At 44.5% G+C, this 454,939-nt stretch overlaps 12 protein-coding genes, 1 long non-coding RNA gene and 1 pseudogene across 55 annotated transcripts; 7 read left to right on the forward strand and 7 right to left on the reverse strand.

The window, feature by feature from the left end:
• The first annotated feature begins 6,708 nt into the window (after positions 1-6,708).
• Positions 6,709-18,133, forward strand: SMARCD1 (SWI/SNF related, matrix associated, actin dependent regulator of chromatin, subfamily d, member 1). The gene is made up of 13 exons (XM_037883912.2): positions 6,709-6,940; positions 7,874-8,061; positions 9,261-9,303; positions 9,412-9,534; positions 9,885-10,007; positions 11,240-11,356; positions 12,382-12,483; positions 12,612-12,773; positions 12,920-13,017; positions 13,553-13,688; positions 14,364-14,486; positions 14,788-14,889; positions 16,278-18,133. The coding sequence occupies exons 1-13, from the start codon at positions 6,728-6,730 to the stop codon at positions 16,329-16,331; spliced, it is 1,584 nt and encodes a 527-aa protein (XP_037739840.2). The 5' UTR covers positions 6,709-6,727; the 3' UTR covers positions 16,332-18,133.
• A 2,700-nt stretch (positions 18,134-20,833) lies between these two features.
• On the forward strand, positions 20,834-33,686 carry GPD1 (glycerol-3-phosphate dehydrogenase 1). Of its 2 annotated transcripts, none has more exons than XM_037883875.2 (8): positions 20,834-22,317; positions 23,362-23,539; positions 25,227-25,367; positions 25,947-26,085; positions 29,402-29,514; positions 29,911-30,144; positions 30,597-30,703; positions 31,903-33,686. In XM_037883875.2, the coding sequence occupies exons 2-8, from the start codon at positions 23,432-23,434 to the stop codon at positions 31,997-31,999; spliced, it is 939 nt and encodes a 312-aa protein (XP_037739803.1). In that variant the 5' UTR covers positions 20,834-22,317; positions 23,362-23,431; the 3' UTR covers positions 32,000-33,686. The 2 variants fall into 2 exon arrangements, with proteins under 2 accessions (XP_037739803.1, XP_037739802.1); XM_037883874.2 differs by lacking the exon at positions 20,834-22,317 and adding an exon at positions 22,464-22,616.
• Positions 33,687-40,853: 7,167 nt separating this feature from the next.
• Positions 40,854-79,563, forward strand: LOC114020575 (cytochrome c oxidase assembly protein COX14). 6 transcript variants are annotated; one of them, XR_003565396.3, is made up of 4 exons: positions 40,854-41,173; positions 41,506-58,125; positions 62,736-62,854; positions 63,992-65,251. XR_003565396.3 is itself a non-coding variant. In XM_037884229.2 (2 exons), exon 2 carries the CDS (start codon positions 41,515-41,517, stop codon positions 41,692-41,694), a length of 180 nt encoding a protein of 59 aa, XP_037740157.1. In that variant the 5' UTR covers positions 41,018-41,173; positions 41,506-41,514; the 3' UTR covers positions 41,695-41,927. The 6 variants fall into 6 exon arrangements, 3 of the variants coding, with proteins under 3 accessions (XP_037740157.1, XP_043389111.1, XP_037740158.1); XR_006286771.1 differs by lacking the exons at positions 62,736-62,854; positions 63,992-65,251 and adding an exon at positions 79,439-79,563; XR_006286770.1 differs by having other exon boundaries at positions 41,018-41,173; positions 41,506-41,760; positions 62,736-65,251.
• Positions 45,706-90,888, reverse strand: CERS5 (ceramide synthase 5). 5 transcript variants are annotated; one of them, XR_005223132.2, is made up of 11 exons: positions 90,639-90,888; positions 70,257-70,362; positions 67,201-67,331; positions 64,134-64,191; positions 63,552-63,602; positions 62,392-62,484; positions 54,555-54,683; positions 54,125-54,231; positions 51,715-51,871; positions 49,631-49,735; positions 46,849-46,983 (listed from the first exon to the last, which is right to left on the reverse strand). XR_005223132.2 is itself a non-coding variant. In XM_037884227.2 (10 exons), the coding sequence occupies exons 1-10, from the start codon at positions 90,839-90,841 to the stop codon at positions 46,831-46,833; spliced, it is 1,188 nt and encodes a 395-aa protein (XP_037740155.1). In that variant the 5' UTR covers positions 90,842-90,884; the 3' UTR covers positions 45,706-46,830. The 5 variants fall into 5 exon arrangements, 4 of the variants coding, with proteins under 4 accessions (XP_037740155.1, XP_043389108.1, XP_037740156.1 ...); XM_037884227.2 differs by lacking the exon at positions 49,631-49,735 and having other exon boundaries at positions 45,706-46,983; positions 90,639-90,884; XM_043533173.1 differs by lacking the exons at positions 49,631-49,735; positions 54,555-54,683 and having other exon boundaries at positions 45,706-46,983; positions 90,639-90,886.
• Positions 90,889-100,798: 9,910 nt separating this feature from the next.
• On the reverse strand, positions 100,799-142,318 carry LIMA1 (LIM domain and actin binding 1). Of its 7 annotated transcripts, XM_043533168.1 has the most exons (13): positions 142,064-142,126; positions 134,277-134,355; positions 133,850-133,909; positions 132,695-132,832; positions 128,704-128,749; positions 125,887-126,345; positions 117,003-117,111; positions 114,985-115,139; positions 111,883-111,990; positions 109,640-109,697; positions 107,639-107,754; positions 103,599-103,732; positions 100,799-103,098 (listed from the first exon to the last, which is right to left on the reverse strand). In XM_043533168.1, exons 4-13 carry the CDS (start codon positions 132,811-132,813, stop codon positions 102,075-102,077), a joined length of 2,328 nt encoding a protein of 775 aa, XP_043389103.1. In that variant the 5' UTR covers positions 132,814-132,832; positions 133,850-133,909; positions 134,277-134,355; positions 142,064-142,126; the 3' UTR covers positions 100,799-102,074. The 7 variants fall into 7 exon arrangements, with proteins under 7 accessions (XP_043389103.1, XP_037739771.1, XP_037739773.1 ...); XM_037883843.2 differs by lacking the exon at positions 134,277-134,355 and having other exon boundaries at positions 142,064-142,318; XM_037883845.2 differs by lacking the exon at positions 134,277-134,355 and having other exon boundaries at positions 133,850-133,923; positions 142,064-142,211.
• Positions 142,319-155,709: 13,391 nt separating this feature from the next.
• FAM186A (family with sequence similarity 186 member A) lies at positions 155,710-172,301 on the reverse strand. Its single transcript, XM_043533177.1, has 7 exons — positions 171,772-172,301; positions 170,873-171,104; positions 168,832-169,008; positions 165,408-168,411; positions 163,992-164,184; positions 161,576-161,764; positions 155,710-155,842 (listed from the first exon to the last, which is right to left on the reverse strand). Exons 1-6 carry the CDS (start codon positions 171,964-171,966, stop codon positions 161,762-161,764), a joined length of 3,804 nt encoding a protein of 1,267 aa, XP_043389112.1. The 5' UTR covers positions 171,967-172,301; the 3' UTR covers positions 155,710-155,842; positions 161,576-161,761.
• A 2,332-nt stretch (positions 172,302-174,633) lies between these two features.
• Positions 174,634-219,477, forward strand: LARP4 (La ribonucleoprotein 4). Of its 4 annotated transcripts, none has more exons than XM_037884255.2 (16): positions 174,634-174,816; positions 183,767-183,914; positions 188,670-188,828; positions 191,046-191,121; positions 192,554-192,690; positions 194,741-194,844; positions 196,681-196,791; positions 199,212-199,265; positions 200,032-200,241; positions 200,871-200,974; positions 206,418-206,651; positions 207,998-208,046; positions 212,806-212,964; positions 213,602-213,723; positions 214,033-214,201; positions 214,589-219,477. In XM_037884255.2, exons 1-16 carry the CDS (start codon positions 174,799-174,801, stop codon positions 214,922-214,924), a joined length of 2,190 nt encoding a protein of 729 aa, XP_037740183.1. In that variant the 5' UTR covers positions 174,634-174,798; the 3' UTR covers positions 214,925-219,477. The 4 variants fall into 4 exon arrangements, with proteins under 4 accessions (XP_037740183.1, XP_037740184.1, XP_037740185.1 ...); XM_037884256.2 differs by having other exon boundaries at positions 174,647-174,816; positions 183,770-183,914; XM_043533178.1 differs by lacking the exon at positions 174,634-174,816 and adding an exon at positions 174,935-175,017 and having other exon boundaries at positions 183,770-183,914.
• A 5,784-nt stretch (positions 219,478-225,261) lies between these two features.
• DIP2B (disco interacting protein 2 homolog B) lies at positions 225,262-353,162 on the forward strand. 9 transcript variants are annotated; one of them, XM_043533181.1, is made up of 38 exons: positions 225,262-225,486; positions 283,005-283,076; positions 295,978-296,106; positions 299,094-299,219; positions 305,585-305,797; positions 308,938-309,087; positions 310,769-310,888; positions 311,618-311,815; positions 312,857-312,948; positions 314,189-314,281; positions 315,717-315,840; positions 316,625-316,734; positions 318,150-318,252; positions 319,558-319,622; positions 319,974-320,067; positions 320,607-320,726; positions 322,911-323,025; positions 324,340-324,479; positions 325,186-325,322; positions 325,969-326,049; positions 326,763-326,890; positions 327,706-327,820; positions 329,288-329,489; positions 330,421-330,530; positions 330,675-330,755; positions 331,896-332,019; positions 339,113-339,234; positions 340,393-340,504; positions 341,523-341,632; positions 342,355-342,485; positions 343,068-343,236; positions 344,193-344,363; positions 345,468-345,529; positions 345,667-345,724; positions 346,471-346,545; positions 347,244-347,421; positions 348,385-348,508; positions 349,016-353,162. In XM_043533181.1, the coding sequence occupies exons 1-38, from the start codon at positions 225,399-225,401 to the stop codon at positions 349,266-349,268; spliced, it is 4,695 nt and encodes a 1,564-aa protein (XP_043389116.1). In that variant the 5' UTR covers positions 225,262-225,398; the 3' UTR covers positions 349,269-353,162. The 9 variants fall into 9 exon arrangements, with proteins under 9 accessions (XP_043389116.1, XP_037739680.1, XP_043389119.1 ...); XM_037883752.2 differs by having other exon boundaries at positions 225,267-225,486; positions 314,189-314,299; XM_043533179.1 differs by lacking the exon at positions 225,262-225,486 and adding an exon at positions 246,468-246,600 and having other exon boundaries at positions 314,189-314,299.
• Positions 353,163-360,475: 7,313 nt separating this feature from the next.
• ATF1 (activating transcription factor 1) lies at positions 360,476-393,883 on the forward strand. The gene is made up of 8 exons (XM_037883761.2): positions 360,476-361,091; positions 371,914-372,030; positions 374,639-374,764; positions 381,664-381,764; positions 385,904-386,034; positions 389,272-389,454; positions 389,560-389,719; positions 390,972-393,883. The coding sequence occupies exons 2-8, from the start codon at positions 371,920-371,922 to the stop codon at positions 391,114-391,116; spliced, it is 957 nt and encodes a 318-aa protein (XP_037739689.1). The 5' UTR covers positions 360,476-361,091; positions 371,914-371,919; the 3' UTR covers positions 391,117-393,883.
• A 1,702-nt stretch (positions 393,884-395,585) lies between these two features.
• On the reverse strand, positions 395,586-407,361 carry TMPRSS12 (transmembrane serine protease 12). Of its 16 annotated transcripts, none has more exons than XM_037883756.2 (5): positions 407,063-407,361; positions 405,194-405,278; positions 403,544-403,815; positions 400,394-400,536; positions 395,586-396,376 (listed from the first exon to the last, which is right to left on the reverse strand). In XM_037883756.2, exons 1-5 carry the CDS (start codon positions 407,301-407,303, stop codon positions 396,098-396,100), a joined length of 1,020 nt encoding a protein of 339 aa, XP_037739684.1. In that variant the 5' UTR covers positions 407,304-407,361; the 3' UTR covers positions 395,586-396,097. The 16 variants fall into 16 exon arrangements, with proteins under 16 accessions (XP_037739684.1, XP_037739686.2, XP_037739687.1 ...); XM_037883758.2 differs by having other exon boundaries at positions 405,080-405,278; XM_037883759.2 differs by having other exon boundaries at positions 407,213-407,360.
• Positions 407,362-407,644: 283 nt separating this feature from the next.
• On the forward strand, positions 407,645-413,908 carry LOC122463416. Its single transcript, XR_006286772.1, has 3 exons — positions 407,645-407,995; positions 412,035-412,078; positions 413,240-413,908. It is a non-coding gene; the product is annotated as an uncharacterized LOC122463416 (long non-coding RNA).
• On the reverse strand, positions 411,663-413,712 carry LOC102935248 (methyltransferase-like protein 7A). Its single transcript, XM_007064698.4, has 2 exons — positions 413,209-413,712; positions 411,663-411,918 (listed from the first exon to the last, which is right to left on the reverse strand). The coding sequence occupies exons 1-2, from the start codon at positions 413,710-413,712 to the stop codon at positions 411,682-411,684; spliced, it is 741 nt and encodes a 246-aa protein (XP_007064760.2). The 3' UTR covers positions 411,663-411,681.
• A 7,052-nt stretch (positions 413,909-420,960) lies between the features above and the next one.
• On the reverse strand, positions 420,961-426,847 carry LOC102935470 (methyltransferase-like protein 7A). The gene is made up of 2 exons (XM_007064699.4): positions 426,228-426,847; positions 420,961-421,952 (listed from the first exon to the last, which is right to left on the reverse strand). The coding sequence occupies exons 1-2, from the start codon at positions 426,720-426,722 to the stop codon at positions 421,716-421,718; spliced, it is 732 nt and encodes a 243-aa protein (XP_007064761.2). The 5' UTR covers positions 426,723-426,847; the 3' UTR covers positions 420,961-421,715.
• Positions 426,848-432,717: 5,870 nt separating this feature from the next.
• Positions 432,718-433,266, reverse strand: LOC114020573 (annotated as a pseudogene).
• Between the last annotated feature and the right edge of the window lie 21,673 nt (positions 433,267-454,939).

A 454,939-nucleotide genomic window follows, 5' to 3' on the forward strand; every position in this document is an offset into this window, starting at 1 on the left:
CTAAACCTCCTACACTGCAACTTGAGACCATTACTCCTCGTTCTGTCATCTGCTACCATTGAGAACAGTCTAGAGCCATCCTCTTTGGAACCCCCTTTCAGGTAGTTGAAAGCAGCTATCAAATCCCCCTTCATTCTTCTCTTCTGTAGACTAAACAATCCCAGCTCCCTCAGCCTCTCCTCATAAGTCGTGTGTTCTAGACCCCTAATCATTTTTGTTGCCCTTCGCTGGACTCTCTCCAATTTTTCCACATCCTTCTTGTAGTGTGGGGCCCAAAACTGGACACAGTACTCCAGATGAGGCCTCACCAATGTCGAATAGAGGGGAACGATCATGTCCCTCGATCTGCTCGCTATGCCCCTACTTATACATCCCAAAATGCCATTGGCCTTTTTGGCAACAAGGGCACACTGCTGACTCATATCCAGCTTGTCGTCCACTGTCACCCCTAGGTCCTTTTCCGCAGAACTGCTGCCTAGCCATTCGGTCCCTAGTCTGTAGCGGTGCATTGGATTCTTCCGTCCTAAGTGCAGGACCCTGCACTTATCCTTATTGAACATCATCAGATTTCTTTTGGCCCAATCCTCCAATTTGTCTAGGTCCTTCTGTATCCTATCCCTCCCCTCCAGCGTATCTACCACTCCTCCCAGTTTAGTATCATCCGCATTGATTACTATTGTTCTGTGTCGGACACATAGCATCACCAGGCAGGAAGGTCACCTGAGCAGTCCCATTCCAACGGGCTCTTTTCATCTTTCTCAGGATTTCACCTCTGCAAACTGATGTGGAAAGTTTGAGCAAAAGCAGAAGAGCCATTTTCCAAAGAGTCTGGGGAAAAATACACTGTTGCTCCTACTTTGTTGAATGTGTGATCTCTAACCTTTCACAGCTGTAGCACCTCAGTGGTTCAGGGCAGAAACCTGAAATTCAGCAGAGACAAGGCCAGACTTATCCCTCTCAGGGGCCTGGTGAGAACCTGTTTAATTTGGCTGTATCAGGAACAATTGGCTGTCTAACACCATAATGCAGGGCAGGATCCAGTCCCTGAGGGAGACTTGAGCAACACATGCCGGTGACAGGTTTCAGAGTAGCAGCCGTGTTAGTCTGTATTCACAAAAAGAAAAGGAGTACTTGTGGCACCTTAGAGACTAACCAATTTATTTGAGCATAAGCTTTCGTGAGCTACAGCTCACTTCATCGGATGCATCGGATTCATCGGCTGGTGATGTGCTGGGGACAGTGTAGAAAGGCCAGACTCACTCCCCTCGCTCAGATTGGGCTTCATAGGAACAGCAGGGGCTGTCGGTAGAATGAATGTCAGTGCATGTCAGCTGCAGTCATGACTGCCTCCCAGACTGCTCTTTTGGGGCCAGAGGCGGCGCTGCACTGCCAGTGGGTGGGGGTGAGGAGGGATGTCTTTGAATAGGAACAGAATAGTTAGTAGTGTAAGCCACATGCCCCATGGGGAATTAGTGAACCTAATTTAACCAGCCATTAAGCAAAGTCTGGCTGGGACTCTAAGACTTCTGCAGAGCTATGGGGACTGCACTGGTGTGGCCACTGCACACTGGCGCTGTCCATGAGTGTCAGTGTGGTTTGCTACAGGCAACAGTGCATACTGTGTGACAGCATTCACTGGCACTGAATGTGGCTTCAGGCCTATGAAGGGATGTGCACCCCACAGGAGCCCTGATAGGGCAACAAGGGCCCCAGAAGCCAGACAGGTTACCTGGCATCTCCAGCAAGGAGGCGGACCTGGGTTAATTACAAATGAAGCCCAACTGTGGAAAGGCGAGGGCAGTGCTATAAAGCCAGAAGGGGATGTTAGGGGAAGGAGTCTGCCATCACTCTCTGGAATGAGGGCGCTTGTTAGGGACAAGCAGGAAGTCTAGGGAGCGAGTAAGCCCTGAGATCCTGCCCTGGAGTAAGAGTCTAGCAAGAGGCTAGAAGGGGGTGAAATAGTCAGGGAGTAGTATAACTCTTCTGGTAAACCCATAAACAGGCAAGGGGAGAGAGAGAGAGGCTGGGTAGGAATGAGCTAAGGGACAGGGACTGAACAGACCTGGATTGCTGGTCATCGGGCCCCTAGGCTACAATCCGGTGTAGCAGGCAGGCCCGGGTTCACTGCTAGCTACTGGTCCTGCTGGAGTTTGTAACCCCAGGAGGGGCCTGGCCAGAGGAACATGTTACCAGGATAGGCTATTGCAGAGAGCAGAAGTAGGCACCCCATGCCCCAAGAACTACTTTCCCAGATATAGCCATGAGCAGGCATGCTAGTGGTGAGTAGGAATCCTGTTACAAGGCCTCAAACACATTTCAGCATGGAGCAGACAAGGACGGATCCTGGGACCTGACTTTGTGTGGGGGTAAGTGTAGGGGCCCTGCATTCCAGCACTGGGCAGGCATGGGGCTGGGACACTGAAGTTTAGGGCAGGAGCTGGAGCCCAGTGCAGTGAAATCCTAGGCCCCTCCTTTCCCACGCTAGCCAGGCGTTGAGCCTCCTGCCTTCTAGTACAGGGCACCATAAGGAGGGCTCCAGCCTGGGTTTGCTCTGGTGATGTGCACCCTCGAAGTGGGCACTGCTGCCTCCTAGCAGCCAGATGGTGACAAAACAAACCCTGTGTCATTGTCCAGAGCTAAATGGCTGGAAAACGTGGCCTCTACGGTTACAGGGCCTTGTTAGTAGCAAAGTCATGAATATTCCCAGCGCTGCAGCCTTGAGCAATGTGTTGCTGGCATTCATGGCTTTCGCGGGAAGCTTGAAGCGGGCCTGCTCCCTCAGCACCTGGTGCCCAATGGCTGAACCGCCACCATGGGGCTGTGGCTGGGGTAAGGCGGGTGGGGGTGGTACCTGATGCAGTGAGAATGAACCCTTTGCACCTCATCCTGTTCTCAGGCCTCAACACAGCCAGGGCTCAGGAGGGCTGGGAGTGGGAGTCTAGCTAGCAGCAAAGGCCAGTTCTGGAGCTAAATATCCCCAGACTTCAAGGGATCTTGGGTTTGGTCCTAGCCCGTCTGTGACATGTAATAGTGCACAGGTCACAAATGGCTGACTTGGGCAGCTAGTGAGCCCTCTGTCTCAGCCTGCTTGCCTATCGCTATCCAATTCCATGGAATGAGTCCAGTAGGTTGCAGCATAGTTTTGACATCACAAAACCCACCAAGATGAGCCCTCCTGTTGGTAGCTCTATGAGAGGCCAAGGGCTGAATGGGCCACAGGAATTTCCCTCTCCTCTCAGTCCTAGGCCGGTCCCTCCAGGGTAGGGCTGTGGCATGTTGGTGGGGGTCAGGTGTGTGGGGAGGGGGGAGGAGCTCAGGCTGCTCCTGACAGGCATGAGGTTCTGTGAAATGGCCCTGAGTCCAGCACCGCTCTGGTGTGCTGACATAAAGGCTCCAGGCCTGATAAAAGGGCACTCTTCATCACAAGGCCCCAGATACTCAGTCTCTATGCAGGGATAAGCTCCCCACTGCTAAGACCTGGCCTTCTCTGGGTTGAAACATAGCTGCCATGCAGCAGCTTAGGACAGGAAGTGAAGAGGAAGCCAATGCCCAGTGGATACTGAAGTGGGCAGTTAGGGAGACCGCAGGGAATTTGGCCAGGTGCTAATACCATGTGTCTCATGTATGGTACCATAGGGCCTTTCACAACCACAAAGATTAGGACCTCGGTTTTATGGCACCTCCCATGGTGTGGCTCTGCAGTCCCACACCAGGACACTGAGTTGAGCATGGAAACAGGCCCACCAAGCCCAGGACACCTCATCCACAGAAGAATTCCTGCCCCTACAGAACAGCATTGCATTAGCCTCCTACCTAATTAAATGGCACTCAGCAAACTTGCCACTGGATACTCCAGGCTTGGAGCCAATCAGATTAGAGAGTCCCAAGCATCCCTTTGAGCCGCTCTCTGGCACTAATGGAGTTTGGTTTCTTGGGGCCCATCTCAATCAGTTAAGACTCCACTGTGGACACATCCAGCTGCTCGTCTCAGGAGAGAAACAGGCTACAGCTCCATTACTGCAGCAGCCAGAGAGGCAGAGTGGATTAGAAGGCATTAGCTGATTTATCCCTGTTAGGGAGGAGGAAGTCTGGACTGTGGGACCTGCAGGTAGCCAGCTTTCTCTGGAGCACAGGGGGGCACAAGCCATGCTGCCACTGCTGGCACTCTGGTGCTTTCACCCTGTGGATTGTGTGGCCTCTGCAGCGTGAGGATTAATCATGCTGAGTGTGTATAAACACAGGCAGAGGGGCCTCTGCGCCCTCCTGCAGTAATTCATGTTTACCCTTCGCTCACTGCTGGTGCTGCCAGCAGACACAGGAGCTGTGATATAATGATACAGCCGTGAAGTAAGCACCATACGGGCAGGGGAGAGCTGTGCTGGGCAGCCAGGTGCCATGACATGGGTTGGGGCCCATGTGGCAATGACAGTCCTTTGGGCCAATCACCCTGCCTTCTGTGAGATGCACATCTCAACTACACTGATGGGCCAGGAGCTGAGCTGGGCAGACTGGTCCATGTGGGATTTCTCTGGTGTAGTTACAGGCTGGCGCTGGGGCTGAGCCAGTCAGGAAGGGCAATATGGTCCATGCACTGCTGTGTATTTGTGGCCACAAGTGTTTGGTGTAGCCTGTGTTCCTTTTGTGGGTCGCCCTCCCCCATCCCACGAGACACCTGGAAATGAAAACTCATCCCTGGCAGTATTTGGTCTCTCCTAACTTGACAAGCATTGCTCTGTTTTAAGGTCTCATGAAAGTTGCTGCTGCTTTCTGTGCTGTGCTGCTCTGTGGGCCAGGCCTATCCATCACATCAGCACTGTGCTAGGAGCAGGACTGGGACTTGGCAGCATAGCACTAAATAATGCAGGTCCTACAAAAACAAGTTGCTAGGTTTTTGGGGTGGATGGGTTACTGAATTTCCTGGCAATAAATGTTCCGCTCTTCATCCAGCCACTATTCCCCCGCCCCCATGCTGGCTGCTGCAGCAGTGGGGCCCGCACCCCACACGCCTGGCTCTCCAGCCCCAGCCTTGGGCAGGATGCTGCTGCCCATCTCTTCCTCACATGCAGAGAAGCCCCATCTCCAAACAGCTTCCCCACCACTCCATTCCCTTCAGCAGCTAGTTCAAAGTGACCCCCCCCCCCCCATAGTTTAAAAACTTTCCACAGATTTTGGTTCTCTGCCCTCCCGTTAATGTGCTTCTGCCATGATGTCCACAAACATGTGGGCCTGGCACTAGCTGGGCTGCGGTGACTTGGGACTGCAGAGACCATGGATGGAGACAACAAAGCGCCCCTGGGTGCCCTGATCTTTCTCCCTCCCTGAACCCCTCCTGTCCATGTTTGACATCAGAGAGCTCTGCAGTTATCACTCGCTCTCTGAATTTTGCCGTTTTCGGTCTCTCCTGTAACTGCATCTGTCTCTCGCTCGTAAACCTCCTCACTACGCTTCCAAGCGGGGCTTGACTTGAAATCCTGTCAGTGGCGTTAGATCATTGTACAAGAGATCAGATTTAGGCCTAGCAGCTCTAACTCAGACCCTTGCATCCCCCACACACCTAGAAAGAACTGAACAGCCAACATCATAACAAACCAGCACAGGAGAAAGCGTTTTGCTCCAAACTAAAGAGAATCTTTTACAGGTAACTTTGCATTGACATTACTAGAGCCCCCTAGTGTGCATTGAGCCATTTCTCCTGACACGTGCTGCAGCTACCTCATTAAACAAAGCACAATATTGTACATTAGCCAACCCCAATGTTTTGCAGTAAATCTCGTGTCAGTCAGAGGAAATTGCAGCTAAAGCTCAGTTGCCAGGTAGAAGGTGTCTTCCGTCTGGCAAGGAATTTACCCTGCACCCTTGCAAGCAGGACCAGAGATTAAAAAAATCCATTTTATCTATGGGTGGTCACACCCCACTGTTCATACACCAGACACCAAGGGGCTGATCCTCCTAACCAGTCTAGCTCCAGGGATTTAAATGGGGCTACTCCTGATTTACACTCGTGTGAGCAAGCAGAAAATTGACACCCTCAGGTGATCAATCCAGCCAGACACAGCAGGTGAACTGTCTAACCAGCTGGCTTGGAAACAGCCCCTGAAGCTCCAGCAGAGCAGTGCTTTCCAGCAGTGCTAAACCTTGCTCCTTGGGAGGTTTGGTTCAATAGCCAAACATCTTACCCAGATCCTTTGGAACATGTATTTGCATCAAAGCTATTTGGAGACGAAAAGTGTTTTAAATCATTCACCAAAATCCCACCCTAGCCAGAAATGCCCGAAGCAGGGCCAGAGCTGGGTTCTGATGAATCACTTTATTTCCATTCAACATGTATTAGGATATTTTTAAAAGCAGAGGTTGAGGCTCCCTGCGGGGCAGCCGGGGGTTCTGGGCATCCCAGCGCAGCTGGGCAGCCCCGGGAGATGCTTTAAGCCAGGGCGTGCTCTAATTTTTGGCAGCCTCCTGAAGGCTCCTGTGTCCCTGCCCCGTCCTCATGGGCACTGCCCCCCTGGACATTACCCCCCGTCTGCACTGCCCACAGCCGGGGGCTTTTCCCCCTGCCCCTCCCGCTGGCACTGCCCCAGTCCCTCCCCAGGGGCTCTTGGCTGCCCGCGGCCCCTTGCAGTGCCGGCCCCCACGCGGCAGGGGGAGGCAGCCTGCGTCCCCAGCATCTCTCTGCACCCTCCCCGCGTAATCTATGGCACCTCTGGTGCCGCTCTGCCCCACGCGCTCTATGATCGGTGTCCGGTTCCGGTCCCGCTCCCCCTCCCCCGCTTTGTGCTGGGAGAAGATGGCGGCGCGGGCGGGTTTCCAGTCGGTGACTCCGAGCGGCGGCAGCGGGGGGGCCGGAGCGCTGGGGCCGGGCACCCCGGGGCCCCCCGTCCGCATGGGCCCGGCTCCCGGCCAAGGCCTCTACCGCTCCCCGCTGCCGGGCGCCGCCTACCCGGTAAGGCCGGGGGAGGGGGCGGGGCGGGGCGGGCTCGGAGGCTGGCGTGGGGGAGGGGAGGGTCCGGGCCGCGGTGCCCCCTTGGGAGCCGTAAAGGGGAGGCAGCGTTTCCGAAGGTGGGGGCAGTGCGTGGGGTGGGGGGTGTCTCGGGGGCAAGGGGCGCCCCAGGCGTGAGCGAGGGTCCAGGGAGGGGGCTCAGGGCAAGCTGGGGCTCAGGGCGAGGGAGACGTGGGGAAGAAATGGGGCCTAGGTGCAGGGTGAGGTGAAGTGGCAAACTGGGGGGGGCGGGTATTTGAGGAGGAGGAAATGTTTGGGTGAAATTGGGGGCACCACAGGGTGGGAGTGAGAGAGGTCACCCTGCAGTGAAGTCAGGGGTGCTCTGCGTAAGGGTTACGCTCAGGTAAAAAGGTGACCCTAAAGAGAAGATTGATTGGGAAGGGAGGAGCTGGGCTCTGAACTGTGGAAAAGGGAGAGGAGAGCCAGCCTAGAGGAAATGAGTGGGGTGAGGATTAGGAGTAGGAAGGGGGAGAGGGGGAGCATCTTGTGGGGATGGCAGTTGGAGTGGTGATTCAATGCATGGAGGAAAATTGTAGGCAGGGGTTAGGGCACAAGGCCTGCAGTGTGGAGAGGTGTGTGAAATTAAGAACTGTCTCTCATAGCCAGCATTGCGGGTTATGGTTTCTGTGTTACAATCCCATTCGTTCTTGGAAGCATCCACTTCTGGAGCTGCTAGCCCTGTAGTGATCTATCTGAGTCCATCCTAAGGAAGCCCATGAGTCACGTGGCCCTGTGCTAGCGGGGTCACACTTAGCTCAGCAAGTGTGGCTTGGTAGCCCACTTGTGCTTAGAACTTAACTGCCCTTTATTGGGGAGTCTCCATCTTTTCAGAGTTTGGGTCGGATGGAGACCAGATCCCTGTTTTTCTCTCCTCAGCGCCCTGGCATGTTGCCAGGCAGCCGCATGACACCTCAGGGACCCTCCATGGGTCCCCCAGGATATGGTGGGAGTCCTTCAGTCCGGCCTGGAATGGCCCAGTCTGGTATGGATCAGTCCCGCAAGAGGCCAGCTCCTCAGCAAATCCAGCAAGTCCAGCAGCAAGCTGCCCAGAATCGTAACCACAAGTAAGAGGCCAGATTTCTCACCTCGTTCTGAGATTAATTATCTTTTCTATGACCACTTAGTGCCTCTTCATGAAAGACACCAAAGTTTTTCACAAGTTGTAGAACTATAATACCAGCAAAATGCAGCCACCTCTGAGGTGGAAGGCTGGAGCGAACCAGTGCACAGCACATTGCTAAATAGTCATTCAGCGTCAGGCAGATTTTGTCCAAAACACCAGCGCATCCTCCCCACCCACCCTTACAAAAGTACCAGGGAGACTCTGTCCACAACAAGCAGACATGATCTGAAGTGGTTAAGGAAGAAAAATGCTCATCGAGAAAGCAATATCTAAATTGAAATAGGCCATTTATGACCCTCCAGAAAATAGAGACCAAATAATAAATTCTTGTCCATCGTATCAAATAAACCCCTTTGGATGCTAGTTGGCTACATTGCAAAAATGGATTAACCAATACTCAGTAATTCAGACGCTTGCTGCTGATGTCAGAGATCAGCACAATGCTTTGTTGTTTGGGTCACTACATCTAGGACTTCCGTCTCTGCCTTGCTGCCAGCACACTCTTGGACTTTATTCTTTAATTGTTTTACATGGGTGGCTCAAACTGACATAGACTTTTTGTGCAGCTACTTTACTGGGTGATGGGAGCTTCAGATGATAATACTCAGCTCCTATGCAAGAGCAAGTTTTTTTTATTTTTTAACACAATGTCATTGTCACTTGATACTGCTCAACAGTATCTCCTGGCTTAAAAAACTTATTTGTTAGGAAGTCCAACTTAACATTCAATCAAGCCTGGGAGCCACTTTGTATCAAAATAATATTTAACCAAACACCTCTCCAAACTCAGGGCAACCCCAGCTATTCATACCTCTTGGGAGACTTGAAATGTTCAGATAATCACGTGGTCCTGGTCTTGCCGGTGCTTTTGAGCTCTGCAGCATTAGAGTTTCAATCCTGCTGTGGCTGTGGGGAGAAAGGGTGGGTAAGGAAGGTGTCTGTACAGAGATTGACAGTCACAATAAACAGCCTTTGAAAGAGAGGAGGACTAGACTGAGACAGATGTTGCGGAGCAAGTGCCCCTCATAGCAGAGTCACAAACCTAAGAATAAACCCACATCCTTGCTCCTTTTCTTGTGCTCCGACTGTTTGAGGGACAAACTGGTTGTCATGTTAATGTGTGTATCCTTCTTTAAACAGTGCTAAGAAAAAGAAAATGGCTGACAAAATTCTACCTCAGAGGGTGAGTGAGGTTTTTTACTTTTGCTGCCTCCGCTGCTGTAGTTCTGAGTTCTCAACAGTTTCAGGGGGAGAGAAGCAGCGTTCTTGATTGGCTTGTGCTTTGCCATAGATTCGTGAACTGGTACCAGAGTCTCAGGCCTACATGGATCTGTTGGCATTTGAAAGGAAACTGGACCAGACAATCATGAGGAAACGTCTGGATATCCAGGAGGCCTTGAAACGACCCATTAAGGTAAAGGAGGATAGTGCTCAGGTTTCTTGCTGGGGTGCCGAGGGACCTGTGCCTGAACTGAGAAAACAAGACTGACTTATATGGCATTTAGGTGGGTCTGTAAAGGCTCTTGGGAGTGTGATGTATTGAGGGTCAATGTCCTATCCTGGACTTTAGCCTCAGAGTGCAGTCAGGGGTGCTTGCCGACCCTCTCTTTGCCTGGCTTGCTCTCTGGTCTGTCACTGTTTCTCAGGTGCAGGAGGTAAAAGTGAGTCCAGATCCTGTGGTTTCTTGATTGTGGCTGTGGCTCGAGCGTTTTTATTGGCTTCTGCATTTTGCTGTTAACGTTTAGCTGATGCTTTTCCTCTTAGCAAAAGCGAAAGCTGCGCATTTTTATCTCCAACACCTTCAATCCAGCCAAGTCGGACGCGGAAGATGGCGAAGGGACTGTTGCCTCGTGGGAGCTCCGGGTGGAAGGGCGGCTGCTCGAGGACGTGAGTGTGAGGCACCCAGCCCCTCTGGGAAGGGCGAGGGACCAGCATTAATTCTCCAGATAAGATGAGATGAATGGGTGTGGGAACTAAACCCTGTTGGGTTGTGACCAAAGAAGAAGCTTTCAAAGGTCTGGAGTTGGAAGTGAAGACCAACTGCTTAATGTCTGAGAATGGAACTAGGGGCCCTCTATCCTAGATGATCAAAATGGTCCTTTCTGGCCTTGGACTCTATGAATGTATCCTCTCTCGCTCGTACCTGCCCAAGGAGTCTGACGAGAAGGGGGAGAGGGTAAGAGGGCCAAACCAGTTGGCCACCCAATGAGGTAGGACACTACAATAATAATACTTAGCTCTTTATAGCTAAGAGGATTGATGGTGGGAGCAGATTTGTGACACTTGCCTTCCCTACCTCTGAAAGCAGACACAAAGATTGCACATGACAGGGTTGTGAGTTCGTTCCCCTCCCAAAAAAGTCTCTAGTCTGCTGTGAGGAATTGGCCTCGAGACTGGATTTGCAAACAGAAGGGAAGGGTCAGGGTTTATCATGGGTAGTATGGTTCCTTCTTAGGTCTTGGGCCAGTAACTCTAGTGCAATTTTGGAATAGGGCTTCTTGGGCTTTAATCTTTCTGCATTTATGTGACTGCCCTGGGCCTGGAGGAGGCCTTGAATCCGTCTCATAGGAAGCTAGTCAAACATGGCATTGTGCTATAGTTATTGGCAAGGGATTCCCATGGAACATCTGTATTGGATGTAAAATCTGTCCCAGCACTTCAGAATTTAGTCCCGTTACTTTTCATCTCTGGTCTGTCCTGTGCTGTTGAGCTTCTTCCCCTTTTGTGCTGGATAGCTGATCTTGTGTATGTCCTTGAGGGACCTATTTACTCTAGCCTGTAGGGGATAGCCTGCCTGACTGATTGGCAGGTAGACTGTGTTGAGAACAGCTTTTGATAACCCTGGATTCCCTAGAAAGACGCAGTCCCTGCCCCTAGTGGAAAGGCAAATGGATGAATGACAGAGGATGTGGGGGGAAGGGATAGAACAAACAGCAAAGAGGCCAAGGCAACCAGCAAACATGCCATTGGCTCCATGCTGGGGTTTTGGAGGGAGAGGTGGGTTTAGTATCGGTAAATGAGAGTTGGATTGTTCAGTTCCGAACAGTGCTGTTGTATGTGCTGGGTGTGCTCCACTGCTGGCCTTATCTGCCCTAACCCTCTTCCTTTCTGTGCTGCAGGCTGCTCTGTCCAAATATGATGCTACCAAACAGAAAAGGAAATTCTCATCCTTCTTCAAGTCTCTGGTGATCGAGCTGGACAAGGACCTGTATGGCCCAGACAATCACCTGGTGGAGGTAAGCTATACTTTGTTATATCATCTCCAAATGGAGTTCAGAATCTTGGCAACCGTGTCATTCTGGGAGCTAGGAACTCTTGAGTGCTGAGCCCAGCTCTGCTACTGACTTGCAAGGAGCCTTGGGGCAAATCGCTTCACCTCTTTGTCTCTGTCTGTGAAATGGGGATAGTGCTAACCTCCCTCAGAGGGGTTCAAGCTTGTTGGATAAGAAGATAACTTTTGTTTGTGCCCTTTCTGCTCCATTCTGATAAATAAGAACAGTATCAGAGTCCCTTAGCTTTGCAAAATTAGTGTATGTGAAGCTCTAGGCAAAAGATGCTCCTGTGTAAAGTGCAAAGACACAGACCATAAGTGCCTGTCTCCTCTGTTCCCCATACTTGGAGCAAGTCTGGTAACACTGGGAATGTAGCAGAGGTGGATGCATAACCTGGCCATGCTGTTGGGAATCTCATGACAAAGCCCATCAATTCTATGTTCTGCCTGTTTGCAAAGATGCGAATACACTTACACACTTATTTGAAAGAAGAGTCTAAGACACATCTGCCTTAACAGAGAGGCTAAGGGAGAGCTATTAGCTATCAACTGTTTTTCAGCGTATTGAACAATTGTTGCAGCCAAACCCGTTGTGTTGGGGACAGCAACGTGGTCCATGCCAAATAAATGAAGCCTCTTTGCAACCACTTGACTCTTGTGAGTTCACATTTCATCCGTATCATTCTCCCCTGATGCTCCATGATAGTAATCTTGACCTTTAAAACTGGTGAGCTGTGTGCTCCTCACATTATTCAACGCAGGAGTTCCAACCTCCTTTCAGAGGTGTTGTCAAAGCCACCACAACTGTCTGTAGAGTCCGGGGCACGTGGCAGAGATCACATGCTGTCAAATGGCCAGGATCTTTGTGGGGAGGAGTTTGTGTCATCAGTAAATGGCAGGTAAATGTTGTGCCTGGCAGGCAGCAGGAGCAGAGGGAATGACCTGGCAGTCTGTGTTCTTAAACCACCTCCTCTGCTGTGTTTTTTCCAGTGGCACAGAACTGCTACTACCCAGGAGACAGATGGCTTCCAGGTGAAGAGGCCTGGGGACGTGAATGTGCGCTGTACTGTCCTCCTGATGCTGGATTATCAGGTAGGCAGGCTGGTACGATGCAGATGGGGAGTGTGCAGTGCCTTAGCATCTGAGTTGTGACTTGGATGAGCACTAACTGTAGCTGCATCATCCTTACCCCGACCTTTGTCATGCTCTTGTCTCCTCAGCCTCCACAGTTCAAACTGGACCCCCGCCTGGCTCGTCTCTTGGGGATTCATACCCAGACCCGCCCAGTGATCATCCAGGCACTGTGGCAGTACATCAAGACCCACAAGCTACAGGATCCCCATGAGCGGGAGTATGTCATCTGCGACAAGTATCTCCAGCAGGTAAAGGTGTCTCCAACTTGGGGTGGGGCGGCGTGTTAGGGGCAGGAGACAGCTTTGGCTTCTGTTGCCAGGAACCAGAGATTCTCCAGGCTGCCTCTTTTCCAGCACTGACCTGCTTTCCACCCCACTCCCTGTTTCTCTTGCAGATATTTGAGTCTCAGCGGATGAAGTTCTCTGAGATTCCTCAAAGGCTGCACGCTTTGCTCATGCCCCCAGAACCAATCATCATTAACCATGTGATCAGGTGAGACTGGCTCCTGAGGCACTGTTTGTTGGGAAGGGCGGATAAGAGAGCTAGAGAGACTTGTATGGGGAGATGCTCCTTGTTACAGTCAGTTTCAGAAGCTGCTGAACTTCCTGCACCTCTCCATCTTTCCATGCCTTTATTCACTCTGCCCTGTGTGCATTCAACAGCCTCTTTTTCCCATTCACCAAGCACCCCTTCTGTAAATCCCTGCTTTCTTTCCTTCTGCCAACACTGACCTCCACACTGTGCTCCTGAACTCTGAGCCTTTGCACTGTGCTTGTCTAGACTGTAAGCTCCTGGTCCCCTGTGCTGCATGCATGATGTGCGACTAGGGAGATGAAGTGTTTTCCTGCTCCTCTGTTACTGACCCCTTTCCTCTGTTACAGAAAACCAAATGTAATGCATACGTTAATACTGTCTTCCCTACCCCCACCTCTCAACCTATGGAGCTTAGAGGTGCTAGTAAGGATGCACTCAAGTACTGACTCAGGCTTTTCGCTTTTTCTGGGTGTTCTCTTGCTGATGTCCACAGTGTTGACCCAAATGACCAGAAAAAAACCGCCTGCTATGACATCGATGTGGAAGTGGATGATACTCTTAAAACTCAGATGAATTCTTTCTTGCTGTCCACAGCCAGCCAGCAGGAAATCGCTGCCCTGGATAACAAGGTAGAAGCTGGATCCTGCCCTTCCAGCTAGAGTTTGTGTGCTGGGATGAGGTTGGCTGGCACAGTGTTGCAGAGAGAGCTGTCTTGCAGCTTTTAATATAGATTCATTTCGTGACTTTATATTTGGGATCTGGAACAGCGAGGGCAACATTTCTGCCAGGGTGGCACCATTTCTATGACACAAATCCAATAGTGACAATCTTTTTACTTATCAAGAAAATAGATTTGAAAATGAGTGATTAGAGGGAAACTGGTTTAATGGTTAGATCAGGGGACTGGGAGTCAGGACTGCTGGATCCTCTTCCCAGCTTGTCTACCTGAGACCTTAGAGGCACAGAATGAAGTGACTTGCCTATCTCATTACAGGGGAGTAACGTGAAGCTACATCTTGGAGGGTTTGCCAGGGTTCCTGGTAGTTAAAGGCCAATGAGGTCTTTGGATGAAAGGTGCTGAATGTCCTGAGTCTGCATGTCAGTGCATTGACTTGAACCTACCGCCCTGTCTCTACAGGAAGAGGGATGTGGGGTGGGGTGTATGTTACACATCTGGGTCAACCAGGAAATATGAGAGTTTTCGATCTTAACATGCTGGACCCTTTGGTTTGTCTTGCCTCTGTGTTGGGTTGGCCTTGTAACCTGGTTCAGCAATACCCCATTACTACCTTTTTCTCTCTCAGATCCATGAGACAATAGAAACCATTAATCAGCTGAAGACACAACGTGAATTCATGCTGAGCTTTGCCCGTGACCCCCAAGGTTTCATCAATGACTGGCTCCAGTCACAATGCCGAGATCTAAAGGTAAAAAGATTTTTCCCTTTTGTGTGGAGGCAAACAGAAGCTCAGTCCATCCCATCAGACTCTTTTTGTTCAGTTAGCAGCTGAGATCCATGCAGGGGCACAATTTGCAGGTCTGTAGCCACGCCAAAAATTGGAATTGAGTGCCAGGATTTCAATCTGACAGCACTGGCTGGGCCAGGTCTTGCTGGAGTCTGCTTGGGGACAGTGCTTGTGGGTAGCCCAGGACATGGGGTGGGTTATGAGAGTAACGTGGGCAGCTGCATGACTCTGGGTTGTAAGCTGCTCTCTTTCCTGCCTCCAGACTATGACTGACGTTGTTGGGAATCCAGAAGAGGAGCGTAGAGCTGAATTCTACTTCCAGCCCTGGGCTCAGGAAGCCGTGTGCAGATACTTCTACTCCAAGGTGAGCGTTCCCATTTGAGGGAATCCATCCACACCTGGTAGCTGCTATTCTGCTTGTGGGGAGATGCTGTTTGCTAAAGCTGGGCGCAGTGCAGCCAGGCATACAGAGTTTCAACCACCTAGTTCTGCTGATGCATCTCAGTCCTGATCTCCAGCACCCTTCTGTTCCAATCCTGGATACCCACACACAGCTTGACCAGTGCACCTTGGACCTGGATTTGCCACAGCTCAGCTATTCTAAGTCCCATTGCTTCAGATACAATGCTGCAACTTTGTGGGGTGTTCTTGTGCTGCCTACTCCTAAGGGAATGCTGCGCACAATACTTCAAAATTATGCAAGTTTTATTTGTCAATAAATAAATGCAGAGGCACGGTGGCACGGAATTCGCCCCAGGAGTAACTGCCAGTAAACAGTCACCAGAGCTAGAAAGACCTCATCAAACTATTTGCTGGTTTGGATCCAATTAGGATCAAAACCAGGTCATGCAGAGGTGATACTAGTGTTAGCCCTCACCACCACCTAGCCAGCCTCTTCCCATTTAAATCCATTGTTTTTACACAGACATCGATTTTATATCACAGCCAGAACCATGGTCCTTGGGCTTGCTGGGGTGGAGTTGCTTCCTAGGAGTTGCTTCCTAGGAGTTCCTTGTGCAATGTAGCTGTGAAGAGAGGCTATCCCCCTCTCATGGGATGCATGCTGGTTTGGCCTTTGCTTTCAGATCTCTGAACGGTAGCAGCCCACAGGCTAGTGCAGAGTTGATGTGGACCCTGGCAGAGAGCTGGAGCCATGCCCCAAAATCCCCTGCATGATATTGAAACTGCCCCATCACAGGCTTCTTGTTAAGCAAACTGTTTTAAAAAAAAAAAAAAAAAAAAAAAAAAAAAAGATTCTTTGCGCTTTTGTATCAGAGGCTGAAGTGCTTTTTACATGTGCTAATTCCCTCATAGCCCTGGAGGAGGGAGGTATTGGCTGCACTTCAAAATGGGGACATCAGGGCACAGGCTTGCCCCAGTTCATGCAATGAATGACTGACTGGTAGAGCTGGCATTAGATCCCCCGAGTCCAGACTTCCATTCACTTCATCTAACCACTAGACAGTGCAGCCTCCCTACTGTGCAATTTGTGCATCCTTCGCTAGCCTGTGGAACACATTGTAACCTATGGGCTGTACTATGGACAGGATTAAGGAGGCGGGGACAGGGAGCCAACAGGAAAGACATAGCTCAGCTGAGGAAGGAGTCCTGTTTCTTTCCCAGGGGCTGTGGATGGGTTTGGGCTCATCGTTCCTTCACTTCCTCCAGGCTAGGAACATTTGTTATTCAGACTCTGACTTACCATTCACTGTAAGTGTATTAAAGCAGGGGATCTGGCTTCTCCTCCCACAGGTGCAGCAGAGACGGCAGGAGCTGGAGCAGGCACTGGGAATCCGCAACACATAAGCTGCCCCACTCCTCCCCTGATCAGAAGGCATCACAGCTACTTGTGGAGACTGAGCGCTGCAGAGTTCACTGTTTAGGCCCACACAACCCCCACTCCAGCGTAGAGACCTGCAGCCATTACTCACTTCTGGCAGTGTCTGTATCAGTGTGACTCCAGAGCCCCGCGGGGCTTTGGGGATGTAGCAAGCAGACAGGCTCAAAGGGTCACACACTTCTACCTGGTTTCCTCCCTCACTGAGGCCCTGTCAGTCTCGGAGCTCTTGCGAGCCCACCTTGTCTCTGCGTTGCCTGTGTTGCCCCCAATATCCAGTGTTGCTGCAGGCTCAAAACTTCTCTTGAGTTCAGAAACTTACCACAGCCCCTTCTCCAAAACTGGGCTCTAGTTCTTGCACCCCAGAGAATGTGGGGCTGGAAAGCCTCTCAGTATGGGCCCTTCTGGATCTGCCATGCGGACAGAAGCCCGAGGCCATTCACTTCCCAAGGTCCATGAGACGCAGCAGGCAGAGCTCCTGCATGTTGGCGCACACTCTCCCCCTGTGGGGGTGCTCTTGCATCATCCCTCCTTGTAGGACTCTCCTCTCTTGAGAAAGGGTTTCTGTGCTATGTAGAGAATTGCTTTTCCCATCGTGTCTGTCTCCTTAGTTAAAGCTCCCTTCGTGTTCCCCTAGGAGGCTGCTCCAGCCCTGGATCATGAGGGACACACTGGTTCAGCACAGAGATGAAGGAGCTATGAAGAGGTGACTCTACTGCATGCCAAGGGAGCTGCAAGCGTAGCTCTAACGTGCAGGATTGAGCAGCAATGCAGTCTTGCCAAAGGCTGCTTGTTCTTCCTGCTGCAGGGAGTGGGGAATGCACCAAGTGCAGCTCCTCCTTGCAGTGGGATTAGGCAGAAGTATAAAGCCTTAGGGTCATTTCTTGGACCAGGCTGATGATGATCCTGCATCTCTGCCTTTGGTGAAGTGAATGCTCCTTTTCGTATATCTGAGGATGTGAGGAGGCAGCCTGGGCCTCTACCAAACAGCCCCAAACAAATAAGCAAATTAGTAGAAGTCAGGGCTCCTCTGCTTTGTTGTCTTTCATGTTTGGGCACAGAGCAAGTTCTGGGGCTGTCACAGGGCAGGTGATCAAGTATGTGCAGATGGGTTTTCTCCAGCTGAGAGAGTAGCAGCCTAGACATGGAATGAATTGCTAATGAATTAATTTAGTGGCACTCTTGTGCTCTTTGCCCTCAGGACCATGTGTGTGCAGCAGGGCATGTTGGGAGGTGGGGCCTCTCTTCACCTGGGGCTAAATATTTCTGCTCAGATTCCTTTTTGGGACTGTAAAGTGAGTGGATTCAGAACCCAGTTGGTTGTGCTCTCCTGACGTTAGCTGCAAAATCATGTTACTGACAAACAGCCTCACACTACCCTGGAGTGTGATTGGGGGGCTGCTATGAAATTGGGAGCCCCTGTAAGCCTGTGTGTGTGTGAGTGTGTGAGAGAGAGAGAGAGACTTCTTGTCTGTGAGTAATAGACTTTCCAACCTTCTCTCCCTTCTGTCTTTGGACCCTTAAAGAATTGCCCCTTTGTAGCACCAGGGGCTGAAGTCCCGGTGCCGGTTAATGCAGACTACCGGCTCCTCAGGGCAAGTAATAGTGAAGGATACTTGGTTATTGCCTAGGCAAGTGTAGCTGTTGCAGAATTACTGTTTTTATTAACTGATTATGGTTTTTCATGGACCAAAATTTTTTTTGTACTGTATCCTTGTAGATGTCACACAATTTTAATAAAAGCCTCCTGTGAAGGAAGCTGCTTGCCCTCCTTCTGTGCTGGCGAATGGCAGTTTGTAGTTGTGTAACAGACAGCTGCTGTCACATAACTACTGTGGAAGAGATTAAATGACTTCCTGCTTGCACCTTCAAAGCCCTCTGTGTAGTGGGAGCTCTGTTCATTGAGGGAGAGCAAGCAAGAACACTAGACACCATTCCCTTTTAAAAGGAAGACAGCTTGTTTATATGGTCCAAATTTGACTCACCTTAAAATTGTGTGGAATTTGGAGGGTGCTGCGTTATTTATAGGGCCCTACCAAATTCATGGCCATGAAAAACACATCATGGACTGTGAAATCTGGTCTTTTGTGTGCTTTTACCCTATCATAATCATCACTCCCATAACCACATTGGTCGTTGGGGGCCCCCTCATTGATGAGCAATCAACCAGTTGTCTACACCCCTGATAATTGTGTGTCAGTGCTTGAGTCTCCATGAAGTCCATTCCTGTTCACTCTTTTTACATTGTCAGTCCATCTCTTGTGTCTACCTCTTCTTCTCTTCCCCTGAACTGTCCCTTGGAGGATGATCTTGGATAGGCCAGATCTTGTTACATGGCTGTACCACTTCAACTTGCGCTTCTTTACGGTCGTCAGGAGGTCTTCATATGACCCAGCGCATTGGGTGATGATGTTGCGGACCTCTTCATTAGTGACATGGTCAAAGTAGGAGGTGGCCAGGATTTTACGGAAGTATCTCATCTCTACTACCTGTATTTTCCGTTCAAGTTCTGCCACAATGGTCCGTGTCTCCCACGCATACAGAAAAATGGAGATGACTAATGCCTGCAGCAGTTTGTTTGGATTCTAGAGAGATGTTCTTATTCCTCCAAATTGGCTTTAGCTTTGCCGCCGCTGCTGTTTGTGCAGTTCTTGCCCAAATTTCTGCCTTGGATCTTTCATCTGTGATGATTGCCCCCAAATACTTGAACTGTTTCACTGTCTCCAGTTCTTGTCCACTGACAGTGATATGTGAGCTGATCCCACCACATTTGTTTGTCATCAGCTTGGTTTTCTCTGCACTGATTTCCGTGCCATATTTTGCAGAGATTTCATCCAGTCATTTCACAAGGTTGGCAAGTTCATCTTTGCTGCCTGCCAGGCCATCAAGGTCGTCAGCGAACCGAAGATTTGAGATTGTTTGCCCCCCAATGGTGACTGTGCACATGTGATCTTCTAGGGCATCAGTCATTATGCGCTCCAAGTAGATGTTGAACAGTGTGGGCGAAAAAAGGCAGCCTTGCCAGACTCCAACCATGGTGTGAAACCACTCTCCTATTGTGCCATTGACGAGAACTGCACTGCTGCCTTTGGCGTACAGTTTAATGGTAAGAATAAGTTTACGACCAACATTGTACTACTTCATGGTTGCCCAGAAAGCTTCGTGCCATACTCTTGTCAAACACCTTCCTGAAGTCAACAAAGATGTAGATGTCCTGCTGATGTTGTAAGTATTTCTCACATAGAACACAAAGGTTGAATATATGTTCTGTGGTACTTCTTCCAGCATGAAAGCCAGCCTGTTCTTCAGTGATGATATTCTCTGCTTGTGGCTTCAATCTGTTCAATATGACTTTCAGCATCACTTTGCTGGGATGGCTAATTAAATTTGTGGTCCAGTAATTTTGACACAATTGCAGGTTGCCTTTCTTTGGCAGAGTGATAATTAGTGACTGTGTCCACATGGAGGGCCACTCACTGGTCTGCCAGATCTTGTTGCAGATCTTGGCGAGTATCTCTTACTATTTCTCTTCCGAATTTCATCAGTTTGGCTGGGATGTTGTCAATACCTGTAGCCTTTCCGTTCTTGAGTGATTTCACAGCTGTCTCCATTTCTTCACATAGTATTGGAAAATCTTCCTTCTCTGTTGAATCTGGGCTGTCTAAGACTCTGGGATCTCCATTTGTCTGGTGGTTGTATAGATCAAAGCAGTAGTTTGTCCACCTATTGATGCCCTTTCATCTGTAAGACTGTTCCCTTCTTTGTCTTGATTGCGTTAGCTTTAGTCCATCTTTCCTTCGTCAGATCTTTTACAACATGGAAGGCTCGGCAGTTTTATTATTGATACGCTCTCCAATTTTAGAGTATTGTTTTTCAATCCATATCTCCTTGGCCACCTTCATTCCTTCCTTGATCTTTCTGCCAATCGCTCTGTAATTATCAGCTTCCTCAGTGCTGTTCTTGTCTCTCTTAAGTTCTCTTCTATTGTCCCATATTTGTAGTATTTCATTTGTGACCTGTGGTTTTGGTCTATTCTGTCCCCAGACCACACAGATTTCACGGGGAAGACCAGCGTTTCTCAAATTGGGGGTCCTGACCCAAAAGGGATTTCCCGGGGGGGGGGGGGGGGCGGGGTTCAGTATTGCTACCCTCCTGCGCTGCTGCTGGTGGTGGTGCTGCCTTCAGAGCTGGGTGACCAGAGAGCGGCTGAGGGTCCAGCTCTGCAGGCAACAGCGCAGAAATAAGGGGTCATACCATACCATCCTTACTTCTGCACTGCTGCTGGCAGCGGCTCTGGCTTCAGAGCTGGGCTCCCAGCCAGTAATTGCCACTCTCCAGCTGCACAGCTCCGAAGGCAGCGCCGCCGTCAGCAGCAGCACAGAAGTAAGGGTAGCAGTACGGCAATCCCCCCACCCCACACGCACTCCCTTTTGGGTCAGGACTCCTACCATTACAACACTGTGAAATTTCATATTTAAAGAGCTGAAATCATGAAATTTGCAATTTTTAAAATCCTGTGACCATGATATTGACAAAAATGGAATATGAATTTGGTAGGGCCCTAGTTATTTACACTGAGTTTTATAAAACTACCTAAAAATCAATGGAATTAGCATTAGACAAACAAGGTGGATGAGATGATAATTATTGTACCATCTTCTGTTGGTGAGAGAGATAAGCTTTTCAGTTTGCACAGAGCTCTTCAGGTCTGAGTCTCCAGAATTTGTGTGGGCTACCAACAGGCTCCATCTGAGTCTGCCAGACCTGAAGAAGAGCTCTGTGTAAGCTCGAAACTTCTCTCTCTCTCTCTCTCACCAACAGAAGATGATCCAGTAAAAGATATTTTCACCCTCCTTGTCTTGCTAATAGCCTGGGACCAACACAGCTACGCTAACACTGCATACATGGATTTGGCATGACACACGAAAACGAGTGCTCTCACTGCTGCTCGGAAGCTGCAATTAACTAAAATTGTCTGAGCAGTACGTGTTTGTATTACAGGTTGTATAGTGCTTTAGAGAGAATCCCCACATCATTCCTGTAAGGGAGAGATCCTCCCTGGCTACAGGTTAGGGAAACTACTTTGCCCAAAGGCAACCTTCCTATACCTCAAACAGTTGTTGAATGGCAGCACTGGGATTAATGTAAAGTTCTTGTGTCCAAGTCCTGTCCTCAGCCCCATTCTCAGAATCAGTATATTGACCCCTTCCAGCAAAGTATAAATGTTTTCTGAAGAAAATGTAAAGGAGCATGTGGTTTATGGGTCAAAGCGAGAAAGTCAAGACTGCAAGGTCCTCTTCCTGGTTCTGTCACCTGAGACCTTGGGTGCAAGTTACTTCACTTTGATAAAGGAAACATAATCCTCAGGCTTGAGAGAAACAACTATTTTTATTATTTAAAAAAAAGAAAAGAAAGGGTGTTCCTGTCTCTGAGCCCTAGCGGCTTATTTCTCAGATGCCTCCTTGGGCATGTTGATACTGAGGCCTGCCGGTTGCTTCAGCTATCAAAGCCCATGTGCTTCTTACCAACCCTCCCAGGCCTCTGCCCCAAGTAGCTCATCCGTAACCTTGCACTGCTTTTCAACCTTATTTATTAGCTTGCCTTGTGGCAACCATCAGTCTCTGGGCTTTCAAATGAAATGTTCCAACCCACAAAGGCCTCTGTTGTCCCTCTGCGTCCCCAACACATTTGCTGGCTCCAGGATCAGCCTTGTGCTCTGAATGGCAAAACCCTGCCTCCTGCATAGTTTGTCCCTTCAGTGTAAATGCTGTGCTTCTCTCTGACCTCTTCGTGCCTTTGGCTCTGAGGCACTGATAATTTTGTGCCACTCAAGTGATTCATCCGCAGCAGAGATCAAGCCAGCCTTTACTGTGACTGGCAGGTGCCACCCCAGGGCCCACAGCAGTAATGAGCCTCCCTGCTTGTCTCCCATGGCCCTCAAAGCGCTTTGCAAAGGTGAGTAAGGGGCAGTCTGGGAAGGGCAAGGCGTGTTGAGGGGGGAAGGCACGGACCCCCCTCTCCCTTCTCCTGTGTCTCCACTGCCGCCCCCCCCCCCCCCCCCAAAAAGAAGCTGGCCAGGCGAGAGGCGAGACTTGCGGCCTCTGGGGGCGGGGTTCTCTGCCTGGGGGCGGGGCCCACCCTGCCTGGGGGGCGTTAAATGCCCCCCGTCCTGGTGGGGCGGCGCAGTCGCCGCCTGCCTCCCCTTCGCCGACCATGGGCGGCCGGAAAGTCTGTATCGTGGGCTCCGGGAACTGGTGAGCATCCCCGGGGGCCGCGTCCCCTGCCGCCCATGGAGCCGAATCCCGAAGCCGGCCGCGGAGCCTGCGCTTGGGGCGGCCGTGGGCGAAGCCGGGATTCCCGTCCGGGGCGGCGGGTCCCAGCCGAGCGGGTCAGGCCGGGACCTGGCCGTCCCGGGGCCGCCCCCTGGCCGGGGTTGGGGGCTTTGCGACCCGCTGCAGCTGCCTCGGAGCCCGGCTTGGATGCGCGCCCCCCCGCGGTCTGCCCCCTTGTTCTCTGCCCCGCCGGAGCCCTGCCTGTCCCCTCTGCCCTGCCCTGCCCAGCTCCGTCTGCTGCCTGTCCCCTCTGCCCTGCCGCCCCTGGGCTCGGGGTTATCCCCGCACACAGCCAGCGGCCCTGCCCCATTCCCTGCCCCAAGGGTCCTTAGCCCTGTTAACCCCCGGCTCCTTCGACCTCCTCCTTTGACACCCCCCCCCCCCCCGCAGTGGATCTGTGGGGTGCCCTGGGGCCCTGCCGGGGGCTCTGGTGGGACCAGTACCCAGGCGAGTGCCAGCCCTCCCCACCACCAGGGAAAAGACTTGCATCCAGTCCCCTTTCTGTGACCGTGGCCAAAGCCGGGGGCCTTGCTCTGCCGGGGCCATGTGGGAGAGCCCGCTCAGAGATTCTGCTGCTTAGGACCCATTGCCCCTTCCGGTGCCTGATTGTGCTCTCCCTCTGTGACACCCCCCCCCCCCATATATCTGCCTCCTCTGCTCCCTGCAGGGGCTCAGCCATCGCCAAGATCGTGGGCCGCAATGCAGCCAAGCTGGAGCAGTTTGACACCACGGTGAACATGTGGGTATTTGAGGAGGAGGTGGGTGGGAAGAAGCTCACCGAAATCATCAACACGCAGCACGAGAACATCAAATACCTGCCAGGGCACAAACTGCCGCCCAATGTGGTGAGTCCAATATTTTTTTGGGGGGGGGGACTATTTCACCAGTGGGCAGACTCTGTAGTCACATCAGGTATAGGCTGGGGAGATGCATGGAAGGTTCCTGGTGTTTCACTAGCACCTTTTGCTCCAAAGCACTTGGAGACTGAGGTGTTGCAGCCAGCTCTGGGCTGGAGGGCAGCAATCGAACATTGCACAACACACTGCAATTGGGCAAAGACCTGATGAGCAGCTATCCTCAGGTTCCAAAGCTGCCTGGATCTCCCACTCAGCTCCCTGGGAAGCACAAACTAACCCTGCCGGAATGAAGTGATTCCAGGCCTGATGCTTAGACTGCTAAGCCACCTCTTTCAACTGCCAAAGCACACGCCAACCGATACCCCAGGAACACCTTCGTGGGCCACTGAAATGCAGTCAGTGCTGGGGTGGGCCCCAGCAGCTGTTCTCCAGCACCTAGCAATGTCACATGACCTCACAGGCTGGGAAGAGGCAGAGGCATGTCTCCTGTTGAAACTGCTGGGAGGATTGCGGGGGAGCTTGGGGGTAAATGCCTCCCTCTCCAGCCACAGCAGAGCCCTGAAATGCAGCTGTGGATAGAGGAGCTGGCTTGTGTCTCTCCCAGCAGAGTGAAGATCAAGGGGGGCAAGGCCTGTTTTCAAAGGCTTGTCTCCTTGGTGACAGAGGTAATAAATAACTATCTGCTTGGGAGTCGTCTAACTGAGCTGGTTCCCTGAGGCCAGGACACAGAGGGAATGGCTTGTGCAACCCTTGCGGGGATGGCTCCTTCTCAGTTACTCATTCATGCAGTGACCTTGCCCTGTGCACCGGCCCCTGGCTTCTCTTACCCCATGGAGCCCCGCTCCCCTCCCCGCTGTTTGGCTGACCCTGTTTCTCACCCGTGCGCATGCTCTACCGCAGCCCTGACTGATGCAACGGGTGCCCTAGTTGCTCCTCACACCATACTGGATGGGAACCGCGCTGCATGTCTGGTTGTGCTTCAGGGTGTCAGGCCTGCGAAGAGCCCCCTTCTCTCCAGGGGTCTGTGGTGTTTTAGGGGCAGTGACCTCCATTACAGAACCATGTGCCAGCAGAGGAGCGGGGTTAAACCCAATTAAGACCCCCAGATAGGTGTGTGGTCTCCCCATCCATCAGCCTCATCTCCTGTCCCCACCCCAGTCCTCTTGGATGGCCTCTCTCTTCCTGTCCTGGCCATAGGCTGAGCCTTCCTCCAGGTGGTGCTGTGCCATAGAATCATAGAATATCCGGGTTGGAAGGGACCTCAGGAGGTCATCTAGTCCAACCCGCTGCTCAAAGCAGGACCAATCCCCAATTTTTGCCCCAGTTCCCTAAATGGCCCCCTCAAGGATTGAACTCACAACTCTGGGTTTAGCAGGCCAATGCTCAAACCACTGAGCTATCCCTCCGCCCATCTTCAAGCCCTGGCTGCCTCACTGGACCCTGTCCCAAAGACCCTGCTTGAACTCTAGGATTGAGGGGAGAAACTCACGTGGCTCCTGACTTCAGGTGGGCTGTGTCCTTGCAGAACATGCTTCCTCCACAGGGGAGCCTCTGGCAGCCCCCATTCCCCACATTACCTAGTAATGCCCAGGGTTTTACAGGCCCCTCCTGGCACTAGGTAGCAGATCTGTGACAATGGACACAGCTCCTTGGTGATGGGCCCGTTCCCCTGCAGGTGGCGGTGCCAGACCTGCTGACGGCCGCAGCTGGGGCAGACATTCTCATCTTCGTGGTGCCCCACCAGTTCATCGGCAAACTCTGTGAGCAGCTCAAAAACCATGTGAAGAAGGAGACCATCGGGGTATCGCTCATCAAGGTGTGAGCAGGGGAGCAGCATCTAGATGCTGAGCCTCTGAGCCTGGTTCAGAGGCGTGGCTCTGTGCGCTGGTTGGCAGGGCATGAGCTGGGTAGGGAAGGGAGCTGGGTTGTAGCAAGAGGGGGCCAGGTCTCTAGGTGGACAAGGAGCTGGGGAGGAAGAGTCTAAGGCATTTTTCACCTGGAAACTGGGTTTCATGGGTATAACAGGCACGTTCAGGCCGCGGCACGGAGGGGAGCAGCAAGCGGGGTAACTCAGAAGGAATAGGAACAGGGTACTTGACTGTGCGGGGGGAATACTGCTATGGCATTGGGAGAGGGTGTGTGGGATGAGGGGAGACTATGGACCAAGCATTGGGATTGGTGGAGGGATAATGGGTCATGGGCGTGGGGGTTAGGGCACTATGGAGACAATAGAGATCATCAGGTGGGAGACCGAGGCATGACGGTGGGCCATGGGCAAGGGTTTAATGCAGATGGGGCACGGGGAACCCAGAGCGCAATGCAACTGAGGGAGCTTGGGAGTTACAGGGCATCCGACCCCCTGGGGCAATAACCACTGCTCCTGGTTGCATCGCAGGGGGTAGATGAGGGCCCAGAGGGGCTGAAGCTGATCTCGCACGTTATCCACGAGTGGCTGGGCATCGAGATGAGCGTCCTGATGGGGGCCAACATTGCCAACGAAGTGGCGGAGGAGAAGTTCTGCGAAACGACCATTGGTAAAGAGCCAACCCCCCCACTGTTTCCCCCTCAGCCTGGAGCCAGGGAGGGGGCAGGGCTAGAAGGGGTTAAAATACCCCACCCTACTCAGGGGCTCTACCAGTCTTCCCTCCCAGGACAGGGGTCCTGCCTGCTGCCCACCCCAGGCACAGGGCTTGGGGTGGGGGTCGGCAGGGAACCCCTGCAGGTGTCATGCTGAGGGAACTGATGCCATTGCTTAGTTGGGTGGCATTAGAAAAGTGACTCTTCCACCCCAACCCATCCCTGCACCATCGGGGTGGGTCTTTGAGCATCAGCCAGCTTCACCAGTATGACTGTGTGAATTTTCTGGATTTTCTGGCTTTGCACCATTGGCAAGGGGGACAAGCCTCTTGACTCCAAGGGGGCTGGAGCCTTGAGGGGGAACTGAGCAGAGGCCATGTGGCATCATGTTAAGGGAACTTCTGGTGACACTCTCCCAGTCTTCCATTATCAGTAGGGCAGCTGGAAAGCTCAGCTGATGACAGGCCCGCTGTGTGGCCTGTTTGTTAAACATAGAAGCAGCCAAGATCAACAGAGTGGCTGGCTGGCTGGCTTGGGCACCTCTTCCGTTCATGAAATTCAAAGGTGGCTTTGGCTTTAAAAGCAGGCAAGACCCTGCAAAGGGGGTGGGGGGAGGCAGGCTGGAATGTTGTAAACCCATCATGCTCTTAGTAGTAATCACGGGGGTGCCTAGCAGCCAAAGCCCCGTTGTGCTGGGTGGTGTACAACCACACAGACGGTATCAGTCCAAGAGCTGGCAGGACTGAGGACCTTTTTCATGGCATGGGTGCATGTCAGTTATATCTTGGTGGATACACCAGAGAGGCTTGGAGTTGGTCAGGTCTCCTGGGAACTATTTTGGGGATATTACTTTATCTAGCATTGTAGCCTGAATGTGGCACTTTCCAGCCATGCATAGCAGCCATGTCCTTGTCCTATGGGGTGCCACTCAGGCAAAATGCAGACAGCAGAGGAGCAGTGTTGCAGCATGAAAACCAAGAGGCTGAGCTGGGTCTTGTACCATGTTACATTCATGGGTTTTTTTAATTTAGGGCAAAAATTTCAAACTTGGATGCTTGGAGTCAGGGTCTTTGAGCCCTTCACTGGCCTGGCTTTCAGAGGGGCCAATACCTGTTGAAGGCAATTGGAGCTGCTGACTATGAAGCCAGGTCCTGCCCATTCCTAAATGTTGATGTAGGAGCCTGGCCCCATGTCTGAAAATCACAGCCTCTCCTGGTCCGTTATTAAAGGTGGGCACTGTAGCTCAGGGACACTCCTCCAGTCCTGGGTCTTTGCCTGCTAATAGCTATGTTTTACAGTAACATCTCTTCCTTCTGGGTTATTTGCTGTGTTCAGAGTCTCCACCCCTGCTGAATGTGTTGTTTTAATTATTAAGAAATATGCCTCACTCATACAGACCAGAGCTGGTGAGTCTGTTTACAACAGCTCCTTCTAGACACCCAGGCCACACCTGTGGCTCACCCTGCGTTTGTATAGTGCCCAGCAGTAGGGACCCCCCCAGATCTGGAGAGGCAGTGTGGGGGTTATGGTCATACAATACTATGCGTCCGGTCAGGGTAGGATTGTTCCCTGCAGCATCTGTCACAGCGTATTAAGAGCAACTTGGGTCCAACCGCCATTATGGTTGTACAGGTCAAAGCCTCCACTGCGCTTCCCTGGGGAGCTGTTGGGGGATTAGAGCGGAGAAGCAGTGACCCAGTGCAGGTGCCTCGCCCCTTGGGGATCTGTCGTGTGTGTTCGTGTTTGTTGCCCCCGCAAGGAGATGAGTGACTCACACATAAAGGTGGCATTCATTCAATTCAAGAGCAGGCAGGGAAAGCCAAGCACGTGTTGTCCCTAATTAGGTCTCAGCATGTTAAAGTCATGCCAGACTTGCTCTGGGTGTAGGCTCCTTATTAAGTCAAAATCGTGATTCTGTCTCCAGTTGAATTAGCAACAGGGCTCTGCAACTGCTTCATGTTCCAGTAACATTCATCAATCCACTATGAGAGTAAGAGTCGAAGCCTGGAGCAGAGGGACAAGGGGCATAGGTTGGGGTGGCGGTGGGGGGAGAATTTAGGGTTTTGTAATGTCAAACAGCCAGGCTGTGGTTCCCTTTATCACTGCAACAGCTGCAGGCTCCACACCCCTTGCTGCTGTCAGCCCTTGATAGACCATCTGTCTCCCACGATATCCCAAGGCTAACGACTGATCCAGTCTGTGTTTGTCCAGCATCCATGCAGGAGCTTTGCAGTAGGTTTATTTCTCCTTGCCTGTTGATGCTTTCCTCGGTCAACACTTTGAGGACTTTCCATGTGGGCACTGTCTGTGTATGTTCAGGAGTGCTGGATGAAATTCAGAGGGACCCCACGGGGGTTGGCTCACGCTGCCTGTTGGCCTGGCAAGACTTGGATTTAAATTATATTTGGAGGGTAGGGCTCATGCGCTGCCCTTCTGCCCCATCCACTCAGGGAGTCTCAGAGCACTTCACAAGCATTAAGCCCCCCGCTCCCAGCAGCCCACAGAGGTCACTGTTGTTCCCACCAGGGCTGGCACCAGCGTTTTTGCCACCCCAAGCGGCAAAAAAACCCAAAAAACTTGCCGCCAAGCACAGTGGCGGAGTGATGGTGCGGCCGCCGAATTGCCACTGAGCGTGAAACGCGCTGTGACGGAGCAGCTGCCGAATTCATGCCCCCGCCGAGGGCAGATTGCTGCCCCAGAACCCGATTGCCGCCCCTTTACATTTGACTCCCCAGGCACCTGCTTGGTTCGCTGGTGCCTGGAGCCGGCCCTGGTCCACACTGTGTGTCAGTTTCCCCATCTGCACCATCTGGTTGTTACTATGATGTGTCAAACTGGGTTGCTGGAACCCTAGGAATGGAAACCAGGAGTCCTGGCTGTTAAGCCCTGCATTTAGCTGATCAGGGTGAGATGCCATGTGTAGCAGCTGGAGTTGTGTTCCTGTATTAATGATGTGTCCCAGAGGAGGGAATCCTGCTCCGGAAAAGGCACCTCTGCTTCCTTTTGCAGGTAGGACTCTGGAGTCCTTTTGTGGAGCCTCGGCACAGGGGCTGGACCAGTCCATGTGTCATCTCTGCTGCCCTAGTGTAGATAAAACCAGATCCCTCCCCACTGCTCTGCAAGGCCCCAGCTCTAACACCTGGCAAGAGGGGCTGAGCTATCAGGAGTGTGGAGGCATGTGTTCATCTCCCCTACTGGGCAGGTTGGAGGTGGGCACAATCCTCCTCCAGGGTGTCCGCCAGTAACGCTGCTCCCCTCCCACCCCCCTTTTAGGCTGCAAGAACCTGGAGCATGGGCAAATCCTGAAGGAGCTGATGCAGACGTGCAACTTCCGGATCACTGTGGTACCGGAGGCTGACACTGTGGAGATCTGCGGGGCCCTCAAGGTGCATGAAAGGGCAGGGCATCGGGTTAGCAACAGGCCTGGCCTGCCATCTCTGCAGGGCATTTAGGGAGGCTAAATGGAGAGGCCCAAGTTGGACTTTGGCTGGGTCACCACTGGCACAAAGCATCATGGGAGCAATGGGGAGGCCTCAGTGTTACACCAAGTCCAGCAGCATGCCCATGCTGAGGCAAGTGGACATAGTGGGAAGGATGCCACCTAGGTCTCCCATCCAGGTGCTGGCCTGATCCACTCCTGCTTAGTTGACACTCTGAGCAGGAGGAGCAGATATGGGCCCTCAGGAAGGTGCCTTGATGCTCCAGGAACATGCAGGCAGCTTGTGGCACTGACAGGATGAGCCCTGCTGGTAACAGGCTCCTCTGGGCTGTCATCCCCCCAGAACGTCGTAGCTGTAGGGGCTGGTTTCTGTGATGGCCTGAGCTTCGGAGACAACACCAAGGCAGCTGTGATTCGCCTCGGGCTGATGGAAATGATTACCTTTGCCAAGCTCTTCTGCAAAGGCCCTGTCACCTCGACCACCTTCCTGGAGAGCTGTGGGATCGCCGACCTTATCACCACCTGCTATGGTGGCAGAAACCGCAGAGTGGCAGAGGCCTTTGCCAGGACTGGGAAGGTGTGTGCCAGGTTGGGGAACATTGGTGGCATCAAGGACCTGAGCCTCCTGGTCTTTTGTGGGAGGAGGAGGGATGGGGGTGGGCAGTAAATGGGCTGTAGCAAGAGGTGCCCTGTCCTGGTGGGTCGGAGCCCGGTGGCCTAACTTTCCTGGTGAATCTGGTCAGCACTCACTATCCCTGCTGCATTGGCTCAGCCAGTGCTGGATGCTGCAGAGGAAAGTGTAATTCCTCCACACCCATAATTGGACAGAGCTCTGCCCTGACACAGCCCTAGTTCACAGCTGTGAGCCCGTAGGTCAGATCCAGGCGGTGGCTGCTCTCTGCAGCCCATTTAGTCCTCCCCTGTGATGAAGCTTTCCGAGCTGGGGAAGGAAGGACAGGCTGGGGGCCGGGGGCTGCAGGTGAATGGGCCCAGCTCACCTTGCGGTTGGGTTGTATTTGGCTTGTTTAGTCCATTGAGCAGTTGGAGAAGGAGATGCTGAATGGACAGAAGCTGCAGGGTCCCCAGACGTCCGCCGAGCTGAACCACATCCTCAAACACAAGAACCTGGTGGAGAAGTGAGTGCTGTTGCCCCTCCTCTTGGCCTTGCCCATGGTCTCCCTTGGAGCCCCACCTATGAGTAGGTCGGGCTCTCTGGCACATCCCAAGCCTTAGCTCTGCACCCACATGTGTAGTAGAAGTGGACCTGCCCCAGAGTCTGGATTGTCTGCCCCAGAGATCAAGGTCCTTGGTGGAGACAGAGGGTCAGCCTGCTAGCTCCGGTGAAATCCCAGCAAACCACCAGTTGGGCAGCTGGATGGTGGCAGCAGCTCATTCCTCGTTAGCTGATCTGGCACTTTGTCCCTGCGTCAGTGTCTCTCTTGTTGCCCATATAGCTTTTGGAGTTCGCCTTTCTTAGGCTCCCAGGCCGCGGTATTGTCGGGCAGTGTCTGCCATTGTCACCAGCTCCTGCCTCCCAGTCTGGTTCCTCATTTATGAGCCGTCTGGGTAGGTGCCTAGTGCATGTGAAGACAGGCCTGCCTTGGGGCTGCACGTCAGCTGCTCTGCATGCTGGATTGCAAAACTGCACCCTCCTTGCCTGATATGGGAACAGGAGCTCCAGTCTCCTGCAACCACCCCAGCCATGGTGGTTTTTTAGAGCAGGTGATGCTGCTCTTCTCACGTCAGGCCAGGTAGAACTGGTGCTAAACCCAGAAGAGATCATCTTGGTGCAGCAGTGACTTGCCAGTTACCTCTGAGTGCAACCACAGGGTCCTGACTCCTGTGTATGCAAAGCCAGGCATGTAGCTGTGCAGATCTCGTAAGCTAAGTAGGGCCATCTAGGCCAAGACCTTGGAGGGGAGACCTGTGGGAAAAGCAAGGTGTTACATTTCTGATTCAGTAGGAGACACTCTTCCTCCTGGATTGGTGTTGAGCCCCAATGCCCAGCAGAGGGGTTGGGGAGAGGTGTCACCTGTTGAATGAGGCACCAAATGTCTGTGGTCGTTAAGATCTTGTCGCACCGAGTGCTAATGCCAGGATCGGGGCTGTGCTCTATCAAGGTCCGGTCTGATCTGCCTCTGTAGTCTCGGCTGGATACACCAGTCTTCATTTCCTGCCCCAAAGTGCTAAGTGCTGGTAAGCAAAAGATGTGGGGTGCAGGGATCCCTGTTGTTCCTGGAGCTGATGCTACAGAGGTTGAGACTCTGTCTGTATTAGAGATGGATTTGCCACCATCAGTGCTGCATAGTGCATCACTTTGTCCATCTGCCCATAGGTTCCCCCTCTTCACTGCTGTTTATCAGATCTGCTACGAGGGCAAACCCGTCGCTGACTTCATCAACTGCCTCCAGAACCATCCTACCCACATGTAACTAGGCCCGAACCACTGAAACGGGGAGAAAGCCGCTGACGCAGCGTGAGCCTTCATGTACAGAGACACTGGATCCTCCATGAGCCATGGCAGACCATGAGTAAGGGGGGTCCTTCCCATCGCCCTGGGGCTGGGTAGCCCTCAGCCTGGCGATGCTCTCTTGATTCTATATGGAGGCACCAAATTAAACTCCCTCCTTCTCTGGGGTGTCTAAAATTTGCTGGTCCCCAGGATATCCTCCTTGGGGAGGACATGGCATCATATTTCTCATCAGTGATGCAACTGGTGCTGTTCACTGTGCGGCTCTTCTGGGCTTCCTTCGTGAGCTGTCTGTAGATGAAGCATTTGGAGGTTGCTTTGGCTGTGAGGACAGTCTACTTTTGCGCGCTGTATCCCTGACGGGGCTGCCTGGCAGGGCAAAAGTCCCTTGTTGTCTGCTGCACTGGTAGTTTGTTACTATTTTTTTTAGCTTACCCTCCCCGCAGCGAGGGATTGAGAACATGGGCGGACACCTGCCAGATTTTATCTGTCCACTGCCAAACTCTTTATGATTTTAAAAGGGGTCATTGATCCTCATTTGTATAATCAGCCCCAGGGCATAGGAGCACCCGCACATGAAACACTGCTCCCCAAAGTCTCTTCCAGTGCCTTGGTTCCAGCCCAGCCCTGACTGAGACAGTGCCAGGACCCAATCAAACTGGTGAGGGTGAGGTCTCATTTTTGTGCCAAGATAACTCCACAGGTGTCAAAAAGCAGCTTCCCAGGGCTGTGTCCACTGCAGATTGTTAGAAGCAGCCAAAGGAAGTTCTTTGGCCTTTTACTCTGCAGCTCAAAGCAAACCCCATTGGATACTCAGATTCCTGAATCCTCTCCTGTCCCCTGTGACTCTTGGGCCGCTCTGCCTTGCAGCTCCCTGTTGTGTCCCATGTAGCTCTTCGTCCCTTCTGAGCTTTGTGCAGCTCCTGTCTGGCTAGTGCAACCAAGGGACTCATGTCCCTAAGTCAGAACTGCAGTGGGCTCCCCTACCTGGATGGGTGGGTTGCTGGCTGTGAATCTTGTTAGCACTGCACCTTCCTGAGCAATTGGGCCAAGCTGCTTTTAATCAAGAAATGGGCTGGACCTGGAACAGCCTCCTGGCCCCCAGAGCATCTGGATTCTGTGCTTTGGGCCTGTCTCTGCTTTTACTTGTGTGCCTTGGAGGCTGCACCCTCCCTGATGTTCCTCTCGCTCTTGCCTGTGGGCTCTTTACAGGCCCAGGTGGGGAGGCTGAAACTGTCCACTATAATAGGGGCCATCAGTTGTCAACTGAGCTGCATTTCCCTGGAGTAACCCCTGACCTGGAGGCTGTGGGAGGGGAGACATTCACCAGCACAAAGGGGAGTTGGGGTCCCTGTTGATTTTCAGTGGGCATCAGGCACCTTGCTGCCCTATTTGCCTTTGAAAATGGCCCCTCAGCTAGCAAACCTGTTACAAGCCTGTCTGAACCCTGTCACAAAGCTGGATAATTGCTTGCTACAGCTTCACAAGGTTGTGGCCTCCCAATGCCCCGGGCTGGGCTCATGGGTGTGAGTGAGCAAAATGCTCTCCCACCCCCAGCGCTGGATTTGCCTGGTGTCTCTGGCTGGCTGAACGTGAAAGTACTTCGATTGTGAATGTTTAATTAAAATAATATAGGGACGTGAAAAAAACCTCAGCCCCCAGTCTCTGCAGTCTCATTCTGCTGGTGCTGGCTGGACCTAGGGCCAGTGCGAGGCCAGACTAGTGCATCCCCACTGTCCCTTCTGGCCTTAAAATCTCTGTGCTGTACCCCAGAGGGATGGTATAGAGCCCCTAGCGGAGGCAGGTACAGCTGAGTGGCAGGGCTGGCTGCGGGGTTCCAGTTTCTAACTGGTGCCTTGGCTGACTGCTGTGATTCCACTTCATACGCTGGATGGGATGGACCCAAAGGAGCTGGGGCAATTGAGATCTTGCTGCCTACAAGGGATTGGGCGGAGTCCTAGGATCCTGTTTCTGTGTCTCTCCATAAGTGGGACCCACGGGTGGGGAGGGAGAATAGGGCTGGGACCCTGCAGTAAGAAGCTTGTGCAGCTGTAACCCCAGAGCCTATTTCCACAGGCTCCCCTGACATGCTATCTTGCTGGTGTGTTCCTTGAGACTTTATTCTCCATGCTGTTCTCCCCCAGGACCGCTGGTTCCTCTTAGCAAAACTTGTCCAAGTACCTCCAGCTGGGTTGCCTCCCTGTAAAACACACCTTGTCCTAAGTGACCTTTCCAGTCCCCCTCCCACCAAGCTTTAGCCAGGGGAACTTAATCTGCTGATACTACAGTCACTCTTGTGCCTTTTATTAGATGCTTATTCTCTCCAGATAGCCTCTGACCTTTAGACTGAACTGACTGTATAGAAGGCTGCCAGCTTCAGCCTCCTCCCGATCCTGCTGGAGCTACAGAGAAGAGAAAGAACCTTACGCCCCTGCACCCTGACTCCAGTCCTGGTGCTGGCTTTCTGCTCCTATTGCCTTGGAGATCTGAGAAGCCCAGCTCCTTTTGCATGAGGTGTTCTATCAGAGATCCCGCATTAATATGCAGGAGGGCTCTCCCACCCAGCCACAGCTGAGTCCCAGCGTCTCCCACAGAGCAATCTCTGAATTACTCCAGCCTAGGCACATTGCAGGGTGGGAGGGTCTCTGAAATGCTTCTCACCCTGCCCCATAAGCTGCTTTCCAGTCCTCCTGCAAGCAGACTTCTTCTTACACCCTGGCCTTGCATGCCCCAGATCCCAGTGGTCCAGATATTGCAGTGCCTGATGCCAGGCTGGCAGGGTGTGTGTAAGGATGTGGCTGCAGCAGCTTCTTTTAGAGGTAGGTGCTTCCTGTATTCCCCAGGTTGCCTTGTCACATCCAGTAGTGGAGGGTTTTTTAGTAGCGAGGGATGAACTTGATGTGCTAGCACTGAGCAGCTTTACCTGGGATGTGGCTAGCTTGGTCCTACCATCAGACTTCACTGCAGGTGTGACAGAGCCCAGATCCCCTGGGGCAAGGATGGGCAGAGCTTGTCTCTGAGAGCCTCACTGTTCGTGAGGAAAAGCTCCCCTCCCCTGCCCAGCTGCTGGAGGTCGCTGGCTATAAAAAGTCTCCCCTTTGCCATTTGGAGTTATGTTCTGCAGACACAGCACACGTCAAAGGGCACTCTGGATGTCAGTGCGGCTCCAAGAGCTGCATCTGTTCTGATCCCAGGTGCGGGGGGGGATCTTTACTTGCCAGCAGACCCAGAAATGAAGCAAGCAGGGAAGCAGCCTAAGCACTTCCACTCTCAGTTTGTCTGTGGCTGCGAGGGACTTTCAGGTTGGAGCAAACTTTTATGAAGCCAGCACTAGGGTGCTAGCCCTCAGGCTGCAGGGCTAGCAGCAGTGAGCATATATCCTTGCTGCTGGCCCTTTGGAGGAGCTCACTCGGCATCCTGGCATCCTGGCAACTGTGGGCGCTGTGACGAAGCGGGACTGTTCTTAATGTTCCTCTGAATATTGTGGGGGTGCCTCAGTTTCCCCTATGCAGTTCTTAAGTATCTAGGGGGTGGGATAAGGGTGTATGATCATTGCAGAGCCCTAGAGGGCAGGGGTGTGCAGGGGTCTGGACACAGAGAATGGCCGACACCCTGTTTCCTGGCAGCTGATGGCCTGGCCCTTCCCTCCTGCAAGGTGAGATCTAAAGGGTTGGAGAACAAAGGAATCCGGTGACCTCCTGGCCCGGGAAAGGGACAAAGCCCAGAGGAGGAGGGGCTGGAAGGAGTTTCAGTTTGGGGCTGGCTGGGGACATGCAGTGAAGTGCAGACGGGGTTGTCTGGCTTACTGCCCCCCAAAATGGACCCAGCTGAGGGGTCCTGTTCTCTGCACCTGCAAGCTCTGTGTTAGACCATGTTCCTGTCGTCTAATAAACCTCTGTTTTACTGGCTGGCTGAGAGTCACGTCTGACTGCGGAGTTGCGGGGACAGGACCCTCTGGCTTCCCCAGGACCCCGCCTGGGTGGACTCGCTGGGGGAAGCGCACGGAGGGGCAGAGGATGCTGAATGCTCCGAGGTCAGACCCGGGAAAGTGGGAGCTGTGTGTCCTGCAGACAGGCTGCTCCCAGAGAGGAGACTCCCCCAGAGTCCTGCCTGGCCTCGTAGGGAGCAGTTCCAGAGCATCGCCCGAGGACGCCGGGACAGGTGCCACTTGTGCTGTGTTATTGTGAGAGGGACACCTGTTCGGTGGTAAGCAGGCTGCAGCCTCCTCAACAGACCTGCTGCTGTGCAAACTTACCTTAGGGGAATACAAGTCCCTTGTCCTCTTTCTACTCCCCAATACATCTAATGTGAGTGCTGTGAGGGGCTCACATGAACAACAGAAAGGAGTGGAGGGTGAGTATGGGAGGGTTTCAGAGTAACAGTCTGTATCCACAAAAAGAAAAGGGGTACTTCTGGCACCTTAGAGACGAACAAATTACAAGGACTCCTTTTCTTTTTATGGGAGGGTTGCGGACCACGGGAAAAGCACGGTATGCTACTGTGTGCGGAAGACAGGCAAGCAGCTCATGTCACACGTTGGGGGGGGGGGCAGGGAGTAGCAGCTCATCACACGGGGGGCAGAGAGTAGCAGCTCATGTCACACTGGGGGGGCAGAGAGTAGCAGCTCATGTCACACTGGGGGGGCAGAGAGTAGCAGCTCATGTCACACTGGGGGGGCAGGGAATAGCAGCTCATGTCAGGTGGGGGGGCAGGGGGTCGCAGCTCATGTCACACGCAGGGGGGGTCAGGGAGTAGCTGCTCATGTCACAGTGGGGGGGGCAGGGAGTAGCTGCTCATGTCACATGGGGGGGCAGGGGGTAGCAGCTCATGTCACACGTGGGGGGGCAGGGAGTAGCAGCTCATGTCACACTGGAGGGGGCAGGGGGGTAGCAGCTGATGTCACACGTGGGGGGGCAGAGGGTAGCAGCTCATGTCACACTGGAGGGGGGAGGGGGTAGCAGCTCATGTCAGATGGGGGGGCAGGGAGTAGCAGCTCATGTCACACTGTGGGGGGCAGGGGGTAGCAGCTGATGTCACACGGGGGGCAGGGGGTAGCAGCTGATGTCACACGTGGGGGGGCAGGGAGTAGCTGCTCATGTCACATGGGGGGGGCAGGGAGTAGCCCCTCATGTCACACGGGGGGGACAGGGGGTAGCAGCTCATGTCACGCTGGAGGGGGGAGGGGGTAGCAGCTCATGTCAGATGGGGGGGGAGGGAGTAGCAGCTCATGTCACACTGTGGGGGGCAGAGGGGTAGCAGCTCATGTCAGACGGGGGGGCAGGGAGTAGCAGCTGATGTCACACGTGGGGGGGCAGGGAGTAGCTGCTCATGTCACACGGGGGGGCAGGGAGTAGCAGCCCATGTCACACGGGGGGGGCAGGGAATAGCAGCTCATGTCACGGGGGGGCAGGGAGTAGCAGCTCATGTCACACGTGGGGGGAGCAGCGGGTAGCAGCTCATGTCACGCGGGGGGGCAGGGGGTAGCAGCTCATGTCGTGGGGGGGGCAGGGGATAGCAGCTCATGTCACGCGGGGGGGGGCGGGGGGTAGCAGCTCATGTCACACGTGGGAGGGGCAGGGGGGTAGCAGCTCATGTCGCGGGGGGGCAGGGGGTAGCAGCTGATGTCACACGGGGCGGCAGGGGGTAGCAGCTCATGTCACATTGGGGGGAGGCAGGGGGTAGCAGCTCATGTCACACTGGGGGAGCAGGGGGTAGCAGCTCATGTCACGTGGGGGGGGCAGGGAGTAGCAGCTCATGTCACACAGGGGGGCAGGGGGGTAGCAGCTGATGTCACATGTGGGGGGGCAGGGGGTAGCAGCTCATGTCACACATGGGGGGGCAGGGGGGGTAGCAGCTCATGTCACGCGGGGGGGGCAGGGAGTAGCAGCTCATGTCACACTAGTGGGAGCAGAGGGGTAGCAGCTGATGTCACACGTGGGGGGGCAGGGGGTAACAGCTCATGTCACACTGGGGGGGCAGGGGGTAGCAGCTGATGTCACACGGGGGGGGCAGGGTGATAGCCGCTCATGTCGCGGGGGGGCAAGGGGTAGCAGCTGATGTCACACGGGGGGGCAGGGGGTAGCAGCTGATGTCACACGTGGGGGGGCAGGGGGTAGCAGCTGATGTCACACGTGGGGGGCAGGGGGTAACAGCTCATGTCACACTGGGGGGGCAGGGGGTAGCAGCTCATGTCACACGTGGGAGGGGCAGGGGGGTAGCAGCTCATGTCACGCGGGGGGGCAGGGGGTAGCAGCTCATGTCACACGTGGGGGGGGCAGCGGGTAGCAGCTCATGTCACGCGGGGGGGCAGGGGGTAGCAGCTGATGTCACATGTGGGGGCAGGGGGTAGCAGCTGATGTCACACGTGGGGGGGCAGGGGGTAGCAGCTCATGTCACACGTGGGAGGGGCAGGGGGGTAGCAGCTCATGTCGCGGGGGGGCATGGGGTAGCAGCTGATGTCACACGGGGGGCAGGGGGTAGCAGCTCATGTCACATTGGGGGAGGCAGGGGGTAGCAGCTCATGTCACATTGGGGGGGCAGGGGATAGCAGCTCATGTCGCGGGGGGGCAGGGAGTAGCAGCTCATGTCACACTGGGGGGGCAGGGGGTAGCAGCTGATGTCACACGTGGGGGGGCAGGGGGTAACAGCTCATGTCACACTGGGGGGCAGGGGGTAGCAGCTCATGTCACACGTGGGAGGGGCAGGGGGGTAGCAGCTCATGTCACATTGGGGGGGCAGGGGATAGCAGCTCATGTCGCGGGGGGGCAGGGGGTAGCAGCTGATGTCACACGGGGCGGCAGGGGGTAGCAGCTCATGTCACACTGGGGGGGCAGGGGGGTAGCAGCTCATGTCACGCGGGGGGGGCAGGGGGTAGCAGCTCATGTCACGGGGGGGCAGCGGGTAGCAGCTGATGTCACGCGGGGGGGCAGGGGGTAGCAGCTGATGTCACACGTGGGGGGGCAGGGGGTAGCAGCTCATGTCACACATGCGGGGGGCAGGGGGTAGCAGCTCATGTCACACGTGGGGGGGGCAGCGGGTAGCAGCTCATGTCACACGTGGGAGGGGCAGGGGGGTAGCAGCTCATGTCACGAGGGGGGGAAGGGGGTAGCAGCTCATTTCGCGGGGGGGCAGGGGGTAGCAACTCATGTCACGCGGGGGGGCGGACGGTAGCAGCTCATGTCACACGTGGGAGGGGCAGGGGGGTAGCAGCTCATGCCGCGGGGGGGCATGGGGTAGCAGCTGATGTCGAGGGGGGGCAGGGGGTAGCAGCTCATGTCACGCGGGGGGGCAGGGGGGTAGCAGCTCATGTCGAGGGGGGGCAGGGGGTAGCAGCTCATGTCACGCGGGGGGGGCAGGGGGTAGCAGCTCATGTCGAGGGGGGGCAGGGGGTAGCAGCTGATGTCACATGTGGGGGGCAGGGGGTAGCAGCTCATGTCGAGGGGGGGAGGGGGGGTAGCAGCTCATGTCACGCGGGGGGGCAGGGGGTAGCACCTGACGTCACGCGGGGGGGCGGGGGGTAGCAGCTCATGTCACGCGGGGGGGGCAGGGGGTAGCACCTGACGTCACGCGGGGGGGGGCGGGGGGTAGCAGCTCATGTCACGCGGGGGGGGGCGGGAGGTAGCAGCTCATGTCACGCGGGGGGGTAGCACCTGACGTCACGCGGGGGGGGGCGGGGGGTAGCAGCTCATGTCACGCGGGGGGGCAGGGGGTAGCACCTGACGTCACGCGGGGGGGGCGGGGGGTAGCAGCTCATGTCACGCGGGGGGGGGCAGGGGGTAGCAGCTCATGTCACACGTGGGGGGAGCAGCGGGTAGCAGCTCATGTCACGCGGGGGGGCAGGGGGTAGCAGCTCATGTCGAGGGGGGGCAGGGGGTAGCAGCTGATGTCACATGTGGGGGGGCGGGGGGTAGCAGCTCATGTCACGCGGGGGGGCAGGGGGTAGCACCTGACGTCACGCGGGGGGGGCGGGGGGTAGCAGCTCATGTCACGCGGGGGGGCAGGGGGTAGCACCTGACGTCACGCGGGGGGGCAGGGGGGGTTGCAGCTCATGTCACGCGGGGGGGGCGGGAGGTAGCAGCTCATGTCACGCGGGGGGGCAGGGGGTAGCACCTGACGTCACGCGGGGGGGCGGGGGGTAGCAGCTCATGTCACGCGGGGGGGGCAGTGGATAGCAGCTCATGTCACGCAGGGGGGATGTGGGGGGTAGCAGCTCATGTCGCGGGGGGGGGCAGGGGGTAGCCCCTCATGTCACGTGGGGGGGCGGACGGTAGCAGCTCATGTCACACGTGGGAGGGGCAGGGGGGTAGCAGCTGATGTCACGCGGGGGGGCAGGGGGTAGCAGCTCATGTCACGCGGGGGGGGCAGGGGGTAGCACCTGACGTCACGCGGGGGGTAGCAGCCCCGGAGCCTGGTGCCCTGGGGGGGCTGGAGAGCGCGGCCCCGGCCCCCCCGAGCGCGGCCCCGGCACAGGCTGAGCGGTTTGGAGGAGCCCCCCCCCGCCGCCGCCCCCTCAGGCGGTATCCGGGGGCCGCCAGGGTCAGCGGGGCTGGGTTTAGCGGGCGGGGGCGGGGCCGTGGTGCTGGCACCAGGGGTGCTGCCGCGCCCCCGCCCCCCCCGGCGTGACGGGGTTTCCCGCAGGGGCGGGGGTTACTGAGCTCCGAGCCCCCCCCCCCGCCGGGGCCCGGCCTGGAGCATCAGGGGGCACGTGGGGACCGGGGACTTCGCTCTCCCGGGGGGGGCCTGTGAGCGTGCGCGTGACTCGGGGGGGTCACGTGTCAGGCGCCCTGTGGCCGGCTAGGCTAATGACCAACGCAGGGGCACGCACAGGGGGAGACAGCCCGTGTCACTGCCCCACCCCCCCAACGGCCATTGGCTCCCCCATCGCCCTGCTCCCCGCCCGGCCCGAGGGGGGCACACACCCATGGAGACTACAGCTCCCAGCATGCATCGGCCTAGAACGCCCTGCGCTACGGCACCTGACTTCCGCCGCCCTGCTGGGAACACGTGACCGGAAGGGCGCCGCCTCTTGGGAAAGGTCACTGGGCTGAGGGCGGGGTGAGCGCGAGGCGTCCGACCCGGAACTGCCGCCGACCCCCGTCTCCGAGACGCTTCCTCTCGCAGCCGCGCCCGGCAGGAGGTGACGGTCGCGGGGGGCTGGCCCCGCCCTGCCGCTCGGCTCGCGGGGGTGCGGGTCGCTCCGGGCGGCGGCGGGAGGCCGCGGTCGGTGTGCGAGGCTCGGGGGCCCGCGGCCATGGGCAGCCGGGCTGCTCCCGGTCCCGCGGGGACCTGCCGGAGCCCGGCCGGCTTCGGGCGCGCCCAGGCTCGCCGCGGGAGGGGTCCATCCCCCGCCCCCGGAGGGGACGGGCCTGCGCTCGGCTGGGCGAAGCGTGTTGGGCCCCGCGGGCTCTGGCCGCCAGGCCTCGGCGGGCCGCGGGCACCCGCGGCTGAGACCTGCCTTGTGTTTTTCAGGGGACGAGCATGGGCTCCGCCAAGCAGCTCGCGGACTTTGGGTATAAGGCCTTCTCCGGCTCCATGATGCTTCTGACCGTCTACGGGGGCTATCTCTGCAGCGCCAGGGTTTACCGCTACTTCCAGCGCCAGAAAGCCCTGAAGCAGCTTGAACAGAACCAGCTAAACACAGGGGCCATTGAGGACTGAGTCCTGCTCTCTGCCTGGCTGCATGGCCAGAGGCTATGTTGAGATTACTCCTGCTGCAGTAATCAGGTAGCACGTGCAACCCTTCCCGATCACAAATGAGGGCTAGCTTAGATCACTTGGGGTTTTCCTCAGGCACACTAAGGTGTCTTGAGTTTTTCTGCACTAATGAGACGTTACAAAGTACCTCTGCGTAAGCATCTGTTTTGATCATGTGATTAAATATTTTACTTATTTCTCCTCTTGTCAGTATGTGACTAGAACCACCTGAGTGGAGGAGTAAGTCAGTTAAATCAACATCAATACACAATTTTACTAAAAACCCCTCACAGGGGGGATGTCTGCCTTGATGCCATTCTTCTAAAATTCTCCACTTCCAGGCCAGCAAACTGAATAGCTGCAGGTTGAGGGAGACTGAGGGCTTGTCTACACTTAAAAACACTGTAGCTGTATCTCTATAATGCTTCAATGGAGACATTACCTACACTAATTGGAGGGGTTCTCCAGGCAGCATAGGTAATCCACCTGAGAGGCAGTAGCTAGGTTAATAGGGCTATGTCTCAACTACTGCAGTAAGTTGACCTATGCTACGCCTGAATAACGTAGCTGGAGTCGACATAGACTCGTAGAACTGGAAGGGACCTCGAGAGGTCATCTAGTCCAGTCCCCTGCACTCAAGGCAGGACTAAGTATTATCTAGACCATCCCTGACAGGTGTTTGTCCAACCTGTTCTTAAAAATCCCCAATGATGGAGATTCCACAATCTCCCTAGGCAATTTATTCCAGTGCTTAACTACTCTGTCCCTTAGGAAGTTTTTCCTAATGTCCAACCTAAAGTGCCCTTGCTGTGATTTAAGCCCATTGCTTCTTGTTCTTAACCTCTGAGGATAGGACAATAATTTTTCTCCCTCCTTGCAACAACCTTTTATGTACTTGAAAACTGTTATTATGTCCCCTCTGTCTTCTCTTCTCCAGACTAAACAAAACCAATTTTTCCCTCATAGGTTATGTTTTCTAGACCTTTAATAATTTTTGTTGCTCTTCTCTGGACTTTCTCCAAATTGACCACATCTTTCCTGAAATGTGGTGCCCAGAACTGAACACAATACTCCAGTTGAGGCCTAATTAGAGCAGAGTAGAAGAATTACTTCTCATGTCTTGCTTATAACACTCCTGCTAATACATCCCAGAATGATGTTTGCTTTTTCTGCAACAGCATTACACTGTTGACCCATATTTAGCTTAGCAACTACGACCCCCCAGAGCCCTTTCCACAGTACTTCTTCCTACGCAGTTATTTTCTATTTTGTATGTGTGCAACTGATTGTTCCTTCCTAAGTGGAGTACTTTGCATTTGTCCTAATTACTTCAGACCATTTCTCCAGATCATTTTGAAAATAATTGCTAATGGCTCATATCTCCTCCTTAAGTATTCTAGGATGCATTTCATCAGGCCCTGGTGATTTGAAGACATCTAACTTGTCTAAGTAATTTTTGACTTGTTCTTTCCCTATTTTAGACTCTAATCCTACCTCATTTTCACTGGCATTCACTATGCTAGATGTCCAATTGCCACCAACCTTCTTGGTGAAAACCAAAACAAAGAAGTTTTTAAGCAGCTTTGCCATTTCCACATTTTCTTTGTCTTTGCCTCCTCATTGAGTAATGGGCCTACTCTGTCCTTGGTCTTCCTCTTGCTTCTAATGTCTTCGTAAAATGTTTTCTTGCTTCCTTTTATGTCCCTAGCTAGTTTGATCTCATTTTGTGCCTTGGCTTTTCTAATTTTGTCCCTACATACTTTGTTTATAGTCATCCTTTAAGAAAAGGAGTACTTGTGGCACCTTAGAGACTAACAAATTTATTTGAGCATAAGCTTTTGTGAGCTACAGCTCACTTCATCAGATGCATTCAGTGGAAACTCTGAAACCAGTCATCCTTTGTAATTTGACCAAATTTCCACTTTTTGTAGGATTCTCTTTTGAGTTTTAGATCATTGAAGATCTCCTGGTTAAGCAGGGTGATCTCTTGCCATACTTCCTATCTTTCCTGTGCAGTAGGATAATTTCCTCTTGTGCCCTTAATAATGTCTCTTTGAAAAACTGCCAATTGTCGTTCAATTGTTTTTTCCCCTTAGACTTGCTTCCCATGGGATTTTACCTACCAACTCCCTGAGTTTGCTAAAGTCTGCCTTCTTGAAATCCATTGTCTTTATTGTACTGTTCTCCCTCCTACTATTCCTTAGAATCATGAACTCTACCATTTCATGATCACTTTCTTCCCAGTTGCTTTCCACTTTCAAATTCTCAACCAGTTCCTCCCTGTCTGTCAAAATCAAATCTAGAACGGCCTCCCCCCCCTTAGCTTTCTCCACCTTCTGAAAAAGTCTCCAATACATTCCAAGAACTTGCTAGATAAGCTGTGTCCTGCTGTGTTGTTTTCCCCAACAGCTGTCTGGGTAGGTCAAGTTACTGCAGGGTCTGCACAGTGCGGGGGTCGACGGGAGAAATTTTCCCACCGACTTACCTTACTCTTCTCATCAGACAGAGTACAGGGGTCAACTTGAGAGCGATCTGCTGTCGATTTGGTGGGTGTTCACTAGATCCATTAAATCAATCTCAGAGAGTGGAGTCTGGCTGTACTGTAGATGTAGCCTAGGAGAATTCTCCCATTGACCTAGCATTGTCTACACCAGGAGTTAAGTCAGTTTAACTGCATTGCTTGGGGGTGTAGATTTTTCACACTGCTGAGTGAGTTATACCGACCTAATTTCCTAGTGTAGACTCAAACTGAGGAAGTGGAGAACAAATTTCTGGGACAGCTTTGGACTGAGTCCTGCTTCCAAGCATATTAGATTTTGTAAAGTCTTCCAGTCACCAAATGATCCAGAAATGCATGAATTTAACAGTTGTGTGTCCTCCTCCCCATGGCCAGACGCTCACTTCCACAAGCTTAGAGTTTCATTTCAATGTTAGACGGTTCTGGGGACAGGCTTGAGATTAAAAGTAGAAAATAGACTAAGCAAATTCTTACAAGAACTTCCCTTTAGTTGAAAAAATTATGGACAGTGGAGTTTGCTGTAGATTCTGATCTCAACACCAAGCCTAACAGACAGAGGGCTTGGTGCAGTCAACTTTGCTTTGGACTGTTTTATCTCAATGCTACTAGAGTAACAGTGCTATAAAACAGGTAAGCCACAGCTGCTAGTTCCTCTTATTAACTTTAGAGTTTCCTTAATAGTAATTGCACGATGTGTAAGTATTTCTCTAAAGACAGTATGAAGTGGAAGTAGGTTTGGCAAAGGCTACTTGGAAAAGTATTTGGCCATACTAGACATGGTAATGGAAATGCAGCAGAGACTGAGTGGAACAGCTAAGATGATGAAGGATACAGGGATTTAGGATAAAACTTGTATGAAGAGTCAAAGAAAATGAAAGCTAGATTAACTGCCTTGAATGGATGAACTAAAACTACTCTGAGAAAAAAAAGTATTAGATATTTGCTTTAAAAAACTACTCAAATTTGAACTCTACATTAATATACGTTTGATACCCAGTACACGGGTTCTCTCGCTACAGATGTATGTGAGTAGAACACAGTGAAAGTTCAGTGAGGTACACTAACTCTGGGGCAATTTAGGGACATTGAATAGAAGTTATTGGAGCTAGGGATAATGAAAATATTCATGGAGGTAATGTGTCCAGCTTTGCACACAGTGAATAATTTTACAAATGTTTGAAGAGCCTGTCACTTGATTAAAGCTCATTTGACCTATAGTCAGAGCATCATAGCTGGCACTTAAGTGAAGCACTGAATCTTAAACAGTATTCTCTCTCATTTGAGACAGCAGTCCCTACTCGCACCATGCTGCCTCGGGGGGGTTCACTAGTTCAAGAGCAATTCAACAAGAAGAGCAATACTACAACTTTCTGCAGTGTATAGGAGTTCTTACTTATATGCTAAACTTGCTCAATACATCAAGGTGAGAAATGCAGAAAAAATGCAAGTCAAACAAATTTCTGAAGCTTTTTTTAATCAGATAAGAGTAAACAATTGTATAAAATAACTCAAATTTCTGAAGTTCTGCACATGATTATGACACTCAGGTGTCTTCCATTGCCCCTGAAGTACCATTGAGTAAAGAAAGAAGCGAAGCCTCTGCTGTCCTGATTTCTGAAATCAGTGGTGTGGAGAGGCAGCTGCAGCAATGCTCACTTCTGTCTTTAAAAACACACAGGCAGGGCTGTAACCTCTGCCTGTGTGGAAAGTTAATATAACCCACGAGCATTGCTCCATCTTTGGCTAATGTCCTGTCTTATAAATCTAACCAACCATAGCCTGTAACTCCTGTAAAAAAGTCTTCAAATTCACATGAGTTGCAGGTATGCATGTGCTGTGATATTTCTCTAAATTAGGGTCAGGAGTGCAACATTTTTTAGGTTGTATTTAAGACTTTGGATGGGCAGCAAATACCACTTGGTCCGTCTTAACAGCACAGATTATAAATTATACTCTCTTTAGCACATAGCATACCAATGGCAAGTTAAAACACACTTTGTCCATCACAATCTGATTCAATGCATGGCTGTAACACAGAGTCACAGCAGGACTGATAATTTATAAATGATTTAAAAAACCCTCTGTGCTACAGCTTACAGCATGATGTATCTGGGTGATACTAGACCACATAATCTAAATGGATCCTGGAGTGCAGCAAGAAAACATACTGAACTTGCACTGGGTCAAGAAACATTTTTGGAATGGTACCTTAACCAGTCCACAGTCAATGTCCATCCCAGCCCAAACTCATTCCATCAAGCTTGAGTTGATCCTAGTAAAAACCAGTTTGTCACACAAAAATACTTCGCAAATAATATTAGAGATGGGCCTATTAAATACAAAATGGCTTATATTCTTAAAAAAAAGTTAAATTTGCATCTGTTTTTGCATTAGTAATTGGCTCGGTTCGGTCCCTTCTGTGGTGTGAAACCTTAGACTGGTCTGGAGTGTGCCCATCTCAGAGTTGATGGATGTTTTTTGAGGGAAGGGGTATCTTGATTAAAGATCACTTAGGAATGTGGAGTGCAACACATCTAGATATTTAGACACAAGTCCGTGTTTGCTGGAGGCCTCTCCCAGCGTTACTCCTCTTCTGCCCATTGGGTACTAGCCACATGACCATTAATCCGATTGGCACCATTGCTTGAAGTGCTGAAGATTCCTTTTGTGCTATTTGAAGTCATGTCGTCCTCTTCAGAACTGCTCTCTACATCACTGCGATCATCTTTTGATACCTGAAAGTTTAAAATCAAAGGTAGAGGTGGAAGAAAGATTACAAATTCATAGGGAACAGCTATTCGAGAGGTCTTGTCTATCTGATCAGTTTCCCCCGTATTAGATTCTTTGAATTATTTAAAGTTGAACCCCACAAGTGGGACCTTCCAACCACATATAGGGAGCATGGTACAGAATTCAGAACAGGGGACCAAGTCAAGAGATGATGATGTTGTACAGCTTTGGCCAAGCTAACTTTTGCACTTCCAATTCAGTATTATAGCTCTCTTCACATGGGTGTGTTGGTGAAGTGATTTCAGATCCATGGAAGGAGCCCATAGCAATATATCACTGTTTGATCCTTCTTCCAGTAACTAAATTATAGCACAGATTATAAAGGATGCCTTTCCAAATGGCAAATTAGAAATATTTGTTTTAATACTAAATTATGAGTTACCAGCTTGTTCAGACACCTTTTGGTAATCAGCAGGAGGTGGGAAGAAGCATCAGTTTTAGTTTCTAAAACCGATGAAGTGAGCTGTAGCTCACGAAAGCTCATGCTCAAATAAATTGGTTAGTCTCTAAGGTGCCACAAGTCCTCCTTTTCTTTTTGCGAATACAGACTAACACGGCTGTTACTCTGAAACCAGTTTCTAAAGGGATGAGTTTGTTTTTAAGGTTTGCTCAAAAGAGTACTGATGTTTTATTTCAAAAAGGAACTGGTCCCATTTAGCACATCACCATTTGCATAAGATGATTCCCTCTTTAGAGCCTGTTTACAGAGAACTACACGGTGGGTTAGTTATCTAAGGCATCAGTTCCCAAACGTTATTGATTCATGCACCATCTTTGTGAAAAGTTATTGTGAAGTGCGCTGATAGAACGTCAAGCGCATGTACCACCAGCGGTATCTTGACCACATTTTGGAAACCCCTCTTCTCAGGAATGGGTGTACACATCTAACTCTTAATTTGTGAGCCAAGATACATTTGAATGGTGGTCTGTAGAAGGGAAAGGTTAATTTACAGTCATGCAGATGACACTAGGAATGCAGAAAGCATCTATAACCAGAAAGCCTTTATAATTTACATCTCTACAGATGGCCACTCTTAGGTCTTATCATAGGATCTGTCTAGTTTGCATGTGAAGCTTAGAATCCTCCAAAATCTCTCTCCGTGTTTTACAAGGTATTGGCCAGGGAGAGAGTGATGTACGATTTCAGAACAAAAGGAGTATTTGTGGCACCTGTGCCTAACAAATTTGTTAGTCTCTAAGGTGCCACAAATACTCCTTTTTTTTGCGAATACAGACTAACACAGCTGCTACTCTGAAACCTGAAATGTCAGGTTTCAAAGTCTGAAGACTAGAGAAGTCAACCATGCAATTTCATGGTCTCCTTAAAGTTTACCACCAGGGGGCAGTGTATCATCAGTATAATGCCAAATGATACATGACAGTGTGAAAGAGAAGGTGGGTGATGAAATATCTTTTATTGGACTGACTGCTGTTGGTGAAAGAAACAAGCTTTCGAGCTCCACAGAGATGACCAGACCTGATGAGCAGCTCTGTGGAGCTCAAGCGCTTGTCTCTTTCACCAACAGCAGTCAGTCCAATAAAGGATTATCTCATCCACCTTGTCTCACACATCCTGGGACCAATACAGCTACAACACTGCAAACAACAATGCGAAAAGCTCACTAACTCAGATTTAATCATACACAAGTAACCCAGTAACTGGTTAAATGCCACGGCTATAAAGGCATGGGTGCTGCAAGAGGTGAGCTGTCTCCCTATTTCCCCATTGCCTGTATAGAGCACTTCCCTACCCTTGCACAGCCCAAGACAAGCTCCATGTACCTGTGAGTCTGGAACTAACAGCCCCCAAGTATACAGTGGGCAAGCAGTTTCTCAGTGACTAACACATTCCAGCAAAGTTCAGGATCAGGATCAGCCCTGCCTACTCTGAGTTGGCATACAGACTCAAAACAGACTTAGAGAGCAAGTTTCCTGACAAATGGAAAAATCTGGCAGAAAGCCAGTGCCAGTTAATGATTTCCAGGCTGGGTTTCGACAGGCCAGCTGCATGTGCAAACTTAATCTAGGAGGTGCCGAAACCCCTCTGCAGCCGGAGGTTCCCTATCTTCCCCTACCATACCCCATTTTAGCAATTCAACTGGCCAGGGAAAGGAAACAGAAGCCCCTAGATATTATTCTGCTTTAGTCCCACAGTCATTTGAGAAAAGTATTTTTTCCACCATCTGGTTTTTCTTAAGTGAGAACTAAAGATAATTCTGTGTGTTGCTATAGCCCCCTCCATCCATAGATCTCCTCAGTGTTACAGTGCACTGAAACAGTATCCCCTTTTTATACACTGGCCAACGACAGTCACACAGCTAGTCTGCGGCAGAGTTGGGAACAGGCTCTCAGTCCCTTGTTCTAGCCACTAGACAAACCAGCACCTTAGGTTCCTGTGATCTGTAACCACATCTTGTTAACCTGGGTGCAACTCACAATGAGGCAGGCAGTTTAAAGGAAGCTGCAAAATGCAGCCCATCTGAAGCCAAACAGCTTTTCAGACTCACAGTTTTGTATTTATGTCTTAAAGCTCAGAGAGAAAGAGACACACGCATGGTCCACTCTACAAGCAACAGCACAGATTACACTTACATGCAAGGGATGAAACTGTCCAGCTCCAATCTGGCACAGAGAAAAGGAGTGAGAAAAGAGTGGAGAGTACAGAGGCAGGGTCTAGTCCTTTCCTGGCTAGGTCACCTGGTCAGGAGAGAAAAGCAAGGAGAGGAGAGAGATATAGACCTCCAGGTGTGGGGACAGCTACACGGACAGATACTGTACGGGGAAACTAGCAGCAGCCATGGAAGACAGTAACAAATGATAATAGACCACACACACACACACACACCTTGCAACATGCTCCTTCCCCACCCCTCAGAAGGCCCTCCCCCCAACACACATTGCCAGAGGACTGCTTCAACTATTCCTTTAGGCTAAACAAGTTCCCTACAAACAGACCAGCCCAATAGTCTATAGGCAGTGAAAATGCAATCATGAGTGGGATTCAGGCTTAGTTCCCAAACAGCTAGGGTGGAACAAACATCTGTGTTACTGTCTAGCTACCCCTTCTGGTGGAGGATCAAACAGCACTGCCTGGCTCTGAAGGAAGCTGCTTCCAGCCATGACACAAATGGGTAAAAATGGGGAGCAGGATCCAAGATAATTGAAGTACTCCAGCCTTCAGCCACTGGCCTGAAAACCACTGATTCAATAGGGAGGAATTTGACAGCAAGCTACTCAGGGCCTGTTACTAGTCAAATGCCTGTGAATTTGTCTCTTCCACCCACCCTGCTGCCTGGAAATCCTCAACTACAGGCAGCAGGGGAAAAGAAACTGTGCTAGAAACCCACGGATTGTGTCTGGAACAAGCATCCCTCTTCACAGAGCACTTACCTAAAAACCACAGCTTGAAATTTTCCTTCTGTTCCTTGGATGTCCATCAGAGCCAGAAGGAGATAGTTCAGGCTGCCTCCCTGTCATGTCTTTCAAGGCATATGGAAGGACTTTGCATCACTGTTACAAAGGATCATGTCTTTGGTGATACAGAGTCGCTCCTCCATAAGCAGACCTGGCAAAATCCTGGGAACTCCAGTATAACCCCAAAAAGCAGCACTAGCATCAGAGTCCAGGCCAGTAACAGCTCATCTAGGCTTTGATGTGCTGGGGACAGGACAGCAGCTCCAAAAGGCAAGCTCCAAGGCCTTTTATTTTTGTTCTAGGCGTTGGCTGGGGTGGCAGACAGGCCAAGAAATGCTTATCTTTGAGTGAAGTGGTGCGACAGGCACGAGCTCCAAGCGGGAGAGCACAGTATGCTCCTAGGACAAACACTAACTGAATTACACTTATACGTACCTGCTCTCTGAGGCAACTGGGCCTGCAGCAGAGAGCGGCATCTTTCCCTCTAACAGGAAGAGCTGCCGTCACACCCTTATCCATCAGGAATTCATTCTAACCAGAACATTCTGCACGCTGAAACGGGACACTATAAACAGAGTCCCACTGGCCCACTGTCAGCAGGTCCCACTACATTTCCAGTAGCCTCCCTTGCCAACCTCACCTGGATTACCTTGTCGCACTGTTGGGATATGCACCGACAGCCCTAGTCCTGGGTTATTACTGTAGTGAGCTCCAGATATTGAGCTCACATCACCCTAGATGTCGGTAAGGTTGGATTTTGTAACATGGACAATTTCCCCAAGATATTTAGATGCTCCTAATGGCAGCTCCAGATTAAACCAGGGAGCACAACCTTCCCCGCCTCGTACTTCATAGAGAGTGATTGGTCTTCAAGCTGCCACAAGAGGGAAGGCAAAAGCCTTGATCAAGTTACCAGAACAAGCAGAGCAACACACAAACTGAACTGCATGATGTCATTAAAGCATTTGAACAGGCCAGACAGCATTATTCACTTGCATGGCCAGACCATCAAAAAGCATGTGCCTCCCGATGTAAACACTTGGGCCACGTGGGTGCTAGAGCCTGCCAAGCCTAACTGACCAGGACAGCCCTAGATGAAGTTAATCACTCACAGAAGCAGCAAACCTGCTACCGTCACCTTGGAGCCAGCACTGGCCTCGCTGAACAATGCAGACATCTCCCTCTGATTTTCAAACAGATGCCCTGATCCCCTCAGCGCTTATGAGAGAGAGAGGAGCCAGCCCAGCCACAGGAGCCCTTACCTTTCCTCGCAACAAGGCCTTGTAGGCAATGCGAATGATGAGACAGGACCAGATGATGTGCAGAACCTGCAGGGTTACCAACAGTCCATTGAACAGCCACCATGAAGGATAAGGGCCAATCAGCTCCCAGCTCTCAAACAAGGTAGTATTCAAGATCCTAAAAGAAAATCAAGGAGCTTGTTGGATTGGCTGCTTTGCTGCTTGACTAGGATTCCCAGTTTCCAACTCTGAACTGAGCTGACTGGGCAGATACACAATAGGTTTCTGTCCCATTTAAGCTTCTATTGCTTTGCTCTTTTCATAGTGTGATGCCCCTGATCTACTGTCCCTTGCACAGTAGAGAAAGGCCTGAAGCTGGACTTGGGTTGAAGTCCCTTGAACTAAGCAGCAATAGGAGAAGATGTGGAGACTCTCAGAATTTAGGCTAAATATAAAAATCCACTCTCCACCCTCTTCTCCAGGGTACGATCAGCATTCACAATGGCATCAGAGGGAGAGATGGCAATTGCTTGGATCACCAATACTGTTTTGGATGTATACATGGTGTTGAGTGGAGAGATGAGCCTTATTCACATGCACAGATGATTTTGACCACATGTAAAGGTCAGGAATGCCACCTGGGGGCTTTGAAGAATTTTTGACAGCGAAGCTGCTGTTCCCTTACTCTTAGCCATTTCCTCTGTCCCTTCTCCCAAGTCAAAGGAATTGAAAACCAACTAATGGGTCAAAACCAGGTGCCTCCTTGAAGATGGCTATGGAATTGTTCTCTTCACTGGGATTTATTGGCAGTACTTAAAGAATTTAATAAAGCAGTTTGATTGTTTATAAAGTAGTCACTAGGGTAGATTGCAGAGAGATTTTTTAAAAGATCAATGCTTTCAGCATTTATTGAAAAAGTGAGAAATTAACTTTCAGGAAGGGAATCCAGAGCCTTAGTTGCAGTTAAAAAATAATGGTTACCTAGGCAGCAGCTTGTGGTGGAGTCAGCATGCAGTTTCATGTCATTATACCACTGATCAGGGAAGGGAACCTGTACTGAGTGGAATAGCATAGCAGCTTCAGATGCAACTGGAGACTCACAAGTTCTCCCTCTGAAGCTGAGGAATTACATTACAGCCAGTGGAAACCACATTCAAGATTTATAAGACACATTGAGTGACAGGGTGGTGCCAGAGAGCACATTGCATCATGGCAGACAATGGAGTGAAGAGCAGAGAGAGGATTGCCTCATTTGTCAGTGGAAAGCAGTAACACCCGCCCGTCTGAAGAGAGCATCATTTGTGGCAGGCAGAGGGGACCGACATTTTCCCTATCTAGACCCTTTTATATTTGTTTGGAGCTATACAAAAATAAAAAGGGATGCTTATCCAAGGGCCCTTGGTGCCTCTGCCACGGGGACAAAACTAAAACTAAATAAGAGCTTATCCTACCCCAGAAATACATCCCAAAGAGACGGAAAGTAGGCCTCTGCTATTTACAAAATAAGGATGTAGGACGATGACAAACCCAGGTGTAGCAGACCTTACAAGACACCCTCTCAAGGAAAACAAGACGTGGATAAATACAATGATCAGCAACAAGATCCCACCAAGCCTGACTTTGTCCACGTGGAGGGGAGGGGAATCTCATTACGGAATGATTAATTACAAAAATCTTAGCTAAGATTTCTAAATCCAAAAATACCCCAATACCTATTTCAGGCTCTATGCAGCTAGAACAGGAGTCAGGGCAGACAATCTTCTGAGACCAGCAGGAGAGGAGCTAGGTACTTCGGATGACTATAAAGAAGAGCGTCACAAACAGAACCTTGCCTCAGGGAGGATATGCCTCACTGGCATCTCAACTTTTACAAGATCTTATCAAAAGACATTAAACCACCTTTGGTTCTGTGGGTTCGTCTACACCGGGACACTCAGGAAAGTTTGGACAAATTTATTAATGATATGAAGTTAATGCACACTAAATTGCTGGGTGAATGCTCTCAGTCGGAAGTAAAGTGGCCTTTACTGAAGCTTAACCCTCCAAATCCACAAATGGTTTAGGGGTGCTTTAACGTCAAACCTTTATTTTATTCATCTTAGTTCCCTGTGTAGACAAGCCTGATCTGTATAATGTCTGGGAGTTACTGGCTGGGAGAGTAGGCTGCAGTTGGGGGTGGCATTCAGCTGCACTTTTTGACTCTGTGCTCACACTAGGGGTGCTCCTACTCTAAGTACATGACAAAACATGAAGAAACCACTCTGACAAAACCCCAGAGCTCTGCTCCTAAGCAACATTTAGGAGGGCTGCAGCTTCATGCTGCCCTGAGGGGCTGCCTGTAATGAGCGAGAGGATCTCTAATACAAAGACTGCCTTTAGAGGAGGGAAGGAACAAATACTTGACTCTATTCAGAAAGATCCAGGTACTTACCAGAAAGGGTAAATACCCAGTCGAGTGACTATGAACACAACACCAAAGAGTATGAAGGTGGCATCACACAGGCGCTGGTACTTAGCATAATTGGCCAGCTTTGCAGCCTGAGAAAAACACAAAAGTGTTAAAACAGCATTCACCAGACACAATCATTTGATCATATGGAAAACAGTGCTGGAGCACTCAAGCCACTAAGTCACCAAGGAGTTTGGAACATTTAAGGACTATTATCAACTTGGGAGATGTCCTGGAGGAAAGCCAACATAGTGGAATCAGCAGTGTGTGTTTATGGGACATCCAGCCTGGATTGTGTGTGGAGGGTGAGGGGTGAAACAGGAGAGGCTAGGTTTTATCCTCTTGCCTCAAGAGTGTGCTCCTTTGTCATTAGGGATGCAAAGCTCAGACAGGAAGCAGCAGGCAAACTTACCTCTAAGAGGAAGTCTGAGGCATCATGTAGACATAGCACCAGAGTTCCCACCCGCAACATGTTATTCATATAGGAGAATGTAATGAGTCCAATTGTAGCCAAGTGATGGACAAACATGATCAGGAAATCCTGAAAGGGGAAGATGAAATGTGAGGGATCTTTGGCAGCCAAATGATCACAGAGACTTATAACAGGGGCACCACGACTGACAAAAAAAGGGCCATATGGTTATTTTAGGTCAGACTCTCAAGCTCCTTGTTTGCAAAAAGCAGAGCAGATTTCAGCCACAATCATCTTTACTTGGGAGGTGCAGACCACAGACACTACAGGTCCCAGTATGCCGCATCGTGATTAACAGTTTTGCTTCAATCAAGATGGAACATTGCATGCTGGGGCCTACGGTAGTCTCCTTGGGCTGCAGCTCCGTAGCAAAGATAAGTACATCTGCAGGCCTCACTGTAAAACTCCAGAGGCCAACATCTGACCTGCACTTTGACTCTCCCTGCTTTGGGATGACTGCATTGCTAGCATATGTCTACACGGCAAGCAGCAGCAAGTATCAGAGCCTGGGTCTACAGACTTGAGATGTGGCACTATAAATAGCTCTGTAGACATTTAGGCTTGAGCCCTGAAATCCAAGGAGGCGGGTGGGCTTCAGAGGCCGAGCTTCAGCCCAAGACAAAATACCTACATGGCTGTTTTTACTGCCATAGTCTGTAGACTTGATGCTACAGGTTTCTGATTGCCATGTAGATGTATCCCTAAGGTCTACTCTAGAGATCACTGACATGAGTAATAAGAAATAGACCTGCTATTACTGCTATCAAGTGGGAAAAGCCCACCAGAAGTAAGGCAAGCAGAGGCCATGCGTGGTCCATGCATCAGGGCATGCCTGGCAATACAGTAACAGCAAATCAGTCCATTAAAATTCTACAGCACATACAATTTTCTGACATAGCCCCCCAATATCCACGTCCTGCATTTGCATCTTTGTTAAGGCATTTCAAGCGGGGAATTAATCAACTTTTGTAGTGCTGAATTCTTTATTAAAATGAATAGAAAACAATGCCCCAATTGCTCCTCTCTCTCCATTTCTGCGGCTGCAAGATCTACCATAGCTTGCTTGACTTTGTATTTCAGGACAGAACAAATCCAGAAATTACAGACTAATTTTTTTTTTTTTTTTGGGGGGGGGGGGGGGACAAAGTCAGTACAAGAATTGGGACAATTTTCTACTTTACACTTTATAGAGCAAGAGTAATAAACTGCTGGTTTCCTCTGAACTGTCGGTTTGTTTTCCAAGGACAAACACTAAGCCAATGGCTAAAACTCGGCAGAGTGGAATTAGATTTTAGTGATCATGACCAGCCATCATTCTGCTATTCACATGGATGAAAAGTCACTTTCCAAATTCATTTTTTTAAATCATTGCTACCGTCTTTGCCCCATGCTCATCCTGTTCAGCGAGGCATTCAGTTGTAAAGAGAAGACTGGAACTCTTGTCCTTGATTTCTAAGGTAGAAATAATTCCCACATCTTTTGGAGGTGGTGGAATCTCCTTCCTTAGAAGTTTTTAAGGTCAGGCTTGACAAAGCCCTGGCTGGGATGATTTAATTGGGGATCGGTCCTGCTTTGAGCAGGGGGTGGTACTAGATGACCTCCTGAGGTCCCTTCCAGCCCTGATAGTCCATGATTCTATGATTGCTACTCAACTGCAAGTGAATGTCACAGCTCCTGGAAACGCCAGTTAGCACCAACTTTTATCCAATTGACCTGCTTTGACACTAAGGTACCCATGAGTACTTGCTCTGAATTTACAATATGGAGATTTGACTGATTATATATATACACACCTCATTTGGGACTGTCACCGTTTTATGGATTCTAATGACCAGTCAATGTAAATATAGTAGCCCATGAGACCTTTTATTATCCAAAGCTCTCAAAGCATTTTACATACATTAATGAGCATAGCTTCACACCACCCATATTATCCATATCACGTTAAAGATGAGGAAAATGAAGTTCAGAGGTAAAACACCTCGCCCAATGAGACACACATTAGTCAGTGGCAGAGCTAGGAATAGATCTATCTGTCCTGGGTTTTAACCTCCACACAATAATTTCTCTCACTTAGCCATGAAACCTGGGATTTCCCAAATCAACCTTAACAAGGCACTTTTGTATAAGCCCTTTCATGGATCAAGACCAGGTTTAGTTAAACATGATTGCTACTAAATCAAACTTCACTGTTTAAACAAGTTACGCAAAAAGGCTTGGTTCCTTCAAGTAAATATCTTCTCATTTGTTTCTCTAATCAACAATCCTTGTACTTGTGGAACCTTCTGTGGCTCCATTTTAAACATTTATAGTACCACTGTTTACATTCTATAATTTTAAGGATTTGAAAAACAGTGTCAGGAAAGTTTAAAGTTGAGATATGATTTTTTTCAGACTCTTGTCTCCCTGCCTGAATTTCATATTGCCCCAAGACCAAACTCAGTGAAAGTGGATAGGGATGAGGAATCCAAGTATTTCTTGGGGCTCTCCCTGAGTTCTTCAGTTGAATTAAAGTAACACCCAGGGACATGCTGAAGACTAGAAGACACTCACTACAATGACCTGTGTGCCATCACAATAGGTTGGGAATGTACTCCAGGAGCTCAAGATTATTCTTGCACTGTCCCTCATTTCAACATTACCTGGCTGTCAGCTTTTCTTCCTCTGGGACACAGGCCATTTGTCCCACTGCTGTCCCATCTGCGCCAGCACTGCCAGATAAGCATGGTACGTAGGGACACTGGTCCCATGCTATACTCATCTCTTCCCTACTTCAGTACAGATCATTTTCACTCCCGCACCGCCGAACAGCATTGGAGCTGTTCGTTCACATCCTTCATTCTTCCCCCTTTCCCTAGCCACCAGACTTAACATTAAGACTGAACTTCGCACTGTTGCCTGCAGCTGTGTACCTCTAAGCTCCAGGTTCATTTGTTATTTGGTTCTCCCCTTAGCATTTGCTTACCCTACAATGTGGGAGTCACCTACCAATTTAATCACAGTTGAATCTGCACTAAGCATGGACCAGTCCCAGCCGAGCCCTTTGAAAGGGACTGTCTTCCCTTTCCTGGTGATGAGGAGACAGTCGCTTGGTGACAAGATGCCAGTATGGGGCAAGTGCACATTCTGAACACTGAATGGCCTGGGACACATGGCTTCTCTCATTACATGCCAAAGAAATGATTATGCAGAGATCAGATGCCTCAGCAAGCTCCTCACTTGTCCAGGACATGAAGCAAGTTCTGAACATTACCAGCAAGGACAGCACTACTTGAAATCCTGAGCTGTGCAATTCAGATACTAAGCATCAGAATCAAGAAAGGAAGAGTCTGCGTGCTAACCTAGAGCCAGACTTCTTCATGGGGGTTCAGGGAAGAGCAGCCAAGCAACTTCCCAATCTGTTCAACAAGACCTAGCTGCACAGAGGGAAAGACAGCCACTTGCGGGGCGGTTAACAGCAAGTATCTCCGACCAAAAGAACTGACAGTTCAGAGGCCCGTAGAAACAAAAGGTAAGTAGATCCAGTTACCCAGGCTTTAAATATCTGACTGCGGGAGAAGACCTACTTAGATTGTTGATTTAGCTTCTCTGGGAATAGTAACCCAAGTAGTAAGAAAAAGACTTTTAGTGTCTCATTGACCCTGACCTAAGGAGGGTCAAAGTGTTCTGTCTTGTCTGACACTGTTTTCTATGGGCAGAGTTTTACTGGAATAGTTTGCAATTTCACAGTCTACCATTGGAGCAAGGGTCCACTAGCTGGGCTTTTTTCAGACAGACAGTGGGTGAGGTGCCCAACATAGGTGCCAGCAATCAGGCTAAAATGAGACTGCAGCATCTGGCCTTTCCTCCTTCACAATAACGGGTAGAGTATCATGGCCCTTGGAAGAAGCCAACAGGAAGGAGGGCTGATATAGTTCTAGAAACTTGGGCACATTTCTTACATAATTTTACTCACACAGGCAGCTGACTCTCAAGGAGCTGTCAAGGTCTGTCTGTGGCTCCTAATGAGCTAAGAGCCCCAACAGAGTTTAATGAAAGGTCTTTTAGCAAGGGCCCTATCCCCAGTGTGAATGAGGTCATGGAGAGTCCAAACCACTGAGGTTAATTTTATCAATTGAACTCTGATGGAAAGAAACATTTTACTTTGGGAGGGGCCCTTGTGGCAGGTTTAACCACAACTTTTTTCCTAGTAGGGATGTAAAATATTAACCGATAAGCATCAGTCTTATCGATAATGTATTCGGTTAACAATTAAACTCAGCTGCCAGCCCTGGGCACCCGTGGTCCCGGCTGCCAGCCCTGCGTGCCCGGGGTCCCAGCTGCCCAGGGCAACAGAAGAGCCCCGCATAAAATGTGGGGGTGCTGGAGCACCCCCAACACCCATCGTTCCCCACCTATGTTGTGAACTCCTTAACGGTTAAACATTTAACTAATAGAGTTTTAATAGTTTAAATGGTTACTTTTTGAAAATGCTAGTTACATCCCTATCTCCTAGCTGCACCCAGCATCCTCATATTGGGTGGGGAGTATGCTGGAAGACTCATCTTGTAATCAAACCCCATGATAACTTCCTCTGACCTTGTTGAGGCTGGTAATATCCACTGCAAAAGGTTTATTAATGAAGTTACCCTACCTGCCAAGCTGTCTCAGGAAACCTTTGTTTTCTAGGCAATGCTACAGATAGATGGAGAATGAGTCTCTACCCAGGGCAAAAAGGCCAAGATAGAAGCAGAAAACACCCATACATAAAACTTCTCTCCCCTCCCATAATACCCATCTGCAGCACCCTCTTTCTTCACAATACCAAGCCTACTCCCCTGGGTTCTGTCTCCCTCCCTATAATACTCCAGCAGCAATTGCTTGATTTCCCCCATTGTCAGATGAAGCTTCTGGCCCTCCCAGCAAAGTGTCTGATAGGGACTGTGTTAGCATACACTGAGCAGTCCACTCCCAGTTTAAGTGACTGGGCCCAAAATGCTACATAAAGAATAAGAACAGGTAAGTAAAACTGACTAAACAACATGTGAAACTGACCACTCTTATTTTCACTGTGTGAAGTGCAAAGACTAATTAGTGTTAATAGCCAAAAGTAAATTAGATGACATTAAAACTAAAGTAAAGTTATTAGCAACAGGTTTCAGAGTAACAGCCGTGTTAGTCTGTATTCGCAAAAAGAAAAGGAGTACTTGTGGCACCTTAGAGACTAACCAATTTATTTGAGCATAAGCTTTTGTGAGCTACAGCTCACTTCATCGGATGCATACTGTGGAAAATACAGAAGATGTTCTTATACATACAAACCATGAAAAAATGGGTGTTTACCACTTCAAAAGGTTTTCTCTCCCCCCACCCCACTCTCCTGCTGGTAATAGCTTATGTAAAGTGATCACTCTCCTTACAATGTGTATGATAATCAAGGTGGGCCATTTCCAGCACAAATCCAGGTTTTCTCCCCACCCCCCGCCCACAAACCCACTCTCCTGTTGGTAATAGCTTATCTAGAATAGAGACTGGGAGTGGCTAAGTCATTATGCAAGGTAACCTATTTCCCCTTGTTTCTTCCTACCCCCCTCCCCCCTTCCTCAGACATTCTTGTTAAACCCTGGATTTGTGCTGGAAATGGCCCACCTTGATTATCATACACATTGTAAGGAGAGTGATCACTTTACATAACCTATTACCAGCAGGAGAGTGGGGTGGGGGGAGAGAAAACCTTTTGTAGTGGTAAACACCCATTTTTTCATGGTTTGTATGTATAAGAACATCTTCTGTATTTTCCACAGTATGCATCCAATGAAGTGAGCTGTAGCTCACGAAAGCTTATGCTCAGATAAATTGGTTAGTCTCTAAGATGCCACAAGTACTCCTTTTCTTATTAGCGACAGGAAATCTTCATTTAAGAAGTTATTAATTTCAACCTGATAGCATCTCCTTAGATACAGTACCACATTTCATACTGACATTCACAAATTATGGTGTTTCGTCCACCTTGGATGGAGTCTGTGAGACAGGATTCTTGTCACATACATACCATTTATACACAATAAACAGCAATCTATTTATACACAGCCGGATTTCAATAAAAGTAAAAAACCATAAGCAAAATTTTAAAAGATTACAGTGAAAAGTGAAACTCCGGGCTGGCACTCAAACACAGATTTGATAGCATTTAAATGATAACATCTTACAAGATTCACTTCCTACCTTACACATTTACTCTCTCATGACTATTTTCTTGATAATTGCCCACTAATGTTCTACTTTTTCTCCTTCACGATAATCCCCTGAATTCAATCCCACTTCTTAATAAATCCTGGGTAATATTTTACAATGGCCAATCCCTGTTTATTTCTCCCAAGATTGCATAATGTATCTGTACTGATGGGGCCTTAACTGAGAAGCTCCCAATTTGAAATTTTATTTGACAGTGACCAGAATGTCTAAGGAAGTTGCCTCCAGTTTGTGCTATGACCATCTCAGCTTTGTGCTTTTCAGTGTCTGTTTGGTTCAACTGTTTGGATTTAATTTCTAATCAGATTCTGCATTTTATGTAGACCAATACTGACTTGCTAGCAGGGCTTCATCTTCTAGGAGTATCTGGTGTGTATCAAGAGACCGCTGAAGATGGTATTACTCAGGCAGATAATCACAATTAATGTTACGTCTCTATGAATGGTTTTCCTGGTTTTAGTACAGTAATTTTATCTCACAGGTTAAATTTTGGGTAAGTGCCACCCAGACAAAGGTGTGACTAGCTTTGTAACACAGTACTTCCTGAAACTGGCTAGGAAGATGTATATCAACCTGCTTTATGTGGTTGGAGGAATAACTTGGAATCCCACTTCTTCACTGGGGATGGGAAGTTCTCTCATCAGAAGGGAGTAAAGATATATCAAGTAAACAAAGCAGACCTTGCTTGATCACATAAACAAAGACAAAAAAATTCACTAAGCTCCACTATATTTGTTTGTAACTAAACAGAGGACTGTATGTATGTGTGAGTAACAGATATAGACATTGGGGCTTAGGAAAGAGAAGTCTATTTGAAATGCATCTGAATGAAAGATCATTGGAAGACACACAATGTTCCATTGGAACAGCAAGGAGACTCTTCCCCATATGAACCGAGACTCAAGAAATTTCCAAAATCACTTGCCAAGCCCAAAAGAAGAGGTGCAGGGTAACATTTTCCGAAGTGCCTAAGTTACTTTCAGTGGGACTTAGGCTCCTACGCACCCAAATAACTTTTGAAATGAGGCTTAGGCTCCTAAATCACTTAGCACTACATATAAAATTTTCTAGAGCATGTGAGAAGTGGGTTAGTTCAGTCACAGATGGAAGTCATGCTCCCTATAGAATAATACAGAAACTATTAGTCCTCTTTATTTTGCCAAAACTAAAAAGCTTTATTCTAGCCTCGCCACCCATGTCTAGAAAATGTTTAGAGCATTTTATTTCTATATTTTCCTGTAAGTCTCCTAATTGAAATATATTTTTATACAAAGATTGAATCAACTGTTCTGTTGGGATATATGGATTGATTCCCCCTCTTCCCTCTGCAGAGTGATAGGGATGAGCTGCCAGGTTGCTTATCAGGATAGTCCCCAAAGGCCTGTCTGTGTACGGTCTACAAAAGGAAGTGGAATGTGAAAAGAGATGAGTGACAGGAAAATGCAGTTATAGCTATATTTCAGCAGTTTTTACTAACCAGAGAGACATAATTACTCCTGTTAGCCCTGTCTGTTCATGCGTTTAGTGAAGTTCTGGCTTCTCTTACCTTTCGTTTAATGTCTGTAAACTGAGAAAACATGAGAGACCAATAGAAGGCCAGCTCCATGATATAATAACAGAAAAGACTGGATGTTAGGGGCTGGGGAAAAAAAACAGAGAACATTTGATTAAAAGGCAAAGTACTCCAAAATTTGCATTAAAAGACTTCCCCCCCCCCCCCCCGCCCCTAACAACCAATCCACCTCTCCTGTGGCCCCAGCCTTCTGGAGGAGAGGGGGTAGAGGGGGGTAAGTTAAAAGTCCCAAATTAAACTTGTTTTTTTTAAAAAAAACAAACTAACAGAAGTCTATGGTTTAGATTTATTTTTAAAGGAATAAAATTCCCTTTCAGTGTTTGCAACCTAAGAGCTGTGGCCTCCCATTGGAGTAGAAGAACAAGGAGGGGAACCTGATTGGCTGTCTACAATTATCTGAGCTGAACGAAGGGCAAAAAGAAAACTGCAATTAATGGTACTGGTATAAGTACATTTGTAAAATTGCTCTACTTTTAATAATCTAAGTACCAGATAGGGAAATTTGCTTTAAAATATATGAGCTGGTGATCAGTTCAGTTTGATGAACCAGTGTCTCTACACCATGAAACATACCACATCACAACTACCCCTTTGTGGGCAGTCTTAGCTCAAAGGCTAAGAACTGCATGGGCCAGGCGAGAACTCCGCTCCCATACTCAGAAGTGAAATTTCCTGAGCAGAGCAGTAATTAATGGACTAGAAGTTTACCTTGTTGCAGCCTGTACGGCATCTGCTCTATGGGCAGTGAGAGGCATTTAGATCTCTCAAATTTCAATCTGACACCATTCACATGCAATAACATTGAAGACATGCAAAGGGTTCAGTTCTCAAAACTGACGGACTTCAGAAAACAGGAGCATCACACATAAGAATATAAAAATGGCCATACTGGGTCAGACCAAAAGTCCATCTAGCCCAGTATCCTGTCTTCCGACAGTGGCCAGTGCCAGGTGCCCCAGAGGGAATGAACAGAGCAGGTAATTATCAAGTGATCCATCCCCATCGCCCATTCCCAGCTTCTGGCAAACAGAGGCTAGGGACACCATCCCAGCCCATCCTGGCTAATAGCCATTGATGGACCTATCCTCCATGGAATTAGTAAATAAATATATAGATATAGATATATATCTTACCTGAAAAGGGTAGTTGTACCAGCATTGTCGTGTGTCCCAAAACCAGGGTGACTAGAGTGAAAAGAAGAGATTATCCTACTAGCAATTTTTTCCCCACATGCTCTGGTTTTGGCCAATTAAATCACTCCACCCCTACACCACAATACTATTTCAAAGGTCTTCACCTTGCTTCTTTGGTCTAAGCTACATTTATTCTGGGGTTTCACAGAGATGAAAGCCTTTTTTTGCATGCAAAAACATGCCATTGTGCACATAAAAATTCAAAGTGGAAATGCAGAGCTTTGCAGAACTCTGTGCAAAGACAGCCCAGAGAGATGGATCTATGTCGTTGCAAGTGAGAAAACAGAGTATGCTTAAGAGTGGACAGGCCCATCCTATTCTGGCATCAGAGAAGAGAGTCTTCTAGCATTTCTGACAGCCTTTCCTGTTTGTTCATTTAGAGTCATGTCTTCACAACACACAAGAGTCCTGACTAGGAAGCATAAGGAAGATCTGAGGCCACTGAACTCTTGCTATTTTAGTCCCATATTATGTCACTCGGAGCAAGCAGTGAAAGAAAAAAACACACAAAACTGAACTCACCGACCAGATAAATTTGAGTCCATAAGAAAATATACTTAAATAAAACGTAAACCTCCACCTGGGAATGGAAATGAGAAAGGGAAAAAATTAAATGTTTGAAATTAAATCAGCATTGTATGGTTTATGTTTGTGTAGCAAAAGCTGGAATCATTATAAATGGAACCAAATTTGGCAGTTACAGGAGTGGAGTTTTGTGCAATCCTCCATACATGGCAAATTGACTGATATTGCCTTTTGGAACATCATCTGTCCATCAAAATAAAAATCATTATATAAGAATCAAACAAACAGCACAGCTCCAAAAAAAAAGTCTACAGATTGGCTTGGAAATACATACCAAGGTTAATGCCAAGTTATACATCTCAGTATGTACATATGCTAAGGCAACAACTCTGAAGAAACCATTGTGATCTACTGCGACATATATGACAATACCCTGGACAAACCTTATGGAATTAGAGATTAACATGATTGAATTAATTTCAATACTTTGGGGTTCACTGTATTTAAAATTAAATTATGTATGTGTTATTGTGGAATTGTATGCAACTTCTCTAGGGGACTGACTAATGAAATCTCTGGGAAGGGTTAGGAACTTCACACACATTGTCCCAGGAAGTGTCTGAAGTGGAATTCCTAGGAGGTACTGGGGAGAAGGGGATTGCACACCCTGATGTACAGACTCAGCCTTGGAAGCTTCGCCCCGAGGGAAGGGACTTTGTGTCTGATGATCCCTTGTTACAGGAGGACAAGTCAAAGACCCAGTCTGGATTCTCCAGGGACTAACAGACAAAACACAGATTTTTCAATAAAGAGCCTGAACTGAACTGACTCAGGGCCTTCCTTGTGATCCAAAAACTGGACATGACCTGTGGAACCTAGGGAAGAATTGGAAGGACTTGGCCTGCTGAGGCCCCATAAGACTGAGTGCTAGTTCTGAGTTAAAGCTGTTATGAACTTATGACCACAAAAGAGAGAGCCCTTTGGGGTCTGAAGGGCTCACCTGCCAGACACCATGTTAGAGCCAGTTGGGGTGATCTCTGGTAAGCTTATTAGCATGTCTGTAGGTACTTTTATTGGCTTTAATGTTTTCACTGTAGTGCTTTTACCCTAAGAATTAAATAGACTTGCATAGGAAGTCCTGTGTGGTAACTTATAACTGTCTGCAATTACACTGTGTACCAACTCTAAAGGGAGAAGCTAAGCAGGCCTGCTTAGGCTGGAAAAAAAACATAGTGAAGGCAGGGAACTGTTCAGCCTGGAAATACTCTGGTCAAGGAGGTGACAGATGAGTTTCTCCACCCAAGAAAGGCAATGGCTAGGCGGCCAGAAGCCTAACAGTGGGTGCCACTGCTGGACAACTAAGGGGAAATATAGGTGCAGCTGCCCTGAATTGTGACCGTAGGTGCACAGCAGATGCCCTAGTACACATAACATGTTTCAAACTATACTTGCAAGCCAATTAAGACAGATACAGGGGAAGTCCTCCTCCCATTCCTATTTGTCCATCTTATCTGGTGCCTCTAAGTATACAAAGCTTTACTTGCATGGGGAGGAGGGGGGAACATTGGGTAAGAATTACATGAAGATATTAAGGAAGTGATTGGGAAAGAGAAACTACCACAGGAGGAGCAGGGAAAGGTGTTCAGAAACTACAGCAATGTGGGGGGGTCATGTAAGTACCTAGACCAGATGTCGGCAACCTTCGGCACGCAGCCCATCAGAGTAATCCGCAGGTGGGCTGCGAGACATTTTGTTTACGTTGACCGTCTGCAGGCACGGCCCCCCACAGCTCCCAGTGGCCACAGTTTGCCATTCCTGGCCAATGGGAGCTGAGGGAAGTGGTGCAGGCTGCAGGGACGTGCTGGCCACTGCTTCCCGCAGCTCCCATTGGCTGGGAACAGCGAACCGTGGCCACTGGGAGCTGCGAGAGGCTGTGCCTGAGGACAGTCAACGTAAACAAAATGTCTCGCAGCCCGCCAGCGGATTACTCTGATGGGAGCCGTGCCGAAGGTTGCCAAATCCCTGACCTAGACAGAAAGACGCAAAAAGCAAGATAATGAACTAAAGTGAGAGTGAGACGGAACAAGAATCCAGAAAGCGTCCATACAACATGTGCCATTGCCTAAGTCATGAAGTCAGTTCAGGAAAGTGTCTTGTCTAGGAAATCAGACTGTCCAGACAGCTCACCATTGTCTTGAGGGGAGTTACTCAGTTGAATACACAAGGTGAAGTGTTACCATCTGCATGAGAGATATGGTCCACTATGCAAGCCTCTCTTAGAAAGGGATCATTTGCTATTGAGATCATAAATATTCCTGTAGCGTTGTCCTGGTGTCTCATGGCACATATATCAATTGATATGACAGCATGCTAAAAACCATTTTAATTTTCTCTCTGTTGGTCTGGGTGGAAACTTGTTAGGTTGGCATTTTTCCCTCTGTGATGGAGTGAACCCCCATCACCTGTGAGAAAGAGATAAATGCCAGTTAGGCGCAGTCACTCCACCTGGGCACTAATTAGTTACTTGTCAGCAAGAGAGTGTGGATCAGAAGAAGGATCAGGTGATAAGGCCTGGGTGACTGCTGAGTTATCAATAGGCTGAGAGAGTTCAGTCTAGAGAGAAGCTGCAGGGAGCAGACAGGAAAGGGGGCTCCTGGGAAAGGCTGAAGTGCCAGAGTCTGCTGGAGGCTAACGTACTTGATACCAGAGCCAAGTAAAGGCAGTGGAACGCCAGGAAACAGTTGAGTACAGGGCCCACAGGATAGGGGGCTTTTTGGACTTTGGACTACAGCTGGACATTTTGTTCGCCTGAAAGGAGCCTGAACAAGCTGCTTCTCAGACGGAGGACTGAGTGGCATCCAAAGACAGACAACCTGCAGAGGACACAAGGGACAAAAACCCATGCAATGTTGTATCCTGACACAAGGAGATGCGCGCAATCTTTACACTTCACATAATACCGAAAGACACCAAATTACATTAAAAATTCAAAAATTTCAATTAAAATACAGAGCACAAGTGGAGCTTGAATTGAGGCCATATTTTGGTCTCTGCACAAACCTACATGCTCTCACAAAACTTAGTGAGGATGGTGGGTTTGTCCTGGTTCCTACGATGGCGAAACCAGCGCTGGATCTTTCGAACATCCCAGTCTAGCTGCTTTGACAAACCTTCTAACCTTCTTCCATCTGGACACTGAGAAGAAATGAAACAAAAGTCAGACATTTCTTCTGCCTCCCCAACCTTCCACAGAGACTTCTTTCTCTCCCAATCTTCTGTCTGAGACATTTCCCCTCTAAACTCTGACCTCTGTCACAAAATTGAGATGTAGAGAAAGAGAATGAAAAATCATGCTAGGAAAGGTGTAATCTGCTAAAAATTCAATTTTAGAAGGAGAAATCTGTTGAACTCTCACCACTAAAAAAAAAAAATTATATTCACGTTTAGCCTTCACACGCATGTTACCCACCATAACAAGAATTCAGATACATTATTTAAAAGTAAGTGGGTTCAACGTTTCCCCTCCTATTTCTCCTCCAATTCTCCCACAGCAACAAAGAACAGTAACACTGATAGCTGGTGTATTGTTTACTGTGTAACTAGCATTACACAGTACAGTACACAGGGAATTTTTAGCAAGCTGCTCTGGTCTATCAGCAGAAATCTGCATAAAAACTTGAGCATTCCAATGATATGGTCAGCACTGAATCCTCCTAGGAGTAGCAGGAGTGGATAGTCATGACATGACAACGTCTCTTGATTTGAAATAAAGGCTCAGATTTGGCCCATCTTAAGTATTTATGAATTCCACAGGCATAATACACAAATGTTGACATTTCTGTAGATTGCTGTTTATAACTTCACAAATATAACAATTCTCTCACATGAACAGTTTGATACTGAATAGCCCAATCTCTGACTGGGGGCTTCACTGGTATAGATTTTGTTTTTTTAAATAGTGACATGAGTTAGTATAGAAGAGCAGACAAAATGAACTAAACCTTTACAAATGACCACTGCTGAGGTAGGTCAAGTTAGTTTTAGTCCTTTTAATAAGCTTTGCCAGGGAACTACTACAACCGAAAGAAGCCAAACAGGTTTCACAACTTAAGTTTATCCACAAAACCGGACTGATACGCAGAGTGCTGAACTAGCAAAGAGGGCCACCACATATTGTTCAACATAATCAGAATGACAGAAAAATCATTGCTCTAAAGGTGAAGTGCTAGAACTACTGCCACCTTTCTGCAATTCCATCACACCCATATCTTCCCTTTCACGTAGGCTTTAGGGGCTTAGGCTACCTGGAAAGGATGTTTCTGCATTGGGAGTGCATCTGCACTCATCTAAAAGGAAAAGTCATAAGGCTTGTTTTATAGAACACTAGTTTCAGAAGAGGTGATAAATTTTTTCCACATCAATGTCATCCTCTGTGCTGATTCCTCAGATCTAAGCCAATAGTAAGTAACAGCTGTAGCAGTCCAGGCAAATGAAGTTTTGTTTAAGTTCTGAACAATGCAGTCCCCCCCATGGGTGCGTGTTTAATTTTAAACATTACTTTCAAAGACACTGATACATGAGCTTCCTCCCTAACACTGGCAAACCACAAACCTCCTCCTACTTATCTGCAAGTCAGGCTGCATAACAAACCCAGTGTTAAGCTCCAATGAGACTAAAGGACACTTTAACATCTACCGTTGCACTCACTAAGAAGATTCTCTCTCAGAATAGCTGGCAATGTTACCATAGCTGAATATAGAAGTCTCTGTTTTATTTCCTTACACGGAAGTCTGATTTTATCAGTTTAACAGTCAGTATTCAACAAATTATGGACAATCTGCAGGATTCAGTCATTCAAAAGTGAAACAGCGTTAACAGGCAGATATTCAAATGAAAGAGTGGCTGAGAGGAATCATAGGACTGGAAGTGACCTTGAGAGGTCATCTAGTCCAGTCCTCTGCACTCGTGGCTGGACTACGTATTATCTAGACCATTCCTGACAGGTGTTTTCCAAACCTGCTCTTAAAAATCTCCAATGATGGAGATTCCATGACCTCCCTAACCAATTTATTCCAGTGCTTAACCACTCTGACAGTTAGGAAGCTTTTCCTAACGTCCAGCCTAAACCTCGATTGCTGCAATTTAAGCCCATTGCTTCTTGTCCTATCATCAGAGGTTAAGAAAAACAATTTTTCTCCCTCCTCCTTGTAACAACCTTTTACGTACTTGAAAACGGTTATGTCCCCCTTCAGTCTTCTCTTTTCCAGGCTGAAAAAACCTATTTTTTTCAAATCTTCCCTCATAGGTCATGCTTTATAGACCTTTAATCATTTTTGTTGCTCTTCTCTGGACTCTCTCCAATTTGTCCACATACTTCCTGAAGTGTGGCGCCTAGAACTGGACACAATACTCCAGTTGAGACCTAATCAGCGCAGAGTAGAGCGGAAGAATTACTTCTCGTGTCTTGCTTACAACACTCTTGCTAATACATCCCAGAATGTTCGCTTTTTTTGCGATAGAATAAGCAGAAGAAAATCTGTTGCCAACATTCAATGGTCTATCCCTCAACTGGACTCTTCTGTTAGCATTTATTATTGAACTGCTTTCTTTCTACAGTTAGATTTCTGTAGTGATAAGCTATCCAAGTCTGCAGAAGTAATCCAGAGAAGGCATCTGTGGGACTGACCAGCAAGACCAGCACAAGAATGGTCCCCAAGGAAGAGAGTGGTAACTTCCAAGGAAAGACTGAAAAATGCAGGGGAGTCTCTTAGTGAACACTGGAAATTTGAGAGTTACACCCTGTACAGAAATTCAAGGGCGTGAAAGAACTCACATTCTCACTTTGTTCACATCAAACCACTCTTCTGCTTGCAACACGGTGGCTCAAGTACAGACAGAACTAAAAACACTGCCGGAAACAGGGAAGGAGGTGGACACAGTCATATGTGAACTAAAGCAAGGAGCAAAAGTTACCAAGAGAAACCAGTATTTTTTGTACACAAATTCCCATCAGAGAGTTATGTGAGCTGTGCAGTGTATTTCCCTAAGGCAACAAGAGAAAAGAGGCCTAGTTTTCATTTATGTGCCTGAACCTCTCGCAGAACCTGAAGAGTGACTTACCTTAGTGATGGATGTAAACACTTTCTCTAGAATTGCATTGGGCTGAGCTCTATGAGGTCCACGGTCTTGAACGCCAAGCTTTATGGCACATGGTTTGGCAATAAACCTGAAAATCCCAAAGGAAGAGTCCGATTAAAATAAGAAATTAATTCCCCTTCTCTGAGACTAAATTATCTTGGCTCAAGTGGTCACAAATAGTCCATACTACCCAAAACACGCTTTTCAAGAAAAGCGCCCCTTTTGCCCAATGCAACCTTTTTCAAGCTGGTACTGTATAATCGCTGGCCCCAGGATTTTCTTTTGCCAATGCCAAGGAACAGAGTAATGCAGTGAGAACAGATGGGGCAGAGGGTTACGGGATAGTCTCTTTGGTGAGTTTGTATTATAGCATTTCTATCCTCATCAGCAGAGGGTTTTAGTGCTAGATGGAGCCCTGCAGACCGAGGTCTGCTGTACATTCACAGCACTAGTGCAGCTGCAGCAGGACAAGCTTCCTCACTAATGTTTCTCACCTGCGATCTGGAAGAACCACCTCTAGAAATGGAGGGAGCCAACACCTTATTGGAACCAGAGTTTGAAATGCTTCTGAATGGATACATAATTGTAACATATGGGACAAGTGTTAGAGAATTTGAGTGTACTCCTTAAAGAAGAGGGTAAAGATGTCCTTATGGGTAAGGCATAGGATTGGGAATTGGAAAACCTGGTTTCTATTCCCAGCTCTACCTGCCATGGATGTTGTGAGGCTTTAATTAAAGTTTGTAAAGAGCCTGGAGTCCACTGAATAAAGGTATACATCACCAACATTTTAAAACCAACACCCAATAATCCATAACTCTCTAAAATGGAAGCCACATTAACCTGGAAAACGATAGGAAGAAAGAAATGGAAGAAGTTGCTAGTAAAGCCTGGGGTAGAAGTACGTAAAAGTACACAAAGAAGTACACAATGTACACAAAAAGCCTGGGGTAGAAGTACATGAAGAGAGGGAGAGGCATGTAGTTAATCTTGAAAACTTGAGGAGGTCCCTCGCAACTCTGAGCAGTCTCTTTTCCGTTGCTGTGACACTCTGAAAAGTACCTTCTGGTCTGCAAGAGGAATGCAGACACGCTATTTTTTCAGATGGAGGTGCTGCAACTGGTGCCCAAAGAAGCAAGGCATCCTTCAGAACTTCATTCTTGTAGAGTATTATTATTTAGATTCTGACCAAAACATGCATGCATGCATCAATATCGTGCCTGCCAGCACAGGCCTCCAAGTACTTTACAGACACTACTGAATTTAACCTCACCCCCACCCTCCAACCTCCTAAGCAGGGGTATTGTCCCGATTCAATAAACATCCACTTCAGTTCTGGTCTATTGAATACCACTCTCCCTCTAAGGACAGTTTAGAAGTGGTCTTGCTCCAGAGGGAAGAAGGATGACTGAGAAGAGTCTTAAACAATCCCATAAACAGGGAAGAGTACTGTATTAATTTCAGGTTGTTCCTGTCCAATGTGGAAATTCCAATTTACCAAAATAATTTAGTTTTATTGATAGATAAGAGGTTTTATTTCTAACATATGACAACAGGTCCCCAAGTATAAACAGAAAACAGGATTTCTTCATTACTTAAACGGTAATTTCTAACAGGGTTAGAAGACCTGACAACAGTCTTCAAATATGTTAGGCTTTTATAAAAAGAACTAATCAATTGTTCTTCATGTCCACTGAAGGTAGGATGAGAAGTAACGGGCTTAACCGACAGAAAGGGAGATTTAGGTTAGATATCAGGAAAACCTTTCTAACTAACTACAAGGGCAGTTAAGCTCTGGAATAGGCTTCCAAGGAAGGTTGTGGAATCCCCATCATTGGGGGTTTTTAAGAGCACGTTAGACAAACACTTGTCAGGGATGGTTCTAGAGTTACTTGATCCTTCCTCAGAGCAAGGGGCTAGACTTGATGACTTCTTGAGGTCCCTTCCAGTTCTATTTTCTATGATCTTCCCCCCTCCTCTCCACACACTGCTCTAGAGAAAGTTAGTTTGAAAACATGAATTGAAACTCCACAGATAATCTGGAGAAGATTCTGAACTACCACAATTAGTGGAACAATAGCTTTCACAACAGGAAGAGGGGTTATTCATGACTCTCCCTTTCAGCTCAAGCACCAGGAAAAAGTAAACAGTCCCTGAGCCTCAGCTGCTTCCTGGCTGGAAGACGTATGTAGAATTGTCACTGAATTAAAGAACTCTAGATATGGGAGCTAAAACGTTGCTCCCTCCCTACAGTCTAACAGTCTCTGCAGAGTCTAAGGAGAGATGACTATTAATAAACACTGCCCCTGTTTTGTAAATAAAGCCAAAAATGCAGTATTTCCTCTGGTCCAGAGATGACGAAGATGATTATTTTTTACACAGATCAACAGATAGTAAAAACCCTAAGTAAAATCAGAAAGCAGTAAAAACACCAACATAAATATTCTAATTAACTGAAAGGGGAAAATTCTTAAGTGATGTTGAAGCCATAGGGTACCTTTTCACTGCAGAGTCAACTCAAGTGTAGGTTTCAGAGTAACAGCCGTGTTAGTCTGTATTCGCAAAAAGAAAAGGAGTACTTGTGGCACCTTAGAGACTAACCAATTTATTTGAGCATAAGCTTTCGTGAGCTACAGCTCACTTCATCGGATGCAATACTGTGGAAAGTTTAGAAGATCTTATTATATACACACAAAGCATGAAAAAATATCTCCTCCCACCCCACTCTCCTGCTGGTAATAGCTTATCTAAAGTGATCACTCTCCTTACAATGAAAAGGAGTACTTGTGGCACCTTAGAGACTAACCAGTTTATTTGAGCATGAGCTTTCGTGAGCTACAGCTCATTTCATCGGATGCATAGCATTTCCACGATATGCTATGCATCCGATGAAGTGAGCTGTAGCTCACGAAAGCTCATGCTCAAATAAACTGGTTAGTCTCTAAGGTGCCACAAGTACTCCTTTTCTTTTTACGAATACAGACTAACACGGCTGTTACTCTGAAACCTCTCCTTACAATGTGTATGATAATCAAGTTGGGCCATTTCCAGCACAAATCCAGGTTCTCTCACACACCCACCCCCCCCCACACACACACACAAACTCACTCTCCTGCTGGTAATAGCTTATCCAAAGTGAGCACTCTCCTTACATTGTGTATGATAATCAAGGTGGGCCATTTCCAGGACAAATCCATGGTTTAACAAGAACGTCGGGGGGGTGGGGGGGGGTAGGAAAAAACAAGGGGAAATAGGCTACCTTGCATAATGACTAAGCCACTCCCAGTCTCTATTCAAGCCTAAGTTAATTGTATCCAATTTGCAAATGAATTCCAATTCAGCAGTTTCTCGCTGGAGTCTGGATTTGAAGTTTTTTTGTTGTAAAATAGCGACTTTCATGTCTGTAATCGCGTGACCAGAGAGATTGAAGTGTTCTCCGACTGGTTTATGAATGTTATAATTCTTGACATCTGTGTCCATTTACTCTTTTATGTAGAGACTGTCCAGTTTGACCAATGTACATGGCAGAGGGGCATTGCTGGCACATGATGGCATATATCACATTGGTGGATGTGCAGGTGAACGAGCCTCTGATAGTGTGGCTGATGTTATTAGGCCCTGTGATGGTGTCCCCTGAATAGATATGTGGGCACAGTTGGCAATGGGCTTTGTTGCCAGGATAGGTTCCTGGGTTAGTGGTTCTGTTGTGTGGTATGTGGTTGCTGGTGAGTATTTGCTTCAGGTTGGGGGGCTGTCTGTAGGCAAGGACTGGCCTGTCTCCCAAGATTTGTGAGTGTGTTGGGACATCCTTCAGGATAGGTTGTAGATCCTTAATAATGCGTTGGAGGGGTTTTAGTTGGGGGCTGAAGGTGACGGCTAGTGGCGTTCTGTTATTTTCTTTGTTAGGCCTGTTCTGTAGTAGGTGACTTATGGGAACTCTTCTGGCTCTATCAATCTGTTTCTTCACTTCCACAGGTGGGTATTGTAGTTGTAAGAATGCTTGATAGAGATCTTGTAGGTGTTTGTCTGTCTGAGGGGTTGGAGCAAATGCGGTTGTATCGCAGAGCTTGGCTGTAGACGATGGATCGTGTGGTGTGGTCAGGGTGAAAGCTGGAGGCATGTAGGTAGGAATAGCGGTCAGTAGGTTTCCGGTATAGGGTGGTGTTTATGTGACCATCATTTATTAGCACTGTAGTGTCCAGGAAGTGGATCTCTTGTGTGGACTGGTCCAGGCTGAGGTTGATGGTGGGATGGAAATTGTTGAAATCATGGTGGAATTCCTCAAGGGCTTCTTTTCCATGGGTCCAGATGATGAAGATGTCATCAGTGTAGCGCAAGTAGAGTAGGGGCATTAGGGGACGAGAGCTGAGGAAGCGTTGTTCTAAATCAGCCATAAAAATGTTGGCATACTGTGGGGCCATGCGGGTACCCATAGCAGTGCCGCTGATCTGAAGGTATACATTGTCCCCAAATGTAAAATAGTTATGGGTAAGGACAAAGTCACAAAGTTCAGCCACGAGGTTAGTCGTGAGAAAACCTGGATTTGTGCTCGAAATGGCCCAACTTGATTATCATACACATTGTAAGGACAGTGATCACTTTAGATAAGCTATTACCAGCAGGAGAGTGGGGTGGGAAGAGGTATTTTTTCATGCTTTGTGCGTATATAATAAGATCTTCTAAACTTTCCACAGTATTGCATCCGATGAAGTGAGCTGTAGCTCACGAAAGCTTATGCTCAAATAAATTGGTTAGTCTCTAAGGTAACTCAAGTGTAGATAACTCAAGTGAGACCAGACACACTGCTAAATAAAACTCAAGTGGCACAATTACTGTGTTAGCAGATGACAAGCTGTGCTGACATAAGTTGTACTCTGTACCCCCTAATGGGACAGCCAACTCAAGTTAAAAGCATCACTATACTCTGGTTAAGGGTTTTTGTACGTTGATAAGATTCAAGCTGGGGGCAACACTAGTTATAACTAGAGTTAACATGACAGTGAAGACAAACCCTTGCATACACTACAATCCTCATCATTGTCAATACCAGCTGAGCTACTAAATAAGAACATTAGGCCTGGTCTATGCTTAGAAGTTAGGTCGACATAGCTATGATGCTCAGAGTGTGGAAAATTCACCCCCTGAGCATCGAAGTCATGCCAATTTACCCCTGCTGCAGAATGTTTCTGTTGACCTAGTTACCGGCATTCAGGGAGGTGGAATTCGTGCAGCGCTGGAAAAACCCCTTCCATCATTGTATGGAGAGTCTACAGTATGGCACCATTGCAGTAGCACCCATAACATAGACATTACTTTAGTCAGTGTATGTCACTCACAAAGGAGGGACTGAAAAACAAAAGCTCACATAGGTGTGAATGTCTAAACTAAGTGCTGGTTTCAGAGTAGCAGCCAAGTTAGTCTGTATTCGCAAAAAGAAAAGGAGTACTTGTGGCACCTTAGAGACTAACCAATTTATTTGAGCATAAGCTTTCGTGAGCTATAGCTCACTTCATCAGATGCATTCAGTGGTGAATGCTGAAGCCTTTGTAGTGCCATTACTTTTGAAAATACCTGGGCCTTGTCTACACTGGCAAGTTTCTGCACAGTAAAGCAGCTTTCTGCAGTGTAACTCCTGAGGTGTACACACTGCCAAGCCACTTAGTGTGCAGAAACTGCACAGTTGCAGCGCTGTAAAAAAAACCACCGCAACAACAGGTGTACAGCTTTCTGCGCCGGGGCTACAGTACCGTGGTGACACTGAATCAATCATAGAATATCAGGGTTGTATCACTGTAGACACCCTGGTCGATTGTAGTGCTGCGATTGGCCTCTGGGAGGTGTCCCACAATGCCTGTTCTTGCCTCTCTAGTCATCGGTTTGAACTCTACTGCCCTGCCCTCAGGTGACCAACCATGAGCCTGACCCCTTAAATTCCTTGGGAATTTTGAAAGTCCCCTTCCTGTTTGCTCGGTGACGCGTGCAGTGGTCTCAGCGCATCTTTCCAGGTGACCATGCCTGCTCCACGCACCAGGCGATCCCCCACTTGGTATCGTCTGTAAACTTTATAAGTGTACTCTCTTATGCCATTATCTAAATCATTGATGAAGATATTGAACAGAACCGGACCCAGAACTGATCCCTGTGGGACCCCACTCTTTATGCCCTTCCAGCATGACTGTAAACTACTGATAACTACTCTCTGGGAAAGATTTTCCAACCAGTTATGCACCCATTTTATAGTAGCTCCATCTAAGAGGTATTTCCCTAGTTTGTTTATGAGAAGGTCATGCAAGACAGTATCAAAAGCCTTACTAAAGTCAAGATATACCACATCTGCCACTTCCCCACTATCCACAAGGCTTGTTACCCTGTCAAACAAAGCTATCAGGTTGGTTTGACACGATTTGTTCTTGACAAATCCATGCTGACTTATCACCTTATTACCTTCTAGGTGTTTGCAAATTGAATGCTTAATTATTTGCTCCATTATATTTCCGGGTACAGAAGTTAAGCTGACTGGTCTGTAATACCCTGGGTTGCCCTTATTTCCCTTTTTATAGATGGGCACTATATTTACCCTTTTCCAGTCTTGTGGAAGGTCTCCCATCTTCCATGACTTTTCAAAGATAACTGGTAATGATAATTGCTAATGGCTCAGATATCTCCCCAGTCAGCTCCTTGAGTATTCTAAGATGGAACAAGACAAACAGCAGCAGTTGCATTAGGGCAAATACATGCTATTCGTATTTGCCCAGTTCAGAATGGCTCCAGCAGAGCAGTCATGATCTATATCAAATTCTTATGGAAAAACAATGTTTCTTGCTGGAACATATCAACCTTCTGATCTGATCACTCTCAACTGTCCTCTTCAATGGGATGAAGAGATGTTAGACAAATAACGAGCTAGTTACAACTGTGGCTATATAGCATATACATGGAACCTTAAGATCTCAAGCGTTTTCTTTTCATTTTGTGGGATGTTACCTGCACATCTTTGATTAGAACTAAGACAAAGCTATGGTTAAAGATCTTGACTCCTCCTCAGTTTATTGTCTATGAACATATAGATTCGGTTAGTTTTTTTTTTTTAAAAATTCAGAGTATTCCTTTTTAAAGGAGAAAACCGTAAGGTGGGTAGGTGGACTCAAATAAGCGGAGACAAATATTGGTTTCAATCTTACATGGGTCTCAAATATTTTCACCACTGTCGTTATCTTGGAATTATTTTAAAACTCAAGATCTGATGCATTTGGGGGGACGGGGGAATCAAACCATTAAATTACTAACTACTTCTTCACAGAAAGATGCATAGATAAGGGATAAAAATTTCTTGGGACAAAGTTTTGAGGGTGATAACTTTAGGCTGACAGCCATGTTATTCTTTTGTTACCAAAACTTCATACCAGGATATTCCTGGATAGCTGAATTCTTTGAAAACAAAGGTAATTTTTTTTTCAAATGGCCTAGGGAAAAAACAGCTGATTTTAAAAACATCAAAAGGTAAGATGACTATTTAGAGGTAATAAAAGGTTGCCCCAGGCTATGAATGTAACAGACCTTGGCTTGTTCAGACAAGCACACAGAAAGCCTACAGAGCAGCTATAAAGGAATGCTGGGTGCATAACAAAACACACAGGGATAAGCAGCATCACAAGCAAATGGGGCACAGACAGCAGTAGAGGCAGGCTGTGTCTAAGGCTTTGTCTACACTGGAACTTTGTCGGCAAAACTTTTGTTGTTCAGGGTGTTAACCGCCCCCCCGAACGACAAAAGTTTTACCGACGAAAAGCACCTGTGTGAACAGCGCTTTGTTGGCAAACAGCAGCTGTCGACAAAACTGCTGCCACTCGTGGGGGGCGGGGGGGGGTGGAAGATGGATGCTTTTTGTCCGCAGGAGAGCTTTCTCCTGCTGACAAACAGCAGCTACATCGTGCGCCTTTTAGCAGCATGGCTGTGGTGGCACAGCCGTGTCGCGAAAAGCGAGGGAGTGTGGGCAAAGCCTCAGAAGCAGGTGGGAAACTCAGTGACAGCTGTGAAATTCATCACCACTTTTAAGAGAGTGCATTTTGGCTCTGTCTATACTATATCTTTATTAACTTTGCTAGCAACAGTGTTTTCAACCAGAACTGCGACCGACAACCATCTTCCAACATGGCTGTTGCTAGCAATTTCCTGTCCAGGGTGGGCATATTTGATGCGTAACCATAATTAAAAGTAGAATAAATATTATCTGCAGGCTGTTATATTTTTCTTGCTCTATAGCTCCAGGTATGGTCTCTGTTTTGCCAATTGGATAGGTTTCTCTTAACCCTGAGAAAACCAGTCTTGCTGCTGGGTAGAAGTTGTCAAGATAAAGAGAACATCCTCGTATGTTCCCACTTAAGGGGATTCTGTGGGAGCAAGCTCAAAAATCTTGATGTCACTTTAGAATATTCCCTGGGCGCCAAGAGTGGATTTTCAGATGCACAATTTGCACAACCTTAGCACTATATTCCATTACAACCTTGTAACAGCAGCATGTAGCTTCAAGACTGGATTACTGCAACTCTCAGCAAGGAACCTCCATCACTTACAGCTTGCTCTAAAGGTAGCAACATGTCTGCTCATTAGTTTAAGCAACACTGGGCCTGAATTCTTTACAATGGGTGCCTATAAGGTGGAGAGAATTATTGTAATTTGACACTTATTTTATTTTTGTTTCATTTTTACACTCCTAAACTTTATAGGCCTCAGATACATTAAAGACTTTCTCCTGGAATCTTGACCCAGGGAGTGCTCAAATAATGTCCAAGATTTAAGAGAGACTAGTGATTTTGTGCACGCATCTTGAGACACCTTTAAGGCAGCTGATTATTAGAGGGGAGGAGCTCAGCACTTTCTGAAATTCTTTTAACACACCTCAAGTTGGACACCCAAAATCAGTAGTCACTCTTGAAAGGCCTGCTTTTCACTTTTCTCGCCATTGCATCTCAGGTTGGCAAGCAAATGCACCTTTGCTGTGGTGGATGTGGGACTCTTTCCCTCCCACTCCACCCCCTCTGAGACCTGTCCCAGTCCACCTTTCCACACTTAAATACCTCAAGATGATGCTCTACTACAAACATTGATTTTTAGTTTAACTATTGCTTGTCCCATATTTGTTATTCTTCCCTCACCTTTTACAGGTCCAGTCAACTGATTTTTTTGATTGAGTTTTAACGGAGGTGTTTCTCTGTGTGTGCTAATTGTGTTGCTAATTCTGCTGCACAGCTGTCCAGTGTTAAGTGGAGGAAAACTTAAGTAAAATCATCATCATGTGGACTGGGTGAAAGATCAAGACTAAATGTTATAGAAATGCCCCTGGTCCTTCTGCCCACCATTCCCAAAGAACTCCTGTCTACTGACAACCCACAGAACATTCCCTGAGCTGAAGAAGTGGTTTTTTACCCACGAAAGCTTATGCTCAAATAAATCTGTTAGTCTTTAAGGTGCCACCGGACTCCTTGTTGTTTTTGTGGATACAGACTAACACGGCTACCCCGATACTTCCCTGAGCTGAATTACTTATCACTCATTTGAGCAAGATTGCTTTGAAGGCTGAACACAAAAGCAATAAATCTAAGGGCTTGGCTACACTTGCGAATTACAGCGCAATAAAGGAACCCCGGGCACCCTAGCTCACCACCCAGCCACACTGGAAGGCACGTAGAGCGCTCCACGGCTACAGCGCTGCTGGTACTCCACCTCGGTGAGTGGAATAAAGTTTGCTGCGCCACTGCTGGAACGCCACGGTGCCAGCGTGGACGCCCTGGTCCGTTATTGCGCTGTGATTGGCCTCCAGAAGTATCCCACAATGCCTGTTCTAGCCACTCTGGTCATCACTTTGAACTCTACTGCCCAGCCCTCAGGTGACCAACTGTCAGACCCGCCCTCTAAATTCTCTGGGAATTTTGAAAAATCCCTTCCTGTTTGCTCAGCCAGGCGTGGAGTGCTCTCAGCGACTCTTTCCAGGTGACCATGCCTCCACGCGCCAGGCGAGCCCCAGTATGGAGCAATGGTGAGGTGCTGGACCTCATCAGTGTTTGGGGGGGAGGAAGCTGTCCAGTCCCAGCTGCGCTCCATCTGTAGGAATTACTATGCCTTCGGGCAGATATCAAGGGACATGATGGAAAGGGGCCATGACTGGGACGCACTGCAGTGCCAGGTTAAAGTGAAGGAGCTGTGGAATGCCTACCACAAAGCTCGCAAGGCAAACCGCCGCTCCAGTGCTGCCCCTGCAACTTGGCATTTTTACAAAGAGCTGGATGCGATACTTGGGGCCGACCCCACCTCCATGCCGAGTACCATGGACACCTCAGAGGCCAGTGCAACAAGGCAGGAGGAGGAGCAACAAAGCGGGAGTGAGGGTGCTCCGGCACAGGAAGACACGCCGGCATCCCAAGATGCATGCAGCCAGGAGCTGTTCTCAAGCCAGGAGGAAGGTAGCCAGTTGCGGCGGCCAGTGCTTGGGGAAGGACAAACACCAGAGGAGGTTCCCGGTAAGCGGCTTTTATTTTGGGAAGGAAGTTATTCAGTGCGGGCTCTTGGGGCGAGGAGGGTTAGGGCTGCATGCATGTCTAGATGCGGAATAGGGCACTGATGTGCTCTCTCACATCGCGGTAATCGGCCCCAGTGATCTCTTCAAAGGTCTCAGCCAGAAATTGGGCAATGCGCTTGCGCAGGTTTTTCGGGAGAGCCACTGTTGTCCTCGTCCCGGTAAGGCTAACTTGTCCGTGCCACTGTACCGTGAGGGGCGGGGAGGACCATTGCTGCACACAAGGAAGCTGCATATGGGCCAGGGCGGAAGCCGCATTATAGGAAAGCAAGGGAGGGTCTTCTACTGGTCACCCTCAGCAGCGAGATATCTTCCAGGACGAACTCCTGTGGAAAATGTGGGGACAGTGTTCAGTATAGGGGCCCCCTGCCACTGTTGGCTCTCCCCAAGGCACAGAAACCCAGAGGACGGTACAGCTGTGAAACAATCAGTCACGCTTGACCCTGTGCTTACTCACCATTTTGGGGCTCTGGTGGGTTATGTGTGCTTGCTTTGGGACAGGCAAATTATGCTATTGTATATACTGTGCTTGCCCTTGAGTACGGGGGAATCATTGCTCTGTCTGGTGTGAACAATGCTGCCTCTGTTAAGTGTTGCATTTTGCCTTTACAGATGCAACCTTGAGATCTCAGCCATCCATGTTATCCACAGCCGAGGGGCTGCAAAGAATCAGGAAGAGGCCACGTAGAAACAAAGAGGACATGCTGCATGAAGTAATGTAGCATTCAACTAATGAAAATAAAAAAAAGCACAGGAGTGGCGGGAGAGTGAAAGGAGGGTCCGCCAGCAGAATGCGGATCGCTGGCACCAAAGCACAGAGCAGCTGATAAGCAACATGGAGCACCAAGCGGACTCGATCCAGGCGCTCATAGCCATGCAGGTGGAGCACTACTGCACCTGCCTCACCCTGCAGCCCTTGTCCCAAAACTCTTTCCCTTGTGCCACCATGTCACCTCCAAACCACTTTTCCCAACATCCAGGTTCTTACTGCCACCCGCTGCCTCCAACACCTGTAGCTTCACCACCCAGCCCTGAACACTACGACCCTGACCCACCGCGCTCAGCCCCCGTCACCGTGCAGTGTAGCCATCCTGAAGTGCAGCACGCATTGCACAGCGCTCCAGACAGGACATACGCAAATCTGTAATTGTACCGTTCCCCACCCCACCCCCTTGCCCTTTGTGTTTCCCAAGCAGATGTGTTGTGTTTCTTTTCAATAAATTGATTTTTTGGCTTTGAAAACATTCTTTATTATTGCATAACGTAAAAGAAAAACCTTAGCCGAGGAAAGCAACAGGCACTGCAAGTCAGTGTATCATATGTAGCAAACACAGATTCCTAACACACTTCACTCCCGTGAGATTACTGTTGGCTTTCAGCCTCAAATTGCTCCCTCAAGGCATCCCTAATCCTTGCAGCCCCACGCTGGGCCCCTCTAATAGCCCTGCTCTCTGGCTGTTCAAATTCAGCCTCCAGGTGTCGAGCCTCCGAGTTCCATGCCTGAGTGAATCTTTTACCCTTCCCTTCACAAATGTTACGGACGGTACAGCACATGGATATAACCATGGGGATGCTGTTATCGGCCTGGTCCAGCTTCCCATACAGAGAGCGCCAGCGACCCTTTAAACGGCCAAAAGCACACTCCACAGTCATTCTGCACCAGCTCAGCCTGTTGTTGAACCACTCCTTGCTGCTGTCAAGGCTCCCTGTGTAGGGTTTCATGAGCCACAGCATCAAAGGGTAAGCGGGGTCTCCAAGGATCACAATGGGCATTTCGACTTCCTCTATGGTGATCTTCTGGTCTGGGAAAAAAGTCCTGGCTTGCAACTTCCTGAACAGGCCAGTGTTCCGAAAGATGCGTGCATCATGCACTTTTCCAGGCCAGCCTGCGTTAACATCAATGAAATGCCCACAGTGATCCACAAGTGCCTGGAGAACCATAGAGAAATAGCCCTTCCGATTAACATACTCAGTGGCTAGGTGGGCTGGTGCCAGAATTGGAATATGCGTCCCATCTATCGCCCCTCCGCAGTTAGGGAAACCCATTTGTGCAAAGCCAGCCACGATCATGCACGTTATCCCGAGTCATGGTTCTTCCGAGCAGGATGCGATTAATGGTCCTGCAAACTTGCATCAACACGAGTCCAGCGGTCGACTTCCCCACTCCAAACTGGTTAGCAACCGATCGGTAGCTGTCTGGAGTTGCCAGCTTCCAGGTTGTAATAGCCACCCGCTTCTCCACCGTCAGTGCAGCTCTCAATCTCGTGTCCTTGCACCGCAGGGTGGGGGCAAGTTCCTCACACAGTCCCATGAAAGTGGCTTTTCTCATCCGAAAGTTCTGCAGCCACTGCTCGTCATCCGAGACTTGCATGACGATGTGATCCCACCACTCAGTGCTTGTTTCCCGAGCCCAAAAGAGGCGTTCCATGGTGGTGAGCACGTCCATGAATGCCGCAAGCAAACTTGTGTTGTTTGCGTTACTCGAGTCGATATCATCGTCTGAGTCCTCACTGTCACTTTGGATCTTAAGGAATAACTCGACTGCCAAACATGACGCACTGACGAGACTCGTCAGCATATTCCTCAGCAGTTCGGGCTCCATTCCCGCAGACCGAAAGGGAAGACAGAGCACACAGTACAAAAAACATTGAAGGATGGCTCCAAATCTGGATGGAAGCAAAGGGAATGCTGGGATGCGAACCGATGCATCATGGGGCGTTGGGACAGGACCCAGACTGCCCCACACTTCCCGCCCCCTTCCCACAAGCCACAGTGCCAGAATGGAAAGAGGCGCTCTGTGGGATAGCTGCCCACAATACACCACTCCCAACGCCGCTGCAAGTGCCGCAAATGTGGCCACGCCAGTGCTCTTGCAGCTGTCAGTGTGGACAGACTGCAGCGCTTTCCCTACTGCGCTGTACAAAGGCAGGTTTAACTCACAGCACTCTACATCTGCAAGTGTAGCCATGCCCTAATACGCAAACAACTCTCACTACGGAGAGAGCAATGCAACTTAGATTTTAGGTCAGCTATCAGGAGTCTCTATTTGTAAATTGGGTTGTACAATGCATTTATTGTTGACAAATGCTAGCAAACTGTATATTACAAGATCCATACTACAACCTGCAATAAACTCAACCCACAGCTAGAGATGGCATCAACAGGTCACTGCAGAGCACAAGTGTATAAAGTGAGGAGTGCAGTGATCTTCATACTTTGAACTTGAACAGCACTTTTCATCAGAGGATTTCAAAGTACATTACAAAGCATACTAAGTATCGTTAACCCCATTTTAGAGGCCGGGAAACTTAGATGTTAGTAACTTGCCCAAAACTGGGATAGAAAAGCATTCCAGGGGCCTGAAGTTTCAGCATGCGGAAAAGTATCTGAACAACTATTCTGTGTCTCTCTCTAAGAGTATGTCTACACTGCAGTGTAAGCCCAGGATTTGAACTCAGGCTCAAGCCTAACCTCTCCTTCCATCTACACACAAATCATGCTAATCCAGATCCCAGGACTCCACAGGAGTGGAAGGTCTGAGCCTGAGTCAAGCTGATGTCCAGGGTTCAAACCCTGTTGCTTTGCAGTGTAGATGCAGCCCCATTAGATTCATGCTCTGGGACTCCACTAAAAGTATTCCCCAATCCCACAGGCTGGCTATCTTCATCTGCTGGACAGTCAAGTTTTCCCTTGAACAAAAGGCTAGAGTGACCACATATTGGGAGGGCACTAGGAAGTCTAGGATATGGGTGGTTGGACCCCAGGAGGATACGTCGGACACCCAGTTTGGGACCCAGCGTTCAACAACTCCTAACCTGGGTTACAAATGAGCGTAGACACTCAAGCCCAACGCTAACAAACCCAGGGTCTGCTAACTCAAGTTCTACAAACCCTGAGCTTACGCTGCAGTGTAGACATACCCTAACACTACAGGAGACATATCACAAGGTGAATGCAGACTAGGTCAGGTCAGTCAGCAACAACTCAGGTGTATGGATTCCAGAACTGGGAGAGATGTGGGTATCAGTATGGCCCTTTAAAGTCAATGGCAAATCAAAATATCTCAATGAGCTGTCCTACCCACTCTGCAATCTGCCACGGCAGCAGTCTCAGAATTAACAAGGCACTGTGATTCATCCCACTGGAGATATATTTTGTTCACTCAATTCTCACCCAAATGCCCAGTCTAACTTTCTGCTCTCCCAAAAATATCAAGACAACCACCTTCCCTGTCTGCCTGATGGACAACCAAGGCAGAAATGGGGACAAAACAGAGGTTGGGGATTCTGAGTGGCCTGCATTGTCTTTTCTTCCTCCTGAAGAGCACAAATATCTTCTCTGAAGAGCTCTCCTTCCCAAATGCAACCTCCAACAGGGCAACATTCTATTTTGCCTGCTGAGTCCCCACCCCAGCTTGAAAGAAAAGACATACACACAAAAACTTTCCCTAGATAATAAAATTTATGACCAATGCACCTTTCAGCAGCTGGGATCCAATTACCAAATTGCACTCTCAAGATCAGAGGCTGAGCCTCTGTGCAGCCTCTCTCCTTCATAATCTCACTTTATTAGATATGTAAATGATTTACAAGACACTAATTTTCAACTCTGCCTTATGGGAAGCAAAAATCCACAGAGATTTCTTAGCCAGACAGGAACACACTGCTCGCTGGGGACACCTCCCTGTTTACAGTCAACTTAAAGATTCACAGATCTCTTTGTAAACTGCTCTCTGCATCAGGATGACATTTAGTTAGAGAAACTTGTGTGTTGCTGTAACAAACCATTCAAGGAAGAAAACCCACACTTCCTCATAATGCTGAAGAAAGAATGGGGGAATGAGAGGAGGAAGGAGAAAGCCACAGAAAGCAAAAGAACTGCAAATACAGTTCAATCTCTGAGTCATCAGTGTTACTGCCAATTATGTGTCAAGGAAGCCATTTGATTTAATAATTCCCAAGGCCTGGAAGGTAGTATGTGCACAATGGGATTTTATTAGATAAATGTGAACGTTTATGACATGTTCAAAGTGGTGAGGTGGGAGGAGGAATGGGAGGGAAGGGTTGATAAATGCAAAGTAATGTACATTGGAAAACATAGTCCCAGCTACACTAATGATGGGGGTCTGAATTGGCTGTTAGCTCAAGAAAGAGTTCTTGGAATCATTGTGGATATTCTCTGAAAATGTCCGCTTAATTTGCAGCAGCGGTCAAAAAACAGTGTTAGGAACCATTAGAAAAGGGATAGATAAGACAGTAAATATTATAATGCCATTATATAAAGCCACAGTACGCCCATACCTTGAATATTGACTACAGTTCTGATCACCCCCATCTCAAAAAAAGATACATTAGAATTGGAAAAATACAGAAAAGGGCAACAAAAAATTATTGGGAGTATGGAACAACTTCCACATGAGGAGAGATTAAAGATTGGAACTGTTCATCTAAAAGAAAAGGAGTACTTGTGGCACCCTACTACTAAGGGGGGGGGGGATATAATAGAGGTCTATAAGATCATGAATGGTGTGAAGAAAGTGAATAAGGCAGTGTCCTTTACCCCTTCACAACACAAGGACCTGGGGTCACCCAATTAAATGAATAGGCAGCAAGTTTAGAAAAACAAGCCAGGTATCAGCATGACCCGTCTCTCTGACGATATGCTTTTGCAAAATACAAACTAAACCTGACCTATAGTGGGATAGAGGTATGAAAACATTCATTAAAGGTATAGAAAAGCTCTCAGATGTAGATGAACCACAAAGCCAGGAAACATAACCCAGAAGTTATGGTGATGATAAAAAGTGTTAACATGGAAGCTCCTGTACTAGATCAAGTGTGGTACCATCTCTGCCAGCAGCTAATAATACCTGATGCTTCAAAGGAAAATTATAATATTCTGCACTTCTCCCCAAAACAAATATCCCTGGGCCAGTTATTCAGTGCTGTACATGGGAAGAGGAGGAGGGATTCCATCCTGACCCCTGCAACATCCCTGTAACATAGAACATTACATCACACAATTTCCTGTCATTGTTTGCTACCAAGTGTGGACCCTTGGCCAGGACCAGCCCTGGCACTCTAAGATGGGAACTGTGCCCCCAGGTCCTTTGCATTGGATGGCATGATGCTTCAGAAGACGAGCCTCAGAAGGCAGAGCAAAGGAATTCTGGGATGCTTGTCCCCCCAACCCCCGCTTTTTTTTTTTTTTTTTTTTTTTTTTGAGGGCAGGATGGAGGGAGGGGGGAGGGAGAAGGGAGAGACAGAAGGGAAGACAGTTGCTTTTTCTGTTACTGTTTTGTTCTATTTTCTTCTTTCCTCTGCCTTTTCTTCTATATTTTTCCTTTTTCTGCTTCTCTCCTTCACCCACCCCCCTTCTTTCATGTCCTAGATCCCTTATGCTGGCTCAACACCCATAGCACTTTACATATAAAATTTGCAAAAGGAAACTGACTCGTTCCCTAGTGAGTTTCCTTCTACAGCCCTTTTCATAAATAAAAGGTTTTGCCTTGTTGCACAGAAAAATTATCTGGTTAGTTCCCCTCTGTTGTCTCCCTGTGTAAAAGCCCTTTGGGAAACAATGCCGAACACCCCCCTTCTAAGTCACCTATGCATAAAATCTGACCTGCACTTGGCTGTACAATGAGAAAATCAGGGAACTCATGCACGAGACAAGAAGAACAAACATTTTCAAGTCTATTATTTATGAATAATTTGAAACTCTAATGAGAGGAGAGACATTCCAATGTTTTTTAAGCCATATGCAGGTCCCCCATCATCAAGATGCAACATATGGTGCAATTATTTGCTTGGAACTAGGAGGAGTTTAACAAAGTAACAGACCCGGTGGGCAAGTCATCTATTTTTTCTGCACTCTGGTGAGTTTTACAAGGAAACTGTGGCAGAGCTAACCATTTTTTATCTTTAGCTTTGGGTCACATGCAGTGATGGACAAAGCACTCAAAATATTCAAGTGCAGGACAGCAGCAAGCAATTGCATTTCACTTGTCTGAAGAAATTATCCTGGGTTAGCCTACAATCACAATTTTTCTAGCTTTACAAGCACTGAAATGAAAGAAAACTGAATTCTCAGAGTACTTGGCTGAACCATCGCAAGCCTGAAGCAACAACACATCCGGATGTCAGACTTCAAAGATGTAAAAGCCCTAGATCATGTTGTGCATTTCCCTGCAAATTCAAAGCTGCTCCCTGCAGTTCATTTTCTAGTGTTATGTAATATTCCATTTTATTTTCATGCAAACTTAACTAAGGTTTACTGTACATGAAGCAAGCATCAAGAGACATGACTAAGCTTCATGTTTTATAGCGTAAATGGGACTGGGCAAACAACTCCCCACATCCTTCAGAGGGAAAGCCTCACATAGTAACAGTGTAGTGTGTTTCAGAGTAACAGCCGTGTTAGTCTGTATTCACAAAAAGAAAAGGAGTACTTGTGGCACCTCAGAGACTAACCAATTTATTTGAGCATAAGCTTTCGTGAGCTACAGCTCACTTCATCGGATGCACGTGTGTGATTTTTTAAATCCTAACTGGGTGTTACCTCAAAGAATTACTTTGGATACTGTTCAGTACATTTCCCTTTCTTCATGCAGTTGACACGAATATGAATAAGATTCTATGCTTTCAGGTTTTGTGTTTTTTTACACAGGATGCTATTCCTACACCCACCGTTCTCCGTTTCTTAAGTCTAGAGATAAAGCTGAAACAAACAGCTTTGAGAATGAATAGAATTGCTAAATAGTATCAACATGTACAATAGTTTCACTATGAGCAACTGTAACACAGAAGAAGCAGTTCAGCATGGCCAACAGCTGTGCAGGCCAAGTGGTAAAAGCAATTGAAGTCTCTATATCCTAAATCACGCACTGAGATGTGAAGATACGTTTTTGCATAAATGTTTTGAATTAAACCCCACAAGCCCCACATCCATCTTTGAACTGCATGTAAAGAAGATCCAAAAATCTAGGAAGTGCATCATAGAATGGCAAGTTCACAGAGCATTAGCAAAAAAGTTAATTTGCACATCCAGAATAAATTTACAAGGAGGATCTTTAAGAATCCAGAGATATCACATCACACAATTTCAAATGTGTTTTATTAGCGAGTGTGGACTGAACATTTCATAGAGTATGTCCCCCACACCGCTAACCTGGCTGTGCTTGGAAGGCTGCACAAGAGCACATCCGCAGCAAATAAGCATATTTTAATGAGAGGATGAAAGGGTTAAGGGATAGATATTGTCACAAACTTCAGCTATGTTGTTAATGATCGAGAGTCATGGGATACATCTACATAGCAAAACAACCAAAACCCTAATGCACCTGACCCAGGCTCACATGGCTTATGCTGCAGGGCTGAAAACAGAAGCGTAGACATTTGGGCTTGGGCTGGAGCCCACACTCTGAGACCTATCCCCTCACCAGATTTCAGAGCCTGGGCTCCAGCCCCAACATGCTACACCTGCTATTTTTAGCCCCACAGGCGAGTCTCAGTCAGCTGACCCAGGCTATAAGACTCATCTATTTTTTGCTGTGTAGACATACCTATAGGTACCTGAAGGCTGTTTGGTGACCTGTACAAAGTGGGTTTGGTGAGTGTTCATCAGCTTTCTAGTGGATAGGTGTCTCCCATCACAAAAACTAGTGCCACAGTTGGGACTACCTGGCTCCCTCATTGGCAGTCTGAGAAAAGGGGCCAAGGGCTGAATGAAACCTGTCTACATTCAGATTTGAGATACGCTGGAAGAGCAGAGTGGAGGAAGCTTGCCCTGCTATTGCCCATGCTATATTTTTCCTGTGGCTAAAGGGGACTTCAATTTCTACCAATGTCATTCTGTCACCCTGCTCAGACTCATAAGAGTATTTCTGAACTGCAGAAGACATTCAACGAACTGGCTGGTCAGAAGGTAGCAATTCACACACAAATAAAGCTTGCATACTACCATATGGCTGAAAATCTCCCAGTGTCTCATGGCTATTAACTCTCACAACATTTCTGGTAAGTAAGAAAATATCACTGTCTGGCCTTTACTGATAGGCAGATTTCCCCAGGTACCACACCTAGAGGAACCTCTCCCATTCCCTGACATACGACATCTAAAGATGCAGGTCTCTGATCCTGAGAATTTGGGAGCCTGAGCTGCACCTGAGTTTAGTGGGGAAGATGTCCCCTGCATAGATGAGTGGTGGAACCCCCAAGGGCAGGAGATGCACAGCTCTGGTTCCTGTGGGGCTGGAAAACGCTCTGGAAACCTCTCTCCAACCCTGCTCCCAGAGCGTTCTAGGCATACTCTGTGGGGTACCCAAGTCTAGTCCCTATGTGGGCTCTGGAAAGCTCTCCCTGGACAGCTTGGAACATACCCTGTGGGGTGCTGGAAAATTCTGTGGAGAGTTCTCCCTAGCCCTTTCCCCATGGGAGGAAGTGCACTGGGGAGCCAATTCCTCAGCTCTAGTCCCTAAGGATGTTCTAGAGAATTAGTCCTGTCCCTGTCCCCAAGAGGTTGTGGGTGGGTGTGCCTGGCTCCTCAATGCCAGTCCCTGGGGATGCTCTGGAGAACTGTGTCTGGCCCTGCCCTGGGGGGTGCCCCGGGGGGGGGCGGGCCCCGGGGGAGGGCTCCCCAGCTCCGGTCCCCGGGGGGGGTCCCCGGGGGAGGGCTCCCCAGCTCCGGTCCCCGGGGGATGCTCTGGAGAGCGGTGCCCAGCCGTGTCCCCAGACAGCTCGGCGGCGGCCCCAGGGGCGCGGGCGGGCGGCGGCCCCAGGCCCCGCTCTCACCTCTCGAACAGCAGCCTGACGGCGAAGATGCCCAGCGCCAGCGGGAAGGCGGAGAGGACGTGCCCGGCCTGCGGGTACCGGGAGCCGCCGCCGCCCTCCGGGCCCGGGGCCGCCGCCAGGTCCGCCCAGGTCACGTTGTGCGGCAGCCAGAAGCGCTCGTTCCAGAACCAGGCCGAGAGCAGCGCCGCCGCGGCCGCCGCCATCTTCCGCCGCCTGCCTCCCGCCTGCCCCTACCGGCGCGCCAGCGGGCCAGGGCGGCGCTCGGCGCTGGGCCACGCCCCCTCGCGGGGCCACGCCCCCTCCGCCGCGGCAGGCTCCCAGGCCACGCCCACGCCTCACAGGGAGCCACGCCCCCTTCTGACGGCCGCCTGCGCGCGCACACCCTGAGGGGAATAAAAGCGCGCCCCCGGGGCTCCGCGGCGGCCGTGGTGCCGGTCGGGAGCATGCGCACTGGGGGGCCCCGCCCCGCGGGCGGGTGGGTGCTGCCTGGCTCTCACGGGCCGCTGAGGGGTGGACTCTGAGCCTGCCCCACCCCGTGCGTGCGGGGGCTGGGAACCGCGGCTGAGGTGAGGGGCGGGGCAGCCGAGGGTCAGGTACCCACGAGCATCCGTGGGAGGGGGCAGGTCTGGGCCTGACCCGTCTTGGCCTCCTTCCCCCCCCCCCCCGTCCCGCCAACCGCCCATCCCCGCCCCAGGCCTCTGTGCTGGGGGCGGCGCTCGCCTCGTGCCCCACTGCCCCCTGCGCCCTCCCCGGGCTCTTCCCAGCCCCCCCGCCCGATTCAGGACCGGGCTCTTCCTAGCCCAGCTCCCCCCCCCCGGACTGCCGGCCGCCCCCCTGCGCCCTCCCCGGACTCTTCCCAGCCCAGCTCCCCTCCCCCCCGACTGCCGCCCGCCCCACTGCCCGCTCCCCGGCACCGGGCTCTCCCCCCCCCCCGCCCAGTCCCGCCAGCCGCCCATCCCCGCCCCAGGCCTCTGTGCTGGGGGCGACGCTCGCCTCGTGCCCCACTGCCCCCTGCGCCCTCCCCGGGCTCTTCCCAGCCCAGCTCCCCCACCCCCGACTGCCGGCCGCCCCACTGCTGCCTGCGCCCTCCCCGGCACCAGGCTCTTCCCAGCCCCCCCTCTCCCCCCGCCTGCCGCCCACCCCACTGCCGCCCGCACCCTCCCCAGCACCGGGCTTTTCCCAGCCCAGCTCCCCCCCCAGACTGCCCCCTGCGCCCTCCCCGGGCTCTTCCCAGCCCAGCTCCCCCCCCCCCAACCCCCCGACTGCCGGCCGCCTCACTGCTGCCTGCGCCCTCCCCGGCACCGGGCTCTTCCCTGCCCAGCTCCCGCCATCCCCCTCCCCCACTGCTGCCCCCCCGGCTGCCTGCACCCTCCCCGGCACCAGGCTCTTCCCAGCCCCCCCTCTCCCCCCGCCTGCCGCCCACCCCACTGCCGCCCGCACCCTCCCCAGCACCGGGCTTTTCCCAGCCCAGCTCCCCCCCCCCGACTGCCCCCTGCGCCCTCCCCGGGCTCTTCCCAGCCCAGCTCCCCCACCCCCGACTGCCGGCCGCCCCACTGCTGCCTGCGCCCTCCCCGGCACCAGGCTCTTCCCAGCCCCCCCTCTCTCCCCGCCTGCCGCCCACCCCACTGCCGCCCGCACCCTCCCCGGCACCGGGCTCTTCCCTGCCCAGCTCCCGCCACCCCCCTCCCCCACTGCTGCCCCCCCGGCTGCCTGCGCCCTCCCCGGCACCAGGCTCTTCCCAGCCCCCCCTCTCCCCCCGCCTGCCGCCCGCACCCTCCCCAGCACCGGGCTTTTCCCAGCCCAGCTCCCCCCCCAGACTGCCCCCTGCGCCCTCCCCGGGTTCTTCCCAGCCCAGCTCCCCCCCCCGACTGCCGGCCGCCCCACTGCTGCCTGCGCCCTCCCCGGCACCGGGCTCTTCCCTGCCCAGCTCCCGCCATGCCCCTCCCCCACTGCTGCCCCCCCGGCTGCCTGCACCCTCCCCGGCACCAGGCTCTTCCCAGCCCCCCCTCTCCCCCCGCCTGCCGCCCGCACCCTCCCCAGCACCGGGCTTTTCCCAGCCCAGCTCCCCCACCAGACTGCCCCCTGCGCCCTCCCCGGGTTCTTCCCAGCCCAGCTCCCCCCCCCCGACTGCCGGCCGCCCCACTGCTGCCTGCGCCCTCCCCGGCACCGGGCTCTTCCCAGCCCCCCCTCCCCCCCGCCTGCTGCCCACCCCACCGCCGCCCGCACCCTCCCCAGCACCGGGCTTTTCCCAGCCCAGCTCCCGCCACCCCGACTGCCGGCCGCCCGCGTCCCCTCCCTGGGACAGGGCCCAGCTGCTCGCCCGCCCCCACAGCACTGGGTCCGTCAGCCCCGTAGCCTCTCCTCCGGCAGCGGCCAGTACCAGGTGCCCCAGAGGCAGCGAACCGAGCATGAAGTGGCCCATGCCCAGCGTCTGGCACCCGCACACACACCCACAGCTTTCACACCGCTACCCTTCCTGCACAGCCCCCGGCTGCTCTCGCCCTCAGCAGGCACCGTCCCAACTCCCACCCCAGCACGGAGGCTTGCGAGCCTTGGCTTTTTCCGTAGAGTCTCCATGTCTGGAGTCATGTGATTAGGCCAGAGTCTCAGATTTCATTCATGTAAAAATGAAACAAGGCGTCGTGGTAGAGAGAAAAAGCCTGAAACCATGATTCCCTAAAAGCTTAAACAAGAAGGCCGATATTTAAAAATAAATTTTTTTTTGTATTTCCATCATCCTACCATGCCTCGTGCTAAAGGCTTATCACTAGCCCAACGTCCTGCTCACTGTTCAAATAGCAGCAGGAGGGGAGGAGGTTAAGAATTGCCTCAGGCTAGCTGCTTCTGGGCCGCAGCATGCTGTCAACAGGTAGGGACTAGCCTACCTTAGCTAGACAGCACCGCTGATGGGACTTTTAACAGCCTGGTTGGCTGTGATTACCAGAGCCGTCATGACCCAGTGCCTTACGTCCCGTGACCTAGGACCGAGTCGTGACCCACAGTTTGAAAACCACTGATTTAGACTAGTCCTCTGAGGCAGCCACAGTCAGAGGAAAATCTAGACAACTTTAGTTCAGACCACAACCCCAGGGAAAAAAGAGCATGGGTGATGACTGAAGACAAGGGAAGAGCTCAGCCAGATCCCATTCCTTCAAATTAGGCCATTTAAACTACACCCTTCTTTAAAAGCAGTAGTAGCTACAATGGGATTGATAATGCCCTCTCAGAGCACATACTCTCCCCATCACTATTCTCTCACATATCCCACTTTCTAAACCCATTAGTAGTCTTTCACTGGTTTACTATTCAGAGCTAATTTGAAAGCTATCTTTGATTGGGGCAGAAATCCTATTTCCCCTTTAGAACACCTATGCACAACCATAACTTAAAATTAATTTCTACAGAGTGGATACAATAATTGTATCTGATAACATGACACTTGGCTTGTGTGTGTGTGTGTGTACAGGAACACAGAAAGCACATGCCACATCAAACCAGCAGTCTACCTAAAACAATTGCCCTATGAATCTTTTCGAATAGAGAGTTAAGGTGTACCCTTATTTTAACCATTTAGTGTCTCTGGTTATGGGTTAAACTCCACCTCGTGGACAACAAACAGCTCATTTGTATTGTGCTCCACAGCTTGGATAGTGGTAGCTTTGTCAATCAATAGTAAGCTAGTTGATACCACTTTCTATCCTAATATATCACAAAATAAATTACTGAATTATATCTGACAGCATTAGATGGGAAGAGTTCAAAAGTGTCTAGGCCCCATTTTCAAAAGTGACTTAAGCCTCATTCACTTTGAGAGCCTCTAGATGCCCAAGTACTTAAGTCACTTAATTGTCTACAATAGGTGAAGAGTTGGACAGAGAAAGTGAAAAGATACAAATAAAACACAAATTAAAGATTCTCAGCTGTGATTTGAAATGAGCTGGATGCAGGGAGGCTTTTTAAGATGAGCTTCAGAGAAAGCATATGTAGCAACGGGCAAGTTAGGACAACAGAGAGGACTCACTCTAGAAGAGTTGGGAGGAGAGACAAGGCAAGATGGAGTGTATTGAAAACTAGGACAGTTTTTAAAAACAGGATTCTCATATGGTCAGAAAGCCACTAGATATATTGGAAAAATAATTGATTAGCAATCTTTGTGCTGTATAATGTTAAACTCCTCAAAGCTGGTAGGATGGAACTGCTAGAAAAATTGGAGCAAGCTCAGTAGAGGTCCTGAGACTTTGGAAGTGACATAAGGCTATTCCCTTACTGGATTTTGAGGAGACAAAACCACCCCCTTACTCCGAACCTGTTTGCCAGTGTGGGTGGTAAAGCCACTAGCCCAGCTAATTAGAGGAGGCCGAGTGAGGGTATTTGAGTGGGCAACAGTAAGTATGAGTGGGATTACAGCATTAACAGGTCATCCAGAGATTTAATGTGAACTGGTGCTAGGGTTTATAGAAGTTAAACTGGGGTGAGATTTAGAATAAAAATACAGAGATGTCATGAGTACTCCCACTCAACAGCACCTGAGCAAGGAAAATTTAGGAAGATTTAACTTACTGAATTTAGAACTGTAAGTCTTATGATCAGCCATTTGACCTAGAGCATGTTTATGGTGCTCTGCTTTTTGCAAGTGCTTGAAGGGGACATGGACAAACAGCTGTTTTTGCTTTCTTTCCTCCTCCACTTGGTGTGGTAAAGAAACTGATAATTTTAAAAAAAAATTAGCAAAACAATTTTCCCTTAAATCAGTTGGATTTTACCTACAGTTAGTCTGAAAGGCAGGAGAAGAAATCTTGAATTCATATTTCTAAACTTCTACAGTACTTGTTTAAAATTGCATTACAAATTGTCCTCACTACCTGGAGGGGGTATTATTCCCATTTTAAAGAGGGTGTCATAAATATAAAGGGAAGGGTAAACACCTTTAAAATCCCTCCTGGCCAGAGGAAAAACCCTTTCACCTGTAAAGGGTTAAAAAGCTAGGATAACCTCGCTGGCACCTGACCAAAATGACCAATGAGGAGACAAGATACTTTCAAAAGCTGGGGGGAGGGAGAAAAAGCCTCTCTCTCTGTCTGTGTGATGCTTTTGCCAGGGACAGAACAGGAATGGAGCCTTAGAATTTAGTAAGTAATCTAGATAGATATGTGTTAGATTATGATTTCTTTAAATGGCTGAGAAAATAAGCTGTGCTGAATGGAATGGATATTTCTGTCTTTGTCGTTTTGTAACTTAAGGTTTTGCCTAGAGGGATTCTCTATGTTTTGAATCTAATTACCCTGTAAGGTATTTATCATCCTGATTTTACAGAGGTGATTCTTTTACTTCTATTAAAATTCTTCTTTTAAGAAACAATGCTTTTTCTTTGTAATTAAGATCCAAGGGTTTGGGTCTGTGGTCACCTATGCAAATTGGTGAGGATTTTTAATCAAGCCTTCCCCAGGAAAGGGGGTGTAAAGGTAAGGGAGGATTTTAGGGGGGAAAGAAAGTTTCCAAACGGGCTCTTCCCTAATAATAATAATACTGGTTAGACATTTGGTGGTGGCAGCGAAAGTCCAAGGGCAAAGGGTAAAATAATTGTACCTTGGGGAAGTTTTAACCTAAGCTGGTAAAAGAAAGCTTAGGAGGTTTTCATGCAGGTCCCCACCATTGTACCCTAGCTTTCAGAGTGAGAAAGGAACCTTGACATGGTGGCAGAGCGGTGGGATTACCTTGAAATCATTTTGAGATTTTTTGAACCAGAAGCACAGATTTTAAAAGGGAATTTTTTTTCCTTTGGGCTGCTGGAAAGCAGGTTTCCAACTGAAAGCAGTTGGAGTTTTTTTCTCTGCTTTGGGGCCAGAGCAGAGATAAAAGGGAATTGTCTTTTGTGAGCTAGAGTTTTCTCTACCTAAAGGCAGGGTAGTTAACCTCCTGCAGGGAAATTCACCAGTCTTCACAGACCTGAAGAAGTTTTTTTTTTTTTTAACCTAAGAGCAGCTAGAGGGATTTTCTGCCTATTTGCCTGGAGACAAAGGTGTTAAGGGTTTTTTGGGGTGTTTTTTTTTTTTTGTTGTTGTTGTTGTTTGTTGAGGTTTTTTTTAGGATTTTTCTGTAGGCTGACAATCACTATCAGAGAATATAGGTATCCTATTACAGCACAGCAAAATTTTACAAGCCAAGTTTTTTTTGTTTTGTTTTCTAACTCTCAGGTGTAAAGTTAGTTAAAAACAGAGAGGTTAGGATGACAGACTCCACGGTTCAACAAAAGCTGGAATTAGCCAGATTTGAGGCTGAGGAGAAACAAAAGGAACATGAAAGACAGACAGAACTCATACGGAAAGAAATGGAGGCAAGGGAAAAAGAAAGGGAGGCTGCCCACAGGAGTGAAGTGGAGGCAAGGGACAAAGAAATGGAGAAGAAGCATGCACTGGAGATGGAGAAGGCAAACGCTCAGCAGAATATACCGACAAACCCTAGCAAGCCTTCTCCAGGTACCACCTCCCATCCCAGAAAGTTCCCCACCTACAAGGCAGGCGATGATACCGAGGCCGCCTTAGAAAACTTTGAAAGGGCTTGCCTTGGGTACAGCATCTCTACAGACCAATACATGGTAGAGCTTAGGCCACAGCTCAGTGGACCCTTAGCTGAGTTGGCGGTTGAAATGCCTAAGGAACACATGAACCAGTATGAACTGTTTAAAACCAAGGTGAGAGTCAGAATGGGGTTAACCCCCGAGCATTCCCGTCGGCAGTTCAGAGCCCTAAGGTGGAAACCAGAAGTGTCATTTACCTGACATACCTACCACATTGTGAAACATTGGGATGCCTGGCTATCAGGAGCAAGTGTTAAATCTCCAGAAGATTTGCCCTTCCTAATGCAAATGGAGCAGTTCTTAGAGTGTTCCTGAGGAAATAGAAAGATACATCCTAGATGGGAAGCCCAAAACTAATCGAGGCAAGGGAGATTGGAGCCAAATGGATGGAGGTGGCAGAGAAGAAGAAAACTGGTCGCAGTGGGAGCGGATATCAGAAGGACAACCTCAGACCACACCCTACTACCGGGGACAGCCTAAGGCCCCACCTACCCCCCAAGGAACCCTCCAGCCACCTTATCCCGCCACACTGTTCTCCAACAGCCCAACTCACCCCAGTGACCCGACAGCTGGACGATGTTTTAAATGTAACGAGCCAGGGCATGTAAAGGCCAACTCATCCTTCTCAACCAAGGTCATTTTATATACTGCCCGATTGCAGTTAAAACAAAAACATGAATTAGGCTTCAGCCTTAGAGTTCAAAGTAAATGACAAAGCTTTATTGAATAAAAATGTTTCATACTTAGCAAGATTGGAAGAAAGTAGAATATTTTACTTGCAACCCCAACACCAGAGGGCCCCACCGAACCTGAACCGGCAGCAGCCGATAATCCTACACTGAACCCCAACATAGTGCACCAGCGGAGAGCGATTCACAGTTAACGGAAAGAGCCCCATCCCCTACATCGCTTCCAGAGGGACCAAGCATAGGTCCACAATCCAATGAGGAACTGATGTCTCCAGCATCAAGAGAACAGTTCCAGACTGAACCGGAAGTAGATGAAAGCCTCCAGAGAGCTTGGACGGCGGCATGGAGCAACCCACCGCCTCTCAGCTCTTCTAATTGATCCAGGTTTGTTGTAGAAAGAAGACTTTTATACAAGGAAACTTTCTGGTGGACACCAGGAAGACAGGCATCCTCAGACACAGTTGGTAGTTCCAGCTAAGTACCGGGTCAAGCTCTTAAGCTTAGCCCACGATCATCCTAGTGGCCACGCTGGGGTGAACAGGACCAAAGACTGGTTGGGGAGGTCATTCCACTGGGAGGGAATGGGCAAGGATGTTTCTACCTGTGTCCGGTCTTGTGAGGTATGCCAAAAAGTGGGAAAACCCCAAGACCAGGTCAAAGCCCCTCTCCAGCCACTCCCCATCATTGAAGTTCCATTTCAGCAAGTAGCTGTGGCTATTCTGGGTCCTTTTCCGAAAAAGACACCCAGAGGAAAGCAGTACATACTGACTTTCATGGATTTTGCCACCCGATGGCCGGAAGCAGTAGCTCTAAGCAACACCAGGGCTAAAAGTGTGTGCCAGGCACTAGCAGACATTTTTGCCAGGGTAGGTTGGCCCTCTGACATCCTCACAGATGCAGGAACTAAATTTCCTGGCAGGAACTATGGAAAGCCTTTGGGAAGCTCCATGGGGTAAATCACTTGGTTGCCACTCCTTACCACCATCAAACAAATGGCATGGTGGAGAAGTTTAATGGAACTTTGGGGGCCATGATCCATAAATTCGTAAATGAGCACTCCAACGATTGGGACCTAGTGTTGCAGCAGTCGCGCTTTGCCTACAGAGCTGTACCCCATCCCAGTTTAGGGTTTTCACCATTTGAACTTGTATATGGCCGTGAGGTTAAGGGGCCATTACAGTTGGTGAAGCAGCAATGGGAGGGATTTACACCTTCTCCAGGAACTAACATTCTGGACTTTGTAACCAACCTACAAAACACCCTCCGAACCTCTCTAGCCCTTGCTAAAGAAAACCTACAGGATACTCAAAAAGAGCAAAAAGCCTGGTATGATAAACATGCCAGAGAGCGTTTCTTCAAAATAGGGGACCAGGTCATGGTCTTAAAGGCGCTCCAGGCCCATAAAATGGAAGCGTCATGGGAAGGGCCCTTCATGGTCCAGGAGTGCCTGGGAGCTGTTAATTATCTCATAGCATTCCCCACCTCCAACCAAAAGCCTAAGGTGTACCATATTAATTCTCTAAAGCCCTTTTATTCCAGAGAATTAAAGGTTTGTCAGTTTACAGCCCAGGGAGGAGATGACGCTGAGTGGCCTGAAGGTGTCTACTATGAAGGGAAAAGTGCTGGTGGCGTGGAAGAGGTGAACCTCTCCATGACCCTTGGGCGTATGCAGCAACAGCAGATCAAGGAGCTGTGCACTAGCTACGTGCCGACGTTCTCAACCACCCCAGGACTGACTGAACAGGCATACCACTCCATTGACACAGGTAATGCTCACCCAATTGAAGTCCAACCTTACCGGGTTTCTCCTCAAGCTAAAACTGCTACAGGACGGGAGATCCAGGATATGTTACAGATGGGTGTAATTCGCCCCTCAGTGCATGGGCATCTCCTGTGGTTCTAGTTCCCAAACCAGATGGAGAGATACGTTTTTGCGTAGACTGCCATAAGCTAAATGCTGTTACTTGCCCAGACAACTATCCAATGCCACGCACAGATGAACTATTAGAGAAACTGGGATGGGCCCAGTTCATCTCTACCTTGGACTTAACCAAGGGGTACTGGCAGGTACTGCTAGATGAATCCGCCAAGGGAAGGTCAGCCTTCACCACACGTTGGGCTGTACGAATTTAATTTACTCCCTTTTGGGCCGCGGAACGCACCCGCCACCTTCCAAAGACTTGTAGATGGTCTCCTAGAGGGATTAGAAGAATATGCAGTCACCTACCTTGACGATGTGGCCATATTTTCGGATTCCTGGGCAGAACACCTGGAACATCTACAAAAAGACAACTGCCATACTAGACTTCTCCCCCTATTGCGTAAGTGGATCCGCACTGCTGCTGGTTACCTCCCTACTGTATTTCTTCCCAGACCTTCCCAGTCTGCCCTTCCCTAAGGAGCTCCACTTACAGCTACCAGTAGTCACTTGGTTTCCCCCAGACGTGCACATGTAACTAGGGAAGTGCCTTCAAGTCCTTTTCTCTAAGAATTGTTTAAAATCAAGAATGAAAGGTTTCAGAGTAGCAGCCGTGTTAGTCTGTATTCGCAAAAAGGAAAAGGAGTACTTGTGGCACCTTAGCGACTAACCAATTTATTTGAGCATAAGCTTTTGTGAGCTACAGCTCACTTCATCGGATGCATTCAGTGGAAATGAAAGGGTTAAACAAGTTTGTCCCTCTGATCTGTCCTGTTTTTTAATCCCTGTTCCAGGAGCATGTGTATTGCCATTTGCCAAATTGGCTAGAGTGGTCCAACAGTGTCACCTAGTGGTATGAAAATCACATTATGAAGACTTCAACTCTCCAGCAACTCATCCTTCTCAACCAAGGTCATTTTATATACTGCCCGATTGCAGTTAAAACAAAAACATGAATTAGGCTTCAGCCTTAGAGTTCAAAGTAAATGACAAAGCTTTATTGAATAAAAATGTTTCATACTTAGCAAGATTGGAAGAAAGTAGAATATTTTACACCTCTATAAAAATATAGTTGACTAATTCTCACAGTACAGAGAATAAACTACTGTAGGAATAAACCCTTCCCCCCATTCAAATTATTATTTGTAAAATAAATCCTGTCAAATTTAAAAATGTACTAAAAGCTTTGCTAGAAACCAGTCCCAAGAAAGAATCCCACTGTTTGTCTAGTTCTCTTAGATTTTGTATGTGTAAGTCTCACAGTTGTAACTATTAAAAAAAGATCTCTGGCAGTTTGGTACAAGTAGGGTTTAATAACTGTCAAAAGGCCTTACAAAAGTTATTTGCAGTTTTAAGTGAATCAGAAGAGGGAATAAAATCTAAAAGTAGAAAAAAAGTCACCTCAGAAAATGCACATGGAATGCAAGAGTAATGCCCTGCAGTCTCCTGTGAAAGGGGTGGCTTGTCTTCAAGAGTACCATCAGTCATCATTGGGTTTGATCTGCACTACTATTCCAGCAAGGGGCACACTGGTGCATTAGCCAGCCAGAGGGCTGTACTACCTCTTAATTCCAGTTTAGAATTAGTCGTGTATACAGGAGAGCAGAGTGCAAAGAAAGAAGTTTTCCACTCATCAAGAGCAAGCAAATAAAAAGAATTACATTGCATTCTGTGTACTTAATATATTTTAGTTGCTAGATATGAAGCACAAAGACAATTAGCGTTTTCATGAGGAAAACATCCCAGCTGTGCCCTTTACACGTATTAAAGTGCATTCAGTCACCATTTTTGAAGCAGGCCTGCAAATCCCTTTAGAATTGGTCCCTAAGCACTGCAGTAGCATTCATAGTGGTAATAATAGTGTATTACAGAAAGTGTTTAATACCACCTTTGGGAGTACAGTGGAATCCTGCAAACTACTGTTACTGGAATAAGTGCCAAAGCACAAAAAGGATAAAATACAACAATGACCAGGGTATAGAATAGAGCTGTGTTCTCATGCTGTAAATTGTGATTACCTGATGTAGGAACAGCTGTCCCACACCAAGGGATCACACATTTCCATACAGCTAGATATGATCTTTGCAGGTTTCTAGTGTACTTTTCTACCTCATATCTGTACATTCTATTGTTCCCTAATGTGTCAATGTGCAGTATAGCATCACTTTCACAGAGGGCAGCTGCTTGTTAAAAGCTAATACACCAATTTAAGGCCCAGCACCTTGCAGCAAGTTTTCTAGTGAAAGACTAATTTATTCTTCATCTTCATCCTCTTCCTCATAGTAACGATTCCTCTTGATCTGTTCTTCCACAGACAAATCTTCCACATCTTCACCTTCCCAGAACACGTCATCTTTGGATTTGCTGTTCTGGCTAGGGGATAATTCCTTAGCAGTGACCATGTTCGATAAGCTGATACGTTTAGGAGAGTTGGAGTCAAATATTTCTTCATTTGGAGATGGCTGCTGCACGGTGGCATTTTCTTCATCATCTGTCTCCATACCCACCTGACCATTCTGTATCCAGTTTTCTTCCCTGTCTGCCTTGATATCAGGTACTTCCCTTCCTCTTTCTTCCTCCAGTTCTTTATTCTTCTCTTGAGTGTTCTGGATGTTCCCATTCTCAGCTTTTTTTCCCTTTTGCTTTCTTTCCATCACTGCCTCACTCTCTAGTTCTTCACTTTGTTTGAACATGACCCTGTCTGCTTTGGAAGGAGAAGATACATTCTCTGTTTTATGGCCCTTAACAGACATTGTTCTAAATGAGGCTGCTACTGTAAATGGACGACTTCTTTCCTTCAGTGAGGATGTTCTTCGTAGTTTTCTGAGATCCAGGTCCACATCCTCCTGCACATCTGGCTTTGACACCTCATCTTCTGGGGGCCACTTTGGCTTAAATACTTTGATACCCTCTTCCAATGCACTTCCTTGACTACCTAGCTCTGATGGAGGTGGCCATGCAATCCTCAGTTTTTTTGTTTCTGCTGGTTTCTCTTCCCTTCCAGGCAAAGCTGCAACTTTTGCTTCCATGCTAGCTGCAAGAACTCCCACCTTTGCAATTGGGGCATCCTCTACTCCTGGACTTTGAGGGCCTTCTATTGTATTTTCAGTGTGGGCAGATTTCTCCAGGGACTCTTCGTTCTCAGTTTTGCTTACCCATAGTTCCTTGTGCTGTTTGTGCCCAAAACCTTCATCATAGTTGCCTTTGGATTTAAAGAGCTGATTGAAGTGAGGCTTGCAATAAATATTCCCACGTAGAGATGCATATGTTCCAAGACTGTTCAAGAAAACAAAATGTTAGCACTCCACATGTCTCTCAATCAGTTGCAGATTAAGGCCCTAATTTTAGCTAGGTCACTGAAAAACTTGGCATTAAACATGTCTTCAAAGTTTTTAGAAAAGCAAGTTTTACAGTGTGTTGACCCGGTGTCACCAGAGGGAAGGTCCTACCCAATATAAAAAGGCATTTCTATGGGTTTTCCTCCTAAGTGCTTAAATATCTTTACAGCAGGTAGGAATTATCCCCATTTTACAGATAGGAAAACTAGTATAGAAAATTCAAGTGACATGTCTAAGGTCATGTAGCAAGTTAGCAGCAGAGCTGGGAGTACAACTGGACTCCCAGGCCCTTGCTCAATCAACTAGACTACAGCTGCCTTCCTCACAGTAGATGAATATTTGCACAGTATCGTATTCCGCTTCCTGTTATGTTTTAGGAAGGTTGAATTTCCTTCTAAAAGACTGACACTAATAAACCTCACCCTCGGCACAGATTACCTGAGTTTGCTATTGCAATGTGAACAGCGGAAGCAGCTGATATGAAACACCTGCTGGTTGGCAAAGAGACGTTCCATTGGGTACACTGTCTTCTGACATGCAACACAGGTTTCCTTCACTGGCAGCTGAAACTTCTAAGGGAAGAAAAGAAGGCTTCTGAACTGGATAAGACCTAGTGGGTGAGGAGACTTGACTTGGGTTTTGTCCAAGACTTCCAGAGTTCTCAAACAACTTACTTAATATTTAATAATTAGCAGTTCTGAAGGTAGTTCCTAGAGTGACCCCCTGTACCCTAGTTGAGTGAAGCAGACCTATTACAGGCTCATTGCCTTAGTTTGATAGCAAGAGCCTATCCTGCATTCTCCCTCTCTGCTCCCTTATCACCTAAACCTCTGAGATGAAACAGTAGTCAAGAATGGACAGTGGAAGTGTTAAAATTCTCACATGGGTCATAAAGAAAGCTCTGTCAAGCCATTCCCAAGAGACTGAGTACATCTACACTGAAACTGAACACCTGCAACTGGCCTGGGTCAGCTGACTTGGGCTCAAGGGCTATAAATTTTTAGTGTAGACATTCAGGTTCAGGCTGGAGTCCAAGCTCTGGGACCTCGTGAGAGGGGAAAGGTCCCAGAGCCTGGGCTCCTGCTTGAGCCCAAATGCCTACACTGAAATGTTACAGCTCTGTAGCCTGAGCCCTGCAAGCTAGAGTCAGCTGACAAAGGCCAGCCACAGGTGTTTAATTGCAGTGTAAACCATACCTTGTATGTCCTGTCCTATCCTCTCTGCCTCAAGCCTGCTGATAGGGAAAGATGAGGAAGTGGGGAAAATACAAAAGGGGATAAGTTTAAAAGAAACAGTGGGATGAACAGCAATACGAGAAGCTCAGTGGGGGGAACAAGTAATGAGAAGGCCAAATAAGCCGGGGGGGGGGGGGTGAAGGGGGGTGGAGAGAGAAGAAGAGAAGAGGATGACAGGAGGGGAACAATTTGCTCAAAGGTTTAGGCTGAATAAGTTTTACTAAATGCTTATGGCTTTAGGAATGAAGGCGGCTCACTTGGGCAACTTTCAATACAAACTGATTAAGCCAGCAATTTATTCCTACAGCCGGCTTTTAGAAAGTTAGTCTCAGTAGTTCAGGGCAGCAAGAAATGTATCTAACCCCACATGAAAAATTTCAGAGCTCTAGCAAAGGCACTAGCTACACTCAGCTTTTAGGGATTTGCAGTTTCACTAAAATTAAAGTTACACAACAGATAACTAAAGTTAACCCTGATGTTGACATACTAGTAACAGTGCATGTACTGCATAAAAGGCAACATCCCATAAGTTAAGAAATGTCTTAAGGATAAACCCAAAACTAGTAAATATTAAGTGTCAGCATTGTGCTACTTGGGAATAACCTCAGAACGTGTGTCCTGACAGCATCAGGGAGGTGATATTCTATGTCCACCAAAGAGGTCACCTGATGCTCCTTACTCCTTAACACACCTGCTAGCGGTGACTTAACATGGAAGCTTAATAAAAAGAGGAAATGGCATATTGACTATCCAGACAAAAAGCTGGCCCTTCTGGACTGACCCAATTGCAACAGCTTTTCTAGCAATAGAATAGAAAGTTACCTAGGTCCTGTGTCAAAGGGGTACAGAAAATCATATTTAGATACTGTCAACTTTGTTGCAAAGGCATATTCTACTATAAGTTTATTAAAAGCCTTTAAGAGAAGGATATGATGGTTAAGGGATACGGAAGCAGGAAGTGCAACATCATAGGAGACAGTTACAGGGGGTGGTGACTAGTTTGTATTTTAAATAAAATGATGACATGGTTAAGAACTGAAGGTTATGATAGATGAGGATCAGGTTGCTGAACAGAGCCAGCTGATTTAAACTGGTTTCTCACAACTTTAATGTTGCACATAATTAGGTAGTTTGCTATATATTATTTCTAGTCTAATGCACTTAGATTGTAGAGAGATGAGAACTTTAAAAATAAACTTTGATATTAGGTATTTGAAATGACACTAAGGGCCTAATCCATACTGAGAGCTTGTAAGAAACCTCAAAAAACTCCCAGAGACTCATGTGATTTATTTATTTTTGAGAGGGAACTTCAAGGCACTGACCTTTTGCACCAATGTTCTCACCTTTGTGTGAGTCAGTGCAATCTCTAACACATGCCATTGACGTTTACTAGCCCAGACAAAGATCTACTCACCCACCCTTGCCACAAAAAGGAACAAGGCATTACTAACTTGCTTACCAATAAAAAAAAGTTACCCTCCTTCCAAAGACAGCATAAGTGCAAGGCTGCACTGCATAGTGCTAGCATGTGTTATTGCAATACATGTCCCCATCTAAGAGGAGGAACTTACATGGGTATACAGTGACCCCGTTTGTCTGCTGTAGAGATGGTTTTTGGGGTGCATAGAGAAAAATTTCCTTTCTGGGCATTACTATACATAGCTACTACAGGAGGAGGGTGAAGCCCAGTTAATAAAAAAAGGAGAACTGGAGAAATAGCCGAGAGTTGAGCTCACATTAGAAGGGAAGCAGAAGGCAGGAGTAGAGATTAGGAACCAGGAACAGGAAACAGAAGCTGGAAGAGAAATAGGAACCTTACATGAAATCAGCAGCATCTGGGGTATTCTCTAAAACCTGCAGCAACAACTATTAATGAAGGTAGAGATCTGAGATCCAAGCTGGGTTTTATCGTGTGAACAGGATGCAGATTCTTTTGAAATAAGCACAAAGAACCATAAACTTAAAGGATAAGTAGCTTACATATGAACACACTGGAATACCTTCTAAATTATACAATCCTAAAGGCATTTTTGCCATCTCAAATTTTGCGCATACAGCACCTTTCAGAAGAGGTGCTCACAGCATTGTGATAAATCTTGCTATCTTCTTAAATAAAATAAGTATTATACCTACCCCTCTTTTACAGATGGGGAAAAAAAAATGCAGAGTGGTGAAGTGATGTGCCCAAGAGTAATATAGGAGTCTGTGGCAGAGCAGAGATAAGACTTCCTATTTGAGATAGCACGTGTGAAGAGGATGCACCTCACATCACGTTACTGAGATATCATTAAAGTGCCCATCTCAAAGTATCTGCGTGCCTCGAAGTGAGAAAACGATCCCTGTCCAAAAATTCTCCATTGCTTCCTCAGCTACAGTTATATTGGGGTTGTTCTTGCCTGTTTATATCCCAGAAAGTCACAAGCAGGTCTACAGCCATCACTACTGAACGAAGTCTTGGCTAAAGAGAGGAGTAGCGTACTGGGCTCTAAAGGTGATAAAACTTGGACTCATCCTGATCTCCAATGGAAGGGAATTTCACATCTAAGGGCTTGCCTCTGAGAATGCCAGGACTCCAGCTCCGAGGACTTGTACACTGAGATCCCTCAACTATGAATACCTACTTGATTGCAGCTGCTATCATGGTTGAGGAGAGGAAGGCAGACAGCCAGGCCCCAGGATGGGCTTTAAAGATTAGCATCAGGACCTACATGAAAATCTCTAGGAACTCTGACTTAAGAAAAGCCCAGAGCTTGTCAATGCAAGACCTACATCCAGACTTCTGTACTCAGAACTTCTCCTCCCATCAAGAAGCAAATTACTGGTCCCTTACTGTGACTGGAACAGCACCCCTATAACAGTATGGCAGCTGTCAGCAGGCAACTCACAAACTCCATCTTTGAAGAACTAAATTACAATTGTGTGGAGATGCTTTTCCATTCAGAACTCAAAACCCTGTGCCGAGCACTGGGCAAAGTTCCTTTATACCAGTCTCTTTTCTGTCAGGAGTTAGTTCCAGCATGAGTTTTTTGAGAAGATGTCAAAATAAAGACTTTACCATAGAGCAAAGCTGTGAGTTTAAGAGCTCTCTGCTGAAGAAAGTTCGGATATTCGTGGATCAATAGCATAAAATCCCCTGGGAGTGCAAACACAGATTCATAGGCTGGATTGAGTCTGTGTTACAATCAGATTTACTTAAGTATTAATTGTTGCTAGTGCTTAGGAAATAAATAGCTATTGTACCTTTATTACTTTTGGTGGAGAGGGGTCAGTCTGGTTGGCTGGTTTGGAATCAGAGCTCTGCTGTTTTGCGTAGACACGTCTCTTGGCTTCAGTCTCACTCTGCGAGTTTAGTTCAACTGGGAGGGGAAGGACAGTTCTGTTAAACTCATTTTTAAAAACCACGAGAAACTCCTAGGAAGTTCAGTCTGATAAGACCACGTAGCAATTTTGTCAGAGAAAGGCTTAAAGGTCTATCTGTTCCTAAACATCTATGACTAAACCATTAGTGCCAGAGCAAGCAAATATATTTACTCATCTTTTTCCTGCACTGAAATTATCAAATGATTGAGTGGCTGTGTTGAGGAAATGAGATAGGTGCCAGCTTCTCAGTATGCACTAACCTCGTTTCTGGGAAATATGGCTCCAGTTTACTAAATATGTTAAGCACATGCCTAAAGTTAAGCTTAAAGTCAATGGGCTATAAACATGTATTTAAGTACCTTTGGAAGGCACTTTAGTCAATAAATATACTAGAAGTAGCTGATTGTAGCCAACAGATTAGCCACTGCTTGCTGTATTTGGCCCTGGAACACTAGGTCCAAATGGTGGGAGAACTGCACTGCTGGGGTTAAATTTAAACCCTTTATAAAGCAAGCATTAAAGCGGTCTCAGTACTACAGTTACAAACCAGTTTATAAATCTGAAAAAAATTCCCGGATCTTGAGCTGGGCTGAGGTTTTAGCACAAGATTTTTATTGGAAAAATCCCAAGAATCTGAAGGGGTTGCTAGTGTTGAATTAGGATTGTTGTTTTGAATACCGTAATCTTTACAAACATTTTAAAAAACCACAGAGTCCCAATTTTATTCAAATTTTATGAATAAGATCTGTTTCTTTTGGGCTATCATATGACAAGTTTCATAATCGTACTGGAATGGTTTTCTTCCTGACTGCAGGAAAAAAAAAAATATGAGTCAACAGTGTACCCTTGTTGCCAAGAGGCCAATGGCATTTTGGGATGTATAAGTAGGGGCACAGCCAGCAGATCGAGGGACGTGATCGTTCCCCTCTATTCGACATTGGTGAGGCCTCATCTGGAGTCCTGTGTCCAGTTTTGGGCCCCACACTACAAGAAGGATGTGGAAAAATTGGAGAGAGTCCAGCAGAGGGCAACAAAAACGATTAGGGGTCTGGAACACATGACTTATGAGGAGAGGCTGAGGGAACTGGGATTGTTTAGTCTGCAGAAGAGAAAAATGAGGGGGGATTTGATAGCTGCTTTCAACTACCTGAGAGGTGGTTCCAAAGAGGATGGTTCTAGACTATTCTCAGTGGTAGAAGAGGACAGGACAAGGAGTAATGGTCTCAAGTTGCAGTGGGGGAGGTTTAGGTTGGATATTAGGAAAAACTTTTTCACTAGGAGGGTGGTGAAACACTGGAATGCGTTACCTAGGGAGGTGGTGGAATCTCCTTCCTTAGAAGTTTTTAAGGTCAGGCTTGACAAAGCCCTGGCTGGGATGATTTAATTGGGGATTGCTCCTGCTTTGAGCAGGGGGTTGGACTAGATGACCTCCTGAGGTCCCTTCCAACCCTTATATTCTATGATTCTAGGATAATCAGCAAATTCTACAGCCAATTTCTATACCACTGGAAATGGGAGTTTATAAGACAAGGCTGACCATTACAGGGCCATGAACAAATGTCCATTTTAACCAAACAACTGGCTTATATGTGCTACAAAATTGCAAGAAGGTGCCTAGATAATGTAAGTGGGCTTCCATTACGTGTGTTAGGATCAGAGTTCTTATGCTCAGATTGGATTTCATCTAACTTTAGCTTTAGGAAGCAGTCTTGACCAGCATATACCTTTGATTAAATGGGAAGCCTGATGCTTCTTCCTCCAGAAGCTATGGGTTCTAAGGGCTAACTGATCTTGACATAAGCATGGCATACAAGTAGACAGTGCCAACACATCCTGCCATCCACTTGCCCACTCTATTGGGCTAGGAGAATGAGTGCTTACTGGTGCCATCTTCAGAAAGATTGGAGTGGAAACCCAGACTCTTCTCACTGAAGAAAACCTGCAAAAGAAATGTTATAATGTGAACCATATGAAAGTCAGCTGGGCTCACCAGCTAACAGACTCAAAATTTATAAATGGATAATCCCGGCATGAGTAGCAAAATAATGGGCAATTAATAGAACAATAAAACAGAAAAGCCTGTTTATTAGCCAGTGTCCAACCTAAGCTAAGAACTTCTCAACGATGCTAGCACTGGCTACAAAACATTTTCTGGATTTCTCACCTTCTTCAGGGCCTCCCTTGCTGCCACTTCTTGAGTAGTCAAGGATACATAGGAGCCTAAGTGACTTTTGATTTTGAAAATTTCCCCCTAAAACTACAAGCTGTGATGTAGAAGAAACATGCTTGGTCTGTCTTCTACATCGTTCTTTAGAAAAGGATTGATTTACAAATTTCACTGTTTAATGCCTTCTGCTCGACTCACACATACTAATTCTCTGAAGTACAAGATTCTTTCATTAACAGAACTGTTGACACAGCCTATTATAACTTGTTTCAGGTACAGAATAATTTATGTACCAGGTGAAATGCCCAATGCAGGTTCTAGAAGGCTATTTTAACCTGGTTCTATCTATATATTAAATAAAATATAGCTTGACTATACTTAAACATTGAGGAACTAAGAGATTAACAGCAGAACTTCACTAATTCACACTAAGGACTGAAAGACCCATTGCAAAGGATTGCACTTTGGAAATTAATGAGGAAGCAAACAAACAAGTCCAGATAACATACTTTGTTCATTTGACTAGTTTAATTTTAATGATACTTCCTAATAAGCATTCCACAGTTTACTTTGTGCCCATAACAAAGATCACTTCTAACCACTCTGTTACTGAGTCTTTGGGATGTGCAGCATGAGGGAAGCAGTGGTTTTTTGCACTTGAAGTATGAGTGAGTGTACAAGTAAGCGAGGTTCTGCTTAACATTTCTTTTTCTCTAGAAATTTCTGCCAGTTAATAGGTGTGCCCTGGACAGGGACACTAGATTTATCCTGCAGTGATGTCAAAGTGACCATCCTACTACCACACAACAGTCTATTCAATGTAGGTTCTTACACTGTGCACTTATTCCAAATCAAGTCGGTCACTAAAGGACTGCCTATAAATTAAAGTAACTTCACTCTAGGAGCTAGCAGAGAGAGGGTTTTATTCAAACCTTCCATTCAACAGTAGAAAGGTGAACTGAAAGAGAGAAACTGCTTTTATTTAATAGGTTTCCTTTTAAGAGGCTCCCCTTGATGGCTGCTTTCCCACCCCACAACAAGCTAAAATGTGAAGACTTGCTCAGTTCCCAGCAAGAAGCTGAAAGCAACAGTCTGGCTGCCTGCCGAGGGAGGTCCAGAAAGGTTTAAAAGCCCCCCCCAGCATTAGGCTGCCACGTGGTCAGAAAGCTTGTAATGCACAGTATTTGAATTATTATTGTTTGGCTACTTTTATTCCCTTCTGCCATCCCCCAATTTAAGTCACAGATGCCCCGAGACTTTGTTTTGTTGTGTGAATAAGGGAACAGTAATAATATGTTTATTTTAAAACTAAGTTTAAACAGCAGGAACAAAAAAGCTAATCAGGTTGCCAGTTACATTAACCAAGATCTGGCAACTCTGTGGCAGTGACCCACTTTCAATTCATTGTCACCCAGTACTTTGCACTTACACATCTTCTCTCGTCTGAGGCTCCCCAAGCACCTTACCAGAAATTTAACACCTGCAAGGTGTTTTCCACCCATTTTACAGATGGGGAAAAGTGGCACAGAAGAGTATAGTGGCTTGCCTAAAGGTCACTCAGGGAATGGCAGAGTCAGAAATAAGACTCAGGAGGCTCCACTTCTTCCTCCCATGTTCTTAATATGCCATCATTATGAAATTCAAGGATTCTGCCACACCAAGAACATTTACCATATCTGACTATAAGTGCAACCCCGTCTAGATAAAGTTATAAAAAATAGCTAGATATTCTGCATACAAAAGGACTTTTTATTTTGATTCTTATAAATTAAGATTTCTCTTGCCTGTTTGTAATTACCAGCCTAAATTCTGATCATCTCAAAATCATGAGTCCCACAGCATGCAGATAATTTGTATCAGCCAACACAGCTCAATTTCCAGATGCCTGTTGTATGTCCTCAAGCAGTTCCATTTCAAGGAGAGTTCTTGATCCTCAATCAATATGAGCGCATCTTACCTTATCCCCATCCTGATGGGAAATGGAGTCCTCAGGACTTGGAGGCACATTCTCCTTCTGCTCAGATTTGTAACTCTTGATTTCACTGTCACTGGCTTGAATCTCATTCTATAAAACAAAGGAACTAAGTGTTGACATTCTTTTTCCCTTAAAGTGAGAGAGCTTTCTACGTGTCTTCTTAAAGAAGTCTTGTGAATACTATGTCCTGTAACACACAGCTGATGACTAAAGGGAAGAGGACAAAGGAGTCTACAAATATTTGATGGGTGAAATACACCAAGGAGGGAGAGGAAATACAGGATAAAGGGAGTATAACTTTTATTCCATGCCATCATCACAGTATCAAAAATACCTTTCCACCAAGAACCAACCAATTTTTTCCTTAAAACCAACTTCTCTCTTTCTTTCTTTCTTGTTGTCACTCCGAATAATTCCACACTTTCCCTTACCTGAAATGCTGCCCCATGTTTTATTTTATTTAGGTCATAAGCACTTCAGGGCAAGGAACATGCATTATTCTCTAATGCTCTATGAAAGTGAGTTCTGCCCTAGTTTCAGTACATGTCAACCAGCCAGGTGACGAACTGGAACTTCATCTTTCTCAAAGTTTGTCTCATTTCAGGAATGTTTTATAGAAAAACATAAATTTTCTATTTTCAATTTTTCAACTAAAAAACCACAGAGAAACCTCATGCTTCTTTTGCCCATCAGTCAGTAGACTCTGTGGCAATGCAAGGCTCATGCCTTTCATGAGACAGCCTTTCTGTAGCAGGGGAAAGAAGCTGCCAAGCATCAGCAGCATATTGGACATCAAAAGGCCTTAAAAAATAGTGACCGGGGGGGAGGGGGGGGAGATAGCTCAGTGGTTTGAGCATTGGCCTGCTAAACCCAGGGTTGTGAGTTCAATCCTTGAGGGGGCCATTTAGGGATGTGGGGCAAAAACTGCGGATTGGTCCTGCTTTGAGCAGGGGGGTGGACTAGAAGGGACTTCAGGAGGTCATCTAGTCCAACCCCCTGCTCAAACCCTGATAACCCTGATATCTATGATATGCTAGTACCTATCTTTTTGAACCTCAGTGTTTAATATGACAGGTCTTTAAATATAATAAGTAATGAGTATTCCTTGCAGTGTTCTGAAGGGATTATGCTATCACACTTACAACCGAAGAAAACATACAGCATACTTAGGGCATGTCTACACTGGCACTTTACAGCGCTGCAACTTTCTCACTCAGGGGTGAGAAAAAACACCCTGCTGAGCACAGCAAGTTTCAGCGCTGTAAAGCGCCAGTATAGACAGTGCACCAGTGCTGGTAGCTGCGCCCCTCGTGGAGGTGTTTTAAGGGTGCTGGGAAAGCTCTCCCTCAGCCCTCTGCTGTGACTGCACAAGCCATGTTACAGTGCTGCTGCAGCAGAGCTTTAACGTTGCCAGTGTAGACAAGCCCTTAGTCCTGATCAGGTGCTGTCTACACAAGAGACAACTCTCAAAAGAGTTCTCTCTCCAAAAAGGTTTCAGAGTAACAGCCGTGTTAGTCTGTATTCGCAAAAAGAAAAGGAGTACTTGTGGCACCTTAGAGACTAACCAATTTATTTGAGCATGAGCTTTCGTGAGCTACAGCATCCGATAAAGTGAGCTGTAGCTCACGAAAGCTCATGCTCAAATAAATTAGTTAGTCTCTAAGGTGCCACAAGTCCTCCTTTTCTTATTGCTGTAGCTGTAGCCATTTGCACCCACATTTAGCTACAATCAATGTTAAGAGGCCACGATAGAATCCTGCTGGGAGTGACTGAGGGTGATAATCTATATAGCATAGGCTCAGCCAGCAGGGGCGTTCAAAGAAGCTCTGCTCACACTGGGACACCAAGCCAGGCTATTGTTCCAGCTGGTGTGGTTTGGACTTCGCTGTGAACAAAACCTAAAGGAGCCCACTTGTTAAACTGGTTGGCTGCTGGCTTCTTGGGAATGGTTTAGTCAGTGAACTCGAGCCTTCTCGGTTACAAACTGGAAAAGGCAATTTAGCAAACTGAATGTAACACAGAGAAGCATGATCTAAAATCTGCTATTAGCAGTTAAGCAGATTTGTTACATTGGCTGCAATTATTTTCAGCTCATGCCGTTAAGTTTACTTCAATTACTGCCCAAGGGCTTGAGAATTAGACCCACACTGCATATGGCAGAGAGAAATCCCTTCAGCTTGGGCCGGGGTGTTCCAGCAGCAAGATTCAAAATGTATCTCTAGATATAGACACTTCTAAGAACCACAAGCACTTCCCAAGATTAACTTGGAGACTCTTCAACACTGGGGGCCAAAATCACCAGTCTAGTTTTTCTACCTAGAATATGGTCATCCACTTGGAACGTATGGCTAGAAAGGACACAAGATCAACAAAAGCCTCTAACATTAAAAAAAGCTGATAGTTCCAATTGACACACCCCTTCTTTCTGGCGCATAAGCTTAGACTCTTGCCGTTTCTTTAGCTACAATGCAGTAGCTTCTCATTTCCTGTTCAGTTATCTGGCCAACGAGGACAGCTCAGATCTTTGTAATAGCACAGGTAAGAAAAAACAGGCTGAGTTCATACGAATAGATGAGAAGAGGGATGTGAAGAGGAATGGTTGCAAAGGGGAAGATGGCTGGTTATAAAGCACAGGAGCAGAGTATCAGGAGATCTGAACTCTATTGTATCACCTTGGGTAAGTCACTTCACCTCACTTTCCCCAAACCTCACTTTCCCCTAAACCACAGGAGGGTCATAAGATTACATTTCATTAGTGTTTTTAAAGCATGCAGAGATCCTCAGATACAGAGTGCTACAGACATGCAGAAAAAGAAAAGATGCCAGTTGCATTTCCAAGAAAGGTATGCAGACAGAAAGTATCAAGATTATTTCAGGAAGGGGCAAGTACACATCTCTTGCTGCAGTTCTCAATTCTTCAGAGCAGAAGACAGCTTTTAATTCCAAGTGAGACAATGAATACTCTGTTCTCAAACATGAGAACATTACATTTTAATAGCCTAGTTTCCATCAGAACCATTTACTGGCCTCAGGGCTACACCAATATGACACCCGCTACTTCACAGATAGAACAGACAGACGCACCATGTGGCCTGAGGAGCTGCCTTGCTTGGAAACAGCTGCTTGGTATTTTGCCATTCTATCCTTTATTGAAGTTTCTGTTAGGGGAGGCATCTCCAGGTTTCTTCTAGTCTCTGGCTTGTCTGGGCTGAATGTTGGAGAGCTACACACCAGGTGATCTGGAACAAGGAGGTTATATGGTTAGAATAACCTTATAAGTGAAGCACTGAACAGTAAAATCTTCTGTTCAAAGAGATTCAGGTCTTTTTGTCCTCCACTCTCAAAACACACAGGAATCCCGAACTTGAGAGGTGTTCTATGCCATGGCTTATGCTACACCAGGGGGACCAGTCTATCCCAGCAAATACAACTGAATACGAAAAGCAGCACCTCAAAGTGCAGTTAACATCTGCTTTGGCACAATCCAGCCAGTAAACTCCTCAGCAGTAAAGACAGTAAAAACAATCTGTACTTGGAAGAATATAGAGGCATTATCAAGCAGATAGCAGGTGAGAAGTGCTGAGGAGAACAAATGGGTTCAATTATATTTAACCCAGAGAAGAATGGTAATGCAAGACTGTTCATTACACCAATAATGTACCCAGGGTTTTTTTGGGAATGTGATGGAGGAAGAGAAGGGAAGGCACATAGGGTTATTTAAAAAAAAATAAAACCAAAAAAACCAAGTAAAAGCTTAACCCTACACTACTAACAAATCCCCAAATATACCACTTACATGGTGTCTTCCATCTGAAGATCTCAAAGCAAAACACTTCATAAACAACTAAACCTAATTTCATATCATGCTGCCAAGATAGGCAGGAGCTATCCATTTTACAGAGCAGGAGATGGAAGAACAGAGATTAGGCATTTTGTCCAAAGCCACAGTGGTAGATCTGTTAATACTACCCAGATCTCTTAACTCCCAGTGCTCTGTCACAGATTACCAAGTCATCCTTTCTGCACATCAGTTCACCACTATCTTACAGTCTTTATTTTAGACAGGGAAAAGATTTAAGGGCCCAGCACCTCTGATTATTCAACTACCTCGCTTCCCAGTTAAGGTCCACTTACATAATAGTTTTGACCACGACGTGAAGAACTAGAAATGAAGAGACCTTTCGCTAACTAACCCAGCCTCAAATGAAAATTTCATTTTAATTTAGAAGGCACAATGTTTTAATAGGGTGTACACTGGTAAGAATTGGTACCTTTCATTGCTCTCTCTAGCCTGGCTCAGATAAGGGTATTGTTTACAGCATTAGGAAGTAAAGTTCAATGCTAGCCATAGGCTGGAAACATAGGTGTTGCATTTAAAGCTATTGTTCTAACAAAAGCTGTTTGAAGATACCTGTACAATACAAGGTAGTGCTCATCAGTCAAGAATTCCATAGCAGGTGTATAACTTTTGGAGGGATTTAAAGCAACAACATGAAGAATTTCACACTACTGGGTCACAAGGGAAATACTGGCAGGCAGGGAATTAGGGACAAGAGTATTTATTTCTCTGGTTTCTAAATTAAGCTGCTTCTTCTGGTAGAAAATAAAAAGTACCATCTAATAGAAAATGGGACTAGGAATCAAGAGATATGGCTTCTATTAGCTCTGCTATGAAGTTTTTTCTCCCATGCTTCAGTTTCTCTGTAGGATCCCAGAGAAAGATACAGGGTGCAAGGATATTATGTAAAAAAAAAAATTTAGTTTATTAGTGTTGATAAATATCATCATCAATAATTCCTAGTTCTTATCTAGCACTTATCAGTAGACGTCAAAACACTTTACAAAGGAGGTCAGTATCATTATTTCCATTTTACAGTCTTGCAACTTGCCCAAGGTCACCCAGCAGGAGAGTGGCAGAGTAGGGGATAAGAACCCAGCTCCTTTTAGTCCCAGTCCTGTGCTCAAGGGCCACACTGCCTTGAGCCTCAGATGGAAGGCGTTCTGTCTCCTTCCTCTGTCAGACAACATTATTCCCCTCCTGTTACATGCACAAAAGGGAGTTGTTTTAATGCACAGGCCCAAATGGCTCGAGACTAATCAACCTGAAGCATTATGGCTCCTCTCTCCAGAGCAGATGTCAAGGTCCTCTGAAGAGAAGCTGTTTTCAGAGATTCTCCTGCTACCTGCAGTCCTACTCTGGTCCCGAAAAATCTGTAAGACAAAAACCCACCTATGAGGTGTTTGGACAAGGCAGAGATTGTTGTGCATAATCCTTTAAGATGCATAGGTGTCTCTAGCAAATCTCCTTTACTGGACTAAACAAATCTAGCACATGACGTCCTATTTAAGCAATATCAAGTTTGGTCACAGGATACCTACCTCTCCAGACATATCCACAGATGCCTTTTGATTGTGAAAGACAACTAGAATGCCACGTTAGATATCCACAACATATCCTACAAGCTAGATGTCCAGGGAAGGAGATATATAAGCACTCATACCAGTTTATAAATTAACAGTTTACAAGCTCAGTAACAATCGTTTCATCAAGATATGAAATTAAGAGAGCAATAGATGTTAAGATACCAATACATCAGCATTACCATTCAGTAACTACAAAGGAGAACAAAAACTTTAGCTTATGACTACAGTTACATTTGATAGCAGTCAATAAGTACAACCTATCAGAGTCAGACTGACCCCCAAATTAGGTCTGGTAGTCAGGCTGACACTTCAATAGGTTGGTGCTAGACAGAAATAGCCTCAGATCTCCAGGATAAACCACCAACCACATGGTTGTGACGCTCTATATAAATCCACGGTACACCCACACCTGGAATACCATGTGCAGATCTGGTTGCTCCGTCTCAAAAAAATGATTAGAATTGGAAAAAGTGCAGAGAAGGGCAACAACAACAACAAAAAAAAAAAAGATGAGGGGTATGGAACAAGTTCCATTTGAGGAGAGATTAAAAAGACTGGGACTTTTCAGTTTAAAAAAAAAAGAGACGACTAAGGGGGGGACAGGAGAGAGGTCTATAAAAATCCTGAATGGTGTGGAGAAAGCGAATAAGGAAGTGTTATTTACCCTTTCACATAATACAAGAACCGGGGGTCACCCAGTGAAATTAATAGGCAACAGGTTTAAGACAAACAAAAGGAAGTACTTAGTCACACAACTCAGTGTCGGCCTGTGAAACTCACTGCCACGGGATGTTGTGAAGGCCAAAACTATAACTGGGTTCAAAAAAAAAAAATTAAATAAGTTCCTGGAGGATAGGTCCATCAATGACAATTAGCCAAGATGGTAAAGGATGCAACCCCATGCTCTGGCTGTCCCTAAGCCTGACTGCCAGACGCGAGGATAGGATGACAAGATGGATCACTCAATTACTTACTGCCTTGTTCATTCTGAAGCATCCAACATTGACCACTGTTAGAAGACAGATACTGAGCTAGATGGACCATCGATCTGACCCAGTATGGCCATTCTTATGCCGGGGTGTTTTGTACTAGCAGCAGACACAGATGCTCTGGTCAGTTCCTTCAGATTTGATACATATTTGCTCCAATCAACCCTCAAATGGCTCCCTATACAACTTTTTAGTGCACAATAAAAAAAAATCCAACAATTATAGAAATAAGTTTCAACAGCTCCTCTGAATGCTCTGTCGTGTGCAGAGTTTAGTTTGCCTACACCAAAATTGGATGTTTTCACAGCTGAAAGTCAACCTATAAAAACAGCACGAGGTGATGAGAGCGCTCTTCTCCCCAGGAAGAGTTAAGTCTCAGAGCCCACTGGAAATTGAGGGGGTGCGGGGGCGGGGATTTGGCAAGACACTCCAACCACACATTTCTTTTCCTGCTTCCAACAAGTTTCTCATTTTGCTGGTCACCAAACTGATAGAAATTCCAGTTTTATACTTACAGAGCTGTACTGTAAGATAATCCCTGTGAAAAATCAGGCCTCTTTAGCACATAGAACAGAGGAACTTTACCAGGAAAGGAAAACGCAGTTGGAAAAATCCCTTGTTTTCCATTAGCAAGGTTAGAAATTTTATATTTCTATAGTTTAGGAAATTGGTAATGTTTCTTACTGGAAAAGCATTTTATTGACACAAATCTTTTCCTTCTGGTGAAGGTACTGATAGATGCACCCAAGTGGAGCCTACACACTTCTAGGAATTTGCAGACTCCTCAGTCATCTCCAAGATTTGCTTGCACATTCCTGTTGAGTTCCACCACCACACTGAGCCAACACTCTGAAGTGCTTGAAACCCTACAGTTTGGGATTAAAGTACAGACAACAGTTTCTCTTTTCTCCCAGTACATGGAACAGAGTATTTTAGGCTGAGATTTTTGGGAGAGTGCTGCTAATGGAACAGTGCTAAGGGGCGGTGGTAAGGGAGAAGGTAAACTTCAGATGTATTAGCCCATTGAAAGATCCTACTAGCATAAATCTGGAGACATATCTGACATCTACTTTGCAATGTTAAACACAAAGTTCATGCTTCTTTATACTGGGTGTGGTTGGCAGAAAGGAAGGTGGAACAAACAAGTTCTTACAACGGCACAGTATGACCCAGGAAGAAAGTTTAATTGGTCAGGTAAGTGCATCTGGAAATACGAAAGAATAGTAGCTCTCTCTTAAACCAGAAGCTCTCAGCTATATCATAGAATCATAGAATATCAGGGTTGGAAGGGACCCCAGAAGGTCATCTAGTCCAACCCCCTGCTCAAAGCAGGACCAAGTCCCAGTTAAATCATCCCAGCCAGGGCTTTGTCAAGCCTGACCTTAAAAACCTCTAAGGAAGGAGATTCTAAATCTAAATCTAAATCTATATAACTAAATCTTGTGAGTATCTGGATTCCATTCTCATTTAGATGACAAACAGTCCTATCTAAGAACAGAGATGCATACATCTAGAAGCTTGCCTGAGTTCCTTAAGGAGCGGTTTCCTCCTCCTCTCTCTCCTCCCCACATCCCCCATCCTCCTTCCTGCCAGCAGACTGGAACTAATTTGAACAAACTTTCCCTGAAATCTTCACTCAGAGATTATGTAGACTAAACACATCAACAGAAATAAAATAAAAAGCTAAAATTTCCTGAAGCTTAAGGTAATATTCTTTCATGATGCTTTTAAACCAGATTGGGCAAAATACTCCCAAGTGTTGTAATTCATTCCATTATGCATGAAAGCACACTGTACTGGCTATCCTATCAACCAAAGCAAAACCTGGTCACAGCCCACAAGGAGCTTACAATTTAGAGACATGTGCTAAAGAAACTATGGTTCTGGTTAGCAGGGAGTTGAGGGATTCAAAGTTTGAGAGGTCTAGTCCTTTCTTTTGTTCATGAGAACAAATGTCTCATGCCATCATGAGAACAAATGGACACTAGTTATAGGGCAAAAAGAAAAGGAGTACTTGTGGCACCTTAGAGACTAACCAATTTATTTGAGCATAAGCTTTCGTGAGCTACAGCTCGCTTCATCGGATGCATACTGTGGAAGGTGTAGAAGATCTTTTTATACACACAAAGCATGAAAAAATACCTCCCCCCACCCCACTCTCCTGCTGGTAATAGCTTATCTAAAGTGATCACTCTCCTTACAACGTGTATGATAATCAAGGTGGGCCGTTTCCAGCACAAATGCAGGGGTTTACCAAGAACGTCTGAGGAACTGGGGGGGCGGGGGGGGGGGGGGGGGGTTAGGAAAAAACAAGGGGAAATAGGTTACCTTGCATAATGACTTAGTTACTCCCAGTCTCTATTCAAGCCTAAGTTAATTGTATCCAATTTGCAAATGAATTCCAATTCAGCAGTCTCTCCCTGGAGTCTGGATTTGAAGTTTTTCCGTTGTAATATCGCAACTTTCATGTATGTAATCGCGTGACCAGAGAAATTGAAGTGTTCTCCCACTGGTTTTTGAACGTTATAATTCTTGACATCTGATTTGTGTCCATTTATTCTTTTATGTAGAGACTGTCCAGTTTGACCAATGTACATGGCAGAGGGGCATTGCTGGCACATGACGGCATATATCACATTGGTGGATGTGCAGGTGAACGAGCCTCTGATAGTGTGGCTGATGTTATTAGGCCCTGTGATGGTGTCCCCTGAATAGATATGTGGGCACAGTTGGCAACGGGCTTTGTTGCCAGGGTAGGTTCCTGGGTTAGTGGTTCTGTTGTGTGGTATGTGGTTGCTGGTGAGTATTCGCTTCAGGTTGGGGGGCTGTCTGTAGGCAAGGACTGGTCTGTCTCCCAAGATTTGTGAGAGTGTTGGGTCATCCTTCAGGTTGTAGATCCTTAATAATGCGTTGGAGGGGTTTTAGTTGGGGGCTGAAGGTGACGGCTAGTGGCGTTCTGTTATTTTCTTTGTTAGGCCTGTCCTGTAGTAGGTGACTTATGGGAACTCTTCTGGCTCTATCAATCTGTTTCTTCACTTCCGCAGGTGGGTATTGTAGTTGTAAGAATGCTTGATAGAGATCTTGTAGGTGTTTGTCTCTGTCTGAGGGGTTGGAGCAAATGCGGTTGTATCGCAGAGCTTGGCTGTAGACGATGGATCGTGTGGTGTGGTCAGGGTGAAAGCTGGAGGCATGTAGGTAGGAATAGCGGTCAGTAGGTTTCCGGTATAGGGTGGTCTTTATGTGACCATCGTTTATTAGCACTGTAGTGTCCAGGAAGTGGATCTCTTGTGTGGACTGGACCAGGCTGAGGTTGATGGTGGGATGGAAATTGTTGAAATCATGATGGAATTCCTCAAGGGCTTCTTTTCCATGGGTCCAGATGATGAAGATGTCATCAATATAGCGCAAGTAGAGTAGGGGCATTAGGGAACGAGAGCTGAGGAAGCGTTGTTCTAAATCAGCCATAAAAATGTTGGCATACTGTGGGGCCATGCGGGTACCCATAGCAGTGCCGCTGATTGAAGGTATACATTGTCCCCAAATGTAAAATAGTTATGGGTAAGGACAAAGTCACAAAGTTCAGCCACCAGGTTAGCCGTGACATTATCGGGGATAGTGTTCTTGACGGCTTGTAGTCCATCTTTGTGTGGAATGTTGGTGTAGAGGGCTTCTACATCCATAGTGGCCAGGATGGTGTTATCAGGAAGATCACCGATGGACTGTAGTTTCCTCAGGAAGTCAGTGGTGTCTCGAAGGTAACTGGGAGTGCTGGTAGCATAGGGCCTGAGGAGGGAGTCTACATAGCCAGACAATCCAGCTGTCAGGGTGCCAATGCCTGAGATGATAGGGTGCCCAGGATTTCCAGGTTTATGGATCTTGGGTAGTAGATTACCAACAGGAGAGTGGGTTTGTGGGGGGGGGGGGGAAGACCTGGATTTATGCTGGAAATGGCCCAACTTGATTATCATACACATTGTAAGGAGAGTGATCACTTTATCTAAACTATTACCAGCAGGAGAGTGGGGTGGGGGGAGGTATTTTTTCATGCTTTGTGTGTATAAAAAGATCTTCTACACCTTCCACAGTATGCATCCGATGAAGTGAGCTGTAGCTCACGAAAGCTTATGCTCAAATAAATTGGTTAGTCTCTAAGGTGCCACAAGTACTCCTTTTCTTTTTGCGAATACAGACTAACACGGCTGTTACTCTGAAACCTAGTTATAGGGCAGTAAGTTTATAATAGAGGGAAATACCGCTTTACTCGGTATATCGTCAAACTGGAATTCACTGCAGCAGGAAATCAGACTCAAATACTGGAAGTAGACCATGTCATGACTGTAGCTATGCAGTAACATAACAAGTCTACTGAAGTCTCAAGCCAATCACCTCCTCAGCCCTCCCCAACAATTGTACATATGTATTTGGGGGGGAGGGAGGAAGGACTGGGGAGGAATACCTTCACCTGAAGGATCAAGTATTGACTACTTGGAGGGAAGATACCTAACTGATTAGCTAATGATCCGATTCTGTAAGGCACTTGCCACAAACTTGCTGTGACACCTTGGGCAAAGTACTATACTTTGCTGCACCTCAGTTTCCCCATCTGTAAAATGGGGTATGCAAAAACCCCCCAAAAAACACAAAAAACCCACCAATCTCTGGGAAGCCCCAGGTTCTTGGATGAAAGATTCTGTAAGTGCAGCGCTGCCATTCCATTTGGTCTTTTGCCAAACAACTCATCTTGCTTTAGGCAAACCATGCCTAATTTATATAGCACCATAAGAATAAAAGTCACTGCATAGTAGATTAACAGCGCCAAAAAGAATAAGTTTCTGCCTCAAAACAACAGAAAGGGACGATTGTATCTTAATGCTTAGATGGGATGTTTTAGGTTATGCTCCCCCTGACTTTCTTCTATTACTTGCGCTTGTGTGCCTTATTTGATGTGAGTCACTGGGACACTCTGAAGTATCTTTGAAATTGCCAAAGACTTAAGACTTTAGAACCAACAAGTAATAAAGGAAAGCTGGTCTTTTGCTTCAGGCATCACTTTGAGTCCCACACCCTCTTCTCAGGCAGGCTGCTACTGATGTGCTTAGAAGTACTTTCTTCCCAAAGGTGTAATAAAAATTTGTCTTGCTTCTGAGATTCAGAAGCTGGATCAAAATCTGAATAGAAAAGAAGAACTGGGCTCGTACAGGCAGTGCGGCATCCCTGGGCAAAATTTAATCCAGCCATTTTTTGGTTGTTTTGAGAGTCTGGATAGTTTTGTTTCTACAAACAGATGCAGGTGAGGACATAAGGGGCAGAGACAGTCAGAAGCATCAATTTAGAAGCTATCCATGTTGAATTACAGAACGCAGCACATTGCACTTTGTAACTACCTAGACTTGTGCTGCTTCTCCAATTGTTCCCTACTTGAATGCAACTAAAGTATATTCCTATGCTGCATGACACAATCTGCATATCATCACCCTCAAACCCCTTAAAATTTCCAGGGCCAGAAAACTTACAGTAGTGCTTTTCAGTTGCAACAAAGGCCTTTCCCCTTCATTTTAAAAAACTTAGGCATTTTACTTGATAAGTTGGATTGAGGGGAAAAAATGCACGTGCAAAATGAATTCTGAGTGGGCAGAGTTGGAATTTAAGGGAAGAATCCCTCAAAGTTTCAGGACTTGCTGTGACAGTATTTCAAATAACTTATCTATGACATACAGTTACCAATTCCAGCTGTTGAAGATGAGTAGTTTGGTCAGCTCAAAAACACTTCCTTCCCCCCATGCTCAGATACAGTTACTCAAGTTTGCCTGGAAAACTGGTACTTTCCTGTGGAGTTTTCATGTGCTCTGGGAACTTGTGCCCCTGAGATTGAATTCCTGAGAAGAAATCTCCAAAGTCACACCTTGCTACTGCTCCTTGTAATTAGCAAAAAGAAAAGGAGTACTTGTGGCACCTTAGAGACTAACCAATTTATTTGAGCATAAGCTTTCGTGAGCTACAGCTCACTTCATCGATGACGTGAGCTGTAGCTCACGAAAGCTTATGCTCAAATAAATTGGTTAGTCTCTAAGGTACCACAAGTACTCCTTTTCTTTTTGCGAATACAGACTAACACGGCTGCTACTCTGAAACTTGTAATTAGCACTGTACGGATGGAGTCAATAGCAAAGGCAGCTCTTAAAAACATTAATGAAGACTAAGAACTCAGATTTAAACAGTTACTGTGAGAAACCGTTTTTAATGCCTATATTCAGCCTAACCCAAAGATTCTGTCCCCCAAGACCCCCATTTATTTAATATCTAAAGTAAATATCTTCCCTGTCCAAGATTTTGCTTTGTTTTACTGAATGATCTAATAAAACCATCCGGAGTAAAACAAAGCCAGAAATATAAGGAATTATGGGAAAACTGGAGAATCCACCAGCATCAAGGCCCCAGGACTCTGTTGTAAGTCACTGGCATATGCAACTCATTTTCTAGTTAAGCAATTCTCCCTGGGGACAAAATCTGCAGTCCACATGCAGGATCAAATTTCATGAGCAATTGTAGGAAAATGCAAGCCCTGTGCGTTTGCAAGTCAAAACTAGCAAAGGCGTGAGCTTGTCTAGCTATTTTCCCTGAGAGAGGATTTTCTCTGATAGGAAACATTTATTAAGATACACAGATGAGAGGATAGCAAAAAGGAGATGGAGTTTCAGCTCAGTACACTATACAGTGAGCCCTTAGACTTTTCCTGTAGCTTTGGCAGACCTTCCTGTCCCACAGCAGCGGGTGTTAAGCTATTCACAAAGGGAGCTTAATAGTTTTGTGTTTTTTTTTTTTTACAACTAACGTTTAAATGACTCACTGCTCAGTGCCCACAGGAGAAATTAAGAAGCAGTCAGCCCCACCTTGCTCAAAAAAACAAAAAAAAAAATTACTCAAATACCAGTCCATTCTGTATTTTCAATTGGATCCAACCAAAAATGAGAGAAATAATCTATCCATCCCAGATTAACATGTTAAAAGAAGAATTCACTGCTATTGTGGAACTGCAACGCAGAGTCGCAAAAAGAAAAGGAGTACTTGTGGCACCTTGGTTAGTCTCTAAGGTGCCACAAGTACTCCTTTTCTTTTTGTGGATACAGACTAACACGGCTGCTACTCTGAAACAGAGTTGGTGAGTCGAGGTGAGTGAGGTAATATATGTTATTGGCCCAACTTCTGTTGGTGAGACACAAGCTTTGAAGCCCTGTGTAAGCTCAAAAACTTGTCTCTCTCAGCAACAGAAGTTGGTCCAATAATAAAAAAATAAAATAAAATAAAAAAGATATTACCTCACCCATCTTGTCTCTCTAATATCCTAGGACCAACACAGTTACAAGATTGCATACATGGAGAGTCAGCGACATCCATAGAGTGTTCAGCTCTTTAGCACCAATCACTTCAAGATACATTTTTCAGCTTCGGTAATAAAACAAAACTGCCATTTGTACAGTTAATAGCTCTGAACCACCCCCTGCAGAGAGTTTTCAGATGCCAAGGAGACAGTTAATTTTTAGCCTCTTAAGGTCTGAAGTTATACAATCCTTACCTTTGTCTGAGTTGCTTCGCCCTTCTCAAACATCATCTTTAGTTTGTTTAGTGGGATGCTATATTTCTCTATCTTCCCTGATGAGTCCGGGTTTTCACTGGCCTCAGGTTTGCCTACTTGTCTGGATTCTCTTACACAATTTTCCATTTTATCACTCTCCAATGAGTGGATCTTAGACTCCTTGCTGTCAACACTTGGATATTTCAATTGGCCAAAGGCTCCAGAAGGCGATCGGAGTTGAGATCTAGTATAGACCCTTGATGTTTGGTCAGTTTCTGCTTCAGAAGCAGTGTTGGTTTCTACTCCAACACTGGGGCTGGCAACCTTCTGCCTAACCTCAGTACAGTTGCTTTGTAGGGTTTCCGTCCCAGACTGTGTTCCCAATATTGGATTCTCCCACTTCTTCTTTAACACACTCAGAGTCCCCCTTTTAAAATGAGGGGGAAGATTTTCTGTGTTCTAAAAACAACAAGAAGTTAATGCCAGTCAAACTGCCTGATGAAGCATTAAAGCACTTCTTTTCTGTACAAAAGGAAGCAAAGACTCAGTGCTGATCTTAGCCTGCTGCTCTTTCAGACAGCTGTGAATAGTTACAACTGTGCCACATGGAGAAAGCATCTAGGATAGGGGAGGGGGGAGAAGAGAAAAGCTAGGAGCCGAAGCAGGAAGTGATCAAACAGGATGGCCTTATAAGGAAAAAAAGGGAATCAAGGTCTAATGAGAGTTAAATAAGACACAAAAGGCTTGAATCCACACACTAAGGAAATCTAACAGAATCAACACTAGCAGACTTTAGAATGAGAGACTTATGTTAACAATGGCAAAAGCAGCCACATGTGGAGGGGTGCTATGCCAAACGTTGCAACGTTTCCATCTGCTCTAAGGGAAGCAGGGAGAACAATTAACTATCTATTCCAAGAACTAAAGATTATCTTTCAGAAACCACTATTACTTGGGATTTATGCATTTCTGCTTTCAGTTAGTGGCAGCATTTCAGTGCCAACAATACAAATTAAACATTACAATTCTTCTGCATCCATTTATAAAATCTGATCATACACTAGAATATCTAATTCTTCTACTAAAGGTAACATTGTGATCACTGAACGGCACATACTCATGCACGTAAGTTATGTCCTACAAGCATTGCCACACCACCGCCATAAGCCAACAGAACATATTCTGGGTTAGCTGGTAGTGACCCACAGCAATACTGCCCCTCAGATTCAAGTACCTTCAGACTACTTCTGCTCAACAGTGACTACCCCACATACGAACAACAGAACCCCGCATTTAGCAAATTCACATCTAACATCTGCCAGCGCTGCGTTTTTGTGGTCTGCTCTTTATGGATCCTACCATCAGTGAAACTAACTGCAAGTAGAACAGGTCTGCAAGGCTTTAGGGAATTAAACAGGATTAGCAGCTATATTGGGATTTAAATCTCTCACCCCATTACTCTTCTAGTCACATTCTGAATGCTTCTTTACAAACTAACTAGAATTCACCTAAGCTTCAGGAAAAGATCAGTTTATTTGCTCGCTGTATTTAAAGCAAGTACCAAAGTTGTAGGGAAAAATGGCACAACGTATTAAAGAGGTAAAAAAGGTCCCCCACATGAAGGGTTTTCAGAACAGAATTAGACACTGAAGTTCCTGCAGCTAGAGTTTCCTTGAATCCCAGGTGCACTGCTGCATATGGAGTTCTGGCATGCCTCATACCATGAGTCATTCTGTGCTTAGGCTCTGCTTTGCCCTGCCCATACAAGTGATGCAATGGCTTCCAGTAGTGAGCTGGCATTCTTCCCTATTAATGCTGAGAGAGGACTTCCTACAAAGCACCCCACAACTTGCTCTTATAAATAGGTTTAAATATAAATGTTTTAACCAAGAATTATTGTCCTACATGATCATCCAAAGACTTACCGAGACCTGACAGTATGGGAATGAAGGAGCACTGAACAGGCTCCTGCCTGGTCTCTCTTTCTCTGGCTACAGTGACCCAGAGAAAAGACATGCAATGCTTACTAAGTGTGCTATCAAATTGCTCACCTACGACTGAGGAAGCACGCTCAGAGAGAGAATTGCTCATTCCTTCTGGACACGGTAGTTAACCCTGTACATTTTAAATGAAGAATAAGCAGAGATTCTGCTTGTAAATGCAGACTTGCCATTTTAGTGCATTCTCACTCACTAGAGTCCCCTGATCCCAGAGCAGTGGGAGGAAGTGAAACTAATAGCAGAGCCAAACAGAATAGCGCTCTCTCCTCTCCCAAGGCAAGTAAGTCCAAATGATTTAAAATCTACTTCAGAGAAGGGTCCCCTAAATGGATTCTGCAATTAGAAAGGAAGATAACAAATTAGAACTATTGGAAGCTGACAGCATCCCTTTAAGCTTCAAAGTATAGATAAGAAATGAGCAAACAAGAATAGAAACCATACAGCTGCCTACAGCTCAGAACAGAGGTGGCCATTCATGTTTTGTGATTAGAACAGAGGACTCAGAGCCAGCTGCATCTTGGCTTCTACTTAGGACTGAACCAATGATTCAATGTGTGACCTCGGGCAAGTCACTTGACTTCCTTGTGCTTCAGTCAACCCAGTGCAAGAAGACAGGCCAAAAGCAAGCCCTTAGTGAAAAAAGGCAAACACTGCATCTGAGCAAGTTTTCTTGCAAACACAAGGTACAAAAAAGCCACAGAGCACATATGGGTTGGTTAGCTTCCCTCAAGAGCAGCAGTCTCTGGAAAGGTGTAACATAGCTAGTCATCCTAATTTACATAATGCTTCTCATTCCAGAAGGATCATAAATACTTACATTTCTTTTTTTCTCTGCAGTAGCTTCTTCAGCTGCTTTCTGATACCTTTTGGGAAGGGGCAGGGGGGAGAGGAAATTAAAAAAAAAAAAAAGATTTAATTGGATTACAAAGTTCCAAATACTTTGGTGGGATCACATTCACCCTGCAACAAGGCTATTACATGCATTCCAGACCTCATGAACAAAAAAATGGAGATCTCAAACACTTATCGGTATGGCTGGGGTTGTCATGGAAAAAGTGGTAAAAGACACAAAGAAGTGTATGAACAAGGTACAGGGACACGTTCTTTTGAGCAATACAACTCTTACAGACAAATAAGGTATTTTAAAGCCATTAAAAAACCCAGCATCCACCCCATACTTCATTACCCTGGACAGATAGAACAAAAGCTAAGAGATCGTGGAAGACCTTGTTCAGTTGGTTGCAAAGACTAAAAGAGAGCCCAAATAAACTGTAAAAAAGCCCTAGGTTTTCCCACCAAAACATTGTAGCGACAACTTTATTTATGGTCATTAAAGTTCTACTTTTCAGAAGCAACGGATGGTAGCCTGTTTCCTATTTGGGTACATTTATATTCTGCCTCTGAATTCCCCAGTGTACCATTCAGGAGCCTTACAACTCCAGCTGTCTTGCAGTCACATCCATGTCATCATATCACTGGAATCAAACACACCACTTAGATCTCTCTTGCCTGCTTGGGGCCTGATGCTGAAAGATGCTTAAGTAACCTAAGAACAGATTGCATATATCATCCTTATTATTCTCTAGCCTCTGAACATGTCATATATGAGGGTTTTTAAAAAGTTAAATCACAAAACTGTTTGGAGGTTTAATTTTAAAGCCAAATTGTCACCAAGTTAAGGCCAGTTAGTGACATATTAGCAGATTTGAAAGGACATTATAAACTCACAGCTCTTCAAATATCTGCTGGTGCTACCCCCATGACTAAACCTTATCTGGTGGCCTAATCCACTAGAAGAAAATCTCTTACCACCCCGCCTATATTTGTACACTATCACTGATTTTTTTATCAGGCCATTTATTACCCTCTGTGCTGGATTTGTGCATCTTGCATGGGAGGTTTCTCTCTCCCTCTCCTTTGTTAGTCTAAAGAAGCAGAAAGCCTGTGCTGCTCTCCCACCCCATAAGCTGCACAAGCAACTTCCATTCTGCAGGACAGAAGAAAACCACACAAGCGCCTGCACTTGATGGATGTAGTTACGTTGGTCCAAGCCTTGAGGATCTAGGATGTACTGTGCTACAAAGCTTCCAAGTTTGTCTTCCCAACACAGTTCCTTCATGGCAAGGCACGGAACTGAAGTGAGCAACAAACGGGGCGAGTCCCTTGCTGCTCTGCCTCTTCCTGGATAGAGACACAAAGATGTACTGGAGAAAGCAGACTCAAGATGTGTCAGAGGGTACGGTGGCCCTTTAAAGGAGCTGGCTTAGCCCCCACCTCTGACTGATTAGATGCATCCCAGGTGATTGATTGGATGTCAGGCATCGCGTGATCATCAGCAGGTCACCTGATCCTCAGATAAAAGGCCAACAAACAGCTCAGTTGGGGACAGAAAGAGTGGCAGGGAACAGTTAGGCTGGTGCCCGAAGGCTATTTTATTTGGCTGCTGAAATGAAGTGCGTGCAGAGTAAAAGCCACTGCAAACACCTGATTCTGGGAAAGACCGACAGCCCCAGGTAGCTAACTTCCATGACAATGGAGCATGTGGCAGAAATACACTTGTGTAACCAGGAGCTCAGGCTTGTGCAGAGCCAAGACTTAACTCAAAACCTTAACTGATTTTTCAAAATAAGGAAACGCCTGTAGAAGGAATGTGATCAGTTTATGGAAACATGGGCCAAGATTATCAGCTCTGCATATCTGAGTGTAACTTCATTGGAGTCAGGGGAGCTGCAGCCATTGGTAGCATTGCAGAATTTGGACCTACTCTATCAATAGCAGCTCACTGGGGGAGGGGGACATTTATATTCCCCAAATTTAGTGTTTAATTTCTAGGAGAGTAAATTTTGTCTCGTCTGTCTCATTTCTTTGCCGATTCTTTTGCCCATCACAACCCCTGAACACTAGCAACACCCAAAGAGTATCCATCACTGAAGCAAAGTACTGATTTCAGCGTGTCTGGTAACAAGTTTGGGTCTCTGCTGTTCAAAGGCGTGCACTACAGTTGTAGCCTACAAGGTAAGACGAGATGGTGAGGTTCTAGCATATTGGATTTATGTATTAGTTTTGCACATTTTGAAAGCTTTTGCTCAAATCCTGATTGGCCACTTGCAACAATTAACATGGTGATCTCATCCTAATCTATGAGAAATCTCTCCATTTTTGTACAACTGACTACCATTGCTGGATAAGCCCAGGACTGTAAATGGCAGGGCAACTGCATGGGTGGAACAAGGTTCACAGGCAGAGTTGTGCATGAGACCCAGCAATGGAAAAGCAAGGACACTACAGGCAAAAAGTGAGTGCATTGGAAAAAATATCAGAAGACTGAAGAAGGCGGCAGCCTGGAAAGACATGGATGTTAAAGGCAGGGACTGAGGTATTGTGCCAGTATCGGAAAGGAGTCTGCACAATGCATGGTTTAAGTCTGCACTAACAGCCCCTCAATTTCACTAATAGTTAGTCAAGTTGAGAAGAGCCAGGCAGTTTGCATGGTATTTTGGGATATAAAAATGGTTTTAAAAGCAGTAGATTTAGCTGAAAGAGCTGTAGTAGGATTAGGTTTCCTGATGTGGATTTCAAGATTGGTGAACCCAGTGGTAACTGAAGTGTCCTTTTCTAAATAGCCCTGCCATTGCTTTCATGAGGGTAGGGAAGCCCTGCTTGGTTAAAGTATAGTGCGGTGAATTACTCCAGTAAATGCCATTTTAAAGGATTATTAAAGTTTAGCAAATTGACCAGGCTCAATTTCAAAATCACAGTTAGAGGCAATTGAATCACTGACGACGGACATAACAAGCATTTTCTTCCTTGCGCTCAACACTTCTAAAGAACAAAATAGCATGTTCCAGGAATGGACTAGAGATCAGTTATTTAAAAAATAATTCAGAGGAGCAGCCTCTCATGAGAGGCTTCCACACATCCCATTACCAGTTACAGAAGTTGATACCAGCCTATATTATTAAAATAGTCTGGGATTTTCAAAGCAGACTAAGGGAGTTAGGTGCCCAATTTACACTGAAGGTCCCACCTGTGGTCTGCACATTTCTCAAGTACCAATGACATGCATTTCCAGCAAGCACACTTAATGTAAGTGTTTTCTGAGTGGGGCTGCCTTCTTTCTTGGTTACAATAAAGCGTTATTGTTTGAATGGGAAACCAATCTAAGATTCCACAGTCTATCTTGCCTCTCTGCAAGTGAACACTCCCCCAGTAAACAAAGATTACCACAGGCTAAGGGGCAGATCTATGAAGAACCCTTTGTTAAAATACTGTTTCTAGACTAGCCCTTTTAACCCCTTGGGTTTCCTATCAGGAAATCCATTATTGGCAACTGTCAGTACTGGGCTTCAAACTGGAATTATGCTGTAGTTGTGAAAGGAGATCCTGCTCGCCACCATGCCTTGCAGAAAGTGTAGGACTGGTGAACTTTTCATCTCATACAAAGGATGCAAAGATCTGTTTCTGATGGAAGAGTAAATCCATGGGTGGTAGCTACTAAGCCCCAACTATGGATGCCTAATAGAATATCATGAATCAACCGTCAAGGTTCCACCTTCTCTTCCAGCAGGAGGGGGTGCTAGTGCTCACAATGGCAGCCGGAAAGGGGTATTGTAGTTCTATGGCTAATGCATCAGGATTTGCCAATTGCCTGAAGCACATTCTATGAGTATTTTATTGCACAGAGGATGGGGTTTAACTGAATTTTAAAAAGGTAAGCAGTGCAGATGGCGAATGGCCACCATCAGCTTGCAAGGTGTCAGCTGCTAGGCTACACACCTGTTTTTGAACTAAAGCCTCACAGCACTTACTTGGAGAATCTCTCAAGGAGAGCTGATGACTTATTCTTGTTGACTAGAGAAAGCTCTTTGGCAGTGATTCTCAGAGAGTGTGATGTCCATTGTCTTCTGTTAAATGGAGATGGCTCCATCTTGTGAAAGCAGAAATATCTATGAAAGACAAAGCAAGGAAGCAATCAATATGAAATAGTGATCCAAAAAGGATTTGGACTGACTGGCTACAAATTGTCAGTCTTTATTTGGGCACTACAAGCATGTTTCATATAATTGTTGCCAAGTAACAGTCACTGCAGGCTCCTTGGATCAAGTGGATAAAAAACTAAATCAATAGCTCTAGATTAAAAATCATATTCAAGCAACTTTATAATCTATTTTACTGGTAAAAACACTGACCATTGCAACAGAATGGGAAGAGAAGACAAGCTCAGAGTGAAAAGAACGCTAACAGGAGACCCCCCACAATTCAGATCCATAGGCTCCATGGCACGAAAAGCTCCAGGAAGCCCTGCCTGCCCTTACCCACTCTGGCTTCTAAAACAAACCTTCAGGCATTTATGTAAGAAGGTTAGAGTTATGAAACCTAAGAGGATGTAATTCCTATGCAAACATTGCTCATTTATTGTCATGGTCTTCAGATTTAAGGCAGCAGCCGCTTCCTTTGTGAGTTGGAACTAGTCCTCTGCTCATAGACAGGTCTGCAAACTTGATATTACAACAGTTCTCAGTTACCTAGAGGAATGGCTTTAAACATACTGTACTGCTGTAAACTGGGACATGGTTTTGAACAGCTCGTTAGTGTGGAAGCTGTCAGAAAGCAAAACCAGAATTTACGCATATCCAATTATTATTTTTTTAGAACAGTTTTGAGGGCCCCATGATAACGCCACAAATGATTTGACTCCTAATGGGCATGTTGCTTGTTCCTCCTTTCTGTGATATTGGGGAGCAAAATATCAGTTGATCACGCCAGAGACACTGCAAGGTGACATTGTTTTTAAGGTAACATCTCTTCTCACATGTCTGAAGATTGCTCCCATAAGATATGGGAGCATAAATTGATAGAGGGATCCTTAGTGTTACAGTAAAGAAATGCGACCTAGACTGATATTTTTTCAGTTTCCTGTATTTAATTTGTTCTATTCACAAGTGAAAAAAAGATTTACTTACTAGATGCTGACGAGCCCTCAGAATATAGCTCCACAGATCCACTCGGAGTAAAAATCACACCTGAAATGGAAGCACTAAGAAAATTTGACAGTGTCACCACAGCGAAAGGCAGAGAACTAGCATACTTCTCTAGGGACATTTTTCTAACCTATGCAAAAAAGGACCCAGAATAGGGAAAAATGCGTATAAGGATGATAACCTATTTTATGATACGATGCACTCATGATTACTTCCTGGTTTGGAAGCAGACACTTTGCAAGCACAGCAAATCCAGGCTGCACTACCATTAGACAGATTTCAGATCAATCCTTTCAGGCTACACTCCTGATGCAGTTGGAGCACAACTCTTAAAAATCTGTAGGTGGACAAGTCAATACATTCTAACTTTTTCCAACTTCAGGTACTAGAGATGGTAACCACTGCGCACCAGGAAGCATCCATGGATGTGTCTCCACCAAGGACAGGGTTCTTCAGAACAGCCCATTTGAATTTCACTGGCACAAGTACTGAAAGGACAACAAGACTATTGTACTATCCAAGACATATTGACAAACCAGTGCCAAAACTAGAGTTTGTATAGGAAGTTTTGCTTTCATATTAGCCACAATATCAAACAGTAAAAAACAAAAAACATACTACTGGGTCCTCAAATGGTAGGGTGGGTGGGGGAAAACCAAACAAGGAACTACTGTGCTAAACCTCAGAGACTTTCTATGCCCAGCTGAAATTTTCAAGGGCCAAGTTTCAAATCCCTGAAAAGGGTCATAAAGGGGACTATGACTGTAATTTCAGTTCTGGATGGATTTGATATTACTGATGTCAGTCTCTTGACACTTTCCAAACTATGTACTCTGAAACATTTTTGCATAGTTAGGGCAGACAGTGCATGTGTTCACAAGATGAAAAGTTACTCAAAGTACTTGCTTATAAAGTCTTGTCTCATGACACTGAAAATCCAGTGAAACTAGCCTGTAAGATCCTTTTCTAGCACAGAAAGAGAGCATGTAGTGAAGCCCACGTGATCACAAATCACTTAGCAGCAAGATTCTTCCATACACAAATAATTTTGCACTAAATGTCTACAGACATTAAGGCCTTGCTCCTGCAAGGCTGCTGTGCTCCAGTGTAAGTGGAAGTTAAAAGGTGCACAAGTTCTAGATACATTCCTTCACATTAACAAGGCCTTGTCTACACCAAGAGATTTTCCTCAATTACAGCCATCACTGATATAGCTGCTTTTGTGCAAAGTGCAGCATAGACAGACAAGGCCACTATTTGCACAGGAATAATGCCCGTTTATGTATGGCTATAACCAAAGAAAATTCCATTGTAGAAGAGTCTCTAGTCACCAGTTAGTCTGTTCCCTTCCAAGGATGCCAAGAAGCCAAGGGACAGTGAATAGGCATAGCTGAGATTTGTGGGTAAGTGTAATCCATGTGCTAATATATCCCTCTCTTAACTACACAGAAATGCTCGTTAAAACAGGATCAGTTTCTCCATGCTTTGTACTTTGCACTTTTACATGTAATGCTCCATACCTGGGCTTTACAGGATTAAGCCTGCTGTTTAACGCTAACTGAAAATGACCGACACGCTCTAAACAGGGCGCATGTAACAAAGCTGGATTTCACTTTCAGTTATCTCTATTGTGTGATTTTGCAGTTTCACCCTGGTTTGGGTGTACAACTTGGTGGAATAGTGACAGGAGTGGAATTAGTTCATTTTGTAAGCAATTAAGATGTATACAAAAAGACTTCTCTTTTGTAATTTTTAATTTGTTGAAGGTCAGATCATTTAGGAGGAAAATCCTGTTACCAAGATGAGGTGGCCAGCTGATACGGACATTAAAATGCTGCACTGTTGTAACAGAAAGAATATGCAAAGGAAGGTGAAAGTAAACAGGAATGTTTAAACAACACACCTTGTTTTAAACACTAACATTCTGTTCATTTACCTTTGATAGTAATAATTTTGACTTCCAGCAGATAACACATTCATTACTTTTCAGATACCACTCCTTTACCTACAGGGCACATCTGTGTTAAAACAATCATGACTCATTCCAGCAAACATCTCTTCCATAACAGGAGCAATCACTGTTATGTTTTTCAAAATTGAAGTAAAGTAGTATGCATGCACACACACACAAAATGAAAGTTGTCAGGAAGATGTTAACAAACCTGTGTTCCATATTCTTAACACCTTCCAATATCTTTCTTACTTTGTTTAAAAATTCATCATGTTTCTAAAGCATCCATGCTACTTCCTAGCCTCTTCTGGGTAATTCATTCCAGACCACTTCCAGAAAGCAATATTCATTGACTACGAGTATTAGTTTACTATCTATCTGTTTTGTACAAACATGCTCTGTGCTGCACAATACAAAGACATTCTCTGCCCCAGAGATTCACAATCTAAAGGACACAGACAAGGCACCCAGAGAAATCCAGAAGCGTAGATAATAAAGGGGTTACTTGCTAGCACCAATGTCTGTACTCCAAATGTATCTACCTCCACAGTCCCACTGTAGAAGTCATATGCCTAGCTACATTGTTATGGAACCTTTTTGAGCAGTATTTGCCCGATAGGAGGAATGAGAAATTCCCTCAAGCTACACATTCCATAGGGAGAGTACATAAATAACCTGCCTCATCAACTCCTTTCTCTCTGCTTGACGAGTCATGGAACCAACTTCTTCCCTGCTCCATTCAAATCTGGCTGTAAATAATTTACATTGTTAGCATTAAAGATTAAAAGTGTTTTTATTTTAGCTTTTCAACTGTTTTGTTGTATTTTTGGTAGCGTAGTTCTGAGTTTCCTTGAGTTTTGCCCAACATGGTTGACTAGTCTTATAAAAGAAGAGTTGCAACAGCAAGAACGAGGATTTAAGAAACGTTCCTCTTGGACAATAAATTGTAATCTGCCTCAGACCACAGTGAGAAATTCCTCTTGCATGTTGTGGAAAGGCACCCAAGTAAAACCTTTAACAACTGCAAGCCTTCTTTAAAAGGGCTCCAAAGGACCATAAGACCAACCCATTAGCCTAGTCCAGTAAGAGATTCTCTACAAAAGGAGTCTCCCAAGCATGACTAGCTGTGCCGATGGGGTTATCACCTTGTAATGGTATCCCATGAAAATCAAAACAGATTTTAGGGGTTACAGAACCATGTTCCTGGGATGGAGGCAAGGAAAGCACCCCAATTACTCCCTCTTTGGATCTGTTGGAGGAGATCTAGAGTATTCTCCATGTGGATAATGAGCCCTCATTGGCATGGAAATCACAGTTCTGGAGTAAGATGAAACCATATATGGAACCAGGTGGGTGCATGGTTCTTGTCAGATCCAAGCTTGGTACCATAGACTTCTCTGAACTGAGAAAAGCAGGTTCCCTACCACGCCACTGCAATTCCACCTCAAGAGGAAACTAGCTCAGACACAGGAACATCTGACTTGAATATGACTACTCATTGTACATGAATTTAAGAACATACAAGTCTCTACAAGATTACAGGTTTAGTGAATATTTTAGTTTGTTTTATGTAAGGATACTGAGAACTCTGAAATAGCATTATAACTGTCTAATACACTAATCACTCAAACTAAGGTAACCTATTAAAACAGCCTTGCAAAATTCATCTTGAGCTGAGTTAGTGTTGGGGGGAGGGGGAGGGGGCACGCGTGCTGGGTTAAATGGGGTAGTAAACTAGCATTTTTATCATCATTGTGGAAGGGTGGATGAGAATATTTGGAGCCTGGCAAGTTTTTATGACAATTTACAAAAGGTGGAGTAGAAAATGGTACATCAGCCATAACTAAACTTCCCCATTTGCATCACAGCCACTGTAAATTAAAACTTTACATTTACCATAGTAGAGTAAAACCTATATATAGATATATTGGAAGATCTAGAGAAAATATTTATACACAGATTTGACTACCTATTAGTTAGCTGCCTCCAGGTAGGGCTGAGTGGTTTGTTTTTAAAGACATTTATATTGAGGTGTCTACAAAAAGAAGCATCTGCTGTAACAGCTCATTAGTTAATAGCAAAAGGGACATCAGAGCTGAGCAGTGGGACCAACAAAGCAAAATCAACGGAAGCAGAGCAGAGGTATACATTGATCACAGAATCATAGAAGTTTAGGGTTGGAGGAGACCTCAGGAGGTCATCTAGTCCAACCCCCTGCTCAAAGCAGGACCAATCCCCAACTAAATCATCCCATTGATGACCCACTAATCCGCCAATTCATTACCCAAGATCTTTTTTTTTTCTAAATAAAATAGAGGTGTATACATTTATTTTTCTGGTGATAACCTACAATAGTTACATGCGGTGTTGTTGTAGCCATGTTGATCCCAGGATATTAGGGAGACGATGTGCGTGAGGCAGTATCTTTTATTGGATCAACTTCTGTTGGAGAGAGTGACAAGCTTTCGTGCTTACGCAGAGCTCTTCTTCAGGTCAACAGTTATAGGCAGTATATGCACTTTCAGGTTTTATGTATGTTGCTCAGTGTTGTATCTTTTTGCACTCACAGGAAGGTCCTAGGATTTTTAGAAGTTCATTTGTTTGTCATCTAAATAGTAATTTATCAGGACTATGACTCATTAGGTCATCGTATGAGGAAAAATCTTCAATAGCTGGGCATGTAACAAACAAGAGATACAAAACACCAGGCCACTTTGCTGAATTTTAACTTTGGTACCATAGAATACAGAAACAAACATCTCCCTGCCAGTTTTCTGATCTACAGAGACTTTGGAGCCATTTTCTCAGAAATAATAGCACCTAAGTCTCAGATATTTACTGCTCAGAATGACAACTTTCTGGGAAATGGCATTCACAATTCTTGTTTTAAACATGATGTAAAAACCTAGATTTAAGACTCAGCGGTAGTACAAGCATTTGCTGTTAAAACCAGATCTGATAAATATCTGTGTTAAATCAGCAGGACCATATTCAAATATGAGGGGTCATTAACATACTGAATAATGGACTTATATTCATACAAAGTGTTCTTTGGTAAAAGGCTCAGATATCTGCATCAACACAAATACCCGATTCTGCCTGGGGCTCAGAGACGCTTAACTGTCTAGCTACCAAGCTATTGACTTCAATGCCAACAGAACACTGAAGTAGCAGTAGCTACCACAACCTCTCATTAAGCTTCTTCACATTTGCTAAGGGCAGGTCTAAACTACAGCCAGGATCGAGGCTCTGAGATCAATCCACCGGCGGTCAATTTAGCGGGTCTAGTGAAGACCTGCCAAATCGACAGCAGATTGCTCTCCAGTCGACCCCTGTACTCTATCCCCAACAAGAAGAGTAAGGTAAGTCCCCTGCTGTAACTCGACCTAAGGTGCGTTGACGCCAGCTGTTATTCACGTAGCTGGAGTTGCGTACCGTAGGTCGACTTACCGCAGTAGCGTAGACATAGCCTAAGAGCCAACCTCCTTTAGGAATAGGCTTTGCCTGTACAATTCAAATATTCAGGATGTTCAGTTAAAAGTTGAACATGTAAAAATTACATTTTTAACCGATATTGTCACCCTAAGAAATATCAGACCAATTATTATAAATATATTTCTGTCACATTCTGCTGAACCACTGGGGGCACTGCACACCACAAAAAAACAAAAACAGAAGACCATCCTCTAAAAAAAATTAATGTTTAATTTCATTAGTTGAATGCTAGTTTACAAATTGGTCAAGCTAAAAATACAGAGAGATACACCTGTTGAATCACTTGACTGTCTAACAGAAGTTTATTAAAACAGATACAGTAGGAATTGTAGAAATATTCCTACTGCCCAAGGAAGAACAATGGATGTACAGGTGCTCCTAAGCTGATAAAGATACCAGCTATGATACTGTTTATAGAAGACAAATTAAGATTCTATACCACAACAGCAGAATTCTCTCTCTGTAGAACGTACTTTAAAAATTTGCAGGTAATCAACATAAATAAAAGAGAATGTGCACTGCTCAAGAAGTTCACAGATCCTATTAATATCGTGTACTACCATAACATAGTACCTTGAACTAAACATTACCTCCCACTTGAGAAATTCTGAAAGAATAAGGCTCTTTGGGTTCACTATACAGTCTAATCTTTCAATTAATAGAATAAGATCAAAGTCTCCATCAGTCAATTAGATCTGAAGACACCACAACCATAATATTCCAGAATAGGACAAAATGCTAACTGCACTATTTCCTGGAATTGTGGCAGGAAAATCTGAATGTTTTCTTGTTTAATCATTTTTGAATATAAGTTTTCAGTTTCCCAACCGCTCAATTCAAAATTCAAAACTATTCCTGGATTTCCTACCCCAAACAAATAAGTCCACACTTGAGGAGGAAAGGTGGCCATGAACAAGTCACTTGAGACAATCTTACACAGAAACAAGGTGGTTATCAAATTAGGGTGTAACCTACAACCATAACACTGTAGCTCATGAAGATACTGTGGTCCAGATTTGTACCAAAGCTGGAAAAGGGAGGATAACCCTAAACATTTTTCCTCTTTAATGGTATGAGAGGCTTGTAACAGCAAAATAATTATTACTGGGGCTTTTTTCTTAAATCGCATTTCAAAGAGTTCACCTAGTATTTAGGGCATATCCTGAAAGAATGTGAAGACTATACCATGCCCTTGACTAAATATTTGTTAGCAGCCTATATAAAACAGGCTCTCCACAAACGTAACAAGATGCCATCAGACACCTTTCATTTCTTTGAAAGATGGGAGCAGACAACTTTCATTGCTGAATTTTCAATACTGCATAGCACAGAAAAAGAGAGAAAATAAACACAAGTGATCAGACAATTTATATTATGAGCTCAGTGAAACCTTGTTATGGATGAAGTTAAAACCTCATTGAGACTGATAACTGAATGGTGAGTTCGTGCCTACCATTACTGTAAAGATAAACCCCCACCTAAGACAAAAGAAATATGTGAACCCATCAAGGAAGTTTTGCTGAGTACTGTTTTGGATAGGTGGTACATGTATGGGAAGGCAAAACAGAAACTGGAAAAGAGAGAGTGAAAGACAGCTGGAAAGAGCAGTTGAAAGAATGTAGCTGTCCCTAGAAGAAACCTGGGGAGAAGTTTTTGGGTTGGGGGTACAGACTGCTTGGGGCTGTGAGTTACAAAAACAAAACGGTCTTCTGCTTCTTAATTCTTTCTGCATTCAGAGACACAGGGCTTTATGTGTTCTTTGTAAATAAAGAAGAGTGCATTAGAGAAATAAATACTTGACTATCACCAATTTCTACACCTAATTAGAACCACCTACTAGACTCCAGAGTTTTTTTTTGTTAAACTAGCCACTAAGGCCAAACAGGGTAACAATATGAAGAAACCATTTCTGTTCGGTTTCATTTTGAACATGGAGGTGGCAAATCTATCCAAGATTTATGCAGTCATGAGAACTTTATACAGCAAAAGCTCCTAAGGGCATTGGTTTGATTTACTGTATAACAGCACAGCTTGAGAGCGGCACAGTCTTTTAGGTTTTTAAAGTAGCTAAAGCAAGCAAAGGGTCACATGGCCAGCTTTCATTCCAGAGCAATTCCCACGGTGGGCACGACTAGCGGCTTCCTCCTGCTGCGGTTTGCCGAGCCGCTTTCCAGGACTCGGGAGGGGCCGGAAGCGAACCCAGGGCATAAGACGGGCATAAAGGCTTGACCCAGCCCGCCCCAAGCGCGCCCCGTTTACGAGGGCTCGTGTCAGGGCGGACCCGTGCGCTCTGGCAGACCCGCCGCCCCAGGGGCTCCCCCCACAGCCCTGGGGGCACAGGGAGCAGCGGCGGCTGTGACAGCTGCCTGCGGGACGGACCGAGCCAGGCCCCCGCCCGCCACGGCGGCCCGCGCTGCGGGCAGGGAGCGGAGCTTCAGCCGGCAGGTCGCTCCGGGCACGGGGCAGCTCGGCCCGCCGGGGCCCGGGGGGAAGCCAGGGCCTGGGGGCGCCCAGCCCCACCACCCGGCCCCGGCGCCGCGGCGCGGGGAAGCGGCCTGGGCCAGACCCTCGGAGGGAACCCGGGCTCCGACGGGCCGAACCCGCCGGCCCAGGGGTGTCCGGGCGCGGCGGGACCCGGCTCCCGGGCCGGACCCGACCCAGGCGCCGCAGCAAGCCGGGCACCGGACCCCTGAGGGGAACCAGGCGGCTCCGGACCGGGCCAGGCGGCCCCAGCGCCCGCAACAACCCACCTGCGCCGGGCGGCGGCCGGGAGCCGCGCACCTGTCGCTGCTGAGGAGACGGCGGCGGCACCTACAGCGCAGAGCGGGCGGCCCCGCCAGGGGAGGCAGACTTTGGCCACACCCCCTCCTGCCGCTGGCCACGCCCCACCCGAGCCTTGGCCACGCCCCGTCTCCCTGCCCCGCGTCGTGTTGGAAAAAGCCGGGAGGTGGGCGGGCGCGCTCCCTCGGTGCGCATGCGCACTATTCTTCCCCGCCCCTCCTTGCCCAGAAGTCTGTGCGCGTGCGCACTAATCTCTCGCTGTTCTGTTCCCCTCCCCTTGCGGGGGAGCGAGTGACCCCTGGCGGCGGGCAGCCTGAGGCGCGAGGCCAGACAGAGCTTGCAGGGCGGGGGGTCACCAGGTCACCAGGGCCGCAGGAGGGTTCCCGGATGCACGGATTGTGTCCTGCCCCGAGCCCTGCTCATCCCATGGGCCCTGGAGCCTTGGCGGGTCTTGCACCAAGAGGCGGGAAGTGGCACAGACCCTCCCGGAGCCGGCGACACCAGGAGGCAGAGGCGGCCCTGCCTGCACCAGGGAGTCTGTACCCAGACAGCTGCCCCCCGGCAAGTCCCTCATCTAAACAATGGGCTTGGGCGATGGGTACGCGGGTCCCCCTGCTGCCACAGATTCCCTGTGTGATCCGGGGCCAAGCTGGGTGCGGTAATACTTTTTACTGGACCAACTGCTGTCGGTGAGCCAGATAAACTTTTGAGCTACGCAGCTCTTTTCCAGTCACACAAGCTCTGCCTCCATTTCCCCACCTGTAAAATGGGGATAATTGTATTTCCTTTTTCCCATTCTTTGTCTGCCTTGCCTATTTGGATCGTAAACTCTTCTGCACAGAAACTCTGTGTGTGGGGCAGCACCTAGCACCGTGGAGTGAAGCGTGGGGCTCCACATGCTACCATAAAACAAATAATAATAGTAAAACTGTAAACCACAAGGAATGCTGCTCTAATGCCAGGTAGTAGTAACCGTGAATAAAGACGATCTCCCACCTTTTATTTATTGGTTCATTAGCTTCAAGGAGGTAGCATTCAGAGTGGAAAAAAGAACTGCACATCAGAGAAATCTGAGGCTGAGTGATTGTTTAGCCAGCTGGGTGCCCTTCATTTTCTGCTTGTAAGTAGATAGTTCTCCAGCAGCCAAGCAAGATAATCTGCATTCCTCTCCCTATACTAAATACCGAGACGTTGGCAGTTTTGTGTATCTTCATTAGCATGGTATGTGTGTGCTCTCTCTTCAGCCAGCAGAGTGGCTGCTCAAGATGTTTATCTATATAAAAACCTTGGCATAGCTTTGGCTGCTCTTTTGCTCTCGTTCTTCATACTCTGTGGGTTATAAATAGAAAGGTCCAAATCAATAATAAAAATAAAGTTTAGTATACCCTGCTCCAAATCTCCCCAACATAGGCATCCTGGTTGGGAGTCTAAGGTGGCCTTCCTCGTGCAGAAATTCTGGGTCCATTGCTGGTTGTCCCAGGTCTGTGTGACAATGTGATTCCATCACTCTGTGCTTGTAGCCCTGCTCCAGAACTACCATTCAGCGCAGGAGGATTTACAGCTATTAAAACTTGCATCAGTTGTCTTCAGTGCTCCATGTCTGCATGCAGCCTGCATGATCTCCTTAGCAAGGCACACCACCACTTTCTCAGGGGAACAGGGTGCTGCCAAAATGACCCCACGTCTCATGCCCTGTGTCTGCCTCCTGGTTCCAAAATGAGAATTACATTAATGCCAACAGTTGGAACAGGTCACTATTCTTAGTTGGATTTATGCCTTACCACTGGTTGGAACAGAGGCCATGGACAGAAGTCTAGACTAGAGCACGCCAAGCTGGAAGTGGTTCACCTTTCTGGATTGGTGAGCTAAAGGCACTTCTACAGAGAGGCCCACGAAGAACAGACAAGTTCTCCCACAATACACTGCAAAATCATTTATAGAGTGATACTGCTTAGTGAATGCTTTTTTTGAAGAAGAGAACATGATTGCAGGAGTCTGAATGCCTCACACAGGTGTATGCAGCACCAGTGTGGATGCAACAACTCCAATGTGCTTTGCAGTGGGGTTGCTCACATCAGGACCAAGCTAACCCAGGTGCTAATCACCTGGGTTAAATCTGCAGACTACAGTGGAGACATACCCTAAGAGAAGAAACCAAGGGCTGAATGTGGACAGGGAGAGGAAAGTCCCCTCCCCTACCTAGATGTGGTCCTGCCAGGGTGGTGCTGAGGACCAGGGCCAGTGCAGGGGGGAGGGGAGGAACTTGCCTTGCCTTGTTTCATGCATGCCTGTCCTGCAGATAAAGAGACAAACTTGTCTCCAGGGCTGTTAATCTGGCATTTTTCACTAGCATTATATTCTCACACATTGATTCTCTAACCCTCATCTACACACACATTTCAACTGGTTCAGATAAATTGATCCAAACCCGTGTGGATGCTCTTATTTCATCCTAAGAGCAGGTTCTTTCAGTTTAGCTTAAACCTGTTCCTAATCAACTTAAACTAAATTGATATAAGCCTGGTTAAGCCAAAATAAGAGCATTCTCAGAGCCTTTTGCATGAGTTTAATCAAATGGGCTTAAAATCACATCTTTGGTTGAACTGGTGCAACTCTGAGTGTGGAAAAGTCATCAGCCTCCTTTGAAAATCCCACCTCAAATTATTATTATTTCTATAGCACCAGTGGGAGCTGGATGGGGCAAATGTTTCCTGTGCCAACCCACCTGAAGCTTTCAAGGATCCTTATATTTATTTTACAAACACAAGGAAATTCCCCCACACAAAAATCTTTGTTAACTTAGACTTAAGGTTGTTGAAGAAATGAATGTAACTCAAACACAATACAGACCATTACACACCCGAATCACTAAGAAGACAGGAAATTACTAACTAGTTTACATTAATTACAGTAATATCAGTATTGATATGTGCACCTTACATAGTCCAATAACAACCTGAACTCTGACGCAGAAGATAGACACATCACCAATTACACACACACACACACACACACAGACGGGTGACCTATATGTTGAAAGCATTTGTAAGAATGTCTTGATGGAGGAAGGTTGCAGCTGTTATCGGAATCTGTAAGGTAAACTTGCTCAAGTCAATCTTATTAATTAAATGTACAAAATGTAAAGGAAATAGTATGTTTATGTAAGTTACCTTAGTTGGTCATTTCCTGTCTTTCTAATGTATACATTCCTCAATGGTAATGCTGTAGTTATGTATTTTAATTAAAGGTTACATTAATAATAATAGGTTTCAGAGTAGCAGCCGTGTTAGTCTGTATCTGCAAAAAGAAAAGGAGTACTTGTGGCACTTTAGAGCTTTATAAGCTTATGCTCAAATAAATTTGTTAGTCTCTAAGGTGCCACAGTTCTCCTTTTCTTTTTTTTAATAACAATATAATATTAATTACTTCAACAAACAACTCCAATTTAAGAAAAAAATTTCCATGGGGATTACATCTATCTGTGCATCCATCTTCTTTTATTATTAATAATAATAATAATTAATAATGTATATTATGGTAGTGTTTAAGGGCCAACCAAGAGTGGGGCCTCCTTGGGCTAGGTGCTCTATGAAAACACAGTAACAGGTGGTTGGTATTTCACAGTCCAAATAGACAAGACAGACACAGGATCAGAGGATGGGTATAACACCCCCGCAGAGTGAAAAATGTGATGTCAGCAAATGGCATATTAATTCCATCACTGTTTTGGGGCGGGGGAGTTTATTGAGGAGGGGATCCGCTAAACAGGAAGAAAAGGGAAGTGGTGAGGGGGACAGGGCAGGGGAGAAGACGATAATAGGGTCAGGTATAGAGCAAAGCTGAAGTGAAGAGACTGAAGGTGTAGGGGAGTTGGAGCACAGGACAGAGAAAGTCCAGTCAAAACTGTAGAAACTTCTCCACATGTCCCCAGGACCAAAGATCCCTGCTTTGGCTGCTTCTGTCTCTACTGGTTGGAGTCTCTGGCTGGCTCCTCTCTGCGGTTTTCTCGAAGGCCCACATGGAGGGAGGGGTGGTACCATCTGGGTCCCAGTGCCCCAAGAATGGGGAGGTCTCCCCTGCACAGTTCTGGATCCCATGGGATGCTGGGAGGAGGGGTGGCTCCCACTGGATCCCATTTTACCCCCTCCTCAGAGAGCAGTAGTCTGTGCTTCTCCTTAAATATACAAATGTAAAACTTACTATTTTTAAGCATTGTAATTAAAATAATTCTCTTTTATTTAAGGAGTCCCCTGCAGTGTTGGGAATCCAAACAGAAGGTACTTGGGTTAGTGCACAAGAACCAGAAAGTGAAATTGGCGTGTTTAGTTTCACTGCTCAAATAGCAAAAGATAAACAGCCTTTTTAGCACATTACTTATTTACATTACAGCAGCATTCAGAGGCCATAATCAGAATTAGGACCACAGGCCATTATATAAACATCTAGTAAAAGTCAGTCCCTGTTCCAAAGAACTTACAGTCTAAAGCCCCAGTCCTGATGATAGTACTACATGTGTAGACTTCTCCATCCATGTGGAGCCCTTTGGACTTCAAGAGAGCTCCATGAGGGTACAGAGATCTGCTCAGAGCTGCTTGCAGGATCAGGACCTAAATCAGGACAAGATGTGACAAGGGACGTGGCACACAACAAGAAGGGGGTGAGGGGATGCAAGGAGGCAGCCATAACAAGACACAAGGTTGCCGAGATATAATTTGCACTGCATGCTTTAATGTAATTTAATGCAAAGTGTCTGTCACATTTATTTGTTTTAATAAATTATTTAAATGAATCTCTAACAGGCCATCTATTTATGACATCATCAGAAATGGTGAAAATTCAGTGAGATTTTAACTATTCTTTCTGGATTAACAATCTCAGGTATAGTCAGTAACGTAGGAACAGGGTTTTGTTTTTTTTTAAATGGGCTGGATTCTCCTCTTACATTACTTTTAGAGCAGTGGAGCTCAATTAACTTCAGTAGAGTTTTTCCTTATTGACATGGGAGAGGAGAATCAAGACCAATACTTATTTTTGTCTCCACAGTCTGTTTAATATTTCACCTAGGGTCAATCCTGACATATGCTGGTACTCTGTGATGGAGGCTGAGTTCTTTCATTGATTCTCAATCAATTGTTGAGGCTGCTCAGCTTCCTATCGTATGGTCTCAGCATGCTGCAAAATTGGGCAGCTATTATTTGAGGGCAGCATTCAGTGATATGGCCAGTGCTAACACCCAGATGCCCTTTCTGTTTCTTAGAGCTACACCCAGTCAATTAAGTTCATAGAAGTCCCCTCCCAACAACACTAGTTTAATCAGTGACTAAACTGGAATTTTACTTTATTTCCAAGCAGTCTCTATCTGTATGTACATTCAGCTTTTTATGGAGCCAAGGCAACAGAAAAACCAGCACAACAAACAATACAGTGGCAATCAGGAGGGCTGTATAAAAAGTCCCAGGAGAGATCTCACACAGCTCATATATCAGAAAAGCATGTGCAGATTTGGGACTGAAGATCAGAGGTTCTAGGCAGGATGGAACCATAGTGCTCCAGAAAACACGTGTAAGAAGTTAGAACTGACTCTTTATGGAGCATAGATAAAAGAGCAAGCACAGGATCAGATCCTAGTGTCCTTATTCAGTCCACACTCAGGCAAATAGGGTATGCCCCCACCCACCATTCCTTACCCCTAATGACAAGAATGCAATCTCAACCAATTAACAAAAACCTTAATTTTACCAGATAAAATCAATTGAGGAAAAGTTCAGTGGCATTTTACAGTCAAACCGGTTAACTGATTGCAATACATACAGAAGTCATTGTATATTATCACAAGCCAGATTCTTGACTGCATCAGAGCTGCTCAGGCGTAACAGAGAGCAGAAAGCTGGCCTCGTATCTGCCACAATCATCTTGATCCCATATTTACCCTGCAAATCTAGAATAACATTAGAGTTACTCCAGATTTACATGGGTATAACTCAAGGCAGATTTTAGGAGGTTTGATTGAATAAATACTAATTAGGAGCTGATTCTCATTTACACTAAGTCCCCTTCTCTAGCTGTATGGGGCAGGGCCTTAAAATGGGTTTAAATTATGATTATACTGGTAGAACAGGGTAAAGAGCCTCAGAATTAGGCCTTCAAATGAAGGATTTGGTCTGAGATATCCAGTCATGTCAGAGGTTAATAAAGCAAAAGCCATCATTACATCCTGGTGAAAGAATTCCAGCCTCCCTCAGACACAGAACATTTCAGAGCCGCAGTGCAAGGATGGTTGGATAGGTCCCCCGGTCTGTTCCAATCACCCTTTGTCATGTGCTTTCTCGCTATGGGCTCCTTAACTCTAAAACATTTACTGTCATTTTCACATGTTGAATTACAGAATTCCTTCCCACTCAGCCCTCCTGAGGGATGGAGAAAGAGGCTGACAAGCATAGCTTTTCATTTCGTTCCCAGTGTGTGCATTTCATTTTATAGTGGCGGCTGAAGTAGATCTCTGATAAACTACTACTTCCTTAATGCCACGGGTCTCAAGTCACTGTTAATGGCTATTGGATCTCCATTTAACCCAGTGGTTCATTGTATCCCTCTGTGCTCTGCTTTTAATCCCTTGTCCATATGTACAATATGCAGTGCAGGGGGAGGGGAGGGGACCAAACTGGGAGGAGGCTCAAGTGAATGGCGCAAACACCTTCATGGAGGGGTGTTCATCTGAAATTTGTGGTTTATGCAAATACAAAGGAAATATAGAGACACCCTGCAAGGACTTGGCTCGTGTGTGGCCTCTATTTGAAAAGATAAACAACAGAAGTGCTGAAGAGTGCCCTCATAGGCGGTATTCTGGATCAGCTAATGGTGATTCTTCTGTAGCTCATTTGGTAGGGGCTCTTCCTTTTGGAGAAGGGGAATTTGAGTTCCATTTCTGTCATTACAAAGTTCCAAGAGGCTGTGTCAAGCAGCACTGTGACATGCAGAGAATCATAGAAATGTAGGACTGGAAGGGACCCCAATAAGTCATCTAGTCCAGTCCCCTGCATTAAGGCAGGACTAAGTAATATCTATACCATTCCTGAGAAGGTGTTTGTCTAACCTAGAATGATGGAGATTCCACAACCTCCTTAGGTAATTTGTTCCAGTGATTAACTACCCTTACAACTAGGAAGATTTTCCTAATGTCTAATTTAAATCTCCCTTGCTGCAATTTAAGCCCATTACTTCTTGTCCTGTCCTCAATGGATAAAAAGAATTATTTACCACTTGCCTCTTTATAACAACCTTTTACGTACTTGAACACTGTTATCATATCCCCCCTCAGTCTTCTCTTCTTCAGACTAAACAAACTCATTTTTTTCAATCTTTCCTCATTGGTCATGTTTTCTAGACCTTTAACCATTTGTAAAAAGAAAAGGAGTACTTGTGGCACCTTAGAGACTAACCAATTTATTTGAGCATAAGCTTTCGTGAGCTACAGCTCACTTCATCGGATTAACCATTTGTGTTGCTCTCCTCTGGATTTTTTCTAATTTGCCCACATCTTTCCCAGAGTGTGTTGCCCAGCAGAGGGCTCCTAGCTAGCCACGGATTTATTACAATCCTGCGCTAGTGATTTGCCTCTGCACTTCCACCTATGGATCTCAGAGTGCTTTGGTAACAATCATTGACTGAGAGGCAGGTCAACATTATCCCCATTTTACAAATGGGCGTTCTGATGGACAGGAAGGGGAAGTGACTTGCCAAAGGTTATACAGTAAGTCAGTGTTAGAGTTGGGAACAGAACTCGGAGTTCTCCCAATCCTGTGCTTTATCTACTAGATCTGCTTTCTGACTGAGGCTGTCAAGTGACGATTTCATTCACCTTGTGAAGAATTCAAGGTGGAGAAAAAGTGACCGACAACCCAAGAAAGAAGGGTGATGTTGTTTAGACACTATGTTATCACCTCCACCCCCTCCCTCTCCCCCACTCCATGGACCTCGCCTACTGCATTAAACACATCCCTGACTTTCCCCGTCCTCCTCGTCCCTCTGATGGAATGAAAATCAGCACTTCCCAATTACCACTTTCCAGCTGCAGCACAATGAGAGTTATTTTCCAGAGACACACATTATCGAAGAAAGCCACACAGAAATGGGTCCTGCAGCAGAGCCTGTGAGCCCTGCTCTGATCTCCACGCTGTAAATGCTACAAGCCAGAGAAGGCTGGGTTGCAGGTGGCTCTGGGGGTCCTGTTTCTGAATGGATCATTGATAATGTAGGTTGCAGGCAAGTGAAGAGAGCTTTTCCTTACTTTTCTTCTTTACAGTGTTTGTCTGTCTATCCTCCAGCTGCATTTGTGTGACCAGTAAACCGTGGAAATGGAGGCCAAAGTGTTAATGCTGTTGATTTCCCCCCTTTCCTTCTGAAGCTTATCAGTTGGATTGTGCTCTTTGGATTATGTTGTATGAAAAAGTCCATGCAGCCACCAGGGCCTCATATAGGGTGACCAGATGTCCCAATTTTATAGGGACAGTCCCGATTTTTGGGTCTTTTTCTTATATAGGTTCCTATTACACCCCGTCCCATCCCGATTTTTCACACTTGCTGTCTGGTCATCCTAGCCTCATATCTGTGGTACAAGCAGCACAGTGGCTCCAAGAGAAGAAATACTCTTCACCTTCCCCTCATCAAATCAGCATTAAATGGAGTTAAACATTAATGTCCCTCCTGGCTGCTCACTGTGCAAGGTCCAAGAGGAAAAGCATGCTGAGTCAGCATCTGGTAACTGCAGTTCCTGTCCCTTCTGCCCCCAACTCCTCCCTCTCGACATGAGTCACTACTTTCTTCCCCCCTCTCCCCTCCCTCAGTGTTCTCAGACCTGGATGAAACTTAAGTAGAAGGCAGAGGGGTGCTGTAGCTGCCCGGACTCCTGAGCCTTGGAGAGCTAGCTGCTCCTGATGAGTTTGATATTGAAAAACTCCCACTGGCTGTCCTAGTTAGTGGACTGAGGGGGAACCCACTGTCTCTAAATGTCTTGCTTTTTCTGTTTTAGTGCCAGTGCTGGCTTAACAGCCCCAGAGACTGAAGTATGTCAGAGGCCGAACTGGTACAGCACGGGCAGGAACAGAGCATGCTTCCTGTCACGCTGCCCCTGCCATTCGGCCTTTGTCCCCGCACTCCGTAGCCAGCGTTAATACTGTAACACACCCATGGTAGAAATCAGTTGCTATTTTCATGTGCAAGTTGCAGCCATTTTGCCATCTGGATTATATGAGATCATTATAACTCTGCCATAGATACAGAGGGTCAGTTAGACCCACCGAACAACAAGCACTACACTGTTGTCATGGTGCTGCACACTGGGACCATCTGGAACTTCACAACAGCAGCGGGGACAGAGCTCAGCTCCTTTTGCTCCAAAAGCCCAGCTTGAGCTAAGGGAGAATCTCCATCAGCTGCTAGCAGGCCGGGGCCTATGCCACAGGATGGAACTGTTCTGATTCCATCCAGCAAAGACCAATAGGGAACATACACACCAGCCAGTTCATTACTCTCCCTCTCCTTCTCCATTCAGACTTTTTATACAGATATATTTTACATGGATAAAGAGAATCCTTAGTACATCTGTGGTGGTTTCAGGTGGGTGGGCCAGAGGCATGGGAGGAGAGTGAGCAGAAGATTAGAAAATCCATTAAATTTAATTTATCTGCGACAGAATACACAGTTCAGCACTGCCAGGTTGCTGGAGGTACCCAAAGCCTGACAAAGTAGATTGATTGCTCAATGCTGTTGCCTGGGTGTCTCTTAGAGCCAGACCTCTGTACTGTTTGCCTTGTACTCAATGATGTTGGAATAAAACTGTAATTCCTGCTCATCAGCTTGAAGGCTGCCAGGGTTACTTACCTCACCACAGCGGCACTGGTTTTGCCTGGGAAGGGAACCATTTACTCCAGCAGTAATAGAGGTTTGTGAAAATACAACTGTATGATTTGTCAGAAGCTCTGGTCCAGAAGCAGAACTGACATTCCCACAGGCTTTGTGCAAACCTTTGCTATAGTTATGACCCTTGTGGGGTTGTGTGATGGTACGGCTTCTCTCTACAACAGCCCATGCCCCCTTGTCTCAGCTCCCCTCTACAGTTTAATCACACTTTGTACAGCTCCACACAGTCCCCCCTCCAGGGTCTTATTTATTAATATTGGAAGTGGAGTTCAAGTCTGATAGAGGCAACACTTCCATTCTGAGCCTTCACCTTTGGCTTAAGTTCCCTCGGGGCTCCTTCCCACCAAATCAGTCCACTCCCAAAGTCTTAATCCTTCCCAATCAGTTCCTGCTTCTCCCCAGCAGGGACCCACTGCTGGTCCTTTCCTAGACTCCAGTTACAAGACATGCCAGACACAAGAGACTCCAGCACATGGACACTCCTTCCAGCTCCCTCTCCCACTGAGAACAAACTGCTGTTTGTATCTCTCATCAACCCTGACTCTCATGCTCTCAATTCTCTAAGTCCCATGAATTAGGAGGAAAACCAAGCACAGGTCAGAGCTGGGTTCTGAACCTCTTAAAGGCCCTTTGACAGGTTGGAAATGGGTCTGTGACGAAGTGGGGGAGAGTTTCTTGTTTTTCCTTGTTTCCTATGGGGGATTTTCTTGGTTTTCCTATAGTTTGCATGCAGAGGGGGTGGGACTCAGTTTCCCTAGGTGTTACGGGTTTAATGAGGTGATGGGAGAGAGAGTTTGTTGTTACAGAGGACCGGCGAGGGAACTTGGGACCCCAACCACTGGCATGGAGAATGGAGACTCCAGCAACTGGTGACCCAGAGGCCCAGCTCAGGAGTCACAGCCAGTGGGAGGACAATGGGCTGCGAAGAGAGGAGAGGAGGCCCAGGTGACCCTGTTTACGACCCTGTTTACCTGGAGAGAAGACAATGGACAGAGGCGGGGCTTGGAGCCGGTGATATCAGATGCCCAGCTGGGAAGCAGGGGGGGGGTCTGGGCTGAAGAGAGGGAGTAGGCAGAACCCACCTGGATGCAGGGGAGACTTGGATGTGCTGTGCTGAGGGAGGCCAGGCCTGAGGCCCTGAGAGTTTCCTGTGCTGTGTTCAACTAAACCCTCCTGTTTTACGCTGGCTGAGAGTCTCTCCGGTCTAGAGAACAGGGTTGCATCATCCCCTTCAGGGGGGGGGTGGAGGCCCTGGGGGTCCAGCGCGAGTGGACTCCCTGAAGAGGCCCACGGCGAGAAAAAGGTGTGCTAAGGCTCAGAGAGGTGCAGCTTCAGGAGGTGGAGGGGCTTAACTCCGAGAGAGAGTGGACCCCTGGGAGAAGGGCTGTCTCACTGAAAGGGGCACCCCCCGTGGTCCGCACGGGGCCAAGAGTGGGAACGATCTGTGAGTCCGTGACAGGGTCTCATGTAAGAACCTGGAAAAAGGAGAATTTAAAGGTGAGGTAAGAGCAATAAGAAGTGTTGGCTGTAAATTGCTCCCACTCCTTTTCATTAAGTTGCATTGTGGGCAGTGAGGGCATCCCTGGATTTTCCGTGACCTCTTTCTTTCCTTGCTGCAATTTAATGAAAATCAGCATTTCCCAGATACTGCTCTCCAGCGGTCATGCCACCAGAGTTGCTCTCTATGGAGATGAAAGGAAATGGCTTAACATCCAAATTAATTTCCTGCCTTAAAATGAGATTTCAAGCCAGATGTTTCTGATAGGCTTGTAGACTCTAGCCTTTTCTGGGAATTGTACCCATATACCAGGCGGAGACATCCAGTGTCCACTGCCTCCCCATACCTCTAACAGCCAACAACTCCATGCTTGTCTTGTGTTCACCAGAGAAGCTCTAGCTGCTTAATTGGTTACACTAGCATACACAACTGAGTGGGGGATGAGGAGAGACAATGCTCTCCGGTGCACGGTGCAGGCTACGTCATGTCAGTCATACTGCACAGTGTGGCTACAGGCATCCCACAGGTGCGATCGGGGACAGAACTCGGACCCTTCTGTTCCAAGAACAATGGACCTGACCACTGCAGCTAAAGGAGTGCAGCTATCAGGTCTTACCTCATCTCGGGGCTGCTAGGCACAAACCCACATCGTAGACTGTTATTATTATTACCTTTATGTTGCAGTAACATCTAGAGGCCCCTGTACAGCTCGGTGCTGCACACACACATAACAAACAGTCCCTGTCCCAAAGCCACTTACATGCTTGACAGGTTTCAGAGTAGCAGCCGAGTTAGTCTGTATTCGCAAAAAGAAAAGGAGGACTTGTGGCACCTTAGAGACTAACCAATTTATTTGAGCATAAGCTTTCATGAGCTACAGCTCACTTCATCGGATGAAGCTTATGCTCAAATAAATTGGTTAGTCTCTAAGGTGCCACAAGTTCTCCTTTTCTTTTTACATGCTTGAGTAGATCTGATATTTCATCCAACAGGAGAGGCTGTATAAGCTGCCCTTCTGTGGAGGTATTTATACTGCACTCTTAGTCCATGTACCTGAGCTTCTCATCAGAGGCAGGGAGAACACATCTGGAACCTCAGCTCACACAGTGACCCACGTTAGACTCAGCTGCATGGGGAGAGACTCCTGGAAGAGCTTGCAGCCCAGATGTCAGAGCTTGGCTGCACTTCACAGGTGTAGGAGGAACAGATGTGAAATATGAGGAAAAGGGCTGTACATGAATAGCTGCAGGGTTGGGAGGGATGCATTTCCCATTGTGTCTGGGAGCTGCCAAAACTTCAGGGCTGCTGGGAGTGTGATTCTATCTCACACCCAGCAGTAATTTATCTTGATCCCATCTCAGCTACTCCAGGCCTCCTGACTACAGTAGTTATTAGTAATTTGCATTTGTCAGAGTGCCTGGTAGTTGCAGTATTTAACTTTTGGCCTCTTTTGGAAGCAAATTTGTGACACTCTGCCCCCAGTGCTCCTTTGAGGTGGAGTTTCCTCTTGCAAAATGAATGTGAGGGGTGCTGAAAAAGCTATGGGTGGCCTAAGTCACTCGGTTCTGATGACTGTGAAAGATTTTGCTTTTGGTTCAAACACGTATGTCACAAGCCTTATCTCCATACTTCCCCAGCGCAGTAGTCAGAATGATCTGAAGATGCTATTGTTCCAGGTCCTCTATACTAAGGAATACATGACACAACCCCACACCTCTATGCAAATTAGTGCAACTCTGATAGAGTGGCCAAGCAGGGCTAGGAGGTCAGAACTCCTCCCCTTATCAGTCACCTCAGCCCACCAAAATGAGATGAAGCTTGCCATAGTCCAGCCCAAATCCATATCAAGCTAATGCTTGCCTGAAAAGAACAGCTTTTCACTTTGCCATTCAGTCCCTTTCACTATATAACCTCTTGATTTCAGTATATAGGGCACATAAATTTTGCTCTGTAACACACATGGGCAGAAGGTACAATTGTTTCTGTTGCTGCCCCTTATTCAGCTAAGAGAAGGCCCAGGGGGATGGAGGGGGATGGAGGGGCACATTCCTGAGCAGGAACAGAAATTCAGTGGAAGGACTGGAGTTCAACAGAAGTTGAGATTTCAATGAAACTCCCTTAGGAGCCTTTGACAATCCCAGACTCAACAGACTGGAACATAAACTGCAGGCTTTACAGTAAAGGCACATGACCATGAAATAAACACAAAAATAAACTTTATTTGCTTTCTACATAAATTTCTGTTGTGCATTAAACTGCATCTGGACTATCCTATATTTACATGGGTTTTTACTTGTGTCCATATGTTTTCCATCTAGGAAGGTTCTGGACTCTAAAAAAAAAAGACAGGCTTATTGTTACAAAATACTAATGATTTAATAGCTATGCAGAGCCCAGACTTGCACACCTGCTGCATCTAAAGTCAATGGGGTTGTACATATATAAGAACTAGGGACATTAGTGACTGATATCTACAAACAAAAGGACCAATCCGACAAAGTGCTGATTAAGTGCAACACCCACTGATTTATTTGGGTGCTAAGAACACTCAGGGCCTTACAGGGTCAGCCCTTTAAATAGTATGGGATGGTCTAATGGTCAGAGAGCAGGCCTCGAAGTTAGGAGAGGGTGACTTCTAATCCTAGTGCTGACATCAACCCCCTTAGATACTTAAGCGTTGATTTTCAGAAATGCTGAGCACCGGCAGTTTCAGCTGGAGTTATGGGTGCTCAGCATTTCTGAAAATCAGGCTGTAACCTCTCTTGACTCTGTTTCTTCATTATTTTGATACCTTGACACTGTGGTAAGGGGTGCACTAGAAATTCATGAACAGATTTTGTGGATAAAGACAGATCTGTAAAACGGGGATAATCCTTAACTACCACATGGGGGTGTGTGTGTGAGGATTAATAGGTTAATGTTTGCAAAGCGCCTTGAAGATGAAAAGTGATAAGCCTTATTACATCTGGTGTGCAGAGTAAATGAGAACATAGAATAGGATCCTGATCCCAGGCTGTAGCTATTAGATACACAGCATCACTGAGGATATGTCTACACAGCCTGTGGAAGCGAGCCTCCCAGCCCAAGTCAACAGACATGGGCTAAAGGGGCTCAAAATAGTGAGTGCTTTGAAACTGTGGCTTGGGCAGGAGCTAGGAGAGAGGTGAGCTTCAGAGCCTGAGCCACAACTTCAAAGTGCTGTTGTCTACAGAGCTTTTTTTAGAGCGCGAGCATGAGACCTGGGCTGGGAAGCTCACTGCTGCGGGCTGTATAGACACACCTCGAATGTCACAGCAAATCAAGCTCTGAAAGGTATTTTAATCTCACAGAGCCAAACCTTACAGTTCATCGGAAATGGTCCCTTAGAACATGTGCTAACTACTTATACTAAACTATCTGTTCAATCTTGTATTTAGCTTGCACACTCTTAGTACCTTCCCCAGACTTGAAGAAGAGCTCTGTGTAGCTTGAAAGCTTGACTCTTTCATCAATAGAAGTTGGTCCAAGAAAAGATATTACCTCACCCACCTTGACTATCTAAGGTCACACTCAATCAGAAATCCCCTTGGTGTCTATCGGATGCCATGACAGAGCCCACAGATGGTAACATTTTATGTGGGCTGCATATTTTGCTATAATTTCTTGTGCTGTTTTTATTCCACTTAAATGTGCTTCTCTCTCATTCTTATGCACATGTCTTAGAGACACTGGTCAGTGAAACTTCCACTGGACTGTGCCAGCTGAAGCCTGCAGCCTGGGCAGGAACTAATCTCTCAAATGGATTTTGATTACTCAGCTGACTGTAACTCAGGTCCTGACCCCACTGAGAATTTATGATAATTGCAGGCAACATTCACAGACAGGCCAAGCACTGAGGGGCAGGACAGGAGGATGTGTGTGTGTGTAAGTAACCTGGTCCTAACATGCCTATTCAGCCTCTGGAGCTACAAATCTGCATCTTTCACCAGCACAAAACCCGCTGGATCCCAAATAACTCCTCAGTCCCTCCCAGTTTGCCCTCCAGTTTGTGCAATCCTTTCCTGCTCTACCAGCGTGTGAACTTCTACAGGAGAAAAGCCTCAGACTTCTTGCCCTGTAAAACCCACCTAAGAAGCACCACTTCCCCCTGCCCCTCCAGCTGGGTATGCAGAATGTCAGTGAAAGCTGGGCATATCTGTTTTTCTACTGTGTTTGCTTCTTGCAGCTGGTAAGACTCATTCCCAGTCCCACCAGACTGGTAGTCTCATTACCCTCAGAAGGTTTATCCACAGGCTTTGTAGTATGAGCATCAATATTGAAATAACTAGAACGATGGATTCCAACACCAAAGGACTCTGCTGGGCCCTTCCAAGGCAGGGGACCTGGCTATCATACACTTTACTATGTGTCAGGTTTCAGAGTAACAGCCGTGTTAGTCTGTATTCGTAAAAAGAAAAGGAGTACTTGTGGCACCTTAGAGACTAACCAGTTTATTTGAGCATGAGCTATGCATCCGATGAAGTGAGCTGTAGCTCACAAAAGCTCATGCTCAAATAAACTGGTTAGTCTCTAAGGTGCCACAAGTACTCCTTTTCTTTTTACTATGTGTGGAGCTTTCAGAGGAAGCCTTGAATCTGTGGATACTGCCTGTCTGTGTGGACGTTATAGATTCATAGATTCCAAGGCCAAAAGGGACCATTTTGGTCATCTAGTCTGATCTCCTGTATAACACAGGCCAGAGAACTGCCCCAAAATAATTTCTACAGCATATCTCTTAGAAGAACATCTAGTCTTGATTGAAAAATTATCAGTGATGGAGAATCCATCACAAGCATTCGTAAACTGTTTCAATTACTTTGACTGTTAAAAATTTACAGTTTATTTCCAGTCTGACTTTATCTAGTTTCAACTTCCAACCACTGGAACTTTTTATAAATTTCTCTGATAGACTGAAGAGCCCATTATTAAATATTTGTTCCCCATGTAGGTACTTATAGACTGTGATCAAGTCACCTCTTAACCTTCTCTTTGTTAAGCTAAACAGATTGAGTTCCTGGAGCCTATCACTACAAAGCATGTTTTCTAATCCTTTAATAACTCTTGTGACACTTCTCTAAACCCACTCCAATTTATCAACATCCTCTTGTATTGCTGGCACCAGAACTGAACACAGTATTCCAGCAGTGGTCACACCAATGCCATGTATAGAGGCAAAATAACCTGTTTACTGCCACTTGAGAGTGCCCTGGTTATGCACCCAATGAGCACATTAGCTCTTTTGGCCACAGAGTCGCACTGGAAGCTCATGTTCAGCTGATCATCTCCACTACGAACCCCAAATCTTTTTCAGAGTCACTGCTTCTCAGGATAGAGTCCTTCATCCTGTAAGTATGGCCTACATTCTTTGTTCCTACATGTATACATTTACATTTAGCCATATTAAAAGGCATATTGTTTGCTTGAGCCCAGCTTGATCACTCTATATCAGTGACCTGTCCCCTTCATTATTTACCACTCCCCCAATTTTGGTGTAATCTGCAAACTTGATCAGTGATGATTTAATGTTTTCTTTCAGGTTATTGATAAAAATGTTAAACGGAGTAGGGCCAGGAAGATCCCACAGCACTTTTCACAAGAGTCAGGGTTTCCCAAACATTTCCCAAGCCCCGCACCCGATGCTGCACAGCCTGACTGCTGCCCTCCACGGTGACTGGATTCTCTGGGTACTGTCGCCATATGGTTTGTAAACAATGCTTGGATAAAAGGCACTCAGTGAATCTTGGAGAAGGTGAGCCCAGTTTTGCTGTTCTCTTCCGGAGGTTCTTCCCATTCAACTCCTCTGCATCCTTGAATCCAGATCAGTTTAAATGAGTAAATGTAATGAGATTCCATGCATGTGTGTGTGTAGCAATTAAACAAGTTTGAAGGCTGGAGATACAAATTCAATGCAGGCAGTGTCATCCTGAATACAAGGATGCTTTGAGTGCTGTGTGACTAAACAGTGACACCTACAGGCCACTCATGAAGAGAGACAGGAAGGGGGATTAACTCAACTCTCTAGCCCAGACAAAGGTGGCAGCAATGTGAGCACAAATCATGAGAGACAAGGGTCACATTTGCACCCCATAGCATCTGCTGCCTCGGCCCTGGATTCAATGAGCATCTCTACCTGCCTGTGAGCGCTGAAAGGGTTTTTTATCATTGCCTAGGCTTAGGGGTTTGCCCTGTGGTCTTTGGCTTCCTATGGGGAGGGGCAGAAGTGCCATGGAAGCCAAAGTGGCATTGACCGGACAGAAGGAGACAGAGAGGCCAGGTTGGCTGTAGAGGAGACAGTTCTGGAGCCCAGAGCCCCACAACTGTCTGGATTGCATGAGCATAGCTCAGGAGCAGGCAAACTTTTTGGCCTGAGGGCCACATTGGGTTTCCAAAATTGTATGGAGCCAAACAGCCAGGTGTGGCCCGGTCCCTGATCCCTATCCAACCCGCTCTGCTTCTCGCCCCCTGACGGCCCCCCTGGGACTCCTGCCCCATCCAGCACCCCCTGCTCCCTGTCCCCTGACCGCCCCAAGACCCCCCGCCCCTGATTGCCCCCCACCACCCCATCCAACCCCTCCTCTCATTCCTGACTGCCCCCCGGGACCCCTGCCCCATCCAACCACCCCTGATCCCTGCCTCTGACTGCCCTCCCAGGACCCTTGTCCCCATTCAATCTCCTTGTTTCCCGCCCTCTGACCACCATGACCCCTATCCACACCCCTGGCCCCTGACCACCCCCTCGAACTTCCCTGATCTCTATCCAACCCCCCACCACTCCCTGCCCCCTTACCACGCTGCCTGAGCACCAGTGGCTGGCGGTGCTACAGCCGCACAGCACAGAGCACCGGGTCAGGCTGGGCTGTGCAGCTGCACTGCCCCAGGAGCTCGCAACCCCCCTGCCCAGAGCACTGCGCCGGCGCAGTGAGCTGAGGCTACACGGGAGGGGGAACAGTGAGGGAGGGGCTGGGGGATCACCTCCCAGGCCAGGAGCTCAGGGGCCGGGCAGAAGGGGCCTGCGGGCCGTAGTTTGCCCACCTCTGGCATAGCTGGTCCTTTTAATCCATGCAAACTTTTTAGATCTTGAGGGTCATGGGGAACGAATGGCTTGCCTTTCTCAGTTAAAAAAATGTGGCAATTCATCACATTTTGGGGTGCTCCTCCCACATTCACAGGAATGAGCCTTGTCCCCTGCTCAGGTAGCTTTGAGCACCACCAGCAGGAGCCAGGACCAGCAGCATGTGAACCTGCAGCAACAGGCTGTTGCAGAAATTCTAAGAAGTTCCTGGAAGAAGGAAACATCAGCACTCTGCCAAAGCTTTTGGCAAGCGGGAGAAACACACACACCAAGCTAGCAGGGCAGGGCGACATCTGGCTGTGGGGGAACACAAGCAGTGTGGTGTGGATGGGAGGTGGATACAAAGCCCATGTGGTGGGGAGCTAGCTGGGCTGTTATTAATATGTAATGCTAAGGTATTTATTAGCTCAGTGTGCACCCATTACTCCCGGTTACTCTGATACGTGTATCCATGTGCAAGTATCAAGGGGACTCTTACATCTCTAATGTTGTGTCTGAAAATAATATTTTGGCCTTCCTCTTGGCCTCCACTCATAGCACATTTGCATCCTGCCTCCCTCCTCTCCCCCACAGGCCCTCTCTCACCTTCCTTTGCCCATCCCCTGCTCAAATACAGCTCTTTCTGCAGCATAAAACCAAAGAGACAGGGTGGCTTCAGTCAAAAAAAGAAATCCCATTCAGCATGTAGAGAGGTGTAGGATGGTCTAATGGTTAGAGCACCGGGATGGGAGTCACAAGAGCTGGGTTCTATTTCAGGCTCTGATACTGACTTGCTTTTCCCTCTGTGCCTCATTTTGCCCATCTGTAAAATGGGAATACAGATGTTTCCCTAACTCACCCGGAAGTTTAACTCATTAATATTTGCAAAGCTTGGTGAGATCTTTGGAAAGAGGGAATTAGAGATTGACACAGTCATATAATTATAACATGGTTCCTCCTGCAGACTAAGGTAAAATAAAATGTAAGGCTGCTTACCGTGTCTGTAGAGTCCTAAAGGGTTTGCTCCTAACTGAGCTCACATCCAGTTCCAGAAACCTAGGGATATCTGGGAAGCCACCAGCCTGGGACCAGAGTAGTGACACAGGGGGTTTTGGAACGATAGGAAAACCGTGAGAGATGACATCAGTCCTCCATACTGACTCTATCTGGTCACAAAGCTGCTCACTGCAGGAGCACAAGAACACAGTCATTTGCAAGCAATAAAAACTACTCAGCTACAAACCTATTAACACGGTAACGTGATGGGCCAAGCCATGGGGTCCTGACTCAACCCAGAATGTACAAACAAGTGCTAAAGCTAGGCATTTAAGCCCATATTTAAGCACCTACATAAGTGACCCAGTGTTCAAAGGACTTCAGTGGGAGATGGAGGTGAGAAGTGCCTCTCAGGATTAGACTCCAAAGGGAGTTTGCTTGAGTCAATGACAGGACTTGGCTCAGTAGCAATTGAGGGTGCTCAGCAGGATTGGGCTTCAAATGGTGGTTGGCAGCCCTAGAGACTGAAGTCCTCTGCTTAGCCACAGAACAAGTACAGAGAGGAAGGGAAAAAGCTGAAACAGCCAAGATGGGAACACAGGGTATGTCTTATTCTGGCTGGAGGTCTTGAAAGAGTGAGACAGTGAAAAGGGGGAGAGGCCAAATGGAATGCTGAGGCTCTCAGGGCTTGATCCTGATAGAAGTTGAGCACCCTCAAAAGTCAGTGAGAGTTGTAGGTGCTCAGCCTCTTAGAGGAGGCAACAAGCACCTCACAGGATCAGGCCCACAATGAGGACCTGAGCTTCAGATCACTATTTGGGGCTGTAGCAAGGCAGGGTGTGTTAATAAGGGCTGCCTTGGACATTTCCAGACCCCCATATACCTGACTCCAGCTGGATGCATAAAGTCTCTGACTTTCTTCACACTTGCCAGGGGGCTTGGATAGCCAGGGGATTTGGATCTGGCATGGGCTGAGGACGGGAACTCCTTCTTCATTTCATCCACTGCTTTGATCATGAGTGGGGATGGGCTGCTGAGGTGGAGTTCAGCGCTCAGGCGGAGCTAATGGAACAGCAAAGAAAAGGAGCTGTCCTCTGCCGCCAGTGCTTCCCCTTTCCCTTCTCTCACACACACTCAGAAATAACCTGACTGAAATCAAAAGGGCTACAATGGGTAAAACTGGGTATGGGGAGAGGAGAATCTGGTCCAATTAGTCTGTTCACTGGTAATAATAAATAATAATAATAATATCTAAATCCTTGGCCAGTAGGAGTTTGTCTGAGTAAGAACATAATAAAGACTAACACGGCTGCTACTCTGAAACATAAGGATTGGAGTTCGTAATCATTAGTAAAAGAATAGTAGAGATATTATAGTAATTATAGGCAAGTATAGCAAAGAGACAGATCCTGCCCCAGAGAGCTCACAATCTAGATGTTAGGATGTAACAGGTGAACACAGCAGACAAATGGGGTGGGGAGAGGATCTGATGGGATGAGGGAACAACAAAACAAAGGTTAGCATAAAATAAAAACAGAAGCCTCAGTTCGCCCCTTGCCTAACCAATGCCAGGTGACAGTGATGTTTAGGCATCATGGCAGTGGTAGGTTTTATGGAGGGATTTAAAAGAGGAGAAGGTGGCACTTTAAATTTTTTTACAGGAATTTATTAATTATTTCAAATCCCAGAAAGCTGCCAAGCACCCACGACTCCTGTTGGCTTTTCTGGAGGCTACAGGCAGTTAGCATGCTACTCAGTATCAGGCACAGTAACATTTTGCCTTTCTCCAGCTCCTTTCAATTGAAGGCAAAGTATTTATCTGGCCTCCATTACCATAGTACCTGAGCACCTAACAATCTTTAATGTATTCATCCTCTGAGCACCCCTGTGCGGTGGTTATTATCCCATTTGCAGATGGGTATCTGAGGCACAGCGACGCTAAGTGACTTGCCCAAGGTCACCCAAGAAGTCTGTGGCCGAGAAGGGACTTGAACCAAGTCCTAAACTAGTACCCTAATCTCTGGACCATCCCTCTTCTTTGCAACCACAATTGATCCTCAACACCCTTCCCACTCCCTGGAAGACTAGGATTCAAGAATAGATGGGAAATATCAGTAAAGGTGACATCTACTCCTGTGCAGACAGCCAGAGCAAGGCTGATGCACTACTTAAGTCCCACTTATGCTCTTTGGGCCTTGGGCATAGGCCTTGTGCTGGCATTTCTGCACAGGGGGAAATTTCACCCTAGCCCCATATACGCTGTTTTTCTGTCTTGTTATCCCATTGGATATTTCTGATTTTAGAAACAAAAGTGACCAATAAAAACCAAGGGACACACTCTTCTCTTGGTTATGCCAATGATGTTAGCAGGATCATCTGTGGGAACCAAGAAGAGAACTTCGCCCCAAAAGCTCACCTGGGCAAACAAGGAAATCATCTTGCCAAGGCAGTGTTGACGTGCCCGCTCTGCTGTTTTCTGCTTGGCCACCCAGCACTGTAGCACCTTTTTCCGGTAAGCATCCACCCTCTCCACATATGTGTACAAGTTCCGGACCTCAGCACCATCATTTACAGCTCTGGCAGCTTCCAATCGGGACATTAAGGTTTGTCTTGGAATAGAAAGAAAAGGAATTAAATTGTGAGAAATGTTTCTTCTCCACAGTAGAAGAGAAACCAAACAACCTATTTACATAGTTTGGTGTGTGTTGTGTTGGCAGGGGAGTGGGAAGGATATGCAAACTGAGAGGTGCTTTGGGTTTAGGGTTCTGTCTAGACATACATCCAGCCATCTCAGTTTTTCTAATGCCCTATCATCTTAATTTCTAGGTATTGCAGTACCTCATTTGCATCTCTTTTAATTAGAGATGGTCCAGACCACAACCCTGGATCCAAGACCTTTGACCTTTGGGGTGTTTGAAATCCAAACCCAACGGCTGTGGCTTGAGTTCATCACTACCTTTTTTCCCAAAATTCATGGTTGGGGGTGGGATAAATTGTTCTGGCTTTGACCCATCTGTAATTTTGAGGCCAGGTTTTTCTGTCAGATCTGTACAATGGATCTCAGCGCTGATATTTCGGAGCATGGAAACCCCACTCATATCACTAGGTGATGAGACCATGTGGAGTTTCCTTTGTGCTGCTTTAAGCCTTTATCTTCCAACCCTCCAAAAAAAATATAGAGTTGATAGGCTAATCTGACTGATTTAGGGACAAATCCCAAGAGGCACCAACCACCCAGAACTGCCACAGAAGTAAAGGAAATGGTCTGTCTATTGCTGAGCTAGGGCCAAATCCTGAGAGATGCTGAGCACACTTTGCACAATCCTGTTCTGATGAGATCAGTGAGAGTTTGACCACTGAGCTCAATAGAAGCAGACTTTAACGGGTGCTACACATGCTCAGCACCACTCAGGATCTGATCCACTGGACCCCATCCTGGTTGCCCTGAGGAACAGCCAAACAAAGAGACAGCTGTCCTTTGGAGAATACCCTTGTGCAAGACGCTATTTGAGCCTTTTCACAAGAGCCCCAAGTGGAGGGAAATTCCAGGGTGTGTTTGTGTGTGTGGCATGTCAGGGAAGGGAGGGGACATAAACTAGGTGTGTCTGCACCTTACTTATTCCCCAGCTGCCACAAGGCCTGTGGTCTGAGTAAGGCCTTAGTAAGCACCTCAGGATTTGTTCCATTGGCTTCAATAGGAATTTAGACTGAGCAAAGTCCTGCTGCTATTGAACTCAATGGACAGGCCACACTGGCTTTGATGGCAGCAGGAGCAGGTCCTTAGCAAGGATTTGGCCGCACGTGGATACCAGTAGTCTGCATATGTTGGTACCTGACATGGTGGAGGTGGCAGAAGGAGATGTATTTGTGGAAGAGGAGAGCCAGCCTTTCAACATCAGTGTGCAGGGTCTCAGTGATAACTTCCTTCGCCTGCATGTGCAGGTATGGGGGTAGTCTGCACTTTTGGGTTGCCTGGCCTAGCAGCACCAAATTCTCCCTCTGAGCCTCCACATCCACCCAGTACCGCTTCTCTGACAGGCTGGAGGGCACCAAGCTCTTCCCTTTGGTCTTCTGAGCCAGAGTGGGGAGCCAGCTGGTCTCCTCAGTAGACTGAGCTTGAGAGTGCAGGGATACTTTGCTCTGAGTAGGAACCATTTGCTGGGCAGAAGGCTGGAAATATTTGTACAGTAGGACCTCTTCCTTTGCAATCTCTCTCCTGGGCCTTCGCGGGATCTGTTTTGTCGAGTGTTCCAGGGTCCCAGGCTCTCTGGTACTGGGAACTGTTTTAGGCCGTGGGGTCAGATACTGCTCCTGCTGCGTCTGCTTTTGCTGCAACTCTTGCTGTTCATGCAACTGCTGCAGCTGCTCCTGCCACTGTTGCTGCCATAACCTCTCCTGCTCCTGCTGCTTCGCCTCCTGCTGCTGCCACTGCCTCCGCTGAAGGTCATGTTCCGCCTGCTCCTGCTGCCACAGCTGCCGCTGCTCCTCGTGCTCCTCCACCTGCTGCTGCCAGTGCCTCGCCTGCGCCTCACGCTCTTTCTCCTGCTGCTGCCTCAGCCTCTGCTCCTCCTCCTGCTGTGCCCGCTGCTGCCACAGTCTCTGCACCTCCTCCTGCTGCGCCCGCTGCTGCCGCCACAGCCTCTGCTCCTCCTCCTGCTGCTGCCTCAGCCTCTGCTCCTCCTCCTGCTGCTGCTGCCACAGTCTCTGCACCTCCTCCTGCTGCGCCCGCTGCTGCTGCCACAGCCTCTGCTCCTCCTCCTGCTGCACCCGCTGCTGCTGCTGGCACAGCCTCTGCTCCTCCGCTTGTTCTTCCAGCCACTTCTTCCACTGCTTTTGCTTCTCTTCCTGCCACTCTTTCTGCCCTTCCTGCCGTGGCTCCTGCTGTGGCTGCAGCTCCTCAAACTGATGCTCTTCCTGCTGCAGCTGCTCCTCCTCCAGCTGCTCCACCTCCACCTTCTCCTTTACCCCTTGCAGCTGCTGCTGGAGCTGCTCCTCAGGCTGTGGTGACTGCATCTGACACTGCTGCTCCTTCTGTATCTTCTTAAACCATTCCGGCGCCTCCCCCTGCCATGGCTCCTGCGCCTCCTCCTGCCATTGCTTGGGAAACTGAAAACGTGCTGAGACGTTAGGGTCCTTCCACAGGGCTGCAGGGAGTCCCCATCGTGAGATGACAGGAACTTTGGACTCCAAAAAGGGACTGTCAGGGTCACTCAACTTTGCCTCCTCATCATGCTCTTCAGTCAGCTCCAGGCTCCTTGGAAGCTTCTGTTCCTCTAAGCTGCTGGAATATTTTATCTTCATTTTTGAGAAGCATTCTTCCAGTTTCCTCTCCAAGGCCATGTAGAGCCTTTGGGCTTCTGGGTCCTTGGGCAGCATCCTCTCTGCTTGTCTCTTCCCGGGAGAGGGACACTTCCATAGCTTCTCCATCTTCTGCTCCAGATAAGCCAGGATAGCTGAATTAAACCCATACAGTGCAGTGGATGGTTCCAGCTTGCTTCTGCTGATTGGGCTCTGAGGCATTTCTGTATGTGTCTCCTCAGTATACAGGCTTTCCTTCTTCCTCCTCTGCTTCCCTTTCCTAGAGATCCCTTGGTATGGGAGCTCTGTTGGGGATGGGAGCCTTTCAATTTCTTCTTCACTGTCAGCCTTGAGCTCATGTTCCTCTGGCAGGATCTCATGCCATTCACCAGTGACATCTTCAACAACTTCTTGGGTTCCACCCAGGAGGCTCACATCCCATTTGTCAGCAGCCTCTGTTTGCTCACTGTCCAGAGGTTGTTCATGCCGTCTTCCAGCCAGGTCTCCTGAAGTCTCTTCTTGTTTTTCCACTGGGATGACTGCATCCCATTTGACAACAGTGTCTTGAGTTCTCTCTACCGGGACTTTCTGTTTGTCACTGATGTCTTCACCTCTCTCTATTGAGCCTTTCAGTGCTGGCTTTTTATCTAGAAGCTTTGTTTCCTGTTTGTCACTGGTGCCTTCACCTCTCTCTACCAAGACTTTCCTTAAAGGGTTTTTATCTAGAAGCTTTGCATCCTGTTTGTCACTGATGTCTTCACCTCTCTCTATTGAGGCTTTCAGTGCTGGCTTTTTATCTAGAAGCTTTGTTTCCTGTTTGTCACTGGTGTCTTCTGTTCTCTCTGCCAATGGTCTCTGAAGCTGCTTTTTATCTGGTACCTTTGCCTCCCTTTTCCTACAGGGGGATTTACCAAGGTCTGCCTGGGATTTCCATGACAGCTTTTCAGCTGACAGAACCGCATCCTTTTTCCTACTCAGATCATTATCATCATCTTCCTGGGATTTCCATTCAAAAGAAGCCCTGGCCCCAAATTTCATGTCTCTTAAAGATGGTTCTATCTTTACTGCTGCATTTTCCTTCACCTTGTGCAGTACTTTTTGCATTGCCTCATTTGCTACAAGAAGCATCTTGTATTTGTCTTCAATGCTTTGGACTCGAGCCTCCAAAGATGCCTTTTTCTCATTAAGCATCTGTACTTCCTTTTGAAAGTTCACATACTGAACTTCCTGCTTCCTGGACTCCTGGGATGCTAAGGTATCATACTTTGCTTGCAGGCCACGGCACTGTTTGGTTAGCAGAGTGAAGGCTTTGGTGAGATTGGCCACCATTGTCACTATATATTTAACAACAACAGCTTCTGCTTTGTTGAACACTGTGGACTCTACAAATTCCTGTAACATGGTAAGGAGCTCAGAAGTCCTGGAGAAAATTACAGATTCATCTTCTAACATCTGTTCAGGGCTCAAAGGCTGGGCTTCCTGAGGTTTCTGTGCAACTTTCTCTCGCCATGCTCTCCACATGCCGCTTTTGGGAACTACTGGGAAAGTTAGACACACAAAGAGAAAGAATTAGGGTCTATAATGAAAGGAAGGATGGTCCTATGGTTAAGGCTCTGAGATAAAACTCAGAAGATCTGGGTTCAATTTATGGCTCTGTCACTAACTCTCTGTGTGACATTAGGCTAAATTCTTCACTGCTCAGTCCCCCATATTTAAAATGGGGATAATAATCCTTTCTGTATCTAGCTTGTCTACTTAGTTTGCCTCTGACTGGGAAAACACTTTGGGGTGCTCTCAATAAAGATGTATGGTAGGCTGGAAAGCATATTGAAATGCCTCATGCTTGAAGGTCACTTTTGAAAATCTGGCTGCATATGCATCAGATTGTTGTCCCTCCAAATTAATCAGAAATATTAATTTTCCCCCTTTTCTCATTCCAAGATGTTTGAAACAAATACTTGATTTCCCCCTCTTTTTCCTCCTGTGTTCCACAAGACTTGTGCAGAGATCGAATAGCTGCATTATACATCCTTCTGTATAATCAAGGGAGGTCAGCAGCTTGGTCTCCATATCACTGACCCACTGGACAGTGTGGGTGTCTCCGACTTGTTCTTTGCCTTCTGACAACATTTCACCTTGAAAAGAGCCAAAGCAAAAAGGGGAATGAAGTGCACGTTAATTACCTTCCAGAAAATCAAACCCTTATTAAATGACACAAAAGATCTTGGCCTGATGATTAGCAATTTATATGTGACATGTCTACAGTCAGGTGTGGTCACAGAAAGGTCTCAAAATTGCACAAGGAGGTCAGATGAACATTGTAACATATCACACAAACACAGGAAAATACATAGGGAGGTGGGGACAGCAATGCTGTAGGGTAGGCAGGGAGCAGGAGTCTGTGAGATGGAGTCTTAGGACATTCAGTAAGGGCCTCTGAGAGGGCTAAGGAGGTGGGCAAGCGGATGTCTCCCCTTGTTGGTGAGAAGGAGGTGGGAATCATGTTTGGGGACAAAGAGTGTGACAGGTATTAAAAACTAATATAACTCATCTTAGATCCCTCAGTGGAGAACCATGAGGGCAAATCACCTAATTCCTGGTATTCTAAAGGTTAAATTCAAGATGGTCCTGTAAATCAAAACCCCCACTATATAGCTGCAGGGTTTGAGCAGAGATGGGTGTGACAACTGGGGTCCAGGCACCCCATAGAGAGAACAAGAGGTTTAAACCCCCAAAATAAGCAGTTCAATCAACTGATTGCAGAATATGTCATTGTACTATAAAAATATACCAAGTAAGGTTTTGAATAAACTTGTAATGTTCTGAACTTGATGGTCATTATGAGATCTGTATATAGACCATGATTATTAATGTATGTATGTGTATACACAGAAAATTGTAATTTGTAACTGTGGGGCAACTTTAGCATCTCCTCAAAACAGGGCGATGAAGCAATCAGGGAGGGATAGGCTACCTCCCAAGACAGTTGCTTACATTATACCAGCTTCAAGTACCTAACCATTGTCCAGCCCAGGAAAGGATAATGGTAGACCATTAAAGTTAATGGAAAGACATTGAGACAACTGGGAATTTCCCTAGTCTGAATAACCAGGAATCACCATAGTCTGAGAGAAAAAAAAAAGGGTAAAAATATATTTTTTTAAAGGAGTCTTGAAGCTGACGTTTTCATCCAGAAACTGAGGGACCGCCTCCAAGTGAGAAGCTGTCTGTGAAACACTGGATCCCACAGTTAGGAGGTACGCTGGGAAACTGTTTAAGGCAATAGGTAACTTGTATTAGAAAAAAGATTTTAACTAATATAGAAGACATCTGAAGCTGTGTCTTTATGTTTATTTACTGTGTAACTTGTATATGTTTGCTCTCCCTTACTATTTCATCTTTGAATCTGTGGTTTTTCTATTAAATAAACAATTTGTTTGTTTTTACCCAAGCAGTTCTCGGGTGTGCAAACTGTGAGGAGTGCGTGTGGCAAAGTGAGATGATAATTGGGAGGCTAGTTTCATGCCTTTGGGGATCACAAACTAGAGGGGGAAAATCAGACTGTCTGGGGAAAGGAATGGATTTGGGGACACCTAGGCCTATAAGAACTGTTGGTGTTACCCTGGAAGGAGGAGGCCAATGAAAGCCAGGGTAAGACTTTGTGCTTGCGAGCAAGCTACTGGTGTCTGGGATCTGAGCCATAGCAGCACAGCATTAAAGCACCCCAAGGTTATAACGGAAGGTGGTGACTGCACCCCTTACCAGCCTGGGTGATCACCCAAACACCACAATGGGATCAAACTATGAAGTTGGAATCCAGCTCAAAACTTCCCCAAAGTTCAGAGGCTTTTGGATCCAGGTTTTTGACTGACCCCGTGATAGAGATATAGGGGTCAGGTGGAGAGCATGGTTCCAGACATCCCTAAAGTTTAGGGCTATGGCTCTAGAGCTACCTGTACTTTGGAGCATCCCAGAGGCCAACTGTCTCCATTAACTTACCCCATTCTTTTAATGATTCCAGAACGAACTTTAAATCTTTCCCTTGAGCTGTGCTGGCTTTGAGCAAGATGGCTACTTTGTCCAGTAGAAGTGCCCTCCGTTTCCTCTCAGCCCAAGTGCCGGAGAGGAAGAACTGTTCTTCTATCTCTGGGTCCATCCCTTGGTCCCCTTTGAAGCAGTTACATACCCGGTTCACATTATCCAGAATTACAAACAGTTGCTTAAAAACCTCCTAAAGAGAGAGGATAGGGTCTTAATAATACTGTTTCTAGAACACCCTGCATGCAAGGAGCTCAAGCCCAGGTAAGTAAATCCACTGGACTGGGATTCAGGAGAGCTAGGTTTCATTCTGCCACGGATTCCTTGTTTGAGCTTGGGCAAGTCACTTAATTTCTATGTGAGATAATACTTCCTTTCTCCCACCTTTTGTTTGACTTCTCTATTCAGATTGTAAACTCTTTGAGGCAGGAGCTGCCTCTCATTATGTGCTGCCTAGCACAATGAGGCTCAGATCTCAGTTAGGAGATCTGGATGCTACAGTAACATATAACAGAGGATGAGCTAGGAATAGAACCTAGCTAGGGTGGGTCTCAGCACTGCAAATGGGAGTGCTTAACACTTCTCAGGATCGTGTCCCTTTATTTCTAAATGACAAATATCAGGAAGCAAATATTCTGCTTCTCAAATTGCTGATAAAGCCAACTGGCAGTGGACATGAGCCGTTCACTAAAAATGGAAAGCAATTCAAGACCCCTAATGGGAATATTTAGTGGGGCATAAAATCTGAGACCTCCACCTATCTCTGGTGCCTCTCCTACAGAGGGCTAATCTCCCTTGCATCCTACTCACAGGAGGCATTCACCTGCCCCAAAGATCAGGTGCTCAGTGTCAACATGTACCTTCCTCGCTCTGCTGAGCTGGGCAGCATCAATTTTGTCCAGTATGTTCTTCACTGAAGGGGGGATTTCAGTGAGAGGACTGATAGTGAGTTCCAGTGTAGAGGCTGCAGCTTCAGGCTCGGGTTCTGAGTTTGTTTCAGATTCATATGAGCTTCCTGATGACAATGACGAAGATGATGATTCCTGCACTGCCATGTTTAGGACCTGGTAGTTTTCCTGCACTAAGAATAAACTTCTGACAATTCCAAGCTGAATCACAGGGTAAGCCTGTTTAGTTTCCTCGTTCTAGAGGTGTAGTTGGAGGTCCAGTTTCTCTGGCTGTTAGCTCAACATCAGAGGGGCAAATGGACATGTCACCAAGAGATGAGAATATTTCATTTGTCTGGGTGATGTCATAATAACCCTTCCTGTGATTCTATCCTGAAATCATCAGGCACAGTGAATGGAATGTACATAGATAGACACCTACCAAACAGGATTTACTAATTAAATAACCCCTAGGGAGATTTCAACAGGAGTGCTTAACATAGGGTGACCAGATAGCAACTGTGAAAAAACGGGACAGGGGGTTGGGGGGTAATAGGCACCTATATAAATAAAAGTCCTCAAAAAAGGGACTGTCCCTATAAAAACGAGACATCTGGTCACCCTAGCTTAACAAGAAGGTTCTAGAACAGAACACTTATATCCCAGTCAGTACAGCTTTCTGGTAGAAGGTGACATTGCTGGCTGTACTACAAAAGTTCAGAGCTGCAGTTGTCCAATAATCTTTCTATCATTTATATATTGCAAGCACAAGTAGTCCTCAGCGGGGCACATCTGAGTGTTTGCAAGGACAAGTCTCTAGTGGTGCTGGACATTTTAAAAATAGAATTGCTTGTCAGAGTAATTACAAATGAAGCCATTCCTGAAGAGGAGCTGCAGAGATTCCCTAACATAATGGTGCTCAAGCTTTTAATGCTTTGTAAGGCTATTTATGAAAAAGCTTTTCATGGACTCACTTCCCCTCCCAACTCCCAATTTCCTACCATTTGGCTATAAAATATTTCAGTCTGCAGACCACCAGTAAAGGTGATCACATGTGGCCTGTGGACCATACTTTGATTATCAGTGCAATATTGTGGCTGGAAATCATTGTTCTTAGATCCTTCTTGTACTCATTGGAGATTTTTCTTTATTTAGCAGAACTCACTGCCTGCCAAGCTGCCAAACTGAAATGTTGTATGCAGTGTTGTTGTAGCTATGATGGTCCCAGGATATTAGAGAGACATGATGGGTGATGTCATATCTTTTATTGGACCAACTTCTCTTGGTGAGAGAGACATGCTTTTGTGCTTACACAGAGCTCTTCAGACCTGAAAAGCTCTGTGTAAGCTTGAAAATTTGTATCTCTCACTAACAGGAGTTGGTCCAGTAAGAATTTACCTCACTAACCTTGTCTTTCTAAATTGAAATGTTGGCATTGTTCCTTCTCCCCTGACCCACTTTCAGGACTCCACACGGTGAATTATTCCATTTCCCACTCCAAAGTTTCAGCTGTTTCTGCTCTTGATCTTATCCTCTACAAGTACAAAGAATTAAAGCTCTTTGCCACCTTATGGTGTGTGAGTGGGGAAAGCAGACAATCCTTGGAATACAGGCCTCTGATCGCCTCCTATGAGTTATGGGAAAAGAGCATTAGGAACCTACGAATTGCCAGACAAGATCAGGAGTCCACCTACTGCAGTATCCTGTCTCCGATAGTGGCCAATACCAGATACTCAGAGATAGGTGCATGAGTCCTAAAATGGATAGCTCTGGTATAACTTGCCTTAGGGAGTATCTTCCTGAATGCCTTGATTAGAAGTTGGCTTTGCTGAGGGCTGGACAAAAATGTACATAATTTTGTTGAATTTTTCATTGTGCGATTTTCAAAAATCAACAATTTTTTGTATATTAAAAGTTTTTCACAAATGTTTGTTTTGTGACAAAATGTCTGTTGGGGCCTGTGAAACAGAGCCACATTTCAGCATCTTGTGGGTCAGAGTGATGTTTGAGCACAACATGACCCAGCTTTCTTGCCATCTCATTGCTCTGGTTGAGGCTCAGCAAGATCTTGATGTGATGCAGTCTTGTAACTCTTGTGATTTGTCACAGGTATCACAATATTTGGTAATCTTCTTGAAGCCTCAGATCCTGGAGTCCCGAGATTATTGTGAGACTCTCGGCCTTTGTCTCGTGGTTGTGGAGAAAAACGAGCAAACGTGAACCAGAAGAGCCCCAGGTGTATTGTTTTTAATTCAGTCTCATGGTTTTGAAGGCCTGACTCATGGTTCTGAAGGCTTGTGGTTGGTGATACTTGAAATCCAGTTCCAGAGCCTCAGGGCTCAGCATGCTGTGGGGCCATGATGGCGTCTCAATGGGGCATTATCCCACTTTGGCGCCCTCTGATTGCTCTAGGCAGCCTTGACGTGAGGTCACCCTGTTCGGATGCTGCACCATGGGTCTGTGCTGGGCACAGCCTGAGGTGGCCCAATGGCAATGGTACATTCCCCGTGCACCCCCCACTGCACCGAAAATGGCACGTTCCCCCCAACAGACAAACAAGGAGAGGACCACTCCAACTGATCCCCCCCCCCCGCTCCGAAATTGGTACATGCCTCTGAACAACAATCCTAACAGCGCAGAGAATGGTACACCCCCTCGGACACCTCGTCCCATACCGGGCAGAATGGTTCATTCCCCTAGATTGGTGTCCCCCACCCCAGGCAATAGTACGTTCCCAATAGGACCCCGGCTAGTTTCTGCGAACGGCCTCCGATGACCCCGGAAGGACTTCTCGGGGGTGACCCGGCAGAGGCGGTGGCGGCCGGGGAGAGGCGGAGGATCTGGAAGGGGCGGGGGCCCGGGCCCTGGCTGGCGGCAGCAGCCGGAGGCGGAGTCCGAGTGCCCTTATCGCTGGCGCTGCCGGAGCCTGCCTGGGAGCGGGGAGCCGTCGGAGCCGGGATCCCAGGCCCGCTGGCCTGGGGGGGAGGCGGGAGGAGGAGGATGCTGCTCTTCGTGGAGGTGAGGAGGGGGCCCGGAGGGGGGAGGCGGCGGGGCCGGGGCCGGGGCCGGCCGGCGGCCGGCCGCGTTGCGGGGCCATGTGACTTTCCAGGCCGCGCACGCTGCTGCCGCGGCTGAGCCGGCCGGGCCCGGGGGGAGGGGTCGGGCCTGACGCAGCAGATCCGGCCCGGGGGAAGGGGTTGTGGAGTCCCCTCGAGGAGGGTGAGTGGGGAGGGGGCGGGGAGAGCCTGGGGGCCCGGGAGGCCGCACGCGGGGGCTCTGGGGGGTGACAGGAGCGGGGGGGCTGAGGTGAGAGCGGCGGTTTGGGAGCGAAGGTGAACGATGGGGGGAGGGGGCGGCTGTGGGGCGGCGGGTTAAGAAAACCTCGTCCCCGGGAGGTTCTGTCAGGGGCCCGGCCCTCGGTGGCCTGCTCCAGAGAGGGAACGCGGGGCGGGGGGGGGAAGCCGTGAAAGGCACCGCATTGACCTTTCGTAAAAGTTGCTCTGGTGGCTGCTTGGTGCATGGCGCGGCGCGTGTGAAGGTTATACGGTGGGGGGTGGGCGAGAGAAGCCACCGGGAGGGGTTTTTTTATTTTAAAATCTCGTAGATCTTTTTTTCTCGTTCGTTTCTCCCCCCCCCCCCCCCCCCTTTTTTTTTTTTTTTAAAGCAGAGGCTGCCGTGGCATGTGTGCAATATAATCAGCTGATCCGTTGCTTTCTCTGCCTGGCTAATGCTTTGAGTAGATTCCAGAGCATATTGTTCTTTGCATTGTATAAACGTCAAACTAGCAAAGCTGCAACTTAGCAACTTGGCACTGGCTAACCGTGCCCATAAATAGAGTCTGTTTTCAATGAGGAAGGATTGTATCTTACAGGTTGTAAGGCAACTGTGGTGAGAAAGAGAATCAAATCTAGCAGGATCTCTTAATTGCTTGCATATTTTGCTGTAATGAGTTCTTATTAAACCATATCAATTTGAAACATTTATTTTTAATCAGATCTTCTCTCTTTTTCTCTAATGTATTCAAAGCGTTTTGAAGACTAAAGGAATTGTGGAAGTGCCTTTGTAAAGTAACATATGGGAAACTTTTAATTCTCCACAAAAGAAAAAAACACTATCCCTTTTCTACTCTCCAAATAAACTATTAACTCTCTTTAAGATTAGAATTTGTACTCTTGGACTTGCACTCTTGCTAATTTTTCTGAAGATTACATAAAGTCAGCAATGTAGTTAATTGCAGCTAAGAAACTGGCTGCTTCCTTGTTTCAATGGACTTCCTGGTCTTCCTTAATTCAGCTGTTGTGGTTAGTTTTTCAGTTAAGTAAACTGAATTTACCAAAAAATGCACTGCTTCCATTTTTTTCAACTCAAAGACTATATATCTTCATCAACTAAACCTAGTATATACAAGTGTATAGTGCTTCTGTACTTTGAACCTAAATACACATGGCACATTAAGGAACACTTATTTTGAATCTGAAAACTTACAGCTATGGTTTGGTTTTTTTTTTTAGTTGTTTTTATTGTGGTTTGTAGCCTTGATGGACAAGGTAGACTGCTTCGTTATTGCACCAGCAAATAAATTAGACCCACACTATTAGGTAAAGTGTTTCTTCACCCTTGGCTGTGTAGGAAGTCCTTTGATTGTTTATTTGGATGTGCTACCTGTTAGATCCAAATGATCTCTCATCTACTATTACTGAAAGAATAGGAACTCCTTGCCAGAGGGTGTTGTGAAGGCCAGTACTGTAATGGGGTTCAAAAGGGAGCTAAATAGATTCATGGAAGATAGGTCCATCAATGGCTATTAGCCAGGATGGGCAGGGATGGTGTCCCTAGCCTCTGTTTGTCAGAAGCTGGGATTGGGTGACAGGGCATGGATCACTTGATGATAACCTGTCTGTTCATTCCCTTTGGAGCACCTGCCATTGGCCACTGTCAGAGGACAGGATACTGGGCTTGATGGACCTTTGGTATGACCCAGTATGGCCGCTCTTATGTTCAGTGTGTTTAAAAAACACTTTCTGCATCACTTTAGTGAAACTTAATTCCGTTGTTTAGATTTCATAGTCTGTAGTGCACTTTTTGTTTAAATGTTCCAAATTGATTTGACTTAATTTACTGTGAGACAAATCAACATAATTGTCAATCAGTTTGTAAACACCTAAAAGACAATACGGTGATAAGTAACAGTTAAGAACAAATCCTGTCAAACCAACCTAATATCCTTACTTGACAGAGTAACAAGCCTTGTGAATGGGGGGAACCAGTAGATGTGCTATATCTTGACTTCAGTAAGGCTTTTGATACTATCTCACATGACAGTCTCATAAACAAACTAGAGAAATGTAGCCTAGATCAGTGCTGCTCAAAATGGTGGTCCGTGGACCGGTGCCAGTCCGCGAGTCATCGGCTGCCAGTCTGCGCGCACATTGGGGGGAAAAATTGTCAGTCCCCCACATCAGATAGCTTGAGAAGCACTGGCCTAGATGAACCTGCTATCTGTTGGGTGTGGAATTGGTTTGAAAACTGTACTCGGTAGTTATCAGAGGTTCATGGCCAAGATGAAAGGGCATATTGAGTGGGTTTCCACAGGGATCTGTCTTGGGTCTGGTTCTATTCAATATCTTCATAAATGGTTTGGTAATGGAGAGAATACACTTCTAAAGTTTGCTGGTGATACCATACTGGTAGGGGTTGCAAGCTCTTTAGAGGACAGGATTAGAATTCAAAATGATCGTGACAAACTGGAGAAGTGGTGTGACATAAATAGAATTAAATTCAAAGTGCTGCACTTAGAAAGGAATAATCAATTGCACAAATACAAAATGGGAAATGATTCTAGGAAGGAATACTGCAAAAAAGGATCTGGAGGTTATAGTAGATCAGACTGATTGATATTAAATGTAATACTGTTGGGGGGGGGGGGGGGGGGGGGGGGAATATTAGCAAGAGTGTTATAAGCAAGACACCAGAAGTCATTCTTCCGCTCTATTCAGCACTGATAAGTCTGATGAGTTCACTTCTGAGCACCACGTTTCAGGAAAGATTTGGACAAATTTGAGAAAGTCCAGAGGATAGCAACAAAAATGGTTAAAGGTCTTGAAAACATGACCTATGAGGAAAGTTTGGAAAAAACTGGGCTTAAGGCTGGGGAAAAGAAGATTGAGGAGGGACATAACAGTCTTCAGGTACATAAAAGGTTGTTATAAAGAGGAGGGTGATAAACTGTTCTCCTTAGCCACTGACGACAGGACAAGAAGTAATGGGCTTAAATTGTGACAAGGGAGATTTATTTTAGATCTTAGGAAATGCTTCCTAACCATAAGGGTAGTTAAGCACTGGACCAAATTTGGAATTTCCATCATTGGAGGGTTTTGAGAGCAGATTAGACAAACACCTTTCAGGGATGGTCTGATAATAATTAGTCCTGTCTCAGTGCAGGGGACTGGACTAGATGATCTATTAAGGTCCCTTCCAGTCCTACTGGTCTGTGATTTCTATGTTCATGTTAATTATAGAACTGAACATACTAGGGTTGGGAATAATTGACCTGAGGTTAATTAACAGGTCATGTACTTTTAATGTATAATATGGTAGTTTTGTTAATATTTCAGATGAGTAGTTAAATTTGTACTGTGATTAAGAATGTTTAAAGAAAGGGACTGGGGAACCCCCTAGCTTTCTTGAAGAAAGCCATTTAAGTTTTGGAATGAATATTGTTTGAATCACTTTGGAAAAATGATCTTACCACAGAGCCATAGTGCTTTGATTTAGTTTCCCACCCCCATTTTTTGCTTATTTTGCAGAGTTGGTTTTTAAATCCACAGGCTGATAATTAAAACTGTTTAAAGTTGTGAACAGCTGTCTACACCTGTAGCTGACCACAAGGTAAAAAAGGTGAAATTTATAGGCGAGGAGCTAGTTATTTCTGAGCAGCAAATGCTTTGAGGCGGATCCTAGAATTAAAATAATTTGACAGAAATGAGGCACCATAGTAGGAATAGGTCTTAGACTTCAAATTAGCTTGATCAAGTAGGAATCTGTGTAGCCAAGGAGTGGCTGTCTGAAGATTCAGCAAGTCTTATGCTATAACTTGGTTAATATTAGTTGCTTTGTTTGATCTACTCCTTTCCCTTCTGCTGATAGGCTATATGTTATCCATGATTAACTTCTGTCGTTATCTTCATATGACTGGTCAAATTCTACTGCCACACTGGAGTTCAAGGCAGTTATTCCAGTTTGGGACTGGTGTACCTCAGCAGTATTTGGCCCAGCGGCTTTATACCACTCTATCATACACAGTTTAATTGTCACACACACCATCTATACAAAATAAGGTTGTATTTGAGATCAAGATGCTCATGGGGAAGGTTAGCTAGTAACTGGAAACTGTTTTTTGTTAAAATACAACTGAAATTCATCCTTCATGCACAGAGTGCTAATTGGTAATAGGAGTACTGTTACACTTTTAAAGAATGCTACCTTGGTATGGTATGTAACTTGAAAAATTATTGATGCTAAATATATTACCTTTCCAACCTGGTGTGGGGTTAGAGCTGTTGATAGAATGGACTGTGGGCATGTAATAGTATGTCCTCTCTGCAGAAGTACGTCCCATGTCTCTTCGTTACAGAGCCTGTATTTGTGTGGATCATGCAGGGCCAGGCATATTGTTCGCATTAAATAAACAATGTTAGTACATTGGAAGAATGCTTTGAGTTTCTCACAGTACAATCACAACTGTGATTTGATATTTCTCATCTGAATTTCAGCAGCTTTACTTCAGAATTACAGACTGTAATTAACATTGAGGTAGTTACACAATTTTAATATTTCCCAGTAAGGGAGTAATGTGGTATTTTTAGTTATTTAAACTGTTGGGGAAACTTAAACGTAATAAGGCAATCTCTCCTAGTTGCTGCCTCATTGGTGTTTCATCGCGGTAGAGCCATGGCAGCATGAAGGGAATATGCCTGAGTAGCACCATTCAGTGTGTAAGGGCTTCCTCCTTCCCTTTTTGTGTCAATAAGACAAAACTCATGCAGGCTCATATGAGGGTTGTGAAACAAGCAGTTAAAAATGCTCATACTCCAAGCAGAGTGTAATCAATCCGTAGCTCTGCTCATTGGCCTAAAAACTGCAGCATACATGGTGTGCATTATCCTGCATGCCCCTCTCATGGAAAACCTTGTCGTCATAAAGATAAGTTAATAAAAATGGAATCTGTTTTTTTTCCCTAGCATCTCTTAAAAGAGCTTTACAAAGTAACAAATGAGCCAAATTTTGGTAGTGGGTAGCCATCCTGACTAATGGAGAAGCCATTGTGTTCAGTCAAATCAGCTTCCACGCAACTATTAATATTATACTTTGTTTTCTGAGAGTTTCCTGGGATTTTCAGGGTACTTGCTTATTTCTGATTCCTCCTTAGTTGACAGCAAGATGGCAGCTAACAGTGAGGAGAAAGGAGCTCTGTTTGGGAATATCAGCCATGGTTTATCTGCTTCAATGCTGCCTTACTCTCTTTTATTTCCAAATCTTAAAAGACGTGTGTGCTAGATTAAACTCAGAAAAAGGCAACGCTCTTCCAGAAAGTAACTTGATTTGCCGGCATCTTCTCTCTTCCCCACCCCCCACAATAAATGTTTCACATTATTCTGCTGGGGAGACTTGGGTTTTATTCCCAGCTCTGCCATAGATTTATCATGTGACCTTTGTCAAGTCACTCTGGTTTTTCTCTGCCTCAGTTTTCCTAGCTGTAAAATGATTTGACCTTCTCAGATTAAAAGGTCTGCTATAGAAGTACAAAATATTTGTTCCTAAAGGGGAGCCCCAATCTTGTGCTCACAGTCTGTTGCCAAGGAAAACACTGATGTCACAAATTCAGCATTATGACTTCACTGCAGGATAAAGTAGGATGAGCAAATATCTGTTAAATAAATTTTTTCTTGAAGAGGATACCTAGCATTAGAAATTATTAAACACATAGGAAAATGACCAGAGGTTTAAGTAAAACTAGTTAGACTTAATTGTGAAAGCCAATGTTTAGAGAATTTATTGAAATCCAAAAGAAATACAGTGCTTACATTCCAGGATACCATAAGTGAAGTCTGTCAACTCTTCTAATCTCCCCTAAGGAGAGTTTACTAGTTTTAACTCTGAAAAGGACCACAGACTGAAACACAAAGCTTGAGTGCTCATGTTTAGATTTTGTGAGACTAACTGCAAAACCATTCCATAAGATAAGGTTTTTATATCAAGCTGAAATGCTAACCGAATATGCTGGTATCTGATCCCCTCTGAATTTCTCACGTCCAAAGCCGAAAAAGTCAGCTCCTTGGAGAGTTAGAGCAGACAAACAGTTAGTGAGCAGGCGAAACTGGATGCAAAACTTCTTAGTGTTGTCAGAGGCGTCCCCTGTAACTGACCCTGGCCATATGCAAGGAGTTCCAATACTGATATTTCTCTACATCAGTCTAAGGAAAAGACAGATGTCATACCTAACATTCAAAGTATCCCTAACTGTTAACAATCTGTCTCCAGATCAGAGGGAATTCCTGGAATGACATATTGGCTGCTATCCAGAGCATGCCTGCTGGGAATTCTCTGGCTCTGGATAGCTTCCTGGTAGACTCCATGTTCTGTTCAGCAGAGCTTTCAAGCAGGCCAGCTCTGTCATTTTGTAAATATTAGTTTTACTGATTATTGTCTCTTTGCGGTGTTGTAACTGCTTTGTGAAAATACTTCAGTGGACTGAAACAAAAAGGCTTCATGTGGTAATTGAGCCCTGTAATGTTTAAAAAACATTACTATTTGTCTATCAAGCTCAGTTGAATAAGCAAGAGACCATACTGTAAACTCTCTGTGCTAAAAAGGCATTTGATGGGGTGAAATGAGAGTACTTACATTCCACACTCGGGCTTCAGAAAAATTGCGTACGCTAGGAGCTTGATCTTGACCCTTCAAAGTCAACGTTAGTCTTGAGACTGAGTTCAGTGGACATAGGATTGGGTCAGAGTACAAGATAGTACCACAATTAGTTGTCTTTTGGATATGGATAGATCTATTTGCAGACCTCATTTATTAGCACAGCCTGTCTCCTGGTAGGAAGCCCCATATAAAAGAAGGCAAGATCTGATTCCTTCATCATTTTACTACCTATCATTTGCTCCAAGTCCTTTTAGTACTTAGTTGGAAATGGACATTCAGGTAGCGTCCCAGTTTAAAAACTAAACTTGTCTGCTGCTTTGTTCCTCCACAGCATTACCATCTGAAGTCTTGCATCATGGCAGTGAGATGAATGAGGCCCTCTTTTAGCAAGACCTCATCCTTGGAAATTAGGGAGATAGCTTGTTGAGTATAATATCTGATGATCCAATTACCTGCCTAAAAAAAGTGTCCTCTAGATTAAATTTTGTCATATTTGAGGATTATAGAATAATCCCAGACATGCTCAATATTCTGGCAAATAGTTTCTTTCCACTTCTGAAATGACCAAAGAGCATGTATTTGGTAGCATGCATGACCAAAAATCACTGATCCAAATCAACATAGCTGAGAGATTAGATACTTGCAGTCCTGGCTCTGTGAAGGTCAGAGTATCTATGTGTCCTGAGCAGCGTGGGTATACTCGAAACAGAACAGTTTCAAGGCTGGTGGTATTCTTATACAAGTCCATCTAACTGTATGGGGGAGAAATCATTCCCCATGCTGGCAGCTTGTTTTATTTTTTGGTGCCTGGACTCTGGATGCTACAGTAAGCATCAACTTTTAGAGCCTTTGTCTGACCTGGAAATGCTCCTTATAATTTGCAAGCTTCTAAAAACATTCCTTGCAAAGTGATCTATCTGACTGACTTCAAGCACGACTGTTCAGCATGTTGACTTGTAGAAGCTTCATCCTCTTTACAATCAGCAGCATTCACGTGGCTGGTTATTGAAAGATGAGACATGTATGTGTGAAAATGCTTGGATGTTAAGGTAACAGCACACCTGTCAAGTAAGTAAACATTATGCCTGTCCTACCCAGGGATTCACTGAGATGTACAGATGATGACCTAAATGTGTCAAATATTCTATTTGGCTCTTTCTGTGAGGTCCTCAGAGTCTTATCTCCTACTAGGGGAACAGTTCAGCCCAGTTTCTCTCTCAAGATGCTCAGCACTTAAGTCGCTATTCTAACTTTGGGGGGTTTTTTTGTCTCACAGTATCAAAATTTAACTCATGGGAGTTGTGGCAGGCTGTGGCTGAGCAGAAAACTTTTCCAGGTGCCACAATAAATTTCTCCCTCTGTTTCCTACTTTGAGTGGGGGAGATCTGCTAACTGTGATTAAGGTGCAGAAATGCTTGCAGGAAACAACTTTATTCTTGCCTAGCTGACAGGTGGTGCTTTGTTAGGGCTGAGTTACATGGCTGAGCACTTCTCTCACTCCACACATACCACAGGTTCCCAGAGCACAGTGCAGTATAATGGGCTGTCTTCCAACCCTTTCAAGGAAGAGGATGGAATGGGAAGATTTCCCCCTTCTTTTGCCAAGGGGGTGGAGGATTATGGATGAGTCAGACATTTTGTGTAAAACTGTGACTTGTCAATCTCATGCATCTGGCCCATTCCCTCTGCTTGCAAAAAATCCCCATGCTAATGCCATTGCCCTAGTCACTGCATGACTAAACATTACTCATAAAATGGAGGTAAAAAGGGGAGAAGAGGGACATCACATCTGTTATGGAATGGGAAGCAAGTTCCTTTAAACTGTCAAGGGATTTAATTTTCCCGTTAGTCTGACATTTGTCTAAGAACCTATTATCTTTTGGAAGGTGAAAGTCTGTATTCTGCCTCTTTGGTCATTTAGACGCTTCTAAGCTGTGAAACTGTCTTAAAGAAAGTACTATACTAAGCTGTAATAACTTCCCTAACTACTTTAGTCCTTTTTTGAATTATTTTTGTAAATAATTTACTTTTGTCTCTTCAGCAGGTAACATCAAAAGGTACTGGCTTAAATCCAAATGCAAAAGTGTGGCAAGAAGATCCACAGGGAAGCACTGAAGCTGCACCAGTGACCAATGGCACTGAGCATTTGTGGCAAGAAACAGCTGCTGCACCAGGAACTCATAGTGAGGGTGAGACGTCTAAACGCAAATGATGACTTAATCCCTTGTTTAGTTCAGATTGTGTGTATTCTGTATAAACCTAAACCCAGCAGTAAGAAGCAACCAATGTTCTTGTCCTTGAAAGAACAGCTCTAGAGGCTGATGTAGGAGCCAATATAGGTTGAATATGACAAGTTTTCTGAAGCAGTTTACTGCTGGTTAACTGCATCAGTAAACAGTAGGGACTGCAGAAAGGTCTGATCTGAATGAACTTTAGTTTAAGACTCTGAGTTGATACCTAAAGCTGTACTGAGGAAGAACAGGCAGGATATGAAAAGTAATCCAATAAGGGAACAGTGTGTTATGGCCCCCTATAACACTTAAGAGGCCCGATGATGACCAAGTATCGCGCTACGAGGGAAACAAGCTGCTAAATGTGCAGAAATGGATTCTATACTCTGTCTCCCTTTTTTCTCCCTTCTTGATGACTTCTTCCTTTCTCACTTTGTCTCTGTTGCTTTCTCTCACCATTGCTGCACTTTAGTATATACTTGACCCTGTGAACAGAAAGATTATGAGATCTGAGGGCCACACACAATCCAGATACATTATTGAGCTATTCCAAAGTTACACTTCTACTGGAATGTATGCTGCAGAGCAATTAAAAGGCAGTTGCTTGCTTAAAGCTTAGACTGTACTTGTGTAAATCTTTACTAACTTTGTTAAATCTACTTGTCCATAAGGTTTTTTTTAAATTTTTTTGTTTATTTACTTACCCAGAAGTGTTTTACCACCTGAACTTAAAAGTAAGTCTTTGTGTCCATATATAAATGAAGGGCTGGTCTACTCTGGGAACTTACATTGGCATAGTTATATCTCTCAGGGGTGTGAAAAATCCACACCCCTGAGAGATGCAGATATGCCGACCTAACCTCCTAGACCAGAGGTGGGCAAACTGCAGCCCGCGGAGGCTAGCCCCTGGCCCCTCCCCCGCAGCTTCTGCTCACTGCACCGCCGGCGCAGTGCTCTAGGCGGGGGGAGCTACGCACTCCTGGGGCAGTGCAGCTGCAGAGCCTGGCTTGACCCGTTCTCTGTGCTGCACGGCACGGCTGCCTGTCCTGGGGGGTCGTGTTGGATAGAGGGCAGGGGAGTTTGGGGGGTGATCAGGGGGCGGGGCGGTCAGAGGATGGCAAGGTTGGATGGGAGCAGGAGTCCTGGGGGGGCAGTCAGGAAGGAGAGGGGAGGTTGGATGGGGCAGGGGTCCCGGGGGAGCACAGCCTCCCCTAGCTGTCCCTCCATACAATTTCAGAAACCTGATGCGGCGCTCAGGCCAAAAAGTTTGCCCGCCCCATCTTAGGCAGTGCTCGGTTGATGGAAGAATTCTTCTGTCAGCCTACCTACCAGTTCTTGAGGAGGTGGATTACCTACGCCAACAGGAGAACCTCTCCCATGGTGTAGGTAGTGTCTACAGTGAAGCACTACCGCGGCACAGCTGCAGTGATGTAAGTGTAGACACACACTAGCCAAATGCCTTTAAAAAACTTAGGATGAGTGAAGGAATCATCTGGTGAAAGAGGAATCTTACTCCTCTACAAATCAGTAGCTCTTCCAGCCTGGGTCCTTTACAGAGCAAAAAATTCCATTCATGGCAATCAGTCATTTTGCCTTGACGAATTGCACTGTACTCTTGAGTGCTGGTACTGCATGTAAATTGGGTGTGGTACAATCCTGTAAACTGAACACCAGCTCTTTGGTGCTGAGAAATGAAGAACCATGATTTACTTCATATTTTTTCTGTTCTGACACTACTTAATTAGCAGGTATCTATGCCACCATTTTATCTTTAAACAGCTTTGAATATTGGCTTGTTCCTGTGATGTAAATGTCTTGTGTAAACACACACAATCATCCTGTGTAAGCTATACTGGCATAGTTGTCGCTGTGCAACACCTATACTGTGAAAGTGGTTATAATGATGAAAGCACATTTAAACTGGTGTAACTTCACTCAGATTAGGAGTTTTAATGGTATAATTCTTTTTAAAAAAAAGACATCTTGAACCAATATAGTTATGCCCTATAGACCAGGGTTGTGATGGGGAGTAAGATGGAAGAGCTCTAAGAAAACAATGCTCATGTTCAGCTTTTCAGAAATTAAAATATATTCCCGTCAAATATCTGGCGAAAGGAGAATAGGAAGGTTATGAATCGGTCTCCATATCAGCTGCTGTGTATCGGTACCTTGTGGGAATGCCAAGCTTAAAGACATCTGCCCACCTGTGAGAGCCATCCCTGGGAAGGAGCGGCTTTGCTTTTGGTGTATCAGCAAGGTCTAGCTTTGCTGTGGCATCATGGAGTCTCTTGGCAGCTGCAAGAGAAGAATAAACACCACCTCTCCTTAGTCTAAAATTGTCCATTTGCTGTCAGTTATTTGAAGTTCTCAGTCTGAGTGTAGCTAAGTATCAAGTGATTAAGTCCTGCAGAGGAACTCTGCCAACCCCTATGGGATGGATGGGCAAAGGTCTCAAGCCAGGACTTCCAGGTAAGTGGTAATAACTGGTGAGATCACTTCTCCTGCCGAAGGAGGCACACAGTAACAGAACATTGAGGTTTCCTTCACTGCATTTCCCCAACATTGCTTTGACAGAGTCCTGGAGATCAGAATACACTTTGGGTATATGCACAAGGCCCTGTGCTTCTGTTGTCTCTCCTGATTCCCTGTGCCCCACTCTCTGCTATCATTTCTGGCAGAGCCATTCAGACAGATTCTTCAGATGGCCACAGCACAGGAGTCTTTCTGGTGCAGAGGAATTCTGTAGGAGAAGGTAATGTAGGGTAGATTAACGCTGCATTTGATTTCATGTCCTACTGTGAGTAGGGGAAGAATACATGCAATTCTCTAGTCCTTCTAGCACTACCTGCTCCTTATCCCTGCTTTAGGTGTCTCTGCAAATGTGAGTGGCCCCATCCACTTCCCCAAATCCCAGGTCCAAAAAAGCTAAAATTCAAGTGAAAATTGGTTAAAAACCCATATGCTTTTCCCACCCAAAAACTGGGAAATCATGGGGGCAGATTGGTAAATAACAATAATAATAAAAGGCCTCTGAGGTTAATTGTAGCAACAGTTTAAAAAAAAAAAAAATCTGATAAGGGTTTTTTAAAATGATGCTCCAAAAACAGGTGCATTCATTCTTTAGCTCAGTGCAAGAACCATGTCTTTAATTTTTGTAAATGTATAGTGAAAAGGCTTATATATAAACATTCAATATCACAGGAAAACTAGCGTATTTTTATTTTCCGGTGGAAGCAAAGTGTAGATGGCTATGTAAATTTATGCCAATCATAAGCAAATATTTGCTTGGCAATAATAATCCCAAGGTTAACTCAGATTTGCTGTTCTGTAGCATTAGAGTTCTAGGCAGGTGAAACAATTAGGAAGTAGAAGGTTGCTATCTTGCTACATCAAGGAACTTAATCTAATGAGCTCATCCTGTGAGATGCTTAGCACCTCCAACTCCCACATATGTCACTGAGAGTTGAATGAATTCTACCTATAGCAGAATTGGCCAGTGAACTTGCAGTTAAAGTTGCAGGATCCATAGCTCACAGAAGCCAATGGACTTTGGATCAGGTCACTGTTTCACATAGTTCAGGAGTATCTAACTTTACATTCATTAGCTGGCATACTGTGTGAATTTGTTTGAAGCCTATTTTGTCTTACCTTGGATAAAAGATCACCCCTTTGTTATATGGAATGTCAGACTTGATTGACACTAGAATCTACCTCATCTGTCCAAATCTAGACAGCATTAAAGATTATCAAATTGATATTTAAATTATAGGTTGGTAAAGGATACAGACCGTGATCTTCAAATAATTGAGACTGGCTAAATTCCTGAAAAACGGTTTGTATAAGCTCAAAAGCTCGTCTCTCTCACCAATAGAAGTTGGTCCAATGAAAGATTACTACAGCCACCTTTTTCTTAAAATAATAATAATAATCTTGGTGTTTTCATGTTTATCTTTAGAATGGCTAAAAATATTTCATACTCCTGTATGCTGCTTAAAAAAGCTAAAGCATATTTTTCCAAATGTTCCCTTTACTTGTCTTCATGCTGTTTCTTCTGTACTTAGGTGGATTTCACCAATAATGTCCTTTACCGGTAACGTGACTTTGAATTGGTTAATGAAAGTTACGGTAGACCTGGAAAAGACCTATTTGATCAGAGTCAGTCCTTCTGCAAGTAAACTTTCCCCCATTCCACCCCAACCACATCAGATACTAAACTGAAACTACACTCCATTCTATCCCAAATAGCTTGTGGAAAAGACTAATAAATTCTCTAATATCCACATCCTTCCAGTGTGTTTTATAATCACATTAAGCTGACAGTCCTGAGTATTTATTATATATAAGGATCAGATAATACATGCAGCTTTTTCTGTGGCATAAGTGCTGCATGTTTAGGGACTCAACTTGATGCTTATTTGAAGAAAAATATTTGTTTCAGATGCTACAGTTGTTCTGGGATCCCTGTCTTGGTTTGATTTTACTATTTTCCTGTTTTCGAAAAATGTTGTTGAGACCAGTACAAACAAGGGAAACAAAGAGAAACTGCCTCAACACAGTCTTATTAAATACAAAGAAACAAACTAAAAAATGAGTCTTTCAGTTACAGCGTTCTTCAGTGTTCTTTGTAACAATGGCAGATAATACATTTTTCAGATAGAAAATATTCTTAAGCTGATGTGTCCTTTCTATTGACTGGGCATATTCTCTTGCCAGGTAATGTAGAGAATGTGGAGGATAGCTGTAAGCAGTATGAAGTGATGTATTCTCCATCCTGTGACGCTACAAGAAATGGCACTGGTGTTGAGGAAGCAGCTGCTAATGGAATGGCTCTGGCAACTGAGGATCTTGGATACCAAATTTATGATATTTCTGGTGAGTGTTCGAGCTATAGTAGCATCTTATGTTCTATGTTGTCTTCAACTCCTGTAGTCTTAAGGGATTTCTTACTGTTAATGTTCATACACCCAAAATGTGATCTGCCTTTTTTTCCCCTAGACTTATTAAAGTCCACAGCTTAATGCAATTGCTTGTGATGTAAATGCACAAATGCTGTCTTCTCTTCACCAGTTATCACTTATAGCATAAATAGCTGAGGCACTTAACAAAGCAGAAGATCACTTCTCTGTAGAGCTTACAAGTGGAATAATTAACATGAACAGCCCTGGGATAACAATCTAATACATAATATACAAAATAAACAAAGTTATGTAAGCAAAGATTAATAGAGCCTCTTAAGCTCAAAATACAGGTCTCCTACTGCCCCTGCAGCGTTAGAAAATTACTTTAACTAACAGCATTGCCAAAGACATTGCTAGGGAGTAGTATTGGAGAGCAAAAGAGTGTGTGATATAGTTGGGACAGAAACGTGAAGAACCCTTCACAGCGGGACTTCAGGGTGGAGCTGCAGGGAGGAAAGAAGGGAAGCAACAGGTATCTGAAGTCCAGAAGACAGTGTTCATTCACTCATCAAATAGCAGTGTTAAGGAACTTTTCTATGATATTATCCTTTGAGCAGTGTGTTGCTTTTAATAAACTTAGCCTTTGCAGTAAATAGGACTTTGTAAGATTTCTCAACCTTCTTCATCTAGCATCTAACCTCTTTCTACAGGATAAGAGTGTTGGTGTGCGCTCCCCCTGCAATGAACAGAACATGTCAAAGATCTTGCTTTCCTTTTGCTTACAATACCCTCTTAGGACAACTTCTCATGTAAAGATGTTTTTTTTGCGTGCACAGAAACTTTTTTCGTGCCATCATCTAACCCAGAGGAGTTGGTTTCAGTGGTGGGTGGAGTGTAATGTGTGTGTATACGCTAATTCGTGCACCCTTTTTGGTATGATAAGACTTCTGTGAATGCAAGGAAGCATTTCTGTTGGGAAGCAGAAATAAACATGGCTTTACTTGTTTCCTTGGATTTGCATTTTTGATGCTGGGAGGAATGTGCGCAGCTCTGAGAACAGTGTTAATTACATGCTGCAGTGTAACAGGTGAGGGATAGCTCAGTGGTTTGAGCATTGGCCTGCTAAACCCAGGGTTGTGAGCTCAATCCTTGAGTCAGCCATTTAGGGTTCTGGGGCAAAAATTGGGGATTAGCCCTACTTTGAGCAGGGGGTTGGACTAGATGACCTCCCGAGGTCCCTTCCAACCCTGATATTCTATGATTCTATGTTCGTCTCTCAAAAGGGAGGCTTTCTCTAACTTTGGTGACCTACAGGGATTGGGGCAGGGACTTTTGGACCACATTCTGAATGAATTCTAGTGTTCTGGTCACCAAGACAGCGAAGTTAGTGTATGTCTCCCCAGTAACCTGCTGCAGGGAGGTTCATGTGTGTGGTTGCATTTATTACATGCAACAGTCTATAACAAGGGGAAAAAGTTTACTAAGATCTTATACAAATAGTCCCACTTTCATCCTGCATTTTTACTAATTAGCTTTAAGATTGTCAGTTGCTGCTATGGTGGGAAAAGGTCTTGTGTGTGTGAAATTTAGTTTAGGTTTTTCTAGTGAAATCCAGCCTGTTCATATCCCTTTGATGCTGATGTAAAAATGAGTGTGGAGATTAGTCTGGTCCTTGTGTCCATGTCTTGAAGCCTTTTAACATTTGAGCCACAATCATAGAACTGCAATTGTATGTGCACAAATGTCTGAGCAAGTACTGTGTGTGTTTGTATGCGCAATCAACATTCCTTAACACAAAGGGTTTAACTGGTTACTTGCATAAACATCAGAGTGGTAATTTATGCATATGAACCTTTGTCCACGTAGTTATAAAAATATGGTCCTTGGCTTTTAAAGTCCTCTTTGGAACAGTATCTGGTCTTTTTAAGAGAGCATTTTAAAATTAAGTTTTCCTGTACTTTGAATCCTCTCTTGAAGGCTTCTGTTGTCAGGGGAAAGGATCCAAATGGGCAGAAATACATGGACAAATAGGTCAAAACGATATGTCTCAGACTTCCATTCCTCTCATGTTATACGGGAGGATATTTAATTTTTTCACTTTTTGCACAACTAAAATTCACTTTTGAATTATATTCTGGGTTACATATGATTGGGATCCAGTGGGGGTATACTAATTTAATGCCTCTTTCAGGTGAAGGCAGCTCTGCCGTGTCTACAGAAGACCTGAAAGAATGTTTGAAGAAACAACTCGAATTCTGCTTCTCACGGTATTGTATGAAGAATTCATTCAGCATCTATTAAATGCTTTGTGAAAGTTGCAGCTAAATGACTCTGGGTCTTAGTTTCTTTTTACCATGAAAAGGGGGTTATAAGCCAGGAGATTAGAGGTCAAATCCTGATATCACTTGCTGCTGGGGTAGCAGGCAGTACCTGAGTAATGTATTCAGCTCCAGGGAAGATGGTATTTTGTCATGATGTCTCCTTGGGTCAACTTGTGTTGGATGTGGGATATGTGTATACATCTGCAGGAGTTCCTTTTAGCATGAAAGATGCAGTTACTGTGTGTTGCCTTGAAGCCACAGGGTTAAAGTTTCAGATCTTGATTCTCTGCTGAACTTGTCCAGCTCAAAGACCTAGATGGATAAAATGAAGTACTTCTGTGGAGTTAGAAGCTAGGGAAGAATGTTATTCTCCCTCTAAAGTGGGTTATGGAATTAACTTCTAGTTGTCAGGGGTGGTAGGATGGGTGTTTCCTTCCTCTAGGACTTAATCCTTTGAGTAACTGATGGCATAAGTGCAAGTGGCTGCAACTGTCAGGTCAGCTCCGCTAGTAAATGTGGTTATACCAGGTTTAATTCTGGCCCAGAGTCTGATGGAAAAGCTAACTTGGGAACAGTCTACACTCTGTGGAAAGTTGTTAACAGAGACCACCGACAGGAATGCGCTCAGTTTACAGAGCATGTACAGCCTTTCATGTTCACACAGTGGCTGCAAGTGTTGGTTCCGTTGGCCATTTGTAATGCCTAAGGTGAAATCCCCTAGTTCTGCTGCAGCTTGTCTTTTCTCCCTAATTTTGGACAAGAAGCTAGAAGTGTTGGAGCTGAACCAGTTCAGCTGGCCCTGCCAACTCCATCTGACAGTGTACACCTGCAGCTCATGCCCGGAAACTACTCAACCACTACTTCTTCCAACAAAGTGCTGGGTGCTGTTGGAGGGGCACCAGAATGCAGTAGTTCAGAAAGACCTGTAAGGGGTGCTGTGTGGATGTGCCACAATCATTCTGTTGGTGCTGATTGGAACCTCTGAAACATTGCAAGGGCAAAGAAGCCAGCCAGCCATCTCCTACAGAGCCTGACCCTGCAATGTTGTCCTTGTTTAGTGAAGACTAATTTTCTATATTTCACAAATCTAGGAGGTTGAGGTTATTTAATTGCATACTGGTAAGTAGCTCCTTGGGATGGATGTTGCATGGGCAGGGTAATATGCCAGCAACTTAGCCTTGGACACCTTTCAGCTGCCCTTTCACTTTATTTTCATTGCCTTGATTCTGCTTTGTTTGCATTTATTCCCAAGAGTGAAAACCTGTGGGAGCATGTGCAACTTGATTAGAATGGCAGTTATTTTGTGTTTTAATTCTTAAACCAGTAGTTGTCCTAACACCTAGAATTTGCCTAAAATGTATATTTTATTCTCTTCTAGTGAGAACCTTTCTAAGGATCTTTACTTGATGTCTCAAATGGACAGTGATCAGTTTGTTCCAATATGGACAATTGCCAACATGGAAGGAATTAAGAAGCTGACCACCAATATGGACCTTATTCTTGAAGTATTGAGATGTATGTGTGTCGTCTCTTCTTTTTAATTTTTTTTTTATTATTATTAAAACCTTTTCTAGATCAGTAGAACAAATGTGTTGCTAAAAGCTCTAATACAAGGAGCTCTCAGTTTTAAAGAAACCAGTTGTATTGTTCTTCTTTCTGTGGGCCTGGTCTCTGGCCTATAGCTACCGATTTCGTTCATGGAAAAATCAGGTTGTGATTAATTCTTCTTGGAGGAAACCAAGCTGTCCAAAGCAGATCCATGTAAGACAAGAGACTGAGGTAGCTACTATCTTGTATTTAGTAAACTTGCTCAAATTTGTTTGAAAGAAATTGCTTTCAGGAGGACTGAGTTTTGTTAACCAAAAGCAAAAATCGTACTCCCTGAATGTAAAGAATGACAAGCCTGCTCTTCTGACTTAATGTAGAAATTTCAGTAGGAAGGGTAGTTCTCCTGTGGTGCTGACTCTGCACACCACCTCTTCTGTAAAACAGTTTGAATCAACTGCTTTGCAATGTTTACTTTGAATCCATAAATGTTTTTTCCTGTTCCCATCTGAATTTCTCAATAGGACTCTGCTTAAGAATTTCAAAAAATGAACTCCCTTTCCTGAGTTCAGACCAGCCCCTTAGTCTAATTTTTTGTTGTCTTTAGTTTTGTAGGCAGAGAAACACCAAGTTGGGATGGGAGGCAGTATCCATTTCCCTTTGATGGATTCATGTAACATTGAGCTATGTTCACATTGATGGAATAATAGATCATTTAAGCTCTTGCACTCTATCACTTCCCCCTTCCCCACCCACTCACAAGTGGAGAAATGCCTACACTTAAGATTTCTCTCTCTTATTATTGACTGGTAATTCAAACATCTGTCTCTTGTTACCAGCCAAAGAAACAAATCTTGTAAAATCTGTGTATCACTCTCCTGGAATTCTCTCCCTTCACATTTAAATGTAAAATTCAAAAACGTCAACTCCTCCTGGTGCATATCTGATGCCAAGAAAAACCCTAAAATTGATTTCTGTTCAGTTGGGAACATGTGTGTGCTGATTATTTCAGAGGTACTGAGCATCCACAACTCGCATTGATCTGGGGAGCTGCAAGTGCTTAGTGCCTTTGAATATTAGGAGAATATGTATATCGCATTGTGTAGTGCATGTATAAATGAATTCATGACTCCAGATAATTCAAGAACTCCTCATTCAGTTACTCAAACTATCCACCAATATCTGCCCAGGAGCAGAGTTAATATGTGGTTGCTATTTAAAAAAATAGGTGCATAACATTTTTTTAGCCACTGTTCATAGTTGTATGATACAAGATGAGTTACATGATTGGCACTGTTAATATTAAGAATACACCCTGGTTACCCATATCTAGTCAATACAGACCTTGTGGTGCCAAAAGGCACGCTGACTTCACTGTGCGAGAAGTGCAGATTTGTTCCCTTAGTGGTATTTGATTCTGAACTGAACGTGAATGGAGACAGGCACCTACTATAAAAATAAAAAGTGCAGTGCCAATTGGGGAAAATGCTATTTTTGGTGAAAGCTTGAACTCCTCACTACCAAATATGATTTGAAAAATTAGGTTTTACTTTGACTTTTCAGACACCTCTGCCTCTCACCTATTAAGATTGAGCTCTGTGACAGTTGGTTTTGTCTATAATCTCTACAGGTAACTAAAGAGATGTCAGGATCTCTAACGGTATATGTGGGCAATGAAACAGTCATGTTTCTTCCCAAATTCAAAGCACATTTTACAGTCAGTCTCACGCTCATTTGCCACTGTCATGTTTTCTGATATTTGAATTCTGAACAATTTCAGAATTTGAAACGTTCTCCCCTTTGTCTCTTACTTGGCTACTCTGAAGGATAGGCTTCTGAATTGTTGGTCCAATATGTATATGTGGACAGAGTTGTGAAAAATTAGATACTAACCAAAGGAGATCCCTGGTGCCTACAGATACATTAATATTTTGACCTATTTGAATCTTGTTGCTGACTGTTCTGTGTGTATTGCAGAGAGTCTTACAGCTACTAATGTCCATTTGTATCTTAATTTTAGCTTCCCCTATGGTACAAGTAGATGAGAGAGGGGAGAAAGTAAGACCAAACCATAAGCGATGCATTATTATTCTTCGTGAGATCCCTGAAACAACGCCTATAGAGGTAAAAAATAATCCCATGGTTTACAGTAAGTATATTGGGACTTGAAAACGTTGCTTCAAGCTGCAACCAAAAGAGCCATGTGCTTTTTAGAAAACTGATTGGCAACTTAAGTTATAGATCAAATTTAATTCAACTGAGTGATATTCCTTGTAAACAGCTTCTAGGTTTTTTTTTTTCTTGAAGCGGTGTGAAATCCAAAGACCATATCTCATTCCACTGATATCCTTTTCCATTATGTTATTAACACAGTAAAATGCTCTTTGTTACATGAAATCTATTCTGTTCTATTCCACTGAAGACTATGGCACGACCTGGGGTCTTCTGGAAAGCAGGTTAAATTGGTTTCCTTTCAGATCCAAAAGTGAGAAATAAATCCAGAGAATAACTTGGATTTCAGGCAAAAATTTTCACAGCAGGCACTTCGCATTAAGTCCGAGGGTTGTTTTGGCAGATACAAACATTAATAAACATTTCTTATTCATTGTGACCCAGTTTGAGCCAAGCTCATTATAGATAGAAAGAGGATAATAAAATGCCTGCTGATATTTGGCTGACAGAGCTGTTAGTTAATTAATTTTTTTAGAAGATTTTATAGCTGTAATGTGAGGCATTTGTATAGTGGCACTTTAAATTAGCAATATTAATGCAATGCTAGATGAACAGATCTGTCCTTGTAAATCTCTGAACTCTGTTGCTCCTTTTAAAAGCTGTAACCCATTGTGACATGAGCAACTTCTTGCAAAACTGTTACTTTTCTGGAAGTTAAGAATCTTGCATCAGAAGGACCTCTGTCAAGGTACTTGGCTAACTTGAAGCCACAGTGGGTGAGGTAATATCTTTTATTGGATCAGCTACTGTTGGTGAGTTAGACAAGCTTGTGAGCCACACAAAGCTCTTCTTCAGGTCAGGGAAAGGTACTCTGACCGAGCATCAGAGCTAAATGCAAGGTGGAAAAGATTATTTAGCATAAGTAGTTGGCGCATATTCTAAGGGACTATTCAAGGTAGAGTACATTGCATACAACTTGAAGCCAGTTATTCATAATGCTTCCTTACCAGCTTAATGCTGCAATATCTTCCTTTATACCACGGTCCCTTCACCAGAAACACCCACTATTTTTTGTTTTTAATCTGGGTAGCTCGTGTGCAAGACTGATGTCATTCTCTTAGAGAACTCCACAGATGTACTTGTCCTGTAGGTAGAAATCTCAAAGAATTAAACTTTCTAAAGTCACTTTTGGGCATCTTATTCTCATTACAAATGTACTTTTATGCATGTCTGATATTGAAGAAAACTCAATGTTGCATAACAAAACCTAAGGTTGTGTTGTGCTCTGACATATAGGAGACCTGCCTGCTTCCAGTTCCCTTCCTACACAGGTTGGCAAGGCTTGAGTGCTGCAGCAGCAGCTGCATATTCAGCCCCTGGGATGGGTGATAGGATCCTTGTAAGAGACACTTTCTGCTGATTAAGAGCAGTTCTGAAGGGCATTCGTGGGGATCTCAAGATTTGGAAGTGGAAAATGGTATATGGGAGAATGTGTGAATCAACACACAAACCAACATATCCATGTAGTATCTGGAGAAATATACCAACATTTTAGTGTTTGTATCTTCAGCTAGACCAGTGCCAGTTTAGTATTGAGAGATGATACAACATGGCAGTTATATGCTCCAACTAGGAGGTTGGATATATTCCTGGCTACAGGATGAGCCTTTAGTAACTCAGGATGTAGAACAAAAACTTCCTCTGATGGGGTGTGGACGTTAAATTTCCCAGTTGGTTTGCAATGATAAGACTGGGTCCCCAAAAACTAACAGGTTTCCTTTTCTTTAGGAGGTTAAGGCGCTGTTTAAAAACGAAAACTGTCCCAGAGTGATAAGCTGTGAGTTTGCTCACAATAACAACTGGTACATTACATTCCAGTCAGATACTGATGCACAACAGGTAAGACTCCATTCGATTTGAAGGCAATCTCTATCCTTTAGTTGAAGCTTCCCTGTTATTCCTGGGAACTGCACATATGGTGCATGATAAAATATGTGCCACAAGGGAGAGTTAATTTATTAATGTATGCAGCACCTATTGCCTGGGGAGCTAGGAGTTTATTTACAAAGTTGAATTCAGTTTAACTGATAGAGGAATTCAGGCAAGTAGGGATGACTGCTGTTCTTGGACTACATTTCTACTGTCTGCCTCTCTTACCATGTGTGCTGCTTCTATTTGGTCTCCTTTGCTACTCTTGACAATTAATAGCATGTAGTTAATGGAAATATTGTTGGGTACTAGATTTAGTATCCTGTATCTGAAATGCTGGCTTTGTGTAAATAGAGCTAGTTAAAAGGAGGAACAGTCTACATAGGCATCGCAATAATTCCTGTAGTTCTTACAGGATAAGAGGGAAGATCCTTTCATGGATTGAGAACTGGTTAAAAGACAGGGAACAAAGGGTAGGAATAACTGGTAAATTTTCAGAATGGAGAGGGGGTAACTAGTGGTGTTTCCCAAGGATCAGTCCTATTCAACCCATTCATAAACGATCTGGAGAAAGGGGTAAACAGTGAGGTGGCAAAGTTTGCAGACGATACTAAACTGCTCAAGATAGTTAAGACCAAAGCAGACTGTGAAGAACTTCAAAAAGATCTCACAAAACTAAGTGATTGGGCAACAAAATGGCAAATGAAATTTAATGTTGATAAATGTAAAGTAATGCACATTGGAAAAAATAACCCCAACTATACATACAATATGATGGGGGGCTAATTTAGCTACACCTAATCAGGAGAAAGATCTTGGAGTCATCGTGGATAGTTCTCTAAAGACGTCCATGCAGTGTGCAGCAGCAGTCAAAAAAGCAAACGGGATGTTAGGAATCATTAAAAAAGGGATAGAGAATAAGACGGAGAATATCTTACTGCCCTTATATAAATCTGTGGTGTGCCCACATCTTGAATACTCCGTACAGATGTGCTCCCTTCATCTCAAAAAAGATATACTGGCATTAGAAAAGGTTCAGAAAAGGGCAACTAAAATGATTCAGGGTTTAGAACGGGTCCCATATGAGGCGAGATTAAAAAAGCTAGGACTTTTCAGCTTGGAAAAGAGGAGACTAAGGGGGGGGATATGATAGAGGTCTATAAAATCATGAGTGGTGTGAGAAAGTGAATAAGGGACAGTTACTTACTTGTTCCCATAATATAAGAACTAGGGGCCACCGAATCAAATTAATAGGTAGCAGGTTTAAAACAAATAAAAGGAAGTTCTTCACTCATCGCACAGTCAGCCTGTGGAACTCCTTGCCTGAGGAGGTTGTGAAGGCTAGGACTATAACAGGGTTTAAAAGAGAACTGGATAAATTCATGGAGGCTAAGTCCATTAATGGCTATTAGCCAGGATGGGTAAGGAATGGTGTCCCTAGCCTCTGTTTGTCAGAGGGTGGAGATGGATGGCAGGAGAGAGATCACTAGATCATTACTTGTTAGGTTCACTCCCTGTGGGGCACCTGGCATTGGCTGGATGGATACTGGGCTGGATGGACCTTTGATCTGACTCAGTATGGCCATTCTTATGTTACGTTCTTACACATGGGTACAATTGGGCTTTTACAGAAAGCTTAAGAGTCCTAGTTCCATGAATTCTTTCTGTTGGAAGCTCTTCTCAAATGCACATCCTGCTGCAGTCGCAACAACTAAACCTTGCAGTTTTGTGCTATTGCCTGAGAACCTGAAAGCAAAACTATAGAAATTGACTGGACAGGAAAATTAAACTGAAGCTTTTTTTCATTGAACAAGCAGAGAAGTGGGTGGTTTTAAAAAAAAGAAGGCAGATTAAATATCCCTGTAAATAACTGGATGGACAATGATATTTTTTCGCTGCCATAGGAGAAAATAGGTGCTTTGTGGTAAAGGAAACATAATATTACAAACCACGGTTTGACTTAGTACAAATTCGCCCTTTGGTATGTGTGGTTTTTCAATGTCACACTCAGATATTGAAATGCTAGTGCAGTGGCATACTTAAGGCAAGCACTCTTCTGTTTAACCCTTGCAACAGAGATTAAATACTTACTCTTTGATAGCAATGTGGTATGGTCATGTCTGTGTTAGGATTTAAGAAAGATGGATGAAGGCAGGAAGGCATGTGTACTAACACATTGCAGCTTGGTCTGCATGAGGAACCAGGAACTGTTAATGCTTTGAATAACACAATGGCTTTTCCTCTTTCAAAATTGTCATAAACTTATCAAAATATAATGCAACTTGAATTCAGGCCTAGCTATGTTTATATTAGTTAGTTTTCTAAAGACTGTCTTTGAAGTGCAGTTTTACCAAAATGATCTTTCAATAAATGTCTTTTTATATACACAGGCATTTAAATACTTAAGGGAAGAAGTAAAAACCTTTCAGGGCAAGCCAATAATGGTAAGACTCTTTGTTTAATGTGGGTATGGGGAGATTTCAGGACAAAATCTTGGATGTCTTTCTTTGGCTAGCACTGTAAACTTACTAAAAATTAGTTTTGGGATGCAAAGCCTTTCTTCTATAGGACACTAGCTTGAACCCAATTTAAGAGTGTGCGGTGGGTGATCCCAAGTGCAGTTTCTACTGGAGATGTGTCATATATAGATATAGGTATAGCTACTTTAAGCTTCCATATTGACATCCTTGTTTGTAAGACTCAGCAGAGGGATTAAAGACTTTGATTCCCTCTTCGTTTTGTAGAGCTCGCTCCTCTAGAATGACCTTTAGACAACCTGGCTGTGCAGTCTGAGGGACACTTGCCGTGCCTGCTGCTCCTTGTCCTGTACCTAATCTGCTGAGAAGTAGACTTCAGTTTCTATGGTTGTCAGTCTGGCATCTTTCACAGCACTGACTTTTGCTTAAATTCTGAGTTAGTCTCAAATTATAGGGCAGTTATTGCCACAGAAGGCAGCATAAAGTTTAAAGCTTTGAGTGATCCATTGGTTTAAGATACCCACCTTACAATAAAGTGTTAAAATGAAAGAAGGGATAACCAACACTGCAACATAGTCTGTCACACAAGGTTTATGCTTGTAGTCAGCAGTTAACCTAGTTTTTCCTTACTTACATTATAATAAAAATAAGGGAAAGAGAAAACTCGTGGCTTTCCCCTTGCACTTCCCTCCTCACATGCGGCACACGTAACTTGGTTTGATCTCTCTTACAGGCAAGGATAAAAGCCATCAACACATTTTTTGCTAAAAATGGCTACCGGGTAGTGGATTCCAGTGTGTATACTCAGCCAGTTCAAACACAAGCACAGTTTGCCTCACCACTGTTTATGCAGCCTGTATATAGTCCTCAGCAGTACTCTATTTACAGTATTGTGCCTCAGACTTGGTCTCCAAACCCTGCACCTTACTTTGAAACACCACTGGTAAGTAACTGCTGCCAATTTTCATAAAATGGGAGGGTTTTTGTTATCAACACTGATGGGCAATACATTTTGGAATATTGTCCCAAAAATCTACTCTTGAGAGCTTGAGTAACAAATTGGCCTGTGTTGATTGGGTTGACCTCTCACTATCTTGCAAGAGACATGGGTCTGGTCACCTCTTCCATATGTTGTTGGTTACTGACCATTGGCTTCAGCCAATGACGGTCCAGACCCAATAAGATGAGCCTCTAAAAGGCACCCAATCCGATCACCAGCGTCAGTTAAATCCCAGGGGCTTCTGGTGTAAACTCAGTTTATCCCAAGCAAACCTGGGGAGGGATTTTCTTAGCTCTTCATGGACAGAAAGATCATGAAACTGTAGTGGCTTTACAAACTATAGACCTAGGGAGAATTTTTTTATTTTATTTTATTTTTTTTTTTTGAATGAGGGATTGTAATAATGGAATGTGATGTTACAGGGTTGAGGTGTAAAACATTCTGGATAAAGCAGCAAGTTAAGTTGATGTCCGCAGTGCAGGAAAGGGCCAAACAACCATGAGCATCTTTCCTTTTATCTTTTGACTTAGTTGAACTCTTGACAGCCTGATATTCTTGTCTCTGCATTGCAGGCCCCTTTTCCTAATGGTGGATTCGTGAATGGCTTTAATTCACCAGGATCATATAAAACGAATGCTGCTTCCTTGAGCATAGGTCGCCCATTCCATAGAAACCGGTAAGAGAAAATCGGGAAGCTGGCTGTGCTGTTAGAATTTGCAGTTTCCAGAACTTTAATGAGTCATCAAGGAATGCTTATTACCAAGGGCATAATGCCTTGTAGTTCTTGTTTGCTAAATCTATGTGGAATTTTTTTGGAAACTAAATTTAGCATAAAATCCAGGCCAACGTTCATGAGGCCATACAATAACAAATCTGTGTGTGCTAGAGAGAACAAAGGTAAGGACTCATCTGAAAGCTTCAAAGGGGTTACCATTAAGTGTTTAAGTCTGAAACCAAGGTAGCTTCCTCTTAGAAACTGTTGCTTCTAACTCATGGCTGCCTTATTTCCTAAACAGAAATTCCCACAAGACAAATTCAGCTTCTGTAGTGAGACTAACATTGTAGAGCCACTCACCTTATACAAGTTCAGAGATACAGGCTCTTACTATTATTCGATAAATTCAGCATTCAGCAATTTTATCACTGTAATTCATTTATCACATCAGTCTCTCTCCTGATATAATTTTAGAGAGTGAGCTCAAATACATTAATTTGCAGAGGAGGAGAACAACCTTGTGTCTCGTTGGAGCAATGCTCTGTAATTACAAAAGACTATAGTACTCTTGCCTTGTGTGGGTGGAAACTTTTATGTGCAGACTTTCCTACTGAATGCAGCAAGCAGGCGGATTAGCACAGTAATCGCTTTTATGTTTGAGACTTCACTTGACAACTACCTGTGCTGTAAACATTTGGTAATGGAGTTAAAGTTCATGGCCATAAATTGACGTGATCAGTGGAGGATGGACTTTGAAATTGGGTCTTGCAGGAGCAGAGTGAAGTGTTTATTGCTTCATTTGGGACAAGTGAGGCAGCTGAATTTAGAAAGAGAATTGTTTCTAATGGGGGCAGATCCTGCACAACTGCCACTGAGCTGTGTTAGAACTGTGCCTGTTTATCAGCGTCCCGTTGGTTATTAAAACTTAAATGGAGCATTTTTATAGGATTTCTTGTGTTTGTAGACCTAGATTTTTGACTGTTGTCCAGCCCAGCTGGTATGTACAGTAAGAGTACAAACCGTCTAGATAGGCAAATATATCCACTTCCTAATTATCAGATGGAAGTAATGAACATTTTTGCCTTTTGAAACTGTGCTCTTTCTCTAGCAATCTTGACTGAGCCTCCATTTTAGCCTGGCAGCCAAAGCAACCCTATCAGATCCTCTTGGGGTAAGGCCCCCCGTGACTCCTTGCAGGAAGGATTTAAGTGCACTTGTCGTCAGCACTGTACAATCATAATCACATAGAATCAAAAAAGTATAGAACTGGAAGGGACCTCAGGAGTCCGTCTAGTCCAGTCCCCTGCACTCAAGGCAGGACTGCATAATAACTAGACCGCTCCTGACATACGTTTCTGTATCCTGTCCTTAAAAACCTCCAATGAGAGAGATTCCACAACATCCCTAGACAATTTTGTTCCAGTGTTTAATTACCATGACAATTAAGAAGTTTTTCCTAATGTACAACCTAAATCTCCCTTGCTGCAATTTAAGCTCATTGCTTCTTGACCTGTCCTCTGAGGTTAACGAGAACAATTTTTCACCCTCCTCCTTGTCATAATCTTTGATATACTTGAAAACTTTTATGTCCTCCCCTTCTCTTCTCCAGGCTAAATAAACCCAATTTCAATCTTTCCTCAAAGGTAATGTTTTCTCTGACTTAACTAGCTTTTGTAGGAGCTGTCTATCCAGCCCTCAAAGGAGGAGAGGGACATTTCAAGAGGGCAAGTGCTTCCCTCTCTCATTTTGGCTGTTGACCAAAGGGACTAGTCCATATAGTTGAAGGAGACACATCTCCTTGTGTAGAACTTCTCGTTCTAATCATCAAAAGTTCCTTAAGTTCACCATGGACCCCTATTCTTAAGGCTTTTGAGACAGAGATTCTGTCCTGAATCTCGGCAAAGCATAGTGTAAACTTTTACTATTAGATAAGTCATCTAATTTCATACAGAGTCCAGAGTTGGCCAGAAACCATACCAAATAATTAATGGCTCTAGATAAGAGCTCCATATCCATTGGTGACAAGAGGTTATAACACGTGCTTACTCCTAGGTAGCTCCTGCTTTACTGTGGGAATTCTATTGCATGATGCAGTCTCTGGAAGAGAAACTCCCTTCAGAACAGGAATTTTAAAGGGTTAGGACTCTTAAATGAGAATCTCTACTGTAATAAGCCTTTTCTTTAGTAGAGAAATATAAAGTTGAGTTATTTGAGCTCCTTCCTTCTCCAGAACTGGAGCTCTGATCTTTCCAGGTAGTAGAAAGATAGAGGTAGCTTCATTGCACACAATATGGTGTAATCTGGTTCCAACCACGTTTTGTCTAGGATGTGCTCTAGCCATCCCTACCTCAATGTTAACTTAGTGTGAAGCTTGCCTTATGCCATTGCAACTTTAAAGCCTGTTTCCAGGATTTGAAGTGTTATATTTAAGGAGGATAGTGGAAGCCTCTGAGAGACATTCCCTCTCTGCTGGGGTGCTAGCAAGATAAGTGAGATGTAGGCTCAGAGGGTTGGCCCAGTGATGATCAGGTATCGCGCTCAGAGAGAACAGGTCTAACATTCAAAAGTCTGGGCATCTCTCTGTTTCATGCACACTCTCCTTGCTCACTTTCTTACTGCTTCCTTCTGTCTCTTTGCTTTCTCCTGTCTTCTGCACTTTTCTCCTGTACTTTTTGTTCTTCTGCCCAGACCAAGGTTGTGTGGCCTTCTCAATGAAAGGTGAGATTATGAGATCTGAGGGCTGAATCATACAGCTAGAAACTTTTCCTTCACTTTGAATGGATTCAAAAATGGCAAACTTAAGAGACTTAACTAAAATCTGCTTTCCATGCCTATTGTAGATGCTAAAGCCTATTAAGTGCTCTAGAAACCTCCCTGCTAATGAACATTTATTTCACGTTGTCCACATACCAGTCTAATTTTACATGTCCCAAGCAGCAGGAATTGCTCTGTTTCCCTGGACTGTCCCTAACTGGTTATGTAAAGGATGCTCTGTATACTCATTTGTTTAAATGAGACATGTTAAAGGAGTTTCTTAAAGTCTCAGCTCTCCTTGGTAACTGGTATGTTTTTTAAAGTTCACGTTCCTTTTTGTCTCTTCAGCATGGGCCTGTGAAATCTGTTGGAAATCTGAGCAGATGGATTAGCAAATTGTGGGAGACTTTTTTTTTTTTTTCCATGTTGTAATATGGGTTCCAGTCTGGAAAGGACTGAGATCCACTGATGCATTAGATTTAAATTTTTCAATCATCTGTATTTAATACCGTTTATGCATGGTGGGTTTCTGTCTCTCCCCCCCCCTTCAGTTTGGGCAATAAACAACTTTCACTCTTTCTAGGCTGCCTCATAAATTCTTGTGCTAGCACAATGTAGTAGTGTTTGGGTTGTCGGAGAATCTTTAGAACTGAAGGTAATAGAATTTAGCATTTGCACAAGAATCCATATTAAATTATCACAGTGGTTCCTTCTGGACTTAAATTGTATGAATCTGACCAATGTTTAATCATTTAATCAAAAAATGATAAACTCTTCTGTTATGTTCAAATATATTTTAAAAAATATAAATAAATAAAATAATTGAGCCTAAACTGATTGTCACTTTAAGTCTCTTTGCCTCTGCCTCATTTTGTTGATGGAGAAAAGCTACTTACTGGGTAGCTGAGGATTGTTCCATAAAGTTTGTTGGAGGTAAGTAGTACTAGGCCATCTCTGTTCAATATAACTGTGCTTCATCTTCAGTCCCAGAAAACTTCCTCCAGGGAGAAGGTTTACATGCTGCTTCCCCGTAAAGCTTTTTGTCCTGTGGGCTAAGCTTAATTTATCGCATCATGTGGGTAGTCACTAGTCTAATATTAAATATTGGCTGTTTTGTCTTTAAAGTAAACAAACCAGCATTTGTTTAAACCGATCACATTTATTTGGGCCTGAAATGTTGCAACATGCCTGCATGTGCGCAGGAGTGAAAGGTTCACGCCCTGTGACAAACTCCCAAATTGTTGTTATCAGACTTAATCAGCTTCCTTGTTTTGTGGATGTTAAGACCGTAGTGTGAGAATGACATTGGCAAGATAGGTTGGGCTTCAGAACAATCAGAAAATGGTTCTTCAGCGCATGGGTTCCTGAGATTTAAAATGAAGGGTGGGTGACTTTCCTGATATACTTCCTGCATTTGAGAGCCAAAGAGGCACTTTCTTAGCCATTAGATCTATCAAGCTGTGCAGGAGCCACCCAAAGGAAGTAGTGGCAAAATTGTGTCATTTGTCACTTAAAATGGCATTGGAAGATACAGTATAGAGCACAGGGAAGAATCTTGCACTGTCAACTCAAGATTAGATTACTAATCTGTCTCTCATTTCTGGTTCCATGGTTTGCTATTAGCAGATGGTAACTTGCTGAAGACATGCAGTTCCCCTCAGCTGAAGAGAAAGGAAGATAGTAGAAGGGAATCTACCTCTTTACTAGCCAGTCTAGAATTCCTGGCATTTGGAGACCGCCCTTGGACATTCTCTGTCACAGGGATGTATAGATTTTTTTTTTTTTTTGAAATACATAAAATCCTGTGCTCCAAACTGGTGGTGGTTCTTGAGACTTGCTGTGGGGGTGACACTGGAAGAAGCCAAAGAGTGTAGGAGAGTTGGAGGAGGATTGCAAGGAGGGAATCCAGTCTGTTTATATAGTGTGAGGTAGGGTAAATATTTAGACTTGAACATTTAGTACATATTAAAGTTATATTACTTGTCACTCAGGCTGCTGTCCAAAGGGAAACTTTCTCTCAGCTGTGAATTGGATGCTCCTGTGTTGTCTGAAATACTTTGTTTGGAATCATCTGCTTGTATTTTGCAGAGGATATGTGCAACTGTCATTAGATAGACACTGAAATAACAAATTGGGTACACTGAGTGTGGTGGAATTAAGCATCTGTATTTGTTCTTGCTCTCACATAGGCAAATCTCACCTTTTTTTTTTTTATACTCCTTTGTTCCTATAGACTAATCACGGCCCATCTCCCTCTGTTTCACTTGTATGTTAGTGATAGTGTTAATTGCCTAACTCTTGAGCTTTTGCAGGATTTTCTATTTTCTTTATAGTCAGTTTTTTTAGAGTCAGTTGGGACTTCTGGTTGACTACTCAGGATTAGTAAGAAGAGATGGATTGAGGATGCCTAATTATATGGCTTGGGAGCTGGACAATGGAGCATTTTGTCCTTGGACCATGAAGTCAGGGCAAGGGTGTATGGTACCACATGGGATATTGTTTTAACAATGGAGGAGTAACATTTATTTATTGTCTCTTTTTAATTACTTCAGACCATATTACCGAAAGTGTTCTAGTTTGTTTGGGGGAGAACTTTGCTTATTGGTCCTTATGTTGTGGTGTTGACAACTTCTTATTGTATCTCATACAGTGTGAAGCCTCATTTCCGATCATCAAGCAGCTCGGAACACTGTGCAGAGGGTACAGCTGTGGTTGGTACAGTGTCAATGGGGGATGGACCACTGAACAGAACCAACTTGAGGAATTTTGGTATGGAACGACATACCAGTACATTAACAGGACACCAGGAACAAGGCTGTTCTCAGAAGGATTATTCCATCTCGCAGGTGGAGCAGAATGGAGACTACAGTATTGGCAGGGGCAGGTAAAAAATTGCAGCAATGACAGCCATATGCTACAGTGAAGGCAGTGTGTGGTTGGAGAAACATTGGCTACAGGGTTGGGAAAAGATTGCTGAACCAGCTTTAGATTAATTTTCATAAGCCAAAATAACATCAGGTGCTGAACACAACTGTTCAGTTATCTGTGGAGTGGTCTAGGGAGCGAATTGATATTCAATTAAACAAGCAAATTGAGCATAATACATTTTGACCTTTTCTAAGTAAGATTGAAAATGTTTTGACTCTCCATTTTTACAGGCTCTAATGGTAGGAAATCCATACAGCTGGTAGTAAATAGGGATGTCCTTATAGAAGTTAAAACTGGTTTATTAAAGAAAAACATGTTTCTGTACAAACTCCGTTCTACATAACCCTTACAATCTGAGTGTAGTGTTAAAACTTTAAGGCTTATGTTTATTTCATTTTTGTAAAACATGCTGCAAGTCTCTTCTGGCTCATAGTATGAACGTGGGGGGAAGCTCGTGCATGTTAGCAATTACCTTCAGTTAGTAGTTAAAGCAAAAAGTTAGAAACCAACTCTTATGTAAAGCAAATGGAGAGTATTTCCCCCCATCCCCTACCACTCACTTGCACATCTTTGTTTCTCTTTTTTTTTTTTTTTTTTAAAGCAGTTGTGCTATCTCTGGGCTTTTTTGTTCTAAGATTCAAATAGTTTGTAGGTAGTGTAAAGACAGGTTTCACTACTTTGTAAGGACTAGATTGTGACCACAACTCTGTTTATGACTGGCCTACAGAATACAAACAATTCATTAGGTAAAACTGTGGCCTTTGGGGTTATATTAAATTTTAAACAAGTACCAAAGTCCTCTGGGCTCAGTGGCTGGGAGCTTCAAACATTTATCTTCTGAGATAAAGCCAGTTGATTTTTGGTGTCTGTTAGTACTGGGGTTCTGACCCTCTCTAAACAACTTGCTGACCAAAAATTCCCAATCACACCTGTTACTACAATATAGGTTTTTAAAGAGAACCAAAGTAAGAGTTGTTCACAGTAGTAAAGTCTAATCCACAGCAGGCACGTTGTGTCCTAAAAAAGTAGGTCTAAAGACCTTTCCTTGTAACAGAAAGGACACCAGTTCAGTCTGCAAAACAAGTTGATGCACTGAGAAATAAAGTTAGACCCCTAAGAATGGAGAAGAGGCGTGTCTTGGGTCTGATCAATAGGCACTATTATAGTTCTACTTTTACATCAGCCGCAGGAAGAAGGATGGGCACTTAAGTGCATGCTCCCCTTTCTGGGGGATATAATTAGGAGCTAGACTAATACGCTTGCTGAGGTTTGTCTTCACTTCCCTTCTTTTTTCCTTTAAAGGAGGAACTTTTTCAGAGGTCGGAGAAGACGAGAAGATGACCGTCTTTCAGTAAGTTCCATTTCCATTATTTCATGGGGGAGGGAGACATGTAGAGGGGAGGGACCTAGGCAGTGAAATGGGCTCTGCCTTACCACTTCATGTACCTCGCTCTCCCCCTAGTCTTGACCTGAATTTGAAGGGTTCATTGTTACGATTCGCCACTGATCGCATCCGACCAGAAGATTTATAAGTTCTTGTCCAATTCAGACTACAGGGTTCAAGAACTCAGAGTTCTATATCGGGAGAGGACTCTCAGGGTGCTTGGCAAAAACACTCACACTGAGGACAATACCAAATTGATAAAACTTTATTGAGATTAACAAAAGAATAGATGCTATGAAACTTATGACTGCAAAACAGTAAAAGAATTCCAAAACTCCTGGTGGTAACATTTATATTATAAGTACCTTAACTTAATATACTCTGACCCTTCCTTGAGGATCCGGTAATAGGAGGTGAAGGACTAGCCTTACTCCTAGCATGCCCGATAACATGATGGTGCTGGCTTCCCCAGTAGTTAGGAATGTTGAGTAGTTATACTGTACTGCACAAGCTGAGCTGATAGTGTGACAGAAGATAGAATGATAGTCTATAGCAGTGGTCTCCAAAGTGGGGTGCATGCACCCCAGGGGGTGCGCCAGAGGATTCCATGGGGTGTGCGGCAGGAGGAGCGCCGCTGGACGGCACTCCGCTGTTTTACTTTTCCTTCAGCGGCAGCTTTGCACGCCTGTGGCAGGTCTTCCCTTTCGGCAGCACGCCTGCGGCAGGTCTTCCCGTCTCCTTTCTTTGGCGGTACTGTGGGGGTGCGCGATCCAAAAATTTTGGAGTCCACTGGTGTATAGAATATAGAAGACCAAAGAAAAGAAAGAGTTAGTTAGAGCTAAAAGAGCTTTAAAAAAAAAAAAAAAAGCCCCAAAAGAACTAAAAGAAGCTCTCCCTATGATATCCTTACAAGGTATTGTATAGGATCCTGACACTATGTACTTCAGGCCCAACCTGCTATACCCAGATCTTATTTCTGTACCCTAAGAAATTTATGGGTACCCTTATCCTATAGGTTAGTGGATTATGACACTTACTCTCTATATATTAATAAGGATTATCTCACTCCAAAAACTGCCAATCTAGGCTCTCTTGGTGACTTCCAGGTTGTGGTATACCTGCGGTTAGCAACCGGTTGTAGATACCAGATAAGCCTGCTCGGTGTTGTGTATAGTTCCTCCCTTTGGTTCCCCAAAGTTCAGGGACCATTCCCATCTATGCCAAAAGTTACCAGCTTTTAGGCTGACGTACTCTTAACTGATGATACTTTTAGCTATTAAGCGGCTCTTACTGGATACAGGCCGGTAGGCTTCTTGCATTTCAGCAAAACTTATTTTATGTATATTAGGAAACACATATCATATGCCTCAACACACCCTAAATTCATAGGAATTCATATTGATAAAATGTAAGAATAAAATGGATTAATTCAGAAAGAGTAACATATTTGATACGGCTGGCTGGATTAATAGGATAGAATAGCTAGCAAAGTAATCCTATGGGCTACACTAGCTCCTGTCTGAGGCTGTGAAGATAGAATGTGAATGCTTGCCTGACAAGTGAAAATACATCAGTCTCTTGGTTCCAGCCATTACTTCCTATTTCTTTTTTTTTTTTTTAGAGCCTGTCTTATCTCTTTAGTAACAGGTATATCCTATAGGAAACCTTGTTGCTGACTGCTCTTCCAAAAGTGTGCTGCTTCACATTGACCACTAGGTGGAACTCAGTGCAACTTGCTCCCATTATCTCTCCCTTATAATAGGATGCTGAAGACCTGATCCTCTTCCCATAGAAGTAATTGTCAAAAGTCCGGCTGGCTTCAATGGAAGCCTGACTGGGACCTGAGATGATATTCAAAGGGGGTGCAAGAAGTTAGGCTTATGGGCAGTTAGTTATTTAGCATTTATGGTCAGACCCTGGTTTGTGGCTTCTTACTTTTATGGGGACAGAAAATATTGAATAGTTTGAGCAGCACCTGCCTTAGCAATGCCTTATTCAGGCCAATGCTCTTGTTTTAAGACTGCTAAAATAATGCAGGTAAAAGAAATGCATAATTAACCTGTGGGAGGCCCAGCCACAAGATATCACTGAGGCAAAGAGTTTGGTAGGGGTCATACAGATCATATGTGGCAGTTCATTTGTTTGTAACATTTTTACTAAGAAAAGATGCATCTTGTTCCTCTTCCAAAAAGATGTTTTCTTGGGCTGAGACCGGAGCACTACAGCACACGGCTCTGCAGAGCTCGCCAACAGGCAGCCGTTGCTGCTTAGAATTTTAATGTTGCTGCTCTTATGCTATCCGGGGCTCACCTCGCTTACTACGAAGATGCTACCGCTTCTCATGTTATAACTTGGCAACCCTTTTGTTTCTCTGCAGGCTGCATTAGATGGTAGACTCATTGGCTTGTGTGATAGCAACTGGTATCGCTGTGTGCCGCTTCATGACTGCAGGTATCTTGCCTACCTGTCAAAGTGCAGCACACAATAGAGGACTGAGTTACACCTTGCAGTTCAATTCTGTCCCCTTTTCTGATGCCCCGTCCCTTCTCAGGGATCATTCTCACAAGGCTGTGTTTAATTCAAGAAGTTCAGTCTGTTACCGCTAGAGGCTGTAGAAGATATACGGTCTCAATATTGGGGGAAGGGATTTTATTCCTGATACTTTCTCAAATCAGTCTTCAGACTTATTCTAGAGCTGTGACATCTCAACCAATACATAAAGAAAATCAAGTTTTGTATGGTTAATCTGTCTGCTGTTATCCTTTCCCTTTCTCTGACTTTCTTGCTACTGTCTACTTAAAGGATGCATACTTCTGTGTAGCTATATAGCCACACTAAGTTCTTAAGGTTTTGTCATAGCAATTGTTCGTTATCAGTTCATGGTCCCTTGATTTAGTCAGGCCGTGGCCCCTCAAATTTCCATGGAGTGCATGGCGTTGGTAGCAGCCTTCTGAAAGGTGGGAGTCCAGGTGTATTCATACCTGGACAATTGATTGGTCCATGGTCAGCAAGGCTTCTATCAGATACACCTTCCTTATGAAGTAGAGGAGGTTCTCTATTTGGTCCTGACATAAACATAAATCCATGAAGGAGGTGTATTCTTTTTATTCTATATTATCTGCTTGGCCTAAAAGAGAGAAGTCTCTCCAGTATAGTAGTTCACTGAGGTCCACCTGGCTGCAATCTCAACATTTCCTGTAGATGGCAGGTCCGTGTTTCCAACTCTGTCAAATTCTTAAATGGTTTGGATTGACTTTCCCCCACTTACTAAAGAGCCTACTCTGTCCTAAGATTTAAACTTAGTTCTCACAGGATTGAAGAGACCTCTTTTTGAATCCATGGTCACATGTTCATTGTCTCCTCGCTCGATTAAATGTAGCATTTCTAATAGCCATTACTTAAGCTAGGAAGTTTGATGGCTCACTCTCTTTGTATGATTTTTTACAAAGACAATGTTGCCTTGCATCCGTACCCCAAATTTCTCACTAAAGTGGTTTCAGATTTTCATTTGACTGAAACTGTTTGTTTGCCAGTCTTTCCCAAGCCTTACTCTCACACAGGTAGAGGCCACATATCTTAAAGGTTCATGACAGATTAGCTTTTTACTTGGCAGGTCTACGGAGTTTAGTTTTATCTCCTCCATTGTTCATTTTCTTTGCTGAGCGAATGAAAGGGAAACTTGTTTGCTCTGAGAGCATCTCGTCCTGGATTTCCTTCTGCATTTGTGTCTACTACAACATTGCAAACGTTCTCTACGTCAGAGAATTTTAGCATATTCTATACGGACTCTATATGCATCAGCAGCTTTCCTGGGTCGTGTTCCCATCAGTGATGTTTGCAGAGCTGTTACCTGGTCTTCAATTTGGTTCAGTCGCTTACCACTCGTGTTCTCTCTCCCAAATTTAGCGTTGTTGGAGGCCTGGGAGAGAAGTACTGAGATCCTTGTTCGGGTAGACTCAATACCCTTCTCCACTGGGAACTGCTTGTGAGTCACCTAAAATGGAATGGACACTTGCAAGCACTTGAAGATGGAAAAAATGGTTACATACCTGCTCTCTGAGATGTTACTCATGTACATTCCACAACCTACCCCCCTTCCCCTCTCCATCAGAATCACTTGAGATGCAGGCTTTCAGTATGAAAGAGCTGAGGTGGGGGGAGGGTCAGGGGCTCCAAACCTTCTTTGCTTAGGAGGAGTGTGTGGAGGCAGCATGTGCTGCCCTTGCAGGTACAGTTACGGGAAAAAGGTATCTGGCTTCGATGCACTGGCACACAGACACCTGAACTGGAATGGATGTGTGCAACGTGTCTTGAGGAACAAGTTACAGAGCAGATGTGTAATTATTTTATGCGCTAGATGGGCAGTAACATACACTTCATTGAACTGAAGCTGCAAAACAAGTATAGGGAGGCAAACTGAAACCACTGCAGTTGGAATTTGGCCAGGAAACATCCCAATTATTAAAGCGATTTGGAGTTTCTAATACTGCATCTCTTCTGAAAGATGTCACTGCATTGACACCCACCATCAGGTGTGGGCTGCATACTGACTCGGAGGGAAGGATACAATCCCTGAATCTTCAAGATTTCATCATGCAGGATGTGGTGTTCGATAGACTTCCATTCAGGAACTGTCTTGACATTACTTACCTTGAGACCTGTATAGGCTCATAACACAAGGTGGTATGGTTACATAGTGTATGTTAACAGACCTCTTTTCTTCTAGCGACCTCAGCCTTCAGCAGAAACAAAGACTCAGACACCAAAGTTTGATTTACTAGCATCAAATTTCCCTCCTCTACCTGGCAGTACCGCAAAAATACAAGGAGAACCAGTGTTGGAAAGCAGAATGTCTGACATTGTTAAAGGAACTGGCAAAGAGAAGGTACTTGTTTCTACTTCTGGAGTGCACATCAAGATGGTTAACGTCCCTCCTCCACATGTCCTTAAAATTATTCAGGCTTATTGTGGTAGAGCTGTAAACTGCACTGTCCCCAAGCAGGTCTAAACTTATAATACTCTAGCCTTTTCTGTTTCTGTTCTTGGGCTTGCTGATTTCCATGTGGTGTCTAATGGAACCTGTGCAATTACCACTCCTCTTTCCAGACTTAGTGTTGGACTCTGTATTTCAAAATAAAGCAGACAGATCAGCAGTGGTGCCTTCTGAAGTACAGATCAGTTAAAGGGAGTTTAGGGTAGGGATGCTTTTGGAAGAATCTGTTTACCTGCAGTGGTGTTGCTCGTCTCTGCAGTTGTACAGAAGACCATAGTCTTGTTTGTTCTCTGTCCCATGTTTTTTCACCTGATGTAAAACTGGCATCTCTGTATAGAAGACTCGCACTGAAATAAGTGCCATGTGCATATTCTATATAACAAAATAAATCTTAACTCTTACTGTACATATATATTTAACTTTAAATTCTTGATGTCTGGTGACTTAAGTTTTGTGGTGACTAAAACACAAGTACTGGCATAATGACTATTGTACTTCTGCAGTTTTACAATTCCTGTTGTCTCTTCAGGAGAGCAAAGACTTGGCCGTCAGTTGTCCTGCATCTGCTCAAGAAGAGCAGGCACACAGTCCAGTCCAGCAACTTGTCACAAGTGTGAGCTCACCAAGCAGGGCTGAGGTTCCAGCACCAAGGTATATAATTCACTTGGCTAATTTGAGAAATGTTTTTAAAAATAAGCTGCTGTGTTGTGTGAAGGATAGTCTTGGTTACTTCTACTCTAAGGAAGCATTCTCTCCAGTCCCCCTCTATACTATACTAGTAACTAGGCCTCTGTTACTCTGAAAAGCTGATTGCTGTTCAGAACCTGGTGGTAATGGCCTTGGGCATCCTACTTGGTTAAAACTGCTGCAGTGATTTGAAAGAAGGGAAAAAAGCATTCCTGAAACTGAACTAACTCTTAAACAGATTCTAACGTTGAACTATCTTGTCTAATCTGTCAGCACAACTCAGCCAGACAAGAAGCCAGAGGAGGTCTCTGCTCAGAAAGATGTTAATAGCCACACTTCCCCATCTGTGTCTGTACGTCCCCTCAGTGCTGCAAAGCCATCAAGGACAAATACCACTTCATCCTCTACCAATGCAAATGCAGCGCTTGCTGTGACAATACAGGTAAGATCAGCTGCCTTGGTATGATCTCAGTGCTTTCTAGTAAACTGACTTCCACACATTGGAGGTTGTTGGCTAGGGAAACTGGCTACTTTCCTCTCTGCTCCACCCCCAGGGCAGATCATGGTACTCCCCAGTCCCAAGGGGGCTGCTTTCCTCACTCTCCTCTCCTCCCCCCCGAGCAGATCATGGTATGGTACCTTCACACAGATTCTGATTTTTGAGCTGCCACTGGGTATTAAACCAGCCTGGCTCACTATACAGAGCATGTTCTGGCATTGTGTTCTTTTAACAATATGCCTGGGGTATTCTTGAAGAGCCCTTTGCTGGTATAGGTTGTTCTTAGCAGAATGCATAAACTTTACTCTTTTTCTATCCTTGGCACCAAAGGAGCCACGCAAGCTAAGTTACGCTGAAGTCTGCCAGAAACCCCCAAAGGAGCCAGCTCCAGTTCCTGTTCAGCCACTTAGGGAGCTTCGTACCAATGTAGCTCCCCCTGCCAAAAACGAAGAAAACAATACTTCTGAAAAGGCTTCAGAGAGAGCCCATGAGAAGCTCGAAGGCCGGGCAAAGGATCTTTCTGGGTTCAGAGGCAACGGGCCTCCCAGGGGAGCTGCTGGAAAAATCAGGGAACAGAGACGCCAGTTTGGACGCAGATCTTCACCTCAGGGAGCACCTCGGCGTATCGGCAAGGAGCAGTATGTGCCACCCCGATCACCAAAGTAAAACTCATCTAACTCTTCTCTATTTAATTTGAGCTGTGGACTAAAGAGCAGCAAAGGAGATGGACTATAAGGAGGAGGTATTCAGGGAACACGAATACTGAATCGAAGTATATGGTTTGAGTGTGGAGAAGGTGGGGAGGGTCCCAAAATTCATCTCTAAAAGTGATTTCACAAATGCTGGAGGATTCCAATCAATATAAATATATAGAGATTATAATTTTTGTATCTTTTTGTTTTTTAATTTGCAGAGGGTTTCCTGCCTGAAATCAACTTTGAGGTTGTGAATTAGTGTTTTGACCAGATGAAAAAATGAAATGACATATGTCCCTCAGTGTAGAAGGAAGAGGGCAAGAGAATATTATTTTTGGGGAAGAAAAAAAAAAGCATTTCTGTAAAATTAGAACTTACTTTTTTAAACCTATTTAACGTTTGACTTGTAGGGTGATATGTATGCCATTAATGGCCTTGCATTGCAAAGCAGATCCACAACCGAGATGCTTGGTCGGCATCCTTGAGTTGCGTGAGTGCAGCCAGATACTGTTACGTCATGACTTAGTCACTGATGGTAAAAACGGAATGCACTACTGTAGTAGAACTTTGTGTTTCCAGCTTGAAATGTAGTCTTTTGACCTTACTAATATTTCATTGAGCAAACGTTTTTTAAACTCTGATTTTACTGGAGAACTCATTGTAGATCAGACCATAAGGACAGTAAGAATAGTCAGTATCCTAGACACAAGAAGGGGGGGCTGGGGCATGTTTGGGATTTTTAATTTTCCCTTTTTTCCTGCCAATTGAGGGCAGCATTTTAATTTTAATTTTAATTTTTTTTTTTTTTTTTCTTAAGTGCTACTTTCTCTAACCCCTTTATTACAGACTTATGTGCATTTATCTGGTATGTTTTCCTGAGGCAGGCCCAGTTAGTGGAAGACAGCACAGTAGATGGTGGTAATTTCACATGTGAAGAGCCTGAGCTTTTGGCCACTCATGGAATTCTGCTTTGCAGGAGGGAGTCTTGAGGGCAGGTTCAAAGCCCCAAATGGGTCTAAAATTGAGGCTTTTTCTTTACTTTGAGACATTCAGCAGTTTGGGGGCATGCCCAGGTTTCCATACAGTGACTCGCATTGGTTCTCTGGACTGGTGTCAAGCACCGCTTTATAGTATCTGTACTGGCTCCGACTTCTTTTCAGTTGCTTGGAACAAAGGCCATGAAGTTTTAACTTTATTTCAAAGAGGTTACTTTGACTAAATTCACAACACTATTTTGTGTAGTAGGCAGTTAAATTTAAAAGCTAGTAATTACCGTAAATGACTGAAGGAAACAGGAAAAATATAATGCGTTAATCTGCCAAAATAAGCATGCCCACATTCTAAGTTCTGTATAAAGTGTTAAGAAAAGTAGCTCGCAGCAGTAAGAATTGTACCTGGTGGTGTGTGTGTTTTTGTTTTTGTTTTTGTTTTTTGTTTTTAAAGTGAATAGGATGTGTACAAATTTAAAGCTGTAAGTTGTGAACACTGGAATATTCAGTTGTGATACATTCATTCTAATGGCATCACTAGCATATATTACTAAGATGTTTACGGTATGTAAGTGGCAGTTAAAAATGACGTTAACTGTGAAATTTTCATCTTTTGATTTCTTAGCCAGGTAATCCTTGCTGATTTCTTACTCATTAGGCATTCTCCATCAACTGCTTTGAGAACTCTTGTATCTATTTTTATAAATATATATATCTATATATATAAAGCCAGAGTTGTCATTTCTCTAACTTATTACTCAGTTTGGCAGTTGCTTTTGATTTGATTCATGAGTCATATATTTATGCAGTTAACTGTTCATTTTGTGCATGTTACATATATAAAAACAATCATTACTCACTTTTTAAACTGCCTGTACTGGGTTTTGGAGTTTAATTTACCAAAATCATGGATCAAATCTATAGTTTAAGAATGCTTACAAACATGTTTCAGTTTACTTGGATAATGCTACATTTGATGGAAATGATACAAAGAAGTTTAAATATTTAAACTGTCAAGAGCTCTGTGAAATGCATCAAATTTCAAAGAAGCTACTTTTTATAAATTTTATAAACTTAATTACTGCACTCAGACTGGAAAATAACATATATTCTGTATAATAGTAACCAACATTAGGGTAATGTGCACTCTCATTACAGAGTGAACATGTATTGGAATTCTAATAGCAGCCATAAGCTGGCTGCAGTTAAGAGGAAGAGCTCTTTGGGAAGAGGCTTTTGCAAATGTACAGTCTCTGGCCTAGCTTGGCTGTACTGGCATGTTAATTTTGACCTATGTGGGCATCTGCTTTTAAATCAGTGCATAGAGCTTGTTGAGCTGAAAGATAGAACTTGAGTGTTTCTGACAGTTGTAAAGTGAAGCTTTTGCCTTTTATTAGATGTACAAAAAATCCTTACAGATCAATCTTTTTTTCTTGTAAGGTGATTTGGAAAAACTTGACGTGTGGAAGGAATGTTTTATGTCTTTAAATGTGCATTTTCCAGCAACAGATTATGGTCTTGTATAGTGTATGCAAATAAGTCTGTAAACTTGTAGGCTTTTTCCAGATTAGGGAGCTCACCATAACTAAACTAATTGATACTGGTGTGCAAAGATTTAACATTAGGATTCTCCTCCTTCCCCCACCGCCATGGATACTTTTCGTCTTTTTGGGGGAACTTGGGGTGGGGAATAATAAGGTAAATATAAAGGCTGTGAAAACAATAGTTGTGTGCAAGTCCTCCTGCAGTACTTGTATTGCATGGCAAATACATAACATAGATGGGCTAGCTGCTACTTCTCATTCTCCAGATATAGTCTCAGGCAAATTCTTGTGTCTCTACCCACCAAGTTTTCCTGTTTGACAGACAATTGGAAACAAGGACAAAATGACCATTTGGGAACCAGATTCACTGCTGGTGCAACTCCATTGACTTCAGTTGAGGTGCATCATCTTATTACCAGAGGTAAAACTGGCTCTTGTTCCACAAAAGTTCATTGAGCTATTGAAGATGATGGATTCTCAGTGGCTCTCTCCTTAATAGCTCACCACATCAGGCAAACATGCATTCTTCTACCCTGCTGACTGTATTTAAAAAGAAAAACCAATGAAACGCGCGCACAAGTGCAGATCTCAAATAACTTTTAGTTTCACAAATTGTCACTTGTTTACAAAATTAGTCTGTTTTATTTTGTTAGCTACAAAGGTGTATTCCCCTAGCTAAACTTCTTTCACTTTATTTGTGGAAAAGATTGGGCCATTTTTTTTTGTATTTCTGGGGAGGGGAAGGAGGGACTATTTGCATGTGATTGTAAAATTAAAAAGTGCAGAAGTTTAATTTCTAAAATTAAGTTAGTTTTATAGCATCTTACATTCCTGCTATCTTTGTTTAAAAAAAAAAAAAATTAACCAAGTTAGCTTGGCACAGTATGATGGTGCAGTTTTAGCAGTAGGTAAAATAAAGTAACCCATCCTATTAACCAGAAGAGAACAAGGGTGATATTGTGGCAGATCAGTAGCAATTAAGTGACTTAATCAATGCTTTACTGTAGTTAAATAGCTATGGCCTTACTACTTTATCAATATCTACTTAAATATCTTGAAAATGTCCACTGTTTTTACTGTTACGCAAGTGAACGTTCACTTGGGATAAAATCTGTGTACAGGCAATATTTTAAACTTGTAAAATGAACCATTGTATTACAGACAAGATACAACAGAAATGCACTTAGGAGGAAAACTTGCTTCTGATGAGTTTATTTTGTAAATCCTTGATTGCAACAGATATGCAAATAGACTTTTGGTTTCTAATTTTTGATATTTCCTTCTGAAATAAGATTGTTGCCATTAATCTGAATGATTTATCATGCTCTTGTTTGTATATATACTACATATAGTCTGAGCTTCCTTTAGGATGGTACATGATTTTGTTTTAGTTTTTTTTAGTTGGCTCTTCTCTTAAGTGTCCCCAGCATAGACACTTCAAGAGGTCAAATGAGTCTGTTTTTAATATACTGTTGGGAGGACTTGAAAGGAGTTAAAGATTATTTCTGAAAAATCCATCTGCAAACTAACCTGTAACAACTTTCAATTTTATATTTAAGAACCAGAGGTTTATTTTTATGGAGCTTCAGTTATGGGTACAATATCAAAAAAATGCAACTTCACATGTAAACAGATTTGTGCACAAATGGCTTTTGTTCTAATTTTATAAAATACAAAATATGCAGATAATATATTGAGTTTAAGTGACTATTGACATCTCGCTCCTCCCAGACAATTCTGACATTCCCTTGGCATGTATGATCTCTCTCCAAAGTGGTCGGGCTTCAGTGAAAGAAGAAAAAAAGCAACTTATCTGGCTTCTATACTCTGTCCATTGTCAAAACTGTCCAAAACAATTTCTGTAAAGTAGGTTCATGCTTTAAATGTTAAAATGATAATACATGTATTTGTATTTCTGTTTTTGACATTGCCAAGGTGCTATGGGAAATTGAAATAACAGTTAGAAAAATAAAGCTGATTTAAAGAAGCAATCCTTCTGTCTTTGATTTCACAATGAGATGCTGTTCGATGTTAAATGGCTTCTAATACTACTTTCCATACATGCCTGAAAACATTGCATAATGTCTCCTATCTTTGCCGTCTTGAGATAGTGTTGTTTCATGTTACAGGAAAAAAGATGGATTTCTTTCTTAAGATGGAAAGGTTGAAGGAAAATAGTAAAGGCACGGTAGTTCAGATTTATTCTGGAAAGGAAAGTTAGTTAGGACTTGAGTCCAGAATGATGTGTCGACTGCAGATGGACCAGTTCTTCCTTTCCCATATTTGAGAGCAAGAGGTCATTAATGGCAGGTAAAACAAAAGTGCAAGTAAGCTCCTATCTGTGTATTTCTAGCATACTGATAAATGTGGTAGCTCTTGCTAATCCCTCCTTCAGTCTTCATGAGCCTCCCTCAGAGAGAGGAACCCAAAGAAGAAAATCTGTTTCACCTATTTTGGGAAGGCCTCTCAAATGTGGCATGACTTGTCTTGTGCTTTAGAACAAGACATGGGTGCAATAGGGTATTCCACAGCTGTGTGCCCTTCAGCGGAAGCATGTCTTGTTCCTCAAAATAGGTTCTGTCAGCTTCACGTGCTCTGAAGGCCCACTTCACCATGTGTACAGGCATGTAACCTGCCTGTATCGGTGTGACAGGGTAACCAGTGTGTCATCCGTAGCTCAGTTCAGCCATCTCAATGGCCTAACTTTCAATAGTACTCAGAACCTGTAGCTTCATTGGTCTGTTTACGTTGTTCTGGGCATGCAGGGCCATGGATGGAGTGGTAATTGACCTAAGACCCTACAGAATGGGAATTTTAAGTAGTGAACTAGAAGAAAGCTGCCTATGACTAAAGTAGGGGTTCCTATATTGTAATACATGAGCTTGATATTCCATCAGTTAATTGCACAACCATTTTTAAGGTGGTATGTGAACCAATACAGTTTGGGAGCTGCTGAACTAATCTTATTGTCCATCATCAATGCTAGATGTGGAGGACAGTGTTGGGATGCTGCAGCCACAAACCTTAATCTCCTCTTTGAATACATTCTCTGTTGCTGGCCTGTGCAGGAATAGACTACTATCTGTTTCCTATCAACCACAAGAGCCCTAAGCAGCACTATTCTACAGCTACAGAGGCCCCCTGAGGTTCAATTACTGATGCCACAGAAGGTGGTCGCAGACCAATGTCTAGTGAATGGATACTCCACTGTAACTAGCACCAATGCCTCCAGCTTTTAGTACTATCAGCTGCGGTGCCACAGTCTGAGTGGGCTGTGGGAACATAAGAACGGGCATAGTGGGTCCGACCAATGGTCCATCTAGCCCAGTATGCTGTCTACTGACAGTGGCCAGTGCCATATGGTTCACAGATAGTGAACAGATCGGCAATTTTGAGTGATCCACCCCTGTTTCAGAGGAGCAGCCGTGTTAGTCTGTATCTGCAAAAAGAACAGGAAGACTTGTGGCACCTTCCAGACTAAACAATTTATTTTGAGCATAAGCTTTCGTGAGCTACAGAACACTTCATCACCTGTTGTTCAGTATCAGCTTCTGGGAGTTGGAAGTTTAGGGTCACCTGGAGCATGGGTGTGTCCCCCTGACCATGTTGGTTAATAAACACTGGTGGATCTAGCCTCTCTGAATTTACTGGATTAAAAAAAAAATTAGGTTATTCTTTTGGCCTTTACAACATTCCATGGCAGCGAGTTCCTTAGGGTGCCTGTGCATTGTGTGAAGAAGTATTTCCTTTTTTTTTTTTTTTTTTAAACCTGCCTACTGATTTCATCAGGTCCTCTCTAATTCTTGTGTTCTTTCTCCACACCATTCATTATTTTATAGACCGCTATCCTATCCTCCCTTTAGACCTCTCTTTTCCAATCTGAACAGGCCCAGTCTTTTATAATCTATATGGCAGCTGTTCTGTACCCCTTAACCATTTTTTGTTGCCCTTCCTTATGCCTTTTCCAATTCTAATGACTTTTGAGACAGGGCAATGAAACTGCAGGCAGTATTCAAGGTGTGACATACCATGGATTTACAGTGTTATGACATTTTGTCTTATCTATCCCTTTCCTAATGAGGCCTAGCATTGTTAGCTTTTTTGACTGCAGTGGGATATTGAGCAGATGTTTTCAGAGAACTAACTACAAGATCTTTATCGAGTGGTAACAGCTTGATGACTCACTGTTACAGGTCCAAGGGGGAAGGGGGCAGTCAAGTCAGCATCCCTCTCCAGGCACACCTCTTCAAAATTTAACAGATGGAAGCTGCTGCACTTGAAGCAGCTTTCCCCCTGCTCTATTGCTCCTCATTGTGGTGGGGAGGGGCCAATACTGAGCAGGAAAGGGAGGAAATAGGTAGCTGCTAGGAGCAATTGCTGGACACTCAGCATTGGTAACAGCCATAGTGCAGTAATGTCACAGGCCTGTTCCCAAAAAATGGCTGCCATGTCCACACTCTTGTGCCTTGCCCTGGCCCCTATTGCTTATTCTGTAAAGGGCCAGGTCCAGGGTTGTAAACAGGACAGAGGTTGCTACAGCTGCAACTGGTGTGTGGGACTCAGCAGGAGGAAGGGGTGTCAAAGCTGTTTGTTGCAGTTGAAGTGTAGCCATGTTGGTCCCAGGTGTTAGAAAGATGGTGTGTGAGATAATATCTTTTATTGGACCAACATTAATGGGTAAAAGAGACAAACATTTGCGCTACAGCGAGCTCTGCTTCAGGTCTGGGAAAGATACTCCATGTATCACAGCTACATATGAAGTCAAACAGCACATATTAACATAAGAATGGCCATACTAGGTCAGACCAATGATCCATCTAGCCCAGTATCCTGTCTTCCAACAGTGGCCAGTGCCAGGTGCTTCAGAGGGAATGAACAGAATGGGTGATCATCAAGTGATCTATCCCCTGCTGCCATTCCCAGCTTCTGGCAAACAGAGGTTAGGGATATTTCAGAGCATGATTTTGCATCCCTGCCCATCCTGGCTAATAGCCATTGATGGGCCTATCCTCCATTAACTTCTCTAGTTCTTTTTTGAACCCTGTTAGTCTTGCCCTTCACAACATCCACTGGCAAAGAGTTTCACAGGTTGACTGTATATTGTGTGAAGAAATACTTCCTTTTGTTTGTTTTAAACCTGCTGCCTATTTTCATTTTATGAGCCCTAGTTCTTTGTGTTATGAGGAGTAAATAACACTTCCTCATTTACTTTCTCCACACCAGTCATGATTTTATAGACCTCTATCATATCCCCCCCTTAGTTGTCTCTCTTCCAATCTGTAAAGTCCCAGTCTTATTAATCTTGCCTCATATGGAAGTTGTTCCATGCTCCTAATCAATTTTTGTTGCCCTTTTCTGTACCTTTTCCAATTCCAATATATCTTTTTTGAGGTGGGACGATCAGATCTGCACACAGTAGTCAAGATGTGGGTGTACCATGGATTTATATAGAGGCAATATGATATTTCTGTCTTATCTATCCCTTTCTTAATGATTCCCAACATTAGCTTTTTGTGGCTGCTGCTGCATATTGAGTGGATGTTTTCAGAGAACTAATCATAATGAGTAAGTTCTTTCTTGAATGGGAACAGCTAATTTAGACCCCATCGTGTGTGTGTGTGTGTGTGTGTGTATAGAGAGAGAGAATTTCCAATGTGCATTATTTTGCATTTATCAACACTGAATTTAAACTGCCATTTTGTTGCCCAGTCACCCAGTTTTGTGAGATCCTTTGTAACTCTTCAGTCTGCTTTGGATGTGACTATTTGAATAATTTTGTATCATCTTCAATTTTTGCTACTTCACTGTTTTCCTGATCATTTATGAATATGTTGAGCAGTACCGGTCCTACTACAGACGTGTGCGTGACACCACTATTTACCGCTCTCCATTCTGAGAACTGACCATTTATTCCTACCTTTTTGTTTCCTATCTTTTAACAAGTTACTCATCCACGAGAGGGCCATCCCTCTTACCCTGTGACAGCTTATTTGCTTAAGAGCCTTGGGTGAGGGACCTTGTTTTAGCTTTCTGAAAATCAAGTGCACTATATCCACTAGATCACCATTGTCTATATGTTTGTTGACTACCTCCAGGAATGACAGTAGAGGGGTGAGGCATGATTTCCCTTTACCAAAAACCATGTTGACGCTTTCCCAACAAATCATGTTCATCTATGTGTATGATTAAATCTGTTCTTTATTATAGTTTCTACCACTTTGCCTGGTACTGACATTAGGCTTACTGACCTGTAAGTGCCAGGGTGGCTGCTGGAGCATGTTTTTAATTTAAAGTGGAAGATGTCATACTAGCTATCAGTCATCCTCTACAAAAGCTGACTTAAATGATGGGTTACGTATCATAGTTAGTAGTTCAGAGGGAACTCAAATGTGAAATTGTAGAATTCTTGGGTGGATACCCTGGGGTCCTGGTCACTTACTGCTGTTTAATTTATCAGTGTTCCAAAACCACCTCTGCCGCCACCTCAATCTGGGACAGTTTCTCAGATTTGTCACCTGAAAAGAATGGCTGCAGTTTGGGAATCTCCATCATATCCTCAGCTAAACTAAGTTATGCTAAACTAAGGGGCCATTCAGGGTGAAGTTATCAGACAAAAAAGGGGGGAGGGGGTAGAGGGTGTTGTAGTAAATAAGGATACAGCGATCAGAGGGTGTACCTAACCAACCCTCCTGAGGTCTTTGGCTTCAGCCCCTGCCGAAGCAGCGGAGCTGAGTTTATCCGCCCCCCCTTTATCAGCCCCCCCTGGTATTTTTGGAAATCAAGGATAGGCCCTAGGCGTCTGTGAATTTTTGTTTATTGCCAACAACCTGCCTGTGTGTTTTACTGAAAACAACCCTGACAAAATCTTAACCTTAGTGCTCAGCCATAACCCGAGGGGCTTTGGGGAGCCCAGGCTTCCCTCCACCCCACCTTCTGCACCGGGGGGAGGGGGGAGAAGAGCTCCCGGGCGCTCCCCAGTAGAAGTTGGTGCAATGAACCCAGTTACCTCCCCACCGTGCGGCTCTGGGCGGCAGGCGTGGTTGCGGGGGGTGCATGGAGCCGGGTGGCTTGAGGGGGCAGGGCACCCTGGGGTGCAAGGCAGCTCAAGAGCTTCCAAAGCAAAAAAGGACCATGCGGTGGGACGACGACGGGTGCGGTTCCGGGCCGGGCCGGCAGGGGGCGCGCGGCGCCGGGTGCGGTTCCGGGCCGGGCCGGCGGGGGGCGCGCGGCGCCGGGTGCGGTTCCGGGCCGGGCCGGCAGGGGGCGCGCGGCGCCGGGTGCGGTTCCGGGCCGGGCCGGCAGGGGGCGCGCGGCGCCGGGTGCGGTTCCCGGCCGGGCCGGCGGGGGGCGCGCGGCGCCGGGTGCGGTTCCCGGCCGGGCTGGCAGGGGGCGCGCGGCGCTGCAGTGGCCGGCGGGGGGCGCGCGGCGCCGGGTGCGGTTCCGGGCCGGGCCGGCGGGGGGCGCGCGGCGCCGGGTGCGGTTCCGGGCCGGGCCGGCAGGGGGCGCGCGGCGCGGGGTGCGGTTCCGGGCCGGGCCGGCGGGGGGCGCGCGGCGCCGGGTGCGGTTCCCGGCCGGGCCGGCAGGGGACGCGCGGCGCTGCAGTGGCCGGCAGGGGGCGCGCGGCGCCGGGTCCGGATCCGGGCCGGGCCGGCGGGGGGCGCGCGGCGCCGGGTGCGGTTCCGGGCCGGGCCGGCAGGGGGCGCGCGGCGCCGGGTGCGGTTCCGGGCCGGGCCGGCAGGGGGCGCGCCGCGCTGCAGCCGGGCCCAGCCGGGCGGTGGCGCCGGGCCCCTCCCCCTCATGTGACCGCGGCGCTGGGGCTCAGCATGGCGGAGGCGGCGGCCGCTCCTGCTGCGCCCGGGATCCGGAGCCCCCAGCGCTGAGCCGGGCCCGGCCGCGCCTCCCCGTCCCCGACATGGCCGAGCCGGCAGGCGGGGGAGCCTGCTCCCTGCCCCGGGAGATCCGCGAGCAGCTGGCCGAGCTGGAGCTGGAGCTCTCCGAAGGTGGGGGTCGGTGTGGGGCGGGGGGGCAGGAGTGGGGCTCGGGACGGGGCGGGGGGCAGATGTGGGGCGGGGGGGGCTCGGGATAGGTGTGGGGCTGAGCGGTGGGGTGGAGGGGGATAGGTGTGGGGGAGGGTTATGGCTGGGGGGGAGGAAGTTGGGGGTTGGGCTGGGGCTGGTGGGGGTAGGTGTGGGGCTGAGCACGGCGGGTAGGTGCGAGGTGAGTAGGTGTGGGGCTGGGAGGGGTGGGGGTGGGTGTATGGCTGGGGTTGGATTAGGGGGCAGGGAGGGGCTCGGGATAGGTGTGGGGCTGAGCGCGGAGGGTAGGTGCGAGGTGAGTAGGTGTGAGGCTGGGAGGGGTTGGGGTAAGTGGGGGTGGGTGTATGGCTGGGGTTGGATTAGGGGGCAGGGAGGGGCTCGGGATAGGTGTGGGGCTGAGCGGTGGGGTGGAGGGGGATAGGTGTGGGGTAGGGTTATGGCTGGGGGGGAGGAAGTTGGGGGTTGGGCTGGGGCTGGTGGGGGTAGGTGTGGGGCTGAGCATGGGATAGGTGCGAGGTGAGTAGGTGTGGGGCTGGCAGGGGTTGGGGTAAGTGGGGGGTGGGTTTATGGCTGGGGTTGGGTTAGGGGGTAGGTGTGGGGCTGGGGGGGGCTTGGGGGTAGGTGTGGGGATGAGTGGTGGGGTGGAGGGGGATAGGTGTGGGGTAGGGTTATGGCTGGCGGGTGGAAGTTGGGGGTTGGGCTGTGGCTGGGGGGCAGTCAGTGTGGGGCAGGGAGTCTTCTGTGGTCCCTTGCTTGGGGTGGGGAGGCTGGAGGCTCCCCTTACTGGCCCTTCGGTGTCCTCATCTTTTTCCTCTTGTCCTCTCACAGGACGTTTAGAGGATTTCTTCACTCCCCTCAGTCTCCTTGCCATGCTCTTCCTGGCTGCGGGAGGAGCCAGTGGAGGGTGACTGGTCTGGGTTTTGGGGAGCCCCCAGGCTGTGGGGGCAGTGGATGGAAGTGTTGGGGGAGCCCCCAGGTGGCTCGGGATTGTGGGGGGTTAATTGGGATAAATCCCCTTCACATGCTAAAACCTGCTTGTGTCTGTTTCGGTGGGGTGGGCAAATATTTGTGAGCCTCCCTTCTGCCTTCTCACAGATAGGCTGTGTTGCGCGGGGCGGGGGGTTTAGCTGGGCCTATCTCCTTTATAGTGGGATGACCCAGTGTGTCCTTTTTTCTGGTGTTTGAATGTGCTCCTCTTGGTACTCTCAAGCTGTGTTTAATTGGGTGAATCCCAGTGGTACGCTCATCCCGCAGGCATCTTTTTAGATTTCACCACCCAGGCTCCCCATGCTTGTCGCCTGTCTGTCCTCTAATTTCTCCCATGTACGCAGCCAGCATGTGTGTTGTGGCCAGTTTTTGCAGCATCCTCACCTTTGAGATGTAGTCTAGCATCCCTTAAATGTTAGTCTCTTAGAGTCTGTGTCTAATGTTCCTGACTTACAGTGCTCTGCTGATTTTCCTGCAAAAGTCTGAGGGGAGCTGTGGGTAGCTTAGAAGATGATTTCATCCTTCCAAAGCCCTGGAGAGAAAACTTCAGGGAACAATCATGTGCAAGCCTCCAAGGGTGCATATGTGGAGTGCCCCATGGGTCTTATCTAAGCCCTAACTGATGATTGTTTATAGTTTGGGAGTGACAATTCTCAGGTGTTCTTACAGATGTTTTCTTCTTTGTTTGCTGCCCTCATGAATTTTAAAAGCTGTTTTAAGGATTTTCAGGGGAGAGGAGAATGGAGAAAATCAATGGTGGGGGAGGGGGAGAGAAGCTTTGGATAACAATGGAAAAAATACAGCATAATGTTCTCTCCATATGACCTGAGCAAGTTGTTTCATGCAGCCATAATCAGTTCACACAAAGTTCCTGTTTATATTGAAAACAAAACCTTAACTTGTGTTTGAGACATGAATGTGACATTTCCGCTTCCCTTTAAATGTACATAGGGTGTTTTCTGTGCCCTAGTATCTAGGTTGTTGCCATCAGTATGGCTGTGTTGTAAATTTCTTCTTCTAGAGCTGTACGTTAATATTTCTGTCAGGCAAGAGAAATGTGTTGGAATCTGGGGTGGGTAGATGAATCTTGTGAAGGAAATGGCTATATTTTACAGATTGAAATGCTCTATCCATTGCAAGTTACTGGGTTCAGTTCAGGTTTCAGAGTAACAGCACCTTAGAGACTAACCAATTTATTTGAGCATAAGCTTTCGTGAGCTACAGCTCACTTCATCAGATGCACCGGTTCAATTCAGGAATTGCTAAGTAACATTTCTTGGCTGGCAGGAGGACTGACTAGACAGTCATAATGGTCCCTTCTGGCTTCAAGGTGCTGATCATCTTAAATGCACATAGACTTGGATGAGGGTTGGCACTCAGCATCTTGCAGGATGAGAAGTGTCCTGTAGCAGCATGAAGATAGCACTTCTCAGTTGAAGCCATTTGTTAGGAGCGTTTTAATGCTGGTTTTTGTTTTGCCAGGTACTGTTCAGAAACACTTTATTTAAGCATTTAACTAGAGTGGTAATCCTATCTGGTGTTAACCTTTATGGACTGTTTGACAGTGTGAAGTACTGAGGAATTGTCCTTTTTGATGGCCTTGGATATCTCATGTAGAAGAACTCTTAATTGCAGAATTTACTGGAACATTCTGCTGCTGGGAAAGCATTTGTGTTTTGTAGTGTGTGTAACTTATTTCTCATGATATTAAAGAAAAGGCTAACCCTCTGCATAGTGTAACTTTTTGATACATACTGTCATGCTCTTCGAAAACCTTGTCCTGTTACTGTACTTTCTGATCTTGAGGCTGTTGAAACTGCAACACAAAGCAGCATGAAGCCTTAAGCTGCTTGAATTGTTCGCATACAATTTTATAGTTCTGCATACTTTGAATATTGGGTGTTTCTTTGCAGAATCTTTTGCTTGCCACTTACATCTTTGCGGCTGGCATTTAACTCATTATATTTTGCTTGAAAATCTTCCCAAGGAGCACTCGCTTGCTGCTTTTTTTTTTTAAGCATGAGAGAGTCTCATGTCTAAACAGTAAAGAAATAACATTCTGCATAAAGGGACAAGGTCAGACTAAGAACTGTCTTGGTTCAGTTACCATAGTACATTAAATGAAAGCCTGTCTCCTAAGTAACTCCCCCTTGCTCCCGCCCCCAAATTGTGGAACTAACATGTTTGATATTGCATTGTTTGCTCTGCGAGTGTGTTATACCCCCTCCCCCACCCTGTGTCTGTCTTGTCTGTTTAGGTTGTCAATGGTTTGAGGCAGGGACAGTTTACTGTTGTTTGTACAGAGCCTAGCACAATGGGGCCCCATTCTTGGCCCTTAGGCTTTACTGTAATAAACATGATTATTAATAAGAATAACGCTAAATTTTAAGGAAGGAATTTTCAAAGAAGTCTAAAGGAGTTATGTGCTTTGTCATTATGCACTAGACCAGTGCTGTGTACATTGCAGTTTAATATGAGGTTTGGCTTAATCACCACCTTTTTAACAGACTTTAAGGTCCTGATCCTGCAAACTTCTCCCCTCTCTGAAGCCAACAGGTGCAGTGGCCTGCCTGACAAAGCAGCCTAAAGCTTCTTGAAAATGTCCCTTAACTGATATCTTGTTTCTGAGACAATTGGGGCCTGACTTATACTGCCTATTGACTTGCTCAGCACTTTTGAAGGTGCTCAGCATCTCTTGAAAATAAGTCCCTCTGCTGAGTTAAGATTAGAGACTTTAATATGAGCTTCTCTGTTACTTTGATCAGCATAATCCTGGGTCTGTGTGCATAGTGAACACCATTGCATGTGAGAGTTGTATTAAAAAGGCAACATTAATAACTTTTGAGGGTAACCAGTCTGTCCTTGTGTAAACAAAAGGAATCCAGTTCTTTCTCCTTGCATCTGCTTTTATCTCTGCGTTTCATTGTGAGGTGGTGGTTGTTTACCTTCTGGGTGTTTCTAGTGGGGATTCTGAATAGGGCACAACAACAGGTTAACTCTCCCCATTTCTGACAGGGGAGAGGAGCAGAACCTGTGGGGAGAGTGCCTATGAACATCAAGTCATGCATGGGGGATGCGCAGCATTGTTTAATTCCTGGTATAATGTGTCATGGAGAGATGTGGGACAATGTTGTGCTGTTGTCACTGGGTTTCTTCAGGTCACCTCTTATGGCTTGTTTTTGCACACAGTGTTAGGTAACTGTTAGCCTACATGGTATGGGGTATTTATAACTCTGACAAAGAAAATGCAATATTAAACCTAATCTGGCACCATGCATGGAAGAGATGCTGCATCAGCATGTGAGCTGCAAAATGGAACAGAAGGATTATTTTAAATACATACAGAAAATGGAAATTGTGGGCTTCCTTAAGGAACAGTCTGTGTGGCAAAAGCAATAGGACTAATTAAGCCTCTGTTCTCTGTAGATCATTTCTGACCAAACCTTGTGGTGAAAATGGAAATGTCAGAAGCCCAATCCCTCAGTACACACACAACTTCTGGGCAAAGCACGAGAAGACATTTCATAGAGTAGCGCTGCGGTTGCCCCGTGCCTTGTTGCATAAGTATCTTCAAATATGTCATCAATGCTTCTAATCTGCTTGTGGCAGTATGAACTGCTGGTAGATCTGTTGTTGCTATGAATGTTCCTAGAAATACTCTCCTTGTTAATGGCGGGAGCAGCTTCTTTTGCCTTTTTTCATTTGTTTAGTATTCCATTGCACATCTCCTGTAAGTTCCTTGGAGAAGGGACCTGGTCTTCCCCATGTTAACCCACTATGTTATAAACAATAAATGAACCATTATAAATGTGTCAGTGACCCATGGGTACTTACCTCTTGTTCTTCCTTCTTCTCTAACTCCTTTCTGGTATTTTTATCTGCCTCTTACACCAGATCTATACTACAGACCTATATCTGTATAACTACATTGCTTGGGTGTGAAAAATCCACACCCTTGAGTGATGTAGTTATACTGACCTAACCCTTTGTGTAGACAGCGCTATGCCAATGGGAGAAGCTCTCCCGTCAGTGTAGGAGTGTCTTCCATAAAGGGCCACAGCAGTGCATGGCTGTACGTGAAGACAAGCCCCCAGTAACACCTGTATTATACATCAGTAATGATGTGAAGTACTACTTTGAATTTTCATCTACTGCTCTTTAATGAGATAATATCCTCAGCACTTTAACTTAGACAAAAGCTATCAATCTGCTTCCCCATCCTTGACTGAAGCTCAAAAGAATGAACAGTTTCACGTTTCCATTAGAAATTGGCACGCTGTTTTACACCTCTGCCAGCTGAGGTGCTGCACCTGGAATGTGTTTTTGGGGCCACTCTGGATGCTTGTACTTAAAGTGTTCTCCTGGATTTCTGTGGAAAGTGCTCCTACTTCATCCCCTAATTAAGATCTCTTGCCCTCTGTAAATTTGGCCTCAGTCAAATACAATGTTAGCAGAAGTGTCTTTCTTTGGCAGTGAATTAGAATGTGTTCAGTAGAAGAATACATCCTGAAAGAGCTCTGTATATCTTAAGGTTTCTACAGTATAATTTGTTCCCTTAGCTCAGAGAATTGATAAAGGTGAAAGGCTCCGTATGCCATTAAGCTTGACCTGATCTCAGCAGCTGGAAATGGTTACTTTCTTTGGTGATGTGTGTTACCTGATCTATTAACTGTGTATTGATTATCTGAGACTTCCCAATTGACAAATTAATACTCTGAGGTTTGACAAGCTTCAGTTCCAAGAGTAGGCCCAGAGCTGTTAGAATTATGGTTAAATTGGAAACTCCAACGTGCATGGTTGGAACATACTTATGAAAAAAGCTTTTGAATTTGCAATAATTTTATTTGCACAATCAGTGAACACACAAAGTAATGCAATATTAGCTTTACATCCAGTGTCGTGCCGTACACTATCTCCCCCAGTTCTGATCTAGGAGTAAAGAGACAGGTGGAGTTCTATGAGAGTCCTGTCCTATCCCTGGCATGCCAAATAGCCGAAGTCTCAATGGACTAAACTGTGGTTAGGCCTGTTATAGTATCCAATGGCTTCCATGAATATTCACAGGAGTATTTGGCCTCCTTTGCCCATAACTAACTTCCTCACCCTAATAATATTGGGGTGTCCTTATCCTATAGGCTAGTATATTAATTATCTCAAATTTATTAGCATATATGTCAGTTGGTTACTATAGCAGTTTTGTGGTTGACTGCTGATACTCCTATCCCAAAATACCCTAACCGGCATTAGTTGACTTCTTGAGGGTACCTGTCAGCATTTTATGCTAGACATCAGCAGAATTACGTATTGCAAAATTATATCGTATGCTGCTATCTTGTGACTTAGGGTCACTGTTGGTCAGCTTTCTTTTGCTAAGGCTTATTGGCCTAACTTCCTATGCTAACTGCTTAAGCTACTATCTTACATGCCTGTGGGCTTTGTACCTGTATCTTACTATATCTTAGTTTTATGCTTAAAATCTGACTTTAAACCTGTAATTAACCCATAAACTACATCTGTGTGGACTGAGTTGGTGCTGGTCCTGGCAGAAAGGAGCCCATGTTAGAAAGTCTCTCTCACCCTTAGGCCCTCATATCCTTGCTCCCTTCTGCAGTGGTCCAGCTATACAGGACAGAGAGCCTGTCATGGACTCCCAGGTCTTACGGGAAGAGGGGATATCTTTTCTCCCCAAAAGGTGCCTCTCTGCAGAATTCCAGAGTCCGGGCTGGCTAATCTGCTCAGTTGCTGGTACAGTAGAACCTCAGAATTACGAACACCTCGGGGATGGAGGTTGTTCGTAACTCCAAACAAAACATTATGGTGGTTCTTTCAAAAGTTTACAACTGAACATTGACTTAATACAACTGTGAGACTTTACTATGAAGAAGACAAACACTGCTTTAACCATCTTTATTTAAACAAAACAAGCACAGAAACAGTTTTCTTACCTTGTCAAATCTTTTTTTAAACTTCCCCCTTATTTTTTTAGTAGTCTACATTTAACACTGTACTGTATTTGTTTTTGTTTTGTGTCTGCTGCTGCCTGATTGCATACTTCTGGTTTCAGATGAGGGGTGTGGTTGACTGGTCAGTTCGTATCTCTGGTGTTCATAACTCTGAGGTTCTCCTGTATGTTCAGGAGCGGGTTGATGTATGACTTAAGAGGGAGAAGAATATATGGTGCATTAATTCCATTTTTAGCTAAAAATGTTAGTGTTAAAACACTCTAACATTGAGACTAGGGCTGTTCTTTCTAGGCAAAATTCTCTCACGCTACTTTTCATTCAAGCTCCGTCCCAGCTGTGTTAGAGGGACAAAGGGGGCAAGATGTGAAGAGGCCAGGGCAGGGAAGAAGACACATTTTCAAATGATCAGTGAGACGTAGTTACAGGGAAGCAGCGTCCTCCATCTGGAGCTCCAGAGGAGTTGGGTCAGCTGGAGAGGGAGGCCTGTGCTAGGCCTGTAATTATCATGTGCGTCAAGTGGATTCATGTTATATAATACAAGCTGCGAGGCTGCTGCACTGTTCCGTAATGTGGTTATAACATAGGCGAGGCTGAACTGTTAAACACCCCCCTGTGACGTGACGTAACTTGTAGCGTTTAAGTGCAGGCCCAGAGTTCTCCTGCTTGCATATCTGACGTTAGATGTTTCAGAACGTGGCCTGATATTCAGTGATGATGTACGCTTGCTGTGGGCGCTCAGCACCACTGAGAATCTTATTTAGGCCCCCAACTTCGCAAATGATGCCCAGTACTTTCGTTCTGGGTGACCATGCCAAGTCACAACTGTACTAGCTACAATTTTGTTGTAATACAGTTGCTGTTAACCAAGCTTCCCTGACTAGTGTGGACAAGACAAGGCTAGCCCAAACTGCACGCCAGCCCTCCCAGGCCTTGTCACACTTTTCTTCATGCTTCCCAATGGTGGGAATGCTAGCGTAGAGAGACAGCTGGTGTTTTAACCACCATGACAGCTACACCTGCTCCGTGCAGGGGTAGATGATGTAGTGGCGAATGTGCCAATGGCTGGTCTACATTCGCACTCCCACTGGGTAAAATTCTAAGGAAAATGTAGAGACAGCCCTAGCAGTGCGAGGCGTGGAGTATAGCAGTTTTAAAACAAGACTTGGACAACAAGAAACCCCATCGTCTTGGTCACTGGTAGAACCTTGCTAGCAATAATGGTGTCTAAGCGTGAGTGTGGCCATCACAGACCGTGATTGCGGCCATCACAGACCGTGATTGCCAGTGCTACAAAATGGACCAGGTTTAAAGAACAGTAATTTGAGTCACTGTGAACTTCACTGAGTGGGTGGGATCCATTTGTGTTACAGCTAAGCTTAAGCCCCCTGTGCTCTTGGTTCAGTCATGGTCATACAGCAGTTCTCGCCCCAGGCCCCTTAGATGTGGAACCATCCAATGCAAACTGAAATATGTGGTGAGCGCCTTTCAGCTAAGTGGATGGATTTGGAGATATTCATTCCAGAGGCTGTCTTCAGCCTCTTCCTCTGTGACCTGTTGCATTGAGCTGGCATTGCCATACGCCATTCCATATAGCTAGACAGAAGAGGGATGCTGGTAGGAGCAGGGGGGGTCTCTGTTGGGTAACGTAGCCAGATCTCTGTAAGAGCTCAGGAAGGTGGTGTGGTCATCAGCATGCTAAGGAATTCTGGGTTAGGGCTTCAGAGCGCACATCGGAGTAAGCATTCAGGAGGCTGTAGGGGTATTTCCCTCTCGGTCTCTGAAGGGTTCTCACAATTGAGTGCCCCTTTGTACAGCGCCCAGCACAAATAAATGGAAAATGACGGTCTCTGCCCCAAAGAGCTTGAAGTTTAAAAGGTGAGATAACAGGTGGAGAAGACAAGCAAGAGGCTCTGGGTGAGGTTGGAGAGAAGGGGTCATGCATAATAGTGTGCGTAGTTCTAAGCCAATTGGTGCAGTAGTCACAACTCACCACCTACTCATTATTCTTTGATTTCCTGGCTTCTTTAACCTCCCTTCCTTTCACCCTCCTGCCCCCTTCCCCAACTGAGCCACAGGTGAGAGACTGTGTTTAGCACTATGGGTTGACCTCTTTCCTAGAGGATTAAATGGTCAAGTCTCATAATGATAAATAGCCTTATTTGGCTGCCAGTTGCTGTTGGACCTTGGTTTCTGTCATCTCTGTTGTTTTTAACTAGTAAATGGATGTCTGTGTAGTGAATTTCAGCTTGTGCAATCCAGGAAGGAATTGGGGTGTGGCTGGGGGGGACCTGCCTCTCCTTAGGAACAGGCAGGAATTCCCCTGTTAGAAATTCAGTGTGTGTCACTTTAATCTGATCTCATACTTGCTCTCAGCTGAGTGCTGCAGGGTCATTGTATCTTTGTGCTTGCTTCATGCTGTTGAAGGAGTTAAGGTTTCTGTTTACTTTTCTGGTTAAACATACATTTTGCTGTCTGGTCTGTAACTTCCAGTGTGGGTGTTTCTGTGAATGACTTCATGCACCTTTGTTTATTCCTCTTAGGGAGGACTGTATCTTCCTGAGGAATCAAGAATGTATTTTGGCAGAGAAAGGTTTCATGTTAAATTTTTAGAGAGCAAGGAATAACAAGTGGTGCTGCAGGTCAGGATTGAGAGGTGTCAGGAGAGTGGTGGGGTTAGCCAGGGATGAGTTCTGCAGGGCGAGATGGAGATGTATTGGTAGAACTGCATGGGAAACATAGGATGACTGTAGTTAATGGGATAGGGTCATCATTTCCATTAGAATCAAAATTCACTGCAAAATCTTGATTTTCTTCTCATCTAATAAATAGTATTTAGCAATTTTCATCCCTCAGTCTGAAAGGTGGGTGAAAATTATTTTACAGCCGGAGAAACTGTGGCATGGAGATTAAGTGATTTAGGCAAAGTCACACAGCAAGGCTCTGGTAGGGCTTGCAATAACTCAGATCTCCTGAATAATCTGTGTCCTAGCTATGGGGCCATACTGCTTTTATAATTCGTGTATGCAGTAACTGTGACATAGGTCTTGGGTTAGACAGAACTGGTTCAGTGGCGATTGTGATTACCCCGCTTCTTTAATTTACCTGCAAGACTGACAATTGTTACTGAGTCTGCTGAGAACTCTGCATGCGGATTTGACGTGTCTGCAGCCTACAAAGGGACAGTTGTGAAGCACTGGTTTGAAATGCATAAACATCCTGTTTGAGTATGTCATGGGGGGTGTTATGCAAATCCAGAGAGCAGTATTCGCGCCTTTGTTGGTTTAAAGAAGATTCTGATAAGTCTGCAGTTCTGATTGTCCTTTATTCTCTTGGGCCTTATAACCTGGGAAAGAGTGACACAGACATGGTTACACGTTGTTCTTAGCCAGTGTCAGTGGCTCAGTTGGAAAGAGGAAATACAGCCCAGAAATAATGCACGACGGAGAAGCAAAGAAACAAAGGATATGTGTACATTGCGAAGTTGTCGACAAAACTTTTGTCTTTCACAGGTACTTTCAAAAGCTCCCCCCATGAAAGACAAAAGTTTTGCTGACACAAGTGGCAGTGTGAACGCAGCTTTCTGCCGACAAAGCTAACCCCGCTCGTGGGGCTGGAAGTATTTTGTCAGCAAAAGTGCCAACAAAGAGCATTTACACACGTTGACCTTTAGCAACAAGGCCATGTCGACACAGCCTTGTTGCTAAAATCTGTGTGGTGTAGACAAGCCCAAGTAGTCCCCATCACCAATGAATCAAACAGAAGGCCTGAAAGATCCCCTGAAAGTTATGCCATGCAGATGAGCACAGCAATGAAAACCATTAGAGGACTGGAGAGATTGATTTAAGAGTACAGATTGTAGTTTGAAAGAACTAAATACATATAGCTTGGCTGGACTGTGGTTGTGGGGGAAATATTACTACCAACACATGTCTGAAGGGTGTAAACACCAAGGAGGAAAAGGGGGATCCAAGCTAGGGTGACTGAGAGTGGTGGAAGAAAATAAAGAATGCACCAGGTCTTTTAAATACTCAGCTGTACTGAAATAGGGGAGAGAAGACTATTGAAACCTTTGCTGGGAGATTTTATGCAGCCCTCAAGGTTAAGGGGAGATTCTGCACAGGCTGAGAGAACGGGGCTGAGGGTCCCTTCTCCTTCTATGAACTCAACACATAAATGTCTTCTGGCACAGAAGAGGAGCCTGTCTGTAACCAAGCTTTTGACAGTCCCCTACAATAACTTTCTGTGTTACATCCTGGTCCCTACATGAACACAAGCTCGCTTAATACCCCTTTCTGAATGCTTCACACTTGAAGTACCTTTCATCTGAGCATCTCTTCGTGCTCTGCAAACAATAAGTAATCCTCACAACATCTTTGTGAGGCCCTGGCTTATGCATGCGGGGATATGAGTCACAGAGAGATGGATGACGTGAGTTTCCAAAGGTTATGCAGTGAGTCAGTGGCAGAGTTGGTTATGGAAATCAGGAGTTCTTACTGCCCATTCCCTGAAGACTAAATAATCCCAGGCAGTGACTTCTTTTTGGTTTCACTTTTCCTTGTAGTGAACATCAGCTCTATGATCTTAAACTGTGAATCTTGTGCTGATGAAAGATGTCAAAATGTCAGCCTTGGGGACTGAATCTTTCCTTCCCTCACCCCCTGAAAACATACAGCAATGGCTGACAAGCCTCCCCAGAATGTACCCAGCATTCCTCACTCCCTGACCTGGAGGAGAGGGGAGCTTAGTCTCTATGGCCCATTCAGTCCTCCTTGTGTCTGAGACTGCCAGCCGGGGGGCCGATTTGTGGTGGTATCCTTTGGTGATGTGGACACCTTTCCACTAAGAACTGGACAGAGAGCACAGATTCACTCCAGGTAGTAGCCAGCAAGCAGTCATCAGATGATAACATCTCATGCTGGAAGTGGGAGGCATGATATCCCATTCCCATAGGTTTAGTAACTCGATCAGTTTGGGGGCGGGCGTGGGAATGTCTGGCTGTCTTCTCTATCCAGCACACTTGTTTGCTGTTTTCTTAGTTCTATGTGTAGGGTTTTTTTTTAGGTTGGATAAAGGGGAAAATGACTGTTTTGTTTAGGCTGCCACTCTGACCATTTGCTCTGATGAGGAGTGGGAGGCTTTAGGGGGAGACTTCTCCCCATGCCCCTCCTTTCTGGTGTGTTAATTTATAAATCCTTTCATTTTAGCAGCTTCAGATGATGTGAGTCAGGACTCTGCTTCTCTGGAGCCATATTGTAGCTAGAGCCAATTTCTCTCTCTTGAGAGGGGGGACATCTGGTAGCACTGATGATTCCTGGTTTGTCTTTGGGATCCTTACTGCCTCTAGCATGACTGGTACTTGCAGCTCGTCAGGATGCTCAGGCTGCATAGATGTGCTTGGAAGACTTGCTAACTTGACTCACCTCTGTGTTTAAAGCCTGTCCCAGGGATGGCTGCCCTAGATAGCTGGGGTTTCAGTATCGGGGTTTCAAGAGTTCATCAATTTTCTGTTTTAAATTCTATCCCGCTGAGACTTTGAGACACAAGTGTGATGGATGTTAAAATTGTCATATGGCGTCAGACTGCTGGTCTGTTGAACCCCATATCCTTCCTGTAGTCACGGACAATACCCAGAGTTTCATGAAAAGGTGTATGTGTGTATAGAGAGAACCTATAGTGTTTCTAACTCACATGTAATGAGATAGGTTAAGAGGTTCCTTCCTGACCCCGTGTATCTGATTAGTTTATGCCCTGAAGTTTGCCATTTGATTGGCTTATCATGTTTGTTCAGAGTGACAAAGTTGCAGAAGTCAGATTCAGATCACTGTGAAAATTCCCCGGGGTGTGAATAAAAGCTGAAGTGAACCAAGTTGCTTGTTTGGCTTGTGTCAAACTATAATATTCAAAGATATTGTCTTAACATGATTTTCCGTAAACTGTATTTCTGAAGGTAATAAAGAACATTCTCTGAAACTGCCGGTAAATAGGCAATTGGTTATCAAATGCACAAGCACAAATATAAAATCCCATTTTAAATTTGACTTTAATATTTAATAACAAAGCCACCTACAAAAACATCCAATGTGTGTTTTAATGTGCATAATTATTAGTAAGCGACTATGATAGTAATACATTTCTATCACTTGTGTCTTCTGGGTAATGGAATATGCACCATGTGAGACAACACGTTTTTTCATGTTAAATAGTCAAGACAGCAAATAATACCTAGCTTTTATATGTATTGTTAAATGTACTATTTTGACCATATGTAGAGATGAGATCTATACTAACAGGTGCATTAGGAAAGGGTTAGTCTGAGAACTAGATGGATCTGGGTATTGGCAATAGGCGTGTCACCTCTGGCTGCCAGTTTGAACCCGGGTCAGGTTGGCAGCGACTTACAGGTTTGGTCTTCACGGCACAGTTAACCTTGAGTTACAACTCGAGTGTTGCCTGTAACTTGAGGCCTGTCTGCACATAGAAGCTTTTGGACTAATTGTCTGAATTGGGTCACTTAAAGCAATTCCTAATTAGGGCTGACTGGAAATCCCAAATTGTTGGTAGGGTACAATGAATTAAGGAGGATCCATCAATCTAGGATAATGTGTCTCATTATAGTTGTATAATTAGAACAGAAAAATCTCCCTCCCATATGCACCATGTGTGAGGGAAGCACTGAATTCCAGCTAATGGATGCTCTGCAGACAGCAGCCTTCCATCTGCTACATGTTTTTTGCCACTACATTTTAATAAAGCAACATCAGTAGTGGTTCAAACTCCATGCCTGTAGTCCTCACTCTGAATAAAAGTCTGCAACTCCTGAGTATTCTCTGAGAAACTAATCTGTTTCCACTCTCTTGAGTATTTCCTATTTGATTAAAAAAGGCCTTTTAATACATGCGCATAATGCTTTTCCAAACTTAAAAGATCTGAGTTTCTGAGATGCTTAGATCTCTATCTGTCTGCATCCTGTAGCAATGTTTACATCAAAGACAATCAGCAGGATAATAAATTTGGCGTGTCCTTATTTTTGCAAGGTTCTAGCCAGTGGGCACTTTTTTTTGTTTACTATTACCTTAGACTGTCTTTTTAAAAAACAAAACAAAACTGCTCATTGTTCAAAGCTGGCATGAGTCAATGGGATTTTTCACTTGCTGGAAATTTTTCTAATTTTTTTTCCTGCTAATTGGGGATTATACACACTGGCATCAGGATCAGCAAATATCTTCTCTTTGAACTCTTGTGGGGGTGAGTGGGAGACTTGGGCAGCTTGGCATGCAGCCTTGCATTGTGGAAACCCAGCATATAAGTCACTGCATCAGTGATCAGTGTGGAGGCTTTCAGAAGAGTTCCCCAGCAATCAAGCAACCCGCTTTCCCCAGTCCATGTCTCCAGGGAGGGAAAAACAACTAAAATAATTGTATCCCTGCCTGATAAAATTAGGCCCTCTGTAATCTCACTTATCAGAATAGCCGGATGGCTAGCTGCCTTGAAAAACATATGTTTTAATGCAGGAATAATGCATTTCATTTAGGATGGCCGTAGCTGTAGGGGCTGGGTGACTTAGTGGGTAAAGTGCTCCCATTTTGCCTCTGGGATCAGGGCTAATATCAAGCATAGAGTCTATAGTGCAGCAATAAAAAGGCACTGGCTGGGACATTGTTCCTATCTGCTGTTCCTAACGAGGATGCTGTCCCTGTACTTCAGCCGTAGCAGCTTTCAAAAACGTTGGTCTGTCCTGTTGTTGGAAAGAAACTTGGAGAGCAAAGGGAAGATTTACAACAAAAGTTCCAAATTGTGGCTCTGTCTGCCTAAAGGAAACGTGTGCTAGTGTAACTATATCGGGGTCGTTGCGTTCGTGTAATCCCTCAACGTAGGCCTTCTGCTCTGGTGCAGCTTAATCTGGTAACAAACCTAAGTTGACTGCACTGGTGTCAGCCCCACTTCGTGCCCATGCAGCGCTTTTCCATTGGGGTTTGTACTCGGGAATGACATAAAATATCTTTATAACAGCAAAAATTTTCTTAGTGCAGACAGAACCTCTGGTGTATGGGGAGCTGGCTGGTCAAATGCTGTGGGTGGCTCCTCAGTTCCAGCTGCTAAATTTCATTACAAGGAGCTAAAAATACACAAGTGTATTCTCAGTGTAACTTTTCCATGTGCAGTTGTGGTAGTTGCCATGAGGGTGTTCTGGGGCTGGTGGGTGCAGAGGTGGACTGTGCTGCTGTGAATAGGAAGGGAGGCGACCATGGGACAAGCTCTCTATTACGATGTGGTGCATACAGTGGGAACGTATGAGGAGTGATGAGTTTAGAGCATGCCCCCAGGATAAATTGTGGCACAGCACCCTGCTGACCTTAAAGACTCTGGACTCAGTGGATGTGGTCTGGAGGATAGAGCACTGGATTGGGAGTTGGGAGATTTGGATTTGGTTTCTGACTGTTACCGTTGTCACTGTGTGGAACCGCAGGCAAATTGCTTCTCTTCTGTGCTCAGTTTTGCTGTCTGTAAAAGGGGGATAATGGCGCTTATCCTGCTTTTGAGGCTGTGATAGTGCTATGTAAATGCTAAGTGTTGGTGGTAAGCGCGTTTACTTGAATGTAGAGTTTACTGGTAAGAGGTTGTACAAAATTCATTGGGCTAAAATACGCCTTTAATTGGGGGAGCGACTGTGACAGCGATGTCCTAGGGTTCTGAACATATTCTCCCACAATGTTTCCATGTCAAATTGGCTCAGTTGACAGGTCGGGATTTTTCTGCCAGTGCTGCAAACTCCACCTGAGATTTGAAGCATCAAACTGTTCTGCCTCCCTCTCTCTGGCGCCATCCATGTTAAAGCTTCTATAGCCAGAAGGTTCCTGGGCCACATCAGAAAGGGCCCTTCACTCGCTCCCTGTAGGAATTTGGATGTTGGGGAGAGGGAAACAAGAATTATATTTTACAAAGCAATTCAACCACCTCTTCTTTCCCACATCTTAGAGTAGGGTGAGGGAGCCCAGCCAGGCACATGCTGTTTTTTCAGCTAGATTTCACACTATCTTCCCTGGGGCGGTTGGTTTCGTCCTTTGCTCTAACCCTTTTTCCTTCAACTCACTCTCGTGTCCCTGGCATGATTAGTCTCTCCAGCTGCACCTGGCTTCCTACGGCCATTTCTCTCTGCCTGTTCCCAGTGTGTCGTCCCCTCCTTGAGGGTCCTGCCAGTCACTGCACTTTTTTTAGACACCTTTTTTCCCCATTGGCTAACTCCAAGACCCCAAAGCTTAGGGAGCCTTCAGATTTCTGTATTTCTCGCTTGCTTAAACAGACCCATTCTCCCTGTATGCTGCTGCTTGTTTAAACAGAGAAAGCTCACTGCATATAAAACTGCAATGCTAGTGAACCCTGCACTAGTAACACCTCCCAATCTACCTGTAGTTGGTAACCAATCTGCTGTAAGCAACCCTCTCCAAGTATCTCTGGATTTTCATTATATCCCTTTATCTTTAAATAAAGATCACCTCTGCCATGCAACTGGTTTTTGCTGGTTCCTTGAGTGGCCACTTAAAGACTAGTTTTACTGTATATTTACTGCAGTGGATAACATGGGACTTTGCATTGATGGAATGTAAATTGTTGGGCGCTAACAGGAAACTTTTCCTTTCTGTCTCCACTATAATCAGACCTGTATGGAGTGATTGTTTGGGACAGGAGTAGTAACCCACAATGCTCTTAGCCTCTGCTCCCTTTGGATATTATGGGATCTCTTCACTTGTCTTGTAGATGAACATCTTTGAGGTTTTTTTTTTTTTAAGTCTGGGTTTACACTAGAGCTCAGGACAGACTCATGTTAGCTTGAAAGATGCTAAAAAGGTGCTGACTTTTCAGATCCCAAGTAGACAGGGCCAAGCCTTATGTTAGGTTAAGTATGGAAATAGTCTATTGCATGGTTTTGCAAGCCATTTCATTACATGTGTAGGCCCTATCTATGTTGACATATGAAGTTGCATTCTAGCATGAGGCATGCCAACACATTTTCTGACAACCCAGTGGTGAAAGCACCAGTGTGTTGATTGTACCAGCATATTCCCACCAATGCAGTGCTGTATCAGAGTGTGAGATTTCCCAAAGAGGCCAGTGTACTGGAGGCCCTAGCTCCTGATGGCAGTATATCCAGAAAGCCACTAAGATCATGGTTTGGTCTGTCTGGTAGCCACCATTCTTGAAAATGGTGGGTCCAGACTGACTGTAGGGAAGGTTCCATAGGCCCCATCTATGCTGTTAATGCAGCCAGCCCTTCACTTCTGAGAGTGCCAAATTAACTGCACTTGGAAGTAGTTTCCTAATTAGAGGCCATTTGGGTAAGAAACTTTAACAGAAGAAAATGCATGCAATATGGACATCCTGATAAGACTGTTTTCTTTGCCTAGTCATTGTGTCCTTATTAGTACACTTCACTGTAATTCCCACTAGAAGCTTTGTATTCCTGTCTCACTGCTCTGGAAACAGGGAGCATTTTGATAAACTACTCTTACCAGCCAATAAAAATCCAAGAAGCATTGGGGGAGGCGGGGATGGCATGAACATTGCTGCTTACATCTGAGCAAAGTTGCACAGAACAATTGTCGTAGTCATGTATGCTGTCTGATGGGAAAGCAAAATCTGTAACTAGCACAGTCTTGTGTTGACTAGCAATGCTGAAATTCCTGTTTACAGTGTGCTTTGTCACTGTTGGGAGAAGAGCATGTAAGAGTTGCTCCTAAGGGTTGGGAAATAATCTTCATGTCTTCCAGTACAGGTTTATATGCTGTGCAATGGTGAGCAGATGGACAGAATGAGAGATAAGATTGTTACTTTAGGAGGAGCAGGGATCTGAGTGAAAGCATAAACTGGGACCTCTTGCTTACTCAGTACATTTACAGTAGAACCCTTATTTTATGAATGAATTGGGGATTGATGAGTTCATAAAATGGAACATCTCAAAATTAAAGTACAGTGGATAAGTTGCAGTATGGTGCACTGCATTGCTTTCTTCTTGCCCTTCAAATCACTGCAGAGTGATTTCCAGTTCAGCGAAGGCCTCAGAATATGAAGGGATGTCAACTTATTCTTAGTCAACATTACTTTCACTATGTGATTCCCTCCCCCCCCCCCCCCATTGGGAACAATAGTTCATATAACTGGTCATTCATAAGGTCAGTGTTCATAAAATTGAGGTTCTACTGTACAAAGTTTAGTTTAACTGAATATAGAAGGTAAGTACATCTTCAAAAGGCACTGTGTCTGGGGTTATCAAACATGCCCTGTCACAGTAATGGTATATATGCTTACATCCTTGGCTCGTAAAAAATCATTTTGGAAAAAAAATTATTTCCATTTTACAGTTGGGAAAACCGAGGGGCACAGAGATGATGTGTAACTTTAAGCAAGTCATAAGTCAGAGGCAGAGCTGGGAATAGAATCCAAAACTTCTGATTCAGGCCTGTGTTCTGTATGGCGGACAACACTGTCTCTTTAATAAAACAGCTGACATGTAATACATAATTTGACCAATTATCAAACAGGTGTATATGTTTAGGCTGTGTGTGCCATGGCTGTCTATCAGCTGCATTACATTTTCAGGTGGAACAAAGATTGATTATAAAGCTAAACATATAATTAGAATTCCACAAAGGGAGGCCTTCCAGGTGGAATTGCCACTGAGGGTAATTTTTGTCTAGTCTGTTTTTAAATTCTTGAGTGAGTCCCTTTTTATACTTCATGAAAGGCCATGTATTGCATGCAGAAAATGAAAGACAAAGCGAGTGAGATAATCTTTTATGGGACCAGCTTCTGTTGGTGAGAGAGAGCTTTTCTTCAGGTTTGGGCAGATAAATATATTACCTCACTCACCTTGTCTCTCTAATATCATGGGATGGACACAGCTACAGCTACACTGCATATATACAGAAAATGGTTAGGTTTTGAGCATCAAGGTGGATGAAGACAAAGCAAATGAGTCAGATGTAAATGATCCTATATTATGTCCTTGCTGCAACCACACCTAGAAACCTTAAATTAAACATTGGAGCAGTGTTTGTTATGCTTGCATTTGATACACTTCACTTGTTAAATCCTGTTTAAGTTTGCAGTACATCACAATGTTGTGTGGTTCATTTGCAAAGTAAGCTGTGAGTTGAACCACTGTTAAACATTCCATCGGAGTTGTGATTATCATCTTTGACCAGAGAGAGAGAGAGAGAAGTCAGTGGTAGAACATGATCAATGAGTTAATTCACTGGTACTTTCTTCTAGGTCAGACTAATATAAACTTTCAGAGTTAATGCTGTTTTAAAATGCCAATAGTGGGGAAACAGACCACAGAAGAAACATGAAAATGTAATTGTGCTCTGAGGCTTGGGTATCGAAAGATCTTTCACTTAAGTCCCTGTGCATTTATGTATGAGGTTGTGTGTGTGATTTTTATGAGTACTTGGACAAAATATGGAGGGTGCAAGTAATGAGTTCCTAGGTTTTTGGTCTCACCCAAAGTCCGATTGGATGCCCTAATGTATCAGATTTGAAACATCATGATTCCTGTCAGAGTGTATCTGTCCCTTTACTATTTCAAGATGGATAAGCTGAGTTCCAATAAACTTGAGTGTGGGTTATTTTCAAATGAGCCCTTAAAAACAGATTTTTCAGATGTGCTGAGCAGTCAAGCTTCCATTAAATAGGGCATTGAGGCCTTGCCTAGTCAGCTGGGGTGTTACTGTCTCCTTGTCCAAGCATCCCTCTCTCCTGGGCCCCCCTAAATTGCTCTGCAGTATGGTTTTGTCCTGTCTGCTGCACTCTGGGCTTTGTGCATGGCTTGTGAAGTGTGATCTTCTAGCATGGAATGAGCTATAGAGATTTCTCTTGTACGGACGCTCCCCGGGTTACGCAAGACCCGATTTACGCAAATCCGCACTTACAGAAAAAGTTCCGTAAGCTAGAAAGAGGAGGGTTTTTTTTTTTTTTTGTTTTTGTTTTTGCGTAACGGTCAGGTATACGTTTCCGATGTACGCAAAATTCGAGTTATGCAAGGCGTTCCAGAACGGTTGCTTAAGTCAGGGAGCGTCTGTATGCACATTTATCTGCAGTAGTAATTCTTGTGCAATGTAATCCTGCTCAGTCTTTTGATACCATAGCATAATAGCGATGGTGCTGATAGCTCTTGAAAATAGAGCGGTGGTCAGCCTGGGCTGAGAAGGGGACTTCTTGTATTACACCTGGGTAGAGCAGCCAGTTATAAATAAAGGTTCGTACTCTGGCAGGTCTTTTGGAGCTTATTTCTACAGGCTCCCTCTGGTCTGTGTTGAGCCTGTAGCAAAGGTAGCTCTTTTTTCACATCTTAGAAATGGACACAACTGAGCATGGCATTCCCTCTTCTACCAGGAACAATAGTTTATTTTTATATTGTATCCTTTTAGTGGGAGCGGTACAGAAGGCTTTATGATGAAAGATAGAATTGTGTGAGAGAGATGGACACACTGTACAATCCTGGTACACAGATTCCTCTACGAACGGAGGAAGAGCTATGTAGCAGAGAGGTAAAAGGAGAGAGTTAGAGATTTAAACTGGGGAAGGAGCAAGTAGCCTTAGAACAGGCTGGATAAATGTTCCAGGGATGGAAAAATGGAAAGAGGCAGCAATGTAGAGGAGGGATTGTCTGTCAGCTAAACGAAAGAGTCATGAGAACTGGGTTCCTCGTTCTGCCACTGATTTGCAGTGTGTGGCCTTGGGCAAGTCATTTCCCCTGTCAGTCAGCTTCTCCATCTGTAAAATGCGGATAATGCTAACATGCATGTTTGAGTTTGTAAAGTGCCTTGGAATGCTTTGCTTGCAGTTGCTATATATATAGAAAACCAAAGTACTATGAGGATAGAATGGGGAGGGGAAGCTGAGAGGCATTTCTTTTCTAGAAAGGAGAAACAATTTTGTCTCCCAGGACTAGACCTTAGCATCAGTGCAGCAACCTGCCCATCAGAGCTGCTCTTCCAGAAGTTGGGGACTGCAATGATCATCTTCTGTTTATATAGCACTGCTCCTCCGGAAGGCTCTGAAAGTGCTGTTCTAATTGCACACGGGAATTGCCTAAGCCACCTCTGCGTGAAATGTGACAGCTGTTCTCCGAGTAAGTCCCCAAGAGCTCAATATACAGGTGAATCAGTAGTGTTTAAAGCAGTTGTACAGAGTTCAAGGTGGGTCCCTGCTACCTCAATACATCCTGCCCCAGGCAGTCCTAGGCAGCATCACTCTTCATGACTCACTAAGCCAGTTAATGTTTGAATATACTTTGAACATGCCCAATGCGATATACTGTTAAATAAGCAGGAATGAAAGGGTCTCTTGGTATGTTGACTGTTCCAGGGAGTCACCATCATGAAGGAGAGAGGCTGTGTTTGATTCCCTGTGATATCCTTCTCGACCTCTGTGCAGGGTGCAGATTCAAAGTCATTTAACTTTATCTGTGCATGGAGAAACCTGTGAAAAGGAAAAAGGCAGCTAGGCTAGGGCAACTGGCTGGTTATGTAAAACCTTTAAGACACTTGTTCAAGCCTAAAGGAAACTCGTGATCTAAAGGCTAGATTGTCGGGCTCAACAGGTAGTGATCAAACGCTCCATGTCTAGTTGGCAGCCGGTATCAAGTGGAGTACCCCAAGGGTCAGTCCTCGGGCTGGTTTTGTTCAATATCTTCATAAATGATCTGGAGGCTGGTGTGGATTGCACCCTCAGCAAGTTTGCAGATGACACTAAACTGGGAGGAGAGGTAGATACGCTCGAGGATAGGGATAGGATACAGAGGGACCTAGACAAAGTAGAGGATTGGACCAAAAGAAATCTGAGGTTCAACAAGGACAAGTGCAGAGTCCTGCACTTAGGACGGAAGAATCCCATGCACCGCTACAGACTAGGGACCGAATGGCTCGGCAGCAGTTCTGCAGAAAAGGACCAAGGGGTTACAGTGGATGAGAAGCTGGATATGAGTCAACAGTGTGCCATTGTTGCCAAGAAGGCTAACTGCATTTTGGTCTGTATAAGTAAGAGCATTGCCAGCAGATTGAGGGACGTGATTATTCCCCTGTATTCGGCATTGGTGAGGCCTCATCTGGAGTACTGTGTCCAGTTTTGGGCTCCACACTACAAGAAGGATGTGGAAAAATTGGGAAGAGTCCAGCGAAGGGCAACAAAAATGATTAGGGGGCCGGAGCACATGATTTATGAGGAGAGGCTGAGGGAACTGGGGATGTTTAGTCTGCGGAAGAGAAGAATGAGGGGGGATTTGATAGCTGCTTTCGACTACCTGAAAGGGGTTCGAAAGAGGATGGATCTAGACTATTCTCTGTGGTAGCAGATGACAGAACAAGGAGTAATGGTCTCAAGTTGCAGTGGGGGAGGTTTAGGTTGGATATTAGGAAAAACTTTTTCACTAGGAGAGTGGTGAAGCACTGGAATGGGTTAACTAGGGAGGTGTTGGAATCTCCTTCCTTTGAGGTTTTTAAGGTCAGGCTTGACAAAGCCTTGGCTGGGATGATTTAGTTGGGGATTGGTCCTGCTTTGAGCAGGGGGTTGGACTAGATGAGCTCCTGAGGTTCCTTTCAACCCTGATAGTCTATGAAACCTGTGCCCATTGTAGGTACTAGCACAGCCCCAGGTGCTTTCTTGGCCCTGTAAAAAAGAAGATGAAGGCAGTCATATGGAAATTATTGCACACTTTTGTGTCAGTCTAGATTAAATCTACAGGCCTTGGTTGCTGCTGCTGTGTTTGAGTGGTCAGATCTTGGGCTCAGTTTTCAGTATCTTCATCTTCCAGGGCTCTTAGTTGGGCACTTCCTCCAGTACTAAACTCTAAGTCAAAAATAAAGCACCAGGAAAGTTGTTTATTAAGTCTGTGGGAAGGTGCACAAAACCACTCTGTCTTCACTGATCTCTGGAGTACTGTCTCTGTCCCCTGCTTCCTTACTGTGGTTAAATACATCTATTATGTTTATATACACAGAAATCATTAACTGAAACTGGGCCCCAAATTAAGATACTGTACAAACTTTTACAAAATCAAAGACTAACGAAAATGTTTAATGACTTAATTCCAATGGAAAATGGTTTTAAAAGAAATAATTCTCTACAGTGTCTAACGCACCATTGCAACACTAAGAATCTGAAAATGAGATTAAAAATAGAGAAGTGGCGTTGGCTTCACTGACTTCCATTGTTCAAGTTCAGTGGTGTATAGGATAAGAACTGCCATACAGGGTCAGACCAAAGGTCCATTTAGCCCAGTATCCTGTCTTCCGACAGTGGCCAGTGCCGGGCGCCTCAGCGGGAATGAACAGAACAGGTAATCATCAAGTGATCCATCCCCTTTCGCCCATTCTAAGCTTTGGCAAACAGAGGCTAGAGTCACCATCCCTGCCCATCCTGGCTAATAGCCATTAATGGATCTATCCTGTATGAATTTATCTAGTTCTTTTTTAAACCTTGTTATAGTCTTGGTCTTCACAACATCCTCTGGCAAAGAGTTCCACAGGTTGATTGTGTGTTGTGTGAAGAAGTACTTCCTTTTGTTTGTTTTAAACCCGCTGCCTATTAATTTCATTTGGTGATGCTTAGTTCTTGTATTATGAGAAGGGGTAAATAACCCTTCCTTATTTACTTTCTCCACATCAGTCTTGATTTTATAGACCTGCATCTCATCCCCCCCCTTAATCGTCTCTTTTCCAAGCTGAAAAGCCCCAGTCTTATTAATCTCTCCTATATGGAAGCTGTTGGATACCCCTTAATAATTTTTGTTGCCCTTTCCTGAACCTTTTCCAATTCCAATATATCTTTTTTGAGATGGGGCGACCACATCTGCACTCCTAGTCAAAATGTGGACATACTATGGATTTATATAGGGGCAATATGATATTTTTTGTCTTATCTATCCCTTTCATAATGATTCCCAACATTGTTTGCGTTTTTTTGACTGCTGCTGTACATTGAGTGGATGTTTTCAGAGAACTATTCATAATGACTCCAGGCTCTCTTTCTTGACTGGGAACTACTACTTTAGACCCCATCATTTTGTATTTATAGTTGGGATTATGTTTTCCAATGTGTATTACCTTGCATTTATCCACATTGAATTTCATCTGCCATTTTGTTGTCCCGTCACCCAGTTTTGTGAGATCCCTTTGTAGCTCTTTGCAGTCTGCTTTGGACTTAACTGTCTTGAGTAGTTTTGTATCATCTGCAAATTCTGCCACCTCACTGTTTATCCCTTTTTCCAGATCATTTATGAATATGTTGAATAGGGCTGGGCCCAGTACAGACCCCTGGGGGACACCACTATTTAACTCTCTCCATTCTGAAAATTGACCATTTATTCCTACCCTTTGTTTCCTTTTAACCAGTTACCAATCCATGAGAGCACCATCCGTCTTATCTCATGACAGTTTACTTTGCTTAAGAGCCTTTGGTACGGGACCTTGTCAAAGGCTTTCTGAAAATTTAAGTACACTACATCCACTGAATCCCCCTTGTCCACGTGCTTGTTGACCCCCCTCAAAGAATTCTAGTAGATTGGTGAGGCATGATTTCCCTTTACATAAGGCATAAATTATTAAAAAGGTGGATAATGTTGCCCAGCTTTCTAAAGTGCTCTAAGATCTGTGGATGAAAGTGCCAGATTATTGCTGTTAAAGCAAGGTGACACCTTCTTTTTCTTGTATGGGATAAATGGGGTGGGGTGCATTGTTTTGTTTCCTTTGTGTATGTGTATCTCCTATTGGGGGGAGAGTTATAGGACTATCTTAATAAATAGGTTAAACTACTGAGCGTTATGTAAGTAAGCAAACTGCTTAATGACAGATAAGGCAGGTGGTATTTTGTGAACCAAAGTTTAACAGAAGAAACTATTTTATACAAAGTGAACAAAAGTGCTCTGCCAACACTATATTAAGTAAAGCAAAGAGATACAAACTACAAAGTGCAGTAGTGATCTCTGTCTGGCACGTGCTGGGGCCTGAAGTAGATTGGGTAGTGAATGATTTGTCCATTGCTAAGGAGGGCTGCTCCTCAAGCCCTGGTGGAGTGATTTGGGGAAGGAGAGGAGATATAGGTAGTAATTCTCTGCTGCTGATTACTAACAGGGGCACCAAGAGAAAAGAAAAATGAGGAAGCAGGTAAAATAAAGCACCAGTGTCTCTGTTACGCAGAGGGAATTCTCAGGTGTCCTCTAGTTTGTTTAAAAAAAAAAAAGAAAAAAAGCACGGCCATTTATGCAGAATGCTGCGAGCGATGCGCATGAAACTTCCAAGGATTTCTCTAACCCTACAGAACGACGTTTGCCTGGTTATTAAATGCATGTCATTGCTTGCTCTCCGCGTTGAGCTGAAGTGAGAGTTCTGTGGGAAGCTGCTAGCAGTTTGACCTTTGAAATGGAGTGCAGTGTCACTTGGCTTGGACAAGAGTGTGTGGAGCATCGGAGACTACTGCAACTTTGTGTGTATAGTGTCTTGTTGCAGAAGCCCTTTTTAGGTAAGTGTGTAACTTGGCTCTTGTAGTACTGTATTAGGGGAAACCTTTGTTAGCATAAAGTAATCCCAGTTCATACAACAAATGATGCATTGTTGTGGAGGACTCAGTTGCAGCCTGGTTGTCCTCGGGTATGGTTAGAGTTGTTCCTTTTTGGGGTGGAGAAATGACCAGACAGTATGAATTGTACTAGAGCTGTTGACTTCTGCAATATTTGGGAACATGCTTAAAACATGTTTAAATCCTGTATACTCTGCAAGATTGAATCTTGCATTAACCATTGTATAGGATTACCATGCAATCACTGGGCAAAAATTAATGTAAACTGGTGGGACCTTGCACTATGGCTCCTGTAGTGAGAAACTATAACTTGTAGATTACATTTCCACTTTAGGGCCCATCTGTGCTGGTTTCTTACTGTATTTGTAATATGGACAGATGCACACATGGTCTATGTCCATGCACAATGCTGTTAACATGAATTCCAGCTCTCTGGGCATGGTACTACAATTATTAGGTTGGAACCAGGTTCCACATTGGTTCTGCCATGAAGATGTAACCACCAAACATCCTAACTCCAGCTTCCATGTGAAAATTGCTCTCTTCTTTGCCCTTGGAGAGGCAGCTGAGGTGGGATAGAACATCTGCTGAGGTTTTCCCAGAAGGCACTGATACAAAACATTGTGCAAGGTTGTAGTTGTGGGCAGGCCGAGGTGGTTTTGTCGTTGAGAAAAGCCGCACTGCGAATGTGCTGCACCGTATTGGCTAAGAGCGTCTGAACATAATTCTAAATGGAATACAGTTTATTATTTGTGCTATGGTAGTACGTAGTTCTGGATCAGGGCCCTGTTGTGTAAGATGTAGCACAGGGCTGTATAAAGAGGGATTCCTGTAATAATTAGGAGCCTCTTAAGTGGCTTGTTCAATCTGAAGGCAGCATAAACCCATGACCATCCTCCTCATTCTGCCTCTTCCAGAACTTTAGTTAAATTGCAGGCTTCCAATATGGATTTTACTTCTCTAATTTATCTCTCTTGGCAGAGTGTCTCATCTTTAATTAATGCTGTCAAAACTTCCTTAAATCCCCCTAAAAATTGTCTAGAGCGGTCTCTAGTATTTCAGATTACTGTAAAAAGACCATTTAAAAACATCTGTAGTTGAAAGCAAGCCCTGTAGTTTATATAGTAATGTATGAAGACGATCGAAGCATCTCCCTGTCAGTATCTATTACACTGATAACACTAGTTTTATAAACATAGTAACAGGTTTCAGAGTAACAGCCGTGTTAGTCTGTATTCGCAAAAAGAAAAGGAGTACTTGTGGCACCTTAGAGACTAACCAGTTTATTTGAGCATAAGCTTTCGTGAGCTACAGCTCACTTCATCGGATGCATACTGTGGAAAGTGTAGAAGATCTTTTTATACACACAAAGCATGAAAAAATACCTCCCCCCACCCCACTCTCCTGCTGGTAATAGCTTATCTAAAGTGATCACTCTCCTTACAATGACAGGTTTCAGAGTAACAGCCGTGTTAGTCTGTATTCGTAAAAAGAAAAGGAGTACTTGTGGCACCTTAGAGACTAACCAGTTTATTTGAGCATGAGCTTTCGTGAGCTACAGCTCACTTCATCGGATGCATCCGATGAAGTGAGCTGTAGCTCACGAAAGCTCATGCTCAAATAAACTGCTCACTTCATCGGATGCATCCGATGAAGTGAGCTGTAGCTCACGAAAGCTCATGCTCAAATAAACTGGTTAGTCTCTAAGGTGCCACAAGTACTCCTTTTCTTTTTTCTCTTTACAATGTGTATGATAATCAAGTTGGGCCATTTCCAGCACAAATCCAGGTTTTCTCTCCCCCCACTATATTCCTCTATATTCTGTAGATCAGGGCTCCAGAGGAGACCGCAGACTTGCAGTAGTCAGATAAAAGGAGATGAAGGCCTGGAAGAGAGTTTCAGTAGACATTGAAATGAGTCATTGTTGGACAAGATCATCAATCCAGTTGCTGCTGTAGGAAGGATATTCCCTGTACCACCTGTTTCTCCTGGAAGCATTTTTCCAGAACTTTGTGCCCGGTTATTTTTACTTGATGGTTGCCAGATACTCTGCCTTCAGCAAAGGCAACAGATATGCCTCTCGTATACAAACAAGGAGAGTTGATACCTTGTTCATCAAGCTCTGGCTGAGTGACTTAATGACTGAGTAGGCTCATGTCAGTAATGTTTTATCTTGAGTGTAAATAACCTTAAACATAGCTTGTTTCTCTTCACTTGTCTATTGTGTTTTCTGATTGGGGGTGTAAATATTTTCCCAGAAGGCTTTTGGTTCAGTAAGTACCTTCGGTGTGCCATCCTTCTTATTGCTATGCTCTCAGTTGCATGATAAGATAATGGTTTAATTAATCAGTGCAAAATTACTGCGGTAATCTTATCAGAGTACCTGTGACTAAGGCTTTGTTAGTCACAGCTAGTGCTGGAGTGTCAGATTCTGTCACTCTGTTTCTGGGCAGTTTTGATGCAGGTTGGAATCCAGTTTATGGCAGACCCCAAGAATGACAGTGAGGCCCTTGGCTCCTCCATCAATTTACATCTTTTATGCTCCTACGTTTTAATTCATTCTGCATAAATAGGGCTTAATTAACAGTTAAAAATCATAACAGATTTGCTATGACAAATGCACAGTTCTCCCTTACACACTCCCAATTTTATATGGATAACTTAAAAGAATTCCTGCTAATCCAAGTAATAAAAACTGGAGTTCATCATGATTAATGTTGTTACAATTAAATACCAACAGGAAATGTGGGTATGAAGATTAGACCGTTGTGAGGTAAGATATTGTAAGAAGAAATTGCGCAGTAACAGTAACTCAAACCACCCCTGCATTAATTCCTTTATATAAGGAAGTGCAAGTGTGATTTTTGTGGCCAATACGGTGTCTAGTCACTGCCGTTGACTAATTAAAAGGTTTCCTTTGGAGTTTTCAGTTGTCGTAAATTGATAAGTCATTTCAGGTGTTGGTTTAGCCTTGTACCAGCCAAGCTTCGTAGTTATAACTTCGGGATTCTCCTGGAAGCAAATGGGAGGACAGTTAAAAATAAAATGTAGCAGTAGTGTTAGTAATGCAATTTCAAAAACAAAATTTCCGTGATGGAAGCATAAAGTTCAGCTCAGTCAAGGCACAAATACATCCGTCTGTCTTGATGAGCTGAAGAAAAGTATTCACTTGGATATTTTAAGGAAAAGAAGAAAATGCATCCTACTTCTGTGTCTGCAAAAAAGCCCAGTACACTTGTAACCAGAATGATGGAAATGCCCTTGATGGAAAATGGGACTTTGAAAACATGGATCCATACCGCATACGCGCCCAGGTTTTTCAGCTTGTAATACTAAATATTGGTGCTAAGCCTGTTCTGTGGTGTTTGCCTTTCTGGCTGCTCCAGTTTTCATTAGCTGGTGTTACAACAATTAGCCATTGGAGAATGGATTTTGCAACAGTTTTCCAGCAACCTATACTGCCATATTTTTTTTTCCTATTTATTCCCAATAGTATCTAGAATGTTTGTAGGTAAAAATGCATGCATGTGTGTGAAAAACCTTTCATCTCTTGCTTTGGGCACTACACGGACCTTGAGTTTCCTGTGCGTTTCTGCGAGCCTAATCATTTCTGAGAAAATATGAATTTTTAATTTAGGCTTTTTAAAGCTTTTAACATGTTTGGCAGGCTGTTCCTTCCTCCGTTGTGGTGGTGTATGTGAGGACAGCTTGGAGTGAACACAGCTTAACTTAGTCTCTGGCATGGGATTTTATTTATTTTATTTTGATTTACAATGGATGTAACTTTTAAGAAGTCTATCTTGGGCTCTACGTGCCTTTGCCATGAGTTAATCATAAAATAAAACCAGCAGCTTTGTGCTCCAGAGACTAACCAAGTAGAGATCAATTCAGACCCAAACAAGACCCCTTTTTGTCCACAAATAACAGTTCATATCATGCCCTTCCCTCACCAAAAGCCTTGGTAAATAGAAGGCATTGGGCCCTGGAGGTCAACAGATTTGTGTCTGTTTTGGGGGGGAGGGAGGGAAGAGGGAGAGGAAGCAGTTTTCAAAGAAGCTGTATTGCCAGCCACTTCTCTGTCCCGTGCTTGCAGTGCAGCAGCAGAGGCAGACACCCTAAGTCTGGGAAAGCTTTGCCTTTGATCAAATCAATTCACACTTGATTTAAATCTCCAGTAAGGACCACGTGGATCTCAGAAGCTCTGTAAGCATGCGTATGAGAACGATTGCTGCTGCAGATCTTTCAGTATACATGATGCAATTAGCTTTCGTATGTCTGGGACTAAACTATGCTGGTTTATTTATATTGCTATTTTTTAGCAGTGTTATAAGTAATAAAGTGTATTCTGATCCTTAAGTTTTTCATAAAATTGTCTTCCTGAAGATTACAGCTGTTTGCACCAAAATGCCATAAATATTTACTAGCTGTGGAAGGAAAGAAAGAGTTCCCATTCTTCCACAATAAAGGTGCATGTCTTAGCTCAGATGGAAAACACAGAACAACAATGGGACAGAGCCATTTCAATTAGTTGTCTTTAAAATAGATTTAAATACAGGGAGTAATTAGGGAAAATTCTTGAGGACTGATCGAGCAAATACTTACTGTCGTGAGTAGGCCCATTGCCTTCTATTGGACAGCTTGCAGTAGTAAGTGTTACACCCAGGTAGTAAGTTCAGGATCAGACCCTGAATTTGAGAAGTTTATACCTTTCATTCAGTTTGACTTTAACAGCCTGTCTTGTTCTAAGACACTCAAATATGCATCACCAGGTGTTTTGTAAAACCAGGCTACCACGGTGGCTTGCATGAATCAAGACGGCAACAAAGGGAAAGTGCACTCAATGTTTTGTTTCTGACAGAAGCCATGTTTGTTTTCCAACTGATGTTAGTTTTTAAATGAAGAGCATCTATGCTGGAGCAGTTGATACACTTTTTTAAAGCATTTGTTGTTAATTATATCTTGTGGTCCTTTAACAATGGATTTAGTAACAGGAGTTTCACTTACCTGGTGAAATAAAAAAGCATAACTTATGCTTTATTTTTATGATAAGTAAAAAGACTGTGTAACTTAAACTGAAAGGAGTTTTTTTCTGCTGTATTAAGGACCTGTGGGACTCAGTGTCAAAGAAACTCAGCAAAAACACCAAGATCAAATAGAGCATATTTGAAGCACAACTATATTTAAGAATCTGATAATCCAATAAAGCAATATTTACTTGCTGTCCTTATAGTGACCAAGTCCAAATGTAAAATCTGCTTCCTGGTCCATTGATGTGCGGTTGTTCTATGTAGTTAGAAGGTTGCTTAACACTGTCATATGTATTGCTTTTGTGTAAATCTCTTTTTCACCCTCTCCTGAGAAGGAGACAGTTTAGTTGGAACCTTCCCGAATTGAAGCTTCATGAGGTCTCTGCCAATGGGGCTGTTGGTTAGGCCTTGATCTTTATCATGCCAGTTGCTTGGCTTTTCCAGATGTGGTCCTTTCTTTGGACATCACTGGTCCATCAAGATAGTATCCTGTCCCGGGCAACATCTGATGCAACAAAGAAAAGTAACCTACCACGTGCTTCTCAGCTGTGCAGTTCTGAAAATTGAAGAACTTTATTATAGAAATACTGGTCCGTGTAGACCAGATCCTGGAGGGAGGAGTATGAGGAATTCAAATGAGGATGTTTCTGCAGCTGTTCTGCTATGTAAACTGCTTCAAAGCTTTTAGTCATTACTTTTTTAAACAAAGCAGAGACTGTCCCCATTAAAGTTTTGGCTGAATTGTCCTGTTGTCTTAGAATCATAGAATATCAGGGTTGGAAGGGACCTCAGGAGGTCATCTAGTCCAACCCCCTGATCAAAGCAGGACCGATCCCTGACTAAATCATCCCAGCCAGGGCTTTGTCAAGCCTGACCTTAAAAACTTCTAGGGAAGGAGATTCCACCACCTCCCTAGGTAACACATTCCAGTGTTTCACCACCCTCCTAGTGAAAAAGTTTTTCCTAATATCCAACCTAAATCTCCCCCACTGCAACTTGAGACCATTACTCCTTGTTCTGTCATCTGCTACCACTGAGAACAGTCTAGAGCCATCCTCTTTGGAACCCTCTTTCAGGTAGTTGAAAGCAGCTATCAAATCCCCCCTCACTCTTCTCTTCCGCAGACTAAACAATCCCAGTTCCCTCAGCCTCTCCTCATAAGTCATGTGTTCCAGTCCCCTAATCATTTTTGTTGCCCTCCGCTGGACTCTCTCCAATTTTTCCACATCCTTCTTGAAGTTTGGAGCCCAAAACTGGACACAGTACTCCAGATGAGGCCTCACCAGTGTCGAATAGAGGGGAACGATCACGTCCCTTGATCTGCTGGCTTTGCCCCTACTTATACACCCCAAAATGCCATTGGCCTTTTTGGGAACAAGGGCACACTGTTGACTCATATCCAACTTCTCGTCCATTGTAACCCCTAGGTCCTTTTTTGCAGAACCTCTGCCTAGCCACTCGGTCCCTAGTCTGTAGCAGGGCATTGGATTCTTTTGTCCTAAGTGCAGGACTCTGCACTTGTCCTTGTTGAACCTCATCAGATTTCTTTTGGCCCAATCCTCTAATTTGTCTAGATCCCTCTGTATCCTATCCCTACCCTCCAGCGTATCTACCACTCCTCAGCATCTGCAAACTTGCTGAGGGTGCAATCCACACCATCCTCCAGATCATTTATGAAGATATTGAACAAAACCGGCCCCAGGACTGACCCGTGGGGCACTCCACTTGATACTGGCTGCCAACTAAACATGGAGCCATTGATCACTACCTGTTGAGCCCGACAATCTAGCCAGCTTTCTATCCACCTTATAGTCCATTCATCCAGCCCATACTTCTTTAACTTGCTGGCAAGAATACTGTGGGAGACCGTGTCAAAAGCTTTGCTAAAGTCAAGGAACAACACGTCCACTGCTTTCCCTTCATCCACAGAGCCAGTTATCTCGTCATAGAAGGCAATTAGATTAGTCAGGCCTGACTTGCCCTTGGTGAATCCATGCTGACTGTTTCCTCTCCTCTAAGTGCTTCAGAATTGATTCCTTGAGGACCTGCTCCATGATTTTTCCAGGGACTGAGGTGAGGCTGACTGGCCTGTAGTTCCCAGGATCCTCCTCCTTCCCTTTTTTAAAGATGGGCGCTACATTAGCCTTTTTCCAGTCGTCCGGGACTTCCCCCGATCGCCACGAGTTTTCAGAGATAATGGCCAATGGCTCTGCAATCACATCCGCCAACTCCTTTAGTGCTCTCGGATGCAGCGCCTCCGGCCCCATGGACTTGTGCTCATCCAGCTTTTCTAAATAGTCCCGAACCACTTCTTTCTCCACAGAGGGCTGGTCACCACCTCCCCATGCTGTGCTGCCCAGTGCAGTAGTCTGGGAGCTGACCTTGTTCGTGAAGACAGACGCAAAACATTGAGTACATTAGCTTTTTCCACATCCTCTGTCACTAGGTGGCCTCCCTCATTCAGTAAGGGGCCCACAGTTTCCTTCACTTTCTTCTTGTTGCTAACATACCTGAAGAAACCCTTCTTGTTACTCTTAACATCTCTTGCTAGCTGCAACTCCAGGTGTGATTTGGCCTTCCTGATTTCACTCCTGCAAGCCCGAGCAATATTTTCATACTCCTCCCTGGTCATTTGTCCAATCTTCCACTTCTTGTAAGCTTCTTTTTTGTATTTAAGAGCAGCAATAAGAGATTCTTATTGAATCTCTCTGTCCCCAACTTCCTATTAATATTGCAGGAAGAAAGGTATGTTGGAATAATTTGATCTGTTGTTCACTCTTGTGCCCTGCATGACAAAGGGTATGTATTCTGTTTGATTTTTGGCTGGTGAAAAATAAACAGGATGTAAGTTATATTTTGCAGGTTTTGTCCATGTGAATTTTTTTAGGTTGAGAAGCTTGCTTTCAAAAATCATTAGGTTGACTTTTTAAAAGCTTGTAGTGTCATATTTTAAAGTGCATTCAGAACACTGTTCCATTGCAGGTGTTCTTTCTGCTAATTAATCTGCTGTCAAAAATTTAACAATCAAACTAATCCCTGTCTTTAAATGGGTGCAACTTTTTTGTACCCTTCTGTATATTTGTTTCTTCTATTGGCAAATTGCTGACACTGTATTCTCAAATAATTTTAACTGTAACTTCCCCAAACTGCTTCCCCTCTACCAGTAAGTGGACACTTCTCCTGAGAAGTCAGTGTCTTTAAATCACCCAAAGAGGCAATGTTGCTTCTTAGTATTGCAGACTACAGCAGGAAAAGCCAATATGCCCAAAGTAATAGTCGTGTTCCTTGTAGAATTTGTTAACCAGGAAATAAAACACACTTGTTTAGGTCTATATGTTTAGGTTCAGGGACCATTGGTGTTGGTGGAGAAAGGGTAATTGGTCCCATTCATCACAGTTGTGTGTCAGTGGTGACCTACTGATGGCAACAGAGGAGAAATTGATTCCCCCGGTGTCCTGTTAAGTGTGGGAGGCACAGGGATATCTAAACCAGACAAGCATTTATTCTGTGTATTAAAAGGGTAGGTTACTTCTATTCCAGGGCAGGCAAAATAAGAACTAATTGTAGCAACAGCTTTATTTAGGCTATTTTATTAAAGTATTTAAAAATTAGTGGAGACTTACTGCTTTTGCATCAGATGCAGAATCTTCCTGTGAAGTAACCATATGGCATTTCTTCTGTAGGTAGCATAGCCCCGTGTGAAGATCTGGAATGTGAACCCAGGAACACATGTCAGTGGGCAGATCCACACTATGACCTTGTTACATTTTAACTTGTTTTGTCGCTTAAGGAAGGCTGAGTAGTTTCCTGTAACAGTAATGTTCCTCGTCTAATGAAGAACCAATGCGTACTTTACATGCCTAGGTCATCGCTACTAAACTGTATAACGAAATTAACTCGCTTATTTCTGCCTCTCCTACTTCCTGTTGTGGGCATTGTCATTATTAGGTTATTAGTAAGGTGTGTTTCAGACTCTCTTTCAGTTGGATGGCGTGTCATGCAGGAAATGCGTTGACTAGCATGTGCTTTCACTTTTGCATCCAAGATGTGTCTATTAGTTTGTAGGGTTTAAGGCACTGGGAACTGGTGTACATATGGTAAGTGTACATATTGTAAGGCTGTGCATTGATCCTGACCTAGAGAAGTTTGGGGATTTGTTTTGTTGGCTTTTTTAAAATATTGATCTTGGATTAGCTATTGCAAAATATCAGGGTGGACAAGGGTAGATACAGTTGCCTGCTTCCAAGATATCTTTTGGCTTTTGAGTAAAGTCTTGGTATTGTCTGTTGATTGGATTTAACAGTTGTGGTCAATCTTACATGCTTTAATTGTGCTGAAAACTCAGATTTTTTAAAAGAAACAAGCCAGCATACATATGATTCCATAAAGCCACAATGGAAGGTTAGCAGATACCGTAAATAGACCCCACCCCTTGGAAAAAATTTCAGTGCTTGACTCAAAACCGCATAAATTAGAAACTCTCCTCCCCAGTCTTAACATAGAAGAACCATCAACATGTCAGTTTCACCAGCCCTCACTCAGCATGACTGAGTGTGACTAAGCTCCAGTGTATCCAGTTTCAGGGCTTGCTACATCATCTCTCAGATGTCATTTCCCAGGCACTTTCCCTTTGTGGGGGTTGTGTCAGTGGGCACAGGGTGAACGGGACAGGGTTTTAATATGCTTTTTTGTTATCAAAATTAATTGTATCTGCCCCTTGAGCAATGAAGACTCTTGTTTACAATGGGTCTAAATAAAGTAGAGAAACAGTAAGGATAAAAACAAGGGGAGGGAGGCAAATCCATAAAGTAAACTGCGGTGGTTTTTTCCCAAATTGTGCCCAGCTTCCAGTGATTTGCAAAAGGGACAAAGGTACATTCAGTCTTGTATTAAGTAAATGTAGTAATGAGAGTAATGCACTTTTAAAATTGCGTTTCTATGCATTTCTCATGATTTCTGTTTCAAACAGCTTTTTTCTTAGAAAATGTATCCTGCAGGCCCTATGTGGGGCCTGGGACATAAGTGCAGAATTTTGATCCGCTGGGGGGAGGGGCTCCGCCCAGGCCCTGCTCCCACTCCACCCTTTCACCCAAGGCCCCACTCCCGCCCCCTCCCCGCCCAGTTCCGCCCCATCCCCCGAGCATGCTGTGCCCTCGCTCCTCCCTCTCCCCCCCAGCGCCTCCAGATGCTGGGAAACAGCTGATCGGTGCTGGGAGGCAGGGGGAGGTGCTGATCAGTGGAGCCTCCTGGTGAGCCGGAGGTGCTGGGACGTGGGGGAGGTTGGTAGGGGGGTTCCTCCTCCTCCCCCCCCCCATGTGCCGGCTCACCTCTCCACCTGCCTCCTCATGGAGCACGGGGCTCCCCAGAGCGCAAGGCCCCATTTGCTGTACCCTAGGGACAGCCCGGCCTGCAGTTCAGTGTCTGTGTGCTAGGTCTACAACCCACAGCTAAATTACTGAGCAATGTGTAGTTCTTTTAATGTTTACTGATATCATTTATCTTGCAGCTTAAAGGCCTTCACAAAACAAGGCTCCTGCCGCATCCTGACATACAGCATTTAAACAAAGTGCTCCTGAAACTTTGAGACTTTGACTCTTCTCCAGTGTTCCAAAAAAGGCCCAGAACAAAAGTCCTTCCTCTCGTGATCTTCTTGTAAAGAACAGGGTAGCTGACAGAATAATAGGGTTTTTTTAGCTTTGTTGGTTACGTGCCAGTATGGTTTCCTTAGCAGTGAAATTCCTCAAGAAGCAGTGGTTGCTGATGTAAACATCACTGAAAGCTTAATACTGGCTGCCCTGAGCACTGAGCCTGAAATCTGCTTCTTGTGAATACTGTATGCTCACGCTGCGTTATGTGATGCATTGGGGCATATTGGATTATTTTTTCTCCTGCTTGTTTGATTTAAACCAAACTTACACTTTTTAGTGACTAAAAGTATGATCAGTACTTTGTACGCTAAATAGAAATACATGATCCATGCCCGGAAGCGATTGCAGAAATAAGGGACCAGTCCTATAGCGTCCTATGCAGCTACTACCAAGCATCCCATTGACTTCAGTGGGGTTCTGTGTCGATGCAGGGAACTGCATTAGCAGGTCTGCCTGCAGGACTGGGGGCTAATTGTGGACTGACTTGATGGCAGAGAGGTGAGAGGTTGGTGTGGTAACGTAGTTATCCATTAGGCCTGCACTCATCTTGGTGGTTAAGTTTCAAAAACAATTATTCACGTCTTATGGATACTGTGAAAGTGGGGGCGAGGTTTAAGGAGGCATTTGAATGAGGGAGAGTAGTGGCTTATGGGATCAGAATTGGGACAATATTCCATTGTGTGTGAGTGAGAGAGAGAGACCATGGTGCTGGTTTCGGGAGCAGTAAACACACAATGCCCTAAAACTGGCATTGTTGGCTGAAAGAGTGAGATCAAGTACATCTGGCTTCAAGTACATCAAGTATATTTGCCTTCAAATTTCCTAGAAACTCAAACTATTTGCAAAACCTCCTCTTTGCACAATGCCTGTTTGCCATTGTCTGGTGTCTTATATTTGTCCAGATCAGACAGTGAGCTGCCCAGGCCAGTGACAAGATGTCTGTCAGGTAACGTGTACTTGTCACTTAGGGTATGTCTACATTGCAGTTGAAGGTGTTACTGCAGCTTGGGTAGAATACCTGTGCTAGTTGTAATCTAGCTAGCTTGGGTACCAAGTCGTGGCAGTTTGGGCTGTACCAAGGTACCCTGGTATGAACTTGTGTTCCCAGCTCATGCTGAAGCCTGTGTTGCCATGGGTGCATTGCTGTTTTTAGCCACGCTGGCTAATTAGGTATGTCTGTGAACTGCAGTCACACCTCCAATTGTCGTGTAGACATACACTGGCAACGTACTGAGGGTAACAGGGTCACATTTAATGATTCCTGTTTTTGAGGTAGTAACTGTGTCTAAACAAGCTCTGAGACAGAAGTGATAGGGGAGATGTGTGCTTTTCAAATAATGTAATTTGCTAGTCCTTCCTGAGCAGTGAGAGGGTAGGGATCCACAGTGTTTCACTCCATGAGGTGAAGGTGGATGAGATGATGAGGTGTCTGTTAGTTGTGTTCTTAACAGCAGGCTGATCCGAAGGCTGTAGCAAATAGGAGTGGGATGCTTTGAATACTATATAGTTACTGAGATTGCAAGGCATCATTATCCCAGTGCTTAAAACAGGGGACTGGGAGTCAAGACTCCTCGATAGTATTCCCAACTCCAGAGGGACTTGTCAAAGAACACCTTGACTATGTCTACACTCGGATAAAAGACCTGCGGCATGGCCACGGTTTGCCTGGGACAGCTGACTCTGTCTGCGGGGCTGTAAAATTGAAGTGTAGATGTTCGGGCACGGGCTGGAGTCCAGGCTCTGAGACCTTGTGAGGGGTAGGGTCTCAGAGCGCAGGCTCCAGCCTGAGCCTGAACATCTACACTTCAATTTTATAGCCCTCTGCATGAGTCCTGCAAGCCTGAGTCAGTTGACCTGGGCTCTGAGACTCAGTGCCGCGGGTGTTTTATCAGAGTATAGACGTAGCCCATGAGTCAGCAGCTGAATCAGGAATAAAACCCAGGACTTCTGTCTCGCAATTCCATGTTTAGTCTGCTAAACCATGGATTCTCCATCAGACTTGTGTTCAGGATACGTAATACAAAGAATCTCCTCCCGCCCCCATCATATTTTAAACAGTAAGATCGTCACAGTTTGGTGTTTTCTCCTCAGTGTTAGCTGTGCCTGAAACCCAGGTCCCTCTGGGGATGGCGATCGGCTTTGTGGACTGACATGATGGATGCGTTTGTACAGTGCCTGGTGCAATGTGGTCCTGGCCCATGACTGCGGCTCCCTGGACTGAGCTTAGTACAAATATCAATTGAATTCCTCTTTTGACAGGGGGAGAACTTAAACCCCTCCTGGATACAATATACTGAAGAATACTGAATATCGGTCTTCTGACAGTTAGAACTGGCAGGACCACCTCGGGCAGTGGTGAATGTAAAGTGCACTTTGTCGCCCATCCCCTCACACAGTCTCACCCCACCACCATACCCCTGAACCCCTGGGGTATGGTGCCAAAGTCTGCTTTCCCTTTTCTCGCAGTAACTTAATCTCTTCTGCCACGATGCCTTAATTTCACAATCTGGATATTGCATAATGTGATCATACTTGTTGCACTTGCCTCTCCGCTTTGGAAGAGTTATTATTTTAAAATCTCCAGCAGTTATCTGTAATTATAATTCCTTAATTATTTTATGGAATGAACATCAGTTGCCATTCCCTTTTTATTAGCTAGCAAGGACTGGTGGCCTCAGACACTGAAGCATTGGTTCTTAGTTAGTTATTCTGCCTTATTAGCCATCTCCCAGTCAGAAAAAGCAGGAGGGAGGTGAGTCCCCAGGGGTAGATGGGTTCATTCTGAGCTGCTCTGCCTCACCCTGCACTCCTGGCACTTTTCCCAAGACACCCAAGGCACATTCTGGATGCTAGTAACATGTCTAATGAGGAGTGCACTGCCAGCTGAATGCAGGATGTGCAAACAAGGCTTTTTTGCCCCAAATTTTCCACTGTTGTTTCTACCAGTTCAGCTCCACCATTGGTAGCTACAGTGGGGAAACTCGTGTAGACCATGGCTCAGGTGATTGCCAGTATTTTAAATCCCCTGTTGTCTAACTCTGTTCAGAGCAGATTTAAAAGACACTGGGCTTAAAATACGCAGTAGCTGTTGGTGCCTGTTGACGCAAGAGCTCCCATCAGTGGAGCTGAACCAGCAGAAGCAACAATGGGACAACAGAGGCCTAGGGGCTATCTACACAGGAGTTAATGTGGAGTAAACTAGGGTGTGATTTAAAGTGCACTAGCTATTCTGCACTAACTCCCTCAGTGGACACACTTACTGCATGATGAAAGTGCCTTTGTGTGCTTTAGCTTAATACACTTCAAAGTATGCTACTTTAAACGACTTGGAGAGCATTTTTAATGTATAGCTTGTTTCAATAGTAGTATTGGATTGAATACTTCCTTCTCTATTGATTGGTGGATAACATTTTTAATTTCTCTGACACTTAAACTAACAAAAATAATTGCACATTTAATGTGTTCTCTTATGCTTTGAAATAGTCTCAATTTTCTGTCCACCAAGCATGCTTCTTCAAATAGTTCATTAAATGAACTTCTTGCTTGAAATCCTCCTATAAAGATCTCCCTGGCTATCTTCTCCCTGTAGTTTCCCATGTCTTGTACTGTTCGCCTGCATGAGACTGGGTGCTCTGCAGGGCAGAAACCATGCTTGGTGACTGAAAAGCACCATATAAAGGTACAGTATTCCCTAAATGTATTCACTTTTGTTTTTCACCAATATCGTCTTTTTGTTACCGCTGTATTGATTTTGTAATTTATCATTGCTGATAAATCTGTTTTCACTCTGGGCCAACCAGTGAAACTTACCAACTTCATCCATACCTACAAGTCACCATTATTGTGGTCCCTCCCTCACTGTATAGTTAGAACCCCTGTGGAATTTTTGTGGCTTTCACTGCTTGTCCTCATTATGATACAATCTAACTGCAATAAGGGCATCCCCTAAGGTTACCAGCATCTGCTTCCTCCAATTGGAATTCCATCATCATCTTATGAAAAGCAGTACTTTTTCACTATAAAGATACAGCAGATATGATGACATAATGTAGCATTGTCAAGCTCTTCCTGATAGTTTAAAACCCATTCTGTTATGTTGCTAGGTCGGACTGCTCCTTTCTGAGCATGGTAGAGAGATCAGGAAGATTGAACACGTGTGGGGAAACTAATTTCTTAGAGTGGTCCAGAATCTAGTTCCACACCCCGTCTTTTAATATTGGCACTAAAGTGCATTTGTTTGTTCTTTTGCATTTTCAATAAATATTCTAAGAATAAGGTGAGTGTCTCCTTTCCTTTTCTAATAGCTAGCCTGTAGTTTGTTTGTTCCTTCAGCTACTCCTGTTTTCTTTCTGTGCCACGAGGAGCACAACTTTTATAAGAATAGCATAATTGTTCAATGAGTTTCACAGTTTAAGGGGATACAAAATTAGGGGGCAGATCCTACTTGAAGGTGGTAGGCACTTCGGCTTCCCCTAATTCTGCAGTTCTTAGCCTTTGTGCACTAGCGCTCTTGAATTTTAATTCACTGGCCTGGCAAAGACTTGAATTGCAACGAAAGCAGTTTGCACATCACAAGTAGATAAGACCCCATATTGGCAGCCTTTTACCAGGTGTTGTGCTAGGTGGAGCTGTGGCTTCAGAATTTTTTTTAAAAACAGTTTTCAGAAGGTTGAATCTGACACCCAAGTGACTTCATGTTGTCCAGGATTTGACAAGAATTCCTGACGTGAAACAGAGCTTCTCTTGTTTGCACTTGGCTTCCAAACAAATTAAGCTGAGAGACTGGGGAATGTAAAGCTGTGAAAAGGCAAACTTTCGGCACGTTTTTTGGGGGCCATTTATTTACTTAGGTCCTGGTTTGTGAGACTCTAAATATCAACCCTATGCACCTTTCAAGTATCAAATGGACTAGGAAAGATTAAACTTATGCCTAAAGGCACAGCAACCTAGGTGGTGATTGGGGGTGGGGGGAAGGGGAAGGATTTTCAGAGAGTGTGTGAGTTCTGATGTAATTGAGTAGGTAGGATTTTCATAGGAGCTGAAGAGAGTTGCTAGTAAGTAAATTTTGACAAGAGCCAACTGATCAATATCTGTCTTAAATCTCAAACCGGAAGAATAGAAATTCTGCGAGTGTTGCTGAGAGGTGAACTTAATGTAACTGGCATTATAAAACAATGCCTTGCTCTTTATATATTTGACTAAAGGAAACAAGCCTCTGGTAAACAAGATTTGTTTATTCACTTGAAAACAGAGTGAGGCTGCTGCAGAGCCCATGGGAGGGGTAAAATGGAGATCTGGAAGATTGTGTCTCTCCTAGAATGAGCAGCAAGTGATGATATTCCTAAGTCCTCTTAGTTTGTTTTGTTTAGCTGCCAGGAGACTGCTGCTGAGGAAATCCCCAACTTCCCCTAGAGTAAAGAACAATTCTGGACATTTGTGAAGGTATTTTTTTGGCCACCAGGCTCTGAATAAGTGGCAAGATCAGGGAAGGTAGAGGTTTGTTTGGACTACATACGAGCATTCCTTTAAAAAAACAAAAAAACCTAAATTCAATGGGGGTTTCCAGGAGTTGGTCACTGATCCTTCTTCCTCTCTTCTTGCCAAGTTACTGGTGGAATTTGGTAGGAATTTCTGAGAGTTGATTCAGTGCTGCGGATTTCATATGGGACTTGGTTTGCTACAATTTTCAGGATAATCATGCTATGAATATTAAAGTGCCCTAAAATAAGCATTTGCTTGTGCTGTAGAATGACTAGTCTGATTTTGATAGTTTGCTTTTAATATCTGTGAATGCGGAGAGGTTAAATGCTGTGTTTGTGCTGTCTCAGGCCGCCAGTTTCTTCTCATGCCCCTGTCTGTGACTCTGGAGTGATGTCCTTGGCTGAACAATCTGGATGGAAGTCTGTGACAACCACTTTGTTCCTTCTGTTAATTGGGAGGCAAGGGGGTATTGTGGAAGGGAGCAGATGTCGCACCTTTGTAGCTTGCCAAATGTATTCTTAGGGCTTGTTTTGTCTTTGATTACCTTGGCTTTTTGGTGCCACTGCTTTTGTCTCGTAACTCTCCAGTGTTTGCCACTATTGGATCATGCTTGGCTGATTCAGCTGTGGCTGAACAGCATTTTCCCTCTGTAAATATTGTAATTATCTCAAGAGATGTTCTGGTACCTCATCTGAGGGTACTGCCACTCTCTGCCCTGTGAGAGAAGGTGGAATGCCTGAGCTTCTGAACAGCATGTTTCCACATCTGGGTACTTTGCAGTGAGAAAAATCTTAGTTGCACAGTGTTTCAGGTTGGCTTTCTTTTGGTAGACGGGAGAATAAGTGCTGTGTAAGTTCTGTCTTCCACCAGTCTATCCCCTTGCTGAAGGGTCTCCAGATACTGATAACTGTTTTAGCTATTTGTAGCCTAGCAGGACTGAAAGGAGTTAAACTCCCAAGTTGCCTCCCTGTGGGTGATGAGCAGTTGGACAAATGTTGTGTCTGCCTCGGTCAGATTTCCTTTACAGAAGGGAAACAGAAGTCAAAAGCGACATCAGGTGTAATAGCCATTTAGAGTGCTGATAGGATGGGAGGAAGCCTTATTGCTGTTAATAAGGGCATTCCCCTTTCCACCCTAAAACATCAGGATACCTTGGGGGGGGGGGGGTTCCCATTCTCCCTTTCCAAATGTAGTTATCCTGCCCTCCTCTTCTAGCCACTTGGGTGGTAGAATCCAGGGCTTCTCAAAAAGCCTCCATCCATATTGCTTTTCATCGCTGGTTGGGGTTCGTATACTGTGATGTGGTCTGATCTCTCGCCATTGCATGGAGGGAGGGAGCATGAGTACTGCAATGGTCTCCCCAGACTCTCAGAAACAGCAGCTGCCATTCCCAAGCACAAAGCTATTCATAGTCCGAACCTTCTTCAATTCCAGTTGTCCAGTCTTTGGTAGAAGTCACACCTTGAATTGTGCACCTCAGGTGAAGAGCCTGTCCTCCAGTTCCCACTCCTTGGGTGCCTCACATTCTTGTTACATGGGCACCACCCTGACTTAGGCCCTGTGCACAGGGAAAGCATTATGTAAGAGCTCGGTGTTAATATGAATTTTCTGGAAGTTTCTTGCCAGGTCTAAGAAGCCTAGTGGCGAAAGCACTGAAACGGTATACTGCATTACCTCTCTCCCCAGGCAAGAGTTAACTCTTCCTATTCTTCTTCTCTTCACTTGGACCCTCCCCAGGCTTTCCAGGCTTTCAGCAGCTAACTCCTCAACTGTAGCCATATTACTGATAGAGTTAAATAATATTGCTAGTTTTGCTCTCGGAATATAAAAAATCAAATGCATACCAAGGATTTTTAGAAAGAATGCCAACTCTTTCTTACTTGCTGCGTTAGCTGCAATCAGCTTAAAAACCACAGGAGTGGCACAGTTTGGAATGCCAGCACAAAGGTAGGTTGAAGCAGGTCCCGTTGTGTCCTTTGCCCTGTGAAGACCGCTCTGAAGTCAACTTCAGCATTGGAACACCACGGAGTCTGTTGGAAGTTCTGCAAACGTGCCTGGTGGATCTGCAGAGCGCAGGCTACTAAACAAAGGACACCTTTGGCATCTGGCCTGTGTTGGAAACTTTAAAACACACTTCAGAGAGCTCTATTAATATTGCAAGTCCTAAACCCTGAAAGAGTGAGTGATAGAAGTCTCACAAAAGATGACAGCCATAGTCACTCCTTTGTTACTCTCTTCATAGGCTGATTTCTCTGGCTGTAGTACAGACCTTGTTTCCACAGGGTGAAATGTCAGCTGAGCTGTAGAATAGAAGAATTCAAGAACTTGATCAGGCTTCCATTTGAGTCAATTAAGAGAGGAGAAGCTAAACCGAGGGAAGAAACAACCTTGTCTAGAATTGAAGATGGATTACCTACTCCAATGGGAGACCGTCAGCAAAGGTGGTGTTTACTGTGAAGTGCTACAACTGCACTCCTGTTGCATTTCAAGTGTAGACAAGACCTTTTTCTTTTAATCTGGGGTGCAACCTCTTGAAGAAATACGTGTGCTTCAGTCACTCTGCGCCCTCCTGTAAATGGTACCATGAGGCACAAAAGTGTTTGATTTATCAGCAAGCCTTCAGACGACCAGCTGCTGTCGGGTAGTTGAGATGCTTGTAGCTCGTCTCCTTTCTTTTTAGCATTTTCATCAACTGTTTGACTAGAACCTTACTCATCCAGTGAGTTTTCTTGGAAACGTGTGAATTGAAAACCTTGCTCCTTTGTTATGCTGTAAATTCCGCCATTGTGAGAGTTATGAAATCCGGGTTTCCCACCACAATAGAGTGATATCCTTGTGTTTCTGTCCCACTGGATGTAGGCGTTCTTAAAGCATCATCAGAAATGAAGGATTTCTGGGGAGGGTGTGTGGGGTTTTGTGTGTTTTTTTTTTTTTTTTGGTTGGTTTGTTTTGCATACTGGTCTCTCTGCAACTTTGGGGGCAAACCCCATGTGCTTTAATTTCCTTGCATACTGCCTCTTCCACACACACACCTTTTTATGAGACTATTTAAATATTTGAAACAAACGTCAAAATTATTTTAATATTTTCATAATCATTGGGTTATTAAAGTTTAACCCACCCATATGTTCTTAGTGTGTAATTTTTTCCAGCATTACTAAGAAATGCTTCACTTTAAACACTTCATCCTGTTCTAACTTTTAAGGCCCCACAGTGTTTATCTAGCTTTAGTTATTTCTTGGCACTCTTATATCCTGTTTTAATGTATGTGAAGGTGAAAGCAACAAATATTCAGCATCTTCACAGAGGAAGAATGGTCTTGTAGGTAAGACACTGCATTTGGGACTTCCAGGAACTGAACCCAATCTTGTTTCTGCCACAGAGTTCCAGCTCTTCTCTATGCTTTAATTCCCAGCCATAAAGGAAAAATACTACTTCCTTTTCCCTACCCTTTGTCTTATCTATTTTGACTGTAAGGCCTTCAGGGCAGGGGGACTGTCTCTTACTTTGTTTGTATACAGCTCCCTGATCTGGGTTTGGCTTGAAGGTGCTAATAATACAAATTAAATTATAATGCCTCAGGAATAAACCAAAGGCCGAAGCCTGCATGTGTCAAAGGAGGAACAAAGAAAAATGCTGTGATTCCAAGGTCAGTCTGTATATCTCTCCTGTAGAGCTTCCTCAGGAAGTGTGAGCGAACTAACCAGGGTTGAGAAAAATAAAACCTAAAAGTTACCGTATGAACTCCAGTCAATACTGGTTTTTCGCTAAGAAAGGGTCTTGGGGGAAGGCAAAGCCTAGTAATTTAAAAAAAGATATCACGGGATTGCTTCTTGTTACACATGGATAAATTGCAGGGATGGTTTAATTGACTAGGTACCGATCTGAATAACTTGCCCGTGAGATCTCTCAAGGAAACTGACTTTTGAGAACATGGAACCTCCTCTCCTCCTGCAGTATGTTGTTTGCAAAATGATCTAGAGCTGTTTAAAACAGGTATGCTCTTATGGATAAGAACGTTACTGTCATAATGGTGCCTGCTCACAGGAGCTCTGTCACTTCCATTGGGAATCCCCATTTCCTGTAAGAAATTTGCTCTCAGCTGCAACCTGGCCTCAGTTTGAGCCTTGTTTTTGTTTTTTAAATCTCTAGGTGGTGGTGTTTTTAAAGTAGCACAAAGGAACCCAACCTTTCTGACTTATGCAATAAGCGCACTACAGAAAAATACTAAAAATTTGGAATCTGCAAAATTATATATATAGATATAGAATATATATGAAACCTGATATGAGAGGCACATGCTGTTTTGAGATATAAAAAAACCCAAGTGGTTAACATAAGTATTGGCTGCTTTGCAAACATAGGAACTTTCATACAGATGAGAATTTATGGAATAAAAGACAAATGGGGAATTCATTAAAATAATAACAAGTTCTTATATGGTGCTTTTCATACATAGCTCTTGAGGAGCACAATGAGGTCAAGTCACTTGCCCAGCACTCAATAGGCCCCTAGCAGACCGAGAAATTTTGCACTAGGCCACGCTGCCTAGTGTGAATCAGGTGCACATCTTTTAATCTTTATTGCGGGGGGGGGGGGGGTATTGAAATGATCAAAAATATTATTTTGTTGTGATAAATAAAATGAGCATTTGGTATTGTGTAGGTGACTATATAGATATTACACGTGTATATCTATATATAGATATTTTTAAACTGTCTTGGGAGACTGCGACTTTTGTAAAATGGAGGGTTCAATAATTAGGGTTGTTCCCCTCATTTCAGTAGAGAGAGCCAGGCACTTCTGCAGTCAAGTCGAGGAGAGAGCTGTGTGTGCTTCCTGAGGGATGGGAATTAGTCTACAGTTAGTGACATCTTGGAGCAAACTAGTCTGAGTTAACTGAGGCTCAGTAAATGAGGGTTGTATAATGGTTATTTAATGTCTCTGTATTTCCTTTATATTGGGAAGTCCGTTTCCTTTATCTTCTGTAGTTATACTGTAATTTTATTCATGTTTTTGGTAAGTGAACAGAATTTCTCTAACAGTTTACAGGTACCTTCGGTAATCCAGACATCCAATATAGGAGCTTGGGAGCTTTAATATAGTGGTTAAAGCTGAAGCAAAGGATGTTAACATACCTTGAGTTATTTCTAGTTAAACTAGAAATAATTACATTTTAAATCTAATTTTTCAATCCATCCACTGACACCATCATTCCTACCTCACTCTCAGACACTAAAATAAAGAAACTCTGAGGTTAATTTAGAACCCTGTTGTTAGCTCACCAAATTGGGTGATTCAGCACATATGGCTTTTAAGATTACTACCCATAATACCTAGGCATAATGGGGTGAATTAAGGACAGAATGTCAGCTGAGATTCTGAATTGCTTTTGTGGGATTAAGACAGACCCTCTTATTCTTTAGCATAGTTTTTAGTAGGTGAATTCATTGTAAGATAACTAAACACTATTTAAGACAGTGTAATCTACTAAGCTAAAGTATACTCTCTGGCCTTAATTATGACCTTGATAGATCCAGTCAAGTACAACAGTTCGTGAAGCACTGAACATTTAATAGATTAAATTTTGTGGCATAATCTCATCTTGGATGGCATACTTTTAAAATGGAAACGTGATTAGAAGAGTTTAAACTTGTTTATTACAAATCTCTAAATGTTCCATCTTATTTGTAGGGATTCCCATTGTGTTTGCTATGCAGTGCTACAGATGCTTTCGTAAGTCTGCACTGAGGATGCATGGCTGCGGCTCTGCTGAATTAAAATAGTTTGGTCATAATCTTCTTATGCTTTCAATACTGGTAACACAGGCAATATAATGCTAATACTCAATGAGCAGGCCCTTGTAAGGCTGCTGCTGCACTCACTGACGTCCATGAGAGCTTTCCCATGGAATTCAATGGGAACACGATGATGCTTTTTAAAAGAAAACTGGAAAGCAAAACTGATTTGTTTCTGCACTTCGCTGTTTCTGTAGGATCTATATAGAGAGCCTCATTTTAAAAGAATGAAATATCAGGCACTTTTTACTGGAGGACTCTCATCATAATTGGAGAACCTTGATGGTGACGTCACAGCTCAAACCTGCAGGTCTCCCAGATGAAAGAGGTGTGGGAGTTTTAAGGCTGCATCAACAGTGGGCCTTTAACAGAGTTAGGGGATGATGTCAACTTGTTTTTAACACTGTTCGGCTGCTGTAGACCAGGACATGCTATGTTAGAGTGCTGTCTGATGTTGTTAAACATGCCTGTAGTTACAAGGCTGTCGTGGTTCTGGACATGGAGCCCAGCAACATTGTGTTAGAAACAGAGTTTGTGGTCCCCGAGTTTGGTTAAAAGCTCATTGTTGATGGAAGTTGAGACTCTTTTTCCCTCTCTGTCCTCAGTTGGGGACTGTGGGAACTTCAGCTCAGGTCTGAGCTTTGAGCTGTGATGTTGGCATCCAGGACTTCCAAAAGTAGCTGACGTTCTTCAGTAAAAAGAAGGAAGTAGAGACCTGTGTGTTTTTTAATCTTAAAAAAAGACAAAATAAATACATTAAAACACAGTAAAGAAGAATGAGGCTATTATTCTGAATCATAAAGAAATAGTAAAGGTCACAAGCACAAGACTTTTAATATGCAGTTTACCTGCTGGGGACCATACCTAGCCCTGGAGGCCTTGTCTAGGCTAGATAAAAGGTATGGTGTTAGAGCCTGTTAACCAACATGTTCTAACTAACATGTAAAAAATCTAGTGCAGACAAGGTACGCTGCCTTTAACACATGCTAAGCTGGTTGAATTGAAGCCTAAGCCTGAGGCTTTAACTCAACCAATTTAGCACATGTTAAAGACAGCATTCCTTCTTTACATTCAGCTTCTCATGTGTGTTAGCTAAATGTATTCTGCAAATCCTAATCTAGGCAAGGCCTAGAACTATTGGTTGCCTGCCGGGTATGTGTTGGGGCTTTAGCTCTGCCATTTGATTCAGCATCTTTCCTACCAAGGACAAGAAACTTTGTGTCAAATTGCAGCAAAACCAGACTTTATTTTGTATAGCCTCTTTGAAACAGACTGTGTCCCCAAAGTCTTTAGAACTAAATGACATTGTTTCAGGAGAGGTCGTAGAACATTACAGAGATACGTTGCAGGGCAAGAGTTAGATAGGAGTGAAAAGCAGGGGCAGGTGTAGGCAAACAGAAATAGAGTATGTCAGGATAACTTACAAGCAAGAGAGATATTGGTGCCATGGTGTTAGTGATTCATTCCTTTTTTTTTTTTATGGTAAGCCATTATGATATTTACTGTTAGAAGAGAACAGTTAAATTATCCTCATGGGCTCACAAATCCCTCAGACTGACTACAGTAACAAAGCATGTACAGGAATATACTTCACTGGAATCTGTAAATAAGCACTTAATATTGACATTTCTAAAATGCAGACAAGCCCATTGGAAGATTTAATATGTTACTGGACACATTTAAGTGTTTGGAGTCTTTGTCTGGGGGATCTTCTGCCCTATGTGATTTTTTCCCTTAATTTTGCCATTGTAGTGATTATGGTATTGTTAGACAGTGAATGATTCAGTGTTCTGATTCCGTGGGGGGAAGGGGAACGAGGACGTTGAAAGAAGCATTGTCTGAGCATAGCTGGATTAGCTGGTGTTACCACCTTGCACTGTTTGAGGACCGCTGTTTAGAATGGATCATTGAATCCCATTGCTAAAAAGTGGCCTTGAGTCACAGGGTGGTGTTAGTCGGGAAGTTGCAGGCTCCTCTGTTTGCAGGATTTTGGTGTTGGTGTGACAATCACTTGTGACTCATTGGCCCAATCTCCACCCCAGTGTAAGTTCGTGCAGTTAAATTTTGATCCACAGAGTTGTGCACCTGCTCACACCAATGCTGAATTTGGTCTATCTCTATCACAACCCTTCCCTGCTGTGCCCTAAATTGAGCCAGATCGTGCAGATGGATTTGTATAATGAAGGTTAATACCATTTTTCCTTGAAGGAATAGAAGAAAAATCCTGTCAAAAGGAATTTTAAAAGCTGTTCTGCTTTAAAAAGATCCTTTAAAATGTATTTATAAATACTGTAAAAAGCAAAGTGTGTGTCAGCTATTATGTGATTATAACGAAGTGTATTCTAACAACTAAGAAACAAGGCTTAATGTTAAACCAATTGTTTTATAGCTATTAAATTTTTCTTTCAGTTTTCAGTTAATTTCGATTAGACTTTATTGGCATGACAAGCTATGTAAGATATTTATATACCCACTTTTGCCAGGCATCTGAGGGGTATCATTGATACCAATATAATTTTGATGAGAATATTTTTTTCTTGATTGTGTTCTTTTCCATATGATAAATATTGATTCTCCAAACCTAATCCAAATGCCCACTGTTCCAATATTAAAATGTGCTTCATTTTTATTCCGGCAATAATTGAAATTCATGTAGCTCCCTGTCATGCCAAATGCTGTGTTGTGGGACTGGCTGCATCAGTGATGTCAACACACCCAGTGTTAGCAAGTCTCTCGCTGCAGAGCCATCAAGGCATTTGTTTTTGAGGGTCCCACCATAACGGTGGTTATTAAAAATCCTGGCTCTACAGAGAGTTGGATTTTAAAAAACCCCAACTTTTAACACACACAGAATCCAGAGTCTTCTCTCATTAAATTGTAATTCCAACGTTGGTCCAAATTACTTATTTCCTTTTAGTTTATTACAGTTTATAATCATGGATTTTCAACTCTAGAACCATAAACCCTTGAATAAACTCGAAATTTCCGTATATATTTACGGGTAGGCTTTGCTCCAGGAAGGAAAGAAAACAAACTTTCTGAATTCAGATGCTTAGCTTGTGTTAGTGGTAGTGTATTTATCCACCAAGTTTAACATTTTACTAGGGAGTCCTAGGTTGTTTAAATGTATGCATGCCTAGTGGCACAATTTTAACAGATTAGCACCTCTTGGGTTATGTGATGGAAATGACTGAACTCTCAGGAGACCAGCACGGAGCAAAATTCTTTCTCACTTTGACTAGATTAGAGGCAACCCTTACGTATACAAGTAGACCCTGCTCACCCAGGTAATCTCATAATGGGGCAGCGCTTAAGAGTAAGTATTTGCAGGATCATTTTTTTCTCCTGGAAAATGGAGATTTTTAACTTTTTAAGAAACAGCACTTATCTAGAGAGAGACCACCTGCAAGTCTTCTCGCATCAGTAAATCACCAGCTGGTGAAATTACCTGTTTTAGGTAGGTGAAGGAACAATTTAGCATTTGTTCATTTGGGATTTACTGGCTAGCTGTTGGGGTGGAAAAACATAGTACAGCTTCCATATCTGTTTTGTGTTGCGTCTGTCCTACAAACCTTATGATAGGCTTTGAAAAGTTTCCTTTAAAACAAGGAAGTTGGCAGAGGTGGAAGAACGGGTGCATGAGCGAAGGGGGAACAGTGGTATCAAGAGATTTGGAATGATAGAAGTAGATAAGAGGGGGAAATGCAGAAGGAAGCTGCACAGGAAAAGGCTGTTTCTCCAGCACTGGTGGCAGTGCAGAGGGGAAAAGGTGCCAGAGACCCAGTTCTGTGGGGCCCACAAAACAGCTGTAAAAACAAGGAGGCCAGTTTTGACTTGGCTGCTGAAATGTCTAGGGGTTCCTGAGGAGTTGAGGTCGGGGGAAGGATGCGGTTGAGTTTTTTTGTGTATGTAAAGGTGGCCAGCAGCATTCTGCACATGCATGGAATGTGCAGAGCCGAAAGCCATGGCATCAGGGATTGACGACAGTGCTGGGAGTCTAGGGGGACTCTTTCCACTCATGGTCTAGTGTTGTGCTTACAGAGCCTGGATCCATAACTCATTGGCGTGAATAGGAGTCTTTCTAGAGGCCTCAATGTTCTTTGGATCAGGCCTACAAAGGCGAGGAGAAATCGTGAGATGGATGAGGAAAGAACATTGTATATGTGAATCCAGGAACCGCTTGATTGATGCTGGGGCTATGATTAGAGGCAAATGAAATACTTACTGTAATGGATTTGTTATGGATGGTTTGCTTTCTCCCGAGAAGGAAGGAAGGACTTTTCCCATCAGAGATGGAGGAAGCAAGGCTGTTGCTGACATGGAATATAAATAAATAGTAAGTGTTGTAGTTGGGAGGAAGGCCAAACGTATGCCTCAGCATTAAGGATTATTGTTGAACTTGTTTCCTAGGGATGAATGAGCATTTTTAAAGCTAAATGGTTTGTATTTATTTTTGTAAATACTTCCTCCTGAGTCTACTGTCTTGTTCTTGTGCAGATGGGAAAAGGGGTGGGGTTATTGAGGGCATCTAAATCATGTGAAAGAACTCCATGCTGTAAAAGGTTCAAAGCTTTGCAGTTTTACCAGTTCCCTTTGCATAAATCGCTGTCTTTCTGTGATGGAAGGGAACAGTTCTTGAGATTGCAATCTTATTGTCTTGCTCTCTTCCTGTTGCTGCAATTTATGACACATTCTGTGAGGAAATCCTTATTTATGTTCAGATCCAACTGTTTCCATTTCCTGCAGATCAGCAGAATGGGCAGGAGGGAGAAGGAGCAGTTCTGTATTTTATTATTGTATCTTCAGCTTTGAATAGATTCAGATCCAGTTTGGATGTTTTAGGACTGAAGACAAGAGATTTCAGACAGTTGTAGGTAAATTGCTCCCATGTGATTTATCAAAGGGACTCTCACCCTGAGAACTAGTAACATCAATGCAGGCACAGTTCTTGTGTGGCTACAATAATTAAATCATAGTTCTATATCCCAACTCATGTTGCTTTTAGGAGCAGTTCTTTACTGGATTTACAGACTTTGCTCAGCTTTACAGAATTATTTGGGTGGGAAGCAAATGCTGGTAGAGGGCTTTCCCAAGCAGCAAAAGACCAGAAGTTCGAAGTGCAGATAATGTGATGTTTATTGGGGTTAGTTTCCAAGCAAGTGTATTCCGAAGCCCTTCACACCAACTGGGCTTATCTCTACCCTGCGTCCCCCTTCCCGGCTCTGACGCCGCAGAGCGTTTACCCTGCGTCCCCCTAACATATTGTAACGTAATTCTCTAACCAATTATATCCCACTACCCTAATTAACTTACACCTAGCAAAATTAATTATACAGCACACAGGAACAATTAGAGAACCAGACAGATTAACAATAGAAAAGTGGGGGCCATAAAGATAAAACAGTACAGAAATGAGGGTTTCATAACCACTGATAAGTGATTTCTTGCCAGACTGGATGCTATCAAACTAAGTTTCTTTAACCATTTTAAGATCTATTTCTTTATCTGGCGGTGATGGGTACTATCAGGACAAGATTGTCTTCCTAAACACCCAATTCTACCTTATTTCAGTGTGAAATAAGGCCCATATACTGCCAGACTGATTTTGATTCTTTGTTTTTGCACCTCTGTAACTCGCTAAATGATAAAAATACACCTAAGTTCTTAAAGTATAGGCCTTTACAGGCAGGCCTGAATATCTGTATTCTAAAAAAAGGAGTACTTGTGGCACCTTAGAGACTAACGAATTTATTTGAGCATAAGCTTTCGTGAGCTACAGCTCACTTCATCGGAGGCTTATGCTCAAATAAATTTGTTAGTCTCTAAGGTGCCACAAGTCCTCCTTTTCTTTTTGCGGATACAGACTAACACGGCTGCTACTCTGAAACCTGTATTCTAAACGATGCTTGTGGGTCTATCACCCCCTATATACCATGTTGCTGAATTCTGTCTTATTCTGGAAGATACTTGAAAGGGATCTTGATCACTTGTGGTAAATTGGTTCTGCACCTCTTTTTTTTAAGGCATTGCCCCAGTGTTGTGTCCAGATTCCTGTTTGGGTTCATGACATTCTGCCTCTCTATATTCTCCCTGTAGCTTCAATTGCATACAGAATTGTTCTTCACTGCCTGTCCTAAACTCTTGTATAACGTTCCATGTGGTGTTAAACAGCTGCTGCATGCGTGTATTGCTAAAGTGATTTCTGAAAGATCCATTGTGGTGTTCAGTGCCAGTCACCATAGAGTCTAGTTGCTGAAACCATGTGGTTTATTGAGTGCAGTGAGGTGAACAGCATATTAGAGCTTTAATATCACTCTACTGCTTTTTCTGTCTTTTCCCTTGAAACTTTTTAAATTATTTATGCATTTCTCAGATTCCTTAAAAGACTCACTCATGTTTCAAATTTGCAAATTGTGACACGATTATATTTGTTGTTATAATGATGTTTATGATGCGTGCAGTGGAACACAGGAGTTTTCTGTTTCAATCTGGTAAAACGTGTGGCTCCCGTTGTCATCTTCACTATTTTAAGGCAATGAATTAATTGCTGTAGCTCATGTTCAGCAAACAAAAGGATTTTCCTAAAATACCGCAAATAAACTGCAAACAAAAGAGCCAATTTTAGTGGGTTTTTTAAATAAAATAAAAATTTATTTAATTCCAGATGATAAATCTGGAGCAATTTTTAAAGTAATTTCTTAAATATTTAATTTCCCCAGTATCTCTTTACTGATCCTTGGTTTGCCTGCATGGTGTCTGTTAGGGACACAAGCTGAAATGAGGCCAAAATGCTATTGGAATCTTTCTGCAGTATTTCAGAAAGCTGCAAGATCAATCCAATGTCTTCTGTTGCTTTCCCCTCCCTTCCCCAGGGAGCATCATTCCAGAGCTTGACATTAACCTTTATGCATGTAGTGAAATGGCAGCATTGAGCGCCGGTTGGATTTAAAATAAGTCTGTCTGGCTTGCAGCTCACTTCAGAAAGGCAAACACTGTTGCCACAGCACAGAGGTGAGTAAGGATGTAAGTAGAGGAAATCATTGAGATTTTCATTTCACCCGATTTGCCAGGGCACTTGGTGATTTAAAGCTCCCTGCTTGGAGACCCCGTAGTAGTACCAAGTTACAGCACCACAGGACAAGAATGGAGCATCTCGACCTTATTTCTGCTTCCTAAATTTGATCAAGTTGGAACTTTTCCACTGTTTTAAACCTGCCTTGCAAGAACCTACGCAGCTCTTCATTAGAGTTCTGTAAAGGGCAAGTAAAATAAAATCTCTCATGCTAGAGGTCAAGTTGATCTTGTACGTCGGATAGATCGTTTTTGACAGTTTCTGCAGTGCCGGTTTAGATTTTTTATTTTGTATGTTAGTCTGTTCTCAGCACTATCCAATCACCAAATAACCATATAGGTCCTCCAGATTGGTTGGTAATTAAGCTTGCAGTTGGTTAATGCTGATGCCTGTCTGAGTTACCTTCATGTTTTTCAGTAGATGTTCCCACCGTCTTCACATTTTTCTAGGCTGGTTTATTAACAGGAACTCTTACGTGTTTCAGTGAAGATGGTGAGCAATCCACTGACTCGCCATTAGTGAGAGTGAGCGATAATGCAAGCATCTTTTCCTGCCCAGATTTTAACAAGAAAATGGATCATTACAAATTGCCAAGCCTTAAATCAGGAGTGTTGGTATCAGAATGTGTGCTGGCTGCTCTGTGCTGCCCCCTCCCCATAGCAATTCCTGCAGTCCGCAGCGGTGTTTTGTTACATGCAGTGTAAAACCGCTAACACAAAGGATACCTGTTAAATCTGGAATAGAAAAAACACCCTATTGCCAAATAGTGAATTACAAGCAAAAGCAAATGGGTTAGGTTTGGAGGGAAAAGATCTCTGCCCCTCTCTGTGCAGGAGTCCTGGTCTTCCAGTGAAGATAGGAATGGCAGCCTCTTCAGTCTCTCTTCCACCCAACAGATCCAGTAGGGGAGTCCCACGGTCACACAGAGGCTGGCCTCGAAAAATGTATAGCTAAGAATCTCCTGGAAAACCTACAGTTGATCCCTGTACTTGTAAAGTGGACGTTAGCACAGTGCTATCAGAGTGCTCTGGGCAGACCAGAATCCTGGAGCTGCATTTAAGCTCCTTTGTCTCTGCTTCTGTTTTTGAAGGTGTAGTTTTGTTATACTAACATACCTTTCCCATGAGCTGGGTTAATTTAACCAGCTGCATACTGCAATCACACTTATAAACTTGTACTTTGGTTGGCCTCTGTTTCATGAACATTTTAATTCTCTGTTGCTTGATTTGTTTGGACTTGTCGAGGCCTGGCTCAAATGCTATAAAAGAGAGAAGCTGAGATAAAATTCATTGTGTGTGTACCAGCAGCACAAAGCAAGCACTGTGTTCAGCGCTTAGTGTCCAGGTGCCTTTAAAAAACGCACCGAGAATTGAGATTAACCCTCCAATGTCAATGAAGCGATCTTGTTCCATTTCCTAGTGAACAGGTGCCCATGCCACAAAATCACCTTCCCGATTGATACTGATTGGCCCCTTTGGCTGCAATTTCAGCAGAGGACAGGGCCACAGAAACTGAACTTTTCATCACCTCTAAGGTGAGACCTTCCAAGTCAGAGCTGAAGGACATTAGTGGGAAAAGGCTGGGGAGCCTTGTAGCACTGCTGCCCGTGCTATCCCCGTCCTATTCACGGTGTCTGACGATCTGCTATTTTTGCAACAACAAATCACTGTAAAAAAGAAAATGCTGTAAGTGATCAGTGGTTTCTTGATATGATATTGGCCTTGGTTCTGGCTATACTCCATAGTACCAAAGAATTCTGTTTTTCTCCCTGCTGTGTGTTTGATCACTTCCAACCTTTTGGCTCCTGAGAGATAAGGTTACAAGAATGGGCCAAACTACAAAGAGGCTTGAAATGCTTCAGGGCTTTTTTGTTGTAATCCCTTCAAGGTTTCAGTCTCTTTTCTGCGGTTCAGATGTAATGCGAGAAATTAAAGTAAAAGACAGCAGCCAGATGGTACTTCTCGTGGGTCAGACAGATTAGTATTTTTAGAAAAAGGTCTCTTATTTCTTTGCTCTCTGTATGGGGCCTTCTCTTTGAACCTTTAAGCACTTACGTAGTACAGCACTCTTGAGAGGCAAGTAGTGGTATTATACCCATTAAATAGATAGGTAAATAGAGACCCTGTGAACTGCATTAGATATCAGTAAGGCAGAAGACACAATATAGTGTTGGTATATAAGACCCTAAGTACTGAGGTGTTGCCATTCACAATAAATGCTTGGTGATCTGCCCATCCTTGCTGGACAGTTCAGTCACCTGAGGTGAGTCTGTCTCTAAGTTTACTTTTGGATCAGGGTGAAGCATTTCCTTCTGGAATGGGCTGATCGTAGTCCCTCATCAGCTCTCGTTAAGGTCCGCTGCAAGCCTCTCTTTCGTTGGTTGGTTTATTGTGACTAAGCTCTGCGTTTGCTATTGCCTTTCCCCCTGTTCCCTTTAGCAGAGGGGAATTGTTCCCTTTTGCTGGCGTCTGGTTGGGTGAGTTTGTCCTTGGGCCTTGTCCTGTGGTGCCTGAGCTAGCTGGTTTTCACTGTAGGTTTTTACAGTGTTGATCCCCTGCTAAGACAGTTCTGATTCAAATCACCCCATTGAAGGGGTATATATTAAACCGTTGCTTCCACGGAAGAGGTGAAAGCCCCATTGTTTAGCTGAATTAAAATTAAACCTGAGACCCTTAGAAAAATGCACAGTAGGGAACACTGGCTGAGGGTGTTGATCTAGCAGGGACCCAGTAGTCTGCTTCCATCTTTCACTTCTGTGAGTAAATCATAAGACTGCAATACCTTGACAAACACTTGGTTCTTATAAGTCATTCCTGCTGCCCATATGGTGACACCTCACAAAGCCCATTATTGTGCGGCAAGGCCATGCAGCTAAAATCCTCTTGCAACAGAGCACATCAAGGACAAGGTAACGTGACTTTCCTGTTTGATTTTAGGGGACATCACACAGAAGGGGTATGAGAAGAAAAGGGCAAAGCTGCTGGCTCCGTACATCCCACAGACACATGGTAAGTACGGTCTCTCGGTCCAGATTAAGAGCTTTGATTTACTGCATCAGCCTTGTCATTAAAGGGGTCTTATAAAGTGAAGATGGGGGCTGAGGGCTTGGATCACTTACCTGTCAACTCCAGATTGCCCTTGCCTCAGTTTAGTTTGCTTTAATTGGTTCACAGTTCCATGGTAGGGGGCCAGATGGCAGCAGTAGAGTCATAGGCAATAGAGCCTTTCACCTCTAGGTTGCTGGTTCATATCCAGGTCAGAGGTTCCTGAACGTTCCCACCAGGTGGGTGTTTGGCCTGTATGAAGTTTCATGCGCCTCAGAGCATTTCCCAGTTGGGGCGTGTGATCTCACTGAAAAGCAAAACACCAGCACCGGCAGCTCTTTCTCCCTTACCAACTGAGAAGTCGAGGGCTTGAACCGGCCATGAAGTCCAAGCTCCCCTCTGATCCTCAGAGTATCCCTCTGGAGCAACGTGGAGGAAGCTTGCAGTGATGCCGCTTGTGCCGTACGTGTTCTGCAGATATATACGCCCTTCTGTCTCCATGGCTGGTAATCCAGCGTGTTCAGCAGCGTAAGCTTCGCAGCAAATCCACTTTTCTGGATAGGAGCTGGGCACCTTCCTGTTTTCCCCTCTGCTTGTATCAGGGGTGCGTACGTGCGAGGGGTGGTGTGCCTGGGGAGGATGGGGGGGGCGCTCTTGCGTAAGAGAGCTAGAGCTACTTAGCCTGGGCTATTTCATCTCTCTTCCTAAGTTTGAGAGCTAAAAAACCTACTGTGGAAATGCTGGAATGGCATCTTGTCTACCTCAGAAGCAGAATGGACACTGGCTCGCTTGGAGGTTGACCTGTGGGAATCTGACCTTCAGAGCTCACTGGCTTGGCCTTGAATTATGAAATGTGGGATTCCTTTTTAAAATGTACAGGGCCAAATTTAACGTACAAGCCTCAAACCTGCAGATGGACCCTTTACATCCATGAGGAGTCCAAATTTTGTCCATGAGGTTCTGTATCGGTGCTAGGTTCTGCCTGCGTAGGTGGGATCAGGGCCACAATTAGCACATTAGTATCTGAGCACCCCACAGCTGTGCTGATGAGCACCATGGAAACACTTACCCTTATGACTAGGCTGCGGGTTTCCAGCTTCATCTGCTTTTATGGGCTGAGATGGTTATGGTCAAGTGAAGCAGAACATTATTTGGAGAAAAAAGGAAGTTTCCAATTGCAGAAGCTTTCACGAGGCCTTTGTCAAAAGGTGGACTATAAAAAACGGTCTAAAAATTGTTTAAGTTAATTTGCCAGTTCATAAGTCCTGCCCTACAAATGCTCTCTGAAGCCGTTCCTCATGTTTGCTAAAGAGGTACTGGTATCTTCATAATTGGCCGTGTTGCCTTATTTACCAGACTCGCTGAATTCACTTGTCATTTTGTTTACGTTCGTTTTCTTTTATTCAAAGATCCTTAGCAGTGGGGCTGGCTCTGAATGTAGGATAATTAGAGATGGATAATTGTAAACTCCTCTCTAGGGCAAGGCCTAAAGCACCTCCAATAATTAATAGCAGGATACTTGTGCAAAAATAGTTGCACTATTGATACACTGGAAAGTCTTTATTAAAAAAAAAATCAAAGCTGCTTGGTTTTTGCTGTGGATCAGAAGTGAATTGGTATGACAGAGTGCTCCATGACTTAACTGTTACTGTAATTGACTGATAGTGAACTAATGCCCAAAAGGGTAGAGGTTAAAGGGCTTTGATTTAATGTCAACTTGTCAGCACTGCTTTGAGCAGATTGTGAATGTGCATGTGTTCATTTATTTATTTATTTTGAAATGGCATTGATTCTTTTCACTTCCGGTGGTATTCATCTGGAGTTCAAAACAAAAGAACTCTGTCATTGTCATGTGTAACATCTCTTTTGTATAGAATCTGCTCTCTCTCGGTTAGATTTCTCACCTTTTCTTGGTTCATAGAACAATAGCTCAAATATGCTCTCATCTGAAGGTCTGCTTCCCAGTATTAGTCACTGGAGTGACTTACTGCTACAGTAAATATTTTAAATACAAAGGCTATGGAAATGGACAGAGTGTGCTGTTACCAACCTAATACATTGACGCAAGCAATATAAGCAAAAATCCTATTTTGACCTTGCATTTTGAAACTGTCATACGCAGCTGAGGGGTGCCTGACTAGACAGCTGTTTGATAGAAATTTCTCTTAGATTTGATGAGGTGACAGTCAAATCTTATCAGTATTGTATTAATGAAGAAATATAGAATGACATGTCTGGGTTTAACCAAGACTAATCCTTATAAGCAGGGATCCATCGAGCAGATCTTGCAAGCTCTGTTGACTCAAGGCATATTCTGGTGAAGTCTTTGGCCCTGAGGAAGTTGGGGTATGTGGGCTCCTTTCACACCTTCAAGCCACTTCTCTTCACAGATTTGCTCTTGGCTTGGAGTTCAGTATGCGGCAACCAGGACCAATAGCAGTAATTCCATAAGCAGCTCCGTATGCACTGATGTGGCCCCTTGTGCCTGTCACTTTACATGCATGTTTATTTTGGAAAATGTTTAATTAGGGGGGAAAATGTCTGGAGAAACTGTGCATGGTCCTGCTGCACTAATTGACGTGCTTCTCAAGGCAGGGGAGCGAGCCAGAGCATTGGGCGAAACTAGGGCCAGATACCATGTCACTAATTAAGGTGGAATTCACTACTGCCATTCTGACAGTCTTGTGGCTCTTTTTGGGCCCAGTCCAGCAGTCTCTGCTCTGGCAAATCAGTGAGATTTACACATGCATAAGCAATGCAGGATTAGTCCCTTAGTTTAAAAGGGTCTGATGTTTTCCCCCTCTGATGGCATGAAGAGAATTGATTTTTCGTCTTCAGAAGAAAATTATAACAATCCTCAGCACTTAATTAGTGCATTACATTCTTAAAGCACTTTTCAAATGTTAACTAATGCTCAGGCACGTCACTCTGTAAGATTTCAGAGTAGCACAGATGTGGGGGAAACGAGGCACAGAGAGATACAGTGATGTGCTGCAGCAAGTCAGTGGCAAAGTCAAGATCAGAATTTCGGAGACCTTTTCTCCTATCCTTGTGCCCAGTCCACTATGCCACACGGCCTCTGGGAGTTGCCTCCCTGTTTGAGGTAGGACAACAATGTTAGTCCTTTGAGAAATTCATTTTCCTAGTGTAACATCCATTTTTTCATAAACTAGCATACTGGGGCTATGATCCTGGACTTACTCGCTGCTCTACATTTGCTGACAGCTGCTAAGTAGGCTGTGCGGAATCTTAATGTAACAGACATCACAGTTCATACATATTAAAGGCTTGTCCACATGGGGCTATTTGGGAAAATTAAGGCGGATCAACTAAAGTTATGAAGTCACCTTTAGTAGGATTGGCCTTAGCTTTCCTGACTGTACCTGTGTAGACATGACCTCAGAAACGCTATCTGTGAATGCTGCATGGACCAAAATAGAGGGAAGGGGGACCGCCTCAATTCATATTTATACCACAGTTTGTGACTTAAAAAGGAACAGCTAGCCTGAGCCACAAACAGCCCTGTAAGATGAAAAGGGGCCTAACTGCTTTGTGGGTGTAGGGCTGACATTTGGACCTCCCATTGCTGAGGCAGAGCTGAGCCTTTGGCGGTGGCTGAATGCTTCTGTAGGACATTTAAAAAGTACATTGCAGCTATGATAAACGTTCACCATAGGGGATGAGAGAACAACTGTGTCTTTCAGTTCCACTGCCATCTGTGGAGACAGGTATCACCCGAAGGCTTCAAGCCACCGAGTGAGCCTTGTTTGGCTTGATTAGGACCTTCATCTTTATAGGAGCTTGCTATTTGCTTGGATTGCTTATGTCTCATTGGCGTTAACCGCCTCCTGCTTGGTAGATGCTGGAAAGGGAAAGGTTGTCAGGGATGTCATTTGCGAAGTGTGCACTCTTGCAGGAAGGGTAAAAGAGGCAGTTCAGATAAGGGACATTGACAATTCTCTTAGAGAACAGGAAGCACATGTTCACTTGAGGGTAGAATGAACACAGCTGAATTTAGGTTGGCATGGTGGTAAGAAATTGGGGCCTAGTGGGGTGTGTCCTGATGCCCATTACTCTGGATGGGGTCAAGTGAGATGCACTGTCAGAAGTGCACAGGACACAAGAAAAACTGGTGTGATATCCTAGTAATCTGTATGTCGGAAAGTCACTTCTGCCAGGAGGATAACTGGAAGCCTCTGGATCCACGTGATGACCCAGTGGTATTGGATTTATTTCCATTAGTGGGTGACATGGATTTCTAAATACACATTATAAGCAAGGCAAATCCATTACATGGCTTAATGGGGTTTTCCTCTAGTATTATCCCTGTCAGTTGCAATATTTTGCAGAGTTCTTTAATAACCATGCTTATTGTTAGCATTGGGAGACCTGTAGATGAGACATATAGCACCTCATGCATCACTTGAGTTTGATTCTTGTTGTGGACTAGGATATATTTGCTTCCTCGCTTAATTTAATGAGCTGCTGTCCTCCTCAGATCGCTGCAAACCTGGCAAAGCATATACAGCTCTTTGGCTCAGGGAGTGCAAATGCAAGAAAACCTTGTTGCCAAAATTAGCAACTCTTGCAACCAGACACTCTGTTAGCTAACACTGTTTTCTTGCTTTTGGAGATGATGCATTATGTAATCAGTTCTTAAGGATAGGACAAAAGAATCCTCTCCTTATGTATAAAGGAAATGATGTTCACCAAGCCCTGATTTACTGTCAGAACCTTTGTCTGCATCAGGTAGAGTTCTTACCCCCTCCTCACGTTAATAAGAAACTACATTATTGGGGATTGTCATGAAGACTTCCATTAAACATGCATTAAAGGCTTGCAGATCTTTCATTGGCAGTTTTTTTGGGGAACAAGGAATTCTGCAAACAAAACAGATGTCTGAATCTGCCAGAATTTTTGGTGCCTTCATGTTTCCAAATAATCCTTGTGCTGTAACGCTGCTGATCTTTGTTCTTTATTTTGGGCTTCTCTCCCTTCCCCTTGCACAATGTGCACATGCTTTCCTTTAGGACTCTGACTTGATCCCAGGTTTCTACAACATCTCCTAGTGAGAGAGAACACAGTGTGTGTATTGGTTTGCATGCAGTTAATATTCCTTCTGATAGTCCTTATATCACACAAACATCTGAAAGTTAATGAACTAGTCCAAAATATTCCTTGTGAAAATTGCTGGAGGATTGGGCATGCAGGAATAACGTTCAATGAACATAGATCCTGTTTTATGGCCAATGGATTATAGGGTTTGTATATTTTTGGTTTGTGTGTTTGCTAGATTAGGAGCAAGGCAGAGTTTATCAAAGCTCTAAAATGCAAAACAGAAAGCAAAAAAGAATTGCTCTAAAATTTGGAAGGTATTTTAAAATGCAAACTACTTTGTTTCAGGGGGAAAATAATCTTTGACTGTTCTGCACAAAGGCTTTACTTTCTCACTTTCTGAAGTATACAAGAACATAGTCAAATTACCCTGGGTGCAGCTGACACTAACCACCTGTAGGTAAACAGCAAACAAATGAGGAAAGCCCTTATTATGTGCCCAGTGCTGAAAGAAATTACATGAGTTGGGTGTAGAGGGCCCTCAGCATCTCAGAGCATGTAATGATGAGTACAGAACACTGGTTTGGAGGGGTCAGAAAACACATGAAATGGAGTCTTGAGTGAGCTAAAATACCCACCCCTTCCTCCCTCTTTACCAAAGATAGACTTGGCTTTCCATTGCCTACCATTACAAGGATCACCACTAGATAGGCACAGAAAAGACCAGTTAGGAATCAATCTCCTCCCACTGCCAGGGTGGGACATAGTATCCTGCTAGAGGCTATATTATTAATAATGAGCACAGGAGATGTGGTCTGTGCACAAGATGTAAGGAGAGACAGTTCCTCCCCAAGGAGCTTATACCCCAGATACACAGACAATATGAGATGCAATGGGACACAAAGACGGTACTCCCCTAGTATCCTTTTATGTCTATAGTGGTGACAACTTTTGCTGGTCTCTGCTTTTTGTATGCTTTATGGAAGAAGTAAGTTTCCCAGAGGGTTATGAATGGAGGGTGGGATAGGTAGGGTGTTCGACATGTAGGGTGGAATGGAAGAAGTAATGGGTATAGGAGTATGAGATTTAAACTGTTACTACACAGCATTATCAACGTGGCATGAGCCTCTGGGATTTCTCTCCATTGCCGGTGTCCCCACCAACAACCATACCTCATTTATAAGCGTATATGAGGAAGGGTCACCCATGCAGGATAAATAAATGTATTCATCAGTATTAAATTAATGACAAAAAGTTTAATCCATAAAAATAAAGTGCTTTAGCTTCTTTCTGTTAATTGCCTGAAACAGCATCTTACGGTCGCTGTCCCGTCAGCGTAGACCAGCCTTGCAGTGACTCCCATACTGATAGCCCTAAGCAAAAAATGTAAATATCCTGAAACATGCAACTAAAATGGTGTTTCAGACCTAATCCCCTTTCCTCTGTTTGTGCTGATCATTATCTCCTTTAATTCCGTGCAGTGATTCCTCGGCAGATTTGATATCAAAAGTTTGACAGATTGCAAAAATAAATCTGAGCTCAGTTGTTTGTGTGGGTCTGTGTTACAACACTGTGTGTGGGGGTGGGGGGGACAACACTTTTTTCTTTCTCTTTTTGTTTTTTTGAAAGGGTAACGTGACTGTTAATCTACAGAAATTGGCACGGGTAAGAGCTTGTTGCCACAAGCTGAAACTACTTTTAGCAGATTCTTTAAATTGACTAAATTTCAAGTGGTCAGTGTCCTAATTGTCTTAACCATTATAGGACCAATTCAGATCACAAATACTCATAATTCCATGAGTGTGTATTATCATTTGGTCCAACAAGTTTCTGTACTTTTCACCCTAAAATTTTCCTTAGACGAGGGGTGGGCAAACTACGGCCCAGGGGCCGCATCCGGCCGTTCAGACGTTTTAATCTGGCCCTCGAGCTCCCGCCGGGGAGCAGAGTACAGGGCTTGCCCTGCTCTGGTGCTACAGCCGGGGAGCAGGGTGGGGGCTTGCCCCGCTCTGCACATGCTATGGCACCGCGTGGCTCCCAGAAGCAGCGGCATGTCCCCCTCCAGCTCTTACATGAGGGACAGCCAGGGGGCTCCACAAGCACCACCCCTGCAGCTCCCATTGGCCTGGAACTGCGGCCAATGGGAACTGCAGGGGTGACACCTGTGGACAGGGTGGCGCGCAGAGCCACCTGTCTGCCCCTCTGTGTAGGAGCTGGAGGGGGACATGCCGCTGCTTCCGGGAGCTGCTTGAGGGAAGCGCCGCCCAGAGCCTGCATCCCTGACCCCCTCCTGTACTCTGATCCCCCTCCTGCCCTCTGAACCCCTCAGGTCCCAGCCCGGAGCACCGGCGTGCACCCCCAACCCCTCATCCCCAGTGCCACCCCATAGCCCGCACCCCCAGCCAGACCCCCCTCCCTGCACCTCAACCCCCTACCCCAGCCCAGAGCCCCCTCTTGTACCGTGACCTCCTCACTTTTAGCCCTACCCCAGAGCCCACACCCCTAGCTGGAGCCCTCACCCCCTCCTGCACCCCAACCCCCATTTTGTGTGAATTCAAGGCCCGCCATACAATTTCCATACTCAGATTTTGCGCTCAGGCCAAAAAGTTTTCCCACCCCTGTCTTAGACTATTCATGTTCTTGCTTTACTAAGCATGATTTTCCCTCCCCCCCATTCCCCGTGTGCGTGTTATAGGCTCACCTCTGTCTATGGTTTGTTCTGTTACAAGTCCCAGGTTAGCTTTTTCTTTAAAAGTTTTATATAAGATTCGGCTTTTCTACTTGTCACTTATTTCCTGTCTGAGTCCACAGTGCTCTCCCTCTCCATCCTGTGTCATGTGCCACCAATCAATCAGCAGGTCTGTGCTATAGGTGTTTTAACTAATCTTTTCCTTCAAATCTGCCACCATTGCACTGTTCCAAGTGGGAGCTTCCGTAGTAGACCAGTGATTTAACCACTGCTTTGTCTAACCACGTAAATTAGACACGTGCACCAGGTTACAACATTGGTTTAAGGAGTTTCACCTGTTTATAAGATCTGACTGCAGCTGCCATAAATGGGGAATTATTTGCTCCCCTGATAAGTTGGAGTGAGTTACAAAGGAAAAGCCAAAATTCTAATCCAGGACATGCGACTTTTTTTTTTTAAAGCCCGTGCATGGCATCAGAGTCTCACCCAGATGTAGATCAGCTAGCTTTCCCCATTAGGTCAAATAATTTTGCCCCTGCGCATAACTTGAGATTATTCTGATTGATGGCTCCTGCAGAAAGGCCAAAATGTTATGTCCAGTGAGTTCTTAGCCTTCCAGGTATGGAGGGGAAGGAGCAATAATCACAGACTGAACCTGATGCAACATGTCTGCTACTGAAAAAGGGCTCTCACCCTGCATTCAGAAAATGGTGCCCAAACTGACCTGCAGATCCCTCATACAGGCATTTGCTTTTCACACAGTTTTTTTAGGTTTATAGCTGGACAATACTGCATCATTTTAAGGAATAGCCAGTCAAACATTAACGCTTTTGTTCAATTCCTTACACAGACTAGCAGGCTAACCTGCTTTTCTGCTCTTCAGTTTGTTCTTTTGTCAAATGAATCCTATCCTGTCTTTGGCTTTATTGCTAATGTAAGTATCCCTCATGGCTGCTGTGGCTTATTGATCACATATGAATTTTTTTATTGGCTCTTTTATGTAAAATCACTTTATAAAGTGTCCCTTCCCCTTACTGAGAGGGAGGGAGTGGGGGAGCAGCATGTTCAGCTAGAATCAAATGGCAATTAAAATATCAACTGCATCCTATAAAACCCATATAAAATACAACCATCATGGTGCTTGTGTGTATCCAGGTCCTGCCAGCAGAAACTGGAGCTTGTAGCAGGATTATTCTGAAGGGAATGCTAAATAAAGTCATCTAACATCTGCCAAGCTTAGCTCACTTCTGCTGCTTTGTCAGAGAGCTATGTAACTGTATATGATGTACTATAAATATGTGCTTCTTCCCAGATCTCTGAATCCTGCTTATGTGCTTTATATTAATTTGTACTCGTACACCTTATTATATAACAACAATATTTAAACAAAGAGCTAGATCTTGAGGTTTCATGTGAGTTAGGGATACATTTGATCCCTATGTAAACGAACGGTCATGACTACACTATGATGTCCTGTGGAATAAACAAAGCTTTTGCATCTTGGAAGCAAGAAATTAAAGTGTATTCAATAGTTCATTTTAAAGAACGGTGTTTAACTGTGCTGCTGACATCTAGTGGTTACTTACAGTCCTAAATAAATTGTCAAGTGAACAGGAGGAAGCTTTAAGCTGCTTTGTTAGTTACTGAAGTTGTCTCTTCATTGGCTCTGAATAAAACCTCCCTGTACATGACGAAGACACAAACATGGATAAGTTTTAAGCAAAAGTGCAGTTCTTCAGTGTGTCATTTAATGTAATTTGTATCTTGGACAAGAGGAGCTTGTTCAGATGGTACACAAGGAAGATGTCTGACTGTCATTGGCATTCAGATTGCTTATTAATTTCTTTAAGACCGATGATGTGCTTGGCACTGTACAAAGCATAAAAAGACAGTCTGCCTGAGGAGCTTACAGTTTAAGACTCTGGGTCTGTATTTATAATGGTCCACATCACAGATCCTTCTATGACGGCAGAGTCCCAATGGGGCTTCCCAGGAGTGTAAAAATCTACCACATGGATCCAGTTTCGGGACTGGGGACTGTGAAAAGGCTGGTAATGCACAGGTATATGTGCTGCTTTGGTGCTAATAAGGTTTACAGCATAATCTAGTGACTTGTTCTAATCGATTGATTAAATTCTCTGCAGTAAGTATTCTCCCACTGATAGTCTAGGGTTTTCAGTATTTTCAGTGTTTAAACGTTTTTAAATCCATACCCTTTGCAGTTGGTGCTTTGTGAAAGATACGAAAGTAACAGTGCAGAAGGGTTTAAAAATCCTCCAAAGCGATTCAGCCCAAGCAGCAATGGTGCAAGCTTCCTCGCCCGCGTATCTCCATCCTGAGATGGAGAGTCCACTTCTCGGGCTGGGAGGGGTGAGTTCAGTCTTGATGGCACCCTTAATGAAACAAGCTATATAGGAACAATTATTACTAGCTGGGAGTGTCTGGTGTGTACCACCTGGGAACTGAGAACTAGGCAAACCACCAGGCTCATTATACACCACTGAAAACTCATCAGATGGTAACTTTTGAAGGCTACCAGGCTGGGCTGGAGCGTAACAGACTTGGGTCACTGTCCCTGTTAAGTAACATTCAGCTATGTTTTCAAAATGGTGAAATTCTCGTTTGGTGACAGTGCTCATATTCACCCACACAGTCCGCTGTTGCAGCTCTTTTGTTACTTGTTTTGAATTGTAAATTATCTAAACATTTTTAATCAAGAATCTCCCAATCAGTTTACAAACACAAATGTTAATTAAAGTAGCCTTGTTATCCCTGAGATACAGCTGAATGCTCTGACCTCTTTTGCAAATTGGTAGACTTGAAGCATGTTAAATACAGAAGTTGCACAAATCCAGATTTAAATCCAGCTCTCTTGGCTCCCAGTCCTGCACCTTTACCCCAAATCCATACTTCCTCCCTTTCCAGTCAGCTTATTGTTTATTGATGCTCTTAACCACTTTCTGGGTGTAAAGCTAAGTGAAAATAAGACTTGCCCCTTCAGTTAACTCTTTCATTTGAGATGCTCAGGATGCCCCATGCACTTCTTTAAGCCTCCTGCCACTCCTCTTATTTGGGAATATGAGTGTCCACACAAGGAGTTATACTGGTATGACTATAGCGATATAGTTCTGCCAGTAAACTTTTCTGTATAGACAAGCTCTAGATTCATACCACATTTTTAACCATGGTATTGAAGTGCCTGTGAGGGGATACACAAATATACTGCCACTGATGTGCTGGTCTGCAAAATGGCAGGTAATAAGTGTCTTGGCTGCCTCGTCAGTTTCATCACTGCCACTAACTAGTTTGTGAAATTGGACCAGTCACTTACCCTCTCTTGGTCTCCTTTTCCCCAGATGTACATTGAAAACTTGTCTACCTCATGGGGTGTGTGGGGGAGGGGGGGGAGGGAGTTGAAGCTTTGTTTGTAAATTGCTTCAAAATCCTAAGATGAAAGGCATTACTGAAGTATGATCTGTCATGGTACTCATTTGGTAACTGTGTTTTATTTCTGGTTAATGTAAATTCCTGGATGGAGGCTACACCTGAGTCCTTATTTTAACTTGTATAAAACTTATATTCTGTTTAGTAACAAAAATTGAAGTTGTGGATGAGTGACCCCAAAATTTTTGCTGCTCCTTAACTTTGATTCTTCCCAAAACTTTCACATCCAAATTCTGCAGACACTGACCGAACTACCATGTTACAAATAAATGTTATCTTTTGGGATTTCAGCTAATTTTGGAATCATGTTATTTACTTGCTAAAGCAGTTTGATCTATTCTTGTAAATCCTCTTCTGTTCATGCAACATTGATCTGATACCCTCTCTGACTATTAATTAGTAGCTAAAACAACAGAAGAAAACTGTAATTACAGCAGTGCATTCATGGACTGTTCAGTCTTGAGTAATTATGTTGGCACGTTCATAAGCAATATATGCTTGACATGCAAATTATCTACCCTGATGGTAGTTCTGGGCAAGAGGGGTCAAATAAGGAACTTCTTCTGAAATGTGCTGTCTTGCACTTACATATGATCCTTTATCATCCCCGTTGTACACATGGGGGAACCGAGGCACACAGAGGTGAGGTGACGTGCCTGTGATCTCACAGTGGGTCAATGGCAGGAGGAGGACTAAAACCCAAGATTCCTGATTCCCTGGGTGAAATCCTAGCCTCGTTAAAATCAATGGCAAAGCTCTCATTGACTTCAGTGGAACCAGAATTTCTCCCCAAGTTTCATTCTGTAAACACTGAACTATATTTTCAAGCCCTTCATGTTAATTCGAACAGTTTTGCTCTCTTTTAACTCTACAAGACAAGCTGTCTCTGTGAAAGAATCAATTTCCTTCCTGTTTACTGTATGTGACCTATCAATAAAAATAGCTTACTTCGATCGCTTGTTCTTCACTCAGACTGCGTTCAGCTATTTTTAGAGGGTTTTTTTCCTCCTAAAGGAAGGGTGCAATGCTGTGTTTAAAGCTCTTTTGTGACACATTTGCTTGTAGTGGAAAGTTTTTTCTCTTGTAAAATTGCAGGACTTATGCTGGAGAATTTCATGAATTATAGATAACATGCTGTAATTAGGACTTTTTAGCTAGTTTCTTCACTAATAACTGAAAACATTTAAGTGTTATGAAAATTATGACGATAATAAAATGGTTGCAATAGATCAGACTATCTTGTATATAATTCTCTTCCAAAATTCATTCTTTAGATATCTGTCTTGGTGGAGAACTGTGTTTTTTTTGTTTTTTTGTTTCCCCTAAGAAGCAGGTTTAAATCTCGAGAGAGATGTATAATTTTTTAAAAAGCACAATGATATAGTACTGCTGGAACCAGGGTAAACTGCTCTGTTACAGATCACCCTACACCAGTGTAACTCATGGCCTATACTAGAGGTTTGCACCAGTGGCTAAATCCCAATTTAGACAAGACCTTAAACACGATTATTGAACAGTTCAGCAGGCAGTCTTTAATTTCAGCAGCACACTGTGCTAAACCTGTTTGTTCCCGGTGGATAATTTAGCAGGTAACAATGGATTTTTAATGTTGTCCAAAAGCAGGTTGCTTTGGTTTTGTTTTTTAATCTCTGAAAGAATTGTGGATTTGTTTTCCAGGGGTTGACCCAGCATTACAAAAGGAACCCAGAAATCAGACACCTGCTCCAGCAGCAACTTCAGCACCATCCTCATCCAAGTATCACCGAGCTCGATCTGGAGGAGCCAGAGATGAACGCTATCGGTCTGGTAAGGATATAACAAAGACCTTTGTCAGTGGGAGAATACAGGTCATGTGATGTGAGTGGTTCAGCCAGTTCGTGGTCTAATTGCTGAAAGTCCTGTCTTGCTCATAGTCTGTCTAGAAACCAGGGGTGCTCAGGGGCCTGTGGTTCCTAATGAAAATCAGGGAACAAAGGATGCTGATCAGGGAGGGTAAATGACTCTTTACCTCTTAGGTTCCTGGGATGAGTTTAGCTGGTTCGTGGAGGAGAACTTCACTTGGCGCTAATCCATGTTAGCGAGTGACAAGAGGCAGATAAGCACAGTATAGAAGAGGAGTGGGCAAACTACGGCCCGCGGGCTGGATCCAGCCCGCGGGATTGCCCCCTGTGGTGGCACAGGCCTGCGCCACTCGCAGAAGCGGCCGGCACCACGTCCCTGCGGGCCGGGCGGGGGTGACCGAGGGCTCTGTGCGTTGCCCTTGCCTCCAGGCACTGCCCCCTGCAGCTCCCACTGGCTGGGAACGGGGAACCGTGGCCAATGGGAGCTTTGGGGGAGGTACCTGGAGGCGTGGCAAGGGCAGCGTGGTGCCGGCCGCTTCCTGGCCCCGGTGCGTGCTGCTGCCACGCCTGCACCCCGCCCCTCAACTCCCTGCCCTAAGCCCCCTGCCTGCACCCCTCCTGCACCCCAACCCCCTGCCCTGAGCCCCCTCATACACCCCGTACCCCTCTTCTGCCCCAGTCCCTTGCCCTGAGCCCGTTCCTGCACACCGCACCCCAATCCCCTGCCCCGGCCCTGCATACAATATCCCCACCCAGATGTGGCCCTCGGCACAAAAAGTTTGCCCACCCCTGCTATAGAAAGACTAAATTAACTGAAATGTCCAATGCCTCCTCCAGAAGGGAGCTCTCGAGAGTAGCCAGTTTCTCTTCTTCAGCTAGAGGGGTTCCAGCTCACCAGCAGGTTCACTGGAATCCCAGACTGACAGGCACATCTCCCCAGGAGGCTAAGAACTGGTCTCCTTTGTGCTCACATGTTCCGAGCGCCTCCGAGGAACTGGAAAAGTCAGACTCCTGTTCTGCTGATTTCCTCCACGCTCAGGAGGGAGATGACTGGGGGTGGGGTGTGTGTAGAAGCAGGAGGCAAGTTCCCACTCTCAGTCTGAAGCTGGACCTGTTGCTCAGGAAAATGCACACCCTTGAGCACCATAGCTGTGCCCACCTAACCCCCAGTGTAGACGCAGCTAGGTCAATGGAACAATGCTTCTGTAGACCTAGCTACCATCACATGGGGAGGTAAGAGTTCCTGCAGCAACAGAAAACCCCTTTCCCTTGCTGTAGTCTGCGTCTGTGCTGCAAGACTAAACAACATCGCTACAGCTCTGTAGTGATGCCTCTGTGGCACCCATCATGTAGACATGGTTTAAGTCACTTCACCATCTGTGTGAGGGGAACATATTTCCCTCCTCGGGGGATTGTGAAACTTAATTCACTTTTTGTCAACTGCTTTGAGCTTCTTGGACGGAAAGCCCTGTAAAAGCGAAAAAATAGCACCAGCAGCAGTATTTTTTGTGCAGTACTGTGCTGTGATTTATTTAGGGTTCTTACGGGCTGGTGCCAACAGCTAAATCCACTGATTGAGTTGACTGTGTCCCCCACGGCAGGCTTTCCTCTCCCATAATACAGTTCTGATTACCACTCCAGTGATGTGTGCCAAGAGAGCTGGCACCAGAGTCCCAAGGTCACTTTGGAACCATACATGTCTCCAGGATTCCAAAATTATTTTCCCTGCTACTTTTCTGAAATTATTCCCATAAAAGTACCCCCAAAAGAGTGAAGAATCTCTGACCTCCATCAGAGGATGGGTGAAAACAGTATTTCTCTGGCTTTTGTTTTGTATTTAGATTGATGTGTAGAAAAATAAATGCAAATAAACATTTGACTTTTTTAAAAAAATAAGTGCAGCTCTGACAGCTTCTTCTGACTGACGTGTCTCTAATTTCCCTTTTATTTTCCTCTGAGGGCAACAAATTCTACTCGGTTTTATTTCTTCTTATTGTGTTGTGGTAAAATATTTGATTCCTAAACTTATGTTTGGTTTGTGGCATTGGGGCGTGGACTGTTCCCTTGAATCCATAGGTTTCTTCCCTGGCCCTGCCATTGAATGACTGCAGTAATTCTTCTGAAGTTCTGTGTTAAAACTTTGGGCAGGCTGCTACTGAATGCGCAAAGCAGGGCAGGCTTGTTAAGTTAAAGGATCCATTGTATTCTAATGTTTAAAATTAAATGACTGTTTTGTTTCCAGCTGCCTTTGGTAGGATTTTTCTAACATAGCACAGTGGAAAATATTAAACTACATCAGATTTTTTTTTAAAGGCTAAATGTCAGATCTTTTAAAATACTTCAAAGCTGATTAGTTCTATGGAGCATTGGCACCTGTGCATTTTTATTATTTATTAACCAGTTATGGTATTGCTTGGTGGCCAAACAGTTTGGTAGCCTACTGTGCCAAGTGCTGTACTAAGATGATATAGAAAAACACAGCACTCTGCACCAAAGCTTGTAGTCTGAAAGGCAAGAGGTAACAGTTGCTTAAGACAGACAAGCAGGTTGGGATGGGAGGTTGGGGGGAAGAGGTTACAGAAATGCCATGTGCTACGAAATAGTTTCTAGAGAGACAAAGGGGTCTAATGGTTAGTGCAGGATACTTGGAACCAAAGTTCCTGACTCTTCCACCTGTTTACTCTGGATCGGCAAATCACTTAACCACTGTTTTCAATTTTACTGATGGGGAAAATAAATGTCATAGGTGGGGTGGCAAAGCTTAATTCATTGTTTTTGAAGGTGCTGTGAGGTGTTGGCTAGAAGGCACGAGGGCAGGGCGGTATGGTGGCTATAATATATGTGAATAACTCCTTTTTAAACATTTTATTTATTTATTTATATTCATTCATTCATTCTTCCTAATAGGTTTTTACTTTTCCAAAACTAAGGGTGGTAATTTCCATTTTGCAGATATTCACACAGAGGCAGTTCAAGCAGCACTGGCAAAGCATAAAGAACAGAAGATGGCCCTGCCCATGCCAACTAAAAGACGGTCCACATTTGTACAATCGCCAGCTGATGCCTGCACGCCCCCAGGTTAGGAACACTCTTGCCAGTTGTGGTTTTGAGAGGGGTTGAAAAAATCTCCTAACAGATTCCAAGCCAGGAGGCTGAAGTTATGCAAAGATTGTTAAATACCATGTTGCACTTTTATCTGGTAAATTATTTCCAAGGTTCCTTTGTCATATCTAAGTGGCTGGTGATTTGCATGTCCAGGGAATGTGTGTTGAGTAACCCTCCCTTGCAAAGCTGATATCTCAGCAGTGCTTTACAATAGGGGAAAATAATTCATCCTCTGAGGCCTTTTAAAGCTCCAGGTGTGGAAGCTGAGGCACCTTCTTGGACTGAGAATTTCTCTTTTGCTTCCTGGATCCCTATTTCAGTCTCTTGATCCATAAGAAGTTAAAACAACATCGTGGGCTTGTGTTTTCCGAAGGGTAACATGCAGCATTCAAAAGCAGCCACTGGTTTTCCAAAGCTTAGTGATTTACAATGATGCATCTTTTTGAGGCATGGACTCAGAGACTTTCTGTGATCCCAGAATACTCAGGGCCTCTTCACTCCCTGCCTACTCAGATGAAGTGGCTATCCTGAGCCTCCGCAGTAAAGCTATTCACATAATTTGTTGCAAGTCCTGGTAGGTTTTCATCAAATATTAATGAATAAACTTTTTTCCATTTTTCAAGCAGCTTTGTGCACGAGGTTATGGATTGTAAATACAGTTGCACAACCTCAGACCATTTGTGCTGATTGCAACAATACCGTAACCTCTGGGTGCTACAGTTTCACACATTGCTATGTAACCTCTGCTCATTCTATTTTTTATATTTACACCAGTGCAATAAACCTGTTAGTATTTAAAAAAAACAAAACTCTCTTTGAGACTGCAATTTATATAATCATGTAAGAATTATCCCAAGTTTATTATTGACTTGGTATATTCCAACTGTGTTCATCACTATACAGAACATAGAATAAGAAACTGGTGTTGCACCAGGTGGCCTACAATTGAATGGATGCTGAGGGCCTGATCTAACTGGGGGAAGCCGCCTTTGACTTCTTCCCTTTGGATCTGTCCTTAATACTGATCATTATTTTCACTCTGCAAAGCCAGTAGGACAAGCCAAAGTAATAAACACAAGCCTGCTGCCTCTTTGCAGCATCAGATTTTAAAGGAAGGATCCTATATAACATTCAAGATTTGTATAACATACAAATACAACATTCAACATTTGTATAAAATGAGCCCATTGGCCCTGGGTAAAAGTCTGTAGCTTCAAAATAATCTTACACTTGGTGCCCTGTAGTGAATATAATTTCAACTCCTTAACAAAGTGAGTGTTCAGAGCCTCTGCGTGAGAGTAGGTTTGGGGAGTGGATGCATCTTTTTCCAAAGGTGGTGTCACTTTGTACATGCTTCCTTTCTCGGTTTGCTTTTTTTAAATGCTGTGTGGCTTGCTCTTTTCTCTGATATCTCATCTGAAGGAGTTTGCCTGTTGTTAATCTCGGGATAGGTATTACCCTTCATTAAACCTGTCACGCTCCTGCTGCTATGCCTGTGAAATTCACAATCTTTAAACCCCCAAAAACCTAACCAGGGCCTGGCAGCTGAGAGCAGTTAACGAACCTTCCTTTTAATATTTTTGGTCAAATGCATAAATTGTACTTTGTGCGGCAGGGGAATTTAAAGTGTTTAGCTTGGTGGAAGACTCCTAAGCTCTTTGTCAGTTTGTGACCTAATTATGTGGATATTCAGATTCTTTTAGACAACTTGCATTACAGCCATCTCGTTTCTCTTTATGGCCTGAAATTATTCACTAATGTCATGAGGTTATTACCTCAGTTTCCCCTTTTTAGGAGTTCTTTGTGCATAGATATTACTCATTCATGTGGATCAACGCACTGACGAAAACAGCAGTATGCACAGCCAGGGTTAAAATTCAGCGGGCTTTCCTCTCTGCATTGAACCTGGCTGCATCTGTGCATATGCAGCGAGTGCTGCACTGCGCTCCTGCACCATGCATGGAGCAAAGGAGTGGAATGACCTGGGGGAAAAGGAGTGACCGTCTAACTCCAGCCGGTCTGATGGCAATGCGTGGTGCTCAATGGCAGGGATATGTATTTGTGGGCCAGAGCTCAGGAGCTGATTCACAGGCCTTGATGGTAGCTGGGTGTGAAGCAGAAGCAGCGTGTTCACAGCCTCTGGAAGGAAGGGGGACGTGTGTCTGCACAGTCAGTGACCTCTTCTGACTGAACGACTCTGGGGTTTAGCTCTTCTGAAAGACGCCATGTTGCAGGCCAGTGGAGAGAATGAAAAGGAGAGAGTCTAAGGAGCTCAATGGTCCCCTTCCCATTTCTCTTTTGGAGAGGGAGGAATAGAAGAAACAGTGTGCTCACTCTCACAGATTGACAGATTTTTTGATAGGCTGTATGAAATTAGTAGGAACTCAGTCCAGTTCCTGGTAGGTGTAGATATCCATATTGTCAAAAGCTACCACCGCTATCTCTAACTGGCCCCCTGCAGTCAAAGCAGAAGTATCAAGGACTGAGGATGGATCTCCTCTCTTGCCCCTACAGAGTGGGGTTTAGACACAGGTGTTATCAGCTTGTGGGTGAAGCTTCTCAGCTCTTCCCATGCTGAACCTGTGGTATGATTATAGCTGGAAGAAATTAGTCTGCAGGGCTCCATCACCTTTCATCATCAGCAAGTTAATAGACTTCCCTCTTCTCTGCTAGTTCAGGTGCTTGTGTAAGAGTTCCTCCTCCCAACAAGCAGATGGAGACAGTGCAGTCTCCTACTGCTCGTTTAAGGGTTTAGCAGCATAATAATTTAGGTGAATACTTCCATTACATAGACACTAGACCAACGACCTTATTTAGCAAGCCACCAACTTTAATGATAACCATTACATCAACTAGAACATTTCAAAAAACTGCAGAAGTCAACATGAAGACGATACTTATGTGCACAGGAAGGAAGGCAGTCTGAGCTGGTGTAGAGGGTCTCAAACAATATTAAGTGGGAATATTTTTCCGTGTAGCTTTTTGTATAGCATCAGCAGTGACTTAGACTTCTGACAACACATTTTCCATGCGGTACTAGGGACACTAATCTCTTGTGTAGAAAACAACAAGATTCTAAGTGCTCACCATTAAGAGACTTAACACGGAGGCTGATAAACCAAACATTCTCTAAGTTTACAGAAGTCACTGGGCTGTCACAGAATTCATGGCGTTCAGCGCTTAAGCACCTGCTTGGAGTTTTTGCAAGAAAGTGTCTCCCATGCACTTGTTTTGGACAGTGTTGTGTTTGATTTTGAGTTTAAATGTGTTTTTTTAGCGGAACAGGTTACGCACTCTTGTAAAAGATGCATATAAAGTTAACTTTGCCAATGCCTCAAGTTATTTAACCATAATTTTCACATCACTTGTGACTTTTGCACGGTGAAAACAAACAGGACGTGTTTTGTTTTTGCAGTAATTCTATTCAGTTAAACACCAGTCTTTGCTCTAAGTGCTGGCTGGAAGAAATCTGTTGAATCACATGGCTGGAAAATGTGTATTTGACGCTGGTGCAAATGTCAAATACCAAATCCAGTGGTGATGATGCGAAGCATTCTTTTAAATGCTTCCTGCTGGATTTTTACATTCAGAGGTTGCTTCTAAACCTTCTGGAGGGTAGTGAATTCCCCACAATCAAATTCGCTTAACATGAAGCTTGTATGAACACTTGTGTATTTGGCAAATGTTTGGGTTTTGCACTGTTCAGAAATTTTTGCATGAGATTTTACCAGTGGACCAGCACTGTTTGCTTTAGATTGGGCCCTGACAAATGCTTCCCTACACATCACTGATAAATGGGTTACAGTATGCTTATAGATCTCACATATTGCACTGTCAGAGCACATAGGCATATTTACATACACAGGACATATTTAAAACATTCTTCCTGATCTGGAAAAATTCTGTCTGGAGCTGGTGAAGCAGCAAAACACTCCCTACACTGTAAATATATATACTAATGCATATCGTATGTATTTTGTGGTATAGTGACCTTTGTATTGTATTCAGTGCAAACTCTACACTTGTTGAAATACCTACTTAGCAGTGTCTAGTAGTATCACGAACAAAGGGAGACACTGAATTCCTCACTGATGACAGGTCTCCTAAGAACCAATTTTAACTCATTAAAAACTCTTTTTTAAGACTGGCAAATTGGGTAATTGAATTGAAACAATATACCTAATTGCATAATTGGTCCCATGGGGAAAAATAATGAAACAAATTGGCTACAAAACCCAATAATCCAAAACCAGTTTTGCTGCCTTTCTCAAATAAGTTATTTTAATTTCAGACATATACATATTAAGTTAAAACAAATTAAAATGGCTTTATGGAATCTATTTACAGCTGCAAGGGAGACTGTTCAATGTAGAGCCTTGAACTATGTATTTCTTTTGAAAAAACTTATTCCTTCAGCAGGTCCAAAGGCCTCCACTGTTTAATGAGTTATATTTTAGGTTTATTACACTGAATGTATTATTTTTGGCAGGTGAATTTCCAATTGCAGCGTTTCCTGTGGATAGCAAGATGCGCCTGCCATATGGCAGGACACAGACGAGAGATCCAAAGGAGCAGCTATAGTTATACATTTGATGTTTATATACTCTGTTTTATTCTGAGATTGAATTTTAACCTTTAAATGATTTGTTCTTTTATCAATTATCTGTTGAGAGTTACACTCAGTAACTGTTGGCACTTGTGCCAGTGCTCACTGCATGGACCCAAAAGTGAACCATGTTCCCTATTCGGGGTATGATCCAAAGCCCAATGAGAGAGGTTTGACATCAATGAGCTTTGGATCAAGATCTCAATTACATATCCTATACAATCCCATGCTGAGATTCTGACTTGTTGCCTCATTTTGTCCCTGTTCTTGTCTCTTTGAATTTGACGTTGACCTCCTAATTTTGTGGTGATCTTTAAAATGGCAGTATGTAATACAAACCCAACAGCTGCCCACTTGCACCTTGGTATAAGAGTGGGGAATTGGCGCTAACCACTCCGTGGGTGTTGCCAGTGAACAAATGGGTTCATGGTCTTGCTGATAGGTACCCTAAAGCCCTTAATAATCTGGCCCCTATTTACCCTACACCTCTTTAAGGCCGTGGAGGTGGCCTGGTTTATCACTTGTGGTTTTGAGATTCCATCTGGATTGGGAGGGCAGCAGGATCCTTTTGACTGAGGGACTCAATCTGTGGAATCCCCTTCCCCCCCGCCTCATATCTGTGGAGTTCACAACAGTTCTTTCTGTTAGACCAACTCCAACTTTGGCCATTTTTGACCTCTCTTTTGTTAGTCATTCCTAGTTTTTTCCTCATCCCATTGGTTGACTGGCTGCTCCCCTTGTCTGCATGGCTTCCTGCTTTATTTCAATTGTCCTTACTTTTGTACACGACCAAGGGCCCATTGTGAGTCCTGGGTGCTGTATGAATACATTAGAACTTGCTATTGATTTGCAGCATTTGCCTCTTAACTGCAGCCTCTTTCTCTAGTTGGGGGCTGTATCTTGCCTTGGCTTGCGAGATAAGTCAGACTCATGGCTTTAGGGACTAAGGAGCAGGGTTATTTCAGAACACTGAAATATTTAAAGCCAAAGTATCAACTAGGTTTATATGTAGCACCATGCACATTTATGGCACTAAATAAATAATGCAAGATCTCTTATGATATCTATATTCTTAGTTCATGGGATCGTAATAGAGGAAATACGGTCTCCTTGCACATGCAGGATGCAGACCCCCGTTGTATGATTTTTTTCGAGGTACTGTTCAAATATGTACAACAGCAAAGAGAATGCTATTCACACATGAATAGCTTTATTTGCTGGGGAGCATAAAGTTGCTGCTCTCTGCATGTATCCCTGCAGAATAGTTATTGCATTATAGACATTTGTCCATGACTTCAAACAAACTTGCTCCTTCCAAAGGCTCAGCAATGACACAGGCTGATCCTCTGACGCTTGGGTTTCCATTTCAGAATGACTGCTGCTGAGCAACACAGCAGACAGCTTAATAGAGAGTTTGAATGGTACAATTATGAGGGGCAAGGGAATGCACTAATGGGTCTCCCTATGACAGGTATAACTGTCTGACTAGTGTTAGATTATCTTTAAGTTTTTCTTTACAGGAGTAAATTGGTTCAAACTGGGGATGTTTGCTGCTTTAACAAATTTTATCTCCATTTTGGCCTATGTAACCTTGTTGACTCCAAGTCTCTAAAGAGCATCCTCCATGTTGGGAATGTGAAGCCTTTGTCAATAGTAGGTCAATTGCCAAGGAGCATGCTAAGCTCAGTGTGCTTTCCAAAGAGGCTAGATTCTCTGTTTTGATTCCATACAGACACGTCTTCTGCATCCGAGGATGAGGGGTCGCTAAGGCGCCAGGCTGCTCTTTCTGCTGCATTGCATCAGAGCTTACAGAATGCTGAGTCCTGGATCAACCGATCTGTTCAGGGCTCATCCACGTCTTCATCAGCATCTTCTACACTATCCCATGGAGAAGGCAAAGGGACCAGTGGGACACTAGCTGATGTATTTGCCAGTACTCGAATAGGTAGGAGCTGGGTATGAACAGCAAAACTAAAACTGCTTCAAGTTTAGATTCTGTTTTCACAAAGTTAGAATCCCACATTGTATACAGAAAATTTGTAGTAAGGCATCATTCTGTCTCCACCGAACCCCCTGGACTTCAGTAGACTCACCTCCACTGAGCTTGGCCCCAGAGTTTGGAAAAGTGCACTTGTTCAGAGGGAAATAGGAGCCTGCTGGTGTAGAAAAGATCCCAGGGATGCACTTACAATGTTGACATGCTCAGCTACAGAGCTTTCTTTTTGCACGTAGGTGTTGCTAATGCTTGCGACTACCTGAAGCTGCTATTTGCATAAACAATGCTGCCAAATGAAGGGGAGTGACTTGGGCCTTCATGTTCTGTGGCATGTCACAGCTGTATCTTTTCCTAAAACAAGTCAGGGGGTTCGAATACTTTGCTTTTTAAAAATTCTACTTGCACTATTAGACTTTAATAATATGTTATCTTAGTATTTATTGTTTAAAAAAACAAAACCCCAGTGCACACAGCCATTCATGAGGGAATTGCAACATCACAAATGAAGCTCTGACACAGATTTGAAGCCTTGACTATTTTCCAAGCTAGCTGTCCATGTTGCTGGGAAGGGGTGGGGGGAATTACAGATCTGGATACCCCAGGCTCCGTTTTTTGATGCTCTGAGGTGCTCCCTGCTGCTGATGCTGCTGTATGAAATTTCAGGGTTTGTTTTGCTCCATTGGTCATCTTTCCCTTTTATATGCTCTTAAGGTTATTACTGCAACCCAGGGGGATAGCTGTATCTGTGTGCTCTGTGATTTGGCTTAATTGGTTTGGAGCAAGCAATGCATAGAAGAGTTGGTGATTTTACCAGCTTCACTTTACTCTGTTCCTTTGACATTTATATTGCTGATGGTTTTGTTTCTGTTTACTGGTATGCAAGTGGCTTTCTGAAATGGAAAACTGCACATAAAATGTAGTCAGTATAATTAATGCTTTATTGACGCCCAGCGGCACTTTAAAAACTGGGGAATGCAAAAAAAAATTACAGTTGTGGAATCAGCATTCTGATAGTGAATGAGCGCCGCTCGCTGTTCAGCACCTGTGTAGTTACTGTCAAATCAATACCTAATTTTCTTAGTACTTGTTTTCAAATGATGCCCAATAAAATCTTGTGTATGAATTAGTTTAAAATAAATAAAAGCAATCTTTTCATCATAACTCTTTGCATTGGCAACATGAAATAGATATGTTCATCAGATGTCAACATCTAAAATTGTATGTATTAGAACTCTTGCATAAACAATTTTATATGAGAACCCTTTGGAGAGAGGAGTGAAAAAGTTCCTTCCTGGTCACCATTGCACAAAGCACTACAGAACCAAGGTGCTTGTTTCCACTGAGCTTAGGAGAGCCATAGGGTGGGTACATCCCCCGCCAGCATAGCTCCCAAGATGCACAGGAGTGATGCTCCTTTCCTGTATGCCTCCTCCTTTGCATGCCATAGGAGATGCACAGGTGTGGAGCTCCTGTCCTGCTGTCCTTAGGAAGTGGGTGACAGATTCCCCTCCTCTGCACTGCTGAGATCTATAGGAAATGTGGGGGATCCCAGTGCCCCAGATCTGCTGGTACTATAGAAAAAGTCATGCACCAGCTGCATGGGAACTGCTGCTGTGTGCCTGGTGCAGTAGTAAGCTTTGTGCTTCTGTGCCAATCCAGTGCAAACCTGCAGGGCTCTTGATTTTTCTTTTAAGAAACACAACAATGTTGTTATACCTTTTGTTGTTTGTTTCAGTTAGAAGCTGAAATAATTAATATAACCCTTTATGCAAAATGCATAACTTATAGCATTACCATCAATGAAATGTGAAACTGTAAGCATTAAGGAAACAGGAAATGACCAGTCAAAGTAATTTTCGTTAATATTCTGGTGCCCTTACAGATCACATGTTTGCTTAATAACCACATCGGTGTGTGAAAAATTCATATTCCCATCATCTTAAACACAGGGATCCTTGTTCATGCTTATGAACTTTCAACTTATCTGTCTTACAGCTTTCATCACCCAGAATATTAGAGAAGTTGTGTGAGTTGTTTTACAGGCCAGTGTTAAGGTTGTTTTGTGAATCTTCATATATCAGTATTGACAAAGTGTGAATTACAAAAATAATGGGGTATTTATGAAAATTACCTTAATTTGGATATTTCCAGTCTGTTCAATGCTTATATTCTTTTATAGTCATGCTCTAGTTGCTTTACATAAGAGTTATATTTCTTCAGTAATATTAAACCTGCTTTAACAAGGCATTTGTGTAGGACAGTAAATATTGTGAATATAATTCAGCCGCTTCTGAACTTTAACAATGCACTGCAACACAACGTGGCAGCTTAGGATAAAGTGAAAAATACCATATCCAATTAAACCCACCGAGGAGACTTAGCTAGACAAAATGCACTTAAGTGGAGCAGAGCCAGATTTAGCACTCCTGCTATTGCCCAAAGGAACTTGGCGTTTTGAAGCAATGCGAGTTGATCTCTATTTCACATCTCATCTGAAAGCCAGGACCTCCAGCAGCAAAATGCCCCCTAACTCAAGGCTCTCAGTACTGACAAACGGAAGGCCAGCATCACTTCATTGAGGCCTAGGTTTTTCTTGCAGGTCTATTATCAAACACTGTCCAGGTTCCACCCTGCTTAGCTATTGAAACTGAAGGGTACCACAACCCAGCATGATGTTTCTTTTCCAAGATTTTTCTAATCTTCTAAGGATTACATCTATAACCAATGTTTTCCCTCTTTTTAGTTTACAAATCTGTAACTCAGGAGGAAGTCATGCCTTGTGAGACATTATTACAGCTCAGGTTCTAGCAGGAGATAACACAGCAGCTTTCTGTTCTAGGAGTTTGACCATCAGAAGGCAAATTTTCATCTAAAAGTACTTTTTTTTTTTTTTTTTTTTTTCAAGTATCTAGTGTCTAGAGTTTGCATTTAGAAATCACCCTAAGATGCTTTCACAAAAGCCAGGATAGCAGGGCAAAGCATTATTTTGTTATAGAGGACAGTAGCTGATGGGTAATTGACACCTTACTTGGCCATTGGATAGTGGAAGGTGCACGTTAAATTAAATATCAGTTTTCTCCCTTTTCAAGAGAATTTCTCCGTTCCCCCTGACGTCACTGCAACTACCTCCTCATCCTCTTCCTCAGCACGCCCAGCAACTATTGACCTTCCTCCATCAGGAATCGTGAAAGGCACGCACAAGGGATCCAATCGATCTAGTCTCATGGACACTGCTGATGGTATGGAACCTTTCTGAGTACCCACAAATGAGAGCATGGCGTGGGAGGAGCTGAACTGGGGGGTGGTGGGGTCAGTGACGTGTATGACTTTCAGAATGTGCTTATACTTGCTGTAGGTTCCTGAACCAATTCAGACTCACTACAAACACACTGTTAAGTTTAAGTGGCTGCAGTGTCAGCTGTAATATACCCCCAGACTGTGGACACTCCCTTTCCTGCCTACCCAGTCAGGAAAAAAAATTCTGGAGAGCTGAATAGACTTCACCGCACACCCTAATCTCAACACACTTAGCTCTGTTGATTCCAGAAGTCCAAGACTTTTGGTGTCAAGATTTTTTGTAAGTCACTTGCTCAGAGTTCTCGAGAGCCTACCTTCAACAGCTATTTTAGAGAATAACAGTTGCTTGGTGGGATGAAGCAGTTTTAATACTTCCCCAAACGTGCCTGAAACTAGGTTATAATTGCCTTTCAGGGAGACTGAATGTCTCAGAGGATGGGAGCTCAGAAGCTTTCTCTTCTAGATTGCTGAACCTAGATTGCTGACTCAGTTCCTGCCCTGTGATTTACATTCAGTGCCATCAGATGGCCTCTGAAGGGAATTTTCTTATAGGAGGTTTCTTGGTCTAGTTCCTGATGGACAAACAAATGAAAACAACGAACACCAAGGGCAATCTGAACAGTAGCCAAGAATTGAATGGGCCCTTCCCATTACTTCCTCAGATTGCTAGTGAGACAGATGCCGTGAGGGGACGTGTGGGGAGCTTGCACTGCTGATGTACTTTCAGGGCAGAATAGTTCAGTCCCCTGGGGTGCTGACAGAAAAATAACCTGGCACCTTCCAGTGCTAAATTTACTGATATTGTGGTGGGTAAATGTCAAGCATCAGGTACAGAGCTGAAGCTTATGAATAGTATACTGAGAAGGAAAGGAAGGCCTGGATAGAACTCTTTGTGAGGAAGGAATTGATTTTTAAATGAACCCAACAAAGATTAGTCACACTTAGGAAAACTGTTACTCTTTGGGTTGGGTTTTCAAAGGAGCCTTTATCTCCCTGCAACATCTAACTTCATGTTGAAGGTGCAGCTAGTAAGTGAGGGTAGCATTTTCTGTCTTTCTCTTCAGCTTCTAGCCTTTTGGTAACAAAGTCCAGAATTTATATGTGGGTTTGTTGCTTTTAAAATGCTGTTGTGTTGGAATCCACACAAACTGAGGAGAGACTAATGAAAATACAACTCTTAACTACAGTTTTGGTACTATAAAGCTGATGATACTGATCATAAACTGTTCAGTCTAAGTCTCTGAGGTAAAAGTGGTGTCAATGCTTGTAATTCTTACAACACCCTCTGCTGGTCAAGTCATGCGGTGGCACTGGCAGTTATTCTGAAGACATGCTAAATTGCGTGCCACGTTTCACAGCCCATGGAACGTACCAAAGACAGATGGGGATGAGACTTCAGAGAGGGAGGAGATAAGTTACTAACAATTTCTGCCCTCTTGGTTAAAATAGAACCAAGCCCAACAGTGTCAGTCTTAATTGGCCTTGGTGGTTAAGATTGTGCCTCTTGACAGGGCAAGTGGGCACATCAGGAGAAAATAATTGCTTGCGAAGGGAGGTAGGAAATTAATGTTGCTAGAGATGACAAGCTCATTGATTAGCTGAATTCTTTCCCTTCCCCTTTAGGTGTCCCTGTAAGTAGCAGAGTCTCCACAAAAATTCAACAGCTGCTCAACACCCTGAAACGACCAAAAAGGCCACCCCTGAAGGAATTTTTTGTGGATGATTTTGAAGAAATCGTGGAAGGTAACAACCAGCAAGAAATGCTCTTTTTGCTCATGTGTTGTGAGCACAAACACATGATGTGTTTGTTATGCTGTTGTACAGAGTTGACTTAGAGATTGACTTCCTCTTTAAAGGTGATATGAGCACCTGTGGACTGTCCGTGGCCAAGCTCCAGTGGTAGAATGTAGTCATTAAAGTAATCCATTGCCCGATGGATGGATGGTGTAACTCTCCAGGGCTGTCAGTCCAGCCCCTTACACCCACACTACATTAATGCAAACTGCTTAGACTTTTTTACAAAAAGTTTAAATTGGTTTTGAAAGCCTAATTTCTAAGGTCACCTGAACCCTAATAATTTCCCAAAGGAAAAGTGGGTTGTTGGTTTTGGGTTTTTTTGCATCAGTGACTTCAAAGCAACTTGTCGCTTGTTGGTTCAGTATGGAGGAATTCCATTCTATTCCATATACGTTTTTACTGCCCTCATTACAACAGTTTCTGAGAGCCTTTCAATCATGCATTAAGCAGCCTGACTAACATGTCACATGTGGTTTGTTCTCTCTCTCATCCTCTCCCCGGGGGAATGTTGTTTGTGCAGGGCAGTGTTTTGGTTTTGGCAGGGTTTCGTTTGGGGTTTATAAATGTACAGGCTGCCTTGTGTTCTGTGTGGAACAGCATTTGTTTTCAGTTCTCTTCCCTGCTTGTATGTGAGCTGGGACTAACTGGGTGGGGGGGGATTTAATTTTCTTTCAGTCCCGCAGCCTGACCCAAACCAGCCCAAACCAGAGGGGCGCCAGATGACACCTGTGAAGGGAGAGCCGCTGGGAGTCGTTTGTAATTGGCCTCCTGCCTTAGAAGCAGCACTGCAGCGCTGGGGGACCACACAGGCCAAATGCCCCTGTCTGACCGCACTGGATGTTACAGGAAAACCAGTCTATACCCTGACCTATGGTGAGTGGTATATTTCTGCTGCTGCATCCTTCTTACAGTGCTGGGGTGTGGTAGAGCACAAATTGACAGCTGGCAGCCAGATTGGAAAAGCGTTTGCCCAAATTCCTGGGGTGCGAGAGGTTTGTAGACAAAACATTGTAAATCCAGCATGAGAGGTGAGATTCTGCAGACATCTTATTGTAATGAGTTTTCCTGTCTCTGGTGGTCAGTCTCCTCCTTGTACTGACTTCACACTGATACAGCACTGTAAATGTACAGGACACTTCACAGCACATAGCATATGACAAGATCCCTTCCCTCAAATAGATCAGGGGAGGGACATGTGAACACAGGTAGAGGGATTCTTGGAAGCAGTGGATTTGAAGGGAGGATATGGGAGGTGGCATGTGACCCTGTTTGAGACAAGGTTGGAGACCATTCCAAGTACAGGGGGAGCATGAGAGGCGGAGCCAAGCCAAGAGTTGGAGTTAACGCTGATGGGCACTGTGAGGAGCACAGGAGGACATGGAGCAGGTACTGGTGAAGTTTTCATTGACTCTAGAAATAGTTGTAGATTAAACATCCACCTTTGCTCTTTGTTGCCGCTTAATTAAGAATCTGATTTGAGAGTCTGTGTGAAAATAGGAGACAGTGTTGCCTTCATGTCACTCTTGGATTTACCCAGTTTCTCTTTGTGATGATTACCATAGCCAGGCAATAGCAAAACAGCTGCTTGTGTCCTTTTTAAAGGGAAGCCTTAAAGTTAATTTTTCTGAATCAAACCTGCATAAGGATTAAGTCCTGGGTATATATAAAGGATTCTTGCAGGTTGGATTTGCCTTTGCACCTTCTTATTGTTACATGAAATACTGCAGAGGACTGGGCATTGGATTTCTGGGTCCGTTTCCGTTTCTGTCACTCATCGTCACCATGGGCAAATCACCGAACCTCTTTTTGCTTCCACTTCTGCAAAATGGGGCTTAGGATCCTTTAGCTGTTAATACTACTTAGGCTGTGATTGGTTGATGTGGAGTTGGCAAACTTCTTCTCTTTGTGTTCTAGGTAAATTGTGGAGCAGAAGCCTTAAGCTGGCCTACACGCTGCTTAATAAACTGGGGACCAAAAATGAACCCGTGTTAAAGCCTGGAGACAGGGTAATGAGCTTGGGAATGTTGGGCTCTTCCTGTGAAATGGGAAGAGGGATTTTTGCATTGTCACTTGCCATGAACATTACAGTCTTGTCCTTTTAATAAGGGCGAGTGCATGACTCTTATCCTAGGGGTCCAGCTATGTTTTAAAGAAATGTTTCCAGGCTGCATGGAAAGACCCCTGTCCAGCCCTCAGGAAGAGAACTCCTGTGCTGAGATTTTCAAAAGTGTCTGGAGGAGTCCCTAACTCCCCTTTGAAAATCTCTCCTACACGATCCTCTCTCCCTAGGAGCAATGCCTGCAAAATGTCAGAGGTCTTACCACGCTGCTCTTGATATTAGTGAAAAGGTTCAGTTCGCTCTTCTTCCCATTGTATGCATGTATATGTACAGAGAGATTAACTACAGCTGTATATGTATAGGAATATAAAAACACACCCAGCCTTGTACACTGTGCAGAGCTCCCAAAGAGAAGACCTGTATGGGATGCTGTGCTAGAATCTGAACATGCATGACCTCCCTTTAAAAATGCCTGAAAAGCTATGAAGTTTATCGTTGTCCCTTTCCCACCTCTGAAACTAAAATGCCAGAATTCCTCACTGGACCCTGATTGGAGGGTTGATGATCATGTCAGCATCATGCTAAAGAGGATATTTTACAATGGGCAAGTTGATATTATTGTTCATTTTAATAGACCCCACTTAAAAAAGGACCTGTAAAGAGAATTTGTCCTAATAACCTGCTCTGGAATATCATTACGGCCCTTTTGAATCCATACCTATGGGAGGATCACACTAAAAAGTAAACTTCTCACATGCAAAGATTCAATGCAGTAGGAATAGGCCTGTCAGAGGGGAAAGCTGTGAAATGAGCAAACTTTAATAATAAAAATCTTGGGTTGGTTTTGTAGGAATAACATGGCAAGGGAGTAAATGCTTTATTGAAAGAGGTTCTGCATTACACGTTTCTACCATCTACAAATTTGCTCTAAACCGAGAATATGATTTTCGTAAATCCTTAATTGCTAACCATGGTTTAATATTTCATGTGTTAGGACAAAAGGGAGTTCAATGGATTTTTTGGCAAGATTTTCACTTCATGGGCTGTAGATGGGATCAGCCATTGAGATGACTTTTAATTCTTTTTTTTTTTTTAAATTAAACAGCGTAATCACTGGGAATGTAACAAACCCAATTTTAATGTTGTGCCTCATATCTTCTCTAACCAAATACTTCTGTGAATTGTAGGTAGCCCTTGTTTATCCCAACAATGACCCAGTCATGTTCATGGTGGCGTTTTATGGCTGTCTGCTAGCGGAAGTGATCCCAGTGCCTATAGAGGTACCTCTTACCAGAAAGGTAACGTTGATGCATCTTAGAGGAGTGGATCGGCTGATGTGGGATGAAAACCAAGTCAGACCATCAGCCTCTGATTTGATAGCATTTCATAATGATCCACGGCGCCTTTAGCAGTTCTTCTGTACCAGCTCAGTGTGTAAGAATTATAGGCACGTGCCATTGCAGAGTCTAAAACTGTGAAAATTCTTTGGCTGCCTAGAAGAATTTTGCTGAACAGCTGAGAGAACAATGGACTTCCTTAGACACTGTGATGGACACATGTCTGTAACCTGTCCTTGTTAATCTCCCTGCAGTTCCCTTCTGACTTCAGTGGGAGTTGTGGGTGCTCAGCACATCTGAAAAACAGACCTTTATTCCCAGTCACTTCTTGCTGTATAACCCCTGCTCCCAGAAGAGGTTTTTCCTAATGTTGCTACATTATTGCCATTCTAAAAGCTGAGAAACAATAGAATTTCGTGAGACGAAACCATGGTAGCATAATAATGGCAACCATACATCGAGTGGTGGTAATGAAATGGTCGGTAATGCTGTGGGTTTCTAGAGCTTTGCTTTGCAGCCTCAACATGACAACTGCTGTGGTAACCAAATGAAATTAAAGCTTCTACCAATATTTGGCCAGTCAGGTCACTTGATCAGCTACTCATTCCAGTGCTTTTATCTTTGTGCAATAGGGTTAGTCAGTTACAGGGGGACAGAGAGGGCATGTTTATTATTTTGATGTATTTCCATTTTCATTTTTTGATGCTTGTTTGAAGATTTAGTGCTTTCCCTAGTGAAAATAAACCATGTGAGTGCAATGGCTATGTGCTGACATCCATATGAATAGGCCCATCTCACCACTGAAATCATCTGCCTTTCACCTCTGGCCATTAATGATTATGCCAGTGCAACATTGTCTGTTTTTTTACTTGAGAACCAGAAACTTTTCCCAGTCTTCCCACTTGCATCCCTGGACCTCAGGATTAAGTGAAGGGAACAGACTTGCTAGGCAGAACATGAAGTTATCTTCCATATTTTTACAATAGGTTCTCATTTTTCTGTGGACTTTTATTTGCTCACAGAAATACATCTGTCACAGCTGCTCAACCTGCCCTAGGGAACAAATTCTGTCAGCATGAGAGTCCCCATTACACCCAGCATGCCTTCATGATGCATATATTGTTTTCTAGAGCATGTTAACATATGACTGTATCCTTATCATCACTGCCAGACTGTGGTTGTCATTTGAGTTTCAAACCATTGCCAGACGTCCATGGGACAAATCAGATGAAACAGAATGTTGTTTTTTCCCAATGTGGTCCATGTTACCGATCCAGTTACCAGAGCATTACCGTGCCTTGATTTTTGGTAAGGGTAAAGTTGGCTTCATACTCTCGCATCATCTGGAACTCACAGTGGTTATTTTCTTTTCCTTCAGGATGCTGGTGGTCAGCAGATTGGCTTCCTCTTGGGGAGCTGTGGCATCACTTTGGCTCTCACCACTGAGGTTTGTCTAAAGGGGCTGCCAAAAACCCAGAATGGGGAGATTGTGCAGTTTAAAGGTTAGTTCAGTCACACTTTTGTTTTGACCCGTTTGCCCCAGGGCTGAACTCTAAAACTAGCTGTTAGAAGTCAAAAGCCATGTGCTGTTTTGCTCTTCTTTGGGTTGAGTGAGCAAGGTTTGCAGTGGGGTCGTTGCCTTGTTTGGGACTATGAATTGTATGCACCACTGAGGCACAAACTTATGCATGTCTCTGACAGAGCCAGTGCATTGCAGTGGCGATTAGGATGAGGCCACTTTAGAAACCAACATTCTGCTAGAACCAGTTCAGCAGTGTTTGGAGAGAGAAAAATCATGGTCTCTTTAATGCTACATCAGAGCTATATTTATAAACACTGCAGGGTCAATTTGTGAGTGGGCGAAAGAGCCTACCACCCTTGCAAGCCCTAGATGCACTGGTTCATGGGAAGAGGGATGAGTTTGTCTAGCTAGTGATCTGCCTTGGGTTGATTTGTATGTTTGCAGTCATCTGATAATCCTAAACCAAGCATAGCTGCTCCCCTTGTCAAATGACATCAAATTATCAGCGCAAATTACACAGCACGTCATTTTCTATCAAATGATCCTTGTGGTTCTGTTGGAAGTAAACCCAATCAAGTCCAAATCACGTTTGGTTTTAAAGCTATGCATTTCCTTCAAATTAATTTGCATTTTGCTTATTTAACTTCGCTGCTGGGAAAACAAGTCCTAAGTAAAATGGGCAAATGATCACTTCTGTATTTCAGATGAATATAGATTCTTTCAGCAGATACAGGTCTTAAGGTTGCCTTTGATTTCGGCTCTAGGTTGGCCCAGACTCAAATGGGTTGTGACAGACTCAAAGTATCTCTCCAAGTCACCAAAGGACTGGCAGCCCAACATCTCAACTGCAGGAACTGAGCCGGCATATATTGAGGTGGGTAGTGAATGAAGGTCAGAAATGAGCTTCTCTGGATTGAATTTAATGCACAGAAGCCATCAAAATGGTAGCACTTTCATGTGAGCTGTTCCAAACTTGCCAATTTCTTGCCAAAACAATACACTTTGCATCATGTACAACGTGCCATGATGCTTGTTTTTAGTCATATATCAGTTTGTGACTTTATTTGTTTGCTGTTCAAAATGCAGAGGAAGACACAATCTCTGCTCCAAAGACAAGTGAAACAATTCAGATACAGTGTGTGGGATGACTAGAGAGTGGCTTAATCTGACAGCGCTGTAGGGTTGCTCACAGGAGTGTATCAGCACATCTTAGCCAAGGCTTAGTGCTGGGAGACTTGGTACAGTCCACCCTTTAGCTCGGGGGGCTCCCCTGTGATCACCTTTTCATTCGGTCTGTTTAATTCTGTTAGTACTTGGTAACGTTCAGATTTCTGCCTTTGTTTCACATGGCAACACTTTGGATTGTTCACTTCTCACGGTATGGCCTGTCTTCCTCTGTGCATCCCAGTAATACTAACTAGGAACTACTGCATCCTAAATAATATCAGTGTTTGGGTGACATCTACCCTACAGACTGCTTTTTCAGTTTGCCTTTTGTATCTTGGAGTCATCGTGGATAGTTCTCTGAAAACATCCACGCAATGTGCAGCGGCAGTCAAAAAAGCTAACAATGTTGGGAATCATTAAGAAAGGGATCGATAGTAAGACAGAAAATATCATATTGCCCCTATATAAATCCATGGTACGCCCACATCTTGAATACTGCGTGCAGATGTGGTCACCCCATCTCAAAAAGGATGTATTGGAATTGGAAAAGGTTCAGAAAAGGGCAACAAAAATGATTCAGGGTATGGAACGGCTGCTATATGAGGAGAGATTAATAAGAGTGGGACTTTTCAGCTTGGAAAAGGGACGACTGGGGTGGATATGACAGAGGTCTATAAAATCATGACTGGTGTGGAGAAAGTAAATAAGGAAGTGTTGTTTACTACTTCTTATAACACAAAAACTAGGGGTCACCAAATGAAATTAATAGGCAGCAGGTTTAAAACAAATAAAAGGAAGTATTTCTCCACACAACACACATTCAGCCTGTGGAACTCCTTGCCAGAGGATGTTGTGAAGGCCAAGACTATAACAGCATTCAAAAAGAACTAGATAAATTCATGGAGGATAGGTCCATCAATGGCTATTAGCCAGGATGGGTAGGGATGGTGTCCCTAGCCTCTGTTTGCCAGAAGTTGGGGAGTGGGTGACGGGATGGATCACTTGGTAAGTACCTGTTCTGTTCATTCCCTCTGAGGCACCTGGCATTGGCCACTGTCGGAAAACAGGATACTGAGCTAGTATGGCTGTTCTTATGTTCTTATTATGTTTGTTGCTTTCCAGTACAAGACTAGTAAGGAAGGCAGTGTGATGGGGGTGACAGTGTCTCGTATTGCCATGCTGTCTCATTGTCAGGCTCTGTCTCAGGCTTGCAACTACTCTGAAGGTGAGTAGTGTCACATGGTGGATTTGTGCACGAAGGGGTGAAAGCTTGGCTCGCTGCAAGAGCATTCTTTCCAATGCTCAGTCAGATGGATTTTAAAAGTTTAAACTATCTCAGAAATTAAAAATCTTACTTAAACGTAGACAAAGGTCAATGCATAATTATCTCTACCTCAGCCCACGCCCTGCCCAGCAGGCTTAACAGTGAGGGACAAAAGGTGGGCTTTGCAGTGTGCATGGAGGTTTACAGATCCATGCCTTGGTGAACTGGGGGATGGGAGGGGCAAAATTGCTCAAGCTCCAAACTTGAGGATCCTTTTTCAAAGAACATCATGCCACTAGCTCCCTTTCACTTGCATTGAAGGAGCTCCTGCTGGAATGCCTCTTCTCACCTCCATACTGGCAATGCACACACACCGTGGCCTCTCAGATAACCAGGTTCCAAACTAGTTTGGGCTCTACAGGTTAAATCCAGTTATGGAGAACAGAAATTACCAGTCATGATCTCAGAGCTCCTTTAATGAGTTGTATGTCATCATTTCTGTTTGACATGCAACTGTATTCCTTTTGGGAGCCATTCCATTCATTTCCACTGCTCCTAAGGGTCAGTCTTCCAAGGCATTTGAATGATGGCTCTATAACCTCTTTCCACTCAACACTTCATGTGTAAGGAGGCTAGGACACTCCAATATTACAGTGATGAATGTGGTATAAAAGCCTAGAGATGCAAGACGTTATATTCTTGCAGCTGTCTGTAAGGTGTTCCTTCCCTTAAATTCATATTTTGTTTTAAGTAGGTCTTCTGTGTCTTGTCTTATTCTTTTTATTGTGCTCTGTGTATGCACCTGTGTGTACCTGTTTTGTATTATCCATAACAAGGAGCTTGGAATCTATTTAATAATGCATAAGAGGACAAACGGACTAGGCTAAACGCTTGCTGTTTGCATAATGCCGCCAGTATGTGCTGCCATGGAGAGGTGTTTGCATGGTGTCTAAGTACTGTATGAAACGCTTAAGAAATAATTGGCACTTTGAGTTTGCCAAGCTTAAGGGAAACAGTGATCTTTAAATGTTTGTAAAGAAAATGCCAAGGTGAAAAAACAAGAGTTGTGTCCTCCGCAGCTTCAAAGTTCCTGGCATCTGCCTGAAGGGAGCCACTTAGCCTGCTGGTCTGGGAGCCCAGCAGGAGCTGCCTCAGGGAGCTAACTTGACTTTGCATTGGGAAAGGGGCAAGTTCCAGTATCAGTAATACAGCCGCATCTTCCCAGTTATCTGCCAAATTTCTTATATCACAACTTTCCTCTTCCAGGTGAAACCATAGTGAATGTTCTGGATTTCAAGAAGGATGCAGGGCTCTGGCATGGCATGTTAACGGTGAGCTGGTGCTTCAGGGAGAAAACTGGCAGGATGGTTGTTCTGGGTATTTTACCGCCCTTCCTGATTACAATGTGAAGTAGTGTTTGAGGAGGAGAGTTGGGCCCAGTCTGCTCTCAGATCCAGCTTTATGCACTTCCTTTGGAGTCAGTGCAGATCTGCTGGCAGGAGCAATAATGTCTTCTGCCTAGTCATCATACTCTCTGTTCATTCAAATGAGGCTTTGAAATATTAACTGCAGGAAGTGCACAAGCTTTACCAGGCATTGGGGAGGGAAAAGAGGACTCCCATCTCTGATTTATGTTGGATATATTTTGTTGGCCCTTTCCCACAAATCTCTCTGCTTTCCAGAATGTAATGAACAAGCTGCACACCCTCAGCGTGCCCTACTCTGTGATGAAAACCTGCCCACTCTCCTGGGTGCAGAGAGTTCATACCCACAAAGGTAACGATGGCATTCCTTAAGATTCTAGCATGTGGCTTTCCAGACTAACATTTGTGGGGCACTGCACTTCTGTTTAAAGCTTGGGAGCCTGCCTGATTGCTAGTCAGAATCCTACCAAGTGGCCCAAAACCCTGGATTCTCTTCGATGTGGCATAGGGCAGGCCACAGAGAGCTTGATGCGGAATCCACAGGTTTGTATGTTGCAAGATTGTGCTGTTAGGCCAGGGGAATGGCATCAGCATGCAGGGGCCGCTAACCCCAAGCCCTAGCTGAAACACATGGAGGGCCACAGTCGCTCTGCCTAGTATGTAGTAGCAGTTTTGACCTGGCAGTGTGGGTGCCCTACCTTCACCTCCTGTATCAGAGGAGAATTCCATCCCTGCAGCCTCTTCAAATGGGCAAAAGGATTTGCGTCCCTGAGCTGAAGATACTTGCCCTAATGGGAGGGTACTGGTGTTAGGCCCCTGCAGCTTCACTGAAAGAAGCATTCAGCGAATGGTTTTATTTGTACTAACTTCATTTGCTCCCTTCGTTTGCAGCGAAGGTGGCTTTAGTGAAGTGTCGAGACTTGCACTGGGCCATGATGGCTCATCGGGACCAAAGAGATGTCAGCCTGAGTTCTCTGCGGATGCTGATTGTAACTGACGGTGCTAATCCCTGTGAGTATTCCCTCACACGGCTGCCATGAGAGAGGTTCCTCTGATCATGTTTTCAGTCACTTCCATGCATGGGCGGCAGGTGAACCCCTGCTTTGGGGAGGCAAGCCCGCTGGCCCCACCCCTTCTGCCCAGGGCCTCACCCCCACACACCAGAGCCCCGAAACCCCTCTCCCACCCTGTAAAAGTAGAAGCCCTGACCCAGGGGGGCCCCGAGACCAGAGGAACCCCAGCCCGCCCGCCCAGCCACACTGGGCCAAGCCGCCAACCTCCCCAAGCACTGGGCTGGCGAGCCACCGGCTCCCCCACCTGCCAGAGTCGGGCCGAGCCACCAACCTCTCCCAGAGCCGGGCAGGGCCGAGCCACCAGCCTCTCCCAGTGCCGGGCAGGACTGAGTCTGCCGGCCCCCTGTGTGCCGGCCCCTAGCACCAGCTCCTCCTGCCTCTGAAGGCCCCGCCAAGCCACCGGACCCAACACCTGAGGAGGAGGGACATGGCGAGCAGCAGGGACAAAGGTGTGTGGAGTGCAGGAGGCGGTGGGGGTCTCGGGGAAGGGCTGGGGCCACCGTGGCCCAAGTATCTGGCAGCAGGTCGGCGGCAGCGCCAGGGAAGGCAAGGCCTTCTCTGGCCTATTTTACCCGCCACTCACGCTTCCGTGTACTGACTTCTATCAGGAGTAAACTGAGGCAGCTGTCTGACAGTCCAAAAAGGCAGGCCTCAGTGCCCCAAGCACAAGGGTAAAGGATTTCAGGTTCCACACCCAACCCAGAGTCCCCCTGCCAGTTCTAGGCTTGTACAGTCACTTTTTCCTATTTTTAAAATGCTTCTCTCCAAGACCCACGCAAACAAGGGAAACTACCTGACGCTACAGGGCAAACAGCGCAATTCATAATGCCAAGAGCCCTCAAAATCTTACCAACTGTGTCTCTCAAATACACAAACTGGGAATGTATACAGGGAATCCTTTTCCCTAAACTTTCAGTTACAGTAACTATAGATGAAAGGTGTTCAGACAGAAGGGTGATTTGTGTTAAGTTGTTGGTGTCCCTTCAAGTGTGAATCTTAAGGATGGTATTGCAAGAGGTGATAGGAACATAGGACTTGGCCAGGCAGCAGGGACAGCTGGATGCTCTGGTATGTAATATAGAGTATTCTGGCAGAAAAAGATTAAAAGGTTAGTGCAGTGATTTGTCTAGTAGGCAAGAGAACAGGAATAGGCACATTAGCTGGCAATGTAGGTGGGGGTGTGAGTGGTTCTAAATTGCACACAGGGGATGTGGGTTTTTTAAATGGTGTTGAAAGAAATGAGCAACAGATCTTCATGGCATGCTGGTGATTATGGGGCTTAATGAATGTCTGTCCAGATGGCACTGACTGGAGGAGTGAGATTTGAATACAATTAGGGCTGTTTTGGATTTGTGCGGTGGAAGGAAATGGAGGCAGTGGACGTGCGTTAGTATGGGGGAGACGGGGAAGATGTTTGTCATCCCTGAGTATCTCTATATGTACAAACTCTGGAACAGGCTGGGAGGAAGATTGTTTGGGCCTTAGCCAGCAAGGCGTTAGTTTGAAGTATGAAGTATCTTTCTGATTTGGTCAGTTCTGTACCAAACCTGATCCCCTTACGGTAGGGTTAGGTGCATAAATGCATTAGCTTTCAAAAAAGCAAACCTGGAAGTTGTTTAAAAGAATGTAGATGGAAAGTTGCCGTCTTTTTTTTTACCCACGCAGCAGTTGAGCCCCTTAAATCACAGCCTCCATTCTGAGGCTTTCCCGAATAGTAGTATTTGTTGTCTTATACATAATCTTTTGTACAATACTTCCCCAAAAAAACTTTTTTAGGGATGTCCAGGATTACAGAAATACAGTACACCATTATAGTGAAGTAGTGGCTGCTCTGAGAAAGACGTACTGGTGTGTTATTACTGTTATAGGTGACTGAAGTCTACTTAGGCCTTTTAAAAATTCTACTTTAATGACTTAGAACCCCAAGTTCCATTGACTTTCAGTGGCTCACTTAGGCTCCTTAGTGCCTAAGTGACTTTTGAAAAATGTGCCCTTAGTTAGAAATGAGATTGGAATTCACAAGATCCCTAAATAAAAATGTACTACTTACTTCCAGGTAATTTCTAAGCATAACTTTTTTTTCAATTTCAAAAACTGTTTAAAATGTTGTCTTATCTTCCAGGGTCTGTTTCCTCATGCGATGCTTTCCTGAGCTTGTTTCAGAGCCATGGGCTTAAACCTGAGGCAATTTGTCCATGTGCCACATCTCCAGAAGCCATGACTGCAGCAATACGGAGGTACTGCGGTGCATTGCATCCTGCTAACCTGTGCAGCCCATATTAAAGGGACATGTTAAAAATACGTTTAAATAACTTCCTTTCCTATGTTATAAGTAATTCCTGAGACTACTGAAACTGAGATAAATTTGAACTTTTTACTGGTTGATTACTCTTTGCATTTTCAGCTGAGGGCAGGAAATAAGGAATAGTCTGTTTCCATTTGTTGACAGTTTTTAGTTTCATAGAATCATAGAATATCAGGGTTGGAAGGGACCTTAGGAGGTCATCTAGTCCAACCCCCGGCTCAAAGCAGGACCAGTCCCCAATTTTTGCCCCAGATCCCTAAATGCCCCCTCAAGGATTGAACTCACAACCCTGGGTTTAGCAGGCCAATGCTCAAACCACTGAGCTATCCCTCCCCTCACTTTCAGGCCCTTGCAGAGCTTGAGCTGGAGGAATGTTTGAGGGTTTTTTTTGTTTTTGTTTAACTATTCCCACTGGAATAAATTAAAAAAAAAAAAAAAAAAAGACAAGTCATGGAAATGTTTCTTTTGGTCCTAGCTTTTACTTTATTCAGCCTAAATATTTGGGTCATATAAGACCTGCCAGTGTCCCTTTAAATAATAGCCGTGTGTTTCCTTGTGTTGTGAATTGTGCTATATTAGGTGATCCCAGCTAATGTTTGTTCACGTGCATCCAGTGGGGCTTCTTACATGCTCATAGTGACACACGAACTGTAGTGCTTGGTTGAATCAGGGCCCTGAAGAATTTTCTCTCAGAGCTACGAGTCTTTGCGCTTCTTTGTCTAGTAGTTAAAAGCCAGTAGCAGAGCAGTTCCTGGGAGAAGCAGGCATTTATTTTCTCACTTTTGCCAGCAGTTGCTGGTGTGGGGCTGCGCTTCTCTGCGATAGCGTCTCACGTTGTTTTGGGGAAAGAAATCATTCTCATACTCTGTTCCTGTCCATTGCCCCTTCCTGCAGTAAACAAAGCAAGAATCAGCCAGCCCAGGAGGTGGCCCCTACAATAGATTACCCTGAAGGCCAGATGGAAGAGCTGCTCCACAGGGCTTTTGGCTGGTTTTCCCAGTGCTTGTACTGGCCTAGGACTAAGCTTTTCCAACTCACTTATCAGCATGGCTCTCTCAGCTGGTATCCCTTACTCTTCCCCAAATTAATTCAGTTGTGAAATGGGATTTCAGTATATGTCGCAAAATGATACATAGAAGAACCCAGAAAAGCATCCTTATGTCGCTGTGCTTATGTGTTCCCTGTCAAGGCTTAATGATGTCATGTGTTTACTGATGTTTCAGCATGTCGGTTTGTTTCGTTCAAGGCCTGGTGTCCCTGGGGCACCCTTGCCCGGAAGAGCCATCCTGTCCATGAATGGGCTAAGTTACGGTGTCATTCGCGTAAACACTGAAGACAAAAACTCTGCTCTCACGGTACAGGATGTTGGCCATGTGATGCCGGGAGGTGAGCGTGCACAGGGCCTTGTATTTCCATAAACACCCTTTGGCAGATGGCATGGATGTAGCAGTTGGAGCTGGGGCTGAGAGTGAACCTCTGGGGCTGAGACTTTCAAACCACCTAATGGGTTCTGGACATGCAATGCTCATTTAAAACAAACGGCAACTGGGCATTGAGATCCCCAAGACAGCTCTGAAAATCTCAGCCTTGGCTTCTGTTGTTGCCTCTGCTGCTGACTTGTGAGTTGCTGGGACAGCTGCTTAGTTTTTCCTCACTTCATCTTACCCATCTGTGAAATGGACAGAATACTTCGCTCCTTCGCAGGGGGTTGGAGGGTCTAGTGTTTGTAAAGTATTGTAAGATGCTTGCATGGAAGTCCTGTCCCTGTGGAAGTCCTGATCTTTAAAAGTAAGTTATTGCCTGGGGCTCAGGCAAATTCAGTAGCATATTCCTTTGTGTTATGCTCTATGGCAATGCAAACTTTGAAGGTGATCCACATGGCACACAGGTTGGTAGTGAAGCCTTTAATTTAAGGATGAAATGATGAAATGTCCATGCATGTTCAGCCCCAGGATTCACAACTTTTTCCTGCTTGCCACTACTTAATAAAAAGTTAACCATTCTTCACGCTTAAATGTGTCAGGTGGTTTTAAAAAAAAAGGCCCCTGAGCACTGCTTGCTAAGTTGTGTAACAGTGTGTGCTTTGCTCTAGGAATGATGTGCATCGTGAAACCTGATGGATCTCCTCAGCTCTGTAAAACAGATGAGATTGGTGAAATCTGTGTCAGCTCCAAAACAGGAGGGATGATGTATTATGGGCTGGCTGGGGTGACAAAGAACACGTTTGAGGTCTGTATCATATGGTAGATTTTTGCCTTCTCTTGTGTCGCTGGCTTTCACCTACTGCCTTCAATGTGGAATTGATTTTCCTGCGGAGGCTTTTGATTTCTATAACTAATAGTGTTAATATTTGGGCTCTATATATGGGGAAAACTTTCCCTAGAAGGCTTGTTACAATTAGAAATCACCTGCACTCCTTTTTTTGCTAAGATTTCCCGCCATGCAGCAACAATGACAACAGTAAGAGCTTCTATTGCGGATAAATATACTAGCTTCCTGCAGAAATGGGAGCATCAGACATCCAGTGTTTGCTCTACTCCAGTTCATGGTATCAGATAGTTTGCAAATAGAGTCCTCATCTGCATGTCAGAGAGAAATCGGTGTTTTATCCGGGCTTCTGGCAGCATAGTGATTTTTCTATCCCAGTTAATGTCAGAGGTAGGATTCAGTAAGTGAAGTTCACTCCAGGGGACACCATGCTGTAGCTGGTCATTTGAGACTTTCCAGAGGAAAACCCAGGAGCAGGAGAGGATTTATTTCTCAAAATTCATTTGCATCTAGTGTGACTCTTGCTGCAGCTCGCTGATGTGGGAGGGGGGGTGTATATCCCAGGATGAGAGAATCAACTCCCTCAGTAGCCTGTCTTCTGTTTCAGGTTATTCCTGTCAACTCGGCTGGCTCTCCAGTGGGCGACCTGCCATTCGTCCGCTCAGGCTTGCTGGGGTTTGTTGGACCTGTACGTCATATAGCTTTTGTGCTTGGATTGATGGTTTTATCTTGATGTTAAAACTAATGGCTTGAAATGCCAAAAAGAAAAGCAGTTGGTGACCAAAGCAAACTGTTACTTGCTGTGACTGTTGGGGCAGGGGACTGAGATTGCTTGCCCCAGTAGTAACTTGTTTTTCCAATACATTACCCTAAAGCAACCTCACTGTAGGCGTTGTGTGCCAAACCACTGAGGTTTACTGAGCCGGGGCAGGCAAAGTTCTTTCAAGTTTTTCACAATCCCATAGTTGTATCACTCAACTTCATGGCTCCGATTTTGGCCACGCCCACACTATTCAAGAGGGAATTTCAAAATATATTGTAAATACCTGTGACATGATTGTCTGTTTATAAAAAATATTTCAAAATGTAAGATGTTGTCATCTTGCAAGATAGAAATCAGCCCATAGTTCTTCATAAGCTAAACCAGACAAAACTTAGTTTCCCAATTCTAGCACAAAAGTGCTATAATGTTTGGGCTCTATAATTGATTCACACTTGTGCAGTTTTAGAATAATGTAGATGATTTTATCCAAATTCTCTTTCATAGAAGCCAGTCTAAAAAGAAAGTGCTGTTAAATCTATTTATAACAAATGCGTTTGAGCTAACAGTGCACAAAAGCAATCACTAAAGATGCATGAACTAGCAAAGGCATCTGAGTATCTGTGTCCTTTACCTTTCAGGGTAGCTTGGTGTTTGTGGTTGGAAAAATGGATGGCTTGCTGACAGTTAGTGGGCGCAGACACAATGCTGATGACATCGTTGCAACCGGATTAGCAGTTGAATCAATAAAGACAGTCTACAGAGGAAGGTTAGTGGTAATGAAACCCGGCTCTTTTTTCAGGCTTTGTCTGTGTCTCTTAATAAAACATGACAGGGTGGTTATGTTCTGTGCTGCCTGGTTTTTCTTAAATGGGTTACTTTTTTGACCTCAGTCATAGAAAATGTTTCCTTGACTGTTCAGTCTCCATAGCAGTGGCAACATTGGATCAGCCTGGAGTCTGTCTAATTCAGTATCCTTTCTCTGACAATGTTTCAGCACAAGCTACTTCAGGGAGAGGTGCAAGAAACCCTGCAGTGGGGAGTTCTGGGATAACAGCCCCTAGGGAGTGTTTCCTCCAGATCTCCAATAGTTAGTGGTTGGCTCATGGCCTGCAACCAGTTGGTTTGTATCTCCTTCCCAGAGATCTTGGATTTTATTTAATATTTGCTGTGGATAGTTTTCAAAAGGATGTCACATCCCAGTGACGGCCAATGGGAGTTAGGCTGCTAGTTCACTTAAGTGCTTTGGAAAATTTTACCCTTCTCTATCCTGGCATGTTTAACATTTAGCAGAGGCTGGAATGGGAACATGATGGTTGGAGCAGGAGAATAGAGTGCTGGTGTGCATGTAGGAAGCTTCTCTGCGGAGTGGGAGTACTCACTTACCTGGCCAGTATGATCTTTACCTTCCCTGTTTGCTGTGGTTTCAACTTCACCGTCTCCTTTCTCCCCTGCCCCTGGAGCTTTGAAGTTGTTCCCTAGCTAGTGCATAGTGTCAGTCTCTTTCCTTGGATCTCCAGGACTTCAGTGTTCCCAGGGAAGTGGGATGGTAATTCTTACCGATCCACATTCTCTTTCCCTCAGGATTGCTGTGTTTTCAGTCTCTGTATTTTACGATGAGAGGATCGTGGTGGTGGCAGAGCAGCGGCCAGATGCTTCTGAAGAGGACAGTTTTCAGTGGATGAGCCGAGTGCTGCAGGTAAGAGCCCAGCTACCTGGGTGAGAGATTTGGGCTTGTGTGTGCACACCTCCTCCCTTCCCCCACCCCCCTTCAGCACGTGGACAACTCAGATGATATTAGCGGGCCTCAGACGGATGCCACTTTCTGGCCATCATCATGGTTCCTCTTGGCAGAAGATGGCAAGTTGGGTGTGTAATGTGCATTAGCTGTGCTGACCGTGTGTCTTGGAGGTCCTGGAAAGGCAGCAGAGGCTCAAATGAATGCAGTCCTTAATGAGGTAGATCAGCATTACCTTTGTTACACAGGCAAGGCACAGCAAAGTGAAACTGCCTTCTCAGTGCCCCAACGCAGAACCTGGATTAGAACTCGGGGGTCTGTGGCTCCTAGCCCCATAGATCATGCTGGAGCTCTAAGAGCAATTCTTCTTTAAAGATGCACTTGTTATCAGCTGAGAAGCAATTGCAGCGGTAAGGTGTTGGGAACCATTTGATAACTGAAAATAGGTAAAACATCCAAAACAGTTGGGTCTTAAGAAAATGGTGTGTGCAGGATGAGTGGCAAATCCTGGTTTTGGAGTTTTTGCTTGTGAGAGTAATTACAGGATGTTAGCTATATTCACTGATGGGAGAACATACACTGATCTGAGTAATATGTTAAAATGTGTGAATTCTGGCGAGAGGCAGAGGCTGATAGTTAATTCCAGGGCTGAAGGGTCTGCAAAATAAACCCTAAACTCACTAGAAACAGATGAGTCACCAGCTTTCGACAGATTGAGATTTGAGTCATTCATGACCAAAAGTTGGTGCTGTGGGATGGATTGTAAAGGAGGAGACACTAACAGGCTCTTACTCATTTCCTAGTATTCCACAGTGCCCATGTTTATAGTCTGGCTAGGGTAGTGTGCTCTTCCTGCCTTGTTGGTTTTGGGACCAGGGAAGGCACCCAGATATTAGCCTGTTGCCTGCTCCATTCTGCCACTCTCTCCATGGGCTATTTACACTACAGCTATAGCACTTGCCCTCCAGGTAATGTATTCAAGGTGTGTTGCTGAAGGCAGAGGGCAGCGACTCCCTCCAGGTAGCCAGGAATTTGTCTTTAAAGCTCTGAGGGGCAGCAAGAAGACTTCTTTCAAACATCCATTTTACAGGTACTTGGTAAATCAGGCAAGCAGCCAATGCTGCTGCTCTGAACAGCTGTGTACTGCCTTTGCCTGGCATTTGCTTATGGCCCATAAGTGAGTGACATTTTATGTTCTGATTTGTTTTTTACAAACAAGATGTTGTTTGTATGTATTGCAGTAGATGCTAGGATTCCTAGTCATGGCCCAGAACCTCTTTGTGCCAAGCACAGTACAAATACAGAACAAAGTGATGGTCACTGCAGCTAATGAGCTTACAAATACAGGAAAAGCTCCTGGAATTTGTCAGGACACCCAATAATACTAGCTTCTGCCCAGTTGAGCAACTTCTTCTTTTTTGTTTCTAGGCAATTGACAGCATTCACCAAGTGGGCGTATATTGTCTTGCTCTGGTACCAGCCAACACTTTGCCAAAAACTCCTCTCGGAGGGATCCATATCTCTCAAACCAAACAGCACTTTTTGGAGGGCTCGCTGCACCCGTGTAACATCCTCATGTGCCCGCACACATGTGTGACCAACTTGCCAAAACCCAGGCAGAAACAACCAGGTAACTTGGAGTGTTTCTCTCCTGGCAAATGCTGGCAAGTGCTTGAATGCAAGGGGTAGACTCGGAACCTTTTTGCCTCAGGCCTAGAAAATTAGGCTAATGGCTTCACTTGTGTTCCCCTTGCTAAGATGTGTGTTAGCTGCTGGGGTTTGCAGTGAGACTCTTGCACCAATGGCAGGCCTGGTAGGGTATCAGTTTGTCAGGAACTCATTTCAAACCCCATCCTAGGTAAGGCTCACTGCCCTGATGAGCAGGAGGCCTCTGAAGCAGAGACTGGTAGCCCAGCAAGAAATCCCTTCTGCACTTCCAGGGTTCTCTTCAACCACCCTTGTGGCTGCCATGCTTCCAGAGGAGCCTGGTCTTGGGGGGCAGCCTTCCACTCCGCTCACTCATCCTCATTCCACTTGAGTGCACACCACATGCTCTACAGGAGGCTAAGGCTAGCATCACCGCCTTGTAGGTCAGGTTATATGCTGTAATTCTGGGCTGTTGGTGCAGCGCTTAGCCTGTCTCACAGGGTCACCTAAAGCAAGGTAGTCCATGCCCTTTCATTTTAACCCCAGTTACGCAGCCCTATTATAGTCTAAAATGCACGTGACTCACTAGGATGTTTCCAGTTTCTGCATTCCTCCTTCCCCCAGCAGTTTGACTCCATAATGAAGTCATTTGGCATCTCCCCATGGGGGACACCTGTGGGCTGGCGGTAGTTTTGTTAGCTCCAATTCTCAGGCAGGAGCAAATGAGTCTGTCCCAGGGTGAAGTGACTTGCCCAAGGTCATGCATTGAGTCATTGCCAGAGCTGGGAGCTCTGATGTCTTTACCCTGCTTTAACCATTAGCCTGCACTGCACCCGGCAGACTGTAAAATATATCCAGTGTTTCTGAATGTTTCCATCCTTTGACAAGGCTGTGCGGCTATTCTTTGCCAACAGGTGTTGGCCCTGCCTCTGTGATGGTGGGGAACCTGGTTGCTGGGAAGCGCATTGCTCAGGCTGCTGGGAGGGACCTTGGACAAATAGAAGACAACGATTTGGTTAGAAAGGTAAATCCCTGCAGCCAGATGGTTATTGTGGCCAGCATGTGGGAAAGCATTTCACACCCCAGTTGAACAAAACACGGAGGAGTGATGTGAAATTGTCCTCTTCGGCACACTTCTGCTGGCACTCACTACTGCCTCTCATTGCAGCACCAGTTCCTGACGGAGGTGTTACAATGGAGAGCTCAAGCAACCCCTGATCACATGCTCTTCCTTCTGCTAAACGCCAAGGTACGGATTAGTATGTTTTGTTTTGTTCTTTTGTTGGGCTCAGATTATCGTGCCTCTGGTTTGACAGAGGCTGTGATCCATACTTTGGTGTCCTCCATTCAGTCTTGGGACCTCTACAGCCGTAACTGGAGCTTGCCACAGTCTAAGGCTGGGTTGGGTCTCAGGTGAGGGGGTGCATCTTGGTCATCAGGATGGAAGTGTCGTCATGGCCACTGTAACTACAGAGGTGACGTGACATTGATGTGGAAAGTTTTCATTAACTTCACAGCATCATCTCTTCGTGTGGTTTAGCATCATAAATGTGCCTCCATTAAATGACCAGAGTCAAGGTGCTGCTCCGCCTAGGTTTTAAAGAACTTTTTTCAGAGGATCATTCAGGAGCCATGCCAAATTCTTGGTCTCTTCTTCTCCCCGCTTCCTCCTCCCTGCATATATGCTGCAGAAATCACTCCCTTTTCTGCCCCTGTGTAAGGGGCAGGGATTTGAGTCTGCTGCCTGAAGCGGGACTAGAAGCTCTACAATCAGAAGGATGTTTCTATAAACTTTCCTGGCTCATGCTCCTTCACATAATTCCCAGTGCGCGTGCGCGCACACGCTCTGTGTGTGTGTGTGTGTGTGTGTGAGAGAGAGAGAGAGAGTGAGTGAGTTGAGGTCTCCAAGGTGAAGTGTATAAAACCTTAACATGCAACCTAAGGCTTTGGGTTAATTTTAAAGTTTAACTCTTCAAAACTGGAAGCCTTTTTCACCTGAAGATGTTAGAAGATACTGCTCATTCTTTAACAATTGCTGCACTTTGCTTTAAAATTGCCTGGAGACTGCAGGTCCCATCAGCCCTTGCACCACCTTAGAAGTTCAGTTTGTGTGTGTGTTGTCAGGGAGCTGCATAGCACAGTAGGTGCAGGAGAACCCTGCTGAATCAAGTCCCTGATAAGTGACATTTCCTAGGAGTAGGATCAGTTCAATTCATTTTGGTGACATTAAACACTGGATAAATGGCCCATCAGGCACCCACAGCCTATCCATGGTAGCTAATGGGTATGGATTGACTCTGACTGTATAAACTTCCGTCTGTGCTGCCCTTTGTGCAACTGACTTGTGCTGTCCCAGCTCTTATTCAGTACATTTCTCTCCCCTTTCAAGGGAACTCCTGTGTGCACAGCCACATGCCTCCAGTTGCACAAGAGAGCAGAGAGAATTGCATCAGTTCTGTATGACAAGGGACATCTGAATGCAGGAGACAATGTGGTGCTACTCTATCCTCCTGGTAAGGTCATGTTGGTGTGGGCCAGAATTCATACTGGGAAAATGCACAACAACCCATTAATCCAACTTTCAAAACTTGTAAGACTCCCAGTGCGGATGCTGCTTTCATTGTTGAATGGTGATACCCGGAGTCGACCATGTAACTGGTCTGGTTTTAACACCAAGTAGTTATGTTTCATAGGGACTGGGGTGCATTAGGTGTCTCAGCATCAGGCTTGGCATCCCTAGGCTGTATTGAATCCTGGAAAGGCTGACTCAGTTGGACTTCATTCCGACAGATGCACTGAGTTCTGTGTATCTTACTGTGTCTTGGCCTTTCAGATGAAATCTTAGAAGCTCAAGTCTTGTGCCTGTGGACATAAAAGATCCCACTGATACTCTCCAAGTTTTATTTGAAAATTCTTTTGTGGCCACATTGGATCTAATGGAGAAAGGGGTTGTCCGTACTCCAAGGGACTTCTGGGTCCTGTCTGTTCTGTGTGGACATATTGAGGCCTTGCTCCTGTGAGAATGTTCTGCATGCCATTTGGTGGCTACTCTCCACCACAGAGGTGGCTGTCTTTCAGTCGTCCCTAGCAGCACCCATGGAGTGGCGCCTTCATGGCTCTCAATATATGACCCTGCCGACCCAATGTGGGGCCTCCTCAGTTCCTTCTTACCGCCAGTGACAGTCATTGGAACTGCGGTGACTTGTTTAGCAAGCTCTCCTTGTTTTCCCTAGCTTTCAGTTTAGTTTAGTTCAGTTATTCCTGGCCTCTGTGACAGGGTCAGGCCAGATGGCTATAGGAGAGTAATAGAAGGCAGATATATTAGCCCCAGGCTAAGTAGGTCTCTTTTCCCTGGGTAAGGTAGCAGGGAAGGTTCCAGAACAATCAGGAACCTTCTGGAGACAATTAAGACAGGCTGATTAGAACACCTGCAGCCAATCAAGAAGCTGTTAGAATCAATTAAGGCAGGCTAATCAGGGCACCTGGGTTTTAAAAAGGAGCTCACTTCAGTTTGTGGTGTGCATGTGAGGAGTTGGGAGCAAGAGGCACTAGGAGCTGAGAGTGAGAACACGGACTGTCAGAGGATTGAGGTGTACAAGCATGATCAGACACCAGGAGGAAGGTTCTATGGTGAGGATAAAGAAGGTGTTGGGAGGAGGCCATCGGGAAGTAGCCCAGGGAGTTGTAGCTGTCGCACAGCTGTTCCAGGAGGCACTCTAGACAGCTGCATTCCACAGGGCCCTGGCTGGGACCCGGAGTGGAGGGTGGGCCCGGATTCCCCCCAAATCCTCCCAACTCCTGGTCAGACACAGGAGGAGTCGACCTGGACTGTGAATTCAGAAAAACGGCCAAGCTGAGGGCTGCCGCGAAGCTCCAAGGCGAGCAAATCCGCCAATAAGCGCAAGACCCACCAAGGTGGAGCAGGAACTTTGTCACACCTCATTAAGTTTAGTTTTAGTGTTTTCGGTTACAGGAGATAGCTGTTGGAACTGGGCGGTCTTCCCCTTCACCCCGACCGCATTCCCCGTTGGGACTCAAGGTATACCTAAATCCCAAGGGTTCAAACCCTTCAAGTCCTTCAGTAAGCCCATGCCAACGGGCGACCCCCACAACGCTTGCTTAAAGTGTCTGGGGGAAGCACACCAAGCGGACAAGTGCAGCCTTTGTAAAGGGTTTCATCCCAGAACAAAAAAGGAGCAAGACTTTTGCCTCAAGCAGTTCCTTACGGAGACGGCACTTAGACTGCAACCTACATCAGCACAGCAAGGCTGAGCACCGAGCTCATCGGCGCGCAGCGCCCCGGCGGCAGTGGTAGAAGGCACTGGAAGCAGGGGAGGAGTGGATCTTTGACTCAGAGACCCACCCCTTTGGAGCTGGCCAGTGGGGTGCGTCCCACAGAAGAGCACCCAGGGCTGAAGACTTTGGAACGGGGACCGCCGAGTCCAGTGCCATTGGACTCCCCGAGCCAGATCATTGAGGAGGTGGAATTGCTGTCCACCCCAGGCACCTTTGAGGCCGTGAGGGACCTCATCGCCATGATGGCACCACAGTCCCCAGTCCTTCGAGCCAAGCCTCCGGTACCGTAAGATGTGTCACTGTCTCGAGGAAAACTGGTGAAGCTCCGTCCCTCAGCACCGCCAGTGAAGTTGCGGCGCTGCTCCTGATGGCGATGCTGATCCTGACGCCGATCCCCGTCGCGCAGCAGGTCCCACTCCCAGCACCGGTCAGCATCACCGCACAGATTCCGGTTGCGGCACCACTCTAAATCGTGACGCCGCTCCCCAACCTTGCAGCGCTGCTCCCCAATCCAGCTCTGTTCGGCACCGCCCTGGCCATTGCGGTCCCGGTCCCCGTCTTTGGACTCAAGAGACGGGGTCTACGTACTCAGAGTGGGGCCGGCACCGGTCAGGCCTTGGAAGGCCTGACATGGGGGCAGGGCCATGGCCGGGGCAGTGGCTGAAACCAGCTCAGTGGCCATTTTGAACCCCGTGGGCATACCACAAGGCCCAGGGCGCCCAATCCAAAGGTTCCTGTCCAGCAACTTCTGAACCGCAGGTCCCGGAGGCATCAGCCAGTCGCCCCAGCCCTAGGGGTGCCGAATACATACCGGTCGCACTACCTCCCCTGGAACCAACCCCAGCTCCTGAGCCTGATCCAGGTGTGGTTTGCCCTGACAAAGAGACAGAACAGGAGGCCACTGGAGACCAAGAGGGTCAGGAGGACCCTGTTCCCCCATTAGCCTCCTCGTCATCTTCCCCGGACGAGGCGGTTGCAGGCACTTCAGTCTCTGGACCGCTCCCCATAGACAGCTGTGACCCCCAGGACCTCCTTTGCAGGGTGGTGCAAAGTATGGGCTTGCGGGCCAAGGAGGTGGTGGAGTCGGAGGACCTGGTGGTCGACTTCCTGGCCCCAGAAGGCCCGTTGGGGGTGGCTCTACCCCTCATCAAGACCATACAGGCCAATGCTAAGACCATTTGGCAGACCCTCTCCACACCCTTCGTGGTGAGAGGGATGGAGGCCGGGAAGTATTTCATCCCATCTAAGGGGTACGAATACCACTTCACACACCCGCAGCCTTGCTCGTTGGTGGTGGCTGCAGTAAATGAAAAGGAGCGGCAGGGACAACAAGCCCAGCAGCTGAGTGCAAGGACCCCAAGCGTCTAGATATATTTGGGCGCAAAGTGTATTCCATGGCGGGGTTCCAACTCAGGATTGCCAACCAGCAGGCAATTCTGAGTAGATACAGCTTCAGCTCCTGGAACTCGATGCTTAAGTTTAAGGAGCTGGTGCCAACAGAGTCCAGGGAGGCGTTTGGAGCGATAGTGGAGGAGGGCAAGGCGGTGGCCCGGACCTTTTTACAGGCCTCACTGGACGCTGCGGACTCGGCGGCGTGCATCTTATTCTCCAGCATCTCCATGAGGTGTAGCTCATGGCTGCAGACCTTGGGACTCCCGCCTGAGGTTCAACAGACCATGCAGGACCTGCCTTCTGATGGGGCAGATCTGTTTATGGAGCAGACTGACTCTCGGCTGCATGGCCTAAAGGACTCCACGGCTACCATGAAGTCCTTCGGTATGCACACCCCAGCAACCCAACGCAAACATTTCAAGTCTCAGCAGCAGCGCTCCTATCCTCCTCGGCCGAGGCAGGACTTTTATAGAAGGGGCAGGAATGGCAGACGAAAGCCTTTGAGCCCCCTGCCTGGGCAGGGCCAGGGCCCGACTAAACCATCGTCAGTTTTCCAAGCAGACCTTTTGAAGCTGCGCCTGAGGACAGCGCACCAGCCTCACTTCTGGATTCTTCCCCGTCTTTCTTTAATTGTCTGTCCCACTTCTGCGATGCTTGGTCTCAGATAACTTCGGATTGCTGGGTTCTCTGTACTGTAGAAGTGGGATATTCTCTCCAATTCTGCTCCTGTCCTCCCTCCCACCTCCCTTCCCTGTCCCTCTTCTTGGACCTTTTCACGAGCAACTCCTTATCCAGGAGGTGCAGGCGCCCCTCGCCATGGGACCAGTGGAGGAGGTTCCTTGGGCAAGGGGGTCTATTCCTGATACTTTCTAATCCCCAAAGCCAAGGGGGGGGGTCTCAGACCCATTCTAGATCTGCAAGGACTCAACAAGTTCGTGGTAAAGTTGAAATTCTGCATGGTCTCCCTGGGCACAATTGTTCCCTCTCTGGATCCGGGAGACTGGTACGCCGCCCTCGACATGAAAGACTTGTACTTCCATGTAGCTATTCGGCCTGCACATAGGCGAGTCCTACGCTTCATGTTCGACCACAAACATTATCAGTTCACGGTCCTTCCATTCGGCCTCTCAATAGCCCCCCAAGTGTTCATCAAGTGCATGTTGGTCATGGCTGCTTTCCTCCATTGGAGGCAGGTGCAGGTATACCCCTACCTCAATGACTGGCTGCTCAGGGGCCGCACCAGGGTGCAGGTGGAGTCTGAAGCCCAATTGGTCAGATCCACATTCGAGAGACTGGGTCTCTTTCTCAACTTGAACAAGTCAACCTTAGTACCAACCCAAAGAACAGAATTAATCGGGGCAGTTTTAGATTCTGTTCAGGCAAGACCACTTTGGCCAGAGTCCCAATTCCAAGCCATGATGGATGTCCTTCAAGGCCTCCGGCAATACCTGACCACCACAGTAAGGGGATGCCTGAGTCTCCTCGGCCACATGGCAGCCTGCACTTATGTGACCATGCCAGACTGAGGCTCAGGCCTCTACAGGCAAGGCTCGCTTCGGCCCATCGCCCGGGACGCAACAGCCTGAATTCAGTGATCGCGGTGCCAGGGCAGGTGCTTGAGTCCCTTCAGTGGTGGCTTGACCCTCGGACAGTGTGTGAAGGAGTCCCCTTCAGCAGCCCTCAGCCTTCCTCGTCACTAGTAATAGACGTGTCAACTCTGGGAGGGGTTGCACATTTGGGAGACCTCCAAATGCAGGGCTTGTGGTTGCAGGATGAGCTCTCTCTCCATATCAATGTCAAGGAGCTGAGGGCAGTGCGACTAGCATGCCAGACCTTTCAGGCCCGACGACGAGGTCAGTACGTAGCAGTTCTGATGGACAACACCATGGCCGTGTTTTACATCAACAAGCAGGGTGGAGACCGGTCCTCTCCCCTGTGTTGGGAAGCCCTCCAGCTAGGGGAATTCTTCATAGCCCACTCCATTCACTGGAAGCATCCTGTCTACCAGGAGTTCAGAACATGCTGGCGGACCGTCTCGGCAGGTCCTTCCGCAATCACAAGGGGTCCATCTGCCAAGGTGGGGGTTTTCCCAGTTCAAGCCGTTCGCCACCCAGAGCAACAGAAGGTGCCCAATGTTCTGCTCCTTCCAGAGACACAGCCCAGACTCAATCACGGACGCACTCCTGCTACCCGGGGAGGCCGCCTGCTCTACGCCTTTCCCCGGTCCCTCTCGTGCACAAGGTCCTACTTAAGGTTTGCAGGGATGGGGCAGAGATAATTCTGGTGGCATCAATGTGGCCTCGACAACACTGGTACACCACGCTCCTGGAACTGTCAGTGGATGCCCCGATCACGTTGCCTCTCCTCCCTGACCTGATCACTCAGGACCATGGTCGTCTTCATCACCTCCACCTGCAGTCCCTCCACCTCATGAACTCTATGAACCCCATGGAGCTTCCGTGCTCAGTACAGATAAGGGAGGTCCTCCTCGGCAGCAGGAAGCCCTCCACTAGAGCCACGTATCTGGCAAAGTGGAAAAGATGTACTTGTTGGTGTGATCAGTGTCATATACCCCCTCTCCAGGCACCTCTACCTCTCATCTTAGAGGTTTCAGAGTAGCAGCCGTGTTAGTACCTTCTTACTAGTACTTCTTAGAGTACCTTCTACACCTGAAACAGCAAGGCCTGGCAGCGTCCTCCATAAAGGTACACGTCGTTACTATCTCAGCCTTCCACCCGGGAGCGTCTGGACGCTCCAACTTCACCAACCCTGTGGTTGGTCGGTTCCTCAAGGGTCTGGAACAGCTCCATCCCCAGATCAGACAGCCTGTCCCCACGTGGGACCTTAACCTGGTCCTCTCCAGACTGATGGGGGCCCCCATTTGAACCGCTGGCAACTTGCTCCCTTCTCTATCTGTCGTGGAAGGTAGGCTTTCTGGTTGCCTTACATCAGCTAGAAGGGTGTCTGAGTTAAAGGCTCTTACCTCTAACCCAACCTGTACAGTTTTCCACAGGGATAAGGTGCTACTCGGACCTCATCCGGCCTTTCTTCCTAAGGGTGTGTCATTTCCACACTAGTCAGGACGTTTTCTTGCCTGTTTTTTATCCTAAGCTTCATGCCAGTAGCCGTGAGCCTAGGCTGCGCTCTCTCGATGTTAGCCAGCACTAGCCTTTTACATTGAGCTCACTAAGCCATTCAGAAAGTCGAACCAGTTGTTTGTAGTGGGGGCAGACCAGATGAAAGGACTGCCAGTCTCATCTCAAAGGATACCTTCCTGGATCATGTCATGTATCCATATGTGCTACAGGCTGGCCAAAATACCAGACCCGGCTCTTACGGCACACTCCACGAGGGCTCGGGCCTCATCAGCGGCGTTCCTGGCCCAGATAACAGAAATCTGCAGGGCAGCAACTTGGTCCTCGATACATACATTCACCTCTCACTATGCCATCATCCAGCATGCCAGAGATGATGCAGCTTTCAGCAGGGCAGTGCTCCAATCAGCGATTCCGTGCCCCCCTTACCAGTAATGGAATCTGTCCCCGTTTCCCCCCCACCCACTATTGCTGCACAGCCAAGGCTTCTTCAGCAGAGGAGCTTGGGCTGAAGGCAGAGCTGGGGGCAGAGCTGGGGATGGGGAAGGAGCTGGGGCTCGAGATGGAGTGGCCTGGAGGCAGAGCAGCAGGTGGAGGGAGCTGAGGCTGGGGGCGTGTCTGGGCTGGGGGCAGAGTGGGCTGGGTCGCACTCCCTTCTGGACCCCCCTGTGGGGGCTGACCCAGACTCTGCCATGCACCCCCCCCAAATTCCTCCGTGCCCCCCTAGGGGGCATGGCCCACGGTTTGGGAACCACTGGAGTAGAGGTTAGTGTCACGAGGACATCAGTCAGCACTTGTGTGACAGCCTCTTGTGTTCTTGCAGGCATTGAACTAATCGCTGCGTTCTATGGCTGTTTGTATGCTGGCTGCATTCCTGTGACCGTTCGACCACCTCATGCTCAGAACCTCACTGCGACGCTGCCCACTGTGCGAATGATCGTAGATGTGAGTAATGGGAAGCTGCAACCTATGGGCCTGGCACCCGTGGGGCACCATTATTCTGATGTTTGGATCTGGAGAGTAGTAAGAATGAAATCTCTTATGCTATCTTTCATGGCTGCAGTATATTAGAACACCCTCTCGGGTCAGAATGAACTGTTTCTAGCTGTATAACTTTTGTTTAATAAATGAGAATTCAGTATAACAAAGCGCTTCCTCTGGCTGTAACAGGGGTGACACAAGTTGCTGCAAAATACATGGTAACAGGAATAGGCTAACTTACATGACCCACAGTCTTGTTACCACCTAATAACTCATAAGAACGCCCATACTGGATCAGACCAAAGGCAAAGCCCTGGCTGGGATGATTTAGTTGGGGATTGGTCCTGCTTTGAGCAGGGGATTGGACTAGATGACCTCCTGAGGTCCCTTCCAACCCTGATATTCTGTGATTCCATCTAGCCCAGTATTCTGTCTTCCAACAGTGGCCAGTGCCAGGTGCTTCAGAGGGAATGAACAGAATAGATAACCATCAAGTGATCCATTCCCTGTTGCCCATTCCCAGCTTCTGGCAAACATAGGCTAATAGCCATTGATGGACCTATCTTCCATGAACTTATCTAGTTCTTTTATGAACTCTGTTATTGTCTTGGCCTTCACAACATCCTCTGGCAAGGAGTTCCACAAGTTGACTGTGCATTGTGTGAAGAAATACTTCTTATTGTTTGTTTTTAAACCCACTGCCTATTAATTTCATTTGGTGACCCCTAGCTCTTGTGTTATGAGAAGGAGTAAATAACACTTCCTTAGTGCAACACTGTACCTTTAAGTGACTACTAGACAAGTGCCAGTCTACCAATTACCTACTAATTACAGTAACTGGCCTGGGCTGACTCTGTAGGTATGGAAGGAGAGCTACTGTCCGGTTGCTACCTGACATAACATCCCTACTCAGCCTGTCCAAAGATCTTGCCATGTTGCATTTTAGTCTGAATTTGGGGTCTTGGCTGAGCAGGGTGGTGTGTTTTGGAATAGCAAACAACCCACAGGTGGGGAAAGTGCATTGCACAAGCATACCCACAGCCTCCACTAGTTATGAGGTTTGAAAGGCCACATGTGTTTCTCTTTCACTTTCTAGCAATCATTGGTTGGTTATTTTTTTAGGTCAGCAAAGCTGCCTGCATTCTCACAACTCAGACCTTAATGAGACTACTGAAATCCAGAGAGGCAGCTGCTGCTGTGGATGTGAAAACCTGGCCAACCATCATTGACACAGGTGAGAGCTTCTCTTTGCCAAGTATTTCAAAGATTTTCAAAGCTGTGCGTGGGGATTCTGATTGACTCTGTAAGAGGTTCTGGCATTGCCAATACAGACATGATCTGACTGGTTGCTCTGGGGGCTTAAATGCTCAGAAAAAACATCTCAGAGAGACTGTGGTTCAGCTGCTCACAGCTTTTACACTTTTATACAAATTAAAAAAAGGGGAGGAGGTGGGGGCTGTGCAGACAGTCTCCTATTATGAGATTTGACATTTGTGAATGAGGAAAGCAATTTGTGGGAAGGATACAACGCCAGATGGAGCAGGGAGGGTGTTGCAAGACTTTCTAGCCCCTAGACTAAAAATGTTGAATGTTCTTGAATTAATTTGAACAAAGAGTGTTTAGAGACAAGGCTGGGATTTCCTTGTAATCTGACCCATGGTTGACCCTGGAAACTCTAATCGTTCCTTGTGCAGAGCTGAGGCCCATGTAGAATTATAGCATGGGGGTAAAATTTAAAGTTCAGTTGATGTTAGTGGAGTTAGTGGCCTCAGAACAGTATCCATGTCATAGTTAGCACTGACTTGACCCCCTGTCTGGCAGCTTCAGAAGAAGAGAGGACAAGCACTGAATGGCACATGACAAGTGTAATATCTTGATAGCATTTACGTATTTGATGCAGTGCCTCACAACATCGATTGAATCTCCCCACCCTTTACTCCTCAGAGTGGTATCAGAGCACCTTATAGTCCAAATGAATAGGGTTCTCACACAGAGCTAGATTCTCTTTTCTCCTTGTTTCCAAGAGCAGACAGATTTTTTTAATGGAAAAGCTTTGACCTAGAAATGGCCCTTGCACTTTCTCCTGAAAGCAGCGAGACATGTTGGTCACTCTTGTGGAAGGTAATTCCACAGTTAATTATCAAGAAGGCTTGCGTTTCTCCCGCATTCATAGTCATTGAAAATTCCACCATCCCTAAGAATCCCAATTCAGAAACAACAGAATCATAAGACTTTGTTTCTTACCCACACAGATGACTTGCCCAGGAAGCGGCTACCTCAGCTCTATAAACCACCCACACCAGAGATGTTGGCATACCTAGATTTTAGTGTGTCCACGACAGGCATGCTTACGGGAGTGAAGGTACAGGAACACTTGTTGGGAAAGAAGGTCTCGTATAGTCTTTGTTTGGCTGAAACTTTTTTCTTTTTAAGTGGCTCTTGTGATTTGATTTAAAGATCACTTGTCCCAGTTAATAAACTGGGAGAGTAAAGCTATGTATTGGCAGATCCAAAAAATGCAGTCTGGCTTCAGGCTGGTAAAGCAGCTCTGCATTGTGCTGCCATGCAGGAAGACTGAGGTCAGAAGCAGCCTCAGGATTTCAGGTGCCCAGGCTGATGGAGAATCGCATATTTAGGTGAACGGGGAATGGTGATGGTATCGCTCTGCAGTCTCGGCTAACAGTGAACTATTGGAACAGCATTCGCTGGCCTCCACTGAAAGCAGAGAGTAGCTCTGGCCGTTGGTAACAGAGAAAAGGGTGTGAAAAAAACAGGAGTAAAAACTTAGCCCTTAGGCTCTGGTGTGGGGTGCTGGCTGGGCTCAGATGCTGTGGGAGGTGTACAGTGAGAAACTGAAGCTGCTGCTCCTTTTATAACATGCTTTAATGATCTAAGATAAACAGAGCTTTGTGTGGAAGATTCTACAATGTTTTGCACTCACCATGTGTGATAAGGGTAGTTAATTTGTGGAGTAGCATCGTTAGGAAACCAAGCCCATATCTCACCGTACCAGCTGACTCAGAGAAATCCTATTCCTATGTTCTTGGATTTCAACACTGTATCTCTCCCTTTCTTTTGTTACAGATGTCCCACGCAGCAGTGAATGCTCTTTGCAGGGCGATAAAGCTCCAGTGTGAGCTCTATTCCTCTCGGCAGATTGCCATTTGTCTCGATCCCTACTGCGGACTTGGCTTTACGCTCTGGTGCCTTTGCAGGTATGAGCTGGAATGAAAACAAAAGGGTAAGGTATTGATTGGTTTTAAAACCGGAAATGGAGGGCTAGATGTTCAACTGGTATAAATTGACACAGCTCCATTGTCTTCAGTGGAATGATTCCAGTTTATACCAGCTCAGGATCTGGCTCTGGATGCTCAATAACATGACCCCCTTCCTTTCCGGTTTTAAGATCTATCCAGTGTGACTGTTTTTCTCTTAGTAACGTATAGATGCACTGCAAGAGATTACTAGCTCTAGAAAGTTTCTCCCATTTTTCTTTGTTGGTTTCATATTATGATGGAATATATTTTGCAGAGCCTGCGTTTCTCCTTCACATTGGCAATGGGAAGTGTGTGCACCACTTCTCAGTTACAAGGCGTTTTTACTACGAATAGAATGTTGCTGCACATTATAAAGGAGATGGGCACTAGTGTTGTCATCAAATTATTCCAGACATGGAATCCCATTACCTACGTTTGGTCCTAACATTCCTATGTATCGGTGACCAAAAATAACAAAAAACAGACTTAATGCTAACCAGCTTCTACAGTAAAATTTTTCTCTCTAATCTTCTGTGGCAGCGTGTATTCTGGTCACCAGTCCATCTTAATTCCTCCTATGGAGTTGGAATCCAATCTTTTCCTCTGGCTTTCCACGGTCAGTCAGTACAAAATAAGGGACACTTTCTGTTCCTATTCAGTCATGGAGTTGTGCACAAAGGGACTTGGAAATCAGGTCGAAATGTTAAAGGTAAGAACCTTTGTCAGTATCTTACACTGATTTTAAAAGTCGGTATCCAGTCTTGTACTAAAGCAAATGGAGATGACTGTTAGAACAAATCTTAGAAGGGTGAGGCAGTAGCCGCAGCATCATGCTGCATGAATAGTCCGCTATGTACCATCAGCCTGCTGCAGGGCTCTAGGCCAGCTGAAGATACAGCATATCTGCTGGCCAATCCATTAAGCAGCCGCACAACTCTCTGGAAGAGCAGGAGGAAAAATAAATATGCTAAAGGTTTATGATTACTTCTTGCATCTGTTTTCCTAAAACTGGCTTTGTGCTTCCATCTACAAAGTCCCCACTCAATCGTGCACCACTGACTGTACAAAATGTTCTGAAGTTTTATACCTTGCATGATATCCCCAGTCACATAGGTTACTGTGAAGCTCTGCAAAGCTGGTAGGGCTGTCCATTGTTCTTTAATTATGAGGCAGCAGTGATGTCTTCCAGTGGTTAGAGCACATAACTGAGGGGTCTGTGCCCAGCTCTGCTGTAGCCTCAGTGTGACCTTCAGCAAGTCACTTCATCCTTTTGTGCCTCCATTTCCTCATCTTCTAAATGGGAGTGATGATCCTGAGCTACCCAGCAGGGGTGTGGTGAGGCTTAGTTAAATTCAGGGATGAGGTACTACAGAAATGCAGAAAGCTATATTCCTTATAGCTGGATAGGAAGCAGAATTGAAAATGCCATTATTCCATTTATGCTTTTTGGGCTGCCTGATCAGAGTCACATTTGATAACCTGCCAACAGGGACACAGTAAGGTACATTTATCATGAGTGGAGTAATGGGGGGTTGTCCTTCACTTCTGGAGCTGTTGTCTCCCACTATTTAAGTGTGGAGGAGGGGGCAAACAGTCTTCTGTGGGACTCTGCTTCGTTTGTCAGAGGCAGAGCAGCAATTGTTTGCATTTATCATGTTTCTGCAGGCAAGAGGAATTAATCTGTCCTGTGTCCGGACCTGTGTGGTTGTTGCAGAAGAGCGGCCACGAATTTCTCTCACTCAGTCCTTCTCCAAGCTTTTCAAAGACATTGGCCTGTCATCCCGTGCTGTGAGCACCACCTTTGGGTCAAGAGTCAACGTAGCTATCTGTTTACAGGTATCAAAGGGATATTTAATGTGGAAGACCATTATGTTGTCAGTGGCACCAGGTTTCCAGATTGCATTGAGCTCTGAATTGGCAAACTCTTCATAACCAGCACATGCTGCTAAATTGTTAACTTCGCTTCTCAGACCAGAGTTTGAGCTCTCTCTGGTGCTTTGTGGAGAGCACCAAGGCGCATAGTGCAGGCAGTGCCTCCTTGTTTCCAGCTGCCAGATTGCATTAAAGAATCTAAAAACACCTGATATACTTCCAAACTTCCACATTTCCCTGTAAGCAATAACTGCAGTTGCCACAGGGATGTTAGTCATGAATGCAAGGGGTAGTGCCATGGGATAATTTCTCTCAAGGTGTGGCCTACTGTAAGGTTGTATCTATTCCAGCACTTTTTTTCCAGTTTCCCAGCATTGCCACTCCACAGGTAGGAGCGATGGTTGGAGCATTCAGAACAGACATATCGGCTGGCAGCCTGACTATGCTAGCACTCCCTCTGGTGCAGCTGCCGGGGTGGGAAATGTGAAGGTGAATTCTGGCATCTGTATGAGGCATAAGGAAACATTTGAGAGCTCCTGCCTTGGCATGGGCATGGATTAGCTTGTCTTTGTCAGTGCAATGGCTTTGAGCACCAGCCTTGTCATTGTTTGATTTTTTTTAAAAAGCGAGACTTGAAACAGTTTGGTATTTTCTGAGTTTTTTCTTTGAAGAGTTACTAGAAAACAGAGTAAAGAGAAACAAACCCTAAAAGGAAGGGCCTGTGTGTGATGTTCTTTGAGCAGGAGACGGAGAGACTAACATCGGTGGGTGAGAAGTGAGGGCACTTCTCCAGGTAGCCCAAACACACACAGTGCATTTGTATAATCAAACAGCCCAGCTTGGACAATTCCCAGAATATCTCATGGGAGTCAGTGTCCAAAAAGTAATGCTCTTTGTGTGTGGGGAGTGGGGTGGGGAGGAAGGTGGTTGTTTGTTTGTTTGTGGGGGGTTTTATTCATATAACTGTCTGCTCTTCGGTATAGTTTTTACACTTTATATTAATTACCAGTGACTGTCATATAATTAGAAACAGAAAATATTAACATGTTCTTTAATGTTATCTTTTAGGGAACCTCTGGGCCAGACCCTACCACAGTGTATGTAGATCTGAAATCCTTAAGACATGACAGGTACATTGTATTTACATTTATTTATTTATTCATCCTCTACATAACCTCCTGGAGAATATTGTGTTGGCCATGAGATTCCTTCTTCATAGATGGTAAATGAAGTTCTTGCTTTTCATCATCATGTTTTTTCCCTTCAGAGTGCGTTTGGTAGAGAGGGGAGCTCCACAGAGCCTGCTGCTTTCAGAATCTGGGAAGGTAATTTCACATCCCCTTCCTAATGGCTTGGCACACAGAGCATGTGACCACGTGTGTTTATGTCCTTCAGAAACATTTTATATGTGAACTTGCAGTTCAGGGAGGCATCTGTATTAAGCCAATCATGCAGTATGGCATGGGAGAGATGACCATTGAACTAACTCCCTGGTGCAGAGAAACCCACTTACACTGAAGTCTTTTTTTTTTTTTCACTCTAATAGCAGCTTTGCTGTAAGTTCAGTTGCAGTTTCCATATTGCAATGCACTGAAACAATGTGAGGGTGAGGGCAGTGGGGGTTGGTTCTATTCTACAGTAACTGTGTTCACTTTATCAGAGTTCTGTAAGCAGTCTGTTGTATCCTGGCTGGCACCATGCGTTGGGATGTGCCGTGGCTGTTAGTCCTCTGCTTAAACGAAGTAACAGCAATAGAAACAGTTTTTTCAAGTGGTCTGGGCTGACTTCATTATGCAAACTCTCAAACATAATAGGAGTTAACCCCTGATGTCCTGAATTTACAGTCCCAGAATCCCTCATTTGCTTGGACCTTGAGAGTCATCAATGCATTCTTGCTGTAACATTAGTCAGTTCTTAAGATATTGTGTAGATGTGCACAAAGAGCTGTACACAGAAGGTGAAACCTATGCTCACAAAAATCAAGAGGTGAACTAACTGCTTTTGTATTTTCGACACTTACAGGCAGAAGTCCATGAATTGATTTACCGACTTTCCTTGTTATGTCCTTTAGATTTTGCCTGGAGTCAAAGTGATTATAGTCAATCCTGAGACCAAGGGGCCTGTTGGAGATTCTCATCTTGGGGAGGTAGCTGCTGGTTTAATTGCTGTTTTGGGAGTCTCTCTGTTTTTGTCTGCTGGCTGAGCTATATTATCTCCATTTGATTATTTTAAGGCTGCTGGTTGGCAGAGTTTATTTATACATAAGGGTTAATGCTGCTGGGTGTTTAGAAATCTAAGTGCCTAGAGCTTGTGTGTCGGAATTATGTTTAATGTCAAAACTCAGGAAAGAGAAATAATTTTAGAAATGAAGGTTAACTCCATTGCAGATTTCATTTAGCTGTGGAGTACTGCACCTGGATTACTGTAACTGACAGTTGGATTCTAAAAAAACCGTCAAATTTGCAATTGAACTTGCATTCTGTTCTGATTATTTGATTGTAGTTAGACCTGTCTTGATAGATAAATAGAAACTGTTGTTTGAATTCACAAGCAATAAAAACCTGCCGTTTATCCATCCTCTTCCTATTACAGGGGGAGGGCAGCTGGAAAGTGCATTTTAAAACTCTGTAGGATGTGTTTGGCCCTTGGGCTGCTCTTTAGGCACCCAGAGCTAAGCTGCCAAATAGTTACTGTGCCAACTAAATCTTCAATAAAGAGAACTTCCTTTTACAATTCAATCCTCAATGATTTCTTTGTGAAGTACAAGGCATTTAATCCTTTTGCTTGAAGAAGGCTCCATTTCCATGGTGTGTGGGTCTCAGAACCGTATTATCTCCTCTGTAGATTTGGGTGAACAGTCCCCACACGGCCAGTGGTTACTACACCATCTATGATAATGAATCCCTTCAAGCTGATCATTTCAACACTCGTCTGAGCTTTGGCGATGCTGCTCAGACACTTTGGGCTAGAACTGGATACCTTGGCTTTGTTCGCCGGACGGAGCTCACAGCTGCCAGTGGAGGTAAGATAAAAATGTGCACCTTTCTCCTTCTTTTTAGCGAAGATGGAGAATTTTCCATGGTTTCTGCTGTTAATGCGAATCTGCTCCAGGCCTCCCCTGCTCACTCACTGAAGCTGCTGCTATTGATTTTAATTCCTTCTCTAACACCAGGTATCTGGCACTTTGCAACGTCTTCCAGGCTGGAACAACACTGTCCAAAAAACCCATGCCTTATTTTCCTAGTGTGTTCTGGGTCTGACCCTTCATTGGCCAGTAGGGATGAACTGAGCTTTCTTCAGGCCTCAGTTAACTGTACCCCTGGTTAGAGAACAGGTGTCATTGTAGAGAGTTATGAGGCCTACTCTCCCCCACCAGCCTCAGGAAAGGCATACACCTAGCCTGGCATTTAGCACCATGGATGATTTATCATGACCTGTTTCTCGGGTCTGGGTAAGTGAATCGTTCCCTGACACTGCTGTGGCAAAGGACAGGTGATTTCGGGGAGGAGTCTTGTCTGTGACTGTAGCACTTTTTTCTATCCCTTTATTCCAGGCTATTTTCCTCTTATAGCTTCAGTTCTCTGGAGCATGTTATGCTGGTGGGAAGGAAGAGAGCAAACTCTTTGACCTTGTCTGCACTACAGAGGGATTGCTGGTACAGCTATAGTGGTAACTCCCCTAGTGGAGACGCTGCTTGTGCCATCAAAAAGACGTTTTTGCTAGTATAACTGTGTCTACACTAGGGATTTTCGCTGGTATAAAAATATTGTAAAGAATCAGTCCCCTAACTAACATTATTATGCTAACAAAAGTTTCTAGTTTAAACCTGGCATTTGTCAATGCTATTGTAATTCTACCACTTGATTGGCCACTAGGGAATACACCAAGATCACAATTTGTAATACTTTACTCACAGCATCACTTATCTTTTTCCATCCCCCGTTTTAAAATGTGTGTGTACAATTTTTCATTCCCTCAACCCCAGATCGCCATGATGCACTGTATGTCGTAGGAGCACTGGATGAAACTTTGGAGCTGAGGGGACTCCGTTATCATCCAATTGACATAGAGACTTCAGTATCTCGAACGCACAGGAGCATTGCTGAATGGTAAACTAGAACACTAGCTTAATATGCCTGAAAGAGAACAAACTGTCCGGGAGCCTTATGCTATGTGAACAATGGGATAATCCAGGATTTGTGCAGAGGAAAATGGGAGCAGTTGTTCCCAAATGTAGAAAGGACTGTGGCTGGGAATCCTGTTCCAAGTCAGAAGTGTAACTTTAATATGCAGCTCTTCAACACTTTCCCTCCCCCAGCATACTGCCAGCATCTCCTTGCTAAGATACTGGATGTGTAGTCTGCTCACAGATAAGTGTGAAGAGTTCAAACGTATGCTACATCATATATGCATTATGCTAGAGCTGCCTTCCACGAACTGGGTACCTAAAAGTAATGAAACAACAGGGAAAGTTCTGGTATGTGTAGTGTTTGTACATCATCATGCTATCTGGGGACCTGAACAAAAGAGGAAGATATGGGAAGGGGGAATAAGATTTGTAACTTCATGTTTATACAAAATGTATGCATTAAGTATATATTTTTATTAAATTTCAGTGCTGTGTTCACATGGACCAACTTGCTGGTGGTAGTTGTGGAGCTGTGTGGCTGTGAACAGGAAGCCCTGGATTTAGTCCCTCTAGTTACCAACGTGGTTCTGGAAGAACATTACCTAATCGTGGGAGTTGTGGTGGTGGTGGATCCAGGAGTTATTCCCATCAATTCCAGAGGAGAAAAACAACGGATGCATCTCCGCGACAGTTTCCTGGCTGATCAATTAGATCCCATCTATGTGGCGTATAACATGTAATGGGTTAGAGGGGATAATGTTCACAAACTTTGTAGGACCACTAAAATGATCAATGGTGGCTATAGAAATGAAGCTGGTGAAAAGTACTAATACTTGATGTCAAGTTTGTGATTGCCACCGTATTCCCTTCATTTCATCCTATGGGATTATGATCACATCAACAACTGAGGGTCAAGTGGAAATATGGTAGACAATGGAAAATGTTTGTAACAGTTTACTGAACATTAGCTTTATAGACAATGCAAAGTTGACAAGTGTGTGAGCTACAAAATTCCTAAGGCCTTTACAGTAGTGTTACTTTTTTCATCTGTTGTACATATTTGTATTTTTATCTAATACTGTTTTATGATTCTATAAGGGGAGGGTTTATTTACTTAAGATAATAAACTTATTAAGAAAAGAGTCATCAGAGTCCTGCAGTTCCCCAGTATATAATGTACTTTGCAACTGTACTGTAGCTGTTCGTTCCATGGGATCTCACTGCTTATTTAAAATTGTGCCATGACCAAATCCAATAACCCCCTGAAAGTAAGAATTACTTATTCGTATAGATATTTCTTTAATTTAAAATGGATTTTGCCTATATTTTTAAAATGTAAATATTAATATACATAATTCACATAGAAAATTGGCTTAAGTAATGATGAGGACTGTAATTTGGTTAGGCAACTAATGTGAAAATGCAAATCTTAAAAAAGTTTTCTTAATTCAGTATGTATGTAGTCTTTTATTGCTGGCCAGAATATGTCATAGTATGTAGAAGCCTATGTTTTTAAGGCACATCTTTCTAAATGAGGTTGAAGTATTTAAGCTTTTGAAACATTAAAAATAAAATAAAAATTTGATAGAAACTGCATTGCATCTCCAGAATGCTTAGCTGAAATTTGTACGCTTGTGAGACAGCCTCGGCTTCCTCTCATTACAGAGCTTTGTGTTTTAAAAAACGGAAAGCTAAGATTATGGCACAGATTGACAAAAATAATTAAATTTATTGCTGGGATTGTGGCTCCATCCTTAATTTATTCCACAGTGTGCCCACAGTTATAGCAGCAAATGTAATGTGTACATGGGCTTTATATGGAAAATGCCCTGAATTTCCTTGAGGCATTCACCAGAAAGAATTTGATGATTCTGGAAGGGAGTTGGCTGAAATCAACAATGTGATTTTTTTTTAAAAAAAAACAAGAGGGACAAAGTGGCAACAGAAAGCAAGGAGAATGTCGTTCTATTGCATGCATAGTGAAATATCTTCAAAAAAGTCAAGATTACAGCATCCCGAAATAGTTGGTGAGTTTGCGGCCTTTATAAATGCTGAAAAGCAGAAGCCTTAAAGCATGCAAGAACACCAACCATTTGGAAGTTATTGTAGTTGTCTGGCACAGTGGGCTGAGAGAGAGAGACAAGGTTTCAGAAGCAACTATCTTTCTTTCATCTCGCCTTTAACAGCATTTGAGCATAGTTGAATTTCTTGTTTTTTCCCTTATGTGATTAAGAAAACAAAACTTTGGAAGCATATAAGACCTGACAGCAGAAATTGTAACAGCTCTTTTGGGCCAATTATGGTCTGTTATGTAAATACATGCTTAAAATATTTTAATATGTATTATTTACCCCTGTAACAAGTATACAGTGTGTTTAGGTAATTTTTATAAATGTTTATAATGTAAACTTGTATAAATTCAAATCTATAACAGCTATATTAAGTGCTGCTCTGACAGCCATCTGTAAACAAGTCGTGGTTCTGTACTTGAAACCCCCTCCTCATGAATGCTTTATAACAGTTCTTCATTGGGGGCTGGAGTGTTAAAATTCAGATATAAAGCTCTGAATATATTCTCAAAATATTTAGGGTTAATTTGCCTGTCATAGAGGTGGAAGGATGTATCTTAATTGAGTATGGCAGGTCTAACAGAGGGAGAGAATTCTTTACACACAAGCAGCTTAAAAATTTACTTTTCTAAAGAGTTGATGTTAAATTCCTAGATTTTGAAATAAGACCCTCGTGGATATTTTAAAATAACAGTATTTCCACAGTCATACTGCTAGGTAGTTATAAAGTGTACAGAGCCTCCATATGAATGTGGTTTTAACAGATCCTCTACAGAAATTAGGAAATGGACAACGGTGTAGTTGTTGTTGATACAAATTAAATGCTAGTGTAGATCAGCTGGGTAACAGCATATAAATTGCCTATGACCAGCCCTGACCTCCTTGAGAGAATCTCCCCTTTTTATTACACACTTTGCTTGTATGGCAGGAATGATTTGCAATGCAGCTTCACTTTGTTCTCCTGACTGTTGAGAAGACAGTTCTGAAAGGCTTTTTTCATATCCTAGTTACTTAACTTTTTAGATGCATTGTTCTGAAAATATTAAATCCTTGTCCACTGAGGGAGAACCATAGCACAACTCTAGAAACTTTGATTGGGTTTCTCCACTTATGTAATTTTGCATTAATAAAAATTCACAAATGTCTTGTGATATGAATTTAATCAAGGATTGCTAATATGTGCAGTGCAGAGAGACTTTTAGAGTGGCATTTTGGAACTTTCAATCTAGAAGGCTGAAGTTCTCTCTCTAATACTGAAAAGCTCAGTAATTTTGATTTCTCCTCCCTCCACCTCAACTTGAATTTCTAGAAGCTGAATAATTACGTTTTTAAATATGTCTAGTTTAGTGTGATTCTAATCAACTGTATTCTGATCCATACATTTCTGTGACTAGGGGACTCGTGGATTCAAATTGTAATCTACGGTCTTTTTGTCCCCTCAGATCTTGTTTCCTGATAAGTAGCATATAGAAATGGCCAACTTTGACATTACTGGTGCTTCTGAGAGTGTGTTCAGCATAACAGGAAAAAGCGTGTGTTAGCGGAATGAACATGGGCTGGGTGTCAGGAAGTCCTGGATTCTAATAACAGTTTTGCTGCTGACTTGCTGTGTAGCCTTGGGCAAGTTATTTCACTGCCTTAGTTGGCAAATCTATAGATGGGGATACAATCTAATCCTTACGATGTCCCTGTAAATAACTAGTTATTCAGCACTAAGTATCAGTCGCTGATGTCTCCTTGAGTTTGGGAGCACAGTGGCTCTTCCAAACTGATTAACAACTAATTTGATTCATTTTGGGAGAGCCTTGAGAGATGTAACCAATTCACCCAAAAATATTTTCTCATTGTAATAGGGAAGAATCCCTTAAGTGAATGACTCTTGACATTTAGATTAAGGAACCTGGCTGGCCACCAAAGGCTTTGACATTAGCTATTCCTGTTCAGAGCTGGATTTGCCTCTTCCCCCATCATAACCATGTATGGTACCCTTTTGAATCCAGCAATGAGTCCAAAGGGGCAAACCTACTCATGTTCAGCTCTCCACTCCAGTTTGGCTTTTTGCAGTTCATCCAGTTGCAGAAGCAAATAAACGTCCCAATAGTGTCCATGCCATGAATCTGAGTTGAGAGCTGCAGTGTACCCTGAGAACCCGTTACCTCTGAACTAAAAAAAAGTTCTTATACACCTGACTATTGTATGATTACTGCCCTAGCAAAAGTATTTGTGGCATAAAATTGCAGTACTTTACATAAGTCTGTCTGTTAACACTTACACTGCGCTTCTGATAACTCTGTAATTAAATTGGGTTATACTATTTGTCCTGGAGATAAAATTGTAAAAACAAGATTAAATTTTTAGCCTAAATGTAATTTTTCTTTAATTACTATCAAATAATTTACCATTGTCAAATTGAGACTACAACATTATGTAATTATGTATAAAGGTTTTTTATTTATTTGAAATTAGAGTAGATACATTTTTAAATTTAACACCTGGCTGGACAGTGTTCCATCAACGCATTGATTGTGTTTCCTTTGTCTTGTATTAATAAATATTGATGCCTGATTGCTTTCCTAGTTCTTCATCTGCTGTCTCTCTAAATTTCTTCCTTGAGGAAACAAACATTGGGTGTTACTTGTTCTGGTGAATTTGGGAGCATGAATGCATTTTTCAAATGCATTAAATTGTTCGCATTCACTGATATATGCAAAACCTGCTGTACTGCGCAGTGCTAGCAACCTGAACCTGTGAGGAACTGAGCGCTCTCAACTTCCATCAAATCAAAGGTGTGCAGACCTAAAGTACTGGGCCCCTGTATCATTTCAGATCAGATTATAGTTGAGATCCATTGGGTGAGGGAGGACTAATGTGCAATCAAAACATTACACACTTATTTTTAATATTTTACTTTGAACAGTGATTTGTTCTTAAATTGCTAAAAATAGACCATCACTTGGCTTTTGTTTAGTTTGTTTAATAATTTCTTATAAGTAGGTTATTGTAAAAAAAATTGCTATTGATCAATCTCAAAATATTTTACATTATGAATTGTTTGCATTAAGAAAAAAATTAAAGCTTTCATGTGGGATTTTAAAATGCATTCAGCATTACACTTCAGTGGGCGCAGAGTTAGGCCACTGCTGAGTGCTTTCGAAAATCTCACACTCAAATATTTATCTTGTATAACTGAAGGTCCTATTCAGCAAAATGCTGAGCACCTTGCAAATCCCACTGAAACCACTGTGGGTTGAGGGCACTCAGCAAGTTACAGGATCCAGCCCTTACGTGGTTTACTAAGGCTACTTTCTCCTGATATGAAGTTTTCATATCCATAATACATTAATTGTGAAGTGAAACAATTTCAAAACAGGTTTCAGAGTAACAGCCGTGTTAGTCTGTATTCGCAAAAAGAAAAGGAGTACTTGTGGCACCTTAGAGACTAACCAATTTATTTGAGCATAAGCTTTCGTGAGCTACAGCTCACTGCATCATATGCATCCGATGAAGTGAGCTGTAGCTCACGAAAGCTTATGCTCAAATAAATTGAATTTCAAAACAGGAATCACTTATCCTATCTGTGTTCAAGTTTACTATTATGCTAAATTGTTTATCTAGAAAATATATACCAGTTGAACACAATTTACTGTACCATAACTGAAAAGCTGAATTCTGATTGCACTTGAACATGTGTGGTGCTTCAGCCAATTAGAAACCAGCCTATTCAAACAGCAAATAGACAGTTTCATTTCACTTTGTGAATAAATTTGTGAAAGCTCAGCCGTCCTGCAGTCTGGTTTAAAACAATGCAATTTGTGGTGTGACTTTTAGCAAAGTTACAGATTTGTCAGGGTGCTTTCACTACATGCACAGCACTGTTTGCTCACTCTACCATGTTCCACAAGATTTTGTCCATGATTTTAGGAAATGTGGACTTTTGAAATATAAATTCCTTTTTTAACTAAGGTATATTATCTTTGTACTCTGGCATTAATATCAGTTAAGCCATTTAAAGGTTTGACTTAATTTAAACACTGTACTGTTAATTGTTATGGACATTATGTGTATTATTGAACACGGTTTACATTGTCAGACATATTAAGTGTCTCTCTTGACCTTGGACTATACCTGTTGGCCCCATTTATTTATTGTCAGGGAACATTTTTATGCCATTTATCTCCTCTTCAATACACTGAGAGGGAGATAATTAAAAACAAGCATTGACATGTTCAGGATAAAAATACCAGTAAAGTTGGAAAGAATGTTAGACTATTTTGTTATATTAAGTTTAAAACCTAGGAGGAAAAAACCCAACACTGTTAATATTCCCCACCTTTAAACTTTCTTTGGCCTGCTGTCATGGCAGAACAGCTACATTTGGTTTTCCACTGAGAGATGAGATTCAACATTGAATAATCTGTGCTGTCAAAAACGAATGATAGAGATTGTGTTGAAGGAAATCTTATCTACTTCAAGTATCTGTAGATGTAAATAAATACTTTGGTAAAGCGAGATTATAATTTTTATTATCCAGCTCTCTGTGTATAAAATGTGTGTGTAGATCTATCCAAACAGGCTTTTCCAAAAACCCTAAATGGTAGGCCTACTGTGCTTTCCTTTTTTATATTAACACATTCCCTTTCCAGAAAGCCTTTTTCACACAGCTTAGCTTGATATAAAATAAAAATAAACAGTTGAAGGTGTATTTCTGTAATTTTCTCCTGTTTCTAGGACACATAATGATTTATTCAATCTTGGTTGTGTGGGGGAACTATGTAAATATAAAAGGATAATTAATCTGACTAGAGAGTCTGGAATCATACAGGTATCCAGCATGACTGCAATGGTCAGTGCTTTATTAGTTATGTTACTCTTTTTAATTTCTAATTCCTTTTATCATGCCTTTCAAGAAGTGGGCTTAGATTTCAATTACTAAATTTGTTGGGTGATTTGAGGACACTTTTTCAGTTTTGGTTACAACAGTACTATCAAGATATGCTTATAAGCTGGTGAGGTATTATAGCAATATATTGTAACTTTAGTACTTTACTTATTCCTCCGGCAATACTTTACACAGTACTGCTCAAGAGTTGTCTTTGTCTAAACAGATTCTTGAGAATTTAGAGTTTGAGCTGTAGTTTCAAGAGGAATTTAAAAAAAATACCAAGGACATATTAACAAAGCATTTTTCTATTTGAAATATTTTACATATTATTCTTTTAAAAAAATCTCAAAAACTATGTTACTCTGTGGCATTTGTCTCCTGTGTATGTATACTAAAATGAGCCTGCAGTAGGACAGTGTGCCAAGATGTCTTGCAGTGAAGCAAGCTACTGCTTCCAAAGTGAAATGCATAACAAAATGGTGTTGGAGAAAGAGTTTGGCATTAACTGTCTGTATTTCACAGCCTCCCCATCAGCTAATTTCCTGGAAGGGGAGATATATTATTACTAGGATGTCTTCAGAAATTTAGATTCACAGTTGTAACTACATTACATTAAATGTAAGGGCAATCCTCCAAACCTCTTTGTAAACCTTTCATGATAGGGTTGTAGTATTCAGATGATAATTTAGGTTTCTGTTGCTTGTCTTAGATGTCAGTCACATCTACAGCTACAATTCAGCCCCCTCACCAGCCACATGGAGCAATGAGGTGTTTTATAATTGCTTTAACATAGAACTAGAAGTCTGAAACAAACCAAATACCCATTTGTTTTTTTCTTTGAATAGCAAACCTTTTACAAACAATTTTGTACACACTGAGGCAAAAAGGTCTTTTTGTACAATATTTTAATTTAAAGGGTCAATGTCAAGTCAAATTTATCCCCAAATTTACAGTTTGGAGGTGAAGAAATACCTTCTGTAAAACCTATACCCAGAAAAAATGTTGTATTTTAAAATTAAACTAACAATTAAAATACTCCCTTTCCTTTATTTGTAACACAACACGGCATAATGTTAGTGCAGGAAAGTAAAATTTACAACTAGAAACTAACAAAAAAAAATGGGATTGATTAGTCTAAGGGCATGGCTACGCTGGAAACTTCAAAGTGCTGTCGTGGGAGCGTTCCTGCGGCAGCACTTGGAAGTGCGAGTGTGGTCGCACGCAAGGGCTGGGGGACAGTGTAGCCAAGCCCCTAGTGTCTGAGCTTCAGAACTAACAAATGAAATGTAAATGAAATATTTTAATCTATATTTTGTTTAAATCCCAAATTTACCAAGAATGATCATTTAAAAAAGAAAATAACTGGGAAGGGATTGATTTTAAAAGTCAATTACTGTTAAACTATTAATATATAATAAAGATAAAACAAATATCCAATTAATGTAAATATTAAAAACCTAAAACACAGGAAAAAGGGTAAAGGTGACATGCCTCAAGGTTCTGATGACATCTTGTCATCGGAACACTTGATCTGCGTGTTGCTGGCAGCTGTGGAGGGTGTGTGGCTTATGTATACACAAACTGAAAAGTATTTACGTTCTATTCAATGTAATTACATTCTAGCCTTTGTGGGCCTGCTCCAACATTCATTGAAGTCAGTGGAAAGATTCCTCCTGAATTAAATTATATGTGGATCAAACTTGACACAGCTTCCATTACAGTAAATAGCTAAACTCTCTGTAATTGGGACCCTAAAGGTAGCTGTGAAAGAATCACTGTGAACAGAAAGGGAATGTTACTCATAATGTACTGTACTAACTACTACTTGCAACTTTTATTAATTTTTCTTTGAGATTATTTATGCAGATAAAAACGGTAGCAATCTGTATGTATGTTTCAATCTTAGAGAAAGAATGTTGGCAAAAAGATAGGATTGCTACATACATTTACATGTTTGATCTCTGCTCTTAGTCTAAAGTCACCTTTACTATGCAATGAGGCTAAAGAGAAACCCAAGTCTATTTTCAGTGATGTAACTTCCTCTATTTTAAACTGTATTGAAACAATAGTGTTTTTAAAAAAGAATTGCTTAAAATTGCACATCATTGTATTACAGACATACATATATTTAAAGGAAATATATTTTCTGGCATTGGTTTGTTACTGTATTTAAATTCTGATGGCTTAGGTGTTAACCACCATTAAATTAAGTATCATAATTTTGTGGCAATATTTGATGTTTTGCTTTATTCATGTTTGATTGGCACATCTGATTCATTTTTTCATATTTCAGTTGCAAAATAAAATTAAATGCTTTTATTTTTGTTTTGGTATGAGTGATTTCTTGAATATGAAATGCAAGGGATTCAAGCTGTACAGGTCTCTAAACAAAGTCCATTGTAATTATTTGCATCAGGGGGTAGCCGTGTTAGTCTGTATCCACAAAAACAAAAAGGAGTCCGGTGGCACCTTAAAGACTAACAGATTTATTTGAGCATAAGCTTTCGTGGGTAAAAACCCCACTTCTATTATTTGGTGTTACATTTAAATAATTATTTCTCGCTATTGGAGATTTTTCTTTCTTTCAGCAACCTGTCAGGCAAGTTGCGTAGGCTTTTTCATGCTCTTGCGCAATCTGTTCGCACTGGCTACAGTGCATTAATTGAGCTTTATGTAAACCTAGAACTAAAGAACAATATTGCAGCTTTATGCTAGCAAGGCATCAGCTGTAGGGAAGCGGCAAATTTGGAGAACCATCAGAAAGCATTGTTACAGATGCCAACTGTTAAGTAACATGTTAACACTGTCGTCATTGCATTGGCTTTCCACTTTCTCTTATTGAGACTTACTACATCATCACTAACAAACTGCAGTTAACCATGCTTGTGATATTAAAGATTGTTGTTGTGTCACAGTGGTTTAATCCAGTGGTTCTCAACCAGGGGTATGTGTACTCCTCAGGGTACTCAGAGGTCTTCCATGGGGTACATCAACTCATCTAGATATTTGCCTAGTTTTATAACAGGCTACATAAAAAACACTAAAGAAGTTAGTACAAACTAAAATTTCATAGACAATTATTTGTTTATACTGCTGTGTATACTATTCACTGAAATGTAAGTACCATAGGTACATTTCAATTTATAATGTAAAAATTAAAAAGTAAGCAATTTTTTGGTAATAGTGTGCTGTCACACTTGTATTTATATGTCTAATTTTGTAAGTTTTAAAATGAGGTAAAACTTGGGGGTACACAAGACGCTTGAAAGGGGTACACAAGACTCTGGAAAGGTTGAGAGCCACTGGTTTAATCTTTATAAGAGGTAGTTTTATAAAAATTTTCAATATTAAAATGTATGTAAAAAACTATAATAGAGGTATGTTGTAAATAAAATAACTATAATTTCCACTGATGACAGACTTAAAAATCAGGCTAGAGCAAAAGCTGGGGTTTTAGAGTCTCTTCTGCCACCAAAATGCTGAATGGTGCTGTGACATTTTGAAAGAAAACATGTCAACCGTAAACATAAGTACATATAAAAGAATTGCTTTGCCAACAACTGAAATTGAACCTTTGTGGTAGAAATGAGCAGCTGTTTAACAGTGCACAGCAACACTAAATTTAGTAGGAAAATGCATAATTATTCTTGTCTCCTAAATGAAGCTTTTATTTTGATTACTGACTGGCTTTAATTTGTTCCTCAAGCAGGGCCTTTTTATTAACACCTTGCTGATTATATCTCTCTGCTGATTGGGAAATGCTGGGATTACAGGGTTAGGACATTGCTTGGGTTCCATCGGTTTGTTTCTCAGTATTGTTTGGATGGTCTTTCTTTCAGTATCTCTCTATGCTCGTAGTTTACTTATCTGGTAGGAGTCTGAAAATTGTTTTTATAGTGAGCAAATTTAATCTCAAACTGAAGGAGGTTTTGAGGATTTAGCAGGTTACTGTGTGGGAAGGAACAGGGAGGGGAGAGAGACACTTGGAGAATCTTCTGTGGGTGAGCTAATGTCCTGTTTTTGATTATAATGTAATACCTATAGGCTCCAATCATAAACTGGTACCTTACTGCACTACACCACACAATAAAACTACACTAAAGACAACATGTGGAGGGAGCACAAAGGAACAGGGCAATAGGTATATCAGGACTCCAAAACAGTTTTCGCTACAACTACACTTCTCTAGAGTGCCTGACATGTTCTCATGCAGCCTGAATGAGGTATCAGGTGACATGATGTCCCACAAATTACTCTCCTTGCAGACTGGTAATGTTTTGAACACCTGCAGGTTGTGGCCATGTTTGTCCCAGGGTGCAATAGAACCTCATAGTTATGAACAACTTGAAAATGGAGGTGGTTCATAACTCCGAACAAAATGTTAGGGTGGTTCTTTCAAAAGTCTGCAACTAAACATTGACAGTCAAGCTTTGAAACTTTACTATACAGAAAAAAAATGCTGCTTTTAACCATCTTAATTTAAATGAAACAAGCACAGAACTAGTTTCCTTACCTTTTCAAATCTCCCCCCTCCCCTTAAGTTTAACACTGTACTGTATAGTATCTGCTTTTGGGGTTTCAGAGGAACAGCCATGTTAGTCTGTATTCGCAAAAAGAAAAGGGGTACTTGTGGCACCTTAGAGACTAACCAATTTATTTGAGCATAAGCTACAGCTCACTTCATCGGAGGCCAAGCTCATGCTCAAATAAATTGGTTAGTCTCTAAGGTGCCACAACTACTCCTTTTCTTTTTGCTTTTAGGGTGGGGATCTCTGCTGCCTGATAGTTCCCCATGAGGTGTGTAGTTGACCGGTCGGCTCATGATGCCAGTGTTCACAACTTCGGTTCTCCTGTATTGGAAAGACAAGGTGGCCGAGGGCCTATCTTTCATGGGCCCCATTTCTGGGTGGAGACAGTGCCCAGCACTGGGGCCGCGGGTTTCCCGCCACGGGGAGCAGTGTGGGTCCGTGAAGACCAGGCAGCCCCTCAGCACTGCGGCCGCGGGTTTCCCGCCACGGGCAGCCCCTCAGCACCGCTCCCTGGCAGGCGGCCGCTGACTCAGGGCTGACCCATGAACAGCACCGGGAGCTGGGCCGGTGACCCCCGGGCGGGAGGCGTGAAGCCCTGTCCGCGCTCCGCGCCAGCGGGCTGAGGGCTGCGGCGCGGCCCAGTGTGCGGAGCAGGGACTGTCCCTCCCGCGGCACGAAGATGGCGGCTGCTGGGCCGATGCTCGGGCCTAGCAGCCCCGTCACCCTCTGGACAGCGGGGCCACCCCCGAGCTCGGCGGGAAGATTCGGGGGGAGGCGGTTGAGGAGGCCTCAGAGGGACGTCGACGTCACTTAGACCTCCGGAACTCTATGGCGCGTCCTCAGGGATGCCCTGAAGGGCGCTCTAGGCGGGGAACTCTATGGTCGGAATCTCTAGCCCAGGCCTCCGGTTGACTCTATGGTTGCAGCCCGCCCACCTCGAGCGTCCCGGCCGGGCCTGCTGTGTTTACGATGCCGGCGGCGCCGGTTTCCTGAGACGGAGACAGCGGCGGCGGCGAGAGCGGCGGCTCTTCCCTCTGGGTGCTCGCGGGGCGAGGAGGGCGGCGCGGCCTCTGGGCCTCTGAGGTAAGAGCGGACGCGAACGACTCAATCAGGGCGCGAGCGGGAAGGGCGGCGGACGCGATCGAATCAAGGAGCGCGAAGGGGGGGAAGGGACTAGGAGACGCGGACGCTGAGGGAGCGCGCGACAGCCTCGCGCCCACGGCTTGGGGGAGGGGAGCTCGCGGCTCGCTCGGGTCCCCTCCCCTGGGGGCGTGGGCGCGGCAGCTGCTCTGCCCCCTCCTCGCCGCGCTGGACTCGTTGCGCAGCCCCCGCCCTGTCTCCCCTCACGAGCCGCCCCGCGGGGCCTCGCCTGTGGCCCCTTGGCGCTGCCCCGGAGCCCACGAGCCCCCCACGTAACCGGGCGGCGCCTGCGCTCCCCACGGCTCGTTCCCGCGTGCCCCCGCCAGCGCAGCAGGGCGAGCCCTGTCCGCGCCCCGCATCCCGCCCGGCCTGGCCCTGGGGCCCGCGTCGCCTCGCCACACAGCTGCCGTGCCTGCGCCCCCTCGCCCCGCATCGCCTAGGGTGTCCGTACCCCTCGCCCTGTGCCCCCTCGCCCCGCATCGCCTGTGGTGTCCGTACCCCTCGCCCTGCGTCGCCTAGGGTGTCCGTACCCCTCGCCCTGCGCCCCCTCGCCCCGCGTCGCCTGTGGTGTCCGTACCTCTCACCCACCCTGTGCCCCCTCGCCCCGCCTAGGCTGTCCGTACTCTGCGCCCCCTCGCCCCGCGTCGCCTGTGGTGTCCGTACCTCTCACCCACCCTGTGCCCCCTCGCCCCGCATCGCCTGTGGTGTCCGTACCCCTCGCCCCGCATCGCCTAGGGTGTCCGTACCCCTCGCCCTGCGCCCCCTCGCCCTGCGTCGCCTAGGGTGTCCGTACCCCTCGCCCTGCGCCCCCTCGCCCCGCGTCGCCTGTGGTGTCCGTACCCCTCGCCCCGCGTCGCCTGTGGTGTCCGTACCCCTCGCCCACCTCACGCCCTGCGCCCCCTCGCCCCGCGTCGCCTGTGGTGTCCGTACCCCTCGCCCACCTCACGCCCTGCGCCCCCTCGCCCCACGTCGCCTGTGGTGTCCGTACCCCTCGCCCACCTCACGCCCTGCGCCCCCTCGCCCCGCCTAGGCTGTCCGTACTCTGCGCCCCCTCGCCCCGCGTCGCCTGTGGTGTCCGTACCCCTCGCCCACCTCACGCCCTGCGCCCCCTCGCCCCACGTCGCCTGTGGTGTCCGTACCCCTCGCCCACCTCACGCCCTGCGCCCCCTCGCCCCACGTCGCCTGTGGTGTCCGTACCCCTCACCCACCCCACGCCCTGCGCCCCCTCGCCCTGCGTCGCCTGTGGTGTCCGTACCCCTCACGCCCTGCGCCCCCTCGCCCCGCCTAGGCTGTCCGTACTCTGCGCCCCCTCGCCCCGCGTCGCCTGTGGTGTCCGTACCCCTCGCCCACCTCACACCCTGCGCCCCCTCGCCCCGCGTCGCCTGTGGTGTCCGTACCCCTCGCCCACCTCACGCCCTGCGCCCCCTCGCCCTGCGTCGCCTGTGGTGTCCGTACCCCTCGCCCACCTCATGCCCTGCGCCCCCTCGCCCCGCCTAGGCTGTCCGTACTCTGCGCCCCCTCGCCCCGCGTCGCCTGTGGTGTCCGTACCCCTCACCCACCTCACACCCTGCGCCCCCTCGCCCCGCGTCGCCTGTGGTGTCCGTACCCCTCACCCACCCTGCGCCCCCTCGCCCCGCGTCGCCTGTGGTGTCCGTACCCCTCACCCACCTCACACCCTGTGCCCCCTCGCACCAGCTTGTGGTGCCCTGAATCGCCTGTAAGGTCGGCACACATTGCCCACCTCACGCCTGTGTCCCCTTGCACCAACTTGTGATGCCCTTAATCGCCTGTACATACACATCGCCCACCCCTCGCCCTGCATCTCCTCACCCTGTGTCCCCTCGCACCAGCTTGTGATGCCCTGAATCGCCTATCGTGTATGTACACATCGCCCACCCCTCGCCCTGCGTTCCCTCATGCTGTGTCCCCTCGCACGAGCTTGTGATGCCCTGCATTGCCTATTGTGTACGTACGCATCACCCCCCCCTCCCTCGCCCTGTATCCCATCAGGCTTGCCTCACGGGGCCCCACCTCACCTCACACCCAGCTGTCTCGCCCGCACCCTGTGTCCCCTTGCACCAGCTTTGTGATGCCCTGAGTTGCCTATAACATAGGTATGCATCGCCCACCTCACGCGCTGCGTCCCCTCACGCTATGTTCCCTCACACCAGCTCTGTGATGCCCTGCATTGCCTATAATGTACACGTGTATTGCTCGTGTGTCATTCATGCCCTGTATCCCCTCACTCCACCCTCATAAGCACTAAGAAAAGGAGTACTTGTGGCACCTTAGAGACTAACCAATTTATTTGAGCATAAGCTTTCCTGAGCTACAGCTCACTTCATCAAGTGATCACTTAAGGTGAGCTATTACCAGCAGGAGAGCGGGGGAGGGGGGAACCTTTTGTAGTGATAATCAAGGTGGGCCATTTCCAGCAGTTGACAAGAACATCTGAGGAACAGTGGGGGTTGGAGGGGGGGAATAAACATGGGGATAAACTTTGTGTAATGACCCATCCACTCCCAGTCTCTGTTCAAGCCTAAGTTAATTGTACCCAGTTTGCAAATTAATTCCAGTGCAGCAGTCTCTCGTTGGAGTCTGTTTTGAAGTTTTTTTGTTGAAGAATTGCAACTTTTAGGTCTGTAATCGAGTGACCAAAGAGATTGAAGTGTTCTCCAACTGGTTTTTGAATGTTATAATTCTTGACGTCTGATTTGTGTCCATTTATTCTTTTACATATGCGCTGCCCACATCTCTCACACACCCTGTATCCCATCCCGGCATTCTGCATTACCCAGAATGTACACATGTGATGCCCACATCTCACCCATGCCCAACATCATCTCATACCAGCCTTTTGGGGCCCTATGTCACACCCAGCATATACCCACACCAACCGTATCTCACAAGTTCCCTGTATCCCTTTCCCCTGCCTCACAGGGCCCCACATCATCTGCAACGCAAGGTTGCGCAGCCCATTTGTCCAGAATACTCCTCGCACCCACCTTGTGGGGGCCTCATGTTGTCCCAGTGCAGACTCACACTGGGCTCAACACGTGTCCATATTCCTCCCTTGCACTAGCCAGGAGTGACTCCATATTACTCCTCAGCACAGGCCTATGCTGGGCCCATCACACACAGGACCCATATCTCCCCACAGTATCTTCAGTCGTCAGACACATCTGATGTACACACCTTAATTTCATTGATGCTCTTACTACCAGTTACTTCAGGATGCAGGCCAGAGGCCAGTATCCTCACCATGTTAACCCCGCTTTAACATACAATGCAGGCCCACACTGGGCCTTTTAGGGAGAATAACCTCTCTGAAACCTCAATGTCCTCATCTGAAAGTATTAAGTATACATTATTTACTTGGAAGATTATAACAGGGAGAATTGGAGACTCACACTTTGGAGATCAGTTACATTAAGAGCATTACCAAGAAGAACCAGTCAATCAGTGTCTACATTAATTTTGCGGGGCCAGTTCCTCCCCATATTATTTACTGATTTATATTAATTATTTGATAAAGTAATTTTTGTTGTCTAACGATAATTAATTCAATGATAATTAACTGTTCAGTTATGCACTGTTTAGTTTTCAGTATGCTTTCTCTGTATGTTGTTAACACCATGTTGAAGGGGGGGAGGCCTTGTTAATACTCTGTTCTTTTATATGTGAGTTCTTTATGCTCAATGTAACGTAACCTTTTTTGTGGATCAGCCTTAACAAATGTAGGTCTATAGATGACTAATAAGGGAAATGAAGTATCAAGGAAGCTTAAAATCCTAATGTAGTTCTTTCTGGGCCCACCTAAACATCTCTAGAATAATTGGTCTGTGTCTAGAGCTATATTTCCTGTTTCTCTAAACCAGAATTCCTGTTGCTTTCAGACACGTGGTCGACTATTATGTAGAGATAAGGAAAATTACCCCTTTGTGGTTTGTGCAATTTATTTCTTGTCCCAAACTTGACAATATCTTGATTATGACCTTTGTTCTTTTATTTTTCCCTTGAAGATGCTGTTCTCAGTGAGTGGTCCCCAGAGGTTTTGGTTGCCTCCTTGTTTTCTTGTGTTCCACCTGTCTGTTTCATCCATCTGTTCTCTCTCATCTTCTGCTTAGATCTGTAAGCTCCTTAGGGCAGAGACTGTCTCTGCTGTGTGTTTATACAGCACCTAGCACAATATATCTGTGAACCATACCTGATACTCCTAGGCACTACTGTAATACAAATAAATAATAATTAATTGAACACTCCTCTCCTACTTCCTGGCTTACATTTGCAAGGATATCCTATCATAGCCCATCTATCTTTCACTGATTTCAAGGAAACTGTAGATCAGCCTTCTTTTGGGTTCAAGTACCTGTCACTGTCTGTTGGATGCCCGCTTTCTAGAAGCACCTAATATGCAAAAAAAGATAAGACTTTGATTAACTGCTCTTGCTTATGAAAAAGTTGTCTGTCAAGCTTACAGCTGGGACTTCAGGAATCTGTTTCCCTAAAACTTTCTTTACATATCTTCAATTTAATTTTGTAAAAGTTAAAGCTGCATAAAGTACCTTATTTATTTGTAGTTCATATACTGCAATTTACTTGAATTGCTTATGTAGAGTGACTTTGCATGCGCCTTACATTTTAAAAGAGCAGAAAAGCAAAACAAAGCTTTTTTTCTGGTTTTTTACCACCTATAAAAGTAATGCTTTATGCCTCGTTTGACACTTGTTACAGGCACTTTACAAACATGTGTTAGGAGACAGTTCCTTCCCCAAAGAAGTTAAAGTCTAAACAGATGGGACAGACAAAAGGTAGAAGAAAGGAAGTAGTATTTATCCCCATTCTACAGATGGGGAGTTGCGACAGGCGAAGTAACTTGCCCAAGGCACACAGAAAGTCTGCGACATAGTGGAAATTGAACTCAGGTCTCCTGAGTTCCAGTCCATTGCCTTAATCACAAGACCATCCTTACTTTTGTTTTAACGCCCCCCCCCCATCATGTAAAATAAATTTCAATATATAGATGCATATATCAAAATGTATACATTAACTTTAGAATATACATAGAATGTACACTTTAATGGGCATGCTTTATCTTTTGATTTGTGGGGTTAAGAGTGTAAGCAAATATTTGGAAATCTATCTATTCATCTGCCCCAGATGTCATCTAGCCGCAGTGCAAAGGCCTTTTCGGTATTGCTGAAAGATATATTAACATTCTCATGTCATGTTTCTAACTAGACTCCCCAATCACCTTACCAAAAAGATTAAACTTTTTGGATACGTTGATCCTGATGACGCTGCTCTTGGTTTGTCAGATTTGTTGCCACTTACCCATGAACTATGAGGTTGTAGAAGTTATGATCCAGAATCACTCAGTGAAACTATGTGGCCCATGTTATACAGGATGTCAGATGAGGATCATAAAGGTCTCTTCTTGCAGTACAATCTACTAATCTGTTTTCCTGGTCAATGTCTTTTGTGTAATTGATGGTTTAAAAAGACTATAACTAGGAAAGCAGTTTCTCTGCCTTAGACACATTATTCTGACTAGTTGATGGATTGCTAAACACTTTCTTAGCAACAGTAAATAGCATACTTCATATTATAGATTTCTCTGAATTAATAACAAGTAGGTCTCTAAAGAAAAGTTTGGTGCCTGCTATTAGTACATTAGCATAATGAGATTTATTTTAAAAAGGCTTTAATTTTCTCTAGTGGTTCTGTGGACTTTGTTTTCAGGTAGAATAAAATGTTTTCAGAGTAATAGCATAGTTTACTGGAGCTGTCAAGCTTTGGGAGAGGTTTTTTTGAGCGTTTAATTTCTTGGCTGATTTTTGACTATGCCTGCTAAGGACCCAATTATTCAAAGTGTTGAGCACTAGAGAGCTGCTGAGCAACCTTAACTTTCTTCTTTCAGGATTGAGCTCTGAGAGTTTTTCTCACTGCAGAAAGGTTGGTTCTTGTGTTGGAGATACACTCAAAACAGAACAAAAATGTGAATTGATGTCATGCTAAGTTGCTGTCCCTGTGACTTGTGATTTGATGTCAGTATCATAGAATCATAGAATATCAGGGTTGGAAGGGACCCCAGGAGGTCATCTAGTCCAACCCCCTGCTCAAAGCAGGACCGATCCCCAATTAAATCATCCCAGCCAGGGCTTTGTCAAGCCTGACCTTAAAAATATCTAAGGAAGGAGATTCCACCACCTCCCTAGGTAACGCATTCCAGTGCTTCACCACCCTCCTTGTGAAAAAGTGTTTCCTAATATGCAACTTAAATCTCCCCCACTGCAACTTGAGACCATTACTCCTTGTTCTGTCATCTGCTACCACTGAGAACAGTCTAGAGCCATCCTCTTTGGAACAACCTTTCAGGTAGTTGAAAGCAGCTATCAAATCCCCACTCATTCTTCTCTTCCGTAGACTAAACATCCCCAGTTCCCTCAGCCTCTCCTCATAAGTCACGTGTTCCAGTCCCCTAATCATTTTTGTTGCCCTCTGCTGGCCATTTTCCAGTTTTTCCACATCCCTCTTGTAGTGTGGGGCCCAAAACTGGACACAGTACTCCAGATGAGGCCTCACCAGTGTCGAATAGAGGGGAACGATCATGTCCCTCAATCTGCTGGCAATGCCCCTACTTATACATCCCAAAATGCCATTGGCCTTCTTGGCAACAAGGGCACACTGTTGACTCATATCCAGCTTCTCATCCACTGTAACCCCTAGGTTCTTTTCTGCAGAACTGCTGCCGAGCCACTCGGTCCCTAGTCTGTAGCAGTGCATGGGATTCTTCCATCTTAAGTGCAGGACTCTGCATTTGTCCTTGTTGAACCTCATCAGATTTCTTTTGGCCCAATCCTCTAATTTGTCTAGGTCCCTCTGTATCCTCTCCCTACCCTCCAGCGTATCTACCTCTCCTCCCAGTTTAGTGTCATCTGCAAACTTGTTGAGGGTGCAGTCCAGGCCATCCTTCAGACTGTTAATGAAGATATTTAACAAAACCGGCCCCAGGACCAGCCTTGGAGCACTCCGCTTGATACGGGCTGCCAACTAGACATGGAGCCATTGATCACTACCCGTTGAGCCCGACAATCTAGCCAGCTTCCTATCCACCTTATAGTCCATTCATCCAGCCCATACTTCTTTAACTTGCTGGCAAGAATACTGTAGGAGACAGTGTCAAAAGCTTTGCTAAAGTCAAGGAACAACACGTCCACTGCTTTCCCTTCATCCACAGAACCAGTTATCTCGTCATAGAAGGCAATTAAGTGGAAGGCAATCAGTAGAATCCATCTGATTAATTATAGCTAATTAATATACAAAACATCTTTTCACAGAGGTATCTTTTCTACTTTTCTGTCAGAAATTATATGTTGTTTGTCGATTAATAGCAAAATAAACATATTAGGAAAATAGCTACTGTATGTGCATAGTATCTTAACTGTACATGTGCAACAACTTAGTATTTTAACATTCAATAAATAGGATAGCTTTTTAAAATTTGAGACTAGAGGTCATTTTTCTGTAAAGTCCATATTCTAGTTTATTTTTTAACTCGTGTTAGTCTCCTTAGTACAACTCAAAATTTGAAGGCAATTTCAGATTTTGCTGACTGGTAATTCAAACTGAGGAATCTGGTTAGTTGAATGGAATGATTATTAGTGATCCTCAGGCTCAGGATAATAAATTGAACCTGCCTATAGTCAGCTGTAAAGCACCATCTATGCTGAAAATGAAACACTGTCTGAGAGCAGAATAGTTTTTTTTTAAGTGATATGACTGGCCTATGTGAAGATTTAAACTGATTTCTAACAGTTTGACAAAGACTGGCCTTTCAAAGCAAATCTATTCAGCACAGTGCTTAGAATACTGAGTCCTTATATTTTGACTGTAAAGGTCCTTCAGGCTGGTATGTGTGGTTTTTAATTTTTCTGTAAAACACCATTCCCGCCTACAGTGCTATAGAAATAATAAATAATTTGGAGTATTGGGAGACCCACCTCCTCTGGCTAATGGGAACTCTGCAATGACCCTGAACTGCCTATTTTCAGCTCTCCCTGTGCCATATAAAATTTTTCTTCATCCCAAAAGTATGTACTTTGGCTTCAGCTAAACGTATGTTTTGTTGTTGTTGCAAGTGGTCAGCGCAGTGCTGTTAAAAACTGAAGTACTTACAAATTTTCCGTTTTGGTACATTGATCTCTCTTTTCAGAGTAGCAGCCGTGTTAGTAATTGAGCTGTAGCTCATGAAAGCTTATGCTCAAATAAATTGGTTAGTCTCTAAAGTGCCACAAGTACTCCTTTTCTTTTTGATCTCTCTTTGGCTGAGAAGTTGTGTCATCCAAGATTAACTTGAACTTTGTCACCTCTGATAGCGTCTTCTTGAAAGCTGAATAGATAGAAATCACTCTGTGTAAAACGTGCCTCCCATAGACAATACATGCATGCCTCCCATAGACAATACATACTTTTTCAGCTAAGCAGGTTACTTTTGAAAAACAGACGCTTGTAAAATTTTTGCACACTTAATTGTGCAATGCTGGATAGCATGTACTTCCTTACTGATTCATTGGATGACATAAGTGCTTCACATCTCTTTATTTACTTTGTGCATTCGAGAGTGATTTTCTGTTTAATCCGTTTCATTTTTTAATTACAGTCAGTTTCTCCTGTTCTTCTTGTGACTCTCATGCAGCAACAGGAGAAAAAAACATTTTTAAAAATAAGAAAATGTGGTTGAAAACTACAGGAACTGCTGAGTACTTAGAGACCGGTGTCCTGTCAGAAACTCCTTATTTTATTTTTTGCAGTTGAGTAAATTAGACAGTGTCCTGTTCACCAGTGATATTTGTCATATCTGAGTTGGCAAAAATACATAATATACATTTTTCCTTTGTAAGAATGTAGTTGATTTTCACCAGCTTTACCTTGCTTTCTTTTGTGTGCATTGTGTGACTCTAATAAACAAACCTGCATACTGCGTTTTTCAGTAATGCTGTTCTTTACCGTTGTAAGTTTAATGTTATTTAAATTACTTCCGTTACCAATTTTGTCTTGTTTTAAAAATCTTTCTTTTAAGTTTTCATGTACTGCAAAGCAACAGCTGCCGAGGAAAGAAAAATCACTGGGATTAAAACCCTGCCTTTCCTCCTGCACAGTAGCTGTTTTTGTTTTTGTTTGTTTTTTGCAAGCAGGGTAGTGTGAAATTGAGTAGCATGTCAATCTGGATCCTCATCTGACTCTCACTGCTGCTGGTGCTATGGGGAAAACTACTGTGTAGGAGCATCAACACCATGGTGATCTTAGCCAATGCTATAGGGGGTTTAGGTGGGGGTTTAAAAAAAAAGTGGATGTATCGGAAGCAATGTACAGCTCTCACAGTCCCATTATTCTAAAGTGAAACCTCTATTTTGCTTGTATACTATAACAAATTTTAAAGAATCCTGATACCTTATTTTGAGGGGTACAGCTTCCAATCTCACTATATCATTAATCTTCCCAGTTTTCTCACTACAAGACCATATTTTGCAACCTCCTTGAGGAGGAGTCGTCTTGACTTCAGTGTGACTCCTCGCATAAGTAAGGATGGCAAGATCAGGCCCTGAGTCTTCATGTAAATTGACTTCTTGCCCTATGAGTATATGTCAAGCTGCAAGAGCTGTGGTTGATCGCAGTAGGGAAAAATCAATGACTCACATTTCCACAGAGAGAAATGTAGTTTCCAGTCTCATAGCAACTGTCCTTGCAACTGTTTCAACCCTTGTGTGACAAAATATTTAGCACTTACAGATCTTTTAATGTCTCATTCCAGTCCACCCCCTCACCCTAAATGTTTCTACATTTTACATTACACTAAATCTCCTGATTTATGGTTTTAACCTTAAAATGATGTCAGATAATTAAATGTAAAAAGTGAAAATCTGAGAAAAGTTACCTTGACTTTATAATGTAAGGGTCTGGTTAATTTTATAGGGTCTTAAAATAATGAAAACTTGGATCTGTTTATGTTTAATGTCTATATACTAGCTATGCTGTTTACACTTAGGGAACAGTTGGATTTTAAATTCAAATTATTTAATTTTAACTGTTTTATGGTAATTATTGCGGGTGTCTTGGATAAACAGATTTTTAGAATCTGGTATCTGTTAATTACTAATCTAGAGATGCAAACAAGTTAACTATTTAGAGCACACTGTTCTTTTAGTACACTAATACACATGCGTAGTGGTGATAACTTTAGTGTAGAAATTTTATAGGCAAATTTAACCCTTACCGACAACGGGTGCATCTGAACCAGTGCTGAAAATAGTTGAACTCCTAAAGTTGACAGAGTGAACCCATTTCAGAGTGTGTGATTGAGGATTTAGTGGGCTCGTGGACAGCACTCAGAGACAGGACTTTGGAGTGGTCTTCTTGGCTTTCCCACTGATTCGCTCTGTGGGTTTGGGCAAGTTGCTAATGTGTTTGTGCTTCGGTGTCCCATTTCTAAAAAGGGGATAGTAACACTTAACTATGTCAAAGGCAGATCGCGAATCTGATTAAAGAACGTTTGAGTGCTTTGCTGTCCTCTGATGAAAAGTGGTGTAGAAGTGCACAGTACTAATATTAATTATGTCTGGGATTTTCATAAGGCATAAAGAAGTTAGGCACCCAAAGCCCGTTGAAAGTTGATGGAAGTTGGGCATCTAACGTCCTTTGAAAATCCCATTCTACGATTTTGAAAAGCATTGTTAATTGAATTAACCCCCTGTTTTTCTTGTAGTTGATTATGGAAGAGGTGCACAAGAATACCAGTAACAGTGCAGCGACACCACCACAAACAGCGTCCATACAAGGTACACCACTACAGGCAGCTCATCTCTCTCACATTGCTCAACAGGTAAACTTTTTGAACTAGTTAAGAGAATTTTTTTGTGTTCAAACTCTATTCTACAGTTTTATCAAACATTCAGGGAGAATAAGAACCAGGAAATAGGGTGGCAGAAGTGTACAGTTTGTTTTTTAATTGACCCCACAAAATTAATTTCTTGGCTTGGATTCAAAATATCTCATTGTATCTGATATTAGTACAGTGCAGCACATTTGGCTCTCATTCTTGTTAAATTTTAGATCCTTTACAATATTCACTCAGCCTGACAAATGGGAGTAGCTGAGCACTTGCAGCTCTCTTTGACAGCAGTCGTTGACGCTCAGCATCTCTGAAACACTTTCTTTTAAGCCATTTGGAATTGAGTAAATGAGTTAATTTTACAAAATAAAACGTACGTTGGAGATTTTTCTGTGAACAAGCTCCAGTGAACTCTACTAAAGAACACTTAATTTGGGGAAAAAAACCATACTGATCCTTTGGAAATGTTTATCTTTGTTTTTGATGAAAAACATTTAATGAGGGAACCACATTTTTCAAGCTCGAAAGTGAATCATTCAGGATGCAGCCACTTTAAGATTATTGAATCTGCAAAATGAGTTTTCCTAGAGAATGTCTGCTCTCACTGTCCTTCTGTCCCTTTTCTGAGCTGTGCAAAATAATAGTTTTGTAGATGATCCAGAGTTTGCCCCATGTAGGGAGTTCAGTTTTTAATGTAAAATTTAGCTACAGTTTAGTCATAATTGCTTGAAGCAGTAACTGGATAGTGAAGGTGAACAAACATCCTGTTGTTTGATTACAGTCTAATTCTACAAAATATTTGTTTTCATTTGGCATGGGGTTGCCAAAAAAGTTACAGTTCGTTTTGTGACACCAAATTAAGTTTTGATTATGTAAGAACTTAGCTATTCGACTTTTATTAATATTTTTGTATATATAGGTTTTAATAATTCATCTTTAAGAGAAGTAGTGCAGAATTTAGGGGAGGAAACTGGTGATTTAACTTTGCACTTATTTGTACAGCTTTAGTAAATTTAAAAGCGCAAAGGCTCATTTGAGTTCAAAGTCATGAGTATAAACTTATCAGAATGTTAAAATTGTTGTATACAGAGATCACATTAATAGAAATTAGGTTCTGCTTATTCATCTTAGATTTAAGATAGAGCAATAACTGAGATTTTAATAATAAATATTGAAGACCAGATGTCTTAAGTCTTATATTGACAAAGGTCAGAAACGTTATTCTATAAAACTCTAAAATATATGCTGAATAATGCAATCAAATTGCCATAAAGAATGAGTGCTTGTTTGTCTCCTCCATGGTATCTTTAAATTCTAGCTAAAGAGTTCTGTATAGTTCACCAGACCGCAAACTGAGCAGCACTGTGTTGTTTTCCTGGAATTTATCAGAGTGACAGCGATTGTTAGTGGAAGCCAGTTTCAACAACTTCTCTGACACCCTCCCTGTCCCACATGTATACATTGTTGGTGTAATTTTCAAGTCCTCTCTCTCTCCCTTCTATGTTACTGATGTTACTTAATCCTGCCAGATTTTCCAGTACACTCTCTCCAGAATCCATCACTTCTTCATGCTCATCAATAAAATCCTAGCCATGCCTTGTTAGTCTCGCATCTTGATACAACAACACTCCTTTCTCTGACTTCTCACTTGTCTCCAGACCATAATTCAGCTGCAAAAATAATCTACTTTGCCTGACCATGCTCAGATCCTCCTTTCTTTTGCCTTCTGCATTGAATTCTCTCTCCTCCTTGCTTTCCAGGCCCTGTAAAATTTGACTCCTCTGCTGTTGTTTCTTTTTGCTCACCCTGAGGTGCCTGTCTAACTGTCCCACTATGTGCTGAATCCCTCCCTGAATTGGTCCAGTACGCCTTCATATTTACCTCCTTCAAAACACACTTCTAGTAGAAGGCCATTGAGCCATAGCCCTCCCCTGTTTATAAGAAAAAAACCCTCGAAATGCACACATTAATTCACCCATGCTATTGCATTATCTTATTGTTGTTGTTCTGATCCATTCTGACCCTCTGCTCAACTTTTATCTCACCCCTCTTGTTGATTTAATCTAATTTAAGGTCTGTTCTTGTGAAGTGCTGATTTTTCTGAACACCCGTGGATTTAAGTAGGAATTGAGGGTGCCCAGCATTTTATACAATCTGTCTTCTGTTTGTCTAATTTAATACACCCATTACGAGGGAATTAAAGCTTAAACAATAGGGCTTTGTCGTTATCTGTAAAGTGCCATGCACATATTATGGAACTATACATATATAAGAAAATCATTCTCAGTGGAGGGCTCAGTGTTAATTTGGAAAAGTCTGCTTTACTACGTGAGGCACAACATTTTGTTACACATATTGCTAAAGCATTTGGCTTTCTCTCTAACCGAAGGCAAGTCAGTGACTGGTTTAGACTTTTTCATATACAGCAGTGTATCAGAAAAACAGATTTAATTTTTAAAGACTATTTTATGTCTCAACTTAAAACAAACCTCTGTTAATGCCCATTCCCCACTAATTGTCATAGGCTTATCTGCATTTTCTAACTACATGCTACGAAGCATACATCTAATTTTGTTAATAAACTTTGTATTTGTTTTAGATGTCTCTAAGAGGTCCTACTCCGTTGCCAGTTGTACAGCTTCCTGGAGAGCAAGTACAGGTCCAGGGAGTCATTCAGACAGCTCAGTCCTCTGTAATCCACTCACCCCAGGTGCAAACAGTGCAGGTAAAAAAAAACAGTAGGTTTTTTTTAACATACATGCAAAGACTTGTAAAGTCTTATCTGATTGATCTGAACCTACCACAGTGCAGCCTCGCTGGCACCATTAGTAAAGTGTCTGTGAATTTTTCTAATGTAGGGATGACATCTAGGAAGCCAATTTGTAAATCCAAGCCTGAAAAATTTTTATTTTTAGGTACATCATTTTTATTTAATCACTGTTTAGATATTTCATGTTTTATATTGCTCAGAGGTGCCCTTAGAGTTAAGATTGCATTTTAAAACCCTATTTTAGGGTGTTATAATTTGTATATAAAGATTTGATTGGAGCTGAAACTTTACGTATATAAGATCTCTGTCCACAGGCTACTATTTATTTATTTATTTTTATAAAAATGTTGGACTTCTCAGATACTTTTGTTTGCTCCTTATAATTTATAAAGCTTCTAATTGATTAACGAAAATAATGTGTGAACTAGTTGCTTTTGATGATTTGACAATTAGTGTATATGTAATTATTTGTTACATAGTTATATTCCTAGTTAGCAAAATATATATCCTGACATGTGGCTGTGTTTTATAATTATATAATATAGATAGATATAGGAGCCCCATATTTGAGGTGTCCTGAAGTTTTTTAAATAATAAGAATAAAAATAGTGCAGTGGCAATAGATAGGTATGACAGAGACTAGATTTGGGGGAATACTGGCCAGATTACCAAGTTTATTTCCGAATCTTCACAAATTGCAATGAGATCTTTAAATTGCACTACAGATGGACAGAAAGAACCTCTGGTTAATGTCTTTTTTGAGGAAAAGCACTGCTTACAGTTCATCATCCCATGTACTTTAATATCCAAATTAGGAATGAACCAAAATAATCCAGGGGTTAAGATGTGGGTCAAGTCAGCAGACATGAGTGGTGGTTCTTCTTTGTTGAGTGCCAACAGTATATCTATGCTGCACAGAATATAACATAAGACCTAGTTCTGCCCTAAGGGACCCGGATCTGCTTGCTCACTCACTGATTTTGAACAAGTCATTTAATTGGTTTGTGCCTCAATTTCCCCATCTGCTTTTAACAAACACAGTAGGTTTGCCTAATGGAGAATTTAGCTATCTTCACAAAGCATTTTGGTGAACTTCATGGCCTTCTAGAGACAAAAGAAACATGAGCAACTTTCTCTAAATGTTGATAGCAAACCCCTCTTTGCTGTGACAGCTAACTAAAAAGTACTTTCCCCAGAGTTACACACGTTCTTGCTGACCTTATGTTCCTGGTACAGAGATAAGTACAAATAAAGGAGCTTTGTTTGCTTGTGTTTAATTGGGATCATCAGATTAAAAATTGACACTTGGCAACTGGAAAAGGCTACAAATGGAATAAAAAGAAAATTACAGATGATAACCTCATATAAAATAAATACTGTTAAGTCCATTTGAGTAGTCTGTACAAATATTCTTGCATATTTCTTCCATGATATGCTACTGCTTCTTTAAATGTGTTCATTGTCTTCAGTGGACTCTAATTATAAATACAGTACTCTGAGCAACCAAAATACAAGACTCCACACAGTCAATTTTTATTATTTGAAATTTCTTTTAAAATCCTCCTCCCTTCTTTTTCTTAAATGGGGCTCCTTCTCCCATTCTCACCGTAACCATGTTTCTTTAAGTGAGGGTTGGTCACCCTTGTCCTCTGGTGTCCTATTCCTAAAACTCACTAGCTTGTGCCAGCATTGTAATATTCGTGCTCTGGTTGGTAGTGATAACTAAGGCTACGTTTTAGTCACAGCCTGTGACCTTTCTATGACCTTTATTAAAAATACTCATGTTTTTTATTAAAAATACCCAGGTGCCCCGAAGGGGCCATTCTGGCGGCACTGCAGGTGCTGGGGGAGGTGGCTGGGCTGCAGCGTGCGGCCTGGGACCCCCACGTGGGGGGGGGGGGGGGGGGCGTGGGCGTGGGCCCGCGGCCTGGGACCACCGCTGGTGCTTGGGGGGAGGGTTGGCAGGGCTGGCAGGAGCTTCCTACCTGGCTCCACGTTCCTTCAAGCTCCTAGGCATCGGAAGGGCCACGGGGCTCCATGCGCTGCTCTCGCCACTAGCACCAGCTGTGCAGCTCCCATTGGATGGGAACCGCAGCCAATGGGAGCTGTGGGGGTGGGGCCTGCTGGCGCAGAGCCCCCTGCCCCCTCTGCCGCCTAGAAGTTGCAGGGCCATGCCAGTGGAAGCCGGGGATCCCCCCACCCTGAGGTAAACATTCCCCCCCGGCACCTTCTGCCCCTAGCTATGAGCCCCCTCCCACACACCCAAACTGCTGCTGCTGGCCAGGGGCTGCCCGGCTCGGGCAGTCCCTGAGCCAGCACCAACCACTGCAGAAGTCACGGAGGTCATAGAAAGTCACGGAATCCATGACCTCCGTGACAGACTGACAGCTTTAGCAATAATGTATAGCCTTCCTCCAACACTGCTATATGTGAAAGAAAGCATAGGATCAAATGAAGTAAAAATCTTCAATGAACTTAACTGTAGCATAGAATCTCTATGGATAGTAATTCCATGCTCTAATAATAATATAGCAGTAGGGATATATTACCGACCACCTGAGCAGGATGGTGATAGTGACTGAGGGAGATTAGAGAGGCTATACAAATTAAAAACTCAATAATAATGGGGGATTTCAACTATCCCTGTATTGACTGGGTACATGTCACCTCAGGATGGGATGCGGAGATAAAGGGCTTAGCTACACTTGCGAGTTAGAGCGCATTAAAGCAGCCCCGGGCGCCCTAGCTCACTACCCGTCCACACTGGCAAGGCACGTAGAGCGCTCTGACTCCACGGCTAGAGTGCTCCTGGTACTCCACCTCGGCGAGAAGATTAACACTTTTTGCGCCTTGGCTGAAACGCCCGGGCATCAGTGTGAACGAGGTGTTGCATTACTGCGCTCTGATCAGCCTCCAGAAACATCCCATAATTCCCTTAAATCAAGTGGCCACTCTTCTTATGTTTTGAACTCCACTGTAGGAATGCGGATATGCCCTTTGAAAGCTCCGTTTCTGACAGCTGGCTTGCTTATCTGCTCTGAGACAAAGCAACCATTACTGTGGATTGCTGTGTGTGTGAGAGAGAGGCGGGGAGGAGCGGAGGTCTGCTGCTGTCTGAACTTACAAGACAGCATGCTGACATGCTCTAAGCCCCCCCCAAAAACCCACTCTCTCTCCCCCTACATACACACAACACACTCCCTGTCACACTCCAACCCCCATTTGAAAAGCACATTGCAGCCACTTGCACGCTGGGATTGCTACCACAATGCACTGCTCTCTGTGGCCGTTGCAAGAGCTGCTAATGTGGCCACGCCAGTGCTCTTGTAGCTGTCAGTGTGGATAGATTGCAGCGCTTTTCCTACTGTGCTCTACGAAGGCTGGTTTAAGTCAAAGCGCTCTACACCTGCAAGTGTAGCCATGCCCAAAGTTTCTTGACACCTTAAATGCCTGCTTCTTGGAGTAGCTAGTTCTGGAACCCACAAGAGGAGAGGCAGTTCTTGATTTAGTCCTAAGTGGAGCACAGGATCTGGTCCAAGAGGTGAATGTAGCTGGATTGCTTGGTAGTAGTGACCATAATATAATTAAATTTAACATCCCTGTGGCAGGGAAAACACCACAGCAGCCCAACAAGGTAGCATTTAATTTCAGAAAGGGGGACTACACAAAAATGAGGAAGTTAGTTAAACAGAAATTAAGAGGTACAGTGCCAAAAGTGAAATCCCTGCAAGCTGCTTGGAAACTTTTTAAAGACACCGTAATAGAGGCTCAACTTAAATAAGCATAGAGAACCAAAAAAGTGCTACCATGGCTAAACAACAAAGTAAAAGAAGGAGTGAGAGGCAAAATGGCAACCTTTAAAAAGTGGAAATTAAATCCCAGTGAGGAAAATAGAAAGGAGCATAAACTCTGGGAAATGAAGTGTAAAAATATAATTGGGAAGGCCAAAAAAATTTTTAAGAACTGCTAGCCAAAGACTAAAAGTAATAGCAAAACATTTTTTTAAGTATATCAGAAGCAGGAAGCCTGCTAAACAACCAGTGGGGCCACTGGACGATCAAGATGCTTAAGGAGTACTCAAGGACATTAAGGCCATTGTGGAAAAACTAAATGAATTCTTTGCTTCGGTCTTCAAAGCTGAGGATGTGAGGGAGATTTCCCAGACCTCAGCCATTCTTTTTAGGTGACAAATCTGAGGAACTGTCCCAGATTGAGGTGCCATTAGAGGAGGTTTTGGAACAAATTGACAAAACTAAACAGTAATAAGTCACCAGGACCAGATAGTATTCACAGAAGAGTTCTGAAGGAACTCAAATATGAAATTGCAGAACTACTAACTGTGGGATGTAACCTAATGCTTAAATCATTGTCTGTACAAGTTGTCTGGAGGATATCTAATATAATGCCATTTTTAAAAAAGTTTCCAGAAGCGATCCTGGCAATTACAGGCCAGTAAGCCTAACTTCAGTACCAGGTAAATTGGCTGAAACTAAAGTAAAGAACAAAATTATCAGACACATAGATGAACATAATTTGTTGGGGAAGAGTCAACATGGTTTTTGTAAAGGGAAATCATGCCTCACCAATCTCCTAGAATTCTTTGAGGGGGTCAACAAGCATGTGGTATAGGGGGATCCAGTAGATGTAGTGTACTTAGATTTTCAGAAAGCCTTTGACAAGGTCCCTCACCAAAGGCTCTTAAGCAAAGTTAGCCGTCATGGGATAAGAGGGAAGGTCCTCTCATGGATGGGTAACTGGTTAAAAGATAGGAAACAAAGGGTAGGAATAAATGGTCAGTTTTGAAAATGAAGAGAGGTAAATAGTGGTGTCTCCCAGGGGTCCATACTGGGACTATTCAACATATTCATAAATGATCTGGAAAAAGGGGTAAACAGTGAGGTGGTAAAATTTGCAGATGATAAAAAACTACTCAAGATAGTTAAGTCCCAAGCAGACTGCAAAGAGCTACAAAGGAATCTCACAAAACTGGGTGACTGGGCAACAAAATGGCAGATGAAATTCAATGTTGATAAATGCAAAGTAATGCACATTGGAAAACACAATCCAATAATCCCATAATCCCCTAAATTAGCTGTTACTACTACTCAAGAGAGAGATATTGGAGTCATCATGGATAGTTCTCTGAAAACATCGACTCAATGTGCAGGGGCAGTCAAAAAAGCGAATAGAATGTTGAGAATCATTAAGAAAGGGATAGATAATAGGACAGAAAATATCATATTGCCTCTGTATAAATCCATGGTACGCCCGCATCTTGAATGCTGCGTGCAGATGTGGTCGCCCCATCTCAAAACAGAAATATTGAAATTGGAAAAGGTTCAGAAAAGCGCAACAAAAATGATAAGGGGTATGGAACGGCTTCCATGTGAGGAGAAGTTAATAAGACTGGGATTTTTCAGCTTGGAAAAGAAATGATTAAGGGGGGGATATATGACACTCCTCATGTTGCTTCTGAACTTGAGTTCCAGGAGTCAAACCTAACATTATAGTATTTTTATGAAAGCCTTAAACATTTTTACATGGTTGACAGTGCTGTTAGTAGCTTCCTGGGTTGATTGGTTCTACAGCATAGAACAGTTTGCGTGAAGTAATTGAAAGTTTTCAGATATTAATGTTATAAACCTTTTCCTGGGATATATTGATGTAAGGAACTAATAAAGGTGCATCCTTGTGTGGATGACTATAAACTGGTTTGTAATAGTAGTTAACATTTGCTTTCTCATGCTGGAGTAAGGATTACATAAGAACATAAGGGTAGCCATATGGATCAGGCCAATGGTTCATCTAGCCCAGTATCCTGTCTCTGACAGCAGCCAGTATTAGAGCTTTAGGAAGAGTGTACAGAATAGGGCAGTTTTGCAGTGATCTATCGCTGTCTTCCACACCTGGCTTCTGGCAGTCAAAGGGTTACGGTCGACCCTACCATGGGATTGCATCCCTGACCATCTTGGTTAATAGTCATTGATAGACCTATCCTCCATTAATTTTTTTTTTAAATATATTTTATCTATTTTGCAACTTATGTATAAAGCAGGCAATCAATCGGGTATCGAAGATTGATGCTTAGCATTAAAAAGGCTTGCACTGATGTGCTTGTCACCTTGAGCTGTTGTATAGTCTAGTTCACCCAGCTCACTTGCTCTGCACGGTGAGAGACAGAGGATATATAAAGATGCATATTTGACATTTTATTGTTGCTTTCTTGAGGCTTATAGCAGTGAAATTTCAGAGTAACAGCCGTGTTAGTCTGTATTCGCAAAAAGAAAAGGAGTACTTGTGGCACCTTAGAGACTAATCAATTTATTTGATCGTAAAGCTTATGCTCAAATAAATTGGTTAGTCTCTAAGGTGCCACAAGTACTCCTTTTCTTTTAGCAGTGAAATTATAACTCAGGAAAAATTCATGGCAAAGGAGTTTATACATAGACTATTCTGATGTCTGTTTGTTCAATAGACTTCACAAAACTTTTTCCATAAATAAAAGAATGCCTGCTATCATGGAGACTCCAGAGAATTACTTGATTTTGCTTTTTCTGCCTGTCTCTTGCACAGTCTTCAGTAGAGACAGAACCAAGCCACAAATTTCCAGTGTTGATTTTGAACATCCCAGAGTTTGGGGGAGTTCAGATCAGGGAGTTTGGTTCATGTCCATCTTTAGTTTTTAAAGTAATTGTATTCTGGCTTCTGTTAAATGACTTCCTAGTTTGTGCTCCTTAACTGTGGCAGTCTCTAAGAATTGCTCATCCTGTTGTAAAGATGTTTGGTAGAGAAATGTGAACTGTCTTGGGTACTTTTGTAGTGTACAGCACAGTGACATGGGATATGCTTTTTAGGTATCTTCTTTGTCAGAGAGTGAGGATTCTCAGGATTCATCAGATAGCATAGGTTCTTCGCAGAAGACCCGCGGTATCTTAGCACGGCGACCGTCTTACCGGTGAGTATCTTTGTCACATTCCCCAGGGAACAATCTGGACTTCCAAACAGCTGTTTCCCCGTAACTCTCTAGCCCGGGATGCCTCGTGCACTGCTTTGCTGGTGAACAACCACCTCAGGTTCTGCTCACACGCAGCCTCCTGCATGTAACTTGCTCCCAGCTACACAGTATTGAGTGCTATTAGCTAGTCACTCATAAATTACTTACAGGGAGACACCTGCATATCCCCAGTCCCAGCCTTGTTCCTCAGAAACGTGTGTCTTACACTGCTCAATATTCTCCTGGACAGTGTAAACTCATAGTACATCTGTCATTCCAACACTGGGTAATGATTATGCACCAGCCTTGTTATCCTAAGTAGAGATTCCCAAACACTTCAATCCAAACACACTTGTTTAGATAAAACAATAAAACAAGCCTATTAAATAGGGAAAGATACATGTTAAGAGATTTCAAGTGGTAAGTCATAAAAGTCAGAATTGATTACAAAAGAAATAAAAAGATAAAACTGCAAGCTAATACCTAAATGAAGAGAGGGGTGATGTGGAGGTCATTGGCTCTTATTTTTATACCCTCCTCCTTTCTTTGAGGATTACCTCCCTGCTGGGTTTAGACAAACAGTCCCCTGTGTATGTGAGATTCGAACCATCTCTGGGATGAAATGTAAATGTCTTGTTTATAGCTTCTCCCCTGCTGCTGGATGCCCAATTAAGCTGGTAATGGCCCTTTAGCACCTTGCTGCCATGATAGTGTCTCTTTGTCTCGGAGAAATTGGTTTGTGGGTATTACCTAGAACTACAACATATTTCAGTAACAATCATTTAGCAAAATCTCAAAATTGTACATGCAGTGATGTTACACACATTTCAACAGGATAATATTCAGCAGATTATGAGTTTTCAAATGGTACCCCACAAGGCATACTTTGTTCAAAATATATCATAATCATATAAAAGTGGTGAACATGGGGTACAGGGTGTCTCAACCTTACAGAAATTTATACTGTATTTTTTATTAGAAACTTTTAAAAACACTAACAAAAATCACAGCTTCCATCAGTTATCTCTACATATTTCATCAGCCTTCTGAATTATTTTTTATTCCCCTAAAATATGTATTGGATCTGCTTATACAAAAGTTATTTCTGCTTTTGGTGATACACAATAAACTGAATTAACTATTTAGATTTTATTTTTCCATAATGAAGAATTTTAAGTGAAAGCTAATAGCAAAACTAATGTTTTCAAACAGACTGGGCTAAATTCACTGCTGGTGTAAGAGAGTGATTTTTTTTTTTTAATACATAGAATCTGTGTGTTTGCTGTTGAAGCATAGATGTTTAGTGAGTTTAATTCTGTTGTGTGGAATCAGCTAAAGACCTGATTTTTGAAGCCAGTGTTCAACCAAAGCTCTCATTGACTATAAAGGGAGTTTTGCTTAAATAAGGACTGCAGGATCAGACTCCAGGATGATATTATATAGTGAAAAGTTGTTTTATCACTTTAACCATACTAGTTGTTGCCATTTTATTGAAAAGAGGAACTGAGTAAAACACTGTTATGTTTTCAAATGACATACAGCATAATTCCAGTTATCCAAAAAGTTTAGTTATCCAATTCCACAGTGTAGCCCTATTTTAGTTAATAGCACTTCCTTTTATGTGAATGCTTGGTTATTTCCAAGGTTCTGATGTTCCCTAGGTCATCTGGCTAAATGGGAGTGTTCTGTACTTTTCAAAGTGATACACCAAGAAATAAAAACATAATGCATCTTAAACTTTTATAGTTTTTACATGGATATTCTGAAAAAATTACAAATTAAAGCTTGCGAAGTTACCCCAAGGTCCCAAGGAGGGGCAGTTATTCCTACCTCCACCGGTGCTTCTCATTTTTTATTTTTTTACCCCCATTCTCTCTTCTATTTTCCTCTTAAATTAAATACCAAAATAAACTGTTTACATTAAACTATTTTTTTTTCAGTTCCGCACACAAAAAAGTCAGAGTGAAAAAAGAATGGTCAACAATTCTCACTTGAACACTTTATGGGAAAATACTAGGTGTGCACATAATTTAGGCGGAAGCGATACATAGCAGTGAGAGCATGGGATTGGAAGTCAAGAATTCTGCTTTCCTGTTGGACGGCCGCTAACTCGTTATGTGACCTTGGACAAGATGTATAAACTCTCTGTGCCTCCATTTCTTCTTCTGTTAAGTGGGGAGCTTTTATTCTCATAGGGTATTGTGAGCTATATAGTGCACTAGGCGTTTGAAGAGCTGTACAAGAGTTAAGTATTTTTATTAAAAAGTTTTGAGATCCTTCGATGAAATGCACTATATAAGTGAAAAGTATTATTTTGTATCACAGAGCAAAAAACCTTAATGAATAAAAAAAAATTCCTAAAGCATCCCACTTGTTTCCACTTTATTCTAACAACAACAAAAATTGACTAATTGATTTTGATTAGAGTTAGAGAGAGACATAAATCCACAGTTATTGTGAGAATCAGAGCATGAGGTTTTAAACTAGGAAGAACACTAACAGGCAAGTTATAAACCCCTGGAAAATGTTTATGGTGGAAACTCTGATGCACTCATTACTGAAGTGATGCAGCTGTACTTGCTAGAAACAATACAGAAAATCTGACATATGCACAAGTGCGTTTTATTTTGTCAAGCTGATTGGAAAGAAAAAAATTGCTTGAACCATTTTAAAACATCTATGTATGGGTTTCCAGCACAATGTTTTACTACAGGTTATTACAATGTATTGTAAGTTATGAAAATTGTCACTACAGAGGGCTTATTTCTAAAACATTTAAGGTTTTTAAAAGACAGTGATTGAAAATCTTACATTGCACTTGTATATACAAGTGGTTTAATACTGGTAACTGCACTGAATCACTCTTTGTAAGTAAAGTGGTTCAAATTTTTGAATGAGGAACAAGAAATAAGAAACTCTTGACTACAGAAATACGATTACTTGAAGTTTAGAGAAGGGAATTCCTATATGCAATTTTTATTTCAAACTTTGCCTGCTTATTTACAGTCTTTATTACAAAAGTGTGATAGTTCTATTGATAATATATTTTATATTTTGTTTACTATATCTGCTAAGAATTATTGAGAACATCTGTTTAGTAGATATTGGCTTCTCTTAAAGTAACCATCAGGATTTCTTGACCCTAGAATAATATTGACTGAAGTGAAGCCAATAATTACCCTGAAACGCAACAAATTTTGATATTTATTTAAATATTAAGTCAATATGTGTTTGGTTAAATATAGTCATCAAAATGCCTAGAAATCTCTTAATTAAGGGCATGAATTTTTTAAAAAGTTAAACAAACAGAAAAGTAGCTATTAATGCGTGATGATTCAGTCAGGAAGCAGAGATGGGTACATGCTTTCTGATTGGCTCTTCCAGAGTAAACAATAGTAGTTTTGATTGAACACAGCTGCAGCCAGTAAAGATGTACATATTTGGGTCACACTTAATATTAAGGTTCCATTTATAAAGGGTTAATAAATTATTAATAGATATTATAAGCTTGTTATAGACATGAGTGTTCTAGATAGTTATAAGTAACCTGTTGATCTGTCAGACTCTATAGCAATCTATAACAATTGATTAGCCATTAAAAAAAATCTTAATTTATTAATCCTTTATAAGATATTATAAATGGAACCTAATGTGACCCCTATTTGCATATGCAGTCCAATTGGTTAACATGGATCCAAACTTCAGGATTGTTGACCTCTGAGGAGGTCATGTTATGTAAATATAAACGCAAATTACCTCTGAGGAGGTAACAATACAAATTTACTGACTTGTGACATGACTTTTTTTCAGCCAACCACAAGCTAGGATTTATCTTTTGTATGTAACAATGTGTGTAATGCTATTAAAGGTTATCAGCTATGTGTGTTAGCAGCATGTTTCTGTAACTATGTTGGTTTTAGGTGCTCTATCTCTGTTACATTTGTAGTTTGATTAATTTAAAAATTGTCACTGGTAGAAAAGTATTTGCCAGCAAAACTTGCCTGCAACATTGTTAAAATTTGTACTCAAAGGAGTAATTGCCAACCAGTTTGCCATCTTTTTCTTTCACAAGTGCTAATGAAGAAATTTTTTTTCCATAGAAAAATCTTGAAAGATCTTTCGTCCGAAGACGCACGAGATAGAAAAGGAGATGATGAAAGTCCTGGCGTCTCTACTGTCACCTCTATGTCTGTTCCCACACCTATCTACCAGACCAGCAGTGGACAGTACAGTATGTTATATTAAATACACACCCAACTAGACATATTTCTGTTACACAAAACTATTTGGGGGAAAGTTTATATTCTATCTCATATATTTGACATGAAGATGAGCTTGTGGAAGGATTGGCAATACAAATGATAGCTATTCCAGTTATCATTATTTGTTGGAATTACAGTAGTGGCTAGTTGCCCATGGTGAGATCAAGGCTCCATTGTACTAGGTGTTGTACATCCACATAGTAAGAGACAGACCATCCTTGTCCCAAAGAGCTTACCATATAAATAGAATCAAAGAGTGGGAATAAGGTAGTAATATCCCTATTTTACGGATGGGGACGTGAGGCAGAGAGAGCTGAAGTGACTTGCGCTATGTCACATAGGAAGCTGATGGAAGAGCCAGGAATTTCACCCAGATTTCTTGACTCTCAGTTCAGTGCCTTAATCACAAGACCAACTTTCCTCTCCGATTAATTTCTTCCTTTCTAATATAACTTATTAAACTTTTTTAGTAATTGTCATGATTAATTGTTTGCTGTAGTGCTTTTCCTATAAAATCTGGAACTTGCATCCCTTTCAACTTGGTTCTCCTCCATGGTGCTTAGGTGTTTTCCTTATGCCCTCATCCTTGCAAATGGCACATCTTATTGGAAAGGACTCCTTTAGTCTGTGCTCTTCTGACTGAGAACTCAAAGTGGGTTGCAGCTCCAGACAGCCTTTCCTTCTTCTTGAAGGTATTCTCTCTGCCATGATATGCATGAAATGCCCCAAAACAATAGTCCAAGACTACAACTGATCTAATTAAAACAACATTAAGTATAGCAAAAGTAAATAATATTTAAACAAAAGAAACAGTATACATAACATAGCTGTCGTGAAACTGCAAAAAGATTAGCTAGGCTTACCTTAACTTTAGCCATTAGCTGTAATAACAGAAGATACCTCCTACTTCTAGAAAGACATTCTTCCTCACTGATCTTCTTGGTCAGATTGCATCCAGGAGACACACCCTCCCCTGTCTGTGTCCCAGGAACTCCCCTTCTTGCAAGGCCTTGGTCATTTTTACCCTGTGATTACTTTAATCTCAAAGGTGGGAGATTATAGTATCAGGGTGGGAAGTTACATCAGCATTTCAACAAAGTATTATTTGATCAACTTGGGGAAATAAATTAGTTCTCCATACGATTGTTGTCCTCTGTTCCTGCTGTCATTCCCCCTTCTAGTTCTGGAAGGATCCTTTAACTTCCTTGCTCTAAATCTAACATTTCAAAGGCCATGTTGATCTTGTCTGCCCATTAGCCAGCCAAACAAGTCAAAATGATTGAACATGCTTTGCATGGCAGCTACTCCCAGCTAGAGATGTTAGAATGTGTCTGTATTCTTTTGTTGATTGGCCTTTTAACGTAACAATTCCCCATGTCTGTGCACCTACTGCGTATGAAGTGTAAACTGTTGGCAGAGACCAAATGATCTGTCATATTACCCCGAACTTTGAACATATTTACTTGCAAACTAAATCTAGGATTACTAAAAGTAAGCATGCTGTTTTAAATTGAGTCTGATTCAAAACGTTTGCAACTTAAAAATGAATTGAAATTCTGTAGTTAAAAAAACAAAACAAAAATATATATTTTTTTCCTTTCTTTTTATATTGCATGCTATAAGAATGCAATAGTGCCAATGCAGTCTATGACTGACATGGCTAGTTTCGATCTTCAGTTCATTTTCAAAGTACATGCTTCACTTCAAAAATATATTTTGCTCCAGGGTAACAGTAGTCTAGGGGCAACTTATCCATTAAATGATTAAAACAGTAAAATGTCATATAAATCATAAATAAAGACATTTCTTTATAGTCTTGGATAAATTCTTTAATCAAATAAAGCTTGAATTTCCCCTTAAATGACATTGTAGAATTATAAACTTGTTTATTTATCCTGGAGAAAATTAATTAATACACTTAATTCTTGGAAAATATCTACTGGAAAATTTCAAGTAGTTTAGAATGTAAACAATTTGGGTAAATTAGTAAACTACATGGGGATTTAATATTTCATCTTGTTTTGATATCTGTGTTAAAAATAGGAGAAGCTTGTATGCAAGATTTTCAAAAGTGCAGAAGAGTTCAGCTCCCATGTAAGCATTTAAATAAAGTGGCCTGATTTTCAAATGTGATCAGCACCCAGCAGCTTCCATTAAGAAAAAGACACTTCTCCTCCCATTAAGAATAACAGGAGTTGCTGGTTGATGGTTTTTTGGTTTTAATCAGGCCCCTGTGGTTTTTTAGGGACTAAATGAAAATATAGGCACATATGGAAATTTTCTGTATTTATTTTTAATTACAAAAATGTCCACATATAATAGTTACAACATATGTTGCTTCTACCACCAACCTCTCCTCTAACCACTGTGTCACTCACCACTGATGTCACAATCTCACCACTTGACAATGTCACAATCTAGTCCGTCAACAGTGAGCTGTTCAGGCAGTCGCAGAGGGTGGGGAGGAGTGAAGGGAGCACTATTTCTACCAATAGTGAATTTTTCATGGGTGCAAGCCAGTCTATGTAAATGCATAAATATATATGCAAATAAGCCTCAGCCTTTTGGCTTGGCGTGCCAGTGCAGCCTATAACTGGCATGGCTAGTTTAGTCTGTATGTTCTATATTGCGGTGAAACTGAAAGTGTCAAATTTGGTCCAAAATTTAAAATGTGCATAAGCAAGGTTTTATAAAACCTGAGGCGAGTAGACATTTCCATTGTGTTGTGGGGGAGGAAGTGTAAAGCAATTTGTTAAACATTAAGTATTCCCTGAATGTTTGCAAGCCAAACACTGCAGCTTTGCACTTTTGCATGAGCCTGAAAGTGACCAGAAGCTGATGAGTCTCTTTTCAGTCTTCAAGCTATGTGAAATGCAAAACAGTAAACAAACCGCCCAAATCCTGGAAAATAAATTAGGTTGTTTACATTTATTCCCTTTAATAGCCTACTGGATGTTAGTATCATATGTAAGGACATTTTGTTATAAATATTTGGTTTTAACCCAACAGTGTCTCTGACTCCTGCCCCATGACTGTCAAATCAGTCTTTAAAGATAGAACAAAATTGGCCTTCAAATCTTGGGGCTAATTTTTAAAGTACCAACTTAAGATAGGAGATTGCCTATTGGAAGTGAATGTACTCAGTACACAGAAGGAAAACATTTTCTGTATATCTACCATATTTTTTTCTTTCTCTTTCATTGAAGTTACTATTGCCCCAAACGGAGCACTGCAGCTGGCCAGTTCAGGTACAGATGGTGTGCAGGGTCTGCAGACATTAACAATGACAAATGCTGGTGGCACTCAGCCTGGGACAACAATACTGCAGTATGCACAGACATCTGATGGTCAGCAGATACTTGTGCCCAGCAACCAGGTGGTAGTGCAGAGTGAGTATGTATTACAAAAAACTTTTGGAATACTGTCTCCCATAAACGTGTAGCTGTCTAAGATTTTTTTTCCTTTTAATTTAACTTATTCTGCTGTCTTAACAGCTGCATCAGGAGACATGCAGACGTATCAGATCCGCACCACGCCAACAACCACTTCCCTCCCACAGACTGTAGTGATGACATCTCCTGTCACCCTTACATCTCAGACAACCAAGACAGATGATCCACAGTTGAAACGAGAAATAAGGCTCATGAAGAACAGGTATGTAAGTTTCCATGTACTGTTATGTAACCAACTTCATAGCTGCAATCAGATTCTTAAACAGCATGCTAAATTATAACTTCAGATGGCAAATACATTAAAGGTATAGTCACCTTTAAAAATCACAATTCGTCTGAAAATGATTTTTACCTGCTATAGCTGAGTAACATTTAAGACTACTATACTATGAAAGACTAGAAGCTTCCTCTCTTTTCACTTAATTTTGTGTAATTAACAATGCAGTGTTGTTATAGCCATGTCAGTCAAGAATATTAGAGAGACAAGATAAGTAACTGAGAAGAGCTCTGTGTAGCTCAAAAGCTTGTCCCTCTCACAAACAGAAGATGGTCCAATAAAAGATTCACCCACCTTGTCTCTCTAATGTTTTTCTTGGTTTCAGATTGACCGTATTCCTTGATATTTAGTGAAAACTAGAATTATGTATCCAAAATTCTGAATCCCACATAAGTTTAGTAATTGTGTCACCTATGTATTATTTATCCTACACCCAGTGTCACTAGAAAATGTCAGAAAGCTAGACCCAAACATACTAAAGATTTTGTCCCAGAAAAATTGGGGGAAAACGTGAACTTTTTTTCCTGTAAGCTAAACAGTTTTTGCTTAACCAAATATTTAACACATTCCTTGAACTGCCCTGTAGTTTTTCAGTTTGCTCTGCTAATGCCCATAAGTAAACAAAACCTCCTCTTTGAGTACCCTAACCTTAATTTTGTTAAATATTCAATTCAGACTACTCGTGTGTGTATATAGAGGATGTCTCATTTTAATTTTCTTTCTGCATATATAGTGACATATGTTTTCTGTCAATCTACTTGCTCTAGAGCAAAACTTCCATTGCCATCTGCGTGCATTATCTAGGGTAGTACATGTCATTTAATTCTTGAGAAACATGAGACCCAGAACTTTCTGGAAACCAATGATTTTTGACCCCAGGGCTGCATTTTTGGTTTCTCATAGAGCCAGCTATGTAAAGTTTCTGATGCTCATAGTGAAAAGGCCATTAACTTTAGAAAAACAAAATGTTTAGGGTTTTTTGCTTTGTTTTGATCATTTTCTTTGATCAGTCAGTGCTTTCATGTGAGGTGAACAGAAAAATTAGTTTTCTGTAAAGATCTTCTTCTCCCCAGGTGTGAATGGTAGCTTCAGATGGAGTCAGTATTCAAAGCAAAACATGAGTGACTGAACACCTAATGATATACAGTAATTGACAACTTCTGCCTTTTGATTTCAGGGAAGCTGCTCGAGAATGCCGTAGAAAGAAGAAAGAATATGTTAAATGTCTGGAAAATCGAGTTGCGGTCCTGGAAAATCAAAACAAAACTCTAATTGAAGAGCTAAAAACTTTGAAAGATCTTTACTGCCATAAAAATGTGTAAGAAAAGGAGGCACAACTTTTTGTGGACTGTCTAAATTTCCATGGGGAATTTTTTTATACCGAATTTTTTAAAATTAAATGAAAGGTCAAAAATGAAACTTTTCTACCTAGATTTCACAACTTAAAGACTATAAAGATTTTATTTACAACATGTTAGTGACAAACTACAAAAAGGAAACAAGAAAACCTCAACAAAACTCCTGCTGGCAGAACTGGAAACATCATTAAAATCAAGGTTACATCGGCAATAAAAGGACATGCACATTTTATCACACAAGTGATTTGAATTTCCTGAACTACAAATTAATTTGGTAACAGCAGTAATATTTGATTACAGTTAAAATGTGGATGAGATGGAATCCTTGCCATTAGTTGAAAATTATTAGCAACATATATAACCAGTATAGGTTTTAATTTCTTACTGTTTTATGATCCTTATCTTTTCTTTCCGTTGTTTGTATGTAAATATTTTTATTTCAACCTGTAAATTCTAACTTTCAGGTGTAGAAGATAAAGAGAAGCTAATACTTTGCTAAAGTATAAATTATGTTTACTTTTCTCAGCTGGCAATCTGTTTAAAGGTGGGGTTTTTTTTTGTTCTGTTTTGGTTTTTTTGTAAAATGTTTGTTGTGTTTGTTAAAATTGGAGAGGTTTTGCAGAAGGCAATGGGAAAATTATTTTTCAGGCCTAACCCTGAAAGATGTCGAAGGCACATGAATAAGATGTTGACTTCTTAAGAGTATTCAACACATTCAATTACTTTAAAGCAACAGTTTGGCAGAATGGGTATAGCTGAACAAAAGTTGTCAAGAGAATGCTTTTTTTAAATAGTTTTGTTCTTGGTTACTGGGTGTGATAAACTATAATTGAAAAATAAATTGTGTGTTGATTATATATACAACTGAACATGCATTGCTTATTCTGTTTGGAGATCATATTATGCTTAATTAAAAAGTTTACAGACCAAAAAAAAGGAACAGTAAAATAAAAAGCTAAAGATACATACCAAAGGGTTTAATATGGTTCTAATATAGGGTTTATAAATTAAAAAAATAAAAGTGCACAATTACCAGACTAATTTTGTAAGGCAGGCAATATTTTGTGAAGTAATGGCATCTTTGTAAGAAAATGCTCTATTGAAAATAGTTAACGGCTGGTATATTTTTATAAGTAAACTATTACCTTTACAAATTCTAAAATGGAGTTTATATGCATATTTTAACAGTTTATACAGTTCCTTTTAGTAAACAAATAGATATTTTGTGTCTCAGATTATTGATTATATATTTTTATGGGTTAGCACAAAGTAAAATTAGATTCTCTTTGGAGTAGAAAATATTTGAATTACTTTTGTCTTTGTAAGCAACTGACCTGAAAAATAAACCCTAACGAATATTGTTGGGAAAAAGAAACAGATTAGCATTTTTTTTCCATATTCAGTAAAAACTGCATATGTGCTTGAACTTACCCCAAAAATACTGTTGGGGATCCTAGTATGTATCGTTTTGACCTGTTTCTTTCCAGTAAAAGTTAAAGGATGTTTGACATGATCAGGACTCTTGAATATAAATAAAATATTGTGTAGACAATGGTTATTGCATGAACAGTGAATATGTTATTTTCTGTAGTTAGGATTGGATCCTGCTTCCATTATTTCAATGAGAATTGTGCCATGATCTGTGTTACTAAAATGTGGTAAGGCCACCAGTGAGTTGTACTAGCTCAGTCCTGAATGAAATTGAAAAATGTATTTGCTCCCCTTGTATGTTGTTTATATAAGGTCTATCAACATTTATTAATTAGTCTACTATATATATTGAGCTTCCTACTGAGCAGTCAGACTCTGAATTCCACAACTAAGTTGTTAGTGGGTTAGATAAATATTTTGTATTTGCAAAGTTTAATATAACATATGTGGCTATTATGGGATATTGTTTGCTTTATAGTTGCTTTAAATAGAACTGAAATATACATTAGAATTCCTACTCATGTCAAAAAATCTTTATGAAATGTTTAAAATGCATTTGTTGCCCAGCACTAGAAAAACTTGCATGCTTGCCACTCAACCCTGCTTGGGTAAAGACAACATCCTAGGAGGTTCTGAGTGCCTCAGAACTTCCATTAAGGTCAGTGGGAGTTCAGGATAATAAGCACCTCAGTAGCACTGGAGTTGGTCAAACTCTGCCACTGAATATGTATGCACTGTTCTCAATAACTTCAAAGGGAGACAGACTTGGGTCTGCAGGCAGAATCGGACCATCAATATTGAAGCTTTATGCAATGGCTTTCCTGTAAATGAAACTAACTTGAAATTCTTCTTTGTGGTATTTTGCTCCCAACTTTGTGCCATTGCTGTTCTTTTTAAAATTTCTTTTTTTGTGATAAAGGATTTTTTTTTAAATGAAAGAACTGGCAAGTATCATTACAGTACAAAAAATGGTTGCTGATTCCTGCTCTGTTCTGCAGCTGAATGACTTTTATTACTGCCAGAGAGAAAAAATCCGTCAGTTTTACTCTATTGATGCAGTAGTGTTTGGAAAGAAGGAGCATAGGTATATTCTTTATCGTGGAAGTATGAAGTGGTCACATTGGTTTGTTCCTTGAGTGATTACTTTTCAGGAGGAAGTTATTTTGGAAAGGGTGTAACATTGAATACTATTGGTCTAGTTACCTCCAGAGCTACATATTTCATATGAATTGTAAAGACTTGTTGAAATAAATAGGTGCTTGCAACTCTTGACCTCAATAATAAAGACCCCAAAATACAATTCTAATGTTCCTCATTTATTGAATCACAACTTATTTAGTTAAAGGGCTGCTTTTGAGTAACTTTGGTCCAAAATTTAATCACTCTTAAAATCACGATGTAGAGTTTCTTTTGTGGTCCAGCTTTTTTTTTTTTTTATAACAAACCTCAACAGCTACCTGAAACTAGAAAATACTGTATGCTCTGCTGTTAGTGCTCCAGAAACTAGAAAATACTGTACACTCTGCTCCAGAAGAGGGAGCACAAGTTAACTGTAACAATCCCCTTCTATCTGTAAACACTCAACGTACTGTTGTTAAAAATCAACACCTACAAGTACTGTAATTGAAAGAGATTGAGAAAAAAGAAATGATTTTTGTTTTCTGTTTACTTTTTGCATAGTTCCTGTGACACATACTGCAATCCTGTGCAGTATCTTTGGGGACCACTGTATTGAATTTATGAATGGTTTTGTCTTATTGTGTTCTGCTCTGTGGGGGAGGGTTATCACAGCTCTTCCAGGAACTAAAAACAGTGGAGGGTAATTACCCTGGGGATTGTAAACCACACCAGAGAACCACCACCCCATGGGATGTTCGGATATACTGGTTAAAACTGGGTTTTCCAGAGAGATACTCAAACAAAGAAATGGCTTTTGTATAAAAAGCTGAGCTTGAACTGACTTAGGGCCTTCACTTGGATTCAGCAAACAGAACCCTGTCTAAAAGAGACCACAACCCTCATGGAGGAGTTGGAAAGACTTTGGCTTACAAGGGCCCCATAAAACTGATGGGTGACCTTTGGTAAGGTTTTAACATACATACAGGAACTATTATCCATTTGTACATGTTTTCTCTGGATGCTTTTTTGTTCTTACAATAAATGTACTCTGCTGAGAAAGAGCTGCGTGGTACCTGGTAAAAATGCTGTGTCTGTCCTCAGAGAGATGGCACAGCACAGGTGCTGGCCTTTAGGCAGACTGACTTGCAGTGAATATCACAGTATATGATGGGAGTTTGCAGCCCTAAAACCCCCAATAAGAAGGGAGCGGGACAAGGGTCCCTGCCCAGAGACAGCTGGAGACCTGATTGGGCGTGCTAGGAGTGGACCATACAGGGGGGGAAACAGGTGAAGTTCCCTTGAAAATTGGACTGTTCCCATTGCGGTCTGTTAGACATTTCCCCCTGTTTGTGTCAGTCTCAGAAAGAACAAGTAATGGTCTCAAGTTGCAGTGGGGGAGGTTTAGGTTGGATATTAGGAAAAACTTTGTCACTAGGAGAGTGGTGAAGCACTGGAATGGGTTACCTAGGGAGGTGGTGGAATCTCCTTCTCTAGAGGTTTTTAAGGTCAGGCTTGACAAAACCCTGGCTGGGATGATTTAGTTGGGGACTGGTCCTGCTTTGAGCAGGGGGTTGGACTAGATGACCTCCTGAGGTCCCTTCCAACCCGGATAGTCTATTCTATGAAAATAGAAGAGTATGATTGTAAAATCACAAACACTTTTAGGGGACTTGGGCATATGCATTTACCTGAAACCACTTTTAACAATTTTTATTAGCTAGATTTCAAGTTGACGGGGGTGTCCTTTTAACCCAAAACCATTTCTATAGACCTGTACTGACAGTTCTATAGAAATGGTGCACAAACTATTCTGGTGCACAAACATGCCAGCATATGAAACAGTTAAATTGTTTTTTCCACAAACAAAACAAAATCTGTATCTATCTGGGTGGAAAATACATTTTATTTTAAAGATGCTAAGATGTTACAATATTGAACAATCACTTACATGACAACGTCCCTTTAAGCCTAGACTAGAATACACATTATGATTTTCTTAAATTATGAATTTTCTGCTTTACCTTAACAAACAAGGGACCACTGTGCTGTGCCAGCCAACCGCGGTAATGTACATTTTCTTTCATGGTCCTTTATTTAATGAACAACTATAACCTTATAACAACATGCTATAAAACAGGCTGGTTTTCATCATGCTTGTAAAGTTCAAGCCCCATAGAATATACTCATGCAATTGTACAGCATCTTTCTCTATTGTGCATAGTTTTTACTTATGATACCTGTGATAATATTTTTAAAAAAATGCTTTATGGCGGGATGTGCACATGGGTGGGTTGGCTAGAGAAAAGGAAAAACCATATGCCTTTTACTAAACAAGGAGCATTTACCCACAGTCATTAAGGGTACGTATTTATAAAAAGCACGAGTGGCTGCCTGGTCATGCAGAGAATCTGAGAGAGGCCTCTGAAGTCTCTAGTGCAACCAAATGGCAGTGCGCTGTCCACCCCACCGTCAAGAGAATCAGAGCAAGTGTAGTGCTCAGGGTCCTGGTAGCACTAATAAGATGAGCACTTATCCACTTTTTATAGCGAGACACACGTACATAGATCCCAGGAAGTTTGGGTCGGCCACATCCAAATCCAAAACTGGTAATCCCTATCAGATAATATTTGCTGGTATCTAGGTGATAGCACACTAACGGTCCACCGCTATCTCCCTAACAAGACAAAAATGACACACACACACACCCCATATTGTTATTTCTAGTATTTTGAAATTCTAAGGCACAGAACATTAGAATTAAGATTATAATTATCTAACTTTTACTAATGGTAAAAAGAAAAAAGTTATATCCCAAATATATGGATGAATCATGATAAATTTGCATCTGGTAACCTTAACCAGGCCAGACTATCATACCTACAGCAGGTTTCTTATAGTCTATATTACTAAAGTTCTCAAAAATTTATCTCCTCCACAGGTCTACATTCTAGCATTCAGATCACCCTTAAGATACATATCTACAAATTAATAACAATTTAAATTCAGTTATCTATCTGAATTATGCATATATGCAAATAAGTGCTGAGTTCCACTGTATAAACAGTAATGGCTTGATCAATTCCCAAATCACCTGTTCAAAGGAAGACTGCTGAAGAAGGTGGATAGGATGGTAGACAGACTGCTTGTGAATACACTATCATCTTTAATTATAGAAAATAAACTACCCGTCTTTCACTTAATGGGCCCAATATCTGCACTCTAAGGCCCAAACCTTGAAGTCCTATTGCAAATTAATGCCCTTTGACTTGAATACTGATGGTAAAACTAGCAAGAATCAAATCAAGTTAAATACAGCTTCTTCATTGAAGAAGTAAATAAGACAGTTCTACAGCCTCTACGGTATGTGGTATGTCTTATTACTTCTACATTTCTTTGATTAAGTTTTACTATTAATGTCTTCCAGGTCCACTGTATCAGTTATGGCATGAATTGAATCGTAATCAGTGTTCTATGGCAGTAGCTTTCAAACTTTTTTACTGGTGACCCTTTTCACATAGCAAGTCTCTCAGTGCAAACCCCCCCTTATAAATTAAAAACACTTTTTTATATAACTCCAGTACAAACGCTGGAGGCACAGCAGGGCTTAGGGTGGAGATTGACAGCTTGCGACCCCCATGTAATAACCTCACAACTCCCTGAGGGGTCCCGACCCCCACGTTGAGAACCCCTGTTCTATGGAGAGGTACTGCCATGCTACAAAGCTGCATGCTGTGTACTCCATGTGGAGAGCTGGTCACATAGTGCTTGCAGTGTAAACAGATCAGTACAGTAAGTATCATCCCTAAGACTAAGACTTTTCAGCTTGGAAAAGAGACGATTAAGGGGGGATATGATAGAGATCTATAAAATCATGACTGGTGTGGAGAAAGTAAGTAAGTACGGCCCTAACAAATTCACAGCGGTGAAAAACCCATCACAGACCATGAAATCTGGTCTTTTGTGTACTTTACCCTATACTATACAGTTTTCACAGGGGAGACCAGCATTTCTCAAACTGGTGGTCCCAAACCAAAAGTGGGGTATGGGGGGGGGGTCTCAAGGCGATTCTAGGGGGGTTGCTATATTGCCACCTTTACTTCTGCGCTGCCTTCAGAGCTGGGCGGCTGGAAAGGGGCGGCTTCTGTGTGACAGCCCAGCTCTGAGGGCAGCGCCACAGCAATAAAGGAGTACCGTACCATGCCATCCTTATTTCTGCACTGCTTCCTGCAGCTGGGGGAGGTTCCTGGAGGTGGGGCTGACCTGGCCCCAGGAGAGGCCCCTGCAGGTTAAAAGGAGGTCCCATCCCGGACCAGCAGCTGGAGCCTGACATATGATAGAAGCCCTCAGCCAGGGTGCCCACAGGCCTGCCCCTCCCTGGCTCTGGGCCCAGCGCCCCGGTGCTCAGGAGTTAAAGGTGCCTTGGGCTGGCTGTGTGTGTGGGAGAGGTGATCATGGAAACCCCCCACGCACACCATGGCACCCTCGGCCGTCGCTCACCCATAAGGCCAGCCCCAAAAGTGAGGATCCCCCCATGTCATGCCACCCTCACTTCTTCACTGCTGTTGGCGGTAGTGTTGCCTTCAGAGCCAAGCGCCCAGCCGGCAGCTGCAGATCTCTGGCTGCCCAGCTCTGAGGGAAGTGCCAGCGCCAGCAACAGCGCGGAAGTAAGGGTGGCAATACTGTGACACCCTCCCATGACGTCCTTTTGGGTTGTGACCCCCCCCGCCGCCCCCCATTACAACACTATGAACTTTCACATTTAAGTATGTGAAACCGTTACATTTATGATTTTTAAAATCCTATGACCATGAAATTAACCAAAATCAACCGTGAATTTAGTAGGGCCCTATAAATAAGGAAGAACTAGGGGTCACCAAACGAAAGAAATAGGCAGCAAGTTTAAAACAAACAAAAGGAACTGTTTCTTCACAAAACGCAGAGTCAACCTGTGAAATCTTTGCCAGAAGATGTTGTGAAGACCAAGACTATAACCGTTCAAAAAAGAACTAGACAGGTTCATGGAGGATAAGTCCATCAATGGCTATTAGCCAGGATGGGGAGGGGTGCAAAACCATGCTCTGAAGTGTCCCTAGCCTCTCTTTGCCAGAAGCTGGGAATGGGCGACAGGGGATGGATCATTTCATGACTACCTGTTCTGTTCATTCCCTCTGAAGCACCTGGCATTGGCCACTGTTGGAAGACAGGATACTGGACTAGATGGACCTTTGGTCTAACCCAGTATGGCCATTCTTATTAAAATTATATAATACTAATGAGGAGTCTTGGTGACTCCACAATTGAGTGGAACTCCAACAGCTTATCATCAGACCACAAAATGTAATAATATCCTTTTATACTTGTTTGCTTATTTATTGCTTTAGTGTATAGTTTTGAAGTTAGTAAATGGTGCAAGAGATTTCAACAGAATCTCTTAGTAAAGAGTAGGAGAAGTCATAAATACTTAATTTTCTTGTTGTAATAATGATATTTAATAGTGTTATGACTTGGTTTTAGCAGCACTATGAAATGCTAGAGAGACAAGACAAGGTAATATCTTTTATTGCACCAACATCTATGGGTGACACAGTTGAGCTTTTGAGCTACACAAAGTTCTTCATCTAAGAGCTCTGTGTAAGCTCAAAAGCTCATCTGTCTCACCCACAGAAGTTGGTCCAATAAAAGATATTACCTCACCTATCTTGTCTCTCTAATAATCTGCAAGCAACTCGGCTACAACACTGCATACAATTATGAAATTTTATCAGTTTGATGCCAAAATCATAGTATTAAGACTTTGAAACATCAGGGCAATACTGTTGTGCAAATCATCACTACACCCATAGTACACACAAAATGAATTATAAACAATGGTAAATTAGAAGGAAATTAATATATAAGGGGTTCCGGTGACTTAAAAGTGAATCTTAGATGTTCATTTTGTGCTAGTAACTTTTGTCTCATTTCCTCCTTTCCCTACTGCCTTTGCTGTATTTCGTCTTTATTCTCTAAGACACATTGACTAAACTGGGGCCCATATACGCATAGGGCCAGATTTTCAAAAGAGCTCAGCACCTAGCCGCTCCTATTGGTCTCAATGAGGGGGGGTTGAAGGTTGGTGCGGTGAAGATTCTCCATTAATCTCAATGGGAGATGCTAAGATCTGAGCTCTTCTGAAAATCTTGCAACTAAACCACTTTGCTCACCAACATGTATAGGTATTTCTTGTCAAACACAAAGAAGCATGACCTTATATTAAATGCACAGATTTAGTGTGGATGTATGCTACACAGACGCATTATATTTATATAATATACATATGTGCACAGTTTGTGCATATTTATACATATAAATAAAACCTTTTGTATTTTATTGTAATCTTTATGTCAAGCATTGCATAAATAAACAATTTGTCTTGTTTTTGTTCTTCCTTCTTTCTGTCAACTTGGTCTTTCCTTCTACTGTGTATCACTGTTTTTAAATTCAGATTATTTTTCTCTAAAATCATCATTCTTTCCTCTTGTTTCTCTGATACCTTTCTCTCTTCTGACTTGACCTTTGTTTTCTGTTTATTATTCCTACTGTATTAATGCCCAAATCCTGGTCCCAATGAAGCCAATGAGAGTTCTGATGTCAGATTTCTATGGCAGAAGGCTGGGACAGTACATTTACAAATAGAAAATTCCAGTCTTACCTGACAGCTATCGATACCTCCAGATTCCAAGCCAGCACAAAACATATTATTATTAATCATCCCTGCATACCATTCAAAACCATTACAAATATCAGAAGGAATAATATCTACTTGAGCTTCTTGTAATATAGGTGAGCCTTCACCTGTAATGGAACATAGAACATATAGAAGATGAACCATTTTGCTACTACGGTTGTAGCATTTTTGTGCACATACTTTTCAGTTCAGTGCGACTACTCGTGCTGAAAATTAAGAACGTTTATGAATACGATTTGGCTTTAAGAAACTGCTTTATCACCGGTTTCAGAGTAGCAGTCGTGTTAGTCTGTATTCGCAAAAAGAAAAGGAGTATTTGTGGCACCTCAGAGACTAACAAATTTATTTGAGCATAAGCTTTCATGAGCTACAGCTCACTTCACTGACTGCATCCGATGAAGTGAGCTGTAGCTCAAAAAAGCTTATCCTCAAATAAACTGGTTAGTCTCTAAGGTGCCACAAGTACTCCTTTTCTTTTTGCTTTATCACTGAATGTCTCAGTGTACCATTTGTGTCAAGGCTGTGTTACATATCTCCCAGACCTGGTACAATGGAGGAGAGTCTTTAAATTGTGTTGATCGCCCATTCAAATGGGCCAATGGGCTGGCTGAAACTAGGAGAACCAATTTTCTCTAACTTCTCTGCAGGGGTCTGAAGGAGTGGAATTTCCCCAAAAGCAGAACAAAAATAAAAGGTTTTAGCGATGGGTTTTAGAAAAAACAGAGCCTCAGAGTGAACTAACGTGAGGCAGGGAATGGTGTACAGGTTTTCTATTGTTTAGTCTGGATCTATATAGTTCTTGTCTTGTGCTATGTAATGTGTCTGTTTGCTTCCACTATCGTGTCCCTGAAGAGGTAAACTGTAAGCCAGTTTCCTACAAGGTGGGACTCTGGAAAAGAGTGTGCTACGCTACTGGGGAGTCTGGGGGAGATGGCACTAGTCATGGAGCTGATGCAGTTAGACTGGGCATTCAGCTCAGAAGTGATGTGAGACAGAGGATCTATACCCTATGTGTGGGCCTGCAGAGGTAGTACTGGATTCTGTTCAGTCTCAAGAAGCTTAGAAGCACATGGGCCTGGAAGCCAAAGACAGTAGCCTGGTGTGTCCAGCAGGAGGATTTTTACCATGGCTGTGACAACATGCGTAAGTCATTGCAGGATTGGGGGTGGAGGTGTTATTTGACACATCTGCCTTTCTGATTCTGAAGAAACATGTGCGATACTAGTACTCAGAACTTTCAAAGCGCAGGGGCCATGTTGTGTCTCACAGGCTCATCTGACCCCCGATGCCCTTGTATTTTCCCTTAGGGAGGCAGCTCCACTACGAAAGTTACTACACGCTGAGTCTGTGCTCACTGGTGTTTAGAGAGGAGAGGAGAGAATCCTGTGCAGACCTGCCAGCCCCCCTACTCATTTGGAGCCCTACATAGCCTCAAACTTTCTATATCTAATTTACTGTTGCTAAGTATAACGTTTTTTCAAAGTGCTAATGTCTGGGAACTGAAACGAGAATCTAAAAGTCAAGTTCAGTTCTTCCTTCTTTTACATTATCCCTGGACTAAAGACTAAGGACCAAACTATGCCCTCAGTTACACTTTTTCAGCCCTGGGTTGCCTTCAGTGGGGGTATAAATGAATTTGACTTGCAGAATGATTTACAGGTGATGTACATGGAGATTTGAATCCAGCTTGACTTTCAGACCTTTTTGTGAGTTTGAGCTGCTGATGGGTAGAAAAAATAACTTTTTACTTGTACACTGAAAATTGTATATGAAAAAACACCTAACAGAGTTTCACAATGTTAACAGAACTGCACTTCAAGCAATCAAGTTTTGTGCCTAGCAGAGCTGATTCCTTTAAGTGGGCTCAGTCACACTGAAAAATACTCTGTTCTCTTCATTTTGACTTTTTACCTAAAAAAAAGTCATTCCTAATCCTAATAACCTGAGGCCCATAGGTAGAGTTTTAATGGTATTGTTATTCCAGGTACTAAAACTTTCATGCTTCATCAAATTCTCTCTTTCTCTGGATAAAATGAAGGCAGTAGGAGTACATCACGGTTTTTGTAATTAAGAGGAGGATGCATTTGGAATAAAGCCAAGGAGAGCATGAATGGCAGCAGTATCTAGGAAAGAAATGCCAAAAATAACAGATGGTTTCAAAAAAGCTTCCCTTGAAGCTGAAAACAGAACCACATCATTTAAATAATGCCTTCACAGCAAGTAAGCTTGTGTCATAAATATAAAGGGAAGGATAACCACCTTTCTGTATACAGTGCTATAAAATCCCTCCTGGCCAGAGGCAAAATCCTTTCACCTGTAAAGGGTTAAGAAGCTAAGGTACCCTTGCTGGCACCTGACCCAAAATGACCAATGAGGGGACAAGATACTTTCAAATCTGGAGGGGGGAAAAAGGTTTCTGTCTGTCTGTGTGATACCTTTGCTGGGAACAGATCAAGGATGCAAGCCCTCCAACTCCTGTAAAGTTAGTAAGTAATCTAGCTAGAAAATGCATTAGGTTTTCTTTGTTTTGGCTTGTAAATTTACTGTGCTGGAGGAAATGTGTATTCCTGTTTTTGTGTCTTTTTGTAACTTAAGGTTTTGCCTAGAGGGATTCTCTATGTTTTGAATCTGACTGCCTGTAAGATTATCTTCCATTCTGATCTTACAGAGTTGTTCTCTTATTTTTTTTGTTCTTCTAATAAAGTTCTGATTTTTAAGAATCTGATTGGGTTTTTTGGGTCTTAAAAATCCAAGGCTGGTTTGTGCTCATCTTATTTATTCTCAAGCCTCCCCAGGAAAGGGTGTGTAAGGACTTGGGGGGATATTTTGGGGAAATAGGAACTCCAAGTGGTCCTTTCCCTGTTCTTTGTCTAAATCACTTGGTAGTGGCAGCATACTGTTCAAGGACAAGGCAAAGTTTGTGCCTTGGGAAAGTTTTTAACCTAAGCTGGTAAAAATAAGCTCAGGAGGTCTTTCATGCGGGTCCCCACATCTGTACCCCAGAGTTCAGAGTGGGGAAGGAACCCTGACAGCTTGCATTACTTGAAATCAGCTATCTCTTGGATCACCAGTTAGTTTAATTAATAAAAAAAAAAAAATCAAGCAAATCTTTACCTTTCTCTGCAATACTTCCCCAACCACTTATGAAGCACTCAGTTTGGTTGTTGATGTTTAGATGAATGTGAACAAAGGGTAAGCAGATGGGCTGAATATAGTCATTGTAGTTTACAGATTTATATAGTTTAAATAATGCAATATCATTTTCAAACGTCTGTATTCTGAATTCTGAATGGACAAAAATCTCTCTCACGCTACTTTTCACAGTATGTCTCTCAGGTCTGGAAGTATCATGAAGGCCAATCACAACCCTCCAGTAGTATGGGTCCCTAAAAGAGAATCAACAATTAATTTCTTACATCTGTGGTACAATAAAGAAATTACTTGTTTGCATTCCTTAAAATTGGTTTTGTTTTGTTGGCAACTTACGCACATTTGACAACATGCTTTGAAAATCCCATATTAAATATTTTTGGGACATGTTCATGATAGAGATTGCCTCATATTTGGAAGGCAAATCCAGATCAATACTTTCAGTTAATATTCAGATTTGGCTGCCCAGCTATGCCTGTGGAGCTCAGTGGTGAGTTGTTTAGGAGAAAAGATACAAACAGATTTTTTTTTTTTAATAGAAATGTTGAATGCTTAGTGAAAGAAGCACGGCATACTGACAGTAAAAGAAACAGGCTCTTTAATAAAGAAGTCTAGAGGTGAGATTCTAAGAGGTGCAACTCAGTACTCACAGCAGAAGTGGCATTAAGCTATCTTTGCACCTTCTAGATTCTGGGCTGCTCTGGGGCTGGAGAGGTATGCATTGTAACTTAAGATAGCTCTGGGGACCTGTCTAAGGATGTGTAAGTAGATTAATAAGCCTCTTTTGAGGCGTTTATTACTGTACTGTAAAATGAAAGTTTAGCCTCTGATAGTCTTTTAGTATTTTCTAAATAAAGGTTTTACAACCTCGTAGAAAAAAGAGATGAAGTAGTGCTTACTTTAGAAAAACTGAAAAATCCCCTGCAATGTTTGCTACCCAAATATTGCAACATTTTGCTAGTGCAGTACAACATTACTGAACAGTAAAGCTGATTGGTGAAAAAAATATTCCTGGAAAAAATTTCAACATTTAGTCAAAAACCTAAAAAATGTTGGCCGAAACCTCAGTCTACTCCTAAGCCTGCCCTCTGTGTTGGCACTGTTGATGTGGAGTCCCATGCTGGGGATGCAGAGATCTCCAAACACCATTACTGTAGCTACAGACCCTCTGGTGGAGGGCTACTTATGGGCTTAAGTTGCACAGAATGTTTTAAGTTCCTCTGAGCCAGAGTGGATGCCAACACTAGGGAATATTGGGACATAGGAGTCAGATGTTTACTGCTCAGTAATTGTTGTACAACCTTAGAACCCAATCCATGCGAGTCTGGCAAAACTCACACTGATTTCCATAGTGTAGTATCTGGTCCTCCATTTTGCTCAAGGATAATGCTGATATGATTTAAAAATCACACTATGGAAGTTATAGGTGATGCATTTCTGGTCAGTTATATCTTTCTCACACTTAACTTAACAGAAGAGGATTTAGAATTTAATACATACATATGTCCTCTAGCACAATGAGCTGCTGTCAGCACTGAATACTCATCAATTAAAGATCCACCGCACAGATGTTTAAATCCTACACCATATTGGTAAACTTGGAGACTAACTTGCCACGGCCATGCTCCGAGCTGTGCATCATGTCCACCTACAATCCGAGGTCCTGATATCATATCCACCAGTACCCGCTCTCCACACTCTACAAAACAAAACACGGTAAGTTAAATTGTTCAGATTGCAATATGAAGATTTTTTGTGCATTTCTAGTGTTTTCTGCATGGGTTTTACAAAAGGTTTACCAATGTTATTACAACTAGTTTTTGCATTCCCATTTAGAGCCCTGGTTCAGCAAAGTGCTTGAGTGTGTGCTTAAGTCTATCACTTCATCTATGTTTAAGTGCTTTTGCTGAATAGGGCTCACTTTAAGCAAGTGGTTGAACTGCCTTTAAGAAATGTACAGAAAGTTGCACAGAGGTATGTATTGTAGTGGTGTCCTATACGATATTGTGCTTATATAATGTGACTGTACCAACAATTAATTAAAAAGTATTAATAAAAATAGTGCAAACTCTTCTTTAAAGCTATGCAAGAATTTTAAAATTATTTCACAGTGAAAAGTTTACGTGACTTTTAACATTATACTTTGCATTGATGTCCAAAGTCTTCAAAGAACTTTACAAAGGGTGGGTAGTATTATCTGAGGTGTGGTAAACAACATAACACAGCAGGTCAGCAGCAAGGCTGGCAACAGAACCCAGCTCATCTGCATTTCCAGTTCCCTACTCTAAACACATGACACTCCTGCCTTCTGGACTCACAGTATTTACTCTGGTGACGAAGCATTTTATCATGTATTCAGAATTACCTTCAGGCGTGGCTTACAGAGTCAGCTATCCAGGATACCTATCTATCTTAGGTATTTATGTGGCCCCCATGACCATAGTCTCTGAGCACTGTAATGGATTTAGCATCATCCACGAGATAGGGAAGCACTATTATCCCCATTTTACAGCTAGTCTCTGTGTCTCAGCTCCCTGAGTGACTCATGGATCACACATGAAGCCTATGGCACAGCGGGGAATTTAAGCGAGGGCTTGAAAGGCCCAGGATAGCACCCTAACCACTCGACCACCCTTCTTTTCCATACAGATACCAAATGTAAGCCTCGGTACTGGAACTAGGCGTCAGGGCGGGGGGCGCGGAACCCGCCGGCTTGAAGGGTTTTCTGTCATATACATGGTTTACGGTTTAGTTCAACGGCTCCCAGTACCCCTACTATACAAACTGTCCCCACACCACTGAACGGAAGGGGCTAGGTTGGGGTGCCCTCCGAGACCTTCCCAGCGCAGCGCAGCGCGAACACTTTGTCTGGCTCTGGAAGAACACTCCATCCGGATCACTGGGCTCCAGCACCCCCAGAGTCTGACTCTGGATTTCACCCTGCAGGACCCCTTCTCTAGCATGCGGCAACGCTCGGCTGAGGTGATCAGCAACTTCACCTTCCCGATTACGCCTGTGATCCCGCGGGCACTGCTCGTGGGGGCCTGACGAGTCCTGAAATACTCCCAGGGGACAACCTCCTCCTCTCCCCGGCCCCCCAGCCGCAGGCGCGGGCCAGGGGGCGAAAGCTTCGCGGCCTGATGCTCTCGCACCGCGTTACTCCGGCACCGGCGCGCCCCACGCGGCGCCCCCGATGCAGCGCACAGGCCGCGGGGGCAGCACGAAAGCTACCGGCCCCCCCCCACGGGAGCGGGCGCCTGGGCCCTTCCCGCCCGGCCCCTCCCCCTCAGGGCCCTTCCAGCCCGGCCACGGCCCCGCCCCTCCCCCTCAGGGCCCTTCCCGCCCGGCCACGGCCCCGCCCCTCAGGGCTCTGCCCAGCCGGCCCTGGAGAGACAAGGGCAGGTTGGCGCGCAGCCTCATGGGCCGTGAAACTCGGGGCGGGGGAGGGGAACTCATCTCTGCGCAAGCGCACTCGAGTCGCACCAAAGGGTAACGGAAAATTTGGTTCCGACAGCGGGCCGCGTGCGCACGCGCAGTGCGGGTCCCGGGGCTCTGCGGTGCCGGAGGAACTGCCCCCGCAAGCGGCTGCGACGGCCCCCGGCCTCCCGCAGCTCCCAGCCGCGGGAACCTTACTGCTCGTGGAGCTCCGCGGCGCCAGGAGCCCGGCGCTGCGGCCCGCTCGCAGCAGCACCACCAGGGCGGCGGCACAGAGGCTCGGCCACATCGTCCTGGGACCAAACAAAATGGCGGCTGGTTCTCGTCCAACGGTTATTACCCGCCGCCGGCGCGAGGCTGCTGGCCACGTGACCAGGGAGAGGCGCCTTGCCCTGGTCGCGTGCCGCCGCCGTGGCGGCCATGTAGAAGGGGGGGCAGAGGGGGGAGTGGGACAACAGGGTCGGGCCTGGGGCACAGTTTGGGGCAGGAGGGGGCTTGAGTCTGTCGGGGGAGAAGAGGGAAGAGGGTTCGGCAGGGGAGAAGGAGGCGCAGGGTCTGGTGGAAAGGGGAGCAGCATGGTGACTAGGCGGGGGAGGCGGCAGGTCTGTGGGGAAGGGTGGTGTGAGGGGATGGGGGTCTCCTTAGCAATTGGGCGCGAGAATTGACGTCTGTGGATTGGGGGGGCAGGAGAGGAAGAGGCAGGTATAATTCTCCAGTTAAAAGAACAAAAGCACACACTTGCAGTTTAAAAATTGCGTTTTAATTTAATTTTTCCAATAAATTGTTTCCGTCAACTACTCTAGTAACTTTTTTCCCCACTGAGAAACAATATGGTTCTATCGCAGAATAACATGGCTACAGGGTCACAACTTTTTTCAATAACACACACCATTTTTTTTTTGGCAAAGATATATCTACTGCTGAGAGGAATAAGGATTTCAGTCACTCATGCATCGCAAGAACTGGGCAGAGTAGCTACAGGTTAGTGGTTATCAGTAATGTTCTCAGTAATTGTAGAAGAGCAAAAAGTCTTAACAGAGATCAAGATCATGAGACACATGCTGCCAGAGCCCTGCACCTTTGCAGGGGTTTCAGTGATACTCTCCCATCCAAATACTAAGCAAGGCTTCCTGTTGCCTGTAAGATCTACTGCAATCATAATACAAAAGCGACATTGCTGCATATAGGGGGTGAAATCTTGGCCCCACTGAAGTCAGTGGGAAAAAAACCCATGGACTTTGTTAGGGATAGGATTTCACCCATGGAAAAATTGTACCTTTCTTTAGACCTCAGTTTTGTCAGTGTTGATTCACAGCATAATTTCTGAATCATTTGACTGGTTGGGTAATTAACAATATAAAATATCACACCAAGTGGTAGACTTTGACACAGGCTTAAAAAATCTTCCAACATTCCAGGGCCGTAGCAAAGTTATAGTTAAATTGTTTATATTACAACCTCAGCTAGCTGAATGGCATGAGATATATTGAAATAGCTCAATAACTGTTACGAAAAGAGCAGGGAAGGATTAATATTAGCGAATGTTGCGTTCTCTAGCCAATACATTTTTGCAGCTGAGTGGAGGTTATATGTTATTAGGGTCAAGCACCTACCTACCAACCTATGGTGCGTAAAAGCAAACTACTGATGCAAAACCAAGGCAGGAGAGAAAGAAGCAGGCCTTATAAGATAGAGGGTGGAAATAAAGATGTGACTTTATAGAAAGCAATTCCCACCACAGGCTTTATTTTCACAGTTGTGTCTCAATTGCCTTTTGGTGGTGAAAATAAACTAGTGATTATCTGAAGGAACTTGCTGAGATAAAACAACATACTTAGGAAGCTATTTCCCTGAATAGTTAGAGAATAAGTATTCTTTCTTGGCTTTGACTACTCCAGTTGTTTATGTGATATCTCCCACTGTTGTGTTATCGGGGCAGCTCCGCTGGTGATAACTGCTGTGGAAGCAGTAGTTTTCACCAGTATTTTTGCCTCTGTATTTAGTGTTGCTTTCAGCAGGTTTGGATGAGACAGACTGGTAAAAATGCTAGTGACCTGTCTACACTAAAGTACCTCCTTATTGCTATAAGTGGGGCAGTGCAACAGTGAGATAGACCTCTCAAAAAAGGCTAGTATAGACACAGCCTCTCTGAGACAATCTTTTCCGCAACGTCATTGTTGGTAAAACTAAGAAGAATGGTTTTCCAAATTTGTTTTTAGTGTCCACCATGCACAGTGGAAGGGACAATGGTATGAAACATGTGGCCCAGGCAGAATTCTGTTGTACTTCCATTCAAACTGGAACTTAATGTGTCCCAAATTATAGTAATTTACCTAAAAGAAAAGGAGTACTTGCGGCACCTTAGAGACTAACCAATTTATTTGAGCATAAGCTTTCGTGAGCTACAGCTCACTTCATCGGATGCTTCCGACGAAGTGAGCTGTAGCTCACGAAAGCTTATGCTCAAATAAATTGGTTAGTCTCTAAGGTGCCGCAAGTACTCCTTTTCTTTTTGCGAGTACAGACTAACACGGCTGTTACTCTGGAACCAGTAATTTACCTGCACGCATCTATAGAATGTTTATTTCTAAAGACATCTAGATACTGGCTTTGTTTCTTCTGGGATTGATTTCTGAATCAGAAATTTAAAGTGACTGAAGTATAGTCATGTTATTACTTGTACTGAGATCTCAGGATTAATGTACATCTTGCTCTTTGGTTAAGAGTGACCATTAATTACATGTGAGTAAATTAACTACAGTAACTCCTCGCTTAACGTTGTAATTATGTTCCTGAAAAATGCTACTTTAAGTGAAATGATGTTAAGCGAATCCAGTTTCCCCACAAGAATTAATATAAAGCAGGGGAGTTAGGTTCCAGGGAAATGTTTTTCGCCAGACAAAAGACTATATTTTATATTTATATATATACACACACACACATACACAGTATAAGTTTTAAACAAACAATTTAATACTGTACACGTCAATGATGATTTTGAAGCTTGGTTGAGGTGATGGAGTCAGAAGGTGGGCTATTTCCCATGGAATGCCTTACTGCTAAATGATGAACTAGCACTTGTCTGAGCCCTCAAGGGTTAACATGTCGTTAATGTAGCCTCGCGCTCTACAAGGCAGCACGAATGGAGGGAGGAGACGCAGCATGGCAGAGAGAGACAGAGACACACCATGTGTGTGAGAGAAAGACTCACATTTAAGTATGTTGACCCCACTCTAAGTACACTGTCTTTTTAAGTAGATCAGCAAGTTGAGACAGCAGCTGCTGCCAGCAAGCTCCCTCCATCCTGAGCCCTGTGGTGTGTCCCCCTTGCTCTGTGGAGATAGGGTACAGGAGCAGGGGTGCTGGAGCGAGGGGAGGGGGACTGTGACGAAGTGGGACTGTTCTTAATGTTTCCTCTGAATAGTGTGGGGGTGCCTCAGTTTCCCCTGTGCAGTTCTTAAGTATCTAGGTGGTGGGGTAAGGGTGTATGATCACTGCAGAGCCCTAGAAGGCAGGTGTGTGCAGGAGTCTGGACACAGAGAATGGCCGACACCCTGTTTCCTGGCCACTGATGGCCTGGGCCCTTCCCCCCTGTAAGGTGAGAGCTAAAGGGTTGGAGAACAAAGGAATCAGGTGACCTCCTGGCCCGGGAAAGGGACAAAGCCCAGAGGAGGTGGGGCTGGAGGGAGTTTCAGTTTGGGGCTGGCTGGAGACATGGAGTGAAGGGCAGACGTGGTTGTGTGGCTCCCTGCCCCCCAAAATGGACCCAGCTGAGGGGTCCTGTTCTCTGCACCTGCAAGCTCTGTGTTAGACCATGTTCCTGTCGTCTAATAAACCTCTGTTTTACTGGCTGGCTGAGAGTCATGTCTGACTGCAAAGTTGGGGTGCAGGACCCTCTGGCTTCCCCAGGAGCCCCACCTGAGTGGACTCGCTGTGGGAAGTGCACGGAGGGGCAGAGGATGCTGAATGCTCTGAGGTCAGACCCAGGAAGGTGGAAGCTGTGTGAGCTGTGTGTCCTGAAGACAGGCTGCTCACAGAAAGGCAACTGCCCCAGAGTCCTGACTGGCTTCATGGGGAGCAGTTCCAGAGCATCGCCCAGGGACTCTGTCACAGGGACACCCTGACATTAGCACCCCACTTCCTCCCCCTCCGCCTGCACAGCAAACAGGAGGCTCCGGGGAGCAGCTCCAAGGCAGAGGGCAAGAGCAGCACAGGGCAGTGGGGGGTGGGACAGTTGAACTGCCTGGCAATTGATAGCCTGCTGGGCAGCTGCCGGGCAGGGATCTTAGGGGAGCTGACAGGGGGGCTGCTGGTCCACCCTGGTTTCAAGTCCCCATCAGGTGGCGCTAACGGGTTGCTCTTTCTGCAAGCAGTGGACAAAGCAGGTGGCTGCCAAACAAGGTTATAAGGGGGTATTGCACAACTTTAAATGAGTGTGTTCTCTAATTGATCAGTTAGGAGTTACTGTAGATGATTTGTTTCAGAGTGGTAGCCATGTTAGTCTATATCAGCAAAAAGAACAAGAAGTACTTGTGGCACCTTATAAAAACTTATGCTCAAATAAATTTGTTAGTCTCTAAGGTGCCGCAAGTACTCCTCGTTCTTTTTGTAAATGATTTGTACAGAAGCAAACATTACAATGTGCATACGTTACAGCACAGTGAGAATTATTTTATTGCATATCCGACGATATGAGACTGAACTGGAGCCCAGTATAATGGGACTTGTATGTGCCGTAACTTTATTTCTGAAAACTTGGCCTGTTCAAGGTTTTTCCAGGGCTCCCTTGTCAGGCAGCATCCATTAAACACAAGTTTCCAAGTTGGATAGAAGACTTGCTGCCAGAAATAGGTCCAGCTTGAAGGATCTGCAGCCACATGTTCTAAAAAGTAAAATGCCCCACCCTGGGGGGAAAAAACAATTTAGAAATATTTTAGAAATGAAGGAACTGATATGCAGTTTGCATAACTTTTCTTTGTGTTCTTAAAACTCAGTTTCTGTTCCGCCTTTTCTCCCTCAGTAATTTATACACTTGGAATTGAGGCTTTCTTTGCATACATTTCAGTAAGTATCAAAATACTCCCTCCCCTCCCAAGTTGCTCTTTTAATCCTGTACATTTTAAAATAAACAGAAAATTACATATTTTTGCAGAGGTGTTTAAAATCCATACCAATAAGTTCTAAAAAAGACAAAAAATGTGCTTGCTTAGGACCTGGTTTCTTTAACTCTATTTATCTTTCACAGTAATCAGTACTTTGTGTTTTTGTTCAGAGTAAAACTACTAGGGTGTGGTTTTCAAAGGAGCCTGAGAGAGAGAGATATGCTTATATCCCATTAAAATGAATTGGGAATACTTAGGTCTCTTTTAAAAATCCCACCATTAAGGTTGAAATTTCTGTAGAGGAATGGAGCAGTTGAGAATCAGGACCAGGGAGTTTTAACCCAGATGGAATGCTTTATAGAAAGTTATGAGCAAATAAAGAAAGGGAATGGAATTAAAGGAATGGTTATTTCAACCTTAAGGATGGGATCAGCCCTTATTTTTAGATGTTAAGTGATTTGTCCAAAATAACATAGCGAGTCTGTAGCAGAGCAGGAGTAGAACCTAGATCTCCTGACTAGCAGAACTGAGATCTCCTGTCCATTGGACCATGCTGTCTAGGAAAGCTCTAATATTTCACCTATAACATCCTAAAACTTTAAACTTCACTGACTTAATATTTTATCCATATCCGGTGTAGATGAAAATGACCAATCATGGGACCAATCTCCCATGTAAAATTTAAATACTTTTTTTGGGTAGGGGGCTGTGTTAACTGACACAAGATGTTTCACCATGCTAGATTGAAAATTTGCTTTTTTCTAAAAGAAAAATCCCTTGTAGGGAAAAAAATTAAAATTCTGCCTTAAATTGCATGTGTCCCAATTGCCATTGAAGTTAGTGGGAGTTGAATGCACAAAACACAGTTGGCCTAAGACTAATGGGGCAAAGTGACCAGTATGCTCCTACTGCTTTGCACCTCTTTGATATGCAAAGTAGATACAAGTCCAGTTTAATTGACCAGATAAACGAGATTTGTGGCAGCTTTGCATCTCCAGAGTGGCAAAAAGCTGAAGGTCACTGGTGAATCTGGTCCAGTGGCTGTAGAATAGGTAATAATAATATAGGAAATATCTTTTTTTAAATACTCACGGGCCTGAGTACTCTCAAAACTTCTTTCAAGACACCCTCTATGCTTTGCACTGAGCACAGGACCAAGGTGCAAACCACTGCATCCACAGAGCTGTCAGCCACTTGATTCAAGTCCTCCCCTGGGGCCACCAGGAAGCGCTGAAACTGCAGGTGCTGGTTCTGTGCCATGCTCTTGGAGAGACCGCGCTGGAAGTTGAGGTTTGTGTCAGTGCAGGTAATTTTGCAGCCAGGTGGGTAGAATTGGAAGTTGGCGCCAGTGCCAGTCCCAATCTCCAGCAAAGTCAGTTCCCCCGAGGGGCCTGCAAACTCCTGCAGATTGCAGAACAGCTCTTGTTTGTGCCCTGATGCCCTCCGGTTGTAACTTGCAGTTAACTTCTCTATGAAGAAGGGAAAGAATATCTTCTTACAGAATGGGTCCCACATGCCCAGGAATGATAGCAGGTATATGGGCAGAGCAAGCAGCTGAATGCTAACACGGAGAACCAGGACCACTGCCTTTTCCATTCCCGCTTCTCAGTAGGACCTGCCCTGAAAAGAGCCTGCTTATTTAAAAATAAGCTCCCTTGAAGTTTAGGCAGAATGCAGAGTGAGTATCAAGCAGCTCTGTTCACTCTTGGGATTATTTTCTGCTCTTTGTACTCATCTGTTAGGCAGCTTCTACAGCCAATTTCAAAATCCAGTGTAAAGGTCCTGGCTGAAACTTGAGCAAAAAAGACCAGCTGCTCTGTTAGGAACAACTGACGCAGTCTGGAAGCTGGTTGGTTATATGATGAACTGATATAGGCTGGCTTCTGCAGTGTGGAACTTGATTGATGCAACATGCTGCAAATCCCCGAAGCTTAATGGTTAGCAAGTTTCAGATAACAGTTTCCGACCTCTCTCTTAAAACAGCCCTCTCTCATTTTCAATATTGTGGCTAAGGGTTTATCCAGAACGTGGGAGACCCTGGGTCCAGACCCATGCTCCAATTTCTCTTTCATTATTTAGCCACAGGGGAACAGCTTCAACAGGAATTCCTGTTTTTCCCTAGTCTGTGAATCACCCTGGGGGTTAGGCGGGAAAGAGATGTCCTAGTGCTTAGAGTGAAGCAGAAACTTAGGTGGCTTGGGAACTTGTACTCTGAAAGCTTAGGTGCTGAGTGAGCTTAAGTACCTACAGCGTGTTAGGGTTCTCCCGAGACCTATTTCCACTTGGTTCCCAGAGAACTCTGTTTGACTCCAGTCTCAACACTCAGGTGCTTTTATTTGGCATACAGCCTCTATGTGGAGTTGATCAGCTCAAACGTAGGAGGTGGGTATAGGGCGTACAACACATTCAAAGTTACACAGCAAACCTCTTCCTTTATATACATTACACAATACAGTGCATCACATTTTTGGGATTGGCTTGGTCATTTTGTAGGAACCAATCCCTCTTCTACAGCATGTTCTGTCCATGCCCAACTTACTCTTTACCTCATCTTGTCTTCCAGTCTTCTCTTATCCATTGTTAGCTTGTTTTTAGTAAATGATTCTCTGTGTATTCTCCCTCTTATTTTAGCTAGCTCAGACATTCTGTCTTTCAGCTTAGTGACCTATTTACTTATCTTAGTACAAACTTTCTGTTTTCAGCCTGCTGATCTAGTTACCTTCCTTATCCTGTCTTCCAAGAAATGAGGCTTCCCCCGTCTTTAATTACTCATGTTAAGCTAGGCTTTCACAGGGTTTGGCAAGAGTTTTGTGGATCACAGTGTAGCCAAAACTGGAACTTAGGTGCCTAAACCCTAGGTTTAGGCACCTAAGTTCCTTTGTGGAGTCTACCCCTTCTCTATACTCTGCATCAAGCACTGCACCAGGATTCAGCAGAGAACTTGGGCTACCACAAAATCTCAGTTTGGAGGTACTGATTCTCAGCAATTTTCCTGAAAAGAAACTTCTCAAAGTCGGGGTCTGTGCAGATCACTCGGCATCCCAACAGATAGAACTGGAAGTTGGCTCCAGTGCCACAACTGATATCCAGCAGCACCAGCTCCTCTGTGGTGTTTGTAAACTCCTGTGAGCTACTCAAGAGCTCCTGTTTCTGGTCAGAGGTCTTTCTGTTGTAAATGATGGTGAATCTTTCCATGACAGGTGGGAAAAATATCTTCTTGCTGCAGATGAGGTGTCTCAGGAACAAAAACAGATATACAAGCAGGGCAAGGAACTGCTGTAGGAGCATAATTACAGCATTGCTGTCAGCAGAGAGGAGAGTTTGGACCTGACCAAGCTAACAGTGGTGTGGAAGAAATAGTCATGTCAGATGCTGGGGGAATTCTGTTGCTCTTTTGCATTTCTTACAAGCTGTAGTCATGGAGCTGTACCAAAATGTACTTGCCCCACATCAAAGGAATCCAGCTTGAGGCAGCTATTGTGATAATGCCCTAATAGAAATTTCTTGGCTCCATTTTTGTTCTGCAGGAGGTGCTATCCCAACCCCTTGAACTATAGAAGATATTGCTGCTGCCCCCAAAATCAAGCATAATCTTTCCCTGCATGGAAACTGGTGTTATTTTTAGTAGGTTGCATTTTTTTCAAAGCACTTTATTAACATGCATCTGACGATTTGGGATTCACCCATGAAAGCTTATGCTCCAATACGTCTGTTGGTCTATAAGGTGCCACAGGACTCTTTGCTGCTTTATTAACTAGCTCATTCTTTCAGTGCCCAGGAGGGAGGTGTATAGATGGACTAATGATGGTATAGCGAAGTGAAGTGACTGGGCTTAAGGTCTTGCAGTGAATCAGTGCAGAGCTCAAAGAATTCAGGAGTCCTAGCTCTTAGTGCTTTCTGTTAACTGGTAGGTTACACTGTCTCAACGTTTTCCCTTTTTAAAACAACTCATGAGCAGAGACCAATTTTGGCATGTATATGCAGACATTTATTTAAGCAGCACTTGGAACAGTTTCCCTCAGTATGAGCCAAAATCCAGTATTTATGTCACATGCCAGCAGCCTGAATATTATTTATTGAAGCTTGGTGCTGTTTAAACACACACTCTGGACTAAAACAAGTTCCTGTTTATCTTATGTAACAATCATAGCCTTTCTTACTCATCACAGGGCCTAATAACGTCAGCCACACTATCAGAGGCTCGTTCACCTGCACATCTACCAATGTGATATATGCCATCATGTGCCAGCAATGCCCCTCTGCCATGTACGTTGGTCAAACTGGACAGTCTCTACGTAAAAGAATAAATGGACACAAATCAGATGTCAAGAATTATAACATTCATAAACCAGTCGGAGAACACTTCAATCTCTCTGGTCACGCGATTACAGACATGAAAGTTGCGATATTACAACAGAAAAACTTCAAAACCAGACTCCAGCGAGAGACTGCTGAATTGGAATTCATTTGCAAATTGGATACAATTAACTTAGGCTTGAATAGAGACTGGGAGTGGCTAAGTCATTATGCAAGGTAACCTATTTCCCCTTGTTTTTTCCTACCTGCGGGGGGGGGGTGCCCTCCCCCCCCCCCCCCCCGTTCCTCAGACTTTCTTGTTAAACCCTGGATTTGTGCTGGAAATGGCCCTCCTTGATTATCATACACATTTAAGGAGAGTGATCACTTTACATAAGCTGTTACCAGCAGGAGAGTGGGGTGGGGGGAGAGAAAACCTTTTGTAGTGATAAACACCCATTTTTTCATGGTTTGTGTGTATAAAAACATCTTCTGTATTTTCTACAGTATGCGTCTGATGAAGTGAGCTGTAGCTCACGAAAGCTTATGCTCAAATAAATTGGTTAGTCTCTAAGGTGCCACAAGTACTCCTTTTCTTCTTACTCTTCCTTGACTTTAGACTACAGTGAAACAAGATACAGCCTGGAGCTGCACAGACAAATAAATGAGAATTCAGGATAACTTACATTCCCATACACAGAGGGTTGTTGTTTTTTGTAGATGGTTTAATCATATGATCCAGGAGGCACTTTAGACTGTTTTAAGATGCTATGGATTTTGTTAATATGGGTTTTACAGAATCCTTCAATATGAAGACTTGCTACATAAGCAAAGTCTTTTCACTTCCATGAGAACATCAAATTATTAACTTACAGGCTGCAAGAAGCCAACTTTTGGTTTCTGGCAGGTAGAAAATCAGATCATTGCCCTGATTTCACAACACTTTAGTTGTCAAGTCTCTTAGATGCAGGGAGGCCATGCTGTAAGTGGGGATCTTTCTGCCTGTCCAGAGGGTGGGGAAGCAGTGGCAGGGCTTTCCCTCTAGCAGTGATACCACAGCATCCAGCATGGCCAATTAAATCTGACTGGGTCTCTTGGGAGAAATCATTTGCCAAAAAAAAAAAAAAATATTTTCAGTAAATTGTATATGTAGCTGCCTGATTTTGCATCAAGTCAGTTCCATCATGCTCACCTCTGTGAAGGGGACTGGTGTAACCAGCAAGTGGGAACAAGAGGAAAAGGGGGAAGATTTTGTTTTTGTGTTGTATGTAGCAATATAGCTGTGAACTAGATTTTGTGATTCCATTTTCAGTGCCCTTCTCTTTACATGGAAGCAGCTTCTCTCCTGGGAGGAGGGGCTGTGTGTCAATTCAGGATGGCTTTTACAGAGCAAGTAACACATATACACCATGCTTTCATATAGACTTTTAAGTTTGAGCTTTGTTTTCCTTTAACTGTTTGTCTGTTCTAAAAGATAAATCAATACAAAATGGCACTTGGTGCCTCATTGCTACTAATAAAGACGGGCCTGTCACACAAGGCCTTCAGTTACACCTCTGTAACCAGGTGTTTTACAATCATGCTGTGACATTATGAATGTAATATAATATCTCACTGAAAGGTGACACAGGGCTAGAAAGAGTTAATTAACTCACAGACTGACCTGACTCATGGCCCAACTTTAGAGACTAGTTAGGAAGATATGTAAATGAATAGAGCTTTGAAATGCAAGCCTGCATTGTTAGAGATAGAAGGATAGATGTTTGCTCAGGTCTTGTGATGTAAGCAAACAAGTCTTGTCTATTGCTATGGCTTTGATTCAAAGATCAAAAAAGGAGTATTAATATTTAGGAAGATACTTGGGTGGAAAAGTATTATTGTCTATATGTCTTTGAAGGTTGTGGTAACCTGTATCTGAACTGTTTAATGAATAAATTACCCTATGCTAATTGCCATGATGTATGGGAGGAGGAAAGTTAAGCTTATTGTTTTCTCAGGCCAAAAGGCTGCTGGAAATTTGTAAAAACCTTGGGACACGATCCATCTTCATCTCAGATCTGCTTTGGGTTTCAAGAGGGGGAGACCTTAAGCCATAAGGATTGAGATCCCCAGTCACTGACTGGAGTCACTCTGAATATGAACATTGGACTATAACCTGTGGACTGTTTCTAAAAGGACTTTTGGCAACTACAAGCTCATCTCTGCTATGTATCTGAACCTCAAGAAGTGTGGCTGCCTGATGATGCTGCCCACGGGAGCCAGCTGAGGTCACTCAATTAGGGTGAACTGCAAACAGAATGGAGCAGACAAACCCCCAAAGCTGGTGGATCTAACAGTACTTAGATTTACCAAGCCAGCACAAAACAACTTCTATATTACCTCATTGGTTGATCAGAAGTCTAAATAATGCAGTTCCCTTAAAGTGCCCAGCCTCAGGCCTCCATCCAGACACACCTGTCAAATATGATGATTACTGAAAATCTTATTATATAAAAGAAAAGGTTCTTCCAATCCCAGAGGATCAGCCACACACCCAGGTCCAACTATAACTTAGATCCTACCCAAAATACACACCTATAGCCAATTCTTATTAACTAAACTAAAATTTATTAAAAAAGAAAAGAGAGAGAGAGTTGGTTAAAAGATCAGTATACATACAGACTTGAATTCACTTCTCGAGGAAGTAATAGGGCTGCTGGGACATGAAGCAGGGCAGCAACAGGCACTGAGCTGGGACCCAGAATGCCTTCTGCTCACCCACCCCCTTCCCACAAGACCTATTGAGAGAGCTGCACGGTGGGATAGCTGCCCGACAGCGCTGCTCTCATCGGTGATGGAAGTGCTGCTAGTGTAAACACTCTCTGATGCCTGAGGAATTGAGTGAGGACACAAACCAGCGCTTTACTTTCACCAGTTCCCTGTCACCGGTTCAACTTACAGCACAAAAACTCTACAAGTGTAGACATACCCTAAGAAAGTACCTTTTTCTGTTTGTTTGTACACAGTAAAGTGCACATTATTCTACTCTGTGTCCTGCACTTGGTTATCAGCGTGATAGCACTTGAAACAGAAGCCTTAAACTAGTTAAAACCACCTGCTAAAGGGCCAGATTTTTCAAAATGGATCAGGATTAGATTTTCAAATGCTCGAGTCGATGTTTGAGGCCAGATTTTTGGCCCCCCCCCCCATATAATATCTCAGCACCAGCAATTCCCATTGTGACACTTATGTCCAGTTTTCAAAAGGGCTCAGCATCCTGAAAGGTCTTAGAAATCTGGCCCATATTATTTAGGGCTGAACTGATGGGTTACTTTATGTCTGATTAAACTTATCAACTAGCCCCGTCTAGTCTTATGGTTACTTGAAGAAGGAGGTGTTGCTAGAGCAATTGTATGGCAATGAATGTTTGAAAGAGCTTGGGAGGTGGAATGGAAGCTGCAGGTTAATATGCTTGAAGTTCTTTGTCAGGTACTAGGTTCCCCAACAGAGACTAGGGAAGCATGGACAGTGTTCTTGGTATGGAGCCAAGTGTAACCAAGAATTAGCCCAGGACTCCTTCACCAAAGTAAGTCATGTTGGTGTTAGCAGTTTGCAACTATGCGTGGTGGAGGGTGAGACCCAAGTGCAAGATGGACACCTGAGAGGCCTCTCATCTCTGTACATACAGGTGATGCATGTAAACCATTCCTGAAACAGGCTGTGTTCGGCTTTGTGTATTTGTCAGTTTTACATGTTATACTTGCTGAATTATGTAACTGCAGCCAAGGAAGGTGTGATCTGCAGCAAAGGAAGATGTTTAGGTATGGGTTTTTTATCTCTTCCTTGCGGCTAGGCCCATGTGATTGCTGTTTTTGGTGAGCCCTGTACATGATTAAGTAGATGATGAATAAGTATTGGAATGAGAACTTGCCTTCAAAAGCTGCACTGTCCAGAGTGCAGTTCATAGCCTGTTTCATCAGAGTGCATGTGTAAAGGGAAGTCTGCCCTGGCTTCTGATCTGGTAGAAGAGGTCTAGAGATTAGATCATGGGACTGGAAGACAAGACTCATGGGGTACTATTCCCACTCCTGCCACTGTCCTCCTGTGTGACCTTGGCTGAGTCACTTCATCTGTGCCTCAACTTCTCATCTCTAAACTATGGATCATATTAATCTTGCTAACTCCTTAATGAGAAGTACTAGGAAGTCTGTGGGATCAATATTTGTAAAATGCTTTGAGATCCTTGGTTGCAAGGTGCATAGTATTATAAAAGTGCATAGTATATTGATAGTCTGTCCCACCTGAAACTTTGATGCAAATTTGTTTAATTTCAGAAAATTTATTCAAGTTCGAGCGTATGGTCTTGTTCCTGTAGTTGCCTTTCTTTCTATCAATTACAGAGTGAAATCCATTTGTTCCAGTATTGATCCCCTGGGTTAGACTTAGTGGGCCAAATTCTGAATTTCGCCTTATACTAATCTGGGAAAAAACACTCTACAGGGGCTAGTGTTTACAAAAATGAGTTACCTGCTCCCCCTATTGGTAACAGAGCAGAGGATATAATCAAAGTACAGTATTTTCAACTTTATTGAGAAGCCTATGTCTCTGAAGTAACACCGTGGTTCTGTAGCAATTACAAAAGACAAACAAAACAAAAGGAATTGTATCAAAAGTACTTTCAGTGCAGCCTGAGTGGATATGTCTGGTGCTTAGTTTTTTCCTTCTATTCTCTTTCAGTAGGATATGAGCTCCCTGCCACTTGGAGACCCCAAGGTACTCTGTTGGCCTTAACTAGTGTTAATTACTCTGCTATAATAGGAGCATTTTGTTGTGCAGATTGCTGTTTCAAATCTGATTGAGACCGATGAGCCCGGATTCCCAAAGGAACATAGGCATTGCAACCCCAAGCAACATGGTGCCCAGAAAGTCACAGGAACAACACTGAGATCCACAAAGCTTGACTTAGGCACCGAGGCTCTGTATATGATGAACAGGGTATGATCAGTGCTTTAAAATGTGATCCACAAAAACTAGCAGGACAGTCAGTGAAAAATGCTGACCACTGTGACCAGAGCTTTGTCTAAAACCTGGGAGGAGCCTGACTGGCATATGGACAAACCTGACACCATAGTTAGGATAAGCTATGGATGCTCAGTAAATTTTCCCTGTTATTCTCATAAACCCAAGGCAATTTGGCTGGGCAGCTAATTGCTAAATAAGTATTGCTCTGACATTATAAGGCCACTATTCAGGGGTAAATACCCCTAGGAATTGGAAGGAACCACAGTGCTGAAGTGACCTTGTTTCTCGGTGCATGGAGTTAGTTATTTCACAGCATATCCAATTATATGGGGACGAGTGGGGTTCCAGGACATGGGGGCGTCCATGTGCCGCAACTTCAGTTCCGAGAACCCTGCCTTCTCCAGGTCCTTCCAGGTCTCTCTGGTCAGGCAGCACCCGTCTCCCAAAAACCTCCAGGTTGGGTTGTAGATCTGTTGCCAAAAGTAGCCCCAGCTGGAATGATCTGCAGCCACGTGCTCCAAGAAATACAGAGCTCCACCCTGGGAACAAAGCAATCAAAAGCTTCAGGAACAAACAAAGGCTCTTAAAATCACCCACAACACCTCCCTTCCACTTTGGAGACACAACTCTTGGATCAAACTCCCCACGTTCTGGCCATGTTTGGTTCAGGCTCACTTCTAACTATTATGTTTTCAGAAACTGCTACCCATTATCAATTATCCATGGAGGCCAGTCAGCATTCCACCATGTTCTCATTCTGTCTTATTTCACTCCTCTAAGACTTTACAAATACTATTTGGGGAAGCTACATGACTACAGAAAGGTTTGAGTTCCATGTGGAAGGGGAAGGATGCTCTTGTGACTAAGAGTCAGGACTTTCAGATTCTGTTCCCAGCTCTGGCACTACTGCCTTATGTTCCCTTGAGCAAATCACTTAACTTTCCGGTATTTCAGTTTTTCCATCTGTAAAATGGGGTGGATCAGAATACTTACCATACCCTCCAAGTGGTGAGGGTTAATTCACTGATGTTTATATAGCACGGTGAGGCAGGTGCCACTAGACAAGGATCAGGCATTAACCTCATTGGCAGTCTTGTGAGCTGCACAACTGCTTCACCGCATCCACTGCTGGAGAGCAGATCTGGTACAGCATATTCCAGTGATTAAAAACACTGGATAAGTAGCAGAGCTAGTGCTGAGAGCAAACCTGTTCAGAACATTCAAGGCTGTTTTTAGTGGAGGCTGGTGTAAGAGTTACGGATTCTGATTTGAAATTTTTCACCCCTTAGTGAGGAAGTTGCTGTACGTGTTTTTTTCCCCACCTTGTAGTTTAGCTTCACAATGAAAACAATGTTTTGGATTGCCTTAATGAATGTTCTTTATAGTCACAACCAAGGCTAAGGCCTTGTCTGCATGGGAAACTTCTACCAGTTACACAGGTTAAACCCATCTCCCCCCCCCCCCCCCTTGTGTGGACACTCCTTAGTAGCTTTTTTCAGTTGAGCTTAAACCTGTTCCCAGTGGTGAGCTGGAGCAGGTTCCCACCGGTTCGCTAGAACCGGTTAAATTTAGAAGCCCTTTTAGAACCGGTTGTTCTGCGAGGGACAATCGGTTCTAAAAGGGCTTCTAAATTTAACTGGCCAAAAGTGGCGCCTTAGCCGCCGACTCCATGGGTGCTCCAGGGCTGGAGCACCCAAGGGGAAAATTTGGTGGGTGCAGAGCTCCCAACGGCAGCTCCCCGCCCCACCCCCGGCCCCAGCTCACCTCCGCTCTGCCTCCTCCCCTGAACACGCCACCCCGCTCTGCTTCTCCGCCCCCCCCCCGGCTTCCCACGAATCAGCTGTTCGCGCGGGAAGCCTGGGAGGGCTGAGAAGCAGGCGGCGGCTTCGCACTCAGGCCCAGGGAGGCGGAGGTGAGCTGGGGGGGGGGGGGGGGGCGGGGCGAGGAGGGCCACCTGTGCCGCAGCAGATAACCGGGGGGGGGGGGGGGGCGGAGCATGCAAGGGAACTGCTCCTCGCCCCAGCTCACCTCCGCCACCCTCAGCCTGAGTGTGAAGCCACCGCCTGCTTCTCAGCCCTCCCCGGCTTCCGGCCGAACAGCTGGTTCACGGGAAGCTGGGGGGGGGGTGCATTCAGGGGAGGAGGTGACGTGAGCTGGGGCCAGGCGCAGGACGGGGAGCTGCCAGTGGGTGCTCTGCACCCACCAAATTTTCCCCATGGGTGCTCCAGCCCCGGAGCACGCACGGAGTCGGCGCCTAAGGCGCCACTTTTAATGTGATCAATGGGGGGAGCAGCCGCTCCCCCTGCTCCTCCCCAGCTACGCTACTCCGCCCCTTGGAGCCAGAGGGACCTGCTGGATGCTTCCTGGGAGCTGCTCCAGGTAAGCATCACTGGGACTCCCCACCTCGCCCCCCGGCAGGTTCCTCTGGCTCTTAGGGGTGGGGTGGGCACCCACTACAGTGGCCCACGAGACCCTCCTGCCCAGTTCGGGGGGGGGGGGTGTCAAGGAACGCGGGGGGTTGGATGGGGCAGGAGTCCTGGGGGACGGGGGGGCAACGACCCCCTCGTGCAGTGAGGAGGGAACCAGTTGTTAAGATTTTGGCAGCTCATCACTGCCTGTTCCCAAGTGATATAAGCCAAACCAGTCGTTTTCAACCTTTTTTTAAGTTGTGGATCCCTAACACATTTTGAACCCTAACCCTTTGGAAATTTTAGACCTAGTCTGTAGACCCCCAGGGGTCTGTGGAACACAGGTAGAAAACCACTGAGTTAAGCCAAAAAAGGCATTGTTACACCAGAATAAGAATGTCGTACTGGTATAACTATATCTATTTAAATTTACATCTTAAGTTATAATGAACAAAGTTGCCCATGTAGACGAGGTCCAAGGGTGAGATACTAAAAGCAATAAGCAATGAAGTTATCAGTGAATATACAGCATTAACTTAGTTGAACATAGATATTACAGGACGCAGAATAGTGCAGTCCAAGGGATATCTACAAATACATTAGTAATGCTGCAGGGTCCAGAGCATCTGGCAGGCATGTGCTGACAGGCAATATTGTTAGTAAAGAGAGAGAGTGAGTTTGGGGAGAAGAAAAGCTGGCAGTGAAAGAGGAGGAGTGCTGGGTAATTTAAACTAAACTTCCTGCTCAGCCTTGGATTCCACCCCCTCAAAATGCACAGCCACCCACCCTTCCATTCATTGCTCTACTCTTGACAGATGTGTCCTATGTTATCATGAAGTCCCTATAGCCTGCTTGAGAGTCCCTGAAATCACACACTCCTGAGCTCTGTTTGAAGTGAGGGTGTTCCTTCAGAATTCCTCCTGAGTTCCCGCCTTTTGCTGAACAAAGGTTCAGAGAACAGGAGTACTGGAAATTCTGGGCTATTGGATGAACAGTGAGCATTGCAGTAAGAACACTTGGGGGTAGGGCACCAGAACAGCCATCCAATTTCCCTCTAACAAGTGGGTTTCATGTAACAAGGCTGCCAGCTGTTCTAACCGTGAGGTTGTACTATAGTTCTGCCGCTCCTGCTCTGCATGGTGACAGAATTCAACTGCCAGAACTACAAAGGCAAGGGCTTATTTTTAATTCCCTCTCACCTTAATTAGGAAAAATAGCAAAGGCTCAGCCAGGTAGAATTCCAGCCTTGGTTGCTGCTCAGCCTGCCAGGTAAGAGTGGGATAACTTTCATCTTAATGAGAAAGTTACTTGCAGTTTCACTTCCACATTCAGACAATGGCAATTGTATGAGCCCACTCTTAGCTATGTGTTATGAGATCCATGGACTAGAAAGATGACACATTTGTGCTTGATTCTTAAGCTTAAAGGGGGGTGGGAAATAAAGGGTAACATTTCAGAAGCACTGAAATAAGTTAGGTGTCTAAGAGGAACATAGGTCCTGAAGTCACTTAGGTGCTTCTGAATATTTGACACCAAGTCCATTAAGGGATATAGTCGGATAGTTTGGGCTTCAGATAAGATGCTTTATGAATAATTTGTAGCATGCTTGCATGTTTTAACTAAGCTAAACTATCTAGTGCTTTTGTGGCTTAAAAGAATTTTAAGCGAACAGCTGTTTGAATGTAACTATCCCCCTGCTATATAGGGTTTGCACTCGAATCATTGCAGCATTGTGCTAGTGCATGTGAACCAAAATTTGAATTGCCTGTTAACAGGAGTGGAGCAGATGAGCCTGTTTTCATTATCAGCATCATTGTGATTTTTTTAAAGTTGATTCAGTCATAGCTAAGCCTAAGCAACTCACTAGCTGGTCAGGTCTGTCTCCTTACAGGAACAAGGGAGAGAATGTTGTATTGGCTTTTATTTGGATGTTAGCCACATAAAGTAAGTCAAGACAGCCCAATGATAGCCATCTTATAAGTGTGTGTGATAAACACTGAAATGGTGTTAAGTGACACAGCAAAGGAAATGAAGGTGGGTGGCTTGGTTCTGTCTGTTTTCCTTTCTGTTCAGAAAACTGCTGGCTTCCAGGCAAACACATACAAATAAATGCTGTAGGTGATGAAGGTTTGGATTGTGACTAGCCCATCCGGTGGGCATTTGGAGTCTCTGCTCGTAGGGGAACAAAGGGATGTCTCCCTCTCTCTATCCCTGCAGCATATATCTCCAAAGGGGGAGGGGAGAAGGTGGGTCATGGCTTTACCCCTGCACACTAGGCCACTCGGGGGAGGGATGTGTCTCTGGGCAGGTGGCTCCCCACACACTCCCACAAGGCATTTCTTTGCATGGCACAGCTTGGCCCATAAACAAAATAGCACCCCCCCCCCCAATGGTACTCATACTCACCAGCCTGAGCACTCGCAAGACTTCTCTCAGGACCTGCTCGATGCTGCGCACCGAGCACAGCACCAAGGTGCAAACCACCACATCCATGGAGTCGTCAGCCACTGGGTGCAGGTCCTCACCGGAGGCCACCATGAACCGTTCAAACCGGAGGTGTGGGCTGTCAGAAATGCTCTTGAGGAGGAACCCCTCAAAGTTGGGGTTGGGATCAGTGCATGTCACCCGGCATCCGGGTGGGTAGAACTGGAAGTTGGCGCCTGTGCCTGTGCCTATTTCCAGCAGCCTGAGCTCCCTCGAAGGGCCTGCAAACTCCCCCAGGTTGCTGAACAGGTCCTGTTTCTGCTGGAAGAGTTTGCGGTTGTAGATAGTGGAGCACTTGGCCATGACATATGGGAAGATCTTCTTACAGAGGGGGTCCCATAAGCCCAGATACCAGAGCAGGTAGACAGGCAGGGTGAGGAGCTGGATGCATCGCTGGAGGAGAGGGATCAGCACCATCAGTGCAAAGAGGAGAATGCAAGAATCCTCAATCCCGGCTGTAAACACCACCAAAGCTACTGCTGTGTTCCAACTTTACTGAGCATTTCCTTCTTGCTCTCCTGGCCAACTGACTCACGCTGAACTGGTTATATCTGGTTTCTCCAGCTGGCTGCCCTCCTAATTCTATCTTAAAGAGACAGAGCGTTGTTTAGTCATAATTCTTCCTACAAGCACAACTGAAGCGGGATGCAGTGAGGATAGAAATCGATTTGTTTGCTTACATAATGTTGGACTCAGTCCTTCAAGGTCCTGGGTGCTGTGGCCTGGTGGAGCAAAGCACTTAAGTATGTGCTTAACTTTAAACATAGGAGTCGTTCTACTGAAGCTAATGCTACTACTCACGAGTTGAAAGCTAAGCACGGGTTTAAGTGCTTTGCTGAAGTGGGCCAGAGCACTCACCACCTTGCAGGACTTAGCCCATTGTCAGTAGGAAGCAGCAATTCCAGACCTCAAGCACATTCTGGACAAGCCTGTATGGAGGGTGCTGTATTGTCATAACACTGCCTACTTTTAGAGCACCATTATATTGGATACACTGTGGCATGAGAACATAGTGTCCTCTATTTAGTGGGGAAAGAGAGCACATGCAAAGTACTTAAAAAGGAAAAAATAAAAATGGAGAATAACTGTTTTAATGGTAATACTGCCAAAAAGGATCTGGGGGTTATAGTGGATCACAAATTGAATAGGAGCTGACAATGTGATGCAACTGCAAAAAATGTTAATATTTTGGTGTGTATTCAAAGGAGTATCATATGTAAGACATGGGAGGTAGCTGTCCTGCTCTACTTGATACTGGTGAGGCCTCAACTGGAGTGGTGTGTCCATTCTGGGGGCCGTGCTTTGGGAAAGATGTGGACAAATTGGAGAGAGTCCAGAGGAGAGCAACAAAAATGATAAAAGATTAGAAAACCTAACCTGACCTATGAGAAGAGTTTAAAAAAGCTTGGCATATTTAGTTTGGAAAAAAGAAGATTGAGGGGGGATCTGATAAATCTACAAATATGTTAAGGGCTTCTATAAAGAACATTGTTCTCTGTGTCCATTGAAGGTCGGACAAGTAATGGGCTTAATCTGCAGCAAGGGTGATGTAGGTTAGAGATTAAGAAAAAGTTTCTAACTATAAGGGTAGTAAAGCTCTGGAACAGACTTCCAAGAGAGGTTGTGGAATCCCCACCATTGGAAATTTTTAAAATCAAGTTGGACAAACACCTGCCAGGGATGGTCTAGGTTTTCTTGGTCCTGTCACCGCACAGGGGGCTGGACTTTTACTTCTTATGTCCCTTCGAGCCCTACATTTCTATGATTCTATGCAGAGGTTACACATAACTGTTGATAGGGTGTATGTGTGTGGGAAACATATTTTGAACCCACTCCCCCCAAATATATATATGAACCTTGACAGAAATTTTCAGGGAGGGGGTGTGACCCCATATGTTCCCCACCCCTCATGCATCGCCTCTGATTCTATGAATACACCAATCCTCCTAGCCCCTCACATATGCTAGGTATCCTCATTTTATAGAGGGAGTGGAAGGCACTGTTTGATTAAATGACTGTTCCAAGGGCATATATGAAGTGTTGTTATAGCCATGTCAGTCCCAGGATATTAGCAAGACAAGGTGGGTGAGGTACTATCTTTTATTGGACCAACATCTGTTGGTGAAAGAGAGAGAGACAAGCTTTCAAGCTACACAGAGCTCTTCAGGTATAGAAAATGTACTCAGAATGTCACAGATAAATACAAGGTGGAATGGATTATTTAGCATAAGTGAATCAATTAATTAATTGATAGCATAAGTCAATCAATTAACACTTATGTCAAGGTACCATTCATGGTGAAGTGGCCTGTTAACACTTCTCCAGTCATGGGGGAGGTGGGACAGGATGGTGGAGAGGTTTAAGTGGGTTACAGATCGTTGTAATGAGCCATAAATCCAGTGTCTCTGTTCAGTCCATGCTTCTTAGTATCTAGCAAAGTTATGAATTTAAGCTCTGTTGGGTGTCTGAGTTAATGATGACTCATGATTGTCGAATAACAGGCTCAATTGGAATTATTTAATCAAAGATTTGTACCACACTATACAGAAAGAATAAATACATTACCATAATTTGTTGTAAGATCAAGAATTAGGTCTCTCTTCTTCACTGGAACTGGAGAGACGCGACAGTTTTCATTCCCCAACTAGGTTCCCACACCAGTGTTATTACAGAGGGTTTTGAAACAAAGAAAGCTCTCTTTGCCGGAAGAAACATACGTTCTGATGTCATTTCTGTACATTCTCAGTGTACTGATGTATGTGTGAAGGCATGATTATTTACAGCTGAGAGGATTAAAAATTCTTCAAGATAATATATTTCAGTGGGTCTTCCTTACCCCATAATCATTCTGCCCTGTTGACTGCCCAACAGAAAACATCTGTTATAACAATAATCTCTTATCAGTTTCCCAGCTACATATATGTGCATGTGAATATTATATTTTTATATTAAGGGGATGGTTTCCCAGATTATCTGGAGTTTTATAGACATGAAGACGCTATAGATTAATTCCTGAATAGGGTTACTTATTGGACAAGGACCAGTGTTCTGGGCCTTAGAATTCAACATATTCTTTTTTAATATAGCAATTCTAAAGAATAGTTAATATATAAATGAATCATAAATACAGAAAAAAGGACTCAGGGTTACCATTTACTAACATACTAACAGCTCCCATGCATGTCTTTTGAAAGTGTTGTGCAGGCTTCCTTTGAGGAAAGAGACTGTGAGGTCAGATATAGGGCACGTCTTCACTGGCAATGCTAAAGCACTGCCACGGCAGTGCTTTAACATGGCTTGTGTAGTCGCAGCATAGTACTGCGAGAGAGCTCTCCAAGCACTGTAATAAAATCACCGACACGAGGGGCATGGCTCCCAGCGTTGGTGCACTGTCTATACTGGCATGTTACAGGACTGACACTTGCAGCACTCAGGGGAGTGTTTTTTCACACCCCTGAGCGAGAAAGTTGCAGCGCTGTAAAGTGTCAGTGTATACAAGCCCATAGAGTGATTGCTTTGTGAAAAGTGTTCACCCACAGGTGTTATGATGTGTTTTTATCTTTAATCATTTTTCTGTGTGAGTTCATTTGACAGCACTCAGCATGTCTGTATAAGGACTCGGAATTACACCCAGGAGTTCAAAGTGCTATTAGAAATCTGCTGGATTACAGCAATCTCTTCAGATATCTCTAGATTGTATAACCTGTCCAGCCATGAAATTTTCTATAGCTTCACTGTTTCCAGCATCTGGCATGACTGTGGATAGGGGCCACTTTGTATCATCTTGTTGCTCATTAGACTTTCTCTTCATGGTCCAGTGACTTTTTCTGCTCTTCTTGTTTTGTGTATTTAGGAATGTAAGTGTCCCATAGGATTGGTCACTCGTAGTTCATGCAGTTCAGCTGCTGGACTCCAAAAGTGCCTTGTAACTGATGGGGAAACCACTTCCTTCTTTTTTTGCCATGAAGAGAGCTTTCTTTTTTACCCCTGCTGGTGACATGAACAGCTTTCAGTATTTCTGTAACTATCTCTTTAAATATATCATAGTCTTCTTTAGTTTTCATGGTCAAGTCTCTTTCTATGTGTTGCAGCATTTCTTTCTTGTCCACTTCTCCATTTTCATAACCCTCAATGTGTGTTTCATGCCTAGTTTTTCTTGCTTTGCTGACATTAAATCGTTCACATTAGTCTCTCCCCTCTCCAGTCCTCTGTATAAATTTGATGTGTGCATTCTCCCTGTGGAGAAAAATCAGATGTTCAGTTTGTGCCCCCATATTCCTCAACATCTCTCCTATCTTTAGGGTTAATGCAGGAGAGGTATCTAACCTTTCAAGAACACAGTTTTGGTATCAGCCATTCCTTGACAAATCATAACAATAGCAAGGAGTTTCAAAATGATGAGAGATAATGTGTTGATGTTCCCCCATAAATGAGTCTCAAAGCAATGAAGTTCACCCTCACGGTTAACTATGGAATTAAACAAAGCTAGCTTGTACAAACTAGGGTCAAGCTTGTATTGTTAGAGGGAACATTAGTATAAAAACTGGGGCAAATGCGCCCCCTAGTGGGAAATGAAGAAAACAATACACATGATGCAGCAGTGCTGATTATTTCCCCCAACTTTATAAGTTTCAGAGTAGCAGCCGTGTTAGTCTGTATTCGCAAAAAGAAAAGGAGTACTTGTGGCACCTTAGAGACTAACCAATTTATTTGAGCATAAGCTTTCGTGAGCTACAGCATGAAGTGAGCTGTAGCTCACGAAAGCTTATGCTCAAATAAATTGAGGAGGAATTGGGTGGGAGGAAGTTTTGTTTCATGGTCTCTGTGTGTATATAATGTCTTCTGCAGTTTCCACGATATGCTATGCATCCGATGAAGTGAGCTGTAGCTCACGAAAGCTCATGCTCAAATAAACTGGTTAGTCTCTAAGGTGCCACAAGTACTCCTTTTCTTTTTACGAATACAGACTAACACGGCTGTTACTCTGAAACCTGTCCTTTTCTTTTTGCAACTTTATAAACACATTTTGTATGTCTGTAGCATCACCATATAAAATGTACCCAAGGGAATCTAAAAGAAAACGGGAAAAAAACGGCAAAATCCACTTTTGGTCCTGACAGAAAGCTGTTTAGGCTAAGGAAGTTGCAGTACATGAGAGCAACATATTTGAGAATGCACTATATAAGCATTTGCCATGGGACGTGACATTAGTAATATAAAATATCTGACAGTGATTTTTAACCATCAGAGCAAAGCAGGCAATTATTATTCCATTTTTAAAGCTATGGAAACAGACACAGAAGTGAAGTGCCTTGCCTGAGATCACAAAGGTAGTCTGTGTCAGAGCTATCATGGGAACTCAGAAGTTCTGTACTCCTGGGACCTGAAGTTGGTGGAAAGATTTCCTTTAATTTCAGTGGGCAATGAATCAGGCCTGTGCTCCGACCACATCTGTAAAAGAGACTGGCATCCTTGCTGATGGCCAAGGATTGGATATGCTAATTGGACTTGTGTTATGGATAAGGAAAAGACTTATATTCTCCAGGGCTGGCAATGCTGTAACTTTAAGTTCTCATCTTCTTCATCCGGCACCCTTGTTACCATGAGCATCTGTAACCCATTGGTGAGAATATGTCACAGGTCCCCATTTGGCTGGATCCCAGGCTAGAGAGTGTCAGCTGTAGTAGTTCATGCTGAATTTTATAATTACACACAAAAAGTTACGACTCCTTTAGTGCGGGTGATCTAGAGTTTGTGATGGAGACTTACAAAGTAGCACAAGTACATTATTCTTCATCTATTAGAATAAAATCGAATTAAACAGGGATGTGCAAACCTCAGGCAGGATGATATTTTCTCCCCTGAAGGCAATGGCTTCCTTTTTGATGATGGTTTTGGAGCCAAAACACTGGTCAGGTGATCAGGAGATGTGGTTCCAGTGTTTTGAGTCTGCATAATTTGGGGCATTTTGGTCCACATTGTAACAGGCAAAGGCTTAAACCTGTAAAAGTGACTAGTGATCTCTTTTGTGTGTGTGTGTGTGTCTGGTTTTGGCTGCTTAGTCTGAGGCTCCTTAAAGGAGCCTGGTTTTTGCAGACAGCAATGAGCAGCCATCATTCTGAAAATTGGGCCATTTAAGGTGTCTTAAGTTGGGCAACCAAAAACCGAAGCACCTAAAATCACTAGTCACTTCTAAAATTTTTGGTCAGAACCATTCCCATGAATTTCAAAGGGCAGTTTTAAGTTATCATTGTCTATTTATTTTGGGCCAGATTTCCAAAGGAGCTGAACTCTCCCATGTTCTGAATGAAGCTGCCAAGTGCTGAGCTCTTCTGGAAAAGCTGGCCTTTAAATGCAAGATTTTTGGCCATTTTAGATGAATTATCATCCCTCTAAAATAAACCACAAGGAATTAAAGTAACTTTTCAAGGTTGAATGGTGAGGAACTGAGAATATTCCCCTCCTTATAGCCTATCTCCAAGAAGACATTGACTGGCTTGAGTATTAGTAAAACTTCTTTCAGCACCTTCACTACACAGGCACTGAGGACAGCACCAGGATGCAGACCACTACAACTACAGAGCCATCAGCTACGTGGCACAGGTCACTGAAAAGTGCTTAAACCTAAGGTGCCAATTCTCAGCAATACTTCTGATAAGAAACTTGTCAAAGTTGGGGTTGGGGTCAGTGCAGGTCACTGCTGGTGAGCAGGTAGAACTGGAGGTTGGCTCCAGTACCACAGCCAATCTCCAGCAGCGCCAGCTCCCCTGAGGGACCTGCCAACTCCTGCAGGCTACTGAAGAGCTCCCATTTCTTGTGGGCCATTTGTGGCTGGTCTTTGCATGAAGCAGATTAATCTTTTTTTGCATATTGGGTTCCACAAGCCCAGGTAAGACAGTAAGTATATGGGCCACCTGAGGACTTGGATACATGCGCCGAGGAGAAAGCTTGTGGCCCCCATCAGCTTGCACTGCAGGAGTTGCTCATGTTAGAATGATCCCAATGATGAGGCAGGTTTCTGCTGAGTGCTGTCATCATAAACTTCTTAAGGTGTCAAAATCTAGTAACGCTCAGCCCCTATGCAGAAATGTGAGCAACTGTGATCTCCTTTGCCCTGGTGAACCTCCATTCAGCTCCAGCAAGGACTTCCCATGTAGAACTATACTCCTTAGTTGATCTCCTGGTCATGCAAACCTGACCTCCAGTCATTTTCAGTGGGCATCATTAACTGCTGATGACTTTCTTGAAAAGGTTCTTGATGCTAAAGAAATTCAACTGTGTAGTATATTGATGCCCCTGCTCTATGGCCATGCACGCAGGGAGGGCCAGGAATGATCTTCTGGGGCTATATTTGCCTCTAGAGAAGGTGGGCAGCAGTTTGGCCCACTATATAGGGCACTGGTCTGGGACTCAAATCTCTTCCTGCTGTGTGACCTTTAGCAAATCACTTCTCCTTCCATGCTTTGTCTCTTTAGATTCTTAGTGGCAGGAACGGTGTCTAACTAGAGGAGTGTTCCCCAGTGATTACGAAGGAGCCCTTTAGGCCCTACCATAATACAAATATAAAATATGAGGAATGACAGGGTCATGTGAAGGAGTCTGCAGTGCTACTGTCAACATTACACTTATTCTGGGTATAGAGAGAGGACTTGTATTCCAGTGGTACCTGGAGCCCCCAGCTGACTTCAGGACCCTATTGTTCTGGGTGCTGTACGTACATATAGTGAAGGACCGTACCTGCCCTTACAATTTAAGTAGACACGACAGAGAAAGGGTGGGAGAAAGGAAGAGCAACTATCCCAGTTTTCGCAAAAAGAAAAGGAGTACTTGTGGCACCTGAGAGACTAACAAATTTATTTGAGCATAAACTTTCGTGAGCTACAGCTCACTTCATCAGATGCTCACGAAAGCTTATGCTCAAATAAATTTGTTAGTCTCTAAGGTGCCACAAGTACTCCTTTTCTTTTTGCAAATACAGACTAACACGCTGCTACTCTGAAACCTATCCCAGTTTTGCAGATGTGGAACGTGACTGGCTCAGAGTCACACAGGGAGTCTGTGATTCAGCCAGGAACTGAACCCAGATCTCCTGAATCCCAGCCCAGATCATTAACCACATGAAACTCACAAATCATTGTGAATAGTGTGATTTTTTTTTAAAAAAAAGATCAAATATACATACCATAAATGGCTGAATGCTGCAAAACTTTCCTATGAGAAATCACTTGATGATTATTTTTTTAAATGTATTTACTTTTGCCCATACTGATGTCCCTTTTTCTGTTCAGCTCCTGCAAATGTTAGCTTTGTTCATATGAATCTAAATGGACATGGGCACTGGTTATTCCTACAGTACCATAGACATAGGGTATAAATGACATGTCCCTGCCTACAGGAAATTATAAACTAAATTAGACTTAATTCCACATACGAGGACAAAGGGTGTGGGGAAGGGAAATGAGGGTTATAACAATGAGATCAGAAGAGATGTTTGTTAGGGGTATTGCACATATTTGTTTGCACTGCCCAGCTGTGTGTTCCTTAAAGAGGTGATGCATCGTCAGCCAGTTATTACACCAGATCAATAATTACGGCATTAGCTTTTTTCTGTTTCCTATGTAATTTTACCAGGGTAGTTTTTTCCCAACCTCTGTGATAACAGGTAGACCATACAAAACCTAGACTGATACTGTGTGCCTGATGTCAGAGCTGGCAAGTGCATATGAAGTGACTGGCCTTGTCTGGAGTCAGAGCTGAGCTGGGCTGGACAGTGAATTAATCAATCCTGCTGCTGTGAGGTCACACAGGATTTAGCATAACTGATTCTTGATGTACCCTAACTCCAGTTCCTCAAGGCCTCTCTGATCAGGCAGCATCTAGCTCCCAATTATCTGCTGGCCAGATGATAGACTTACTGCCAAAAGTTGTCCCAGTGGCTACAATCTGCAGCCACAAGCTCCAAGAAAGAGAAAGGCACCACCCTAGGAAATAATTGGATTTGTACCAGACATGCTAGTTCATCGCTGGGTGCTTTTACCACCCAGTGCAACATGTAGCAGTAAGAGGGCTCCATAATCCTGCCAGCACAGAAGAGGGAAGTGCTGTCAGGGTTCTGAGAGGACCAGGTTCAGGAGGGAGCCAGAGGCTGTGTGAGATCAGGTGTAGCAGGTCATAGATGGAATGGAGAGCCTGAGAGCATGACAATGACATGCCTTGTAGCTGCAGGGAGCCAGCACTAGCTGCAGCTGGAGCGCAGGAGGTCTGTACAGAGTGGCGTCACTGGGGAATGATTGTGACTGTTAAAGCCAAGTGTGCTGTGAGAGTGTTTGCACTATTTATTTCTGGTAGCCCCCATACAAAGGAATCCTCTGTTACACAAAGTGTGTGAGTAGTGTTTTGGGGAATATGAAGGGCTTAGTGCCTGAAGCACATACAGCCCTAGCCTCCGAGCTTGTGGTACAGCCAGCACATTACCATACCCACTGAGGACTGGTGTGCCATGGCATTGGTGCTCCACAGCCGTCGATGCATTCCTTTGCAACAGGGGCGGTTACAATACCAAGCCATTTAGGGTCATGGACACTGCTGTCAATGCAAAGAGGCTGTTTGTTCAGCATTAGGGTTTGATGGTTTAAACTTTGATTTTTGGAATTTTTAAAATTCTTTCTCTGGGAGCTGTTGCCTGATACTGAGCAGCAGGTTACACCCATTTTAATCAATATTTTGCTATCTTCATTCCCTCTTTATTTCAAATCCCACAAGAATTTAAGCTAGAGAGAGACCCAAGCTGCAAAAGGTCACACTTTCTCAACATCTGGGCATTTCCCATTTAGGGTTTTAGTTTGGGTGACTGCTTATTTAAAATGAGTGTGATGGTGTATACTTCTGCACTGAAGCATCTAAATTCTAGAGGCCAAATCTCCCCTTATGTTACAATAGGGCAGCCCCACAGAAGTCAGCAGTATAACATGATGGCAGATTTAGTTCATGTGTCTGTTTCAAAGCAAGATAAATGAGCCGTCATGTGTAATACTCTGTGTCCCAGTGGCTTGTCTGCTCAGCACATAGATTTCCTAAAGCTGCAGCCAGAGGACAAGGATTCAAAATCCTGAGGAGAGGACACTTCTGCAAGGTGCATATTTTTAAAAATAGTAATATAAAAGGGTATTTCAGGTTGTCGTCTCAGCAGGTACTTTCCACAGACACAATCCTGTTGTTGAGGATTTACACAAATCAAAAAATCTTAAGGTTTAGACTAACAACTCAAATAATCAGAGTAAAACGTTCTTTAATAGAGATGGGTAACTTGGATCAATTGCTATTACTCTCACTTTGTTTCAGGTTCACTTATTTGATTGGGAAATGCAGTTCTGCACCCGGAGGTGTATGGTAGTGATGGCCCCAGTACAAGACCCTGAGGTAGATCATAGTCCATGTGATGAACTTCTGGGGCTTGGTTTCAGAAGTTCTTAGCACCCAGCAGCTTTCAGAGGGCGGCAACTTGAAAACTCCATTGCTCGTAGCTCACATTGATAGGTGATGAACTCTGAGCCCCTAGTTTCCCTAAACTTCACAGCTGCTTTTCTGCAGAGCTTGAGAACTTCTGGATGGTGGATTTATTTTCTCAGAAGTAATAAATTATTGTTGATTTCAAAGGGAACGTTAGCCATCACATAAGTAAAAAGATTTTTCATTTGGGTAAAGTGTCTTTCTCATCTTGTGAAGAAAACATAATCCTCATGGATAGAGCAGGAAGTGAAAACATTTCCTCATTTCTCTTCCAAAATCCTCACTGGCCTGAGCCTTTCTGTCACGGCTCTCTCTGCTTTCCGCACAGTGCAAACCCCAATGACTGCCAAGGCATTTGCATCCTAGTGTATGTTCTTTCCTGAGGTTACCACGAAGCACTCAAATTGGAGGAGCTGATTTGCAGCAATGCCCATGAGGGCGAGCTTCTCAAAGTTGGGATAAGAGTGGATGTGTGTTTCTGCAGCTTGGTGAGGAGAACTGGAAGTTGGCGCCAGCATCGTATCTGATATCCACCACTGCTGGGTCACAGGAAGGGCCAGTGAACTCCTGCCAGGGGTTGAAGAGCTCTGTTTTTTGTCAGACATTTCTTCTTCTGTGATGGAGTACACTTATACACAGAACATCTTGAATAAGCTCCAGGGAGATGGGCAACTCTTCTGAGAGGTATTAACAAAGCCATCATCAGCATGGAGCATAGGAATGCTCACCAGCAACATGACTAGCTATAGAACTCTCCTAGGGACAAGATTGGTTTTGCTCACTGCTGTTGTCCTCATAATTTTTTTTATCAAGTTAGCTAAAGTCAGGTAGAAAACTTAATGAGCTTTGGCACAGAAAAAAATGCAAGGTGACCACTTTTATCCTGATACTGGCATCAGAACTCTGCCTCTGCACTGGCCCCTTGGTTACATATCGCAGTGTAACCTGCGCCACCTCCTAAACTAAGACTGTGATTCCTGTAATCCCTAAAGCTGCATGCGCCATTCTAAGAAGAGGATATTTCCAGCTAGAGAATTTAATGTTAAGGTTTCCTGATATTCTGGGGAACTCACCTCCTCAGTGTAGACATGTGCTAGCTCAAGTTATCTACACTTAAGTCAACTCCTCTTAAGTTAGCCTTACTCAAATGAGAGTCTCTGCACTGTGAAATAACACTCAAGCAACACATAGCGGTTGTGTTAGCAGATGATGAGTTGTGCTAACTCGGGCTGTAGCCTGTACCCCCTCATTGACCAGCCAACTCAAGGGAAAGCATCACTACACTCAGATTAAGGGTTTTTGCATATGGACAAGATTCAGGTTATAACTAGAGTTAACTTTGCAGTGGGGACAAGCTCTTAACACCTTTCAGAAACAGGCTTAGACCTTGCGCTTATGTCTTCAGTGCCAAAAAGAGGTGAGGCTTTATAGTGAGATAGCAAACATGTGTCAGCTATCTCACTGTAAAATCCTAGTGGAGACAAGGCTCAGGTAAATTTTACTGTAATGTAACAAAATGACGTCAATCTCAGAGGCGGGTTGTATTGTTGACCTTGCCTAGGTACATCACAATAAAAACTACTTGTGCCTTATCTTCAGTAGGATTTAACGAATGCCCATTATCTGTCTTGATGTTCAAAAAGAAATGTCAGTGAAGACGTAACCTCTTGTCATTGGATTCATGGCTATAGCACTGCGACCGTGTTCAGGCCCTCAGCAGTGTTCATGATACTCAGATACCATAGTATCTGGGGGGAGCAGGAGGGATATCTCAGTGGCCTGCTAAACCCAGAGTTGTAAGTTCAATCCTTGAGGGGGCCATTTAGGGATCTGGGGCAAAAATTGGGGATTGTTCCTGCTTTGATTGAGCAGGGGGTTGGACTAGATGACCTCCTGAGGTCCCTTCCAACCCTGATATTCTATGATTCTAATAGGGGCACCATAAATACTGGAATGGAATGGTTGAAACAAGGTGATGTCCCTTTGACAGTGAAGGAAGGAATAAAAGTTTATCAATGTCTGGAAACAACCAGGTCTCCCAATACAGTAGTATCTGTAGTGTAGAAAGCAATCTCTAAGTCAATTTGGCCTGCATGGCATGGTCTATTATTCAGGCATTCACCTTTGATTGTGTGCATCTGGGGGAATAATTTTGAGCCTTTTTTGGGATGGACAGTCAATTTAGCTTAACATAATAAGCTGACTATTGTCTCTTATCTTTGTACTGGCATTGGGAGTTTGTTGGATCAGCATATAAAAAAAAAAATCCTCACGTCTGGACAAAGCACTGTCCTTGCAGCTTTTCGTCAGCAAACAGTCCTGCATTTCCAGGCAAATGGGGAATATTAGTGGATTTCAACGTTTTCAGACTGTGACCCCATATTACAACCAAAAAAGGTTTCAGAACCCTTCCCTGCACCGCCATTCCTATCCAATAAAGAAAGGGAGGGAGATTGTAACCCTAAATTTGAGAACTCATGGACCCTATTATTATTATTTGATGATCAAAGAGGACTTTTCTCCATCTCTAAATTTGGTCCACTGAATAGGGTCATGGGAGCTGGGAGTCCTGGGTTCTATTCCCAGCTCTGTCACTGCCTCCCTGAATTTTGAGTGAGAATTTTGAGTGAGTCAATTCTCTGCCTCAGTTTCTCCATCTGTAACATGAAAATAATGATACTGACCTATCTCTGCTGAGCATTTTTAACACATTCTCTTCATGTGTCTATCTTAAGTATTTTAGTACTTACAGCAACCTGGCATTGTAATGTTGTCTTAAGTATCCTATTTGACTAGGTTTGGCAGCCTTCCTTAAAAAGGGTTCTTGACCCCTGTTACAGAACACTGTGTAACCTCTGAATAGTTAAGCACTTCTAAAGCACTGTAATTTACCACCAGCATTGCTGAGCTGAGTAAACTGCTGTGCTGGCTATACCATTGTGCCAGAGTTAAAAGATTTGCATAAATATCTCTGGTGTACAGTGCTCGTGGCTTCCGTTTTCAGGCAGAGAGCCCTCATTACTTGAAAGGCATGTGGTAAACTTGCTAACTTTAATATTTTCTGAAGATCATTTATAGTTTGCTTTTCTTGAGGAAACTAGATTCTGGGATGTATAAAAGCTCTCTCAGGCTTTACTGAATTCACTTTCTTTAATCTATTATTTATGTGTATGTGCAGCCTACGTTCTCTTCCACTAACCTGCTTGCTTGCTTATTTATTTATTTAAATATTTATTTATTCTACAAGTGGCTACGAGTGGCTGTCCTTGTTTGTGATTACACCTGCAGTGGTGCTGGTGATCCATTCACTATGTTGCTGGGATTTTATGTGAGAAGTGAGGTGGCTGGTGTAATATGTAGACAGCAGAATGATCAGCCGCAGCCAAGTGTTTTAACAGCAGAGAAACAGGCACTACAAATACTTGGATTTTATTCTTCTCTTGATGCTTGCCTATAACCCTCACAATAATCCTAATGGGAACTTCACACTTTCAGCAAGAGGAAACACTCTGCCCCTTGATTAATTAGATACTCAAAAAGGGAATGAGAGAAAATGTGTAGCAGCTGGCATGGTTACAAATCTACCAGTGATTTTTCCCCATGCGATGGAGGGATTTCTTTTTTTTTTTTTTTTTAATCATCACCCAGGAAGGGTGCCAGGTTGATGTCACTGGAGACAGACGTCATCTCCCTACCCATGGAGCAGGCAAGGAGGGCAGGTCAGGAGGGTTACCATAACCCCCCTGAGTTATTATCTGTGTTGCGGTAGCACCTAGGTGCCCCAGACATGGACCAGAACCCCCCTGTGCTAGATGCTGTACAAACACAACACAAAAAGATGGGCTCTGCACTAAAGAGCTTCCAGTCTAACTATAAGCCAGGGGGAAAGTGCAGACAGATGGGGGTGCACAAGGAAACAGAGACCATGTTGGTCAGCATGGTAGACTGCAGTCTCAGCACACCAGCTGCCTAGCTCCTGTAAAGTGTTTTGTAGGCATCATGACAAAGGAGAGTTTTCAGAAGGAATTTGAGGGAGGACAATTGAGTAGCTTTGTGTGTGTTAATGGGGAGCTTCTCCCAAGTGTGAGGGGCAGCATGGGAGAAATCATGAAGGTGTTTGCTTAAAATGTTGCCTGTTGGGCTTTGCAGATGCCTAACCTGGCAGACAAAAGAAACGGGATGGGGGTTTAGCGTGGAACTGTGCTTAGTCTGGGCAGCTGACCTAACTCCACAAGAGCAGAGGTGTTTATGAGGATGCAGTGAGCCATAAAGGAATGAAGTTCAGTGTTCTGGGCATGCTCTCGCATAGTTGTAGCACCTGCCTATCTGTGCCAAGGGGGAGGGTTCTCCTTTCTATGCACCTGGTGGGGGAAGCATGCTGCTCACATGCTGCCGCTATCTAGGCTGCATCTCCTCTGCTGGGCCCACCTGTCTTCCCCAGAACAGCTCCTCGAAACCTTCAATAAATCTCGCTGCCATCTGTCCCTTGTCCATGCTGAACTGGCAATTTTGGGAAGAACATCTCATAAATCCACCTTTGCCATCATGGATCTTACTGTGCTTTTCAAGATGTTCCCTTTTTAAATCCCTCCCCACTGTGCATGTACCCAACCCCCATCCAAAACAAAAATTCTAGCTTTCTTTCTAATAGGGCTGTAGCTCTTTCTTCTGTCCCTTTATAGTGGAGTGGGAAAAAAGCTGGGGTTACATGATCAGTATTATAATGAATTGGCTAGTTGTGTGGGTAGAATCAGCGTTGCTCAGCTATGAGTCATAGGCCCTATACTGCTGTCAGGTAATGGTGATTCTTCATAAGCTTGAGTGGCAGGAGTCTGTGATTTGGCAGCAAGAAGATCCAAATTCTGTCTTTACTCTGTATGAAGCTCCAAGTAGTCATTGGATGTATCTTGTTGTTTATATTACAGTAGGTCCTAGAGGCCTTGTCTAAGCTCAGGGCCCCATTGTGCTGGGCTCAGCACAGACACATAGTGAGAGACTGTCCCTGCCACAAAGAACTTATAATCATAATAGACAAGACAGATAAAGGGTGGGAGGGGGAATAGAGGCACTGCGAGTGAAGCAACTTGCCCAAATTCACACAGCAAGTCAATAACAGAGCTGGGAACAGAATCCAGGACTTCCAATTCTCCATTCAATGCTCTATCCCAGGGGCGGGCAAACTTTTTGGCCTGAGGGCCGCATCAGGTTTTGGAAATTGTATGGAGGGCCGGTTAGGGGAGGGGGTCATGGCCCGGCCCCACCTCCTATCCCCCCCCTCCCCGGGACTCCTGCCCCATCCAACCCCCCCCATTCCCTGAGGCCCCCCCGGGACCCCTGCCCCATTCACACACCCCCGCTCCCTGTCCGCCCCCAGACTCCTGCCCTTAACTGCCCCCGCCGCCCCATTAAACCCCTCCTTCCTGACTGCCCCTCCGGGACCCCTGCCCCATCCAACCACCCCTTCTCCCTGTCCCCTGACTGCCCCCGGAACCCCTGCCCCTGACTGCCCCCTGCCACCCCACCCAACCCGCCCTCCTTCCTGACTGCCCCCCCCCAGGACCCCTGCCCCCATTCAACCCCCTGTTCCCACCCCAACCCCTATCCACACCCCCGCCCTCTGACCACCACCCCGAACTCCCCTGCCCTCTGTCCAACCCCCCTCTACTCCATGCCCCCTGACCACGCTGCCTGGAGCACTAGTGGCTGGTGATGCTAGAGCCGGGCCACGCCACCGCGCAGCACAGAGCACCGAGTCAGGCCGGGCTCTGCAGCTGCGCTGCCCCAGGAGCTCACAGCCCCGCTGCCCAGAGCATTGTGCTGGCAGCCAGCTGAGGTTGCAGGGAATGGGGGACAGCTTCCCTGGCAAGGAGCTCAGGGGCCAGGCAGGAGGGTCCTGCGGGCCACAGTTTGCCCACCTCTGCTGTATCCCCTAGTCATGTTTTCTCTCATTCAGTTGGATTGCAAATTCTCTGGGGCAGGGATTGATTCCTGGATGATGATGATGATGATTTATTATTTTAGGTTAAAGCAGGGGTCGGCAACCTTTCAGAAGTGGTGTGCCGAGTCTTCATTTATACACTCTAATTTAAGGTTTCGCGTGCCAGTAATACATTTTAACGTTTTTAGAAGGTCTCTTTCTATAAGTCTATAATATATAACTAAACTATTGTTGTATGTAAAGTAAATAAGGTTTCTAAAATGTTTAAGAAGCTTCATTTAAAATTAAATTAAAATGCAGAGCCCCCCGGACTGGTGGCCAGGATCCAGGCAGTGTAAGTGCCACTGAAAATCAGCTTGCGTGCAGCCTTTGGCACACGTGCCATAGGTTGCCTACCCCTGGGTTAAAGGAAAACAAAACAAAAAAGGAACTAAAGTAAAATCTTCATGAGAGAGAGCACAGTGAATGTGTTCCCTGCATAACAGCCTGTATCGAACAGAACGCAACATAGCAGCTATTCCCTGTTGACTAGAAATTTAGAGATGGAGTACCCAGAAATCAGAATCCTAATGAAAGCTTCTTTGCAGGAAGAGGGTTGGTACTGAGGAGGAATATGAAGTAGGAGAGAGAAATGGTGTGGCATCCGTGGTCCAGGAGGGAAACACTAGGGATAGATGAAGTTTTTATGCAGAATTAGTTAAGTACACCATGTGAGATAAACTAACAACTTTAATTGAACATGTTCTTTTATTATTTCTATTACATTAGTTCTACAGGCAGAAACTGAGATCAGGGTCCCATTGTGCTGGGCACTGCCCATGCACATATTAAGAGGTGGTCCCTGCCCTGAGGAGCTTTCAATCTAAATAGAGAGACAAAGGGTGGCAGAGGGAAAGAGAAGCACAAAGAGGCAAATTTATTTGTCCAAGGTCACACAGCAGAGCTAGAAATAGAGCCCAAATCTCCTGCTTCCCAGGCCAGTGTTTTTGTCCTCTCCATATAACATTTCCTCTCCATATAACATGCTGCCTGACCACTGTCTCAGGCATGGTGAACTGTGCCAGGCCATCAGATCCCTCCATCCATCTGACAGGCATTTATTAATGCATTTTAATCCCATACTGCCTTATAAAAGTGAATTCACTCTTCTTGTTTCCTGCACCAACCCTTGCTGGAGGACCTTGTAAAAGGCTCTCTTGGGAGTCCCATCAATGCTCAGTCTGATCTGCTGGCAATGGCTGCTTTTGAGCTTCTTGAGGATTGTGCTTGGACTCAGGAGCAATAAGTCAACCCCTGGATTTGAAATCTGACTGCTGGTGCTACTATTTCTGGCATTGCTACTAGCCCGTAGATAGAGACATGTCCCAGACATTACATTGCTACCTGAAAGAAAGGCCACTTGTCTCCATTTCACTACTTTAAAATAATTTTCAATGAGTTAGACTTTTCAACACAACTTTTGTATTGCAGCAGCACCTACAGGTGCCAGCTGAGTTCATGACCCCGTTGTGCTCGGTGCTGCACAGAAATGTGGTGAGAGATAATCCATGTCCTTAAGAGCTATAGTCTATATAGACCAAGAAAGGGTGGGAGGAAAAAAAATTAAAATCAAACTTTCTGAATAGGTATGATGTGCTGTTACAAGTAACATCTAAGATTCCAACAACTGAAAGAGATTGGGGGAGGTGATAATTTATTTCTTTTTCAGTTTATTTATTGTGTAATTTGCTAGCTAACAACAACAAAAAAGGCTCCATTGGTGATGACCGCTGTACTTACAAATAAATTTCCACCTCTCTCCTGTTAACACAAGTTAATGTTCTTGAGATGGACATTACTGTGTGGTGAAGTAGTTCTCTGTATGACAGCTTGGTGTGCCTGTGAAACTGGTGTGCTTGGAAACTGGGCTTCATTGGCAAGGCATGTCCATAAATAATATATTGGGTTTGAAATTGGGTTGTGGAATCTATTTTGAAGATGCACTGAATTATACATAGACAAATAAATTCCATAACTCTTAGAATCCTGGGGAGTGAAAGCTTGTCCTTGGATTACAGCATATACTATGCTTTATACCTTTCTTCCAAGGATCTGGGTGTCTTGTAAACACTGAGCTGCCTTAGGTCTGTGAAGAGGGAAGGATTGTGTCAGTTTTATAACTGGGCAAAGTGAGTCACAGAGAAGCTCAGTGACCGAGTCAAAATCTCATTGGCCGTGTTGGGAGTAGAAGCATACAACTCCCAAATCTATTGATCCCACTCCTCTCATTTGAGGCAAACCTAAGATTGAGAAGTTGGCACTAAGATGACAGGCCACTGAGAACAGGCACAGACCTACCAGAGGATTTGGGGTCAAATCCTGCCAAGTGCTGAGAACCTCCTGATTGGGGCTGAGTCCCTTCAACTCACAATGAAGTCAGTGGGTGCTCAACACCTTAGAGGTTTAAGGTGAAATCCTAGCCCTACTAAGTCATGGGAATTTTGCCAGTCTTCAATAGAGCCTGGATTTCACCTTTGATCCTTTAGCCATGAGGTACCTGAACTTGGGGACCTCCTTCAAAAGGGGACTTGGGTGCCAAGGCCCTGACCCTGCAAATGCCCATGCTTACCTTCACTCACGTGAGTAGTCCTATGGAATTCAGTGATAAGCAGCTGAGTGTTTGCAGGACAGGGCCTGAGGGTGCTTGGCAGTGGCAGCTGGCAGTATTTATTAGCGCTGGTGAAAGGTGTCTTTCACACACTGGGAGCTCTCCTTTGATTCATTACTTTTATAATACAGTTGTCAGTGTTTATTTTTCTCTCTCTAAACTGGCTGTGATTCAGAGAGGTATCATGTCTGAGAAACAAAGCCATGCTGGTATCTTTTAGAGCAGTGGTTCTCAACTGTGGTCCACTGCTTGTTCAGGGAAAGCCCCTGGTGCGCCGGGCCAGTTTGTTTACCTGCCGCGTCTGCAGGTTCGGCCGATCGCGGCTCCCACTGGCTGCGGTTCGCCACTCGAGGCCAATGGGGGCTGCGGGAAGGGCGGCCGGCACATCCCTCGGCCTGCGCCGCTTCCTGCAGCACCCATTGGCACAGCATACTAAAAATATCACAAAAACATCTTCCCCAACTGACCTTAATTGCCATCATCACTACTAGTTATGAGATTGCTCTATAGAAGAGAGATGTCTGTATATATGTAGCTAGTTAATAGACAGTGATACATATGGCACTTTATAAGTTAGTAGGTTCAAAGTTTAGTCTAATGGAAATCCAATAGGATTTAAGGTCAAAAGTCACGTAGTAGCTTTTGAAAATTTAACTCTTTAGTTTTAGAGAGTAACTTCAACAACAACCCAGACCTGACCTTTCTAAGGATATGTCTACACTACGAAATTAGGTAGATTTTATAGAAGTCGATTTTTAGAAATTGATTTTATACAGTTGATTGCGTATGTCCACACTAAGTGCATTAAGTCGGCGGAGTGCATCCTCACTACTGTGGCTAGCATCGACTTACGGAGCAGGCACTGTGGGTAGCTATCCCACAATTCCCGCAGTCTCTGCCGCCCATTGGAATTTTGGGTTAAGCTCCCAATGCCTGATGGGGCATAAACATTGTCATGGGTGGTTTTGGGTACATGTCGTCAGTCACCCCTCCCTCAATGAAAGCAACGGCAGACAATCGTTTTGCGCCTTTTTTCTGTGCAGACGCCATACCCCTGCAAGCATGGAGCCCGCTCAGCTCAGCTCACCGTCACCACTGCTGTTGTGTCCTGGGTACTGCTGTCAGTAGATGGTGCAGTACGACTGCTAACCATCATCATCCACCACTTCTGCTGCAACTCTGCTCTCCTGCTCTTGTAAATGAGCTCAGTCTCAATAGCAAATTTCTCCATGTTGTCGTCATCCACCGCTTCCGCTGCAACTCTGCTCTCCTGGTGCCATGAATCCACCTCGCAGGTCCTCTCATCGTTCTGTATAAATATCTATTCTCATGGCATCCGTCGTCATCCACCGCTTCCGCTGCAACTCTGCTCTCCTGCAGACGCTGTACCACAGCAAGCATGGAGTCCGCTCAGCTCACCGCTGCTGTTGTGAGCATTGTAAGCACCTTGCGCATTATCCTGGAGTATATGCAGAACCGGGCTAAGAGACGCCAGCATGAGGACGATTTTGATGAGGATGTGGACACAGATGTTCCTGAAAGCACGGGCTGTGGCAATTGGGAAATCGTGGTGGCAGTGGGGCTGGTTGACACAGTGGAACGCCAATTCTGGGCCCGGCAAACAAGCACAGACTGGTGGGACCGCATAGTGTTGCAGGTATGGGATGATGCACAGTGGCTGCAAAACTTTCGCATGCGTAAGGGCACTTTCCAGGAACACTGTGAGTTACTTTCCCCTGCCCAAGATGAGAGCTGACCTGACAGTTGAGAAGCGAGTGGCGATAGCCCTGTGGAAGCTTGCTAAGCCTGTCTGCTACCGGTCAGTCAGGAATCAATTTGGAGTGGGCAAATCTACTGTGGGGGCTGCTGTCATCCAAGTAACCAGTGCAATCATTGGCATTCTGTTATTAAGGGTAGTGACTCTGGGAAATGTGCAGGTCATAGTCAATGGCTTTGCTGCAATGGGTTTCCTTAACTGTGGTGGGGTGATAGATGGAACACATATCCCTATCTTGGCACCGGACCACCTTGCCAACCAGTATGTAAACCACAAGGGGTACTTCTCAATGGTGCTGCAAGCACTGGTGGATCACAAGGGACGTTTCACCAACATCAACGTGGGATGGCCGGGAAAGGTGCATGACACTTGCATCTGTAGGAACTCAGGGCTGTTCGAGCAGCTGCAAGAAGGGACTTACTTCCCAGACCAGAAAATTACCACTGGGGATGTTGACATGCCAATAGTTATCCTTGGGGACCCAGCCTACCCCTTGCTCCCATGGCTTATGAAGCCGTACACAGGCAGCCTGGACAGTAGTAAGGAGCAGTTCAACTATAGGCTGAGCAAGTGCAGAATGGTGGTAGAATGTGCCTTTGGATGTTTAAAAGCTCACTGGCGCTGTTTGCTGACGAGGTCAGACCTCAGCGCAACCAACATTCCCATTGTTATTTCTGCTTGCTGTGTGCTCCATAATATCTGTGAGAGTAAGGGGGAGACGTTTATGGCGGGGTGGGAGGTTGAGGCAAATCGCCTGGCGTCTGATTTTGAGCAGCCAGACACCAGGGTGATTAGCCTTAATTATAACCCCCAGATCCTTTTGTGCAGTACTCCTTGCTAGACAGTCATTTCCCATTTTGTATGTGTGCAATTGATTATTCTTTCCTACGTGTAGTACTTTGTATTTGACTTATTGAATTTAATCCTATTTATTTCAGATTATTTCTCTGATTTGTCAAAATCACTTTGAATTCTAATCCTGTTTTCCAAAATGCTTGCAACCCATACCATCTTATAGTCCATAAACTCTATAAGTGTTCTCTCTATGATATTATCCAAATCATTTATGAAGATTTTGAATAAAAATGGACCCAGAACAGATCCCTGTGCTACCCCATTCAATGTGCCCTTCCAGGTTGACTATGAACCGTTGGTAACTACTCTGAGCATAGTTTTGCACCCAGTTGTGCCTCCATCTTATAGTAGGTTTGTCTCTAGGCTATATTTCCCTAGTTTGTTTATGAGAAGGTTACCTAAGACAGTATCAAAAGCATTACTTAAAGTCCAAATATATCACATCTGCCTCCCCCGCTTCCCCCCACCCGAAAAAAAGTTTGTTACCCTGTCAAAGAAAGATATTAGGTTGGTTTGACATGATTTGTTCTTGACAAATCCATGTTGACTGTTCCTTGTCACCTTATTATCTTCTAGGTGCTTGTAAATTGATGGTTTGATTATTTGCTCCATTATCTTTCCAGGTATTGAAGTTAAGCTGACTGGTCTATAATTCCCTGTGCTGTCCTTATTCCCCTTTTTGTAGATAGGTACTATATTTGCCCTTTTCCAGCCCTCTGGGATCTCTTCCATCCTTCACAATTTCTCAAAGATAATCACTAATGGTTCAGAGATCTCTTCAGACATCTCCTTAAGTACTCTAGGATGTATTTCATCAGGCCCTGCCAACGGGAAGACGTCTACCTTGTCTAAGGCTATGTCTACACAGCACTTTTGTTGGTAAAACTTTTGTCAGGCAGGGATGTGAAAAAAACACATCCCTGACAGACATAGGTTACATTGACAAAAGTGCCAATGTGTACAGCGCTAGGTTGGTGGGAGATGCTCTCCTGCCTACATAGCAACTGCTGCTCATTGGGGGTGAACTAATTATGTCGATGGGAGAGCTCTCTCCTGTCGGCATAGAGTGGCTACACGGGAGCTATTACAGTGGCGCAGGTGCATCGGTACAACCGCTGTGCTGCTGTAAGGTCTCTCGTGTAGACATAGCCTAAGTAATTCATAACTTGTTCTACCCCTGTTTTAGCTTCAGATCCTACCCCATGTACACTGATGTTCACTATGTTGGTCATCCAGTCACTGCTAGCCATTTTGCTGGAACAAACAAAGGCATTTAACACTTCGGCCATTGCTGCACTTTTTGTTGTCTTTTCCTCCTCCATGAGTAATGAGCCTACCCTGCCCTTGAATGTATGTATATCTGGTTAGAACCAGGGTTAATATAAAGGGATGAATCCCGCTCATTTTACTCTCTGAAGTTTTGCATGATAATACGAGAAGCAGGATTTGTGGGAAAGGTGAGAAACTGGGAGAGTTTTTCAACCAAGTATGAAAAGCACAGTTCTGCTTTCTAGATAGGCCAGGGGAGGGATTCCATTGGCCTTTGTCAGTTAGTATGTGCACACCAGCTGCACATGGGACACAGTGAGGGAGATTTTGACAGGCACAAATTGGGGTAGGTGCCCCACTCCCATTGACTTTCAATGAGTACTGGCACCTAGTTTCCTTTTCTGACTTTGCAGATCTCCTTCCAATACTGTTAATAGGGCAATCCAGTTTTTCTTAGTGTAGCCCTGAGCCCCAGGTCCAAAGTGTGAGTGTGCATACATGGTGCATGTTTTGTACAAGCACATGTCATGTGTGCACTGCTGTTTTTGGGAGCCACAATGCTTATACAGCTCCACTCCAGTCTGGCTTGCCCACACTTTCCAGCCATGAGGCATGAGCCCTGTATGTCTACACTGCAGCTGAGAGCATGCCTCCCAGCCTGCGTAAACAGACACATGCTAGCTCTGCTCAAACTACCATGCTAAAAATAGCAATGTGGACATTGCAGCGTGGGCTAGCTGCTGAATTATAACCTACCCCCACCTGTCCCCTAGTCTGTACTTGAGTGGCTAGCCCATGCCTTGGCTTCCACACTGTTTTTAGTGCACTAGCTTGAGCAGAACAAATGCGTGTCTGTTTACCCAACCTGGAAGGCATGCTCCAGCTGCAGTGTAGACATATCCCAAGAGGCTCCACTTCTTGCACCACCAGCAGCACTGTTATGGGGAGGAAAGGCAGTGAAATCTGTGTGGGCGTTGTGGGGGGGCATTGCTATGGGGATGGCCAGGACCCGTTCATCATGGTGGAGGGACGGGATTTGTCTTGATGTGGAAGGGGAGGTTAGGGACACCTTTGAGGTAGAGTTTGGTTTGTTCAGCCATCTTGATGTCTGTGAGGGTGAAAGCCATACCTGGCCAGAAAGGGCTAGAAAATGTAGCTCCCTTCCTGTCAGAGGGTGACAGCCTCAGAAGGAGAATGTTTGTTCTGATCTGGGAACTGATTGGGAGATCTCCTTGGAAGTGAAATATTATAGGGTTATGAAGGGTTTGGGTTGGTAGGAGGTCCTGTTTGGGTTGGTCTGGTGGTGTTGGGATTAGGTTGGTCTGTTTAGTGTGGTGTGGGAAGGTTAATGCAATTGAAGATGAATTTTGCAACCTGCCCTGGAGGTCCCTATTTCGGTGCCCAGATTCATCTCTTTAATGTTTGTACTTAGGTTGGCTGAAAAGGTAGCATGGTGCAGGGCCACTTAGGCAGAACTGCAGGTTCTCAATGCGTAGATGAGACAATGGTATTTGGAGGAGGGATTTAAGCTTATTAGGAACTGAGGAACCTTTCTGGAAAGGAGGAGCTTATGCAGGAAGGATGGCCTCCACCTATACCAAAATGGAACCAAATTGATGGCATGTAAAATTAAAAAGATCATAGAAGAGTTTTTAAACTAAGGGTTGAAGGAGAGTCAACAGGTACAGAGGTGCACCCAGTTCAGACAGACACATCCCGTAGGAGAAGATTTATTAAAGGGGATCCCCTTTGTCCTGCTAAAAAGGAGAGGCTAGAAGTCTGATAAAGTACTGGTAGGAGCTGAAGAGAAACAATCAAATGGAAGAGGCCCATTAAATTACATCCCATGAAGGCAAACAACTAAATATTGACATTTTATAAGTGCTTATAGACAAATGCAAGAAGTCTAAATACTAATATGGGTGAATTTCAGTACCTGATATTAAATGAGGATATTGATATAATAGGTATTGTAGAAACTTGGTGAACAATGATAATTAATGGGACATCATGTTGCCAGTACAAAGTATGTACGAATGGTAGAGTAGGTTGCATTGATGGGGAAATGGCACTATATGTGAAAGAAAGCAGAGTCAAATTTAGTAAAAATCTTAAATGAATAAGTTAGTACCATAGAATCTCTATGGATAGAAATTCCATGCTTGAATAATAAGAGTATAGCAGTAGGAATATATGATCGACCATCTGACCAGAATGGTGATGGTGACTGTGAAATGCTAAAGGAATTTAGAGAGGCTACAAAAACAGAAAATCCAATAATAATGGGGGATTTCAACTATCCCCATATTGACTGGGAACATGTTACATTAGGACAGGATGCAGAGAGATAATTTCTTGACACCAGTAATGACTGCTTCTTGGAGCAGCTAGTCCTGGAACCCACAAGGTGAGGGGCAATTCTTGATTTAGTTTTAAGTGGTGCACAGGATTGGGTCCAAGAGGTGAATGTAGCTGAACTGCATACATGGTGCATGTTTTGTACAAGCATGCATGTATGTAACAGTGACCATAATGTAATTAAATTGAAAATCCTTCGGGGGGGATATCAAAGGAACCCACCACAGTAGCATTTAACTTCAGAAAGGGGAACTACACTAAAATGAGGGGGGTAGTTAAACAGAAATTAAAAGGAACAGTCACAAGAGTGGAGTGGCTGCAAGCTGCTTGGAAACTATTTAAAAACATAATAGAAGCTTTAACTATATGTATACCCCAAATTAAAACAAACAAACAGTAAAGGACCAAAAAAAGGCCACCATGGCTAAACACAGAATAAAAGGTGGTTAGAGACAAACAGACATTTTTTAAAAATTGGAAGTCAAATCCTACTGATTTCAGAGTAGCAGCCGTGTTAGTCTGTATCCGTAAAAAGAAAAGGAGTACTTGTGGCACCTTAGAGACTAACAAATTTATTAGAGCATAAGCTTTCATGAGCTACAGCTCACTTCATTGGATGCATACAGTGGAAAATATAGTGGAGAGATTTTATATACACAGAGAACATGAAACAATGGGTGTTACCATACAGACATCCTACTGAGGAAAACAGAAAGGAACACAAACTATAGCAAGTGAAGTGCAAAAGTATAAATAGGCAGGTCAAAAAAGAATTTGAAGAGCAACTAGCAAAAGACACAAAAACTAACAGCAAATTTATTTTAAGTATATCAGAAACAGGAAGCCTGCCAAACAATCAGTGGGGCCAGTGGATGATCAAGGTGCTAAAGAATTACACAAGGAAGACAAGGTCATTGCAGAGAAACTAAACAAATTACGTCCGTTGGTCTTCACTGCAGAGGATGTCAGGGAGAGTCCCACACTTGAGCCATTCTTTTTAGGTGACAAATCTGAGGAATTGTCCCAAATTTAGATGTCAATAGAGGAGGTTTTGGAAAAAAATTGATACATTAAACAGTAATAAGTCACCAGGACCCGATGGTATTCACAGAGTTCTGAAAAAAATCGAATATGAAATTGCAGAACTACTAACTGTGGGATGTAACCTAATGTTTAAATCATCCTCTGTACCAGTTGACTGGAGGATACCTAATATAATGCTCTAGAGGTGATCCTGGCAATTACAAGCCAGTAAGCCTAACCTCAGGACCAGGTAAATTGGTTGAAACTATAGTAAAGAACAGAATGATCAGACACATAGATGAACACAATATGTTGGGGAAGAGTCAACACGGCTATTGTAAAGGGAAATCATGCCTCACCAATCTATGAAAATTCTTTTAGGGGCTCAACAAATGTGTGGACAAGGTTACTTGGACTTTCAGAAAACCTTTGACAAGGTCTGTTGCCAAAGGCTTTTCAGCAAAGTTAGCACTCATGGGATAAGAGGGAAGGTCCTCTCATGGATCAGTAACTTATTTAATGATAGTAAACAAAGGGTAGGAATAAATGGTCAGTTTTCACTGTGGAGAGATGTAAACAGTGGGGTCTTGCAAGGATCCTTACTAGGACCAGTCCTGTTCAACATATACATCAATGATCTGGGAAAAGGGGTACACAGTGAGGTGGCAAAGTAGCACAATCCCTGGGTGTGGCTGCAGTTGTATCAATATAAAGATGCTTTTATACCAGTGTAGCTATTTCTGTATGGGTTGGGAATAAGCTATACCAGCATAAGGCATCTTTATGCCTCTGTAACTGCATCCATACTAGGGGTTGCATTGGTATAACTTTTTCGGTAAAAAAGAAAAAATCACACCTCAAACTGAAATAGAATCATAGAATATTAGGGTTGGAAGAGACCTCAGGAGGTCATAGAGTCCAACCCCTGCTCAAAGCAGGACTAATCTGAACTAAACCATCCTAGCCATTGCTTTGTCAAGCCAGGCATAAAAACCTCTAAGGATGGAGATTGCGCCACCTCCCTAGGTAACCCATTCCCAGTACTTCACCACCCTCCTAGTGAGGTAGTTTTTCCTAATATCCAACCTAGACCTCCCCCACTGCAACTTGAGACCATTGCTCCTTGTTCTGTCATCTGCCACCACTGAGAACAGCCTAGTTCCATCCTCTTTGGAACCCCTCTTCAGGTAGTTGAAGGCTGCTATCAAATCCCCCCTCACTCTTCTCTTCTGCAGACTAAACAATCCCAGTTCCCTCAGCCTGTCCTCATAAGTCATGTGCCCCAGCCCCCTAATCATTTTTGCTGCCCTCCGCTGGACGCTCACCAATTTGTCCACATCCTTTCTGTAGGGGGAGGGCCCAAAACTGGATGCAGTACTCCAGATGTGGCCTCCCCAGTGGTGAATAAAGGGGAATAATCACTTCCCTCGATCTGCTGGTAATGCTTCTACTAATGCAACCCAATATGCCATTAGCCTTCTTGGCAACAAGGGCACACTGTTGACTCATATCCAGCTTCTCGTCCATTGTAATCCCCAGGTCCTTTTCTGCAGAACTGCTGCTTAGCTAGTCAGTCCCCAGCCTGTAGCAGTGCATGGGATTCTTCCGTCCTAAGTGCAGGACTCTGCACTTGTCCTTGTTGAACCTCATCCTATTTCTTTTGGCCCAATCCTCCAGTTTTGTACTAGTTATACTAGTACAAAAACTGTGTAGACCAGGCCTTATAGTCGGACACCTTTAGGCCAATTTATAGACACTTACTGATGTGGACTAAGGCCTTGTTTTTGCACACCCAAGTTGCGCTGGTTTAACCAAAATCAGTTTTAAAATTGATTTAGTTGAACTGGTGCAAACACACTTAAATTGGGTTACAACTGGCTCGTATCAGTTTGGCTTAGTTCAGTGAGTTACTGACAAGCTAAATCAGTAACTGTAAGTTATACTCAATCAGTGTCACTCTCCATTTGGGCCAGTGAGTTGAAAGGGGTCAGAGGAACCCCTTGTGAAATCAAACTAACTTAATTCCGCCCAGTGCTGCCCTAGCCTGGCTGAGGGTCTATGGTAAGTCCCCAGTTCAGGAGTCAATGAGTGTTTTTAGAACCTGTGAACTGAGTTTATGGGATGGTGGCTAGGGGAGAGAGCAGGTGCATTATTGTTACAGCTTGTTTGAGAGCTGGGGTCCTCAAACTTTTTTCCATTTTGTGGACTCTGAGGGACACTCCCATCCCACCAGGGCCTCTCCTCCACTGTGGCTTCAG

This window comes from Chelonia mydas, chromosome 20 (genome assembly GCF_015237465.2).
Source record: "Chelonia mydas isolate rCheMyd1 chromosome 20, rCheMyd1.pri.v2, whole genome shotgun sequence".
Classification (NCBI taxonomy): Eukaryota; Metazoa; Chordata; order Testudines; family Cheloniidae; genus Chelonia; species Chelonia mydas.

Coding starts and splice junctions, on each gene's coding strand:
- SMARCD1 (XM_037883912.2), top strand. CDS start 6,728: ATGATCGGTGTCCGGTTCCGGTCCCGCTCCCCCTCCCCCGCTTTGTGC. Junction 8,062..9,260: donor GCCCAGAATCGTAACCACAA/GTAAGAGGCCAG, acceptor TTCTTTAAACAG/TGCTAAGAAAAAGAAAATGG. Junction 14,890..16,277: donor GCAGATACTTCTACTCCAAG/GTGAGCGTTCCC, acceptor CTCCTCCCACAG/GTGCAGCAGAGACGGCAGGA.
- GPD1 (XM_037883874.2), top strand. CDS start 22,576: ATGGGCGGCCGGAAAGTCTGTATCGTGGGCTCCGGGAACTG. Junction 22,617..23,361: donor ATCGTGGGCTCCGGGAACTG/GTGAGCATCCCC, acceptor TGCTCCCTGCAG/GGGCTCAGCCATCGCCAAGA. Junction 29,515..29,910: donor AGATCTGCGGGGCCCTCAAG/GTGCATGAAAGG, acceptor TCATCCCCCCAG/AACGTCGTAGCTGTAGGGGC.
- LOC114020575 (XM_037884229.2), top strand. CDS start 41,515: ATGGGCTCCGCCAAGCAGCTCGCGGACTTTGGGTATAAGGCCTTCTCC.
- CERS5 (XM_037884227.2), bottom strand. CDS start 90,841: ATGGCGGCGGCCGCGGCGGCGCTGCTCTCGGCCTGGTTCTGGAACGAG. Junction 70,363..90,638: donor GTCAGGCTGCTGTTCGAGAG/GTGAGAGCGGGG, acceptor TGGGATTTTCAG/GTTTATTGCCAAACCATGTG. Junction 64,192..67,200: donor ACTAAGTTTTGTGAGAGCAT/GTAGGTTTGTGC, acceptor TTCCATTCCCAG/GTGGAGGTTTACGTTTTATT.
- LIMA1 (XM_037883843.2), bottom strand. CDS start 132,813: ATGGAGCCATCTCCATTTAACAGAAGACAATGGACATCACACTCTCTG. Junction 126,346..128,703: donor CTGCAGAGAAAAAAAGAAAT/GTAAGTATTTAT, acceptor TGTTGTTTTTAG/AACACAGAAAATCTTCCCCC. Junction 115,140..117,002: donor GAGGAGCCATAATGCTTCAG/GTTGATTAGTCT, acceptor TCCTTGTTCCAG/ATCACCTGGTGTGTAGCTCT.
- FAM186A (XM_043533177.1), bottom strand. CDS start 171,966: ATGGCAGTGCAGGAATCATCATCTTCGTCATTGTCATCAGGAAGCTCA. Junction 171,105..171,771: donor AGCTCAGCAGAGCGAGGAAG/GTACATGTTGAC, acceptor CTCTCTCTTTAG/GAGGTTTTTAAGCAACTGTT. Junction 169,009..170,872: donor GGAATCATTAAAAGAATGGG/GTAAGTTAATGG, acceptor GCTCTTTTCAAG/GTGAAATGTTGTCAGAAGGC.
- LARP4 (XM_037884255.2), top strand. Junction 191,122..192,553: donor CTCGAATTCTGCTTCTCACG/GTATTGTATGAA, acceptor ATTCTCTTCTAG/TGAGAACCTTTCTAAGGATC. Junction 200,242..200,870: donor CTTACTTTGAAACACCACTG/GTAAGTAACTGC, acceptor TCTGCATTGCAG/GCCCCTTTTCCTAATGGTGG.
- DIP2B (XM_043533179.1), top strand. CDS start 246,483: ATGATCATCTTCTGTTTATATAGCACTGCTCCTCCGGAAGGCTCTGAA. Junction 315,841..316,624: donor GGAGATTGTGCAGTTTAAAG/GTTAGTTCAGTC, acceptor TTTCGGCTCTAG/GTTGGCCCAGACTCAAATGG. Junction 345,725..346,470: donor TGCTTTCAGAATCTGGGAAG/GTAATTTCACAT, acceptor TATGTCCTTTAG/ATTTTGCCTGGAGTCAAAGT.
- ATF1 (XM_037883761.2), top strand. CDS start 371,920: ATGGAAGAGGTGCACAAGAATACCAGTAACAGTGCAGCGACACCACCA. Junction 374,765..381,663: donor CCCAGGTGCAAACAGTGCAG/GTAAAAAAAAAC, acceptor TATGCTTTTTAG/GTATCTTCTTTGTCAGAGAG. Junction 381,765..385,903: donor GCACGGCGACCGTCTTACCG/GTGAGTATCTTT, acceptor TTTTTTCCATAG/AAAAATCTTGAAAGATCTTT.
- TMPRSS12 (XM_037883758.2), bottom strand. CDS start 407,303: ATGTGGCCGAGCCTCTGTGCCGCCGCCCTGGTGGTGCTGCTGCGAGCG. Junction 405,279..407,062: donor AAATTTTCCGTTACCCTTTG/GTGCGACTCGAG, acceptor TTTGTTTTGTAG/AGTGTGGAGAGCGGGTACTG. Junction 400,537..403,543: donor GGGAAGTATTGCAGAGAAAG/GTAAAGATTTGC, acceptor GTTCCATTACAG/GTGAAGGCTCACCTATATTA.
- LOC102935248 (XM_007064698.4), bottom strand. CDS start 413,712: ATGGAAAAGGCAGTGGTCCTGGTTCTCCGTGTTAGCATTCAGCTGCTT. Junction 411,919..413,208: donor TTTTGAGAGTACTCAGGCCC/GTGAGTATTTAA, acceptor TTTTCCCCCCAG/GGTGGGGCATTTTACTTTTT.
- LOC102935470 (XM_007064699.4), bottom strand. CDS start 426,722: ATGGTGCTGATCCCTCTCCTCCAGCGATGCATCCAGCTCCTCACCCTG. Junction 421,953..426,227: donor TCTTGCGAGTGCTCAGGCTG/GTGAGTATGAGT, acceptor CTTTGTTCCCAG/GGTGGAGCTCTGTATTTCTT.